Source organism: Bos javanicus, chromosome 1, assembly GCF_032452875.1.
Source record: "Bos javanicus breed banteng chromosome 1, ARS-OSU_banteng_1.0, whole genome shotgun sequence".
Lineage (NCBI taxonomy): Eukaryota > Metazoa > Chordata > Mammalia > Artiodactyla > Bovidae > Bos > Bos javanicus.
In genome coordinates, this window is record NC_083868.1 from 72,265,665 (window position 1) to 72,842,380 (window position 576,716).

The 576,716-nt window shown below is 42.9% G+C and overlaps 5 protein-coding genes, 3 long non-coding RNA genes and 2 pseudogenes across 18 annotated transcripts; 5 read left to right on the top strand and 5 right to left on the bottom strand.

The window, feature by feature from the left end:
* The first annotated feature begins 5,103 nt into the window (after positions 1–5,103).
* On the top strand, positions 5,104–9,548 carry LOC133244710 (uncharacterized). The gene is made up of 2 exons (XR_009735491.1): positions 5,104–5,592; positions 8,126–9,548. It is a non-coding gene; the product is annotated as an uncharacterized LOC133244710 (long non-coding RNA).
* LOC133244699 (uncharacterized) lies at positions 5,952–31,092 on the bottom strand. Of its 5 annotated transcripts, none has more exons than XR_009735490.1 (5): positions 30,683–31,092; positions 27,901–27,991; positions 11,672–13,288; positions 11,364–11,564; positions 5,952–10,253 (listed from the first exon to the last, which is right to left on the bottom strand). It is a non-coding gene; the product is annotated as an uncharacterized LOC133244699 (long non-coding RNA). The 5 variants fall into 5 exon arrangements; XR_009735487.1 differs by adding an exon at positions 27,585–27,715 and having other exon boundaries at positions 5,952–11,564; XR_009735488.1 differs by having other exon boundaries at positions 5,953–11,564; positions 11,672–11,766; positions 11,852–13,288.
* A 73-nt stretch (positions 31,093–31,165) lies between these two features.
* Positions 31,166–45,487, top strand: APOD (apolipoprotein D). The gene is made up of 5 exons (XM_061412222.1): positions 31,166–31,442; positions 34,764–34,913; positions 38,892–39,013; positions 42,054–42,142; positions 44,144–45,487. The coding sequence occupies exons 1-5, from the start codon at positions 31,401–31,403 to the stop codon at positions 44,377–44,379; spliced, it is 639 nt and encodes a 212-aa protein (XP_061268206.1). The 5' UTR covers positions 31,166–31,400; the 3' UTR covers positions 44,380–45,487.
* Positions 45,488–67,106: 21,619 nt separating this feature from the next.
* LOC133244722 (uncharacterized) lies at positions 67,107–69,068 on the bottom strand. The gene is made up of 2 exons (XR_009735497.1): positions 68,991–69,068; positions 67,107–67,304 (listed from the first exon to the last, which is right to left on the bottom strand). It is a non-coding gene; the product is annotated as an uncharacterized LOC133244722 (long non-coding RNA).
* Positions 69,069–69,072: 4 nt separating this feature from the next.
* PPP1R2 (protein phosphatase 1 regulatory inhibitor subunit 2) lies at positions 69,073–89,308 on the top strand. Its single transcript, XM_061412266.1, has 6 exons — positions 69,073–69,529; positions 77,951–78,058; positions 80,090–80,167; positions 80,712–80,812; positions 85,135–85,302; positions 86,878–89,308. The coding sequence occupies exons 1-6, from the start codon at positions 69,408–69,410 to the stop codon at positions 86,922–86,924; spliced, it is 624 nt and encodes a 207-aa protein (XP_061268250.1). The 5' UTR covers positions 69,073–69,407; the 3' UTR covers positions 86,925–89,308.
* An 8,658-nt stretch (positions 89,309–97,966) lies between these two features.
* On the bottom strand, positions 97,967–98,556 carry LOC133244729 (axin interactor, dorsalization-associated protein-like). Its single transcript, XM_061412280.1, has one exon. The coding sequence runs from the start codon at positions 98,528–98,530 to the stop codon at positions 97,982–97,984; it is 549 nt and encodes a 182-aa protein (XP_061268264.1). The 5' UTR covers positions 98,531–98,556; the 3' UTR covers positions 97,967–97,981.
* Positions 98,557–119,159: 20,603 nt separating this feature from the next.
* On the top strand, positions 119,160–294,472 carry ACAP2 (ArfGAP with coiled-coil, ankyrin repeat and PH domains 2). Of its 5 annotated transcripts, XM_061412294.1 has the most exons (26): positions 119,171–119,502; positions 182,202–182,259; positions 182,790–182,850; positions 183,491–183,584; positions 191,088–191,207; positions 191,980–192,033; positions 223,322–223,380; positions 227,924–228,107; positions 232,906–232,950; positions 237,468–237,563; positions 244,235–244,309; positions 250,720–250,832; positions 254,999–255,019; positions 258,086–258,137; positions 259,388–259,488; positions 260,086–260,191; positions 271,693–271,901; positions 272,233–272,302; positions 274,339–274,430; positions 275,790–275,974; positions 277,116–277,208; positions 279,028–279,215; positions 279,617–279,726; positions 281,504–281,614; positions 283,786–283,847; positions 289,768–294,472. In XM_061412294.1, exons 3-26 carry the CDS (start codon positions 182,834–182,836, stop codon positions 289,866–289,868), a joined length of 2,358 nt encoding a protein of 785 aa, XP_061268278.1. In that variant the 5' UTR covers positions 119,171–119,502; positions 182,202–182,259; positions 182,790–182,833; the 3' UTR covers positions 289,869–294,472. The 5 variants fall into 5 exon arrangements, with proteins under 5 accessions (XP_061268293.1, XP_061268278.1, XP_061268309.1 ...); XM_061412318.1 differs by lacking the exon at positions 182,790–182,850 and having other exon boundaries at positions 119,172–119,502; XM_061412302.1 differs by lacking the exons at positions 182,790–182,850; positions 183,491–183,584 and having other exon boundaries at positions 119,172–119,502.
* Positions 279,982–280,394, bottom strand: LOC133244765 (cytochrome b-c1 complex subunit 7-like; annotated as a pseudogene).
* A 2,161-nt stretch (positions 294,473–296,633) lies between the features above and the next one.
* Positions 296,634–472,894, top strand: XXYLT1 (xyloside xylosyltransferase 1). Of its 3 annotated transcripts, none has more exons than XM_061412340.1 (4): positions 296,634–299,318; positions 327,508–327,655; positions 398,516–398,648; positions 469,685–472,894. In XM_061412340.1, exons 1-4 carry the CDS (start codon positions 298,815–298,817, stop codon positions 470,079–470,081), a joined length of 1,182 nt encoding a protein of 393 aa, XP_061268324.1. In that variant the 5' UTR covers positions 296,634–298,814; the 3' UTR covers positions 470,082–472,894. The 3 variants fall into 3 exon arrangements, with proteins under 3 accessions (XP_061268324.1, XP_061268331.1, XP_061268341.1); XM_061412347.1 differs by lacking the exon at positions 296,634–299,318 and adding an exon at positions 307,639–307,821; XM_061412357.1 differs by lacking the exon at positions 296,634–299,318 and adding an exon at positions 309,342–309,438.
* Positions 387,178–388,113, bottom strand: LOC133244771 (small ribosomal subunit protein uS14-like; annotated as a pseudogene).
* Positions 472,895–576,716: the final 103,822 nt, after the last annotated feature.

Consider the following 576,716-nt stretch of genomic DNA (forward strand, 5'->3'; position numbering starts at 1 on the left):
TAGGTTGGGCGGTGAGGTGTGACTGTAGGAGGAAAAGGACCCATCTTCATAGTCCTTTCTCCAGTCCCAGCCGTTCCCTGGTGGGGAGGATGCTGTGCTTTGTGGGGAGTCCAAAGCCTTGGGATCTGAGGACTTGCCTGGACGCAGGGCTGGGAAAAACCAAATACAGGTAGAAGTACTTTCCACAAGAGACAAAAACGTTCTGAAGCAACAAAAGCCTATGCAGTCTAGAGAGAGCCTGAGATAGTGTATGTGCGAATTGTTAAGTGCTACACACACCCTTTTTAATGGGCTTGTTATTCTCTGCAGATTTGGACACCATGTAAGGGAGGCCCAGGTGTCCCATGAAGGCTGTCTTGGGCCAGGGCTCACAGGAAAGCCCCCAGCCTGGCTTGCGGGTGGTTCTCTCCTGCTGTGTTCTTCTCGCCCAAGGTTTTCTTGCAGAGCCCTGGTTTTCTGTGTAAAGGGGAAGGACGGTTTCTAAATGACAATTCTATAATCTTTAGTTTTCTGGTCACAACCATTCTCAGCTGGAAGTCACAAGGGCTTGCTCTGTGAGCAAGTCGGTGTTACCTAGTCCAAGCTTGCTCTGCTTGCCACACGACAGGCCAATAAATCAAGAGACGAAGCGTTGAGGCAAGGAATATGACTTTATTCAGAAAGTCAGCTGATGGCAGACTAATGTCTCAAAATAACCATCTTGTTGGGATACCAGGTTCTTTCATAGAACCAGAGAGAGAGCGGTGAGGAACTGAAGTCAAAAGGCAGAATAGAAACAGAGAAGCAGTAAGGTAAAAAGGGCTATTAGTCTTGCAAAACAACTCTGGGAGGGGATGTGTTAATCTCTTCTTTCTCCTTTCTTTTTTTTTTAAAATTTTATTTTATTTTTAAACTTTACATAATTGTATTAGTTTTGCCAAACATCAAAATGAATCCATCACAGGTATACATGTGCTCCCCCTCCTGAACCCTCCTCCCTCCTCCCTCCCCATACCATCCCTCTGGGTCCTCTCCTTTCTTGCAGCCATTCACAGGTGGGCAGGGTCAGATTATCTCTTTATGAGCTGAACAAAAGACACTTTAGTTTAACAGTCAGGCAGAGGGGCAGAGTCCTTTGAGGCAGACTATTGAGAGTCCCTTGGACTGCAAGGAGATCCAACCAGTCAATCCTAAAGGAAATCAGTCCTGAATATTGCTGAAACTCCAATACGTTGGCCTCCTGACGCGAGGAACTAACTCATTGGAAAAGACCCTGATGCTGGAGAAGATTGAAGGTGGGAGGAGAAGGGGATGACAGAGGATGAGATGGTTGGATGGCATCACCGACTCGATGGACCTGAGTTTGAACAAGTTCTGGGAGTTGGTGATAGAGAAGCCTGGTGTGCTGGAGTCCATGGAGTCGCAAAGAGTTGGACACGACTGAGTGACTGAACTGAACTGATTATGTATGATTATAATAACAACAGCAACAAAAAGCAAGCCAAAGAAACAGTTCCAACATGGAGTCAGAATTGATTCTTCTCTACAACATGGGAACCCTGAGGCTCAGGGAGGTTAAATACCTTGCTGGAACCAGACTAGAACCCTCGCCGACTCACTCTTAGGCAGCACTCCCACACTGCCCCAGCTGCCTCCTCTCACCAGAGGGCTATTCACCTCCTCAGAGAAGACCCAGAGCTGAAAAGAAAACTCTGCCTGGGCCAAAAAGCTCTAAACTTGGCAAGAGCCTCAAAACAACAAGAAAAGGAAAAGGAACAGAAGCAAGCATACCTCTGGGCCCTGTGAGCAGTCCCTCAGTCCCTAAGTGCTGAGTCATGTCCAACTCTGTGTGACCCCATGGACTGTAGCCCACTAGGCTCCTCAGTCCATGGGATTCTCCAGGCAAGAATACTGGAGTGGGTTGCCCTGCCCTTCTCCAGGGGATCTTCCTGACCCAGGGATTGAACCCATGTCTCTTAAGTCTCCTGCATTGGCAGGCAGGTTCTTTACCACTAGCACCACCTGGGAAGCCGGTCCCTGAGGCAGGGCCAAACCAATATCCATCTGCCCTCTGACTTGGGCCTATGGGATGGACAAAGAGGTCAGCTGCCTGCCACTCTAGCACCCCCAAACTTCTCTTCATCCAGACAGTATGGCAGAGCTCAACTGGGGTGATTATGCACCACCAGTGCTCCTGTGTCCCAAGTGAAATGTAGCCATCTGTGTCTTAGCTGGAGAACAAATAGGAGATGGTTCCACATAAAGCCCAAAGGAGCCTGGCAGGTCCACACACTTGGCACACAGTGGCTCCTCCTCCTCCCACTGCAAGGAATAGTGCAATCCACTGCCCATCTGTAAAGTGACCCAGAGGTCCTCCCTTGACAAACCATCCAAGCCAAGCATCCTCAGGGGCTATGAGTCATGCTGGTTTGTGGCACATTGAAGGCCTCCGTAATGGCAGAACCAGTGTTTAATGCAGATATGAATTTACTCACCCTGCTGAGCACTAGCTCTTTCTACAGCTAGAGTGTGAGCATCCTGCGGACAGGAACCATGACAATCCACTTAAGGCAGATGCTGGGTGCTTTAGGGAGTACTCTTCCAATCCAGGGCTTCCCAGGTGGTAAAGAACCCGCCTGCCAATGCAGGAGACACAAGAGACCAAGAGACATGGGTTCAATCTCTGGGTTGGGAAGATCCCCTGGAGAAGTGCATGGCAACCCACTCCAGTATTCTTGCCTGGAGAATCGCATGGACAGAGGAGCCTGGTGGGCTACAGTCCATGGGGCTGCAAAGAGTTGGACACAACTAAAGCAGCTTAGCACACAACACATAGCACATACACTCCCAATCCAACTATTTCTTCACCTCACCACTGAACTGAATTAAGCTACTTCTCTTGGGAGAAATTGTTATTCTGGGACACAGAGAGGATCCTTGGATGTAACAAGTCAACATTTTGAAACACTATAATCATCAAAAGGCATCTGTTTATTATTTTAAAATAACTCCTAAAGAAAAGACCCTTCACCAGCGGTTCTGAGTGTCTACCAAGAGCACACGTTGTCATATTTCTTCTTTGTTTCTTTATCAAGAACCTACATTTTTTTCCCCTAAGAGAGTGCCTTTCTCAATGTGCTTTACCACCCGTGAGAAACTGGATTGTGCAAGTAGGGAGGTCAGGGTGAGAACAGGCTGTTATTACACTCCTCTTAACCTTGAAAATCATCTTTTAACTATCAGGGAATGAGACAAAATATCCCTGAGATTTTTATGTGTTTTCCTTGCTGGTAGATTTCTTCTATTGCCAAAATGTCCCCAGGCCCCAACCTATGGCTACAAAGAAGTTCGTGTTAATATAAGTCATATTTTAATTTTCTGTCACCCACACCCACATGATTGAGGATCTCGGCCCACCCCGCCAGCATCTCCCACTGCCCCACTCATTTCTGGGCATCCCCCAAGTGGTAGCCTGCTCAAGGTCAGCTCCCTCATGCACTACACTCCAGCCACCACCATTCACACTTCCCAGGATTTCATGGCTTTCTGGTTTCATCACTGAACAAGACAGATCCCAGAAAGGACTCATGAGGCATAACTACTCTGCTAAATTGCATCAAAATAGGCTATGGTTTTTCTAGTGGTCATGTATGGATGTGAGAGTTGGACTATAAAGAAAGCTGAGCACTGAAGAATTGATGCATTTGAACTGTGGTGTTGGAGAAGACTCTTGAGAGTCCCTTGGACTGCAAGGAGATCCAACCAATCTATCCTAAAGGAAATCAGTCCTGAATATTCATTGGAAGGAATGATGCTGAAGCTGAAACTCTAATACTTCAATACTGATTGAATCTTCAATACTGATTGAATCTTCAATACTGGTTGAATCTCCTTGAGAGTCCCTTGGACTGCAAGGAGATTCAACCAGTCCATCCTAAAGGAGATCAGTCCTGGGTGTTCATTGGAAGGACTGATGCTGAAGCTGAAACTCCAATACTTTGGCCACCTGATGCGAAGAGCTGACTCATTGGAAAAGACCCTGATGCTGGGAAAGATTGAGGGCAAGAGGAGAATGGGATGACAGAGGATGAGATGGTTGGATGGCATCACCGACTCAATGGACATGGATTTGGGTGGACTCTGGGAGTTGGTGATGGACAGGGAGGCCTGGCGTGCTGCGGTTCACGGGGTCACAAAGAGTGGGACACGACTGAGTGACTGAACTGAACTGAAGGCATAACCCTCCCAAATGACCTCTTTCTCAGGACTATGCCTAGAAAAAAAGTTTCACAATTTAACTGCATAATCTTAACTGAGTAAGACTATATGTGGGGAACCCAGAAAATGAGTAAAATTTGGAGGAGATAGAATCTAAGGTACATTTTCTTCTTTTGCTTTTTATTACAATTGATTATTTTCTTCCAAGATCTGTTAATGTGAGAATTATTTGATGATGAAATGATTAATTCAAGTAAGTGATTCTATGCATAGTATCAGCGTGATAACCAGCCCTCAAGTCCTTGAAACTTTCTTCCCTGGAAACAGGGTTCTCTATCCTTGTCCCAGGCCACTTTCAATCTCTGTAAACCATTTAACCTAGACTTACAACCTGCTCGTTGCTGCTTTTCAAAACTCTCATTCCAGCCACAGTTATTATTTTTAAAAGATGTTTATAAAGTTGAAGTTAACGGCAATTATGCTTGTAGAGAAGACTTAGCTTTTGTGCAGTTCCCGGTGTGTGGGGGGTGGGTACTGGAGGGGGATACACCTCTCTCTCCCTGTTTCCACCTCTTGCCTGCTTGAAATAGGATTTGCATCTCTGTGGGTGGGTTGTGGTTAGTGCAAACCTAATCATTTCTCCCCTAGCCTCAGAAATCTTTATGTTTTGTCATGAACCTTTGCAAGAAGTTTCCTCACTGACAATTGTTTCTCTTCCCTAAACAGTGGGAAGTGTTGTCACCCCACCTGCCAGTGCCTGAGTCTCCCTGCTTTAGATGCAAGAGGCTCCCCAGTGTGTGTCTGTTCTTAGTTCTCAGACTGATCAGACTGCTATCCCAAGGGAACTGATAGAGCCTTGGGGTTGGTGTTACACGTGCTTAGAAGAAACACAGAGGGAAAGCTGCATGCCCTCCCCACCGCCTCGCCCCACTAGACATGGGCTCAGTCTCTCAGTTCTGCCACGTGGTGGCACCATACTCCCCAGAGAGCACTGATAAATCAGAGCCCAGGGGATGGGAAAAGGGGTGGGTTGGATGCTGGAGGACTTGGCAACTATCTAGGGTGAGGAAAGTGAAAGGAACAGGAAATGTTTAACTTGGAATAAAGAGGGTTAAAGGGGCATAGACCCCCAGCCTTCAAATACCTCCAGGGGAGCAGGAAGCATCCTCCATACCCCTTGTGATCCCAGAGGAGGAAGTGAGAGAGAAGCCGGGAGGGAGGAACGGATCCCTCTCACCCTCAGAGCCGCAGCTGTGGGGCTTTGGGCCCTATCCCCACCTTTCCTCCTCCAGGGGATCTTCCCAACCCACGGATCGAACCCATGTCTCCTATGTCCCCTGCATTGGCAGGTGGTTCTCTACCACTAACACCGCCTGGGAAGCCCCATTCCAAAAGGTAAGAATAACAAGTATTATTCCATCTTTGCCATATCTGCTAAGCGTTTCTTTCTTTTTTCCTTTCTCTGTTTCTATGTTTCTCTGAGCATGTCTCTGTTGATGAGGGGTTTGCCCCATGTTTGAATGTCACCCTCTACATCTCTTGTGTCCTTGTCTTTCCTTTCTGGTTGTCTGTCTGTCTGTCTCTTATTTTCTCTTGGCTTCCCTCTTCTCACCTACCAACACTCAACTTCCCCTACCTCATCTTTTTTTCAAGTAGCATTGTCTTACACACACACACACACACACATATTTAATTTGCTTCATCAAGGTAAAATTTACACATATAAAATTCACTCACTTTTTAAAACACTTTTTAATTTAATAGATGTATTCATTTTTGGCGGTGCTGGGTCTCCCTTGCTGGGTGATGAGCAGGAGCTTTCTCTAGTTGCGGTGTGAGGCTGCTCTTGATGCAGAGCATGGCCTCCAGGGTGTGAGGCTTCAGTAGTTGTGGCGCATGGGCTTGGTTGCCCCATGGCATGTGGACCACTTTGCTTTCTATCACTGTTTTCTTGCCTTTTCTAGAATGTTGTATAAATGATATGTAGTTTTTGTGCTTGGCTTCTTTCACTCAGCATAATGCCTTTGAGATTCACCTGTTCTCATACATATCTGTAGTCCATTCCTTTTTGTTACTGAGTAGTATTCCATTTTATGAATGTATCACAATTTGCAGTATTCACCATGTAGATATTCATCTACTCACCAGTTGATGGATATTAGGGTTGTTTCCAGTTTGGGTCAATAAGAATAAAGCTGCTATGAACATTCATGTAGCAGCCTTTTATATGGACATAAGTTTTTATTTCTCTTGGGTAAATACCTGTGTATAGAAACACACGTGACATGTATTATTTAACTTTATAAGAGGTTGTCAAACTGCTTTCCAAAGTGGTCGTACTATTTGCATTCCCCCCAGCAATGCCTGAGACATTCTGTTGCTCCACATCTTCACTAACACTTGGTATGGTGAGTCTTTTTAATTTTAATCACTCTAGTGGGTGTATGCTGATATTTCTCTCATTGCAGTTTTAATTTGTATTTTCCTAGAGAGTGAGATCGGAGAAGGCAATGGCACCCCACTCCAGTACTCTTGCCTAGAGAATCCCATGGATGGAGGAGCCTGGTGGGCTGCAGTCCATGGGGTCGCTAAGAGTCAGACACGACTGAGCGACTTCACTTTCACTTCTCACTTTCATGCATTGGAGAAGGAAATGGCAACCCACTCCAGTGTTCTTGCCTGGAGAATCCCAGGGATGGGGGAGCCTGATGGGCTGCCGTCTATGGGGTAGCACAGAGTCGGACATGACTGAAGCGACTTAGCAGCAGAGAGTGAGATGGTTGGATGGCATCACCAACTCAATGGACATGAGTTTGGGTAAACTCTGGGAGTTGGTGATGGACAGGGAGGCCTGGTGTGCTGCAGTCCATTGGGTCGCAAAGAGTCAGACACGACTAAGTGACTGAACTGAACTGAACTGAGTGACTAATGAGATTGAACATGCTTATTAGCCATTCATACAACTTTTTTGATCAAGTGTCTGTTCATTCTTTTTGTCTATTTCTTTAATTAAGATTAATAATAATAACTAAATTATTACTTATTACTAAATTGTAAGAGTTCTTTTTGTATTTAGCATATAAGACCTTCATCAGATGTATTTGCCAATGTTTACTTCCCAGCCTGTGGCTTGTCTTTTATTTTCTTAACAATGTCTTTTGAAGAGTAAATTTTAAAAAATGTATGAAGTCCAATTGATAATTTCTCCTTTATGGCACATAGATTTTGTGTCTTAAGAAAATTTACCTAACCCAAGTTCACAAAGAATTTGGCCTAGGTTTTCTGCTAGGAATTTAGCCAGAAAGTGATTAGAGCCTAAATCCTGACTCTGTCCAGAATTGCTATAAGTGCCCCATCCCAGCAGGAGCTCAGGTTTCCTTTAACCCACCGCCTCACAACACTTGTCATTTTCAAGTTTTCTAACATCTGCCAATCTAACAGGTAAAAAGTGATATGGCTCTGTTATTTTAATTTGTACCCTGTTATGACTGACTTAACTCAGAGTGGCTTTTATCTCTGTGACTTCCAGTTGGTATTTTTCTCTGGTGTATCCTCAATTGAAAGTATTTCCCAGGCCCTTTTTCATGCTTCCCACAAGTATCATTTGGTCCTTCTGCCTGGTTTATTGTCATCACTAATGGCAATCAGATGTAATCAGAGGCAAACAAATTCTTTCCCCCTGTCATTGGCTTATGTGGTGAGTGGTATCATTGTTTTTTTTTATCAGGAAGCTGCCATCCGCAGGGCTTTTGCTCCTACATGCTTGCTTTATTTTTAATTGCAATAATTAATTAAACAGCTAGACTTTTTAGTCATCATATTTGGGGCTCTGTACTCAAGCAGGGAAACCATTCCTTTCTCAAGATGTTTGCTGCTTACTAATAACATTGAAAAGTCATCATTATTCTGTCTTTCTCCTCTCTGGAAGGACTGATGCTGAAGCTGAAACTCCAATACTTTGGCCACTTGATGTGAAAAACTGACTCATTTGAAAAGACCTTGATGCTGGGAAAGATTGAAGGTGGGAGGAGAAGTGGACAACAGAGGATGAGATGGTTGAATGGCATCATCGACTCAATGGACATGAGTTTGAGTAAACTCTGGGAGTTAGTGATGGACAGGGAGGCCTGGCGTGCTGCAGTCCATGGGGGTCACAAAGAGTCGGACACAACTGAGCGACTGAACTGAACTAAACCTCTCTGGAAAAGACAGATGTGGCTGCATGAATTACTTGTTTTAGTGTCCAAGGCTGTGTCTTGAACATGTGTGCAATTCTGTGAGCTGGGTCAGGCTATGCTGTGGAAGAAGTTGGCTCAAAAGTAGAATTTGGAAAATGAATAGTACTCTGTCCAAATACTCTCTCAGTAACAAACCAAATAAAGAATGATATAAACCTCCTCTAAGGACTTTAAAGACAAAGGAAAAAACCCACAGAGGACTGATCTCCAACTAACTTAAAAAATATTTTCTTGGCTGCACTGCACAGCATGTGTTATCTTAGTTCCCTGAGCAGAGATCAAACCTGTGCCCCTTGCATTAGAAGCATAGAGTCTTAACCACTAGATTGCCAGTGAAGTCCCATCTAACTAATTTTTTTCTTCAACAAATTCCAACTGTAATATGCTGGAGCCTGGAAGCTCAGTGATAACAAGCCCAGCCCCCGCATTCCACAGTCTCTCCAAGAGACAAAGGCTGCCAGCCGTAACACGTGTAGAAAGTTGAAGCTCAGGATAAGTCATAAGCAAAGCTGGAGGGCATGTGCAGGAGGAGTAGACTTTCTGCTGGGAGTGGGGTGAAGGCACCAGGGGAGGCTTCAGGGGAGGAGGCCATCGAGCTGAATGTGGGGGAGAAGTATTTTGTCAGGGAAACAATGAAGAGTAAGGATTCTTGGTAGGTGGGTTTGGAGGACAGCAGAAGGCTAGAAGGCGGGGATGCAGGGTGGACCTGGGCATGGAGGGTGGAGGTGGGAGAAGAGGTCGAAAAGGGCAGTTATGACGCCATGATCCCCCAGGGCAGGATGAGACCTTGAACCCGTGCTTGAAGTCATACGCATGGATGATACCTGGAGTTTCTTGTGTAATATTTCCTTCCAAGTTTTGCCCTTTCAGTGGGGCCTACCCTGAGGACCCTATGAAAGACTTCAACCCACTCCCTAGCATCCCCAGCCCCTCTATCCTTTCTATAGTTCTCATCACTGAATAACATACTATATACAATTATTTATGAATTTAATATTTTTATTCCTTGACTAGAGTATAAGCTTTGAGAGCAGGGATTTTCTTTTGTTTACTAATGTATCTAAAACTGTGCCTCGTATATCATAAATGCTCAATAAATATTTGCTGAATGAATGGATGTGGAAGCTGGAGACATTCCCCCATCTGTCAGCCCCTTCCCAGAACTTGACATTTCTGATAGCTGGCAGGAGGTGTGATAGTTTTCTAATGTTGCATAACAAATTACTACAAACTCTGGGGTTTAAAACAACACATAAGGGACTTCCCTGGTGGTCCAGGGACTCTAAGCTTCCTCTGCAGGGGGCGCGGGTTCCATCCCTGGTCAGGGAACTAAGATCCCACATGCCACGTGGTGCAGCCAGAAGAATAAGTAACTGGCCAAAAAAAAAAAAAAAGAATAAGTAACTGAAACACATGTTTTATCTCAGCTTCTATGGGTCAGGAATCCCAGCAAAGCTTATCTGAGTCTACTACTTAGGGTCTCATAAAACTGTAATCAAGGTGTTAGCTGGTATAACTGAGTCACTTTGCTGTACAGCAGAAATTAACACATTATATATTAACTATTAACATTGTGTATTAACTTCAATTAAAGAAAAGGTGTCAGCTGGGGCTGAATCTCACTGGAGGCTCTGCTGAGGAAGGGTCCATTTCCAAAATTCTCTCGAGTTGTCCACAGAGCCTAGTTCCTGAGGCTACATGCTCCAGAGCTTCAGTTTCTTGTTGGCTGTTGGCTGGAGGCTATTCTTAGCTCCTAGGGCCCTTCTGCAGTTCCTTGGCATGTGGGATTCCCCAATGTGACCACTTGCTTCTCAAAAGCTAGCAAGGGAGACAGAAATTCCAACAAGACAGGCACTTCAGGGTTATGTAACCTAATAATGTGACTATACACATGTACACATGTAGTCACCTACATCCTGCCACCTTTGCCTTATGGTGGAATCAAGTGAGCCCCAAGTTCTTACCCACACTCAACAGGAGGGGATCACACAAGGGCGTGAACAGCAGAAGGTGGGATCAGAGGGACCACTGTGACAGAAAGTCCACCTCAAGAGGTGACAGCTGGAGGTGATGCCCCTCCTTTGAATGCAGGCAGTCCCTCAGTCTTATGCACACCTCAGCCTCTGCAACGTGTTAGAGTCATTTGCATATGTTAAATATGCATTACATATTTACATATGCTTCTCCCACAAGATTGGGGGACAGAAATCATTCTCTCTTCTCTTTAGAGTCAGTGTATAGCACAGAACCTGGTACATAGGAAGTCATTGTTTGAGATGAATGGGTAGAAGGATGGATGGATGATAGATGGATGATGGATGGATGGATGGATAGATAGTGAATGGATGTATGAGATATGAATGGAAAAAAAGGCAGAAAATAAAGGAAATTATGGTAACAAAACAAGGTGAAGGCAAAGCACCTGGACAGGAGTGTGGCCCTCACCTGACAGTGAGCCACACACTTGAAATAACAAGGTATAAGCACTGAAGAATTGATGCTTTTTAACTGTGGTGTTGGAGAAGACTCTTGAGAGTCCCTTGGACTGCAAGGAGATCCAACCAGTCCATCCTAAAGGAGACCAGTCCTGGGTGTTCACTGGAAGGACTGATGTTGAGGCTGAAACTCCAATACTTTGGCCACCTCATGCCAAGGGTTGACTCATTGGAAAAGACCCTGATGCTGGGAGGGGTTGGGGGCAGGAGGAGAAGGGGACGACAGAGGATGAGATGGCTGGATGGCATCACCAACTCGATGCACATGAGTTTGAGTGAACTCCAGGAGTTGGTGATGGACAGGGAGGCCTGGCATGCTGCAATTCATGGGGTCGCAAAGAGTTGGACACAACTGAGCGACTGAACTGAACTGAACTGAAGCAGCAGGTATGGATCTGTTCACAGTCCCCAGCCTCATTCCTGGAACTGTCACCTGGATGCTTGCCAGCAGGGCAGACAAGAGACCAGAGGCAAGCAGCCCAGATCTTTCCCAGATCTTCTGTTTTCTCTTCAGTAAATAGGAGTGAAGAAAATCACAAGGGATGTTCAAGTGTTCCACATGCAAAGACACGAGTGAAATCCCACAGGTCTCTGTGACTTTGGCAGGCCTGGAGGTAATTTCCTAAGAAATAAGCTGCAGGAAGAAAGCATTACTTGGTAATCCTCTCCAAGGCTCAAGGGAATACTTTTGATAACAAAAGATTTTCAAAGTGCTTCATGCAATAAACGTTGAGCTTTGACCTGAGACTCTTTGAGCTCCCGCTGCAGTGGTGGAGTGGTGGTGAATCCAGGCCTTGGTGTCCGAGTCCAACATGGAAGCCAGGTCACAGGAACACCTGTGCAAGAGTCGGGTCTTGGGCTGCGGTTCCTCTGTCAGAATTGCCCAGCTACCCCAGGACAGACTCTAATGATGATACTTACATGTTCTCCACGCAGTAATGCCTCATGGGAGGAAAGACGGTGACAATTTCTGGCTGACAGCTATAGGCTGGGTGACCTTGGGTTAGAACTTTACATGTGCCTATATTTTTTCCCCTTTTGCTTGAATATTTATGATTTCTTTTGTTCACTCGACCCATGACAGGTCATTTGCTCTGTCAGGTAAAGGCCATTAATAGCCAAGGTGAGTGAACTGTGACAAGGCCACACCAGAGGCCTATACTATTTATGTCTGTGCTAATCAGGGCCAGACAGGAAGGCTGAGGAACACCACTGTCTTTCGAGGTGACAACTGAGCCTTTGCATCAGTGTATGTTTGTAAAAATCTTTATAGCAGAAATCTGTGAAAGGTTTAGTGCTTAGTTTCCTGGACATTGATGAACCACAGAAACTCCAGATATTCTGACCCAAGAAGAAATGTCAGATTCCAGGATAAAAGGCACTAACATTTTTCCCCTTTTAAAATTTAAAATGAAATTTAGTGCCATCTAGTAAGGAGTGTATATTTTTAGGTATTTTGAGGACATATAGGCAAAGTGATTTCAGAAATAATAGGATACATGGAAAGATGTAGAAGCTGAATCAAGTGGTGCCCTCAAGGGCACTAACTCTTAAAAAGGCATTAGTCAAGGCTATGGTTTTTCCTGTGGTCATGTATGGATGTGACAGTCGGACTGTGAAGAAGGCTGAGCACCGAAGAATTGATGCTTTTGAACTGTGGTGTTGGAGAAGACTCTTGAGAGTCCCTTGGACTGCAAGGAGATCCAACCAGTCCATCCTGAAGGAGATCAGCCCTGGGATTTCTTTGGAAGGAATGATGCTAAAGCTGAAACTCCAGTACTTTGGCCACCTCATGCGAAGAGTTGACTCATTGGAAAAGACTCTGATGCTGGGAGGGATTGGGGGCAGGAGGAGAAGGGGACAACAGAGGATGAGATGGCTGGATGGCATCACTGACTCGATGGACGTGAGTCTGGGTGAACTCGGGGAGTTGGTTATGGACAGGGAGGCCTGGCGTGCTGCGATTCATAGGGTCGCAAAGAGTTGGACACGACTGAGCAACTGAACTGAACTGAACTGAGTCTGGATTTCTCTTCCTGTTTTCTTTATAACCTATCAACCTACCACCACCAAGCTAAAGGAGTTTACAGCAAATTTGGAAAAGGCAACGAATCACAATGGGATCTTATTTATCAAAATTGCCCTAAGAGCAAAACAGTAAGCAGAACTTGAATTTTCCCAACACAGTGTTCATCCTTGTTTTGAAAGTAATGTCCTCGTTTAAGAAGAAAGGGGCTTTCATCTGTTTTTCATCACATTGGTTCATTTCTTAGCTTTCTGTCTGAGTTCTTACTCTCTTCTGTAGAATTCCAAACACGAGGAGCATTGTTCCTCTGGATCCAAAACCAGTTCCTTGACCTGAAAATATCATGAGAAACATTAGAAGACCACTAGCTCCCTGCTGGGGTCTCTGTGTCCTGAGTCCACACTTCAGGCCCCAATCTTTAAAAGCTGACTTAGCACATATGGGTAGCTTTTGTATAAAAGCATCACTTAAGTACTGATTCTCCCACTGGGTGCATAGCACGTTGCTTAGCACACTGAGGGGACACCAAAAGATTAAATTCAGGGTGCTTACACTCTGGGGACAGTTGTGAATTATTCCAGGGTCACTGGGAACCCCTGACCAGGGAAATGATTCTCACTGGGGAGCATTTCCAACTCAGGTAATACGTGATGTTCATAGCCAGTCTGAATGGATTCATCCTGGATTCCTTGAAAGTGTCAAAGAAAATGCAGAGCCATCAGCTCACTCATTTCCCCAGAATGGGCTAGTCTATCAGGTTTTCTGTGAAGGAAGAAGTGCATCCTACCACACACACACACACAAACACACACGCACGTGCATGCACACACATGCACACACGCGTGCTCCAGTTGTTGGTCCCAAGCATGTGCTGCATATTCTCTCAGGGTCAGCTTGTGTCCCATCCTTTCCCCTGCTGTTGTTTAGTTGCTAAGTTGTGTCCCCTGATTCCTATCTTAATGGAGAGGTTTTTGATGGCACAGCCTGAACTCACTCTCAATAACTCATTCTTAGTAAACCATCTCTGTTGGAGTGAAAGGCTTGCTTTCCATGTATTTCCCCCTTTCAACATCAAATCAAAACGAAAGAAAAAGAAAAAAATAGGACTGTTCTCCCACTGTTCTTCCAGTTAATATTATATGACTGTCTCTTTCCTCCTGAACATGGGTCTCCCAAACCACTAGCTTTCCATCTTTATTTATATTTCTCCTTAAGAGATTTAACTGCAGTGGAGTATTTTTCAAATGGATGAACACTTAATGGGTTTGTATCTTTTTGACTTTCTAATATTTAAATATGCACTTGGATTACTAAGGCCTTCCTCATCTATCCTTACTGGAATAGGTCCTACCCTCCTGTCCTCCTGGCCAACTTTTCTCTGTTTACACAGCCCCACTCATTTTTAAAATCTAATTTTGTTTCTCTATGTGAATTTCTGGTCTGTCCTCCCCTGTTGGGCTGTAAGCTTCACGAGGGAAGGAACACATCTGTCTTCCCTGTGTATCCCCAGCACCTAGCAGAGTGTCTACCGTATAAGACATCCTTAATAAATATTTGTTGAATGGATAAATAAAGTAGAACATTCATAACTGATGTATCACTGAACTAATTAAATTTAAATAAAATAAATTTAAGGATTTCCCTGGTAGCTCAGTTGGTAAAGAATCTGCCTGCAGTGCTGGAGACCTGGGTTCAATCCCTGGGTCAGGAAGATCCCCTGGAGAAGGAAATGGCAACCCACTCCAGTATTCTTGCCTGGAGAATTCTATGGCCAGAGGAGCCAGGCGGGCTACAGTCTATGAGATCGCAAGAGTCGGACATAACTTAGTGACTAAACCACCACCAACAAACATAAATAAATTTCCTTAGTTAATTAAAGGGGAAATACTGCAGATGGTGACTGCAGCCATGAAATTAAAAGACGCTTGCTCCTTGGAAGGAAAGTTATGACCAACCTAGATAGCATATTCAAAAGCAGAGACATTACTTTGCCAAAAAAGGTTCGTTTAGTCAAGGCTATGGTTTTTCCTGTGGTTATGTATGGATGTGAGAGTTGGACTGTGAAGAAGGCTGAGCGCCGAAGAATTGATGCTTTTGAACTGTGGTGTTGGAGAAGACTCTTAAGAGTCCCTTGGACTGCAAGGAGATCCAACCAGTCCATTCTAAGGAGATCAGCCCTGGGATTTCTTTGGAAGGAATGATGCTAAAGCTGAAACTCCAGTACTTTGGCCACCTCATGCGAAGAGTTGACTCATTGGAAAAGACTCTGATGCTGGGAGGGATTGGGGGCAGGAGGAGAAGGGGACGACAGAGGATGAGATGGCTGGATGGCGTCACTGACTCGATGGACATGAGTCTGAGTGAACTCCGGGAGTTGGTGATGGACAGGGAGGCCTGGCGTGCTGCGATTCATGGGGTTGCAAAGAGTTGGACACAACTGAGCGACTGATCTGATCTGATCTGATGGGGTAAAGGAGAGTGGATAGCATGCAATGCCAGATATGTCAGAATCAGGTTTTTTGGAGACTGGAGTAGAGTGCACCAGAGGTAACAGAGCTGACGAGTCAGACAAAGGTGTCCGTTATCATGAGGGCAAATGCCCACCACTGTCCAGGAGTCAGGGAGGCCAAGGGAGGACTTAGGGGAAGGGAGGGCAGATATGGGCCTGGTCAGTGCTTCATGCCAATGAGATGGGCCAGCAGATAAACAACTAGACAAAATGACTGCTGCTTCACCCCCAGCCTGCAAATCTCACATAAGAATCCCTCTTGTGATCCACCCGATCCAAAAACATGTAGGAAGGGCAAGTGTGATGTAGTCTAGCCAAGTGAGCACATAAAAAGCCTCTATAACAGGCACTCATGATTGTTGAATGAATTAATGAAAGAGCTGGCATGCAGCAAGAGGCCTTTGGCACCTGGCCTCACCAGAATGATCACTCCATGAGGGATGGGATTTTTGTTGATTTCATTCATCACTGTATTCCCGACACCTTAGAATGATGCCTGGCCCGTGTGGGTGCTTAAGAAAATTTTGTGGAATGAATATTGAATGGTTCTGGTCCAAAGTCAAAGGGACTTGTGTGGAGTCATTAGAAGACACAACTGGATGAAAATTTTTCTTTGATACAGAGTGTGGGAAATGAATGAGGAGCCATTTTATACAGTTAGCATAAATAAGCATGAAGTGAAACGAAGGGGAAACCATATTCCTTCTCTTACAACGTCTATCAAGGGAGCAAAATATAAAATCACCGTAGTGACAATGGAGCGTGTCATTGTAGTGACGGTGGAGCATATAATTATATATCAATTATACAGGAACTTGTCTACTGAGAGCCAAGAATCCTGGCTAAGGGGGAAGAGAGGGGAAAGGAAGGGTGGGTTAGAAGCATTTGATTTGTGACCTTCCTCCAGGTCCACATGGGAAGGTACAAAGCAGAGTAAATCCTAGAAGGGGCCTTGACCTGCTGTGAAACCTGACAGGCCACGGATGCCACAGGGCCAGAGTCTTTCAGTTACAACCAGACGGTACCCTGAGGCAGACTCCTGGAACTTAGTCCTGGAAGAGTTCAAGGTTTAGCTCAAATCTTCCACTTCTCTGTTGGAAGGTGTCTGTTGGAAGTTCTTACATGAACTCTGATGCACTTGGAGTCTCTCTTTCACCTTTTTGTCTCCCTACCTCTCAATTTTTGTTTTGATCTCAATTTTATTTCAAAAGATATTTGCTTCTCTATAACGCTTCTATAATTCTATACAGTATATTAGAAATGCCAAATAGTAACCATGGTTCTCTCTGGCTGGTGGAATTGCTGGCTTTCATATACTTTTTTGTTTGTGCTTTCTTGTGTTCTCCACTTTTTTGAAACATGAATTACCTCTAAAATCACACACAAAAAAACAGTACAAAAGTACTTTTCAATATAATAAGTAAGGGTGGCTAGAGCAATGAAAAGGAGATATATTGTTTGTATGTTTTTAAAATAAATATTGCCAGCAGCATCTTATATCTCAGCATGAACAACCTGTAGATGCTACTTCTAAGCTACAATGTCATTGGTGACTGAGACACCTGTGATGTATGAACAATTTGGTTTTTGTACTTGGTGCATGGATGTATGCTAAGTTGCTTCAGTCATGTCCAACTATTTGTGACCCTATAGCCTGTATCCTGCCAGGCTCCTCTGTCCATGGGATTCTCCAGGCAAGAATACTGGAGTGGGTTGATCTCCAGGGGATCTTCCTGACACAGGGATTGAACCCATGTCTCTTATGTCTCCTACATTGGCAAGCGGGTTCTTTACCACCACCACCACCAGGGAAGATCATTTGGTACTGAATTTCTTCTAGATGTAGCACCTGGGGAAGTTTATTATCAGTTAAATGTTGTTGGTTTTCAACTTGGTTTAGACTTTCTTTGATCTTTATCAGTTCAGTTCAGTGTCTCAGTCACATCCGACTCTTTGCGACCCATGGACATGCCAGTCTTCCGTGTCCATCACCAACTCCCAGAGCTTGCTCAAATTCATGTCCATCCAGTCAGTAATGCCATTTAACCATCTCACCTTCTGTCATCCCCTTCTCCTCCTGCCTTCAGTCTTTCCCAGAATTAGGGTCTTTTTGAATGAGTCAGCCCTTCGAATCAGGTGGCCAAAATATTGGAGCTTCAGCTTCAGCATCAGTCCTTCCATTGAATATTCAGGATTGATTTCCTTTAGTACTGACTGGTTTGATCTTCTTGTAGTCCAAGGGACTCTCAAAAGTCTTCTGCATCATCACAGCTCAAAAGCATCAATTCTTTGGCACTCACCTTTCTTTATGGTTCAATTCTCACATCCATACATGACTACTGGAAAAATCAAAAAGCTTTGATTAGATGGACCTTTGTCACAAAAGTAATGTCTCTGCTTTATAATATTCTGTCTAGGTTGGTTATAGCTTTTCTTCCAAGGAGCAAGTGTCTTTTAATTTCATGGCTGCAGTCACCATCTGCAGTGATTTTGGAACCCCCCAGAATAAAATCTCTCACTGTTTCCATTGTTTCTCCATCTATTTGCCATGAAGTGATGGGACTGGATGCCATGATCTTCATTTTTGAGAGGCTCTTCAGTTCCTCTTTGCTTTCTGCCATAGGGGTAGTATCATCTGCATATCTGAAGTTATTGATATTTCTCCTGGCAATCTTGATTCCAGCTTGTGCTTCATCCAGCCCAGCGTTTCTCATGATGTACTCTGCATATAAGTTAAATAAGCAGGGTCACAATATACAGCTCTCAGCCACATACAGTCACATAGATATATAATTTATATATCAGTGAGAAACCCTCATTCTCAAATAATCAGTTCTTCAGTTTAGTGTAAGAATCTACCAGACCATTTGAGTCCTGCAAATAAACTAACCTGTGGAATTCTGGAATGTTCCCATTCTCGGTCAGTCACTTTGTACTGGAGAGACAGACCTTTATATTTACCAAGTGTCCACTAGATTGAGTGTGAAACAAATTCATAGGGGTAAGAGCGTGAAAACAGCACACAGAGGAAATTTTTCTGGTGTCAAAACAAACTCTGTGACGACAAAATGTACTTGGAGTTTGACTCTATCTCTTCTGTCTCACGGTGGGTTATTGCAGTTCATCAGAAAAATAGTTTGGAGTTTGCAAAACCACAAGTCTGTGCTGCTTGGCTTTCTCACAGCTCCTTGGTGACTGTAAGATAGGTTTATAACTACACTCTGGATTGCACAATTATTATTATCCCCATCAGGGAAACAGTGCAGAAAAATAGAACCTGTGTTTGCGTTGTCTATTTCATGTAAACAATTGCATTTTAAGAAAACAGCATATGCTATTTACCCATGACTAAGTCCTCTCCTGGTACTGAGGATCTGCAGCACATGGTTTCAAGATGGAGGCATCTTCCCCACCTGTATGCTCCACACCCCCTCCTTTCTCACTTCATAGCCTGTCCCTTTGGCTCTCTACTCCCATGATGGGTGCATACATAGAAAAGAAAAGGGGAGCCAGTGAGTCTTGGTGCTTCTGAGGAGGCCCATGGAAGGTGAAGTGCAGCCAGTGGACTTAAAGATGTGACCAGAGTTATGTAGGGATCTAAGGATTTTCATGGTTCCTAAGTTAATGTGGGAGAAGGAAATGGCAACCCCCTCCAGTACTCTTGCCTGGAAAATTCCATGGATGGAGGAGCCTGGTAGGCTACAGTCCATGGGGTCGCAGAGTCAGACACGACTGAGTGACTTCACTTTCTTTCTTTCTATAGTTCCTTTTGGAGAAGGAAATGGCAACCCACTCCAGTGTTCTTGCCTGGAGAATCCCATGGACAGAGGGACCTGGTAGGCTGCAGTCTATGGGGTTGCAAAGAGTCGGCCACAACTAAGCAACTAACACACACACACACACACACACACACACAAGCTAATGTGACCTTTCCCTCACTTTCCTTTCTTACTCCCCCAACTTATCTGGGGTCCTGTCTTCGTCCCACATCACAGTCATAGAATGTTAAAGTGGCAAGAAAGGATGAACTTGATCTGGGTAGAGGAAGTTCCTTGCCAAGGTCAGCTACAAACTGATGACAAAGCTTGGCCTAGAACCTTCCAGTCTCGATTCACAGACCTGTGCTTTTTCCAGAAGCCCTAATGGGAAAAGGATTCTTTAACTGAGCTGTTAAGGAGATTTTCACAGATTCTTTTATTTTTCTTTACTTGACTGTGTCAGCTCTTAGTTGCAGCATGCAGAATCTTTCATTGCATGGGCCCCAAAGCATTTGAACTCAGTAGTTGTGGGTGTGCAGGCTTACTTGCCCCAGGCATGAGGGATTTAGTTCCCCTAGCAGGGATTGAACCCATGTTCCTTGGGTTGGAGGGTGGATTCTTAACCACTGGACCACCAGGGAAGTCCGTCTCACAGATTCTTGACTGTAAATAATAATGGCCTGTCTAGATACCAAAAGTGAAATAAGATAAAATGGGATAAACCTTAGTTGGCTATAACATCGTTGAGAGGAGACTATGAATTCCCTCATCCCTGAGACTCTCAGGGATCTGAGTAGGGTCTAGTATCACCAAGAACAAGTTCAGTCACATGAATCCTTCTTCCTTCTGCTGTCCACCCAGTAACCATTCACAGCATGACTCATCTGTAACATGTTTAGCTATACTGCTGCTACTGCTAAGTCGCTTCAGTCGTGTCTGACTCTGTGCGACCCCATAGACAGCAGCCCACCAGGTTCCCCCGTCCCTGGGATTCTCCAGGCAAGAACACCGGAGTGGGTTGCCATTTCCTTCTCCAATGCATGAAAGTGAAAGGTGAAAGTGAAGTCGCTCAGTCGTGTCTGACTCTTAGCGACCCCATGGACTACAGCCCACCAGGCTCCTCCATCCACGGGATTTTCCAAGCAAGAGTACTGGAGTGGGGTGCCATTGCCTTCTGCGTGTTTAGCTATGGGTCTCTGTAAAATTCTAGATGCTCAGGAAAGGAAGAGGCCTTAAAGAGCATACAGAATAACCACGTGTTTGGGTGTATAGGAAATCACATACGTTAGAAGGAGCTGCAGGTCTAAAGGCAGCCTCCTATGCCTATGTCCACAGATCCCTGTGGGACTTGAAGATCTGGCAGTTTTCTGGTTAGTTAATCTGAACAGGTAGCTGTTAAGCCATGTATTTCAAGGCAGAATGTTCACTATGCCACTTGCATTATTCTATTTGGCAGTCTACATTGCAGGACTCTTATATAGTTGAGCTAGGAATCCCCCTGCCCACTTATCCAGTTTTCTAATCTGAAGTCCTGTGGGGATCCCTCGGCTCTGCAGGATGTCCTAATGTAGCCATTTATCCCCTGAGCCATTTCCTTGGCCTACGCTGTCCCTGGACCAGAGATGTGCTTCCTCCCAACCCTGCACAGATGCTGTGGGAGGCCTGGTACAGCGACCTGGGCTGGGCTGACCCCACCACCCCATCTGCTCACAGGAACAGTGCTTCCTTTGTACCATTGTTTGCTTTTTTGTTTTTTGGTGGTTTTTTTTTTTTTTAACTTTCTCCTTCTCCCCAGTTTCAAATCCAGTCCCTCAGGGCTTCAGTTGAAGCCCTCCCTGCCCAAGCATATCCCCACACCACGACTTGTAATTATTCCCTAAGCAGGTCATGGATATCTTTTCAGATAACCCTCCTGAAGTGGGAAGGTCCTGAGAAATCCAGTCAGATGGAGGCACCAGCTCCTGGAAAATTGCACAGCTCTGAGTCCTGGCTAGTGGGAGAGGAGGGGAAGGGGTAAATTGGGTTGATGCCTAAATCTTCAGGCTGTCTGTTGGGTGCTTTGGAGTGAGTTAGGGTGAATCTCAACGAAGTGAAATTCTCAAGCCGGGATAGTTATTATGATAACAAGAAGGTCATCTCAAGCCAAACTGTAGAGAAAAAAGGCAGAGTGTGTGTGTGTGCATCCCTTAGGCTTGTGAGGTCAGACCCTCCTTCAGGCCCAGCAGACTTTCTTCAGGGGAGCCCCTCTTTGGCCCTTTTAAGAAAATCACCGGCCTCCTGGTCATGATCGAAACCTCCCTATTTGGAGCTCTTTGGTTTACATATTTTTCTTTTAAAAGTTGAGTTTGTTCTCCTAAATTTTTGTTGATCTAACTATATCAAAGCAGACCAGTCCAAAGACACAGGAGTTGCCAGGAAAGCAGACATTGGATCGTTAAAGGCAAAATGTATTTAAGGCATGTTTACTTGAGAGTTCACGACACCAAAGATAAGAGGATTTCTGGCTGACAGGTTAGCAGGCTTTTTCCCTAAAGACTAGGGCCCCCAGTAGTCCCAAGTACCCAGAGTGGTTCCTGCAAGGCTGAGCTAGGCACCTGAGATGCTAAGGGTCCCAGCTTTGTCCTTCTCTTGGGTATGGCTGGGGGAGGGGGAAGGTATGAGACCATGTGCAACCCCCAGATGGGCAGAACAGAGTTGCCCAGGGCCCTTCACAGCAGGATGCAGAGTTCCTGAGTCTTTAGGAGTTTGTGTCATTAATGGCCATGTTCAGCTTCTTCTACAAGGGCAACTGATTCAGGTGAGAGAGGCTGAGAAACAAGTGACCAGAGCAATCTACTCAGAGGGGAAAGGAGCCAGAACAGTGAAGTCCCCAATGACAGGGATTTGACCTTCTTCATCTTGTCTTCCTGCTGCCTAGCAAAATGAGTAGTCTTTATGAAGTGCTCAGTAAACATTTATTAAATTAATAAATGGTTGACTTATGAGAACAGATCAAAGATTTGGGCCTGGGATTGGGAAGACAGAAGGAAGTCAGTCTGAGGGGATTAGTCAGAAACCTCAAGGGAATCTTGGTGAGTCTCAGAATCTTTGACTCAATAGAGAAGGTCCCTTTGATACAAGACCCACATCCAAATGCAGCTCCCACTAAGGCTGTGACGTATGTCATGAGCTGATGACATGTGAACCTTCTCAGGACAGATTAGATGGCGGCCTGAGGTAAGGCGTTGCCTTTGGGGAAGAAGAGAAAAGACGAAATGGAAATTTAGGAGGCTGGATGGAGGGAATTTGGAGACAAAGAATGTAGGGGTTGAAGACAAGTGACTCAAAGGTAAAAGTAATATAGAGGTAGTACCTGTATCACAGGGTTCCTGTTTGCAGTAGGTGCATGTTATTTGAGCACCATTAGTTAGGGCTTCCCAAGTGGTGCTAGTGGTAAAGACCTTTCCTGCCAATGGACGAAATGTAAGAGACGTGAGTTCAATTCCTGGGTCAGGAAGATCCCCTGGAGGCGGGCATGGCAACCCACTCAAGTATTCTTGCCTGGACAATGCCATGGACAGAGGGGCCTGGCAGGCTACAGTCCATGGGGTCACACAGAGTTGGACATGATTGAAGTGACTTAGCACAGATGTATGCACGCCCTTAGTTAGGTTCTTAATAAAAACAGCTTTCCTCCTCCTCCTCCACCTCCTCCTCCTCCACCTCCTCCTCCTCCACCTCCTCCTCGTCCTCATCCTTCTCCATAAAGGTAAGACTATCCCACCCGAAAACCTCAAGGTGCCCACCCCAGGGAGGCCCTACCAGTGGTCCGAATCTCATGACTGAAGGTCATGGACACACCCCTGCCTCTACTGGTCCCCACTGAACAGATAGAAATAAAAGTGTCTTCTCTCCAGGGCTGCACCAGAAAACCCTGAAAGCCATTCTCTCGCAGTCAGAATGTGTTCTTTGTTTTTCTGAGACAGAACCAACATCTCTGTAAGGCACAAAGAGGGAGCTTGACTCAGAAGCTGAGCAGACGCTGTGGGCTGAGAGATGGCTGGCCAGGGGCAGCTGGGGCTGAGCCCCCGATATTTCAGTCCTTGTCGTTGTGCAAACTACGACAGCGTACGAGAGACCTTTCTAAAACCCGAACTCGTGTATTTCCAAATGTCAGGTCCACATTCAGCCTCAGACCTCTCCAAACATACTCATCCTAAAGCTCTCCCAAAGTGTCTATGAGGCCTCGCAGGGAACTGAGAAGGACTGGACATGTGTCTGGCCACATTTCTGTTTCTTTCCCCACAAACATTTTCATGCCATCATTTACTCAACAAACATTAACCATGCTCCTACTTTGCGCCAGGCACCATTCTGGAAGCTGGACCTTCAGAGAAACGAAGCCACATCCCTTCCCACATACAGCCTTGTAGGGAAGATGGGCAAACCACAGACCATAATGCTGGGGGGCGGGTGTTAGAGAGGTGTTTTTAAAGCAGCCCTGGGAGCACAGAGAAGGCCACAGAGCACAGCCAGACTTTCAGATAAAACCTTCTGGAGGACCAGCAAGAGGTGACCAGGTAAAGAGGACAGGGAGGGATTCCAGGTAAGGGAGAAGCAAGCAGGATGGTCAAAGGCAAGGAAAAAATGACTCAGTGGTTCTCACCTCCCTGCACATTGAAATCATAAGCAGAGTTTTTTTTTTTTTTTTTTTTTAAGTAAATTTATTTACAATGTTGTGTTAGTTTCTAGTGTATAACAAGGTGATTCAGATATATTCTTTTTCATATTCTTTCCCATATGGTATATTAGAGGATATTGAATATAGTTCTCTGTGCTATATAGTAGGACCTTGTTGCTTGTCTATTTTATATGTAGTAGTACGTATCTGTTAATTCCAGATGGTTCAGCCCCTCTACTTGATGAAGATAGTATGTGAGAGCCTGGAGTTGGGCTCTCTCCCTCTGCCACCTAGGCCCCAGCCCATGTGTGATGCTTCATCACCTCCTGTTCATTGACCTCTTTCACCTGCATTGGGGAATTGCCCTTCACTCCTCCAAACTCATTTGGACTTCGTTAAAAGAAATAATTCTCTCCCAGAAGGCTTCCCTGGTGGCTCAGATGGTAAACAATCTGCCTGAAATTTTGGAGACCCAAGTTGAATCCATGGGTCAGGAAGATCCCATAGAGTAGGAAATGGCATGCCACTCCAGTATTCTTGCCTGGAGAATCCCATGGACAGAGAAGCTGTGGGCTATAGTCCTTGGGGTCACAAAGAGTCAGACACAACTGAGCAACTAACACTTTCACTTTTAGAAGGTATGTGAGTGGACACTCTGTCGAATCAAACAGGGATCCCAGAGATCCTCTGGCAGGTTCCTACCTGCTTTGTGTCATGGACCCACTGACAATTTGGCAAAAATGCCCATAAATGCATAAAACAAAAGAGGATCACAAAAGAATTCAGTGTTACTGAAATAGGATTCTGTCAACCTCCCATGGAGATCCTTGGATGCCATGTTATAAGCACCTGATAGTCAAACCCTGGACTGAAAGCTTGGTAGACTCTCCAAAGTCAGCCAGCTAAGAAATAAGAGAGCTGAGGCAAGAACCCTGTGTTTCTATTCCTGAACCTGTGCTCTGCTCATTAATCTATTTATTATCTTAGAAAATTGAACTCTTACTGTTTCTGCACTTAAAAACTGCTGACTTTTAGTCCCACTGAAAGGCATGGAGGTAGCCCCTCTGGGCCTGTATATATTCTTAAGAACTGACCTCACTTTGTATTGGATTATAAAACTGTACAAAGATTGTTTCCCAGGAAACATCTGGAAAGTCTTAAGGCCACAATAACCTGACTGAGGATTCACCTAGTACACTGGTAACTGGTAGCATATGTCCCAGCTCCTGGAATTTGTTGGATGACTGTGTTGAGGGATGGACTAGCTGGATGGGTTCAATTCCTCTGCTTTCAGGGGGCCTTTATCAAGGAGTCCAGAACACTAGTTATTGAGCCTGGTGCAGAAAACTCAGCCTCCTGCTTGCCTTAACAAGTCTCAGGAATTAGTAAGCAGTTGGTGAGAATGTTGGAAGGTATTAACCACCCCACCCCCCAACCAATCTCCCAGTGAAACTTGCACCCCTTTCTTTGCTGGGGCAATAGAATATAATGGGTAAAAGTATGGACTTGGAGTCCCACATTAGGTTTAGATTCTCACTTCATCACTTTATATATTTTTTGAAACTTTTTGTTTGTTTGTTTTGGAGTATAGCCAATTAACAATGTTGTGATGATTTCAGGTAAACAACTTAGGGACTCAGCCATATATATACATCACTTCATCACTTTAGAAAAGTCACATGACCACCTTTTCCCACCTCAGTTTTTTCATCTCTCTAATAGGACTAATTCTGCCTTGCGGAGTGTGTAGCGGTTAGAGCTAATATAAGGACAGCACCATATAAGACCTAGTGTTGCCGTGTTCAATTGTCAGGAGATATAATTACAATTAGTTCTAGGTTGAACCCGCACCTTCCCCATTCTGTCTCTTAATGAATGAAGCAGGTATTAAGGCATGTGTCATTAGCAGAATGACTGGGCTCAAAGAAGTGCATTTACCATGATCAGAGCAGACCTATTTAGCTTCTCCAACAGATCTCAGCAAGATAAGTGACTTGATCACAGTCACATGGAGAGAAAGCCCCACATCTTTTTTCCACCAGATCCAAACACCTCCCTACATCTGGTTGCCTCCCCTCTGCCTCCCCTTCTGTTTCTCTGAACCCAGATCCCTTGTTCCTCTCAAAAGTCAGCCTCTTTACTGTCTCTGGATCCCATACCACTTTGCTGCTCAGGATTGCTCTTGCAGTCTCCCTTTCTCTTACATAGTCAGTAGTCCTCTTTTGTGGAAGCGTCCTCATGGGCATGCTCTGAGAACCTCCCTCAAACTCCATGTCTCCCTTCAGCTAACTCATTTCTCTACTTTCCTTCAACTTCAAAAATGAGTTGCAATTTCCACGTCCCTTCCTTAACACACTCAAAGTGGGTTTCTATTCTTGTTATCCGGAGATTGCTGCTGTCAAGGTGAACTCCATCTGATAAATCCAGGGGCCACTTCTTCATTCTTATCTCTTTTGAACTGTCAGCACACTTGATTATTTTTTCCTTGAAACATTTTCTTCCCTTGGCTCTGTTCTTCCCTCAGCTCAGGACAGGATAGCCCACCATCTTCTTTCACTTCTGTCTCCTTTATTAGCTCCTTCTCCTCTACTCAGTCTCTCTAGGTTAGAGAGTAGCAGGGATCTGTCCTGAGCATCCTTTACTCCCATTTCTGTGTGCTCTCTAGCCCCATCAACTCTGAAGACCATCTATATGCTTATGATTCCAAAATTTCTGCCTCTAGCCATGACTTTTTCCTAAACATGACTTGAGTGTCCAAATGCCTTCTTCACATTCCCACATGGATATCTAACCAGCGACTCAGATATAATTTACCCATGAAGAACTCGAGTTTTCCTCCCACACTTGCTCCTTCCTCAGTTCCTAGTCTTAGTCATTAGCATGAGTGTTCACCCAGTTGTTCAACCTGTAAATCTAGGAGTCAGCCTTGATTCCTTTCTTTCTTCATCATCTTCATCCAGTGGATTGGCAAGTCTTGTCCAGTTTATGTCCAAAACATATTCCAGATTCATCCGCTTCTCTCCATTTTCATTAAAGTCACTGATGTCCAAGCCACCATTACCTCAATGACCACACTAGCTTTCCAGCTAATCCACCTGGAACCGCTCTACCATCCATTCTTGACAAGGTAGCCGGAATGATCTTGTCACCCTTCTGCAGAAAACCTTCCCGTGGTTTCCCATTGTACTTGAAATAAAGTCCAAATTCCTTAAAGCAAGATGTTACATGGCTTCTGCCTACCTCTTCAAAGTCATTTCAAATCACTTTCCACTCATCTCTCCACTCAAGCAATACTGGTCTTTTTGTCCCATGAAAACCCGAAATCTATTTCCACCTTAGGACTTTTGCACTGGGTGTTCATCCTGGAATATTCTTCCTCAGGATCCTTGAATGACTGTTTCCTTTTTATATTAGTGACTCACACTTCAGCTGAAATGTCAGTACTCAGAGACGCCCTTCCTGACCTCAAAACTGAGGTAGCCCATCCAGTCATTCCCTATGACATCAACCTATTCTCTCATATATGTTTTCCTCTCTGTGTGTCTGACTCTTTTCTGGATGGTAAGTCCCAGAAGAGCTAGGATCTTGTCACCATTACATCTGCAGGACTTAGAACAGTGCCTGAACACAGAAGTGCTTGATATTTGTTGAAAGTGTGAATGAGTGGATAACTGAGTTAGTAACAGAGTGAAGACCAGTACCAGGCCTCCTGCCTTCCAGTTCTGTGGTCCTCTCCCTGTGCCATGTCAAGCTGCAATTTTCACCAGTTTGATTGTTTTCTTGCTGTTCAGCAGATGCTTGGCATCCTTCAATTCACAACTGGTTCCAGCTCCTAGTGATAAAAGAAATAGCCACAAAGGAACAGGAAGGAAAGAGGGCATCTGAATAAATCAGGAGGCATGTGGTCATCCCCACAAATAATGAGAATTAAACATTCAGTCATCCAATAACATTTAGTAAGCACTTATTATGTGCCAGGCATTATGCAATTTACCAGGGACAAAAAGACAAACCTACCCTGAAGGATGTGCTAGTCTCCAGAAGGAGATGGTGGGCCTTGTGGTGATGTCTGCATGGTGTGATGGGCTTGAGAACAAAGTAACACGTGCTGTGGAAACACAAAGCCGAGAATTAGGACCATAACACCGAGTGGGCAAGAATTCAGGAGCACAGCCAGAGAGTGGAATTTTTGAACTGTCTTAAGGAGTGAATACCTGTAATCGACAACTCATAGTTTATGCTTTCACATGAAAAGAACAGTTGTTTTTCCCCTTCATTTTAACTGACAAAAGGAAAATCACATTAGGAAAACATTCAGGATGACTCTGGCAGTTGAAATAACCATTTATTAATAAATAGATAAATTTCCATCAGGGAAATTTTCTTTTTTAAAGACGGGATAGTTCTCTGTTTCTTGCTATGAAAAATCCACCGAAACAATTTCATCTTCCTTGAGGGTCTTATGGTGAAAACACTGAAGCAATTACCTATATGATGAAAGATTACCCAGCTGAAGAACTACTTCCCTATTAAACCACAGGCCATCTCCTTGAAAAAAAAAAAATGTGCTGTCAGGTAAAGACAAGGTTTTATAGCAAATGAGAGAATGAAGTAGATCTACGTGAATTGATATCAACAGACATTATTCCACGAAAATAAGAAAGTTTTGGAACACTGGTTATTCTTGATATTATTGTTATTATGTTGGGATTTGTCTATGACTTCCTAGAAGAATAAATGCAAATATAACAATCTCTGAGGTGTGGGATTATGAGACACTTAAACTTTCTGAGGCCTACATTTGGTACTATTTTAATTGTTTACAACAATGTGTGCTATTTTGGAAAAAGTAAAGATCTTTTAGAACACCGGTCTGATTGGTTTTATGATGCTTAAGAACTTGTGCTTGGCTCTATGTTCCAGAAACATATAAAAAGAGGATTTCCCTAAATTATATCACTTGCCAACATTTACAGAAGAAAATAAACTGAGACCCAGAAAGATGATTTGATTTTTCTCATACTGTGACTCCTAGTACCTTCAGCTCCACAGTTCTTGATTTCGTGCTGAGCATTAAAATATATAAGTATATCAATCTTAACTTACATATTTGTAACTTTAGCAACGTTGCTTTGTGGAAAACTGTGCGATTATTTAGTGTAATAGTTATAGACCAGCAGTACTTTGCCCAGAAAACAATTTAACTAGAAGTCTCTTGAATATTACTACTAGTGTCTTCTGCATATCTTAGAATACTCAGTGAGTTTTTTGAATAGATAGGCCGCTTCCATTCAGTTCTTAGTAGTTATTGAGCACTTAAGCTATCTGTGCTGTGCTGTGCTTAGTTGCCCAGTTCTTCACGATTCCCTGGATGATAGCCTATCTGGCTCCTCTGTCCATGGGATTCTTAAGGCAAGAATACTGGAGTGGGTTGCCATGCCCTCCTCTAGGGGATCTTCCCAACCCAGGAATCGAACCCAGGTCTCCTGCATTGCAGGCAGATTCTTCACCATCTGAGTTACCAGGGAGTGAGTAGTTTATCCCCTCTCCAAGAGATTTTCCTAAACCAGGAATCAAACTGGGGTCTCCTGCACTGCAGGCAGATTTTTACCAGCTGAGCTACCAGGAAGCCCTTAAGATATCTAGCCACTAGCAACGAGGCAAATTCTCTGCACTCGTGGAGCTTAGCTCCCACTGAGAAAAACACAATAAGCAGAAGAAAATAAAAATGAAGGATATAATTTCAGGTAAAGATATAGTAAGGATGTGATGAACCAAGTAAAATGATAGTGACAGGAGTGCTATTTTTGAAAGGTCAGGAAGGCCTTTAAAGGAAGTGACATTAGATCAGAGACCTGGAGGGAGGGAGACGGCCACTGAGTTCTGAGTGGAAAGCATTAAGGAGTACAGTCAGAGTCACTGCCCTGAACAGAAAGAATTCCTTCTTTTCCTTAAAAAGTAAATATCTCAAAGAAAGAGCTTTTAAAGTTTGGTATGTTACAGTTTCACTCTTGTGATATGGTGATAATGTTTATAAGGCCTAGTGCTGTAAATTTCTCTCTATTGCTTACAAATTTGAGAATGAATTTTGTTTAGGAATGTAAGTCTGTTATAAAAGTACTGTCTTATCTAAATGCCACCTTCTGCCAAATGTGATATATAGATAGATAGATGCAATGGAATATTACTCAGCCATAAAAAAGCATGAAATAATGCCATTTGTAGCAACATGGATGGACCTAGAGATCATCATAGAAAGTAAGAAAGTCAGAAAGAGAAACAAATACCGTATGATGTCACTTATATGTGGAATCTAAAGTACAACATCAATGAATTTATCTATGAAACAGAAAGGGATTCACAGACATGGAGAACAGACTTGTGTTTGCCAAGGAGGAGGAAAGGTGGAAGGAGAGAAGGATTGGGAGTGTGGGATTAGCAGATGCAAACGATTACATATAGGATGAATAAGCAGCAAGGTCCCACTGTACAGCGAGGGAAACTATATTCAACATCCTGTAATAAGCCATAATGGAAAAGAATATGAAAAGGAATATATATGTGTAACTGAGCCACCTTTCTGTACAGCAGAAAGTAATACAACATTGCGAATCAACTATACTTCAATAAAACAATAAAAGAAAACCCTCTGCATATTCACAAAGGCATAGAATCCAATTCCTAAGAAAGAATCTTTCCAAAGCTGATCATTCTAAAGAGAGAGAAGAAGCCCAACCAAAAGTGCCCCAGGGCTTACAACTGCACTTTCCCCCTCTCCCGCCCCCATTCCCTCTCTCACCCCGAGCAGAACAGACTGCCTAGAATTTGTAGCTGGGAGGGTCATCCAAGGCACAGAGAGAGGAACTGCAGAAGTCTTTGGCGTTCTCAGCTTTTAGCCCTACACACCTATCTCTGGTGGAGATAGAAATGACAATCTGTCCTTCACAGTGGGGAGACTGAAGCTCTGACAAGTGGGTGGCTTGCCCAGGATCACATAGAAAGCCAACTCTCTTTCCTAACCTTCACTCTGTGGCTAGTGTCACATTCCAGGCCAGGGACCACATGGGTGGAATTCAGGCTCTATTTTCGGGAAACGGGGTTTGTTGTTTTTTCATTTACACAAAAAATGAAAAATAAATAACAGATGTTTGAGCACATGTCGCAACTCTTCTTACTGGAACTTAAAAGTGCATTCTGACTGAGAAAATTAAATTAGAAAATCCACACAGCAAAAAGGATGTTTTGAATGAAATACACTTTGTCTTTCCCTCTCTCTCACACACACACATGAACAATATCTCCTTGTTTCTTCTTCAGAGAGCAGCTGTGAAAGAAATTGGGGGAGGGAGATGAACATAACATCCCATCTTTGTGTTTCATACAGAGCAAAGCTTTTAGACCAGCCTTCCTGAACTTAGGGGGCGGGGCATGCCTTAAAATTAAACATCAGTGACCTGAGGAAGCTTATAAAATAGCTTGGGAGAAGTCAGTCACCAAGACAGGGCATCTCAGAGTGGATGATTTTGCGTGTGGAAACTGCTTTCACCTCGATAAAAAAGGTATGTACTGTGGTTTAAATTCTCATTTCAGCTAAAAATAATAACTAACATGATTGAGGGCCTTTGGCCAGTTGCTTTGCAGACTTGGTTTCATTTTTCCATAAACGACCTTACAAGGGGGATATTTTTAGTGTCGTTTTTCGAATGAGGAAACTGAAGTTCAGATATCCTAAGCAACAGGCCTAAAGTAAGACCACCAACAAATGCCAGAGCTGGGGTGTCACCCTGAGAAGACTCACCTCAAAGTCTTCTGCTTGCGTCAGGCAACCCCCTTGATACCATTATTGGACAATGAGGAATTATTCCTGCATCAATACTGTACTAGATGAATTCTCAGGGGGTTACCCAGTGTGCATTTCAGTAAAACTGACCAAAAAGTGAGTTGGAATGTGCTGTGTGAATTGAAAATTCATTTAGTATTGATAGAATTAATTATTAAATAATTAAATAATATTAACAGAAAATGCAAAGCTTTTTATCTCCTGAAAAATTTTCTTCAGGCGATATGTTTTCTTATTAGATTCAATAGCAAAATGGTTTTTAAGACCCATATACTTGTGGAAATGTATTTTATTTTGTCAAGTGAAATCTAAAAGTCTCACCCCTAATATTCTGAAGCTCCTCGAGACCAGATGCCAGGTCCACACTATCGTGCAGGTGTGTAGACTCTTAGGAAACCTGGTCTAAGTTCTGGCTTCACAGCTTATCAGGAAGCAACCTCACTGAGTACATGGAGAATGTTAGTGCAGGACTCTTCCAGACTGGGTGTTGTAGAGACTCAGGTCCATGTAAAATTCTGAAACCAGGGCTTCTCCCTGGAGAAGCTCGAGGAGTGTAAGTAGTAATACACAGAGTCAATTCTGTCCCAGGGTGGATGCACCATAACCTTAGTAGAATTCTTTTCTAATTATTTAATATTCAGTTAATATAATATTTAAATTATATCTATTTTTTAAAAGTATTTGAAGTCTCTTCGTTAGGACCATCTTCCCATTAGGGTTAGAAGAAGATGCAAAAGTAAGTCATACATATCCGAGTTCATAGATACAGGTTAATAATGTGATTTACCCTCAGAAATTGCTCAACAAGCGTTGCATGAATTAGAATGCAAGGGGCACTGGGAAAAAATGATGGATATTATCAACTCTTTCTCTCACAAGAAGTTTAGTCATAGGACAAAAACTACTGCAATAAAGAGGCATCTTTGGAAGAGATGCAGGCAGGGATAATTATGCTCTGAAATCCTGCAGAGCTAAAGAACACATTTCAGCTCACTACAGAACATTTTGTAACAAGATATTTGTCAGGAGCTGACTTTTGGTCAAACTGTCATGTGGTAAAATGAGATTCATCAGGTATTAGAGGCAGGTGTTTACTGAAGCACTGAAGGTGGTCACAGAAGGCAGCAAAGTTCAGGGCTGTGGCAGAACGGAGAGCTGGAGACGGGGCCTGAGCCCCGGCCTTCTGCCCCTCTGGGCCTTAGCTTCCCCATCGGTACATCTGAGGGGAGAGGGTGGATAAATGACCTCTAAGTTTCTGCCCAGTTTGGGGGCCGTGGCGAATGTGCATAATGTGTGGCCATCCTTAAGCTTAGAACTCCTGGGCAGGGCACTGAGCCTGGAGCTGACTAGGGGCCGAGAGTAGAACTTCAGTGGTTTTAAGAAGGGCTTGGAAAGGAATGCAAATTTTTGTGGGTTTAGGCTGGATTTTGGCAAATCCATCACCCCCCAAAAGGTTAAAAACAGATGTTGTTTACCTGGTGGCAGGGGCTGATGGGAAACGGAGCCTCAGAGACCAAGGAAAGTAGCCCTCCCCGCCTCACGGGGCAGACGTGCTCAAGGCGGGGACTCGGGGACCGTCCCTCCTCCCCTCAACCTCACATCAACTTTTACTCATTATGTAACTGTTCTTTTGAAAAACACGCAACAAAACCTCCAGAAGAGCTATTGATTATTAAAGGTTATTTGGAGCTTTAGAGATTCTTAAGAAAGTGGTTATAATTATCCCAGTTATGACACATTCTTTTAAAAACTCAAATCTGAGAACATCTTGCTTGCCTCAATTCAGGCCTCTTCATCACAGGGAGAAAGGCAAAGAGCTGGAAATAGCTCTCGTGCAGCTACAGGCGAGGACTCACAAGGAAGAGAACAGACTGAGAGCAAGTCAGTGAAAGAAGCTGGGAGCAACCCAGGCTTCGACCCCACCAGCAGCGCTGCAGCCCCCACCCCTGCCCACTGTGCACCCCCCGCAAAGCAGCTTCCACACCCAAGGGCTCTGGGCTCACATCAGCTACTGGTCCTTCTCTGCTTAAATGTATAGCATGTACGAAAAGTAGCCTCAACAGAATATTAAGGAAGAAAGGAAGGGAAGGAGGAAGGAAGAAAGGAAGGAAGGAAGAGAAATTCAGGAAATACAATAATTTGCTTCTGCATTTCATAATAGCATTTATTGAGCATTTGTGTCAGATACTGCTCTAAATGCTGTCTATATTTTCTCATTTAATTCCCTCGGAATTTCACAAGGTTGGTATGATTATCATTCCCACTTAACAGCCAAGGAAATTAAAGCATCCATTGGACACAGTTATACTTAGTATGTGAAGAGCCAGAATTCAAAGCCAGTCAAGGTGATCCTGGGGTCCCCAAGGTTCCCAGGCCTACTCCTGGCCTGGTAAACAGCCAGCAAGTGGAGGATAGGGTGGGGAGGTGGAGTCAGGGGAGGCATTTCTTTGATGAACCTCATAGGGCGCTAAATGCAGGTTTTGTTTTCGATTAGTTTTTTCTCTCATGGTTCACTTGAGGGCTTCACTCTCTCCCAATCCCTGCCACCCCACCCCACCCCCCCACACACACATTTTTTCTGTTCATTCAACAAGTGCACACACACACATACGCGCGCGCACACACACACACACACACACACACACATGGCTTCTGTTCATTCAACAAGCATTTACTGTGCCTGGCACTGGGAGGTTCTGTGGGAGAGTCCAGGGAGAATTAAACATCATGCCCATCCTTGAAAAATATGTAATTAGCTGTGTGGGGTCAGCAGGGGAGCTGGCCAAATAAGCCCAACAAACTGTAATGCCAGGCAGATTGTGTTCTAATGGAGGCACAGAAGGTTCTAGTGAGGCTCACAGAGGAGGAAGACCTCACAGCCACACCGATGACTGAGGTGGCCCCGGAGGATGAGGGGCTCAGAGGGGCTGAGTAGGAGGCTGCCCACACAGAGACCGACGAGCCCAGACATGTTCCTCCAAGGACTCCGTGCCCTCAGAGACTTCGAACGCCTGCAGCTGCTTTGTTCTCCCCACTCCAGGTCCATCTCCAGCCACCCAGCCCAAGGATGGTGCCAGTGCTGCTGCTGCTCCCTGCCCTGGCTGGCCTCTTCGGAGCAGCTGAGGGACAAGCTTTCCATCTCGGGAAATGCCCCCATCCTCCCGTGCAGGAGAATTTCGACGTGAATAAGGTGTAGTAAAAGAATAAATCCCTGCTTGTTTTGCTGTCTCCTGTTTGAATAAGCATCCTACCAGGTTTGGGTTTTTTTTTTCCTGCTCTAATGACCACAGCAAGCCTTGGGTTAGGTACTTAGCCTCCAAAGAGTTCCCAAAAGCAGACTTTGAGACAAGAACTGGGGAGCAGAGAGGTTTTGGGAGATGATCCCAAGAAGCCTGAGTGGGCTTGTGTGGAAACAGAGGAGGCAGGCAAGCAGTAAAGGGTGAGCTCACGAGCAGGTTACTCTGTGAACAGGGTTCACTTCTGCTGGGGGTCCTCTGAGGAAATGCACAGAATGTGCCTCAGCTTGTCCCATGGATAGGTGCAAGCAGGCAGTGGGAGCTCCCATGACACTGGACAAGCCTCTCACAGGGAAGGAGACCCAGGGGCTTGAGTTGGAAGCTGGCAGTGTGTGTGGGAAGTGCTTGCCATGATGGAGGTGAGTCCAGAGGTGGGCTGAGAGGACAATGGGACACAGGGCATCAGCAGCAGATGTTGCAGAGGTGTTATCCTCACTCTACAGATGAAGAAGCTGAACGTCAGGGAGCTTGCCACCTGCTCAGGTCACACAGCCAGTAAATGCAGAGTAGGATTCAAAACTAGGCTTCCCAGGAGTGCGGGATCCCATGGGTGACTCAAATAGGACCCAGGATGGGATAGCACTTCCCCCAGGGGCCTTCTTGTCACCTGTGCTAAAAAGATATCAATAAAATCAACTCCCCCATATATGGTAAGGATTGTCTCATCATCTTATTCATGTCTTTTGAACACAAAACTTTTCAATATTAATGAAGCCCAAATTATCTTTTCATTTTTTGCTTGTGCTTCTGGTGGCATATCTTAAAAAAAAAAAAAAGTCGCCTAGTCTATGTTTATAAAGATTTACTCCTATACTTTCTTCTAAGGGATTTATAGTTTTAGTTCTTACATATAAGTCTTTGATTCATTTTAAGTTATATTTTGTACATTGGTGATACAGAAAGGAAACTTCTTTCTTTGGCATGAGGATATACAGCTGTTCCAGACTGTTTGTTGAGAAGATGAGTCTTTCCACACTGAATAGTCTTGATATAATTGTTGAAAATCAATTGACCATATGTGTAAGAATTTATTTTTGGGCTCACAATTCTATTCTATTGATTTATATGTCTGTCCTTATTCCAGCACTATATAGTCTTGATTACTGCAGCTTTGTAGTAAGTTTTGAAGTCAGAACATATAAGTCCTTCAACTTTGTTCTTGTGGCTATTCTGAGTCCTTTGTATTTCAACATAAATGTTAGGATCAGTTTGTCAATTTCTGTAAAGAAGCTAGTTGGAATTTTGATAGAGACTGTACTGTTAAGTCTATGGTCAATTTGAAGAGTATTGCCATCTTAGCAAGTTTAAGTCTTCCTATCCATGAACATAGGATGTCTTTCCATTTATTTAGGTCTTCTTTATTTCTGCAGTCTTTTGTATTTTTCAGAGTGTGTTTTATGCTTCTTTGGTTAAATTTTCATAAGAATTTTATTTTTTTTGATGCTATTATAAGTGGAAATTTTCTAAATTAATTTGTAGATTTGTCATTGTAAGTATAGGAATACTTTTTTTCCTAGATATTAGTTATTTTATCCTTTAACCTTGCCGAGTCCATTTGTTAGTTCTAATAGTTGTGTGTGGGGGCGTGTGTGTATTCCTTAGAATCTTCTATCTACAAAACCCTGTCATCTGAAAATGGAGATAGTTTTACTTCTTCCTTTTCATAATTATTTCTAAACATTGCATTCTCCTTATATAGATAGAGAAATGAAGACCCTTCACAAAAATAATATGAGATCATGAGGGAACATGACATGAAGAGCAATCTTCCACCTCTGAGTTTCTTCCTTTCTGGAAAATTAAGCTTCCTTGTTTTAAATTGTGGACCATTAAAGTCACCGTAACAGTAATGGAACTATTTTAAATGCACTGTATAAAATGGAGATATTTTTGGAGGATGCCTATGAAACCAATTGACCTTTAGCTTATTCTTTGATGCTTATTCTTTAAATGCATGTTAAGCTTATTCTTTAAATGCATGTTCAGTTCAGTGATTTTAATTGAAAGATGTCCTTTAACAAATGAGAGGAAAATTTATGTCATAAATGTGAACGTAATTTTAACAAAGAGCCAGGTGACTGAAGCAATACTGCCACCTATTTGCAGTATGCTCTCATTTCAAATTCTGATTGCATCTCTTTAATTTTGCTTTGTTTTGCTGAGTAATACATTTTTAAATTTCTAAAATCATTTCAATTAATATTTTGACTAGGTAAATATATTCACCAGGTTCAAAATTCTAAAGGTGCAAAAGAAGATACAATGAACTTTCGCTTCCACCCCTGTAACCCAGCCTCATTTCTCCCCAGTGACAACCAGTAAAAACAGCTTATGGTGTCTTTTGAGAGATAATGTGTATATATTAAAAAGCACATATATAATTGCAGTAGGAAGAATGTTGTCCATGTCCTATTCCCCAGAATCTGCAAGTAATGTTTCTCTATATAGAAAAAGGGATTTTGAAGTTGTGATTAAAGTTATGGAGCTTGATATGGCAAGGGTATCCTAGATTATCAGGTGGGTCTAATCTAATCATTACAAGCAGAGAACATTTCCCAGCTGTGGTCAGGGAGGTGTGATGATGGAAGAAGACTCAGAGAGATGCAGTGTGAGAAGGAGTTGACCTGTTTTTGCTGGCTCTGAAGATGGAGAAAGGGATTCACAAATCAAGAAATGCAAACGACATCTAGGACTTGGAAAGGACTTGGAAAGAAGACAGATTCTCCTCTAGAGCCTCTGGAAAGGAATGTAGCCCTGCCACACTTTGATTTTAACCCAGTGAGATCCTTGTCAGACTTCAGATGTACAAAACTATGAGACCATAAATTTGTGATGTTTCAAGCTTGTGGTAATTTGTTACATTAGCAATGGGAAACTGATATAACCTTTTCTCCCAGTTTTACATAAAAGGTAGCTTAATATATACACACTATTTTGCACCTGGCTCTTTTCCCATTAAGTGTATCTTGGAGATAATTGCCTGTTGTGTTTTAAAAGAGGGTGTATAGCATTCCATTGTATGGATGTGTCATCATTTAGTTAATCCTATTAATGCTCACTCAAGCCACTTCCTGTCTTTTAATAGTACAAAGAGAACTGCAATGAATGACCTTAGACATACATCATTTCTTATTTTCAGGAGGATACCTTTCCAGAAGTGAGATTGCTGGGCCAGAGTAAATGTAGTTTTAGTTTTGCTTGACATTACCAAGTTGCCCTCACGAAGGTTGTAGACTGAAGCAGTCTCTATGCCGGGGAATGTGTGGAAGCAGGGTGTGACTGTCTCCCTTCACTCTCACCCACACGGTTGCTCAGTTCCTCTAAAGCTGATTCTGCACTGAAGTTACGGTCTGAGAGCAAGCCCCCAGGGGAAGAATGATATAGGTCTTCTAAATCCTGATCTCATGCCAAAAGCCTCTGTGACCAACTCCTCGTGTGGGATCTTATGAGGAGAATTGAGTCGATTCTGGAGTCCCAGCTCCCCACAGTAAACATATCTGACTTTGCACACAATTCAAAGATGCCTTGTAAAATCATAAAATATTTGAGATGACATCTTACATCATCTAAACCAATCCCTTCCTTTTACAGAGTTTAGAATTTCACGTAGGTTTTGACTGAAGGGGACACCAAGAACATAGCTAAATAAGAGCACTTTAGGAATGGACGGTGGCATTCAACCAATGCCCACACATCCGATTCACTTATTCCCATTGGAATCAATATCTTGCTCAGTGGCTTCTGGGAACAATGCAGCCCATTTTGCCTGGCTTCCCCAAGAAAGGGCTCTGCTCTGAAAGACAGCAATGGGAAAGAGTTTTCAGGTCCCCAGAGAGCCGCAGGGTTTTCTCTGCCTGTCGTTGTCTCTGCAGTATCTTGGAAAATGGTATGAAATTGAGAAGATCCCAGTGAGCTTTGAGAAGGGAAGTTGCATCCAAGCCAACTACTCACTAAAGGAAAATGGAAACATCAAAGTGATAAACAAGGAGCTGAGGTGAGTGGTTGTGGTTTCAAAGGCATTGTACATCCTGGAGGCAGCCCTGCAGACTTGTCCTGGGATGACTGGTGCCCTTGCCTTATAGTGTGAGAGGATGGGGACATCGCTGGGTCTTGGTTGCCTGCTCACAGGTCCTGAAAGGACAGCTTTTGGCAGGCAGGATGGTAGGGACAAGTCACACATTCATTTCCATGGCTACTTGCTGAGCAACTTATTGTGTCCCAGAGCCTGTGAAAGACCCTGGGGACTTAATGGTAACACAAACTGCAAGATTTCTTGCTCTCACTCCAAAATAGACCGTCTGGAAGCAAAAGACAGCAGGGACTCTCTTGTCTGATCTCCAGTACCAAAAGAGAAGCCCTTTCTATACCACCTGCTGATTGAGAGCATCTAGCTTAGCTTGAATCCTTCCAGAAACTGGGAGCTCATCAATGTCCATGACAGTTTATTCCATCTTCAGACAGTTTTAACTGTTAGAAAACTCCTTTTCTTATTAAGCAAGAATGAAATGCATACATAGTCACATTCTAGGTTTTGTGAACAGGAGAGTCTACAGAGATATACTTTTCTATCATTGAGGGCTTCTTCACTGATCCCAAAATTCATATTTTAAAAGCAAATATAAACTTAAAAAGAAACCCAGTAAGAACTGCTACCCACCCACCATCAACAAACATGAGAGTAACAATAAACAATGATAACTAATATTAATTAAGCATTTCCTATGTGCAAGGCACTCTTCTGTATGCATATATATATATGTGTGAGTACAAGTGCATGTATTTATGTATATGTAAATGAGCATTGCTATTCATTTAATCCCCACAGCAACCTGAGGTAGGTACTATTATTAAATCCATTCTTATGGATGAAGAAACTGAGATACATAGAGGTAAAGTAATTTGCCCAAGAGTCACAGAGCTTGTAAGTGACAAAGCTGAGATTCAAGAGATTCAAAACCCAGGAGAAAGGACTACCCTGGTGGTCCAGTGGTTAAGACTCCACACTTCCAATGCAGGAGGTGAGGGTTTGATCCCTGGTCAGGGAACTAAGATGCCACAGTTCAGTTCAGTTCAGTTCAGTTGCTCAGTCGTGTCCGACTCTTTGAGACCCCCATGAATCACAGCATGCCAGGCCTCCCTGTCCATCACCAACTCCCGGAGTTCACTCAGACTCATGTCCGTTGAGTCAGTGATGCCATCCAGCCATCTCATCCTCTGTCGTCCCTCTTCTCCTCCTGCCCCCAATCCTTCCCAGCATCAGAGTCTTTTCCAATGAGTCAACTCTTTGCATGAGGTGGCCAAAGTATTGGAGTTTCAACTTCAACATCAGTCCTTCCAATGAACACCCAGGACTGATCTCCTTTAGGATAGACTGGTTGGACCTCCTTGCAGTCCAAGGGACTCTCAAGAGTCTTCTCCAACACCACAGGTCAAAAGCATCAGTTCTTCAGCGCTCAGCTTTCTTCACAGTCCAACTCTCACATCCATACATGACCACTGGAAAAACCATAGCCTTGACTAGACAGACCTTTGTTGGCAAAGTAATGTCTCTGCTTTTTAATATGCTATCTAGGTTGGTCATAACTTTTCTTCCAAGGAGTAAGCGTCTTTTAATTTCATGGCTGCAATCACCACCTGCAGTGATTTTGGAGCCCAAAAAAATGAAGTCTGAAACTGTTTCCACTGTTTCCCCATTTATTTCCCAAGAAGTGAAGGGACCAGATGCCATGATCTTAGTTTTCTGAATGTTGAGTTTTAAACCAACTTTTTCACTCTTCTCTTTCACTTTCATCAAGAGGCTTTTTAGTTCCTCTTCACTTTCTGCTATAAGGGAAGTGTCATCTACATATCTGAGGTTATTGATATTTCTTCTGGCAATCTGGATTCCAGCTTGAGCTTCATCCAGCCCAGCATTTCTCATGATGTACTCTGCATATAAGTTAAATAAGCAGTGTGACAATATACAGCCTTGACGTACTCCTTTTCCTATTTGGAACCAGTCTGTTGTTCCATGTCCAGTTCTAACTGTTGCTTCCTGACCTGCGTACAGGTTTCTGAAGAGGCAGGTCAGGTGGTCTGGTATTCCCATCTCTTTCAGAATCTTCCACAGTTTATTGTGATACACACAGTCAAAGGCTTTGGCATAGTCAATAAAGCAGAAATAGCCAAAAAATAAAAATTAAAAAATAAATTAAAAAGTTTTAAAGTAAATTAAAACCAGGGAGAAGTGAAATGGAGAAGAAACCAGAAGACAAATGAAAGAAGCTGGACATGAAGGGTTGCCATTCCTGTTTCCTAAGTTGTCTAAGAAGTGTGTTCAACTCCAAGAAAACAAGTACCAGTCAGACTGGTAGTCACACAGGCTCAGAAAGACTTCCCATGGCCATTATATTACCCATTAAGCTTCCTGTGAGCCGCAACACAGTGGCTGATTCTCTGACCCCGCATAAACCAAAACAATACTGGAAGAGTCTTGAATAAAGAAAAATCAGACTCGTTTCAGAGCTTCTGATATCACTGAGGCCCAAAGAGGGGGAAAACTTTGCAGATCTCCAGACTTCATGTTTTGCATGATTTTTAGTGATCTAGTCAGCCTTTATGTTTTCCTTTGGACCCTTGTCATTTTTAAAGAAATGAATATTCTTTTTGTGTGAAGTTGATTCATTTGTTTGTAAATTTTCCCTTTTTCCTCCGTCATGCTTTGGAGTCCAGGAGCAAGAAACAGCCTTGCAGGCCACTACATATACTCTGAAAAAAAGGGTTGAAGTGCCAGGGTCTCACATATCATCCAGTCCTTGGCCATTGCAATTGTTGATCCTTATTACCCCAAAACTGTCTTTCTCTGCTCAGTCCAGAGACAGTAATAAAGCAAAGGGGAGGGAATAGACCCAGGACCCAGCCTACCGTCAAGAATCTCCTACCCAGAAATTGCACTGTTGGCCACCATGATTGTTGGTGTCACAAATCTTGCCTTTCATTGATTTGTGGCTTTTAACTGGTTAAGGTTTTTTTGTTCTGTTTTTTACTCACTGCAGAGCTGATGGAACTGTGAATCAAATTGAAGGTGAAGCCACCCCGGAGAACATCACAGAGCCTGCCAAGCTGGCAGTTAAGTTTTTCTGGTGTAAGTATACACTTCTCTCAGGAGGCGTCAGGGACAGGAGCTCGACAAACTGAAGGCTAGAGCCCTGGGTCGGAGCAGTCCTGTCACATCTGAGTGTCACCTATACTGATTCAATGCATAATTACCTGTGGAACACCTCCTACCTGCCGTATGCTGGGCTAGGCCCTGGAGATGCAAAGATGAGCAAGACAGAGCTGGCCAATGTCCCTGTGAAGCTTACATGTCAGTGTGGATACTGACAAGCAGCCAGGTGATTTATTATAAAACTACAGGAAGTATGTCAATGGAGGAAGCACAGATTGAAGCCTGTTGGGCATGAGTATTAGGAGACTCAAGCCAGTCTTCTTTCCCAGAGGGAACTAATAACTGCAAAATTAGTAGTTATTAGAAAAACGACTAACATGTGAGAAAGTTTAAAAGCAAGAGCTGGTAAGAGTGAAGGTAAGTTGGAGTCCTGGCTCTGTTTGCCACTTTCTATCCAAATTTTGGGGGTTTCATTTGGTTCCCCTTCCAGTTGGACAGTGGGTTTTCCTTGGTGTTGGGAGGTGGAGTTATTGAATAATATCCTCTGAATTTAAAAGGAACTTTGAGACTGGAAAGGAAAGCAGGCAACTCCATAAAGAACGGTTATGTTTATTATGGGTAACTTATATCCAGACAGAATCATGTAGACGACCATCAGAGGCATTCCCAGCTGCACTGCGTTCTGCCAAAAGGGGGACAGGGATGCTTAATGGGGCCACAGCTAAAAATAGAATCTGACTACTAAAGGAAGCATGTCCACACTGACAGAAACTGAGGGATTTGCCTCCTCCCACCCTCACCCCAGGGGTCTCATGACCATTAACCACCTGTGTCAGCAAAAGACATTCTTTCAGTTTTCGTGTGAGATAAAGACTGTAGGGAACTTATTTGGCTTGGGTGCTTTCCTTGTGAGTAAGCTAAAGCTCAGTAGGGCGAAAAAGGGGAGGGCTAGGAGTGCAGGCCTAAGATGGAGCTGACACAATGGAGCCAGTGCCATTGAGCCACACACTTGGCTTGGCTGTGGAGGTCAAGTTCACAAAGGAAATTTCTGGATTCAAATGGAAAAGTAAACCCTCCATCTGTCTTCTTAAAGACCCTTTTAATACTGAACTTTCAACACTACTCAGATGTCAATCAGTGAATCTCTATAGGCCCTTTAGGAAGAATTTGTAACCTGTTACCACCTTATTTGGGCTTACCCAGCGGCTCAGTGGTGAAAAACTCACCTGCTAATGCAGGAGATGAAGGAGATGCGGGTTCGACCCTTGGCTTTGGAAGATCCTTTGGAGCAGGAAATGGCAACTCACTCCAGTATTCTTGCTTGAGAAATCACATGGACAGAGGAGCCTGATGGGCTACAGTCCATAGGGTCACAAAGAGTCAGACATGACCGAGTGACTAAACAACAGCCATCACCTGATTTACCATATTCTTAAGAATAGTGGGGTTTTCAAAGTTCACACAAGAAGTAAAACAAGCAAGCCAACATTAGCCTCTACCTCCTCCTATAGGTGGATTATAGAGGAAGCTGGATGGTACAAACCTGGAAAGCCTGGGGCCCCTGACTGTGCATTCCTAACTGCACTTACTGAGTAACGGCTCCATAGGCACTTGTGCTCAGTGCACCTGTCAGTCCAGGGGATCCGGCCCAACTTCCAGATATTACGGGCTTCCAGGTACCAACCTGCAGTCAGGGAATGGGGATCCAGAATGGTGGCTCTGAACTCTGGCTGCACATTGGAATTACTGGGAAGCTTTCCAAAGTACCAACAAGCTCCAGTTCGGCCTTTGGGAGTTGGGGTGGGGAGAGATGAGCCTGGTGTTTTTCAGAGGTCCCATATGATTCCCACATGAAGCCAGAATGAAGACCCACTGATGTAGAAGAACTAGAATCCCAGAGCCTGGCTTCCAGGACCCTGGAGATGAAGGTTTCTCTTGCCCTGGTCCCTCCTAATACTGCCTTCCTCTGGTTCTCAGTCATGCCGTCAGCTCCGTACTGGGTCCTGGCCACCGACTATGAGAACTACGCCCTCGTGTACTCCTGTACCACAATCATCTGGCTTTTTCACATGGATCATGTTTGGATCTTGGGAAGAAACCCTTATCTCCCTCCAGAAACAGTGACCTATCTCAAAGATATCCTGACCTCTAATAACATTGAAGTTGAGAAAATGACGATCACAGATCAGGTGAACTGTCCCGAGTCCATGTAACCAGGCTCTAAAGGGAGCTGCATTCACTCCATGTTCCTTCTCTTGCTTTGCTTTTCCCCTATACCAACCCGCATAAAGACAAACCAAACCACCAGAGCAACCTATTACAAACCTACCAGAAGGGAAACGTGGCAGCAGAAGCTAATGGAGAAGAACCCAAGGCAAGCTGGCCCAGACATTTAGCCATGCACCATTCTGTTACCTTGCGAGTCTGATAATAAACTTGCTGCTGACTTGCTGTGCTCACAGTAGATTCTAAACTGGACTAATTATTGTGGGGTTTTAATGAGAAGCCTAAGTTTGGAAATCCTTAAGCAGTGATGTTGAAAAAAAAAATGAAGCCCTGAACAGTTTAAAGGTAACAATCCTGTTTCTAGAAAGAGAAAGCTGATGGCAAAGGCACATTCCAAGTGACCCGAATCCAGGTGCCCCCATCCTGCAATAGGCAGTCCTTAGTGGGGGGAATCCTATGGAAGTTTTGAGTCTCTGACAGGCAGTTTCCTGGAAACATTTGCTCTCAGGAGGTCTTCAGAACCACGTGAAGAATGGGACCATCTTAAGTCTGTGCAATGAAGAGAGTCTGTGAGGGAGAAGCTATGGGAATTTTTAAGAAAATAATTTTTTTTGTCTTTTATTCAGCTGATATTTACTGGGACTCAAGAGCATTCCAGGCATTGAGAAATAGAATCCATTTTCTCCCACAGAAGCTCACAGACTAGCGAGGGAGACTGACAAGTAGAGATATGGATTTTAATCCAAGCTGAGGGGTGCAAAGGCAGAGACGTGTGGCGGGAGCTGGGGAAGCTCTGAGAAGATCTCAACCCCTGCCAGACACAGGCACTTACGAGGTGGTACAGTCACACACTGGGGCATTCCAGCTTCAAGGAGTCAGGAAGCACCTGGAGTTTGCTCCTGATTGGTTTTTTTTTTTTTTTTTTTTACATTTTAACTCTTAAAATCAAAACAGCCTCAAAATGATCACCCTGCGATTATTCTTATCTTGCAAAAAATTTGTAATCCATTAATGTTTGGGAAATGAATAGAAAATGAAGCCATTTGATTAGATTTTTGCGTTTTCAGCACAAATATAAAATACTCATTTCCTGGAGCGTTTGAGACTCTTCACTGCTTTATATTAAAGGTTATAAAAATTACAAGAAGCTTAATATGTATCATTTTCATTTTACTAAATAAATATGACCTCAAAAGGTAGCTTGCAATTCAAAATTCCTAAAGGCTGAAACTCACTAGACAAAGAGGTAGGAAGGAAGCTGTAGGTATTAAAGAAGAGCCTCTTCCCATATCTCAGCCTTCTGCTGCTTCCTGTGCCTTATGTCACTGCCCACCCCAGTGAAGGGCTCCTGGCTTGACTTCTTTTTTTTTTTTAATTTTATTTTATTTTTAAACTTTACATAATTGTATTAGTTTTGCCAAATATCAAAATGAATCCGCCACAGGTATACATGTGTTCCCCATCCTGAACCCTCCTCCCTCCTCCCTCCCAATACCATCCCTCTGGGTCGTCCCAGTGCACTAGCCCCAAGCATCCAGTATCGTGCATCAAACCTGGACTGGCATCTCGTTTCATACATGATATTTTACATGTTTCAATGCCATTCTCCCAAATCTTCCCACCCTCTCCCTCTCCCATAGAGTCCATAAGACTGTTCTATTGACTTCTGTAGTTCTTCCCAGAGTGTTAAGCTGATTGTCTAGTTCTTACCTCATAGTTCAAGAAAAGTCATGACTGTGTTAATAGCTCTTAATGGCTGTCTAATAGCATCTAAAACAACAAACGTGACTACATTTTGCACCTTTTACAGTGTCTTGCCCAAACATAGGCTCACAATTCTTGTGTGAATCAATTACTGAGTAAGTCAATAGATGGGTGGACTTGAGATGTTTGGGAAAGGATAAGGAAACTGAGAAGCAAGTATCAGGGGTCATTGAATCCGAGAAAATGGGAGGAATTCAGAGGGTAGCATGGGGGCATCATGGGGTAAAACAACAAAAATTTCAGAAGAGAAAGCAAAAGAAGTGGGAATTAAACAGCAAAATAGAGACAGTAGCAACCCCCCGTGTGCCCATAAATAAATGACCCCCACATACCCATCATCAGTGCCAATAGTCATCAACATTTCACCAATCTTGCTTCAGCTATCACCCATCCACCTCTGGTGTTTTTTCAAATAGTGTTTTGAAAAATACTAAATAGCACATCCTATTATTTTTCCTGTTAACTACTTAAGTATAAATCTCTAGCAAGTACAGGCACTTTTTAAACCAAAAAAAAGAAAAGAAAAGCAAGGTTATATCTTACATCCTGAAAGTACTCAGAGAATGTAATTTATGTAATATAAAGATTATTTTATATTTTCCATATGAAAGGAAAGATACATGTACAGAGGTGTTCATCATACTTTTACTTGTAGCAGCCCCCAAACTAAAAGGAGCTAAAGTTAAATGAAAACTAACAGCAGAGGAGCGAAGGGAAGATCCCCTGGAGGAGGGCAAGGCAACCCACTCCAGTATTCTTGCCTGGCGAATCCCATGGACAGAGAAGCCTGGTGGGCTCAGCCCACAGGGTTGCAAAGAGTCAGACACGACTGAAGCGACTTAGCATGCATGCAGAGGAGTGAGATCATAAATTATGGAACAGCCACTTGATGTAATGTGGTATACTCCGTAAATTTGTCGTTATGAAGATAGAGGTCACGTGAGAGCTGGTGCCTGCCTGCCACACTCACTACTGATGGGGGTAGGGAGGATGAAGGGGGAGTAGGGAGGAAGATTAGGGGTCCCTGTATGTGGCCTTGCTGCCTGCAGAGAGAGAGTCTGGAACATGTGCTGTGCTGACCCCACCACATCCAATAGGACCAAGGTGTGTCCACCTGAGTTAATGACTGCCAATCCACAAGCTAAACAGAAACTTCTGACGGCCTACCTGGATGGAAAAGATAAATTAGGCCAATCTAATCAGAATTTGGCTTTAAGAGATCTAGAGAAAGGATAATTGAAAACTCTGTAAGTAATAACTGAGAGGTCGTGTGGTTTGGGGTGGCCGTTTTTGTCGATCCACAACTGAAGTTATAAGAGTGCAGAAGAGAAATGCACAGATAAGCTCATACCCCACCTAAGGCTTCTGAGAGTGGCTTCAGTAGCCGATGGCTGTGTCCCAGCTCTAATTCCTGTGGGGCTTAGCTGTCTTAGGTTCCTGTCCCTGGATTTCTTTAAGATTAGGCTCACACATACACCTACCTACACACACACACACACACACACAACTTTTTTTTCTTTTGAGCTAATTTAACTTGACTGAGTAATGTTCTTTGCAACCTAAAATAGCCCTAAGACAAAAGTGTTCACTTTTTGAGTGAAAAAAGACAGCAGTATTGTACTTAAGTTGTACTTAGTTACATAAAATGATGGCATGCAATCAAGGACTGAAGGTGAACAAAGAAATGAAGGCAATTAATGTCTTAGAATAGTGGAATTACACAGTGATGTGCTTTCCTTTTTTATTTTTGCTGCTGGTATTTGTCGTGTAGGCCTTAAAACTTTAGACCCCAAACCTTTCTTCTAGTTCAGCCCGACCCTCTGGCAAGCTGAGTTCCAAATGCCAAAGAAATAGAAATTTAGAAAATGTCTGTTTTCACAGTTGTCTAATTGTTGTATTATTTTATTGAAAAGTTCCCCCCAACACAATCACTTTCATCTTAATAATTAGAAGAAACTATTAACATTTTGAATATTTGTTAAATATGGTTAACTTAGATGAAAATACGTTCATCAAATGTAGGTTTTCCAGCAGAATAAGACAATCTGAACTACGTTGTTGGGAGAGCTGAAAGGGAGTGTAATGGAAAGCATGTTGGGACCTCGGATGAGATTCAGGGCTCTAGTCCTGGCTTCAGAGGACTTAGCCAGCATCCCTCTTCCCTCCAGGCCTGTCTCTTCACCTGTGTGTCATTAAAAGAACTGAACTACACCATGCACCTTTAAGGACTCTTCCAGGTCACACATTTATAGTTCTGTACATTATAGTTTTGTTCAGTTCAGTTCAGTCGCTCAGTCGTGTCCGACTCTTTGCGACCCCATGAACCGCAGCACACCAGGCCTCCCTGTCCATCACCAACTCCCGGAGTTCACTCAGACTCATGTGCATTGAGTTGGTGATGCCATCCAGCCATCTCATCCTCTGTTGTCACCTTCTCCTCCTGCCCCCAATCCCTCCCAGCATCAAGGTCTTTTCCAGTGAGTCAACTCTTCGCATGAAGTGGCCAAAGTACTGTAGTTTCAGCTTTAGCATCATTCCTTCCAAAGAAATCCCAGGGCTGATCTCCTTTAGGATAGACTGGTTGGATCTCCTTGCAGTCCAAGGGACTCTCAAGAGTCTTCTCCAACACCACAGTCCAAAAGCATCAGTTCTTCCGCATTCAGCTTTCTTTATAGTCCAACTCTCACATCCATACATGACCACTGGAAAAACCATAGCCTTGACTAGATGGACCTTTGTTGACAAAGTAATGTCTCTGCTTTTTAATCTGCTGTCTAGGTTGGTCACAACTTTCCTTCCAAGGAGTAAGCGTCTTTTAATTTCATGGCTGCAATCACCATCTGCAGTGATTTTGGAGCCCCCAAAATAAAGTCAGCCACTGTTTCCACTGTTTCCCTGTCTATTTCCCATGAAGTGATGGCACCGGATGCCATGATCCTAGTTTTCTGAATGTTGAGCTTTAAGCCAACTTTTTCACTTTCATCAAGAGGCTCTTTAGTTCTTCTTCACTTTCTGCCATCAGGGAGTGTCATCTGCATATCTGAGGTTATTGATATTTCTCCCAGCAATCTTGATTCCAGCTTGTGCTTCCTCCAGCCCAGCATTTCTCATGATGCACTCTGCATAGAAGTTAAATAAGCAGGGTGACAATATACAGCCTTGATGTACTCCTTTTCCTATTTGGAACCAGTCTGTTGTTCCATGTCCAGTTCTAACTGTTAATAAAGTAACTTTTTCTAAGAGGGGAGGAATACCTGTAGCTTTATAGAGAAAAGACATCATAAATTTAAAAGACCAATTCTTTGAATCGTTTTGTCTCCTTATCCTTATCAATGTACACACACACATGCAAACGCACACTTTACTCTGTTTTTCAATCAGTACATGTACCTTTTTTCCTACTCTACAGTATTTGGATGAATATTTTACTTCCATAACATGTTATGTTCTGTAAATGCATTGGGAGTATTATATTTAATTCTCCTGAATTTTCCTAGGCTGCTAATTCCAATGTAAAAATGCCAACCTTAACTCTTCAGCCTCTTCAGAGACCCAGGGGGGCAATAGTTTATTGAATTATAAAGTGACTCTTCCATAACAAAATTTCGAAGAGGGCTTGGGACAAGCAGTCAGGAGCCAAAGTTGGATAAGTACAGTCAAGTATTCGGACTTTTGTCCCAATCCCTTCACTCAAGCATGCTGAAGCCCTAATGGTGCCTCTGGACTCCTGCAGAGGGGTAGGTGCTCACTTCTGTTTATTTCAGTGCCCCTTGATTTTTTTTTCCAGAGGGAGGGTATTGTTGCTTTACAACGTTGTGTTAGTTTCTGCTGCTCAGCAAAGTGAATCATCTATATGTATACACATATCCTCTCCCTCTTGGTCCTCCCCCCACCCCCCATCCCACCCATTTAGTCACCACAGAGCATGCACCTGAGCCCCCTGCACCATATAACAGGTTCCTTGCTTCACACACCCTCCTGGCCTAGCACCATCCTCCTGGTGGTCCCTCAGTTCCACCTTTCCTGTCTCTCCTCCCTTTGTTACTTCTCAGGCACCCAGTCTACTGGCTCTCAACTAATGCAGGCCGGTTTCCTGAGAGAATACATACTTCCCTTAGGAAGACATCCCAGAATGGGGAGAGTGTGGGCTAAAGAGGGAAAATTTTACAAAAAATTTCCCCAAGCAATTCAAAATTGCTTCATGCCTCAGTAGAGAACTCTTTCTTTGTTAGAACTATTTACCTCTCCCTTTGTCTCCCATCCCAATCCTTTTCATGCATATCCTTTCCCTTACTAACATCTGCTGCTGTCAAAATCCTTATTTAACCATCAGGTGTACATCAGTACTTTTGCAGAGCAGTTTGACAATATCTAGCAAAGTTGAGAATGACACAGACTTCGACCTAGTGATTCTATTCTCTGGTAAATATCCTAGAAATATTCCTGTATATGAGCACAAACGTTCATTGTGTCACTGCCTGAAGGACTGAGAAACCAGGGACAACCTAAATGTCCATCAGCAGAATTGATCTTAAAATTGTGGTACACACACACACACACACACACACATGCACACACACACACATAAAAGAAATATTATGCAACAGTTAAAGTGAACTATAGCTACATGTGTCAACATACATAATTTATAAAATATGTGTTTACATATATATATAATATAAAATATGCAAAGGGAGGCAGAGGATAAAAGCAAATGGCAATAGGCAGAAGGATATGGTATGATACTGTATATAAAGTGGCTTATTATTTCAGATTACAAACATATGCAATAAAAGCATAAGGAAATTCAGAGAGTATTAAACACCAAATTCAAGGTTATTTCCAGAGGGTGGAGAGAGGAGGGTTGCAATTGGATTGCAACACAGGTAGCTACCATTGCATTGGAATTGTATTATTTTCCTGTTGCTGCTGTAACAAATTACTGCAAACTTGATGGTTGAAAACAACAGAACTTTATTCTCTGAAAATTCTGAAAGCCAGAAGTTCAAAATGTGAAGGTGTGGGCAGTGCTATGCTCCCTTTGCAGGCTCTAGAGGCAACTCTGTTCCTCACCTCTTCCCTCATCTGGTGGCCGCCAGCATTTCCTTGGTTTGTGTCCACATCACTCCAACTTTCAAATCTCTTTCTGATCCATCTTCACAAGACCTCCTTGTGCAGACAAATGTGTGTATGTGAATATCCCTATGCCTCCCTCTTATGAGACTCTTGCCATAGCATTTACGGCCCATCTGGATAATCCATGATAATCCTCCCCCGCCCCCATCTCAAGATCCTTAATTTGAGCACACATGCAAAGATCTATTTTTCCAAATTTAACATTTACAAGTTTCAGGAATTAGGACCTGATATCTTTGGGAGGGGTACATTTTCAGCTACCACAGCAATGTTTTATTTCTTGAGCTCAATGGGGAGAGATAGCACATATAGGCCCATAGCTGTCTACCATGAGATACTGTTATCTGTGCGTGTATCTTACATCGGACACTGACCGTGACCATGAACCTCTCGAGGAAGGAGAGGTCTCCAGGAGATTGAAGAGTTGTAGTGGGAGTAACTCAGTGGGAAGCTTAGAAAACTAGGAGTCATGTTCTAAGAGTAGGGTGTACGCATTTGTCATTTCACAGGTCAATTCTGGCTCAGATAAGATTCAGGGCATGACACCTATAAACTGACTCCTCTTGTTTGTAGAATTTTTGTGAGTCTCTTTTAAGGTGTCATATTAAAATGTTTAGAGAGTGAAACATTTTACTTCTCCAAAAGACTTTCAAGTCTTTTCCTGAAGAAGACTTTCAAGTCTTTCCTGAAGAAAATTTAGTCTTCAGGGGCTGGAAGAGTAAAAAATAAACAAATCTCCCTCCAAAAAACCTTTCAAAAACTGAGTGGATTGGATGCTAACTTCTAGCAGTAGAATTTCAGGCATTGAGGACAGGTCAGGGAAGAAAAATTCTAGTCATAATACATAGGCAGTCACCAGCTGTACCTACCTTTAATCCAAGCCTTCTGTCTCCAGCCCTTCCCAGGTCAAAAGAGTTACCAGCCCTCTGTGAGTCTGCTCTGCCCCTAGGAGGTGACAAATGGGCTCAGAAGCTCCCCGACCAGAATGGGTACATGGAAAAGCAGTTGGTCACTCCTTTGTCAGCACAGTTTGGCTGTGACTAAGCGCATATTCATTCTTTGTCTGCAGCCTGGTCAGAGCAGGACTGGTGAGCTCAGGGCCTGCACAGAGTCAGAGGACTGCCTGCATCCACCCTCCCCAAATGAGGGATTGGTTGGTGATGACCAAGACCAACCCTACTGGAGGATGCTATGGAAATCTGACATCTCTGCATTCTGCCTAAAGGCACTGTGTCAACAAAGTGTTCTGTGCATAGGAAACAGACTACATGGGTCATTTTTGCACCTATGAGTTATTAATGTGAATAATCTCTCTGCTTTGCCAGGCTTAGAAGCTGAGGTTGTTGGCATGTCTTCTGACATTCATTTCTCAGCTCAGATGGCATCACAACAGCCATATACCTAAAGATGATTGCCTTAGTTACCATCCATTCCATATGTTTTTAAAAATTTCTTTCTTACCACTTTTCACAATCTGCAATTATCAAGTATTTATTATCTATTTGTCCCACTAAAATGTGGTTTTTCTGGACTTACCTGGCAATCCAGAGATTAAGACTCCACACTTCCAATAGAGGGGGTGTGGGTTCAATCCCTGGCTAGGGATATATGATCTCACATGCAGCGTGGTTCAGTCCCTGGGTCGGGAAGATCCCCTGAAGGAAGGCATGGCAACCCACTCCAGTATTCTTACCTGAAGAATCCCATGGACAGAGGAGCCTGGCGGGCTGTTACAGTCCACAGGGTCACAAAGAGACAGGACTGGAGTGACTTAGCATACATAGTCACATGGTGCAGCCAAAAAAAGAATGTAGGCTTTCTGAAGACGGGAACCTTGCTTTTTGGTACGTTATTGCATCTGCAGAGTTTAGGATGATGCCTGACACAGAATAGACACTCAAAGTAAATTTTTATTGAATGAATGTGGGAATGAGCAAATGAATAAATGCCCTAGGGCCCAAAAAGCATCAGTCATGGAAAATGAAAGTAGAATCCAAATAAATACAAATATCCTAATTAATGTGCTTTGACATATTCAGCTAAGATTGCCTCCAATTTGCTGTTTCTGCTACATTTCTACAATTTACTACTGGAATATCATCCCCCTCATATGCATATTCATTCTCCAAATAGAGAAACTGATTCCCAGCAAAGTGAAAGGACTTGAACAAAACTACATGGTTAGTTACAGTGATGACTTGAATTTGAGCACTCATTTCTACCACAGAAGAAATTTACAGGATAATTTTTTTTTTAACTTTTTCTGTTCCTTTTGCCACAAACTACAACAAAACACCTGCTGTGAGAAAAATATTTGGGACAAAGTCAGTGTTACATTTGAGAAGACAATAACTTCTCTATATGGGGCTGTAGTCAAGGAATAGCTACTATGGCGGGACTTTTGGCTAAGATTGGTGATCCTCTATGTTATTAGAGACGAGAGTAGGATGTCCTGCTTCCCAGGGCTACCAGACACATGAGATGTCAACAACAAGGAAGTTTTGGACTCAGACTCTGGTTATTTTTAGCATTAGGAATATGGTTTCATATGGCCAAGCGGCAACTCTACCAGGAAGCAGGGAACCTACTGACTTCATGAGGCCTTCCCAGCATCTAGAGCCATCTGGACAAAGACAGGACAGGAAGCATGAAGAACAGAAGCTTTTAACACCCCCTCTTCCCATGAGCGTCTGAGGCCTCCTCCTGATTTGAGGGACAAATGCCGATTTTATGTACTTAATGTGTTGATTGGAAAACCATAATTTCTTACTAAATGTGAATACTTTCTCTGTGTTCAGCTCTCCCTTTGCACATTATAGAAAGGTTTCCCTGATGGCTCAAGGGTAAAGAATCCACCTGCAATGCAGGAAACATGGGTTCAATCCCTGGGTCAGGAAGAGCCCCTAGAGAAGGAAATAGCAATGTTTCCACTCCAGTGTTCTCAGTGGTAAGTCCCACAGACAAAGGAGCTTGGCAGGCTACCTGGGGTCGCCAGAGATTGACATGGTTTAGTGACTAAACAACTGCAACAACGTTATAGAAAGTATACCTTGCTCATTCGTTCACTCCTGCTTACTTTTTACTCTGAAAATGTCATTCCTTCTGAAACTAGTTTTGAATTGTAATAGGAAAGTATGATTGCCATTGAAAGGAGAAGGAATTTTTCCCTTTCAAACAAATAAAAGCCCTGAGGTACCAGATCTTCTTGTAAGTATGTTCGCTGCCAACCTACAGCAAAAGAGTTACCCACAGTAAAGGGAGACTATGAACATTAGTGTTTTACAGAAGAATAGCCTAACTTAGAGACTCTTTCTTTGCTCTCAAACAAACCTTACTATTCATTGATATTGTTTATCAATAATGTCTAGTATTGTACCAACCACTTCCACCACCATCTTAAAAAAGACAACTCCCTTTAAAGTCACCAAGAACAGCCAGCAGGTGGCTACCTGAGAGAAAAATTTTCAATAGAGGATGATGGTTCCCTAAATGTTAAACACAAACTGGAAAAAAATAATTACAAAACAATTTAAAATTAAGAAAAAATTGTTATTTCAGCATAATAAATGTTAACTATTCAGGGAGTAAAGAAACTTTGTGAAAACAGAATCCAAAGAACATTCCAGAAAACATGATTTTAGGCCACCAAATTCAGTATGTGAAGAAACAATGTGATAGTTTTCTGCCTGAGGGACAAAGACTGGTAACTCCTGCAATGTGTTCAGTTCTCTGCTCAGGGGACTGGTTTGACTCATTATTAAAATTATGCCTAAGAACACCAACAGCTCACATATTAGCTTTGACAGGAAAGCAGCTCTTCTTGTTCTTAGTATTACTGACTCCAAAGACAAATCCGATGTGTCAATGCTAAATAATCTCCTTCACTCCTAGTCCTTGGTTGGCCTTTCCCACTAGATGATGAGGGCCTTAGCGCAGGGATGCAGCCATTCAGTTTTGTTTCCCTCACTTCTAGTACAGAGGAGTGGAGTTAACACATGGACAGGTGTGAAGCCTGCCTCAAAAGTCAAATTCCCTTAAATGATACAAGTGAACTTACAAAACAGAAAGAGACTCACAGACTTATGGTTGCTTCGGGGAAGGGAAAGTTAGGGAGTTTGGGGCTATCACGCACACACTGCTATATTTTAAATGGATAACCAACAAGGACCTACTGTACAGCACATAGAGCTCTGCTCAATGTTATGTGGCAGCCTGGATAGGAGGGGGATTTGCGGGAGAATGGATACATGTACATGTGTGGCTGAGTCCCTTCACTGTTCTCCTGAAAGTATCATAACATTGTTCATCAGCTGTACCCCAATACAAAATTAAAAGTTCAAATTGTGGGGAAAAAAATAAATTCCCTTTATTTTAAAATTTTATTTGTTCTATTCTTTATACCTATCTTTTTGGCATTTGAAGGACTTTTTAAACTATTTTGACCAAAAGCACCTCAGACTTTAGCTTATAATAGATTTGCACCGTTTATGAAGGATGATATTGTTAGTTCCCTTGGGGCTGTTATTTTTCTTTTATTTACTATGAGTCAAGATCTTCAAATTGCTAAATAATATTCTGGATTCTGAAATGTTAATTACAAGTACTGCTGCTGCTAAGTCACTTCAGTTGTGTCCGATTCTGTGCGACCCCATAGATGGCAGCCCACCAGGCTCCACTGTCCCTGGGATTCTCCAGGCAAGAACACTGGAGTGGGTTGCCATTTCCTTCTCCAATGTGTGAAAGTGAAAAGTGAAAGCAAAGTCGCTCAGTCATGTCAGACTCTTTGCGACCCCATGGACCACAGCCTACCAGGCTCCTCCATCCATGGGATTCTCCAGGCAAGAGTACTGGAGTGGGGTGCCATTGCCTTCTCCAATTACAAGTACTACAAATGATAAAAACTAACTTGTACCAAGTATTATGGATGACTGAGAGCAAGTTATTTCAAGTATTTACAATTAGAATCCACCCACAGACAATGGTTTTCAGAGAGTCCATATAACCTCCACATCTCATCCGCAGCTATGTGTCCAGCTGCCTGCAAGGGCTCCATCCCCACCTCACTGGGGCTTTGCTGCTCAGGCTCCATCAAGGGAAACTGCCAACATTACCTATTTGAAGCAGATTGTCTTAGAGTACACCTCTAATGTCTGTGGGAATTCAGCAATTCCATCAAGAATAAGCAAAACAAAAATGTCAAACATTAGGCCAAAAAAGCAAAGTATGCCTCCACAGGCGCCGAGAGTGCAGTACTCTGGGTACACTGCTTTTCAGAGAATTGACGTGGAGCCTCATGAAGTTGCTCACACTCTAGAGAGGAAGATAAACAAGAAAATCAACCATTACAATGTAGGATTAAGAAGCCTCATAGGATTAGGAGCTGTAATCGAGGTGAGAATTGGGCACTGGGAGCACCAAGCAGGGGCACCCAACCCCAGCCTGAGGGGTCAGGGGAGGTTTCTCTCAGGAGCGAATCCTGATGCGCCTTTGGAAACACAAGCTGAAGGCAGCCAGAAAGAGAAGGATGAAGAGGCGGCATCCCAGGCAGAAGAAAGACTGTCACTCGAGAGAACTCAAAGAACTCAGTAGATCTGGGGCCCAGGGTCTATGGAGGAGCAGTGGAATATGAAGCTAGGTAAGTGACCAAGGTCAGATCACACACAGCCTTGTAAACCATGACAAGGAGTTCCGATGTCAATTTGAAGGTGAAGGGGAATGATTGAAGGATTCAAATCTAGGAAGGAATAGAACTTGCATTAGAAAAATAAAACCAGAATACCAGCTTACTAAGCCACAGTGAAAACAGTCCCTAAAGAGTAGATCAGAAGCTGGAGTCCTCTGGGAAGCTAGTGCTCTGCCTTCAGTTGGCTGCAGGGGATGCCAGGGTGTGATGAAGAAGTTGGTGAAATTCAGACAGCAGGCTAAGACCACTCCACACATGATGTGGTCATATTGGATTAGGGTCCACCTTCACACATCTACCTACCACCTCCCAGACACCTTCCTCCTGGGAAGGACACTGTTCTGAGCTGACTGATGGCCCTGGCAGCAAAGGAAGATGGAGAGAGACAGGTGAGCATAAAAGTGGGAGCTTCTTTGGGGTGGCTGTTGCACTAATGTGTGTGATGTTGAGGGTCTGAACTAAGGCCGTGGGTATGAAACGGACAAGGCAGACTTAGGATATTCTTAGCAGGCAGAATCAGATGGACTTAGGGACCAACTGAATGTGGGAAGTGATGGGGAAGTGGGTGTCTAAGATAAATGGTTACCAGGAGGTGTAGAGGGAGAGTCAAGGTGTGAAGGCATGTTTGTATGGGAAGATAACTAGACTCATGACCTGCTTCCTGCTACCTTTTAGGATTACCTCTTGCCACTGCTGAGTATAGATCCTTTTCACCTGCTTGACTGAATCACTTGCAGTTTCCCAAAAGTGCCTACCCTTCAGATCTTAGTCCCTTTGTACACATAGCTCCAGATGACATGATACGCTCCCCTTCTCCTGCTCTTCCTGGATGACTGCAACTTACCAGCTCACCAGTTCTGTCCAGCCAGCCTTCTCTGGCCCTTCCCTTGCTTTCTTTCCTACCCAACTGTTATGAGTTGAATTGTATCCCCCCAGAAGATACATTGACAATTCTAACCCTCAGGACCTGAGCATGTGAGTTTATTTGAAAACAGGGTCTTTGCCTATTTAATCAAATTAAGATGAGGTTATTAAGGTATATCCTAATCCAATACAACTGCTGTCCTTCTAAGAAGAAGAAAATGCCACATGAAGACAGAAATACATGGGGAGAACACCACGTGACAAGGAGGCAGAGATTAGAATGATGAAGTGGCCTAAGGAAAGCTAGGATTATCGGCCACTGACAGAAACCAGAAAGAGCTAAGGATGGATTCTGCCCAGAGTCTCAGAGGGCACACAGCCCTGCTGGCACCTTGCCTTCAGACCTCTAGCCTCTAGAACTGTGAAGAATAAAGTTTTGCTTTTTTAAGCTGCTTGGTGGTACTTTGTTACAGCAGCTACAGAAAACTAATATACCAACTATTACTTTGTGCTCATATTTCCATATTTGTAAATGCTATATGTCTATGCAGGCATTTACTATCTAGTCTGGTTCTTTAAACTATGAGCTTATCTTTAAAGATAAGAATTCTTACACATCTTTGTACATAGTGCACACTGGAACAATGAAGGCTTAATAGTGAATATTTCTTTCTTTTCATTTATTTATTTTTGGCCATGACATGTGGCCTATAGGATCCTAGTTCCCCAACTGGAGCTAGAACCTGGGCCCCTGCCGTGAAAGCATCAAATCCCAACCACTGGACCACTAGGAAATTCTCAACTATTTCTTATATGAGAAAAAAAAAAATGAGTCAAAGTTCTGGATGCAATTTAGAGACTGGCAGGAGCTTAGGAGATGGCTGCAATTGAAAGGGGCAGACAGAGTACTTATCTAATATTTTAGCTGATATGAGCCCGAAGGAGTTTTTACCTTGGGGTACGGGTCAGGGTAGTGGGAGTGATGATAAAGGAAGCAGCCTTGAGAATCAAGGAGAAAGGCCCATCCTTCCTTCCAATCCCAGGGTTCCATGACACATGGGTGAGCTGCCAGCCATGACTTATAAGAGCTGCGTGGGAGAGAAAAACCAGAATTCTGCTAAGGTGATGAATGCAGGCAATATTCTGATAAAGTCATTTGGAGTCTCAGGCCAACACTCAGCGTGTATGCCATCACAACAGACCTGCTTGGTATACAGCCACTCTTCTGAGTCTCCAGACTGTTCCCCATCACTTGGCCATCCTTAGGTCCCCCAGTGAGCCCAGAAACTAAAGGAGGAACACTTGCCTACCTGTACAATGGTCATTTTTCTTTCTGCCTGTTTGGAGCTAGCCCACACCGTTTTGGTTATCCAATATTCTGAGCAGCTTGTTTGTGAGGCATGGAAGCTAGAGTGCCAGCAGCAAAGGCAATGGAGGAGAATGAGCACTGAGATGCCTGAAGGTGACAGTGGGGAATGAGGTCTCAGGTCCAGGGAGGCTGGGGGTAACAGGCTTGCAGGCCAAGTAAGTGGAACTGGCCTTGGGTGTCTAAGAGCTGGTCCATGGTGCCATGTGAACTCTCTAAAAGCTGCCTGAGCTAGGAGAGAAGCATGCTAGCCTACTTGGCTCCTGGAAGCAGCTGGCTCAGAAAGAAAGGGTTTGGCCAGGTCCCAGAGCCTGGGAAGATTGGAAATGGAGTTTGATGCCTGTGTGGGGGAAATGGGAGCAAAAGACATTTATGCTAAATTCCACTGAGAGTTATTTTAGTACTGACTTTATTACATTCTAATTCTTCAAGAAATATAATCTTATATTTAATAGGTGTGCTAACTTGATTAACCAGAAGACTTTATTCCTGCCCACTCTGTATAAATTTTCTTTATTTCTGTGTTCTGCTATGGAAGGAGAAGAAATATGAAACAAAAGCAGTTAATGTGTTTATGTGTTCTCTTTGACCCTGAAAGAGCTGGAAGGAATTTATCCTGCAGGCTTAATTCATTGTTTCCTATTTAGAGGGATTTAGCAAGATCAAAGTGAGTTTCAACTATAGTCACCCATGAGGTCTACAATCCTGCACTGTAGCCATTTTAGCACAGAATCAAATATGCTTCTGGACTTTCCTCTGAGATGTGGCAAATATAATTCATTGCCTTTGATAAGCTCAGCTGAGCATTGTAATTAGGAATGTTAGAGTGTTAGGGGTACAGTGGATCTTCATAAAATTAAGATAAAGTCAATGTTTGCTACTGCTGCTGTTGCTAAGTCACCTCAGTCGTGTCCAACTCTGTGTGACCCCATAGACAGCAGCCCACCAGGCTCCCCCATCCCTGGGATTCTCCATGCAAGAACACTGGAGTGGGTTGCCATTTCCTTCTCCAATGCATGAAAGTGAAAAGTGAAAGTGAAGTCACTCAGCCGTGTCTGACCCTCAGCAATCCCATGGACTGCAGCCTTCCAGGCTCCTCTGTCCATGGGATTTTCCAGGCAGGAGTACTGGAGTGAAAGTCAGTGTTTACTATGGGTCTATCTTGGGCTTCTCAGGTGGCGCTAGTGGTAAAGAACACACCTGCCAATGCAGGAGACTTAAGACATGCAGGTTCGATCCCTGGGTTGGGAAGATCCCCTGGAGGAGGACACAGCAACAAACTCGAGTATTCTTGCCTGGAGGATCCCATGGACAAAGGAGCCTAGCAGGCTACAGTCCACAGGGTTGCAAAGAGTCAGACAAGACTGAAGCAATTTGGCATGCATGCAAGGTTCTATCTTGGACACAGTTGGGTTTCCAAGTAGGTCAAACATTAATGACAAGCAAGTAATAAGAACATTCTAGTTAGTTACCTACAATACAGCAGTATAGGTGCCACAGTTTAAAAACAAAATTCTAGGGACAAAGCTAGTATTCACTTTGGCTTCATTTTTAGTTCAGTTCAGTTCATGACGCTAGCTAGAAAACCCCACATATGAGAAAAAGTGAAAAGAAAATTCCTCTGTGCCTTAGAATGTTCTTGATAGGAAATATTTTTTTAAAGAAGATTGTTGGCGATCTTCAGTGTTTCCTGCTTTATGTTTCACAGATGAGAACGTTTGCACTGAAACCACCCACCAATGGAGGCCCACTGCTGGCTTCCCAAGTGTGAGCTTTTCTTGCAGTCTTCCCATCCAGCTTTCCTGACTGCCAGTCCAGGCGGAGGAAACATCTAGACACCAGGCACAAAGCTCTTGTGAGGGCTTTGTGGCTCCTAGTGAGGGTCCCCTCTCCACCTGCTTTAGCCACAGGAGAATGAAGAGGGTCTGGACTCCCAGACCACAGGCCCACTTCATAAGAACACCTGATGATGCAGGGGAAGATCCTTTACGAACACAGCAATACTGCTCTCAAAGAGCACAGATCAAATTAAAACTGAATGCATGTATGTGAGAACAAAGAATTTTTTTAGAAAGGGTTCTAAACCTAAATTAAAGAATAGCTGCTGTTGTTCAGTGTATGAAACCAAACCATTGGTGGCACCTAGAAAAGGACCTGGTACATAACAAGCCCTTGATAAAGATTTTTGACAGACTGTTGTTGACAGACAACCCCTCCACACACTTTAATGCCATCTCTGCTTTATTCAGCAGACTCGCTTATCTCAACTGTTTCTAGCATTATAGCTGGTTAATAACTCACTCTGCCATGTGGAGCAAGATATATAATCAGATAGAGTTCCAAGAAACTGATATTTTTAAGGGAACCATTGATTGAGGAAGAATTTCAGAAGTATTTATTCTATTTATTCACAGATTTGACCAACATTCATAGGGTGCGGCTCATGGGCAGACACGGCATCTGTTACGTTATACTGTTGTGGAGCTGAGAGAGGAAATGCTCCTGAAGAGGCCACTGTGGGAGAGATAGACAGACACTTGGAGAATTACGATACCACAAGACAGAGGCGGGCAAATAGTTCCTCAGGATCCAGGTGGAGGCAAAGACTAATTGCCTGAGTGGAGTGGGAAGGAGGTGACCCTTGAACTGGGGTAATTACAGAGCAAGAATGGGGGACGGCATTTCACACAGACTAGTAGAGCGTGAAAAAGTGAAGGAACATGGGGTGCTTTTGTTACTGAGCCATGTTTGTTCTGCCGGTCCTGCAGCAAGCCAGACCACTAAGACGATGAGGTCTGTAGCAGTGAGGATTGATTTGTAAGGCAGCCAGGAGAGGAGCCAAATCTCAGATATGCCTACCAAATGCTTGGGGCTCCGGACGTTTATGGAATAAAACTGCATGATGTCTTGAGGTGTGGGAAGTATGGGAAAAGGTGATTGGAAAGGGGTGGTAACTGTCTTTCTGTGCAGGTGTAAATAAGCTATGGGCCTCTGCACATTCAAAAATGAGGGCATTGAGCACCATTTGAGGGTAGAGTGTTTGACCCTGTGATGTCAGAAGGTCACTGAGTGGACACTCACTTATGTCCAGCTCAGCTTAGACTAGATATAGCTGACTTCAAGTTTCTAGAAAACAACTCTAGCAAATACCTTATTGTTTAGGCTACGTGCTGCATGGAGGACACGCGAGTCTTAAAATAACCTTGAATTAGTGAAGGTAGGTGAAATAGATTTGACTCATGGCCACAGTTTCTTTCTAGCACCTTGAGAATGGTAGTGAGACTGGTCTGAAGAACATAAAGAGAAGGAAAATGGATGTGAAAAGACAGGGGGCCTAGGAAAACAGATAGGGCCAGATAGTGAAGGCCCAAGGAGTTTGGACTTTATCCTATGTCATAAACAGTCACTGAAGACTGAGCTCTTTGAGTAAAAGATAAAAGGGGGGAAAGGTCTAATTGCTCCATTTCTAACACTGCATCTGCCAAAGCAGAGTTGATTTTATACATTATATATCATTACAAAACATGATTAATTTTTTTTTTGGCATGACAGCAGTAGTAAGATGAATGGACAGTAAGGAAAAATGGAGATCAGGCCCGAGACCAGTCTAGAACTGTTAACAACAGTCAAATAAAAATAATTAAGATTATGGGGGGGGGGGGCGTGGAGGGAGGTTCCAAAGGGAGGGCTGTATGTATACTTATGGCTGATTTATGTTGGTCTTTGTCAGAAAACAAGAAAATTCTGTAAAGCAATTATCCTTCAATTAAAAAATTAATTAATTAAAAAATAAGATTACATAGTTGAGAAATTTCAAAGTAGAACAGATGCAAGTGAGCATAAATACAGTTTTTAAAATAAGAAGTCTTCCCACTGTAAACAAAGACTATAGGCTTCAAAATATATTTAGGGTTTTCCATGAAGTATTTATACCAACATCACACGTATTCTGAATCAAAGTCTATACTCTTTATTCCATTATGAGTTCACAGAATAATAAAATGCAATAGAATCTGGCAGTATTAGCACAACAAAATTACAATATATGTCATTGCTTGCTTACTACGCACAGTAATTTACAAACCAGATCCATTGACACTTATGGAAAATGTACAATAACAAAAAAGCTGAAAGATTTCTGGCAGGCACAAGAGACATTTGTAGCTTAGCCAAGAATATAATTCACATTTCCTACTTACAGTTTCAGGGTTCTTCATACTACTTATCCTGCCTTCTTTTTTCTTTCTACTTTTTTGTCTGATAGGTTTTGAAAAATATAAGTACTTTTCTAGACTTCCTCAATTTAACTAGTTTTTAAAGTGTCAGGAAAATATCTAGGAACTAATGAAACCTTGTGTAGTTGACAGGGGTACCTATGCTATGTGGATCTTCTCAGAAAAGTATCTTGGCGGTGTTTCGTGGTGTGTGAAAGACATCCTTTTCATAGGCATCTTTGAAGAGATGACAGACAGTGGAGAGTTGTAACTCAAAGCCATTTTTTAAGTAAAAAGATGGTTAGTCTCTATCCTTGGTTTTCTTTCTCTCTTGAATACTTTTGTATTTTTGTTTAAATAATCTTGCCCCTGCTACCCCAAATTTCTACCAGGTACTATAAAATCTGTGATTTCAGATGGTAAAGAATCTGCCTGTAATGCAAGTGACTGGGGTTCAATCCCTGGGTTGACAAGATCCCCTGGAGAAGGAAATGGCAACCCACTCCAGTATTCTTGCCCAGAAAATCCTTTGGACAGAGGAGCCTGGCAGATTACAGTCCACGGGTTGCAAAGCATCAGACATGACCAAACAACTGATACTTTCGCTTTCACTATAAAATCTGTGATTTTTCTTGTCCCATGGAGGGATTACAGGAAATGAAAAACAGTGCTATTCTTGACAAGTAAAGAGCTGCTGCTGACTCAGTGGTCATTAAGTCCCAGCCCTTGGGTATTTTTCCAGAGGTTAGGGGCAGGCACTACTGCTCCTCTGCTTAGTGAGCCCTGGTGATGACTTAGGCAGGCTGGTCACAGAAGCCACTTCTAGCTTGGAATACTGTTCCTGGTGGGAAACCAGGTGGTATTGGCCTCAGTGGCCTACTCCAGTGAGAAGAGAGCCAGATGGCTCAGCTATGCAAGGAGGTACATTCAACACGGCTCCTCTTCTCCTCTTTATGTGTAGCACTGAATCAGCAACCACGATGAGGTCTTCAAAAGAAGAGCAGAGGTAACTAACAGGTAATTCTTAAACATGTAGATATTGTTAAATATATATTTCGCTTCAATAGCTATCTCTAGAAACTGAAACCGGGATAGAAGATTCCATCCACAATCTATCTCTTGGCAGCCAAACCCACACAAGAAATTTAACACAAATACAGCCAAATTCGGTGCTTGGGCTGTCATTTGGAAACCTTCTTTGGGCCACACTAAAGAATGTTGTTGTTGTTGTTCAGATGCTAAGTCATGTCCAACTCTTTGTGACCCCATGGACTGCAGCACACCAGGCTTCCCTGTCTTTCACTATCTCCCAAAGTTTGCCAGATTTATGTCCATTGAGTCAGGGATGCTATCTAACCATCTTATCTTCTGCTGCCCTCTTCTCCTTTTGCCTTCAATCCTTCCCAGCATCAGAGTCTTTTCCAATGAGTTGGCTCTTTGCATAAGGTGGCCAAAATATTGGAGCTTCAGCTTTAGCATCAGTCTTTCCAATGAATCTTCAAAGTTTGTTTCCTTTAGGATTGACTGGTTTGATCTCCTTGCAGTCTGAGGGACTCTCAAGAGTCTTCTCCAGCACCACAATTTGAAGGCATCAGCTTTCGTGCTCAGTTTTCTTTATGGAAGAATCTGCCTGCAATGTGGGAGAACTGGGTTCAATCCCTGGAAGAAGGGAATGATTACCCATTCCAGTATTCTTACCTGGAGAATTCCATGGACAATGAGCCTGGTAGGCTACAGTTCGTGGGGTTGAAAAGAGTCAAACATGACTGAACAAGTAACACTATACTAAGGACACTATAGTAAGGAGTAAAGTGGTTCAATTATTCTAAAATAGAAAGAAAAACTGTACTGGCATTCATAATCTTGCAGTCAAGCTAATATTTCATTAATGTTTTTACACAAGAAAGTCATCTTCATCCGCATTCACTTTTAGTGGGGTTGGGAGTAGAAGAACTAATACAAGAGGCAACAGTTTGACTTTTGATCATGGAAATATTTTTTCAAGATTCTTCAGAGAACTCTATATCGTTCCCTGTTCCAGTGTTTTTTATTTTATTAACTGTAATAAAACACATTAGGTCACACTGTGCTAGCCCTTTTCATGAGCGTCTCAAAGCAAGGCAGTGCTTAATTTAGAGCCCAGTCATGTTAGGTCCAGGGAGGTGACTGCTGGGTCCAAGCAGGAACCAAGCAATCTGCCCCAATCTGCCCAATAATTTACAACATGAAGAGAAGTTTTGTGTATTCCTTTGAAAACAGGATTACCACCGCGGAGCGGGGCTCCTGCTGACAGAGAGGCAATGCAGGTGTTGGAAACTTGGATGGAAAGAACTCAGGAAGGGAGGTGACCATCCAGCTTCCCCCTGGATGAGAAGCCTCTCTCTGCCCCAGGGGCTGGGCAGGGCCATCGGGGTGTAAAGAGCACAAATCCACCGGGCAGTGGAAGACCTGTGCTTAGGAACAGAAGTGGCGCCAGGAGCGGAGGTGCCAAGGGGGGCTGTGGAGGCCTCTGCCAAGACAGACAGCTCTGACTAGCAAACTTGTTGCCTTACTGCCCTTCCTACTCACTCCCCTCTCCACTGTCTCCGTGTAGTAATTATTCCTTTACTGAGGCCCTGTTCCAGGCCAGAAACACAGCTACAGGCTGGGGCCAAGGCAATAAAAACAGAGTAGCTTCCCTGGTGGCTCAGTGGTAAAGAATCTGCCCACTAATGCAGGAGATGCAGGTCTGATCCCTGGGTTGGGAAGATCCCCTGGAGAAGAAAATGGCAGCATTCTTGCCTGGGAAATTCCATGGACAGAGGAGCCTGGTGGGGTACAGTCCAGGCATTGCAAAAGAGCTGGACACGACTTAGCAACTAAATAGCAAGTTTTCAGGAATCCTGCAGTTGTTTCTGAGGAGCTGAGTTCTAAAGTAATGAACTGAGTTGCTCTTCAGGGCACAGAGCCTGTGTTACGGGAGACTAGGTTTGGGGCCAGGAATAGGAGACCTGAGTGAGACCATTGCCATCGGGGTATGATACCGTATTTTCACCTTCTCTCCTCTCATCCCCCATGCCAGTGGCCAGATGTTGCTGAGAACCAGGGTGTCAGATCAATCTAAGGAAGAACTTTCTGACTCGGAGCTATCCAAAGATAAAATGAATTGTGTTGAGGGGTGGAGAGCTCCCAGCCACTGGATTTGTTGAAGAGTCTGGATAGCTAACTGGTGGATTAACAAGGTCCCTTCTAGACCTAGTAGTCTGTGAATCCACAGGGGGCTGGTCCACTTGAGGAGGCGGCAACTCTGGATGAACTAGTCTGCTGCTCGGACCTGTCATGAGAATAATAAGAAGGCCTGATCAAGGAAAGGGTGATGGGCTGCTATATTTAGGATGGATAACCAACAAGACCTATTGTATAGAACATGGAACTGTGCTCAGTGTTATGTGCCAGCCTGGATGGGAGGGGTTTTGGGGGAGAATGGATACATGTATATGTATGGTTGACTCCCCTCGCTGTTCACCTGAAACTACCACAATATTGTTAATTGACTATACCCCAATACAAAATAAAAGTTTAAAGTTTTTTTTAAAAAAGGCAAAGGGTGATGGGAAAAAGCCTGGTGATGAGGGAGCTGGTGATGAAATATAGGAGCAGAAGGGGAGGAGTATATACAGCTGCCATAACAAAGTACCACATACTGGGTTGGTTTTAAACAACAGAAATTTAATATATCACAGTCTGGAGACTAAAGGCCCTAAATCAAGGTGTCAGCAGGCTGGTTCCTTCTGTGAACTCTAAAAGAGAATTTTCTCCATGCTTCTGCCAGCTTTGGGAAGCCCCAGGTGGCCCTAGGCTTATAGATGCATCGCTCCAGTCCTCTGTCTTCACATGGCTTTCTGCCTATAAGGACACCAGACATACTGGATTAGGGGCCCACCCTACTTCAGTACAACCTCATGTTAACTAGTTACATCTGCAGTGACTGTATTTCCAAATAAGTTTAGATTCTGAAGTATTGGAGGTTAGGACTTCAATATAACTTATTTTCGAAGTGAAGTGTTAAGTCACTCAGTCGTGTCCAACTCTTTATGATCCCATGGACTGGTGGCGGTTTAGTTGCTAAGTAGTGTCCAACTCTTGCAATCCAGTGGACTGTAGCCTGTCAGGCTCCTCTGTCCATGGGATTCTTCAGGCAAGAATACTGGAGTGGGTTGCCATTTCCTTCTCCAGGGGATCTTCCCAACCCAGGAATCAAACCCAGGTCTCCTGCATTGCAGGCAGATGATTTACCAATTGAGCTATGAGGGAAGCCCATGGACTAGAGCCTAGCAGATGTCTTTGTCCATGGAATTCTCAGGGAAGAATACTGGAGTGGATAGCCTTTCCCTTCTTCAGGGAATCGTCCTGACCCTGGGATCAAACGTGGGTCTCCCGCATTGCAGGCAGATTCTTTACTGTCTGAGCCATCAGGGAAGCCCTAACATTTTTTGGGGTGACATAACTTAATCCATAACAGGAGGCAACTTGCTTAATCTGAGCCCTCTGCCTTTCCCACCTGTACAACTCTAGTGCTGGCACTGCACGGAGAGAGCCTGTGTAGCTGGAGTGGATACCACCCTCTCCGCTGGCCTGAGCTTGACTTTAGATACATCCGAGTCCTAAGAGTGTTCCCAGGGCTTTAAACTCCTGCCTTTCCCTAGAACCCAATTCTCACATCAGCCACAGCACCTACAACCAGGATATACACATATCCTGGCCCATTACAGCGTTGAGTTCTCTTTTCCTCTCTCATCCAAGTCATCCCTGGTATCTTTCACACCCAGGCAGAGATAAGGTGAGGAGACTGTGTGTGGGAGAGTTTTTTTTTTTTTTTGTATTTCTCTTTTGAGACTCATCTTACAAAGACCTAGACAGTCCCAGAATTTTTTGGCCTATTTCACAGTGTTGGATGGCTCCTTACACTGAGTTCCCAAGATTTGATGGGGGGAGACAGATTCTAAACCACCATTCTAGGAACTTCTGCCAGCGACCCCTTCCATGGGATTACCAACACAGAGGCAGAATGTGGTAAAATGGAGAAATATCAGACCAGAAGCATAGTCTAAATGAAGTTCTACAACCACACACTACAGATGGGTCTTGTGATAGTGGTGGTTAGGTCACTTCTCTGTAGCCTTCAGCTTTTCCAATGGTAAAAAATGTTAGACTATTTCAATGTTGATGTTCTATGATTTCATAGAAGTCAGTATTCTATGATCCCACAATAGGTCTCTAAGGACCGTTCCAACGCTGACATTTCATGACTTTATAATGGAGAGTTAAGCTTTTTATGGTTGTTAAATGGAAGGAAAGAAGAGACACGGCATTTCTCTGAAAGTCAGTTAATGTCTTCGGGGAATGATGTCACCTTTGAGCCTCAATTTTCCGATCTATAAAATACACAACGAACAATAAGAACCTCATGAAGTGGTGGGAGCGACGGTGCTTGCAGAGATTAACCATTCGGTACACAGTCAAACTGTAAACCTCTCCTAAGGGTCTATCAAACAGCTCTCAGAGCCCCAGCCGCGGTTGGCGCTAACTCACCGAGAGGGCTCGGGGAGGGGGCGGGGCGAGGAGGTTGGCATTGTTCTTGTCCCGCCCTCACCCCCGCCCCGCCCCCGCCCCGCCCTAGATATCGCGAGAGGGCGGGCCCGCTTGGCATTAGCGTCGGCGTCGTTCCGGCGCTAGGCCGGCTTCTCTCCGCGGGCCACGGTTAGAGTGCCGGTGGCCAAGGGCTCGCGGAGGGCCGCCAGCCACGCGGCGTCGGCTAGACGCCAGAGCGTCTGAGTCGTTGTGTCGTGACAACAACTCTGGTGGCTGTCTCCGCGACAGCAGGTGCGGCTGCTTCAGCCCCAGGGGGGCTCGGCGGCTGCCTGGCGAGTTTCTGCTCGCGCCCAGCCCTTTCCTTCCTGAACTCGGCGCCAAGCAGCGACGCTGAGCCGACCGCCGGAGCAGCAGGCAATGGCGGCCTCGACGGCCTCGCACCGGCCCATCAAGGGGATCCTGAAGAACAAGAGCTCTACGACTTCCTCTGTGGTGTCCTCGGCCGAACAGCCCGGCAAGAGTGTCGACGAAGAGCTGAGGTGAGAGCCGAGAGGGGCAGCCGCTCGTCCACCGGGTCAGCCTGGGAAGCCCCACCTTTCCCCCCGTGCCGTTGCAGACCCCCAGCCGGACCAACCCCAGATCCCGAGCCCGAGCGCGGCCGGCGGGCGGGGCGGTTGCGTAGTTGCGGCCCCTGCGCGGCTCAGGTCTCCCTCCGCCGGCCAGGCTTAGGGGTGGAGTGATTATAAAGAAGGCAAGAGCTATGACGTTTACTGTGTGTTTGTATGTGTGTGTTTAACATATATACATATATAATAATTTTAAAACATACATCAGGATCTTTAAGCTTTTGGAGATTGGGAATATTAAAGAATCAAATTGAAGTTGTAAAGCTTCACCTGTTAAGCAGTTATTACTTCACTTCGTATCCGAGTGTCTAAAATTCAATAATTAAAGTGTATTTTCCTGTATTGGAAATCCTTTAAGATGCAGTCGTAGACTAATAAGAGACTCCTCCGTAAAAGAGATTTCTCCATTTTTCTAATTGCCCTTCCTCCACGGTCATTCCTTTTTAGGTGAACATTATCGAAAGAAAAGCATCGTGCCACATTCACTCCCTTGGGTCCTGGTTTGTCATCTCTGCATTAAAAGAAACAGACATTTCCTCAGTCTGATCTATGTTTAATGGAAAGCTACTTATTGCTAATTATTTTTGAATCTGCAACAGGAATTTGAATGCTTTCTAGTCTTTGTTCCTCCTGAAAGACATATTTAAGCTCAGAACAGTTCAGAAAGTACCAAGTTAAAATGATGCCATGATGATTTAGTTGCTTTTGCATACTCGCAAATACGTATGTGAAAAGATGCTGACCTATAGTATTGTATGTGATAGTAAATAATTGGTAACAACCCAAGGTCCATTAAGAAGGACTAGTGAAATATTAATTATAGTACATTAGTATAATGGGAAAATAGACCAGCCTTTTAAAAGAATGAAATAGATGTTAATGGCTCAGAGAAAGATACCCAAGGTGCAGTCCTCAGTAGGAAAAAAAGGATGGAAAACTGATAATATATAGTGTAAAATAAAACACTAGGTTACAAGTCATAGAGGGGCTAGCATACAAGGACTCTTACATACTGGAAATAAGGCTTAAGAAAAGTTGTTGAAATCTGTGAAGTCATAAAGCTAAAATTAGGATGTTCCCGAAAACTTTGAATATTGGAACTAGGGCACACCTGTTTAAAAAGATCATTTTAGAGCTATAAAAGGAACTACAGTTTGGTGATGGTGTTGTCTTGAGGAAAACATGAAGTAAGATCATAGCTTAGAATTGTGGCCTTTGGGGATTGGAAAGGACCTAGCAACTCTGCTACTCCTGGGTGTTTGACTCTTACATGCAATTTTCCAACCTCTATTTGGGGTAAGCTGCTTCAGATTGGGGGTTGTAATGGGACTATAAAAAATGGAATCTTACCAGACATAGCTGTAACAGGAAGACTAAGATAGTCTAAAAACCAAACTATGGAAGGCTCTTAGATGACTTCAGGGTATTCGGCGGCAGCACTGTGGTTCTCAGTAGCATTTCAATTATTTAGTTATTCTCCAGCGTGAGCTTCTTTCTGTTTGGCTACCAAGTAGCTGCTTAGATTTTCTAATGTCTTTCCCTACTTCTGTTTATTCTCAACCTGTCTGCTGTAATTTCTGGTGGCCCCACTCTGGGTATTGGCATCTTTATATAAATTGATTAGGATTACCTTCCAAGTCCTGCCTGGAAAGCCACTTTACTAGACTGGTTTACTTACACAGGGCTGCTCCTTCTCTAGAAGCTGCCACCAGGGCAGATTCATTTAAGAGTGGCCTTTTTCAGGGCAGTTGGCCTTGACTTGTCTAAATTAGAAGGTTATAGTCCTATCTTCAAAGGGAGTTGCCAAGCCCTAATTGATTGAGGTTTATGATGTTTGGTTCTAAGTAGTAAAAGGCATGGGTTTTTTCATGGTAAGTGTTGTATGACTATAAAAGAAATAAAGTAATTCTTTTGGTAATACAGTGTACATTGTTATTTATGTCACAGTTCATACAACCAATATTAGTGACTTTATGAGAGCGTCTTTGAACGCAAACAATGAAAGTATAGTTGAACATATTTGAAACAAACTTTTTGTAATGTTTAACTTTAATGACACCCAGTATTTTTCCTTTTGTTTATAAAGGACTGAAATAAATAACTCTTTCAATTACAATGCACTTAAACTTCAGAAACTAAAAAAATACAGTGTAATGGTCTATCTTTAAATGTTGGAACCAGAGTTTAAGGCAAAATAATCTCATATTAATTAATGTGAAAATGACCAGGAATTTAAGTCAGTTCTCAGTGTTCTGAGTAATTATGTTCTGTAAAGTCACCACAAACGCTGGATTAGTTCATGCTGAACTGTTAGTCCTAGAAGAAATATAAAAATAGATTACTGTAAGCTGGTGGTCACAGCATTTTCATCACCTTTTAAAAATTTGTTTGTTTAAGACACCTAATTTAATATATATTGATTCATTAACATTGAACACATGGCCAACAGCGCTATAACTCATACCTGAATGAAGAAGTTCGTCTAACACACATTTTCTCCATAAAGCACTTCACAGCTTTCCTGGGCTTAGGAGCACTAGATAGCAGTTAAGCACTGTCCTTGGGAGCCATTTTGAACAGCCAGTTCACCAAAAAAGCAAAAAACATGGCAGTAAATAGGACTGTGAAAAGGACACATTTACAGTAAGAGAGCTGAAACAAGGTTTAATCTCAGCTAGGAACATGTGCATGTTCAGCTACTCAGATTTTTCCCAGTCTATGCATGTGTGAAAGAGAGAAAGCTCCTCCAGTATTGATTTTGAAGTTACAGGTAAATTTTAGCAAGTAGGCAAATTTCCAAATACAGAATCCATGAATAACCATACCTTTTATTGGTGCCTTTATCATGTGAAATACAGTGGTGGTTTCCCTTTTCTGCACAAACCACTCCCCCACCCCATCAATTGTAAGAGGGTATAACTTAATGTTTATGTAACACAAAGAGATGTTACTAAGGGGTTTTTAAGTCATAATTGAGATGTGCTATTCTGTGGTCTCTCAACTTTTTGATTATGCATCATTTATTAGGAAAACATGAAATATGTTTCAAATATGTTTGTTTACAATTAGATAATATGTCAAGGTTCAAAGTATACTTAAAGTGAGGTTTATATACTGCCATATTTCAAATAGTCTTCAGGACTCTGTTAATATAGTCCTTGTCAAACCATCTTTTTTTTAATGTCACAGTGCTGTTATTTTCTTATTCTTTATACTTTGCATTGGTACTGTTATCTTCAATGAGTAGTTATTTCAGGTACCCCTTTCTGAGGGTTAGTTCAATTAAAACTGGATAGAATCCACATAAAATTAGGCATAGATAATCTCAGTACACTGTAGCACACTGCTAGTGTTAAAATACCACTAGTTAGAACACCACTATCATCCCCATTATTGTGGGATTCCCGTTCTTTCTGAATACTTTGAATATTGTAAACAACCTGTGAATGTCAGACATAACAGTTACAGTGAGTAAGTACATGTACTTCATCAAAGCAAGACATCATTGATTTTAAGATGTACCATGATTTTATGTCACAGCAAGAAAAAAAAAATGCTGCCAATTATAAGATGTCATCCATTTTAAGATGTATTTTGTTTTCAGAAATATTAAAAAGAAAAATGTGCATTTGGGATTGTTGAAAATATAATGTTAAGTGTTACTAAATTTTGTCTTATTAGAAGTGTTTAGGGTTACTGATTAGTAATGGGGCCGGACGCCTGGGTTCAGATCCTGTTTACTACTTACTACATCTGTGACTTAAACAATGAGTTATTCATTATAGTCCTTCCTAGTTTAATTATTAAATGAGTTACTAAATGTTTAACACAGTACTTCAAATGTTAGTCTTATTCTATTAAAAGTATAGAAACCTAATTTTCTGTACTTACAGGATTGTGTACACAGCATGCTTTGGATTCACTGTGTTTAATTCATATTCTGTAGTAGTCTTAGGTAATGTGGCAAATTCTGCTTGGAAAGATTGTGTTTAATTTCCTTTAACATAATTTTATGTAATCATACTTCAGCTTTCTCATTTTCTGCCTATAAAGGGATATTGAATTTGGTCAAAGGCTCACTGACTAAAGTTTTCCAAAAGTGACTTTTATTTACTAATTGCTTATATTGTTAAGTCTTTAATTGTTCAGCCTTAAAGTATTGTACTTTGTCAACCTATAGAAGTTGAATCTTCATTTAAGAAAGAACCATTTTTTGAAATGTGGGCTTAAAGTTTAACACATTGAAGTAAAATCCTGCTTCCAAACTCGGATAAAAATTAAAAAGTCGCAAGCAACAAGAAGTATGTAGGTCTTTGAGATGGATGGCATCATATGAGTTATCAACGTGAAAGTGAGAAGTGGTGACTTTTTCTGGTGCAGACTGAGGCTGCAGGGAGGCCAGTCACCCAAGAGGGAGCAGCTGAAACCAGCAGTGCTGTCACCCTCACGGCTGGTTTTCAGTGTAAGTGATTGTGCCACTGTTTTTCCTAAGTGCCATTAATGGCCCAGTGAAGGTCATAGGAATGGTTGTGGTAGTATTGGGATTAAACTCAAATTCACTCCTTGGATTTTGTTGCTCAAGTGATGTTAATTCTACCAAAATTTAAGAGATGCTAATTCCGGTATTCTTTGTCTTCTTCGCAGTTTCTCCGACTTCACTACTTTCCTCCTAAGAATTTCTAATGTTCTTTGGAGCTTGTTGTTTTATGCCCTTATTTAAATTCATGGTTTTGCAAGATATTATTTCTCTGGATCTTGCCAGTGTAAGGATTTCTTTTTCTCATAGTGTTGTGTTGAGGAAGTAGACTGAAGCTTTGGATATATAAAACTTTAATTCTCTTTATAGTAGAAAGTAAATGGCAAGCAAAGTACAAAAAATAACCCAACAAGGTGGTTCTTTATAATATGGTTTATACCTTATACATACCTTTGAGTTATATATAATGTGTTTAAACCTTCTCATAAATTTGAGTGTGTTCTTTACATTTATGTAGCTATAAACAACTCAAATTAATGAGAATGTTTCCAGCAAATAGGCAAAGGATGCAAACAGTTCACACAAGGAAAGTAAAATAAGCATTTTTTTCCATTATTTATTAGGTAATAAGCAGAGAAACCAGACATAAAGCAGTGTTTAAATATCAATTTATACCTGCTCAGGTGGGCAAAATACCCAGATACCCAGTCCTGGCAAAGTTTTAGCAATTTTTTGGGGACATTACAAACAGTGCTCTCGTAAAAAAGAAAAAGGCTATGTGGCAACATAGAGTGATCTACAGAGCTCTTCAATTTAACCCAAATACGCTTGTCCCTAGTGAAGTGAAAGTGAAGTCGCTCAGTCGTGTCCGACTCTTTGTGACCCCGTGGACTGTAACCCACCAGGCTCTTCGTCCATGGGATTCTCCAGGCAAAATACTGGAGTGGATTGCCATTTCATTATCCTAAAAATATCACTGAATAGAATATGCACAAACATTTCTGCTTTAAGTAGGAAGACATTGGATTCAATCTAAACATTTAACATGAGGAGAATAGTTTATTATTGAATATTATGCATGTAATACTAAAAAGGTAAAGACTAGAAAATACAAGCAGCTTATGATAAAATACATATACTGATGTAGGAGCTGTTTTTATGTATACTATATGTACTGTTTTGTCTATACTTTTTTATATACTGTGATAGCTTGGGTATTTTTTCTTATATGGAGTGGAAAGAATATACAGAAGTCAAAAATTGTTAGTGGGTTAAGGTGCTAAGGTTGTGCTTATTAAATTTTATCCTTAATTTTAGGAAAATACGTCTTATATCCTACAGTTCTTTTCTTCTATTGTTTATCTTGCAGAACAGATTTACAGCATTTGAGGGGTACCCTTGTAACTGCAAGGGCCATATTCATTCTTCTAATGATGAGAAATTTATTGTTTTTAATTAAATATTGCTAGCATTATTTATTTTTAGTGTGAGATTAGTGTGACACTTAAAGTCATTTTGTATATGTTTATTTTTAAAATATTTTATTGTAATGTAATATAGATACATCTGTCTCTGTTTCATCGACTACACTAAAGCCTTTGACTGTGTGGATCATGACAAACTGGAAAATTCTCAGAGAGATGGGAATACCAGACCATCTCACCTGTCTCCTGAGAAACCTGTATGCAGGTCAAGAAGCAACAGTTAGAACCCTGTATGGAACAACTGATTGGTTCAAGATTGAGAAAGGAGTACAACAGGGCTGTCTGCTGTCACTCTATTTAACCTATACACTGAGCACATGATGAGAAATGCTGGGCTGGATGAGTTACAGGTTGAAATCAAGATAGGTGAGAGACACATCAACAAACTCAGATACATGGATGATACCACACTAATGGCAGAAAGTGAAGAGGAACTAAAGAGCCTCTTGATGAGGGTGGAGGAGGAGAGTGAAAGAGCCAGCTTAGGACTAAATATTAAAACTAAGATCATGGCACCCAGCCCCATTACTGCATGGCAAATAGAAGGGGAAAAGGTGGAAGTAGTGACAGATTTCCTCTTCTTGGGCTCCAGAATCACTGTGGATGGTGACTGCAGCCATGGAATCAGAAGACGACTGCTTCTTGGCAGCAAAGTGAAGACAAACCTAGACAGTGTTGAAAAGCATACGGTTGTACAATAATATGAATGTACTTAATGCCACAGAACTATACACTGAAAAATGGTGAACTTTGTATTATGTATATTTTACCACAATAAAAATATGAAGGAAAAAAGTGCTTAGTCTTAAATGGGGACACTGTGGGCATTTTAGTGTAGAAAGCAAAAGAATGTAAAGTCAGGCTCACCTGCCATGAGTGGGCCCATGTAATTTTTAAGGTGACTTAGAATATGAAGAAAAGAATATGATACTAAAATTTTAAGTGTGTCATTCTTCAAGAGCATTTGAAGATCAGGTATTGGAAGATCTAGGAAAATTGAAAATATCTGCAGTAAAATGTCACCAATGTGGAACAAATACGGAAAGGATGATTTGAATCTGTGTAAAATCCACATTCTTTTTAAAGTAGTTTTAGTTTCAAGTATATAATCAAGTCATAAATTGTATATGTAACAATGTTGTTGACCTGCAGAGAGGTCGTTTTTGTCCTTTTTAATGAGTAGATAAAGGTTTGTAATTAAGGCATTATTGATCACCTTAGTAGTTGTGTAAGTTATTTTGTTGGATAGATAAATATTCATAAAACACTTAGCATTTCTAGTTTTCGTAAGTAGATTTATCTCAGGTGATCTGAATATACCATTTCTTAGCAAATTAAAAAAAATGAAAATAAAAAGATAAAATCTTAGAAAACTGAACTATAAGTTTATGTACAATCTAAATCTTCATTAATAGTATCTGAATTTAGTGAGATTTTCTCTGTAGTTTTATGTTCTGATTCTTTTGATTGTTATGGTATTGGTGGTGGTTTAGTTGCTAAGTTGTATCCAACTCTTGCAACCCCACAGACTATAGCCTGCCAGGTTCTTCTGTCCATGGGATTCTCCAGGCAAGAATATTGGAGTGGGTTGCCATTTCCTTCTCCATTGATTGTTATGGATACTGCTAAAAAAAAAAAAAAATAGGCCAAGAAAAATATTCCTGTTGTGTTTTTTTCATCAAACTGTTAAAAATATATGATGGATCCAAAATCCTTAACTGTTGAGATCAAACAATGTATAAATTCCAGTTTTTGCTGTTGTTCTATAGGCTAGATGAAGATGAAACATGTCATAATAGTTTTTTATAAATGCCCAGTGAAGAATCTGAGTATTCCTGTGTATCCACAGTTTCTGTATCCTGAGATTCAACCAACTATGGATCAAAAATATTCTAGAAAAAAAAAATTTCCAGAAAATTAAAAAAAACAAAACTTGAATTTACTATGTGCCAGCAGCTATTTATTTGCATAGTTTTTATATTATATTTATGACTATTTATATTTATTAGGTATTATAAGTAATCTAGTAATGATATAATGTATATGGGAGGGTGTACGAGATTATCTGCAGATACTCTACCATGTTATAGAGGAGATTTGAGCATCCTTGGGTTTTGGTATCCATGTGGGTCCTGGAATCAATACCCCAAGGAACAACTGTGATGTGTTTTTAATATATGGGCACTAAGTATTCTATGAAATATTTACTTACATTTTATTATAGTTACTTACAGCATTTACCCAAGTTAGTTTCTATTCCAAGAAAGTAGATGTGAAAATAGAAATTAGCAGTCAAATAGAAATTGAAATGTGATATTTGGGTGTTTTTTGTCTTTTACTACATTAAGGAAAATTTAAAAAATTTTATTTTAGTAAAAAGTCCCAGAAGTGGGATGAAATGAACATCCTGGCGACCTATCATCCAGCAGACAAAGACTACGGTTTAATGAAGATAGACGAGCCTAGCACTCCTTACCACAGGTAGTGTTTGTGCACATCATTCCTTTTCTCAGTTGGTTTTTTTTTTAATATTTGTTACTGGAACACTAATTAATAACCTACCTGCATATTTTTGTGTAATAGTATAAATAACATGGAACTTGATGAAATCCATTTTTTATGTTACAGTTATAGTATTAGATGTATATTTATTGCACCTTAGTCATCCCTAGCTGCTAATGATATGCTGAGATGAGTGACTTCTGCCTTCCTTAATCTATTTGTAAAAAGGAAGATGAGAGTTGGGCTTGTTTGCTTCTTCTTAAGTAGATAGCAGGGCCTTATTCGTTCTCTTTGCAGAAAAGGGATAATTTCACAGATGGTTAACTCTTTTTTAACCCATGCAAAAAAAAAGTGGACATTACTGCTATCTCATGTCCTTATTTTTTAACTTAAATGATATTGTAGTTCATATAATTGCATTGGAATTGTTAGTTTTGAGTCTTCCCAGAATTGTTTTTAATGAATATTAAAATGATAGTGTGTGGCTGTAGTAAGTATGAAGACTAATGCACCAGTAAACATAATGGGTTTCTAAATAAGTTAGAAATACTTAATTCAGATCATGCCTAGATTGTATAGAAAAAAGATTTTCAGGACTAAATATTTATGTTTGTCACTGAAGTAAGACAACAGAAATCCAGAAGTTACTATTAAAACAGAGTTAGAGGGACTTCCCTGATGGTCCAGTGGCTAAGACTGCACTCCTAGTGCAGGGGGCCCAGGTTTGATCCCTAGTCAGGGAACTAGATCTCACAACTAAGACCTGGCGCAGCAAAATAAATAACTAGATAGATAAATTAAAAAAAAAAAGTTAAATTATGTTTTAAGTCAATGGATGAAACTTTGGAAGATGAAATAAATTGATGATAGCAAAAACAGTAAAAACAAGAATAAACATGAAGATTGTGACAAAGGGAGGACATAATGAAATAGGAGTACAGATACTGAAAAGTAAATCTTGAAGGAAGAAATAGACATATCATTTATGAAAGTGATCCTCCTAATTTGCCCCTAATTACAGATGTATACTTTAAAACATATCTTGAGTTTCATTGTACCAGAATCCAAAGTCAATGCTTTCTTCCTTTTCAGTAAAGGTAGTAGAAATCCCTTATATGTGTTGCTTGGAGATACATATCGTAAAAAAATTAAGATCGAACATGATTAAAAAAAAAAAACAGGTCACACAGAGTCGGACACAACTGAAGCGACTTAGCAGCAGCAGCAGCAGCCATTATTTTAAAACTGTTTATATTTAAATAATACAGATAACCATTTTTTTTGCCATTAAGTGGAGAGCAAATTTTTCATTAGAAAGTAGATTGGGAAAGCTAAATAATTTTTAAACTTCCTAGGTCTTAGTATCTAATTTTGTTATTTTACTTAACCTGTATCTGCATAGATCCTTTGTGTCTTATCTTCAGTGAAAAGAAAAGTGTTAGTTGCTCGGTCATGTCCAACTCTTTACGATACGTGGACGACACGTGGACTGTAGCCCACCAGGCTCCTTTGTCCATGGAATTCTCCAGGCAAGAATACTGAAGTGGGTGGCCATTTCTTTCTCCAGGGGATATTCCTGACTCAGGGATCAAACTGGGTCTCCTTCATTGCAGGCAGATTCTTTACTGTCTGAGCCACCAGGGAAGCCAGGTTAATGTACAAATACATATTCTAAAACCACATGGGATTTCTTTTGAATTAATTGTTCCTCCTACTGTATAGAATAATTGAAATGTTGATTTCTTTTTTTCCCAGGTGATTTGTTTTCAATATTTATTTTCATGATTGCAGTAGTTTTTTTTTTTTTAATTATTTGGAGGCTTTTCTTGATTGGTGCTATACTTTTAAGTATTTGCATCGAATAGAAACAATTTAAAATTAAACTTCAAAGATGACAACAGAGCCATAAATATATTGATACTCTGGTCAGTAGCATTATGTTCTCTACCTTGTTTCCTGCTTAAAAAATTATAGTTCAAGTATTAAGTTATAGTGTGTTTGTCATCTTAGTATGGTAGCTGATGATGAAGATGCATTGAGTGATTCAGAAACCACTGAAGCCCTGACCCCAGATATCTTAGCTCGGAAGTAAGTATTGATAACTATAAAGCATATTCCACAACTGTAAAGCTGTGTTTAATTTTGCAGAGTTAAAGACATTTTACTTTACTTGTACAAGTGTAAATAAAAAGCATGTGCTAAATGAATTAAGTTTCATCTAGATTTTTCATAGCAACCTGTATAGTCTTATTTCTAGGTTAAAATCAAAGTATGTAGATGAGTACCAGAAGCTGGTATACAAATTCCCTATGTTGATTGCCTGCATAGAGATTTTTTTTTTTTTTAATATCCTGCTACCTGGGTATTAAAGATACAAGTGAGATAGGTAAAAATAAGTTGAATTCCTAAAAAAGTTCTGTTCCTTTGCTGTTCATAGATTTGTCTCCACTTTTCTTGTTTATTGTTTTCTATACCTATTACCATTCTCTGGCTTTTTTTTCCCCCTCATCAGGTTATGGCTAGCATACTAATATTCTTTAGATGCTTTTATGAGACTCAAAAGTTGAATAAGACACTCAACTAATATAAGACAGTCATAATGTTGATTTCTTTGTAAATTATTATTATATAGATTAACTGCTGCTGCTGCTGAAAGCTTGGAACCAAAGTATCGAGTTCGTGAACAAGAAAGCAGTGGAGATGAGGATAGTGACCTCTCACCTGAAGAACGAGGTAGTTTCTTTCTTTAACTCAGATTCTACTCATGTGGGTTTATTGTATGTCAGCTTTGTCCCCCCTCATTTCAAGAAAATATTGCCATCTCTGAAGTGACTACAAGTGTTCCTTTCTTTGTAGTAAGCATCTATACTAGGTAGATGCTCAGTAAATGTTTATTAAATTAATGTGTTTAGAGTCATTGAGTATTTGGATAATCTTAAAGTGGATCGCAGTAAGAACTAATTGCTTGTAGTTTTTTCTGTATTAAGACAGTGGTGGGAGAAGGAAATGGCAACCCACTCCAGTGGTCTTGCCTGGAGAATCCCAGGGACGGTGGAGCCTGATGGGCTGCCGTCTATGGGGTCGCTCAGAGTCAGACACGACTGAAACGACTTAGCAGCAGCAGCAAGGGAAGATCCTAGCTGAGTGAAATTAGAGAGCTTAGAGTTTGTTAACTAAACCAGCCTCTGTTTTCAAAAAATTAATTTTTGTTTGTTTGTTTCTAACAAATGATTCTCTTGAAATGCCAATTGTCATCTTCCAAGATAGCTCAGATGAATCTCTGTAATAAATCATCCCGTAAACAAACAAACAAACAAAAAGACAGTGGTGAAGTTTACCAGATGAATCAGACTTGAAGTAAAGATTTTTTATTAGGTCCCATTGAACAAAAAGAACAGTAATGTCATAGGAAAGGAGATAAAAATAGTCCTGTCAACATTGATGAAAAAGGCTCTTTTAGTCCCTATGGTGCATACACAGTTAAGCATTGCTACCTATTCATGTTCCTGCTTTTACAAGTATTAGTGCTTATCTGTGGAGGTAAGGAAAGAAGAAAGCTGTTTCACTTTGTTGCTTTTAGTAGTTTTGAAGCATGTGAATGTGTGACCTCAAGAATTAAAAATTGCATATATAATTTGTTGTCAATTATTCTTAAAAGGGAAACCAAGCCTATGTTAGGGTGAAAGGATGCATGAAAAAAGAAAAAAAAACTTAAAAAAAGAAAGATTATTACTTGAAGCCTTGAAATGTGGAAACTATCTGTACTGTAAAGAAATTTAGAAACTCTAGAATTAAGATTGCAAATATTTGCTAGTTAGCTGTCAGGATTTTTGTCATGCAGCTACAAAGGTAAAATTGGCTATTCCCTCCTATCGTATATAGAATGTAGTTTATTGAACTAAACAATCTGAGCCAAAAAAATAAAAACCAACAGCAACAGTCTGAGCCTAATTGCTATACAAGAGAGAAATCTTATATACAGCGTGATCTCAGGTTGTATTATATTGATGATACTATCTATCTTCTGCCCTTGGTGACTTCCTGTTTTCTGAAAATATACCCCATGAGGCCCTTGAAAAGAGTTTTCAGATAGAAATTGTTCCTTGAGCTTGCTAATTCCTTATTCTCTGAAAACATGATGTATTGAGAACCAAGTTTTTTTATTCCATCACCAGTTTTCATTAAGGAATTTCCCCCTCAAATTGTAGTTCCATGAGTTAACCAGCAGGGGGGACCATTTTACTAGTTACAGTTTTCACAAGTTTTTCATGTTCCCAGTAGTAGTATTACTGTTACAGGTGTTTTTAATGCTTTTAAACAAATTATGTGTCTGAACATCCTTGTTTATTGAAAACATTCTCAGAAGATTTTATCTTGTAACTAGTTGCATAACAATTAAAATATTGGCTATAGAATCAGATAAATCAAAGTTTATACTCCAGGTATGTCGCTTATCTAATTTGCTTAATTTCTCTGACCCTCAGAAATGATCCTCATTTCTAAATTGGAGGCTTTAAAATATTTAGATTCATTAAATGAAATAAAGAATTTAAAGCACTTAGCACTGGATCTGACATATTGTTGCTGCTGCTAAGTCTGCTGCTAAGTCGCTTCAGTCGTGTCTGACTCTGTGCGACCCCATAGACGGCTGCCCACCAGGCTCCCCCATCCGTGGGATTCTCCAAGCAAGAACACAGGAAATACTAGATTTTAATAACTTAAAATAATTGGTATATTCTGCATTATATTTTGGAAAACAATAAAGGAAAGTATAAAAAGGATAATTTACTTGCCAGGTTCAGTGGATATGGTTGATTATCATTATAGCCGAGCCTGAAACCTTAAAATTTTTGTTTTGTACTCTTTTGTACAAAAGAGTTACTCTGCCATACAAAGATTATAAGTAAAATTAATACTCAAAGAAGGTTGAGACCACTTGTGTTAGCAGCTTTCTATAGAATGAATACATAAATCATGTAATAAATTTTGAGTATTCCAAAATGAAAAATATCTCTAACAAGTGAAACCCAAGTTTAATATCTCTTAGAATTATGCATAGTTGACCCTTGAACAACATGGGTTTGTTCTGTGCAGGTCCAATTATACTAAACACCTATTACAGCAGTAGACAATCTGGTTGAATGCACAGATGCAAAACTGCAAATATGAAGGGACAACTGTAAGGTTAAATGTGGATTTCAACTGTGATGAGAGTAGGTGCTCCTGACCCCCATATTTTTCAAGGGTTACCTGTATATTACATCATAAAAAAACAATGAAAATACAAAGGGGGAAATCAGAAACCTTTGACCAAGGGGATTAAGTTATAACTCATTACTTAATAACCTTTTAAAATTATGTAGTAAATCTGCTATGTATGTGGCAGAATTTTACTGTATCTTCATATACTTTATTGTCTAAATTCTGGATCATTTTAAGAGCGAAAGAGTCACTGTTATAGTTCCACTAGACAATAGGCATAAACTGAGCTTCCTGGGATGTGGCCATTCTAACTATATAGTGAGAAAACAACATATGCAACAAAATATAATTCATCTTTATAAAATACACATTTTTAGAAAAAAGTCAAATTATAAAATGTTAGTGATTATTTAAGGAAATGGATATTTTAAGATTGTACTATTAAAAAAAAATTTTTTTTTCCAAGTTACATTAAAGAGAACGTGTATTACTTTGTACTGAGAAAAAGTCTTATCTTTTTAGTAAATATATCTGGTAATGGAGGCAGTTAGAACCAATTTTTGTTGTTTTTTTAGTATTGGCTTTTACATTGTCTGAAATTCATCGCTAAAAATTTAGTCATAAGGATTTGGTCTTTTATTGATTTTTTTTTTTAAATTTTACTTTCTTTTAAAATATGATACTCTCAGAGAGTAAAATCAGAAAAGTGACTTAGAAAAGAAGGAAAGATGCCTGGCAAGATGTTGGTAATTTGAAACAAATGTTTATGGGATGATAAGATGGATATTGATTTCAGAACTTTCCTCTCCCAACCCAAATAGAGGCTGAAAAGTATTTGATCAGTAGTGACATGAACTGTAAATACCTGTTTTTAAGACATAAATAAGTGTAGATGATAAAAACTTGGAGTGACTTGCCTGATGGTCCAGTGGTTAAGACTCCATGCTTCCACTGTAGGAGTTGAAGGTTTGAGAGAGGGAATTAGAGGACATTTAGAAAGTACTTTGAATAGCCTTATTTAAAGAGGTTTCTCTTACGCTTTTTTGGCACTAAAATACATTTATGAATACGCTAATAAACCTATGGTGAGTGAGTTTTAATGCTCTTTACAAAATGAACAGTGGCAATTTTATGTCAACCCCTTTTTTGTTTTTTAATTTACAGGTCTAAGAAATTATAAAATATTTCTTGATAAACAATAGATCTTTAAAGTCCTATCTATTGATAAAATATGGTTGGTTGTGTTGATTTACAGCTATTTTTATGCTTCTGTGATGACTTCATGGACAATAAGCACTTTTAAAAGGAAGTTTTTCTTAATTGTAAAAATAGAAAATTTGAGAATACTAAAATCACCCCATAATTCCTTGATCCAGAATTAATGACTGTTAATTGCCGAGTCTTATTTTGTATGTGTGTATATGCACATGTGCATTCATGCAGCCTTTGTACATAGTATACGTATATGGTATTATAGTTTTCCTTTATCCCATTCAACTCTGGAGAAGTTTCCTGTATCTTTAAGTTTCCTTCACAAATAAAACTACTAAAAGCTCTTAGTCTTCCATTAAGATGGACACACGAACCATCTAAGGTAAAGGTTGGTAAACTTTTTCTGTAAAGAGCCAGACAGTAAATATTTTAGATTTTGAGGGCCATATGGTCTCTAGTGCAGCTACTCAACTCTGCTACTGAATACAAAAGTATATTTAAGCATTACAAAACAAATGAGTGTGACTGTGTTCCAATAATATCAGTACTTTACTTACCAAATAGACACAGGCTGTAGTTTGCCAGTCTTTGAGCTAAAGACTTCCTGTGCCTACTTTTTTTTTTTTTTTTTAATCTTGTAGAAAAAAAGCGACAGTTTGAAATGAAAAGGAAGCTTCACTACAATGAAGGACTGAATATTAAGTTAGCTAGACAATTAATCTCAAAAGACCTAAATGATGAGGAGGAGGATGAAGAAATGTCAGAGACTGCAGCTGGAGAAAGCATGAATATGGAAGAATCAAGTCAAGGTTAGATGTTTTAGAAGTATCACTGAGATACTTGTGATCGTTTGTGCCTAAGTAATATATTTTATTTTGCTTGAAACTTCGAAGAAGCTCAGAAAATTTTGCTAGAATTTACTTTTTATGCCAAAGGGTAGAAAACTTCAACCCCTATGGGCCAGTTTGAAAATAATGTTTTTATGCTCAAGTTGTCTTAAGTACATAGGTTGTGCCGTATGTCTATGTTGTTTGGTCTACTGGCTTTAAGCAGTGATGTCTATCTTCATATTAAGATATACTTTATTTTTAATGTTTCAGATCATTTTTTATTTGTTGTAACAATGTCAGTTAAAACTTTTAAAAGAAACAGGTTTTTAACATGGAAGATCTGTTTTGACATCCCTTCAGGTATAAAGTATGTCATATCCTTCCAGTGTTGACTCTTGACTGTTGGGTTGACAAGTTATTGGCCAGTTTTTGTTCAAGTCTCAAACAACCTGCTCCTGCAGCCTACCAACTCTTGATCAATCATAGGAAATCTGTTTTTATTTTTAATAAACTTATTCTGGCATTCAACAAAGGTGAATCTTCTATACCATTAATGCAGATTTTATGCCCATCTGCCTATTCTGTACTGCAGACTGGTACTTTTGAGTGAAGATGTAACTTACTTTTATGTGTGTGCCTTAGATGGTTAAATCTTAAGAAAGTAAATAATTATTATATTATGGTTTTGGTGAGCATATGAAATGTAAGTGATTTTTATGGAAGAACCCGATGACTGTGTCTCATTATAACATCAAGATTACAGTATTTTTTTGTTACTCCATGTTATGCTTTTGCTTTTCAGTTTGTTTCCTTTCAATTAGCACTGCCTTTTGATTTTATTCACCATATTCTGTTCAGCTTGTATTTAACGTGAACAAACTCTTACCTTGAGTGATTATTGAATCTATATGTTTCTCTTTACTCTCTTTTTAAATTTATTATCTATTTTTAGGTGACCTGTATCTATATCTTGGTGATTTCTTTTGTTGTATTCAGCATAAACATTTCTTTGGTTATAACTTTTCATCAATTTCTACGCCCACTTTCAATATCCATTTGTAGCAGCTCTAACAGAGCACTGGGAATACCCCTCATTTGCTATTGGAAATTTGTGCTGGCACTGCTGTGTCAAAGGTTAAAGGGATTTCTTTTTTAAGCCACAGCTTTTGAAAAATAACTTTGGCCTTTGTCTGTGGTATATTTAAGGAAATATTTTGCCATTTTTATATTGTAAATGCAAATCTTCTATAACTTTGAATATTTGAGTTGTCATAAACTCTTAGCTTTCCATTTGTGACTTACTCACAGAAGTGTTCAGTGTGAAACCTGTTTGTTCTACCACTAAGCAGATACACCTATTCTACTCTTTATTACAGGATATACAGAGATTCGTTGATATTGTTCAGTCTGCATGAACTATGTCTTGTTTTTTAGATTTTTTTTCTATTTATTTATCATCTGTAGCAGTGGAAGGGAACTTTAGCTCAGGTGGTTCCAAGTTTGGCAGTACTCAACAAACAAATGATATTGCTATTTTTTCTTATATCATTGCAGGATCTGCTACAAGTGACCAACTGCAAAACAAATCACAGAGTTCATAGAAGAGATTTTTTTCAACACAGTAATTGTCAAATACAAACTCTGTTACGATAATATTACTGCTTCTTGTTCTCTACAATTCATGACTTAAGTACCAAAATACGTACCAGTTATTATATATTGCCAAGAATTAAATAACTTAAGAGACTAATTAGACTTAAAATGCCTAATTGATACATATATTCTTGTGCCTAGTACTTCACCACAAATACAGCATAATGTCATCCAAAACTACGTTACTTTTGTAAGAACACTGGTTAATTTGTATAAGATATATAGCTTTTTATGCTTTAGAAATTAATATCTTTTGGGGAGGGAGAGGGGATCTAATTTATTTTCTTCACTTCTAGATGTGATAGCTCTTATAAAAGGTTGGGTTTTTAAAAAATCAAGATCCAGTTAGAACAGCAGATCATATAGGCTGATAAATATATTCAGTCTGAAAAGTATTTTAACAACGTGTCTTCAACTTGTCTGTTTAATTGAAAAGGAGTATGTTATGAGTTACTGTTGCATTTTCTGGCATACTACCTTTAAAATTCCTGTTGAGTTTCTTTTATGTTTACAAGGAAAGGATTAAATTTTTTCTCATCAAAACTAGGTTTTTTCCATAAATAAATTGTCAGGTTAAATTTGCACTAACGTCTGCTCTGACTTTTTTGTACACTCCATGGGCAGACTTCAGATCAGTCTTTCAATAAATATAATTCTAATATAGTTTCAGCATTCCCTTTATATACCTGTGTTAAACTCCTGCCTTTGTCTCTTACTCCTTTCCACACATACGCACAGATTCTTTACCTTTATGATGGATCATAAAGATTGTCATGACATTGGAAACTTTTCCTTTTCTCACATACTCTGTCATTTGCTGCAACAATGAAAATCTTTCTTTGACTATTAATGCCTATTCATTCTTCTAATACATGGAGAAAATGAATAGCATCGGTACTAGACGGGAAATACAATTCAGCTGCAGAATTTTCTACATGTCTCTGACTTACAGCTTGCTAATTAAAGTGCTATTATTAGTTTATTGTTTGACTTACTTAGACCTTAGAAAACAACCGAGGTTTTTTTGCATGATGAGAGAATTGTGTGTAACCAGTGATATGATAGTTCCTGAATGTATAAACAGAATTCTGAACACTTTTTAATTTAAAAGCTTAAAATAGTTCCTGCTTTAAGGAAATATGATAATGTATACTATGACAAATGTTCTTTATTCTTCTAACACAATAAGATTTGGACTTTTTCCCCCTAAAATGAAGTGCAGTTCCTGTGTATCTTAGATTACATTTCTAGTCAATTATTTGTATTTTAATTTTTTGTTAGTACCTAAAGAATCCATTATATGAGCAGACTTTTTAAGTAATTTCTGTATGTTGTATATTTGAATTGGCTTTTATTGAGCAGCTTATCTTCCACTTGCAAGCTTATGGAAATATCAAATGTCAAAATAAGTAAAAAGTGGGAGAATTATTTACTGTTAGAAGAATGTTTTTATTAGTTTGGATGTCTTCTTTTTTAATGGAATCTAATCAGTACTTCTGAACTGCAGGTATAGTGCTCTAACTAAAACATAAGCTAGTAGTCCCACTGATCGATAAACTAGACAGTGTTTATCCCTACTTTCTGAATTTAGAATATTGAGGTATTCTCTGTTTAAACTTGTCTGGGGGTATTTAAGCTTATACATATATGTGTACATATGTTCATACACACAGATCTCTGTTTTTGGTTTTCTCATTTCAAGTTCTTAGGAAGTATTCATGTACTCTTTATTTGTAGAAATAGCTGCTATACAGTGAAGAACAGGTAGGAACTTTAACAACTGATCTTTGGTGTTTTCTACAAATTATTTGTTGAAACTTCAATCACAGGCAAACTTGCATTTCTGGTTTCCGGAAATAGTTATCTCAGAGGAATAAGACATGGCAAATAGCATGCTCAGTAGAATTTTAGGTAATCGAATGTGACTGAGTAAAATTGTTATCATTGTCATGAGTTTCTAATTGATGTGGTATTGAACTATACAAAAAATGAACCTTTATGACTCAAGTTATATTTTCCTTTGGAGAAAGTTATCTGTCAGTGTTCAGTTCTAGCCAAAGTAGATTTTACTTTCAGTTTTTTAATCAGTATCTCTTCTCTGCTTAACTCTTGATGTCATCTTTTCTGTGTATTCATTTTTCAGTCTGAAATTCAGCAGTGATGCTCTTTAAAAACTGAGACATAAAATGGTATAAATGGATTGTTAAAAATAACTTCAAATTGAAGATTAAAGCAAAGTGCCATTTTTCCCTAGACTTTCATTTTGTTTACATTTTTTCCTCTTAACATTAGTACACTGAACATATTGTAATAAAATACGGTCATATGACAATTACTTGTGTGTGGATTTTCTTTTCTTCCTACCCAGGTCTTGTGTTGTGGATACCAGAAGAGGGTCTTGGACTACACTGTGAAAGTGATTTGTTTAGTTGCCCAGCATTGTGCTTGGTGTCTTAAGATACAATCCTCCAAACAACCACGCAGAGCAGATATCTTACTAAGTGAGGAAAATATTCTTGGCCAAGTTCTTTGGTTTCAGTGTTTCATACATGCCAAATGACAGGATATAACTAAATTTCGTACTCTCTATTCATGCCTTTTTAGGTGTAGAAATTCCTTCATTTTTGAAGTTGTACCTTACAAGTAAACTTCATTTGGATTTTTGATACACGTCGTGTGCTTTAGGAGTAACATTTTTCAAGTGTTTAGTTTGAGTTTTTATATTTAATCTGAAGAAATTTGGAAATTTTATTTGAGGTTTACACACCATTTAGGAAAAATCTTAAAAGTACAGTTACACAGTGGCGGGAGATGTGCAAATGCATGTGATTAGGTTGTGTTCCACAAGTTTGTTTCTAAACAGGATGTTTCAAACACAAAGCATGATTTTTTTTCATAGACTCTGTTACAAAGTAAGTACCAAGCTAGCCTGTATAAACATATGCCTAAAACAGCATTTTTCAGTGTGTTCCATGAAAAGGATTCTGTGAGCCAAATATGCTTTGCACTTGCTGTACGCTTTATTCCCTTACCTCCCAGACTTATAATAATGCATCTCATCATATTAAAAGAGTCTGAGACATCCTGCTTAAGGAACCTGTTTAAAATTTGATTTAACTTAGTGTTTTTTAAAAACATTTCACAACCACCCCAAGTTCCCTTTTCCTTCAAGTAGCATCCCAGATAGGAGTAAAGAAATCAGCTAGAGCCTCTAATACATGAAAATTGAACTTATTCCTAAAAGAAGAGACCAGTGTATCATTGATAGAGGGAAGACATGGTAGCAATAACTGCATATTATGGATTGTATGTAATTTGCCAGGCATAAGACTTAATTTTTAGTAACTTATGCAAGAAACTATAGAATACATGTCCAGGACAGATGAGGGTGTGGTTGATGTGGTTGGTTATATGCTGTTGTGGTTTAGTATTGATATGACTGTTGCTGAAAGACTTGGTGCTTTAAGCAGATTTCCTGAATGCCTTGTCCTCCCCGTCAGCTCACATAACTGGTTGATAGGAACACATCTGCTACTCACTGGGAAAATAAAAGAGCAAATAGCAAGTGTGTCTGGTCTGTGGCTCACACCCCTAAGCCTTGGTTAGCTTCTGTAGTGTTTAGGGGGAGAGGTGTTAGGGGTTTTTGGCTCCTACACTTCAAATTTGGGGTTGACTCATCTAGTTTTTTATTTGAGGAATTATTTGGGGGAGGTAATGCTGAGAAAGGAGGTAAGTGAGGGTGGATTTGGCAAGTGTTTAGTCATGATTTTATCTCAACTGCCCAACCTGAAATTTTTAGTAAGTCTGCCAAGCGAGTGTGTTGCATTTCAGTTCTATTACCAATGGAAATTAATTGGAATTGGAAGAAAACTATACATTTTTTGTTCTTTGTTTGATTCCTTTGGATTGATGACTGTTGAATAGAAATAGAAGAGGATTGTACAGGCTGATCTTTGGCGTCTTAACATTATTTGACCTCACTTTTTAGGCAAGGGATTATAAGCAACTTTGCAGTATGCCTTGATCTAATAAATGATTCAACCTGAAAAAGTAAACCGATAATAGACCCTACAACCATAGGAATGAGAAAGTTTAGTTATATACTTGTTCAGTTACACACCCTGGTAAAAGATATTTTCATCTTCCTTTGTAAAAGAGATACCCATGTGAAAAATACTCAAGCACTTTATTGTGGGGCATCATGCCAAGCTAATTGGGAAGTATGGACATAAGATTTGCCCTGCCTTTAAATATATTGAAAGTTACACATATTTATGGAGCAGAGAGCACACTTTGGGGGAACAAGGAAAGAATAAGCTACACACTTAACCTAATTCTGAGGAAGCCTTTCTTGGAGAGTAGCTTGGGCTAATTATAATTAGTACCACACTTTGGGGGAACAAGGAAAGAATAAGCTACACACTTACCTAATTCTGAGGAAGCCTTTCTTGGAGAGTAGCTTGGGCTAATTATAATTAGCATCACCTTGTTATATGGCAGATTCTTATGCAACTTTCTTAAAAGTAAAATTTCTATAGTGACCTATAACAAAATTGTTACTAAGCAAGATAGACACCACAGAAATCAACAATGTTAAATGATCTGTTTTTTTTTTTTAGAACTCAATCTAAAATGTTGAAGTTGCAATCTAAAATTGCAGAAGTTGAAGCAGATTTATAGATTGTTGCAAATTAAGCTTCTGCTGCCATTTTATTTTTTCCTAAGTCTAGTTGTTGGGGGAAAGGATGTGGGTTGGGAGGGTCTGGGTCAAGACCACAATTAACAGGACCCCCACTGTAGTTTGGAACTATCAGGAAATGTGCTGTGGTCCAGTGCTGACTTTGAAAAGCAGTCCGTCCTTCCTCAAGTGGGAGCATCTTGAGTTGGTGTTTTTTTGTTGTTGTTTTTTGATAAATCACAATTTAAATTTTAAAACCAGCCATGGGAGTGGTGGGGTAGTGGGAAGCTGGCTAGACTGCAAAATGAATTGGACCCAGATTAGTATTCTTTTAAGGTTCAAACACTGTTCTGAAGACCTAGACTAGAGACATCTGAAGTTTTACAGTCTGAATGAGGACATACTAATAAATGTAATGTTAAGGGGAAAGCGTTATTTTTGAGAAGATTATTAAATATGTATGAAGTACAAACTGTCCAGCCCAAGCTGGACAATGTACGTAATTGTCATTGTATAATTATGTACATGTTGCTGGGTAATGTACATAAAAAGATAAATAGAAGATGGTTCTTAGTAAAAAAAAGGTATGCAATTACTGTGGCCAAGATCAAAAGGTAACAACAGAGGGTTCAGATGTCTATTGCTTACAAATGATGTCTCACATATATCAAATACACATCTAAAATTGAGCTCTTTATCTTTCCTCTATTAATTTCTCTGTCCCCTGCACATTCTCCCCCAAATAACTTAGCACCAGATTATTTCTCAACTTTGATTCCTTTCATTCTCTTATATAGGCGAAATCATCCATTAGTAAACCCTTTTGACTCTACCTCCATTATATGTAGACTTCGCTGGTGGTGCTAGTGGTAAAGAACCCTCTTGCCAATGCAGGAAACTTAAAGAGACTTGGGTTCGATCCCTGAGTGGGGAAGATACCTTGGAGTAAGGCATGGCAACCCACTCCAGTATTCTTGCCTAGAGAATCCCATGAACAGAGGAGCCTAGCAGGCCATAGTCCATAGGGTTGCAAAGAGTCCGATATGACTGAAGTGACCTAACATGCACATACTCTTGGTAGATCCATAGCATCCTTTATTCAGGGACTTATTAACTCCATTACTAAAACATTATTACTCTTGCTTCCCTGGTGGCTCAGTTGGTACAGAATCAGACTGCAAAGGACACCCAGGTTCGATCCCTGGGTTTGGAAGATCTGGAGGAGGAAATGGCAACCCATGCCAGTGTCTTGCCTAGGATAATCCCATGGACAGAGGACCATGGGGGGCTATAGCCCATGAGGTCGCAACAGTAGGACATGACTTAGCAACTGAACCACCACCACTATTCAGTTCAGTTCAGTCGCTTAGTCGTGTTCAATTCTTGGCAACCCCATGGACTGCAGCACACCAGGCCTCCCTGTCCATCACCAACTCCAGGATCATGTCCTGGAGTCATGTCAATACTCAAACTCATGTCCTTTGAGTCGATGATGCCATCCAACCATCTCATCCTCTGTTGTCCCCTTCTCCTTCTGCCTTCAATCTTTACCAGCATCAGGGTCTTTTCAGTTGAGTCAGTTCTTCATATTAGGTGGCCGAAGTATTGGAGTTTCAGCTTCAACATCAGTCCTTCCAATAAATTTTCAGGGTTGATTTCCTTTAGGATGGACCGGTTAGATCTCCTTGCTGTCCAAGGGACTCTCAAGAGTCTTCTCTAACACCACAGTTTAAAAGCATCAGTTCTTCAGCATTCAGCTTTCTTTATAGTCCAACTCTCACATCCATATGTGACCATTAGAAAAACCATAGCTTTGACTAGGCAGACCTTTGTTGGCAAAGTAATGTCTCTGCTTTTTAATATGCTGTCTAGGTTGGTCATAACTTTTCTTCCAAGGAGCAAGCATCTTTTAATTTCATGGCTGCAGTCACCATCTGCCGTGATTTTTGAGCCGTAAAAAATAAGGTCTGTCACTGTTTCCACTGTTTCCCCATCTATTTGCCATGAAGTAATGGGACCAGATGCCATGTTCTTAGTTTTCTGAATGTTGTTTTATGCCAACTTTTTCACTCTTCTCTTTTACTTTCATCAAGAGGCTTTTTAGTTTCCTCTTCACTTTTTGCCATAAGGGTGGTGTCATCTGCATATCTGAGGTTATTGGTATTTCTCCTGACAATCTTGATTCCAGCTTGTGCTTCATCCAGCTCAGCGTTTCCCATGATGTACTCTCATATAAGTTAAATAAGCAGGGTGACAATATACAGTCTTGACATACTCCTTTCCATATTAGGAAGCAGTCTGTTCTATGTCCAGTTCTAACTGTAGCTTCCTGACCTGCATACAGATTTCTCAAGAGGCAGGTCAAGTAGCCTGATACTCCTATCTCTTTAAGAATTTTCTACAGTTTGTTGTGATCCACACAGTCAAAGGCTTTGGCATAGTCAATAAAGCAGAAGTACATGTTTTTCTGGAACTCTCACTTTTTCGACCGCCACTATTACGTATCTTAAATCTCTCCCCTTCTCCACTTTGCCTGTACCTCTACCACAGCCTCCTAAGTAATTGGTTTTCCATTTCCATTGTGTCCCTTTCAGTCCATCTTCTGTAACAGCAAGTTTTGCTGCATTACTTAAAACCCTTCAGTGATTCCACTGCCATCCTTAAGAATGAGTCCAATTTCTTAGAATGGGTTAACAAGACTGCATGGAAAGACCCCCAAATACCTCTTCAAATCTTTTTGTTTCACTCTCCTACTTAATTATTATAGTTGTACTGGTTTGTTTTTTTTTTCCCCAGTTCCTCCAGTTCACTAAGTTTTTCCCCTTTTCTAGTGCTTAGGCACTAGAAGATTACTCTGCCTGAAATGCTCTTCAATAATTATCCTTATGGCTTTTCTTCTCATTATTTAGGTTCAGACATAACCTATCCAGAGGTGCCATTCCCTGACCATCTTATTAAAAAAGATGTCTTTCCTATGGTTTTCAGATTCTTGTTTTCTTATCTGGTTGGTTTGCTTTGTTGTTGCCTGACTCCCTTACTAAACAGAAAGCTCAAGGCAGGATCTCTTTTATGCTTACTACACAGTATTCTCAGAGATTGGTATAGGTCATCTCTATAGAAGCCTCAATGAATGTTGAATGAATAAAAGGAAGATAGTTGTTTATAATGTGATTTAACTTTTCCTTCCCATTACTCTTTAGCATCTTCATATACTTAATGTTTGAATATTAGAACTGGAAAAAATTTTAGAAATCAACTAGCCTAATGTCCTTGTTTTTTCAGAGAAGTCAACCAAAGCAAAGAGAAGACAAGATTACCCAGCTGGTTTTTGGCAGTTCAGAGTCTAGAATCTAGTTTCTCTGACTCTATATTTTCACAAGAAATCTCACCTTGGATTGAACAACTGTGGCCCTGTCTCGCCTTGGTGGTTGTATTTTTTCCATAGCAGAGGTAGTTAAGAATTAATTCCTTATTCAGGATTATCTGAAAATGGGTTTATCCACCCAAGTAAAATTTCTCACAACTGAGTTACCCAAACTCTGACTTTTTGTTGTTGTAATTAACATACAATATTGTATTAGTTTCAGGTGTACAGCATCGTGATTCTGTATTTTTATACATTATGATCACTACAGTAAGACCAGTTACCATCCACCACCGTACAAAGTTGTAATATTATCGACTCTCTGCCCTATATATACATTACATCACTGTGACTCATTTATTTTATGGCTGGAGCTTTGTACCTATAAGCATGTTGGAAGTAAATCTTGCTGAAGAATGATGGATTTTCCAATATTCACATACCAAGGACCCCAGACATAATCTTTACTCACTGACTCTGGTTTGTTCATATCAACATTGATTATTGTACTGTCTGAAATACTGCCTTGCCCTCAAGAGCACGTTGAATGGATTTTTCCCAAGCCTTCACATGCTGTTCTTTTTCAGAAGTAAGGCATCTGAGGGTAGTAACCAGTTTTTTTCTGGATGTGGCCTTTGGGACTGTTTTCTTTGATGCCAGGAGGCTTGTTTCATTTCCAGCTTCCTGTCTTTGTTTCTGGCTGTAATTAACAAAAAGCACACACCACAATAAATGGGTTATTACTGTAATGCAATACTCCTTGAACTGCCAGCCCTACCTATCTTAGGAAAGTCTTTAACACTTTTGAAAAGATATCAATTGTTGTGTTATGTGGTCCAACCAGAACGTGAATTTAAGAAGTTATAAATTTTGAGAACGAGGCTGAATACTTAGTTTTCTCTTCTGCACACATTCCAGAAAATTATATATGCTGATGAGATTCTCCTGAAGAGTTAAAATGGAAGAGCAAACTTTACCTTGTTCTTTTACCTGTTTTTCTCGATTAGTTATATAAATACAAGTAAAAATGTGATGACTTCTCAATTATTTTGAATGATGGAAAGATCACTTGCTGGATTTACACGTAGAAGATACCAAGAAAAGATAGAAGTTTGGAACATATCTTGAGTATTTCAGATATATGAATATTCAATTTCAATCGAATATTTGAATATCTTCACTATTTCAGATACTAAATATATTAGATGAATTAACACATTTAATCCCCCAAACAAGAGGACTAACAGTGCAAAGTCTTCATTCGATTTAGGGTAACCTAGATCATGGTGATCTTCATGAGAACTGACTTCATTGGCCTTGTGAAGGTGGAAGCCACATTGCAGGGGGCTGAGGAATGTGTATATAAGGTGTAGAAATTAATACTGCATGTGTAGGCAGCTTGTTTAAGAACTTTAATTGTGAAAGGGAAGAGGGATAAGACAATAGATGTGGAGCAAAGATTTGGATGTTTATAACTGTATTTTAGAAAATGAATAGTATAGACTTAGAAAATAAGGAGAGAAGGTTCATCTTTGTTTATAGGTAAAAAATGCACATGACTAGATAAAGTTTAAAAATTAATCACTAGCTATAAAATTTGAAAAGAGACCTATGAAAGTATCTAATAAATAATCATGCCTTACGGTTCTTGAAATAACTACCTCCCTGTCCGTACACATTATAATGTACACATAATGTTCATTCAGCATCTCATGGCATCATCTCAGGCTGTTCTTTTAATGTAATGCCTAAAGAGTGTAGGTTTATGAGATCTATATTAGTATTTTCCACTATTTTCATGTCATTTGCCTTCAAAAGATCATCTATTTTTAAGCCATTAATTAGTATATAAACAGATGGCACAACAACTAAGAGATGTTTTTTAGAGTCAGAGGTTTTGGTGTATATTCAATTAGAACCCCAAATGGTATGCTTCTTTGTTCACACATTAACAAAAGTTATTGCATCCAAAATTTAGTTACAATAATTAAAATATCTACTGACAGCAAGGGAAAAAAGCCTACTGAGAAAAACATTTAAAATTATTGCCTATCTTCTGTTAAATGAAATCTTGGAGAGTAAATGTGGCAGGTCTTAGAAAAAGAGGATGTTCTGATACCCCAAGACAAAATACTTGAGCACAGAGCTAGACAGCTCAGGGCTAATTTTGGAACTCAAGAGTCAAAGCAAAATTTTTCTAAAGGCTATCTGAGAAAAAGCAGATTTTAAGTTTACATTCTTTTGTTTAAAGTCAATACGTACAAAAGTAAGCTCATAAAATTTCCCTATCAAACAATGCCATAATTGTGGAGCAATGTCTTCCTATTGCCCATACTATGCAAAGTCATCTTTCATGCCCTCCCTGTCCTTACCCTAGCATCTTATGAATTACTAAGCTCTGTTAATTACCTTCAAAATACCACTTGAATCTGTCCTTTTCTAACTTCTGTGTAACTCTTCTCACTCTTATTCTTTCCCAACCAGTCTCATTCCTTCAGTTTTTCCTCTGTCATCCTTGCTAATCTATATCCGTCCTATTCCTGGATGTTAATTTCCTTTTAAGACAAATGTAATCATGCATTAAAATATTCCTGATTCGGAGGGCCCTTGGTCCCTACAGCCTACCAGATAAAATCAGTTCACCCTTAGGTCCTTTCTTCCTACCCTCTATATATTCCCTGGGTTTGCATGAAGCTGGACTGCTCTTTTTTCACTAACATTCTTTTTCTTTTTTCTATCAACCTCTGTCATTCTATTCTTTTTTTTTTTTTTTGAAATTTTAAAATAATTTTTATTTATTAATATTTTTAGTTTTGGCTGTGCTGGGTCTTCACTGCTGTGCAGGCTACTCTCTAGTTGTGGCGCGAGGGCTTCTCGCTGTGGTGGCTTCTCTTGTTTTGGAGCACAGGCTCTAAAGTATGCGGGCTTCAGCAGTTGTGGTTCCCAGGCTGTAGACAACAGGCTCAATAGTTGTGATGCATGGGCATGTGGGATCCTCCTGGGCCATGGACTGAACCCATCTCTCCTGTACTGGCAGGCAGATTCTTTACCACGAGAACTCTGGCAGGAAAGGAATCAGGAGATCCTGCTCCAGCACCACCCTCTTCTTCATCTTCTTCAAATTCCAAATTCTCTTCTTCACCAGGTGCTAAAATTCTTCTTAAAGGGACAGGCTGAACATCAAATGGGAATTCTTTATTATATGTAAGAATATTCTTTAGGATTGGTTCTAGCTTCTTCAGATCTTCCGGTTTAAATTCTTCCTGGGACTGTGTGGACTGTAAAGCTGCACTTCGTAATTCCAAGCATGTTGCAATTTTGCCTGTGGTTTTCTTTTGTTCTTCTGTGAATTCAGAATTATTGTGTTGAGCTTGGGCCTCTTTTTGTAGGTGTCTTGCTAATACCTGATTCTCGTCTGTCACCTCCACCAGCTGGCCCCAAGAGTCGAAGTCGGCGCCTCTCCTAAAACTGACGCCCCAGCGCTGCAGCAGACTTCGGGTCACCTCCGACATGGCCGGTCCCCACCCATCCCCTCCCGCCCCTACCCCCAGGAAAGGCTGGGCTCTAGGGCGCCATTCTCCCCGGGCCTGGCCCCGACATTAACAGGGCCAGGAGGAACCGCTACGGCCACCGCCGCCACCCGCCAAGGAGCAGCCCAAGCCCATTTGCCGCCACTGTCATTCTATTCTTTTCTGTCTTTTAGATCAAGATTCACTTTTTTCATTAAACTTTTTCATGTGTTTTTTTTTTTTCTTTGAATTCCTGTAATGTTATTTCTCCCTTAGCACATTCTGTGTTATAATTGTGTATGTATCTGTCTTCTAGTCCCTTGGACTAAATATGTCTTTCTTGTATTTTCTAACATATAGGAAGGTGCATGACAGATGTTTTAATTATTCTTGAACCTTGAAGTATATTGACTAATGAAACATTAGATTGTGATTCCAGTCTGTAATGATGGTACCCTGGGGTCAATTTAAAAGGAGATGTGAGTAGAGGGACCAAGTGGAAAATTTGCATAGGTTCCAGTGTTTTGGATCTGTTTCTCTGTTGGATGTAAGAAAACATTACAGCTGTACTGCTCTTCCTTCATCTCTTGATCTGGGCACCAAGCAAACTTGCTGGATTGCTAATGTATTTACATATGCAGATCCCAACAGATGGGACTTGGGCTACCACAGACCCACCAATTCATATTTGGTTTACTTTGAGCTGAGTTTATTCACCCTGTTATGAGGCCTTACAATATTCAAAAGATATATGGGTTAGTGATAACAAGGTCCTTCTCTCAGAAGACTGGAGTAGATTTGGCTTGAACAGCTGTCTGTGTCCAAATGCTGGTTAGCAGGAAACACAATGATATTTTATATTTCTCAGGGACATGTGGGTCCGTGGAGATAAAAATGTTAATTTTAGCAGATGTGTTGATTTTACTCAGGGAGAAGGTGTCAGAACACTGTACCAGCACCAAAAATAGCTTCTTGAATGTCTGAATTTAGAAAGATTAAAAATAAAAACATTTTTACATATTTTTCAAATGGTGGTAAAATATGCTATGCTTTACACAAGGACTTTTTCAGTGTGCTGATTTATTATTAGGAGTTTCTTGCATAACCTAATTGATAAACATTTCTGCCAAGTTTTCATAAATTCCCAGGGATTTCTCATCTGCCTCTTTCTTCTCAAATTATTTACTGATATGGAAAGGTTTGTTTAACAGCATTTTGTTATCCACATGCATCTTAATCCATTTTTGAAAAGAATTTGGTTTTGGCTGCTATTCAATTTCAGGAGAGCAAATTAAGCAAGGTGGGTGACTGAGTAGCTGGTTGGCAGCTGGGTTTTAGAATAGCTTTGTTCTTAATCCGGTTTGCTTCAACTGCATATTACTCCAATTTCATTCTTACATTCAAACAACAAAAATAAGGTTTTGCTAAACACTGTGAAATTAAGGGAGATATGAAATAATGTGACTTCTGGATATGGAATCCCATTAGACTGTTGAAAACATATGATACCTTTTTATTATTACACAAAGATGAAAGAAATATACATTGCAATACCACATATATTAGGTTTTACTAAGACTGAAGTCACTTTTCCTGGAAATTGACAAGTAGAATGAAACCATAATATGACATATGTCATTCCTAAGGTGCCTCTAATAATTAGCATGAGGTCCATTATAGAACTGAAAATATGGGTTACCAAAAATATTGACAAAATCTGTTCCTTGGGTTATTAGCTAACCTGACAAATGATTTCTACCTTTCATCCTTATATATTGTATAACATCTGTATTGATTTTTTTTGATCAGGTTCTTGAAGTATCTTATAAAGAATGTTATATACATACAGACTATTACAGATACCTTAGAAAATCAGAGAGCATCTTTCATAGAAGGTATGTATATCAAGTCATTTGGTGCAACGAAACCAAATCCTCAAGCAAAATGGGAATTTATGGCTCACAGAACTGTAAAGTTGCAGGGGTAGATAGGTCTGACTTTAGTTGTGCCTGCATTCTTGACAGGGCTGTCTCCACCTTTTGACTCTGCTTCTCTCTGTGCTGGCTTCATTCTCTCCACCTGATGGTAGAGTTGGCTGCTGCTTCCTGATCTACATCATCCTTAGAGACTTGAGATGCTAGAGAGAGAACACCCTGTGCACAAATTCCAAGGAGGATTCTGACTTGGCCCAGTCTGGATCCTGTGCTTCTTCTTGGAACAGTCACTGTCTATGTATATTGGAGAGAGGGGGCAAGAGTGGAGCTGGTCGACTGCAGATGTAGAACTCCGGGCAAACCTGGCTCTCATCTTAACTCCTCATCAGGGCTACATGGACCAAGAAGAGTCACTGGGGAAGAGGGAGGGCTGGTCTCCCAGAGGAAGGAACCATAGGCAGATAAAAATCTTCAGTGCACTTAGTCAAACCTAAGCATATTCAGAACATCGGAGGAGGCTAATTTCATTTATTGTTTGAATTCTTTATTTTTTAAGAATTACTTTTTTTTTTTTTTGCTGTGCTGGATCTTCATTGCTATGCACTGGTTTTCTCTAGTTGCATTGTGCAGGCTTCTTCTTGCAGTGGCTTCTCTTACTGTGGAGCACAGTCTCTAGGTTCTCGGACTTTGGTAGTTGCAGTGCATAGGCTCAGTAGTTTCGGTTCAGGGGCTCTAGAGCACAGGGCTCAATAGTTTTGGTGCTCGGGCTTAGTTGTTCTGGGGCATGTGGAATTTTCCTGGACCAGAGATCAAACCTGTGTCCCCTGCTTTGACAGGCAGATTCTTAACCACTGGACCACCAGGAAAGCCCCAAATTCTTTATATAGAAGAAATATAGATTTAGTTTTTCTGTTTAAAAATATTTTTCATTTATATGTAAATTTTTCTGTTTTAAAAAAACTTGCAGATTCTGAGTTAGTAAAGTCTACCTTAATGAGCTCAATTGGTTGTATAACGGTTCGGTTCAGTTCAGTTCAGTCGCTCAGCCATGTCTGACTCTTTGTGACCCCATGGACTACAGCATGCCAGGCTTCCCTGTCCATCATCAATTCCCAGAGATTGCTCAGACTCATATGCATCAAGTCAGTGATGCCATTCAACCATCTCATCCTCTGTCGTCCCCTTCTCCTCCTGCCTTCAATCTTTCCTAGCATCAGGATCTTTTCCATTGTGTCAGTTCTTCACATCAGGTGGCCAAAGTATTAGAGTTTCAGCTTCAGCATCAGTCCTTCCAGTGAATATTCAGGGTTGATTTCCTTTAAGATGGACTGGTTGGATCTCCTGCAGTCCAAGGGATTCTCAGGAGTCTTCTCCAACACCACAGTTCAAAAGCATAAATTCTTCGGCGCTTAGCTTCCTTTATAGTCCAACTCTCACATCCATATATGACCACTAGAAAAACCATAGCTTTGACTAGGCAGACCTTTGTTGGCAAAGTAATGTCTCTGCTTTTTAATATGCTGTCTAGGTTGGTCATAGCTTTTCTTCTAAGGAGCAAGCGTCTTTTAATTTCATGGCTGCAGTCAGCATCTACAGTGATTTTGGAGTCCAAAAAAATAGTCTCTCATTGTTTCCATTGTTTCCCCATCTATTTGCTGTGAAGTGATGGGACCGGATGCTGTGATCTTAGTTTTTTGAATGTTGAGTACAATTTGGTAACTGAGGGTAATAATTGTTAACATTTATTGAGCACTTTAGTGGAAAAGACCCTGATTCTGGAAAAGATTGAAGGCAAAAGGAGAGGACAGCAGAGGATGAGATAGTTAGATAGCATCACTGATTGAATGGACATGAATTTGAGCGAACTCTGGAAGATAGTGGAGGACAGAGGAGCCTTGTGTGCTAAAGTCCATGGGGGTCACAAAGAGTCAGGCACGACCTAGCAACTGAACAACAGAAACAACTATTACCACTACTATTTTACAAGTGAGGAAATTGAGGCACTGAGAAATGAAGCAAGCTGTCCCAGGCTACACACAGTAAGTTGTGCATCCAAGATTCCAACCCAGGCAGCCTCTAGAGCCCATGCTGTTCCTAACAGATGTGCCATATTGCTGCCCAAGTCCATGTTATACCTCCATTATCTACTATTTGTGTTGCTGTTTGCATAGCTTTGCTTTCATTATCTTCTTACCACATGCATAATAAAATCCCAGCTCTCTGCCATGTCCTGCAGAGCTATGCATGACCTGGCCCTTGCCTACCTCTCTAGTATCATCTATTACTATTCTACTTTGCTCACTTCTGGCTATTCCTTGGATATGAATCCCAAATTCATTCTAACCTCAGGAACTGAACAAATTCTGTTCCCTGTGGCTGGACTGCCCTTCCCGCAGCTCACTGTCTAGTTTTCTGGACTTCCCTGTCGGTCCAGTGGTTAAGAATCTGTACTTCCACTACAGGGAGCATGGGTTCACACTCCCTGATTGGGGAAGTGCCACATGCCTTGTGGTGCAGCCAAAAAAAGAAAAAGCTACATAGTACATGATTCAATTTATGATACTGTGGAAAAGGTAGAATTGTAGTTATAGAAAACAAACTGTCTAGCTTTCTTTTTCTTCAAGTCTCTGTCTGGTGTTACCTCCTCCCTGATCATTCTATAATCCCTGTCCTAGTTTATTTTTCTTCATGGCACTATCTACTTATTTGTTCTTATATTTCTCAATCCTCATTTCCACTACAATGCAAACCCCATGAGGGAAAGGATTTTGTCTCTTTTGTTCATGACATGTTGCTGGGATCTAGAGCAATGCCAGACACACAGTAGGTGCTTTGTAGTTACTGAATGAATAAATTTAGTTTATCCCAAGAGTCTATGGGGTAGTAAGGCAGAAAATATATCCTTTTTATAGTTGAGATGGTCTCAGAAAGATGAAATAAATACCTTAAGTGCATTGGCTAATGAGTGGATGGGACTAAGGCGAGACTGAAATCCCTCCCTCTTCATCTCAGGTCTGGACATTTTTCACTGTGCCCCCATGGTCTGCCTGATGTCATCTGTTTTTCTCTTCTCTGCCTCCAGATTGGCTATAAAGCATTTCTGAAATTACTGTCTGTGTAAGTCATCACAATAGCTAAACCACAGCAAGATGGACTATAGTTTGAGAATTCTTAAATTATTGACACTAACACTTGTTGTTTCTTGACATGACTTTTCTTCAGCTAAAACTTTGAAACATTTGTAAATCTGTGTCCTTTTCTCTCCCACTCCATATGTGGTTAGAATATTTAGCTAAACCCAATGTTTGCTTAACTTGAAAGAGTTATTTCATTTATTCAATATGGATTTGAGGTCCACGCATGTATTTACAAGCTCAGCCCTAGTGGCTGAGATGGTAAAGAATCTTTCTGCAATGCAGGAGATGCAGGTTCAATCCCTGGGTCACAAAGATCCTCTGGAGAAGGAAATGTCTACCCACTCCAGTATTCTTGCCTGGAAATCCCATGGATAGAGGAATCTGGCAAGCTACAGTCCATGGGGTAGCAAAGAGCCCAACAGGGCTGAAGTGACTTAATATGCAAACTTGTATTTACTGGTAGAAGTCATTTCATCTCTCTGGGCCTCAGTTTCCTCATTGAGTAAATGAGGATAATAATAGTACCTACCTCATAAGGCTGTTCTGATGATTAAATGAGATTATGTTAAGTGCCTGACACATAACAATGGCTCAATAAATAGCAGTTATGAGCTGTATCACTATGTTCTGTGCATTCCTTGATGTGAGAATATAATATCGAACAAGCGAGATTTGAGCCCTTCTCCCTTAGAACTTTCAGTCTTACAGGGAAGATAGTTAAACAAATAAACACAACATATGTCAAGTACTCTAAGAGGGTGGGGGGAGTGTCATCCTTGGAGTTATCCTTGATACCCTCCTCTCATAGCCCACATCTAATCCATCAGCAAATCACGGCACCTCTACCTGAACAAAACATCCAGAATTAGACCACATCTCACAACTCTACTGCTGACACCCAATCCTTGATCTCCTCTCACCTGGGTTACTCTATTAGCCTCCTACTTGGTCTCCCTGCCTCCATCCTTGTTACAGTTTATTCCCCACAGGGCACCCAGGGTCATTCTGGTAAAACCTAAATCAGATCATGGCATTTGTTGTAGGCAGAATGATACCCACCCCCCTCAAAGATGTCCATGTTCTAATTCCTGAAACCTATGAATATGCTACCTCATATCACCAAGGGACTTTGCAGATATGATGAAGGACCTTGAAATGCAGAGATTATTCTAGATCATTCAAGTGGTCCAAAACTAATCACATGACTGCTTAAAAGTGGATAACCTTTCCTGGCTGTGGTCAGGGAGACAAGTTAACAGAAGAATAGTCACAGAACTGTACATTACTGGCTTTAAAACTGTACATTACTTCCTCTATTAAAAATAGAGGAAGAGGAATGATACGGAGCCTGACTATACTCTTATTTGCAGAAATGTTTTCTATACATTGTGTTAGTCATTCAGTCGTGTTTGACTCTTTGAGACCCTGTGGACTGTAGCCTGCCAGGCTTCTCTGTCCATGGGATTCTCCAAGCAAGAATACTGGAGTAGGTTGCCATTCCCTTCTCCAGCGGATCTTCCCGATCCAGGAATCAAATCCAGGCCTCCTGCATCGTAGGCAGATTCTTTACATCTGAGGCACTAGGGAAGCCAATGTTTACTATGTGCCCAATTAAAAATGAGCTAGATGGTTCTAAATGAAATAGCACATGGAATTTTTTGCCTCTTCAAGAAGCTTCCCCGGTAGCTCAGCAGTAAAGAATCTGCCTGTAGTGTAGAAGACTTGGGTTTGATCCCTGAGTTGGAAAGATCTCCTGGAGGAGTGTATGGCAACCCACTCCAGTATTCTTGCCTGGAAAATCCCATGGACAGAGGAGCCTGGTAGGCTACAGTCCACGGGATCGCAAAGAGTCGGACACGATTGAGTGGCTTCACTTTCACTTTCATGGCCCTTAAAGATCGTGACTCCTGATATAGGAGGTCCTCCCTGTTTGGTTATGTGGCCAAATGTCTTGCTGTGACCTCTAGTGAGTCAAAAGGGACAACCCAAGGAAGCAGTTGGCAAAGCATAAGCCAGAGCAGAGCAGCTGTGGGAGGCTGATTTCAGATCCTAAAGTACCTTGTGTTTCCAAGTTTGGGAGTGGGAGGAAGGACGGGGAAGTGTGAATTGCTTATCTCCATAGTGCCACCCACCTCTGCTGCCGTCAAGAGTCAGTCTACAAGCTGCCGACAACTCTGTGGCAGTGCCCTTGCCCACCCAGGCCCCTTTCAGCTGCTAATTATGGAATCAGCTGAGGAGGACAGTGAGGGCTGGTATGTCCATCAGAAGACTGGGGGGACTCTGCATGCCTGATGATCATCTCTGTGGAACTTCTTTGCCAGAAGTTGCCTGGCAGGTCAGCTGTATCATGGGTGGAAGGGAGGGCTGACTCTGGCTAATTATATGTATGTAGCAATCATGCCAGTGGTGATACACACCCCTTTGGTCAGTGGCAGCATGCCACTGATGCTAGCCCACCCATTAGTTTTGCTCTAACATGTCTTCTAATTCTCTGACAGAGGTTAAGAAAGCTGGAGTCAGAACTGTGAGGAACAGGAGCCGTGGTGGCTGGTACAAGAGGTGTTAGACAATTTCTATTCTTTGAGTGTAGCTAGCTGCTGCTGCTGCTGCTAAGTCGCTTCAGTCATGTCCAACTCTGTGCGACCCCGTAGATGGCAGCCCACCAGGCTCCCCCATCCCTGGGGTTCTCCAGGCAAGAGCACTGGAGTGGGTTGCCATTTTCCTTCTCCAATGCATGAAAGTGAAAAGTTAAAGTGAAGTTGCTCAGTTGTGTCCAATTCTTAGCGACCCCATGGACTACATGTACCTTTTTGGTATACATCAAGATTCAGCAATGATGTACTATTTTTTTATTGTTTCATGTTGCTTCATTAATTACATTTTCCGACAAGAATGTAAGCTCCACATTCTTGCAAATGTGGAGTGTAGATATGTTGTGACCAATCCTGTAGAAACCACAGTTCGTTGAAGAGCATTACAGGAGGCTTTGAGGCCCCAGCTGAGGATAGGGTGGTTAACTCTTGTACTCCTGGGCACTGCTACTTCTCTAACAGTTTATTCCTTGTTCTTGATACTTTAGGGTTCCCTTGTGGCTCAGCTGGTAAAGAATCTGCCTGCAATGTGGGAGACCTTGTTTTGATCCCTGGGTTGGGAAGATCCACTGGAGAAGGGAAAGGCTACCCATTCCAATATTCTGGCCTGGAGAATTCCATGGACTGTATAGTCTGTGGGGTTGCAAAGAGTCGGACATGACTAAGCGACTTTCACTTTCACTTGGTATTTTACTAACTTGAAGCATCTTTTTTAATTAAGTAATTTAAATTAAAAAATTTTTTTCTTTGGCTGTGTGGTGAGGCATGTGGGGTTTTAGTTCCCCAACTAGGGCTCAAACCCATGCCACCTACATTGGGAGTTCAGAGTCTTAACCACTGGACTGCCATGGAAGTCCCACATCATCCTTCCCAGAGCCCACACATCTGGATGTGTAGTTTCAGATTTATAGCATTTGAATAAGCATTTGTTTTGGTGCAAAGGCTGTTAGTAATGTTAACATCACCTTTTAAACAAGAATACTTCCCTTGTAATTAGATCTGTACCTTCATATAGGACAGTGTCTTCAAAGGAACTGATAAATAGGTAAAATTCATCAGCTCTTCCCTCCTCTTCTACTTTTTTTAAGCAACATCAACAGCAACAAGCCTCCTTGTCCTTAGGAGAGATTAAGAAATGAGATATGTAGCTTCTTATCTTTTCTAGAAAGGGACATATTTGGCTCTATTCCTACTGTTGATAAAAGCTGAAAAAAATTTTTAATTTCAGTCATGGAAATAGCTTGGTTTTACCTATCAGTATAACTTTAGCACATGAAGGAAGAAGATAAATTTACTTGGTCACTTTCTACTTCCTTAGCACTTCTGCCAAGAGGCAGTTAAAGGCAAAAGACAGACATTCGGATGAAAAGCTGTAAGTGTTCTTCTGAAGGTCATGGGTGGCCATTGGTAGGTACAGAAAGAATCAGTGAAGCCCAAGACGTGAGTGCCCCTAGCATCAATGGCAGCAGGAAGGAGACCTGCTTTTCACTGCCATACCCCTTTGCACATATGCAAATGTTCAAAGTATTTAAGTCATAAATGATAGTAACAAAACCAAAGTCCTCTAGTATTTGTATTAAAGCTTTATTTTCCTATTTGGAGATACTAAACTTTCTTTAAAATAACAAAAGTAAAGAAAAGAGAGTAGGTGTTTTGAGGCCATTAAAAGAAGTACCAAAATGTCCTTGTTATAATACCACATCCTCATGTGTAAGCACTTGTAAAGGCATGAATTCAGCACTAAAGAGAGGGTTCAGGGTTATACATTAGTTGGCTAACAGGTAATAGGAACAGAAATTAAGCTTAAATTTCTCTTGGAACTCAGGGAAATGTTTATCTTTCCTGACTTACTGGTATGAGTTCTTTCCTCTGTTAATTGGAACAACATAACAGTGTGTTTTATTTTTAACCTTGTCAAAAAAAGAAAAGGAGCCTACGTTCTTAGTACAACTTTTTATTCTCTTCCCCATAGTTTTCATTTAAAAAATTTTTTCATTTTAAATCTTATTATTTTCTTAATTTAAGAGACATGCAGGATATAAGTGATTAAAATAGAGCAAATAGGTAAAATTTAAACCCTTTAGGATTCATTTTTCATGGAATAATAAATCTGAATACTTTTTTCCAATTATAAAAGTAATATATATGTTTACAAAGAAAAGCGATAAAACATAAAGGAATAAACCAAAACAAATAATCATTGCTAATATTGGATTTATTTCCTTCTCTGTTTTTTCCCCAAGAATGACTTAAAATTTTGAAGTATTCTACTGTATGGATATAATTTATTTAACCTAACTATTAGTAAAAATTTAGGACATTTCTCTTTTTTTCTCCAGAAATAACATTTCAACAAACATGCATATGAACCTATCTCCTATCCTTTTCTTAAGATAAATTTAAAAGATAAACATATTTAGTACTGTGATTGTTGTTGTTCAGCTGCTCGGTCTTGTCCAATTCTTTGCGACCCCATGGACTGCAGCACACCAGGCTTCCCTGTCCATCACCAACTCCCAGAGCTTGCTCAAATTCATGTCCATTGAGTAAGTGATGCCATCCAACCATCTCATCCTCTGTCATCCCCTTCTCCTCCTGCTTTCAGTATTTCCCAACATCAGGGTCTTTTACAATGAGTCAGCTCTTCACATCAGGTAGCCAAAATATTGGAGCTTCAGCTTCAGCATCAGCATCAGTCCTTACAATGGATTATTCAGGGATGATTTCCTTTAGGGTTGACTGATTTGATCTCCTTGCAGTCCAAGGGACTCTCAAGAGTCTTCTCCAACACCACAGTTCAAAGCCTCAATTCTTTGGTGTTCAACCTTCTTTATGGTCCAACTTTCAGGCCATACATGATTACTGGAAAAACCATAGCTTTATATGAACCTTTGTTGGCAAAGTAATGTCTCTGCTTTTTAATATGCTGTCTAGGTTTGTGAAAGCTTTTCTTCTAAGGAGCAACCGTCTCTTAATTTCACAGCAAGCACTGTGATAACTGTTGTGAAATGATCCTTCAGATACATTCTGTGCCTCTACAGTGTAGGAGAACCTCTATACACACAGTCTCACCAATGTTTACTTAATTTTTTCCTCCTTATACGTGTTTCCTGTTTTCCTTTTTGAAGGTAGTTTATCTTTCCATGAACCAGAGCTTTCAGAACTGTGTGGCATAGCCAGTTATACTTCTTTAAAGAACACGTACTTTCTTATGTGTTGTGTGGCAGAGGGAAGCCTGCAGGGCTTGGATTTTCCCGCCTCCTTGTGCAATAAGGAAAGCCCATCTCTCACAGGTGTACTGGTCACTTACTGAATATTAAATATTGAATGGCCCTGACTATCTGCCAGGCTCTGTGCCACACAATAGGGATACACTGGCGAGCAAAACAGAAGTCTTTGCTCTTGGGAGGTTTACACTTTAATGGGTTGTTTTCTAAGACAATCTTTCCTATCTTTACCATCTGAAAGGGGAGGAAAAAGGTATATCCTTCTAATTTGCATGCATTTGATTTCTGAATTCAGTAATTTTTTTTTGTCCATTTGTGTTACTTCCATTCTTAAAAATATGACCATTCTTGGTCTTTTCCTTCTTTTAATTTTTTATTTGTCAGGGTTAGTCACATTGATCCTTTGCCTCAGTGGCAGATATCAGTGCCCTCTTTCGTCCTTGCTGACTGGGCCCTGACTGTGTTCAGGGGCTGGATGACCAATAGCAGTGGAGCTGGACTTGGTGCCAGGGCTTTTAGGAGAAACAGGAAGCAGTGTGCTGAGCCTGGGCTCTGGCATGGAATCCCCATGAGGTCTGATAAGTACACAGATTACTCTCGCTGTGCCTCCATTTCTTCAATTATAAAGCAAAGGAGCTAGGCAGGACAGTATTTTTAGGTTCCTCTTCTGTCTATGACTTGAGGCCAAGTCTGGGGTGGATGTTTCTCACTGGCGCAACCTAGGTCACAGTCCCTCCTCTTCTATGTGAGGAGGGCTGAGAAAGAGAATGGCAGCCATCTTCTGGCTTTTTTTTTTTTTTTTAAAACTTTACATAATTGTATTAGTTTTGCCAAATATCAAAATGAATCTGCCACAGGCATACATGTGTTCCCCATCCTGAACCCTCCTCCCTCCTCCCTCCCCACACCATCCCTCTGGGTCGTCCCAGTGCACCAGCCCCAAGCATCCAGTATCGTGCATCGAACCTGGACTGGCAACTCATTTCTTACATGATATTCTACATGTTTCAATGTCGCTCTCCCAAATCTTCCCACCCTCTCCCTCTCCCACAGAGTCCATAAGACTGTTCTATACATCAGTGTCACTTTTGCTGTCTCATACACCAGGTTATTGTTACCATCTTTCTAAATTCCATATATATGCGTTAGTATACTGTATTTCTGTTTTTCCTTCTGGCTTACTTCACTCTGTATAATAGGCTCCAGTTTCATCCACCTCATTAGAATTGATTCAAATGTATTCTTTTTAATGGCTGAGTAATACTCCATTGTGTATATGTACCATAGCTTTCTTATCCATTCATCTGCTGATGGACATCTAGGTTGCTTCCATGTCCTGGCTACTATAAACAGTGCTGCGATGAACATTGGGGTACACGTGATCCTCTACATAGAAAACCCTAAAGATTCCACCAGAAAATTACTAGAAATAATCAATGACTATAGTAAAGTTGCAGGATATAAAATCAACACACAGAAATCCCTTGCATTCCTATACGCTAATAATGAGAAAACAGAGAAATTAAGGAAACAATTCCATTCACCATTGCAACGGAAAGAATAAAATACTTAGGAATATATCTACCTAAAGAAACTAAAGACCTATATATAGAAAACTATAAAACACTGGTGAAAGAAATCAAAGAGGACACTAATAGATGGAGAAATATACCATGTTCATGGATTGGAAGAATCAATATAGTGAAAATGAGTATACTACCCAAAGCAATTTATAGATTCAACGCAATCCCTATCAAGCTACCAACAGTATTCTTCACAGAGCTAGAACAAATAATTTCACAATTTGTATGGAAAAACAAAAAACCTCGAATAGTCAAAGCCATCTTGAGAAAGAAGAATGGAACTGGAGGAATCAACCTACCTGACTTCAGGCTCTACTACAAAGCCACAGTTATCAAGACAGTATGGTACTGGCACAAAGACAGAAATATAGATCAATGGAATAAAATAGAAAGCCCAGAGATAAATCCACGCACATATGGACACCTTATCTTTGACAAAGGAGGCAAGAATATACAATGGATTAAAGACAATCTTTAACAAGTGGTGCTGGGAAATCTGGTCAACCACTTGTAAAAGAATGAAACTAGACCACTTTCTAACACCATACACAAAAATAAACTCAAAATGGATTAAAGATCTAAACGTAAGACCAGAAACTATAAAACTCCTAGAGGAGAACATAGGCAAAACACTCTCTGACATACATCACAGCAGGATCCTCTATGACCCACCTCCCAGAATATTGGAAATAAAATCAAAAATAAACAAATGGGACCTAATTAACCTTAAAAGCTTCTGCACATCAAAGGAAACTATTAGCAAGGTGAAAAGACAGCCTTCAGAATGGGAGAAAATAATAGCAAATGAAGCAACTGACAAACAACTAATCTCAAAAATATACAAGCAACTCCTACAGCTCAACTCCAGAAAAATAAATGACCCAATCAAAAAATGGGCCAAAGAACTAAATAGACATTTCTCCAAAGAAGACATACAGATGGCTAACAAACACATGAAAAGATGCTCAACATCACTCATTATCAGAGAAATGCAAATCAAAACCACTATGAGGTACCATTTCACACCAGTCAGAATGGCTGCGATCCAAAAGTCTACAAATAATAAATGCTGGAGAGGGTGTGGAGAAAAGGGAACCCTCTTACACTGTTGGTGGGAATGCAAACTAGTACAGCCACTATGGAGAACAGTGTGGAGATTCCTTAAAAAACTGGAAATAGAATTGCCTTATGATCCAGCAATCCCACTGCTGGGCATATACACTGAGGAAACCAGAAGGGAAAGAGACACGTGTACCCCAATGTTCATCTTCTGGCTTTGATGGTGGCATGTTGGCTCTGCTAAGTGGAGGATTCCCCAGATACCCAGAGCCATTCAAAGACAGAGTGACTGTATTAGTTTGCTAGGGCTGCCATAACAAAATACCACAGGCTAGGTGCCCGAAACCACAGAAGTTGTTTTCTCACAGTTCTGGAGTCTGGAAGTCCAAAATCAAGGCGTTGGCAGGTATATCCTGAGGCCTCTCTCTTTGCCTTGCCCACAGGTGTCTTCTCCTTGTGTCCTTGCTTGGCCTTTTCTCTGTGTGTCTATGTCCCTGGTGCCTCTTGCTCTTCTTGTAAGGACATCAGTCACACTAAGTGAGGGCCCCACCCTTATGAGTGTATTTAACTTCCTAAACGCCCTATCTCCAATTCGGTCACATTCTGACGTACTGGAGACAGAGCTTCAACATATAAACTTCACAGGAACACAATTCAGCCTACAATGAGCAAGGAGTCCAGTTATCTTATTTAAAATAATTCTGGGAAGGGATATTGAAGGCTGGAACCAAGGTTGTAGCGTTGATTGGAAGGTGGGCAGAGATTCAAGAGCAAGAAAAAGTTAACAGGATCTGAGGCTGAATTAAATGTGGTGGTTAGGAAATAGACCATAGTCAAATCAAGAAGTTAGGAAGCAAATGCTTAGAATCTTTGGTGTTTTGGATCTATAGGGCTTGTAGCTGGGCAGAGAGTAAGTCTTCTTACTATGTAATAAAGACGGGAAGATGGGAAGAGGGTGGAAGGAAGAAGAACAGCAGAGGGTGCAGACTGTACTGAAGTACAGACCCAACAGGGACTGTGGTAGGTCCTGTGGTTACAAAATGAGCAATAGGTAACATTTATTGAGTTTCAATTATGAAGGTTGTGCATCAGAATCATCTGGGGGACTTAAACCCCAGCTCACCTCTGGAAAAACTGATTTAATAAGTAGGGCCCACATGTCTACATTAAAACAAACAAACAGAACAGGTCTAAAGGGAATTCTGTTATACAGCCTGGATGAATCAGACATTGTCGGGCACTGCTATGTGTATCTTATTTACAGAGGGAGCATCCAGGCTTTACAGGGCCTGATTGCAACTACTTCCCAAGGTCCATGGAAAGCCTGCCATCCCCATTCCAGGTGAAATCATCCCATTTTATCATGAGCTCTTTACTTTTGCCTTACTCAAATAGTTTCTCTTACAAGAAAACTGATCTTTTTGGATACAGAGGATGTATGCTTCTATTTCTTTCAGTGGAGAGAAAGGGTGAGGATAAGAGGAGACTGGGAAGGGTGAGGAGGGTCAGAGCACAAGGAAGAGATACACTTTCCTCTGAGACAGGTGGGTAAGAAGTAAGCAAGATGGGAATGCAGATGAGTATGTGGGGCAGTTCTGGAAAGGGTATTCCTATGTAATGATTCCTGTTTACCTTGAAGGCAAAATTATCTACAGATCATGGAGGGGTGGGCCACAGCTTGAGTGGCAGTTTGGGAAGAGTCATTGCATCAGTGTGCCAGAGATATGGCAGCAGATAAATGGTACAAAGACAGATGAAACTCTTTAGAATGTAGTGTTCAAGTCTTGAACTACTGAATACAGTGATATAATCTCAGACCTACTGATAAGGTATAAGAAACCTTATTTTCTTCCCCAGGAGAAATGACCATCAGAGTTGAGTAACCCCTCGTGTGTGCTCCTGGCCTACAACTTATCACATGTTCCCCACTCTGGTCTGACAGCTCTAGACAGGAGACACTTGTTTATTTCACCTGTAAACCTCAGTGCCTACCACAGGGTTTGGCCAGAGTACACTCAATGGATATTATTGAATGAAGAAGGAATGAGTGAATGTTGAAATCACCTTAGCTGAGGGTAGGAGTTGGGGTGGAACACTGTGAGTCAGAGGCCAAAGTCTTAGATGAGCGTTTATTAGCTGTATTTTATGAGACCCAGTCATCAACACATTCTTTTAGGGAAATTGCCTTGTCTAGCAGTCAGCTCTACCACATCCCCCATCCTGACCCCATTCCTGTACAAGTGATTCAGTTGAGTTATCCTGCCTTTCTATCAGCTTGCTAGGGACCTGTGTGACCTGTCATGAAAAGATGAACTGGGTTAATCGGATTTTCTCCTGGGATCTGGAAATTGGAAAACAGATTAAAATGATAAGCTCCAGGAGCATAGGTTGAAAGGATACATCAAGAATTGTCAAGAAATATTTAGCAGATGTTGTACAGTGATCCTGAAACATTTTTAGGACTTGTGAAATGTTTTCTAATATTTTGAATGTGTTGCCTGCGTTTGAGGATTGGAATGTTTTATATTGAAATCTCTTTGGTTTCTCTTGTAAAATGTGAAAATCTGAAAATGGCAAAAACTGACTGAAGCTACATAGAACACAGGGCACATGCTTTCCCCTTCACCGTGGCCTCCCCCACTCCATATGCTTACACCTGGTCAGCTTCATTCATTTACATGATCTGTTGGCCCCTATAGCCATCTGACAACCAACCTGTTGAAGGAACAAGTAGCAATAAGGGCTTATATACAAGCCAGGTTCACAGGCGAACAGAATCTCTAAGAGAACAAAGAGGAAACTGGTGGGCGTTGGGGAGTAGGCGAGAAAGAGAGAGGATACAGCTGCTAAGGAGAGGGGAACCAGTGCTCAGAGATGCCTGGGTTTCTGGGCTTCCCAGTTTCAATAGCTGCTCATGGTTACCTTCATCATAACTCCATTTTCTTGAAATAATTTGCAATGCAATTAGCCAGGCTAATGAAGGGAGTTACTAGGAAATTGGTGGGCAACAGCAGTGAAGAAAGTAAGAGTGGTTTAGTTAGATGATATTAGCCTCAAAGGAGAAGAAATTCTTTCATGAAGGTGGAATATAAATTATAAGTTCCTGTCAAGAGTTAGACTCTTGGTGATTATGTATTCTGGCCCAGAAGGATCAGAGAAGGAGGACTGAACAACCTCTGCTTGAGTCAAAAGTATAGTCAAAAGTATTCTCAGACGAAATCAGAAGCATTCTGGGAAGGGCTATGGGTATTCAGGATTCCAGGAGATTCCGAGGAGGGAACTGGGAAGTCCAGGGAGAAGAAAATTGAAAGAAATTTAAGTTTTGATCATTTATATCCTCTAACTGGGCCTGGAAACTGACTTTCACTGTGTTAAAAAGAGTGGTCTGTATTTTGGCAAATAGAAGGCTTCCTGAAAGAGGTGGCATATGAGCTGCACTTTAAAGAAGAGATGAAAAGGAAGTGCTTCACAGGCAGACAGAACCACAACTGCAAAGGCTGAGTTCTAAAGGGAGAGTGGGCAGTTTGCAGTTGGTGGGCATCATGGGGCCTGAGTCACCTGCAAATTATTTTTATATCCTGGGGCCTTGGTTTCCATTATTATAAGAGAAATAATATTGTATTTCTTCTGTTCTAGCATTCAGTTTTTATACCCTATCTCACTTTTAATATTCTTGATTTAGGACATATCTTACAATTGACACCCCAAAATGCTTGCTTTATAGGGCAAAGAAGAATTGTGACAGTGTTATCACTAACTCAGTTCAGTTCAGTCACTCGGTCGTGTCTGACTCTTTGTGATCCCATGGACTATATAGCACACCAGGCTTCCCTGTCCACCACCAACTCCTGCAGCTTCCTTAAACGCATGTCCATAGAGTCAGTGATGCCATCCGACCATCTCATCCTCTGTCGTCCCCTTCTTCTCCTGCCTTCAATCTTGCCCAGCATCAGTGTCTTTTCCAGTGAGTCAATTTTTCACATCAGGTGCCACAGTATTGGAGTTTCAGCTTCAGCATCAGTCCTTCCAATGAATATTCAGGACTGATTTCCATTAGAATAGACTGGTTTGATCTCCTTGCAGTCCAAGGGACTCTCAAGAGTTTTCTTCAACACCACAGTTCAAAGCCTCAATTCTTTGGCACTCAGCCTTCTTTACAGTCCAACTCTCACATCCATACATGACTACTGGAAAAACCATAACTTTGACTAGATGGACTTTTGTCGGCAAAGCAACGTCTTTGCTTTTTAATATGCTGTCTAGGTTGGTCATAGCTTTTCTTCCAAGGAGCAAGCATCTTTAGTTTCATGGCTGCAGTCACCATCTGCAGTGATTTTGGAGCCAAAAAAAAAAAAAAAAAGTCTCTGTTTCCATTGTTTCCCCATCTATTTGCCACGAAGTTATGGGACTGGACCGGATGCCATGTTCTTAGTTTTCTGAATGTTGAGTTTTAAGCCAACTTTTTCACTCTCCTCTTTCATTTTCATCAAGAGGCTCTTTAGTTCTTCTTTGCTTTTGGCCATAAGGGTGGTGTCAGCTGCATATCTGAGGTTATTGATATTTCTCCCAGTGATTCCAGCTTGTACATTTCGCATGATGTACTCTGCGTATAAGTTAAATAAGCAGGGTGACAATATGCAGCCTTGATGTACTCCTTTCCCAATTTGGAACCATCACTAACTGGGTATATGCAAATTTAGCTATCCACAGAAAGATGTTCATTTTATAATAAGCTTAGTTGAATTATTTGCATTGATTGTGCTATGCAGTTTAATTTGAATCTCAAAGTGTCATGTTAAGTGTCTTCCAAAAGGTTACACTGGTGTTGAAGCATAGACGTTATACATACAGATGAGTTGTCATGCATCAGGAATACAATTATTGTAGAAACGGCCAACTCTCTAAATTTGACATAATGGTTACAAATCTAGAAGAGATTGTCCTGACTGAAGTGCCTGAGGACACCAAACATTTAACTGTCAATAGTTTCTAGTTATTAAGAGAAGCTGTGTAGATTCTAGGCATGTGCAATGTAATTTAAAAAAAAGAAACCAAGCTTATAAACAAATAAGAAACATATATAACACTGATATATTCTTTGAAACATCTCAAAAGTATGCTGTTAATTTCTAAAGGTGATAAAGAGATCAAGATATAACTAAGTTATGAAAACCAGTATGCCATCATGCTATACTTAAACAGATGGTCAAAGGGTTATATAAGACTTTAGGCAGGGGAAGTGAGAAGATGTAAACTTAACCTCTGATTATGGTACTGAAGATGAAAGTGGTACAATTATGATAATAGGCAACATTTACTGAATGATTACAATGTGGCACTGTGTTAAATGCCTTTGGACAGCCTCAAGACAACGCTATCAGATCAGTGGTGTTATCTTCATTTTGCAGTGAGAAAGGTGTCTTCCAAAAGGTTACATTGGTGTTGAAGCATTGACATGTTGTACAAACAGATGAGTTGCCCTGCATCAGGAATACAATTATAGAAATGGCCAACTCTCTAAATTTGACATAATGGTTACAAATCTAGAAGAGATTGTCTTGACTAACTGAAGTGCCTGAGGACACCAAACATTTAATGAGGCAAATCCAGCTTACCTCCAGAACCATGATGCTGTTCTAACACCTTCCCTGTGCATTTTCACAGATATGATTTTTAGGTTGGGTTTAAAAGTATATACTTAAATACAGTGTAGCCATGGTACTTTTTACTTACATGCCATGAATCCATGGCACATTACTTTGCCTCCAAAGTTCCATCTAGTCAAAGCTATGGTTTTTCCAGTAGTCATGTATGGATGTAAGAGTTGGACCATAAAGAAAGCTGAATGCGGAAGAACTGATGCTTTTGGACTGTGGTGTTGGAGAAGGCTCTTGAGAGTCCCTTGGACTGCAAGGACATCAAACTAGTCAATCCTAAAGGAAATCAGTCCTGAATATTCTTTGGAAGGACAGATGCTGACGTTTCAGTATTTTGGCCACATGATGCAAAGAACTGACTCATTGGAAAAGACCCTGATGCTGGGCAAGATTGAAGGCAGGAGGAGAAGGGGACGACAGAGGATGAGATGGTTGGATAGCATCACTGACTGGATGGACATGAGTTTGAGCAGGCTTCCGGAGTTCGTGACGGGCAGGAAGGCCTGGCATGCTACTGTCCATGGGGTCGCAAAAAGTTGGAGACAACTGAGCGACTGAACTGCTGAATCCATGGAATCTAAGAATCAGAAGTATGGGACTGGGGGTTATTATAAGGATCAGATGATGAATATCTTACAGCGGCTCCTAGAAAAGTCGTGTATCAGGGGGTAGGTGTTGCAAATTGGAGTAAATGAGCCTGTATTCTTAGAACTCTCTCATCTTAAAACTGGCAAAGGCTACTGAGAGAAAGGCGTCAGTAAGGAGGAATGTCTTCTGTGGTTTTGAAAGCGGTTCCTCTACACAGAAAGCCCTGCCTTACATACCTGTCTAAATCCTTCTGATCTTTCCATGCCCACCCCGAATGCCAGCTCCTTCAGAAAGCAGTCTCTGGTTATATGAAAATATAAACATGGGAGATACTTTCAAATCGTTAAGTGATGAAGCCAGTAAGTGAAAGATGGACTGTATCATTAGACTGTATCATTAAAGTTATCCGCGCTCCTTTCCTGGCCTCAGTTTCTGTAAACTGAAAGGAAGAGGTGGCTAAGCCTATCTCTTCCTTTTATAATCTCGACTCAACCTTTTCAGATTTCTGCCAGAGCTACCGTCAAAATCAACTCTTCTTCCTTAGACCTGCAGGCGGCGGCTCCTCCGCGTTGGCAGCTCAGCAGGGCGGGGCTGGAGAAGCAGGAGAGGAGGAGGGGGGCTCTAGGGGAAGCGCGGCCCGCAGCCACGTGACTTCCTTCCCAAGGAGCCTCAGCTGCAGGCCTCCCAGCAACCAATGCGTCCCGCCTAACGACGCCCGTGCATCCTGGTTGGCCTTCGGGAATGCTTGTGGCAAGGCGGCTCCCACGGTCGCGCTGTTTATTGGCTCGCTCTACCGTCGCTCAGGCGCGTTGCCCGAGCGCCCGCAGGCGGTGCGGCCGAAAGCCCCTCCCATTGGCCGCTGGGTTTGTGGCTGGCTGGCTGAGGCTGTCAGTCCTGGGCCGTTTCCCCGAGGCAGGCGCTCTGCTGGGGGCGGGAGGAAGAGGGGCCGGACTGGGGCCTGACTAGCAGTCGCTGCCGCCACGGTCTTCGGGGCTGCTATGACCAGCGGACGACTCGCCCTCCGCAGCTCCGCGCAGCGCTAGTCGCGGCCGTGCGCCCGCCGTAGCCGTCTGCGTCCCCAGCTCAGCCGCTCCCGCGGCTCCCTGGGCTCTTCCAGTGTCCCCTGCGAGGCGAGGCGGAGGCAGGATGAAGATGACGGTGGATTTCGAGGAGTGTCTGAAAGACTCGCCCCGTTTCAGGTAACCGGCGCAGCCGCCCGTCTCCGGGCCGGCGTCACCCGGAGCTGGCTCCTCCGGCGGTGGGGGCGTGAAAGCCGGCCAGCGGAACGCGCGGGGGGCCCCGCAGTCCGCGCCCTCCGACGGGGCGTGCGGCCGTTGCTGTGGCTCTCACCCAGAGAGGGCTCGACAGCCCCGACCAGCCCTTCGTGAGGGGCGAGGCTGGGCCAGGAGGGGCACGTCGCCTCCTTTTGCCCCTTCCTCGGCCTCTGCTCAGGGCGGAGCGCCCAAGAAGCTGGGCGCACCCGTTTCAAGGAACTGGGGTGCAGCCGCGTCCCCGAAGACTCGTGCCCTTTGCGGGCGCGCGCTCTCCCCTTCCTCTGGCCGCTCGTCCTTTCCCCTTCCTTCCGCTCCTTCTTCGTTTCCACCCCCACACCAGCCCCTCTTTGAGGGAGCTTGCAGGGCACCCTCCTGCAGTTCACTTAGTTCCTCTTCGCGCTTTTCCGCTCCCCCTACCCCTAGGAAGAAGGACTGGGGGGCGAACTGGAACATCGATTTCTGCCGCTGGCTTGTCCCCGGCCAGGGGGGCTTCTAGGAAGGCGCTGGCGGTTGATTTGTACGGGAGTCGGGGGTGGGAGTGTTTGACCAGCCTTATTCTATCCACTGTGGTCCTGGACTCTTAGGCTTTGCTTTCCACCTAAGCTCTTTGAAGGGGGCACCGCTGTCGAGAGTACCGGGCTGAGGGGTGAGGACTAGGAGAAACAGTGCATTTCTGTTTTGAGAACGGAAGTAGGAGGGCCCTGAAGATTGCATTTCTGTTCCTCTTCCAGCAGCGTCGGCCCAGGAGGGCCCCGGTCACCGTCGGATGCTCCCAGTGGATCTGTCACATAAACTGACTTGGTGGCAGTCCGATTTACATGGGCTGGCCTCCCTCCCTGGAGAGCCGGCTACCCTGAGGGTGTCCAGAGCCCAAGCTCTTTCGGTTAGGGGCATCTTAGAAAACTCTTGAATTGTTTTGAAGAATGGGGTTTTGCTAGGTTGTGTTTTACACTGCATTTATAAGGCTGTCCTTGGGCCTTAAAAATAAGGCCTTCAAAACTTCCGTTAGAACAGTGACATGTCTTGAAAGCGTCTCCTGAGCATTGATGCCCGCTGATCTTTAGGGCAAGCCTGGGTTGTAAATTCCTGCATCCTCTGCCTTGGAACGAACTGTTCTCATCTTTATCAATGTTAATTTGATTTGTCCCCGCCCCCCACACTTTTTTTTTTTACCCCAGTGAAAAGCAAAGAAAAGTATTGTAAAACTTAATGATTAACTCCTACTTCTAAGACAGTGTCCTTTGGTTTTTGTTTATTTTTTGATGTTAATTTTATTTGGAACTTAGGGCTATTGCTTGTAAAAAGGTACACATGGTGGGGTGGAGAGAAGGATGTTATTGGTGTTAGTTTTTAAAACTTGATGTTTTGCGTGATTAGACAGACTCAGGAGGTACAAATGGATACTTTATGACAGCTTTGCAAGTTAGATTTCAGGACTGTGTGGCAAAGGAAGTAATTTTTAAAGTGTACCTTAAAAAGTTCTATTTTTTGGTGGAATTTTTATTAATGTGACCCAGCTGTTACTGAGTAATGATGTAGTCACAATATATATATATATATTTTTTGGTCTAAGGAATGTGACTTTGTGCTCAGTTTGTTTTGCATTTTAAGTTTCATTTAAAAAAAAAAGTTGAGAAAAGTTATTTGGGAATGCTTCTAGGTACTGCTTTTGGTCATAAACCATGTTCTGTCTTTGTTTTTGAAATAAAAGAGTAATTGAATGTAAAGTAAGAGGAAAAGATACTCATTAAGTTGTATGGAGTATTGTAGTAAGTGTTTGTTAAGCTTTAGTATAATATCTATTCTGTATTAATTAAGACATTAGGGATTTTCAAGAGTTGTTTCCAGTATTCCATTTACTCTTGACTGCAAATTGGGAAGAGAAACCAAGATTCACAGAACTCTAATATATTGTATATGTTTGTGAGACTAGATCAGATTTGCCAGGAAATAAAAGTCTCATCATATATATTCCTAGTTATAACTCCATTACTGTGTAGGTTTCTATAGCATTTGAAAATAATATTTCAGAGGTCTTTATTCTATGCTTATGTATAAGAGAAATTTTCAAGAGCATTTTGTACTTTGATATTTTGAAGTATTTGTATCAGAAAATTTGTGACGGTTGGGCTTTTTTGACAGCAGGGCAGCTGTACTATTTATTCCTTGTAGTGTTCTGATCTGTTGTGCTGTTTTAAAACTAATTCCTATTTTTATTATCTTTCACAAATGAATTTGTGGCATTTAAGTCTGGTATGTGGACATAACTGTCTTGAATGTTGTAGAATCAATGTAAATGGCAGCGCCTGCTGAAGAAAATTTTCACCAGTGGTCAAGCTTTAAACGTTAATTTCCCTGTTAAATTGATAAGGAAAACAGGAGGAAAACTGGTTGAAATAGGGAGAGAAGGATATTGAAGTTGCAACATTGTTTTTAGTAATTTGAATAAAGTCTGTGGTTACATTTTACATTCCTGTGAACATTTTGTTTTGTTTTTAGATTGGAAGGCACATTTCTTTGTGTAATTTTGGGTTCTCTTAGTTTTTTAAAAGCCACTCTAAAGGTCAGAATCTTTTTCATTTAAAATCTACAGGAAAGTGGATGCATTTAATTAAGTATACTTTTTAAAAGTATGTCAAAAAAATAAAGTGGAAATTAACCATTTTGACTGTTTGTTGAAGAACTTTGAACTTGTTTGGGTCTGTCCTAAATTGTATGTGTAAGTGTGCTTTAAAATTTTATAAAAATTTTATAAGAATTGTGCTTTTTCTTTATATAAACATATGGTTCACTCAGGAAGTGAATATTTTGTTTGAAATAAAGAGTCGAATTAATTAGTGGTTTTTGAATTGTGGAAAGAAAGAAAGATAGCGCTAAGCTGTGTCTGACTCTCGATATCCAGTGAACTGTGGCCTGCCAGGTTCCTATGTCCATGGGATTCTCCGGGCAGTCCACTGGAGTGGATCGCCATTCCCTTCTCCAGGGGAGCTTCCCGACCCAGGAATTGAACCCAGGTCTCCTGCATTGCAGGCAGATGCTTTACTGACTGAGCTACATGGGAAGCTTTGAATTGTGGAAGATTCGCTCTAATTTATTGCCCAAATATGAAAATGTTGCATCTTTATATGGAACATTTATTGTTTATCCTTAACAGTGTTTATTTTGCACCATTCTGAAGATTTTTTGTTGGATTCTGTTTCAGATATGATGCTTGATCAGTAACTTAGGACAAAAATCTTAAAAAGATGTTTTAGGGTGAAAGGTTTTAATGTGTGAAAGACATCACACATGTGTGTGTGCAGGTGCACATTCTGTTTTGCTATTAAGCAAGTGCCAGTCTTGACTGATGTGCTACTTATCCTTCCATATTTAGAACAAATACACTCTTAATAATTGGTAATTTACACATGGAAAATATAGTGGGCAAGAGATGAAGCAAAATGTGTTCTTATTTCAGAAATGGTAGAATGGTGTTTTAAAGTAGTTCTGTCATGAACCAAAATATAGGAATCCAGCTATTCCTTATTGCAGCTTCTAATTCTTCATTTAATGTAGTATCAGCTTAAGTTGAAATAAGGAAGAACAAGCTCTTATAAGCTGCCAGATCTCATACTCTAGTATGTTTTTACAACTACCATCTCATTTAATGTTAAAATATATTATGATGGGGAATTATAATTTTTGTTTTTAAAGTGTTTAAAAAGATGCCAAACTGGATATTTTGAGAAGTTAAATTGACTTTCTTAATGGTGGACTTTCAAGTGGTGGACTTGGAAGTGAATTCACTCTTTTACTGTGTCTTTCAAGCTACAGGCTCTGTTACATTAACTAAATTTGTGTTAACTGTGTGTATGATGTCTTTTATTATACAGATATTTAAAAACTGGCTTTCATGGATTGCCTAGAAAAGTGTTCCCATTCCCATTATTATAGGATATGTTCCATTTATAGCAATTTTTAGTTTCATGTAATGCAACTGGATTTAGTTCTGAGTGTGAGGGATAATCCTATTTTATTTTCTTCCTAATGGAGGTCCTTGTCCAGATACCTTTCACTGAATAATCCATCTTTAACCATTGCTTTAAAATTATACACATATGTGCATATACATACATGTATATGAACATGGGTCTTTTTCTGGATTCTACTCTTTTCTACCAAAGTAATTGTCTGTTCTTCTGCAAATACTGTTAATATATTAGCTGTAACATTTTAATACTTTGTTATGATATCTGGGTGGGTCAACTTTTCCTTTATTACTGTTTTTTTCAAAAAATATAATTCTTGAATATTTTGTCTTTATAATATTATAGCTGCCTTAATATCAGAAGATGGTATGTTTTTCTATGTATTTTGGCCTTATATATTTAAAACTTTTTATTGTGTAAAATTTCAATGATGATCCACCTACATGCTGTTTATTAGAGAATTACTTTAGATTGAAAGATACAAACATTAATAGGTTGAAAGTAAAGGATAGAAAAAGATAAATGATGCGAGCAATACCCACAAGAGAGCTGGAGTGGCTATATGTAAATAGACTTTATGATAAAAATTACTAAAGATAAAGGATATTTTATAATGATAAAGGGGTCAATCCATCAGGAAGACATATACTTACAAACATATACACTTAGCAGAGCCTCAAAATACAGGACAGAGAAGGAAATGGTGACCCATGCCAGTACTCTTGCCTGGAAAATTCCATGGACAGAGGAGCCTGGTGGGCTGCAGTCCATGGGGTCGCTAAGGGTTGGACACGACTGAGCGACTTCACTTTCACTTTTCGCTTTCATGCACTGGAGAAGGAAATGGCAACCGACTCCAGTGTTCTTGCCTGGAGAATCCCAGGGATGGGGGAGCCTGGTGGGCTGCCGTCTATGGTGTCACACAGAGTCAGACATGACTGAAGTGACTTAGCAGCAGCAGCAGCAGCAGGAGCAAAATACAGGAAGCAAAAAATGATGGAAGTTAAGGGAGAAGTAGAAAATCCAACGATAATAGTCAGAGACATAATACTTTCAATAATGGGTAGAACAGCTAGGCAGATGGTCAACAGGCAGATATGAGATGTGAACAATACTATAAATCAAAAACAGATTTAATAGATATCTATAGAATACTTCAGGCTTCATATTCTTCTCCAGTACACATGAAAACATTTTCTATAAATAAATTAAGCCACTAAACAGGCTTCAACAAATTTAAAAGGATTGAAATGCAAAATAAGTTCTTTGGCCACAATGGAATGAAATTGGAAGTAAGTAAAAGAAGGAAATCTGAGAAATTCAAAATTTGAAAAAACCGAGTAACATACTCTTCAATAACTAGTGGATCAAAGAAGAAATGACAGGGAAATAAAGTATTTTCAGACAAATGCAAACAAAAACACAACATACCAAACTCATGGGTGCAGCTAAAGCAGTCCTTAGAGGGAAATTTATACGTATAAACACCTATATTAAAAAGAAGAAAAATCTCAAATCAATGATCTAACCTTTCATTTTAAGAAACTAGAAAAAGAAGAGCAAACTAATCTCAAAGCAGGGAAAGGGAGGAAGTAAAGAAGACTAGAGCAGAAATAAATGAAAATTGAGACTAGAACAATGATAGAGGAAATCAATGAAATTAGAAGTTGTTTATTAGTGAAAGTGAAAGTGAAGTTGCTCAGTCATGTCGGACTCTTTGTGACCCCATGGACTGTAGCCTACCAGGCTCCTCCGTCCGTGGGATTCTCCAGGCAAGAGTACTGGAGTGGGTTGCCGTTTGCTTCTCCAGGAGATCTTCCCAACCCAGGGATCGAACCCGGGTGGTCTCCCACATTGCAGGCAGATGCTTTACCATCTGAGCCACCAGGGAAGACTCTGTAGCTAGACCAAGATATTGAAGAAGAAGACTCAGTCTTTTACTTTTCTCAGGTTTCTACTTTTCCAATTTCTTAATCTAGAAGTAAATAGATTTAGTACCGAAAGAGGGGACATCAATGCTGTCTTATAAAAATAAGAGAGATTATGAGAGTGCTATGAATAAGTTATTTAGATAGTGAGTGAAAGTCATTCAGTCGTGTCCGACTCTTTGCGACCCCATGGACTATACAGTCCATGGAATTCTCCAGGCCAGAATACTAGAGTGGGTAGCCTTTCCCTTCTCCAGGGGATCTTCCCAACCCAGGGATCAAACCCAGGTCTCTGGCATTGCAGGTGGATTCTTTACCAGCTGAGCCACAAAGGAAGTCTGTTATTCAAATAATAAATTACTTAAAGGAGATGAAATGGATATATATATATATTCCTCAGTTCAGTTTAGTCACTCAGTCGTGTCCGACTCTTTGCGACTCCATGGACTGCCGCACGCCAGGCCTCTCTGTCTATCATCAACTCCTGGAGTTCACTCAAACTCGTGTCCATTGAGTCGGTGATGCCATTCAACTGTCTCATCCTCTGTCGTCCCCTTCTCCCACCTTCAGTCTTTTCCAGCATCAGGGTATTTTCCAGTGAGTCAGTTCTTCACATCAGGGGGCCAAAGTATTGGCATTTCAGCTTCAGCATCAGTCCTTCCAATGAATCAGTCCTTCCAAATCATTCAGGACTGATTTCCTTTAGGATGAACTGGTTAGATCTCCTTACAGTCCAAGGGACTGTCAAGAGTCTTCTCTAACACCACAGTTCAAAAGCGTCAATTCTTCAGCGTTCAGCTTTCTTTTATAATCCAACTCTCACATCCGTACATGACTATTGGAAAAACCATAGCTTTGACTAGACGGACCTTTGTTGGCAAAGTAATGTCTCTGCTTTTTAATAAGCTGTATAGGTTGGTTATAACTTTTCTTCCAAGGAGCAAGTGTCTTTTAATTTCATCGCTGCAATCACCATCTGCAGTGATTTTGGAGCCCGAAAAAGTAAAGTCTGTCACTGTTTCCATTGTTTCCCTATCTATTTGCCATGAAGTGATGGAACCAGATGCCATGATCTTAGTTTTCTGAATGTTGAATTTTAAAGCCAACTTTTTCACTCTCCTCTTTCACTTTCATCAAGAGGCTCTTTACTTCTTCTTTGCTTTCTGCCATAAGGGTGATGTCATCTGCATATCTGAGGTTATTGATATTTCTCCCTGCAGTCTTGATTCCAGCTTGTGCCTCATCCAGCCCAGCTATTTTCATGATGTACTCTGCGTATAAATTAAATAAGCAGGGTGACAATATGTACTGCCTTGATGTACTCCTTCCCCGATTTGGAACCAGTCTATTGTTCCATGTCCAGTTCTAACTGTTTTTTCCTGACCTGCGTACAGATTTCTCAGGAAGTGGGTCAGGTGATCTGGTATTCCCACCTCTTGAAGAATTTTTCCACAGTTTGTGGTGATCCACATAGTCTAAGGCTTTGGCATAGTCAGTAAAGCAGAAATAGATATTTTCCTGGAACTTGCTTGCTTTTTCGATGATCCGACGGATGTTGGCAATTTGACCTCTGGTTCCTCTACCTTTTCTACAACTAGCTTGAACATCTGGAAGTTCACGGTTCACGTGTTGTTGAAGCCTGGCTTGGAAAATTTTGAGCATTACTTTGCTAGCGTGTGAGATGAGGGCAATTTTGCAGTATTTTGAGCCTTCTTTGGCATTGGAATGAAAACTGACCTTTTCCAGTCCTGTGGCTACTGCTGAGTTTTCCATATTTGCTGGCAATTGAGTGCAGCACTTTCACAGCATCAATTTTTAGAACTTGAAATAGCTCAACTGGAATTCCATCACCTCCACTAGCTTTGTTCATAGTGATGCTTCTTCCTAAGGCCCACTTGACTTCGCATTCCAGGATGTCTGGCTGTAGGTGAGTGATCACACCTTCGTGATTATCTGGGTTGTAGAAAGACACAAACTACTAAAATGATTCAAGAAGAAATTGAAAATCTACGTGGACATAAGACATTGAATTAGTAATCAAAAAGCTTCCTCAAAAGGAAAACCCAGACCAAGATGGCTTCACTGATGAATTCTGTCAAATATTTAAAGATGAATTAACAACAATCCTTCATAAACTCTTCCAAGAAGTAGAAGAGGAAGTCTTGCTTCCCAGCTGATTCTCTGGGTCCAGTATTACCCTGCTACCAGAGCTAAAGATATGTTAAGGAAACAAAGATATAAGAAAAGTACAGTTCAATATCTGTTATGAATACAGGTACAAAAGTCATCAGTAAAATATTAGCAAACCAAATGTAACAACATATAGAAAGGATTTTACAGCGTGACCAAGTGGGACTTATCGCAGGAGTGCAAAAATCAATGCAATAAACAATAGAACAAAGGATAAACACCATGTAATCATCTAATAGATGCAGGGAAAGTATTTGACTAAATAAAACCCATTTTTATGATGAAAATACTCAATAAACTAGGAATAGAAAGCTTCCTCAGCCTGGTAAAGGACAGCTGTAAAACATTGTGAGCTAACATCTTATTTAATGGTGAAAAAGTTTTTCTCTAAGATCAAAAAAAAGTTTCTTCTTCATACTTCTATTCAACAGTGTAGTGGAGCATGTAGCCAGAGCAGTGAGGCAAGAAAGAAGAATAAAGGAAAAAATATAAGGAAAAAAGTAGTAAATTCATCTCTACTTAAAAGTAGATTAGATCATATACACTTGTGTCTTGATATCCATGGGAATTGGTTCCAGGACCCCTGCAGATATAAAAATCTGTAGATGTTCAAGTTCCTTGCAAAAAATGGTATAGTATAGTCAACCGTCTGTATCTGTGGGTTCTGCATCCAAGGACATGGAGGGCTGACTGTATCTTGTATGTAGAAAATCTTAAGGAATGCACACAAATCAAACAGAACTAATAAGTTCAACAAGGCCACAGAATACAAGACCAATGTCAGGATATACCACAGTTTATATATTCTCCTATCAAAGGACATCTTGGTTGCTTTCATGTTTTGGCAGTTATGAATAAAGCTGATACTATATTTAAATAAAGGTTTCTGTGTCAACGTAAATTTTCCTCTCATTTGGCTAAGTACCAAGGAGACAATTGCTGGACTGTATGAAAAGTGTTGTAAGAATGTTTAGTATTTCAAGAAACTTCCAAACCTTCTTCCAGAGTGGCTGTGCGGGATACTTTATCAAGAACAGTGATTAAGAGTTCCTATTTCTCTACCTTCTCACCAGCATTTCGTGTTGTTGTATTCTGAAGTTTGGGCATTCTGATAGGTATATAGTGGCATCTCATTTTAATTTGCATTTCTCTGATTGTGTATGATGTATAGCTTCTTTTCATGTGCTTATTTGCCATCTGTGTTTCTTCTTTGTCAAGATGTCTTTTAAGGTCTTTGAACCATTTTTTAATTGAATTGTTTGTTTTCTTTTTTTGGCTGCTTGTGGGATCTTATTACCCCAATGAGGGAACCAACTCACATCCCCTGGACTGCCACGTCCTGATTTGTTAGTTTTCTTACTGGGATTTAAGAGTCCTTCATACATTTTGAAAAACAGTCCTTTATTAGATATGTAGTTTGGAAAATTTTTTCCCCAGTCTGCAGCTTGTCTTTATTTTCTTGATTACCTTTATTTTTGATATGGAAATTCCCTCTGTCATTCATGTATTGGATTTGCTTTTCTTGATTTTCATGTTGTTGTCTTTTCTATTTGCTTATTTTGGCAGAGTGCCATTTCCATTACTCTCCCTCAAAAAGGTGCATTTTTTGTTTGTTTGTTTGTTTTAGACTTTACCTGTATGGAAATGTATATAGGATTGTAGACTGAAACCATTTTCTTTCAGAATTTGAAGGCATTGCACCACTGTCTTCTGGTTTTCAGGGTTGCTGTGGGCAAGTGGTACTGTTTTTATTTCTTGATTTTTATTTTTTGTTGTTGTTTCTGAAGTTTTTTTTAGATTTTTTTCTTTACTCCTGATATTCTGAAATTTCATAATGATATGCCTTTAGGTGGGTATTTTTTATTTATTGTCTTGGACACTTCCTCTCAATCTGAAAACTCATGTATTTTAGTTCTGAGGAATCATATTATTTCTTTGATAATTTCTTTCCCTCTTTTTTTATCTTTTATTCTTGTATTCATATTTTGAATGAATTCTTTTTCTCCCATTTCCTATTTATCTTTTTGTTCTGGATGATGTATCCAAATTATTTCCTAATCTTAGTTTTCAAAAATTCTTTGTTATTCTGAATATATTTATGTATATGTATGTGTGTGTGTGTATATATAATGAAAGTGAAAGTGAAGTTGCTCAGTTGTGTCCCACTCTTTGCGACCCCATGGACTGTAGCCCACCAGGCTCCTCCTGGAATTTTCTAGGCAAGAGTACTGGAGTGGATTGCCATTTCCTTCTTATGTATATATATATATATATATATATGCATATATATATATACACACACATGTATATATATGTGTGTGTGTGTATAAATACATATATATGTGTATGTATATGTTTTAACGTCAACCTATTCTTCAAGGGGCTTTCCAGGTGGCCCAGTCGTAAAGAATCCTCTTGCCAATTCAGGAGACGTGGGTTCGATCCCTGACCCAGGGTTCGACCCAGAATCCTGGAGAAGGAAATGGCCACCCACTCTAGCATTCTTGCCTAGGAAATCCCATGGACACAGGACCCTGGCGGGCTACAGTTCATGGGTCACAAAGAGTTGGACAAACTTAGCTACTAAACAACAACAAATTTTTCAAGAGCTTTCCTTATACATCTGAAGAAATTAGTCATAGTGAACAGAAATAATTCAATTTCTCTGAATTATTTTCCTCTAAAGTTTTGATTTGTTTGTTGTTGTTTGTTTTGATCTTCTTTTAGAAATTTTGTGTTGATCTTTGGCTCTCTGTTTACATCAAAGAGGCACTTAAAAAGTTACTGGAAGTATGCTGTATTTTGTTATGGGTTGTCTGGCGAGTTTTACTACAGGGTAGTATTTTCATTGGGACCACTTCAAATGTCAGTATTTTTAGGACTTTTCTTATTTATCTTAAAGAGCCATCTTCTATTCTTGGTAGATAGAATGTAAGTGCTGAATTTCAGGAAACTAGCTAGGAATATTCTCAATGAGATGGGAATACTCATTATTCTTGGTAGATAGAATGTAAGTGCTGAATTTCAGGAAACTAGCTAGGAATATTCTCAATGAGATGGGAATACTAGACCACATTACCTGCCTCCTGAGAAACCTGTGTGAAGGTCAGGAGCAACAGTTAGAATTGAATATGGAACAACAGACTGGTTCAAAATTGGGAAAGGAGTGCGTCAAGGCTGTGTATTGTCACCCTCATTATTTAACTTACATGCAGAATAGATAGTGATAGTGAAGTCGCTCAGTTGTGTCCGACTCTTTGTGACCCCATGGACTGTAGCCCACCAGGTTCTTCCATCCATGGGATTTTCCAGGCAAGAATACTGGAGTGGGTTGCCATTTCCTTCTCCAGGAGATCTTCCTGACCCAGGGATTGAATCCGGGTCTCCCACATTGTAGGCAGATGCTTTACTGTCTGAGCCACCAGGGAATATATCATGTGAAATGCTGGGCTGGATGAATCACAAACTGGAATCAAAATTGCCCGGAGAAATATCAACAGCCTTAAATATGCAGATTATACCACTTTAGTGCCAGAAAGTAAAGAGGAACTAAAGAGTCTCTTGATGAAGGTGAAAGAGGAGAGTGAAAAAGGTGGCTTAAAACTCAGCATTCAAAAAATGAAGATTGTGGCATTTGGTCCTATTGCTTTATGGCAAATAGATGGGGAAAATGTGGAAACAGTGTCAGATTTCATTTTCTTGGCTTCTGAAATCAATGCGGATGGTGACTGCAGCCGTGAAATTAAGACAGTTGCTTCTTGGAAGAGTAGCTATGACAAACTTAGCATATAAAAAGCAGAGACATCACTTTGTTGACAAAGGTCCATATAGTCAAAGGTGTGTTTTTTCCAGTAGTCATGTATGGATGTGAGAGTTGGACCATAAAGAAAGCTGAATGCCGAAGAATTGATACTTTTGAACGATGGTGCTGGAGAAGACTCTTGAGAGTCTCTTGGATAGCAGGGAGGTCAAATCAGTCCATCCTAAAGGAAGGCAACCCTGAATATTCATTTGATGGGCTGGTGCTAAAGCTCCAATACTTGGGCCACCTGATGCAAGAGTTGGCTCACTGGAAAAGACCCTGTTGCTGGGAAAGATTGAGGGCAAGAGGAGAAGGGGGTGACAGAAGATGAGATGGTTGGATGGCATCGCTGACTCAGTGGACATGAGTTTAAGCATACTCAGGGAGATAGTAAAGGACAGGGAAACCTGGCGTGCTGCAGCTCATGGGGTCGCAAAGCGTTGGACTTGCCTTAGTGACTGAACAACAATAACCAAGCTACAGAAGGGGCTGGAGAGGGCCTGTGGTGTAGGGACTTCTCACTGGAGTTTCTCTCTCATGGGGAATTTTTAACTTAGTTTTAATTAGTACTTTAGATTTTAGTATATAAACCTTTACAGAAAACAAAGCTCCCATTTTTTGTCAGGATGGGAGAGGGGTAGTCATATCAAGTTGGAGGACTGGAGTGGGGATCTGAAGAGTCTGGTTGCTCCTTATGAATATAAGATTTCAACTAATTCTGTTTTCACCCTCCCTCCTCCTCCCAACTCCATCCCTGTATTTTGAGGCATATGCCATTTTCATGCCTCTAACCGTTTGGGGCTTCTATATGGTGAATCTTCTTTCTTGAAATTGGCTTCACCAGTATACTTTGATGTCTCAGGGTTTGGCTTTTTCTGGTCTGAGTTACTGTTCTTTTATTTGCCTTTCAGTTTCTAGAATTGTGCTGCTAACCATTACTGTTTCTATTTTTTGTCCTTTGTATTAACTCCCCACCTTCTGTCATTTTAATTAGATTTTTTTGAGAAAATGGAGATAAATGGGTGTATTTTATCTGTGATGTTTAACTGGAGGTTGTGTGCTGTTGGTATGCAAAGCACAGCTTCTACTGGAGAATACTCTTTTATGGTAGTGAATGTAGACCCAAGTAGGTGGGTTCTGGAGGCTGATTACCTGTTTCACTTCTCTTTCACTTACTGATGTTGAGACCTTGGGTAGGTTTCTTCTACCTAGGCTCAGGGAGAACAACAATGCATTACTGCAAATTCAAAATGCCTTTCATGGAAGTAGGTGAAGAGTACACAGTTAATAATGCTGAGTCCCCTTCCTCTATCTCTTGTTTTCTTGAAGAGAAGCTTGAATGGTTTACTTAAGGTTGCTGGCATGCTCATGTGGTAATAATAAAGGGTTGGAAGAATCTAGTATGTATGAAGGATTAGGCATGTTACTTGGAAACATGAAAATCATCTGTGCTGTGGATGATGAAACAATGGAAGTAGAAGGATAAACTTCGCTTTGTAGAAGGAGAGCAGTAAAGGTCCTTAAAAAGCACCGGAGGTAGATTTTATGTGTATCGTATTTAAGAAAGAAGGTTGAACAAAAGAATAATAGGAGGAGGAGAAAAACAGCTAAGGACACAGTGCCTTAAGGATTTAAATCCTGAATGATGACCAGACAGAGGAAAAGCAAAGTGATAGGTGGTGGAAGAAAAGTACTGTGAGGAAGTGCATGTACTTGAGAGCACATGACTCCTTTTCCATTGAATTATAGCTAGGCTTTGGAGGTTAGACAGGTGAGATGACGCAAGTTTAACATCTGTAAAGATTTGGGTAAATGAATACATGAGGAAATTCTTATAGAAAGGATTGACTTGACTATACTTTTGTAGTAATTTGTACCTGAAATACAGCAGGATTCTTTGTTGAAATACAGTCAGTTTTTCTGTTTGAAGTTTTTATATTTTCTGTGATGCCACAGACATACTCAAATTTAAATATAAATTTTTTTTTCACTGCCTAAAAAGTTACTCTTCAATGTTGAAGTTTAAAAAAATGGTAAAATATTGGGAGAATGGCATTGAAATATGTATAATATCATATATGAAACGAGTCGCCAGTCCAGGTCCTATACACGATACTGGATGCTTGGGGCTGGTGCACTGGGACGACCCAGAGGGATCCTATGGGGAGGGAGGAGGGAGGAGGGTTCAGGATGGGGAACACGTGTATACCTGTGGCGGATTCATTTCGATATTTGGCAAAACCAATACAATATTGTAAAGTTTAAAAATAAAAAAAGATGGTAAAATAGTTCAGCCAAAAGCAGGCACTAGGACACTCAACTTCACGGGATTTAATTTGTACGTATTTTAGCGTCACTTTCAGATGAGATGTGGGCAGGGTGTGCATACTTTTTAAGTTGACTCGTGTAAAATTAAAGTTGGTGGAACTAATAATTTTGATATTTTATTTCTAGTCAGAAATGTGTTCTGTTTTTGGCTGCACCTTGCTTCTTGTGGACTTCTGTGGTGTCTCAGATGCTAAAGGATTGGCCTGCAGTACAAGGAGACCTGAGTTCAGTCCCTGGGTTGGGAAGATCCCCTGGAGAAAGGAATGGCTACCCATTGCAGTATTCTTGCCTGGAGAGTTCTGTGGGCTGAGGAGCCTATTGGGTTATAGTTCATGGGGTTGCAAAGAGTAGGACACAACTGAGCCACTAATACTTAATTACTTGGGTTTTGTGAAATCTTAGTTCCTTGACCAGGGGTTGAACCTGTGCCCTTGACAGTGAAATTGTGGACCATCAGGGAATTCCCCATGTTCATTTTTAAATAAAACTTTCCGTGTTTTAAAAAATAGTTTTTAACTTGGTGATATATTGTTTTACTTTGATTTTCAGTTTTATGTTCAAAGGGAAGCTTTATAGTAAGTTAATCCATTCATATGAATTTTTGAATCAAAGTATTTAATTATAAGGAGACTAGATGTTATTGGTTATGGTCAGATAATAGTTTTATATGAATGAAATGAATTAAGATACTTCTTAGCACGTTTATCATTTACTGTGAGCACCTCCTATGGCATTTATCTACTGGGCAAAGAGCCATCTCTGTTTGTCTGAAAAAGCCTTTGTTTTTCTTTGATGTTTGAAAGCTATTTTCCCAAAGCATAGAATAATAGGTTGGCTTTTTTTTTTAAAGCACAATGTCATTTCATTGTCTTTTGTTTATATTTTTATCATTTATGTTGCAAGTTTTTTTGTCTTATTATTGCTCTTTGGAGCATAATGTGTCTGTTTTCCTCTGGCTGCTCTTAAGCGTTTTTTCTTTGACTGACTTTCAGTTTTAGCTTGATACATGTAGATGTGGTTTCTATTGTCATCGTGCTTGGGGCTTGTAGGGTTTCTTCAATATATGGGGTTTGTAGAGTATCTTTCATCCATTTGTAAAATTCCTGTTATCTCTCTAAATGTTGCCTTCTGCTACACTTCTCTTCTTCTAGGACTCAGCTCCACATACGTTAAATTTTTTTTTGCTGTGTCTTACATGTCTCTTGCTCTTTTTTGAAATATTACTCTTAATGGAGAAATAGGATATTTTAATTGACTTGTATTCCCTCATCTTCTGCTGTTTATAAACTGCTGTTAAACCTATCTGTGGAGTTTTTAATTCATCTTTTTACTTTTGGACATTTCATTTGATTTTGTTCTGTATAGAGTCTTGTTCTTTGATGAAAATTGCTAGCTTTTCATGTATTTCTTGCTAGTTTTTCTCTTGTTTCATGACTGTATTAATTATTGCCACTTTTAAGTCCCTATCTAATAAAATCAGTATCTGGCTCATCAGTGATTCTGTTTCTATTTGTTTTATATTTCCTTCTGGTTGTTATTTAGTTCTTTCTTTTGGTGGGCCCGGTTTTTAATTTAATGCTGTATACTGTGAAAAACTGAAGATGCTTTGGATGATATCTTTCTCCAGAGAGGGTTAATTCTTTGCTTTGTTAGGTAGACAGAGTGGTAGATGATCATCCTAGTCCAGTCTCTGAATAAACTTTGTTAGCTTCCTATTGCTGCTACAACAAATTATCCCAAATTCAGTGGCTTAGACAATACAAATTTATTATCTTACAGATCTGGAGGTCAGAGTTTCAATACAGGTCTGTCTTAGTTAAAATCAAGGTGTTGGCAGGACTGCAATTGTTTCTAGAAGATTCAGGGAAGATCGTTGCTTTTGCTTTTCTAGTTTCAAGAGTCTGGTCATATTTCACAGTTCATGGCCCTCTTCTGTCTTCAAAGCCAGCAATGACTCTGACAATCTGTCTTCCTTTTTCACTTATAAGGACTCTGGTAACATTGGACTTACCCAGATAATCCCAGGATAATTTTCTCATCTCAAGGTCACATGATTATTAATTAACCTTAATTCTGTTTGCTGCTTTAGTTCCCCTGTACAGCATAACCTTACATTTTCACAGGTTCTGGGGACAAGGATGTTGACCTCTTTGGGAGGCCGTTATTCTGTCTACCACATCCTACCCTCTGGCTCCTAAAAGTCTCACCTCTTGTCTCACATGGAAAATATATTCACGTCATTGCTATGCTAAGTCGCTTCAGTCGTGTCCGACTCTGTGTGACCCCACAGACGGCAGCCCACCAGGCTCCGCCATCTCTGGGATCCTCCAGGCAAGAACACTGGAGTGGGTTGCCATTTCCTTCTCCAATGCATGAAAGTGAAAAGTGAAAGGGAAGTCGCTCAGTCGTGTACTACTCCTAGCCACCCCATGGACTGCAGCCTACCAGGCTCCTCTGTTCATGGAATTTTCCAGGCAAGAGTGCTGGAGTGGGGTGCCATTGCACGTCATTGCAACTACCCCCAAAGTCTCATCTCAGTTGGGTTGCGATTTTGCCAAAAGTCTCATCTATGTTCATTAGTTTACTTATTACTGTTGTAAAATCCTAGTGCAAACTTTTGGTAACCGTGCTATATTTTTATTTAGTAGTATTTATATATTTTCAGTATTACTAGGAAGGTTTTATGATTTAAGGAAAATGGTTGTATTACATGCTTTATCAAGATGTTATGGCATAACACTTATTGCTTATTCCTGTATTCTGTGTGATGATTGCCCACTTTTCTAGATTATGGATATATGATAACAGTCTCTTGTTACTTACTCTTTTGAATAAAGTAGACAAATTATCTTGTACAATTTTCCACTTTCTGAAATCATCTGGTTGTTTTTTTTCTGGATCAATTCAGTTTAACATTTTTGGCAATAATACTTTTAAGTGGTGATGTATCATTTTCACTGGGAAACCCATGATATTTGGTTGTCTTTTGGTTGATAATACAGAGTTTGATCTCCAGCACCTTGAATTGGGAACCAGGGGGAGGAGAGGCTTGTAAATCAAAAGCCTTGAAATGGGAAGGTGCATGATCTTCACAGAACTAAAAGAGGGCAGTGTGGGCTGGAGCAAAGTGAGGAGAAACAGTGGTAGGAGGTAAGAGAGATAAATAGGGATCTGATCATGTTAGGCCTAAGAAGTCATCCGTAGTATGAAGTTAGGATTTTATGATTAGTGCAATAGGAAGCCATTAAAAATTAGTAGTAGTGAGAGATGATAAGACTTATATTTAAAATATATTTTGACTAATGTTTGGAAAATGGGTTGTAGAGGGGTGAGGGTGAATCTAGACAGACCAGTTAGAGGAAGCTGTTGCAGGTAATTAGTTATTAGGTTAGACCAGGCAAGAGAAGACTTGGGGAGCTAGTGGAGGTAATTTCTGCGGTAGAATCAAAAAAAAAAATTGCTGTTGAATTGCTTGTTAGGAAAGATAATAAAAATAACATTTTTACCTTTAGCAACTGGAAGGATAGACGTATTGTTTGCTGACGGGGGAAGGCAAAGGAAGAACAGGTTTTGGGTAAGAAACTCAAGAGTTCCATTTTTGTTCTTGTTAAGTTTGAGATACCTAGTAGACACCAGGTGGAGCTGTTAAGTAGAATCGGCACAGAAGTGTAGTCTTTTGTAATTTTATTTTGCAAACTGATTAAGATCTCATCCCATACTCCATTTTAGATTATAAACTCTTTGGTACAAGACCTCCAATGTCTGTTTTCTTTTATTCTCAGCATAATTCTTTTGCACACAATAGTTAGACTACAGACTTTTATTGCCCAAAATTTCATTCATTAAAATAGTTATATGTTCTCCATTTTTACATAAAATACTGTGTTTATTTTAGAAATCTTTCTATTGTTGTACTATTGATGAATTTCCAAAACCAAAAGTAATACATGCTAGAGCTTGTTTAACTTTTCTTTGACAACATAGTAATTAAATCAAACCGAAATCTTTAGATCCTCTTCGGTTCAGTTCAGTCACTCAGTCGTGTCTGACTCTTTGCAACCCCATGGATCGCAGCACGCCAGGCCTCCCTGTCCATTACCAACTCCCGGAGTTCACTCAAACTCACATCCATCGAGTCAGTGATGCCATCCAGCCATCTCATCCTCTGTCGTCCCCTTCTCCTCCTGCCCCCAATCCGTCCCAGCATCAGGGTCTTTTCCAGTGAGTCAGCTCTTCTCATGAGGTGGCCAAAGTATTGGAGTTTCAGCCTCAGCATCAGTCCTTCCAATGAACACCCAGGACTGATCTCCTTTAGGATGGACTGATTGGATCTCCTTGCAGTCCAAGGGACTCTCAAGAGTCTTCTCCAACACCACAGTTCAAAAGCATCAATTCTTTGGCGCTCAGCTTTCTTCACAGTCCAGCTCTCACATCCATACATGACCACTGGAAAAACCATAGCCTTGACTAGACGGACCTTTGTTGGCAAATAATGTCTCTGCTTTTCAATATGCTGTCTAGGTTGGTCACTCCTCTTAGGTAGATATAATTCTTGAGAGCCTAATCTGTTTGTAGGCCATCAAATACATATATGTGGGGTTTATAATAAAATAGTTAATTTCACAAACAAAACTATTCAGAAAATTAATGCTTATTGTGATTGTATAGAAAAATTTTAAAGTATCATGTTCTTTTTTTTTTTAATTAAAAGAAATTTGCCTCTTCCAGCTTGAGAGACTTTGGGCTCTCACTAGTGAAAGTGTGGGGTCCTAACCACTGGACCATCAGGGAATTCCCTGAAATATTATGTATGTCACCTTGATAAAACCATTGATTTTTCAGTTGACCATCTACTTAGAATATCTTATCAGTCTTTTGGAAACTTGTTCCTGGAAAACCTGATTCAGAATGAGATATTTGAAAGAAATAAACCTAAAACTTAGTAACTTAAAATGACTGTTTTATTTTGCTCATGGTTTGTGGGTCAGGAGTTTGAAAAGGTCTTGGCTGGAAGGGTCATCTCTGATCCATGCTATGACAACTGGGTGGCTGAGGCTGGACCATCCACTTCCAATGTGGCTTCTTCAGTCACATGTCTGATGCCCTTTTGTTTTGTGGTCCTTTTGACCTCTATTCACATGTCATCTCATCCTTGAGGCTGCTTAAGCTACCAGGCCAATTAAGGGTCAAGCCTGGAACAAGTTGAGCATCATTTCCCCTGTATTCTGTTAGGGCATCTTGGTGGGGAAATGGCCAGGTCATATAAATAATCTGCCATACATTATGTCTAAAAGTGCCCTCGGCAGTGATGATGAGGAAAATTATAAAGATGCAATAAGATTGTTGTTTAGTCACTAAGTCGAGTCCAGCTCTTGTGTGACCACATGGACTATAGCCCACCAGGTTCCTCAGTCCATGGGATTTCCCAGGCGAGAATACTGGAGTGGGTTGCCGTTTCCTTCTCCAGAAGATCGTCCCAACCCAGGGATCTAACCCCCATCTCCTGGTTGGTAGGCAGATTCTTTACCACTGAGCCACCAGGGAAACCAGTAAGATGGCAGATTTAAAGCTAAAGTGAGCTGTTTTTGTCTGTCAGATTGACAGTGTTGAGAGTTCCCCTTGCTAGGAAAGGTATAGGGAAACAGTCCTCATAGTGTTGGAAAGGGTGTGGTTTGGTAGAGCTTTTGTGAAGGACAAAGTAGTAAAATATCTCAGAATTAAAAAATACATATGCTTTTACTTAGCATTTTTTACATCTAGGAAGTTCTCTAAGGGATGATAGGAAAAATTTGCAAACTTATATGAACAAGGATGTCTTTTCAGATAAATTTATCACATCATTTATTTATAAGAGGAATTGTGCAAGTAGAATATTGGTTAGGTAGAATTTTTGTTGTTTTGTTGCTCACTCATGTCTGAATCTTTGCAGCCCCATGGATTGTAGTACTCCAGGCTTCCCTGTCCTTCAGCATCTCTCAGAGCTTCCTCAAACTCATATGCAGTGAGTCTGTGATGCCACCCAACCAGCTCATCCTCTGTCATCCCCTTCTCCTCCTGCCTTTAAACTTTCCCAGCATCTGGGTCTTTTCCAGCGAGTCAGTTCGCATCAGGTGGCCAAAGTATTGGAACTTCACCCTCAGTGTCAGTCCCTCCAGTGAAGATTCAGGATTGATTTCCTTTAGGATTGACTAGTTGAATCTCCTTCCAGTCCAAGGGACTCTCAAGTTTTTAAAATATAGTGATAGCTAACAATTAAAATTCTTACAGAGGTGGGAATACTAGACCACATTACCTACTGAGAAACCTGTATGCAGGTCAAGAAGTAACAGTTGGAACTGGACATGGAACGACAGATTGGTTCCAGATTGGGAAAGGAGTACATTAAGGCTGTGTATCAAGGCTGCAGAGTACATCGTGCGAAATGCCGGGCTGGATGAAGCTCAAGCTGGAATCAAGATTGCCAGGAGAAATATCAATAACCTCAGATATGCAGATGATACCACCCTTATGGCAGAAAGTGAAGAGAAACCAAAGAGCCTCTTGATGAGAGTGAAAGAGGAGAGTGAAAAAGTTGGCTTAAAACTCAACATTCAAGAAATGATGAGTATGGCATTGGATCCCATCACTTCATGGCAAATAGATGGGGAAACAATGGAAACAGTGACAGAGTTTTATTATCTTGGGCCCTAAAATTACTGCAGATGGTGACTGCAGCCATGAAATTAAAAGACGCTTGCTCCTTGGAAGAAAAGCTACAACAGACCTAGACAGTGTAGAGATGTCACTTTGTTGACAGAGGTCCTTACAGTCAAAGCTATGGTTTTTCCAGTAGTCATGTATGGATGTGAGAGTTGGACTGTAAAGAAGGCTGAATGCCAAAGAATTGATGCTTTCTAATTGTGGTGTTGAAGAAGACTCTTGAGAGTCCCTTGGACAGCAAGGAGATTAAACCAATCAATCATAAAGGAAAGCAACCCTGAATTTTCATTGGAAGGACTGATGCTGATGTTACAATGATTTGGCCACCTGATGCAAAGAGCCGACTCTCTGGAATAGACTGTGATGCTGGGAAAGATGGAAGGCAGGAGGAGAAGAGGGCAACAAAAGATGAGATGGTTGGATAGCATCACATCACTGACTGGACCTGAGTTTGAGCAAACTCTGGGAGATTGTGACAGATAAGAAGCCTGGCATGTTGCAGTCCATAGGGTCGCAAAGATTTGGACACGACTGAGCAACTGAACATAAAAAATCATAAGAACACTGAAAAAGTGCTGTATATTTATTCTGTATACTTCATATAACTTGTGTAGTCATGGAGGGCCTCACTCTTAGAAGGGCCCTGTGCTTGATTTAATGCTGTGCTGTCACTAGTTTGAAGTTCTTAATTTTTCTTTTTTTGAAGTTCTTAATTTTTAAACAAGAGGCCTTGTTTATATTTTTGATTGGTCCCTGCTAATTGTGTTGTCATTTCTACTTGTAAAATAGGCTTTTATATCTTTAAATGTTAAAAAAACCCAAAAGGTAATTTTATGACATAATTAACAATATATAAGATTTAAATTTTAGTGTTCATAAATAAAGTTTTATTGGAACACAATCATGTTTATTTGTTTACATATTATCGATGACTTTTTAGCTACAACAGCAGAATTGAGGAGTTGGAACAGGGACTGTATGTCTGGCTCTGTGTGGAAAATTTGCCAGTGCTTGCTCTGTCTAAGGTACTACTCTACTCTGCCTTTTATAAAGGAATGAGAAAAAAATAGATTTCAATTTATGGAGGTAATGTCCATGATATATTATGTGAAAAGGTAGTATACAGAACAATTTAAATGTTTGACATGACACTGTGTATATCAAAGGGGCTATATATTGAAAAGTTTGGAAAACTATTAACCTATAAAAAAGATAAAAATCTTTGGGAGTATGCTTTCTTGCCATTATTTTTGAAGTTTTTACAAAAATAAACGCTGTTACTAAGAAAAAAAAAAATACTTCAGGAAAAAGGAAGCAACACATTCTTTCCCTTTCCCCTCTGCCCGCCACAAATTTTTATTTTAAAAATGGTCAAGCTTAGTGAACTGTTGAAAGAATGTACGATGAATACCTACCTAACCTTCATCCAGATTCTCCAATTGTTAATATTTTGGCACGTTTGCTCCCTCTGCCTGTCTTATACATACACACACACACGTACATACATATTGCATGTACAATTTGATTTATTTTATTCATTTGTTTTAAATTTTCTCCTGCCATGCTGTATAGCTCATGGGATCTTAGTTCCCTGACCAGGAATCGAACCTGGGTTCTTGCAGTGAAAGCCCTAACCACTGGACCACCAGGGATTCCTCAGCATGTACATTAAAAAAAAATCATTTGAAAGTTCAGCATGCATCTTCTAAAAATAAGAACATTCTCCTTTATAACCACATTTATAACACTAAAAGTAATTATATGTTCAAATTTTCCCAGTTGTTCCAGTAAGGGCTTTTATAGTTTTTTTTCCCCCTTTGATTCGGCACTCAGTTAATGTTCATGTAGTGGATTGCTTTTTCATTACCTTTATCTGAGTATATATTCTTGATTCTCTTAAGTTCATTCTCTCTCACTGGGGTGACTTACAACTAAGAAAATACTAGTTTATTATGGAGTTAGGAGAGGTCGGAGTCATATCTCTCAGGGATATAGAAAGTCAAAACATGCAAGATTTTGTATATCACATTAAGGATTTTGGTGGATTGTTCTGGAAACATAGTGGGACGCTCTTATAGACATGTGACATGTTCAAATTTGGATAGTGCATAAAACGTTAACTTTTGAGGCAAAATATTAGTATCACATTTGGTACAAAATGATAGAGCTTTAAACAAAACTATAAGAAATACATTTTTGAGACAATCTGTGAAAGTCAAACATGAAATGCTTATTAGATATTATTAAGGAATTACTGTTATTATGCGTAATAGTGACAGGTTTTATTAAAAACTTTTTATCTAGTAAAAGTGTATTAAAAATATAACAGCTGGTATTTAAAGTATATCAGCATAAAAGTAGGACAGGATTACATGAAACAGGAATGGCAAAGTTTTGATAATTGTGATGGTATGTGGGAGTGCATCATATCCTTCTCACTATTTTTGTGTGTGTTTGGTTAATTTCATAAGAGGTTTAAAGAGACACAACCACCAATGCCTCATTTTTGACTTGAAAAATGAACTAGGAGGGTAAGTTGTATGTGAAAGTTGTATGGTATCTAAAACTTCTGTTTATATATACTTCCTTTATATAAAGTATGAAATACATGAAAGAAATATTTTTAAACATTTCATTAGAAAAATAATTCCTTCCTTGTCTGGTGCCTGAGAATGATTTGAGATCTGAAGAAAGAACAAAGCACACGTGATGGAATCCAGTGTGGAATATATCAAAACTGAAAGGTCCTTGTGCAGATTGCCTGTTCAGATTAGCGTACAATCATTTCAGCCTTCCTAAATAAAAAATTTTTTAAACCTTCAAAAAAAAAAAAGAAAAATAATTCTTAGCAAAAATAATTTTATGTTTCTGCGTCTCTTTTGAGAAAACAGTCCAGCATTTTAAAGTGTTAAGAAACAGTCTTGCTCTTACAGTATTTATTTAAAAGCCACGATCTTTTTAAGTATGATGGAAAGCTAGCTATGAAAATAGAAAACGTCTGTACAAATTACAAAACTGTTTAATTCAAACTACCACTCACAATTATAGAACACTATTGTGGAGATTTCTTGCTTATCAATCAGCTATTGTGTAAATTGTGTGTAATCTTTCCTATAATTACAGCACAAATGCATTACTAGTACTGCTTTACTATGATTCCAAGAGATGTTAAACAGTGGCATCTCTTTTGATTTGAATCCAGCCAGCTGTTTTCTGTCCACAGGTGCTGGTTGTAGTCATTGAAGTAAAAATATGACAATGTTTTGAAGGTAGATTCTGAGAAAGTTAACAGATGACTTAATGTCAAAGTCTTTGTCCTCTATATTAGCAATATGTTAGTTTTCTTTTTATTTTAATGTTTGATTATTTGAGAAGCCATCCATGTAGGCAAATAAGTAATTTAAACCAGAGGACCAAGGGGCACAGCAAAATCACCTGGGAAGCTTTATCCGAACCACCTTTGTTTGGATTCTCCTGCAGGTCAATTGAATAAGAACTTTGGGGGAGAATAGGACCCAGGCATCAGTCTTTTAGGTGATTCTGATGTGAGCCTTTATTCAAGGCCTATTCAAGGACTATTGTTCTAAGAATGTCAGATTTCTTCTTTAATATATGTAACTAGATAATAAAGCACAGTGATTTTCAGTCTTCTTGTTTTTTAACCTAATGGTTCCAGTCAGGGTATAGTTTCCCACTGGTTGTCTATAACTCCATTCCTTATTCTTAAGAGTTTACTTGTTCTTCGGAACAAGTTAAGCATTCAGGATTGCAGTGGATAGCCATTTAAGTATCTTTTAGCAGGCACGTGATGTGGTAACATTTATATGCCATTTATTGTTGTTGTTGTTCAGTCGCTAAGCTGTGTCCAACTCTTGCAACCCCATAAACTATAGCGCGCCAGGCTTCCCTATCCTTGACTATTTGCTGGAGTTTGTCCAAACTTGCAGCCATTGAGTCATTGATGCCATCCAACCACCTCATCCTCTGTTGCCCTCTTCTCCTGCCTTCGGTCTTTCCCAGCATCAGGATCTTTTCCAGTGAGTTGGCTGTTCGCATCAGGTGGCCAAGTATTGGAGTTTTAGCTTCAGCATCAGTCCTTCCAATGAATATCCACAGTTGATTTCGTTTAGGATTGACTGGTTTGATCTCCTTGCTGTCCAAGGGACTCTCAAGAGTCTTCTCCAAAACCACAGTTCGAAAGCATCGATTGTTCCGGCGCTCAACCTTCTTTATGGTCCAACTCTCACACCCATACATGACTACTGGAAAAACTATTGCTTTGACTGTAGAGACCTTTGTTGGCAAAGTGATGTCTCTGCTTTTTAATATGCTGTCTAGGTTTGTCAAAGCTATTTTCCAAGGAGCAAGAGTCTTTTTAATTTCGTGGCTGCAATTATTTTGTCACATCTCAGGCTGATTTTGCCACTCCCAGTGTAGACAGCCTCATTATAGTTTTTCCCGAGATATCCTGTTCCCTGCCCAACCCAATATTACCTATTATTATTGTATTAACAGTAGTCCTCCTGAGATACTAATTTCATTGTTTTTACTTTAATACACAAAAATGCTTAGTGTCTTTACACTGCCTTTGAGGTAAACTTTGCTGAGGCCTTCTAATTTACGGCCTGTTGTCTTCTGATTTTTTGTTTCATTGCCGCCTAAATATTGTTTTAGTGAGCCCTTCAGACTTTTATATAGTGCCCTTTTCTTTATAGTCTTTAAAAAGAAACTTTGTTTTCTTCTTATGCAGGTTTTAAAAACAACTTATATGAATTAGGAAAATAATACATTTTAATTCTAAGTGCTAACAACTTAGTGTGTATGCTTTCAGACGTTTTGTTGTATTTATGCTAACGCTTATTTTTTTCTTTCATGAATGAGATCAGATCATCTTCTGTCTGCTTCACATAGCTTTTTTTCACTTAATGTAATGTTCGTATTTCTTTGTCAGTACATAAATATCTGCCTTACTGTCTAAATGGCTGCATACTCTTTAAGTGGCTGTGTACTAATTATTGAATGGCAATTTGAATAACCAGTCTCCTGGTGAGTTTTTTATTTTTAGTTTGTTCATTTTTTCTGTGAGCTTCCTTCTCCACTCCTGGTGTATTTGCCTAAAAGTATATACACTTAAAATTTTAGAAGCTATTGCTATATTTTGCTCCAATAAAAGAAGAAAGATGAAGGAGGAGTAGTCCAGGCAAATGTTAGTGCTTTCTTCTCCCTCCCTCCCTGTTCTCCCCACTTCCACTGCCTCCACTCTGTGTGTGTGTGTATGTGTATGGTCTTAAAGATGTAACTTTTTTTTTTTAGCTATGCCAGTGTCTTGTGGGATCTTAATTCCCTGACCAGGGATTGAATCTGGGCTCTTGGCAGTGAATGTGTGGGGTCTTAACCACTGGACCACCAGGGAATTCCCAAGATGTAATTGTTTTTTAAGTAAATAGATTTATAAATCAGGAATGGATGTTTAATTTTGTCCAGTGCCTTTTTGTCATCTGAGACTGTTTTAGTCATCTTGGACTGCCATGTCAGATTATACCATAGATTGAGTGGCTTAGATACCAAACATTTCTCACAGTTCTGGAAGTTAGAAGTCTAAGATCAGAGTGTTAGCATTGCTGAGTTCTTGATGAGGACCTTCTTTCTGGTGTATAGAGAGAACTCTGGTCTCTTCATCTCCTTAAGGACACTAATCTCGTTATCACAGTTGTGACCTAATCTAATCTTTATTTCTTCCCTAAGACCCTACCTCCAAACACGAGCAGGTTAGAGGTTAAGGTTTCAGCATGTGAATTTTGGAGGGATATCAAGTCAATCTTTAGCAGAGATAATCATGTTACTTTTCTTCTTTGATTTAGTGACATAGTAAAATTAATGGATTTAAAGTATCATTACAGTCCTGTAAACTTCATTTAGTCATAATTTTAAAAAACAGCTGGATTTCATTACATTTTATTTATGAATTTGTATTAATATTTAGAAGTTATAATGAGTTATTGTTCTGTTTTAGGTTTTGGTAATACAGTAGTTCCCGCCCTTATCAGCGGGAAATACATTCCAAGAACCCCAGTGGATCCCTGAAACCAGCAGTAGCACTGAGTTGTATATATACCATTTTTCCCTATCCATACATATCTGTGATAAACTTGACTTATAAATTAGGCACAGTAAGTGACTAACAACAATTGATAACAAAGTATAATAAAAATTATGTGAATGTGGTCTCAAATTATCTTACTGTAATATATTCACCTTTCTTGTGATGGGAGATGATAAAAATGAATTTGGCATTGTGATGAAGTGTTAGGGTGCTGTTTTCTATTTTTTTTTTGCCGTGTCACATGGCTTGTGGAATCTTAGTTTCCCAACCAGGGATTGAACCCAGGCCCCAGCAGTGAAGGCATCAAGTTCTAACCACTGGGCTGCCAGGGAATTGCTGAGTTTTTTTTTTTTAATTAATGTCTGCCTTAGATTTCATAATACTGTTTTCTGCCTTTTTTTAGAAAGAATAAAGTAAATATGGTATTTTGAGTTCATTTACAGCCTTTTATCTAATATTCAGTATAAAGTCCTCAAGAGTATAAGTTTTTCTTTGAGCTTTTGTTGGATTTTGCCGTGAAGTGTTTTTATGATTATTTATCATACATTGTTAATGTGTAGTTTTGATTTTATTTTTAACTTAACACTGTTTAGGAGAAAAATTCAAAGTTCCTAGGATTGGGATTTTTTTGTTTCCTTCCTTCTATTTCAGTTTTCATTATGTAGTGGTTAATGAGTGTGATTAGTTGTATTTCTTCTCTATGAAACTTACGAAGTTTCTTTGTGGCTTAACCAATTTCTTAAAATGGTCCATGAATATTTAAATAGAAGGTATATACTCTGCAGAGTATAAATCTTGGTTGATAGTTACATGTCTTTTAGATCAATCGTGTTAATAACTTTACTTAGTTCTTCTGTATCAGAGATTACAAACTGGCTGATAACATGCTCTTATTTTGCCCACAGATATGTATTTTGCTTGTCTTGCATTTTGTTGGATTGCATTATGTTAAAAATTAACATTGTTTAAAAGTGTGAATGTTAAAAAATTTGGACCTTAACATGTACATATGTGGATTTCCAGTTTCCTCGGAAGGTCTTATTTCAGCTCCTCGAGCAGACTGGAGGGGGAAACTCCATGCTGTTTGCTGTCTCCTCCAGGCTTTGAGCAGGCTGTTTGTTCTCTTTGCCTGGAAAGCTTTTTCCACTCCCTTTCACTAGTTTCCTCCTGTTCGTCCTTTCTGTCTTAGTGTCTGTATTACTGCTGCCAGAAGCCTTTCTTTCACCTCTCAGGAATAGTGAAAGAAGATGTAGGGTAGCAAAGAAGCTTATGAAAAGATGTTCAACTTCTTTTATTATTGGGGAAATGCAAATTATTAATATCCTACTCAGTATATCACTACATACCTGGTATACTGGCTAAAATGAAACAGACGGATCATACCAAGTGTTGGTAGGTATGTGGAGCAACTAGAATTCTTATACACAGTAGTAGATATGTAAAATGGCAAAACTACTTTGAAAACCAGAATGACAGTTTCTTGAAAATTTAGCATAAGCTTGTCATATGATGCACACATTCCACTCTTAGGTATTTATCCACGAGAAAAGAAAGCATGTGGCCATAAAAAGATTTGTACCTGAATGTTTATAGCAGCTTTATTTGTAATAGTTGAAAACTGAAAACAACTCAAATGTCCATCAACAGTGAATGGATAAATAGGTATATCCTTAAAACAAAATGCTGCTCAGTAACAAAAAGGAATAAACTGTCGATACAGCATGGATGAATCTCAGAAAATGCATGCTGAGTAAAAGAACCCAGATCAAGGAGTTATATTAACACATTTATATAAAATTGTTGAAAATTTAATCTATAGCAACAGAAAGCAGCTGAGGAGGGAGAGAAGGGGCAGGAGACAGAAATTACAGAGGGGCATGAGGAAATTTTGGGGGTGATAGATATGTTTATTATCTTGAGTGTGGTGATGGCTTTATGAATATGTGTGTGTGTATCAAATTGTACACTTCAAATATATGTGCACTTAGTTATACCTCAATGATTCTGTTAAAAAAAAAAAAGCTCAGTCTAGAGAATGCTGTTACTATTACTCCCTAATCCGTCAATGAAAAGCTCAACATTCAGAAAACTAAGATCATGGCATCTGGTCCCATCATTTCATAGGAAATAGATGGGAAAACAGTGGAAACGGTGTCAGACTTTTTTTTTTGGGGCTCTAAAACCATGAAATTAAAAGACGCTTACTCCTTGGAAGGAAAGTTATGAGCAACCTAGATAACATATTCAAAAGCGGAGACATTACTTTGCCAACAAAGGTCTATCTAGTCAAGGCTGTGGTTTTTCCTGTGGTCATGTATGGATGTGAGAGTTGGACTGTGAAGAAAGCTAAGCGCTGAAGAATTGATGCTTTTGAACTGTGGTGTTGTAGAAGACTGTTGTGAGTCCCTTGGACTGCAAGGAGATTCAACCAGTCCATCCTAAAGGAGATCAGTCCTGGGTGTTCATTGGAAGGACTGATGCTGAGGCTGAAACTCCAGTACTTTGGCTACCTCATGAGAAGAGTTGACTCATTGGAAAAGACCCTGATGCTGGGAGGGATTGGGGGCAGGAGGAGAAGGGGACGACAGAGGATAGGATGGCTGGATGGCATCACTGACTCGATGGACTTGAGTTTGAGTGAACTCCGGGAGTTGGTGATGGACAGGGAGGCCTGGCGTGCTTCTTGGGGTCGCAAAGAGTTGAACGTGACTGAGCAACTGAACTGAACTGAAGCACTTTCTCTCGTCTTAGGCCAGTGTTTCTTGTTAGGCTGGTTGTTCATTGTATTTTTGTCCACTGGCATCTGGTGGTACAGTTCAGCCTCTGCAGAAGTTTTCTCATTCCAGGATGTAAAACAAGCCCAAGACAACTCCAAAGTAGTTCATATTTTTTACATGGGAAACATTCTCCTTGGCCTGCTATTGGTGACAGTAGCTACTTTGCAATTGTAGCTGCTGTTGCTGTGAGTAACTCCAATCAAATGCTTGTCTTCAGGTTTCTTAGGTCGAAGTCAGATAAAACCAGTCCAGCGTCCCTAAGCTGAACCAGAAGTCTTTTTGGTATCTTGTTACTATATGCTATTAATAAGACTTTTCTGAACTCTGTTAATTTAAAGATCTGTACTTTGCTTTAGATTAGTGAAATTGTGGGGACTCTGCTTTTCATTTTGTCCTTATTGCATGGTGCTGTGCTGTGCTCAGTCGCTTCATTTGTGTCCAACTCTTTGCAACCTCATGGGCCGTAGCCCGCCAGTCTCCTCTGTCCATGGGATTCTCTAGGCAAGAATACTGAAGTGGGTTGCCATGCCCTCCTCTAGGGTATATGTTCTTGACCCAGGGATCAAACCTGATCTCCTGTACTGGAGTGGGTAGCCATTCCCTTCCTCAGGGGATCTTCCCAACCCAGGGATCGAACCCAGGTCTCTGGCATTGCAGGCGGATTCTTTACCATCTGAGTCACCAGGAAAGCAATATAGGTATTGGACCTACATTCTTATCTGTGGTATGGAATTGTAGCCAATCCCTGGATTCACAGTAGGTGGAGTTTCCTATAATAATAATTGTTTAAAATTGATGTTTGTAAACTTTGGAGAAGGAAAGAAAACATGTTCTTGCTACTCTCCCTTAAAAAAGAAAAATCTCCTTGTTTAAAGTAGTCATCTAGTCATTTTCCCACTGATTTCCATCTTCTCTGAATTTCTGTAGAATTTATTTCTTTGTAATGCTTTTTCTTTTTATTTAGTGTTTTATTCTTTTGTATTTATTTTCTTTTTTTAGTAGAATTGATTTGGTTTCTGTATTTTTGAAATGGAACATTTAAAATGGGTTATCTTTGATAGTGCCTGACTCAGATTTTAGGATTCTCAAAGCTCCTTTGGGAAAAGTAGGATAAGTGATATTTGCAGTTTCATAGATAACAAATCAGTCAGATTTGAAGTGATTGGCCAATATGATGTAGCAAATTAATGACAGTAAGGACTAGAACACAGTTTATACCAACTCTATTCTGTTGTCTGGGTACTAGAAGTTTTAAGATTTTTCTACTGAGGAATGTGTTCCCCCACCCCTGCCTCCCATAATTGGTTTATGTTTTGAGCTCAGAACTGACAGATGGAATAATTACTCCTGAAGTAGTAGGTAATGTGGGAATGGGGATTACATTTATTAAAAGTCTCATTTATTAGACGTTTTATTCTCTACTATGTCATGCAGTGGGGTTATCAAAGTAATAGATTGATCAGTAATGACTGTAGTACCAATAAATTTACTCAAACCACAGGCTAACTGCTTAATTGTGTGTATATTTTTTCCTTCTCTTTATTTTTTGTTTTGAGTGTATGAGCTGCAGAGTCTAATTTGAATGGTGAAAAAAGGAATTTTTTGATAAACTGTGTTAAGAGGTAGTCTGCCCTCATGAAAATTCCTGTGACATAGACTTGACTGTGGAAATTAAGTGAAACATTTAAGACATACAAGAATGTTGTCAGAGTAAACAGGAAGAAAAACAACAGGAAGAGATGCTGTCTTTTTGCCCTGTCTGCCTAAGTTAGCCTTTATGTCTTAATCACAGGGAAGCCATTAGTGTACTAAGATTTACTGTGATCAGCATAATTAAGGTGTCATTTATTTTGATCTTGAGTCTCTGGTAGAATGATCAAATGAGTAAGAGGGAAAAGCAACAGGGTCAGCCTCTTCCTCCCAAATAAAGTCTAATACACAAATCATTTCAGATGGTTCACCACTAAAAAGATTTTCATGATTTTCCCCTCATAATTTATTCCAGACTTAGTGAGATTCCTCTGAAGGACGTGTTTCGTGGCAGGATGATAAGTTTCTTTTCTTTTTTTTTCCCCTGGGAAAACAAATATATGTTAGTTTGCGAGAGACATTTAGTATTTCAAAGTTAAGTAGTAAGTTGCATTTTTAGATTGAAAGCTGTGTCAGATAGATTCTGAGAACAGGGTTCTTTTCCTTTTGGTTCCATCCATGGTCCTCTTCTCCCAAGTGCATGGCTGTGTAATTCTTTCTGCTGTTTGTTTGGAAATGTCTCTGGTCTTTCTTTTTTTTAATTGATTGATTAATTTATTTTAATTGGAGGCTAATTACTTTACAGTATTGTAGTGGTTTTTGCCATACATTGACATGAATCAGCCATGGGTGTACAAGTGTCCCCCATCCTGAACTCTCCTCCCAACTCCCTCCGTGTTCCATCCCTCAGGGTTGTCCCAGTGCACCGGCTTTGAGTGCCCTGTTTCACTTGGACTGGTGATCTTTTTCACATATGGTAATATACATGTGAAAGTGGAGAGTGAAAAAGTTGGCTTAAAGCTCAACATTCAGAAAACGAAGATCATGGCATCCGGTCCCATCACTTCATGGGAAATAGATGGGGAAACAGTGGAAACAGTGTCAGACTTTATTTTTTTGGGCTCCAAAATCACTGCAGATGGTGACTGCAGCCATGAAATTAAAAGACGCTTACTCCTTGGAAGGAAAGTTATGTCCAACCTAGATAGCATATTCAAAGGCAGAGACATTACTTTGCCAACAAAGGTCCGTCTAGTCAAGGCTGTGGTTTTTCCTGTGGTCATGTATGGATGTGAGAGTTGGACTATGAAGAAGGCTGCGTGCCGAAGAATTGATGCTTTTAAACCGTGGTGTTGGAGAACAAACACTCTTGAGAGTCCCTTGAACTGCAGGGAGATCCACCCAGTCCATTCTGAAGGAGATCAGCCCTGGGATTTCTTTGGAAGGAATGATGCTGAATTCCAGTACTTTGGCCACCTCATGCGAAGAGTTGACTCATTGGAAAAGACTCTGATGCTGGGAGGGATTGGGGGCAGGAGGAGAAGGGGATGAGAGAGGATGAGATGGCTGGATGGCATCACTGACTTGATGGATGTGAGTCTGAGTGAACTCCGGGAGTTGGTGATGGACAGGCAGGCCTGGCCTGCTGCGATTCATGGGGTCGCAAAGAGTCGGATACGACTGAGCGACTGAACTGAATATACATGTTTCAATGCTATTTTCTCAAATCATCCCACCTTCGCCTTCTCCCACAGAGTCCAAAAGTCTGTTCTTTACATCTGTGTCTTTTTTGCTGTCTCAGATATAGGTCATTGTTACTATGTTTCTAAATTTCATATATATGCATTAATATACTGTATTGGTGTTTTTCTTTCTAACTTACTTCACTCTGTATCATAGGCTCCAGTTTCATCCATTTCATTAAAACGGATTCAAATGCGTTCTTTTTAATAGCTGAGTAATATTCCATTGTGTATATGTACCACAGCATTCTTATCCATTTGTCTGCCGATGGTCATCTAGGTTACTTCCATGTCCTCACTATTGTAAACAGTGCTGCGATGAACATTGGGGTACACGTGTCTCTTTTCAATTCTGGTTTCCTCGGTATGCATGCCCAGCAGTGGGATTGCTGGGTCTTATGGCAGTTCTATTTCCAGTTTTTTAAGGTCTGATCTTTCTTGAGAAATTTAGCTTGTTGCATGTAGTCAGAGATGAATCCATTTTCTTCTTTTTTCTTTTTGAATTTAAAATAAATTCATTCTGTTTTTAACACCCTCAGAATTCCCCATGAAAAGAAAGTAACATGCAAAACAGTGCACACTGCTCTTCTTTAAAGGAATGGATAGGTAATATCCTGTATAAAACAGTGTCTGGAATTATGTGTAAGTGTTATCTCTGAATCTCTTCTGTTTTCTGACTATATTCTTATAGTCCTTTTTCAGCTTGTAATGTTTAAGTCTGATAAAGTATAAGGCACATATAATGAAAATGAACAAAACAATTCAAAAAGGACCATAAACATGGTTGTACAAAAATTTTCTGTATAGCAATTAAGTAGATAGAAATAAAGACAAATTCAGGGAAATTAAGCTAGTGAAAAAATATATAAAATGAATAGAAATGAAGTAAAAATTATGTGGGGCTTTATAATTATACAGCAGCTAAAAACTTGATGACAAAAAGGGAAAATATGACTAAGGAATCATGTCTGTTGCTTGAAGACTCAACATTGTAAAAGTGTACATTTTTCCTAAATTAATTTATAAATTTAAATTTCTAAATGCAAGAGCAAATGTGTGAGACTCGCCAAGAAAACTTTGGAAAAAAGAGCAATGATGTCCTGCATCAGATTTTAAAATGTATTATTGGAATACCAAGATTAAAATAGTGTTGTACTGAGCTCAGGTTTGACAGATGAACAGAATTTTAAAAAATTCTGAGACAGACTCAAATGTATATGGGAGTTTAGAGTTTGATTAAGGTGGTATTTCAGATCAGTGGAAAATAGTTACCTCAGAAATAGAGGGAAAACTGGCTCACTACTTGGCGGAAAACAAGCTAGACTAGATACATTTACTTCTACAGAATAAATTTTAGGTGGAATGATGATTTGGATGTTAAAATTGAAGCTGTGAATGTAATAATGTGAAGTATAGGTGAGATTATATATTAACTTGTACTGCATTTTGGACTCTTTTGTTTACTATGAGGGCCACTCCATTTCTTCTAAGGGATTCCTGCCCACAGTAGTAGATATAATGGTCATCTGAGTTAAATTCACCCATTCCAGTCCATTTTAGTTCGCTCATTCCTAAAATGTTGACGTTCACTCTTGCCATATCCTGTTTGGCCACTTCCAGTTAGCCTTGATTCATGGACCTGACATTCCAGGTTCCTATGCAATATTGCTCTTTACAGCATTGGACCTTGCTTCCATCACCAGTCACACCCACAACTGAGTGTTGTTTTTACTTTGACTCCGTCTCTTCCTTCCTTCTGGAGTTATTTCTGCACTGATCTCCAGTAGCATGTTAGGCACCTACCAACCTGGGGAGTTCATCTTTCAGTGTCCTATCTTTTTGCCTTTTCATACTATTTATGGGGTTCTCAAGGCAAGAATACTGAAATGGTTTGCCATTCCCTTCTCCAGTGGACCACATTTTGTCATTATATTATGAGAAGAATATATATTATTATTTTATGAAAAGAATATAAAATAGTAAGATGAAATAATAGAAAAAGTATTAAGAGGAAAATGAGCAACAATCCCAGAATCCCAGAATTAAATTGGAAGAAATCTTAGCAAATTGCTGAATGTCCAAAATGTTTAATGAAAGTAGAGCAGCTGTGTTTAGAAAAGCACTTTACATAGTATTTTATCTGCAGTAAAACATTGCAGATTTCCAAGATTTGTAAACAGGATGCAGAAGAATACAAATTTAAGAGCATAATTGAAAGGTTCAGGGTTTTAAAGTCAATGTTCACACCATAAACCATTCTGGATAGTAAACTTGTGACACTGAAGCCCCTTCTACTCCTCAGTGGAATGAGCACCTCTCAAAATGATAATTCAACTATTGGTCTAGAAGTCAAAACTTAGAGGCCTTGAGCAGAGACTATGGTTCCTTTAGCTAATTTGGTTAGTTAACAAGTAACACCCATGTTTACTGGATGGATGGAAAGATGCAGCATTTAAAACAATTTATATAATCTAGGGTCCAGGACCACCTGTGATTATTATACCTGTATCTCAGTGTACATGTATGTATATGTTAACTTTCCAATTCCCCTTCCAATTACAATTCCAGACTTTAATTATTCTAATTTGCCATAACCTCTCCAGCCTCACAGAGGTGTTATTTTAAAAGTCTTTAGAGAAAATGAAATAAAAAAGAATACACAAACAATTCCATACACCTCAAAACCAATTTTTCAATGAAACAATGATAAAGTTCTTTCCACATACAAGGAAGAGTCTATATACCTTTAATGAATGATTACAGTACCTATAATTTCTTTTAAAGTTGAGAAAAATAGAAATTTTTTCACAATACTCTAGAATGTGGACTAATAGAGGATTTGGAAAGTGGCTTAAACTAAAGAGAATTTCCTCACAGACTACATATAGAGTGTGAGCATATACATGCATGGATATGTCAGTAAGCGGACAGATGTGTAATTAAAGACTGATTTAAAGTTTTTGGCTGAAGCAACCAAAATGATACTGTTGCAACCAACTGAAATGGAGAAGACTATGGGCAGAACAGGTCTGGTAGAAAATATCTGGAGTTCAGTTTGGGATTTGACCCTGAAATATTTATTAGATACATATAAGTGGTGGCATCAGACAGGTAGATAAATATAAAAGTCTGGATTTCAGAAGTCTGAACTAAGGGAACAAGTTTAGAAACCATAAGCATGTCGATAGCATTTACAGCCAGGCACTGGACATTATCCCAAAAAAAGTGAAGATAGAAAAGAGAATTAAGGACTGAGGTCTGGGACACTCTGATACATAAAGTCAGAAAGAACAAGGGGAACTAGAAAAAGAAACTGAGAAGAAGGCAACTAATGAGATAAGAGGAAAACCGAGACAGTGTGGTATAGAAGTTAAAAAAAAAGTTTATAAAAAAGGAAGGAGTGATCAACCATGTCAAAAGCTAGTAACAGATCAAATAAGATAAGAGCTGAGAATAAACACTAATTTTATGACAAGTCAAAGTGGCTGGAAAACAATTTTTTTATGTTGAAAAACACCTCTAGCCTGGTATTTTGATGACCTAAGAGTATGTGACTATGTAAGGGATTAATCTATTATTTTAAAATAGCAGTTTGGAAAATCTTCTAAGAAAATAAAGTACCTGAAACTAAAATGAGAAAAAAAATTTCCCAACTAGAAATTTTGAAAATGCATATTAAAAATAAACAAGTATCTAGTTTCCTTCTACTCTTCTCCATTCTCAGTCCCTTCCTTTAAGCTAAAGCTAGTTATTACATGAAAAAGAAACTTTCCTATTCTTTCTCAGAAGTCCAAAGAAAAGTTCTATTGCTACTCATAACATTAAACACAATCTAACAGCAACAAATACAAGGACTGTTAATCTAGCTCTCTAACTCTCCATGAGACAAGTTATAGATCAAGATCTGTATTTTCTTATCTTTCTATAAAGTTGGGATATCTTGCATTCCAACTCTATGGTTCTTTTTGTATAGCTACAGTTACTGTTACTCTTTGCTAATAAATTCTCAAAATTAAAAGCAACACATATACACAAGGTAAACTTAATTTCATTAACTGCTTAGGGATGGGTTATAATTCTGTCCCACAAATTTGCTAATCATGTCTTTCAGCACTAAACAAAACTCTGAAGTCTGGGTTATCTTTATTTAAACAGTCTAGCAACAGTAGTTTTAAGTGCAATCATATTAACTATTGCTAAAGAGCCAAGAGTCTTTATATTTCAAGTTTTATTTTCTATCAGCAAGATCTCATCCTCCTGTTTAAAAATCCTTGTACTAAAAAGGAGATAATGCAATTGACTATACAGTTGTGGTAATATATGCATTTAAGCTGAACACTAGGCTTCCCTGACGGCCTTTAGGGGTAAAGAATCCACCTGCCAATGCAGGAGATGTGAGTTCGGTCCCTGGTTTGGGAATATTCCCTAGAGAAGGAAATGGCAACCCACTCTAGTACTCTTGCTGGAAGAATCCCTCGGACAGGGGAGCCTGATGGGCTACAGTCCGTGGAGCCGCAGAGAGTCAGACACGTTTAGCGACTAAGCAACAACAACCAGCTGAGCATTTATTCATATTCTGTAGTTCATCGCTAGTTCTTATCCACTGATTTATAATAGCTACAGATACAATGGATGTTCATTAAACACTCAGTTGATGTATTACATCTCAGTTGTACTTTCCTGGTGATAGCTAATATTACCAACAGGAAACTAGTCATTCTAAGGGGGCTTCCCAGGTGGTGCTAGAGGTAAAAAACCCGCCTGCCAATGCAGGAGATGCAAGAGATGTGAGTTCAATTCCTGAGTTGGGAAGATCCTCTGGAGAAGGGCATGGCAACCCACTCCAGTATTCTTGCCTGGAAAATTCCATGGACAGAGGAGCCTGGCGGGCTGCATACAGTCCATGGAGTTGCAAAAAGTCAGCACAACTGAAGCAACTTAACATGCATACAACTGGTTGCTCAGAATATGAAATCTGAAATTCTGAGTAATAGTACTGAAAAGAGATCAACCCTTTTCATCTGCAAGAAGTCTTTGTAAAATCAATTTCAAGTATAATAACAATTGAAGTTATAACAACTGCCTTAGAAATTAGCAGTGATTTTTTTTTAAGCTTTGCACATTAAAATATAAGTAAGATTTTTTTATTCATTCAACAAATATTTCTATATCATTTACTGGATGCCAAGCTCTATACAGGGAACTTAGAATACAGTAATAAAATAAATCTCTGTTCTCATAGAATCTAAGTGGGATTACAACAAATAATAAAGTCTAAGTAGGACTGACTGTAAACAAATATGTATACATATTATGTCCGGTAGTATAAGCACTTTTTTAAAAAGCAGGATAAGAGGATACAGAGTAATGGAAGGAGATTCAATTTTAAATATATAAGAAAAATATTCATGGCTGAAATATACTAAGGAATGGAAAGAAATTGCTTCAACAATATAGTGAAGAAAATAGTTGAATAAATGTAATTTTTATTATATTGCATAGAGGGGAGTTCTACATAAATTTAGATCTTAAAGCTTTCAAGTTTTATTCTTTTTGTAACTAGTTTTAGTTGGAAGTATCTACTGATTTAAAATTGTATTGGTTCTGCCTTATTTTATTTGGTGTGCTACATCACAACCAAGATTTCTTATCTTAGGACACTAATCAATCAATCAGAAAATTATAGTCCACAAACAAAAATGCCTGATGTTTATTTAAATATAAATATTGCTTAAGAGAATAAAAAGACAAACCAGAGTCTAGGAGAAAATATTTTCAAAATATATATCTGATAAAACAACTGGTATTCAAAATATACAAAGAACTCTTAAAACTCAACAATGATCGAACAAACAGCCCAACTGAAAAATAGGCCTGAGTCCCTTTGCTGTCTACCTGAAGCTATCACAGCACTGTTATTAGCTATACTCCAGTATAAAATAAAAAGTTAAAAAAAATAGGCCTAAGATCTGGTGAGAGTGTTAGTCGCTCAGTCATGTCCAACTCTTTGTGACCCTATGAACTGTAGCTTGCTAGGCTCCTCTGTCCGTGGAATTCTCCAGGCAAGAATACTAGAGTGGGTTGCTGTTCCCTTCTCCAGGGGATTTTTCTGATCCAGGGATGGAAGCTGCGTCTCTTATGTCTCCTGCATTGGCAGGCAGGTTCTTTACCACTAGCGGCACCTGAGAAGCCCCAGGTGATCTGGACACCTCACTAAGTAAGATACACAGGTGGCGTATAAACATATGAAAAGATGCTCCAGGTGCTCCACATCATATGCGAAGAAGAAATACAAATTAAAGAAAACAATGAGGGGATAGGGGATTAAGAGATGTAAACTACTATGTATACCATAAAGAAGCTACAAAAATATACTGCACAACACAGCAAGCGTAGCCAATGTTTTATAATAACTTTAAATAGAGTATAACCTTCAAAAATCATCAATCATTATGTTGTACACTTGAAACATATATCATAAATCATTATGATATGATATGATTAGCTAATTTTAAAAAACAATGAGATATCACTACACACCTATTAGAATGGCCAAACTCCAGACAATACCAAATGCTGGTGAAAAGGTAGAGCAACAGGAGCTCTCATTCATTGCTTTTGAGAGTGCAAATGGCAGAGTCACTTTGGAAGACAGTTTGGGGGTTTCTTATAAAACTAAACATGCTCTTAAAATACATACTATACAATCCAGGAATTGTGCTCTTTAGTAATTATCCAAATGAGTGGAAAGTTTATGCCCACACAAAAACCTGCACACAGATGTATATAGCAGCTTTATTCACAATTGCCAAAAAACTTGGAAGCAACTGAGGTGTCCTTCAGTAGGTTAATTGATAAATAAACTGTAGTACATCTACACACAGTGGAATATTATCCAGTGCTTAAAACAGAAGAATGAGCTATAAAGCCATGAAAAGACATGGAAGAAACTTAAATGGATATTACTAAGTCAAAGAAGCCAGTCTGAAAAGTCTGTATACTGTATGATTTCAGCTACATGACATTCTGGTAAAGGCAAAACTATGAAGACATTAAAAAGATCTGTGGTTGACAGGGGTCAAGATGAAGGGAGAGATGAATCAGCAGAGCACAGAGGATACTTTGGGCAGTAAAACTATGTCACCACAACAGTAAGTGCAAGTCATTACTCACTTGTCAAAACCCAAAGGATGCACAACACTGAGGGCAAACCCTAGTAGAAACTACAGGGTTTGTGTGATAATGACGTGTCGGTGTAGGTTTCTCAGCTGTGACAAAGGTACCACGGTACCTGATGCAGATAGTGAGGGTGCTTAGTTCCTCATTCGTATTTGACTCTTTGTCGTAGCCCCCCCAGGCTCCTCTGTCCGAGGGATTCTTCAGGCAAGAATACCGGAATGATTTGCCATTTCCTCCTCCAGGGGACCTTCCCGACCCAGGGATTGAACGCACATCTCCTGTGTCTCCTGCTCTGCAGGCAGATTCTTTACCCACTGAGCCATCTGGGAAGTAGGGTGAAAGTATATGGGAACAGAGGGACATGGGAATTCTCTACCTTCTGTTCAAGTTTGCTGTAAACCTAAAACTGCTCTAAATATAAAGCTTACCAAAAAAAAATTTTGCTGATATCTGTTTGTATTTTATGACTTTAAAATATTTTTAAATGTATCACTATTCAATACAACAGATTTGATAAATTTTCTATGTATAAAAGATAAAAATAACTTTCTTTTAAAAACTAAGATATGCATATATCCAAAATAACCAGCAAATGAAGCAGTAAATCTTAAAAGTCTCAAGTCACAGAAAGTGAAGTTTTAGAGTGGAAAAAAAAAATTAAAAAGTGAAGAGAAATCACAGATTGGGAGGAGAGATTTTCACTGACAATAGTTTAGTACATCTGTTAAAAAAATTCCACAAATCAGAAAGAAAAGGACAAATTAACAGAGGACAGGGGTTAAATCTAAATAGGTCACTTGTAGAAGAGAAATCATGAGTGGATAGTTAACATGAAAAGATGCTCAACTTCACAGGCAATTAAGAAACAAACTTAAAGTCACAAGAAACCATTTCACACTCATCAGAATGACAAACATTTTAAAGTCTGATAATACCTACCACAGGAGAGAAAACACAGTCTCATACATAGCTAGTGGGAGTGTACACAGATACAACCCCTTCATAAAGCAGTCTGTCAACATCTGGTTAAATTAAAGATGCTTATGCCCTTCTGTCTGATAGTTCCACTCCCTAGCTCTCACATATGTGCAGAGACGAGCACACAAGCTTCATGGTAACACTGACTATGATGACAGTGGCACTGAGAGAAACAGAAAACAAGTATCTATCCACAGAAGAAGAGACAAATACAAGAAAGTACTTCCTTACAGTGGATTTTAAGACACCATGAAAACTGTGAAAATAAATAAAAGAACCAATTAGGTTGAATCTCACCAATTATAACAGAGGAAGTAAATACATGACCAACAAAACACTTTCAGACAGCCTGTTATTTGGCAAGCAGCTCTTTGAGCATAAACGTAGTCATGAAATACAAAAGGAAATTACCCCAACTTAAAAAGCCAATTTACTCTCAAAGAAATAAATATCAAAATCTCAAATATTTATCTCCAGCTTGTTAACTCTCTCAGAGCTTTAGACTGCGATTGAACATTTCTGTCTGAATGAACTATGAAAGGGAAAGTGTTAGTCGCTCAGTCATGTCAGACTCTTTGCACCGCCCTGCCAGGCTCCTATGTCCGTGGAATTCTCCAGGCAAGAATACTGGAGTGGGTAGCCATTCCCTTCTTCTTGGGATCTTCCAGACCCAGGGATCTTCAGACCCGGGTCTCCTGATTGCAGGCAGATTCTTTATCATCTGAGTCACGAAGGAAGCCCTGGTAAACCATTGCTGTGCTGTGCTTAGTCGTGTCCAACTCTCTGCAGCCCCATGGATTCTAGCTCACCAGGCTCCTCTGTCTGTGGGATTTCCCAGGCAAGAATACTGGAGTGGGTTGTGATTTTCTTCTCCAGGGGATCTTCCCAACTCAAGGATTAAACCCATGTCTTCTGCGTCTCCTGCACCGCAGGAGTCGTCTTTACCACTAAGCCACCGGGGCAGCCCGCCCTGCTTAACTGAAAAACTGGGCATTTATCTTCTCCACCAAATCTTCTGGTCTCTGTCTCAGTGATTTGTAACAAACAGTATTTGCACAGTTGATCAAGACATAGCTCTGGACATCATCTTGGCCTCCCTCTCCCCTCCTTCACATGCAAGCAAACATGGCCTGTCACTCTACCTCCTAAGTACTGTGGTGCTGTCCATTTCCATCTCTACTAACTGCCCAGAGCAAACCAGCATTTCCTCTTATCTGAACTACAGCAACCTTCTAAAGGACTCTCTTGCTCCAGTGAAGTCAATCATATCAACACACTGCAATCAAAATGTTCTTTAACAAGCAAAAACATGATCAACCTCCTACTTAACATTTTCAATGGCTCTCTCCAATCCTCAGGTTAAAATCCTTACTATGACTCTAAAGGCCCAGGATCTGGCCCTTATTTATGCTTCCATCCTCACCATTCTACTCGCTCACTTACTTTTGGGTCATTCCACATATTCTGGCTCTCTGCCAGAAGCCCTATTCAAATTCCTCTTCACCTTGGTAATTCCCAGTTTGTCCTTTATCTGTCAGCTTAAACATTCCCTATTTTAGGAAACCATACTTGCCCATGCAAGACAGAAATCTTTCTAATCTGTCCCCAGGATTTAATTTTATTGTCTCACCTAACACACTGTAATTTAAGTGTCCATTTGCTGCATAAGGCAGAGACTGAGTTTTTCACCATCAAAGCTCCAAAGCCTGGTTTAAAGGACTAACAGTTTGAACTTTATTTAAAAAGCAAGAAACTGCAAATTCTTGCCATTTGCAATTAACTTACTCTTGAGTGGTTGCTCAGTGATCCTGAAACCCACCTTGAAGATTATTGTTTTTAATAACTTCTCAACAATCAAAGAAACAAGCAAGATGTCCAGATAAGAACATTCATTCTATAAAAGTGTTTTGCAGGGAATATTCCCAAATAAACAAATAACGAAATAAACAAATACACATGGCTATTCAAAATATTGAGAAGTTATATAACATGGAGATACTTTGAATAGGCTATTAAGTGAAAAAAGCAAAGTTAATTTCTAAAAGTGGAATGCTGAAACAAATATTTTGAGTAAAAACATTTTAAATGCTTTTTTTCTTACACAGTGATACACAGCCTCTTACAAAGCCTGATGAATTTACACTTCCACCGACTGTGTATGTAAGTGAAAGTGAAGTCGCTCAGTCGGGTCCGACTCTTTGCGACCCGTGGACTGCAGCCCACCAAGCTCCTCCGTCCATGGGATTCTCCAGGCAAGAATACTGGAGTGGGTTCCCATTTCCTTCTCCAGGGGATCTTCCCGACCCAGGGATCGAACCCAGGTCTCCCACATTGCAGGCAGACGCTTAAACCTCTGCGCCACCAGGGAAGCCCTAACTGTGTATGAGTATACCGAAATCTTTGTCAATTGAAATAAATATGTTAAATAATGGCATCTTAATGTGGATTTATGCCCATTCACTAGCCATCTGCATTGTCTTTTTTTAATTACTTATTTAGCCTATTTTCCCTTTTTAATCATTTTTAATTGAAGTATAGTTAATTTACAATGTTGTATTAGTTTCAGATGTACAGTAAAATGATTCCATTATACATGCATACATATATATGTTTTCTTTTTCAGATTTTTTCATTATAAGATATTGAATATAGTTCCCTGTGCTATACAGCAGGCCCTTGTTGTTTATCTGTTTTATACATAGTAGTGTATATATGTTAATCCCAAACTCCTAATTTAACTCCCTGTCCCACTACTATCCCCTTGGGTAACCGTAAGTCTGTTTTCTGTATCTGTGTGTCTGTATCTGTTTTGTAAGTCAGTCCATTTGTTTCAAATTTTTAGATTCCACATATAAGTAATATCATATGGTATTTGTCTTTGTCTGACTTACTTCACTTAATATGATAATCTTCAGGTCCATCCATGTTGCAGCAATGGCATTATTTCATCCTTTTTTATGGCTGAGTAGGTATTAGCCTATTTTCTACTGAGTCAGGTTTGTAATTTAAAAAAAGGTAACAGCTTTATTCAGAGAAGGCAATGGCACCCCACTCCAGTACTCTTGCCTGGAAAATCCCATGGATGGAGGAGCCTGGTAGGCTGCAGTCCATGGGGTCGCAAAGAGTTGGACACGACTGAGCGACTTCACTTTCACTTTTCACTTTCATGCATTGGAGAAGGAAATGGCAACCCACTCCAGTGTTCTTGCCTGGAGAATCCCAGGGATGGGGAAGCCTGGTGGGCTGCTGTCTATGGCGTCGCACAGAGTCAGATGCAACTGAAGCGACTTAGCAGCAGCAGCAGCACATATGAGCAAAGTAATGCTCAAAATTTTCAAAGCCAGGCTTCAACAACATGTGAACCGTGAACTTGCAGATGTTCAAGCTGGTTTTAGAAAAGGTAGAGATCAAATTGCCAATATCCGTTGGATCATCAGAAAAGCAAGAGAGTTCCAGAAAAACATCTATTTCTGCTTTATTGACTATGCCAAAGCCTTTGACTGTGTGGATCACAATAAACTGTGGAAAATTCTGAAAGAGATGGGAATACCAGACCACCTGACCTGCCTCTTGAGAAGTCTATATACAGGTCAGGAAGCAACAGTTAGAATTGGACATGGAACAACAGACTGGTTCCAAATAGGAAAAGGAGTACGTCAAGGCTGTATATTGTTACCCTGCTTCTTTAACTTATATGCGGAGTACATCATGAGAAATGCTGGGCTGGAGGAAGCACAAGCTGGAATCAAGATTGCTGGGAGAAATATCAATAACCTCAGATATGCAGATGACACGACCCTTACGGCAGAAAGTAAAGAAGAACTAAAGAGCCTCTTGATGAAAGTAAAAGAGGAGAGTGAAAAAGTTGGCTTAAAGCTCAACATTCAGAAAACTAAGATCATGGCATCTGGTCCCATCACTTCATGGCAGATAGATGGGGAAACGGTGGAAACAGTGGCAGACTTTATTTTTTTGGGATCCAAAATCACTGCAGGTGGTGCCTGCAGCCATGAAATTAAAAGACACTTACTCCTTGGAAGGAAAGTTATGACCAACCTAGACAGCATGTTGAAAAGCAGAGACATCACTTTGCCAACAAAGGTCCGTCTAGTCAAGGCTATGGTTTTTCCAGTGGTCATGTATGGATGTGAGAGTTGGACTAAAAAGAAAACTGAGCACGGAAGAATTGATGCTTTTGAACTGTGGTGTTGGAGAAGACTCTTGAGAGTCCCTTGGACTGCAAGGAGATCCAACCAGTCCATCCTAAAGGAGATCAGTCCTGGGTGTTCATTGGAAGGACTGATGTTGAAGCTGAAACTCCAATACTTTGGCCACCTTATGCGAAGAGTAGACTCATTGGAAAAGACCCCGATGCTGGGAGGGATTGGAGGGAGGAGGAGAAGGGGACGACAGAGGATGAGATGGCTGGATGGCTCACCGACTTGGTGTACATGAGTTTGAGTGAACTCCAGGAGTTGGTGATGGACAGGGAGGCCTGGTGTGCTGTGATTCACGGGGTTGCAAAGAGTCAGACATGACTGAGCGACTGAAGTGAACTAAACTGAACTGAGACAGCATATTAAAAAAAAGCAGAGACATTACTTTGCCAACAAAGGTCCGTTTAGTCAAGGCTGTGGTTTTTCCAGTAGTCATGTATGGATGTGAGAGTTGGACTCTGAAGAAAGCTTAGTGCTGAAGAATTGATGCCTTTGAACTGTGAAGTTGGAGAAGACTCTTGAGAGTCCCTTGGACAGCAAGGAGATTCCACCAGTCCATCCTAAAGGAAATCAGTCCTGAATATTCATTGCAAGGACTGATGCTGAAGCTGAAACTCCAATACTTTGGTCACTTGATTCGAAGAACTGACTCATTTGAAAAGACCCTGATGCTGGGAAGGATTGAAGGCGGGAGGAGAAGGGGACGACAGAGGATGAGATGATTGGATGGCATTACCGACTCAGCGGACATGAGTTTGAGTAAACTGTGGGAATTGGTGATGGACAGGGAGGCCTGGCATGTTGCAGTCCATGGGGTCACAAAGAGTCTGATATGACTGATTGGCTGAACTGAACTGAACATAAATATAATGTATTCCATATCATGCATAAAGGTGCCATGCAAATTGTACAACACAGAGAAAATGTCATACAAAGTTATTCTAATTATGTATTAAAGTAATTTTTTTGGGGGGTAAAGAAATAGTCTGGAAAGTTACATTGTAGGTGTGATTTGTCTGTTAACCTATGATGTAAGAACTCTGAAAGGCCCAGTATGTATTGTAGTTACCTTACCTACCTTCTCTGTTCACAGGATATCTTGTGCCTTTTAGTTCCTGGAAAGGGTAATCGGGAACAGCCATGAAAAGGGGAATATGACAGGTCTCTGATTAATATTTTTGATAGTCTTATCTGGATTGGCTCTATATGTCCCTACTATCTTGCTTCTTTTTCTCATTGTGAGTTCGCTAATGCTAAGTCGCTTCAGTCATGCCCGACTCTGTGCAACCCTATAGACGGCAGCCCACCAGGCTCCCCCGTCCCTGGGATCCTCCAGGCAAGAACACTGGAGTGGGTTGCCTTTTCCTTCTCCAATGCGTGAAAGTGAAAAGTGAAAATGAAAGTGCAGCCTACCCGGCTCCTCCATCCATGGGGTTTTCTAGGCAAGAGTACTGGAGTGGCTTGCCATTGCCTTCTCTGGAGTTCGCTAATAGTCCCATCTTATTTGAACTCCTTGGTAATGCTGACAGTAATAATGGTCTCAATGTTCTTTGCTCATAGGAAGCTCCTCCCTCTCTACTATGAACCATGAAGTTTTCAGAGCTGCTTCTCCCTAAAATTGCCTGTGACACTCTACTAATATAATAGGCATTGCGGTTTCACTGCTTTGGTTGAACATTTGATTTTAATCCTGTAAACAGTGAAAGTAGCTACTTTATTGTCCTGTTATGACAACGCCTGCTACAGTGATAAGAATTCTTGGTACTGGACTGCTTTTGTAGAGAGTCAACTTAAAAAAACTTATTTCTTGTTGACCTCAGACCTGCCTGAGTTTGTTGTGAAATCAAGACAGAAATACTTTTTTCTTTATCTTTTATTTTTTGGGGCCCACCTGAGGGCAATATCATATAGTCTGTAGGTCTGTAGTTTTTTCGTTAGTCATGTTTTTTTCCCCTCATGAAAGTGACCTTCCCTTTCTTTAGATGCCTAGTGCTTTCACTCCAGCTTTACATCTTCTATGAAAACTGTAAGCGACTGTTATCTAGTCCTGTGCCTCTTATTATTGATCCCTGCATAATAGATGGGCCATCCCTTCTTCCACACTGCCTTGTTTTATGACACAGCAGAATGAAGTTAACTCTTACTATAGTTAGGAGTCGGAGAAGGTGATGGCACCCCACTCCAGTACTCTTGCCTGGCAAATCCCATGGGCGGAGGAGCCTGGTAGGCTGCAGTCCATGGGGTCGCTAAGAGTCGGACACGACTGAGCGACCACTTTCACTTTTCACTTTCATGCACTGGAGAAGGAAATGGCAACCCACTCCAGTGTTCTTGCCTGGAGAATCCCAGGGACAGGGGAGCCTGATGGGCTGCCCTCTACGGGGTCGCACAGAGTCGGACACGACTGAAGCGACTTAGCAGCAGCAGCAGCAGTTAGGAGTAGGATGTGCACCTGCTTGGATATTGCTAACTCCCTGGACAAGAAATTGGGGGATGAAATGGAAATAGGGCTGTCTATTGATTTTTTTTTTTAATGCGTGTGAGGAAAAAATAATTTCCAGATAAAACATTACTAGTATTTCCTTTGACAAGTTTCCTGTAATAGTGAATATTTGCCACTGCATGATAAAAATATAACTTTGTGTATGGTTCCTATCTGCTATGCAGAGCAAATTCTGGAAGTGATTATTGAAGTCGTACCCCTGTTAAGGAGAGAATCTGGAATCCTTGGGACAGAAGATCCTGTACTTCTTATTCTTTATATGGGTTGACCTGGATAATATTTCAAGAGTGTTATCCACCCCCCCCCCCACCCCCGCTCTGTTTTTTAATAATGAGCTTTGACTGATAGGGTTACTGAAACCTGAGTAGTGACTTGAGACTGTGGTGTTTGTTCACTTGGACCTAGTGCTTACATCTGGATCTGGAGCTTGGCTGTAACCTTTTCAGTTACGTTCTTCTCTGGGCTCAATGATTTTACTTTGGATACTGTGCATTAACTAGGGAGAACCTGAGAGGAGAGGAGGGATATATTCTTTTAACTATCTTTTAAAAAAGTGTTCTTTTTTTTTCTCTAAGAAATGGCAGAATAGTGTCTCAGTCTTTAAAAATGAAATATAATGGAGCTCACTCAGAAAGATCCATGTGTGAACAGAAGATAAAATTTTTTCCCCTGAGATGTGGAGCTGAATAAAACCCTTAAACAAACAAACAAACATTGTTTTCATCTGTATTCATTGTGTTTTTAAGTAGTATATAGAGGAGGTGTTTGAAAGGAATGAGTGCATTTTGGCAAGGGTTTTCATGGCTTGTATGTTTTTTCTTTTATTGTGTAACTCTATTGAAAGTGCTAGTGAGAGTCTGGAGGAAATCCTGCTTGGGAGAAGAAGATAATCAAATCCAGGTTCTGACTTTCTTTTGAAAGCTTATTCCAGAATAAAAAAATGTTAAAATGTTGACGTGTTATTCAAGATGATTCAGTCCTTTCTTCACTTTTAGTGGATGAGAGAGTTGAGGTCTGGAGAAAATCAGTGATCTTTCCAGAGACTCATGTTAGTTGGTAGAAAGACTAAAATTTTGGTTTCCATTTCTAGTTTGTTTCTCCATTATTCTTTTTTCCATCACAGGACTGGCTTTCTCGGGAATCTTGCCAGGTTTGCTTCGTTGACCGCTCTGAGTGGATAGGAGCAGTTAACATTTCTAGTATAACAGAATTTGGAGAATGTCCTTTTAATTTCATTGAGACTTTGTAAAAATGCAGACAGAGACTTTTCTTTAAAAGGTGGCTTATTATTTAATTTTATTGAAGCATAGTTAATTTAAAATGTTGTGTTTAATTTCTACTGTTCAACAAAATGACTCAGTTATGTTTGTTCTTTTTCCTATTCTTTTCCTTTATGGTTTATCACATACTATTATGTGATAGTGGCTTACAATTACTGTGTAATATATATTCAGGGCCTTATTATTATTATGTAATATATATATATATATATATATATATATATAGTGTAATATATATTCAATCCCCCTGATACTGATTGCAGTTGTTGGTTCTCCTCTCATTGTAGATTAGCAGGGAAAACCACAAGGCCGTTCAGGTATGACCTAAATCAAACCCCTTATGATTATACAGTGGAAGTGACAAATAGATTCAAGGGATTAGATTTGATAGAGTGCCTGAAGAACTGTGGATGGAACTTCATAACATTGTACAGGAAGCAGGGATCAAAACCATCCCAAAGAAAAAGAAATGCAAGAAAGCAAAATGGTTGTCTGAGGTGGCCTTACAAATAGCTGAGAAAATAAGAGATGCGAAAGGCAAAGGGGAAAGGGCATTACATGCCCAACTGCATGCAGTGTTCCAAAGAATAGCAAGGAGAGATAAGAAAGTCTTCTTAAGTGAACAGTACAAAGAAATAGAGGAAAATAATAGAATGAGAAAGACTATAGATCTCTTCAAGAAAAAATACTAAGGGAACATTTCACGCAAAGATGAAAACAGTAAAAGGGACAGAACTTGCAATGACCTATGCTTAAGAGATTAAGAAGACGAGTATATTAAAAGAGATTAAGAAGATGTGTCAAGAATGCACAGAACTGTACAAAAAAGATCTTAATGACTTGGATAACCAGAATGGAGTAGTCAGTCACTCACCTAGAAGTGTGAAGACAGGCATTTTGGAGTATGAAGTCAAGTGGGCCTTAGGAAGCATTACTATGAACACAGCTAGTGGAGGTGATGGAATTCCAGCTGAACTACTCCAGATCCTAAAAGATGATGCTGTTAAAGTGCTGCATTCAACATGCCAGCAAATTTGGAAAACTCAGCAGTGGCCACAGGACTGGAAAAGGTCAGTTTTCATTCCAGTACCAAAGAAGGACAATGCCAAAGAATGGTTCAAACTACTGTACAGTTGTGCTCATTTCACATGCTAGCAAGGTAATGCTCAAAATCCTTTGAGCTAGGTTTCAACAGTATGTGAACTGAGAACTTCCAGATGTACAATCTGAATTTAAAAAAGGCAGAGGAGCCAGAGATCAAATTACCAACATCCGCTGAATCATAGAAAAAACAAGAGAATTTCAGAAAAATATCTACTTCTGCTTCATTGACTATGCTGAAGCCTTTGACTGTGTGGATCATAGCAAACTGTGGAAAATCCTTCAAGAAACTGAACTATCACACCACCTTACGTGTCTCCTGAGAATCCTGTATGCAAGTCAAGAAGCAACAGTTAGAACTGGATATGGAACAATGGACTGGTTCAAAATTGGGAAAGGTGTACATCAAGGCTGAATATTGTCACCCGGCTTATTTAACATACGCAGAGTACATAATGCGAAGTGCCGGGCTGGATGAAGCACAAGCTGAAATCAGGATTGCCAGGAGAAATATTAATAACCTCAGATATGCAGATGACACCACCCTTATGGCAGAAAATGAAGAGCAATTAAGGAGCTTCTTGATGGAAGTGAAAGAGAAGAGTGAAAATGCTGGCTTAAAAGTTAGCATTCAAAAAGCTAAGATCATGGCATCTGGTCCCATCACTTGATGGCAGTTAGATGGGGAAACAATGGAAACAGTGACAGATTTTATTTTCTTGGGCTCCAAAATCACTGTGAACAGTGACTGCAGCCATGAACTTAGAAGATGCTTGTTCCTTGGGTTGAAAGTATGACAAGCTCAGACAGTGTATTAAAAGGCGGAGACATCACTTCACCAACAAAATCCGTATAGTCAAAGCTGTGATTTTTTTTCCAGTGATTATGTATGGATGTGATAGTCGGACCAAAAAGAAGAAGAGAGCTGAAGAACTGATGCTTTCAAATTGTGGTACTGGAGAAAACTCTTGAGAGTCCCTTGGACAGCAAGGAGATCAAATGAATCAATCCTAAAGGAAATCAACCGTGGATATTCATTGGAAGGACTGATGCTGAAGGTGAAGCTCAAATACTTTGGCCACCTAATGTGAAAAGCTGACTCATTGGGAAGGACCGTGATGCTGGGAAAGATTGAGCAGGAGGAGAAGGGGGTGATAAAGGATGAGATGATTGGATAGTGTCATCAACTCAATGGACATGAATTTCAGCAAACTCTGGTAGATAGTGAAGGACAGAGAAGCCTGGTGTGTTTCACAACATGGGGTCTCAGAGAGTCGGACAAAACTTAGCAACTGAACAACAAAAACAAAAAGAGTTAGGTTGAACCGACCTTAATAACCTTGGAAAACCTAGTGGATTTTCAAGTAAATTTTATTACACAGTCATGCGGCCTAGATTGAAGTTATGAAGAAGTCAGGAGAAGACTCCAGTGTTTATTTGATATGTAATTTTTGTAAGAGGTAAAAAGTATTGAAGTGTCTTTTCTTAAAGCAGTTTGAACTTACTGTTTTATCTGCTAATCATAGGTCTGTTGTAACTTTTGTTTTTGCTCCTTTTCATTTTTTAAATTATTATTTTTTTTAAGGTTTTGGTTTCGTTGGCTCTTCGTTGCTGCGTGTAGGCTTTCTCTTGTGGTGGAGGTGGGGCTGATCTCTGCTGTGATGCGCGGGCTTCTCATCGCGGTGATTTCCCTTGTTGCAGAGCACAGGCTAGAGGCACGCAGTCTCAGTAGGTACAGTGTGCAGGTTCAAGGGCTTGCACGTGTCAGTCTTTGTGGCCCATGGGCTTTAGTTGCTCTGAGGCATGTGGAATCTTCCCAGACCAGGGACTGAACTCATGTCCCCTACTTGGCAGGCAGATTCTTACCCACTGTACCACCAGGGAAATACTTTTACTCATTTTTAAACCACTTCAAATTCTTGTTGGGTATATGTAATAGCTTAATCTTATTACTACTTTCTTCCCTTTTGGCCCCATAAAATGAAAATGAAAAGAGACCGTGTATTTTCTTTAATAGAGTAGATAATTATAGCTAACATTTGTGCTAAGGTTTTTATATGTATTTTAAAATTTATTCTCATACATCTCTATGGAATATAATTGTTATTATCTGTGTTTTATAGATGAAATTTGTACACAAAGATCTTACTCAGTGTCATGTAGGTAGTAAGAAGTAAAATATGGATTCAAACCCAGACAGTTTTTAAAACTCCATTCCAGTGCCTCTTAACAAAAAAAGATATTACAGAGACCCAATTATAAAGGACTCAACTTATTGAACAAAACAATTCACAGTACAAAAGAATCTAATGAAGGATTTCTTTTAAAAAGTGTTCTCTGGTCAAAAACCCAGGGGGAGCCATCTCATTATATGGACAGTTTGGTAATCTAGTTTTACTCTGTTGAGCTATAGTGCTATCCTAGGGCCAGTGAGCTATCCCCTCATCCTGACATTGTCCTGTCTTTGCAAAGAATAGCCCAGTACTGCCCACGGTGAGTAAAGCTGTTGAGCTGAGAAGAATTTGATTGGGAATGGTAGGTCATGCTAGGCATATAGGCAACTCCTCCGAGTAAATGGTTATTCAGTTTATATGCAGCTTTTTAGGCATATATATATTTTATAAAACAAGGAACATAGATGTTTCAAATTCTATACATTATAGTTTTTATTTGATCTCTTTCATAATTCTTTAGGAGGTAGTTATGACAGAGCCTCAAATCCATGTTTAATGCTTTGAGGATATTTACGTGCTTAACAAGTGATGTTGAACCCCCCATAGTAGCATTTTAGGTTGCATCATCATGTGACCTAATCTTAGATTATAAATTCCCTATTAAGCATATTGCCAAAGCTGAAGTGGAAGTGTTTTTTTTTTTTTAAAGGATCTCAAATGGATGGATAATTTTTTTTTATTACTCTTCCTGTTTCTTTCAAATAATTTTCTATGCAATACTCTTGTCACACATACTAGTTATTTTTATGGATAAACTTGTAAAAACAGTGGTTTATAAAGTTTATTGTAAATCACTGTACTTCAATAAAAAACAAACAAAAACAAAAAAAGGTTATTTCTACATCAGAGATGTGCAATTATCTGGGTGGGAGAGTTCTATTTTTGTGCTTTTCATAGAGCTTTATTTAATTCACAGCCCAAAGTGATCACCATGTGACTAGAAATGTCTCAGTGTTAATACTTGCTGCTGTATTTTTTCCCATTCTAGTTTTATGTTTTTATTTTTAGTTAACTCTTTTGTGAGTTGATCATAAAAAACTGTGACACATGAATAGATAAAAGAATGATGTTATTATTAAAAATAAAGTGATTCAAAGAGCAGCATCCCACTGTATAGCATATGTATGTATGTTAATTGCTCAATCGTGCTTGACTCTTTGCAACCCTATGGACTGTAGCCTGCCAGCCTCCTTTTCTCCATGTAATTCTTCAGGCTGGAATACTGGAGTGGGTAGCCATTCCATTTTCCAAGGGGTCTTCCCGAGCAAGGACTGACCCTGGGTCTCCTGCATTGCAGGCAGATTCTTTGCCATCTGAGCTACCAGGGAAGCCCACTGTAGAGCATAGAAACTATATTCAATATCCTGTTATAAATTCAAAGTGTTAGTTACTCAGTTGTATCTGACTCTTTCTGACCCCCATCGACTGTAGCCCGCCAGGCTCCTCTGTCTGTGGGATTTCTTGGGCAAGAATACTGGAGTGGGTTGCCATTTCTTTCTCCAGGGAATCTTCCCAACCCAGTTATTGTACCCCATCTCCTTCATTGCAGGCAGATTCTTTACTGTCTGAGCCACCAGGGAAGCCTATAACCTGTTACAAATCATAATGGAAAAAGAACAGAATATATATAACTGAATTACTTTGCTGTACAGAGCTATTCAAAACCCTAAAGGATGATGACATCAAAGTGTTGTATTCAGTATGTCAGCAAATCTGGAAGACCCAGCAGTGGCCACAGGACTGGAAAAGGACAATCCTCATTCCAGTTCCCAAGAAGGGTAGTACTAAAGAATGTTCTAGCCATCAGATAATTGCACTCATCTCCCAAGCTAGTAAGGCCATGTTTAAAGTCTTGCATGCTGAGCTTCAGCATTATGTAAACTGAGAACTTCCAGATGTCCATGTTGGGTTTAGAAAAGGCAGAGGAACCAGAGATAAATTGCTAACGTTCACTGGATCATAGAGAAGGCAAGGGAAGTCCAGAAAAATATCTACCTCTGTTTCATCGACTATGCTAAAACCTTTGACTGTGTGGATCATTATTAAACTGTGGAAAGCTCTCAAGAGATGGAAATACCATATCATCTTACCTGTCTCCTGAGAAACCTGTATGTGGGTCAAGAAGCAAGAAAGGAGTACGACAGGGCTGTCTGCTGTCACCCTGTTTGTTTAACCTATACACTGAGCACATAATGAGAAATGCTGGGCTGGATGAGTTACAAGCTGGAATCAAGATGGGTGGAAGAAACATCAATAACCACAGATATGTGGATGGCACCACTCCAATGGCAGAAAGCAAAGAGGAACTAAAGAGCCTCTTGATGAGGGTAAAGGAGGAGAGTGAAAGAGCCAGCTTAAAACTAAATATTAAAAAAACTAAGATCATGGCACCCAGCCCCATTACTGCATGGCAAATAGAAGAGGAAAAGGTGGAAGCAGTGACAGATTTCCTCTTCTTGAGCTCTAAAATAACTGTGGATAGTGACTGCAGCCATGAAATCAGAAGACGATTGCTTCTTGTCAGGAAAGCTATGACAAACCTAGACAGTATGTTAAAAAGCAGACATTACTCTGCCAACGAAGGTCTGTATAGTCAGGATATCGTCTTCCCAGTGCTCATGTATGGTTGTGAGAGCTGGACTATAAAAAAGGCAAAGTGTCAAATAATTGATGCCTTTGAACTCTGGTTCTGGAGAAGACTCCTGAAAGTCCCTTAGACAAGGAGGTCAAACCTTGCTTGACAAGGTTGATAAGATTGATAAGGAGATCAAAGATCAAACCTTGCTTGATAAGATTGACAAGGAGATCAAAGTCAATCTTAAGAGATATCAGTGCTGAATACTTGTTGAAAGAGCTGAAGCTGAAGCTCCAGTATTTTAGTCATCTGATGCGAACATTGGAAAAGTCCCTTATGCTGGGAAAGGTTGAAGGCAGAAGGAGAAGGGGACGACAGGAAGAGATGGTTGGATGGCATCACCGACATGATGGATGTGAATTTGAGCAAGCTCCGGGAGTTGGTGATGGACAGGGAAGCCTGGTGTGCTGTAGTCCATGGAGTTACAAAGAGTGGGACACAACTGAGCGACTGAACTGAACTGATGTCATTCATATATTAAACAGCATTTTTATCCATGTTCTTGCATTTGATATTTATAGTGGGGAGTCAGTAAACTTCCCATAAGGGGTCAGGTAGTAGTAAATATTTTAAGCTTTTTAGACCATATGTTCTCTCTCCTACTGTTCAACTCTGCCAGTAGGATGTGAGAGCTTACATAGGCAATATGTCAGTGGATGAGCTTGACTACGATTCCATAAAACTTTATTTATGGACACTGGAATATGATTTTCATAAGTCATTAAATATTTTTCTTTTTTTTTTTTCAACCATTTAAAAATGCAAAAATTTTTAGCTTACTGTTTGTGTGACGGTAGGTTAAGAGCCACATTGTCTGATAGGCTGTCATTTGCTGACTGCCTGCGTCTGGCTGCAATGCGGGAGACCTGGGTTTGATTCCTGGGTCGGGAAGATCCCCTGGAGAAGGAAATGGCAACCCACTCCAGTATTCTTGCATGGAGAATCCCATGGACAGAGGAGCCTGGTGGGCTGCAATCTACGGAGTCACAAAGAGTTGGACATGACTGAGCGACTTCACTTTCACTTTCTTTTGGGCTTCCCTGGTGGCTCAGAGGTTAAAGCGTCTGCCTGCAATGCGGGAGACCTGGGTTCGATCCCTGGGTTGGGAAGATCCCCTGGAGAAGGAAATGGCAACCCACTCCAGTATTCTTGCCTGGAGAATCCCATGGACGGAGGAGCCTGGTGGGCTACAGTCCACGGGGTCACAAAGAGTCAGACATGACTGAGCAACTTCACTTTCTCGTAATCGTGTGATTATAATACAGTCAGACTCTACTGACTGCCTTCTGTTTTTTTGCCCTTTATTTTTACCATCTTTTAACATTATTTTACATGTTCTTGTTTTGCTACTTAATCGTGTGTTTTCTTTCATTGTTAATGTATGTATAACTTTTAAAATTTAATAAATTTTATTACATTTAAGCTATGGAGGATAGGTTCAGTAATGTGTTCCCTTTAATGCCTTACACATTTTACAAAAATTATATGCTCAATAAGGGCTTCCCTGATAGCTCAGTTGGTAAAGAATCCATCTACCTGCAATGCAGGAGACCCCGGTTCGATTCCTAGGTAGGGAAGATCCGCTGGAGAAGGGATACGCTTCCCACTCCAGTATCTTGAGCTTCCCTTGTGGCTTAGCTGGTAAAGAATCTGCCTGCAGTGTAGAAGACCTGGGTTCAATCCCTGGGTTGGGAAGATCCCCTGGAGAAGGGAAAGGCTACTCACTCCAGTATTCTGGCCTGGAGAATTCCATGGACTGTATAGTCCATGGGGTCCCAAAGAGTTGGACATGACTGAGCGGCTTTCACTTTCACTTTCATATGCTCAATAAGTATTTGAGAGAGTTGGAAAGGAATAATGTCTGTCTTTCACTATTTGAAGGATTGTTGTCTAGATTGTTTTACCTATTCATTTGTATAGTAAAGATGTGTTCCAGAATGATTCTCTTGCATTATGAGTAGAAGTAATAAGAAGGTAAAATTTACCTCAGAATTCAGGGAAGGGAAAGCAGAGAAGGAAGTTCTTATGGATTGAGTTTTTTTGTGATGACATATGTACTGGGGCCAGTGATATGGACAGTCCCTCCTTTAACCTTTACTTAACCTTTGTTTTAAATAGGTATTTCTTTACTCAGTTTACAGTGAAAAAACCAGATAAAATACCTTAGCCTTAAATATGAGTGGTAAGACAGAATTTGAACCCAGATCATGTTCTTTCCATATATTTTACTTTTTTATAGTAAGGATATACAGCAACTTATCAGGCTGCCTTAGACACTGACTATTTACTTATTGCTACAAGTTTTCACAAACACATCTTAAATAACCAAGGACAGAGATTTTTTCCTTAGAGAAGGTGAAATGTTGAAGAACCTTCATGATAACCTTTTATTCTTTGAATATATGATTACAAAGGGCTTTAATCTGAAATGATAGGCAAAACACATTTTCTCTCTTACTTTTGTACATAGCTTTTACCTCTTTAAAGAAGGGTGTTTAAAAGTGTTTCATAAATAAATTCATAGAATGCTACAATGAAATAAAATTGAGAAATGTACATGAAGTTTCTATCAAACTGTATATTTAGTAGAAACCACTGATAAAATCAGATCTTAAAGCTGATTATTTTAGGTAATTTTCTTAAAGTTGAAGATTGAATCAAGCTAAAATAAATGAAGGTTAAAAGTATAAATGGAGACAGAATACCCTGGTGGTCCAGTGGTTAGGCCCTCATGCTTCCACTGCTGGGGGCCTGGGTTCATACCTTGGTTAGGGAACTAAAAGTCCTGCAAGCCATATGGTGAGGCCAAAAAACAGTGTAAATGAAGAAAGTTTCTGACAGTAATTAATTGTGGAGTTTCTTTTTTGGCTCAGCAGACATTTCGAATGTCTGTACTGCTACCTGGAGCTTAGATTAGTGAGAGAAGTAGACAGAGGTAGAGATACCAAGAGGACATACCTCCTGGGAAGGGGATGTTGGAACTTACCCCCTTTATTAACTTTAAAATGCTATTTAAAATCATTGAAAATACTAAAACAGTCTTGAAGTGTAAGCATAAAAAGTGTAAATCCCTTTTTTTACTTTCTGCTCTCTGATCCCCATTCTTCAGAGTTATAGTTAGCAGACTGGTAAATATGCTCCCAGGTTTTTTTCTTATGCATATACCAGTAGGCCTCCCCCCAAAGAAATTGGACTCACACTATATATAATTTTGTAAATTGCTTTTCCTCCCTTGTGATACTCTGTAATGTACATGTTTCCATGTCAGTAGATACAGATCAATCTCATTTAAAAACCTTCTACCTTGGTGATGGGATGGGATCCCATCATTTATTTACATTATTTCTTAGTGCTGGGCATGTAGGTTTTCAACTTACAAAAAATAGATATCCTTGAACTAATACACTTTATTTTCTGAATTGTTTAAACGATGAGTAACATAGAGGCAGGTGAAGAGATGAAGCAGGGCAAAGGCTAATAGAGTTTTGCCAAGAGAATGCAGTGGTCATAACAAACACTCTCTTCCAACAACACAAGAGAAGACTCTACACATGGACATCACCAGATGGTCAGCACCAAAATCAGATTGATTATATTCTTTGCAGCCAAAGATGGAGAAGCTCTATACAGTCAGCAAAAACAAGACCGGGAGCTGACTGTGGCTCAGATCATGAACTCCATATTGCCAAATTCAGACTGAAATTGAAGAAAGTAGGGAGAACCACTAGACCATTCAGGTATTACCTAAATCAAATTCTGTATGATTATACAGTGGAAGTGAGAAATAGATTTAAGGGACTACATCTGATAGACAGAGTGCCTGATGAACTATGGACAGAGGTTTGTGACATTGTACAGGAGACAGGAATCAAGACCATCCCCAAGAAAAAGAAATGCAAAAAGGCAAAATGGCTGTCTGGGAAGGCCTTACAAATAGCTGTGAAAAGAAGAGAAGCGAAAAGCAAAGGAGAGAAGGAAAGATATAAGCATCTGAATGCAGAGTTCCAAAGAATATCAAGGAGAGATAAGAAAGCCTTCCTCAGCAATCAGTGCAAAGAAATAGAGGAAAACAACAGAATGGGAAAGACTAGAGATCTCTTCAAGAAAATTAGAGATTCCAAGGGAACATTTCATGCAATGATGGGCTCTATAAAGGACAGAAATGGTATGGATCTAACAGAAGCAGAAGATGTTAAGAAGAGGTGGCAAGAATACACAGAACTGTACAAAAAAGATCTTCACGACCAAGATAATCACGATGGTGTGATCACTGACCTAGAGCCAGACATCTGGAATGTGAAGTCAAGTGGGCCTTAGAAAGCATCACTATGAACAAAGCTAGTGGAGGTGATGGAATTCCAGTGGAGCTATTTCAAATCCTGAAAGGTGATGCTGTTAAAGTGCTGCACTCAATATGCCTGCAAATTGGAAAACTCAGCAGTGACCACAGGACTGGAAAAGGTCAGTTTTCTTTCCAATCCCAAAGAAAGGCAATGCCAAAGAATGCTCAAACTACCGCACAATTGCACTCATCTCACGTGCTCGTAAAGTAATGCTCAAAATTCTCCAGTCCAGGCTTCAGCAACACGTGAACCATGAACTTCCTGATGTTCAAGCTGGTTTTTGAAAAGGCAGAGGAACCAGAGATCAAATTGTTAACATCTGCTGGATCATGGAAAAAGGAAGAGATTTCCAGAAAAACATCTATTTCTGCTTTATTGACTATGCCAAAGCCTTTGACTGTGTGGATCCCAAAGAACTGTGGAGAATTCTTCAAGAGATGGGAATACCAGACCACCTGACCTTCCTCTTGAGATACCTATATGCAGGTCAGGAATCAACAGTTAGAAATGGACACGGAAAAACAGACTGGTTCCAAATCGGGAAAGGAGTATGTCAAGGCTGTATATTGTCACCCTGCTTATTTAATTTATATGCAAAGTACATCATGAGAAACGCTGGGCTGGAAGAAGCACAGGCTGGAATCAAGATTTCCGGGAGAAATATCAATAACCTCAGATATGCAGATGACACCACCCTTATGGCAGAAAGTGAAGAGGAACTAAAAAGCCTCTTGATGAAAGTGAAAGTGGAGAGTGAAAAAGTTGGCTTAAAGCTCAACATTCAGATAACGAAGATCATGGCATCTGGTCCCGTCATTTCATGGGAATTAGATGGGGAAACAGTGGAAACAGTGTCAGACTTTATTTTTTTGGGATCCAAAATCACTGCAGATGGTGACTGCAGCCATGAAATTAAAAGACACTTACTCCTTGGAAGGAAAATTATGACCAACCTAGACAGAATATTCAAAAGCAGAGACATCACTTTGCCAACAAAGGTCCGTCTAGTCAAGGCTATGGTTTTTCCAGTAGTCATGTATGGATGTGAGAGTTGGACTGTGAAGAAAGCTGAGGGCCGAAGAATTGATGCTTTTGAACTATGGTCTTGGAGAAGACTCTTGAGAGTCCCTTGGACTGCAGGGAGATCAAACAGTCCATTCTAAAGGAGATCAGTCCTGGGTGTTCTTTGGAAGGACTGATGCTAAAGCTGAAACTCCAGTACTTTGGCCACCTCATGCGAAGAGTAGACTCATTGGAAAAGACTCTGATGCTGGGAGGGATTAGGGGCAGGAGGAGAAGGGGACGACAGAGGATGAGATGGCTGGATGGCATCACCGACTCGATGGACATGAATTTGGGTGAACTCTGGGAGTTTGTGATGGACGGGGAGGCCTGGTGTGCTGCAATTCATGGGGTCGCAAAGAGTTGTACACGACTGAGCGACTAAACTGAACTGAAATGAAGAGATGAGGGTTAATGTGAAGGGGAAATGTTATCTAGGCTAAGGGAACAATGTGTCATTTGAAAAACTGCTGCAGAAAATGACGAACTTTTTAGTTTGAGAGAAGAATTTCTCTTTCTGTGCTGTGGAAGTATAGCGCCTTCTGTTTTCTTGAACTATGTGCTAAGGTATTTCATTTTATAGAATTGGCATTTCTTTCCTGAGTAATTTATAGTTACATAATTTTCTTATCTTGGCAGTTAAAAACTTTTTCAGTGAATGTTGCCAGATAGAGAATTAGAAGGACTTCCCAGGTGGCTCAGCGGTGAAGAATTCGCCTACTAGTGCAGGAGACGTTAAGAGACATGGGTTCCATCCCTGGGTCAGGAAGAGTCCCTGGAGAAGGGAATGGCAACTCACTCCAGTATTCTTGCTGGGGGAATCCTATGGACAGAAGAGCCTCGTGGGCTACAGTCCATGGGATTGCAAAGAATCAGACATGACTAGCAACTGAGCATGTATGCAGAAAGTAGAACCACAAGCTGATAATAATGGTCATTCAAGAGGCCACATAGAGGTTAAGTGGGTACTTTTGGGAGTAGAGCTTATATCTTAGCTATTTTTCTCTTCTTAACACTAACTGAGAATTCTTGCCCAGAGTTCAAAATGGGTTTTGGGTGGCTGCTCCTCCACTGTTATCCATTTGAAACAAATTTTGGTAAATGAAAAAACAGATATTGTGAAGTTGCTAGTTAATCGAGTAGTTGTCTGAAAATTAAACTGATAGCTTAAAGTAGATGAATAACATTTTTTAATTTGAATAACGTTTTTTTACTCTTCAGTATTGTTGTTGTTGTTCAGTCACTCATTTGTGTCTGACTCTTTGCGACCCCATGGACTGCAGCACGCCAGGCTTCCCTGTCCTTCCCCATCTCTTAGAGCTTGCTCAGCCTCATGTCCAGTTGAGTTGATGATGCCATCCAACCTCTCATCCTCTGTCACTTTCTTAAGTATGCAAAATCTTAAGTATAAAACCTTACTATCCTTAAAAAGTTTTAGTTGCTGCTTTTCTTCACCCCTTAATTTCCAATTTTGGAAATGTTGCCCTACAGCACGTATCAAGTACTATGTTAGTGTTAGAATTTTGTCATTCCTAGGGGAAAAGAATCTGCTGATTTCTTTAAAAATACATTGGAAACAAAATGGTGTATTAAATAAGGGTAATATATATCTTTCTGACTATTTCTAAAAGTAAAAGCCTTTATTTTTGGTTGCCAACGATGCTTTGCTGTTTGATTACATGTGCTTTGTTGAATAGAAATACGAGTTTTGTAAGGCTCAACTTTTAAAAGTTCTTGCTTGTTTTAAAAAACCTAATGCTAAATAGTTCTAACTAGTGTTATTAATTTGAAGAGTATGAATACTTTGAGTAACTTAGCTTGTGTTCTCTCATTACCTTAAACAATAATCTTTCATCTGTTGTAACACATGATTATGAAATATTCATACTTTGTTCTAAGGGAATTAGTACTTTACATGAAGTGTAGTTTTTAAGCATTCATACCTAGTTTTTCACTTGGAGTTACTTTTCAAGAGTAAAGTGTACATTTAAACACAAAATAACTTATTTTTGTTTAATTTTTTAGGGCTGCTTTGGAAGAAGTGGAAGGAGATGTGGCAGAATTGGAACTGAAACTTGATAAGGTAAATTTTACTTTAACTTTTTAAAACAGTAGTTCCTGTTTTGCATACTGATTTGTGCCTACAGTGCCAGATGGGTCACGTGATTTCTTTTATATCCATGAAGGTAAATGCTAATATTATCCCGATTTTACACATGCAGAAGTTGAGGCTAGAGATGTTAAGTAGTTGGTTGAAAATTTAATCGAAATGCCAGAGCAAGAATTTGAACCCTGTCTGACTAGGCATCTTTTATACTGTTGGAAGTTTGTTTCCTTCTCCATCAAATAGATTGCAGTATAACTTTGTGTTGCTTAATGGATAGCATATGTAACCGAACCATTCTTGGTTGTATATTTGGGTTTGGCCGTGTTCAAATATAAAAATTTTAATACTCATTCCATTTTTTAAAGCTTAATGCCAGAAATACTGAATATGTATTTATTTAATAATTGATATTAAATTGTCATATTCTATGCAGGGGTAAATGTACATTGATTCCTATCTTCTGTGTTAATTATTGATAATCTCTTTTTTTTTTGTCTCTATCTCAGAAATGTTACCTGTTGTATAACAGAAATATACGAATGAATAAGACATGGCTTCTGATTTTAAGTAACCGTTGTTGATTGTTAAAATTTCTGGAGACTAAATGTGTTTATTTGAAATACTTTTTCTGAAGATAATTTTCTGTTTATTTACTTATTATTGTAAATGGAATTGTTTTGGAAAGCAGTGCTTATCAAATGTTACTGTGCATAGGAATATGTGGGGTTTTTGTGAGAATACAGATCCAGATTCAGTAAGTCTTGGTATCTGAGATTCTGTTTGTGTAGCCAGATTTTAGGTGACACCAATGCTGTTGAATAGACTGCACTCTGAATAGCAGTGATGTAAGATACATTAATTAGACTGAAGATTTTCAAATGTTTTGAAATTATGCAATATGTATATATAATGTAAATAGTATAGAAAATATATAAAGCAGTAGCTATTAGTTATATATATAAGACAAAAATTTCAGAAAATGTTTAGTAATAAGTTATTTTTGTGCAGTACACTGTAATTTTCAAAGCACTTTGATATAGTGTGTTTTGGATTTTTACAATGGTCCTGTGAGGTAGGTGGGGCAAGCGGATTATTTCCATTTTCTAGATGACAGTGGCAAAGCCCCAAAAGTAAAGAGGAGGTGGTTCAAATCACTGAGCTAGAAAAGGCAGAGCCAGGGTTAGAATCCCATCTGTTTTATTTTTAGTTCAGCACTCTTCTTGGGCACCACTGTACTCCTGGTCTATGTTGAGGGGCACATGCTACCTGAAAGTTTTCTGAGGAACCCTAGCAAACTTCAGGCAAGTGTTTTTAAAAACAAATGTTAGAATTTTTGGTAAAGATATTATTTTCAGAAACGTTATTTTCTGTTTAAAACTTTGTGTATGGGATCATTGTTACTGTTGTCATCATTATTATTATTTTACCCTGATGTATTACATTTATTTTTGAGGACTTTATGAAACAAAGTTTTTAAACTCTTAAGGTAGATAGCAGAAGATGTAGCTTTGATTTTCTGGTAGATGTATGAGAGAATATGTAGAAGGATAAAGTTTCTTTCTTTCTTTTAAAAAGAATCACAGAGTAGTGCAATAAGGGTATCCATTTTCTCTGGGTAGATTTGCATCTAAATCAAACAAAACACTGTGTGTCAGGGGGGACCTCAGAATTTAAAATATCTAAACAGACTCCTCCTACAGTATTTTTGTTAATGATTTTGCTTTTATGAGCAGCTATTTTTTGGTTTCACCCCTTTATATCCTTTGGTTGGGGTTGAGAGACTGGTAGAATCTTAAACGAAAAAATCCAAATCTAAAGCAAGTTGTCAAAGTATTGCTATTTAGTACTAGGAACTCTAAACCCTTTCTAGAGTCTGTATTAGGGCTTCCAGGTGGCTCAGTGGTAAAGAATCTTCCTGCCAAGCAGGAGATGCCGGTTCAACCCCTGGGTTGGGAAGATCCCCTGGAGAAGGAAATGGCAACCTACTCCAGTATTCTTGCCTGGGAAATCCCATAAACAGAGGAAACTGGTGGGTTATAGTTCATGGAGTTGCAAAAGAATCAGACACAACTGAGCAACTAAGCAACATCAACAGAGTTGGGCCAGTAAGGATATCATGGAAACTTTGACACTTTTAAAAGGTATTTCTCTACTTTAAGATCTTGATCCCTTATATAATGTCCCTTACCCAAATTCTTAAGCTCTCATTGAACATTTTTACTCTAGAATTATGAGGAGGTACAATTAGAGAAGAGGCCTGTGAGGAGCAAGAACTGGTTGTTATTGAAGGTGGTGGCATTAGTGGAGGGGAAGGATTATCTAAGGCTAGTTTAGTGATTTCATAACTTTGTGCAGGGCAAGTTGTACCTGTAATATCATTGCAAATCATGGCAGCGACAGGTTTAACTAGTTTGCTGACTTAGCTTATATTTGTTTTGCTTGTAAATATATGCCATTGGTAGTTATATTCTTTCTAATGAGTAGTGCTCCATGAATGAATGGCATTATTTGACTAGGTCCAATTATTTATCCATTCTGCCTGGTATTCTGGCATTGGCAACATCACAGAGCATCATAGTTGCCATCTACGTATAATTTCCATATCTGTTTAATCTTCTCATTGAAATGGCTTGCTCCTTTTTAAGTAGATACCCTTTAAAATTACAGCTCAAGTACTATCAAACTTAGGTTTTTTTCCCCCAGATATTACATTATTTCTTGCATTTTTACATCTTACATTTTAAAATTATACCTCTATTTAAATTATTATAATATTATGGCAATATTTGGTTTATAACATAGTCTAGTAGGAAAGAGCACAAAGCCTGGAGCAACACTGCCCATATATGAGTCAGGCTCTACCACTCGCTAAGCCATACGGGCCTTGAGCAAGTTCCTAAACCTTCCTATGTCTGAGTTTCTTCGTCTCCAAAATGGGGAAAATAAGAGTATCTATCTCACAGGGTTATTATGTGAATAAGATGTGTTAATACATGTTAAGTGCTTTGGCACATGGTAAGTTCTAAATGAATGTTAATGTTGGTGATGTCTCTTCAACAGACTTAGGTCTGTCTTGAAGACAGAGTGTCTTTAACGGGAAAAATCCCCTCATTTTAGTGTTAGGTAAAAATCTTCTGTCTTTGTAGATTATATAATGTGATTTAGTTACAGCTATCTTCACTGTCATCTAATAAGGACTTTTGACAGCTGGCAAAGTATTTATGTATCTCCAAGTCAGTCCTTCTCCCGAGTAACTGCAGTATATATTTGATTCAGCTATATGACACATTCATTTTCTCTCCAGCTCCTGTGATAGTGACCTTATTTTAATTCTGGTACCTGTTTCACCGGCCAGATGCTATGACTTGTTGCTCAAAGTTGTAATCTCTGAAACTGGAATAATCTTTGATACCTTACTTTCTAATGGGAGTCTCTGGTCTTTTCAGTTCTCATCTTGGGCTCCTCCTGCTTCTGTTTTTCAGGTTTATCTAGATCTCTAGTCTTTTAAGCCTGTCTACTTACAGAGCTCTTTTTTATTCACGGTACTTTTAATTAAGATTAAATTCACCTAATATAAAATCTACCATTTTAAACTTTGCAACTCAGTGTTTTTTAGTATATTCACAGTGTGTACAACTATTGCCACTACTTAATTTCAGAACATTTCTCTTACCCTAATAAACTCTATACACATTAGCAGTCACTTCCAATTTCCCTCTCCCTGTATACTCTGGCAACCACTAATTAACATTCTGTCTCTATGGATTTGCCTATTCTTATACATTTCATATAAATGGAATCATGCAATATTTGACCTTTTGTGGCTGGCTCCTTTCACTTAACATAATGTTTTAAAAGTTCATCTGTCTATGTTGTAACATCTTTAGTATTTCCTTTTTCATGGCTGAATAATATGCTGTTGTATGGATATACCATATTTATCTTTTCATCCATTGATTGACATTCGGGTTGTTTCCACTTTTTGGCTATTACGTGTAATATTTCTGTGAACCCTTCTGCTGCTGCTGCTGCTAAGTTGCTTCAGTCATGTCTGACTCTGTGCGACCCCATAGACGGCAGCCCACCAGGCTCCGCCGTCCCTGGGATTCTCCAGGCAAGAACACTGGAGTGGGTTGCCATTTCCTTCTCCAGTGCATGAACATGAAAAGTGAAAGTGAAGTCGCTCAGTCGTGTCCAACTCTTAGCGATCCCATGGACTGCAGCCTACCAGGCTCCTCTGTCCATGGGATTTTCCAGGCAAGAGTACTGGAGTAGGGTGCCATTGCCTTCTCTGGTGAACCCTTCTAGTCTGCTCTTAGTTTTATATCATCATTTCTCTTCTGAAGACCTCCATTTTCTTTCCACAGCACCTATTCTGCAGAATTTTGACTGTATTTGTCTAATCTTCTATATTCTCTATCTCATATCTGGGCCACAGAGCCCTTCAGGAAAAGTTACACACTTGTTTGGTGAAACGGATTGGTGGGATTCTTGATGCAAAGCAGTTTTTTCAAGACGCAGTCAGGTTATCTTACTATCTTTCAGTTCATTTCAGTTCAGTCACTCAGTCATGTCCGACTCTTTGTGATCCCATGGACTGCAGCACGCCAGAGGCCTCTCTTGTCCATCACCAACTCCCTGAGTTTACCCAGACTCATGTCCATTGAGTGGGTGATGCCATCCAACCATCTCATCCTCTGTCATCCCCTTCTCCTCCTGCCCTCAATCTTTCCCAGCATCAAGGTCTTTTCAAATGAGTCAGCTCTTTGCATCAGGTGGCCAAAGTATTGGAGTTCCAGCTTCAACATCAGTCCTTCCAATGCATATTCAGGACTTATTTCCTTTAGGATGAACTGGTTGGATCTCCTTGCAGTCCAAGGGACTCTCAAAAGTCTTCTCCACAGTTCAAAAGCATCAATTCTTCAGTGCTCAGCTTTCTTTATAGTCCAACTCTCACACATCCATACATGACTACTGGAAAAACCATAGCCTTGACTAGATGGACTTTAGTTGACAAAGTAATGTCTCTGCTTTTTAATATGCTGTCTAGGTTGGTCATCTTCCAAGGAGTAAGCATCTTTTAATTTCATGGCTGCAGTCACCATCTGCAGTGATTTTGGAGCCCCCAAAATAAAGTCAGCCACTGTTTCCCCATCTATTTGCCATGAAGTGATGGGACTGGATGCCATGATGTTAGTTTTCTGAATATTGAGCTTTAAGCCAACTTTTTCAGTCTCCTCTTTCAAGGAGACTTTCATCAAGAGGCTCTTTAGTTCTTCTTCACTTTCTGCCATCAGGGTGCTGTCATCTGCATATCTGAGATTATTGATATTTCTCCCGGCAATCTTGATTCCAGCTTGTGCTTTATCCAGCCTAGCGTTTCTCATGATGTATTCTTCATATAAGTTAAATAAGCAGGGTGACAATATACAGCCTTGTCGTACTCCTTTTCCTATTTGGAACTAGTCTGTTGTTCCATATCCAGTTCTAACTGTTGCTTCCTGACCTGCATATAGGTTTCTCAAGAGGCAGCTCAGGTGGTCTGGCCTTCCCATCTCTTGAAGAATTTTCCACAGTTTGTGGTGATCCACACAGTCAAAGGCTTTGGCATAGTCAATAAAGCAGAGATAGATATTTTTCTGGAACTCTCTTGCTTTTTTGATGATCCAGCGGATGTTGGCAATTTGTTCTCTGGCCTTTTCTAAAACCAGCATGAACATCTGGAAGTTCATGGTTTACGTATTGCTGAAGCCTGGCTTGGAGAATTTTGAGCATTACTTTACTAGCGTGTGAGATGAGTGCATTTGTGTGGTAGCTTGAGCATTCATCTTTAGCAGCTCTTATATTCACTGTTCTCTCAAGATTTACCAGCTTATTCTTCATTTTTAGTAGAGGAACTTGTGTCTTCCTTTTGATGGGAACATGTTATTTCTTGCTTTTAATCTGGAAACTTAACAGAATCTGTCCTTAATCCATTCCACACACACACACATTTGAGTGATAAAAGCACCCCTTTTCTATGCACTTCCAGACTTAACTTCTTTGAGAAAGACTTTGCTTTAGTCACCTCTCTCTTTTCCCTCTCTACATCTTTAAATTGTCCTCTTTTCTAATATAAAGCCATCATCCTCTGTTTGCCAGAGAGATGCCCTAAGCCATGCTTCTAAGATGTAGGGTGTCTTTATTGTTTCCCATTTCTTTTCATATATTATGTGAACACCTTTGCTTTGCCCACAATGTTTTTCCTGATCTGGCCCTTGTGTACATTTTTGCACTGAACCAAGCTCCTTAGTGGAGAAGGCAATGGCACCCCACTCCAGTACTCTTGCCTGGAAACTCCCACGGACAGAGGAGCATGGTAGGCTGCAGTCCATGGGGTCGCTAAGAGTAGGACATGACTGATCGACTTCACTGTCACTTTTCACTTTCATGCACTGGAGAAGGAAATGGCAACCCACTCCAGTGTTCTTGCCTGGAGAATCACAGGGACGGGGAAGCCTGCTGGGCTGCCATCTATGGGGTCGCACAGAGTCGGACACGACTGAAGTGGCTTAGCAGCAAGCTCCTTAGTGCTTCTGGTTTACCCTGCCTTGTAAGCTTCAGGGTTAGCTCATGCTTTTCCTAAAGTAGTGTCTTATTACCTTTATCTGATTGACTAATTCCTGTTGGTCTTCAGGGCTTTTCTCAAGTGTTTCCTTTTGCAGGAATCCTTCTTTGAACTCCATAGTCCTGGTCAGATGTTCTTCCTTTATTCTCTTTTGCATAGTTTTGATGAGCATAGCAGTTGTGTTTGTGCTAAATAGAATTTACCTGCTTTTCTAATGGTTAGGATTTTGTTGTTGTTCAGTTGCTCAGTCGTGTCTGATTCTTTGTGACCCCATGGCCTGCAATACACCAGGGTTCGCTGTCCTTCACCGTCGCCCGCAGCTTGCTCAGACTCATGTTCATTGAGTTGATGATGCCATCCAGCCATCTCATCCTCTGTCTTCCCCTTCTCCTACCTTCAGTCTTTCTCAGCATCAGGGTCTTTTCTAATGAGTCAGCTCTTTACATCAGGTGGCCAAAGTATTGGAGTTTCAGCTTCAGCATGAGTCCTTCCAGTGAATATTCAGGGTTGGTTTCCTTTAGGATTGACTGGTTTGATCTCCTTGCAGTCCAAGGGAGTTTCAAGTCTTCTCCAACACCATAATTGAAAAGCATCAGCTCTGTGAAACTGAGCCTTCTTTATGGTCCAACTCTCACACCCATACATGACTACTGGAGAAGCCATAGCTTAGGACTATATGGACCTTTGTCAGCAAAGTAACGTCTCTGCCTTTTAATACGCTGTCTAGGTTTGTCATAGCTTTTATTCCAAGGAGCAGGTGCCTTTGAATTTCATGACTGCAGTCACCATCTGCAGCGATTTTGGAGCCCAAAAAAATAAAGTCTGTCACTGTTTCCATTGTTTCCCCATCTGTTTGCCAGGAAGTGATGGGACCGGATGCCATGATCTTCGTTTTTTGAATGTTGAGTTTTAAGCCAACTTTTTCACTCTCCTCTTTTACTTTCATCAAGAGGCTCTTTAATTCCTCTTTGCTTTCTGCCATAATGGTGGTGTCATCTGCGTATCTGAGGCTATTGATATTTCTCCTGGCATTCTTGATTCCAGCTTGTGCTTCATCCAGCCCAGTGTTTCTCATGATGTACTCTGCATAGAAGTTAAATAAGCAGGGTAACAATATACAGCCTTGATGTACTCCTTTCCCAATTTGGAACCAGTCCGTTGTTCCATGTCCAGTTTTCACTGTTGCTTCTTGACCTGCATACAGGTTTCTCACAAGGCAGGTAAGGTGGTCTGGTATTCCTGTCTCTTGAAGGATTTTCCAATTTGTTGTGATCCACACAGTCAAAGGCCTTAGCATATTCAATAAAACAGAAATAGATTTTTTTCCATATGAGAACAGAGATTTTTTTTTTATTTAACGTTGCTCCAGATTCCAGGGTAGCAGTTTTAAATTATACTCCCGAGATCCTTGTGTTGTCTTCTAAAGTTTTCCTGAGCTGTTTATCCTCTTCTTGGTGACCCCACTTCCCATGCTGTCATTACCCTTCCTTCTAGATCAGCTCCACTTTCATCTTTATTATGTTTAACTTTCACCCAAGATATTGTTTGCTTAAAGAAAATGTTTTGTGTGAAATAAAAAAGAAGGGCTAGAAAAAGAAAAGGAATGGACAGGAAAAAGAGAAAGATTAAAAAGGGAAAGATAAAAAGAGGGAATGGGGAAAGGGAGAAGCCCAGTTCTAAGATTTAGTATAGTGCCTAGAAAGGTAGGCATTGGAGAAATACAGTTGATTAATCAATTCTGCTCTGATAGTCTGATACTAAAAGGACCAGCATGACTCACCCACCGTACCCGTTTACTTCCCTTTCCTCCACCATATACAGTTGTGTTTTCAAAAAATCTTTTGTCAAACTGCTTGCTCTGCCTAAGTTTCCTTTTATTCTTTCCAAGAGATGCTTAATACATTTTTGTGGAGTTAAGTTACAGTGTTGAATTTAACTTGATAAAATTAAAAATTAACTTGACTGGTGGTTGGTGTTATAAGACACTCTCTGCATCCTGAAAGGTCATCTTTTGTTTTTTGATACAGCTCTCTTATGATTTACTTTATAAGCCAAAGGGAAAAAAAGAACACTTTTTGTTTAGTTTCGATTTATTGATGAACTGTAATCTTAACTAGGCAAACTCATGTGGTTATTGATAATACTTGTTCAATTAATTAAAAATTTTTTTCAGTTATATAATGTGTTTCTTTTTCAGCTTGTGAAACTGTGTATTGCAATGATTGATACTGGAAAAGCCTTTTGTGTTGCAAATAAACAGTTCATGAATGGGATTCGAGACCTGGCACAGTATTCTAGTAATGATGCTGTAGTTGAGGTTAGTATTATTAAACTTAGTTACAATGATCAATGCAACATGTTATTAAATAACTATATTTATGTACCTTATTAATAATAGTGGTGGTCCTTAAAATCAGAAGTGGAAAAGCTAACACCTATTGGTGCTATCTTATATAATCCTGTGTTCTAAGACAGTTAGAAGGTGATGGTTGATCTATGTTGTAACTGTCTATTTACTATACTTGCTGATAGATGAGCTGAAGCATCTAGAAGGGCACCTGAGCAGGTAGGGTAGGATCAAGTTTATTAGTGCAAGCAGAGAACATTAACTTAAGACTAGTATCTAACTGTACATTTGGGGGGCTGCATAGGAAAGTTCTGGTCAACTAGCTATGTTAGCTTAGACCCCCTGCTATATTATGTGGTATTATAATGTTTCTTTTATGAGGAATAATAGCTAGTGAAAAAAATGATGTAATTTGATAATTATGTGATTCATAGATACCTAAATGCACACAGTCTTGATACACTCACTTTTAACTTTTAGGTTTATATATGCCATTTCAATTAGTTAGTATAATAATATTGATAGACAGTTTAATTCTTTGACTGTTCTTGAGTTTCATGTTACTACCTGTAGACTTCTATGCAGACCATGTCTGAGAAGTAGTGAGATTGTCCTAGTGAGAAATAAATGTTACTGTTTACACTGTAACTTGATCTTTCTGTCACAAATGCTGAAATTATGTTTTTCTAGCATATATTAGTAGCTCTTAAATAACTTGGTTTTCTTTTGATTTCTTTCTCAGACAAGTTTGACCAAATTTTCCGACAGTCTTCAAGAAATGATAAATTTTCACACAGTAAGTGTTAGTAAGTAGGGGTTATTATGGCCATGCTAATGCTTTATTACTTTTCTTTGGTGGCAATATTTTATGGAATTACTTAAGTTGAAATTCACAGACTTTGATTTATTAACAACTTTTTAGTTGGGTGGATCTAAAATGCATGTGTGTGTGAGAGAGAAAAGATGGAACTATACATGTGTATTATTTCCCATCCTGTAATAGTGAACTTTAATTTCAATGAAGTGCACACTCATAAAAGTTAATTTTTTCTCTTTAAGTTGTGCCTTTGTAAATTGTTAAGCAGTTATTTCAAGAAGAAAGACAGATGTACAAGTCATCATTCTAAATTTGGCTATTTCTTTTAATTACAAATATATCCCCTGGGTCTAATAAGTTGCTAATATTAAAGACTGTTGTATTCTTTGAGCTATTTATGTGTGTGTTTAAGATATGAGGACAGATCTTTAAGAATGAGGGATATATATTACTTTTGGAATGTGATGAAATGCCTTTATACATTTTATAAAAGTTTACTGAAAATACGGTACTTTGTAAGCTATATATTTTTTATAATTTTTAAAAAATCTAATATGTATGATGTATAATTATTCAGTGTTTCAAAATTTAACTGTTTGTGAGAGGGGAATATCAATACTTATATTCTTTGTAAATTCTGCTACTTTCTGGTTTTTAGTTAATTTGATTTTCTTGTTTTTTTGGTGGGGGACAACATATTAAGGATGAATTGATCTGATAATATTTTAATTGTGGTTCAAATTTTATTTATACCAAAATTATCATGTAAAAGTATCTTCTTCAGTTTCTGCTGTCAGTTCTTTTGGTTACGTATCTAGATGTAGAATTGCTGGGTCGTAAGTAATTCTATGTTTATCTTTTTGGGAAAACATCAAACTGATTTCCACAGAGGCTACAACATTTTACATTCCCATTTACATCCCTACTAGCAATGTATGACTGTTCCAGTTTTTACATCTGGGTCAACACTTGTTATCTATCTATCTACCTATCTATCTACCTTCCTTCCTTCCTTCCGTTTTGTTATAGCCATTGTAGTAGGTGTGAATTGGTATCTTATTGCGGCTTTGATTTGCATTTCTTGCTTGACTAATGTGGTTAAGCATCTTTTCATGTGTTTATTGACCATTTGTGTATTTCCTTATGCCATTGTTACCATTGTTGTCCGCTTAAGTAATTTGCCCATTTTAAAATTTATTTAAATTGAATTTTTTATATATTCTGGATATTAAATCCTTATCAGATGTATGATATGTAAATAATTTTTCCTATTCTGTAAGTTGTTTTTTTACTTTCTTGATAAATGTCCTTTGATGCATTAAAGTTTTAATTGTTTTATTGAAGTATAGTGAGTTCACAATGTTATGTTAGTTTCAAGTGTATAACAAAGTGATTCAGTTATACATATATATATATATATTCTTTTTCAGATTTCTTTCTATTATAGGCTATTACAAGGTATTGAATATGGTTCCCTGTGCTATACAGCAGGTTCTTGTTATTTACCTATTTTATATGTGTTAGTCAGTCAGTTGTGTCCAGCTCTTTGCAACCCCATGAACTGTAGCCCACCAGGTTCCTCTGTCCATGGAATTCTCCAGGCAAGAATATTGGAGTGGGTTGCCATTTCCTGCTCCAGTTTTATATGTAATAAGGTATATATGGTAATCCCAAACTCCTAATTTATCTTCAGCTACACCCCCCCACCCCCCTGCCAACTGTCCCCTTTGGTAGCCCAAAGTTTGTTTTCTGTGTCTTTGAGTCTGTTTATGTTTTGTAAATAAGTTCATTTATATCAGTTTTTTTAAGATTCCACATATAAGTGATATCATATGATATTTGTCTTTCTCTCTCTTACTTCACTTGGTAATTTCTAGGTCTATCCATGTTGCTATATTTCATTCTTTTTAGTGGCTGAGTAGTATTCTAGTATTATGAGTAGGTGTGTGTGTGTGTGTGTGTGTGTATACCTACACACCACATCTTCTTTATTTATTTCTCTGTTGATGGACATTTAGGTTGTTTCCATGTCTTGGCTACTGTAAATACTACTGCTATGAACATTGGGGTGCTTGTATCTTTTGAAATTAGAGTTTTCTCTGGATATATGCTCAGGAAGGGGATTGCTGGGTCATACGGCAAATCTGTTTTTAGTTTTTTAAGGCACCTCCATACTTCTCTATAGTAGCTGCACCAGTTTACATTCCCACCAATAGTGTATGAGGGTTCCTGTCCCTCCACACTCTCCCCAGCATTTATTGTTTTTGGATTTTTTTGATGATAGCCATTTTGACTGATGTGAGGTGTTCCTGAGATACTATGATTTGATTTGCATTCCTCTAATAATTAGTGATGTTGAAAATATTTTCATGTGCCTGTTGGCCATCTTTGGAGAAATATCTGTTTAGGTCTTCTGCCCATTATTGATTGGGTTGTTTTCTTTTTTTGATTCTTAGCTTTGTGAGCTGTTTGTATATTTTGGAAATTAATCCCTTGTCATTTGTAATGTTTGCAAATATTTTCTTCCATTCTGTAGGTTGTCTTTTCATTTTGCATCTTTAAGTTGGTTTATTTCCAGATATTTCATTCTTTTTGATGCAATAGTAAATGGGGTTGTTTTCTTAATTTCTCTTTCTGATATTTGGTTGTTAGTGTATAGAAATACAGTGAGTTTCTGTACGTTAATTTTGTATCTTTCAACTTTGCTGAATTCATTCATGGGCTCTAGTAGTTTTCTGGTAGCATCTTTAAGATTTCCTGTGTAGAGCATAGAAATGCCATGTGCAAACCATGACAGTTTCACTTCTTTTTTTCCAGCTCAGATTCCTTTTATTTCCTTTTCTTTAATTTCTGTGTCTGGGACTTCCAAAACTATGCTGAATAAAAGTGGTGAGAATGGGCATCCTTTGTCTTCTTCATTATCTTACAGAAAATGCTTTCATGTTTTCATCATTGAGTGTGATGTTGGCTGTGGACTTGTCATATATCGCCTTTATTATGTTGAAGTATGTTCCCTCTATGCCTATTTTTGGATTAGTTTTTATTATAAATTGATGTTGAATTTTATCAAAAGCTTTTTCTGCATTGGTTGAGATGATCATATGGTTTTTATTCCTCAGTTTGTTAATGTGATGTTATCACATTCATTAATTTGCAGATATTGAAAAGTCCTTACATCTTGGAATAAATCCAACTTGATCATGGTGTATCATCCTTTTAATGTATTGTTGGATTGAGTTTGGATTCATATTTTGTTGAGGATTTTTACATTGTGTTCATCAGTGATATTGGCCTATACTTTTCTTTTTTGATACCTTTTTCTGGTTTTGGTATCAGGGTGTTGGTGGCCTCATAGAATGAGTCTGGGAGTGTTTCTTACCTTGCAGTTTCTTGGAATAGTTTCAGAAGGATAGGTATTAACTCTTCTCTAAATGTTTGGTGGAATTCACCTTAGAAACCATCTTGTCATTGGCTTTTATTTGCTGGGAATTTTAAAATTACTGATTCAGTTTATGTACTGGTAGTTGACCTGTTCGTATATTCTGTTTCCTCTCGGTTCAGTCTTGTGAGAGTGTACCTTTCTAAGAATTTGTCCATTTCTTCTAGTTGTCCTTTTTAATTGGTGTATAGTTGCTTGTAGTATTCTCCCGATGATCTTTTGTATTTCTGTGGTGGTGGTTATAACTTCCCCATTTTCATTTCTGATTTTCTTTATTTGGTCATCTCCCTTTTATTCTTGATGAGACTGTCTAAAGGTTGACATAGAAATATTTGCAACAGTGACAGGTTTACTTCTCTTCCAATTTGGATTGCTTTTATTTCCTTTTCTTCTCTAATTGCTATGGCAAGGACTTCCAAAACTGTGTTGAATATAAGTGGTGAGAATGGGCATCCTTACTGTTGATCTTAGAGGAAATGCTTTCAACTTTTCATTGTTGAATTAGTTATCTTTTCAAAGAACCAAGTTTTGGTTTCATTGATCTTTCTGTTGTTTTTGAAGTCTCTATTTCGTTTATTTCTGCTCTGATCTTTGTGATTTATATTCTTTTACTAACATTGAGTTTTGTTTGTTGTTCTTTCTCTAGTTGCTTCTTATGTAAGGTTAAGTTTTGAGACTTTTCTTGTTTCCTTAGGTAAACTTGTATTGCTATGAACTTCCCTCTTAGAACTGCCTCTGCTGTATCCCATAGGTTTTGGATAGTAATTTTACTCTTTTAGGCATTAGTCTTTAGACATTTAAAAATTTCCTCTTTGATTTCTTCACTTGCTTAGTAGCATATTTTGTAGCTTCCATCTGTCTGTATCTTTTCAAGTTTTTTCTTGTAGTTGATTTCTAGCTTTATAGCCTTGTAGTTTGAATAGATAGCAGCAATATTTGATTTAATTTCAGTTTTCTTAAATTCACTGTGGCTTGCTATATGTCCTAGCATGTGATGTATTCTGGAGACTGTTCCATGTACACTTGAAAAGAATGTGTGTCCCACAGCTTTTAGATGGAATGCTCTATAAATGTCAGTTAAGTCCATCTGGCCTAATGTATCATTTAAGTCCCATGTTTCCTTATTGATTTTCTGTCTGATTAATCTGTCCATTGATGTAAGTGGGATGCTAACGTCCACCACTTTATTGTATTAACATCAGTTTCTCCTTTTATGTCTTTTAACGTTTGGCTTATATATTGAGGGGCTCCTATGTTGGGTATCTGTGTATTTAAAACTGTGCTACCTTCTTTTTGAGTTGATCCTTTAATCATCATGTAGTGTCCTTCTCTGTCTATTGTTTTTATTTGACAGTATATTTTGTGTGACACAAGTATTACTATTCCAACTTTTCTTTTGATTTCTAGTTGCACTGAATACCTTTTTTCCATCCACTTACTGTCAGTCCATATGTGTCTCTAGATCTGAGGTGAGTCTCTTATAGGCAGCAGGTATACAGGCCTTATTTTGGTATTTATTCAGCCAGTCTCTGTCTTTTGGTAGGAGCATTTATTTCATTTACATTTAAGGTGATGATAACCAATATGTATGTTCCTATTGCTATTTTCTTAATTTTTTTGGATTTGTTTTTGTAGGTCTTTCTTCCTATTTTCCTTTTTTGTTCTCTTTATTGTGGTTTGATAACTCTCTTTAGTGTTCTATTTAGATTATTTTTTGTTCTTTGTGTGTATATCTATTATAGATTATTGTTTTGTGGTTACCATGAGATTTTTATATAGGAGTCTATATTTGTATGTGCTTGTTTTAAATTGCTGACCTTTTAATTTTCAAACACATTTCAGATAAACTTCATTTGTACTTGCCTCCCCTCATAATCACTGTTTTGGGTATTACATTTTGCATCAGATTGTTTTGTGTATCCCTTAACTGCTTATTGTGGATACAAATGATTTTTACTACTTTTGTCCTTTAACCTTACTATTAGCTTTGTTTTTGGATTGTTTCCTACCTTTTGTGTGTGTTTGCCTTTACCAATGAGCTTTTCTGTTTTGTAATTTTCTTGTTTCTAGTTGTGGCCTTTTCTTTTCTGCCTAGGGAAGTTCCCTTAGGATTTGTTGTAAAGCTGCTTTGGTGATGCTGAATTCTTTTAGCTTTTGCTAGTCTGTAAAGTTTTTGACTTCTTCATAAAACCTCAATGAAAGTCTTACTAGGTAGAGTATTCTTGGTTGTATGTTTTTTTCTTTCATCGCTTTAAATATATCATATCATTCTCTTCTGGTGGGTTAAGTTTTGCTGAAAAATTTGCTGATAGCCTTATGGGAGTTCCCTTGTATGTTATTTGTTACCTTTTCCTTGTTGCTTTTATTTTTTACAATATTGTATTGGTTTTGCCATACATCAACATGAATCTGCCACAGGTGTACATGTGTTCACCATCCTGAACCCCCCTCCCACCTCCCTTCCCTTACCATCCCTCTGGGTCATCCCAGTGCACCAGCCCCGAGCATCCTGTATCATGCATCGAACCTGGACTTGCAGTTCATTTCATATATGATATTATACATGTTTCATGCCATTCTCCCAAATCATCCCACCCTTGCTCTCTCCCACAGAGTCCATAAGACTGTTGTATACATCTGTGTCTCTTTTGCTGTCTCGCATACAGAGTTATCGTTACCATCTTTCTAAATTCCATAAATATGCGTTCAGTTCAGTTCAGATCAATCACTCAGTCGTGTCCAACTCTTTGCGACCCCATGAATTGCAGCATTCCAGGCCTCCCTGTCCATCACCAACTCCCGGAGTTCACTCAAACTCATGTCTATCAAGTCAGTGATGCCATCCAGCCATCTCATCCTCTGTCGTCCCCTTCTCCTCCTGCCCCTGATCACTCTCAGCATCAGAGTCTTTTCCAATGAGTCAACTATTCACATGAGGTGGCCAAAGTACTGGAGCTTCAGCTTTAGCATCATTCCTTCCAAAGAATACCCAGGACTGATCTCCTTCAGAATGGACTGGTTGGATCTCCTTGCAGTCCAAGGGACTCTCAAGAGTCTTCTCCAACACCACAGTTCAAAAGCATCAATTCTTCAGCACTCAGCTTTCTTCACAGTTCAACTCTCACATCCATACATGACTACTAGAAAAACCATAGCCTTGACTAGGACCTTTGTTGGCAAAGTAATGTCTCTGCTTTTTAATATGCTATCTAGGTTGGTCATAACTTTCCTTCCAAGGAGTAAGCATCTTTTAATTTCATGGCTGCAGTCACCATCTGCAGTGATTTTGGAGCCCCCAAAATAAAGTCTGCCACTGTTTCCACTGTTTCCCCATGTATTACCCATGAAGTGATGAGACCAGATGCTATGATCTTAGTTTTCTGAATGTTGAGTTTTAAGCCAACTTTTTCACTCTCCTCTTTTACTTTCATTAAGAGACTTTTTAGTTCCTCTTCACTTTTTGACATAAGGGTCGTGTCATCTGCATATCTGAGGTTATTGATATTTCTCCCAGCAATCTTGGTTCCAGCTTGTGCTTCTTCCAGCCCAGTGTTTCTCATGATGTACTCTGCATATAAGTTAAATAAGCAGTGTGACAATATACAGCCTTGATGTACTCCTTTTCCTATTTGGAACCAGTCTGTTGTTCCATGGCCAGTTCTAACTGTTGCTTCCTGACCTGCATTGTAGGTTTCTCGAGAGGCAGGTAAGGTGGTCTGGTATTCCCATCTCTTGAAGAATTTTCCACAGTTCTTTGGGATCCACACAGTCAAAGGCTTTGGCATAGTCAATAAAGCAGAAATAGATATTTTTCTGGAATTCTCTTGCTTTTTCGATGATCCAGCGGATGTTGGCAATTTGATCTCTGGTTCCTCTGCCTTTTCTAAAACCAGCTTGAACATCTGGAAGTTCATGGTTCACCTACTGTTGAAGCCTGGCTTGGAGAATTTTGAGCATTACTTTGCTAGCGTGTGAGATGAGTGTAATTGTGCAGTAGTTTGAGCATTCTTTGGCATTGCCTTTCTTTGGGATTGGAATGAAAACTGACCTTTTCCAGTCCTGTGGCCACTGCTGAGTTTTCCAAATTTGCTGGCATATTGAGTGCAGCACTTTCACAGCATCATCTTTCAGGATTTGAAAGACCTCAACTGGAATTCCATCACCTCCACTAGCTTTGTTGTAGTGATGCTTTCTAAGGCCCACTTGACTTTGCATTCCAGGATGTCTGGCTCTAGGTGAGTGATCACACCATCGTGATTATCTTGGTCATGAAGATCTTTTTGTATATTCATTAGTATACTGTAGTATTGGTGTTTTTCTTTCTGGCTTACTTCACTCTGTATAATAGGCTCCAGTTTCAAATACTCTCTCTTGTCTTTAATTTTTGTCATTTTGATTACAGTGTGTTTTAATGTATTCCTCTCTGGGCTAATCCTGTATGAGAGTCTCTGCACTTCCTGTGCTTGGGTGACTCTTTCCTTCCCCAGATTAAGAAAGTTTTGGCTAGTACCTCTTCTAATACGTTCTCAGAACCTTCTCTTCTCCTTTGGGACCCCTGTAATGCGAATATTATCACACTTGTCCAAGAAGTCTCTTAAACTGAGATTTTGTGTGCAGTCTTTAAGAGTGAAGTCTCTGTTTCTCCCAATCTTGTGGAGGTTTTGCAGTAAAGCTCCACTGGCTTCCAAGACCAAAGTCCTCATTTCTTTTCATTCTTTTTTTCTCTTCAGGGGCAGTGATTTCTAAGCAGGAATACTGGAGTGGGTTGCCTCATTTTGTCTAAATTGCTGTTTGTATTTTTGTTTGTTGTACGTTCATTGGGTTTCTTGTCATGGAAAAGTGACCCTCCAAAGGAGATGTCCAGTGTGTCCCAGCAGTCACAAGGGACTTGTCTCCTTGTGACTGTCCCCTTGTCCCCTCTTGTCACAAGGGACTAGGGACCAAGTAATTCTAGGGTAATGTCTGGCCTGTGTTTGTGAATTTGGCTTGCACGCTGCAGGACCGTAATTTTTTTGCTTCTAGTATCTGCCCCCTGGTGGTTAAGGCTGGTCTATAGGCTTATGGAGTCTGGCAGGAGGGGCCAGTGTTTACCCTCTGGTGGTGGGGCTGGGTATTTGTCCTCTGGTGGGCAGGGCCTTTCTAGGGGTGTGTCTGGAGGCTGCTGTGCTCAGGAAATCTTTAGGTAGCCTGTCAGCTGACCAGTGGGAATATGTTCCCACTCAGTTTTTCGTTTGGCCTGAGGTGTCCCAACACTGGAGACTACAGGCTTTTAGGTGGGGCTGGGTCTTTGTGCCAGAATATCATCCTCTGGGAGAGGCCCCATAGGTCAGTGTTTTCCAGTACATTCATCAGCAGTGTTTGTGTCCCCAGGATGGGCCACATCCACCTTGTCTCGCCAGAAGACACTCCAGAGATCAGCAGTGGATTCGACCCAGGCTACTATCCAGTTACTGCTTTTGCCCTAGGTCCTGATGCACCTGAAATTTTGTGTGCACTCTTTAAGAGTGAAGTCTCGATTTCTCCCAATCCTGTGGAGCTTTTGCAGTCAAACTCCACTGGCTTCCAAAACCAAATGTTCTGGGGTCTCTTCCTCCTAGTGCCAGACCTTGATCCAGGGGCTTGATGTGGGGCTCAGCATTCTCACTCTTGCAGGAGAATGTCTGTAATCTAATTATACTCTAGTTTATGGGTTGCTTACTTTGTGGGGGGGTATGAGATTTGATCATATCACAGGCACACCCCTACTACCAGTCTCATTGTGGTTCTGTCTTTATGTCTTTAGTTGGAGAGACTCTTCCCTGGTAGGTTTCAGTTTTTTTTCAACAATGGTTGGTCTACGGAGTGTTGTGAGTTTGGTGCACTTGTGAGAGGAGATCATATTACGGTTCTACTCTGCCATCTTGGCCCTTCTCTAGAAGTTTTAATTTTGATGAAATCCAATTTATCTTTTTTTTTTTTCTTCTGTTCCTCTTACTTTTGGGGTCATATCCAAGAATCCATTGCTAAATCCTAGATCATTCAAATTTATCCCTTTGTTTTTTCTCCAAGACTTTTATGATTTTAGCTCTAACATTTTACACCAACTTGTTTCTACTGCTGCTGCTGCTAAGTCGCTTCAGTCGTGTCCGACTCTTTGCGACCCCATAGACAGCAGCCCACCAGGCTCTCCTGTCCCTGGGATTCTCCAGGCAAGAACACTGGAGTGGGTTGCTGTTTCCTTCTCCAATGCATGAAAGTGAAAAGTGAAAGTGGTCGCTCAGTCGTGTCCGACTCTTAGCGACCCCATGGACTTCAGCCTACTAGGCTCCTCCATCCATGGGATTTTCCAGGCAAGAGTACTGGAGTGGGGTGCCATTGCCTTCTCCTAACTTGTTTCTAATGACCCCTTATTAGTTTTATTTTTGCCTTCTGTTGAATTTGGATGCTAATGATGGTATATTTGATTTATTTTAATTCAAGGAATCTTTTGGACTCAGACTGCTTAAACAGTGTAATATAATGAGAATCAAAAAATTTTTAAAAGTTACTGATTTTAAATTAACATAATAAGTTAAGTTTTTTTGGTAATAAAATATCCTTTGTAATAGTCCTATTCTTGATATTTTCTTTAAATTAGTAAGTCTTATATTATTGCTTTATATAAGACTGTCTTGCTCTTTTTATAGTTTTATACGTGAAAAGTTATGATTAAGATAAACTTTTGGCAAGGAAATAGTTTAAATGTATGTTGAAGTCTGTCCTGTCAAGAAATCTTAAGTTCAGAGTATTTTATTTTTTAATTTTATTTTATTATTTTTTTTTAAGTTCAGAGTATTTTATAAATTATCCTGTTAGAGTAAATTAAGTCTTTAAAAATGAGGTTTGTTTGAAGCCAGGGCTAAAAGTATAGTTTGCTTCAAGACAATAGAGATTATTAGTCTTTTTAGTGCTAGTGCTGTTAATGTGCAACTAGTTTCCTGAACTGATTCCAATAGTGTGTTTTTTTTTCCCCTGCTAAAAGCAATCGATGTTTCTTGATTTTTAACATTGTAAAAGGAACATAGAATTTAGGTAGAAACACCTTTGAGTTTAGGCTTCACTGTTATGAGCTGTATAATTTTGGTCAATTTTTAAAATCACTTCATTTTTCAGTTTACTGTTCTATAAAAGGGGAATAGTAGAATTTGCAATAAGAATACGTAAAAGGGTATTGTGATGAGTAACAGAAATTGTTCACCTGGTTCCTGGAGAGATACTTCTTCCTTTACTATATTGGTTGGTATCCATTTGGGAAAATAGAAACCACATATGGTATTTCTTTCTTTTCTTTTTTTTTTTTACATATGGTGTTACTTATAGAAAGATTTTTATACGGTGACTTAGTTACAAAGTATTGGGAGAGTTGGAAGAAAGAAAAAAGCCACCATGATGCCACCTAGAGATTATTCAACATGGGAAGGAGCTATCTATTGTCCTTAGGGCTGCAGGCCTCGGGGTAGACGTGATACCAGAGCCCCTGTGTGCTGCACTGTATTGTTCCCAAGCCAAGAAGTCAGAGCTTGCCTGCTTGTTGCTGACACTCCTGGATTGGTCCCTGATGCTGCTGAAAGTTGGAGTAGCTCAGTTGCTCACTGATGGCTGTTGCAGGACAGACAGAAAGCAGAGAGAAAAGTGGCTTCTCTTTATCTCCTGCCTCTTAATCTAACATCAGATCCCATTTGTAGAACCTGACCTCTTAGCTTGCAGGGAGTTTGGGAAATATACTTTACTGATTTCTAGCTCCTCTCATCACAGAGGAGACGATTATGGAAGGGTGATAGATATAGTGGTGAAAGCCAGTAAACAGTTGGAACACCAACCACAAAGACTATAATTTTGAAAACATTTTTAGTAGGTAAATCATTACACAGTCTTAACAATTTTTATCCTTGAAACCTTTTTCTGTGATTTTTCTTTTTCTCCTCACACTCTGTATCGCACACATTAACAAAATATACCCCAGGTCCTTTGTCACTTCCAAGTCTAAACTATAAACGGCTACCACCTTTTGTTTAGGATTATATAACTTGTATCTCTGCTTCTCTTCTTGCCCTTCTACAATGCATTCTGTATACAGCAGCCAGAATGAACTTTTAAAAATACAAATTAATTTGTGCTACTTGGCTGCTCTGGCTCCTGTTATACTCAGAATAAAATCCTAACCAAGCCCCATATGATGAGGCTCCTGCTGGTAACTTTCTGATCTCGTCTCTACTCTGCCCTTCCTCTGTTGTTCTTTGAACACGCCAATGTAATTCTCACCTTAGGACCTTTGTACTTGGTATCTGTTCTGTGCAGAACGTTCTCCCTTCACATCTGTGTGTGATTGTTTCTCTATGATATTTCTTCTCTTTCTGTAGGTCTCTCTCACTTTAATAGGTCACTTCCTCTATGAGAAGCCTTCCTTGACCACCATATGATTCTGTTCTATCAGTTTATCATCTTTTATGTGCCACATTAAAAGACACACATGCACATACCACATATATGTGTATGATCTTGTTCTTAAATATATATACTTACTTTATTGTCTGTTCTAAGTTTCATGACTGTAGGCACTTTGTTATATTTATCTCTTCTGCTGCTACTCGGAAGACCTTGGTAGGAAGGAGTTACTCATGGCAGGGTTGAGGAGACTGAGATTATGATAACCCTTGTTTTATTTTTAAGTCATTAAATGGATAAAGATGTGTTAAATTGGTGACAGTTCAGTGCTCAAATAGACAAATAAAAATATTTAATATTCTTTTCTTTTATTGTTTTATGTACTTGAAAACTTCAGGATCTCTGTTTTGACTATAATTCATGTTGCTTTAGAAAGATAATTTGCAAACTATTCATCTTTCTGTTGGCCTAGAGATCTAAAGGCTATAGAGGTGAACTTGTGTGTATTTACATATGTACTTATATTAATATATATGTCTCATACTGCACTCAGATGTCTAGTGTCTTTCTAATTTTATTCCCATATTCCTTTTTAAAGCATCTCAGAAATTTTCTGCTAATAGCTGTAGGTATGAAATTGTGAGACTTTACTTTTTTCTTTCTTTTTATAGTTGCTGTGCTCTCTGGCCTGTTTGTTTCTTGTTAACAAATACTTTTAATGTTTTCAGTAGAAGTGACCTCTGTATATTGAATCAGAATTTTTGTATTTGTGGCAGAAGTTTCCCGCCCCCCATCATAATGCTATATATTTCACTTCAACCAGATAAAGATAGGGATGACACATATCTTGTTTACTGTTGTCTCCTTAGTACTTGTGTAATTCTTATCCTGGGAAAGTCATTTAATTTTTCTAAGTTTTATATTCCATCACTGTGTAATGAAGGGACTTCACTAGATGACCTTTAATTATAAAAATTCAAAAATTATAAAGTGTTAATTATTATAAGATTTAAATGTGATCTCAGCTATTTGTTAAAAATGTGGGAAAAGCCTAGTTTAAAATGCTTTATTTTAGTAGTATTCTGTTCACTGAAATTTTAATTACATAGCATTACAGGAGAAAGGAGGCATTATAGAGTAAGACGAACTGCTTTCTAAAAGGTAATAAAACTGGCATCTGCTTTACATTCTACAGCCAAGCTCATAACACTTAGGTCTTGGTGTATCAGTTTGTATCAGGATAAAAGGCTGGATGTTATAGAGATTATGAATAACTTTGTGGGCTTAAATAAATGTTTCAAATAATGTAATTATTTGTGTTTTTAGCCAAGTAAAATTAAACATAGATTGGGCCTAGATTATCCAGTCATTTTAAAAATAAATAATTTGGATTCTTTTGTGATTTATTTTCTCTGTAAAAATGAATAGTATTGTTCCTTATTCTTTATAGAATGAGAATTTCCTAGAGTTGCTCTTTAACTCACGTAATTTTTATAAGATGCTAACTCATGACTTTTCCAAAGCAGGTCATATATATTGTACTACATGCTAGAGTTGATTTGACTACTGGTTGTTTTTCTGGAGCTCTGTTTATGTAACATTACTGATAACTCTTTTGAATTCTAATTTGCTGTTGGTATAAGGAGCTTAGACTATTGATTTGATTATTTGTCAAATGAAAGTTTAAAGTTGAATTGTTGCATAAAATGCCATGAAAACGTGTGACCCTTTTGTTTTGTTTGTGAGTTTGGCTTTCCATGCTGCACCTATCTACTCATTTGCTCAACAGATGGTTTTAGGTAGTGGGAATATAGTAGTTTGGTGCCTCTGTTCTCATCTCATGGCGGAAGTAGAAAAGGATGGCTGTGTTTGTGTGAGACACTGGAGAGAACTGGTGGGGGACATGAGGTGTCATGTCCTGAGTGTTGGTGAAAAATATTAATTTCTTTTTTATGAGCTTATGTTAATAGCTATTTAGTAAATAATTTATTTTTTATAGAATTATGTTAAAATAAAACTTAAAGTGTTAGGAGAGATATTACATATTGAATGTATATAGCACCTCCATATATTTAAAAAATATTTTAATGAGAAACTTCAGCTGGCTTCCCTGAATGTAACTTTAAAAAAAAAAAAAAGGTCTTATATGTGAAATAGTTTCAAGCAGTTCCCGATCAAGAGTTAAAAATTGATTATCTTTCCAAGTTCTTGGCCATTTTCATTGATGAGGACTTTGTCTGCATAGGTAGACATACCAATGAAAGGCAGATGAACATTTATTACCCTTTGCACCTGATTGACAGGAATTGTTTTATCACTTGTAAGTGGAATTTAAATCATTTCATCCCTTTAAATTATCCCTTAAAGGAACAATCATTCATTAAGTGGGATTGCTCTTTTTTTTCTTTCATTGACACATGTAGTGTCATGTATTTCTGGGGTTAAGTTGAATGGATTTTGAATGAAATAATGATAGAGCTTTCCTGCAGGTAAATGGAGAAGTTGCTTTACCTATGAAACCCATTTATACATCTTTGTGAATTCAGATTATAGCACTGAAAGTCCCTAATGACTCATTCTCAGCCTCTTGTTTACAACACTTTGAGTCCATAAAGATTGTTGGTACATGTTAGTTGTCAAAAATATCAAGGAATTGCTTGAAATAAGATCATCCATCAAAATATAGAACACCAGTTAAGTAAGCCACCTTTTAAAGTCAATAACTAGCACCAAGCAAATCTGTAAGTTGAAAGTTGTTCCTCCTAAATTTCTTGAATTCTACTTTTAAATCATAAACCCAGGCAAAATTCTCCCTTTGGACAGCTAGCATTCTGGGTTGGGGGTTGGGGAGAAGCTGTACTGCCCAGCATACGGGATCTTAGTTCCCTGACCAGGGATCAAACCCGTGCCCCCTGCATTGGAAGCAGGAAGTCTTAACCACTGGATCACCAGGGAAGTCCCCAGAGAGTTGATATTATTGTCTCATGTCTATACAAAAAGCTGAAGATGAATGAAATGTTTGGAATGTTTTGCTTAGATTCATGCATCGTCTTCATGAAATTTAATTTGGAATTTATATCTACCTGGAGCCTTTTACATATATGAGATCCTTTGTGAAATAATACACTAGTCGATCTTCACAACTTTCTAGATGGATTCTTTTTTTTTTTTTTTATTTTAATTAGAGGCTAATTACTTTACAATATTGGATTGGTTTTGCCATACATCAACATGAATCCACCAGGGGTGTACACGTGTTCCCAATCCTGAACCACCGCCCCACTTCCCTCCCCATTCCATCCTTCTGGGTCATCCCAGTGCACCAGCCCCAAGCTTCCTGTATCCTGCATCAAATCTGGACTGGCACTTCGTTTCTTATATGATATTATACATGTTTCAATGCCCTAAATGGATTCTTAATGTAAATTTACATCTTGCTGCCTTAGTGGCTGCATTATCAGTATGCAGAATTACAGTGCTTCCAAATTCATCCTCTTTGTTTTAAAGTTTTCTTTTGACATTTGAGTATTTCATCCCTAGGAATTTGTTTTGGTACTTAGAAAACCAATAAGTGTTCTTCCAAGATAATCTTAAACTCAGAAATTTTAACTGTTGTTAATTTGAACAAGAGTTATTAACATGTAGAATCATCACACAGCAATGAAAACTTTGATACCATTGTCTTCTGGTTAGTGATTATTACTTTGTTTACCTGACGTGCCATCAAATGCATCTGTTAATTCTGTTATTTGAATGTGGCACATTTTCTGTTTCCTTTGCTTCTTTGGAAATTGCAAAGTTGTGACATTTTCCTTGCAGGTTGGCGTATTATGCAATTTTGCAATTTTATGAGGCATTCTGGCTTTAGCTGTTAATTGAGTAACCTTTTAAGCAGCTTCTTTATCTGATATAGTTATAACTAATATCATAAAAGAACTTTGTTTCTTATTTTGTGTTTGCAGAAGTTTAAAGTACAAATCTTTCTGTATAAAATGGATATTTTGTGTTGAAGTCTTATACCATTTACTCCTGCCATTGCTTTATTTAATAACTTTTTCATATACAAATACACTGTGGTTGAAGAAGAGAGTTTTGTAATGTGTTTGCCGTATAATTCTCAAATTGTGGTGCCTGGACCAGCAGCATTAGCAACACCTAAGGACTTATTAGAATGGTAGCTTCTTAGAGTCCATTCAGCTCTACTAAATCAGAAACTCTGAAGCTGGAAGCCAGCAATATGTGTTTGAGCAAGCCTTGCAGGTGATTCTGATGTATTCCAAACTTTGTGAGTCACTTTTCTAGAGCACGGGTTGGCAAACTATGGCTTGCAGGCCAAGTCTAGCCTGTTGCCCCTCTGCCTTTTTCATATAAATTTTTGTAGGAACATAGCCATATTCATTTGTTTTTGTATTGTCTATGGTTATTTTCATACAATGGCAGAGATGAGTAGTTGTGACACAGACTACATGGCCCACAAGCCTAAAATGCTGTCTAGCTCTACAGAAAAAATGTGGTAACCTTTGCTCTCAAGACTGTTTTTGTCCACTTCAGAGGACTGTATCTATCATGACATCCACTGAAAAGAGGCCCGTTTCTGCTCTAGCAAAAGTAATTTGGTGATTTAACTACCTTGATGAATTCTTCTCAGTGGAGCGCTAGTGGATTACAATCCAGACTAGTTAAAATCCAGTCCCTGAGAGTGAGACCAGCTATCCGTAATCTTTAAAGCTCCACACCACACGTCATCCCAGTGTGCAGCCCAATTTGAGAAACAGTGTGTTGCTTCCCCCAAACAAGCATTTGGAAATCTCGGTAAAGGCAGATTTCTGATAATGTAAGTCTGGGCTGGTTCTGAAGATTCTTCATTTCTGACAAGTAGTCAAGTGATGTGGATAATGCTGGTTCATATCTGGGGAACTTTAAAAACATATTTCTGAGTCTCACCAGTTTTTATAATTATCTCACCATTAGAGTATTTAAAAGTTCCCCAGGTTATGATACTGTGCAACCATTTGAGAACCCCTGGTCAGAACAATTTGTCTCAATCTTGCCTGATAGCTTAGTTGGTAAAGAATCTGCCTGCAGTGCCGGAGACCCTGGTTCGATTCTTGGGTCGGGAAGTTCCCCTGGAGAAGAGATAGGCTACCCACTCCAGTATTCTGGCCAGGAGAATGCCATGGACTGTGTAGTCCATGGGGTCACAAAGAATCGGACAGGACTGAGTGACTTTCACTTTCACTTTGAGTAACACAGTCACCTAGTGAATTTGTTAAAAAATGCGGAAGAGTTGTATCCTTCTTTAACAACCTTGAATCTTTGTATTTTCTGTTAGCTTTGCAAATGAGTTTGATTCATACCCAGCCAGTGACAAACCATTGCATTAGAGAAATGAAGAAAGGGAGAAAGAAGAGATTAGATATTAATAAATGGATAAGTTAGGACAGGCAGAGAATGTAGAAAAACAGTAACACATAATAGATATTCAGTTGCATATTTGGGGCCTATTTCTGATAAAACAAAGAAGAGTCTTCTTGATTATTATAGGCCTGAAATAAGCAGACCTGATGAGACTTTAAAGATTCAGCGAATCCACAGTGTCAACAGCCATACCCCTGTGCCTATAGATTCTGAGAAGGACAGGAATGATTATGTCACGCAGGATCGTCAGAAGAGACTGCTGTGTTAGCTCAGTAATATTTAGATGGATCATGAAGATTTTGCAAAATTTTATTCTCGGCCAACGGGACCTAAATGGTAAGAATTGGAACTAGTTCAAAGCTATCTATGGATGTGTAGCCTATTCTTGTGTTGTGCTAAACTTCCTAGAATGCCTGCCATCTGTGTAGTGTATTTTAGCTTTCGTCCTTTCCTGAACATCGCAGAGATAGTGTTGCTTTATCTTAGTACAGACATGAATGGGGAATAACTTGAGTGTAAGCCATTGGTTTTAAGCAGTCATGGTATTTATGCACTTTAGTAAGATCTTTTTATAACTAGCAGATCAAATGACACTGTTGATTACTTGTCTTGCATATGTTGGTAGGAATAATGCTATTCATTTCCAAATATGAAACTGAATCTCAGCTTTTGTGTTGGTAGCCCCCTACCCCCACCCTGGCCAGAATCTGTCACTGTGACTTTATTATACCATCCCAGGTTTTGTGGTGTAGACCTGGAAGAGAAGCCCTGAGATGTACTTGATTCTGCTGCTACTGCCAAGTCAACTTCAGTCGTGTCCAACTCTGTGTGACCCCATAGACGGCAGCCCACCAGATTCTCCAGGCAAGAATACTGGAGTGGGTTGCCATTGCCTTCTCCAATGCAGGAAAGTGAAAGGTGAAAGTGAAGTCGCTCAGTCGTGCCTGACTCTTAGCAACCCCATGGACTGCAGCCCACCAGGCTCCTCTGTCCATGGGATTTTCCAGGCAAGAGTATTGGAGTGGGGTGCCATTGCCTTCTCCGAGGATGATTGTCTTCTCCGAGGATGATTCTGAGGATGAAACAAATTTTGTTTTTGGTTTAAAGTCCAGATAAAAGTTTTTGGTGGTTGCTGAGTACTGTGGTTAAGATCTGGATCAGAACCCCCAACTAGTCAGGATAGTAGAACTGTACACAAGGAAAACGGGGAAATGAGGTAAAGGGCGAAATTTTAGGGAAGAATCTTGTACACTTCCTCGTCACCTAATTCCCAGGGACATTGACAAGGCAAAGTCTTAAAGCTTTTTGCTGTTAGCACATGAAAAGAAATGCTGTGAAGTCTAACTTAGTGGGGTATAGATTAGTGCCCAATTGGGGCAGCTCTTTGTGACATTTTGTGGGGGGTGGACAGTTAGCTGTTAGATAGCTGAAAAGCTTAAAATTGGTAAGTAGAAAGCAAGAGTTTTACTTAATTGACCTTGCATTGCAACATATTTTTCATTCTAATGGAGATGTTAAATATGTTGGCAAGATTGTTGACATTTGCCTGAAATACTTCTCATTCTATCCAAATGTATATAAACTAGCTAAATGCTATATTTTGGAGAATTTAGATAGTTAATGTTTTGTTATTTTAAAGCAACAGTAATAATAGATTCTATTTCTTTCTGTGAAATATATATATATATATATATATTTTAAACTGGGGAGTAATTGACATAAACTGTGTATTAAAGTGTACAATTTGATAAATGTTGACATATGTATTACTGCCATAAAATTATCACCTCATTTAATTTAATGAACATAACAGTTACACCTCAAAAATCTTCTTGTGCCATTTTATAGTTCCTCTTTTTCAATTTGCCATGTCCTTATTCCTTGTCAGTCACTGCTGGCTGTCATTATTGATCAGTTTGCATTTTCCAGACTAATATGTAAATGGAATTTTTTTTGGTCTGATTTCTTTCTGTGTAATTAGTTTGAGACTCAATCATGGTCTGCGTGTCTATTCCTTTTTTTTTTTTTTAATTGCTTAATAATGTTGCATTGTGTAGAAGTATCACAGTTTCTTTATCCATTCACTTGTTGATGGATATGTTAGTTATCTATTGCTATATAACAGATTACCTCCCAAATATAGTGGCTTAAAACAACAAACATTATCTCATTGTTACTGGGCCTGGTACTTAGAGATTTAGCTGGGTGGCTTTATTTCAGAGTCTTTAATGAAATCTTTGCTAAAACTTTCCCAGTGACTCAGCAGTAAAGAATGAACCTGCAGTGCAGGAGCCACAGGAGACGTGGGTTTGATTGCTGGGTCAGGAAGATACCCTGGAGTAGTAAATGGCAACCTTTCTAGTATTCTTGCCTGGAAAATTCCATGGACAGAGAAGACTTTGGGCTTCAGTCCACGGGCTCGCAAAACAGTTGGACACAACTTAGCAAGTAAACAACTGTCATTTGAAGGCTTCACCACAGGGGCTAGAAGATCCAATTCTAAGATAAAAATAGTGAAAGTATTAGTTGCTCATTTGTGTCTGGTTCTTTATGATGCCATGAACTGTAGCCCATCAGGCTCCTCTGTCCATGGGGTTCCCCAGGCAAGAATACTGGAGTGGGTAGCCATTCTCTTTTCCAAGGGATCTTCCTGATCCAGGGATTGAACTCAGGTCTCATGTATTTGGGGCTTCCCAGGTGGTGCTAGTGGTAAAGAACCCGCCTGCCAATGCAGGAGACATAGGAGATGCAGGTTCAATCCCTGGGTTGGGAAGATCCCCCTGGAGGAGAGCATGGCAACCCACTCCAGTATTCTTGCCTGGAGAATCCCGTGGACAGAGGAGCCTGGTGGGCTACAGTTCATAGTGTTGCACAGAGTCAGACACGACTGAAGCAACTTAGCACACATGCCATATGAGCAGTGTGTGTGAGTTCTAGTTGTTCCACGTGATTGCCAATACTTGGTATGGGTAGTCTTTTTAATTGTCTTATGGCTTTAATTTGTGTTTCTTTAATAACCAGTGATCTGAAAAATCTTTTCATGTGTTTATTTGCCACCCATGTGTTCTCTTTGGTAAAATACCAGATCTTTAGCTCATTAAAAAAAATTGAGTTATCTTCTTATTGCTTAGTTATAAGAGTTCTTTCTGCATTCCATGTATGTCTATTGTCAGATAAATGTCTTGAAGATACATATTTTCTCTCAGATTTTGGCTTATCTTTTTTATTTTTGTAGCTATAGCTTTTGAAGAACAATAGTTTTTAATTTTGATGAAGTTAATTTATTGATTTTTTTTCTTTTATAATTTTCTTTGTTGTGTACTATTAAATGTTTTCCTAACCAAAGTTTACTAAGATTTACTCTGTGTTTAGTTTAGATTTGTGATCCATCATGAGGTAATTTTTATACATGTTGCATGGTAAGAGTTAAGGTTCATTTTTGATCATAAGGCTGTCCAGTTTTTGTTCTAGCATCATTTCCTCAAAAAATTATCTTTTCCTTATTGGCGTCTTTTGTTAAAAACAGAAGCTGACCCATTTGTATGGATCATTTCTGGACTCTTTTGTTTTATTGATCTTACTTTTGCCTATTTTTAATACTGCAAATGCCTTGATTACTGTAGGTTTCAATAATGAGTCTTAAAATCAGATAGGATAAGTATTCCAACTTGGTTCAATTTCTTTTCAAAATTAGTTTGGCTATTGTTCAGTTCAGTTCAGTCGCTCAGTCGTGTCTGACTCTTTGCGACCCCATGAATTGCAGCATGCCAGGCCTCCCTGTCCATCACCAACTCCTGGAGTTCACTCAAACTCCCGTCCATTGAGTCAGTGATGCCATCCAGCCATCTCATCCTCTGTCGTCCCCTTCTCCTCCTGCCCCAAATCCCTCCCAGCATCAGAGTCTTTTCCAATGAGTCAACTCTTCGCATGAGGTGGCTGAAGTACTGGAGTTTCAGCTTTAGCATCAGTCCTTCCAGTGAACACCCAGGACTGATCTCCTTTAGGATGGACTGATTGGATCTCCTTGCAGTCCAAGGGACTCTCAAGAGTCTTCTCCAATACCACAGTTCAGAAGCATCAATTCTTTGGTGCTCAGCTTTCTTCATAGTCCAACTCTCACATTCATACATGACTACTGGAAAAACCATAGCCTTGGCTATTGTAGGTCCTTTATATTTCGATATACACTTTTTAAATAAAGAAAAAAAATTGTTTTTGGCCACATCACATGACACACATGATCTTAGTTCCCCAACCAGGGATTGAACCCATCTCCTACAATGGAATCATGAAGCACAAGGAAAATCCCATTTCCATATATATTTTAGAGTCAAGTATTAAACTTCTGTAAAATGCCTTACTGGGATTTGGAGTGAGATTTCATCGAATCTAGAGATTAACTTGGTGAGAATTGTCATCTAACTAATAATGAATTTTCTAATCCATGAACACAGTGTATTACTCCATTTATTTAGGTTTTATTTCATTTCTCTTGACAGCGTTAAGTCATGCATACCTTTTGTCAAGTTTGTCCCTAAGCATTTCCTATTTTTTGGTGCTATTGTAGGTGATATTTTTGGAAAGTTCAATTTGCAGTTGGTCATTGCTGATGTACAGAAATAGCACTGTTTCTTGTACATTGACTTTATTTCTACAACTTTGTTAAAGTCACTTATTAGTTTTAGTAGTGTTTTCTGTAGTTTCTCTTTAGTTAAGTTTGTTCGTTAGTTTTGTTTTTTAGATTCCATGTATAAATGAAATCATATATTTTTCTTTCTCTGTCTGACTTATTTTACATAGCATAATACCCTCTAGGTCCATGCATTTTGTAGCAAATGGCAAATATTGGGAGTCCTAGACATGACAGTCAGACAGGAAAAATAAATGGAATCCATACTGGAAAGGAAGGTGTTAAACTGTCAATGTTTGCAGATGCCATATGATACTGTGTATAGAAAATCCTAAAGGTGCCACCAGAAACTACTGGAACTTGTCAATGAATTCAGTAAAGTTGCAGGATACAAAATTAATATGCAGAAATCTGTTGTGTTTCTGTGTACTAACATTGAACTAATCCCATTTACAATTGAATCAAAAAGAATAAAATATGTGGGAATAAATCTAAGGAAGTAAAAGACTTCTACTTGGAAAACTATCAATGATAATTTTGACAGTGATCAAAAAATCACTGATCAAATAAAAGTGACATAAACAGGCTCATGGATTGGAAGAATTAATATATTAAAAATAACCACACTACCAGAGGCAGTCTAGAGATACAGTATAATCCTTATCAAGATCCCAAAGACATTTTTCACAGAATTAGAAAAAAAAATTCTAAAATTTGTATCAAGTGCAAAAGACCCCAAATAACCAAAACAATCTGAAGAAGAAAGCTAGAGGTGTCACACACCTACATTTCAAACTATACTACAAAGCTACAGTAATCAAAACAGTATGTCAACGACACGAAAACAGGCACATAGATCAAGGGATCAGAGTTGAGAGTCCAGAAATGAACCCACATTTATACGGGCAATTACTCTGGCAGAGGAGGCAAGAATACACAATGGGGAGAAGACAGCCTTTTTAATGGATGGTGTTAGGAAAACTGGGCAGCTGTATACAAAAGAATCAACTGATTGTATTCTCACATAATATACAAAAATAAAGTAAAAAATGGATTGAATATTTAAATGTAAGACCTGAAACCATAAAACTTATAGAAGAAAATACAGGCAGTATGCTCTTTGACATCTGTCTTAGCAGTATTTCTTTTTGGCTGTCTCTGCAGACAAGGGAAATAAAAGCAAAAATAAACTAATAGGACTACATCAAACTAGTGTTAGTTGCTCAGTTGTGTTTGACTCTTTGGAATCCCATGGGCTTCCAGGGTCCTCTGTTCATGAAATTTTCCAGGCAAGAATATTGGATTGTGTTGCCATGCCCTTCTCAAGGGGATCTTCCCAACCCAGGGGTCAAACCCAGGTCCCCTGCACTGCAGGCAGATTCTTTACCATCTGAGCCACCAGGGAAGCCCAAATTGGACTAAAAAAGCTTTTATATAGTAAAAGAAACCATTGACAAAATGAGAAAGCACCGTGGTGAATGAGAGAAGATATTTGCAAATGTTATATGCAACAAGGGATTGATACCCCCAATATTCAAGGAACTCCTATACCTCAACATAAAAAAACCCCCAAAACCATACCCCAATTTAAAAAAAAAAAAAAAAAGGTCAGAAGACCTAAATAGACACTTTTCCAGAGAAGAGATGCAAATGACCACCGGGCACATGATAAGATGCTCACCACCGCTAAGGTATCAGGGAAATGCAAATCAAAACCACAGTGAGATATCACATCACACTTGTCAGAATGGCTTTTATCAGAAAGATAACTAAGTAACAAGCTTTTGTGAGGATGTAGAGATGAGTGAATCCTTGTGTGCTATTGATGGGAATATGAATTGGTATAGCCACTGTGGAAAACAGTAAGGAAATTTCTAAAAAAACTAACAGTGGAACTACAGTATGGTCCACCAGGTTCATTCTTGGGTATTTAATCAAAGAAAACAAAAATACTAATTAGAAAAAATATAAGCAACCCCTATGATCATTGCAGTTGTATTCACAGTAAGCAAGATATGGAAGCAATCTAAGTGCCTGTCAACAGGTGAATGGATAAAGAAGATGTGGTATATCTACTATGTGTATAGTGTATATACAGGAATATTACCCAGCCATAAATAAGAATGAAACCTTGTCATTTGTGACAATATGGGTGGACCTAGTGGGTATTAAAGTTATTTTCAAATTCAGTTGTAACAAAATCGATTCCTTGTGGTGTACAGTTTTATGAGTTTTAACAAATGCATACAGTCGGGTCTCCATACCTCTATCAAGATACAATTTCATTAATTCTGCTGCTGCTGCTGCTAAGTTGCTTCAGTCGTGTCTGACTATGTGACCCCATAGATGGCAGCCCACCAGGCTCCTCTGTCCCTGGGATTCTCCAGGCAAGAATACTGAAGTGGGTTGCCATTTCTTTCTTCAATGCATGCATGCATGCTAAGTCACTGCACTCATGTCTGAATCTGTGTGATGCTAAGGACAGCAGCCCACCAGGCTCCTCTGTCCACAGGATTCTCTAGGCAAGAATACTGGAGTGGGTTGCCATTTCCTTCTCCATTCATTAATTCTAGAAATACTCTTATTAACCATTGTTAGTCAACCTTCCCTCCCTTCCCCACCATTGGAAACTGTTATAGTTCTGCCTTTTCTGAAATATCATATAAATGGATTCATTTAGCTTGTAGCTTTTTGAATATGACTTATTTTACTTATCAAAATGCATTGAGATTCATCTATGTGATTGCAGTTATTAACAATTCTTTCTTTTTCTTGATGATATAGATATTGTATAGATATACCATAGTTTGTTTCTCCAAGGAAATTTGGGTTGTGCCCAATTTTTGGCAATTAAGAATGAAACTGCTATAAATATTTGCATACAGATTTTGTTATGGACCTAAGTTTAAGGTGGATGAAGAAGGGGATGACAGAGGATAAGATGGTTGGATGGCATCACTGACTCAATGGACATGAGTTTGAGTAAGCTCTGGGAGATGGTGATAGACAGGAAAGCCTGGCGTGCTGCAGTCCATGGGGTCGCAAAGAGTCAGACGCAACTGAGCGACTGACCTGAACTGAACTGAATAAATGATATCATATATGTCTTTCTCTGACTTAGTATACTAATTTCTAAGGGCATTCAAGTTGCAGCTAATGACATTATTTCATTCTTTTTATGTCTGAGAATTTTTATCCATCCATCTGTTGATGAACATTTAGGTTGCTTCCATGTCTTCACTATTGTAGATAGTGTTACTGTGAATATTGGGATGCATATCTTTTCAAATTAGAGTTTTTTTCTGGAAATATGCCCAGGAGTGGGATTGCTGGATCATATGGCAGCTCTATTTTTAGTTTTTTAAGGACTCTCCATGCTTTTCTCCATAGTGACTATACTAATTTATTTTTCTGCCAACAATGTCAGGAGGTTTCCCTTTTTTCCACACCTTCTCCAGCATTTATTATTTGTATACTTTTTAATGATGGCCATTCTGACTGATGTGAGGTGAGATCTCACTGTAGTTTTGATTTGCATTTCTCCAGGAATTATCAGTGCCGAGCCTCTTTTCAGGTACCTGTTGGCTATCTGTATGTTTTCTTTGAAAAGATGTCTGTTTAGGTCTTCTACCCATTTTTTGCTTGGGTTGTTTTTTGGTCATTACTGAGTTGTGTCAGATGTTTGTATATTTTGGAAATTAAGCCCTTGTAGGGCACATCGTTTGCAAATTTTTTTCTCCCAATCTGTAGGTTTTTTCATTTTGTTCATGATTTCTTTGCTGTTCAAAAGCTTATGAATTTGATTAGGTCTCATTTGTTTATTTTTACTTTTATTTCTAGTACCTTGGGAAACTGACCTAAGAAAACAGTTGAGTTTCATTAGTTTTTGTCTTTCAAAGAATTTACCCATCTCATCTATTGAATTCATCAGCATAAAGTTGTCCACAAATCCCCTGATTATCCTTTCTGAATACCCATAGGGTCTGTGGTGAAGTCTTTTCTCTGCTTATTGTAGGACATTGTGTCTTCTATTTTTCTGATCACTTTGGCTGTTGTTGTTTTTGCTTAGTCATTAAGTCATGTCCAACTCTTTGCGACGCCATGGACTGTTGCACTCCTGACTTCCCTGTCCTTCACTGTCTCCCAGTTCAGTTCTGTATAGTTCAGTCACTCGGTTGTGTCTGACTCTTTGCGACCCCGTGGACTGCAACATGACAGGCCTCCTTGTCCATCACCAACTCCCACAGTTTACTCAAACTCATATCCATTGAGTCGGTGATGCCATCCAACCATCTCATCTTCTGTCATCCACTTCTCCTCCCGCCTTCAGTATTTCCCAGCATTAGGGTCTTTTCAAATCAGTCAGTTCTTCACATCAGGTGGCCAAAGTATTGGAGTTTCAGCTTCAGCATCAGTCCTTCCAATGAATATTCAGGACTGATTTCCTTTAGGATAGACTGGTTGGATCTCCTTGCTGTGTGAGGGACTCTCAAGAGTCTTCTCCAATACCACAGTTCAAAAGCATCAATGCTTCAGTGCTCAGCTTTCTTTATAGTCCAACTCTCACATCCATACATGACTACTGGAAAAACCATAGCCTTTGTTGGCAAACTAATGTCTCAGCTTTTTAATATGTTGTCTAGGGTGGTCATAACTTTTCTTCCAAGGAGTAAGCGTCTTTTAATTTCATGGTTGCAGTCACCATCTGCAGTGATTTTGGAGCCCCCAGAAATAAGGTCTGTCACTGTTGCCACTGTTTCCCCTCTATTTGCCATGAAGTGATGGGACTGGATGCCATGATCTTAGTTTTCTGAATGTTGAGTTTTAAGCAAACTTTTTCACTCCTCTTTCACTTTCATCAAGAGGCTTTTTAGTTGTTCACGTTCTGCCATAAGGGTAGTGTCATCTGCATATCTGAGATTATTGATATTTCTCCTGGCAACCTTGATTCCAGCTTGTGTTTCATCCAGCCCAGTGTTTCTCATGATGTACTCTGCATGTAAGTTAAATTAGCAGGGTGACAATATACAGCCTTGACGTACTCCTTTTCCTATTTGGAACCAGTCTGTTGTTCCATGGCCAGTTCTGACTGTTGCTTCCTGGCCTGCATATAGATTTCTCAGGAGGCAGGTCAGGTGGCCTGGTCTTCCCATCTCTTTCAGAATTTTCCACAGTTCTTTGGAATCCACACAGTCTAAGGTTTTGGCATAGTGAATAAAGCAGAAATAGATGTTTTTCTGGAACTCTGTTGCTTTTTTGATGATCCAGCGGATGTTGGCAATTTGATCTCTGGTTCCTCTGCCTTCTCTAAATCCAGCTTGAACATCTGGAAGTTCATGGTTCACCTACTGTTGAAGCCTGGCTTGGAGAATTTTGAGCATTACTTTGCTAGCGTGTGAGATGAGTGCAATTGTGTGGTAGTTTGAACATTTTTGGCATGCCTTTCTTTGGGATCGGAATGAAAACTGACCTTTTTCAGTCTTGTGGCCACTGCTGAGGTTTCCAAATTTGCTGGCAGATTGAGTGTAGCAACTTTCACAGCTTCATCTTTTAGGATTTGAAATAGCTCAACTGGAATCCCATCTCCTCCACTAGCTTTGTTCGTAGTGATGTTTCCTAAGGCCCACTTGACTTCACATTCCAGGATGTCTGGCTCTAGGTGAGTGATCATACCATCGTGGTTATCTGGGTCATGAAGATTTTTTTGGTATCATTCTTCTGTGTATTCTTGCCACCTCTTCTTAGTATTTCCTGCTTCTGTTAGTTCCATACCATTTCTGTCCTTTATTGTGCCCATCGTTGCATGAAATGTTCTCTTGTTTTCTCTAATTTTCTTGAAGAGATCTCTAGTCTTTCCCATTCCACTGTTTTCCTCTATTTCTTTGCACTGATTACTGAGGAAGACTTTCTTATCTCTCTTTGCTGTTCTTTGGAACTCTGCATTCAAATGGGTATATCTTTCTTTTTCTCCTTTGCCTTTCACATCTTTTCTATTCTCAGTTATTTCTAACACCTCCTCGGACAACCATTTGGCCCTTTTGCATTTCTTTTTCTTGGGGATGATCTTGATCACTGCCTCCTGTACAATGTCAGGAACCTCCGTCGGTAGTTCATCAGGCACTCTATCAGATCTAATCCCTTGAATCTATTTGTCAATTCCACTATATAATCGTAAGGGATTTGATTTAGGTCATACCTGAATCGTCTAGTGGTTTCCCCTACTTTCTTCAATTTCAGTCTGAGTTTGGCAGTAAGGAGTTCATGGTCTGAGCCACAGTGAGCCCCTGGTCTTGTTTTTGTTGACTGTATAGAGCTTCTCCACCTTTGGCTGCAAAGAATATAATCAGTCTGATTGCAGTATTGACCATCTGGTGATGTCCATGTGTAGAGTCTTCTCTTGTGTTGTTGGAAGAGGGTGTTCGCATTCTCCTGACAACACTCTTTTAGTTAGCCTTTGACCTGCTTTGTTTTGTACTCCAAGGCCAAATTTGCCTGTTACTCCCGGTATCTCTTGACTTCCTACTTTTTGCAGTCCAGTCCCCTATAATGAAAAGGACATCTTTTTGGGGTGTTAGTTCTAGAAGGTCTTGTAGGCCTTCTTAGAACCGTTCAACTTCAGCTTCTTCAGCATTACTGGAAGGGGCACAGACTTAGATTACTGTAATATTGAATGGTTAGTCTTGGAAATGAACAGAGATTCTTCTGTCATTTTTGAGACTGCACCCAAGTATTGTATTTCAGGCTCTTGTTTACTATGAGGGCCACTCCATTTCTTCTAAGGGATTCTTGCCCACAGTAGTAGATATAATGGTCATCTATGTTAAATTCAACCATTCCAATCCAGTTTAGTAGGCTGATTCCTAAAATGCTGATGTTTACTCTTGCCATCTCCTGTTTGGCCACTTCCAGTTTGCCTTGATTCATGGACCTAAAATTCCAGGTTCCTATGCAGTATTGCTCTTTACAGCATCAGACTTAACTTCTACCACCAGTCACATCCATAGCTGGGTGTTGTTTTTGCTTTGGCTCCGTCTCTTCATTCTTTCTGGAGTTATTTCTCCACTGATCTCCAGTAGCATATTGGTCACCTACCGACCTGGGGAGTTCATCTTTCAGTGTCCTGTCTTTTTGCCTATTCATACTGTTCATCTGATTCTCAGGGCAAGAATGCTGAAGTGGTCTGCCATTCCACTGGGGTTTCCCTGATAGCTCAGTTGATATCAGTTATATGTGGAATCTAAAATACAGCACAAATGAAATTATCTTTCAGACAGAATGAGACTTAAAAAGAGAAGAGACTTATGGTTGCTAACAGGGAACGGAGGTGGGAGATGGAAGAATTGGGAATATGGAATTAGCAGATGCTATTATATATTGAATGAATAAACAACAAGGTACTAATATATAGCACAGGGGCTACATTGAATATTCTGTAATAAACCATACTGGAAAAAATATGAAGAATACATATATATATTCAGTGTATATATATATTTGTATGTATGTATTATATATATGTGTGTTTACAAGCAGAATGGTTCAGTGTGTGTGTGTGTGTGTATACTGAATATATAAATTTCTGCTTGTAAACTAATTTACCAAAAACTAATACAACATTGTAAATCAACTATACTTCAATAAAAGAAATTTTGAAAAGGAGATATCAGAAAACTAAACAGGTTTCCCTCGTGGTCTACTGGTTAGGATTTTCACTGCTGTCACTAGCGTTCAGTCCCTGGTCAGGGAACTGAGATTCCACAAGCTTCATGGCATGACCAAAAAAAGAAAAAATAGAATTGAAGAAACAGAATCTGTATTGAAAAAGCTCCCATATACTGTAAAGTTAAAGCTACATTTACATAAAACCTAGCAATATCAACCCTAGGTATTTGCCCATACAGATTTCTCAATAGGCAGGTCCCAGAGTTTGCTCAAATTGATGTTCATTGAGTCGGTGATGCTATCTAACCATCTCATCTTCTGCTGCCCTCTTCTCCTTTTCCTTTCAATCTTTCCCAGCATCAGGGTCTTTTCTAATGAGTCAGCTCTTCATATCAGGTGGTCAAAGTATTGGAATATCAGCTTCAGTATCAGCCCTTCCAATGAATATTCAGAGTTGATTTCCTTTAGATTAACTGGTTTGATCTCCTTGCAGTCCAGGGGACTCGTAAGAGTCTTCTCCAGCACCATGATTCGAAAGCATCAATTTTTTGATGTTCCGACTTCTTTATGGTCCAACTCTCAAATCCATATGTGACTACTGAAAAAACCATATCTTTGACTGTATGGACCTTTGTTGGCAAAGTGACGTCTCTACTTTTTAATATGCTGACTTAGGCTCGGAGTTTATCTATTTTAGATCTTAAAAAACTAGCTTTAGGTTTCATTAGGTTTTGGCTGTTGATTTCCCGTTTTCTATTTAGTTACCTTCCAATCTGATCTTTATTATGTCATTTCTTCTGCTTAACTTGGGTTTAATACTTTGGGATTAACATTATACAAAACCTTTTTTCCTTTAAAAGTGAATTCGACAGATTTTGAAACCCTGTACTCAACCCAGACTGTGCGTGTGTGTTTGGCATTTAGACAAGGACATAATACTTTGCTTCTAGCCAGATTCCATAAAGATTGAAGTATTTCGATGCTGTTTTTAGTTAGTTGAAGGACATAGGATTTTCTTTTTGTTTTGAATAGTGGTTTTTCTGCCTGTTTATCTGCTGTGTTTCAAATTCTGAATGAAGTATATCTATAAATTATGAAAGTACTTGACATTTCCATGCCAAGCCTTATGAAATTTACCACACGTAGAGTTAAATATATGTGGCATCCGTTAAGTGGTGTAAAATATTTTTGTAAGAAATAAAATTTTATCCTCGTCTTTAATCTTAGCAATCAATTAAGGGCTGTATAATATTTATTTAATTCAGAATGTAAGACATTGAAATCCACACGTCTTCCCAAATGAGAAATGTCTAAGGTATAAGGAAGTTCTAGTGTTTTCATTTCTTATGTTTTAGTATATTAGAATAAGAAATTCCTGTGGTGGATAGAGTAGAATTTGTATTAGTCTTTTAGGTTGTCTTCTAAAGCCTGAGTTAGAATCAAGGCAATAAATTGCTTAGCTGATTGAAAATTGTATTTAAGTATTAATACACATTTGATTTACTCTGTAAATAGTAATTTTATTTTTTAACAGATTAAATTGGCTTGAGAATCAGTTTCTTTTTTAAATATTTATTTCTTATGCAATGTTCAGTAAGAAGTGTAGGCATTATTAGAATTGGAATATTGTTGGAGGGATGTAATATTTATAGAACTACATGAAAATTTTTTTCTTTGTTTACTTTTCTAATTGTTTAATGTTCCTTTTCTTTTAGATCCTATTTGACCAAACCCAGAGATCAATTAAGGCACAACTTCAGAACTTTGTTAAAGAGTAAGTCAATTTCAGTGAAAAGAAAAGCAGCCAAGATTACTTCTGGGAGTTATCATTTGAGAGAACCTAGAATCATACTTTCAGACTTACTAAAAATATGGGAGTTTTTATTTGTTTTTTGCTTTGTGAATTTTATGTTGCATATTTTTCTGAATTACTCTGTAAGAAATCAGGTTTCATGCTTTTCCATGAATAACTTATGGAATTTGTATTCAGGATACATAGTTCAAATTGTTAATAGATAAAACAAATTTTTAATGTAAATAAATAATCTGATGACCTTTAAAAATAAAAGCAGATCCCAAAAGTGGTTGAAATACCATCAGTTATTCTAGTTATCTCCATATAGTATTTTCTTTGTAGAGAAGATAATAGGATTTATGAGAATGAGTTATGAAGGTGCATAATTAATGAAAACAAGCCTTTTGTGTCACAGTCATCACATTTTATGTGTGAAATAAAATGAAACTGGAAATAAAAAAAAAATCTGACCTTTCCAGGTATGGATGTTTGCCTTTTCTACATTAATAATTTCAGTTTTTCTCTTTTAATCCCTGACTGAGAATATGTTATAGTACATATAAGGTTGATTAGGATACAGTATTCAGTTCAGTTGCTCAGTCGTGTCCGACTCTTTGCAACCCCATGACTACAGCACGCCAGGCCTCCCTGTCTATCACCAACTGCCAGAGTCTACCCAAACCCATGTCCATTGAGTTGGTGATGCCATCCAACCATCTCATCCTCTGTCGTCCCCTTCTCCTCCTGCCTTCAATCTTTCCCAGCATCAGGGTCTTTTCCAATGAGTCAGCTCTTCGCATCAGGTGGCCAAAGTATTGGAGTTTCAGCTTCAACATCAGTCCTTCCAATGAATACCTAGGACTGATCTCCGTTAGGATGGACTGATTGGATCTCCTTGCAGTCCAAAGGACTCTAAAGAGTCTTCTCCAACACCACAGTTCAAAAGCATCAAGTCTTTGGTGCTCAGCTTTCTTTATAGTCCAACTCTCACATCCATACATGACCACTGGAAAAACCATAGCCTTGACTTGATGGACCTCTGTTGCCACAGTAATGTCTTTGCATTTTAATATGCTGTCTAGGTTGGTCATAACTAATTCAGGTATTACAAGCTATAAATAGTGGCAGAGCTCATAATGCACTTCTGTCTTAGTAGATTAGAATTTGTTGTACTGGAGGTGATCTCTTGCAGATTGTTTATAAATTATTTCATAAAATATTCAGAATGTCCTTGTATATATACATGAAAATTTATCACTTCCTATAAAGAGTTTAAAGTCTTTGCTAGGCATATTTTATTATTGTTTTTGTTATTTTAAAGTTATTTGTCTTCAAATTATTTTGCCTAATTCCCTGGTAGAAGAAGTAAAAGTAAAGGGATGTTATGTATTTACCTAAGGTCATTAATGAATGGAGGTTTCAAATTTTCAGACTGTTACCCTTTACTGGTACATAATTGTTTTAGAGGGCTTCCCAGGTGGCTCATGCGTGCTCAGTCATGTGTGACTCTTTGTGACCTTATGGACTGTAGCCCACCAGGCTTCTCTGTCCATGGAATTTTCCAGGCAAGAATGCTAGAGTGAGTTGCCTTTTGATTCTCCAGGGGATCTTCCTGACTCAGGGATCGAACCCTTATCTCTTGTGTTTCCTGCATTGGCAGGCAGGTTCTTTATCAGTTGAGCTACCAGGGAAGCCCTCTAAAAGAATTATGTACTAGTAAAGGGTTATAGAGAAGGCAATGGCAACCCACTCCAGTATTCTTGCCTAAAGAATCCTGTGGACAGAGGAGCTTGGTGGGCTGCTGTCCATGGGGTCGCACAGAGTCGGACACGACTGAAGCGACTTAGCAGCAAAGGGTTATAGTATCCATTTCAATAGTCTGAGCTTCCCTGGTGCCTCAGATTGTAAAGAATCTGCCTGCAATGTAGGAGACCTGGGTTTGATCCCTGGGTTGGGAAGGTCCCCTGGAGTAGGAAATAGTAACCCACTCCAGTATTATTACCTGGAAAATCCCATGAACATAGGAACCTGGTGGGCTACAGTCCAGGGGATCACAAAAAGTTGGGCACGACTGAGCAGAAGGTGAAGGGGAACTAAAAAGCCTCTTGATGAGAGTGAAAGAGAAGAGTGAAAAAGTTGGTTTAAAGCTCAACATTCAGAAAATGAAGATCATGGCATCCAGTCCCATCACTGCATGGGAAATAGATGGGGAAACAGTGGAAACAGTGGCAGACTTTATTTTTGGGGGCTCCAAAATCACTGCAGATGGTGACTGCAGCCATGAAATTAAAAGATGCTTGCTCCTTGGAAGAAAAGTTATGACTAACCTAGATAGCATATTGAAAAGCAGAGACATTACTTTGCCAACAAAGGTCCGCCTAGTCAAGGCTATCGTTTTTCCAGTGGTCATGTATGGATGTGAGAGTTGGACTGTGAAGAAAACTGAGCGCTGTAGAATTGATGCTTTTGAACTGTGGTGTTGGAGAAGACTCTTGAGAGTCCCTTGGACTGCAAGGAGATCCAACCAGTCCATTCAAAAGGAGATCAGCCCTGGGTGTTCTTTGGAAGGAATGATGCTAAAGCTGAAACTCCAGTACTTTGGCCACCTCATGCAAAGAGTTGACTCATTGGAAAAGACTCCGATGCTGGGAGCGATTGGGGGCGGGAGGAAAAGGGGACGACGGAGGATGAGATGGCTGAATGGTATCACTGACTCGATGGACGTGGGTTTGAGTGAACTCCGGGAGATGGTGATGGACAGGGATGCCTGGTGTGCTGTGATTCATGGGGTCACAAAGAGTCGGACACGACTGAGTGACTGAACTGAACTGAACTGAGCACACAGTACACACACTTCTTTTAGACAGTATTATATGTGTGTATTTGTTAAATTTATTCCTTCCTTTTGGCCTACTAATTTTCTTCAGTAAGAAATAAATGTTGTTTCTTTAAATGTGGTCTATACCTTTGTAGGAGAAGGCAATGGCAACCCACTCCAGTACTCTTGCCTGGAGAATCCCATGGACAGAGGAGCCTGGTAGGCTGCAGTCCATGGGGTCACTAAGAGTCAGGCACGACTGAGCGACTTCACTTTTCACTTTCATGCATTGGAGAAGGAAATGGCAACCCACTCCAGTGTTCTTGCCTGGAGAATCCCAGGGACAGAGGAGCCTGGTGGGCTACCGTCTATGGGGTCTCACAGAGTCGGACACGACTGAAGCGACTTAGCAGCAGCAGCAGCATACCTTTGTAACGTATACTATTCCCCAGTGGCTCAGGTGGTAAAGAATTTGCCTGCCAATGGAGGAGACTCTGGTTTGATCCCTGGGTTGGAAAGATCCCCTGGAGAAGGCAGCCCACTCCAGTATTCTTGCCTGGAGAATCCCATGGACAGAAGAACATAACAGGCTACAGTCCATGGGGCCTCAGAGGAGTTGGACAGGACTCAGTGACTAAAACAACAATAGGACCACCCATAACAGTAAATCAAGGACTTGTCTTAAGAAAATCCCTTAGATTTCTAGAGCTTATCCCCAAAACACAAAGAACTATAATTTCTGGGAGAGGACCCTTGGAACTTGCATTTTTAAACAAGTTCCCTGTGGTGTATGCTACTGTTTAAAAATCATTTGGTTAGATATTAGTGCATGTCCCAAAATTTGTCTTTAGAAAAAACAAATTAACTTTGCCTTTTATGTTTCTGTAATATTAATTTGATAATTCATTTTTTTTCTAATTTTATTTTATTTTTAAACTTTACATAATTGTATTAGTTTTGCCAAATATCAAAATGAATCCACCACAGGTATACATGTGTTCCCCATCCTGAACCCTCCTCCCTCCTCCCTCCCCATACCATCCCTCTGGGTCGTCCCAGTGCACTAGCCCCAAGCATCCAGTATCGTGCATCGAACCTGGACTGGCAACTCGTTTCTTACATGATATTTTACATGTTTCAATGCCATTCTCCCAAATCTTCCCACCCTCTCCCTCTCCCACAGAGTCCATAAGACTGTTCTATACATCAGTGTCTCTTTTGCTGTCTCGTACACCAGGTTATTGTTACCATCTTTCTAAATTCCATATATATGCGTTAGTATACTGTATTTATGTTTTTCCTTCTGGCTTACTTCACTCTGTATAATAGGTTCCAGTTTCATCCACCTTATTAGAACTGATTCATATGTATTCTTTTTAATGGCTGAGTAATACTCCATTGTGTATATGTACCAAAGCTTTCTTATCCATTCATCTGCTGATGGACATCTAGGTTGGAAGCAACCTAGATAATTCATTTTTTAATTTGAATTGTATAAATTTAAGTCAGGAAATGCTAGTTGACTATATTAGGGAATATTATGTGCTCATAGACTAATATATGTATTAGTTGGAAGAACTATTGAGTATCATTGCAAATAAATAAATAAATATGGCAACATAAGAATAAATTTTTCAATGTTATTTTGCTGAAGTGTTTGATCCAGAAAGTTTTATAAAAATTTCACTATTTTAATTTTTTTAGAGATCTCAGAAAATTCAAAGATGCCAAGAAGCAGTTTGAAAAAGTCAGTGAAGAAAAAGAAAATGCGTTAGTAAAAAATGCTCAAGTGCAAAGAAACAAACAGCATGAAGTTGAAGAAGCCACAAACATTCTCACAGCAACAAGAAAATGTTTTCGACACATAGCCCTCGATTATGTACTTCAGGTTTGTTTATTATATGTTTTCAAAAATTGCTTACTAAACATGTTGTTGGGCTTCCCTCATAGCTCAGTTGGTAAAGAATCTGCCAGCAATGCAGGAGACCTGGGTTTGATTCCTGGGTCAGGAAGATCTCCTGGAGAAGGAAATGGCAATCCACTCCAGTATTCTTGCCTGAAAAATCCCATGGACAGAGGAGCCTGGAAGGCTACAGTCCAGGGGGTTGCAGGAGTCTGACATGACTTAGCGACTAAACCACCACCACCAAACATGTCGTTATTTTTGAGTGATTGCATTGAAGGGAATAAATTATGCTATTTCTTTTAGTTTAAAATTAAGCCATGTTCTTTTGTGAAAAATTTTCATGTGTCTGGGTGTTTATCTGCATATGCCCTATACATGTGTGTATACCTTAAGTTCTGATTTCTTCCCCTGTTCAATTAACATTATCTCTTTTCCTTTTCTAAATATCATTAAAAGGATTATTAATTGCTATATTTTATTCTATGGATATACTGTGTCAATTTAATTAATATCCAGTTATTAGATGTATAATTGCCAGTTTTTGCTGGCAATACTTAAAATACAGTTTTCAGTAAATACTTAATGATAATATCTTTGTATATAAATCTCTTGCAACACTTCTGATTATTTCTTTAGAGTGGATTCTAGAGATACAAAGGGCTCACCATATTGCCAAATGAAAAATATTTCTAGAAATAATGTTCTCATATTTGCATTAGGTGCTGCTTTTGAAAAGTAGAGATCGATATTTCATAAGATGCCAGGTGATCTAAGACAGAGAAGTCCCTTTAGATTGTTGACTTAACAATGGTCACAGAGTATTTCGTTAAAAAATCCTGAAGTAACCATATTGCAAATTAGTGATTAAAAACTACCCAGTTAACTTTGCAAAAATAGTAGAAAGTGACCTTATGATTTTTTTCTATTAAATTCCTACTCAGTAAGTGGGAGGATAAATTTTAAAAAGTACAGTCTATTAATTAAAGACTTCTAGAACTTAGCAGCAGCAGCAGAATGGAGTAGTCTGTATTTCCTATTTCCTCTTATCTATCTCACACTTATACCACTTCCTGCTGTAATATGAGCACTGAGATTCTGTCTACCCCATTCTTCTGAAATGGCTTGTGTTAAGGTCTCATTCGTTAGAAATATTTTACTTTTTAACCGACTTGACTATTGTGTTCTATTGAAATAGTAGACTACACTCTCTTTCTTGAGACCTACTTTCATCTTGATCTTAAGCCACTTTCAGGCCGTCATCATAACTTCTGTTTCTTTTCAGTTTCCACCTTGGGTTTCTCTCCTTTGTGCACCTTTGCAATCTGACTTTTAGGGTTCCATCTTTGGTTTTCCTGTTTTCTGACTTTATGATTTTCCTTATAGTTTCATCATGTCCTTTGCTTGAATTATTTCCATATATAGATGATGAAATCTACTTTTCTCCTGAAGTACTTTGTCCCTTTTGCATCCAAAACTGAAATCTGTCTTCTCAAATGGCTTCTTATTTGTTACCAAACTGAGTGGTGTTACCCTCTTAATCATAGAAGCCAGACTTGGAGAATCATACTAGATATTCTCCTCATTCTTAGCTACTACAAGTAATAATCGAAATTGCCTTGAAAAGTTCTGTGTACCTCTTAAATCTGTTCTTTCTCAATCTGCTGCAGCCCGAATTCTTATTGTTTCTTTTCTGGAGTATTAAGATGTTCTCATAAAAATTGATCTTTCCTGCATTACTTTTAACCTGCTCTTTAGCAATCCATTCTGTGTTCTGTGGTCAGAACTACTCAAACTTCTCCCAGCAAATGAGTCATCTTGTCTCTGTTTCCTCTGTGCTGCCGTATTATTGTCATACACATTGCTGTTAGAGCACTTCTCTCATTTATTGTGATTATTTATTAATATGTCTTTCTTACACCTAGATTATATCCCTTCTGTCTAGTCCAGTGGTTAGAAAATAGATAGGTAATGTTTTTTGAAAGAGTGGATGACTTAATTTAAAATTTTATTTGGGGAGGGACAGTTAGCTAAAATATTGATTATTGTCAAATTTACACATTGTAAACTATCCATTTCCTTTGGTGTCCCTCTAGTAGTTTTAAGTTAGGACTTCACCTCTCTTGTAAGTTATTTGTTTGAATTTTTCTAATGAGAACTGTTGTATTATTTCATTATAAGGCCAAACTCTCTGTTTTAGAGAATACTAAGTAATAAATATTCAAATTTACAGTTTGTCATGCTTTAACTTCTCTTAATATTTTAATATACTTTTGTTTTTTCAAGTGTATGCTGTTTTTCATTGTCAAACAGAGGTATTTTTAACATTTTTCTAAGCTTTTACTTAGAGCATATGGAAGTTACTGTTTTAGTTCTCAAAACTGAATAGACCTTGAAACAGACATGCAGAATAAACTAGTGCTTAGGTAAGCAATGTTATTAGATTTTTGGGGGCCTGTTTTTGTTTTCTGCTCAGTGCTTTAAAATTATAACAGGTAAAATATTCACTGGGAAGGACATATTAAAAGGATACATATTCTGTAATCTTTGGAAAGTTTTAGCAAAGAATGAATGATTCTTTTTTGTAAACATTTAATTTCACTAAGTTGATATATAATAACGGACAAAAATAAAATGCTTGTTGTGAATTTCTAAAGTTGGGAGATATACCGTAGAAGGCAAATTTTGTAATTACTGATCTTTCAATAGTTTGGTCTAATTAAAATATTTATTTATGGTCCATTAATTTGTTTAACAAATATTTATTGAGTGCTTAATATATACAACTTGGAGAATACATCTGGGAATAAGGCAAGACCTTGATCTCATGGAGCTTATGTTTTAGCTGGGGAAATGACATAAGTAAATAAAATGTAAGGTAGTTAAGAGTACTAAAAGGAAAATAAATAGGGTTGATACACTAAAGAGTGCTTGAAGGCCTAATTTGAACCTTTGTGAGGAGATAGCATTTAAGTTTGGACCTTATGGATAAGAGCCTTATGCCTGTTTGGGCAGAAAATCATGACATGAGGACAAAACAAATAGTATGAAGGCCTTGAGGTGGGAATAGTCATGGGCTGTGGTTGGAGTACAGAAAAGGGGAATGTACTGTAGTAGAAAATTAGGTTGGAGCGGTAGCAGGAGCCTCTTTACAAAGGGCCTTGTAGGCTACAATAGGGAGATGTAGGTTGGGAAATGGCAACCCACTCCAGTGTTCTTGCCTGGAGAGTCCCAGGGACAGGGGAGCCTAGTGGGCTGCTGTCTACGGGGTCGCACAGAGTCGGACACGACTGAAGCGACTTAGCAGTAGCAACAGCAGCAGGTTGGGAGTTGGAAGACTTTAAGATAAACATACATGATCTTATTTATTGTTCAAAAAAGTACTCTGGTTGCTGTGTGCAGAATGAAGTGTAAAGAGTCAAGAGTGGAAACAAACTAGTTTAGACTATAGTAACAGTCAGGAGTACATCATGCAGATGTACATTATATGCAGAGTATATAATGTACATTATATGCAGAGTACATCATGAGAAACGCTGGGATGGAAGTAGCACAAGCTGGAATCAAGATTGCCGGGAGAAATATCAATAACCTCAGATATGCAGATGACACCACCCTTATGGCAGAAAGTGAAGAGGAACTAAAAAGCTTCTTGATGAAAGTGAAAGTGGAAAGTGAAAAAATTGGCTTAAAGCTCAACATTCAGAAAACTAAGATCATGGCATCCAGTCCCATCACTTCATGGGTAATACATGGGGAAACAGTGGAAACAGTGGCAGACTTTGTTTTTTTGGGCTCCAAAATCACTGCAGATGGTGCCTGCAGCCATGAAATTAAAAGACGCTTACTCCTTGGAAGGAAAGTTATGACCAACCTAGATAGCATATTGAAAAGCAGAGACATTACTTTGCCAATAAAGGTCCGTCTAGTCGAAAGGCTATGGTTTTTCCAGTGGTCATGTATGGATGTGAGAGTTGGACTGTGAAGAAAGCTGAATGCTGAAGAATTGATGCTTTTGAACTGTGGTGTTGGAGAAGACTCTTGAGAGTCCCTTGGACTGCAAGGAGATCCACCCAGTCCATTCTGAAGGAGATCAGCCCTGGGATTTCTTTGGAAGGAATGAAAGTGCTGAAACTCCATTACTTTGGCCACCTCATGCGAAGAGTTGACTCATTGGAAAAGACTCTGATGTTGGGAGGGATTGAGGGCAGGAGGAGAAGGGGACGACAGAGGATGAGATGGCTGGATGGCATCACTGACTCGATGGATGTGAGTCTGAGTGAACTCTGGGAGTTGGTGATGGACAGGGAGGCCTGGCGTGCTGTGATTCATGGGGTTGCAAAGAGTCGGACACGACTGAGCGACCGAACTGAACTAAACTGACTGAACAGTCAGGAAAAGATAATAGCAGTTGGTAGTAGTGATGAAAGTGGTGAGAATTTATATTAAGGATGTATGTTGAAAGAGCAATTAGGTGAGGAGAGTGGAGAAAAGATGAAATTCTAAGAAATTTTAAAGTTATCAAGGTGATAGTTTTATCAGTACAGTACAACATGGCCAGTTTTTCTTTGAGTTGAAAAATGATGAGAGTTTCATTGGTATGTTTGTCTAAAAAATGTTTTTGCAAAAAGCAGGTCTAAAGCTGAAAAAGTCAAACTTTGTTTTTATTTACATTTCTGGAAAAGTAGTAAACCATTAGAATAAGCAAATTTTACAACATTGCATTCTGGATTAGTTTTTTAAATAGTGTATAAGTGATTAACCAAGTTCGTTTTCCCTTCAGATTAATGTCCTTCAATCAAAAAGGAGATCAGAAATCCTGAAATCAGTAAGATATTTATTGAAATGATGTTCTATATATTTTAATATGAAGTTAAATGTATATATTTAAGTGTTTAAAATAGCATCATATGTATGTGTATATATGTTTGTTTGTTTATTGACTTATTTATTCCAAGTTTATAATTGATCTTCTTAATGATGTTTGTATACTCCTTACATGTCACTAAACCACTTTTTTCGTTTGTTTTTTTATGTTACAGTTATTTATATATGTCTCATCCATTAATATATTATAAGTTCCTTAAAGCAGACATTTATATATTTGAGATTGAGAGCATACATAAATAGCATCATTTTATAGAATTTTCCCCTTAGGGTTGTTGATGTATCAGCTTTTTGGAATGCAGGTAGAAAACAAACAAGTTGAAATTTGAAGGCGTGAGAACAGTGATTTTCTTATTTGCCTTTTTTTTTTTTTTGTCTTAAAGCTAACAAGGAGGTGGGCAGAGGGTGGTAGTGGTATGGACATTATAGTCTTTTGTATTTTGAGACCCTAGAAATAATTTCTTCTCTGATTTTGTTCACTGAAAATTTTTTTCCTTCTAAAGGTTTACTGAAATTGTTCTTGATCCTTGTCCCCAGCTAGCTTTTTCCTAAATTCTGTTAATATTTATGTTATTTCTTATCAGATGAGTACATTATACTTCCTGTTTACATCAACTTCCTTTTGGAGACTGAGAGCAGTGTGTATTATTTGTAGAAAATTAGAAAATAATATGTATGAAGAAAGAATAAAAGTGCTACAAATGCTACTACCAAGAGAGAACCACTGTTGTGGCTGATGTAATTTTTGTCTTTTTTATGTGTATGTGTGTGCCTATTTGTGTGTGTACATGAACATTTATATCTACCTTTTAAAATGCTGTTTAATTTTTTTAAAGCAAAACAAAATAGGAATCTGAACATACTCTTCTGTAATTTTTTTTTGTACTAATACACTCCAAAATCATCATGTGTTATTAAATATTTTTTTATTTAATGATGACTTTTCTGGCTAGATAGAATTCTTCCTTGTGAATATAGTAGAGGTCCGTCTAGTCAAGGCTATGATTTTTCCAGTGGTTCATGTATGGATGTGAGAGTTGGACTGTGAAGAAAGCTGAGTGCCGAAGAATTGATGCTTTTGAACTGTGGTGTTGGAGAAGACTCTTGAGAGTCCCTTGGACTGCAAGGAGATCCAACCAGTCCATTCTGAAGGAGATCTGTCCTGGGTGTTCTTTGGAAGGAATGATGCTAAAGCTGAAACTCCAGTACTTTGGCCACCTCATGCGAAGAGTTGACTCATTGGAAAAGACTGATGCTGGGAGGGATTGAGGGCAGGAGGAGAAGGGGACGACAGAGGATGAGATGGCTGGATGGCATCACCGACTCGATGGACGTGAGTTTGAGTAAACTCCGGGAGTTGGTGATGGACAGGGAGGCCTGGCATGCTGCAATTCACGGGGTCGCAAAGAGTCGGACACGACTGGGTGACTGAACTGAACTGAACTGAGCAAACATTTTTTTGAAGGGCCTGGTAGTAAACATACTAGATTTGGGGGTCCATAAGCCTCTTGATGAAAGTGAAAGTGGAGAGTGAAAAAGTTGGCTTAAAGCTCAACATTCAGAAAACGAAGGTCATGGCATCCTGTCCCACCACTTCATGGGAAATAGATGGGGAAACAGTGGAAACAGTGTCCGACTTTATTTTTCTGGGCTCCAAAATCACTACAGATGGTGACTGCAGCCATAAAAGACGCCTACTCCTTGGAAGGAAAGTTATGACCAACCTAGATAGCATATTCAAAAGCAGAGACATTACGTTGCCAAAAAGTTTCGTCTAGTCAAGGTTATGGTTTTTCCTGTGGTCATGTATGGATGTGAGAGTTGGACTGTGAAGAAGGCTGAGCGCCGAAGAATTGATGCTTTTGAACTGTGGTGTTGGAGAAGACTCTTGAGAGTCCCTTGGACTGCAGGGAGATCCACCTAGTCCATTCTGAAGGAGATCAGCCCTGGGATTTCTTTGGAAGGAATGATGCTAAAGCTGAAACTCTAGTACTTTGGCCACCTCATGCGAAGAATTGACTCATTGGAAAAGACTCTGATGCTGGGAGGGATTGGGGGCAGGAGGAGAAGGGGATGACAGAGGATGAGATGGCTGGATGGCATCACTGACTCGATGGACATGAGTCTGAGTGACTCCGGGAGTTGGTGATGGACAGGGAGGCCTGGCGTGCTGCGATTCATGGGGTTGCAAAGAGCCGGACACAACTGAGTGACTGATCTGATCTGATCTGATGATCTGTGTTGCGGTTGCTCAGCTGTGCTATTGTAATGAGAAAGAAGTCATAGACAGTATGTAAATGAATGGCATGACTGTTCCAGTATCAACATGGAAGTTAGAATTTTACATAATTTCTACGTCATTAATATATTGTGTCTTTTTTTTCATTTTCGTTAACCGTTTAAAAATGCAAAAACCATTGTTAGCCCGTTGGCCATCCAAAAACAGGTAGTGGGGTTGGATATATTTTGTGGGTTACAGTTTTGACCTTGTTCAGTTCAGTCGCTCAGTCGTGTTTTTTTGCGACCCCATGGACTGCAGCATGCCAGGCCTCCCTGTCCATCACCAACTCCCGGCGTTTACCCAAACTCATGTCCATTGAGTCAGTGATGCCATCCAGTCATCTCATCTCTGTCGTCCCCTTCTCCTCCAACCTTCAATCTTTCCCAGCATCAGGGTCTTTTATAGTCACTCAGTTCTTTGCATCAGGTGGTCAGCGTGTTGGAGTTTCAGCTTCAACATCAGTCCTCCCAGTGAACACTGATTTCAATGAAGGACTGATTTCCTTTAGGATGAACTGGGTGGATCTCCTTGCAGTCCAAGGGACTCTCAAAAGTCTTCTCCAACACCACAGTTCAAAAGCATCAATTCTTTGGTGCTCAGCTTTCTTCACAGTCCAACTCTCACATCCATACATGACTACTGGAAAAACCATAGCTTTGACATGACAGACCTTTGTTGGCAAAGTAATGTCTCTGCTTTTTAATATTCTGACCTTGAATATTATCATAGATTAACTTTACCCTTTAAAGGACTTTTGAGTAATTTCCCTGTTTTTGACATGAAATGTAGCATTATATAGTGATCATCCTAATGAATAATATGATTATTTCCTTCAGATAGATTAAGGTAAGATATTACTTAGAGAATTTAAGCATTTATTGAGACTTTTTAAAAAGTACCCTCAAGTTATAAGGGTTACACAAAATTTTCACTAATAGTGTGTGAGAGTGAACATTTCTGCATCTTTTAACAACACTGGGTGTTGATTTTTCCCACTCTACCCATAATTTGATAGATAGAAAATTTCATCTTATTGTTTAATTTTGGATTTCTTTGATATAAATGAGTATGATTGTCCCCCTTCCTCTCCCCCCCTTTTTTCTTGGTCATTTATGTTTTCTGTTTATATCCTTTGTCTCTTTTCCTGTTGGGATCTTCATGTTTTTTAGATTAATTTGTAACATCTCTTACCTACTAAGACTATTAACCCTTTGTCATATGCTTTTTCCTAGTTTATTGTTTATCTTTTAATACACTTATTATGCATTTTGATGTGCAGGCATATTGTACATTTTTATGTACTTGTAACTATCCTTCTTTATATATAATTATATATATATATATATATAAATTAAGCATAATTTTAAAAAATCATATTCACGAAGTTGTACAACTGACATCTAATTCCAGAATCGTCTTTTAGTGAGCTTTGTCCTTTTGTCATTGTTTTTTATTTTATTGGTTTTTCTCTTTCAAAATAATTTTTTTTCAAGGATTCTTGAGTATTAAGGACCTTATGACCTATTTTAGATTTCAGAGAACTAAGCAGATGTCTCTCTTTGCTAAAAATAACATGGCTATTCAGAGGATTCTTTCAGTCCTGTGATTGAGTTATTTAATTCCTTCTAATGTGAAAACTTAACTAATAAAAATGAGTTTTTTTTTTCTCTCATGAATAGTTAAAATATAGGAAAACAGAAAAAAATTTAACCCATTAATGACAGTTTTGGATTTTTGGAATGAATATAACAAAATCTCCATATTGGCAAAGCCTGTTGCCTCATTTTATTTTGGTATTTTTGAGAAAAAAATGAGCATTCCCCTATTTCATGTTTAATGATCTGCAGGTTGTAAAGTGTTTGTGATTGTTTTGAGAGCTTATATCACCTTCTAATCTTTTGATGTTTTATTTGTAATTTAAGATTTGCCAATGAGTTTTGTTGAAAGATACATAGACATTTTATAATGTACCTGAAAAGATGGTGATGCTATTGAAAACTTGATTTTTTGAATTATTGCAACCTTTTAAGAAAAATGTTTCAGCTTAATTTTAAATAGTTTGATATTTTGTGCTCTGGTGAAATAATTTTTTAACAATACATACGATCAGAATTTAAGTTTCAGAATGTTTATTTAAGAATTGATTCAAAAATGGTGATCATTTTTTCCTCCTTTAGATGTTATCCTTTATGTATGCCCATTTGGCTTTCTTCCATCAAGGATATGATCTGTTTAGTGAACTTGGGCCCTATATGAAGGATCTTGGTGCACAGGTAATGTGCTGTACTTCTTGTTTCTGTGTTATATGCCAATATCTGTATTTTTTTTTAAGTGTATATATTTGACATTTTCATTTCAGGTATACAGTAAAATAATTTAATATGTTAGTATGTATATACTGCACAATGATCATCACCATATAAATCTAGTTAACATCTACCTTACATAGTTATACATTTTTTTTTCTGATGAGAACTTTTAAGATCTACTCTCTTAGCAACTTTCACATATATAAAACACTATTATTAACTATAAATACCATGTTGTCTTTGACATCCCCAGGAGTTGTTTATTTTACAGCTGGAAGTTTTGTACCTTTTGACCCTCATCTCCCATTTTGCCCACCCCCAAAACCCACCGCTAGCAACCTCCAATCTGTTCTTTCTATGAGTTCTTTTTTTTTTTTAATTCCACTTATCAGTTCATTCCCATCACACAGTAGTTGTCTTTCTCTGTCTGACTTATTTAACTTAGTGTAACGCCCTCAGCATCCATCCATGTTGCAAAAGGCAGCCTTCCCCATTTTTTATGGGTTAATAATACTGCATTGTATATTAATATCACATTTTTGAATTCGTCTATTGATGGACACTTAGGTTACTTTCATATCTTGGCTAAGTAATGCTTCAGTGAATGTGGGTACGCAGATACCTTTTCGAGTTAGTGTCTTCATTTCCTTCAGATAAATGCCCATGAGTGGAATTGCTGGATCATATTGTAGTTCTATTTTTATTTTTTTGAGGAACCTCCTTACTGTTCTTAATGGTGGCTGCACCAATTTCATTTTCCTCATCAGTACACAAGGGTTCCCTTTTCTCCACATCCTTGACAATCTTGTCTTTGATGACAGCCATTCTAACAGATGTGAGGGGATATCTCATTGTGGTTTTAATTTAGAAGTCCTTCATGATTAGTGACGTTTGCTCCCTTGTTTGCCATCTGTGTGTTTTCCATGGGAAAATGTCTATTTAGGTCCTCTCCTCATTTTTTAATTGGATTTTTTTTTTTTTAGCTGTTGCATTGTCTTGAGTTCTTTATATATTTTATATATCAACCTCTTATGAAGTATATGATTTGTAAATATCTTCTGCCATTTGGTAGGTTGCATTTCCATTTTGATGATGCTTTGCTGTGCAGAAACTTTTTAGTTTGATGTAGTTTGAGTTGTTTGTTTTGTAGTCTTTGTTCTAGTACCTGTATTTTTAAAGAGATTAAGCAAATTGGGAAATTTGACATTTCATTTATTTAGTGTAGAAGTTTGGTGTTTTTATAGCAGATTTATGTGAGTCCAGTGTGTAACCAAAAATGAGATTAAAGTTAAAGAATATGTTGTAGATAGTTATATAAGGGTACTGAGAAGAAGAGTTTTAAAACAAAGTGTTTGTTTTACAGTATACATAGCTGGATTTATTTTTTTGTTTCTTACATTTGGATTATTGAGTTACTATCCTAATTGGTATTTTATTTTAGTTATAACTCTTTTTTATTTTCAAAGATATTTGCGTTTTGCTATTTTAAATAATAAAATTTTATTTTTAACGTATTTATTTATTTATTTGCCTGCCCTGGGTTTTAGTTGTGGCAGGCATATGGGATCTAGTTCCCTAACCAGGGATCGGATCTGGCCCCCTGCATTGGGAGCATGGAATCCCAGCCACTGGACCACCAGGGAAGTCCCTGAATAATAATAAAGTTTAGAATTTTAAGATTAAAGAACTCTAGGTAACTTTTTCATTTTATACACACATAGACATGCATGAATTATATATAAGAACATTATATAGAAATTTTGTTATGTCCAAATTATTTTTGATTATCTGATCAGAACTTCAGGCTTCCTTGATGGCTCAGTGGTAAAAAGTCCACCTGCCAATGCAGGAGACACAGGTTCGATCCCTGGGTTGGGAAGATCCACTGGAGAAGGAAATGGCAACCCACTCCTGTATTCTTGCCTGGGAAATCCCATAGACAGAAGAGCCTGATGGGCTCCAGTCCATGGGGTTGCAAAAGATTCGGACACGACTGAGCAACTAAACAATAGCAACAATCAGAATTTCATGTTAAATATGTTCCCAGACATTCTTTTTTTGTTGACTGGTGAGTTTCCTGGATTTCTGTCAATTTTCAGTTGGTTTTCTTTCCCAAAGTGGTTCAGATTACTTTTCAAGGAAAGGGATTAAGGATGAAAAATAGAGTTTAGAGAAATGGGGAAAAAGTAAGAGCAAAATGATAATTGCATTCGTTGACCAAAAATAAATATGGTGCATGCATGCGTGTGTGTGTGTGTGTGTGTGTGTGTGTGTTGGGCTGTTGTGGGGGAAAGGTGGTGTGTAAGGTATATGTCATGAATTATAGAATTGCTCTTCCTTGCCTCTATAGAGCTGAATCTACTGGAAGAAAATAACAAATTACCACACTATTAAATCTCTGTGCTAAGTGCCCGATCTGGGTATATAAATTGAGATTAGATTTTGTTTGCATGTGATAGAAAACCACAAACAGCAGGAGCTTTAAACAGGATAGAATTTTATTGCTTTTATGTAAAATCAAAGGTCTAATATGCTGCTGCTGCTGCTAAGTCACTTCAGTCGTGTCCGACTCTGTGCGACTCCATAGATGGCAGCCCTCCAGGCTCCCCGTCCCTGGGATTCTCCAGGCAAGAACACTGGAGTGGGTTGCCATTTCCTTCTCCAATGCATGAAAGTGAAAAGTGAAAGTGAAGTCGCTCAGCCGTGTCTGACCCTCAGCCTTCCAGGCTCCTCCCTCTGTGGTATTTTCCAGGCAAGAGTACTGGAGTGGGGTGCCATTGCCTTCTCCGAAAGGTCTAGTATTGTGGTCACTTAATCTGTAGGGACCCAGGCTTATTATATCTTTGGATTCTGCCTAATGGTTCAGAGTGGTTTATCAGGCTTTAGCCATCATATCCAAATTGTAGCCAATAGGGTGGAGGGGAAAAGAAAGATTTGTTCCCTCTCTTTCAGCATAGTTCCCAGGGATTGTATATGCCACTTCTGCATATGTTCCATTGTCCCATTAGCTTCAAGGAAAGCTGGGAAATAGTGTTAATGCATGTAACTATGTTAACCTACTAGAATTTGGGGATTTTGTTGATAAGAAAGGAAGAGAGAATGGATATGGGAGATGGATAGCGGTCTCCACCACATATGTTACTGCAACGTATAAGTAGTATATCCAACCCAGATCTGGGAAGAAGACAGGACCTTCCTAGGCCCTTGGTGTTGTGTATTAGTTGCTCAGTTGTGTCCGACTCTGCGACCTATGGACTGTAGCCCACCAGGCCCCAGGCTCCTCAACTACTACTTGAAAGTCCATGAAATTCTCCAGGCAGGAATACTGGAGGGGCTTGCCATTCCCTTCTTGAGGGGATCTTTCTGACACAGGGATCAAACCCGGCTCCCTTGCATTGTGAGCAGATTCTTTATCATCTGAGCCACCAGGGAAATCCTCTAGGTACTACTGACATCTTAGCAAACATTAGATTTTACCCTCATCTTACATTAAGTATAATATTAAAAAAATGCATTGGATTGTAGTTGACTAGTGTCAATAATTGTATATTTTGACATTTATTAATTTCAGTTTTGCAGTTTTTACCCTTCCAGGTCTCAAGTAATTTTGCATGTCCCTGAGAAGCATCTAAACTCTAGTGCCTATAGTGTTTGGCCTGGTTGGAGGTGCCAGTTTATGGTATCTGGAGTTAGGGTCATGGCAGTAGGGGTGGAGATAAATAGAGTTGAGGAATATGTACTCAATTCGAGAGTGGAGGGACATGAGAAGCTTAAATGTATTGAGTTTGGGAATAGGACATCTAACTGGGTATATCTAGAATTCAAGAGAGAGAAACATTAAAAAAGTCAATAATATATAATTGCTAATTGCAGTCACAGAAGTATATGAATTGAACCGAGGAGAGTTAATAGATATTTCAAAAACATCAACCTATTTAAAAAAAGATAAGTGACCAAGCACCATGCCTAATACTTTTAATTTTGAAAATTAAGGTCCACAAGTGTGGAATAAAAGAGAATTTGACTTGGGACAGATTCCTCAGAATGACCTACTTTTAAGAAATGGCTAGGTAAGAGGGCTCCATGAGAACATTGATGGGAGAGAGGTGGAAGACCAGGAGACCATGGTAGCAAAAGACAAGGAGAGAGTGTCTGAGAAAGATGTGGGTGGTTGTCAGTTCAAGGACTGGAAGGAAGGGTGAGTAAGCCTAGGACTGAGAATTGCCTCTTAGATTTAGCAACAAGAAGGTTATTTGTTACTTCTGTTGGAGTTGAGGGTCGAAGAGGTAAAAGCTAAATTACCATGGATAGATGAATATGATATGGGCAAATGGAGAATAGGGAGAATTTTTTAAGAAGTTGTATTGTGAAGGAAAGAGAGAGAGAAGTTGGTATCTAGAGAGGAGTGTGGGCTTTAGGAAGATTTTATTTAAGGTATTATTCTATTTATTACATTTGCACAAATCTAAAACAAGTGGGAATGGGAGAATTTGAAAAGCCGAAGTAGTATTGAAACTTGAGGTGGTAGACGTGGACAAAATTCAGAACATAAGTACAGGATTGGGGGCACCTGGTTGGTTATAGGCGTCTATTAACCTCATATGTGCAATACTCACAGAAACACGGGGCACATGCTGCTTTGCTCCAGTTCTCTTCCTGATCCAGTATCCATCCCCTAGAGGATAGGACTGCCAGCCTTTGCATCTCTCCAACTCATTCGTCCTCCAACACTTCACCGTGTTGAAAGATATCTTTTTCTTTATACGTTTGCTCCGACAGAGGGAGAGAAATTTTTTCTCTTTTCTGCTGCAATAGCAGTGGAGTGGGATACAGTTGAGAAATTTACTACCAATTTGACAATTTACTACCATCACTGGCACTGTAGTACTGGTGTGGAAGGTGCGTGCGTGCAAGTTTTAAAATATCAGTTTGAATCTTGGAAGTGCCTTTCTGCTGCATTTCAGCCTGAATGTATGAAAAACATTTATATGTCATTCAATTAAAGGCTTTAAAAGCAGGATACAATGATTATTTCACTCATTCACTATAAAAAACCGTTGAGGACAGTTTCCTGGTGCAGCATTACCTGTTACATCAGCGTGACATGTCACTGTGGTGTGTGTGCCTTTGGTCCAAAAGCGGAGTAGTATAGTTGCCGTCTAAAGAAAGTAGTTTGTAGTAGTGATAGTTCTGTTTCCATATATCTTCTTTTGGATCTTTATTATTATTCAGTGATATTAAGATTCTGTGGCCAGAATTAGTCTCCTGTAGGGGAAAAAAAACCATTTGTGGTAGAGAGTCAATAAACATCACATAGTCTTTTAAGAAGGCCTATTTCAGTTTTGTTTTTAAAAGATATCAATGAAAGCATCTTTCTCCATACTTTGTTGATATCAACATATATAGTCATTTATCACACATCAGTCAGTTCAAGGTGATGGGTGTTCAAAGATGAAATGACGTACATCACTGTTTAGAATAATAGACACACCTAATGGAATATTTTATTTATTTTCTTTTGAAATTTTTATTTTGTATTGGGGTGTAGCTGATTAACAATGTTTTAATAGTTTCAGGTGAACAGTGAAGGGACTTAGCCATATGTATAAACGTATTCATTCTTTCTCAAACCTCCCTCCCGTACAGACTGCCACGTAACATATAGCATTAACCATGTGCTATATATTAGGTCCTTGTTGGTTAACCATTTTAGATATATTTTAAATATATTTAAATATAGCAGTGTGTACATGTCCATCCAAAACCCCCTAACTATCCCTTCCCCTGAAAATAAGTTCATTTTCTAACTTTATGAGTCTCTTGAAATATTTTAAACCTAATTGTTTGTTACTCCAGCAAAGAGGAATTCAGGAAACTAGTACTTTTGTATTAATACTGGAAATCAGGTATTTCGCTTCTGATGGAAGGAACAAGAATGAAATGGGATTTTATGATTTCATAAGTTTTAAAATTTTTTTTAAAGAAAAATTGATGATTTTATACCTTAACCTAAGGAATGACTTCTTTCCTGTTTTATTCTACTCTACTCTATTCTATTTTCTTTCTCTTTTATCTGTTGAGTTATTTTTTCTGCCTTTTAGATTTTATTATAATACTAGGAAGCCAGCTTGAAAGCATCATGCATTTTGAATGATTGGAAGTGTCTGTTATGTTGAACTTGTGAGTGCCAGCACCCACTAAATTAGCTGCTAGATTTTGCTATTTGGGGGAAAAAAAAATCGGAAAAAAAAATCACCAGTGTATCTTCTTTCTGTCTTTGATAGTAACTGCTAGCATTGCTGAGCGTATCAGCTGGCCACTTAATCTAGAGTCATTCTCCTTAATTCAAGGAGTGAACTCGTTATCATTGTTGTACCCTAGGCAAGGCCACCTGTCCCAATTGCTTGATATGTGATTGTTCTCAGAAACATTTTCCCTAGAGGAGTTTTAGACATTCTCAAAGAGGATATGAAACCAGAAAAAAAAGAACTTTCATTTTATGGTTGTAGCCAAAATGCCTTTTTAGGTAAACCTAAGTTGACTGACTTATTTGGAATATGATTTTTGAAAAGTAACTGTATCTTTCTTTTTCAACTTTTAAGTCTCTCTTATTTACTCTTTATTTTCTTTTGCAGTTGGATCGACTGGTTGTAGATGCAGCAAAGGAGAAAAGAGAAATGGAGCAAAAACATTCCACCATTCAACAAAAGGTACTTGAGGGGAGAAGTTAGAGATGATTAATTCCCTTTTTACACAATTTTTTGGTTATTGGTTTCAGCAAGGTATCACATTGAAATAAATCCTTTGAATTGCCTTAATAATTAAATTTATAGATGAATTCCTCCTTTTTTTGTAAAGCATAAAATATTTTTCCAGTGTTGAGGTATGTATTTTATTATTCTTTTATATCAAAATATTTGAGAGCCATGCTCTTGAACAAGTTTATAAAAACGTCAGTCTCTTAGGGCCTTAACTGATTTAAAGGTGGCCCTTGCGTGCTAAGTCACTTCAGCTGTGTACAACTCTTTTCGACCCTATGGACTGCAGCTTGCCAGGCTCTTCTGTCCATGGAATTCTCCAGACTAGAATACTGGAGTGAGTTGCCATTTCCTTCTCCAGGGCATCTTCTTGACCCAGGGATTGAACCTGCGCCTCTTAGGTCTCTTGCATTGGCCAGTGGGTTCATTACCACTCGGGCCACCTGGGAAGACCCTTCAGTGTTCAGTTCAGTGGCTCAGTTGTGTCTGACTCTTTGCGACCCCATGAATCGCAGCAGGCCAGGCCTCCCTGTCCATCACCAACTCCCGGAGTTCACTCAGACTCACATCCATCGAGTCAGTGATGCCATCCAGCCATCTCATCCTCTGTCGTCCCCTTCTCCTCCTGCCCCCAATCTCTCCCAGCATCAGAGTCTTTTCCGATGAGTCAACTCTTCGCATGAGGTGACCAAAGTACTGGAGTTTCAGCTTTAGCATCATTCCTTCCACGTCCGCCCCTGACCTCGGACGTGGGGTAGCTCCTCCCGGCCTCTGCCCCTGACCTCGGACGTGGGGTAACTCCTCTTGGCCGCCGCCCCTTGGTCATGGGGTCCTCCCGGCTTCTGCTCCTGACCTTGGACGTGGGGTAGCTCATCTCGGCCGCCCTCTGTGCGCCGTCGCAGCCGCCCGCGCTCTGTGCCGGGAAGGCCCTTAGTTAGATTTTAAAATGCTGCTTATAGTTTCAGCTAGGAATCACCAGGGCTTCCCAGGTGGAGCAAGTGGTAAAGAACCCACCTGCCAATGCAGGAGACACAAGAGACGTGGGTTCGATCCCTGGGTCAGAAAGATCCCCTGAAGGAGGGCACGGCAACCCACTCTAGTATTCTTGCCTGGAGAATTCCAGGGGCAGGGCAGCCTGGCAGGCTACAGTCCATAGGGACGCAAAGAGTCATACATGACTAAAGCGACCTAGCCTGCATGCGCGCAAGATATCACCAACCCCTGTAAAATGTGTGTGTGTGTATGTGTGTATGGAAGGTAGCGGTGGTTGATGGAGCGTAGGTGGAGGTGAACAGAAGTTGAAGAACACCAAAGTACCTGTGTGTGTGTGTGTTACTAGGAATTTCCAGCTGCAGTCACTCTAAGGCAACACTTACCCTCTCAAGTAATGCTGAAATTTCACTTGCATTTCTTGTTAACTTACCTAAGCCTAGGTAAAGTAATATCTGAAAAATATGTATTTAAAAATGAATATTAAAAAAAGATTTAAATATGTAACCAGGTTTTATTTCTGTGTGCTAAAAGCTTTGAATATGATATACCTGGAACTCAGTATAATGGTATTTTATACAGTCGTCAGTGTAGTTTTTTTTTTGTATGTGTAGTCATCTGAAAATAAAAGAATAGAACCGGCGGTTGAATGTGTGTAAAAAATATGTGAAAAGATGTCTTCTGTACTTACCTGGCAGAGCAATACCACGATTATGAGGGTAGTTTTCCCAAGGGGAGGCTTTTTCATCCCTCTCCTGCAATTTCCCCAAGTGTGGGAAACATGACTGCATAAATTTTGGTAGTGGGGGACTGCCATCACAACCTCTCTAAAAAGACAAAAAAAAAAGATGTCATCTAGTATTGCTTTAAGAAATCTATCCTCTTGGTATCGAGCAGTCAAATCAACTTTTGTTATGGTTTATTTAGAATTTAAAATTCCAGTAAACTAGATCTAATATAGAAGATGTCAGTGAAAAAAAAAAATGAAAGTGAAATCAGTAATAAAAGTTAGATTTTTTTTGGTCATGTGTTGTTAATACTCAAAGAGAAGCATTTTTTAAAAAGGGGAAGATAATGTTTTTTGGTAAATGTTTAATGGTAAATGATAATGTTTTTTGGTAATGTTTAATGGTAAACATTTTACCAGATAATGTTTAATTTATTTCTTCTAGTTATAGTCAGGTAAGACTGCCTCCATGTTTTATTTTGTTTAAAGTTGAATCACTTTTGGTTGGATAACTTGTTTTAATGACATTACTATGGAAAGATTTTTAAGAATTGGGACCAATCATTTTTAATTGAAATGAGAGGTCATGATATTTAGAAGCATGTTTATTTGTTTAAACTGGATTATTTAATGAATATTCAGTTGAGTTCAGTTCAGTCGTGTCCACCAGGCTTATGCATCTTTTAATACCTTTCCCTAGTGTAAGTCAGTGTCATACTGAATGTCCAAGAGTAGTAGATTATTAAATCTGATTAATGAATTAGATTTTAAATAGTGGTCAGTTATTGTTTTCCTTAAAGAGAGTAATGCTGTTTTTGCTTATTATGAATACTTAATCTTTTTTTTTTGCCCTTAAATGCTGACCCAAGGCTGCATTACAGGTAAAAAAAGGATAAGACCTAATCAAACTAAAAAGCAAGGAAAAGTATGTCTAATGTAATTATTTAGACTTTTTGGAATTGAAATCAATCAGTTGAAGAAACAGTGGTGCAGTGCACATTCATGTACATGCCTTTTGGATATGTGCACGCATTTCTGACAGATTTAGACCTAGGAATAAAATTGCTGGATCATAGCGTGTGTGCATGTGTGTGTATATGTTCCATGTTAGTAGATAATGCTGTTATTTTTCAAAATGTTATACCATTCCTGGTAAGCAGAACTGTGTGAGAGTTCCCGTTGCTCCTTGCCACCTCATCATATTGCGAGAGTTTTCAATTTTTTGCCTATTTTGGTGGGTAGATATGGACATCTTGTGGTTTTAATTTATGCTTTAGTCACTAATGACCTTCTCTGATGTTTATTGGTCATTTGGATATCTTCCTTGTTAAATGTCTGTTAGTCTTTCTCCCATTTTTCCACCAGGTTGTCTAACTAACTGTTGATCATATCCTCAAATATTCTAGACATTAGTCCCACTTTGGGGTATACACATTTTAAATTTTCACATAGTTTTAAAAATATCTTTTCTGTTAGGTGTCTTTTGTGTCCTTCCCAACCCAAGATCACAACAATGTATCTCCTGTAAAATCTTGTGTTTGTGCATGCATGCTAGGTCGCTTCAGTTGTGTCTGACTCTTTGAGACTCTATGGACTGTAACCTGCCAGGCTTCTGTCCATGGGAATCTCCAGGCAAGAATACTGCAGTGGGTTTTCATGCTCTCTTCACAATCCAGGGTTTGAGTCTGCGTCTTTGGCAGGAGGATTCTTCTTCCCACTAGCACCACCTGGGAAGCTTTGCTTTTTATATCTAGGCCTTTAATCAGTCTGTGATTGTGTGTGTGTGTGTGTGTGTGTGTGTGTGTGTAGTTTGAGGTAGAGATCCACTTTCCTTTTATTTTCCCATTGGTGGCTAAATGATTTGCTGCTGCTGCTGCTGCTGCTGCTGCTAAGTCACTTCAGTCGTGTCCGACTCTGTGAGACCCCATAGACGGCAGCCCACAAGGCTCCCCTGTCCCTGGGATTCTCCAGGCAAGAACACTGGAGTGGGTTGCCATTTCCTTCTTCAATGCATGAAAGTAAAAAGTGAAAGTGAAGTCGCTGAGTCTTGTCCGACTCTTAGCGACCCCATGGACTGTGGCCCACCAGGCTCCTCCATCCATGGGATTTTCCAGGCAAGAGTGCTGGAGTGGGGTGCCATTGCCTTCTCCAGCTAAATGATCTAGATTCAGTTATTAAAAAGTTTGTTTTTCCCCAACTACTCAGTGTTGTATACTCTTTTATGTAGGACATTTCCATACATGTGAGGTCTGTTTCAGACTCTATTCTGTTTCATTGGTCTTTTTGTCTTAATTATACTAATACCATGCTATCTTAATTATTTTAGCTTTATAACGTATCTTGATAATCTGACAAAGCAAAGCCTCCTACCTTCCCTTCTTAAAAAGTAAATTGCTAACGTTCTGTATTTCCATATAAATACAGCAGCTTTTCAGGTTTCATAAAAATAGCTTTGCATTGGATCTGTGAATGAATTTGGGGAAGAATTAATATCTTTATTTTAAATGTCTTCCAGTTCATGAGCCTTGAATATTTCTCTGTTCATTCATTTTTTTAAATATCCTTCACAAAATTTCATCGTTTTCTTTATCTTTTGGTAGGTGTATTTCTAGATACTTGTATTGGAAATGTTATTGTAAATGTTATCCTTTAAAAATATATTTTCTCACTGTTTACTTTGGTTGTGTATTAGAATAAAATTTGATATTTGTGTGTTGATTTTTTAACCAGTAATAGTCTTTTTAAGCTCTCTTTACTACTACCACTAATATACCTTTGAATTCTTTTGGATGTGTACAGTCACATCGTCTGCAAATAATCCTTTCCTTTTGGTTTATCTTGCTGGCTAGGACTTTCAAAATAATCCTGAATCAAAGTGCTTGTAGTGGTCCTTCTTGTCTTGCTTGCAATTTCAAAAGGGAAAATCTCATTTGAGTCCCTTCATTGTCTTGACTTATATTCCTTGGGCTCCACACCAAAGCTTCAAGTTCTCCTGATAAGACAAGCTCCTGATGTTACAAAGAAATCTTTGGAATGTTGCCAAACTCGATTATTATCTATTGCTGATTTAATTTTGTCAGCATAATTAAATAAATTATAGCTCCAAATAAATTTTAAATGAAGGAATTAAAATTTCCCTGATTTTTTTCCCCCAAAGTAAAAGCAGAAAGAAATGTAGCAGTTCATTTACAGATTATTTCATTTGATTATTTTGGATGATCATGTCCTTCACGATTAAGTTTTGAGATATATCAACAGTGTTTGTGTGTAATTCTGAAATGTGCCTAGCTCCTTTTCCCATCATCATGGACTCTCAGATTTAGAGAGCTCTTAGGTGATTATCCGGAGAAGGCAATGGCACCCCACTCCAGTACTCTTGCCTGGAAAATCCCATGGACCAAGGAGCCTGGTGGGCTGCAGTCCATGGGCTCACTAAGAGTCGGACACGACTGAATGACTTCACTTTCACTTTTCACCTTCATGCACTGGAGAAGGAAATGGCAACCCACTCCAGTGTTCTTGCATGGAGAATCCCAGGGATGGGGGAGCCTGGTGGGCTTCGGTCTATGGTGTCGCAGAGTCAGACACAACTGAAGTGACTTAGCAGCAGCAGCAGTAGGTGATTATCACTCTGCTTCTCCTCCAGTGCAGAGCCCCTGCATTCCAACATTCTTGGCAGATGGTCATCCAGTCTCTACCAAAATCTTTCTCAAGATGGAAGTCTACTCCTCTCTAATAGTATAGCATTCTAATTTTGCTTATTGGTCCAGAAGTAATTTTGAAGTTTCAAGACTGATTTTTAGAGGTTTCAATTTGGAGATCACAGTGATTTTTCAGTTTTGTTGAAATTACTTTGGAAAGTCACCAGGAAATATTTTAAATATAGAATTTCTGATTTTAAAATTTAGTGGCTCCTTGGAGGAAAACTGAAAGTTTGAATTGCATTCAAGTGAAAACTAGAATGGTTAGATGATTGAAGATGACTATGAGTGATTTTATAATCCTTATAAAAAAGTGAGCTAGGAATGCGTACTTCACACTGTGGTACTTCTTCTTTGCAAAAATAAACTTTTTGTATTTCTTTTTTTGAACCCCCAAATAGTGGAGTTATTGTTTCTACCAAAAACAGTATAACAATATAAAACTACCATAATAGTAATATATTTAGAAAATAGTGGTAGATTTAACTAATCCCAAGTAGAAATACATATATTCCTTTAAAAAATTGTTAGCAGACACATCAATATTGGGATTAAATGAAAACATTTAAAACAACACGCATAGAATATCATGTTGTTCCCTTTGTCTATTTTTATACATATTATTTTGTTCTTTTAATCACAGTGTGTACAATTTATTTATCCAGGTTATATAATTTATAAAATTTTTATATTTGCTTTTCTCTTTTAATGTGTATTCTGTATAATTGTTTGTGTTATTGCATAATAGTCCACTGAATTACAATATGTTAATATGTTGAAGCATTCTTCTGTTACTGAACATTTAGGTCTCCACTTAGGAATGTTGTTGATCTAACTATCCTAATACAATGCTTTTCTACTGTTTGAGCTGTTTCTCTAGGATAGATTTGTCTAGGGAAATCAGTAAAAACCATACAAACTTTTTAATGTGTTATTTTGTTTAGGATTTCTCCAATGATGATTCTAAGCTAGAATATAACGTAGATGCTGCAAATGGCATTGTTATGGAAGGTTATCTGTTCAAACGTGCCAGCAATGCCTTCAAAACTTGGAACAGGTAATATATTTCAAACACTGGTCTTGCTCTTTCCATATCCTCAGTTTTCTGACTTTCTTTATGGTTTAGTGACTCTTTCCTTCATAATTCTCTAAATTCACAGTCCCTAGTAACTTTTCTGAACTATGTGTATTGGAGATAAGTTGCCCCTCTAGGAATAAGGCCTTAAGAAGCAAGTGAAAAATAACACTAGCAAATCTAAATTCTAAAATTTAAGCAAAGTTTAAATTGGGAAGCAAGGAGAATTTTTATAATGCTTGGTTTGTAATGACTAGGTTACTACAATGAATAAGTTTTTAAATGTGAGCTTCCTCCGATATTTGTTATGAAATAGATCTGATTGCAAGTTATATATTGAGTATAATGGGTGAATAAGACAAGTGGGCTGTTTTTCCTTTTTTGGGTTCCTCCTTTATATGTGTGTTTATGTACATATTTACTTAATTTTGGCTTGTGAATCTTTAAGTGAGGTGATCCTGATTTTTAGATCTGTTCAATAACTTTAACCAGGCTTTTTAGAATATGGGATGCGTTTTATATGTGAAGTGTATGTGGTAGCTGGTGCTCCTTTTTTGTTAACTTGATGCCTACTGAAAAATATTTTTTTCTAAACTGATTTTTAAAAATAAATGTTGATCAAGTAAATATCTTTAAAATGAATGTGTAAAATTATTATATTTCTCATGTATTAATAAAGTGAAATCATTTCAGACATGAAGGCAAAAGGAAAGAGTGATTGTCTCGGGATCATCTTTCTGAATAGCAGTGATTAGTCTTTTATTCAAGGATAACTCCTTAGTGGAAAAAAAAAGAATTATTTTGTAATACTTGAGAATAGTATCAGATTCTGGTTGATTGATTTAATTACTATTATATTATTGGTTGAATGTGTATATTTTATTTGCTACTTGAACAGGATATGAATTCACTTAATGATAGAGAAGATTGTTTTCTTTTTTAAAAAAGTGGACATTAGCAAAATAAATAGAATTTTCTTGGTAAGTTTAATTTGGTATACATTTTTATTAATTTAACTGAAAACCATTATGCTTGAATATTCAAAATATTGACACGGATTCTCAGTGCACTTATTTTGAGTTCTTGGTGATGAGGTTATATACAAAAAATATTTACTGATATTTTCAAATGTCATTTTAGTATCACTGTATCAATGTTATTTGTATCAATTTAGTGTCAATGTCATTGAGTATCTCTTTATCATTTGATATTGTCATATGTTTAAATGGGACATGGTGTGTTGTATTTGAAGTAATTTTTCTTTACCTGAGAATGAATATAAATGGGAAAGAATGGTGATTGTATTTGATATTAAGTTTCTTTGAGTGATGTAGGACTTTAAAAGTAATGCATGAATATAGGAGGATCTACTCAGATGGCCTAATTAAGAAAGAAGGTTTTAACGATTGTAAAGTAAAAATGTAAAATTGAAATTTTGTTTTCTAAACTGTAAAAATTAAGCCAGTAATCTTTTAAGCCTTTCCTGGCAAATTTCCCTGGCCACAGTAGGAAATTAATAGAAGAAATAGTGTGATTGTCAAATTTTTTTAATAAAGAGTTTTCAACCAGTACAATTTCATGAGGTGTAATGTTAGAATTGAATTTTAACCTTCAGATTTCAAAACAACCTTCTTAAAATTTAACACAGTGAAAATACAATAAATCCATAAAAACCATACCATTGTGTTAAGAAGAAATTAAATGAACTTCCATGGAGTAATCTTAATCAGAAATGCTCACAGACTTCAAAATGAAGCACATTTTCCCACAAATTTCGTGGAAAATTACATTCCCATTTAGGACAACAGAAGAAAATTAATTGATTCAGGCATGTATCTTTTTGTTCTTATATGTTTCATGAATTTTATTAATTGGCATAGACATTAAACCATAATTAAAATTAAGTAGAGAATAGCTATTAAATTCTCAATTGCAGATATGTTACCTACCATTTGCCAAGTAAGAATGATAGTAACTTTGAAAATGAGGCCACCTTTTAAAGGAGATGCCATTTCTATATGGTAGGATAGCAGTTATTGATTAAAATCATAGATTGTAGTTAACACCCTGATATTTAGTAAAGAAGATGGAAGTGCAGGGACATGTTTGCTCATTCAAGGTCACATACTTGGTTTGTGACAAAATTGAGGCTCGGAACCTGGCGTTTTAGGAAACTTGCTATGAAAATTCCAAACAATCTGTATTTTCATAAGATAAGATACAGCTTTGGTAAAAATAACAACAAAAATAGTTTAAAAACTATTTTTAAAAACTTCCCTAATGCATTTGCATTATTAGGAATAAATTATAGATAGCAAGTTATTCATTTTCATATACCTTTAAAGACTATTTTGATGAAAACACTAATTAAAAGCAGACTTGTAAGTAATATAGCATATAAACATAAAACTCTTTTCAAAGACAGAAGTCAAAAACCTTTTAACAAAAGTCTTAAGTATTTTATAGGTTATAGGTGAATAACTATAAAAGGGAGAAGAAAGAGAAGTCTCTTAAATGTTACTTAGAATTCCCTTCTGCTTTTCAATTTTAAAAATTTGGAATGTATCTAAATTTTTTTTTATATGAGGTTACCAAAAATCTAGTCTCAGGAAATATTTGCAGATATTTTCCTTTTACCTATATATGATCTCAGACTCTTTCCTACTTGTCTAGTTAGTTCTCTGTCCAGCTTAATTTAATATATTTTATTACCCTCTGAATAAAAGACTGTGTATTTGTGATATTTGTGCCTTAACTACAAAAATTCAGGAATTCAACTGTTCAAGCATACAGATTTTTTTCTGCCCACTTTTTTTTTTTTTAAAGATTGTTTGTGGATTAGTTTTAGGAAACATACTTTCTTGTAGTCACTCTGAGAGGTTTCAGTGTTGACAAATTTCCTATTGTCTATAGCTTTATGGAATAGAAGCACACATATTTCAGAGTCAGCTTTTAAAAAAGATCTTCCTGAGAGAAATGTGAATTTGACTAGGAATTTCCAGTTAGTTTTAAAACCTGATGCTGTATTTCATTAAATCTAAGTATATTTTGAAAGCGTCATTCTATAATCTGAAATTTAACCAAAGAGATGGTATTGTTATGTGGTATGAATGAAATGGTGTAAGATGTGAAACATTTTATGTCTTATGTGAATTGTTGAGCTTGTTTCTGGTTGGTTTCAGATTTCTAATTTGTAGTGTCTCTTAAGATTTTTTAATGTCTGTAATATATATTTTTTGAAGATGTGGTATCTATAAAATAGTCTTTCCAGGCCATCTTCTCAGTGTCGCAACTTCATTTCAAGCTCAAGTCAGAGCTAGATGGATTATTAATACCTATATTTCTCTTTTGCTTTTCATGATAAATTTAGAAAGTATGAAGGAACAATAAAAATAATTAAATATTAGCAGTATTTAGTACTGAACTGTTAAAACTAATAAGGAAGTGGAATAATTAATACTATGCTCAGTCTTTGTTAAACTGGAAAATGTAGCTAAAAGCATAAAGTGCATTCATTATACAGTATCTTAAAGCAAAGTATTCTGTTTCTAGTACAGATACAAGTAAGAAGTGTATACTTAGATTAAAGATAAACTCTACTTACATGTGGCCTTAGAGTGTCTGCTGTCATTTGATGAAAAGAGGGTGAGCCGGTGGGAGGAGTTTTTCATGTTGAAATGTTCTCATTTGTTTCAGGTTTATGTAGACATAGCTGTAGTGATTGTTTCCTTTAATTTTTTAAGATGAAGAAAGGTATTATTTGTATTTTAGAGCTAAAACCATAGAGGTAGATAACTCCCAATAATAGTAGAGTGTGCGACTATTCTCAAGAATCGTAGACTGTACAGAATTTTCTCTGCCATAATGCTTTGAAGAATATTTTGAATATTTGTAAAATATTAGCCTTTCAGATTCCTAAGAGTTGGAATTAGTCGTATAAATGCATATTTATATATATATAAAATATCAGCAAAATGCAACAGATATTTTTGATTCTTTTGTTAGGTTATGAGCTTAAGCTGGTTCCTTTAATTCTTGCTTTATTTTCATATCATGCTAGTCCTTTGCTTATTTTGCACATTTGCGTTTTCATTCTTTTACCACCTTTCCCTTATGTTTTAATCCTGCCCCATTTTTTCACATGACAGGAAAAAGCCCGATCATATCAGGTACCAAATGGCTTCCTTCCCCTCACCCCTGCCTTACTCCAACTTCCTCTTTGGCACGAGAAAGCTCGTAATTAACCTGCATTTCAGTTGGATTACTTGCAATGGATATAAAGTCTCTTTATGTTTTAAACTGAGAAGAAAATGTAAATATCTTATTTGAGGAACAGAATTATACCTTTTCATTGCTTATATCCTCAATTTGTTTTAATCTGGAAAGGAACATTTGATGTGTAAATAGTTGTCCAAAGAAGACATAACTTCAGTAATACAAGTACTACGAGTATGTATATATGTGTATATGTGTACACACACACACGTAGGTATGTATATTTTAGGGGAAATGAGCTAGTAAATGCTTTTTAAATTTTTGAAATGGTAATTAGGTATTAGTCTCTTTGGTAATCACCTTATTAATTATGTTTAAAGGAAACATTGCCAATTCCTAGCTTTTTTGTTTGTTTTACCACTTTGGTCTTTTTCCTTGTGAAAATTAAATTGAATTTTAAATAAAGGAACATATATATATTCAAGCTTTCAATTTTATTAAATGTTCACTATTTGGCACCTATATGAATCTGCACATGAACCCATCATTTGTATGATTTTAGTGATAAAGCTTCTACTTTTAAAGATAAAGAGTGATAAAGATTTAAAAGTTTTGCTTTTACCCATGTTCTTGATTTTAAGTAAGTCCTGGGACTAGTGTTCAAAAATTATAAAAGATACTTGATTTATTTTTTGATGTATTCCCTCCCCAGTTTTGTCATATAGAAGCTCTCATTGATATTTAAAAACTAATATTTGTTTATGAATGTATAATTTTGGTCTAAAATTTTTATTGAGTTGTCTCAATTTGAGATAGATATAAATTGGTGTCTTAGTTTTCTTAAAACCAAAAAAATTTTGCTTTTGAATACTTATATTTTGGCTTTTTGGTCAGTTTATGAATCTTGTAGAATATAGTATAGTTGTCAGCATAATGCTTTCCAACATATGTCTTTTTTATTATTTAATTACCTTTTAAAGTATCTTCAAATTGCAAGTGGCGTGAGCTTGAAATATTAAATATTTTTCCATATCCTGTAGATTGTGAATATTTTTCCCTTTATTGGAGGTCTTAATAATAACTAGAGTTATTCTATAGGAGCAAAGATTATATTTTATTTTGCTCACCTGATTAAAGTCTTGATCAATATAAATGAGTATAGTTAGCTTTTTTTTTTTTAATGGTAGAGGAGGGGAGATAGTACCATAAGACAATACTGAGTTTGGCAATTAAAATTTTTTTCTACCCGGGATAGTTGTGATTTTTTTCACTTAGGAAATATCAAATTAAGATGAATTCAAAGTGTCTTGAATTTATAATATAAACAAAAATTGGTGATGTGAGAAAGTTCCTCATAAGCAGATAAATGGCAGGGGAACTAAGTTTCAGAAATATAAATGATCTATAAAGTTAATAATCAAACAGAATCTAACATAAAAACCATAAGTTTTTATCTAGTATTTTGTTTTTATGTTTAGAGGCTATTATTCTAAGATTCAGCAGGTCAAAAGAAATTTACTTTCTGATGACCTCAGAAGCATGAAAAGTTTACCTGGATGTTTTTCCATTGTTCAGTGAAATTCTTCATAGTTTTTCATCAAATTATATAGTATTACTATATATAAAACTTAAGAATTTTTATTAATATAGTTTATTTCAAATGATTTTTTAATTAATACTTTAATCAATATCAGAGATTGTTTCCATTGCATGTCATCCCATGTGGCAGGGCTGCACCATTTTGTTTGTTTGGAGGTATTTCCTTTAACATTTCTAACCAACCATGTGTCCCAGAACAAAGAGACCCAGAAGTTCTTCCTTTTCTAGCCCATCTCTTGATGATTTGCGTTTAGAGGCAACCTACTTGGTTTTTACCTAGATGCTTGTTTAACAGATCTGTATTTTAATGGTAAAGGTGAATGCCTTTTTAAATAGCAAGAAAACCTAACAATCTGTCTAGCTTAAAAATAGAAAAGCATCTAATCATTTTCTCAGCCTTGGAGAATTAACTTAAATTTTTTGAAATAGAAGTTCTAAACATGTCTAAATACAATTTTTAGTGCTTTGTATTAGTATCAATGAAAAGGTAGAATCTCTATCTGCTAATAGATTAATAACTAATGTTTACAATAGAAATCATCTCACATGTAACTAATTTTAAAATAATGACTCAAATATTGTTTTACCTTTCATGCTTGATGAGAATTTTTGCTTCCTTTTATGAATGGCTTTGGCTGTGATTTTTTTTTTTTTTTGAGTCTTCAGGTCTTTTATTGTTTAAATAAATTAGAATTAGTAAATATGCCATACACAGGTTAGTTTTTTCTTCTAAAGAAGATTGCAAGTAAAATGCCAATTAATTTACAGTAATGAGCAGAACAATATAAATAATTGGGTGACTCATTTTTAGTAATAACTTTGACTTTTCTGCTAAGAAGTATTTTATATGAAAGTAAGGCCAAGTGAATTGGCGACAATCTCCTATTTGATATCATTTCTAAAAGGATGTTTGCTTTACAGATCAAATGCTTGTTGAATGGGGTGCAGAAAGGTTGAAAACAAAGCACCATTTGTTTCAGTCTTTTATTGTATACAAATAAATAGTCTTATTTATAATATAAATTTATTTCTACTTTATAACAAGCAAATTATTTTGGGGGAAAGCTTTAGTTATTTTTGGGGATGCTCACAAAGCTAAATTTTTAATTTTTAAAAAATTATTATTGGTAATGGCACAAAGTATAACAACTTTTGTTAGGGTATAAATTTCTGACATAAAAATGAATAAAAAATATGGTAGTTTTATTTTCTTATTCTGTGGTTTTAAAATTGCCTGAAAATTTTAGTTTCAGTAATTATCTCATTGACATCAGTTTATATAAAGCAAAATAAAACAATGCTCTTCTAAAAACTTAATTACTATAAACTGATTTTCTAGTACTTTCTCAAATATTTTGTTTCTGACAACAACTGAAATAAATTATGTTTGTGAAAATGTAATCTGTTTTATATTTATTTAGACGCTGGTTTTCAATACAGAATAATCAGTTGGTTTACCAGAAAAAGTTTAAGGTAGGTGTTTTATTAAGTAATTAAGTGAAAACCCATTGAATCCTCCACTTCAGTTTTTATTGGTATAGCAAGTTCATAAATATGTATGTGTGCAAAATTATCATTTGTTTTATGTTTGGATATGTATAAAAGGACTCAGGAGTGGAAAGTATCAGTATTGTTCCCTGAATTCTTAATTCCTATCTTTGAGATGGATTGTTCTGTATTTCAGGATTACTACTTTTATTTCTTCACATGGTTCTTTGTCCATTTGTGAGACAGGAATTCCCTAATACTGTTTTGGTGCTAAAGGAAAGGTTGTGTTTAAGAAATATCACTTTAGGGCCAAAAGTGATAATAGAGAAGGGTTAACAATTACATTAAAATATAAGCTTGAATTAATTTAAATAGAAACTTCTAAATTTGTTAATATTATTTTTATGTTTTTGTTTTCTTGAGCCTGATTTTGAGTGAGGTATTTTCATTTAATGGAAAGGTATGATGAGATTATATGTGATTTGATAATGTTAAAGATAATTAGAGAAAAGAACTATTAGTTAATGATTTGATTTTTACCTAATTAACCTTTATGAATAATATGTTCAGCTGTAAATTTCAAATACCCACCTACTTTGCTCTTGAGATGACACAATGTGAGATTTTACTTGCTAGGTTCTATGGTAGCAGGTTTATTCCATACAAATTCTTTAACTATTCAGTTTATGTTTTTTTCTACCCAGATAAGCTTGGTTTTGAGTTTTTATTTTTATTAAGTACTAAAAAATGATTTTTAAAATTCTCATTTTCTTAGATATTTTAAGAAGCATGTATAAGCTTTTTATTTTTCTTTCAGTTACTAAAACTAGACTCATGAAAGGCTTCTTTTTTGGAGGAGAGTGGCTTTTATTATATGTGAGGGGATCAGGAGAAAAATCGATTTGAAAGAAAATGGAAGAAAATTAACAGGAAGCTAACATTTATTGAGCACCTGCTAATTAACTATGAAGTGTTGGACTAAGTTTATATGAACTATTTCATTGAATTCTTATACAGCAATTTTATGAGGCAGATAAAATTAACAGGACATAATTACCTTTATACGGAATTAGTTATATCTATATTGATAACTCCTATTTCTGATCTAAAATAAGATAAATATAAACCTTTAAAATTAGACCATTTATTTCAAGTACTGTTTTTAGTATGTTTTCATAGGTAGTGACATTTAAAGCCTAGGTTGATAAATATGGGAGTTTGTTTCCTTGTTGTAGGATAACCCCACTGTGGTGGTGGAGGACCTCAGGCTCTGCACAGTGAAACACTGTGAGGACATAGAACGGCGATTCTGCTTTGAGGTGGTCTCTCCAACAAAGTGAGCGGTTCCAAAGAATTTGAGAGTTGTTTTTGTGTTTCTACAGCTTGTCTTAAAGAACTTTCCAGAATACAGAAAGATTTGTTACAGTTGTGACTGTAAGAGCTAAAGGGGAAAAAAGTGTTCTCAAATTAAATTTGAATTATGAATGATTACGCACATATTAATGGTTACAACAAGTCAGATATTTATGTAACTTTTACGCAGTAGCATAGTCCTTAAATTCTGATGATTACTATGGCTATATGGAAACATTTTAACTGTCATGGTAATGAGCTGAAGTCATATATCAGGTAAATTTCTTTGATAACTTATTATTTCATATGTCTACCCAATGAAAAATATTAATGTTATTTTATGTGGCAAATTTAAAGTTTGTTTTTTTAATACACAGAATAGGTGATTTGTTTTCAGTAGATAATTTATTTCATTGACTTCTTGATTTCTTTATGAACATACAACCTAAAGATAGTGAAATAAAACCTTTCAACACAGTATTTTTTATTAGAAAATTATTATATAGCAAAGTTAATAAAAAATAAACCTTATTTTTTGGGTTAATTTAGTGTCTGAGAAAACAATGTTATTTCCTTTTAGAAGTTGTATGCTTCAGGCGGATTCTGAAAAGCTGCGCCAGGCATGGATTAAGGCTGTTCAGACCAGTATTGCTACTGCTTACAGAGAGAAGGGTGATGAATCAGAGGTTAGTAAACAGTACTGCAATACAAAGTGATATTTTGCCAAAGTTTTTAATTTTAATTGCAACATTGCATGATTATAACATTCTTTTTTTATGGAGGATGATTTTTTTGTATTGAAATGGGTTTGATTTTTAAATTATACATTTAGTTTCTTGTTTATTTCTCTTGACTTTTCTTTTAATTCCAATATTTCAGTGTATGTTTAATCCAGTATTTGAATATGTGTCTCAGGTATTCTGATGCAAGTATTTTTCCTCAGATATTTTATTAATCTAATAAAACAGTGAATGTGAAAGGTAAACACTAAAACTGGGTGAAAAGCAAAAAAAAAGGAAAGCTCATATTTTTTAGTTGAAATCTCCCTGGAGAAGATAAGCTGAATATAGAGTCTGGCGTTGTAGTCTGGTGTTAGCTACCCAGTAAGTTTACAGACTCTTTTGAGCAAGGCCATGAGTGAGTCCTAAGAAATGAAAAATGTCTTTATTCTATCCTCACATTTTTAGTTTGGTTAAGTGTGGAATTTTTAGGTTGGTAGTGATTATTCTTAAGAATTTTAATGGCAGTGTTTTCTTGTTTCCAGAGTTGCTGTTGGAGTCTTTCTTGTCACCAATCTTTAATATTCCTCCTCTCCAATTTCTTTGTTTTCTTTTTCTGAAATTTTTGGACTGGTCTTATGATTTCTTTTTTGTGTGTATGTGTGTTTTTTTTTTTTTTTGGCTCTGCAATCTGGGAGATTTTACCAGTTAGTCTTCCAAACCTTCTATTGAATATTCCAGTTGTGCTAGTGCATATTTAATTTTGAAGAGTTTCTTTTTGTTTACTGAATGTTTATATACATAAACCTGTTCTTTTTTCATGCATGCAGTATTAGATTTGTGTTTCTTAATTGTGACTGCACAGTATAATAATACAGGAAGTTTTAAAAAATCCCAGTGCTTAGGTACCACCCCAGAACAGTTGATTGGAGTTGGGGCCCAGGCATCAATATTTTTAAAAGCTTTCTACTAATAAGTGATTTCTCTGTTCAAGCAGTGTTGAGAACCATTTTATTAGGGGCTTTCCTTGGCTATCTTGTTATCTGCGCCTGGTTGCATTTGCTGTAAGAACATAGGACTTTGTTGACGGTGAGCTTCACTAAAGTGTGGACCATTTGTTGAGGAACAATTCGAGTTAGGATCTTTGGAATCTTTTCAGCTAAGAGTCCCCAGAGAAGACTCACTGTTCTCCTGTGTAGAGGTAAAGGACTGGCTGGGAGTTAATTCCTGGGGAACCCAGCATTCAGTTATATATATGTTCATTTAATCCTGTGCTTACCTCCTTTTAGGTAAATGCCATCTAGTAACTTTCTGTTTTCTTTCTCAGTGAATGAACCTCTTGTCATTTGTATGTCTTTGTAGAGAACAGTTCACTAATGGCAGCATTGGGGAAGGGACCTCTGATCTAACTTTTTCTTAATAATTTCTCCTATTTTCATCCCCACTTCCAAGATTAACTGGTACAAATCCTTGAGCCTTTTGTCTTTTATGTGATGTAAATTGATGAACTCTTAGATTTTTCTTAAAATTTCCTTAGATTTTGCCTTGGTCTACTCTGTTACAATTCATCCAGCCACTTTGCAGCTCCCCGAATTTTGTTGCCCTTATTTTCTTTTCTGTTATCCATATTCTTATGGATAAATGTTTTTTGTTTTTTTAAATTAAAAAACCATGAGTTTCTTAAGTTCATTTCAGTTCAGTCACTTAGTCATGTCTGACTCTTTGCGACCCCATGAATAGCAGCACGCCAGGCCTCCCTGTTCATCACCAACTCCCGGAGTCCACCCAAACCCAAGTCCATTGAGTTGGTGATGCCATCCAACCATCTTATCCTCTGTCATCCCCTTCTCCTCCTGCCCTCAATCTTTCCCAGCAACAGGGTCTTTCCAAAAGAGTCAGCTCTTTGCATCAGGTGCCAAAGTATTGGAGTTTCAGCTTCAACATCAGTCCTTCCAATGAACACCTAGGACTGATCTCCTTTAGGATGGACTGGTTGGATCTCCTTGCAGTCCAAGGGACTCTCAAGAGTCTTCTCCAACACCACAGTTCAAAAGCATCAATTCTTCGGTGCTCAGCTTTCCTAATGGTCCAACTCTCACATCCATACATGACCACTGGAAAAACCATAGCCTTGACTAGACGGATCTTTGTTGGCAAAGTAATGTCTCTGCTTTTTAATATGCTGTCTGCTGCTGCTAAGTCGCTTCAGTTGTGTCCGACTCTGTGCAACCCCAGAGATGGCAGCCCACCATACTCCCCCATCCCTGGGATTCTCCAGGCAAGAACACTGGAGTGGGTTGCCATTTCCTTCTCCAATGCATGAAAGTGAAAGTGAAGTCGCTCAGTCGTGTCTGACTCCTAGCGACCCCATGGACTGCAGCCCACCAGGCTCCTCTGTCCATGGGATTTTCCAGGCAAGAGTACTGGAGTGGGTTGCCATTGCCTTCTCCAATATGCTGTCTGGGTTGGACATAACTTTCCTTCCAAGGAGTAAGCATCTTTTAATTTCATGGCTGCAGGCACCATCTGCAGTGATTTTGGAGCCCCCAGAAGTAAGGTCTGCCACTGTTTCCCCTGTTTCCTCATCTATTTGCCATGAAGTGATTGGACCAGATGCCATGATCTTACTTTTCTGAATGTTGAGCTTTAAGCCAACTTTTTCACTCTCCACTTTCACTTTCATCAAGAGGGTTTTTAGTTCCTCTTCACTTCCTGCCATAAGGGTGGTGTCATCTGCATATCTGAGGTTATTGATATTTCTCCCGGCAATCTTGATTCCAGCTTGTGCTTCTTCCAGCCCAGCGTTTCTCATGATGTACTCTGCATATAAGTTAAATAAGCAGGGTGACAAATATACAGCCTTGACGTACTTCTTTTCCTATTTGGAACCAGTCTGTTGTTCCATGTCCAGTTCTATCTGTTGCTTCCTGACCTGCATATAGGTTTCTCAAGAGGCAGGTCAGGTGGTCTGGTCTTCCCATCTCTTGAAGAATTTTCCACAGTTTATGGTGATCCACAGAGTCAAAGGCTTTGGCATAGTCAATAAAGCAGAAATAGATGTTTTTCTGGAACTCTCTTGATTTTTTGATGATACAGCAGATGTTGGCAATTTGATCTCTGGTGGTTCTTCTGCCTTTTCTAAAACCAGCTTGAACTTCTGGTTCACGTATTGCTGAAGCCTGGCTTGGAGAATTTTAAGCATTACTTTATAGTGTGTGAGATGAGTGCAATTGTGCAGTAGTTTTAACATTCTTTGGCATTGCCTTTCTTTGGGATTGGAATGAAAACTGACCTTTTCCAGTCTTGTGGCCACTGCTGAGTTTTCCAGATTTGCTGGCACATAGAGTGCAGCACTTCACAGCATCATCTTTCAGGATTTGAAATAGCTCCACTGGAATTCCATCACCTCTGCTAGCTTTGTTCGTAGTGATGCTTCCTAAGCATCACTTGACTTCACATTCCAGGATGTCTGGCTCTAGGTGAGTGATCACACCATCATGATTATCTGGGTCGTGAAGTTCTTTTTGTACAGTTCTTTTGTGTGTTCTTGCCACCTCTTCTTAATATCTTCTGCTTCCTTTAGGTCCCTACCGTTTCTGTCCTTTATTGAGCCCATCTTTGCATGAAATGTTCCTTTGGTATCTTTAATTTTCTTGCAGAGATCTCTAGTCTTTCCCATTCTGTTATTTTCCTCTATTTCTTTGCATTGACCACTGAGGAAGGCTGACAGAACATGGTCCACTGGAGAAGGGAATGGCAAACCACTTCAGTATTCTTGCCTTGAGAACCCCATGAACAGTATGAAAAGGCAAAAAGATAGGACACTGAAAGATGAACTCCCCAGGTCAGTAGGTGCCACTGGTGCCACTCCAATATGCTACTGGAGATCCATGGAGAAATAACTCCAGAAAGAATGAAGGGATGGAGCCAAAGCTAAAACAACACCCAGTTGTGGATAGGACTGGTGATAGAAGCAAGGTCAGATGCTGTAAAGAGCAATATTGCATAGGAACCTAGAATGTTAGGTCCATGAATCAAGGCAAATTAGAAGTGGTCAAACAGGAGATGGCATGAGTGAACATCGACATTCTAGGAATCAGCGAACTAAAATGGACTGGAATGGGTGAATTTAACTCAGATGACCATTATATCTACTACTGCGGGCAGGAATCCCTTAGAAGAAATGGAGTAGCCATCATAGTCAACAAAAGAGTCTGAAATGCAGTACTTGGATGCAGTCTCAAAAATGACAGAATGATCTCTGTTCGTTTCCAAGGCAAACCATTCAGTATCGCTGTAATCCAAGTCTGTGCCCCAACCAGTAATGCTGAAGAAGCTGAACAGTTCTCTGAAGGCCTACAAGACCTTCTAGAACTAACACCCCCAAAAGATGTCCTTTTCTTTATAGGGAACTGGAATGCGAAAGTAGGAATTCAAGGAACGAGTAACAGGCAAATTTGGCCTTGGAGTACAGAATGAAGCAGGGCAAAGCCTAATAGAGTTTTGCCAAGAGAATGCACTGGTCATAGCAAACACCATCTTCTAACAAAACAAGAGAAGACTCTACACATGGACATCACCAGATGGTCAACACCGAAATCAGATTGATTATATTCTTTGCAGCCAAAGATGGAGAAGCTCTATATAGTCAGCAAAAATAAGACTGGGAGCTGACTGTGGCTCAGACCATGAACTCCTTATTGCCAAATTCAGACTGAAATTGAAGAAAGTAGGGAAAACCACTAGACCATTCAGGTATGACCTAAATCAAATCCCTTATGACTATACAGATCTGATAGACAGAGTGTCTGATGAACTATGGACGGAGGTTCGTGACATTGTACAGGAGACAGGAATCAAGACCATCCCCAAGGAAAAGAAATTCAAAAAAGTGAAATGGCTGTCTGAGGAGGCCTTAGAAATAGCTGTGAAAAGAAGAGAAGTGAAAAGCAGAGGAGAAAAGGAAAGATATACCCACTTGAACGCAGAGTTCCAAAGAATAGCAAGGAGAGATAAGAAAGCCTTCCTCAGTGATCAATGCAAAGAAATAGAGGAAAACAATAAAATGGGAAAGTTTCTAAAGTAGATTACAGGTATCATGTCATTCACATAATTGTATTAGTTTTGCCAAACATCAAATGAATCCACCACAGGTATACGTGTGTTCCCCATCCTGGTCCCAGTGCACTAGCCCCAAGCATCCAGTATCGTGCATCGAACCTGACTGGCAACTGTTTCTTACATGATATTTTACATGTTGCAATGAGAGTCCATAAGACTGTTCTATACATTACCACAGTTTCTTATCCATTCATCTGCTGATGGACATCTAGGTTGCTTCCATGTCTTGGCTATTATAAACAGTGCTGCGATGAACAGTGTGTGTATGCCCAGCAGTGGGGTTGCTGGATCATAAGGCAGTTCTATTTCCAGTTTTTTAAGGAATCTCCACACTGTTCTCCATAGTGGCTGTACTAGTTTGCATTCCCACCAACAGTGTAAGAGGGTTCCCTTTTCTCCACACCCTCTCCAGCATTTATTATTTGTAGATTTTTGGATCGCAGCCATTCTGACTGGTGTGAAATGGTACCTCATAGTGGTTTTGATTTGCATTTCTCTGATAATGAGTGATGTTGAGCATCTTTTCATGTGTTTGTTAGCCATCTGTATGTCTTTTTTGGAGAAATGTCTATTTAGTTCTTTGCCCATTTTTTGATTGGGTCGTTTATTTTCTGGAGTTGAGCTGTAGGAGTTGCTTGTATATTTTTGAGATTAGTTGTTTGTCGGTTGCTTCATTTGCTATTATTTTCTCCCATTCTGAAGGCTGTCTTTCACCTTGCTAATAGTTTCCTTTGATGTGCAGAAGCTTTTAAGGTTAATTAGGTCCCATTTGTTTATTTTTGATTTTATTTCCCTTTAATCCTAGAAAGTGGTCTAGTTTCATTCTTTTACAAGTGGTTGACCAGATTTCCCAGCACCACTTGTTAAAGAGATTGTCTTTAATCCATTGTATATTCTTGCCTCCTTTGTCGAAGATAAGGTGTCCATATGTGCGTGGATTTATCTCTGGGCTTTCTATTTTATTCCATTGATCAATATTTCTGTCTTTGTGCCAGTACCATACTGTCTTGATAACTGTGGCTTTGTAGTAGGCTGAAGTCAGGCAGGTTGATTCCTCCAGTTCCATTCTTCTTTCTCAAGATCGCTTTGGCTATTCGAGGTTTTTTGTATTTCCATACAAATTGTGAAATTATTTGTTCTAGCTCTGTGAAGAATACTGTTGGTAGCTTGATAGGGATTGCGTTGAATCTATAAATTGCTTTGGGTAGTATACATTTTCACTATATTGATTCTTCCAATCCATGAACATGGTATATTTCTCCATCTATTAGTGTCCTCTTTGATTTCTTTCACAGTGTTTTATAGTTTTCTATATATAGGTCTTTAGTTTCTTTAGGTAGATATATTCCTAAGTATTTTATTCTTTCTGTTGCAATGGTGAATGGAATTGTTTCCTTAATTTCTCTTTCTGTTTTCTCATTATTAGTGTATAGGAATGCAAGGGATTTCTGTGTTGATTTTATATCCTGCAACTTTACTGTAGTCATTGATTATTTCTAGTAATTTTCTGGTGGACTCTTTAGGGTTTTCTATGTAGAGGATCATGTCATCTGCAAATAGTGAGAGTTTTACTTCTTCTTTTCCAATTTGGATTCCTTTTATTTCTTTTTCTGCTCTGATTGCTGTGGCCAAAACTTCCAAAACTATGTTGAATAGTAATGGTGAAAGTGGGCACCCTTGTCTTGTTCCTGACTTTAGAGGAAATGCTTTCAATTTTTCACCATTGAGGATAATGTTTGCAGTGGGTTTGTCATATATAGCTTTTATTATGTTGAGGTATGTTCCTTCTATTCCTGCTTTCTGAGAGTTTTTATCATAAATGGATGTTGAATTTTGTCAAAGGCTTTCTCTGCATCTATTGAGATAATCATATGGTTTTTATTTTTCAATTTGTTAATGTGGTGTATTACATTGATTGATTTGCGGATATTGAAGAATCCTTGCATCCCTGGGATAAAGCCCACTTGATCATGGTGTATGATCTTTTTAATGTGTTGTTGGATTCGATTGCTAAATTTTGTTAAGGATTTTTGCATCTATGTTCATCAGTGATATTGGCCTGTAGTTTTCTTTTTTTGTGGGATCTTTGTCAGGTTTTGGTATTAGGGTGATGGTGGCCTCATAGAATGAGTTTGGAAGTTTACCTTCCTCTGCAATTTCTGGAAGAGTTTGAGCAGGATAGGTGTTAGCTCTTCTCTAAAGTTTTGGTAGAATTCAGCTGTGAAGCCGTCTGGACCGGGGCTTTTGTTTGCTGGAAGATTTTGATTACAGTTTCAATTTCATGCTTGTGATGGGTCTGTTAAGATTTTCTATTTCTTCCTGGTCAGTTTTGAAAGTTGTACTTTTCAAGAATTTGTCCATTTCTTCACGTTGTCCATTTTATTGGCATATAATTGTTGATAGTAGTCTCTTATGATCCTTTGTATTTCTGTGTTGTCTGTTGTGATCTCTCCATTTCGTTTCTAATTTTGTTGATTTGATTTTTCTCCCTTTGTTTCTTGATGAGTCTGGCTAATGGTTTGTCAATTTTATTTATCCTTTCAGTTATCCTAAAAATGTCTTTTACAACCTGTTTTACAAAGTAGGATCTTTTTTGTGACTGGGCATAGCATCTAGTCCAATGTTCCTTGTCTTTCAGTCTAGAATAGTTCCTTTTTTTTTTTCCATGACAATGACTTGCTGAAAAGGTTAGACTTTCTGTTCCAGAATTCCTTGTCATAGACTACGACATAGGTGATGTGTATACTTCGTGTTACAATGAGAGAAATACAATATTGTTACCCAACCATTGCTAATGCTAAAATCTTCTTCGTGAAGATAAAGCAGACATGGTGGATTAGGGAGAGGCCAGTGTGATCCCTTCATTGTCATGGTGCATTTCTTTTCTTGTTCCCAGTCTATTAATACTTCATTGCTTTGTATAACAAATCTACTTTGTCTTACTTTAACCCTATAAAGTCTCGTCCCCATCAACCATTCATTTACTAGTTTTGTAGCTGAGCTTGTAATTGTATTGGGAATTGCGAAATGATGATTTTCTAATTCTTTTCCCATATCCATTTATTAACTTGCATTCTTATGTGAAATACAGGTTTTCTTTATCAGTGGAGCTATTTAGTTAGTTTAATAAGAGATGCTTAAATTTTTGCTTTTAATTACCACATTTGGTTGATTTATTAGCTACCTGAAGTGGGGACAGATAAATGTTATGGGGGATATCATTATAAACTCCCGGATTTTAAAAAACATAATGGGTCCCAATTAATTGTGGTAATTACTCTTTTTTCACATTCAAATTATCACACCTTTGTGCAATAAGGACTCATGTGATGCCTTGAAAAATTTCTCTAGTTTTTAGCGGAGTTGTGAGAAGGAACAAATTTAGATGTGTATCCAGATCATATTGATGAGGAAGCTGGTGGATTGCTGAAATGCCTGTGTTAGCAGAATTGTACACCAGGAATAGTAGGGATTACAGGAAAAATAGAGATAGGGCCAACCTAAAATCTACCTAAGTTTGTAACTTGAATAATTTTAGGAACTTTAAAATCTCAATAAAAATATTAGCACAGTTGAATTCCTAATAAATAAACACTATAGTATAGAGGACAGGTAGGGCTTACCTTTAAAAATTGGTGAAGATAGCTTAAAGGAAGGGTACAGAAGGGCTGAGGCTTTGGTGACATGTGCACAACGCATAAATATCAGAGAGAATGGTGTAGTAAACACTTTCAAGTCATAGCACGTGGCCAAAATGAGCCAAGGAGAGTGAAGGGTGGGTGTCATTTGTAGTCCTGTATTCCTTGAGGTGTCCAGCCAGGTTCTGTGTTACCGTACTTTGCTTTCAGCTTCTCTAATTTGGTGCAAAAGCATTAGAGGAATACTGAGAGTGAACCAGCGTGATTTGTGCATTGACATCCTTTTTCTGTGTAATTGCTTACAAGCTAATTCACATTATCAAATATGTTTTAGTAACATAGGTTTTATTTCTTTTTTTAAAATTTAAAGTAATCTGTAACTTACAGAGAGGTTCCAAGTAATGCAAATTATTTTTCCCCTGAACTATTTCAGAGTAAGCAGCTAACATATGGTACACCACCCATTATTAGTTTAGTGAGTTCTTCTCACAACTAGGACATTTCTCCTGTATAATCATAATCAAGAAATGAGCATTGGTACAGTACTACCATTTAATTCTCAAATGTCAAGTTTTAATAGTTGTCCCAGTAGTGTTCTTTACAGCAAAAAGATCTAGTCTAGAAGCACAGGTTTCTTTTAGTTGTCATGATTCTTCAGTTTCCTTCAGTTTTGGTAATAGTCCCTCAATTTTACTTTGACCTTCTTGACCTTGATTGTATCGAAGATTGCAACTTTTATAGAATATCCCCCATTGTTGAAATGTTTACTTACAAAGTTGTGCGTTGTTGGTAGGAGTATTATATAAATTATGCTGTGTTCTTCTCACTGCATCTTCTCAGGTGGCCTGAGATTTTGATTTGTCCCATTTTTGGTGATGTTAACTTTGATGACTTGATTAAGGTAGTGCATGCTAGACATCTCTACTGAAAATACTGTCTTTGTAATAGTATTTTGTATGTATTGGGTGTATGTACTTTGAGACTATGTAAATATTCTTTCCTATTCAAACTTTAATTTTTAAATTTAATTATATGAGGATACAACCCTGTTTTAATCAATGTATTATGATTCATTACTATCATTATTTGTTTTGTTGCTCAGATTGACTCGTTTCTCTAGTGCAGCCCTGGATTCTGTATCCTTTTGACATTTCCCCAACAATCTTGAAGTTCTTCCCTACCTTCTAGCATGATGAGATGTCCTGAGTTCATCTTTTTGTACTTTCTCTGCACCAGCCTTGAAATCAGCAATTTCTTCAAAGTACACTAGTTCTTTTGGGTAGAGAACAGTTTTTAGAAAGCAAAATAAAGGAATATACATGTGTATATATTATTTTACATCTTTACCGCTTTATAAATCTATTTATATTAAAACCATTAGGGCACCTATTGTCATCTCCAGTCCTAATGTAGTACAACAGGGTTTGTTCTAACTTTCTCCCTTTTCATATAAATAACTCCTTTCTCTGAAGTAAGAAATCTGACTTCCTTTATTGTTAGCAGCTTTGCTCATATGCTCAGTCCCCCTGCTGTGACCAGTATGCTTGCTCTGCTGCCATTTCCCACCTGCCAGACTAACACCTCACACCAGGTGGTGCTACCACTTGGTGGTTCCTCTCTGTCTTCAGGCTCTCGTTTCCTTTGTTGGACTGTCTCCCTACGCAGAAATCCTTCTTCCCCTGCTTGGGAACCAGCAACCTGCATGGGGTCACTCTCATCTGAGGGTATGCTCCTCACCCAGCTCAGTCCTCTCTGTAATTCCATATCCCCACACTTTCTTTGCCTAGCCACACTTAATGGCTATTTTTTTTTTTAACTTTACAATATTGTATTGGTTTTGCCATATATCAAAATGAATCCACCACACGTATACATGTGTTCCCCATCCTGAACCCTCCTCCCTCCTCCCTCCCCATACCATCCCTCTGGGTCGTCCCAGAGCACCAGCCCCAAGCATCCAGTATCGAGTTTTCAAGGAGGGCAAGATTATATTTGTGTGAATTCTGTTCTAAAATACTGGCTTATTAAAGTTGAAATGTTTTTAAACCAAAAGACTTTTTAGGCCATATATTTATTTGCATAGGATCCTCAAACTCTGTTTTTGTACTTGGTCATTATTGGTATAGTCTTTGCTGGGCACTTAAAAAGTTAGTTTTTTGCTTATCTGCCACCTTTTGCTTTTCTCCTGGTTTCTCATGAGCTTTTAGACATTGTGCGTTATATTGTTGGTTCACTCTGTAATTATAATTATGCAGTTGATCTGTTCTTTAGTAAAAGGCCATACCATTTTCAGTAATTCACTGCAGTAATTGAAACAACTTGCTTGCAGTTCATTGAATACCTTGGAAAAACTTGGTATAAAATAGTATTTATTTTCTTCTTGAGTCTTAATAGTCTCATGCATACTCTCTCTGTCTCTCATCCTGCATGCTAAATTCCTGTTCCTCTTTCTCTTTGCCTTTTATCTTGTACATACAATCATTGTGTCAAGTTATTTTTTATTAATGTGTTTTTCTGTATAAGACTAAAGGCCAATTGATGGCAGATCCTGTATGTTTTCATTCTTGAACCCCCAGTGTTTAGAACAGTGTCCTTCTTAGGCCCATAATAGGCCTTCAGATTGTTGATTGGCAGCTTTTGTTTGGAGCATGTAGTGTGCAATGTAGTATTACAATCCTTTTTTGTTTTTTTAAATCTTAATTCTTTTAGAAGCTGGATAAGAAATCGTCTCCATCCACAGGGAGCCTGGATTCTGGAAATGAGTCAAAAGATAAGCTATTAAAAGGAGAAAGTGCATTGCAGCGAGTCCAGTGTATACCTGGGAATGCCAGCTGTTGTGACTGTGGTCTGGCAGACCCACGGTGGGCCAGCATCAACCTGGGCATCACCCTGTGTATTGAGTGTTCTGGGATTCATCGGTGAGTAGGCCCGCCTGGGGTGAGAGGCTTCTTTTGGTTAAACACACGTACATGTTTCTTTCCCAGGGGTTAGAGGACTTTCCCTCCTGCCTAATTTTGCTGCCAGTTTGTGTCTTTGTACCTTTTATGAAGTGGATAAAATTCTGGTTTGTGAAGTGATTTCGAGGACTTTGATTCACCATTAACCAGAAGATCTATCCATATGTATATATGTGTTGAGGGCTATATTAGAGACTGTGTCACATTAAGATAGAAAAATCACTTGCATAATGTGCAAATAGAGATTTGAAAGTTTTATATATTGATGCAGTCTTTTCTTTTTCTGACTTAGGAGTCTTGGAGTTCATTTCTCAAAAGTACGATCTTTAACTTTGGATACCTGGGAGCCTGAACTTTTAAAGGTAAAATAAATATTTGCTTTAAAATATTTTATGTTTTCACATAAAAGTCAAGATTTTTTAAATTTATTTATTCTTTTGCCACTTGGCTATGCAGGATCTTAGTTCCCCAACGAGCAATCAAACCTGTGCCCTCTGCAGTGGAAGGGCAGAGTCCTAACCACTGGACCACCAGGGAATCCCCAAAAGTCAATATTTTAGAATCTGGATTTGCAAATGTATGAGTTTCTCAATGCCAACAGTGAATTAAATTGTATCGGAATATATCTGATGTTATTTTGGCAAATCTGGTGTTTTCTTACTGTTTTTTTTAAGTTGCTAAGCTTAAGTAGCACTCCTAATTGTATGTCAGTTCACTTTTTTAAGGAGACTAGCACCCTTGCATTTTTATGTTTTCTCAAAAATTAGATTCTGTGCCTTAATTTTAATATTTTGTAATTATATAATTTTTTATTAAGAATATGAGATATTGTCAGAGTGAGCTGCATAACAGGTTGGTATATCATGTTATTATGGCATTATTTTAGCATAGGCACATTTGAAAATTTACATATGTCAGGGGTAGTAGTCATCAAATTAAGACATCCTTTTTCCCTGTGTAAGGATTCATACCTATGAAAGTGCCATAAATAATTTTAGATCATCACTGGGTTTTTGATAAGTGAAAGTAAAAGTTGCCCCGTCATGTCCAGCTCTTTGCGACCCCATGGACTATACAGTCCATGGAATTCTCCAGGCCGGAATACTAGAGTGGGTAGCTTTACCCTTTTCCAGGGGATCTACCCGACCCAGGATTGAACCCACGTCTCTCGCATTGCAGGCAGATTCTTTATCAGCTGAGCCACCAGGGAAGCCTAAGAATACTGAAATGGGTAGCCTATCCCTTCTCTAGATATTCCCAACCCAGGAATCGAAATGGGGCCTCCTACACTGCAGGCGGATTCTTTACCATCTGAACTACCAGGAAGCCCAAGACTTTCAAAATTTATACTGATTAATAATGTAGCCATTTTAATTCCCACTGTTTAGTTTACCTATTGTTAAAAATGGTAGCTTAAAGGATGTAGTGTATTCTACATTTATTTGTCTGAAAATTGTGTTTCTTAATGCATTTGTGTTTTTATTTCAATCCATAGATAAACACATAATCCTTTCAATTATGTAAAGTAAAAAAGTTTTCTTTGTGGAATTACTGTGTAAACCTCTAAATGGAAGTGATAAGTTGGCTCATATGATAGAGCCCTATTTGTATAGATTGTATAAATTGATATGAAATCAAAGAAGGAGTAAGGGGGAGGTGGGAGCTAGAAATCTAACTTCTGCCTCAACTGTGGGTAGATATGAACTCATTGGATTCATTTTAGAAATTTTGGTTGAAACACAGCTGTCTGATACTTTTAAAAAAATACTAAAGCAATATTTAGAAATGTAAATAAAATCTAAGGAGAAAATGTGTGTGTGTTAGTCATTCATTTATGTCCAAATCTTTGCAACCCCATGGGCTGTAGCCTGCCAGGCTCCTCTCTCCATGGTATTCTCTAGGCAAGAGTCCTGGAGTGGGTTGCCATTTCCTTCTCCAGGAGATCTTCCCTACCCAGGAATTGAACCCGGGTCGCCTGCATTTCAGGCAGATTTTTAACTGTCTGAGCCACCAGGGAAGCCCAAGGAGAAAATAGTTTACTTCAGTTCTGAGTTGTTTAAAGCTTAACCTATCTGGACTTAGGCTTCTTTTTTTTGGTTAACTTAGCTAATGTTGTGGGTATATAGCCTTGTGCTAACCACAGTGGAGGGATAGAAGTCTGGCAGAAGATGTGTGAGGAGAAACCCTGTCTTAAAGAGTAGTAATCTAAGGGAGGTATTCTGGTGAAAAATGGAAAAATGCTGATAATGCTCTCAGTCCTCATTTCATTTTGTTTAACTTTCAGCATCATTGTGATATATGCATTTTCAGAACTTGCAAAGAATTAAGTATTTGCTTAAGGATTAATATAGTATATTTTAGGAAATTATAGCTTATTTTCTGTCTCTCTGCCAAACAGCTTATGTGTGAGTTGGGGAATGATGTTATAAATAGAGTTTATGAAGCTAATTTGGAAAAAATGGGAATAAAGAAACCGAATCCAGGACAAAGGTACTGTTTCAGTTGTGTTAAAATGTTACTGCGTCCCCCCATCTTGAATATAGCTATTATTTTATTTCCCTTTAATTGATATGTAATATTGAAACAGTGGTTCAGAGAGATCATTACTGCTTTGGTTAAAATGTGGCTGTTTCTTTCTTGGGTTTGTTAATTAGATTGTATTTGATAGTCAGATAATAAATTATAATCTCTAGATGAGAGAGAAGCTTAAAAATTAAGGCTCTGCAAAGGAATATAAAACCTCTTACTAGCAAGTAAAGTAGACAAAGTTCTACTAGTTGCAGGCCTTTAAAAAGAGATAATCTGTTCATTAATGTCTCCAAGGGTCAAGTTTCTATACCTACAATGAATAATTTTTGCATTTTTGACTTTGTTTAGCAAATAATTGTTAATTACGTATTTCCTACATCGCATTTTTATATTGAGGGATTACCGTTGAAAAGGGTGACTTCTGGTAAGGGAGAGTACTTACTTAATTGCTGTGTTTTAAGTTTTACTTCCAGTCCTGTTCATGGAGACTTATTGAATGAAGTGGCAAAGAGTGCCTTCAATGTGGATAATTAGTTTTGTTGTTCATGTTATTTTTAATCTTTATGTTTCTTTATATTAAATATTAAAACTTTGCCATAATCCTATATTTGACTATATCTTTATGATAATTTTAAAAAGGTATTGCTCTCTAAACCAATACCGTTTAAATCAGATTCTTATTTTTGTGCAAAACTATGGTTTGAGTTATCTCAGACCTTGAGATATCCTATTTTAGCCAAAGACTTAGGCATTTTAGAAAGATGTAAGTAGGAAAAGGTATAGAAGAAACTTGACAAGTTTTGTAGTTGTATCATAAATCAAAAATTCTAAGTGTGATACTTTTTTGGGTCCCCTTTAAGTTAAAAATGCTGTGTTGTGTTAAAGTAATTGTCTTATGAAAACTTACGGTCATGACTAGTGGTAATTCAGTGTGTGACATTATTTATTGGAGTAAAAATAGAATTGAAGTTAATTTCTATAAATTTAATCATGTTTTGGTAGTTTTCATTCTTTAAAAAGCAACAGGGAATATGTGTAGAAATGAATGAGCATAGAAATTAAGAGACTAAGAATGCTGTGTTAATACTGTGACTTTTCAGTTGGTTGATTATTTATATTCATTTAAACATGAAATCATAGTTCATTAAATATTTGGAAGGAAAACATGTTGCAGAATGTTGGAAATACATAAAACTTTTTAACTAGTATTATGTTTAGTGACTTTCTTTGAAAAATTCAGTATGTAATGACTTCTTTTCACTGTTGGCCATGCTAAGAGATTAAGCAGAACATCATGATGTTTTTATATATACCAACCAGACAGGAGAAAGAGGCGTATATCAGAGCAAAATATGTGGAGAGGAAATTTGTGGATAAATACTCTATGTCATCATCACCTCCTGAGCAGGAAAAAAAGATTGTCTCCAAAAGTTGTGAAGAAAAGAGGCTGAGCATTTCTAAACTTGGGCCAAGTGAACAAATTAGAGCATCTCCTCAGAGTTCAGGTATTACACTTTATTTGTTGTTTGTATAAGTCACTTGCTTAATTTCTGAATTAGTAGCTGTTGTAGATTTTTTAAATGCTGAAAGCACATCTTCTTCTATATATCCTAAGGAAAAATTGGATTTCTTTGTCTTTAAAATAGTTAAATATAAACAGTCTCCTGGTAATTCACATTCCTACATACAGTTGACCCTTGAAAAACTCAGGGGTTGGGGTACCAACTCTCCACTCAGTTGAAAATTCACATGTGATTTTTAGTTGGCCCTCCATGTATGTGCTGCCTCCGTATCTGCTCTGTAGTTCCTCTGTATCACTGGTTCCGCATCCATGAGTTCTACCAATCCCAGATCATGTGGTACTGTAGTATTTTGTACTGAAAAAAAAAATCTGTGTATAGGTGGACCATGTAATTTAAACCTGTGTTGTTTAAGGGCCAACTGTAATGTATCTATCCTAGGGAATAAAACTGCTTAAAATCCAAGGGGAGATGGGAATTACAGATTTATCATGCAAAAAGCCCTAAATATCTGATTAACCACCTAATATCCTTCCTGTTTCTTCCTCCTAAAATTTTCCCAATAACGTTTTTTCCTGCCCTCTTCCCTTCTTACGGCCTGCTTTGTGCTTTGCTAACTTGCATGTCCCCAGTGGTTGCTGTAAATAGCGACGAGGCCAGGCGGGAGTCTCTCTTCTGTCCTGATGAGCTAGATTCACTCTTCTCCTACTTTGATACTTCTTCAAAACTACGTAGTAGTAAGTACTACTCTTGTGGAGCATTCCAAGTCTGTGCCAGTGGTCATTGTGTGGTGTGGCCATTTCTCTAGATGTTACCCATTGTCTCAGAATTGCACATTGCTTACCGTCATACGATAAATTAATGCTTTACTATCCCTGACACATTCTGGGGTAATGAGAATGAGATATGTTACGACTCTGAAAATAAGTTTATTTCTAGGCTTCATGACTGATTCATATTTTGATAAGTGAAGTGTACCAAAGAATTAAAATTGTGAAAAGTTTATTCTGGTGGTGGCTGAGTTCATGTTGATGTTTCAGAGTTCATTTTAAAATCTCGTTGTTTGTGGGACTTTTTTCTTAATGGTTCAAAACTTTAATCTCTAGCTGGTTTTTCTTTAAAACAGTCAAAAGTAATGACAGTGGAATCCAGCAGAGCTCTGATGATGGAAGAGAATCTTTACCCTCCACAGTGTCAGCCAATAGTTTATATGAACCTGGTGAGTTTGGTGAAATTCAGTGTTAAATGATATTGTTTGCTGGAAAATGCATGTGAAATGTGAAATGCCAAGTCTGATTGAATAGTTTCTAAAGGAAGTGGTTAATCTTTTAGAAGGTACTAAGGGGAAGTTCGGAGAAGGCAATGGCACCCCACTGCAGTACTCTTGCCTGGAAAATCCCATGAATGGAGGACCCTGGTGGGCTGCAGTCCATGGAGTCGCTAAGAGTCTGACACGACTGAGCGACTTCCCTTTCACTTTTCACTTTCATGCATTGGAGAAGGCAATGGCACCCCACTCCAGTACTCTTGCTTGGAAAATCCCGTGGACGGAGGAGCCTGTTAGGCTGCAGTCCATAGGGTCGCTAAGAGTCGGACACAACTGAGCGACTTCACTTTCACTTTTCGCTTTCATGCACTGGAGAAGGAAATGGCAGCCCACTCCAGTGTTCTTGCCTGGAGAATCCCAGGGACGGGGGAGCCTGGTGGGCTGCCATCTATGGGGTCGCACAGAGTCGGACACGACTGAAGCAACTTAGCACTTAGCAAGGGGAAGTTAATACTGCTGAATGAGAAAGCAGCTATTTCTTTTCATATTTGGAAGTTCTGTCCTAGCTGTGTATTTTCCTAAGCCTCATGACATGTGCTGAAAGTAACTTGTCAATAACTAAAGGTAATTTTTAATGCATGTGAACTGTATGTCTTATTATCTGTTATCTTTTGGGGGACTGTCTTTTTACATATGTAATTATACATGTTTATTTTTGGCTGCACTGGGTCTTCATTGCTTTCTTTGCGCGGGCTTTCTTCTAGTTGCGGTGAGTAGGGCCTGCTGTCTAATTGAGGTGTGCAGGCTTCTCAGTGCAGTGGCTTCTCTTGTTGCAAAGCACAGGCTCTAGATCTAGCCTCTTGGACTTTAGTAGTTGCAATTTGTGGGCTCTAGAGCACAGGCTCAGTAGTTGGGGCACACGGGCATGTGTACTTCTCGGCATGTGGAATCTTCCCAGACCAGGAATCGTACCCCTGTCCCCTGCATTGGCAGGTGGATTCTTACCCTCCTTGTAAGAGGAAAGTCCCTGGCTGTCTTGTCTTGTCAGGAGAAAGAGATCAGCAAATCCACCCTCCATCCCACAATTAGGGATGCCCACCCGTGCCATCGCCCCCAATTAGGTTTTTCTTCTAACTTGTACTTTCCTCCTGTTTCTTTCCTTTATGATTTCAGCGGCTTTGATTTTGCAGAATACTCGATAGAAAGCATTCTTTATGTTATTTGAACTGCTTGTACTGCAAATTGTGCTGGTGTTGGACCATCCCAGGAATAAAGTGAGGTTTGGTCTAGTAGTGAAATTCTTTCGAGGTTGTTACTGCGTCTTCTGAGTCCCTAAGTCCAGGCTTATAGTCAGATACCTAATTGTAGTCTAATACAGAGTAATCTACCTACATGTCAGACACTGGCAAGATCACAGAGAGCTGATGTACTAGTCAATGTATTTAAAAGAGAAGAAGGCTGTGGGGAGTGATTAGTCTATAGGAAATAAGGTACCTTTGTGAAAATCTTACATCACAATTTCATACTGTGATACAAGTAAGAGTTTGATTTTTTAAAAAGCTGTGGTAAGTTACATATAACATAAACATTTACCATCTTAACCATTTTCAGGTGCACAGCTCAGTGGCATTAAGTCGTTCACACTTTGTGCTGCCATTGCCACCATCTATCCCCAGAATTCTTAACCTTACAAAGAATAAGAAGCAATGACTTCCCATTCTCTCCCTCCCTGCCAAGGGCTCATTTTTATTTATTTGTGTTTGTTTTTCAGAGGCAGAAAGGCAAGATTCTTCTGTGTTTCTTGACTCAAAACATCTTAATCCAGGACTCCAGCTTTATAGGGCTTCATATGAAAAAAATCTTCCTAAAATGGCTGAGGCTTTGGCTCACGGTGCAGATGTGAACTGGTCTAATTCCGAGGAAAACAAAGCAACACCACTTATTCAGGCTGTATTAGGGGTATGAATTTGTAAATTCAGGTTTTCAGTGGTAATAGAACATAAAAAATCATAATTCATTTTGAGCATAACTTTACATTATAGTTTGCTTTAAGAGGTGGGTTGGAAAATAGAAGCAGCAGCTAGTAGTTATTTCTGAATATCGCTTTGTGTAAGTTCAATTTTTTTCTTCATGGAAGGGAATTCTAGTAATGAAAGTAGTGGGTTTTGCTAGATTGCAGACTGCAAATAGAATCCCAGTTAGAAGTAGTTCTTGGGAAGAAAATAATATAATTTATCATTTCTGTGCTTTTGCTGGGGGGCATTTTCTCTTTTTGGCTATTAAAGTAAATACTCTGTTTTTAATAGAAATATATAGTCATTCACTTTTTGCCCATTGTTGTCTTCTTTTTTCCTTCTAAGGGCTCTTTGGTTACATGCGAGTTTCTCCTACAGAATGGTGCTAATGTGAACCAAAGAGATGTGCAGGGACGGGGACCATTGCACCATGCCACCGTCTTGGGGCACACGGGGTAAACTGTTGTGCTTATATATTTAAGTAGATTTTATTTGAAAAAATTAATTTGAAATAATCTTTTGCTCTTTGGTTAAGATCGTTACGCAGTTTGTAAGGTGATACTTTCTGTGACTTACATTGTCATGGTAGAACTTGAAATTTAAAAAAATTTCAGGAAAAAATATTGTTACTTTTCAATAAGTAACAATAATACTGTTGTTTGTCAATAAGAAAATTGACAGACTTAGTTTTTTTTTCAACAATAATTATAATATTTATTTAAAGTAATACATTTACAGCCAAAATAGTTCTACATTGTACATTTCAGGTTTAACCAACTTCATAAAAATACTTGAGAACAGCTGTATCCATAGATTTAGACTACTGAATTATTTCTTTGCCCATTCTTCTCTCTTTTCTTTCCCGAATAACCTCTTTCAGATACGGTTCAAGATAGAATTTATCCTCCTCATATTTTGTCCACTGCTCTTTAGGCAGGATCTGCTGCCTCATGCTGAGGTCCAGTGCTCTCTTAATGCGAAACACTCTGTCATTATAAAGGTTCTCATATATTGTGTCATCTCACATTAAGCCCAGTTTATTGAACCCAGCAGCGTTGTAATACCATTTTCGAATACCCTCCAGCCACCCGATTGATGCTTAAACAGCCGGCCGGCCCGCCATGTTGACCTGACACAGAAGCGTTGCCTCCTGACAGACTTACTTTGAACTTTACTAATTATTTATATAGATCTCTTAGAATTTAAAACTGTCACTGAAATTGTGGCAGTTTTACAAGACAACTTAATGTGTTGGTATCTTTTTATGTATATAAATACATACATACAGTATTTCTGTATTTATACATTATGTACATAGGACACACATTTGGGGGAAATTTTGTAACTTTGTAAATTTTAGCTTTCCTACAAGGTGGTTAATTCTTATTTTGTGCTATTGATGTTGTGATTTCTGGACCAGTATTTAGATGCACAGAACAATAAAGCCATACAATGGGCTTTCTACTAGAGGGTACAAATAAACTCAAAATTTGGCCTTATATATATATTTATAATAAAGGTCACTTTTTTTTAATAAAATACCTCAGGATCTGCAGTTTTTATTACTTGGACAGGCAAGAAGCTGTCCTTTTTTAATGTTTATTTATAACTAGTCTTCTGTTTTCATCCTAGCTTGTTTTCTTTCTCTCTGTTAGCAAGAAGATTCAGTTCAATAACTTTATCATAAAAACTCTTCTTTATAAAAGCTTAGATTTAACTCATCCTTTTTATCTTCTTTTTAATCATGATTATTCCCATTTTACTTCATGGACTCAGTTTATCATTTTTTCATTTTTGTCAGTTTCTTGAAGTTATGAGTGTTTGTGAGGAGTACAGCAGCGAGATTACTTCCCATTTGTTGCTATTGTATTAGCGTTAATATTTTATGATGTTAACATTGCCTTGGCTTCCTTCTTTTCCTCGATAATGACCTCGAGTGCTTTTTATTTAAGTTTATAGGTATCTGTGTATACCTTTTTATAATATTCTTTGAGGGTAGGGGCCATAATTTATACATCCCACTATACTATGTATTGATCCAGATTAAATGTGAAAATACCTGAGAGTTATAAAATGTTGATCATGGTAGATTTTTATTATCAGAGTCAATAGTTAATAAAATAAATCTTTGTAGAATGAATCAAGAATTTCCTAATGAAGATGTTATATCTTTAAATAGTGCTTTTTATTTTTTAAGGTGAATACTAATTTTTTTTTAATTGGCAATATCAGGCAGGTATGTTTATTTCTAAAAAGAGGTGCCAATCAACATGCCACTGATGAAGAAGGGAAGGACCCTTTGAGTATAGCTGTGGAAGCAGCCAATGCTGATATAGTGACCTTGTAAGTGTTTTCACATGATTATTTCCCATACATTTTATTACTTATACAGGGTTTTAACATAGAATTTCCTGTGTAGGTGTGAAATTTAAACTTGGTTATTTACTAGAAGCCATTTACTTTTCTAAGCACATTAAATGTATGAAGCCTGTTACATATATGAAATTACTTGGTTCCCACCTCAAGACTATGAGGAAGGTTTTATTATTACAGCCCCATTTTATAAGGAAGGCAAGCTACAGATAATTGTAGAAACTAGTAAATGGTGGAGCTGGAATTTGAAACCAAGAATTCTGTCTCTAAACCTGTGTGCTTAGCTACTTTTGTTTTACTTCCTGGCCAGTAGGAATAGAATATCAGTGACTTTTCTGAACTGGGTTCTTTAACTCTCAGTACAGTACTGGAGTGAGAGTTGGATTGGTTAGTAATGGGCAATTTTACTACTACCTCAAGAATTAGGGGATTATAAGCAGGGAGTGCAATTGCATCGATGTTAGTAACTTGCAGTTGCATTGCCTTTGTGCACTGATACTTAGGGGACCTTTTTGTGATTATTTTTTAAAAAGAATTTTTCACAAGAGTACTCTATTTTGAGGTAAAAAGATTTGTTTTGGAATGTTTGAATACAAATTAATATTACCTGTTAAAGAACCTTGAGGTCTTTGATTTTCATCTTGGATCAGAGTTGTTCATTACACTTGAAATCTAGGAATGTGGTTGTCACCTACCCTTTACCGTTATGTAGGAAGTCTCAAACATATGTTGTATGAATCACTTTTTCTTTCTATTCTGAATGAAGCCCATGATTGTTGGTTCTCTGTTAACTAAATAAAGACAGTTCCATTTACACTACTGAATTTCATTCAGTTACAAAGAGGAGCTCCCTTGACTATCTTGAACTCCAGAGTTCCCACTGAGAATTCTTGCCATATATATCACCCCTCCCTGACCCCTGCCAGACTAAAACAAAACAAAAAACCAAAAGAGAGAAATGTATTTTCTCTGTACCTAGCTTCACTTCCTCACTGGAGGGTTTATTGATACTATGGAGACTATTATAGGAAACTGTAGATCTGTTAAATCATTATAGACTTAATATTGGAGAAAGCTAAGTTATTAAAGAAAAGATAGGAGTGATATAGCAGAATTACATTAACGCTGGCTGTAGTTTCCCAGGCAGTTCTTATAGTGGTGGCCTTTCTTTCCCCAAAATATGTTCCCAAATTCTCTAAATTTTCTCATTTTGTTTTACTTGAGGCTGTCAGTTTCACTTAAAATTTATTGAAATAAGCAGCCTCTCTGAAAGGTTCAAATACCAAAAAGGGAGACTTACTATCTTGCTATTATGAATTCACACAATGGTTGAAAAAGGAAATGGCAGCAAATTGTGGTACTTTGGAGATAAAAAACAGCCTGTTTCAGATGCTGCAGTTGCCAGAGAGAGCATATTAGAAGAAGGTGATGGAAGTCTGGGAGGGCAATGAGTATTTGGTGGCCTGAAGGACAGGCAAAAGAGTAGGAGAGGGGCACCACAGATAAGATTTGTGTTTCAAGATGTTGCTTGAAATTAGTAAGAAAATGAGAGGAAATTCACTAATTTTCTTAATCCAGTGCTATAGGTCTTCCTGCTGCCAGGTAAATAACCCAAAAAGAATATATAATCAATATGGTAACTGTGCGAAAATCTTAGTAGCCTGTGGTCATTTATTATAATGTCTGTATGTCAGAATATATCCCAAGTATTTATAGATAACACATGCTATTTATACATTTGGAACTACCATATCTCAGGATGAACCAGATTGAACTTATGACAGGCTATTGCTTCCATTTTATAGAAGCAATAATTTCGAAGGTTGGCAGTTAAAGTCTAACAGGTTCACTAGAAGTCAGGAATTCTGTGTGCCTGGAGGAAGCAAGCTGCTGGTGGTGCTGCAAGGAACCTGCTTAAAACTGAAACTCACTTTTTAGAAATCTTTTATTGTCTTCTGTGATAAGAATTGTTTACTTTGTATCTCAGATTGTTGGGTCTAATAAACAAAAAGTCCTTTTGTTTCAGGCCAAATAACTGGTAAAAGAAAAAATTACATGAGTATGTGTCTTAGTTGTATATAATTCAGTAGTTTATGAATATTTATATTGTATAACTTACCTAAAACATTCTTTAATTTTAGGTTACGTTTAGCAAGAATGAATGAAGAGATGCGGGAATCAGAAGGACTTTATGGACAGCCAGGTCAATATTCTACTAATAACCATACTGAAATGCAATATAAGAAATGCATTCAGGAATTTATCAGTTTACAATTGGAAGAGTCATAGTTCTTTAGCAAACTAACAATACTATATAGAGTTTTTATAAATTACTTGTAAATTGTGAGTTGTTAGCTATGTACTGTACTTACTGAATTCTTGGGAGTGGCTCACTCTTGAGCCTTTAAAACTCCATAACTACTCGTATTACAGTACGCATTTACTTGCTGTATTTAACTCTGGCTACTGACTTCTTTATCTGCTGTACAGATGTCTTCCATATACATTCCAGTGAGGTGAATGGAATGATAATGTATCTTTATACACTTATAGCAGCACAACAGTCATTTTCTTTTTGGCTGTCAAGTGAATATCACAGAATTGTTTTCTTTTGGTTATTCAGGGAATTTCTATAAGTTGTGTTCAGGGAAAAAAAAGACAAATCACTATGTGTTGACATATAAAAGGTCAGTATGGAAAATACCTAGAAAACATTTATTGAATTACAAGTTCTGTATTTGACCTAAAAATGAGTTAAAGGTTTAAAAATAAAGTTTACCAGTAGGTTAAAAAGTCCATAATGGGAATAGAGTTAGTTTAAAAGGTAGTGGGAAAAGGTCCAATTTTATCTTGTAGCTTTGCCCTAAGTAATTGTACAATATTTGTTGGATAAATGGAAGTATTTCAAGCAGCATTTTGTGAACTTGATGGCAAAGTAGATGTATTCTTATTAAGAGAAATCTCAACTCAGGATCAGCTCAAGTCTCATTTTGCATAATTTTTATCTTTGAGTCGAGATGTAAGAAAATTAAGAAATGCTGCTGATCAGATTTCGTTCTTTGATGAAAACATCCTGATTAGACATTCTTCACAAAGAAGAGAGTAATAATTAGATCTCCAGTTTCATGAATTTGAGTATATGAATTACTAATTTATCTGTTTTAAATTCATATACATGCTGGTTAAAAAGTTTAGGAATCCGTGACTAAAATAATAGAGACTGTTCAGTTCTCAGTGAGTATGTGTAATTATTTTCAATCAGTACTCATATTTTAAAAGTGGCTTGTAATATCATCTATCTTTCCTGTTTAATTGTGTTTTGAAATTTCTGTACTTTATGCTAGCTTTAGCCAGCATTTTTACTTTTATTTTTACTTTACTTTTATTTTAACCCGATATAACTTAAGATATATGGGACCATTCCTTTCTCAGAGGACTGTATTTATTACTTTTTGGGGGGGTCTAATTTAAATAGGGAACAAGTAAGAACTTTGAGAATAGAGGCACTTCAGCTAGATACTTCTAATCTAGGGTGTCCCACTTTAATCCTATGGATCAAACAATATGACTGATTCATGATATACCAAGATGTAAGAGTGCTGATAAAGGGTGAAATCTCAGCATTAATTCTGAATTTCACCCATTTGTTTTAAACTTGAATGTTAGACTTTAAAAATGTTATAATTTTGTAACAGATATACTTAAGTGGTAGTATTACTAGGCCATTTTTGAGGCCTTTGTGTTTAAGCACTTTAAAATAAAAATTATTCAAAGAATATGACCCGATAGGCTAGGATAAGAGTGAATTTCAGGATTTTAGTTTAAACGGTTTTTTTTCCTTGACATTTTCAATGTAAATGTCTGGTCAGCTGCTCTTTCCTTAGGGTATTTACTGATGAAGCTGCACCCAGCTGATTAGTCAGAAGGTCAGGGGGTGACTTTTTTCTGGAGCTGGGACTTTGAAAGGACAGGTCCTCTTATGTTCTTGCAGCTTCTATTTCCATCTAAACTGTTGGTCTTCTGCCCCTATCTGGGAGCATTCAAATGGTTCTTTCAATGTCATTTTATGTATAAGTTTATGAGTATATACCTTCTGCTCTGGAGAAGGAAACGGCAACCCACTCCAACATTCTTGCCTGGAGAATTCCATGGACAGTGGAGCCTGGTGGGCTACGGTCCATGGGATCGCAAAGAGTTGGACACGACTGAGCACACAGCACAGTACCTTCTGCTCAACAGTGGAAAAATAAGAGTTTTCCAATTTATTTGAATGAAAATTTGAAGGGAAAAAAAGGCTTATTAAAAAAAAAAAGCAAGGTTTCCTGCTATAGTCAAATCTTAGTTTAGAAAAGATTAAAAAAAAAGAGCAGAAGTCTGGAAATGGTATACCAGCAGAATAAAATGAGATTCTCATTTGGTAATAACTAGATTTTAAATTCATTTAGGTGGTCTCGTATTTAAAGCAAAACAACTTTATACTTATACAGGTGACATGGTGAAATAGCTCAGCAGTTACTCTCTGAGCCTTTTCCTTTGTGAGTCTTTGGAGAGCAGATATTTTTGCTCAGGCTGCAGGTCTCTTTTCCTCTTTGCTTATCACTGTATATTTCCCTCTCATAGATTTTGGTTGGTTGTTTTAGCTAGATCCTTTGTTGTTGTTGCCTAGCAATAGATGGAAAACCTCAGAATTCTGGGTAGTTTTAAAATGCAGGTATCTTCAGTCTTTTCATTATGAAGATCTCTTCCATTTAAAAGACTCAGATATAATCTTTGGGAATCATGGACCTGTTTCTAGGAAACTCCACTTTTGAACTTTCTGTCTACAACCCTAACGACCTGAGACTTTCTATTTTTTGCATTGTGACCCAAGAGCACACATTTCCTGAGGGGAAGATGCATCCCTCCTTGTCAGTTCCTACAACTCTTAAGAGGACTAGGTGGATGCGTGCAGTATCACATCCTGCTCTCAATTGTTGGAAACTAGTTTGGTGGTTCCCACGGTCTCTGGCTCTATGACTCCTCTTGATTGTTGGCAGAGTTTCTCAACCAGTTGAAAATCACTGCTTTAGTGAACCACTACTAATTATGTGAGTATGTTGCTGGTGAAGACTGATCATTGATCCAGTCAGTTGCAAAAAGGAAGCCGTGATCAGTCCAGAGGGGCAGGGTCATTCGCTGATCACGTGGGAGCAGGGTCTCCCATGCTGCCAGATCTTTGAGGGGAGTACATTTTAAGAGCAAAATTAGCAAAATCTTGGATCATAGCTGCTCTTGCAGTGTTTCTTCTGAATACCAAAAATCAAACACTATTTTAAACCATCTGTGGAAATATAGCAGTCCACATTTTAAAAACTCAGAACTGTCCAAGCACATAGAAGAGTTAGCTTGCTGAAGAGAAATAGAATGTGATTAAGTAATTTAAAGAATTTAACTTAGTATTTCAAATATTGGGTGGTTAGTTGTTTATTGTTTATAATAAACTGTTAAATGTACTTATGAACTTTCCAGGGCAACATATTCTGGGTTATTGTTTATGTATTCTAGTGTAGACAAGTTATATTTGCCATGGGAAACATTCTGAATGATCAAAATTGTATTTAAAGAATCACATTGAAGTTCTATTTGTAGTTCAATTTGTGTTAACTATATTAAATATCTTAGTCACTATTGTTACGTCATGTTTGCTTTTTGACAACACATTTTGAGGCCTAAGAAAGGTATTATATTCATAGTCCCTTAATTAACATTTGGTTAGAAACAATATTAATGAAAAGTTTTGTGTATGTATGTGAAGGTTAGACTTACTTTTGTACTGTATTAACTCTTAAAATGTATTCAGTAAGTGAAACCAATGATTAGTGTAGCACCAACCCCTTCCTTCAAGGAAGCATTTAATTCAGTGAATAAAAAAATGTTATTATCTGTTTTGCATGGTACAATGGTTCTACTAAAATGTACTTGTGTAGTAGGTACTAGATAATTTAAAAACAAAAACTGGAAAACCACAAAAAGAAAAAAAAAATCTCACAGCTTGTTATACAAAATATGCATTGCTAATAGTAGAAGCCATATATTGCCATTGTACTGTTGTAATACTGAAGATTGACTGCTCATCTGGTGCTATCTGTAAGCTGTTTGGCATTAGCGTCTGCTAGGTCCTTCTTCCTATTTCTTCTTGAATGTATAATGTGTGCCTTTTAAGTTCCTTCTGGTGTTGAATGGTAAAATCAGTGTGGTATTTTTGTATTATAATCTGCACTTTACACTTTCTTGGAAAGTAAGATTCCAGACTCTCCGGTTTAAATAGTATTTTTAAAATATTTATAATGTTTACAGTAAATATTTTAAATATTTGAATTCAACATCTAAGAATAAGAAAAACTTTTAAATATTTTGTATGGTTTGTTAATTGATGTTTAATGTTTGTCTCTTAGTTTATTTTGTATATTTTAGAATGCCTAAAAATGGGAATAGATTGTAGTTTGTCTTCTAATGTGGAGGTAAACTTTTATGAAATGAAACATGGGTGTAATTGGATTGTCTTACCAGTTGTTCCAGCATATCACCCTTTATTATTTTAGTTACAATAATATACGAGTTAGATGTTACTCTTAGCCAATCTATTAGGCTTCTCTTCTTACTGCATTTTTTCTTTTAAAAGTGATTGATTCAGGTCATGAGAAAATTTCCAGGGCTAAATGAAGAACTATATAGAGATTTTAATAACTTGCTTTTTACATTGACTAAATATTAAAAGCATTAAAAATTTTTTTATTGAAAATCTTGAGTTATGCTGTTAGACCTTTTTACTAGATCTTTATCACTTTCCCCTGATTTTTTCTAATTCTCTAGCTTTTGGTATGACATCGATTGCCTCAAAAAATCTCACTTTTTAAAAGCTGACAAAACTTACTGCACTATTAACAACAGTTGTAGCAATGAGTGTATAATAAGATGGATGCAAGGTGTCTTTTGGGGAATAATTATAAAACCACGCTTTAACAATAAACCAGTATTTGACAGTCTAAATCTTGAAAACAGAATTATGACAAGCCTCTGTATAAAAGTAATATGTTTAATGAAGCATTCATGATGAATGATTTAACTTGAAGATAAGATTTCATTTTATGTAAATCTTTTGTCCAAAGAGTTAGCCTGTATGTGTGTATATATTTAGTTTTTCATCACAAGAAAAATAGTCTTCAATCTGCTATAATATCAGTATCTATAATCTTCTCTACAAGGGTATTGTAGGTATATACACATGTATTCCCTGGAGTAGGAAATGGCAACCCACTCCAGTATTCTTGCCTGGAGAATCCCATAGACAGAGGAGCCAGGTGGGCTACAGTCCATGGGGTCACAAAAAGTCGGGCATGACTGAGCATATACAACCAACCAACATATGTATTATTCTAATTTAACAGATGTCTTTGATATTTAGTCCCCTTTTGTCATAGCGTCCTTGCTCAAATGACCTACAGTAAATGAACTGTTGACTAAATGTGAAAGTATGATTTTAAAGTCATTTTCTAGGCTTTATTATTTTTAAGCTTAGTAAAGAGTAGGTTAAGTGCATTAGTTTTAGTTAAGCAAAAGTTTGAATAAAGACTTTTTCACATATTATTTAAGATTTAGTTAAAATATAACATTAAAATTTCCCACCTGGTTATCAGTTTTGTCCTGTTACTAACTTGCATCCATCAGAAACATTAATATTTGTTTTTGATCTTTTCTTGGCCTTGATCAAAGGAAATATTGATTTAAATATTTATTTAAAGAATGCCTTGTTATTATACCTCATTTAGGATGACTTTTATTTCTTGTGTGTTAATAAATGTATTTCCTTACTTGCTTTAAAACACTTGCATCTTTGCTCTTTTCTAACTCTGAACTTTCCTCTGTGGCTGCATCTGAGGTGCTTTTTTCAGGTATAGTTTTTTTTTCTTCCATTATATACTTATCCAGCACTTACATTTAGTTGGTCTTTTTTCTTCAAAAAATGCTCATCTGAACAAAGTTTTATTATCATGAATTGTAAAATAGTTACTAGTCATAAAATGTTGTTTATTAGTACTTTTTATATAAATTTTTTAAAGTGTTCTTATTTTACTTTCATGCAGGTGATGAAACTTACCAGGACATTTTTCGTGATTTCTCCCAAATGGCATCCAATAATCCAGAGAAACTAAATCGTTTCCAGCAAGATTCACAGAAATTTTGAATTTTTTTTAGAATGGGGAAAACAGTAAATCTAGTGACCCCCTAATGTATATATCTGAAAACTCACATATTTTTACTGCTTTAATTCTACTTACTTACTTTTAGTAGCTATTGAGTGGTTTGGAGAAGAGATACCCATTCATTGATATTTTTATAAATCAAAACATAGATCTCTAGCAGTTGGGAGAAGAACCTACTTTAAGACTTATTTTATTTTTGTTTTTTAAAAAAAGCCTGTTTAAAGGGCTGTTTTTTATAGATGAAAGTTGAATCTGGACTTAGGCCATCTCTAGGTTACAAGATGCTAAGAATTTATACAAAATAATCTTTTTTTCCCAATGAATGATGGCATTGATGTTTTTCTTCTGTGCACTGTGCCCAGGATTGTTCAGTCAAGCCTGTCAGCATCAAGTGGGAGCCTGATGTCCTGCCTGATTCCAGAACGTGTCTTTGCTTTAGCTTCCTGGATGTTGGTGGTTCAAAATAGTTTTTGTTTTTATTTTTTCTTGGTAGCTATTATATACACAATATGTAATTTAATTATCAGAACTAGAGGATACATGACCCCATTTCCTCATAAATGTAGTTTATCCCTCACGTCCAGTACTTTAGCATATATACAGTGGCTGTACAGATTGATATAACTCAGTCCTTTAGATTTATTCCATTTTATGAAGCAAAAAAAGAAACCGTTGACATTTTTTTTTTTTCAATTACCAAAAGGATCTCATAGAAGTTATAGTTCTTCAATGTTGGGTTGATTTCCTAAAACCTTGACAATTTTATTGATGTAATAAAACTGTGTTTCAAAGGTTACTTGAATGTTGCAAAATTATGCTTTCATCAGATTGTAACTATCAAAGGAAAAGTTGACATAAAATAATGTAGAACATTTTTATATTTGAAATGTGTCCTTTTCAAGGTACATTTTTGCTGTTGCTCCTGGTGAAAGGAAAATCTCTCTGTAAAAGGAGAAAAAAAACCTCGTTTTTTAAGTTTATACTAAAATATACAGCAATAAATTGCTTTTTAATTCTTCTAACATCTATCCTATGTACTTATTGTACATGGTATACATTCTTTTAAATTATAGCATCTATGTAGGCTTCCCTGGTAGCCCAGATGGTAAAGAATCTGCTTGCAATGTGGGAGACCTGGGTTTGATCCCTGGGTTGGGAAGATCCCCTGGAGGAGGGCACAGTAACCCACTCCAGTATTCTTGTGTGAAGAATCCCATGGATAGAGGAGCCTGAGGGGGCTATAGGCCAGGGGGTCTCAAAGAATCAGACACGAGTGACCGACTAAGCACAGTACATGTAGCTTTAGTATTTGGTTACATGAATCACAGACCCTTGAATTCCAAAATAATTATGGAATTGGATAGATACACTATACTATGGAAATATTAATTTTCTATGTATATGCTGCAAATTAGTTTGATTCTATCTTTGATTGACCTCTCTTGTCAGGAGTATAAAATAAGTAATTTGCCTTATGGTTAATTTTTAATATTGTCATAATTAAGTTTAATTTTCTTTTTCAAGTTATATGTAAGTAGTGAGAGATTTTTAAACTTGAGTTACCATATAAGTAGAGAAATTATATTTCATTGGGTATATAATACATTTTCTAACATTTTCCCACCAGTAAGTAGAGTTTTCTAAGTTGACCAAACATCAAATCAGAATCTAAACAGGAATTACACTGAAATAAATTCACATCACAGAAAAGGTTCTGTATTTGTTTGATCAAATTGCATGCATATAATGCTTATTTAGTAATAACTGCTGTGTATTAGATAAAGATAAAAATATATGTATGGATTATTTCTAAGGAAAGGCTAATTTCCAAAACCTTGTATTTTAATCGCAACAATAACAGGAACACCCTGTTTCACCTCTGAATCATAGATCACCCAGCTTTGCAAAAGTCTGATGTGTAGCATTTTTGTTAGTGTACTTTGAAATTAATTATCCAGAAAGCTCAAGGAGAAAGAAATATATTGAGATGAGAAAGAAAGAGACAAAGAGAGGAAGAAAGAAAGAAGAAACAAGAGCCTCACTTTTTGATCCTCGGAATCCTTTTGATCTTTATCTGAAGAAGCCTAGGTAGTTTTCATTTTGGATCCAGGCTTTGGTCTCCAGATCACCTCTGGGGTCTCTCTTTGTAAAAGCAGTTCTTAGATACTCTTTTAACTCCTGTGGCTTCAGTCATGAGTTGTTAATGTGGCAGTAATTAGTGTCTACTTAAATTTAATTGTTAGACATGTATTTGAAGTACACTAAAGATGATCATGGTTCTGAATATCTTCAGAAAATCTTCAAAGAAAGTGAAAATTAAATCTTTAACAGTGTAGGGAGCTTGTACATTGAAAAATACGTTTACATGGCTTGGTTTCTTGACTATGGCAAAACCCAATTTGGATTAAATTTGACAGAAATGATGCAGTAGTAACAGCAAAGTTTTAAAGTAAATTAATGGTTACAAGTAGTTACAGAGTAGGTTGGCTTTTAACCAAGGTGAATTTAACTGTATCAACTAATAGCTTTTCTATAGTATGTAACAAATCTGAGTTTTATTATGCTGTGAATTATTCAGTACAATATGGTCAATTACAGTGTAAACAATGTTAGTTATAATCTTGGGCTTCAAAAATCAATGTGATTGTCCTTTGTTTTCTTTCCCTAAGTGATCTGCTGGTATTTAGTTTCAGATCCCTTATTATTCCATTAATCATTATTAGCTCATTAGTTTAAAAGTTTGATTTAAAATAGTCTCAAAATAAGAGTATCAGTACTGTGAGGAATTTATACAGTGCAGTTTCATGTTAGAACTAGACTAAAGGTAATTGTGTAGTTATTTGTAATTTTTCATGGTAACAGTTAACATGTTTAAGATTTCTAATGTTTTAAAAAATTACCTTTGGTACAATTCTTAGAAATTCAGAGATTTCCAGGGATTCACTACATACAGTGTTTGCCTAATTTATACTGGTCTTCGTTATGTATTTTAATCAACTTTAGTGTTTACTTTGTAAAACATATATATTTGATTTGAAATATTACTTTGATTCTTCATGAGTGCATTTTGACAAAACATATACTTTTACAGTCTGGACAACTTAAATTTGTGTTAAGCAGTATTTTAAAAATATAATTTTACACATGTGAAGTGTGATCACAAGAAACAGTTGTATTTAAGACTAAATTTACTATCCGTTTTGAATAAGACATTCCCTTATCACTCTTATATTGTTTAATTAACTTTTCTGTTTGATAGCACTTTTGACTGTGGACATGGGCTGGAAAAATGCTGTATTTTTACAGAATGGTCTTTGTAAAATGATTTCAGACCTACATGATATAGTGGAAAGAGCACTGACTAGTAATTATTACTCTTTGAAATCTGAGCGCCTCACAAATAAAACAAGTTGGATGAAACAAGGTGAAACTATAACAGCAGTCTTTCCTGTACTGTTCCCACAGCTCCTCCCAGTGTACCTTGCAATCAGTGTATCTTGCAGGATTCTCACGGTAAGGCTTCTGAGATCACCAACATTGTCTCTTTGATCATGGGCTGCTGCTCTTGTTTCACAGAGCTGGTCTCTGGTTTGCTGGTTGGTGGCATAGCTGACACCAGAACCCCTGTCTGACTCGTAGTCAGAGGCACTCATGTCATGAAATGATTTGAAAGCATTATAAATCAGCAAAGTCTGATAATGACTGCCAGCTTTCCTTGTGTTTTGATTAAAAAAAAAAAAAAGACTCCAAATATTCTGGAAAACCTGGATATAAAATTATTTTGAACAAATAGATTAAGGTTTGAAGACATCAGATTGTAGGGAATTTTATATTTTTGCAATAACAAACATTGACAAAGGCAAAATGTTGTAAAGGTAATTTTAATCCACCATATGCTTACCAATTCCTTGATTCTTCTAAACAAAGACAGCTAAAAGGCATGGATTCAGTTTGGCCAAGCCTTGACATCTATAAATACAATATTGTGGGCATCCTTTTCTGTTTACATAAACATCTACTAAAATGAGATAGTGGGAGGAAAGCAAGATTTGATTAAATAAACTGTTCTCTACATTGCTCTTTTCACTGTCTTATGTACTAGGTTTTCTTATTTTTCCTCAGCACACTTCCCAACCTTTTGGATATTCATTTTAAATAGGGAAAGCTCCCTACATTATAAAGAATATTGGCACCATTTATTTTATACAAAGGCTAAAGGTTAACTTTTAGAAATGATGAGCTACTTTCCTATATGTGTTTACTTGTGCTTCATGATATTTCTGGATCATTCCAGTCATAAAGACTTATTACATGTAATATTTCCTGCTACCTGTGAAAAGATATATTTTAAAGAATGTATAACCAACAATCCATTTAATTTTTACTAGCATGTAGAGGATTTATTTGTATCTAATTCATGAATGTAGTTTTACTGTAGGATGTCACTGTAAATGGAACAAAGTACGTTATCTTTATAGTTATTCTAAGATGTACATTATGTAAGAATTGTAAATATTTGCCTGATTAAATTCTTTGTATGCCAAGAAATTATGTCAAGTCAATAAAAATCTCACTTCTGGCATAATTCTTTTATGTTCAGACTTCTACTTTATTGTGAACTACAATTGCAGAAATACCTGTTAACTGTCATGTTTTTCATATTTTCAGTCCTATATTCCTTTCCTACCCTGTCAAATTGGTCCAGATTGATCCTATTTGCTGATGGCTTCAACCATGAAATCCGTTTTGATTTTTTAAATGTTTTCTTCTGCCTGCCACAGAGCTGTATGGCTCCCAGTTCTTTAGCTAAAAGCCACAAAAGGCCTTTTTATGCTATAGCTCTAATGTTTTTGCCAATATGATTGAGATATCTGTTGAAGTTTCTAATCTAGGCAACACATTTATACTCAGTCCTTTTAGTAAACAAACAAAAACAAGTTTTTGCATGAATCAAGATCGAAGGAATAGAGGCTTAAAAGAACAGACCTGGAAGTGAATTGCCTGCTTTTGCTTTTCCTTTAAAAGTTAGGTGAAAGCAGACACTAAAACTATTCTATGTAATTTACTTTATTCCACTTCACTTCATTTTCATAATAGTTATTTGACCAGGAGAATGGAAGCCGATAGTAAATGTTTTAAATGAAAACAGCCTACTTTCCTTTATTACAAAACAGTGCTTTTTCATTGTAGGAAAGGTTAATGATAAGCAAAAAGAATTCCGTCCTAATTCCATCATTTGCCTGTGATGTTTAGTGTGGCACCTCCTAGCCACATGTGTCTACTGAAATTTAATTAGAATTAAGTGTTGAGTTCATGTGTTGAATTGCCACATGTCAGAGGCGCTAGCTTTGTGTCCAGTGACTACTGTTTTGAGCAGGGCAGATTATAGAATATATTCACCCTAGGAAGTTCTGTTGGATAGTACTGAGTGTGGGGGATGCTATTATTTCCATGGTGTATACCTTTCTAGACCTTTGGATGTGTATGTATTTATATACAGGGGGATCAAACTGTTTTGTCACCTGTTTCTTTCATTTAATAAATGAGGGACAAGTTTCTAAGTCTTTAATCTGCATCACTTTTGGGAGGATTTTTAAAAATCTTCTTATTGAAATTTTCAAACACTCAAAAGTAGAGATAATAACTTTAGTAGCTATTGGTTCATGACTTATACACTGTTTTATCTATACTTGTACCCATTTTTCCTCTTCCCTGTTTTTTTTAAGATGGGTGCCAGACACTTCAACAAATTGTTGAGTATGTCTCTCTAAATATGTATATTGCTTTTATGCAGAACCTTAAAAATTATACAAATGAACTTATTTACAAAACAGAAGCAGACTTGGAGAACTGAACTTATTTATAAAACAGAAACAGACTTAGAGAACGAACTTACTGTTACTAGACAGGAAGGATTGGGGAGGGGTAATACGGAGTTTGGGGTTGACATGTATACAACAAGGACCTACTGTCCAATACAGAGAACTCTTCTCAGTAGTATGTAACAACCTAAATGGGAAAAGACTTTTAAAAAGAATAGATACATGTATGTGTATAATTGAATCACTTTGCTGTGCCCCTGGACTTGACACAACATTGTTAATCAACTATACTTCAATATAAAAAAGTTAAAGGGGGGGGAAAGGACTGTTCTTAAAAAATTATATCACCTTTCTTAAACTATGAAACTATGTAGTCAGTATTCAAATTCCTCAATACCTTGGTGTTCTTAAAAAAAAGATTTTTCAAATCAGAATTTATGTAAGTTCCATTCATTGCAATTGGCTAATGTATCTGTTGAGGCTGTAAATCTATAGGTTCTTCCTCCATTTATCACTTAAAAAAATTTCCACTTACAGTTTGTTGACTACAGCACCAACAGCATCTTTGTTTTTTAATTTAAAAAAATTATCTATTTTTGGCTGCACTGGGTTTTCATTGCTGCGTGTAGGGTTTCCATAGTTGTGGGCGAGTGGGCTGCTCATTGTGGCGGCTTCTCTTGTGGCCGCCCAAGCTGTAGGCACTTGGATTCAGTAGTTGTGGCTGGTGGGCTCTAGAGTGCTGGCTCAGTAGTGGCGCACAGGTTTACCTGTCACGCGGCGTATGGGATCCTCCTGGACCAGGGATTGAAACCGTGTCCCCTGCACTGGCAGGCAGACTCTTAATCACTGGATCACCAGAGAATTCCCAACAGCATCTTTATTTTAGTTTCACTTTACTGATGAACATTTGATTTTAATATCTTGTCATCATAAACCTAGCTCTGCATTACCCTTGTGGCTAAATATTTGAGTACATTTTTCCTTATTCTGTTAGGAAAATGATGGTTTACAATGGGTGGGTGTATTTCTGATGCTCATTCAGTGAGTCAAGCACCATCAGTTACTGGAGATATTATGGTTAAAGAAAGACACCTTGCTTGCTCTCTTTAAGTCTTGCCTTCTTGCAGCAAAGAAAGATGGGACTGGGTAGTTCTTAGGTGGCCCTTATGGTATCCTTGAGGATGGTGCTTCATCTGGACACTTGCAAGGGCTGGTGTTTAGAGACCACTCTTTGAGGCAGGGACACCCAAGCCAAGGTCTGAAGCAGGAGAGGTTGACTGTCTGAAGATCCAGGGCACTGCTTTTCAAACTTTGGCTTGCAGAAGAATCACCATCAAGGCCCGGGCTCATTGAAGGTAATAGGGCCTGAGCCCTTGTGTTTTATCAAGCTCCCCAGTGCTGCTCATTTCAGTTCAGTTCAGTTCAGTTGCTCAGTCATGTCTGACTCTTTGCGACCCCATGAATCGTAGAATGCCAGGCCTCCCTGTCCATCACCAACTCCCGGAGTTCACTCAGACTCAGTCGTTGATGCCATCCAGCCATCTCATCCTCTGTCGTCCCCTTCTCCTCCTGCCCCCAATCCCTGCCAGCATCAGAGTCTTTTTCCAATGAGTCAACTTTGCAGGAGGTGGCCAGAGTACTGGAGTTTCAGCTTTAGCATCTTTCCTTCCAAAGAAATCCCAGGGCTGATCTCCTTCAGAATGGACTGGTTGGATCTCCTTGCAGTCCAAGGGACTCTCAAGAGTCTTCTCCAACACCACAGTTCAAAAGCATCAATTCTTCAGCTCTCAGCTTTCTTCACAGTCCAACTCTCACATCCATACATGACCACTGGAAAAACCATAGCATTGACTAGTCAGACCTTTGTTGACAAAGTAATGTCTCTGCTTTTGAATATGCTGTCTAGGTTGGTAATAACTTTTCTTCCAAGGAGTAAGCGTCTTTTAATTTCATGGCTGCAGTCACCATCTGCAGTGATTTTGGAGCCCCCAAAAATAAAGTCTGACACTGTTTACTCATCTGTTTCCCATGAAGTGATGGGACCAGATGCCATGATCTTTGTTTTCTGAATGTTGAGCTTTAAGCCAACTTTTTCACTCTCCACTTTCACTTTCATCAAGAGGCTTTTTAGTTCTTCACTTTCTGCCATAAGGGTGGTGCCAGTGCTGCTAGTACCAATAAAAATTTGAGAACCACTGTTCTGTGGATAGGAGAGAGAACTGAAAGTTCTCTTAGATTTTAGTATTGCTAGAGTGCCCTTCAGGAAAGTTGTGTCAGTATAGGCACCCTCATCTGCTGTGGAAGAGTGTGTCTCTGTCAAACCTGACACTGTGTGACCTGAGCAAGTGACCTCAGTTACGCCTCAGTTAAGAATTTGCAAAACTACCGGGTATACAGTAAGTCTCTTTTGAAGTGTTTAAGTCTGTTAAAAAAACAAAACCCACAAGCTTCCTGGGGAGCGCTGAACCACCCAAAGTTTGTGGCAGGTGGCCCCCTGGTGGCCACATCCTTTAGGTTGCCTCTGGTCGGCCTCAGAGATGCCAAGTGAGGTGAGCAAGGGATTCATACCTCGGGTGTCAATCCTACTTCACCGAGAATGGGAAAGGAGTTGCTAGTTTAAATTCTTCAGCCCTAGATAGTCTCCAAGGTGTGAAAGGAGTCAGGGAGAGGACGTAAAGCCTTTAAGAAATTAGGAGGGAAAAGATATAAACAGAGAAAATTTTTTGTGCGTCCAGTTTAGTCTTTTTGCTTCCGAAGGCTTAGCTTCGGTTTCTAGAGCCTGAGGCTGTGCACTTAACGAGGGCCATTTTCCACAGACCGTACAGCCTGCTGGCTCGTGTGTGCAAGTCCTCACCGCCTCCTTCAGACACGCTGGAGGGACTCCTGCGGGCTCACTGCCCGACCCCACTGTAATCCTTCTGAGCTTAAGACCCAGTGGCTGCCAGGCAGCCTGGCCCCGCCTCTCCGCGTATCAGCGCCCGCAGATTGGCAGCTCGGCTCCGCCCCCGCCATGGCTGCCGCCTGCTGCCGGGGCTGCTAACTTGCTGCCGGGATACTGGTCTCTGCCGCAACTCTCCGGCTGATCTGTCCGCGGGCGGGCGGCGCATGGGTCTCCTCCGAGGCGGGCCCCCGTGCGCTCGGGCCATGGCGCGTCTGGGCGCTGTGCGCTCCCACTACTGCGCGCTGCTGCTGGCCGCGGCGCTGGCCGTCTGTGCCTTCTACTACCTGGGCTCGGGCCGGGAGACCTTCTCCAGCGCCACCAAGAGGCTGAAGGAGGCCCGCGCCGGGGCCCCTGCTGCGCCCTCACCGCCGGTGCTGGAGCTGGCGCGGGGATCCTTGGCGCCGGCCCCGGGCGCTAAGGCCAAGAGCCTGGAGGGCGGCGGGGCCGGGCCGGTGGACTACCACCTGCTGATGATGTTCACCAAGGCCGAACACAATGCCGCGTTGCAGGCCAAGGCCCGCGTTGCCCTCCGCTCCCTGCTGCGCCTCGCTAAGTTCGAGGCGCACGAGGTGCTTAACCTGCATTTCGTAAGCGAGGAGGCCAGCCGCGAGGTGGCCAAGGCCCTGCTGCGGGAGCTGCTGCCGCCCGCCGCCGGCTTCAAATGCAAGGTGAGCGGGGCCCCAGCTAGAGGCTCCGGATAGGTGACTCGGTCAGTGTGGGGCCCGGCCTGGATCCAGGGGTCAGGAGGGAGGTGTCTTAGTTGCGATGCCCATTGCCAGTGCCAGCAGAAGCCTAACCCCTTAACCCGTACCCTGCCTGAATTGTGCGTTCATAGCACGCTGCAGGCATGGTCCGGGGGGGCGTGTCTCGGAGACTCTATTAGCTGACTTCCTTGATCCGAGCTTCCCTTTAACTGCGGCCCCCTGGAGAATCAGCAAGCCCGCTCTTTCCTGATGTGGTTGATTTCAGCAGTCAGTGCCTTTAAGTCTGCCCCTCTGTTTATTCTTTTCAGTGTTTGACTTTTGAGGATGGAGCAGGTCACTTGAAGGTGCAGCGTCTGCTGGACAAGGTCTTAGGCCGCTTGAGTTGTTCAAATTACAGGGACATTTCTCATAGCTCTAAGGATTTCAGTTGAAACTGGTCCAGCCCAAACCCAGCCCATGTGAACCATTTCATCTCCTCAGTGTGCCTCCTTCTTCCCTTCTCTTCAGGGTCATGAACCCATTTAGAAAAGCAGCGGGTTCCTCCCAGCAAGAAAGTGCTCCAAGAGGTAAAGATATAAGATCTGGAGAGGGCAGAGCAGAGCTAGTCGTCTTGTTCCGGGCTGGACCACCTGGCTCTTCTTGTGAGAGATTGTATTCTTCAGTCAGCCAGCTCAGTCGCTCAGTCATATCCGACTCTTTGCGACCCCGTGGACTGCAGCACACCGGGCCTCCCTGTCCATCACCAACTCCTGGAGCTTACTCAAACTCATGTCCATCTGGTCGGTGATGCCATCCAACCATCTCATCCCCTGTCATCCCCTTCTCCCACCTTCAGTCTTTCCCAGCATCAGGGTCTTTTCCAGTGTGTCGGTTCTTTGCATCAGGTGGCCAAAGTATTGGAGTATTTCAGCTTCAGTATCAGTCCTTCCAATGAATATTCAGGACTGATTTCCTTTAGGATTGACTGGTTGGATCTCCTTGCAGTCCAAGCTTAGTGTTAATGGCCTCAGTTAAATTACATGTCTCCTTTTGACCTAATAGCTGCCCAGAGGGGATCTAAGGTGTGATTTTGGGATAGAAATAATGTGCACTAAATCACTCCAGTCATGTCCGGCTCTATGCGACCCAATGGACTGTAGCCCACCAGGCTCCTCTGTCCAGCGGGATTCCCCAGGCAAGAATACTAGAGTGGGTTGCCATGTCCTCCTCCAAGTGATCTTCCCGACCCAGGGATTGAACTCGTGTCTCCTGTCTCCTGCGTTGGCAGGCGGGTTCTTAGTAGCTGATCTTAAAGGATGGAGACTGGTGGTAGGGGGAGGGGCGGTAAGATTAGTGTACCATGCGTTTGTGCTGGGTGAGTGACTAAGGGGAGCCAGTGCTGGCCTCCTGCAGGGTTCAGGGGCCTGTTGGTGTTTGTTTTTGGCCGCACCACACAGCCTGTGGGATCTGAGTTCCTCGACCTGTGTCCCTTGGAGTGGAAGTTACCCAGTGGACCTCCAGGCAACTCCCTTTTTTGTTGTTGTTGTCTACAGAATCAAGTCCTCATTTCTTGGCAGGGCTGTCTGTTGTGGGGCCGGGCTCCTCAGCCAACCTCCTTGTCCTTCCCCTACTAACTGTACTGAATGTGCCTTTACACAAGCTGTACTCTCTGCCCAGAGCGTCCTTCCTTTCTTCCTGGGCCCTTGACCACGGTTTACGTAGTTTTCACCTTCCCCCAGGAATGCCCCCAGAACCGGGGACAGTCTGTGCCCAGCCCTCCACAGCATTCTGTTCCAGCTTTCTGCCATAGCATCCAGTCTATGCCCTGCCCAGAAAAAATGAACCCTTCAGGAACACCCACCAGTCATAGTGAGGCACCTGGTCTGGATTCCATGGTACAGGAGGCCAAGAATCCAGGTCCAGGGTCCACAGTCTGAGCTGGGGTTCTTTCAGCCTGGGGCTCATGCCGATTTCCGTAATTGCAGTGTTGGGAGGTAGGGCCTGGCAGCCTGTTCCGGGTGTTCCTTAGGACTCCATTGTTTTGAGAAATCCTTTGCTAGTTCAAGGGAGAAAAGCAAGAGCCTTTGATCATAGGGCCAGTCTGGATAGAGCTGGGTAACTGCTGGTGACCCCGCCTCCCTTTGCCTCTCAGGGGCATCGGACTCGACTGGTGCTCCAGACACCACCTTGTAGACCAGCACTGTCATTGTTTCACTTTCTGAGTCAGAGGTCACACCCTGGGCCTCTCTGCCCCGTTACTAGGACTCTGCTGTCCCCTTCCTGAGCTCCAGCCACAGTGTCCTGTCATATATCCAACTTTTTCCAGCCTACATGCCTCTGCTTCTTTTATTCCACCACCAGGATACACTTTCTGTGTGCATCGCTAAGTCTCGCCCATCTTCAGATACCATTTCCTTGTTGGAGCCATCCAAGGAGCCTCCATTCGAGAGGCACGTCTTCCTCATGTACCTGGCTGGTGCGGTGGACTGCATGCCTTCTTATCTCCGGTGTCTATGCCTGGAACATAGTGGGCACTATAAATACAGGTCTAGGGCAGGTCCAGGCTTGGAGTTTGTGTTTCATGCTCCAACTCTTTCCCTCTGCTGGCCTGGTTCTGACGGTCAGAGCCATCACTCAAGACCTGAGGCAGCTGCAGATGACCTGAAGGAATTGATACCACCCCACCAAGGCATGAGGAATGAGGGTCTGGGGGCTTCCGACTTGATGGCTGTGTTCAGATAAGGGTTTATCATTTTCAGCTAAATGGCTTTTATTCCTTTTATTTTTTGTATGTGAATCTGTTTCCTGTGTGTGACCACAGTCATCTCTGTCTGGCCCTCAGGAGCCCATCATGTATGCTTAAGTCCCCTGAATGACTGAGCATCTGCTGTGTGTCGGACCCTAAAGTCACAACTGCAGGGAACACAGACGGGGCAGGTACAGCCCCTGACACCAGGTACCCGTGGTGCTTAGCATCACCCATGTACAGCCTGTCCCATTGCTGAACCTGCTGGATTGGGCACGAGATAGTCCCGAGGGAGGGGGACAGCACTGCGTTTAAACCGCAGGTGGCCAGTGACTATTTGGGTGACGTGGGTGACCCCTCTTTGCGTCTCAGGGCCTCCCAGGCCTCCTCTCAAATGAAGATTTAACCCCTACTGCCCTGGGAGAGGTGAGGATCAAGTGCCACCTCGTGTACTGCAGGCAGCCCTGTGCTGCTGTGGCCGTTGTTGTGTGTCCGGTCTCACAACACTCTTCTACTCTGCTGACTTCTGGGAACTCAGCCCTGGCGGGCCCTGCAGCCATTGCCTCCCTGCTTTTTGGGGTGCCAGCCCCCTGCAGAGGCCCAGGGGGACTTTCCTGGTGCTGTGGGGACACCCTCAGGCATACAGCATGATTGCTTCTTGTGCTGTGCTACGCCTCAGATAGTGACCACTCAGAAAGGCCATCTCTGAACCCCTTTTCTGAAGCGGCTGCCACCCTATTAGCCTTCATTATCTTTCCCATCACCTTGTTGCTTGCACACACTCATTTGTTCATTCATTCAACAGAGATTACTGAGCGCTTATCCTGCTGCAGGCTCTCTTCTAGGTGCTGGTGGCCAGCAGGAGCAGAGCCAGGCCCCTGCCCCGTGGAGCTTACATCCCAGGGCTGTAGGGGTGTGGAGGAGCTTGGCCCAAACAAATGAACAGAAGTCCTCACAGAGTGAGTCAGATCATGATCATGTAGAGAAAAGTCAAGGTGGATAAGGACACAGGGAGTGTCCATGTGTCGGGGTGGGGAGTTGTGGGCTGTTTTGTACAGGTGGGCAGGGAAGCCCTCACAGATACTGTTAACATCTGAGCAGGGGCTGAAGGGAGCGAGAGGAAGAGCTATTTGAACATCAAGAAACAAGTTTGAGAAAGTCACTACCCTGTTTCCTGGTTTGCATTCTGCCCCTCCCTCCTAGAGTGTCATGTCCACAAGGGCAGGGCATTACTACCCTCTTGGTCTGCTGGGGTGGACAGCCGCCCTGTAAATGCCACCCCTGTTTCTGGCCTGAGTTGGGAGTGACAGACAGACACAGGGACAGGTGCCTCCCATATCTGGAACACAGGCCAGACAGACTTCTGGAGGGACAGGCTGCTCTGGACAGCAGCTGGCCGCCCTTCAGGGAGGGGCAGACTGTTCAAGGCTAATCCCAGAGGAGAAGAGAACCAGGCAGGCCTGCTTCTCACTGCAGTTTCTCCTCTTTCCCTGAGGGAGGCGGTAGCATGTCAGGTGGGGAAAGGAAGGCTGGGGAGCTGCAGGAGGTGGGGAGTGCTGGTCTACTGGGGCACAGATGGCGTGAGACAATGGATGGTGTTCTCTCTTCCTCCATCACTGTTACATTTTTAGCACAGTTCCTGGCACATTCTAGGGTCTCAGAAATATTTTATAGTCAACTGATTGATAGCTGTATTAATTAAACCTGAGAAATCATAGAAGGGTTCTTGGTGTGCTGCCCCTGGTACATCAAACTTCAGCCATCTCAGAGCACGAGGCTGGGTTGGTCCATTTCCAGATGACAAGTTAGGAACAGGAAGGAGGCCTTGTGCTTTCTACACTTAAAAGTGACCACTAGATTCCAGGAGGAGTGGGCTGGGGACTTGGGGTAACGAGACAAAAGTTAAATCTCGTTGCACACCTTTTTTGAATTTGTAGTTTCTTTTATTGCAAAAGGAAAACTGTGAGTCGCTTTGAAAAGCCCCAGCTCATAGTTGAGGCTCTAAAGAAGCCTGAGGGTAAAAACCTCAATGCTGGCTTCTCAGTGAAGCTAATGACAAACAGGTGACATTGCAACGCAGATTCCCCCGCCTGTCATGGCAGCAGGTACCTTGACCAGAAGAAAACTTTTGACTAAGTTATGACCATCTGGGAAAGAAGTGATCAAAGAAGTGTATCCTCAAGTAAGATGCTCTTTGAAAAGACTAGATGACATTTTATACTCTAAAATTTAGAGAATTTACCAAATGCAATGGAACTCTTAAATTATAATACATTTATGATACAACTGTAGTAATGTACCAGTGTATGTTTCTCATGGGAAACTTCAGTCATGGATCTGTAGGGAAGAACTTTGTATAGTATTATTGTATCATGCACAAAGTCCATCCATAACTAAGAGCAGCGATCGTCATGTATACCTGATACCTGGGTGAGCTGGGCTTCCCTGGTGGCTCAGCAGTAAAGAACCTGCGTGAAATGCAGGAAACTCAGGTTTGATCCCTGGATCAGGGAGATCCCCTGGAGGAGAGCATGGCAACCCAGTATTCTTGCCGGGGAAATCCCACGGACACAGGAGCTTAGTGGGCTATGGTCCATGGGGTCACAGAGAGTAGGACACGAATAAAGCGGCTGAGCACAGCGTGCACTGGGTGATTTGCAAATACTGTGGGGGCTTCAGTGCATGAATGAAATGTTCCAGCTTAGGGTAACAGTCATTCTTTATGATCACTTGACTGTTTTCTGTTCCAATAGGTCATTTTTGAAAGACCGATGATTACATTTTCTTGCAATTCAAAAAGCTTGAGATATAATTCATGTCCCATGAAATTCACCCTTTAAAATACACAATTCAACAAAACTTGAAAAATTTGAGACCTCCCTTCCTATGACACTGTCACAGATCATTGACATGCAGTTCTATCATGATGTCATTAGAATCAGAAATACATCTAATTAGCAGCTTTGTAGATAGCTTAATATTAAAAAATACACAGTGGTTTTTAACACATTCACCAACTTGTTCAGTTATGATCACTAATTCCAGAGCATTTCATCACCCCAGAAAAGAAGCTGTACCATCAGCACTCATTCCCCTTTCACCCTTTCCTCTCAGCCCTGGCACCCACGAACCTGCTTTCTATAAATTTGCTTGTTCTGAACATTTCATATAAATAGACCTTTACTTCTGACTTCTTTCACTTAGCGTGATGCTTTTAAGGTTCATGTTGTGTATGTGGCAGTACTTCATGCCTTTTTAGTGTTGAATAATATTCTGTTGTATGGCTGTACCACATTTTTACTTATTTATTCATTAGTTGATGGACATTTGAGTTTCTGCTTTTTGGCTATTATGAATAAATTGCTGTGAATATTCATTTACAAATTTTTGTGTGGATATGTTTTCAGATCTCTTGGGTATATACCTGGGTGTGGAAGGGCTTGGTGACTGTGAGGAGCTGCCAGACTTTTCCAGTGTATTGTTATTTTACATTCCCGTCAGCTGTGTGTGAGGGTTCCAATTTCTCCACATGCTCACCAGCACTTGTTGTCTGTCTTGATTATTGCCATCTTACTGGGTGTGAGGTAGCATCTCATTGTGGTTCTGGTTTTCATTTCCCTAATGACTAAAGATGAGATGATCACACATTGATAAGGACAGCCAAATAAATATATTTGGGATTTTTCTTACATATTTAAGGGCTTCCCTGATAGGTCAGTTGGTAAAGAATCTGCCTGCAATGCGGGAGACCTGGGTTGGGAAGATCCCCTGGAGTAGGGAAAGGCTACTCACTACAGTATTCTGGCCTAGAGAATTCCATGGACTCTATAGTCCATGGACTCGCAAAGAGTCGGATACGACTGAGCAACTTTTGCTTTCGCTTTTGCTTACTTAGGCTGCTTCCCAGGTGGCTCAGATGGTAAAAGTGTCAGCCTGCAGTGTGGGAGACCCGGGTTCGATCCCTGGGTCAGGAAGATCCCCTGGAGAAGACAATGGCAACCCATTCCAGTACTCTTGCCTGGAAAACTCCATGGACGGAGGAGCCTGGTAGGCTATAGTCCATGGATTTGCAAAGAGTTGGACATGATGAGCAACTTCACTTCACTTACGTATTTACCAGGATACATTTTACAAGAAATACTAGGTATCTTGACTCTTCCTGCACATCCTGAAAGATGTTATAACATCTCTGGAAACACTTTTTACTGAAGGACAAGGTTTGGAAATTTCTGAGGTGTTTAGTAACTTTTGGGGCTTTCCTTTGGGATCAGCTGGTAAAGAATCCTCCCGCAATGTGGGAGACCTCGGTTCGATCACTGGGTTGGGAAGATCCCCTGGAGACGGGAAAGGCTACCCACTCCAGTATTCTGGCCTGGAGAATTCCATGGACTGTATAGTCCATGGGGTTGCAAAGAGTTGGACACGACTGCGCAGCTTTCACTTTAGTAATGCTATACCTAAAATCAATGAGGTGGTAGTAGTATAAATACTTGATTAGGAGAATTGTAACAATATTTGTTCAGCACTTTAGAGCTTAAGAAAGTGCTTGCACAAATGTTTCACCTGAGCATCACTGTGACTGGTGAAGGAGCCTCTAAGGCTGAGACATCGGTGCTTTGCTTGAGCTCCCACACTAAGAAGTGGGGCTGGACTGTGATATGTGCTTTGGGGAGTAGGAGGCAGGACAAGACAGGGAGCCATTGAGGGGCACAATCTGTATCATCCCCCTGCCCAGATTCCCCGAATAAACATTCAGTCTGAATAAAGACTGTGCTTGCTGCCATCATCGCTTTGCAGAGCCTTGCAGAATCACCAAGCATTGGAGCAAGCAGGAAACTCTGACCCTCTGGGTGCAGTGTCCTCCCAGTGAGCTGATAGATTAGCTGATAGATCCTGGGCAGCAGGGCAGTGACTTACTCAGTGTGCACAGGGCTGGGGTTAGAATCAGCCTGGGCCCTTCCATCTTCTATTTGAGTGTCAGTGTTTTCAGCGGCCTCTCTAAAGCCCAGGGCAGAGTGGACAGGATACAGGGTCGTTTTCACCATCCCAGTGGAGTTTCTTCCGGTGTTTCCAAGGATCCCTCAGGCTGGAAAGGGGAGTGGAGGCACCTCTCTGACCTTTGGCAGGCCAAACCTCTGCTGTTCCCTCGGGGCCAGCTTTACAGCTGTCCAGTGCCTGAGACCACCAGAGAGTTAGTTTTGGGTGAGCTGTAACATTGCTCCCAGGGAAACCACGTGGTGTGTCACCTGTTTGGGGGTACACGCTGGGGCTGGTTTGAGGGCTAGCATCAGCGCGCCGGCCTCCCAGGCCAGAAGGAGGAGGAGCTGCAGGAAGGCAGCCCACAGTGGACCACCTCCTTGCTGGTCACCGCATCCTCCCCGACAGCCAGTAGGGGGAGAGCTTGCCCTGCAGCTCCCGGGCAGAGTCACCTCTTCTGCCCATCGCGCCGCGTGCAGCGCCACGCACGGCCACTGGAGGGCACCGCCGCCCCGCGTTTGCTTGGCCCGAGCCCGGGCCCTTCTCTGCCTCTCCTTCCACTGAGGAAGCCTGGGGCGCAATCCTAGCTGTTTTTGTTCATTCTCCACGAGCGTCCCCCTTGCTCACTGCCTCCGCCACAACGCCGCTCCGTGTTTTAGAAAGGAAGAACGAAATGAAAGGCAATCTGTCTGGCGGTTATGGGTAGTCATTTCCTTCCCGCGCCGGGTGTAAGCCTGTTTTGATCAGGCACTTTGGAAAAAGCGGGTGAGAAGCAAGCTGGGAAGGTTTGATTCTGGACGGGGAAGGCTGCAGCGCTTCCCTGCAGCATAGAAGGAAGAGTGTGGATGGGCGGTGCGGTGTGCTTCTACGCCTCCCGAGCCCCCATGCTCCTCCTTGGTCCGTGCCCTATGAGCACTGTTCCGGGGCAGCCTCTCAGCCTCCAGGGTGCCTCCTTTGTCCAGTCTGGGGTGCCCATCACGCCTAGCATGGACCCTCTGGTGAAGGGAGGGGAACTGTGTCTCTTGGAGCAGCTTGAGGGTGGAGTCTCTCTCACCTTGGATAAGTTCACCAGAGCCCCAGGGTTTTACATTGTGTCCATGCCCCCAGGTATCCAGGCTCTTAGTGGGGACTTGGGCAAGGGGACCGCGTAGTAAAGAGGGTGCCTCTTGACCTGGGTGCTGGACCTGACGGGACCCTTGTTGCCTAATTGCGGGGAGCCTCCGTGTCCTCAGCCGTCAGATGGGCTTGGATCCCCTCTTCACACCCTTCCTGGTCCAGGGCTCTTGCCTTGGCCTTGGGACTGCTCCCACTGGCCTGTGGGTTGCTTGGGGTTGGTCGGGATGGTCAGGCCTGGCCGGGAGAGGCAGCCCTGTGCTCTCCTTCCTGTTTCAGGTGCCTGTTCTGAGCAGCTGAGCCAGGCCCTGTAGGCTGGCACAAAGCCTGCTGTTAACTTAATGTCTTTTAAATTCAAGTCATTTGATTTATTTATTGGGATAATTATTGTCGAGCCGCTCCAATTAAGTGGTCCCCGTGCTGGTGGGTCAGTGTGTCCTAGAGGCTCTGGAGCCCTGTGCTGGTCCAGGGTGCACTTTACTCTCCTCGGGCCTCCTCTTCCTCTCCTGGCTGGAGCTTCCCACCCTTCCCTCCACTAGCCAGGTTTGTCCTGTGCCCACCAGGGACAGGCCCCTGGGCAGGAGTGCATAGTTCGGGACTTGACACCTGGACTCAAATGCAGTCTGTGACACGTGGGGACAGTGTAACCCCTCTCAGCCTCCGACCTCCCCAGAGGGCCTTACCAGGGTGGTTATAAGGTGAAAATGGGCACCACTGGGCCCCGGCACACGACAGGTGGTTAGTTAGCGGTGGCTGCTACTTGTGGTACCTGAGTCGGCATTGCGGGGAGGAGCCTTTTCTCATCAGTTTGGAAGGCTGGCACCTATTGGTTCAATTGGAGAGCAGTGATGGGAGTTTGAAAATCAGAGTTCTGTACAGATTTATTTCAAGGTGTCTCAGTCTGTTTAGGCTATTGTGACAAAATACTGGTGGCTTATAAACAATTTCCTGTGACTAATCAATTTCTGACCACCACGTCCCCCTTCCGCACGTGCCCAGCACAGATCTGGCTCTGGGCAGAGGCTCAGCAAATGCTAGCTTGCTTTGGCCTGTGTTCTGGAGCAGGTGCTGCTGTTTCTTATCAGGATGGGGAAGCTGGTCTGTATTTTGCTGTGCCTTCTTTGTGAAGGTTCCTTTCTAGAAGCTCCAATTCTAGAAGTTCTAGAAGGTTCCAGCATTTTATTTAACTCTTCTTAATGGTGTTTTCTCGATCTGATTGCACACAGCAATTGTTCATAATCTTTTTGGGAATTCAGCAAAGTATAAACTGTAAGTGATTTTGAAAAGCCAGGAGACCCGAATCCCCCAGAGCTTACTCATTTCCTTTTCCCACCCATCTCTTTGAGTAGGGTCTTGGGCCTCACCCTCTGGGGTCCACACCCCGTCAGCTGCTGTGAGGGGGCCCTGTTGTACCAGATTAGCACGGCAGTCCAGGACACGGGCTCCGTGAGACCTGCCCAGACAGTCAGACTCCTTGAGTCCTGGTTACTGTGGGATTGTGAATGGGCTTCACCGGCTCTGGCAGGTGGACGGTGGGTTAGTCATCGTTTGAAAACTTGTACAGGATTCAGCAGAGTACATGCTTTGTTCTGCACAGCCCCGGCCACCCCTGTCTGGGGAACAGGAAGACATGGGGTAGGGGATACCAGGGTGTCTGGGGCTGGTTTTGTGAGGATGGAGGGGCTGTCTGTGGGTGTCAGGGAACTTGGGATGGCACTCATCGTAATGGGACCCTCCCAGTCTTGCAGAGAAGGGAAGCGAGGCAGCTGGGGCAGCAGAGTGGCTTGTGTTCTGTACCTGGCCGGAGAGTCATGATCAGAAGGTGGGGCAGTGGGAGCCACAGGGCCTGTGAGGCCCACCCGCTCGGTGCTGGTGGCTGCCGTGTAGCTGTGCTCACCGAGCTGCCTGGAGTCGCGGGAGCCCCTTTGAGCCTCTGGGACTTTGCTCAGGTGCTTCCTCTCCTGAACGCCCAGCCCGCCCTTTATCTGGTTAACTCCTTTCACCCTTCAAGATTAGGCTCAGCTGGGTGCCGATAACGTGGGGAGGCTGTTCCTGACCACCTCACCCTGCGTTGGCCCTCCTCTCCCTAGTGGCGCTGTGCTGAAGTTGGCTCCTGGGCAATTACTCCCGGGGGGCCGGGCTGTCTTCCTTCCTCCCGAGTCTGGGGACGTGGTGTAGCACAGGGCCTGGTGTGGGGTCCGACCCAGCAAGAGCCTGCCAGGTGGGCTCAGGTGGTCGGTCGAGTGCCCCTCTCCTAGATATCCCGTGCGCGTGCTCCCGCAAGGAGGACAGGGATGGGGACAGTGTGGGTCCCTGGCATCCAGAGAGGCCTCTTGATCTAGATGACATCTTCCTCATACCTTTTAATGCTGGTCCTCCAGACAGGAAGGTGTCCGGTCTGAAGCCAGCCGGGAAGACCCAGGTGTGTGTTGGAGACGTCTTCCTGGGTTTCAGAACTCTCCCCATGTGTTACTATGCAGGGCTGCTGATGCTGGTCTGGAGGAGGTGGGAGGGATCGGCCTCTCTCTCCCCTTATGCAGGCAAGGGCAGGGGGCGGCAGTGGCTGCTTGGTCTGCCCAGAGCCCCCAGTGGGTGAGCCTGGAGCCTCTCTGGTAAGCCGCCCAGCCCCTGCCCATCGGCTCACTCTCTGAGTCCTACCCAGGGAGCCTGATCCTGGGTCCTGGGGCTCTCCCTGATCCCAGCTTCCTCTGGCAAGGCTTCCAGTGTCCCTGAGCCTCAGTTTCTCATCTGTGAGATGGGCAGGTGCATACTAGCCCTGAGTGATATTCCATAGCTTCTTACTGGCATGTTGAAACTGGACACGGGAAGTTGTAAAACACGTGTCCTTTCCAGGCTTTCCCAAGTGGGAGGATGGGAGACTGGAGGAGACTTGACGCCGTTGTTCATCTCTTTCTGGGGTCGCCCCGCCAAGTCCTGCTCGCCGATTCTACTTTGCTCCTCTGGGAGATACTGGTTGATTTCCTGGCCACTGCCGCGAGCCAGGCTGCACCTGGAGCCAGGGCACGGGGTGTGGAAGCTCCCTCAGGGGTCTCCCAGCGCCAGTGTTGCTCTTGCACAGGTGGCATCAGTTGAGTGGCGGGCCGCCGCTGGACTCCATCTTCCTTCTCTTCCTCAGTCCTGGGAGGAGGGAGGGCTTCTCCCCGAGGAAGAGGTTTCCCAGGTGAGGATCCCGAGCCCAAAGCAGGTTCAGAGCTTGGGCTCTGAGGCATGGAGCCGGGGTGGGAGCTGACCTTTCTGGCTGGTGAGTTCTGGGCGCTAAGCCCTGTGCTGTCAGTTCTGGGGCTTCATTCCAGGCCCTCCAAACAGGGGGTGCTGTAGGAGAGCTGGTGTCCCCCCAGGAGGGTTCCCACGGTGCCCTCTGCTCGCGGGGGCCTCACACACGTGGCCTCTTCCTCTCGTCACCGGGTGCTGTGAGGAGAGCAGGTCCCCTCAACCTGCTCACAGTGGGTCTCTTATTCCTCCTCCAAGTTCCTGAGAACCAGCCAGGGGGCCTCTGTAGAGGATGTGGCCTGTGTGGTGTGTTGTTTGGAGCCTCACTTCCCTCTTGTGGCAGCAGGTCCAAGAGGTCAGGGCTGGAGGCAGCTGGAAAGGCCGTGAAGTCCTGTCCCCTTCTGTTAACTTGTGAGGAAATGGGCCCAGAGATGCCGAGTGACGGCTCAAGGCCACACAGCGGTCAGCGGATGGGGTCCGGGACCCGCTTTCCCTCCTGTGCTGACTCCCTGCCTGCTGTCCGTTCTGTTTGTTCTGAAGCCAGTTCCTGGGCCGCGCTGGTCTCTGTGTGTCCTTAGCTGAGACAGCCATCAGATCTCACCCACCTGTGACTGCCTGTGTTTTGTGTACGCTGAATGGCCTCGCTGCCCGATCCACTGAGCAGCTACTCCAGAGTCCAGCTGATGGGGCGGCTTCAGATGCAGGCCCCAGGGCCTTCGGAGAGGCTCCCACTGTCCTGTGGCCGGCCTACGCGGGGCCCCGAGGCAGGCTGAGCCTGTGTGAGAGTGTTTGGAGGGGGACTGAGCGTGTGTAAGTGTGTGTGTCTGTGTGTGTGTAGAGGGGCTGAGCCTGTGTGTGTGTAGAGGGGCTGAGCCTGTGTGTGTGGAGGTGGGAACTGAGCCTGTGTGAGTGTGTATCTGTCACTGAGCATGTGTGTATGTGGAGGGGGGCTGAGCCTGTGTGAGTGTGTATCTGTCACTGAGCGTGTGTAAGTGTGTGTGTGTGGAGGAGGGCTGAGCCTGTGTGAGTGTGTGTGGAGGGGGGCTGAGCCTGTGTGAGTGTGTGTGTGTTGAGGGGGTGGGGCTGGTAGGATCCCACGGCTGTCCCCTGCCTGAGTCTGTGAGTGTGTGGAGGGCGGCTGAGTGTGTATGTGTGTGTGTGGTGGGGTGAGGCTGAGCCTGTGTGAGTGTGTGTGTGGAGGGGGGCTGAGAGTGTGTGTGTGTGTGTTGGGGGTGGGGCTGACAGGATCCCACTGCTGTCCGCTGCCTGAGCCTGTGTGTGTGTGGTGGGGTGGGGCTGAGCCTGTGTGAGTGTGTGTGGAGGGGGGCTAAGTGTGTGTGTGTGTGTGTTGGTGGGGTGGGGCTGATAGGATCCCACTTCTGTCCCCTGCCTGAGTCTGTGAGTGTGTGGAGGGGGGCTGAGTGTGTGAATGTGTGTGTGGAGGGGGGCTGAGCCTGTGTGTGAGTGTGTGTGTGGAGGGGGGCTGTGTGTGTGCGTGATGGGGGGAGGCTGAGCCTGTGTGAGTGTTTGTGTTGGGGGTGGGGCTGATAGGATCTCACTACTGTTCCCTGAGTCTGTGTGTGTGTGAATGTGTGGAGGGCAGCTGAGTGTGAGTGTGTGTGTGGAGGGGGGCTGTGTGTGTGTGTGTGTGGTGGGGTGAGGCTGAGCCTGTGTGAGTGTGTGTGTGGGGGGCTGAGCCTGTGTGTGTGTGAGTGTGTGTGGACAGGGGGCTGAGGCTGTGTGAGTGTGTATCTGTCACTGAGCGTGTGTAAGTGTGTGTGTGTAGGAGGACTAAGCCTGTGTGAGTGTGTGTGTGTGTGTTGGGGGGTGGGGCTGATAGGATCTCACTGCTGTCTCCTGCCTGAGTCTGTGTGTGTGTGAGTGTGTGGAGGGGGGCTGAGTGTGTGTGTGTGTGTGTGGAGGGGGGCTGTGTGTGTGTGGTGGGGTGAGGCTGAGCCTGTGTGAGTGTGTGTGTTGGGGGGCTGAGTGTGTGTGGAGGGGGGCTGAGTGTGTGTGTGTGTGTGTTGGGGGTGGGGCTGATAGGATCTCACTGCTGTTCCCTGCCTGAGTCTGTGTGTGTGTGAGTGTTTGAAGGACAGCTGAGTGTGTGTGTGTGTTGGGGGGGGTGAGGCTGAGCCTGTGTGTGAGTGTGTGTGTGGTGGGGTGAGGCTGAGCCTGTGTGAGTGTGTGTGTGGGGGGCTAAGCCAGTGTGTGTGTGTGTGTGTGTGTGGATGGGGGGCTGAGCCTGTGTGAGTGTGTATCTGTCACTGAGCGTGTGTAAGTGTGTGTGTATGTAGAAGGGCTAAGCCTGTGTGAGTGTGTGTGTGTGTGTGTTGGGGGGTGGGGCTGATAGTATCTTACTGCTGTCCCCCGCCTGAGTCTGTGTGTGTGTGTGTGTGTGTGTGTGGTGGGCTGAGGCTGAGCCTGTGTGAGTGTGTATGTGTTGGGGGATGGGGCTGATGGGATCCCACTTCTGTCCACCACCGGAGTCAGTGTGTGAGTGTGTGTGTGCAGAGGGGCTGTGTGTGTGAGTGTGTGTGTGGAGGGCGGCTGAGCCTGTGTGTGTGTGAGTGTGTGTGTGTTGGGGGATGGGGCTGATGGGATCCCACTGCTGTCCCCTGCCTGAGTCTGCACCCCGTCAAGCCCAGTCCTGCTGTGTCACAGGGTCTCTGGGCACCAGGGAATGGGCTCCCCGCTGTGGAAGCTGACATCGTGACGCAGTAGGCACTCTGGTATCTCTCTCTGGTTTACCATCCACCTGGCCCACCTGGAGAGTCCACCCTCCGGAGCCCTGTTGCCTGAGCGGGTCTCGGTGGTACCTCTGTCCTCCCCTGCTGCCTGCGGACTGGTGAGGCTGCCGGGTGAGAGGCCCTGGCGGCGGGCTCTGCGTTGGTTCTCCCCACTCCGGGTGCAGCCTGGCACAGGGATGGGCAGGAGCTTCTCGGATGAGCGTGGTGTGGGCTTCAGACAGGCCTGGGAGGGCCCCAGGCCCACCTGATCCCTCTGGGAGGCAGTGGGGAGTGGTCTGCCTTCTCCGAGCACCTTCCTCACCCACACAGGGGCACGGCACCGCACCCCGCCTCAACATGTTGTCGTGGGCATGAAACGACATGACAATGTGTCTAGAGGACCCGTGTGTGATCAGTAGAGTGGACTAGGGGTCTGCGGTGGACCTGAGGCATGGGGGCCCCCTCCTCCATGAAGCCCATCCAGGTCTGCCTCCTGCCCCCCAGCGGCAGTACGCTCTCTGGGTCCGCCCCCTGGAAACCCCCTCATGGCCTGCCTCGCTGGACTGCATCTGCCCATCCTGTGTCCCAGGTCAGATCCTGGCGTAGGTGGCCATGCCCCGGCCTGGGCTGTGCGGGCTGGCTGCCTGGATGCTCAGGTTTGTCTTACAAAAGGGCAAAGTTTGGCACAGAGGTGGCCTGGGCTGCACACTTCTATTATGTTCTGTGTAGGTACTGAGTGAGAGGGTGACTGAGCCATGGGACCCGCCGAGCTGCCTTATCCCCCTGTGACACCCACCTCTCTCAGAGTGGGGGAGGGACAAGCTTTCTGCTCACAAGAGCAGCTCGTGGGAAGGAGACCTCGCTCTGAAGGCACCCTGGAGGGAGGTGGATCTGTGCCCTGTGGTTGGCAGGGCAAGCTGCTGGCGATTTTGGCTGCTGCTGATCTGTGTTAAGATGAGTTTAACTTGTGGCAAGTGTGGAGTGAGACTTTGGTCCTGGTCCCCAGGGATGGGCACTGCTGACACCTGAAACATGGCCGAAGTTTCAGATCCCTGATCGCCCACCTACTCGGGGTCCGGTTGTGCTGTAGGTCACTCAGCCAGGAGCAGGCAATGAATGGACGGGGTGTGGGTCCCCAGCTACTTGCTGCCAGCCTCGGGGGCACAGATCGCCTGCAGTCCACAGTGGACAGGGCTCCCTGTCCACAGACAAGCTCCTCAGCTTGTCTGAGAGTCTTACTTCCATGGGTTCCTGTCTAAAACCAGCCTGGTTAATGACCCCCTTTGGCAGCGGGGGCTGGGGTGTTACACAAAGTGTGGTGAGCAGTGTTGGCAGAGGAAGTGAGGTGTTAGGGGGTCAGTTGTGTTTAGTTGTCTGTACTTCTGACTCCTTGAGCAGCTTTTGCTTTGGCCAGAAATGTGAGCAACTGAAGTTGGTCATTGATATGGATCTCAGAGGGTCGCACAACTTTTGAGAGCAAATGTGGAATGAAAGCGTTCCTCTTTACTACGGGGAAAGCTCTGTCTCAAGTCCCTGGTCTAGGAGGTGAAATAGGATCTTGCTGTCTCACTGCCTGTTCTCAGGAGCTGTTGACATACAGCCCTGTTCTGTGATGTGCTCAGCATCTGGAAGGGATTTCCAGATGTCTCTGGGGGATCTGTTAGAGCCTGGAAACATGGGAGTTTTCTTGCAGCCCCGTGAGAGTATTCAGCTCTGAGGAATCAAGAGTCCTGGGCCTTCGGGGGAGTGAGGTTGCTCCCACTTTTTTGTCATCACAAACATTGCTGCTGTGACCATTTGGGTGACCATCTGCAGACAGAGACGAGCTTGAGCTCCTCCAGTCTTCACACCTGGAAGGGTCTTCCCTGGTCCGGGGGTCTGTGCACCTTCCTGGATGCTGCTCAGTGCTTCCCTGGCGCGGTGGTCCCCATGCCAGCTCCGAGTTCTGCCGAGGACCTGGTGTAGACTCCCCTTTCCTGGGTGGGTCTGGATGCCTTTGTTTTGGAAAGTGGAGACTGCGGGCAGCTTTGCGGGCAGACTCGCATGTTCTCGGTGCCACTGCAAGCCTTCTGGTCGAGTGGAGACCTGACCTGCTCTTCCCCAGCATTTCCTGAGTCTCTTAGAGGAGGTACCTCCAGCTGCAAGTGCAGCGCCTCTGTCTCGGGGGCCTGGCTTCAGGACTGGCTGCCACTGGCCATGTAACGGGGGCAGACAGCCACACCCCTCTTTGGACCTCATTGTCCCTCTCTGAGACGTGAGGGCTTGAATCAGTGACTTTACATATAGGCTCTTGGCTCTGTCCGTGTTGCTCACCCACTTTGGATTTTGTGACTTGCAGAGGGGTCCCCACTGTTGTGGGCACAGCTGTGGGCCTGAGCTGTGGCAACTGGCAGGTCAGGGTGGAGGCTGAGGGCTGCCTTGCAGGGCGGCAGAGGCCTGGCCCTCACCAGTACCTGGCTGTGCCCTCTGTGGAACAGTCTGTGTGCTCACACAGCTTGAGGGAAGGGCCAAATTCCAGTGCTTATTATGACCAACCTAGATAGCATATTCAAAAGCAGAGACATTACTTTGCCAACAAAGGTCCATCTAGTCAAGGCTATGGTTTTTCCAGTAGTCATGTATGGATGTGAGAGTTGGACTGTGAAGAAGGCTGAGTGCCGAAGAATTGATGCTTTTGAACTGTGGTGTTGGAGAAGACTCTTGTGAGTCCCTTGGACAGCAAGGAGATACAACCAGTCCATTCTGAAGGAGATCAGCCCTGGGATTTCTTTGGAAGGAATGATGGTAAAGCTGAAACTGCAGTACTTTGGCCACCTCATGCGAAGAGTTGACTCATTTGAAAAGACTCTGATGCTGGGAGGGATTGGGGGCAGGAGGAGAAGGGGACGACAGAGGATGAGATGGCTGGATGGCATCACCGACTCGATGGACGTGAGTCTGAGTGAACTCCGGGAGCTTGTGATGGACAGGGAGGCCTGGCGTGCTGCGATTCATGGGGTCGCAAAGAGTCGGACACGACTGAGTGACTGAACTGAACTGAAGGCCAGAGCAGATGAATGGTGACGGAGGGAAGCCAAGCTGCGCTGCTGGCCCTGGGGGACCTCACCTCCAGAGGCAGAGGGGCGCTGCTCTCTTTCTGAGGCCTGTGTGAGCCCAGGTGGCGTTGCTGCCGGGTGAAATCCCCACGGAGCAGTATTTACCGTGTGCCTGGGAGTGTCTGCTCTGTCCCAGGGCACTGATACACACGGGTGTGTCCGTGAAGAGAGGGAGAGTCAGAGCCCTGCCCTTGTGGAGCAGACCTGGGAGGAAGAGGACTGAATGAGCCAGTGATACTTGTCTGCTTTGCTGCCTGGGACACCGGGAAATAGGGGCTCGAAACTGGGTGGGGTTCGTTTCATCTCTTGGTTGTTCCTTGAGAAGCAGATGAGTACATTGTACCGCCTCCTCGGAGGTGAGTTAGGAGGTTTAGCAGGATGAGGGGGCTGCGAGGCTGTTGCAGTCTTTAGGTGGGAAGTGGGGGCTCTGTCACTGAGAAGGTGGCATTGGGCCAGAGACCTGGCAGAGTGAGGGAGCTGGGAGAGCGTCTGGGTGCCTGGTGGTTTGAGGAACAGCAGAGAGGGGCCAGGGGCTGCAGTGAAGTCGCTGGGGTCGGGGGACGTGGCAGGGATGGGGCAGTCCTCGCGGGAGGCCCGTGAGAGCTCTGGCTTTGTCGGAGTGATGGGAGGGGCCACTTCTGGGTTTTGAGCAGAGAAGGGTCACTCTGGCTGCTGTGTGGACCGCGTGAAGAGGAGACCTGTCAGCAGGAGGCCAGAGAGAGGATGCTGGCCTGAGTAGGTGGAAGCTGGGGGGCTGTCGGGTGCAGGGGCGGGATGCTGGGCCCATCCAGGAGAAGGGTTCTCTACGCTAGAGTTAATTCAGACGTGGGCCTGTGGCCTCGAGAGGGCTGTCAACAACATGTGCCTCTCCAACAGAGCTGGGGTTGTGGTGTTTTCATTTAACACTGAATTTTCCTAACAGTAGGATCCAGTTTTCTACAAAATAAGCAAAAGAAAAAGCATGAGAGAGAAATAAGGGACAAAAGAAGAGCGGGAAGGAGAGCAGTGACCCTGCAGCGTGCGCGTGTGCTCAGTCGCTCAGTGGCATCCGACTCCTTGTCTCCCCGTGGAGTGTAACTTGCCAGACACCTCTTTCGCACTCGTTGGGACTCTGCCCTTGGTGAGGGGACAAAATAAGAAAAGTGGAATGAGGGCAGGCCACGGGGGTGGTTGCCTTGCCATTCTGGAATCAGAAGAGCCTGGGCTCACAGCTGGGCCTTGGCCACCGTCCACCACGTCCCCTGGGACGTGTGACTTCGCCTCTCCAAGCAGCCACGGCCACCTCCTTCATCAGGGGCGTGGTGTTGGTGGCGGCCGGCTGCTGGACTCGTGCTTGTCCACGTTGCTTCCTGACCCTTGCTTGGTTTTGTCCCTTTGTGGCCCTACGGTGAGCAGATGCCGGTTCCTCGAGTGGCAGGGCACAGAGCAGTGCTGGGAGTGGGGCGTGGCGGGAGGACTGTCTTAGCTGGAGGTTAAGGCGGGGACTCAGGAGACCCAGTCCTGACGTCAGCGTGTGTGACCTTGGGGAGGCAGAGACTCAGCCCGTGGACGCCTCCTGGCCGCCAGTACTGCTCTCGGCATTTTAAACACATCACCTCACCCTCAGATGGAGGCAGTGGACGTGAGCAGAGTCCCCAGAGTCAGGCCATTGACTCTTTCCTTCACGGTTTTTGCCAATATCCTAGAACTGCCTGCAGCATCAGCTGCTTAATATGTATTTTAAATCGACTCACTTTTTTTCCTCTTAGCCTCTCCTTAGGTGATATCTGTGAAATCATAGTTCTAAAGTGTTTTAATTTTTGCAGTGTTTTACATATCAAAGTAAGTCTGTGAGTATTAAAGTGGTTAGTCTCTGTGCTCCTTCAGAAGTCCTGTTTGTCCCCTCCGGAACCGATGCCGCATCTTGGGGAGCATTGAGCCAGGGCCTTTCAGGAAGCTTAGGTGTGGCAGCACCAGGAGATGATGGACACTGTCCTGGTTGCATGGAGCTCAGCTGCGCGCTCCGGGGGCCACGGTGCTCTTGGGCGCCTACTGTGTCCCCACCCCAGAAAGCCAGGAGGGGAGGAGGATCACGTGATCTGAGGGGGATGTGGGAGACCTGGCTGAGGCCACCTTCCTGCCTGCTCGATGGAGACAGGAAGCTGGCTCAGTGCGTCCCTTGGGTGTCACTCACGAAAAACAGCAGTGTTCTTTGGGAGGTCACAGGTCATGGGAAATGGCCACACAAAAAAGAAGAAGTCAAGGGATCTGGTGGATAAGACCTGACAGCCCTACAGCTGGCCGACTCCTTGGTGTGTGGGCGAGCTGGGACACTTACCCTAAGATTTTCACAAAGCAGACCTTGCGACTGCAGGGTCACTGGGGCTTCCAAGGTGGCTCTGTGGTAAAGAGTCTGCCTGCCAATGCAAGGTTCGATCCCTGGGTCGGGAAGATCCCCTGGAGAAGGAAATGGCAACCCACTCCAGTGTTCTTTCCTGGGAACAGGTGTCTGGCAAGTTACACTCCGTGGGGTCACAAGGAGTCAGATACAGCAGAGCGACTGAGCACACACACGCGCTGCAGGGTCACTGCTCTCCTTCCCGCTCTTCTGTCCCTTCTCTCTCATGCTTTTTCTTTTGCTTATTTTATAGAAAACTGGATCCTACTGTTAGGAAAATTCATTGTTAAATGAAAACAACCCAAACCTCATAATTTATAAAAGAAGTGAACTAAGGAATGATTATACCTACTGCGTACAGATTATTTGAGCTCACTAAACAAAATCTTTAGTAAGTGCTGGAAAAGATAGGGAGTGACTGGCTGCCTGCAAGAGTGCTGCTCAGGGCTGAGAGATGGGCCCTGGGAGCGGGAGGCAGGGCGGCAGGTGGTGGGGCTGGCCATGGCGCTGTGGGCATGGGATGCACTGCACTGTAGAAATCATAGGTTTGTGCCCAGGGGCCCTCCAGCTGTGTCATGATATCTGCACGGGCATGTGGCCTGTGTGATGGCACTGCTAGCTGGTCACGGACATGTGCAGACCTCCTCCCTACCCCTTTTGCCTTCAGCATTGCCCTGGAGGGCATCTGGGCCCACTTCTCTGTCTCTCTCCCCTCCTCTCAGTGTGTGGTCTTCTCTTGGGTCCTTCCTCACCCTCCGTCCCCGTGACTTGCCGTGACCCCTGGTGGTCATCCTGGAAGTCCACTTGGAAGGCCCAGGTGTTTGAAGGTCTGAGAGCAGAGCACATACAAGACAGACAAGCTTTTTCTTGCGTATCCTTCTGTGTGTAACCTCTGTACCTTGCTCTGCTAACAAGGTCTTCATCTCATCATCTCCTTGCCCAGGACCCTCCCACCACTGGGGGTAAGGAGGTGAGGATGGGCAAGGGGGAATCCAAGTTGGTGCCATTATCTGGACACCCAGAGGGGCTGGCTCCAGTTCCCGAGCCCGGGGCCCATTCTCCTCCAGACACGACAGGCTGCTCTTCCTCGATTTCTTGTTGGGCTCCTGAAAAGTGTCAGTCGCTCAGTCATGTCCATCTCTTTGTGACTCCATGGACTGTAGCCTGCCAGGCACCTCTGTCCATGGAATTCTTCAGGCAAGATTACTGAACTGGGTAGCCATTCCCTTCTCCAGGGGATCTTTCCAAACCAGGGATCGAACCTGGGTCTCCTGCATTGCAGGCAGATTCTATACCATCCGAGCCACCAGGGAAGCCCTCCTGAGTCAAAAGACAATTGACGTCTCAAAGAGGGAGGAGGTTTATTGTAACCATTTATCCTTATGCCATTACAGGCAAGAAAATGGAACAAGGTGGGAAGCTGCGCGGGGTAGAGGGTGGGACTGGGGAGAATGACCAGCATGTGTGGAAGGTGGAATGAATTCCCCACACCCTCGCCCCTGAGCAGAAGCCCACAGATCCTTCAGCTCCTCCCCGCCGTTTGCCACCTTGTCCCTCTTACATTCTATTTTCTCCTCGTTCTGTCCTGCTCTGGTTGACTGAGGTTTTGGAGACCTGGAATGTGGCCCATCTCTGTTGAGGTGGTGATCTGTGCTCTGGAGAAAATAAGTCTGGTAATTGAATAGCCAGGAGTGCGGTGGGGTGGAGCAGGGGGAGTAGCTTCCGTTTTGGTTGGGAAACTCTCAGGAGGTGACACACGAACTGGCACCGGAAGAGCTGGAAGGACACAGCTGTGCTTGACTCTAAGGGAGAGCATTGTGAGCAGAGGGAACCAGTGGTGCGAAGGCCGTGAAGTGGAAATGTGCTGGCATGTTTGTGGGATTGAAAGGCTGCCAGTCTGTTAGCAGATTTTTCTTTCCATCCTAAAAATATTCATCGTGTTTTCACATTCATCATTGATGTTCTTGAGAAAACAGAATTTTTTTTTCCCCCCCAGGGAATCATTTGCCTGCAGCTCTTGTTGGAATTGATTACTAAGACCACCCAAACTAGGATCACACTGGTGGGAGCTGACCAGCCCATGGGGCCCACTCAGCCCTCATGCAGTTGGAGTGCTGCAGAGCCAGGCAGCTCCGATTATTGCTGTATCGTGACTTGGGCTGTTTATTACAGAAGGTATTTTTTGTATCAAATCAAGGTATTCTTGCCTGGGAAAGGCATTTGAGCACTCGTAGAACAGGGTGATTAGATCAGCTGTCCTTTACTGAGTTCCTATTGCATTCCTCACAAAAGCCTGGAGACCAGCAGCATGATTCTCTCCCATTTTCAGATGGGGTAGTTTTGGGGTTTTGACAGAGGTTGCCAGGTGATGAAGTGTGGACTTAGCATCTGATCCCAGAACTGCCCGCAGACCCAGCTGGGCACTCCAGCACACGTGAGATTCCACCCCAGACTGGTGCGCACGGAGCAGGGCGATAGCTGTCGTGGGCTCTCTCCTGTCAAGTCCAGAAGCTGGCACTGCAGCTCTCCTGCCCAGTGCTCTGGGAGGCCCCTGGGAGAAGCAGGCGCCTGTTGGCTGTTCCTGCAGTGCCTGGATCCCGCAATGAGAGCAGACTTCCCGGAGTGCTGTGCTGTCTGTCTGCCCTCCGGCAGCTCCTCCAGGGACAGCTGGGCCCAGGGAGGTGACATGGCCATCCTTGGTGGCCCTGTGCCTGCCGCCCTTCAGACAGGCCTTGGCGTTTCCTGGAAGCCTGGTGTCTCCCTGGGCGCAGGGCCCGCCCCACCACCTCCCTTCTTGGCTCCAAGAGCTCTGTGTGACCTGATTCGTAGTGGGCGTGCCGAGTGATACATGAGTTTTCTCTTCCAGGCTGAGCTACGGCTTGGCATGGCTCTGTCCCCAGTGGACATTTAGTGGAGCAGTGGTCTGGCTCTTCAGGCCTGTCTGTGCCATTGAGCCCGGGGCCAGACATCTGCCCCTGCCTGTCACCAGGCTGTGCCGTTCTGGGTGCTTTGGCCTCCCCATGTTGGAGAAGGTGTTGTATGTAATGGATATGAGGCAAACGTCCCTTCTCCCCCATCCCCAGGCTGTCCTTTGCAAGAGAGATGTCTTTCCAGTCTCTTATTTTACGTGGCACTCTCTCGGTTACATGCTTTATTTTGAACAACAAAGTACAGCTTGAGACCACCTTAGCCTGAAGCATTAATTACTGAATATGGGTGCTCCTAGAATTCTCTTGACAGACTTCATTAAAGGTAAAAGGAAGCCGAAAAATTTAACAGAGATTTAGCCACTGTTTCTGGGATTTTGATCTCATAATTATAAATGTGGAATATTGATATAAGGGATCCTTTTAAAGTGGCTGCAAATATCTGGTTATAGGCTGGTGAAAAAACCAACTGCCTTAATGGTATGGACATTGGTTCTCTAGGGCTGGGAGAGATGCCATTTCTGGTGACAACATCCCACACAGATTTATAAGGGGCTGTATCTGAAACATCTTGAATGGATGATTGGATGATGTGTTCTGGAAAACTGCTCTGAATGACTCAACTTGACTCTGGGGTTGGTAAAGACATTCGTGTTGAGGCGCACATGAAGGGTTTGGAAAAATTCAATTTGTAAGGTGTGTAGTAGATGGAAATAATCATGAATAAGATTTTTATAATTTAAAATATGTACATATAAATTGGGCTTCCCTGGTAGCTCAGACGGTAAAGCGTCTGCCTACAATGCAGGAGACCCGGGTTTGATCCCTGGGTCGGGAAGAAGAGAAAGGAGAAGGAAATGGCAACCCATTCCAGTATTCATGCCTGGAAAATCCCGTGGACCAAGGAGCATGGTGGGCTACAGTCCGTGGGGTTGTAAAGAGTCGGACGCAACTGAGTGACTTCACTTTCACATACATAAATTAATAAAAGTTGCACATAAGATTTGGCTTTTTAATCTACATCTCTAAAAAAATTGTAGTCAGTTGCTGTAAACTGTCATCTTGGATCTTCTCGTGGGTCAGCTGCCTTCAGTATGGGAGTCACCCTGTGGCCCTGGGTTTCTGGGTTATGTGGTATTTCTTCCTGCGGCCCCTGAAGTGGGGGATCTGAAAAGGAGGGGCAGAGGGAGGGGTAGCAGGAGGGGAGCGTGTTCTCTGCCCCCTCCCTCTTTTTTTCTCTCTTCCATCACTCTTGCTTTGATCACCGCTGCCAGGCACTAGCCCCTGGCTGGGCTGGGGGGCTTCAGAGAGTGCCAGACTCTGAGCCCACCCTCAGGAGACCACAGTTTACAAACCTGTTTGAGATCCTGGCAGGCCTGGCGCTTTGATTCACGCTTGCAGTGTCTGTGCTTTGCTTCTTGCTGCAGAAAGTGTATTCCATGGAACATAATAATTTATCCTTAAGTAGATTTATTATATGAAATATTCATTGGAGCTGGCTTCTCCGTACAGCGTTTGGAACAACGTACCCAGTACAGTTTGTCCTCATAAATCTATTAATGCTGATGGGATGTAATTGTCTCCTGTGAAGCTTTGGGGTGAGACGGGGGCCTGGGGAGGGGAGGGAGCCGGCTGCCGCTCGCTGTCTCTTCCCCATGGCTTCGCCGTGGTGGACTCTGTTCTGAGTGTGTGTGGGTACACATCCATTTTTTTCTCTTCCTTTTTAATGAATGCAGAGGCTTCCATTTCTGAGGGCCCTCTTGTCAGCTTCCAGCTTCTTGTCAAATTCCAGTTTCTAGCAGTTGTTAGAGGTGTAATGAGGCTCAGAGGGAAAAGCCGGCTCATGAGTGAAGGCTGATCTGTGAGCAGAGGGAGTTCAGGGGACCAAGGAGGGGCTGGGTATGTGCGTGCATGTGTGTGTGCATGTGTGTGTGCGTGTAGTATTCTATCACAGAGGAAGCTCAGGGGACCAAGGAGGGGCTGTGTCTGTGTGGGTGCACGTGTGCAGAATGCTAACACTTTGGATTGAGTGAAGCATGGCAACCCCTGAGCTAGGTGCTTTATCTGCTTGTCCCAGGTGGTCCTTATAGGAGGCGAGGTGTTGTCGTTCCTGTGTTATCCATGAAGAAACTGAGGCCCACTCGAGGCTCCGAGAGGTCTAGTAGCTTGGGTAGAATGCAGCTTATTAAGTTCAGCGAGCCTGTCCTCATGGCCTGGGGCTTTCCCAGGGCCCCGAGCGCCCCAGATCCTGGCCTCCAGGAGTGCCCCATCCAGCCAGTGCAGAAGCGGGACCTGCAGAGGAGACAGATGGGAAGTGGAGCCTCCCTCCTTGTGACACAGGGTGCTCAAGACAGCCTGACACATTGTGGGAAGCCGTGGGGAGGCCAGAAGTGGGTGTCTGAGCAAGAGTGGAAGACTGGCTGGAGTTTACCTGGCACATGGTGGCTGGGAGAGGTTGTTCCAGACGGTGCAAAGAGCAGGGGCAAACACGTAGGACACAGGACACCAGGGTGTGGTGGGCAGGGCGGAGACTGCCTGGTTCAGTTCCCCTCAGTGCCCAGGGAGGGGAGGGCTGAAGGGCAGCTGGAACCACTAGTGTGGGGCCTTGCTGGGGCATTTGGACTGTGACCCGGGGCTCTGAGGAGCCAGTGGAAGTTTTGAAGCCAAAGATGAAGAGAAATGAATTTGCATATTTGGAAAATTCATCTTTCATTACAACAGAGGCTGGTTTGGAGGGCGCAAGACAGGAGGTGGGGAAGCCTGTGAAGTTTGTGGTGCCCCTGCAGCCAGGATGTCAGGGGAGCAATGTGTGTGGGGTTGTCAAGGCCAAAGCCCTAGTTTGGTACCTGTGTTGAGAAACAGCAGAACTGGTCTGGATTCCACATCCCAGGTTGGAAAAGAAAGTGAAAGTGAAAGTCGTTCAGTTGTGTCCAAGTCTTTGTGACCCCATGCACTATACAGTCTGTGGAATTCTCCAGGCCAGAATACTGGAGTGGGTAGCCGTTCCCTTCTCCAGGGCATCCTCCTAACCCAGGGCTGGAACCCAGGTCTCCTGCATTGCAGGTGGATTCTTTACTGGCTGAGCTACCAGGGAAGCCCAGGTTGAGAGGTCACAGAAAGGGGAAAAAGTCAAAGGGGGAGAAAAAAAGTCAGAAAAAGGATAAAGGCAAACAGTGCATTAGGAGACAAATGACAAGAAGTTGTAAAAAGACTTTTATGAAGAGATAAAAAATTTAAAGGCTTACAGATAGGGAATGATGAGGGCTAACACAGTATAAAAGATTTTTTTGTTTAATAGTGTTTTAGAAATTTAAGTGGATCTGAGAATAAAAAGGAAACACTTAAATGAGTTAAGACAAAAACAGATTTCTGGCTAAAAGCAGAACCTAAAGTAGGGGGGAGCAGACGGGACAGCTGGCCACTGAGGGGCCGTGAGGTGCTTGTTCTAGCCATCTGAGCGCTGACAGCTCTGGGGCTGCAGGCTTGGGTGTGGCACCGAGGGCTGGCCCGGGAGGAACCTGGGCAGGTGGAGGGAAGGGGCAGAGGTAAGTGACAAAATGGAGCCTACCTGCTCTGGGACTTCTCGGGCACTGCCCACATCTGTCATTTCTCTTGCAGCAGGGCTGCTGACAGTGTCTGCAAGCCAGACAGGGGCCTCGTGTGGCTCCTCCTTTCATGGTTGGCACCCTGTTCAGACAGGTCCTTGACCCTAGAGTCGAGGTGGTGGCCACCTCGCAGGCTCATCCTGTCCTGTTAGCTGCCAAGGAAGATGGAAGTGGAAAGTCATCCGCAGATCTCGTGGGAGGAGGAGGAGGGGCATCTGGGCTCTGGCCTGGGTGCATTTATTGAGCTCCTCTGTGTGCAGTGGAATGTACTGGGTGTTGCGGGGCACACAGAGCAACAGGGAAGACTTGCAAGACGTATGTGAGCAGAGTGCATGGTAATCTGGTGTCTCATGTGAGGCTGGGGCTCTCTGTGGGATGGGCTGATCATCTGGAATAATGTCAAACAAGGGAAACTGATTCAGGAGGCTCTCATGTCTCCTTTAATTGCTGATCTTGCTGATGTTTTCCTCTATGGGTCACTGTTAAGGAAAAGAGGAGCTGTGTGGAGCTGAAAGAGTGTGAGACTTGGAGTCTGGAGGCCACGGTTCAGTTCTGGCTCTGCCAGTTGTTAGCTCTGTGATCTTGAATGAGTGTAACATCTCTGAGTACCTACTTTCTCAGTTGTAGTTGGATGTCTGCCTGCTGAAGGCCAGGTTGTAGTGGGGATCTATGTGTGTATGAGAGTGTTTCATAAACTGCAGAGCTCTGTGACAGAGCCGCTAGTGACATCTCTAGACTCTGCGTGTTTTGAGGAAGGTGGTGCCTGGTTTCTCCTGATACCTCTCTCAGCACCTCCAGAGTGTCTGGGACACTCAAGAAATGGTAGTTGAGTCAATGGATGAGTTGACTGCATCTCCAGGCATTTTTCAGATTTCATTTTCTAGTGGCCAGACCCTCTCCCTGTCACACTGTTGGGCAGGGAGGTGGAACGTCTGACTGCAATGCAGAACATGTATGGTGGCCTCCAGGCGATGCTGGAGCCAGTGCCAGGCCCCTAGACTTGCTGAGGGTCCTCACTTCGTGACCAGACCCTTTAACTTGGTTTCCAGTCTCTGGGCACAGGGCTTCCTCCAGTGTGGGGCAGTTTGAAGCGCAGAAGCAGAGGCAGATTGGGGGCAGCGCCCATTCCCTGGCGCCCACTCCTCTTCCACTGTGCCCCACGTGTCTGCCTACGCACCCTCGCACTTGGTGTCCCATCCCCATTGCTGGACTCTGCTGACTCCCCACTGCTCCCCGTTTCCTTAGCTCTTAGGGATTCCATGTCCCTCTCTTGTGGGCCCTGGAGAGGCCATATCTGTCCTGTCCACGGCCCGTGTGTGTGCTGGGGCCCCGCCTGGGGTGCTCACTCTTGCTGTTCCCTGTGCCCTCCCGCAGGTCGTCTTCCACGATGTTGGCGTGCTGACAGACAAGCTCTTCCCTGTCGTGGAGGCCATGCAGAAGCACTTCAGTGCTGGCTCTGGGACCTACTACAGCGACTCCATCTTCTTCCTCTCAGTGGCCATGCATCAGATCATGCCCAAAGGTAACCTGAGCAGTGGGGCAGCGGGCCCTGGGCTGTGACTTTGCATCTGTTTTCCCGGCTCCAGCACTGCTGGTGCCCTGTATCAGAGAGCAGACAGAGCTCTACTCCACACGATGGAGAGGGCAGGGGGCAGCCACGCCCTCCGTGTACAGCGCTCCCTGCACAGAGACTCCAGGGCAGGGCCCTGGGCTGCACAGCTCCCAGGGCCTACTCATGAGTCCCCCGTGTGAGTTGTGCAGCACCGACATTCTGGGTTGGGGCACCTGGGCTCCAGCCCTGACTGCTCCTCACACACACACACCTCTCTGAGACTCAGTTGGCTTATCTGTAAAATGGCAGGTTGGACTAAATGACCCTGTATGTCAATCTGTGATCCTGATCTTTCTGGTTTGAGCCTGTACTTATCTGACTTTAACTTATCAAACTGAGATGTTAGAAGTGCACATTATGACTTAGGAGGACTTTTTCTGAAACTCTGATGCACAATTAAAGTATTTTCTGGGCTTTGGTCCCTGTGGGGCAGAAGAGATGGATTGTCTGGTCTGTGATAGGTCGGCCTTGTGTGGAAGCGCCGGCAGGTTATCCTTGGACTAGAAGCCTTGTAGGGGGTTGGGGTCTCATTTCGTGGGGTATACCAGGCTTCTGGGTTCTTCTCCTCCAAATAGTCTATGATTGAATCTGGGGCCCTGGGTATTGGCCCCTGCCCACCCCTATTTCTAGCCACAGTGAGCCATGAGCTGAGCTTTGTCGGGGTGAGGAGGGGAGTTCTGGGATCTTGGGGTAGCAGCTCTCCAAACTGTGACCAGGCCAGGTGGGACCCAACAGCCCAGGGGACAGCCTGGTCACTTGGGAGGTCTCTGCTCCTGCCCAGCAGCCCCGAGTGGGAGAGGAGCTGAGCACCACTGCCCGAATTCCTGGTGAAGCAGGAACTCAGGAGACAGAGGCCGAGGCTGGGTTCCTGTTGGCAGGTTGTCCTAGTATAGGATAATCTAGCCCATCCATCTTGGCTGAGACTTTGTCTCCCTGGGGCAAGTTCCTGCACCTGCCTGTTCTCTTAGATGTCAGGCGAGGGCTCAGGGAACTTCATGAGTGCGGGTCCGAAGAGAGAGGGGACTCACTCACCTGAAGGGCGCGGGAGGAGAGCTGACATTTGTGATGCTGTGGGGAGACCAGGTGCAGCTCCAGCAGCGCCCCGAGTCCCCCACAGCCCTGGAGCTCACACACGTGTGAGCTGACCAAGGAGTTGAGTGACTGGCAGTCACTCCTCTCCCCTCGGGTGGGCAGGTGTGATTTCTCTGGGCAGACCCTGTGCAGGTGCTGTGGGCATCTCAGCCTGCAGGAAGCTGTGGCCCTGCCCTCCTGGATTCCAGGGAGCAGACAGATATAGGTGCTGGTCCCAGCTGTGCTGCTGACCCCGTGTGCCTTTGCTGAGACCTCAGTGTCCCCACCTGGAATTGCAGGAGCTGACCTAGTGAAGAGTCTAGGCTTCCAGGAATCGCCCTAGGAGATTTTGTAGTTCTAGGGAGCAGAGAGAAGAGGGGTTTTACCCTTCTTTTACCCTTCTTACCCCCTCTCTCTCCCACCCGTGCTTCACTCCTTGCAGTCCATTTTGGTCGCTGTGTAGAGCAGGCTTGAGAGCAGGATTCTATTTGGTCAAAGGGTTTTGTGGTTAAACTAGCAATTTGAGATTCTCGACCAGATGGGCCTTAAGGGCCTGCCCAGTTGTGCTGTCCAGGATGCACGATTGGCCTTGAATGAAGCTCCGTGACAGAAGGCGTGATGAAGAACATCAGGAGATCTGGGGGGAGGCAGGCCTCCTCCCTCCCTCCCTCCCTCATCAGCTGGTAGGTCTCTGCCCATCACGTGCTAAACTCTAGGCCAGGTCATGCTTTGGGGCACCCAGAGGGAGGGGCTCGTCAGGAACACGGTGTGAACTCTTAAGTGCAGATGACAAGAATTAGGGACCCAGGCTCCACTCTCTGCCTCGATGACTGTGGTTAGGGACCCAGGATGCTTCCTGTCTGCTTCACTGACTCTGCCCTGCCCAGTAGCCTGGCCCTGTCCCTGGGCCCACATCTGCAGAGAAGAGTCTGTGGCCTGGGCCTTGCTGTCTGGGCAGTAGATATCCCTCCACGTGCTCCCTGGCCCTGGGGGCCCAGTGTCAGGAGGTGGGGATGGTGCTGTGTGAGATGTGCTGACCCAAACACAGACACTTTTCTTGGGTTTTTAGGTGAATGATGCCAGAGGTTCATTTATCCATCCACCCAAAGTCTGCTTCCTAAGAAGCGCATTATTAGGAGTTACTAAAGTTTGATAATCATAAAATGAAGCAAGCCGTCCTGGAGTTCTCCCACGGAGCTTGGGTGTTTCCGCCCAGCAGTCTGGCGGCTGCATAACACTTGGCAGTGTTGCAAACTCCTACTGGGCAGAGCCTTTGGAATTCCTGTGATTTTCGGAAGGAGTTTTGTTTCCAAAGCAACATTAGTGCTGTCTTGAGTTTGTCCTGTCTCTTTATTGCTGCTTTTTTTGTTTTCATTGTTTTCAGTCATAGAAATTGCTATTGTCTTGTGCTTTGTTGATGATTTTGTTCTTGTGTAATTGCCACATTCTTGCTATTTTGGTTTATTTTGTTTCTTTCTCAGTGTTCTTTTTTCTCTGGGAAAGTGAGAATGGGATGTGGGTGGATCATAAACCTTTGGTCTCACCCAGGAGGGCTGGTTCAGAAAAGCCTGTGTTCCCCTGAGTTACATCTCAGGAAGTCCTGTCTGGAGTTTGTCCCCCAAATCCAGGTTATTTCTGTGTATTGAAGTAACGTCTCTCTTCCCCTCCCCCTTATAAAACACAGTTAGTTAGCATTAGTCATTCAGTCGTGTCCGACTCTTTGAAACCCTGTGGACTGTAGCCTGCCAGACTTCTCTGTCCCTGGGATTCTCCAGGCAAGAACACTGGAGTGGGTTGCCATTTCCTTCTCCAATGCATGAAAGGAAAAGTGAAAGTGAAGTCGCTCAGTCATGTCCAACTCTTCGTGACCCCATGGACTTCAGCCTACCAGGCTCCTCCGTCCATGGGGTTTTCCAGGCAAGAGTACTGGAGTGGGTTGCCAACATCACCGCTTTGTTAATTCTCTGAGTATTTCCTAATATCTTCCCAGCACATAGCTTTTAAAAAATTTAGGCAAAGTAGAAGTTGGACTACATATTTAAAGCATTATGAGTCTTTCTTATATATTAAAGTATGAAATTCAACCTTCATTTAAGCTGAAAAATTGAAAGAAATGGTACAAGTATCATGACTTATTCAGTTAATGTCACTCATCACCATTTTCTATGTAATCATAGTCTTTGAAAAATTTTTGAATGGTTCCATTGAGTAGCTAAACCTTAGTTCGCTTTGTCATTTCTGTATTCTCAGCTACCTAGACGTTTTCTGTTTTTTTCCTACGATCATAAATTACACTGTGATGACTGTCCTCATGTATAAGGATTATTTTCTTTAATTAGGATGATTTCCTTAGGCTAGCTCCCTGCAGGTGCAATTCATCGGCCAAAATTAGCCTTACAAAGCCTGCCTGTGTTGGCTGCCTCTGCCCCAGGGTCTCAACGAGCATGGGCAAGGTTCTGTACAGTTTCCCAAGCCCATTGATGCCTGGCCTCTTGGAAGGACCCAAGGCAGCCGCGTATGAACTTCAAGGCGGTTGCTGTCCCCACTTGACAGGAGAGGAAGCGAGGAGCTGGGGGAAAGCTCCTTCTCTGAGTTCTGGGATGAGCTGGGCCTCCCCTTGGGTTCCTGAGGCCTTGACCCTGGCTCATCCTGATGGCACAACCTACGTGCCAACCTCTCAAACCCTCACAGCCCCCTGAGGCTTCCAGAGCCTGGCCCCTCTTCTCTTCTGGGCCCCTTGCTGCAGCCCTGCAGTGGGGGGCCTGGCTGGGCTGGGTGGTGATGGTTAGCCCCGTGTGTGTTACCCTGACCATCCGCTCCTCTCAGATCACGTCCGCAGAGAGCATGAAGGCACCTTGCTGGTGGATCGTGCTGCCTCTGATTTTGGTCAGACCTTGTGTCTCCTTCCGTTGCTTGTTGGAGGGGCCACGTGCGACTAGCTGCTCCTGCTGCTCACACTTGCCTACCCATGTGTCCTATGCAGACACGCGGCCTCTCTCTGCTCCTCACTCACACCCACAGGGCTTTTATCTCCTGTCAGTAGTGTTGGGCTTGTCACCGTTGGAAGCATCTTATGCAATGGAAAAGAAAATATTTTTTTGCCCAACTGGAGGTGGAGGGTGCAAAGAGCAGCTTCCTTCTGTGTCACATGGCTCCAAGGAGCTCTTGGCTCTGGCTTAGAGACACCAGGCCATAAAAACAGCCCTTACCTAGACTGAGCCATGATGCCTGGTCCGTGGTGGGAAGGGAAAGGCAGGTGCCCACACGGTCAGCAGTGTGTAAGGCTGGCCACAGACCCCAGGAGACTTTCCTGGAAGGCTCTCTTGTCCTAGGGTCAACGCTTTGCCAATAGATATCCTTTGCCAAGGGTCTGGTGTTTGCATGACCTGGTGCTAGGCACTGTGGGTGTCCCAGAGATGTGTGCTGGACTCATGACGGTGGGGTGGGCGGCATAGTCCAGTGACGAGGCAGGACGTCATGAAGACTGCAAGGGAGATGCACACAGGGCTGAGCATTCAGAAGCGGAAGAGTCACAGGCATTTAGAAGGAAGGAGGAAGGCTTCATGGAGGAGGTGGAACTTGAGGTGGGCTTTGAAGGGTGGGTAATTTCATTGTGTAGAAACAGGTAATGAGCAGTTCAGGCAGTTGGAAAGAGTGTGGTGAGTGTTTGGGAGATAGCACACTGCCTCCATTGACAGACACATTAGGGCGCATGTTGGGAAGCCGTGAGAGAGAAGGTGGGTGGGGAGGTTGGCATATGCCAGGGGCTTGGATGCCAGGCTGGGGGGCTGGCTCCTCACACATGGGGCAGAGCCTCTGTGAGCATCTGGCAGGGAGGTCCTTGACCAGATCCATGCTTTAGGAGGTGTCTGAGACTGGGAGTGGATTACAGGGGGAGATGGTGGGGCCCAGCACATATCTTTACTGAGTGTCCATTGGCTGGACAGGCTGGGAGGGACCACGGGTAGACTCCCTGGCTTCATGTGGCAGCTACTCTGGATGTGCGTGTGTGTGCACACATGTCACATACGCAAGGGGAACTGCAGAGCCAGGTGAGACCTGAGAGGCATCCCAGCGTTTGCACAGCCCCGCTCTTTCCATGAGACCCAGGGAGGAGGTGGAACGTGAGGTGGGCTTTGAAGGGTGGAACTGCAGATACTGCTACAGTGGCTGCTGTGGGAACAGTTATGAACTCCCTCCAGCTTTTAACAACTCTGTGGGTTAAGAACGGAAGGAAGTAAAGAACTTATGAGAGTAGACAAAGCAGACTGATTTATGAGCTCATCAGCCCTGTGCAACCAGCGCAGGTATTCCTGCCCTGGGGCCTCTTGCCTGTAGTCCTTTGCACTTTAGCGTGAATTAGCCTCCAGTCCCATTGCTTTCCTCTGAGCACTGAATGGAGATAGATAGCCCATGAGAATGAGATGAATGTGTGAAATAATGACAAATGAGGTTGAGGGAAAGGTGGAAGGAAGGAGGAAAAGAGGATTTTGAAGCTTGGTGCACTTCTGGGGTCTTTTGGAGACAGGCTCAGGCTTGTCTTGAGAAACCTCAGAGGCCAGGCAGAAGGAGCTCAGGAGGAGGGAGGCCCACGGCCTGATTAGACCCTGGTGAGGCCTCAGTCCTGGGAAGTTCGAGGAGACCCTGCTCTTTTCCGCTAGTACTTTCCCTCCTAGACCCCATGAGTCTGGCCCCCTTGGGCCCTGGAACCGGGCCTGGATGATAGAGTTAGCATTAGCATGCTATGCATCTATCTGGCTTCTGAGGGCCTAGCCTAGGCAGCTGACTGTTTTTTACCATGGTGTCTGTTGGAGCAGGGGTATAGGAAATTCTGAGTGAGCCTTAGGCAAAATCAGCTCCATAGCAGATAGACCTTAGGCCCCGGTGGAGTCTGGCCAGCTGCTGGTTCTGGTCTGTGTGTTATGGGGTCATGTTAGCAGGGACCTGTGTTCCTGCTGGGACCTGTTGGTTTCCCTGCCTGCAGTTGAGGAATAAAGTTGTGCACAGCCTGTGTCTGCACGGAGGTGGGCTGGACCACCTCTCCTGTCTTGGCCTGTGCTCAAGGCATTGGCACCTCTGGGCTCAGGATTTCCGAGGTACCCCTGGGCTCAGGATTTCTGAGGTTGATGCTTGTGGGCTGTGCTGGCTGCACTGGCTTCTGGCCCGCTCTGTGTGCTGGAGGGGACTCAGGTGGGGTCATCCTTGGGGGTGTGGGGACTGTCCCTCGCAGTGGCTCTGCTTGGGGCACACTGTGGAGGGGGCATTTGAGATGAGGACATGGGTGTCCTCTGCCTGTCTGGGGACAAAATCTCCTTTAATCACAACCTTTCATCTTTATAGAGGATGTTCATGTCCACCTATACTGGGGGGAGGTGGTGCAGGAGGCACTGTGACCCCACTGTGACCCACAAGGGAATTGAGGCACAGAGAGGGGCAGAGACCTTCCCTGGGTCACAGAGCCTGACTGAGCAAGGACATGGCTGACTCTCAACCAGCGCTCATCAGGGACAGCCCCACACTTTCGCAGCTTGGGTGAGAGGCCGGCCCAGCTCTGCTGCTCAAGTGTCCAGGCTCACCCTTCAGGCTTGCCCTTGGGTACAGTCCAGGGAGGGTTCACATTTGCAGAAGCTTCAGTTTGCTCATGAGTCAGTCAACCAAAATTTGAGGGCTGGCTTTGCTCCAGCATTGTTTCTGGGGCTTTGAGTAAGGAGAGAAAGTTCAGTGTTGCCTCCTTTCCCCTGTCCAGGCTCAGCTTTCCCATCTGTGAAGTGGGGATGCTTTTCCCTTGGTTCCAGGGCTGTTGTGGGGAAAGGTCAGTGTGGGAAAGTACTGATTTCACAGTGAGTCACTGCTGATTATGATTCCTTCGTTTTGGCATTTCTTCAGGTCAGTTGCTCCTAAAGCAGTGGTTCCCAAGTTTTACTATCCAGGGACCCCACAGCTGTCTAGGTCACCAATGGCTATCTCTCCCATTTGTTCCCAGGAGAAAACCAGTGCCCAGCTTGGGGGAAAAGACTGTGCTGGATGGGTGTGCTGGCCAGAGAGGTGGGATCTGGCCAGTTGTCAGCTCCGGGCTGGAACAGGGCGTCGTGTTGTCCTTTGCTGTGACCTTATCATCCACAGGAGGTTGTGTACATCCCAGAGAGCAGGGGTTGTCAGAGCAGATGTATTATCTAGTTGAAGCCTCCTAACAGTTCTGTGGTGTAAGAAGGAATTGACATCCCAGTTTTATAGATGGACACTACGGTGTCCAGAGAAGTGCGGGGATTTGACCAAGTCACCTGCTGACTAAGAGGCAGGACTGGGGTGAGGATCTTGGCTGTCCCGCTCCCGCTGTCTCCTGGCCTCAGTTTCCTCACTCTTCAGCGAGCATATCGGGCTCCATCCTCTCCTCGGTCCTGACCAGCCAGGCACTCGCTCCCTCAGTGCACATACCCTGAGTTTATCAGCCATGCAGGTGGTATATGTGTGTATTTTTATATGTTTCACAGTTTTCAAATTGGTGGATACTCTTCCAGATCTGTGTGTGTGTGTCTGTCTATCTTCTTGGCTCCAGCTTCTCAGGATCCCCTTTGATTCTCAGCACTCTGGGCCTGTGCATCTTCTGCACGTCGGTCTCCCTATCTAGTCTAGGCTAGTCACTTTTTAAAAAACCAATAGACTTTATGTTTTAGAACAGTTTTACACCTATAGAAAAATGTGAGCATAGCACTGAGAGTTCCCATGTGCTCCAATTTTCTTATTATTAACATATTACATTAATGTGGTACATTTGTTACAATTAATAAACTGATATTGATACATTCTTACTATCTAAAGGCCACACTCTTCAGATGCCCTTAGTTTTAGTCTAAGGTCCTTTTTCTGTCTCAGGGCCTGCTGTGTGACTCTGGCCAAGTTGCTGAACCTGCCTAGGCCTTGGCTTCCTTGTCTGTAAAATGGAGACAGTAATAGTTCACAGCTCAGGGGGTTGTTACAAGAATTAAATGAATTAGTATACTTAATAGGCTTAGAACAGTGCCTGGAACATGGTGAGGTGTTAGCTTGTCTCCTCTCTGGATCACTCTGTAAAATGAGGATGAGAAAATTCAGAGGATTAAGGAGATAAAAGGCAATGGCACCCCACTCCAGTACTCTTGCCTTGAAAATCCCATGGACGGAGGAGCCTGGTGGGCTGCAGTCCATGGGGTCGCTAAGAGTCGGACATGACTGAGCGACTTCACTTTCACTTTTCACTTTCATGCATTGGAGAAGGAAATGGCAACCCACTCCAGTATTCTTGCCTGGAGAATCCCAGGGACGGGGGAGCCTGGTGGGCTGCCATCTATGGGGTCGCACAGAGTCGGACACGACTGAAGTGACTTAGCAGCAGCAGCAGCAGCCCTCAGCACTGTGCCTGGTTCGTGGTGCACGCCCAGTAACTGGCAGTATAAGACGTGCCTCCAAACAAAGCACTAAAGTGTGTGGGGCTGGAGGCACTCTCAGACTCTTAGGCACCCAGTTTTGCCTTTTGGAAGGAGCTTCTGATGTGGGAGAAGGGGATTTTCTGAATGAGCCTGGGCAAGTCATGTGACCGCTTATCTCCCAGGTGAGGACGTCCATCTCTGACCTGCCTTCCTCTCAGGGTTACTGTGAGCTGGAAATGGAGTAATGCAGCTTAAAATGCTTCTCCCCCCACCTGCAACACCTTTTCCACCAGCTCCCAGCATCAGAGCATCTGAAATCTGTGCAGTCCTAGCACATTATCAATACTGTCAGCCCCATACCGCTCCTGCTTCCTAGCGACATCTGCGTGTATAAAGATCGGGCAAATGCAAAATGCTGTCAGCTCCCTGAAAGTGCAGGACTTGGGCCCTCAGCGTCTTCTGCCCCAGAGTCACCTTTCTGAAACCTCGTGTGATGCTTGCTGTTGTAGAACAGAATGAAAAGGTGACTGGTGATGAGTGGAGGGTGGCCCAGCCCTGCCTGCTCCCGGTGCCCCCTTCTCCTGGCATCATGGGTGCCATCACCCTTGAGCACCCTTCTTTCAGCCATCTCTCCAGGGGGCCTTGCTGTCCTGAGGCTGAAGGTAGACAGTTGGACTCTAGTGAGGACATTTTGGGATCCACTTTGGGTCAGTGGTGCTAGATGGAAAAGGCTGGTGTGAATCATGGGTAATTTGTGCATCAATGAATCTCAACCCAGGTTCACAGGTCCACGTGAAAAAGAATGGAGTCCAGGTTGGAAAGCCTGCAGGTGGGGGATAAAACCAAAGTGGGAAGATCCAGACTGACAGCTCTCATTCATTCCTGCTTTGAAACACTGAGGTCAGTGTGCAGCCTTTTGCAGAAAGCTTTTAAAATTCCATCTTTTTCTTTTTTCCCCCTTAGGTGAAATTTGACAAATGTAGTAAAAGCTATATTCAGTTTGGATTTCTTTGTTCTGTGCTTTTTGTGTTTTCACTCACTACCGTGGGGGTCGTTAATGTTCCCCACTATTCTCTCCTAGCAGTTTTATAAAAGAGAGAAGGCTTTTAAGGCTGGTTTATGAAACTTTATAACTTTGTTCAGTTAGAACTCAAATCAGAAAACTAGTCAATAACCAATGTTTAATCATCCATCAGTGAAGCGGACCTGTATCTACCAGGAGGGGTCCCATAGGGGGATGTACGTGAATTCTGGAACCTGGGGGGCAGTGGAGAGCGGTGGGGATCCTGAGGGGGCCTCTTCTCTGTCCTGACCCCATCAGCCTCAATAGTGAGAGAGAGCAGAAACAAGGGGCCCACTAAACTCACTGATGCTGTTTTGATTGGTTTGCCAGCCCCTGGAATCCTTTATGGGAAAGGTGGCAGCTGTACCCACAGTTAGTCCCATGGTCTCTGCTTGCTTCAGGGGTGAAGTGGCCTCAGGGGTGGTTTAGCATGGACGTGAGGTCAGCACCCTGATGCTGGGAAAGATTGAGGGCAGGAGGAGAAGGGGACGACAGAGGATGAGATGGTTGGATGGCATCACCGACTCGATGGACATGGGTTTGGGTGAACTCCAGGAGTTGGTGATGGACAGGGAGGCCTGGTGTGCCGCAGTTCATGGGGTCTCAAAGAATCGGACACGACTGAGCGACTGAACTGAACTGAACTGAGGTTAGCAGACCTGGGGGTGAGTTCCTGTTCTGTCCCCACTATCTGGCTGTCAGGGCGGGGGGCTCTCTCCCTCCCTTGATTCCTCCCTTGAGGACAGCAATGGAGACTGACCCTAGGACCCTGCTTGCTAGTGGGCGTGGTCACTGTCAAAAGTCTCATGCGTGAATGTGGCTTCCCATCTCTCTGGAGTTTTCTTCTGGCTCCTGAGACTGCAGAAGTGGGCAGGAACAGGGCTGCCTCAGCAGGGTGCGGGCCGGGGGGCACCGTTTCCCCGTCTCTCCTGCACCCAGTCCGGCTTACTTGTATGAGAGGAGAGTGAGGTCCTGCTGAGGCTTTGGGCCTCAGCCACATTCTCCAACCTGGTTTGTGAGAGCATCCTGCATCGCAGCCCAGCAATGACAAGGTGGTACTTGAGTTTCCCACCTGCTGTGACTGCCAGGGTGTCTTAAATATCTCAGGAGCTACCTCAGGAGGAGGGGCCACTGGGCTTCTCCAAGTTCTCCGGGCAAAGTAACATCTAGGGCCGCCTAACCCCTAACAGAGCCTCTGGGTGAACAGCCTGACTTCTCAGTATTTCTGACTCTTTGTTTAGAAAATGGGGTAACTGATTACACAAATGTCAAAACGTTGCGTGGAGACTGAGCTGTGGCCTGAAGAGCCTTAGTTCCTGGGACTAATAACACAGGTCCCTGGTGCTTTTACTCCTGGAGGGTCCTGTGCATGTGAGCACATCAGAGCTCTGACAAGTGCTGTGTCTATTTTGTGGATCACCTCCGTACACCAGAGCTGACTCACTGCCTCGGTACTTTTTAATCTTAAGGCTGTTTAGAACTGCCTGGGGATGAAGTCCAGCAGCTTCTGATAAATTGCATAGAAACTGCATGTTCTTTGTGGGTGAGTCACCACAGGAGCTTGGACCTTCTGAACGAGCAGTTCTTGATGGGTTGCTGCAGCCTTGAGGAAGCACGGTGGGTCCTGACTCCAGCATTCAATGTGTCTGGAGGGGTGGGGGTTCTCCTGCGGAAGAAAGCAGAAGGAAAAACAGATCCGCAGGAACTTGCCTGAGTGAAGACATCTGAGTAAATACTGCACAAAGGTTACACACATGTGTCCAGTGATCACAGTGAAAACTGTTTGCTGGCAGCTCCTATGGAGCAAATTTGAGGCACTTCGTCTTCTTATTTGGAAGAGGGAGAACTGAGCAGATTTCTCATAAAATGTTAAAAATAATACTGTGACAGTGACCACATTCTATTAACTTAATGCTGGAGGCTGTTTGTAAGTTAATGAAAACAGTTGCTAAATTGAACAGTAATACCTTCCATTTTGGTCTCCCCATTAGGTTCTATCTTTTGACTTTTCAAGATCCTCATTTAAATTCTTGGCCACTAGTCAAAGGTATCAGCTAGTGTTTATTGCTATCAGGAGGTTTATTTTTGACGTCTCGTCATCTGTGACAGGTCGGCTGTCTGCTGCCATATGCAGGGCGCTGGTGGGGGTGCCTCTTCTTATTGAGGAGAGAGCTCAAGAGGGTGGGTGCTTACAGAGCCTGAAGTCAGAGGTCAGCAGCCTGGATCTGGACTGTGGGATTATTTGCACGGAGAATGGACCAGATACCAGGACTTCTGCCAGTGTTCAGAGGGGAAGCTTCCTTGAGAAGGATGAGGCTTGTGCCAGGCCTTGAGGCCTGTGGGGTCGAGGGTGGGAGGAGAAGGGCAGGTATTCTGGGTGAAGGATGTGCCACACAGCCTGGGTCTCAGCCTGGGCAGAGGCCAGCCTGCCCTGGGGATGCGGCCCCTTCAGGTGGCAGCAGATCCCAAGTCCCTCAGTTCGGCGTGCCCAGCAAGCACCTCTGGGGTTGACATTAAGTACATGAAGGAGCATCTTCTCCTTGTCCCTGTCCTTGTGCATCACCCCCTGGCAGGAGGAGACCTGATTTCTCTACACAAGCTGTGTAATTGCTGATGACCAGGTCCTACTGTGAAGCATCTCAGACTGAATCAGGCTTGCTCTTTTTTCCTTTTCTGTACTCCTTACTGTGTCTCCTGGACGTCCTGGAATGTTCCTGGCTGGGGCTAGGCCTTCAGAGAGAGAGAGGAGAAAAGAGAGCACTGCAGGGATTAAAGCTCCCACTACTCCTGTTGGTCACCCCCCGCTCACCCATCCGCCTTCAGCATAGTTTCTTGGTGCTCCCCAACAGCCATGCTCTCCTCCATCCAGAGTGGCTGCCTGAAATAATTTGTGGTCAGACGTGCACTCAGCTTTCCTACTTCCTGGCCTTGCTTGGCTCTTCCTTTGGCCTGGAACGCTGCCCCATGTACCCAGTCACCACTCTGTCCGGCAGAAGGGCCCCTAGAGGGCAGGCTCCCCAGGCATGCAGGTTGTCCACAGGGCAGCCTCTGCCTGGACCTTTGGAGGGTGAAAAGCTTTTGAGAGTCCTGTCAGGTGTAATGGGACCTGACGTGAACCTGAACTTTTTTGTAAAATCTGAAAGCCTTTGGTAGATGGAAGGGGGTGATTCCCATCAAGGATGGGTAAGAACTCTCAGTAGGGAAGGGACTCCAGTGAGTACAATCAGCCACATGGGTGCAGAGTTCTGATGGTAAAAGGCTGTTTTTCTCCCAAATTATGGAACGAGTCGCCAGTCCAGGTTCGATGCACGATACTGGATGCTTGGGGCTGGTGCACTGGGACGACCCAGAGGGATGGTATGGGGAGGGAGGAGGGAGGAGGGTTCAGGATGGGGAACACATGTATACCTGTGGCGGATTCATTTCGATGTTTGGCAAAACCAATACAATATTGTAAAGTTTAAAAATAAAAAAAAATAAAAAAAAATAAAAGGCTGTTTTTTTTTTTTTTAATTATTTGGCTGTGTTGGATCTTGTTGCAGCATGGGGGTTCTTTAGTTGTGGCCTGCCGACTGCCGAGCATGTGACCACCAGGGAAGTCCCAGACACAGTGCGGTCTTAGAGCTTCTCTGTCAGAGAGCTATCACAGGTAGCTCTAAAGGTGGCCTTCAGTTCAGTTGCTCAGTCGTGTCCGACTCTTTGCTACCCCATGAACCGCAGCATGCCAGGCCTCCCTGTCCATCACCAATTCCCGGAGTTCACTCAAATTCATGTCCATTGAGTCGGTGATGCCATCCAACCATCTCATCCTCTGTCGTCCCCTTCTCCTCATGGCCTCAATCTTTCCCAGCATCAGGGTCTTTTCAAATGAGTCAGCTCTTCGCATCAGGTGGCCAAAGTATTGGAGTTTCAGCTTCAACATCAGTCCTTCTAATGAACACCCAGAACTGATCTCCTTTAGGATGGACTAGTTGGATCTCCTTTTGTCCAAGGGACTCTCAAGAGTCTTCTCCAACACCACACACCTTGGCTTTTTTTCCCTCACACCAGCTTGTTGCCTTGGTTCAGGACTGATTTCTTAACCAAGTTTAGCTGGTTCCTGACGTAGTCTCACTCCCTTCATAGGCTCTGGGACATCACTTTCCCTGAGAGGTGAGGGAGATTGTGGGGTCTGGTGGGTGATGGGGAGAAGGCAATGGCACCCCACTCCAGTACTCTTGCCTGGAAAATCTCATGGACGGAGGAGCCTGGTGGGCTATAGTCCATGGGGTTGCTAAGAGTTGGATACGACCGAGCGACTTCACTTTGACTTTTCACTTTCATGCATTGGAGAAGGCAATGGCAACCCGCTCCAGTGTTCTTGCCTGGAAAATCCCATGGACAGAGGAGCCTGGTGGGCTGCCGTCTATGGGGTCGCACAGAGTCGGACACAACTGAAGTGACGCAGCAGCAGCGGGTAATGGTTTTCCCTCTGCATTGAACTGGGGTAGTCAGGTTCAATGTTGCTTTTATTTATTTTTTTTTAAAGCATCATCTATCACATAATAAACTATGTCCTTTATAGTCATTAATCACACACTGTGAAATTGGGTAACTAAGGGGCTTGGGCTTGGGCTAGGAGTGAACTTTTGACTGTGAGTTGGTTTGGTGGCTAATCTCTAATAAGCTCCCTCATTCAAGCCCTCTGACGGGATGTCCTGGCCCTGATGACCTCCCTGGAGCCCTGCCTAGATATGCTCTTCCTCTTCCCTCTCTTCTTCCTCTTTTATGAGAAAGCGAGACTCCTGCAAGTCAACACAGGGGGAGGGATTATTATGGGAGGGGCTGGAATGAGAGAGTTTGGAGCTTGGGGCAGCTCTGGGGACCCCTCTGTTCTAGTGATTCTTTCTCTTTCTGTCACTCTCATGATCTCTGTTTCTGTCTATACTTCTCCATTTTCTTCTCTCTATGTTGCATTTTTAAAACATTTTTTTCCGTTCCCACGGAACTGAAGCCTGTGCGGGACTTTGGTTTGGTATGACTTCCCCATAACAGGCATCATCATTGGGTATTTTCCATTTCAGATCCTGAAAGAGAATCTTCTGGCCAGCCCACAAGCCTTGAATTGTTGAATTTTTTTTGTCATCAATCCAGTCCGCTGGGACCAGAGCAGGTGGGACCATGTGGTCCCAAACCTGGCCACCTGGGTGTGGGAAGGGACAGGTATGTGATTTGCCAGTCTCGGATACAGAGGATCTGTCCTGGAGGGGAGGGCAGAGGGAAAAGATATGCATCAGACGTGGGTCATGCTCTCATAACTATTTTCTAGTGAAGGAATGAAACATTCCTGTTGTACAAATGGATGGACTTAGGGGTGTCGTAGGGAGTCATTGATTCCCACTTCCTGGTGTTCAGGCCCTTCACTTGAGCTGGACTTTCTGACTGCTAACATATACAATATGGCAAAGCTTCTGAGACGGTTATACATAGTCTTGGCTTCCATCTTGGATATCTTTTTTCTCTGTGAGCCCCTGCCCTGGAGGAAGCTGGCTGTTCTGTTATGTGCTCCCCTGTGGAGTAGCCTGCATGGCAAGGAATTGATGTCCCTGGCCAATAGCCTAGAGGATCTGAGGCCCACCAACAGCCACAGGAGTGAATGCTGGGATGGTTGCAGCCTGTGAGCCAGAGGCATTCAGCTAAGCTGTGGCTGAATTGTCTTAGAAGCTGTGAGATAGTGATTGATGTTTTCACTGGCAGCAAGATAACTGATCCAGGGCATATAAGCACAGTTCTGTGAGAGGGTAAAGGAGGGTACACCTTTAACCAAGGAATTTTGGGAAGGCTTTAAGAAGAATGTGACATTTGGTGCAGTCTGTCTTTTTTCCCTGGACTGGTGGCGTGGTCGCCTGTACAGAGGGCAAGGAGGATGATCTGGTAGTCCTGTTTTCCAAGGTGAATCAGATGAACACACTGTTTTTCTGTTGTTTGGCCTCTGAGAACGCTTGTATCTTCTGTCAATGAAGTACAGGGTTTGCTGTTTCCTTGAGCCTCCCACTCAGCCTGACGGGTGGCATCTCTGGTGAAGGTTGGGTTTCCTGGGCCCCAAGGGCTTCCATCGTGGGCTGCTTAGCACCCGACACTGGTTAGAGAGTGAGAGCTTCGAGTGCACAGCTTAGCTGGATGCCTCTGGCATCTGTTTCTCTTTCTTGCTGATGGTGTAGCCTTAGGCAAGGCAGTGAGTATCCTTTCTGGGTCTTTTTAAAAATTTCTGCACCTTTTATTATGAAAAATTCAAATATATACAATAGTAGAGTAACAAACTCTCAACCAGTTTCAAAAGTTATCAGCTCATGGCCAATCTTATTATATCTCTAGTCCCACCCACTGCCTTCTCACTCAACCCTGGGTTGTTTCAGAGTACACACTAGATATCATATTATTTTATACTTTGACAAATAGTACTTTTTGTTTACATAAACACAGTATCTCATTACATTTAACACAATTAACAATAATTCCTTATGTAATATTTAAGCAGTGTTCACATTCTTCACTTGTCTTAGAAATATGTTTTTATAGGATTGTGCAAGTCAGGATTCAGACAAGGGCTACATGTCTCTGAAGTCTTTCACTTTCTCTTTTTGTAAAGTAAACTTTTAAGTTTGTGATACTTGTAGATGAACAAGTAGTTGTAAGAAAGAACATAGAGATGCTTCACCCACTTTCTGCCAGTGGTACCATCTTGCAGGACTACGTACCCGACACCTAGGATGCTGACACTGATGTAGTCGAGACTCCATCATCAGCATTCCATTATGAGGCTCCTTCATGCTGCTCTTTTATAGCCACACCCACTCCCCACATCCCCACCTCACTCTTGACAACCATTAATCTGTTTTCCATTTCTATACCTTTGTCATTTCAAAGAATGTTATATAAATGGAATCATAAAGTGTGTAACCTTTTAAGAATGACTTTTTCCCACTCAACATAATTGTCTGGAGATTCTTTAAAGTTGTTGCACGTATCAGAATGCATTCCTTTCTACTGCCAAGTACTCCGTGGTATAGACATGCCCTAGTTTGTTTTACCATTCATACATTTATGGACATCTAGGTTGGGCTTCCCTGGTGACTCAGATGGTAAAGCGTCTGCCTGCAATGCGGGAGGCCTGGGTTCAATCCCTGGGTTGGGAAGATCTGCTGGAGAAGTAAATGGCAACCCACTCTAGTACTCTTGCCTGGAAAATCCCATGGAAGAGGAGCCTGGTGGGCTACAGTCCATGGGGTTACAAAGAGTCGGACACAACTGAGTCACTTCACAGTCACACAGGTTGTTTCCAGTCTTGGGTTATTTTGAGTAAAGCTGCTGACACTTTTGTCCAAATTTTTATATGTGAATATAAATTGTTATTTCTCTGGAATAAATGCCTGAAGGAATCGTTGTTGAGTCACTAAGTCGAGTCTGACTCTTTGTGACCCCATGGATTACAGCAAGCCAGGCATCCCTGTCCTTCACCTTCTCTTGGAGTTTGCTCAAATTTATGTTCATTGAGTCAGTGATGCTATCTAACCATCTCATCCTCTGCCATTCCCCTTCTCCTTTTGCCTTAAATATTTTCCAGCATCAGGGTCTTTTCCAATGAGTTGGCTCTTCACATCAGGTGGCCAAGGTATTGGAGCATCCTCTTCAGCATCAGTCCTTCCAATGAATATTTAGGGTTGATTTCCTTTAGGATTGACTGGTCTGATCTCCTTGCAGTCCAAGGGACTCTCAAGAGTCTGCTACAGCACTATAGTTCAAAAGCATCAATTCTTTGGTGCTCAGCCTTCTTTACAGTCCAGCTCTCACATCCATACATGACTACTGGAAAAGCCAGAGGTTTGACTATATTGTCAAATATAGTCTTTGCCATCTTTGCCATCACTTTGTTGGCAAAGTGATGTCTTTGCCTTTTAATAAGCTGTATACATTTGTCAGAGCTTTTCTTCCAAGGAGCAAGCGTCTTTTAATTTCATGGCAGCAGTCACCATCAGCAATGAATTTGGAACCCAAGAAAATAAAATCTGTCACTGCTTCCACTTTTTCCCCTCTATTTGTCATGAAGTAATGGGACAGATACCTTGATTTTAGTTTTTTGAATGTTGAATTTTAAGTCAGCTTTTTCACTCTCCTCTTTTACCCTCATCAAGAGGCTCTTTAGTTCCTCTTCACTTTCTACCATTAGAGTGTTATCATCTGCATATAGGAAGGAATAGTAGCTGGGTCTTATAGTAGTTCCATGCTTAGTTTCTCAAGAAATTGCTAAGCTTTTCCAGAGTGGCAGTACCATTTTACACGCCTACCAGACATATGTGAATATTTGCTGAGTCTCTCTTAATCTACAGATCTTTCCTTCTGCCTCTATTTTCTACTCTACCAATTGGGGATTAAAAACTTCTCCTCTGATTGAGCATAAGTCTTGGCATGCTTCAGTTGGTACATGTGAAACTGCTTTATAAACTCTCCATAACTGGGACTTTTGGTGGTTCTCTTTTGTGGGGTTTCTGAAATGGCATCACAGTATTTTAGGGAAGTAGGGTAGATGCTTCCTGACTATCTGCCCTTATGTTTCCCAGCCTGGCTGGATTCTGCAGGGCAGGTGGGTCATCAGGGTAGCTGCATGTCACACATGTTTAGTACAGCTTGGCTGTACTGAAGGAGATGGGGAAATGAGATACGCAGGTTGCCCGAGCAACCCTCGAGCCCGCAGTCCCCACCCACCACCACCCCTGCTAGGATGGGTCCTCTAGTCACCTCCCATCTTCCTCGACCTGGCCAGCAGTTCTGACCAGAACATAGAGATGCCAGCGTGTAACATGAGTGTGTGCACGTGCATGCTGTTCTTTTAGCCACAGATCCACGCCAGATTTGCTTAAGATGATGACAGTTTCTAGAATACCGTGTGCAGCAAATTCCAGGTCCTATTAGTAACAAAAATGTTGGGCTTTTTTCAAAGTGCTTTCTTTGTCTCCTCCCTTGTGTCTGCCATGACTGTCATTTCCTGTGTCGTAATCCTCCCCCATCACTTGCTGAGCTGTTGACCGATGTCCCTGACGTTAGTGGGAGCCTTTGTTCCAGGGGCTGACCTGACTAAATGTCCCCAGGTTCCTGTGTGACCTCAGACAAGAACCACAGCAGCTAGCTGCCTAGCCTCCAGCTCCTTCAGCATCAAGAGTGACAGTCCCAGCGCACCACGGCGGGGGGCTGTGAAGAATCAGAAATAGATTTACGGAAAAACACTGCATGAAAGAATCGTGTTGGAGAGACGCTAACAGCAGAGAGGATGGTTTTTTCAGGCTGTTTGCACCTTATTTTGAATGCCTAACGATTGTTAGATCTCTACTCTCTGTGTTCTAGAAGATGAACTTTCAGTGTTGTTAGATTCGCTTCTTCTGCGGGTTCTCTCTAGTGCCAGCACGCTGCCCTTTTGCATTGCTATCTGCCTCAGGCCTTGGGTTGGGGTTGTGTCTGTTGCTCTCTCAAAGGCTATGTGGACCCAGAAGGGTTTTCAGTGAGGTGCAGGGGTGGGTACAAGTCATTCAGTTAGCAAATAATGGTGTGAAGGTCTGGGAGTCGGGGGGCCCTGGCATGGGTGTTCACATCCAAGCAGCACAGAGGTGTGAGCAGGAATGCAGCCGCAGGTTTCCTTGGGGTTGCTCTGCACAGAACCTGCTTGTTCCCGGCTTATTGTCCCTGACACACCAGCCCTTTTGGGGAGCAGGAGCTCTAGGAGCCAGCTCTTGCCTTGTTGACACTGCCCTTCTTTGGGCCACTGTGACTATGCAGTGGCCTTTCTGGGTGATCACTGAGCAGCAAGCTTGGGGGCCCTGAGGGCCAGGGGGCATATGGTTTATCACAGTCCCTTTCACTTGTGTCTTACTTTCTGTACCACTTTATCAACACTCGCCGTGGACTCGGTGGCCTGTGTGAAGTGCTCAGATGTAGTCTTCATGGCTGTTGGCCCCACAGAGCTCCCAGGCTAGTTCGGAGGACACTCCATTCCCGATCATCCCTCCCAGTCGCCCTGCCCCTGCTGTATTCTCGCTGACATCTCCTTGGGTCAGATCCTTGTTGTAAAGTGCTATAGTAATGATAGATGTCATGATTTAGAGAAGTCTCACCTTGTGCCAGGCATGTGCTGAGTGCCTTACTATAATGTTTTATCGCCTGTTAGCCCCGAGAAAGGCATAATTCCCTACTTTACAGGTGAGAAATCTGGGCCCAGGAGGATCAGGTGAATTGCCCCAAGACACAGCTTTGATGGGAGAGCTGGACAGAATGTGAACTGCCTGACTCCAGGGCCTGCTCTTTACCAGTAAAGGGGGGTTGGATGATCTGTAAACCTGGCAGGACTTAGCTGAATGTTGCCGTGGACACCTTCTTTCTCACAAGTAACTCTCAAGGACAATGAACAGTGCACAGCTCAAAAGAACCAAGCACAAAAAAACCAGGGTACAGTGAGTGAGAACTGGCAGAGAGACAGCAGAAGTAGACCCTTTAGGAGTTCAGATGTTGGAATTATCATACTCAGATCACAAAAAAATGTATGTTAACTAAGTTTGAAGAAACAGAAGACAAGCCTGAGAATACCTGCAGGGAGCTATAAAAAAAATACACTGATATATTTGAAAAACAACCGAACAGAACTTTTAAAAATAAAGAATACAGTAATCAAAGCAAAAAGTTCTGGGTGGTCAATTAGAAATCTCTTAAAAATGTAGATTTTTAATGGTAACCGGTGCACAGATTCCTTCTTCCTTCTTTATCGCAATTCTACTCCCCACCTCAAGTGTGAGCTTTGTAAATAGATTGCTATGTTTCATTTTAAGCTTTTTTTTCTGTGCATTTATGAACATACACGTCAATATACAACAAAAGGTTTTTATATAAATGAGATTTACTTTTTTCCTCCATTTGATAACTGATATACCTTTAGATATGGATACATATAGATTTACCACATTGATGGAACTCATTTAAAATTTTTGTTGTCTTATTTTCAACCACCTCCACATGGTAGAATATTCAGAACACACAAAAGGGTATACAAAGATATGGATATATATCTATATCTTTGTGTGTGTGTGTGTGTATGTATGTGTGTGTGTATATATATATATATATATATATAAAAGCCTTTTTATTCTCATCTCTGCCATCAAGTTCTCAACTCCCTGGAAAGGTTCTGTACATTATTTATTTATTTATTTTTACTTAATATGTCTTGTTGATATTTTCAAATCAGTATATTTAGGGCTTTTTATAGTTTTTTTAAATAGCTTTTATAGCATTCTTTTTACAGCTACAGAGTATTTTTATTAAAAACATTTTTGTTGAAGTATAGTTGATATACAATGTGTTAATTTCTGCTATATGGCAAAGAGATTGTTTTATATATATATATATATATACACACACACACATACACACACACATTCTTTTTCATGTTTTTTCCATTATGGTTTAATCACAGGATATTGAGTATAATTCCCTGTGCTGTATAGTCAGACTTTGTTTATCCATTCTATATATAATAGTTTGCATCTGCTACCTCCACCCTACAGAGTATTTTATGTATGGAATTTAATTTACTTAACTAGTCCTTATTGATGTACCTTTAGATTATTTCCAAATTTTATTATGAAAAACAATTCTGCAGTTACTACCTTGTTCACCAGTAATTTTACACATATGCGGAATTTTGTTGGATGAATCCTTGAAAGTGAAATTGTTGAGTCAGAGGTGTATGCATTTAACATTTTTGTGGATGTTGCCAAATTGCCCTCCATTATGTTTATATTAGTTTCTAAATCCACAGCATTAATGAGATTGTCTGTTTACCCATTCTCAGCTCAGAATGTAAGCAAACTATTTGAAATTTGCCAATTTATAGGTGGAAAATTATATCTAATAGAACATTAGTTTTACTCAGTGAAATAGGATCTCCTTTAATATGGTAAGAACTACTGAATTTCCTTTTCTTTGAACTATTTATATTCTTTACCTGTTTTTCTGTTGAGTTGTTGATTTTTTCTTACTGATTTCAAACAGCTCTCTACCTATTAAGGAAATTAGGGTATTTTTGTCCCCGATATACATTGAAAATATTTTTTTAATAGTTCATTATCTTTAGACTAATTTTTTCCTCCCATGAAGTCTAAAAATAATTGTGTGGTCAGGCATGTCAGTCCTTTGTGACTTTTAGATTTTGTATCATACCTAGTAAATCTTCTTACTCCAAGATTATAAAAAAACATTATTTCATGATTTTTGATGAAGCAATTTGTATATTGTGGTGTGTTAATAGAGGATGAGATGGTTGGATGGCATCCTGGGTGTTCATTGGAAGGACTGATGTTGAAGCTGAAACTCCAATACTTGGGCCACCTGATGCAAAGAGCTGACTCATTGGAAAAGATCCTGTTGCTGGGAATGATCGAGGGCAGGAGGAGAGGGGGACAACAGAGGATGAGATGGTTGGATGGCATCACGGACTCAATGGACATGGGTTTGTGTGGACTCTGGGAGTTGGTGATGCACAGGGAGGCCTGATGTGCTGCGATTCATGGAGTCACAAAGAGTCGGACATGACTGAGCAACTGAACTGAACTGAACTGACTCAATGGACATGGGTTTGGGTAGACTCTAGGAGTTGGTGATGGACAGGGAGGCCTGGTGTGCTGCGATTCATGGGGTCACAATGAGTCGGACACAACTGAGTGACTGAACTGAACTGAACCGACTCAATGGACATGGGTTTGGGTGGACTCTGGGAGTTGGTAATGGACAGGGAGGCTTGGCGTGCTGCTGTTCATGGGGTTGCAAAGAGTCAGACACGGCTGAGTGACTGAACTGAACTGAATAGAGAAATGAACTATTATTATCGATAAGAATTGTTCTGGCCTACTTTTTTCTCTGAATTCATCTAAAGGAACTTTTCTTTTGAGGTGACTCAAGTGAGTGACTCTGAATACAGAAGTTTGGAAGTGAGTGAGCTGATAGTCTGAGGAGATCCTTTTAGCTTGGTCTTGTGGATTCCAAATCGATAGTGTTCTCTTCATCTTTGGGGGCTGCTGGCCGCCTGGACATGCCAGCCTATACATATAGGGGTATGCATATAGAAATTTAAGGGAGGATAGACAGGATGGTGGTAGTGGAACCACGTGCCTAAGGATTCCTCGTCCCAGAACAGGGCTCAGATGGGCACTATCAGCATTCACTTCTGAGATTCTTTTTCTTTTGATTGATAGCTTACATTTGAAGACTTTTTAATGTATTCCATCAGGTTACTGCCAATTTTTTTGGCCAGGGACCTAGTTGGTCTCCTTAAGGTCACATTTCAGTCTCTGTCATATTCCACTGTGTGTTGCTTGTAGGGTTAGTTCTAAACAGTTCTGTTTATTTCTTTTGTTTTCACATTGTTACGTTCTCTCTTTAGCCCTTTGTGCTGACAGTTGGAACAAAGTGAGATTCAACACTCCAGAAACTTGTTCCAAGTATGAAATTGGCCTCATCTAATTCCTTTGTACTCATGGCTCTTAGTGCCCAGTTACCTGTGAGGATAGAGGAGAGGAGCAGAGAGGTGCTACATCCCACACTCAGAATTAAACAGAATACCAAGGCTCTGGATCTCTCTGGGCCTCGGGTTATGATGCCTTTATCCCTTGGCCATTCAGGTTCTGTGAGCTTTAGATGGCCCCTAGGACATGTATTGGACCAGCCAGGATAGGTGTTCTACTTGAGATAGCCCATGGTGTGACAAGCCAGTGGAGTGAACTCAAGCCAGAGTCCTTGTGAAAGGGAAGCTTGAGACTCCAGTACAGTTTCTGAGTCCAGAAGGGCAGGAATGAGGTCATCAGTGAGGAATAGCACCAAGACAAGACTTGAGATGAAGTGATCAGAAAATGGGAAGAAGGATATAGGACAGTCAGTGCTCATTTTTGTTGGCACATGGTTTGAGAGAGAGTTAAGATGGCTTAAAGGCAGAGGGTTGAGGTGGATTTGTAGAGACAGGTAACTTTATGGAATGTCCCAGAAGCAGCTGGGTAAAGGTATGTGCTGGGCTTCCCAGGGTACCCAAAACACCTCTCTTTGCAGGCATGGAGCGTCCTTCCCAACAGTCCTCACCTCTTCCAGCCAGTGATTTGAAAGGCTGTAGGCTTGACACCTTCTTTGTAGAGAAACTTAGAAGTCAGATGACCTTTAATAAGATGCTGGAAGCAATGCTTGTGATCAGCCAGGTTAGCTCTTAACAAGAGGGTGGATCAGAGTCACCCAGGAGTGTTTACAAAATACTTAGCCTGGGTTCCAGCACTTAGAGACTTTGTTTTTTAATTGAGGTGAATTTTATATGCAGTGAAAGTAGAAATTTTTGACTCAGTAGGTCTGGGGTTGGATCCAGACAGGATTATTTCCAGAAAGTACTCTGGGTAAGTCTAATGTCCATCTCCAATTGAGAACATGTGTTCACTTCACCCCTAAATATTCCTGATGGGGAGACTGAGGCCCAGAGAGGTAGCTGGTGGTAAAGCACAAGAGCACATTAGACCCTGGGGCTCATACTAGACCAGGGACGGAAGCCCAGATTTCCTGCTTGTGGTCCAGGGTGCCTGAAACGAGTGACTGATGAAGTCAGAACAGGCAAGGTTGTTTGACACCCCCTCTTCCCAGCCCAGTCTAAACAGATGTTTCCAGGTTTACTGCATGCACAGTGTAGTCCCAGATCTGCCCTGTAGAGTCCAGGAAGGGGTTTCACATGAGTCAGTTGATTGTAGGTCAGTGAGCACTGGTCAACAAAGCTCTCACCTGGGGAGAGCCAAGTTGTAAGGATGAAAAGTAAGTTCTGTGTCCTGGTGCAGGTCTCTGGGTAAGCACTAGGAAAGCATTTTCCAGGCTTGATGCCAGAAGACTTATGGAATCCCATTACCACCATTTCCATTGCATCTGCCAGTGACCCGTGCTGTGTACTTTGATGAGTTATCTCACGTGATCCACCCTTGGGAATGGGTAGTCATGTATCCCATTCTTATGACTAAGAAAGCAGTTAAGCACAAGATAATAGCCAAAGTTACTGGGGTCCTACCCAGATTCCTCCCAAGCCTTCCAGAGCATTGGTTCTGAAGGAAATCTTGTAGAGCAGCTTTCCCTAAACTGCATTTTCCAGGGAAGACCCTCACAGGAAATGTGAAAAGCAGTGATGAAAAGTTATGTGGAAACACAGCATCCTGTCCCTCCTTGGAAACTAATAATGTGCTTCATCATACTGGAGACTTGGAGAACAACAACAGGCAAATATCCTTAACTTTGTTTAAATGGCAGTTCCCAAACTGATTCACCCGTGGTACACTTCTTACTTCCCTGGTGGCTCAGATGGTAAAGAATCTGCCTATGATGCAGGGGTTTGATCCTGGGTCAGGAAGATCCCCTGGAGGAGGGAATGGCAACCCACTCCAGTATTCTTGCCTGGAGAATCCTATGGACAGAGAAGCCTGGCAGGCTATAGTCCATGGGGTCACAAAGAGTTGGACACAACTGAGTGACTAACACGTATATTCTACTTGGCACTTGATTATAAATGGCTTTCAGGACATTATTCCTGAAAAAACTCCTAAAGGAATTTGGGAAACACTTTCTTGGTCAATAAGTCAAATTCTCTCCTTTTCAGTGAACACAGAAGGGCAAGGACTTATCTAATACCCAACATGAGTGTGTCACTGGGCTGAGGATGTCTGCAATGTAAGCTTTGCCAGGATGGCCATCTTCAGGGATGAGTCCTGATAGGAGACAGGTAGGTGATAACCCCTAGAGAGGCCCTGTAGCTCAGACCTTTATAAAGGTGGCAATAAGAGCTGTTGGAAATGATGAGTTCTATCTATAGGATACAGAGCCAGAGAGGTTGTATTTTGAGGGGCTTTGGATACAGTCCCACTTCCTCTCTCCCAAGGTGGTGATGGGACCCCTGAGCTGGTGGCTGAGGGGACAGACTGCGGTGGTTTGATCTGGATTCCTCCTCCAGTCCTACGATGGGGCCTTTTCCACGGACCCTGCTTATACCTCTCCCACACCGACGCCCAGGCTCAGGGGCAGCATCCACGCGTCCCAGCTTTTCTTTCACGTTACAGATTAATTTCAGCCTCTGGCAATGCCGTTGACCAAAATTTATTCCTAAGCAGCCAACCTCTATTAGTTGATATTTATAGAGATTTGTTTTTTCCAGTGTGCTTGGCAAAATGCCTACCAATATTTATTCATTAACTCGAGAATTGGTTTTTGTGTTCCCATCTGCGGCTTTTATCTGTATTTTCTGTAGTGATCAATGTTCTCAGTGGGGAGTGGTGTGGGTATTTTTGCTCTCTTGACAGGAGAATCACTTCCTGAATTGGCTATCAAGAATTGTGGGTGCCTTGACCTTGCAAACACCATGAAACTTTCCTCTCACCACTGGGGTATTCATATTAAAGGTTTTGTTACATAATGGTTAAGAGCTCTGAAACAACACTGCCTGAGTTGAACGCAGCTCTCCCACTTTGTGATGAAAACAGTAGTATTTGCAGGACTTCCTTGGTGGCCCAGAGGTTAAGATTCTGTACTTCCATTGCAGGCGGCCTGGGTTTGATCCCTGGTCGGGGAACTAAGATCCTGCACGCCCTGTGGCATGGCCAAAAAAAAAGAAAATAATAGTATCTGCTTGTGAAGATGATTGTGTTATTAGTATACATATCGTGCTTGGATGATACTGGGCACACAGAAAGTGTTAGATGGGTGCTCGCTGCTCCTGCTCTTCTTAGTGTGGCTTCATTTGGTTGGAGCATCCCTAGAGCCCAGCTTTCCTGACACCCAGGCCCTGGACTCTCTGTACTCGATAACCTTTATTTACAGTGGAGTCATCGTGGCCTAGAACTCCTTCTGGCACTTGGCCTTCCCAGGATGAAATGCCTGGGCAGCTTGTTCCTGATTGGCTCTTTTCTAAAACTCCAGGGGAGTGAGAGAAGTTCTTCCTTGAAGGTCTCTTCCCTGGGAGCCTATTTCCTACTGAGAGTTACTCATTGTTTGTATGACTCACCTGTACCAATTATGACCCCCTTAGTTTGCATTCTTCCCTTGGGAAGCATATATCTGGGATGTTTTCCCAGGAAACGGAACTTAGTTTTTATCATCCAAGTCAGACAGAATTGGGTGAGTCTGACATACACTGTGTATTTTCAAGCCCCACTTGAACGGTTATTGGATTACCTGCCATAGTGAATTAGTCTAACTTTGACTAGTCTGATCTTGTGGATAAGGCAGAGCCGAGGATGAAGCCTGTGATGAGCTGATGAGCGCAGGAGCCAGCTGCAGCCCAGCTTGGCTTCTCTCTCCAACTTGAAGGTGACGGTTGGGTGGGGCCAACGCAAGCTCTCTCTAGTTTCGAGCCTGCAGGTCCCTGGGACGAAGCCTCTGGCTTTGCTTTTCTATAAGCTCTCTGTCTGGGTTAGGGAACTGTGTGGGCTGGAAGAGCAGAGCATTTGTAGAGACGGAGACTGATCGCTTGTGTCACGTGCTGATGATTGGTTAGTATGACGAGGGCTGGGTTTAGCAGCGTGAAGGTTATTTGTGACCTTGACGAGCAGCCTCGCTGGGGCCGTGATCAGTGTGAGCCTGAGTGGAATGGATATTTAATCATTTCCCTTTTTATAGGACATTTAATTTGTTTAGATTGTTTCCATTTTTGCCATTTTAGATGATGATGCTTGTGAACATCTTCAGGTGTGTGTTTTTTCTTTTCACGTATTATTTCATAAGGATAATCATCATAGTAAGATTACTGAACCAAAGCATTAAAACAGTTTAATATTATGCCACTAATATCTGACCCTCAGTCTGTTTTTTCTTAAAACAATCTGTAATAGCATTCTGTTTTTGCTGTAAGTAAATATCTCAGATAGAAATAGATACTGGCTGCTATGGTTTTAAGCTAAAAGCTAATTGAGCCGTGAAAACTCATTGCCAGTTCAGTAGCAAGAGGTGCAGAAAATAATTGCCTCAATACGTAATTGATTTTTTTCGATCCAGAGTAGTTGTACTGTGGGATAATTGACCGATACTGACTTTTTTAAAAGACATAACAGTAGCAAAGCAAAGGATTCTCCTTTAGCTAGTCATCTGCCTGTTTTGAAACCTACTACTTCTTGTACAAAAATTTCCATGAAGTGATAATTAATCACTTAAAATGATAGCTGACTTAGTCTCATCTCATTCTAATATTCCTCATTGCTTTGGTATTTTGGGCTTCCCACGTGGCTCAGTGATAAAGAATCCGCCTGCCAGACGCAGGTTAGATCCCTGGGTCAGGAAGGTCCCCTGGAGCAGGAAATGGCAACCCACTCCAGTATTCTTGCCTGGAGAATTCCATGGACAGAGGAGACTGGTGAGCTACAGTCCATAGGGTCACAAAGAGTAGGACACCACTGAGCATGCACACACACACCTTGGTATTTTACATCCTGCAAAGCATTTTATAATACGATAATCTCTTTTCCCTGTTGGATATGACTCCTAAACTTTGTTTTACATACTCTGGGCCGCAACTCTTAATATAGCAGTAAAATTATGACAAAATTCCAAGCAAGGTATTTATTCAGATTTCAAAAGAGAAAGCAGGGGCTTTATCCATCCTTCATGTTTGCATCAAGGGTCTGACTTATCTGTGTGGTCTCTCCCTCTGTGTGTTTTTTTCCCCTGAGATGTAAGATGTATAGTTGAAATATTAAAGGAACAGTTCTCAGCCCTCTGGGAGCACAGCTGTTGTCCCAGGGGGATTATTTGTATATGTCAGGGCTTCTGGTCCTATGGTAATGCTGGAAGAGATGCAGAGGAAGCCGGGGCCCCTGTGTGCTGCGGGGGATGGGGCAAGGTCTGCCTCCACTTGAAGGGTTGCTCGGCCAGTGTTCAGTATCTAGAGCTGTGCTGTCTGAATCAGTAGCCACTGGCCACAGGTGGCTGTTGAAATTTAGATTAATTAAAAGTAAACGAAGCTAAAAATTCAATTCTGGTCACACTAGTCATATTTGAAATGTGCTCAGTAGCCAGTGTGATTAGTAGCTGCTGCATTGAACAGCGAAGACAGGGAACATTTCCATCCCTGTAGAAATTTCTATTAGACAGAAATTTCTAGAGCAGTGGCTCTAGAGGGTGTGACAGCCCCCCAGGTGTTATGAGAGGCCCACATTTAGGGTACTTGTTGGCCAAGCCCCTTGAGGGGATGGGGCTCAGCTTCCCAAAGAAGGGAAGTTGTAGGTGATCTGGGAGAGCAGGCTGTGGTCTCAGGCCAGGAGGAACAGCAGTGGCAGGCAAGGAAACTGAGAGAGAATCCCAGACACACATGGGGTCACCCCAGTGAGCTGGAGGAGGGACTGTGACTTGAAGGTCAGGGCAAGTTTCAGGCACACTGAAGCACCCTGGATGCCTGCTGGAGCCGGAAGCCTGCAGCAGTGGCTGGGGTTGCTGAACTCCTGCCCACTGGAGGGGGTCTGGCTGGTGTACGGGGATGTCAGGGCTCCTGTGCAGCTCTGCCCTACCTCTCAGAGCTGTTCCAGAGAGCCCTGTGAACCCAGATGGTGCGGTAGGCACGGGGTGGCAGGGGAAGGAGGGGGCTTTGAGAGCTGAGTACTTGGGACACAAAGGCTTGTCATCTTTTTCTTTTACAATACTCTAGGAGGGGTTTTCCTCCAGGCATCTGAATGCTTTTGAGGACAAAGGAAGAAATACAAAAAGATGGCCTTAAAAAACAAAAAAACTAAAAGAGGCTCTATGCAATAGAAGAAATGTGTCCCACTTTTCATTGGGACTCTTTGTAGGAACAATCCTGGCTACAGAGAGCCTCTGGAGAAGCAGTCCACAATGGGCACCCCTGGGGGGTTCAGCACCACCTTCTCAGAACTCTTCAAGTCATGCCTGTCTCATTAATAATAGTAATAATAATATTGGGGATGATAATAATGATAATATCCAGTTGACCCTCAAATAATGCAGAGGTTAGGGGCACCAATCCTCCTAGCAGTTGAAAATTTGCTCTGACTTTGTATTCAGCCCTCCATATCTGTGGTCCTGCATCCGTGATTCAACCAGCCTCAGATCGTGTAGTGCTGTCGTCGTTGTTCAGAAGCTCAGTCGTGCCTGACTCTTTGCAACCCCATGGACTGCAGCATGCCAGGCTTCCCTGTCCTTCACTGTCTCCTGGTGTTTGCTCAAACTCATGTCCATTCAGTCGGTGATCTCACCGACTCTCATCTCATCCTCTCTCACCTACCCCCTTCTCCTGCCCTCAGTCTTTCCAGCATCAGCGTCTTTTCCAATGAGTCAACTCTTCACATCAGGGGGCCAAAGTATTGGAGCTTCAGCATCAGTCCTTCCAATGAATATTCAGGGTTGATTTCCTTTAGGATCAACTGATTTGATCTCCTTGCAGTCCAAGGGACTCTCAAGAGTCTTCTCCAGCACCACAGTTGGAAGGCATCAATTCTTCAGCACTCAGCCTTCTTTATGGTCTGACTCTCACATCCATACATGACTACTAGAAAAACCATAGCTTTGACTCTATGGACCTTTACTGGCAAAGTGATGTCTCTGCCTTTTAATACGCTGTCAAGGTTTGTCATAGCTTTCCTTCCAAGGAACAAGTGTCTTAATTTCATGGCTGTAGTGGTATTTATTGAAAAACTACAGGTAAGTACAACTGCACAGTTCAAACCTGTGTTGTGCAAGGATCACCTGTAATGAATGTAGGCATGCTGCTGCTACTGCTAAGTCACTTCAGTCGTGTCTGACTCTGTGCGACCCCATAGATGGCAGCCCACCAGGCTCCCCCGTCCCTGGGATTCTCCAGGCAAGAATACTGGAGTGGGTTGCCATTTCCGTCTCCAGTGCATGAAAGTGAAGTTGCTCAGTCGTGTCCGACTCTTAGCGACCCCATGGACTGTAGCCCATCAGGCTCCTCCATCCATGGGATTTTCCAGGCAAGAGTACTGGAGTGGGGTGCCATTGCCTTCTCCGGAATGTAGGCATAACTAGTTTTATTGTACTTTGCTTTATTGCGCTTTGGAGGTACTGCACTTTTTTTTTTTTTTTTTTGCTGTTTTTTAATTTTTTTACAAATTGAAAGTCTGTGGCAACCCTACATTCTGCAGGTCTATTGGCATCATTTTTCCAACAGCATTTGCTTACTTCATGTCTCTGTCATGTTTTTTTAATTCTTGCAATATTTCCAACTGTTTCATCATTATTATATTTATTATAGTGATCTATGATCAGTGATTATTGATGTTACTGCTGTAGTTGTTTTAGGGCACCATAAATCTCACGCATATAAAATGGTGCACTTGATAAATGTCTGTGTTCTGACTGCTTCACCGACTGGCCATTCCCTCCTTTCTCTCCCTCTTCTCTGGCCGCTCTGTCCCTGAGAAAACAGGATATTGAATTTAGGCCAATTAATAACTACAGTGGCCTCTAAGTGTTCAAGTGAAAGGAAGAACCACACATTTCACTTTCGATCAAAGCTAGAAATGATTAAATTTAGTGAAGAAGGTCTGGTGAAAGCCAGGGTAGGGTGAACGCTAGGCCTCTGACACCAGTTAACTACACTGTGATTGCAAAGGACAAGCTCTTGAAGGAAATTAAAAGTGCCACTTCTGTGAGCACAAGAATGATAAGAAAGTGAAGCAGTCTTATTTCTGATATACAGAAAGTTTTAGTGATCTGGATAGATCATATCAGTCACACATTCCAAGCCAAAGCCTAATTCACAGCAAAGCTCGAACTTTCTTCAGTTCTGTAAAGTCTGAGAGAGGTGAGGAAGTTGTAAAAGGAAAGTTTGAAGCCACAACATTGTCAATCAACTTTACTTCAATAAAAAAAAGAAAAAGACATTTTGTAAGGCTGTAATTGCCATGGATAGTGATTCCTCTGATGGATCAGGGAAAAGTCAACTGAAAGCCTTCTGGAAAGGGTTTACATTCTAGGTGTCATTAAGGACATTTGTGATTCATGGGAAGAGGTCTAAATGTCACCATTAACAGGAGTTGGGAAGAGGTTGATTCCAGCCCTTGTGGATGATTTTGAGGGATTCAAGACTGCAGTGGAGGAAGTAACTGCAGATGTGGTAGAAACAGCAGGAGAACTAGAATTAGAAGGAGAACCTAAAGATGTGAGTGAATTGCTGCAATCCCATGATGAAACATGAATAGATAACAAGTTGCTTCTTCTAGAGGAGGAAATCGTTTCTTGAGATGGAATCTCCTCCTGGTGAAGAAGCTGTAAAGATTGCTAAAATAACAACAAGGGATGTGCAATATCACAATTTAGTAGATAGAGCAGCAGCAGGGTTTGAGAGGACTGACTCAGATTCCGAAAGAAGTCCTACTGTGGGTAAAATGCCATCAAATGGCATTGCATGGTCCAGAGAAATTAATGAAAGGAAGAGTCAGTCGATGCGGCACCCTTCATTGTTGTCTTATGTTAAGAAATTGCTAGAGCACCCCAACTTTCAGCTCCACCCCCCTGATCAGTCAGCAGCCATTTAGACTCTCCATCAACAAAATGGTTTATGACTCGCTGAAGCCTCAAATTTTTTTAGCAATAAAGTATTTTTAAACTAAAGTGTGTATTTTTTGAGGCATAATGCTGTTGCATACTTAACAGACTGTAATATAACTTTCAGATGTGCTGGAAAACCAAATACTGCTTGTGGCTCCCTTTGTTGTGATATTTGCTTTATTGCGGTGGCCTGGAACTGAACCCGCAATATCTCCAGGATATGTCTGTGTTTACATAATGCTTACTAATACCCAGGCACTGTTCTATGTGATTTATTTAAATTCACTTAAGAGGACATTCATGAGGCAGTAGCAAAATTTATCTCTGGAGGGCTTCTAGTTAGAAAGGCCCAGCCCCAAATTTTAATAACATCAATAACCATTGTAATAGTAGCTGCTATATTTTAAGATTAAAAAAAAATTTATCTTACATTGTCTTTTTTCCCCTCCCAAGCACTTTTGCTAAGATACAATTTACATACCATGAAATCTACCCATTGTACATCCACAATTCAATGACTTCGGTAAATTTTTAGAGTTATAAAGTTATCATAGCAATTCAATTTTAGGACCTTGCCATCAGCCCAAAAAGTTATCTTGTGCTTGTTTGTAGTTAATCCCTGCTCCCACCCTTAGCTGTAGGCAATCACTAACCTTCTTTCTTTCTCTATAAATTTACCTTTTCCGAAAATTTCATATGAATGCAATCTTACAATATGCAATCTTTTGCATCTGGGTTCTTTTTGAGGTTTATTCAAGTTATATGTTAGTAGTTCATTCCTTTTAATTGTTGAGTAGTATTCCATTGTGTTGATATACTACATATTGTTCATATATTCACAAGTTATAAGCATTTGGATTGTTTCTGTTTTGGTTTATTATAAATAATGCTGTTAGGAACATTCATGCATGCATTTTGTGTGAACAAGTTTTCATTTTTCTTGGGTAGATTCTTAGGCGCAATGGACTGAATGTTTATGCCTGTCCACATGTCACATATTGAAATTCTAGCCTCCAAATGAGGTAGAATTTGGAGGTTGGACCTCCAGAAGGTGATCAATTCTAGTAGTTTTCCTTTGGATTCCTTGGGATTTTTAACATGCAAGATAATGTCATCTGTGAAAAAATGCAGTTTTAATTCTTTTCCAATCTGGATGCCTTTAATTAATTAGGTGATGATGATTCATAATATTTTTGTCTTAGCTTGAAACTCCATTACAGTACAACATTGCATAGAAGTGGCAAAGGCAGGCATTGTTGTCCTGTTCCCAATTCTAGGAGGAAAGCATTCAGTCTCGCTATGTATTATTGTTGGCTATAGGTTTTTTAAAAAGACTGATAGATGCCCTTTATCAGGTTGAAGAAATTCCCTAGTCAACCTTGCATTCCTGGGATAAATTCTCACTTGGTTATCCTGCATAATCTTTTTTATATGTTGGTAGGTAGGGTTGACTAGTAATTTATTAAAAATTAAATTTTTCTGTGATGTTTTTGGTTTCATAGATTGAGTTGGAAGGTAGGATTTACTAATATTTTATTAAAAATTAATTTTTCTGTGGTTTTTTGGTCTCATAGAATGAGTTGGAAAGTGTCTCTTATTTTCTGAAAGATTTTGCAAAGGATTGGTATTATTTCTTCTTTAAAATTTAATAGGATTCACCTGTGAAATCATCTGGGTTTGTGCTTTTCTTTGTGGGAAGATTTTAAGTTATGAAATAAGTTTCTTATTACAGACTTACTCAGATCATCTATTTATTCTTGAGTCAGTTTTGGTAATTTATGTTATTTCTATAGATGTCCATTTTATCTAAGTTGTCTGATTTGTTGGCATAAAGTTGTTCTATAGGATTAGTAATGGTGTCCCTTTTTTCATTTATCATTTAATAGTATTTGTCTCCCCTCTCTCTATTTTTCCTCCTCTTTATCAGTCTAGTCAAGGATTTGTCAAATTTTTTTTTTTTTTTAGAAAGACCAACTTTTTGTTTCTTGTTTTTCCTCTAGAGTTTTTCTGTTTTCTCTTGAATTGATTTCCACTATACTCTTTTTGGGACTTCCCTGGTGGCTCAGATGGTAAAGCGTCTGCCTACAATGCGGGAGACCCGAGTTCAATCCTTGGGTCCTGAAGATCTCCTGGAGAAAGAAATGGCAACCCACTCCAGTATTCTTGCCTGGAAAATCCCATGGATGGAAGAGCCTGGTGGGCTACAGTCCACGGGGTCACAAAGAATCCGGACACGACTGAGCGACTTCACTTTCTTTCTGTACTCTTTTTGATTTACTTTCTTCTGATTGCTTTGGTTTTTAGTTTGTTTTTCTATTTGTTCTTAAGAGAAAGATTAGGTTATTTGTTTTGAGATTCTTTTCTGATGCAGGCATTAAAACCTGGATAACTATAGAGTGCTCCTGTGCCTGTGTAGCTTAGTGGGCACATCACATATGTTTTAGATCTTGGTTTGTTATGTAAAATGGGGAAAATGTAGTACTCACTTCTTAAGGTTCTCAGGAGGTTTGAATCACCTAATCAGTGTAAAGTGCTCAACATAGTAACCCAGTACATAGTAGTCCTCAATGGATATCAGCATCATTATTATTTACTATTATTGTGTGAAGAAAATAAGGCTCAGAGAGGAAGTGACTCAAGATCACACATCTGGTGAAAACCAGAGCAGAGCTTGAACTCTGGTCAGTCTGATGCTGTTCTGCCAGGCTGCCCTGCCTAGTTCTGAGAGGTCTCCATCAAGTTAAATCGAAAAGTGTTGGAGTTAGTGCTGGATGGAGTGAGGATTGGAAGAAACTTCTCTCTCCAATTCTAAGAGTCTATGATTCTGAGATAGTGCACAATGGACAGAAGTGGGAGCAAGCATGTTTGGCTGTTGAACCTCGAGATGAATAGCCCGTATAATTGAATGGGCCCGTATAATCACCCAGTGCTGGCTGGCAATCAAAGCCTCTGATTCCTGGGGTCTAAAATCAGAAAGACCATGTGTACCCAGGAGGCATCTTTGGGAAGTGCTTGGCAGGGTTTATTTCATCTGTGCCTTTGCAGGAGTCTGGATTTCTAGAGAGGTCCCTGGGGCCAGCATACCTTATGTCACTGTCTGCCCAGCTTAGGAAGTGAGAGGAAACTGCAGAAGAAAGTTTGCATATGAGATATAACCGTTGCTGGAATACATGTCCTTGTGGCCCTGCTGCCCGCAGTCTTCTCCAGCCAACACAAAAGATTGTTTCGGTCTTGCTTCCTGGATTTCCTTCCCCAAAGAGTAAAGGGCAAGTCCTACATTTGCAGCTAGCTGGCTAGAGACTGTTTCTATTAACTATAGCTTTGGGAAGTATGCTAATATAATTCTGTCCCTTAGACTTTTTTCCTGTTTAGAAGTGGTATCTCTGAAATCAAACCTTTCCTAGAGTCAAGAGTTTACTCTTCTAAATTTAGAACCAAGGAAGCTAGTCAAGGCGTTAGTTGAACTCATGTCCTTGGGATGTATTTAATATCACAGTGACTTTCTTTGGTGGGGCCTTTGTCAGAGAGAAAGAATTTGCCCTCCCTTTTTTTTAATTGGGGAATAAAAGGTTGACAATAAACAAGGACACATCTTTGAAGTGTTTAGTAAGAAAGGGAAGTTTTAAATATTTCCTGGCATTCATCTAATTTACAAGTGCACAACTTTGTTAATCATATCCAGACATGTCCTTAGCCCAAGTCTTCCCATAACTTAAGAGCGTGTTCACTGGAATGCAGCCTGCATCATTTACTTCTGGCTACAAATGAAAAGTTCCAGCCAACTGGAATTCTACCTCAGTTTGCGTGCAATGCAATTACAACCAGAGAAGCTTAGTGGAATAGCTTCCAGAGGTGGAAGCCCATTTCTTTCTCCTTCTATGCTCCAGCTCCTGAGTCAGTCAACATTAGGTCAAGATACTGGGGGAGACTGCCTTTCTGATTGACTGTCTTATGGTTCCTCTCAGTGCTACATAAATAATCTGGAATTTCCTGGAAAAGTTGAATGGCGTAGTGCCTGTGGAGAAGATACTGAAAGAGAGAACACAGTAGAGGAAGTTAGGGGAATGAGAAGCAAAACTTCAGCCAACAATGACTGTGAGAGAACTCAGGTAGAGGAAGGAGCTGTCACTAGACTTCATTCCCTCACTCATTTAGCTGAGACTTATTGAATTCCAACTGTGAGCCAAATCCTGCTGTAAGTGCTGGGGTACAGGGGTTAGAAAAACAGATGTGGCCTCTGATCTCATGGGGTGCACAGAGCAGACACGTATGAATCAGATAACTGAGCAGGTGGTTCATTAATGCCATTGTGATAGAGGCAGGGAGGGGAGCTGCAGGTGCTGTGTTAGTGGGGATTCAGGGTGTGTGTTTGGGGGTGTGTTAAGAATGACATTTAAGGTGAAACTGACAGATGGGTGAGACTTAGCTGGGCCGGGAAGCAGAGCAGAAGGGCTACAGTCTGAGAGCATAGCGGAAACAAAGGCTTTGTGGGTGGATGTGCCCTAAATGTGGAGGCCTGACCAGTGTGGAGCCCAGGGAACTGCAGACCAGGGCTCGAGGGGTGGGTGGGGCGAGGCCACGCAGGGTTGAGAGCTGGGGACTTTATCCTGGAGACAGTAGTGTTTGGAACCGTTGATGGAGTTTTCAGGAAGGGGTAAACGTGGTTTGCATTTCCATCTAGTGACTTAAGTGCTTTTCCCTGCATTCTTCTGTGGGGTGGACCAGAGAATGGCCTGAATTTGAGGATCCCCATGGAGCACATCAAAGCCCAGTGAGAAGTTCTCTTTGTGGCATGTGGTCGGGGAGCCAGCACTGGAAGGTTTTGAAGAGGACGGCGACGTAGTCTGGGGAGCAGTCCCGCGGTGGCTTTCAAGTTCTGGGGAAACAGTGTGTGCCAGAAGGCAGCTGAAGAAGCCAGTGCAGGCGTTCGGGAGGAAAGTGGCTTGGAATGTTAAGTAAGGGGGAAGGTTAGCAGGGAAGGCGTCAGAGCGACCGTGGAGCTGGCAAGCTCTGGTTTCAAGTCTTCAGAGGCTAAGGGACGAGAAGGCCTTCATGGGAAAGTGAAGAGATTACAGACCTGAGTGAAAGTGACCAAGGAGAGGAGGGAGGCAGGTGAGAGGGGCTTCTGGGCTTGTTGTGAATGGAGAGGTGGGTTGATAGGTGCAGGGAGAATGTGAGCTGCCAGTGAGGGGGATGAGTCAAGGCTCACTTTGAATATTCAAGAAGGACCTGAAGGAAGACCGTGAAGCTACTGTCCCCACCACGCCCCTCAGCATCTGGAGGGTGGGGGTACCTGTCCCTGTGGCCAGGTCAGCCCAGTCCTCGTAACTCCATGACCTCAGAGAGGAGGGCCACAGTCATTTGTGCCCCAGCTCTAAAGCCAGAAAGCTGCTTTATATAAATTAGCACAAATTGACCTCATTACCCATGGTCATTAAGGGATTTCAGAGACCAAAGTGAAAAAACAAAAACAGATCGAAAACTCCTCCGGAACACAGCTTTGCTCTGGCGGCAGGATTCAAAGGTTCTAGCGGCTGGCTTTCTGCTCAGGTGTGTCTGTCGTCCCCGCGCTGGCCCTGCAGACGGTCCTGGCCAGGCTGTTACTCCTCCCGGCTCCCTGCAGGTGTGCGCAGAGCTTTGAGTTCTGCTAATCACAAGATTATGATGGACTATTCCCCTCTCAAGCTGCTTTTATCCATTTCTTACTCTTCTAAGTTCTGAGACAGTGAACCTGGCTTGCTCTGTATTTCTTAAAACAGTCCTTTTTCCTTAATACTCCAGGGCTCCCCATCCTTTCATTGCTTTCCCCCTTTCTGTTCTTTCCTCCTCCCTTCTTTTGCTTTAATTGGAGTGAGGTTATTTGTGAAGCTGTTGCCTCTCTGTGGAAGGGTGGCCAGAAGGGACATCAAGCCCTCCTTGTACTTCTGATTTGTACAGCCTGTAAGGTGAGCCATACAAAATAGCCAGCATTTGAGAAAATGAAGCCTAAGAATTGTTTAAGGTGCAGGAATATATAAACTCTTCTTTTTAATGGAGTCCATTTTCTTGGTAAAGATAAGAGTAACGTGACATGAGGGAGGAGCTTTGGATTTTTTTTTTCCTTAATTGAAGTCTAGACACTTACTTCAGGAATGGTAATTTCCTCAGAATATTTTCTCAGCCCTCAGCATCTGTGATAATTTGAATATTGGAAGTTTTACAAGCTGTGTGAGAGAGTGAGGGGGTTGTGCTGATTGTCCAGGGAGACCTGAAGAGGGAGTGGCCTTGTATCTGGGTAAGTAGACCCGGATCAGAGAGACTCATCAGGTTTTCTTGAGGGCAGGGGTTCTTCTGACTCATTCTGAGGGTTTTCCTACACTTCCAGAATTAGGCCATTTCTTGGTCTGAAGGTATGGCGATGATCGCTGGGGGGAATTGGGATTTCAGTCATGTTTTCGGCTTAAAGGTAAAGGCAGGAACGATGGATGCTGTTCTGTTAGGCCCCTTGTTATGATCCAGTGGCATTTGACAGTTTGAAATCCAAAAGGAAATCGACTAAAGTGTGGAGGGCTTCATACACCATGTTAACAGCCAGTGCTGCATTCTACACTTAGCATTTTGGGGAAGGTGGTATCTGAAAAATTCTGTAGGTGTAGTCTGTCACTGTAGAAATGAAGCAATCACCAAGCTTATTGTTTGTCCCTTGACCCTGAATTAACTCACTGTTAACAGAAGAGCCCAGATGGGCTGCTCCGTAGGTGGCCTCGGCGCAGGGCTCATCTGTGTATCTTGCTCTGACTGTCCCTGCTGGACCTCATGGGGGGCCATCATGGAGATTAAATACATTTATGTATGCCAGGGAGTGTTGCACAGAGCAGATCATTAGTATTTATCCTTATTTTTCTCCTTCTCCCCCTCTCTAAATGATAAACTCAGTCTGTCCTCTTACAGAAGATTTTTATTCCAAGATGTAGGATGATGGCTTCTCTCTTAAAGTCAGATGTCTCACAGATGACCCAGGGCCATCAAGCAGATCGCAGAGCTCTTTGACTCTGGGAAGTGTTAGGCCTTCAACCATCATACAAGTTCCCTTCAACTACTGGTGTTTTGAGGGCTGGGATCTGAGTTGGTTCCAAATTACCCCTTTCCTGGGCACAAGGGTAACAATTGGGCTCTGGGCAAGTTTACTTCCTCCTTGTTCACAGCCATAGCAGAGCTGTGACTCCAGTCTGCAGGGACTTGAGTTCCCTGGGTTTCTAGAAATGACTTGCCTTTCTTCAGTAGCTATAGCAGATGAACGGAGAAGGCAATGGCACCCCACTCCAGTACTCTTGCCTGGAAAATCCCATGGATGGAGGAGCCTGGTAGGCTGCAGTCCATGGGGTTGCGAAGAGTCGGACACGGCTGAGCGACTTCACTTTCACTTTTCACTTTCATGCATTGGAGAAGGAAATGGCAACCCACTCCAGTGTTCTTGCCTGGAGAATCCCAGGGATGGTGGAGCCTGGTGGGCTGCCATCTATGGGGTCGCACAGAGTCGGACACGACTGAAGTGATGCAGCAGCAGCAGCAGCAGCAGATGAAAGCCATTTTTTCAGAGAGCCCTGTGTGTCTTAAGTTGCTTCAGTTGTGTCTGACTCTTTGTGATCCTATGAACTGTAGCCCTTCAGTCTCCTCTGTCCATGGGATTATCCAGGCAAAGATACTGGAGTGGGTTGTCATGCCCTCCTCCAGGGGATCTCCCCAACCCAGGGATCAAACCCATTTCTCTTGCGTCTCCTGCATTGGCAGGCAGGTTCTTTACCACTAGCGCCACCTGGGAAGCCCATCAGAGAGCCTCAGAGCAGGCCAATCCCAGTCTGAATCCCAGGAGTTCAGTGGGAAGCAGACAGTAGGTGGAACACAGTGATAAATTTAGAGTTCCCAAACCTGAACCTCAGCCTAGCTTTGCTATCCACTGGTTGTGTGAATATCATCATTTATTTGTCATGCCTGAGTCTCGGCTTCTTGATTTGTAAAATAAGATGATAATATGTACCTGACAGGGCTTTATAGAAAATAAAGGAGATGAAATGAATGAAAACATGATGTAATCTTTAATAACATGGTTAATTTTTTTCTGCTTGCTCTCTATTTGGGGGAGTTCCCTTACCCTCAGTACATAGTTTAGCACCAAGCACATTAGAAAATTCTCAGTAAATCTTTTTGGGTTTAGAAAGTTGTTTTGGCAGACCTAGCTTAATGCTTTAAATTCTGACCTTCTATAGGGAGGTCGTTGTTATTGTTGGGAGAAAAAAATAGATTTCACATAAAGGGATGAAAAATGTGTAAGGTCTTTTGTTCCTTTTTTTTTGTTTTAATTTCCTTCCTTCCACCAAGACTTTTCTTATTATCTTCACCTCTTAATGGTGAAAGCAGACCTTGGCTTATTTCTTGGTTTCCAAGAAGAGGAAGGAGACGGAAAAACAAGCAGGATGTTTTCTCCTCTGCAGAACTGTTTGCAAGTTTTGGCCGTGGGAGTAACACACCCTCCTCCTCTAGTGGGTCTGGCTCTGCCACTTGCATCCAGGGCTGGCTGATTTATTTGAAGTGTGATTTGAGACTTAGAACCTTGAGGATGAAGCTTCCAGTCCTTTCTAGAGTAAAAGCTACCTTTATTGCTTTGATAGATAAATAGGTTGCTTTATGTAGTTCTCATTGTCTGCTAATAGTGGCAGCAACAGCAGCAATAGCTGACATTAACTGAACGATGACCGAATACTAGCCCCTGTTCTCAGTGCTTTGAGCGCTAACCGCTAATCCATACAGCCACCGTGTGAGCTCAGAAAGTAGGTACTGAGTTTTCCATCTTAAATGTGAAAAAGTCCAGCACAGAAAGGTTAAGTGCTTTGCCTACGAGCACATACCTGGTTGAGTGGCTGGCACAATATTTGGGAAGACAATGACTAAGAATCAGGGGATTTGGATTAATTAATGTTCTCTTCACAGTGTCTGGCACAAGGCAGGACCTCAACATTTGGCCGCGTTTGAAGTGACTTAGCAGCAGCAGCAGCAGTCATACTGGTCTGGAATTGGCCCAGAGAAGTGGGGCGTCCCTTGAGATGGAAAGTGTGTTTGTAGTAGCCCATTTCACTGGAGATCTTGGGGCCAGGGCGATCAAGAAAAAGACTACAGCTCCTTTGGAACTAACATCAGCATTTAGCCTGAGAGCTTAACCATTGTTAGTTAATTAGGCAATTCCTTGGCCTCCCCCTTCTATTTCCATGTATAGCTCATTGGATAGGTGTACGGCAATAGAAGAGAACTTTGGTGATTCAAACTCTAGCTTTGCCAGATGCCTGTGGACACATAACCACCCCAGGCCCAGATTCCTCCTTTGTGAAGGGAAGATAATAATAACATACCTATCTCCAGGCTTGTTGTGACAACCAAATGAATGTATGTAACAGAAAGATCTTAAAACAATATCTGCCACATGGTAGCCATTCAAACAGTGATAATGTACAATTATCATTGATTTTTATCACCATGTTCTTACATAACCTCTTGCCTTATTCCTCATAGTGTCTGTGGTATTCACTACAGTAATACAAAGTTTAAAAAATAAAAGCAAATTGAGCCTCAGGGCCAGGAAGTAAATGTATAGAAAATAAAAGCTTAGGTCTCATAGTAAAAGATATAAAGACATGCATATTTGCAGAAGTGGCTCTTCCGTCTGGTGGCCAGTGGCTGAAGAGGGAAATTCAGTTCCTTGGTGGCAAAGAGGGAAATTGTCCTCATTCACATAGGTATTACCCTCATCAGAGAGGCACAGGCAAAGTTTTTCCAAGCATTGACTTATGAATGAAAACTTTTATTTCTCTTTTATTAGAGAAAATGAACTCTAACTTCTAAATACTTGGCCCATTAGATGGGCCCATTGGACACAAGGGAAATCTTCACCCCAAGTCTTTTGTGTAAACTTTAGCTCTTTAGAATCAATTGCACATTTTATACTTTGATTTGTGATCAACTCTCATTAGCCAAGCAGGGATGAATCACGTCCTACTTTTTTTACAGCTGAAGTCTTATATCACCTTGAAAACCTCTTATATACAAAATCCTGTGCTCGCAATAGGGATCTTGTGGTTTCTTCTAAGGGGTGCCTGCGTTGCTCTTGCTCCTGGTGAGCAGATGTGCAGTCGTAGGGTGGGGGGCAACGGACGCCTTTCCAGTCTGCTCTTGGTATGTGCGGGGTCATTGGACCGTGAGCTTGGTCACGTTTGCAGTGGCGCAGGCTGCTCCCCTTGGCCAGACGGTCCCATATCGTGCTCTGGGGCTGGGAGGGGCCTCAGGGACTGTCCCCAGAGGCTGACCCTTATCTGTTTGTTTGCTTGTTTCCAAGGGCTACAGAGCCAGGAAAAGGAATACAGACCCCATAGAAAGAAAAGAAACAGGAAATAGTTCAAAAGGGAGTGATGAAATGAGAAAAGCAACAGGAAATGGCTCAGGAATCAGGGGAGGCATCAGTCAAAGGAAAGAAGTCTTGAGGACCAGGCGGACCAGAGGAATAAATCCTCCCCAAACCTCTGGGACTCCTTCTATGCTGACCCTGACCAGCCAGGTCTCCAGGGTGGAAGTGGTGTCTGGTTACTGAGGGACTGTCTTTGCCACCCCCTGCCTGGCTTCAGTGCAGATCTGGGGGTCTGAGCCAGACCCTTCCAGACATGCTATGTGTCCCCCTTCCCTCCATGTACCTCTCCTGCTCCCCTTCTCCCTCTACAAGGTCAAGAGTGCTCTCCCAGGGACCCCCAGAGTCCCAGATTGCTCCTTGGTGCTGCTCAGAGATCCCTGCCCCTCGCCAGCAGCTCTGTCTCTCCACTCCTGTCCTGTTCTGTCCTGGCCTGGGCTGCCCTGTGTGAGGGAGAGGGAGAGTGAGGTGCCACATTGGGGCACAGCGTTCTCAGAGGCGCACCAGTCACCCAGCGTGAAGGGTGCAAACTCGGGGCTTCCTGGGGCAGAAGCCACACAGGAAATCGTTGGTAATTGCGGCTTGCTCTGCAATTTGTCCCACACCTTCGGTACTCTGAATGAAATTTGGGAAATCACCTTTTAGTGTTTCCGTCACAGGAAGGATGAAATTGGGTCCCCATTTATAAAGAAGCTGCTTTCCTCTGGCCATGTCAGACTAGTTTGTTTCTATTTCTTGGGGTCGATTATCCATTTGTGACCTAATAGTATCCACGCTGGGGATTGTGTCTCATCACCATTTATCCCCACCCCTCACCAGCTCCCATGAGGATGCACATGTGTGTGATTGCACACACATACACATATACACACACACACACAGATCTCTTTAACTAACTGATTCTTTGGCCAAGATTCAGGTTCAGTTGAAATAGGATGTGACTGCAAACCAGTCCTTGAACTTCGCTATCCTTTTTCTGGTCAGACTATTGAACACTGCAGTTTTTAGTGGACATAAGGGAGTAGCTGTGTTGGCTCAGAGAATTTCAGGGTTGGAAAAAACCAGAAGGTTTGATCCCTTGTCAGTTCTTGAATCTCCCACACGGCATCCCTAGAGCGTGAGGTTGTCCAGTGCAGCCTGCTTGGACTCCTAATGACAGGGAGCTGCCGGCACCAGGAGCAGCCTCTTTCATCTTCAGACATGTTTTGGTTTTAGAAAGTTCTTTCTTACATTGTCCCAAACCTGCTTTTATCTGTTGGTGCTTATACCAACTCTTGACCTCAGTGAAGAAGCCTAGTTCCTTTCTTTTAAAAATTCAAAGGAGGCTTTCAATCAGGGGAAACAGCCCCGGTTTCCTCGTGTGCTCCCCACAGGAAACATTTCTAGACTGCTCACAGTCCAGATGCCTGCTTCTGGGGTGCTACCGTTGGTCTCTGCCCCCCTCCAAATATGGGGCCCAGGTCAGAACACAGTTCTTCAGAGGTGGGCACTGGGAGAGGGGCAGATGCAAACCAGAGGAAGGAGCAAGGTGGTATTCTCATTCGCCTCTGTGGATGGAGCTGCAGGAGGTCTTAGCTGCGTCCTGCTGGGGGTGCAGTGCTCACAGACACAGCAGATCTCTGTATATCCCCTTTGTTGTGGTCGCTCCTGTACCAGAACAGAACCCCCAGATTTGAGAGCAGATAGTGAGATTTCCTGGAGAGAGCAGGGCAGGCTTCCTGAACTGGTCTTAGAATGACTTAAGAGAGTAGGGAAAGGAGACAGGTGTGGGGTTTTATGATGGTTGTGGGTGCAGTTGGAGTGAAGGCTCTGCACAGGCCAGGACTGGTGTGGTTTGAACATCCCACCAGCATCAAAGGAAGGCGCCTCTGGGCTTTCTTGTCCGCTTGTCTCGGTGTTGGGGTGGAAGGGGAAGATGAGGCTTGAATGCTGTCCACACTGACATATTGAAAAGTGGAGTCACACAACCATTCTTTGCTTCCTGACCTTGAGCCTGATGGGTCTGCTGCTCTACCTTCTAACAAGTCCTTGTGGAAATAGTTGACACAGGAAGTCTGCAGAGAGAATCCTGACCTCATGCCCTTGAGGTCATCTTGCAGTCAAGGATCTTCTTCAGACCCTGTTCCCTGGGCTGGGGATGGAAGGAGGGTGAGACACAGCACATACCCAACAGACACACGATGCCTAATTCATGCCATGAGCGTACTGGAGAATTACATCGACTGATACTGTATGGGAGCAAGTATTTCTGCACAGACACGAGGATGAGGGGTTTGGCAGGAGGACACCTGCTCCAGCCTGAGGAAGGCTCGAAGCCTGAGGAGGTGGCATGGTGTCCCTGCTGTGCTGGAGAGGGGATGTCAGCAGTGAGGGTTTTGAGAGCCCCTTCCCACTGGTCCTGAGTAGCTGGCCATGTCCTACATCCTACATCACATTTCAGCAGAAAATGTAGGCATGTGTCCTGTGAGGTAAGGAGTGTTGCTATAGGAATGGTGACTTGCCTCTCCTTGCTGAGCTATCCGCATTGTTGGTTCCAGCCGCAAACTTCTACCTTTTGCCTGTTGAGAGTCTCAGGGGCACAGGGGAGGCAGTGCACGCAGGCTCTGCTGGAGACACAAACTGACATTGCTCTCCTCCAGGTCTCCAGCCTCCTCAGTGTCAGCTCTTCTCTGAATGTGAGGGACTGGGGAAGCCAAGGGAGCTTCACAGACGTGAGAAATTAATCAAGTGATACCAGTGTGGCAGAGAGCTGGTGCATGCTGATGGTTCACAGGCAAGGAAACCGCAATTGGAAGAGACACATGTACCCCAGTGTTTATTGAAGCACTGTTTACAGCAGCTAGGACATGGAAGCACCTAGATGGCCATCAGCAGAAGAATGGAAAAGGAAGCTGTGGTACATATACACAATGGAATATTACTCAGGTATAAAAAGGAACACATTTGACTCAGTCCTAATGAGGTGGATGAAACTGGAGCTTATTATACAGAGTGAAATAAGTCAGAAAGAGAAACACCAATACAGTATATTACTGCATATATATGAAATTTAGAAAGATAGGAACTATGATCCTATAGGCAAGACAGCAAAAGAGACACAGGTAAAGAACAGACCTTTGGACTACGTGGGAACAAGCGTGAAAGTGAAAGTCACTCAGTCGTGTCCAACTCCTTGTGACCCCATGGACTGTACAGTCCGTGGAATTCTCCAGGCCAGAATACTGGAGTGTGAAGTCGTTCCTGTCTACAAGAGATCTTGCCAATCTGGGTTTCCCGCATTGCAGGTGGATTCTTTTCCAGCTGAGCCACCAAGGAAGCCCAGGTGGGATGATTTGAGAGAATAGTATTAGAAACGTGTATTACCAAATGTTAGACAGATGAGAGTGCAAGTTCGATGCATGATGCGGGGCACTCAAAGCTGGTGGTGCTCTGGAACAACCTGGAGGGTTAGGAGGGACAGGGCTAGGATGTTCAGGATGGGGGGACATGTGCACCTGTGGCTGATCATGTCGATGTATGGCAGAAACCACCACAATGCTGTCAAGTAATTATCCTTCAATTAAGATGAATAAATTAATTTCTAAAAGAAGTGTTAGTTGGCACTGGCCCTGGAAATCCCCATCTGAATACCCACAGATACAGCAAAGTCAACACGCAGCCCACAACTGTCTTCCTCTCCCCAAATTTGCCCTTCTTATCTTGGCAAATGATAGGTTGCCTGAGCCAGAAACAAAGGGTTCATCTTAGATTCCCTTCCTTCCTTGTTCCCCCTTAGATTGTCACAAAGCCTCACCAGTTCTTTATACTTCTGTCCCTCTCTCTCTTTTTCTAGGTATTAAATGAGTTTACTTGTTTGGCAATAGGCAAAATTATATGTACAGTTTTCTTTTTTTCTTCCAGTTTTATTGAGATATAATTGACACATAGCTCTACATTTAAGGTGCACAGCATTGTAATTTGACTTATATGCCTCATGAAATGCCTTACACGTGCCTCATGATGGCTTCTGCCCCCGGTTCCTGTCCACAGGTCTGGGGCTCAGTCAGTGCACACTGCATGGCCATCCCACTTGTAAAAAAATTTAAATACTTTCATTCTGGTTGGTAAATTGACTCCCTTCCCTGTAAGACCCCGTAACACCGGCCTGTGGGCCTCCAGGATCCTGCTTCAGTGCTCAGTTGGCTTCCTTTCCCATTAGTTGGCTTTGCCTTGTGCTCTGTCAACCCGAGACCCCTTTTGTTCCCAGTGAGGTCTTGCCACTTGTCCTCTAAGGGCATGGGTTCAGTGTTATCTGCTGGGTGTCTTTCTCTGACCTTCTTCTCCCTAGCAGAATTCACTGCCCACGTCTGTGGCCCTGAGGACCCAGCCCTGCTGGCTTTGAGGACTGGCTGTTTTATAGTCACCCCCATGAGACACAGAGCCCCTTAAGTGAATAGCTCTCTCCCAAGTGAATCTGGTTCTGGGAAGGTCTTGTATTTCAAAATAGTATTTGTTGAATGTGTCAAGTGTTGTGCTCAGTGCTAATGTTAATAAACCCTCATTGCGTCTACAATCACCCTGGAGGGGCTGACCCTAAATAAGTAAACAATTAAATGTATAATTGAAAATTGTACAAAAGTCCTAAGGGGATGGAGAATGGGATGTGTAGAGCAAGAGCGTTTAGGGAAATTCTTGGACTTGGTCTGCAGAGTTCTTCAGTCCAGGACCCTCCTCCTCAGCCCCTCATGGAGGGAAGTGAAAGGCTTATCCTCTTTTGAAGGTCTAGGGATTTGAGATGGAAATGGGGAAGGGAGAATGAGCTCTTTCTGGCTGCCAGTGGCAAGGCTGTTTCTTGGCTGCTCTGACCTGGTTTTTAAGAAGCTGATGGATAGGATGATCCACATGCATGCATGCTCAGTGTCTGACTCTTTGCAGCCCCACTGATTGTAGCCTGCCAGGTTCCTCTGTCCATGGGGTTCTCCAGGCAAGAGTATTAGAATGGGTTGCCATTTCCTCTTCCAGAGGATCTTCCCAACCGAGGGATTAAACCCACGTCTCCTGCATTGGCAGGTGGCTTCTTTACCACTGAGCCACCTGGGAATCCCTGGGATGATCTCCAGTCTGCATTAAAAAAAAAAAAAAAAAAAACCGCCAGAGCAGCATCCATGTGATCTGGGTCCTCTTTGTGCCATGGGTTTCCTGTGACTCTGCCCCCTGCAAAGTGAGAAAGCCAAAGGCTGTGTCGACAGCATCCCTGCTGACATGGGTTCTGTGGACGACAGAACCTGTGGACGACACCATGAGAGTAACACCTGGTCCCTTTCCTTCAGGGGAGGGCAGGTGTGGCCTCTGATAGATGATAGGAGTGGCTCTGTGGCTGGACCTGGTGCTCCCTGGTCGGCGAGTGAGTGCTCAGTGGGGAGGGGCAGTGCTGCACCCTTTAAACTGTGATTCCCTGGAGCCCACATGAGCCTGTGTTGTTTGACTGCCATGGTGAAGTGGTGGAGGAAGGTAATTGGGAGAAATGGGAAGCTCACTGGATATTTGAAATCCAGACAGAAAGTGAAAGAACATTGAAATGATGCTTTTAATCATAGAGAATATAGAATCCAGCTAATAAAATACAGTTTCATGCCAGGTCTTAGGCATATATTGAGGGCGCCTTGGGAGATGGTCTTCTGCCGGCTCTCATAAACCTCAGTGTTGTTTGGTGTCGGGAGCCCCTGAGGTCAGCTGCCTCCCTGGCGTGTGTGCTGTGATGGTGCTTGGAGGGAGAGAGCCCATGGGGCCCTGAGGGGTTCTGCAGGTGAGGAAGTGGATTCCACCACCGCGAGGCAGAGCATGCATGACTGCCACCCTGTGAGTGACACTGGCCTCTCAGGAAACCGCAGGGTCTGGTCTGTGCTGTCAGGACCGCAGCCTGAGGCTCTCAGGGTGTGTCCAGCTCCCTGGGGCCTCTGGTGGCCGCTCCCCCTTCCATCCAGCCAAGAGCCCGGTGGAGAGCAGGGCAGCGAGTGGCTTGGGCAGCTTTCCTTCTGGTCTTGAAGTTTCCCCATCTCTGGAGTCAGCCGGGATGGACTTAGGGAGGTTTGATCAGGTGAGAGGCAGTTAACTTCGGCCTAGCTGCAGAGAGTGCCCATGTCTTTGGGGTGCTTTCTTTGGAGCCCCAGGTCTTTGTGGCCACAGGTGGCTGTGTGTGCATTGTCCCCACTGGGCAGTTGAGAGCAGAGAAGTGTTTTTGTCAGGAGACTCGTGTGATTTCTTGGTACCCAGTGGGGAGTTTGGGGCTCACAGCCCCAGGTAAAGGGACCTCAACTTTGTTCCCTACCAAACTGGGTGAGTCCAGCCGGACAGTCCCAAAGAAGCTTACACTCATGTGTCTGCAGCAGCAGACCATTCTGAGCTGCGATGTTAAAGCAGAGACCTCTCTGGTCTCGCCTCTTGCCTCTGCCTTTTAACTGTCTCCCTCCCCAGTCTGGCTTGGGAGGGCTGTGCCTTCTGCAGGCCTGATCTTGTTAGTCTTGTGATCAGTAACTTCTCTGGTTTCCTGCCAGGACCTGGCACGGGAATCTTCCATTAAGTGTCCCCAGACTGCCTTTCCAGCCTCATCTTCCCCTGCGCCCCTCATATATCCTTTACTCCAGGCAAACTGTCTCACTCTCTGCTCTCCCAGCAAGCCTTCTAGGCTTTCATGTCCCTGCCTTTGCTCTTGCTGGTCTCTCCTTCTCTAATGCCTGTTCCCACACAGACAGACTCTGCTTCATATCTGCCTTTCAAAGTCTATTATGGACCGGACTATATCCCCTCAAATTCCTTAGCCTCCAATGTGATGGTATTTGGAGATGGGGCTATTGGGAGTCATTAGGGTTAAATGAGGTTATAAGGGTGGGGTCCTGGCCTCCTGATTGGATTGATGTCTTATCAAGAGGGAGTTACAGCAGAGCACTGTCTCTCTGAGTGAGCCCAGAGGAAAGGCCCTGTGAGTTCACAGAGAGAGGGTGGCATCTGCAATCTGGGATGAGAGCTCTCGTCAGAAACCGAATCTGCCACTACCTTGCTCATGGCCTCCAGCCTCCGGAACAGAGAAGTGAGTGTCCATGGTTTAGGTCCCCCTGGCATTTGTTAGGCAGCTGGAGCAGACGAAGGCAACCTGCCTCCCTTCCCCCTGCAAATACCATCTCTCTGCAAAGCAGCCTCCTCACTGCACCCACAGCACTGCCTCTCCCTCCCTGGACATGTGGCTCCGGCTTCCTGGGATCCTTATTGTTGTTAATTAATTTCCACCACTAGTCTGTCAGCAGTTTGAGGGTAGGGACCTTGTTTTGCTTATCCAAATCAGAGTGCCAGGTATTATATGTTTAGTCAGTTAATAATTGAATGAATTAATACGCACAGACACTCACCCCCTACTCCTTGCCAGTTGGCTGTTAGACTGCAGATAGTCCTTTTGTGGCTACTTTTCAGGTATTTCTGCTCTTAGTGATCATTTAACCTGATCCCTCCAGGGTATTAACATATGGAAGGTGGAGGGGACTCCTGGTGTCATTTTCCCACCCTCATTATGCCTCGGTTTGCCTGAATGTGCAGCTTTTCTCAGCTCAGTTGGTGAGAGGAAAGGAATTGCTGTGATAGCACAGAGGAGAGCCAGGCCAGGGTCAGACCCAGTCCACCATGACAAGGAGAGAGAGCGCGTGGCCCTAAGCCTTCCTGGCTTTGTCTTCTCCAGGAATAGGCAGCGAATCCTCTGGCTTGACCCCAGCCTCACAGAGGCTAGGTGATGAAGTGGGCGGCAGCAGTGGGATACACCTTTCAAGTTGAGCTGCTGGGAGCACAGCCCAGAGAGCCCAAGTGGCATGTCCCATTAGGTACCAGGACAGCCAGGTGGTGACAGAGCCACAGAGAGGAGCCAAGTCTACTGAGTGGTGCTTAGTCATTCAGTAATGTTCGACTCTTTGTGACCCCACCAGGCTCCTCTGCCCATGGGATTCTCTAGGCAAGAACACTGGAGTGGGTGGCCATTGCCTTCTGCAGGTTCAGTTCAATTCAGTTGCTCTGTCGTGTCTGACTCTTTGTGACCCCATGAACCGCAGCATGCCAGGCCTCCCTGTCCATCACCAATTCCCAGAGCCCACCCAAACTCATGTCCATTGAGTTGGTGATGCCATCTAACCGTCTCATCCTCTGTCGTCCCCTTCTCCTCCTGCCTTCAATCTTTCCCAGCATCGGGATCTTTTCAAATGAGTCAGCTCTTTGCATCAGGTGGCCAAAGTATTGGAGTTTCAGCTTCAACATCAGTCCTTCCTATGAACACCCAGGACTGATTTCCTTTAGAATGGACTGGTTGGATCTCCTTGCAGTCCAAAGGACTCTCAAGAGTCTTCTCCAACACCACAGTTCAAAAGCATCAATTCTTTGGTGCTCAGCTCTTTATAGTCCAACTCTCACATCCCTACATGACTGCTGGAAAAACCATAGCCTTGACTAGACAGACCTTTGTTGGCAAAGTAATGTCTCTGCTTTTTAATCTGCTGTCTAGGTTGGTCATAACTTTCCTTCCAAGGAGTAAGCATCTTCTAATTTCATGGCTGCAATCACCATCTGCAGTGATTTTGGAGCCCCCCAAAATAAAGTCTGCCAGTTTCCACTGTTTCCCCATCTATTTCCCATGAAGTGATGGGACTGGATGCCATGATCTTAGTTTTCTGAATGTTGAGCTTTAAGCCAACTTTTTCACTCTCCTCTCTCACTTTCATCAAGAGGCTTTCTAGTTTCTCTTCACTTTCTGCCATAAGGGTGGTGTCATCTGCATATCTGAGGTTATTGATATTTCTCCTGGCAATCTTGATTCCAGCTTGTGCTTCATCCAGCCCAGCGTTTCTCGTGATGGTGTCCATTGGCTTCTGCAGGGGACGTTGTCAAATCCAGCTGCTCCGATGCCCTGCCTGAAGCCCCTGGCAGGTTTTGTACTTGCTTTGCCCTTTGGCTCCGACTGCCACACTTCTCTCCCCTTTCTTTACTCACATGTGCCAAAGGTATTCCCTGAGTTTTCACTCTTGCTCCCTTTGCCTTCTCTTCCTCCAGATCATTGCATTTCCGTTTCCCCATCTTGAAGGTCTCAGCTCAGGTGCTGCTTGTTCCAATGGCCCTCTCTGCATCCCCTGTTTCAGGGCCCCCTTACAGTGTCACATTGCCCCGACACTGAGTTTCATTCCTACAGCCCCTCCTGCTGTCTGAAGTCGTCCTGTGCAGACTGACAGTGACACAGAAGCAGAGCCCTGGCCTCCCATTTCCCTGCTGTGTCTGCAGTGGGGAGAAGAGCCTGGCATACAGCGGGGGATAATAACTATTGGTTGACCCATCAAAAGAATGCTGATCTGTTTGTCGTGAACAGGGAGGTGTCTGGTGTCCTAGAACTGTGTGCAGGGGGCTCTGGCTGTGTGTGCTGCTGGAGGGGCAGTCCCTCGGTGGGGCTGGTGTGGCACTGCCCTGGGCCTGGAGGGAGTGCTCGGCTATGCTCATGCCAGGCAGTGCCTAGAGATCAGCTTCTTAGGGGAGCCTCTTCCCTCCTGAGTGGTTTGCTTCTAGCAATATTGAGTTTCCATTTTTATGACAGCATCTGAAGCCTCTCATTAGATGCAGAAGGAAAATTTGGTGTAGGTCCAGATTTTTCTTTCAAAAAAGAGAAAGCTCTGTCCTTGATTAGAACCTCACAGCTCTGCCTGAGCTCTAAGTGCTTTTGACAGTCAGGAAGACCATAAAGTTGTAGAGACCTTGTTTATATTCAAGGAGTTTCAGTTACCAAGCATCATGGCTGTACTTCAGATGTAAGTGGAGGTATAAGTATTTTAAAAAGAAGTAAAACTTGCCCTGTCTTCCACAGAAAAGGAGCATTCTTTTTTTCTTGGTATGTGTTCACTGCTTCTGTGACCACACAGTCACTTCTGGCTTTATAGTTGAAAAATCATTCGGAAATAGTTTTAAGATTGTTCAACTCTTCCTCACTGACAGTTACCAGACCCTTTATTTGAATGTTCATCACTGGGGACTTGAATAATGTCACAGGTAACTGTTAGATGAATTGTTCAGGGGAAACTTCATCTCCTAATGCTGGACTGGAATATTCATAAGGTACATTTGCCCTGACCCAGCATTCCAGGAGCCGGACCGTAATCCCTGACCTCTGAATAGGGGAGAAAAGGGGCAGACCATGGCCTCCCTGCTTAATAAGAGCAGTACAGGTTTAGAGAACAGGCCAGCCTCCAATCCCTGGACACCCTCATGCCAAGAAAAGGTTAAAATGTCATATATTTCCATAGGAATGCCGAACTTTTTCCTTGATGCAGGCATTCAGGAAATTAAACCACAAGAAAGGCCAAGTCGAATTTCTTAATCCACCCCAAACAATGAAATGTGAAGTGTGGGTTTATAGTTGGAAAGTGACTGGGTAAAAATAGCACCAACTGACTCAACACATCAGCCTCCTCAGGCTCCCAGAGCCTCTGATGCGTGTGGACTCTGCTCACAGACACCGTGTGGTTGGCGCTGGCCTTCCTTTGGGAAGCCGGGGCAGCCCAAGAACTCAGTGCCTCTTTCTTCATCTGCTGCCTGTGTTCCCTGCTCTCTCCATACTCAGTTCCAGAAGTTTCCAGTCCAGGCTCCCCAGTGTCCTTTGGTGGACATGACTCGGAGGGAGGCCCCCTGGCTGCCTTTGGTGTTGGGTTTATATGGTCTCTGTGTCTGGGGCTGTGGCATCTTATTGCCTTCAGCCATCACTGTCCACCAGAGGTTTATGTAGTTGCTCACCTGTCGGGGTGGGGAGAATTGCTCTGCCTTGGGCCATATCTCCCTTGCCTGAGCTTTCCTGCTTGTGCTCTCCCATCCTCGTGTATCTTATAGCTGATCTTTTGGGGATTCCTCTAGGCCTGGAGCTCTAAGAATGCAATTTGGCCTCTGAGAGGCTCATCCCAATAGACCTGAGGGTTTTTCTAAGCTGCTCATATTCCCAAAGCACCTGCCATTTGCCTCGAACTTCCAAGATGTCCTCGGCAAGAGGAGATGGGGAAAATATAGCATATATGCAATTAGATAAATAACAGGAATGGCTTCCCAGGTGGCTCAGCCATAAAGAATCCACCTGCCAGTGCAGGAGACGAGGGTTTGATCCCTTGGTCAAGAAAATCCCCTGGAGAAGGAAATGGCAACCTATTTCAGTATTCTTGCCTGGGAAATCCCATGGACAGAGCAGCCTGGTGGGCTACAATCCATAGGGTAGCAAAAGAGTCGAATATGACCTGGCAACTAACAAGTAATAGGAAAAAGAAACCAGATGAGAGTAACTCCTAGCTTATTGTCTGCTTTTTCTTTTTTAAAAACACATATTTGGAAACCCAGAAAACCATCTTATGGTGAAGTAGGAGAAAGGTAGAAGTTTCTAGAAGGACTTGTCTTAGGAAAAAGAGTATAAAAATGAGTAACTCTGGCTACTTTAAGAAGACTCTTAAAGAGCCTGGTATGTGTGCCGAGTTGCTTCAGTCATGTCCAGCTCTTTTGAGATCCTGTGAATTGTAGCCCACCACGTTCTTCTGTCCATGGGATTCTCCAGGCAAGAACACTAGAGTGAGTTGCCATGCCCACCTCCAGGAGATCTTCCTGACCCAGGGATCGGACTAGTGTCTCTTATCTGCATTGGCAGGCAGGTTCTTTATCACTAGCACCTGGGAAGCTTGAGGTCATGCAAAATGCCTTAAATCTGATTGACTTTGCCAGAAAATGGGTATTTTCTGTGAGGTAGTTAACTAGTTCCTTGAGAAATATTTTTATTTTAAAAGCAATACATGTCCATTTTGAAAAGATGGAGAAGTATTTAAAAAATACACATTTTCTTCTAGTGGCATATGTGTGTATGCACACACATATAAATGTAAAATATAAATATGTATTTGGCATACTTATGTATTATTATATGTTTTAATATATTTATTTTGTCATTACAAATATATATATGGGAGGATATTTAGAATATCATAAAGAAAATTTTAAATAATTTGTAATTCATTATGGGGTGAGGGAATGTGATTGCTTGTCCCCAAAGATGACCTCCTAAGGAGCCACCCCTCCCAGCCTTCACACCTGCAAGCAGTCCCCTCTCCTGGAATCTGGGCAGGCTCAGCGGCTTGTTTCTGGTGGACAGGACACAGTGGAAGTGATGCAGCCTGACTTCTGGGGCTCGGTCACCAGGAGCTCTGTGCAGTGTCAGCCTTGTTTCCTGGGACACTGTTTTCAGCAAACTCCCTTTTGGAGTCCAGCTGCCCTGCTGGGAGAAGCCAGAACCCCAGAGGGAGCCCACATGAAAGTGCTCTGGTTGACAGCCCGTGCTGAGCTCTTTGCTGACAGCCAGCATTGACTGCTAGCAATGTGTGATGTGGCCATCCAGCCTAGCCGAGTCTTCAGAAGACTCAGCCTCAGCTGCAGTTTCCTGGTGTCCACACAGGAGACTCCAGGTGAGCACTGCCCAGCTGAGCCTAGATGACCAACAGAACCATGGGGGAGGATCATACACTGTTTTCAACCACTAAGTTTTGGGGTGGTTGGTCATGTAGCTATAGATAACTAGCATAGCCGGTTTCAAAGCAAACAGGGTTAAAGGGAGCATGATATGGCCAAAGAACTCAGATTCTAGGGCCTGGAAGTCCTGATGTCCTGCTTTGTCACTCTCTAAGGTCAACTTTTGACCTTAGACAAGTTGTTTCCATTTGTTAAATGGAAGTTGGGAGATAAAAGTATTCCGATGTCTGTGTACTAAGGAAGTGTTAGTTTCTATATGGTTATATTGAATAGTCATGGAGAATGGTGATAAAGGAACATTGGAAACAGCAGTGGCAGCAGCAGAAAATACATAATTAAAATGCTTCTATAGTTACATTTTTTGCAGCTGTGAATAATGTCATTCGTTTCTGAACCTCTCCACACTTAACATAGTACTGGGTGCACAGAAGGGGCTTTATGACTTGCTAGGCATGGCTGAGGCCAACACAGTGAGGAGGGTCTTCCATGCCCAGGGTTATCTGTGCTATTCTGAGGACAAGCAGCCGGGCTATGAGTGAGGGGAAAAGGCCACTTGTGTACAGAATTCCAAGGAGGCAGGGCTGGGAGGGTTTGAAAGAGTAGCTGCTCCAATGTTCTTGTCTTTACCGTCTGGGAAAACTGAAGTCCAGAGGGCAAGTGGCTCGTCCGAGGCTGGACACAGTGGCAGAGTCAGGCCAGTGAGCCAGGGCTCTAACTCAGGACACTGTCTACTCACACTTACCCAGAGTTACTCAGTCCACATTTCATTAAATAAGGCAGAGCATACTGCATTTTAAAAAACAGGGGATCAAAATGAACATCACCAGTAATGTGACAAATTGTGCCTCCTGGTATGATGGAGTGAGAAGAAACCAGTATCACTTCTGTGCTATTCCTAACAAAGATGAATAACCTGAATCTAATCAGAAGGAAACATCAGTAAACCCAAATTTGGGGAGATTTTACTAAATAATTGGCCTGTGCTCCTCAAATTGTCATAGGTCCTGGAGGCCAAGGAAAGACTGAGAAACTACTTCATATTGAAGAAGTGTGACAACCAAATGCTATTCTGGGCCAGAAATTTTGTTTTTGGTTTTGGACAATTGACAAGTTTTGAATGGGACTGTAGATTAAAAGGTAGTGATGTATTAATTTCCTGGGTTTAATGGTTGTACTGTTATGATGAGATGTCCTTGCTTTATAGGAAGTACCTACTGAAATATTTAGAGGTTAAATCTTTTTTTTTTTTTTTGCTTTCATCTGCAATGATGTCAATTTGGCATTATATTTTATGTCTTTAATTTAAAATTAAAACAAGTAATTTTATTAAAAACCAAAAACTAAATTGATTAAATTCAATTAAAATGAAAGAAATGAATCAGTGCTTAAGTACAATTTGGCAGATATGTTCAGTTGTTGGATCTGTGATGGGAACAAGTTACGAAAAGGATTTCAAATGAAAATTGGAGACTGGACTCCCAGCTTGGGGACCAGTCTTTTGACTTCGCTACATTTTCGGGTAATTCTTAGATTCATAGTAGGAGGGGGTCCTCTTAATCTTGGTACCAAACAGGGGTGAAAGCATTGAAACATAGATTGTATCTTGTGTGGGAGAAAGCTACAAAATGAGGACCATAAACCCTGCTTGTAAGGATTAAATTAGGTAAAGATATGTGAAAATGACCTAGTCCAGTTCCTAGTTCCCAGGCATATGAGAACCTCACTATTTTATAGATGATGGTAGATAGTTTATCTTTTTTTAAATTGAAGTATGGTTGATTTACAATGTTATGTTTCTGATAAATAGCAAAATGATTCAGTTTTATATATTTATGTATATATGTATGCATATAAAATTTTCTTTTTCATATTATTTTCCATTATAATGGAATATTAAATACATACCTGTTAATCTCAAATATCCCTCTCTCCCTCCCTCCCTTCCCCTTTGGTAACCCAGGTTGGGAAATATGTTGTGGGCCGTAGAACTTCCACAACAGTGAAAACTTGTTTGGTATACTTTTTCTCCAGTTTGTGGGTTGTCTGGGACACACGCCACACCTCCCAGGTCTGCTGCACCCAGAGCCCCTGCCCTTGCGGCAGGCCACTGCTGACCTTCACCTCCGCAGGAGGCAAACACGCAAAGGCAGGTCTGTCTCGTTCTCTGTGGGGTCCCTGGGTCCTGGTGCACACTAAGTTTTGTTTGAGCCCTCCGAGCGTCTCTGGTGGGTATGGGGATTGATTCTAAACCTGATTTCACCCCTCCTACCATCTTTTTGGGGCTTATCCTTTGCCCTTGGACATGGAGTATCTTTTTTTGGTGGGATCCAGCATTCTCCTGTTGATGGTTGTTCAGTGGTTAGTTGTAATTTTGGAGTTCTCACAGGAGAAAATGAGTGCACGTCCTTCTACTCCGCCATCTTGTATGCCCTCTTGGAGGGTACAAACAAAGCCTTGTGCGTGCCAGGACCCAGGAGAAAGGAGCAGTGAGCCCACCAGAGACTGAACCAGACTTGCCCGTGAGTGGTGGGAGTCTCCGGCGGGGGCATGGGTTGACAGTGGCCTGCTGTGGGATCAGGGGCACTGAACACAACAGTCCTGGCAGAAGTCCTTTGAAGGAGGTTGCCATTACCGCCATTACCCCTGGTTATTGAGGGCTAACTACCTGTCAGGCTGTTAGTAACTGAAAACAGCCAACTTTTCTGGTGCTTACTGTACTGATCATAGTGCTTAGAGTTCTGGTCTAAGTGTTTTACATAGATTATATCATTTAATCCCCAAAGCCAACCCTTGAGGTTATTATGCTCATTTTATAGAGAAATGGTTGTCTGAGGAGGCCTCAACAAATAGCTGAGAAAAGAAGAGAAACTAAAGGCAAAAGAGAAAAGGAAAGATACACCCATCTGAATGCAGAGTTCCAAAGAATAGCAAGGAGAGATAAGAAAGCCTTCCTAAGTGATTGATGAAAAGAAATAGAGGAAAATAATAGAATGGGAAAGACTAGAGATCTCAAGAACAGTAGGGATACCAAGGGAATGTTTCATGCAAAGATGGGCATAATAAAGGACAGAAATGGATGGATCTAACAGAAGCAAAAGATATTAAGAAAAGGTGGCAAGAATACACAGAGGAACTATACAAAAAAGATCTTAAAGACCCAGATAACCACGATGGTCTGCTCACTCACCTAGAGCCAGACATCCTGGAGTGTGAAGTCAAGTGGGCCTTAGGAAGCATCACTACGAAGAAAGCTAGTGGAGGTGATGGAATTCCAGAAGAGCTATTTCAAATCCTAAAAAATGATGCTGTGAAAGTGCTACACTCATTATGCCAGCAAATTTGGAAAACTCAGCAGTGGCCACAGGACTGGAAAAGGTCAGTTTTCATTCCAATCCCAAAGAAAGCCAATGCCAAAGAATATTCAAACTACTACACGATTGCACTCATCTCACATGCTAGCAAAGTAATGCTCAAAATTCTCCAAGCTAGGCTTCAGTAGTATGTGAACTGAGAACTTCCAGATGTTTAAGCTGGTTTTAGAAAAGACAGAGGAGCCAGAGATCAAATTGCCAACATCTGTTGGATCATAAAAAAAGCAAGAGAATTCCAGAAAAATATCTGCTTCATTGACTATTCTAAAGCCTTTGACTGGGTGGGTCACAGCAAACTGTGGAAAATTCTTAGAGATGGGAATACCAGATGACCTTCCCTGCCTTCTGTGAAACGTGTGTGCAAGTCAAGAAGCAACTGTTAGAACCGGACATGAAACAATGGACTGTTTCTAAATTGGGAAAGGTTGTATATTTTCATCTTGCTTATTTAACTTATATGCAGAGTACATCATGCAAAATGCCAGACTGGATGAAGCACAAGCTGGAGTCAAGATTGCAGGGAGAAATATCAGTAACCTCAGATATGCAGATGACACCACCCTTATGGCAGAAAAAGAAGAGGAACTAAAGAGCCTCTTGATGAAAGTGAAAGAGGTGAGTGAAAAAGCTGGTTTAAAACTCAACATTCAGAAAACTACAATCACGGCATCCAGCCCCATAACTTCATGGCAAGTAGATTGGGAAACAATGGAAACAGTGACAGACTTTATTTTCTTGGACTCCAAAATCACTGCAGATGGTGACTGCAGCCATGAAATTAAAAGACACTTGCTTCTTGGAAGAAAAGCTATGGCAAACCTAGACAGTGTATTATAAAGCAGAGACATTACTTTGCCAACAAATGGCTGTCTAGTGAAAGGTATGGTTTTTCCAGTAGTTATGTATGGATGTAAGAGGTGGACCATAAGGAAAGCTGAGCAACGAAGAACTCAGGCTTTTTTTTTTTTTAAGTTTTTAAAACTTTTATTTTATATACAAAGAGCTAGTATTATTTCTGCCTAAGGTTGATGTGCTGGATGAGCCATCTAAGGAAGTTCGGTTAGTCCAACTTAAGGAAGCCGATGTCCTTCACATACTGGCGGAAACACTGGCGGCACTGTTGAGGCCGTATTTCCGGTTCAGACCGTGCTGGTTTGAGCAGACCCGGCAAGAACGAGAACCCTGGCCGAATTTTCTCGGATGGCTCCAGTAGAGCTGCTGGTGACCCATGTTGCTTTCTTGGCTGCTACGAGGTAAAAGGCAGAACTGATGCTTTTGAACTGTGGCGTTGGAGAAGACTCTTGAGAGTCCCTTAGACTGCAAGGAGATCCAACCAGTCCATTCTAGAGGAGATCAGTCCTGAATATTCATTGAAGGGACTGATGCTGAAGCTGAAGCTCCAATATTTTGGCCACCTGATTCGAAGAACTGACTCATTGGAAAAGACCCTGATGCTGGGAAAGATTGAAGGCGGGAGGAGATGGGGATGACAGACGATGAGATGGTTGAATGGCATCATCGATTTGATGGACATGAGTTTGAGCAAGCTCTGGGAGTTGGTGATGGACTGGGAAGCCTGGGGTGCTGCAGTCCATGGAGTCCCAAAGAGTCAGACACGACTGAGCAACTGAACTGAACTGAGTCAGGTGTGTCCTCAGGAGTGTGACTGCTGGATCTTATGACAACTCTGTCTCAGTTTTTTAAGGAACCTCTGTACTGTTCTCCACAGCAGCTGTACCAATTTACATTCCCACCAACAGTATAGGAATGTAAATTTTTGTTTTGCTTGTCCCTACATCCTCTCCAGCATTTGTTATTTGTAGACTTTTTGATGATGGCCATTCTGACTGGTTTGAGGTAGGACCTCATTGGGGTTTTGATTTGCATTTCTCTGATAATTAACAATGTTGAGCGTCTTTTCAAATGCTTTTTGGCCATCTATATGTCTTTTTTGGAGAAATGTCTGTTTAGGTATTCTGCCCATTTTTTGATTGGGTTGTGTGGTTTTTTGTTATTGAGTTGTATGAGCTGTTTGTGTATTTTGGAAATTAAACCCTTGTTGGTTGCATCATTTGCAAATATTTTCTCCCAGTCGGTATGTTGTCTATTCATCTTGTTTATGGTTTCTATTTTTTTTCTTATGTATCATAAAAACCAAAATCATGCAACATATTTTCAGGAGTCCTGGCTCAGGGGGAAGGAAACTTGGAGAGCCATTTGATCATTGGCAAGCCAGTTTACAAACCATTACAGATGTTCCTCCTGAAAAGAGTAAAACCTTTTAATCTTTTAGAAAGAAAAACAGGTTTTTTTTTCCCTCTTGTTTCAAAAGGTAAGAAGATGGGTAGATCTTCACCTGCCTCAGGGAGGTATTTCTAGATTCATAAAGTGGAGAAACTGATTTTTTTTCTCTTGCAGGTTGCCATGATGTAGATTTCTGGGCACAAGGGATGTTGTGTGGGGCCTCTCTTTCCTTGACTCCTGCATGGTCCCAGGGAGAAGTCAGGCGTGTGCCCGAGAAGTTGGCTCTTCTCTTCCTGATCCACTTACCCTCCTGGTGTAAGCATTTTGGTGGTGCCCATCACTCTCCTTCAGGTCCTCCTGCTGTATCAGCTAGAGGAGGAGGCTGAAGGAGACCCATGGCCTTGAGTTTGAGGGTGGTGGTGGGCTACATGACCCCATTTGAGAAGGATGAGTCTGCTGGGTGAAAGGGACTCAGACAGTTCAGGCCCAGAAAAGACTGATGAATCTATTGTTCACACCGGGAAGAACAGCTGCCAAAATACAGAAGCCTTCTCATTAGTGAAGTGAAAGAAGTGCCCGAGGTGCTGGAACCTTGAAAGCAAAACTGCCTGTACTTGCTTAGGTGTTGCTCAGAGACCCGTAGGTCAGCACTGTGCTCAGGCACACAGCCAGGTGGCGTGCAGAAAATGTGCCCCGAGAGTCAGAGTGGAACATGGAGCCACCGGAAACTGTATTCGGAGATGTCAACTGCTTGCTCACAGAACTCCCATGGGTGTTATAGAGACAGTTTTGGGGTGTGCTCTAGCTCACTGGGGTCTGGCCATGTCTGACTTGGCGCACCTCACGAGTGACCATTCCAGGTTTAGGGGAGATATACTGGGGCAAGGAGCCAGGCAGAGGGGAAGTGTGAGGCAGGTGATGGACAGGAGTCCTGCATGATGACTGATCTGTACTGGCAGATACAGATCTCAGTGGTAGGCCAGCTCGGAACAGCTGTCCAAAGAGGACTGCTTTCTACCGCTGCCATCCCCAAGGGTCTGTGAGAAAAAGCCTACTTGCAAAGAGCAGAGACCAGGCATGGTCACAGAGTTGGTGAACAAAGTCAGAATGTGGTCCTGCCCCCAGCAGGAAGGAGAGCTTACAGATTTGGAGACAAGAAACAAGGTCTGTAGCAGATACCAGAGCATGATAAGCTGTGGGGAGGCCAGCAGGGGCCAGGGACTTCCATATGATAGCAATGAAAGAAGGGGGGAGGGTTGGGCGGATAGTCTGCTATTCTGCTTTCCAAATCTAAAATTCAATTTCCCCTGCATATTGAACTTCATAAAGAAGTGCGTGAGCTATAATTTCATATTGGCAAGAGAAGTGAGAAGAAAATTGAGGCCGGATGTTTTATGTGTTGTCTTCTATATATGTCCCTAAAGTTTTTCAGCTGAGTTGGAAATAAATTCTGTCCTATCCTAAAGAATATGATTTATACCAAGTCACTGAAGGTGCTCAGGCTGGAGACTCATGTTGCACTGTTGCTGAAGCAAAAACCGTGTCTTTTCATAATGCTCTGTTTTGTCCACAAAATAGGAGCTGATAATTGTAAAAAATGTTATGGCTGAGCTGTAGCTAACACTCCATGCTTAATTTTGAGAGGGGTGAATAGGGCTAGAAGAAAGAATTTGCTGTATAGTTAATATAAAACTGACTGTGGTCATTAATTTCAACCTCTTGGCCCCAAAACCTTTCACCAGAGCTGCTAACAGGTCGTATAAATCACTCTTATGAGCTCTATTTCCTTTCCCTTCCCCTCTTCCCTCAGGGGAGGGGGCTGGCATTGATGTGGAAGCATCGCTTGGCCCCGGGGACTTCTGAGTCAGCAGACCTGAGCTTCCGCTCAGACCAGAGCAGAGTACTGCATCCTGGCTTCCAGGGACGGAAGGCCGGGGAACGTGGGGCTGAAGGGCAAGCATGGGGCTTCAGAACTTCCTTTCAACTTACTTTGTGGCATGAAACCTCTTTTTTCTGAAACTTCTCCATTGGCCCTTGCTCAGTGAAGGGGAACCCCAAGAGTCTTCAAGTTCCTTGAGGATGGGGTGGGGGTGGTTTGAGGGAGGTGGCTGTGGGAAGCGGGAAACCCCTTCTTGGCCCATGGGAAACCTCGTGTCTGCTAAGATGCTCTAGAGCTGTTTGGTATTTTCACACTTGATGTGGTGGCATGTCTTGTTTTTAAAGATAACAGAATTTGAAAAAGGGCTTCAGAGATGTCTGAAGGCTTTTCTCAGAAACCTGTGTGAGGCAAATCTATGCTTGCTTTCAACTCTGATGCTTCCTTGCTAGATCATCCTAGTCAAGTTGCCAAAGTTCTCTGAGCCTCAGCATCCTCACTTGAAGATGGGAGGTCCCGATACCCGCCAGGCAGAGCAGAGTGGAGGTTTGTGAGCTGAGGCAGTGGTTGTAAAGCCCCAGCGTGGGCCTGGCACAGGCCTCCCGAGGGAGGGAGGGAGTGTTTGGCTGACCAGGCTGGAGGAGCCCCAGCAATCTGGGCCCTTGGCCCCTTGGCATGTTCCACTGTGTTCCTTTGTGCCAGCTATGCCCATAGTGAGCCAGCTGTCCTGCAGCTGGGCCCTGCATGGCAAAGCGGATGGAGAAGGAGCTCTGCAGGGTGGGTAAAAACCCTGCTGGGAGGGGACCCAAGTTCCCTGTTGGATGTGAGAACCACCCCAGCCTGTTCCACCCTCGGGCCCCCTCAGGGACACAGCTGGGTCTGTGCAACATGACGGCAGGCCTTCCATCAAGCATGGCCTGACACCCTCTAGCGAAAGAAGCTCGGTTGGTGTGGCTGGTGTGGCACTTGCAGACTCTCTCCTCCCCTCCCTGGTCAGGAGCCTCTTACCCTTGGAGGAAGTGTCCACCCCTTTCAGCTGCCCTTTGACCCCTGCAGGTCAGAGGTGCTGCTGAGCAGCAGTTAACAAGCTCCAGAGGATGATAAAGCAGGTGGCAAATTGCTGCAATCTTGCCAAGCAGACAGTGGGAAAGGGCCCTCTTCCAGAGCAGCTGCTTCCAGGTCCCCAGCTCATGATGCCCTGCATAGCTCGGGCTTGTCATAATTTCCCTTCCTCCCCGGGCCCCTTCCCAGTTGGTGGAAAGCTTGGGCTGATGTTGTGAGGTGAAAGCCCTCTGATGGGTTATAAATCTTTATCTCTGGGAAAGCCCTGATGCACTTTCAGAGCTTTCAGAAAAGGAGAGAATGCACTTGCTTGGTTCATCTGTCCGGGAGAAGGCCTGTCTGCTGCCCAGGATGGGGGCCGGTGCTTACATAACTAAGCACATCTTATCTCTTCAGCATTTCCTGACCTCTGTTATTTTGTATGTGTTAAGATGTGTCTATTGTTTCTGGGGATAGGAGAAGGGACGGGGAGGAAAGGAGGGTTTTTTTTTTTTAATCCTTTGTTTGGGGCTGTCCTTAATTACTCACCCTGGGCTGTAATTCCATCCATGGTCAGATGACATGCCTTGTGGCCAGCTTAATTGGAGGCTGATGCTGATCTGTCCCAAGCCAGTTTCCAGTGGGGAACATTGACTTGGGAACCTCCCAGGGGCTTGTAAGGCCGTGGACATTGCCTTCTGCAGGCACTCGTGCCGAGGAATTGACCCTACTGTCCAGCCAGGCTGGCGCTCAGGGCCTCCGACACAGAAGCAGGGGTGGACCTCCTGAACCCCAAGAACAACAATCAGATCCTCCTCAGTGCTGGCCAGGGCCAGGGTGGTGCGGTAACGGGGGTTTGAAGGTCTTGAAAGCACATTTTGAGCCAGCACTTGGGATCTTGTCTTTCTTTTTCCAGCTTGTTAGAACCAAGTGGTACCACTCTGTTAACCTGTAACTGGATCATGAGAGGGTAAGGCGAGCAGACCTGTTTCCTTGTGAAGATGGCACCCCACTGTTTACTTTATCCTCTGGACTTGAGGCTCAAGAGGAAGTGTCTTAGACCAGAAAGCCACCCAGGTTCTGAGCATCTTCCCCCAGCTTGAGTTGACATATTCAGTGGATCCTGTCTTGTGATCACATGTTCATCATGTGATCTGTTCCTTGTAGGCAGCAGTTCTTCCGTTTCCTGGAGTGGCCCAGGCTAGCTCGCCGGGGATGTCATCCTCATGGACACTAGCGTTTAAAGCTCAAGCTGCTGAGCCATTGTTTACGGAGAGGCCTGGGCCACCAGCCTCAGGGAGCTGAACTCATCTGAGGAGGACGAGCAGCCACAAGTGTGTTCCTAGAACACGAGGTGCTCACACTGGCCCCTTCGTAACACACGAGCCAGGCCTCCTTATACCTGAGAACATGATCTAGGCACACACTGACACTTCAGTTTTTGTGATTTAAACAGATATTAAGTCTGAGGGGCTGGTTGGAATGCCCCTCACCTAATTGGATGTCGCAGCAAACACGTTCCCAGGCATGCACAGGTTTGATTGGAACAGAGGATGCTAGGCATGGAGCAGACAGTGTTGGACTGCTGGTTGCTGTGTCTCTCACACCAGGCACTGAGTTTAGTCTGCTCCTGGATGCTGAGTCAGGTTCCCGCCCCCCTTTGAATTTAACACAGCTCAAGGTGTGTTTTTAGAGGAATGTAAAGATTTATTTGCAAGGAAGGTAAAGAATCTGCCTGTAATGCAGGAGACCCAGGTTCAAACCCTGGGTGGGGAAGATCCCCTGGAGAAGGAAAGGGCAACCCACTCCAGTATTCTTGCCTGGGAAATCCCATGGACAGAGGAGCCTGGCAAGCTACAGTCCATGGGGTCTCAAGAGTCAGATGTGACTTAGCAACTAAAAAGATTTGTTTAAATCCCTGCCTGATGTTAATATGAGAATACAGAGAGCCATTTTCCCATTCCCACAAGTTGACTACAAACTGTGGGCGTCATAGAAATCTCTTTTCTTTCTTTGGCTACTACTTATTTATCTTCAGGTCTATATTTTCATGGGATAATATGCTAATCCTTCACGAACAAATTGTGTGGGTTGTCTGGCAAGTCTTGTATATAACCTTCTGGTCCATTACACAGTGACTTCTGCTCCCTAAGATTTCATGGCTTGTGCTGGGAGTCGGGGGAGGAGGGCTAGTTAACATGAGTGCATCACTTAGGGAGTCAGAAAACCTGAGTCCTGAGATCAGCTTTGCCACTTAGCTGGACTGTGTGATCCCTGACAGGTCCTCCTTCTTTGGTCCTCAGTTTCTCCATCTGTACAATGACCTCAGTTATTATTGGGTTTTCTTTTCAAATCTGTTATCCTCGATTATTCTGTCTCTACCTTTTTGCTGTCTTCTCATGGAATTCTGACATGGTGGACATTCAACCAGCCTTAGATGCTAGCCATTCTTTTGGGTTTTGTAGATGACTAGTCCTTCTTTCGGAGAAGGCAATGGCACCCCACGTACTCTTGCCTGGAAAATCCCATGGACGGAGGAGCCTGGTGGGCTGCAGTCCATGGGGTCGCTAAGAGTCAGACACGACTGAGCGACTTCACTTTCACTTTTCACTTTCATGCATTGGAGAAGGAAATGGCAACCCACTCCAGTGTTCTTGCCTGGAGAATCCCAGGGATGGGGGAGCCTGGTGGGCTGCTGTCTATGGGGTCGCACAGAGTTGGACACGACTGAAGCGACTTAGCAACAGCAGCAGCAGCAGCAGTCCTTCTTCGGGGCTTCCCTGATAACTCAGTGGTAAAAAATCCACCTGCCAATTCAGGAGACATGGGTTCTATCCCTGGGTCAGGAAGATCCCCTGGAAGAGGAAATGGCAATCCACTCCAGTATTCTTGCCTGGGAAATCCCATGCCAGAGGAGCCTGATGAGCTATAGTCCATGGGGTCATAAAGAGTCGGACATAACTTAGCGACTGAACAACAGTCTTCCTTTTGCTCAGGCATCCTCCCCCATGTTTTATAGATTTCATCTTCTCTTTGCTTTGGGGGCAATTGTCTCGTTCATTTATACCTTAAATTTCAGTGGTCCTGCTGCAGTCATTGCAGCTGTCCTCCAACCAGCATCTTCTCTGGGCCATCACTGGTTGCCACTTCCACGTGTCACCATAGTTTCATCCTCAGCACAACTTTCAACATTATGTGTAAAACCTTCTGGATGTAATTCCCATAGAGAGATGACTATATCAAATACCAGAGAAACAGGGCCCTTTAAAAAAAATCAAATCTCATCCTAATGAATTCCAGCATTCCTGGTAAGCATCTTCCTCTTTTCAGCAGCGACATTTACAACTTGGCATCTGACTTCACAATTGCATAAAAGGACAACTGCTTGGACAATGCCTACCCGATAGAGAGGGCTGTGCTCAGGGGGCGGTCGGTCTCCTTGAATAGAAGGGCGTGTCCTCCTGCCTCGATCTGCAAGGTGACAACCAGGTCAGCCTTTCACATTGGTGTGAAGGGGTCACTTCATGCTGGCACTGCTGTCTCTTTCCTTCCTAATCAGGTGGAAGCCTTTACCTCATGTGGTGAAGGCTCTCTTTAAAGAAGTGTTCCCAATTTTAAGCAAACCCTTCCTGAAAGGTGCTTTACCAAGGAGGAGTTTCAAAATATATCAAAGCATCTCACATTCACGTATCATGGCTGTATGTGATCTTTCCAAGTTCACTCCCAGTCATTCCTTGAAGGACTGGGAGTGTGCTCAGATTTATTGACAGGTGTATTAAAACAAGGCCAGGGCTCTGGCCAAGTGCAGGAACTGGGTCTCCTCAAGAGACATCTCATGTCCTTGAGCTCTGCCCTCTGCCCAGGGCCTGTCCAGACAGGCCAGGTAAGGAGGTGTTCCGGCTGCTTCAGGCAGATTAAGTGGGATTTATATGATCTTGAAAAACCAGAGAACACACACAGCACATGGTAGGCTTTCAAGGAAGAATGACTAACAGACTGAATGGCCCCCCTATCAGGAATTTCTTTACAGTGAGCTACCTTTCTGTAGAGGACCTCCATGTAGTTCCCATTTGGCCAGGCTGTCACTCTGGTTTTTGTCTGTCAAGGTCTTTGGCACCTCTGTGTGCTCCCAGCCTCTGTGTGGGTAGCGCTGGTGCCAAAATCTGCCTCCCTGAACTCCTCTTTCCTCAGAGAAGAATCAGGCTCTACTGGGGAGAGAGTGCTGGGCTTTCAAGTCAAGCCAGCCTAGGTTCAGATCCCAGCTCTGACACTTGTTGGTTGAAGGACTTGAGCTATTGTTTTTAACTTTTAAAAGCGAAGACATCACTTTGCTGACAACATTCCGTATAGTCAAAGCTATGGTTTTTCCAGTAGTCATGTATGGATGTGAGAGTTGGACCATAAGGAAGGCTGAGTGCTGAAGAATTGATGCTTTCAAATTGTGGTGCTAGAGAAGACGCTTGAAGAGTCCCTTGGACAGCAAGGAGATCAAACCATTCAGTCCTAAAGGAAATCGACTCTGAACATTCATTGGAAGAACTGGTGCTGAAGCTGAAGCTCTAATACTTGAGCCACCTGATGTGAAGAGTCTACTCATTGGGAAAGACCCTGATGGTGGACAAGATTGAGGGCTGGAGAAGAAGGGAGCTGCAGAGGATGAGATGGTTGGATAGCATGACATGGTTGGATAGCATTGGTTGGACTCAATGGACATGAATTTGAGCAAACTCTGGGAGATAGTGAAGGACAGAGGAGCCTGCCATGCTGCAGTCCACAGGGTCGCAAAGAGTCAGATTACCACTTAGCGACTGAACTATAACAAGAAGCCTCTGGTCCTTCATCTAAACATGGGAATAACTCCACTTACATTGGGTGGTTTTGAGAACTAAAACTATTGCCTGTGTAATAATACTGGACACTCAGAAACCACTCAGAGAAAGTGTTCTTCTTTTGTGGCCATTGCTCATATTATTGGAAGTCTCCTAGGGCCATGAATGAGAATTCCTCTGCTTTCACAGCCCTGAGGACGCCACGAAACTAGCACCAGATCCTTGAGGCCTCCCACCTCCCCCTCCCGTGATACTGTGCTTTCTCTGCTTGGGTGATGGTGCCCCCCTGCCCCTGTCTCATGAGGGCTCTGCTCTATCTTGTGAAAGAGCTGCCTGAGACCTTGGATGAGGGAACTCGGGGTGCAGGGGATGCACCAGTAGACAGGTTAGAAGTGGCTGGAGCGGGTGTGTGTGGCGGGGCCGCCCATCATGACGTCTTGATGGTTGCTACTCACGCCTGGACATTCTCTCCTGGGATACAGTGTCCTTCCTGAAGGTCACCATCAGCTTCCTCCCCTCTGTTGTCCAGGGCCACCTCTGAGAGCAGCAGGGGCCCCGAGACTCTGCCCTGTAGCCTCTCTTGTCCTGATTTAGAGCAGCTCTCAGGAGGCAGCCACGTCACCATAAGGGCTTCCAGCCCTCCAGGCTCCAGGCTCATCACCCTCCCCACAAGGGCTTCCTGCCCTCCAGGACCCTTCCCGACTTCTAGGTGGTGGCTATTGTGATTGCTGAGTTTAGTGCAGGATGCAACAGTTTTGCTCACATTTATGTGTGTGTGGGCAGTGCAAAGGAAAGCTGACCGTTGGGTCCACACTGGCCTGGGGCCCATTCTCCTCCACCCGCTTCCTTCAGGGGCCCGAGAAGCAGCCCATTGCCCTCTGGCCTGGGCAGCTGGATGCTCACCTACTGTTTTCAGAAAACTCACATGGGATGTCAACTAAGGTTTTGTTTCTGCGTCACAAAGGAAAATAGAACAGGGACTACTGAATCAGCTTTTCTTGAATCATAAGTTGTGATTTCTCCAGAAACTAGATAATGGCTGTTGAATTCCACAGCTGTTCCTGAGCATTTACTGAATGTCAAGCCCTGCACTGTGAGTGGATGGAGGCTGAGATGCCAAAGATGGAGTTCCTGTCTTTAGGGAGTCTCCATGGGCTGTGGGTCCTGACAGCCCCATGCTCTGCATCTGGGCTGGTGAAGGGCTGGTGGAGAGCCAAGGCGGGCACCTGGTGCTCTTTCTTCACCACTCCTTGTCTGCCAAAAGTCTTCCTTGACTGCCTCAAGCTCTAGCAAGTTCCCTCCTCTCCAGATCCTGGCTTCCTGTGGCGCCTACAGCCTGGGTGATGTTCCCTACCTGTTGTCTAGTCTTCTCGGCATCACAGCCTCACCAGCCACATCATATCATATATGCACTTCAGCAAATGAAACAACTGAAGTTTAGAGAAGTGAAATAATTCGCCCAGGATCACAGAGTTAATCGGCAAGCAGAACTGGAATCTGCTCTCACGTGGTCTGATTCCCAGGCCAGGGCTTCCCTTAGGACAGAGTACTTACTGTCCATCATCACTTGACCCTGAGAGGCCCCTCTTCCATGTCACATCAGCACTAGGTACCGTTTCTCTGTTTTTGTGTCCTTCCCTGAGGGCAGGGCCCAGTCAGCCTGGTGTGTGATCCCCTGCTGGCACTGCTGGCCCAGACTCTCCGATAGGCCCACTGGATGAAGGATGGAGAATGAGCTCAGCACCTCTCTCCTACCTTCTCGCTCCTCAGTCATCTGGGAGCAATGGGAGCAAACAGCTCTTATGAGCCAGGTGTCTGTCTAATTATAGCTGAGTTAGTCTTTCAGACAGTGGATTAAAAACATAACAGCATCTGAGGTCTTTTAGCTGATTCTGTCTGGGTCAGCATCCTAACCCCACACATATCTAGGTTTGCAGAAATAGTAATAAGAAGCTGAGGCAACAATGACTTATGGGTCATTTAATACCTGTACCGCAGAGAGAAGCACCAAGACAGTCATCTAAACTCGAGAATTTGGTTGCCTAGTTTTACAGTGGATGTCTGCAACCAGAAGGGAAGCAATGAGGCTGTTGTCTTCCTCTGTGAAGGCTTCTAGTGAGTCAGGGGTTGCTGGTAGATGAAGGGCCTTTGTTCTGGTGGTGTTCTGGTGGTGTCATTGCATTATTTGGTGATAGCAAGAATAATCCAGTACACTCTCTGCACCTTTCACTTCATTCTCTGTCAATGACTGAGCCTCCCGGGAGGTATGTCTCTGTCTCATTGTTGTATTGGTCTTTCCTCCAGAGATCCTGCGGATAATTCAGCTGGACCTAGACCTCAAGTACAAGACCAACATCCGGGAATTGTTTGAGGAGTTCGACAACTTCCTGCCAGGCGCCATCATTGGCATAGCACGGGAGATGCAGCCCGTGTACAGGTGCGTGGGAGCAGCTGGCCTGCAGCTCCAGGGACCCTCCCTGCCTCTTAACCGCCCCCACCCCCACCCTCCGCAGATGGGATCCATGGGTCTGCCGTCTTTCTGCACTGAACATCTTAGGGACACTTTTGTACTTATTGTTTACAGTAAATAGTTTGGGCAGCGGGGGTCTGTACCAAGACCATAGATGCTTACTTACCTCATTCATTTGGGACAGTTGGTGACATTTTTTCTTGTGGAAAGCCCAGCCATTTGGGTTCTGGTTCAGCTCAGAATGTTAAAATCTCAGGCTCTGTCTTACAGTGGAGGTGTCGAGATGCAGCTTTAACTTGCTTGTCTGGTGATGAACTAAGTTTTCTTGGCCTCTGAGTCACCAGAAAGCCCTCCTCTGTGTAGGGGGAGCAGGTTTGTCAGTGTTTTTCAGGGAGGGAGAGGCCGCACAGCTTTCGTGCACAGATTGGCATCGACCAGTCGAGTCAAGAGTGTGTTCTTATTCTATATATAGTGTTTTCCTTATCAGGTGCTCAGCATAGAGAAACTCCAGCACTGAGAACCCGGAGACACGTTCAAGAGTATTCATTGTGGCATCATTTCTAGTAGCCCAAACTGAAAACAGCTTAATGCTCATAGACAGCAGAATGGATAAATATAATACATTCATCCAGTTGAGTACTTGAAATAAAAATGAGCAGACAGGTACCTACGTGCACTGATAGGCAAGACTAAACTGTACTGTTTAGGGATGTATATGCAAGTGGTAAATGTCATAAGGAAAACCAAGGAATGATGGCCCCAAACGGCAGCGTGACAGTTACCTGCGGAGTGGGTGGGGGAATGGGAGGGGCGTGGACATGGGTGGGCATTGCTCCTGGTTGGCTGCAGTGCTTTGTGCTCCACTTGAGGGGCTGTGCATGTGTTTGTGTGTATTCCTTTGTGTGTAATATATGTCTTACTATTTAAAAACATTTAAAAAGAGAAGGAAAGGCAGAAGCACCTGCAGATTTTCATTATAAATCAGGCCCATGACCCTGGGTACAGAGACTTCCACATTGCTGACTGTTCCTCCTCTGGGCAGAGCCATGGCTCCCCCAGAGCCTGGAGCTGGGGTTTTGCTGCCCCCTGAGCTGGCCTACCCTTGGTTCTCAGTGCATACCCTCATGTTGACTCCCAGTGGGCATTCTCAGAGCCAGGCCCAGTCTTTGGAGAGCTGCAGGACAACTAGTGACTCAAGAACACACATTTCTCAGAGAGAGGAGAGTGACAGCCTTGGCTGGGTTGTAGTTATTTGCAAGACCCAGATCACATAACAGGAAATTCCTGCAAGGCCTCTGAGTGAGTGGATAACTCCTGGGCCAGGTGGGCTGTTTCCCTTACATAATCCTCTCTCAGGTTGCCCTGGAGTCACGCAGTAGAGCCCCTTACTCTGCTGTGGGTGGGGAAGAGGAGACTTCACTCTGTGACTTGCACTCACAGCAGCACAGCCCCACCCCTTCCTACCCCCTTCCTTCACATTCACACAAGGCGTATGTTAGGTCTGTGGTTGTTGGTTTAACCAGGGGAGGAGGTGGAAGGAACACTGAACCAAGAGTCGGATGTCCTATGTGCTAGTCCCAGCTTGGTCACCACGCTTGGCCTTGCCATCTGAGGGTGGGAGCAGGTGGGCTCTGAGACCACCGTCCTCTGGCCCTGGCATTTGTGATCCCAGCCCTGGCATTTGTGATCCCAGCCCTTCTGACCCTCGCCATTTCCGAGTCATCTTTGCTCATCCTGAGGTTGCTTGTCAGCTGGTGAATTCCTCACCTCTACACAGGGCCCGTGCCCCGAGGATCGTTAAACCAGGCTGACTATTAAGTACAATTAGAGATGTGAGGCCTTCAAGCCATGGTTTGGAATTTTTCTCATGCAATACAGATGAAAACCTGATCATGCTTAACTTAAATGGTATTGGCCAGAATTTATCTTTTCTGTACATCAGAGATTTTAGAAACAGTGAAACCGAAAATCAGTTTAATTAGGCTTTTCAAAGGAAATGTTTGAAAGATTTTAGATCCAAAATGAAATTGAGTTTTCTTCATCTTCAGAATCCTTCATTCTGCATCATGACATGAGACAGAGGAGACTTCTGTAGCCGGGCTGGTGATAAAGTCCAGAAGATGCCCTGTTTGTAGGGCTCAGTCTGTCAGAAGCAACAGAAATGAAAAGTCTTTTACTTCCTCTTCCCCTCTTCCATCCCCTTCCAGCCGAAATGTTTCTAAAGACCTCTGATAATTAAGTCTGCAGTGACTGCCCTGTGCTGATCTGTCCCCACTGGCTCTGAGTAATTTGATACTTGCCTTCTGTCTCATGCTGGGGCTGGGAGCATTTGGTGCTGGCCGGGGCAGGGAACTGTGGTTTTTTGCCATCTTCCATAAGAAAACTGGAGGCTCCAGTAGCCCCAAAGATCGAGTGTTAGTTGTCTGCCACTCTGCAGTCTGTGCCTGGGTGTGAGTGTTTATAGGGAGGGGGAATGAAGGCAGGGGAGTAAACAAGGCCTGAACCAGGGCTGGCAGAGCCAGGCCCCCCAGAACAGCTTCAGGCCCATCTCCGTAGACGGGGCTGGTGTAGCTGGTGGGGAATCCCCCATGGCCGTCTGCCTTCCTCTGTAGGCACCCGGTCCTCCCCCAGGAACTGGCCTGTAGACTGTGAGGTGGGCAAGGTTTTATCATAAACAGAATCTGTTAGCATCTGTGCAAAGAAAGGAAAATTTAGAAACCAAATGGCACAAAAGCAAACTTAGCTGATGAACAGAGCGCATTCTGATCTGGAAATTCACTAAGCAGAAATAAATCTAGACCTTCTCAGCTGTGTTATTTTTATAGTCACTTGTCCGAGAGTTACTATACTTCAAAAAAGGCACATATTAAGTCATTTTTATGGCTGTTTCCCTTTGATTGTGTGCCATGAATGTTAGAAGCTTGAGGGGCTGGAAGAGAAAGTATTTCCCACTGTACTTTTGACAAATAGCTTTTTAAAAAAACAATCCCCCCCGCCGCCCCAAACATAGCACCACGTCAGCTGTGTTTTCTAGAAAATGATGTCTCATGGGATGCTAGCATTTTGATTAAGGAGCCTTTTCCTCTTGGGCCCCTGTAAAATTTTGTTGAGTCAAATGTCTCATGACTTTCCTCATCTGAAAACTGGGGAGCAGTGGTCATCTTGGGTGGAACATTGTCCTTCCTTTCTTGATTCTTTCTCTTCTTCTTTGCTAGGAAACTCTAGTTAGTTGGGCAGTGTGGTTAGTTGGAATAAGTAGAGAAGGGTCTAGTGCTTTCTAGTCATAAACAGCTGTGTTTCAAATACGTGTTAATCCAGGATGCCACTGAGCATTTTCTTCCTTATGAGTGTATTGGAAAAGTAAAGAAAACTGTTAGACCCTGTTTGTGCATAACCTATAAAAATCATAAGGGTGTATCACTTGGCAGAGCAGCCATACATAGAAGAAATGACTCAGATTATACTCAGAAACCATGGATTATAGTCCTTCCTTTCACGAATTACCCATGTGACACTGTGCAAGTCAGTTGATTCTCTGAACTTATGTGTTTTCACCTCTAAGTGGGGATAGATATGTCTAATACACAGAATTGCTGAAACGCTCAAATGAAATAAAACGCATGGAAGTTTCTGGTGTAAAAGAGACTCTGGGTAAAGAACGCTTCCTCCTTCCCACCTTCATCATCGTAGCTCCCTTAGTGTTTTCCTCTCCAGCTGATTTGTTGTTCCATATACCTCCTACTCTACCCCACCCACAACAGATATGGTTGCCAGTTAAAATACAGGATGCCCGGTTAAATAAATTTCAGATAAACAACAAACAACTGCTTTATGTAAGTATAACCCAAATGTTGTAAGGGGATATACTTACACAAAACAAGTATTGTTTATATGAAATTGAAATGTAGCTGGGTATCCTGCAGGTTTCCTTTCCTTTCTTCCCTTCTTGTTTTCTACATTTGGTAGTTCTACCCCTACTCAGGTGTTAGAACCCCCCTTTTTAGCAACGGAGAGTGATCTGGCTTTTCTATAACATCCTTGAGTGAATGGGAACAAAGGGTATGGAAGCGGGAAACCAGTGGGAAGGTGGGAGGTTGAGGGGCAGCCTTCAGAGTCTTCAGGAGACACCAGGCCTGAGGTTCACCCAGCCCTCTGCAGGAGCCAGGGCCAGACTGTGGGTAGTTGGGTAGGCCCCTGGAGCTAGGAAGCCCGGCAGTGGCTTAGCTTCAGGCCACAGGGCTCCTGCTGAGCCTGGAGTGAGTGAGTGAGAGTGTGTGTGTTGAGGAGCTGGGGTAGCAGCCATTGGTCACGGTCACTCTGTCTTGAGGCTGGCCGCCTGAGGAGCTGTTGAATGGTAGCTTTATTATTGGGGGCCACGGGCTTCTGGTTCATTCTCTCTTGGCTCCATTGGCTGGCTGTATGCTGGTTTGAGCCCAAACCCACCATGAGGTGGAAGCAGCAGGCGAATCCTGTCAACTGCTGATAATGACACCAGGCAGGAATTTGCTTTTGTGGTTAATATTTTAATGGTGTCTACTCTTCTACGTTTTTAGGTCTTGTGGTTTTTATTGATAGCATTTGTGGCGGCCTAACCTCTTTCCAGATGCTTGAAATAAAAGTGTCTAACTTACTTTCAGGCCTCTTTATCCCATTCCTAACACTGGAGAAGGGCTGTCAGGGATGTTGGGAAGGAAGTGAGGACTAGCACAGAAGTAGGAGGGGAGGACGGGGACTGACACCACCTCTGCCACTCATGGCTGTGTGACCTTGGGCGAGTTTCCTGACCTCTCTGAGTTTTAGTTTCTTTAGCTGAGACCTGGAGATTATAGCAGTACTGTATAATACTATATATGGTGAAGTTGATTGAAGGCTAAATTAGTGTATCTGGCACAGACTAGCACTTCTTATTTGCGATAGCAACTTTATCCAATCCCACTCAGGCACATAGTTCTGTGACCTTAGGGAGGTCACTTAACCTGTGAGGTTCAGCTCCCTCATGGTATGTAAAGCTGGAGCAACTGATAATTTAGCATAATTAGTGTTGGTATTTTGGCTTCTCAGCATCTGTCATCGGAGAAGGCAATGGCACCCCACTCCAGTACTCTTGCCTAGAAAATCCCATGGATGGAGGAGCCTGGTGGGCTGCAGTCCATGGGGTTGCAAAGAGTCAGACACGACTGAGCGACTTCACTTTCACTTTTCACTTTCATGCATTGGAGAAGGAAATGGCAACCCACTCCAGTGTTCTTGCCTGGAGAATCCCAGGGCCGGGGGAGCCTGGTGGGCTGCCGTATATGGGGTCGCACAGAGTCGGACACGAATGAAGCGACTTAGCAGCAGCAGCAGCAGCATCTCTCATGGCTTCCTGGGTGGCCCAGTAGTAAAGAATCTGCCATTGCAAGGGACACAGGTTCCATCCCTGGGTTGGGAAGGTTCCCTGGAGAAGGAAATGGCAACCTACTCCATTATTTTTGCTGGGAAATCCCATGGACAGAGGAGCCTGGCAGGCTATAGTCCATGGGATTGCAAAGAGTAAAGACATGACTTAGCAACTAAACAACAACAAAAACAGCATCTGTACCCCCTTCCTATGTTTGAGAAATTTCCTGCTATATAAGCCTGCCTCCCTTTATGGAAGACAAAAAGGCTGGAGACTTTCTTTCCTGGACTCCATGCAGCTAGGGTTCTGTGTTCTTCTCCATCCCTTGAGAAAAGCACCATCAGGAATTTAGAATCTATGCAGGCGGGTTTTATACTTTAACAATATACCCTAAGCAAAGTGAAAGTGAAGTCGCTCAGTCCTGTCCAACTCTTTTCGACACCATGGACTGTAGCCTACCAGGCTCCTCCGTCCATGGGATTTTCCAGGCAAGAATACTGGAGTGGGGTGCCATTGCCTTCTCCAGGAGAAGCAATATAAGGTATTTGCAAAACAGAAACAGACAGTATTGCCAGGAGAAAACAGTGAGTCCACAATAATGGAGTGAAATGTTAACATGCCTCTGTCAGAAACCAGGAGCTCAAAGAGGCGGAAGGTTTGTGTGCCGAAGATCACAGCAGAGGAGGAAGGGCGGGGGCGTGAGGAGGACAGGCCGCTGGGGCAGGCGCCTGTCCCCTGTTTCACACCGGGAGCCTGCCTGGGGGCCTGGCGGGCATTTCAGTGCCCCACTGAGAGTGAACCTCTGGCCACTACCTGCTTCTGGACGCCAGCCCTTGGCTCCAATGGTTTCTTGTCCATGGACATGTTTGTCTCATTTTTCACCCCTACTATTTTCCTTCCTCTGCTGCATTCCTTGAATTTAAAAAAATATAAGAGTAATTTTTCATTAAAAATTCAAGCAGTATACAAAGATGATTATTTTTCCAGAAATTTTCTACAGATTTATCAGTGGTGTGTATGTAAGTGGACTCATACTTTATATACCCTTGTGCATCTTTCTTTATTCACTAAACAGCGTGTCTTGGCCATCCTTATCCCTAACTCAGTATTCCTGTATTAGACATTGCTAGTCTCCCAATATGTATTTTTTTATGTTTTATCTTGGAAAGCTTCTAACATAGACACAGGTAGACAGAATCATGTAGTACTCTAGGTGCTTTAGTATTATAATATTCATGGAGTTTTAGTAATTATCAGCCCTGAGCCAACCTTACTTCATCTTTATCCCTATCTATCTTCTCTTACCGCCCCTTCCCAGACACTCCCATTATTTTCAAGAAAACCCAGTCAGCAAACCATTTCATTGGTAAATATCATTTTAAATTTATCATTAAAAAAAAAATTCCATGTGCTCATTTCTGGGTATGGAGCTGAGAGGTTGTGTGAACTCATGGTGTCATTTTGTCTTCAAGTTCCTCGTCCTGAAATCAGTTTATATGAGGGAGGAAAACAGACAGACACAGCTCTGACGTCTAGCCAAGTGACATTTTCCGTCCCTCTCCAGATTGTCTTACGTCGGGATGTTAACGTGGCGGTCTTGTCTGGAAGGTTTTACAGCCCATATAAATCCAGGTCCATTGTTCACCAGGCATGAAACGCTGCATTATAAGGTAACTCTGCCACCACCATCATTTCAGGATGAGTAAGCTACGACTTGCGGATGAAAGAGAGTAGATTTTCATCTTTCTGCTGACACCTGAGGATGAATTTCTTGGCTCTTGTTCTTGTGTTTTTTTAAAAAAATTAACCAAGATTGAACCTGTCAGTTTCTATTAGAGTTAAATCTGAGTACAGAGAGAAAAGCCTGCCAGCTTTTAAAATAGTGGCTGATGAAGAAGCCTTGTATTCCTTCATCCCTTGGAGTTAGAAGACAAGGCTGACTGCTTTTGCGGAGCCCGTGTAACCCGGCAGCAGTGATGTAGCCCCTTCAGGAGTCACTAATAAAAGGAGAGAAGAATACCTGCTCTGTGGTAGAGATAAAAATATTACAAGATTATTATTTTTAATGGCAACATTGGGAAAATGTATTTTAAAAGGAAAAAGCTGCATACAGAAAACCCAAGTGGAACTGTGTTACTGTTAATGTAATTATTTCTTCTCTGATGGTTGTGCCCCCCGGGGAAGTTGTGAATATCCAATGTCATCTGAAGGTCATGGAGTCAGGGAGGCTCCTGAAGGCTGAGCACCCAGGCTGAGATGAGGTCCTGGTGGGGACCATGTGAGGGACTTCCCTTCTCTGAAAACACGGCTCATATCAGCTCTTGTGTCACCCTGGGCAGTATGAGTCTTCTGGCACTACTGAATCAGTCAGATCCATGGCAGGGTGCCTGACACACATGTCATGGGAAGAATGAATGAGGAAATGAAAGGGCAGATGGGCGGGGCCAACTTGCATGCTCACTTTGGGGGGTGCAGTCCAGGTACCCGGCACACAGTAGATTTTTACTGAATACAAGACATTGTTTAATAAGAGGGGACTTCCTCAACAATGTGTTAACCAGTTCTTAAGTAAGAGTCCATAGGCCCATCGCTGGTGTTTTTATAGAAATCGCTTTTATTTTCTTTTTAGAGACAATCCGTGGCATTGTTATTCTCAGTTTTTATTGGGTTCATCATGTGTGAACCACAAGATTACGAGCTTTGAGGAATTATGAGGTAGATCACATGGTTCCTGCTTTCAAGGAGATTATAATGTGAGGGAGATGGGCGGTTGGAATTCAGTAAAGACTCAAACACCCAAAATGCAAACTCCAAGTTGCTGCTGCTGTTTAGAGGTTTCCCTTGGATGAACCACAAAGAAGCTTTACTGTAGGGACTGGGAACTTTACTCTGTGCCCATGTCATCCTCAGTTTCATAGTCTGCTGTCAGAATTCTAAGGCGTGTATGTGTGTATATATGTGATGTTTCTGTCTTTCTTCTGAAAGGTCTCTTGGGAGGGCACTGGGGTTTGCTGTGCAGGTATAGCCTCCAGAAAGCATGCTTAGATGGACCTGGCCCTGTTCACAGATGGAAAACTCCCCGGCAGGCTATGGCCGTGGGCCTGGCTGAGCAGGAGAGAGAAACTCGACCCTGTGCTCCAGAAGCTGGCAGCCCCATTGGCAGGACCACTACCCTGGATGGCTCCTCTGGGGGCCCTGGTTGGCAAGAAGCCCAGCAAAGGATGACAGGCTATCCTTTTTTGCATTACTACTTGTTTCTTTTGCCAGATAAACATCTTCTTGAGAAATCCTCCTTTGTAATCTAGGCAGCAAAAAAAGACTTATCTGTAAGCATCTTCCTGGGGAAAAAAAGGCAAAATAGCATAGCTGATTCATGGTGACACATGTACCAGAGGGACTTTCTGTGACAAACAGTGTGTGAAAAGGGCTGAGTTAGGCGTGACTGGCTCCCCGTGGGGGGATTTCAGTATGGCCCGCGGCCACCGTGGGCACACATCTCAGCCACATGACTGCGTTTCTGCAAGTGGTTGAAATGGATAGTTAGTCCTGAGGCCCTCTGCCTCGAGGTTGACTGCAGAACTGATACTGCAGAAATACCAGGCGTTTCACCTGGACCGGAGTTTGGAATGAACCCCTTAGCTCCTACCCTTGCATTGGGTGACTACGGGCCGTTAACTGTTAATCGTAGAGCATTCCTATGATCTTTTGTTTGGAGGGGGCAGAATTGACCCCCCATATCCAGGAGCTGCCCATAGGAGCACTTTGATCCAGGGACCTAGCCATCCCCAGCATTCCTGTCTTCAAGATTTTTCTATCACTGTTTGTAAAAGGAGATGCAAGGAACCAGAATTGCTTCCCATATAATAATCTACCTGTCCATGCCTCTATAGTGAACACTCATTATGAGGCTTGCTGTCCAGATGGGCTTCAGAAATATGAGGTCAGGGAGCTGCTTGTGGGGCTTCATTACTATCAGAAAGCGTGGAGTGAGTGCCAGTCCATTAGGCTGCTTCTCTGGTTCCCCTTGATCCCCCTTGGCCCTATAAGGAAACACTGCCTCCCTTAATAAATGAAGCCCAGGGTCCGCAGAGAGCATAAGCAAGGGAAACCCTTTCCCTAACTGCTAGGACCATCTTATCTCATTGGATCCAAGAATCATGAACTTGGAACTGTAAAGAAAGGAATATAATTCTAGTGCTCTAACTTGGCTCAGCAGTGAATGAGATTTTCACATTTTAATAATGTGACTATCGTTCGTTGGTATTCAGCTCTCAACCTGGAAGATCGTGTCTAAGCATGGTAGAAGTGTAAGGGGGAATCATATATTTTTTTAGAAGGAATGACCGGAGCTGGAGCAGAGGGGAAGCATCTGCATTTCTTCTGCCTCTTCCTTCCTGCCAAGATGTCAGCAGTTTGGGAAGAGCACCGTGTGATCTTGGTCCTTCGGGCCATCTCTCTACTCACACCTCACATCCTCTCAGCTGCTTTCAGAGATTAAAGGCATCATACAGATCAGTGGTCCCCAACCTTTTTGGCACCAGGGACCAGTTTTGTGAAAGACAATTTTCCCATGGACTGGGGGTGGAGGGAGTGGTTTGGGGATGATTCAAATGCATTACATTTATTCTGCATTTCACTTCTATTATTATTATATCAGCCCCACCTCAGCTCATCAGGCATTAGATCCCAGAGGCTGGGGACTCCTGATCCAGATGATCAAGCAATGTATTTTGTATGAAAGGTGTATAGAGAACCTTTGAGGCCTTGTTGGTGCAGAGGAGACTGAAACAGGCAGCCACAACCTGGGAGAGAGATGTGGGTAAATGGAATACCTGGATCAGCTGCGGGTCTAGGTGCCCAGCAGCCACCTACATGGACAGAGCAGAGGAGCCTCAGTCTCCAGTCCACGTGCCATGTCACATTTGGGATCAGATACTGAGTGGTTTTTATTTTAAAACGAGAGAACGTCCGGTTGGGCTCTCAAAAGCAAAGAGGATCATCTAGTTAATGTAACATCTTGTAACAGGCACAAGAATCATTTGTGATTCAGGAACTCAGGATCTAGCCTGTAGCAGTGTAATTTCAGGTAAATGCCTTCAGGAAGTAATACAAGCTTTTGAAGGTTTAAAAATGGATTGTGGCACAAAAGGATGGAGAACAGTTGATGGAACACCCATCTATGCTCTGGTTCTTAACTGATGCTTTTGATGATCTTGTTTGTTTTGCATGAATATGAGCCCAGTGTTGCCAGGTGTTTGGATTTTTTCCCCCAAGAAAAGCCATAAATCTGTGTTGTTAATGTAAGAGTTCCTGATTTTAAAATAGTGGTAATCAACTCTGCTGGCCAAAAAACTCCAAATGGTATACCGGATTCAGCTCAAGAACTCCCAGTTTGAGACTTTGGGTCTGAAAGTTCACTGAGGCAGAAAACTGACTGAATGCCTCTTTTTGTCAGCCTGGACCTTCCCAAGGTTTTGGTTATTGGCTGATCCTTGGATGCAGACAGTTTTTGGGTGCTCAGACTTTTTCTCAAATGTTTTCTGTCTTTACCTGAAATAGTTGATTTTTGCTGGTAATTCAAAATTCCATCAAATGATTTTCTAACTAACCTCACACTTACATAATCATAAAATGCCAGGGCCAAGCATAATTCTTGTCCAGAAATGTAATTTGGGAAGAAAATAAAAAGATTCCCAGACTTCCATTTATCAGAGTGGCAACAAATTTAATGTGTATGAGAAAAATCTTTAAACTCCTCTCTGTGTCTGAAGGTGCTTTTAAGAAATTAAAGGTCTAGATGGGGAGGAAAGGAGGAGAGAAGCCCAAGGCAAGAGGGAAGGGGGAGACGCATGGAGTCATGTGGCAGCTCTACATTCACTGCTTCCATCCACCATCCTGCCTGTTCAGCGCTACCTCATGAACAAGCCAGGGACGTCCTGGCCCGTGGGCACCCCAGTCCCAGGCTTTGCTGTCTGCATAGGCATAGGAGTGAGGATGTTGGGATGCTGTCAACACACGCAGAGTGCCTCCCTGATGGCCCATCTGAAGTCAAATAGTCCTATTTTTCCTGGACAATAGATTGGTTTCCCCTTCTGTACAACCATTTAGATGTCCTCCTTTTTCAGTTGACTAACAGAAACAGATGGTGATTGCAGCCATGAAATTAAAAGACACTTACTACTTGGAAGGAAAGTTATGACCAACCTAAACAGCATATTAAAAAGCAGAGACATTACTTTGTCAACCAAGTTCCGTCTAGTCAAGGCTATGGTTTTTCCAATGGTCATGTATGGATGTGAGAGTTGGACTGTGAAGAAAGCTGAGCACTGAAGAATTGATGCTTTTGAACTGTGGTGTTGGAGAATACGCTTGAGAGTCCCTTGGATTGCAAGGAGATCCAACCAGTCCATCCTAAAGGAGATCAGTCCTGGGTGTTCATTGGAAGGACTGATGTTGAAGCTGAAACTCCAGTACTTTGGCCACCTGATGCAAAGTGCTGACTCATTTGAAAAGACCCTGATGCTGGGAAAGATTGAAGGCAGGAGGAGAAGGGGATGACAGAGGATGAGATGGCTGGATGGCATCACCGACTCGATGGACATGGGTTTGGGTGGACTCTGGGAGTTGGTGATGGACAGGGAGGCCTGGCATGCTGTGGTTCATGGGGTGGCAAAGAGTCGGAGACGACTGAGCAACTGAGCTGAACTGAACAGGAACCTTAGAGCCAAGCTTGGGTACACCTAAATCTTGCAGCTGTCTGTAGAATGCCTGCTGGTATCTTTGCTAGCTTAAATAAGTTCTTCCACAACAAGATGGGGGGTGGTCAGATTTAAAGGGAAGAAGGAGAGGAAGCTGGATGGAGCCTGGATTAGTCTCCACTTTCTAGATCTGGCCGCCTGTTGTAATTAAAGATAAACATCGTGAGAAATAGTCCTGGAGGAAGTGCAGTGTGGGTGGGGTGACCATTTAACTTTACCATTAAATTATTGTTTAAACTGGAACACTTAGAGAGCGAAGAGAGGATGCTGTTAATAATCATGCCAGGACCACAAGGGTGAACCAGACCTGTCCTGGGCCACCCAAGGGTGTGTAATCACCCTCAGCTCAAGGCAACAGGGCAGGGAAGGATGGAAGGACAAAGGCTGGTTCAGGGATGAGGCAGGGGAAGGAAGTTGTGAGAGACTGAGGTATTCAGGGTCAGAAATACTGCTGAGCTTGGCATTGCTCGGGGATTCATCATCTGTTAGGACCAGGAAGGGGATGTTGGGCAGTTCTTGGGTCCAGAATTTGGCTTTTGACTGGACTTCCAAGGTGCAGGGTGAAGGCAGCTCTTCCCTCTGAATGCATCTTACCAGGCCTGCCCCCCCACCCCCGCTCCCCCGCTGCTCCTGGCTTTCTGTGTCAGTGTGGGAGCTGTGGTTGGCTTTCGGTTGAATGGGGGGATTGGGCGTCTCTGTTGGATGGGATCAAACCATGTAGTTGCTGACTTGAGAACTGACCACTGGATGTGGAGGTGGTGGTGGTGGTTTAGTCGCTTGGTCGTGTCTGACCTTTGCAATCACAGGAACTGAGGCCCACCAGGCTCCTCTGTCCACTAGGGATTTGGCCATAATTCCATGTGGAAGGAATCAAAAGAGAAATATGAGGGTGAGGTGACTGCCTCTGAAAAGTGTAGACGCTTTGTTTTCACCGTTGATTTTTGGCTAGTCTTGAAAATTCCGAAGAACTGCTTTTCGTGCATGCCTGTTGCACATCAGAATTTCACCAGGGCTGCTGCCTTTCAGCCTGTGACTGGAAAAGGCTGCCCCTGTGCTTCTGTGCACTCCAGAGGGCCTCAAGGTGGGGATTACGGGGCTTGTCTCCTGAGAGGAGGGCGGAGGGCTCAGGAAATGCCACCTTCTGTCTCCTGGGTGGGCTGGTATTCTGTCTGGATCAGAATCAGCAGCAGCTGAGAGGGTCCTGGTCTGGGAGAAACAGGCCGGGCTGTAGGTGAAGGCAAACTCTGGGAGCTGGGGATGGATGGAAACTCAGACTCTGTGGGTTTCACAGGCCTGGCCCTGGAGTCACCCAGGATTACCTTAGGCAATTAAAACAAGCTGGGCATTTCTGTCTTGGTGTATTTTTAGGAGGTGGCTCTTGACCTGTTATCCCTGGATATCTGAGCTTACACACGCTAACCTGGTGATACCAGTTTAGCTCTGAAGGACTCCACAGGTATTGGTTGAGGGCCTGCCCCATACCAGGCTCAGTGGGCAAGCCACAGGCCCCACCCTCAAGAGAGTACAGTGTGGATGGCTGGCCCCCACTGCCTCTGAGGGGCTGAGCACCCTGGAAAATGTTCTGTGGTTGCATTCTCATAATTCAGAGGTTGCTTCCTTCCTTGCTTCCTTCCTGCTGCTCTGAAGGCCCTGGTCCCCTCTGCCTTGCTTCACACCACTTTCTGCCTATTAGAAGCTCCTTAGCCAGACTGTCCACTTGACTTTCAGTTTCATTTCACCCTGGACACAGTCTTTGACTCACCGACAGCTGCGTGTTCTGCAGCCAAGGACAGCCTATCCCATCCCGGTCCTCCACAGTCCCTAAGTAACCGATGACTTCACTCTCGCAAACTCTCTTGAACTCCTACTGTATGCTAGGTGCTGTGCTAATTCTAAAGTCCAAACTCCTTAGCCGGCCACCCAGGGACCTTCTCTTCTCCCCCTGCCCCCTCCACCTGTTTCTTGTACCTTTTGCACAAGACCCTGACCCCCACTGTCTCCCAGAGAGGTGCTCACCTCACATGTGACCTTTGGGGATGCTGTTCCCTCAGCCTAGCATGCTCTCCCTCCATCCCGCTCTTCTGTTTGCCCTGCTTATCCTTTGAGGCCCCCATTTCCAGAGAGCCCCTGAGGGCCTCCGTGGTCCCAGCTGTAACTCCCACTCCTCAGCACTAGCTGCCCTGAGTTATGAGCAACAGCTCATAACTCAGCGGCCAGATGCTTCCTGTGTGTGTGTCCCCCGACAAGGCTGTGAACTCTGAGGACAGGGCACTTGGCTGATAAAACATTAACAAAAACATTACCATCCTCTCTCCCAGTCTCACAAGTACAGTTGGGAAGCCTTGAACTGAAACCAGGCCTCGAGCCGTTATCCAACTCTGGTTCTCTGAGAACAACCTGGAGTTTTAAGACTTGGTTATTATTTTCAAATAATGGCGTGAATGATCAAGAAGAAGTCAAGGGGACTGAATTTTAGCCATAGGGATAAAACCAAATCACTTGATTTTCTGGGAATATACATACTCTCATTGCATTGTGAACATAGATTAGAATGTTGGGAAATTATCTGACCTCAAAGTTAGACAGAGCTGGGTAGACTGCTACCACTCACCACTTATATAACTTTGCATAATATATTAAAACCTTTTAAAGCCTCGGTTTCCTCATCTGTGAAATGGGGATATGCCCAACTTATTCCTTATAAAGTGATTTCTGCTCCCTGCACCATGGCATATTTGAACTATGTGATTCAGCTGTGGCAATGCAGATAAAAGCATCACTGGCCTAGTGCTGTGGGTGCTCAGTGAACAGTTTAGAATGAAGTGATGTCATATGCACATCACACAACTCCAGGTGCAGAGGCACTCCGTGAACAACTTGCTTTCCCCTCTTCCCCCACCCCGTCCTACACAATCCACACCTTTCCTTGGTGCTAGTCAGTAGTCAGCAGTGCCCCCAGAGCTCAGAGGGGCTGCTGAGGGTGGGAGGTAGGGCCGCCTTTTGAAGCCAGAAGGACTTTGTCCGGGCTTGGAAGGGCAGCAGGCCGTGCAGGAAGAGACTGCACCCTGCCTGGCACGAAGCTGCCACTGGCCCTTTTCTCTTCACAGCCTTTGAGGTTCCAGGCCAGTTGCATGCCCTTGGCCAGAATGAAAAACATGACTTTACTTTTCTTGTCCTTGGGCCAGAAGACCAGTGTGGAAAGCCCAATGGCAAAGGGGCAGAAACTGGCCAGGTTGGAGCTGACTGTGAGTAGCCATCTGTGTTTTGAAAATTCCAGACTGAAAATAGCTCCCAGCATACAATGTCAGGGGCTTTTGAGGTACCAGTATTAAAGCATTTCGAGCTTCTCCTTGTTGTGTGCTTAGCCCTGCAGGCCAGTTGGCCCTGGTTCCCCTGAAGGAGGCAAGATGGCAGATGCAAGCGTGGTCTCTGTGGTTCGTGGGCGTAACCATGAAGCAAAGCCTGAGCTTATGGGACTTGACCAACTTGAAGTCTATCCACCTCCTTCTACATACTTGTTCCCTGGGGTCATGTCTCAGTTTGAGAACCTGTCTTCTACATCCAGACTCACGTGATGGTCTGACCATCTGACACCACTTTTGTTCCAGAGGCAGAGAATAAGCTCTTTACTGCCTTGGGTCTCCGCTTGGTCCTTTTGAATCTCAGCCCTTAGACAAATGTGCCATCACCTTACCAGAAACTCAGGTTGTGCTGTGAGCTTCCCGCTGCAGCTTCTTGGCGCCTGCCAAGGTGGTTGGAATGGCACTGCAATCCTTTAGTCTTGAGCAGGGTTCAGCTCTTTCCAGATTGGCTTCGTATCTGCTCCTTATACTAATTCAGCAAAGTAGGAAGGCAGATAGTTTATGCCAATTTTGCAAAGAGACTGATTTGGGGATGGACTATGTAAAGAAATCTGCCTGTAATGTGGGAGACTGGGGTTCGATTCCTGGGTTGGGAAGATCCCCTGAAGAAGGGAATGACAGCCCACTCCAGTATTCTTGCTGGGAAAATCGCATAGACAGGAATCTGGCAGGCTTCAGTCCAGGGGGTTGCAAAGAGGTGGACATGATTGAGGGACTAACACACACTAGATTTGCCTAGGGTCACTCAGTCACTTGGTCAGGAGTAGAACTCAGGTCCCTCTGCTCTGTGCTTGAGGTCCAGGTTGATGGTTCTTGGCTCCTGCCCTCTATTTAGTGAATTGTGAGGCAGAGGATCTGGAGAGGTTTTGCAGCCTCATGCTCAGCACCTCCAGCCTTTTTGGGATTTACAGCATATACAATTGCCCTGCCCCTCCAACTACATGTAGCCCCAGGTTCCACAACTATGATTCAGCCAACAACCGGTCAAAAAAACCCCCAGAAATTCCCAAAAGCAAAACTTGAATTTGCCGCATACTGGCAACTATTTGCATTTTATTTACAACTATTTACATAGTATTTACATCGTGTTTGGTATCGTTAGTAATCTAGAGATGATTTAAAGTATATGGGAGGATGTCTGTCGGTTATATGCAAATACTACTTCAGTTTCTATGAAGAACTTGAGCATCCACAGATTTTGTATTTCTAGGAGGCCCTGGCACCAACTCCTCACAGATACCCAGGAAAGACTGTACTGACTTGCATGTTAAAGACAATCACTGTCTTTCCGTTAGAACGTTTTAGAGTTCCTTAGTGTTTGAACCCCGTGCAAACTGCCCTCCCACCTCTATCCACAGTTGTATCTGGCAAAGCCTGGATTTCTGCTCCGACCTGTACAGATCCCTCCAGCAAAAATGGTTTTATCGTTTTTCCTCGCAGCACAGTGAGATCCCTGGTGATGGGTGCTGTGATGAGTGTGTAATTATAGAGTCTTGTGGATGGCTGTTCTCAGTCTGTTTCTTGGGATTTTTCATTTTGGGGGAATCTCAGTGGTGTAGGTTTTAGTGTGAATTGTGTCCAGTCAGGCCACTCATAGCATTTCTACTAGAGAGGGAGTGTTTTTAATAATTAGAAGGCCTGAGTTTCATTTTCATGATACTCTGCAGCTTGACTTGGATTAAATTTCTCTTACTGTTTGGGAAGCTTTAGAGCATTTTCCTTTCTTCTTTCTTTCCTCTCCCGACCCCATCCATCCGTTCCTTATCCACAACCCATCTAAAATGATAGGAAAGATTAACTGGGTGTCTTTGATGAGTTTCAGTATCTACCCATTAACTTACAGAAATCCCATCCTGCTCTTTACTGCAAGAGCATCTTGTTTCTGCTATAGTGCCTTCCCCATGAGCCCTGGGCCCTGGGGTCTGTGTGCTGAACCAGCCCAGGTGTGGAGGTGCTCAGCATGTCATTGGTTCTTGGAAATTGAAACCACCTGTGCTTTCCCTCCCTCCTTCCTATCTTCTTGCTGCTCTTGCACTCTCTATCGTGCCTAACACTCCTGCCTCATCCCACTGAGTGATTGTTGGATGAAGGGATGGAGAAAGCCTTGGGTGGCTCGAGTCAAGTCACTTCCCCTCTATTTGTCCTGGGTTCCTCCTTTATAAACCGAGAAGGATGAATTGAAGTGACTTTCCTGATTCGAACAGACAATTATAGACTCTGTTAAAATAATCAGAGAATCTCAGGCATAAAAGAAACATTTGGGGGCATTTTTTAAATTCCCTGTGGAGCATGCCTGACTTCTTAGGTCTCAGCTTGATTACCTCCCACGATAGGGAACTTGCCACTTCCAAAGCAGCCCATTATTTTATTGTTGGCTAAATTCATAGGAATGTTTTGCTGTATATTAAATTAAAAAAAAATCTGCTTCCCTGTAGTTTAAACATCTCTTGTCCTCACTTCTGTACTCTGGGGCCACTTGAAGATGTGTTTGTATATATGTGTTGTGTGTGTGTGTGTGTGTACGTATGTATTCGTCCCCACAGAAGTCCTTCAGATATTCAGAGAAGCTCTCATTTCCTCTGAATCATCTTTTGTGTTGCCCATACACAGCAAGTTCAAGGTTTGCGTTTTGGAACTTTATGGCTATTTACATAGTATTTACATTGTGTTTGGTACCGTAAGTAATCTAGAGATGATTTAAAGTATAAGGGAGGATGTGTGTCGGTTACATGCAAATGCTACTCGAGGGCCTCTGCTCCCTGGAGCTTCCTGACAGCTGGATCCCATGGCCATGGGGCATTAGTCACAGCTGTGGGGGATTTCTGTTGAGCAGCTTTGAGACCATACTGCCTCTGTCATCACCTAAACATTAGCTTAAATTTTATACTGGGATAAAAATAAACTGAGCCCCTAGACGTCTCTGGTATACATCCGGCCTCTAGAGGTTTTGAAAAGCTTAAGCTTCACACACACACATACACCGGGTTCTGGTGCAGAGCTGTTGTCCTGACTCTCAGGGCTGGGTGTCTGGCCTTCTAGGAGGTCCTGGGGGCAGGGGATCCCAGCATTTGCAGAGCAGAAGGGCCCAGCCTCTTGGGTTGGGGAAGCCGGGGTACTTCCTTCCTCTCAAAACTGGCCTGAGGGGATGCTAACAAGGCAGCATAGTGGAGAAGTTAAGGGCACAAGCTGGACTGGGTTTGAATCCTGGCTCTGCCACTTGCTGTCTCTGTGACCTTGAACTGGCCGCTTGACCTCACTGTGCCTGGGAGCATCATCAGCAAAACAGTGCCTGCCTTGTGGGTAGGGGCAGGGCTGTGAGCACTGAACAAGTTCATGTTTGCCCAGGGCCTGGTACAGTGCCTGGTATAAGTGCTCTGTGAGTATTTGTAAATAAGTGAAGCAGTCATATCAAATATGCAGTGCAGCACGTGGTGATCGTTCACCAGGAAAAGGCATCCAAGAGGCTTGAAACACCAGATCATCTCCTAGTGGTGGTTCTTCTAGCAGACGGGTTAAAATATGGATCAGTATCATTTGAGAGGCTGAAAAATCTGGTTTTCTCTGGACCAACACATTCTTTCAGAGCCGGGTAGATGCCATCTCTTATGGGACAATTTCTCCAGATGGTCTCTGGTCACGTGTTCGCCTGCAGTCCTTATAAAACTGTCGGGTGCCTATTGGACGCACCAACATTTCTTCTTCTTCCTACTTTGTGAGAAAGGTTCCGCCCTTGCTCTCCCTCCACAGAGCTGGCAAAGCTGTCCACCTGCAGACGTAGCTGCTGTGACTCTGGGTCATTCAGGAAACGTTCATGTTCCACTCCTCATCACTGCCTGGCAGCCACCTTTGCATTTGGCAGGAGGTACATTTCAAGCTTCAGCTGCCTCTCTCTCCCCATTTCAGGCTCCTTAGTCTGCCTTATTCCTTGTCTTCATCGTCCTTGTTCCACCAGACTCCAGAGACCATGCTGGTGTGAACACCTGCCCATCACCTCCACCCCAAAAAAGGTCTTTCCGGAAAGATGCTGTATGACTCTATTTTTCTAGAACTCAATTAACTGGAAGATTTGGTAGCTGCTTTTGCTTTTGTTAAATGAGAAAATCCAGTTTGTCAGAATATACAGTTTTGATAGAGGATTATGTGTGGAATCAAGCATACTGAATTGTCTTCCTTTACTTTCTTCAGTGGCAAAGTGAGAGTCATGTTGTGTGTCTCACAGAGTTTTTAGAAAATCTGCAGAAACCTTAAAGTGCTGTATCTCTGAAAGATTATTTTATTATTAGACTTGAAGCCTCCAGCTTCACCGGGATCTCCTGAGTGGTGGTGTCAGTTGCAAACCTCCAGGTCAGGGAAGAACGGAAGTGTGGCGTCACTTTCTGGCTCTTCAGCACTGATTTGGTACATCCGGAAGGCTATACATTATCTCTCCAGTGAACACTAATGTCATTCATACCTCCCAAACTTCACTTTCCTCTGTTGCAGTTTGAATTAATGGTGAACAAAAACATACTATGTAATAGCAATAATTCCTGTGCCAGGCACCGTGCAAAATGCTTAGGTGTTTAATTTTCCCAGCTCCCTGAGGTCAGTACTGTTTCTGTCTCTATTTTACAGGTGAGGGAATAGAGGCCAGGAAAGGCAAAGGTCATGCCCAGGGTGTTACAGCCTGTAAATGGGGTTGGCACTGCCCCAGTCACTGCCCTTGTTCCCTGCGTGTGTGGGCTGGCACTGATGGGCCCTGGGTGGGGGCATGGTGGTGGTGGCCTTTTGACTGTCCATCCTGTATAGAAGGAACGCTCTCCTGAAAATGACTCATTATGTTAGCCACCTGCAAGGGGATCAGTGTTTCTGGGAGGATGACAAGGAAGCGTCATGTCTGGTGCTGTTGGGTCTGTTTAGACAGGAGTTGAGACAGGCACTGGCTGTGTGCCCCCAAGAATCAGCTGCCTGGCATCCAGGTTTTACAGCTGCCCCCTTGCTAAACCATGGGGGAGGTCGCCCCCTTCCCTGGGGCTCCAGGGTTGAGCCCTGGGCTTGGTCTGACTCCCTGACCCTGGAGTGTGTGGTCACCTTTTGGCTGTGGTTCGATTAATTGCTGTTGTTCAGTCGTTCAGTTCATGTCCGACTCTTTGTGATCCCGTTAAATGTAGCCCACCAGGCTCTTATGTCCATGGGATTGTCCAGGCAAAAATGCTGGAGTGGGTTGCCATTCCCTTCTCCAGGGGCTCTTGCAGGCATTGAGGAGAAGGCAATGGCAACCCACTCCAGTACTCTTGCCTGGCGAATCCCATGGACAGAGGAGCCTGGTAGGCTGCAGTCCATGGGGTCACTAGGAGTCAGACATAACTGAGCGACTTCACTTTCACTTTTCACTTTCATGCATTGGAGAAGGAAATGGCAACCCACTCCAGTATTCTTGCCTGGAGGATCCCAGGAATGGAGGACCCTGGTGGGCTGCCGTCTATGGGGTCGCACAGAGTCGGACATGACTGAAGTGATTTAGCGGCGGCCACAGGCATTGAACCCGTGTCTCTTGCATTGGCAGGTGGATTATTTACCACTGAGCCACCTGGGAAGCCCTCTTCGATTAATACCTCTTCCTTAAAGTTGAAAGAAGAATGAAGTGGATCGCTGGTGTCTGGGGCTCTGTCAAGGCAGCACCAGGAAAGGGGTCAGATGTTGGCCAGCTGCCCTTGGGGGTGGTGAGGTTGAGGACTTGGAAGGTGGGGCAGAGGTTCTGAGGCTGACTGTAGAAAGGCCATTTTCGGCAGCAGGAACAGCCAGAGTGAGGGGAGAAGTTGGAAGGGGCAGGGCTGGGTTTAGGGCTGAGGCAGAGGGGCTGGAGCCCAGGGGCTGCATAAGAGGGAAGGGAAGTTGAAGGCAGCCAGTTTTTAAAACCTCTAGTGTTTGCATCTGTGCTCACCCGTGTGCTGCGGGCTGGCCCGTGGGCCATGTGATGAGCGTATGCAGCCCTCCAAGCACATCCCTGACCCCTCTGACACTGGTCCTACCGGCTCAGGGTGCAGACATGGCCCCACAACTGCACCAGGCAGGCCTTTGGCCTGTAGCCTCCAGTTCAAAAGCCAGGCTCCCACCTTGGGCCCCTTGTCTGAGTTCCAGCTGCCTCAGCCCTGTTGGGTCCTTACTTCTTCAGGACTGAGGTCCTGGCTGGTTCCCCATCTTCCTGTTGGCCCTCCCGGGTGCTGCCCACTTGCCCGGACTTTATCACCACATATACTCACTGAGCTCCTTAGGGAGGACCAGGAGAGACAGTATCCCCATCTTACAGAATCTACCCAAGGTCACAAAACTAGAAAATGGAAGCACCTGGCTTTGAGCATAATCTGGCCTTCTTTTTACTACATGGTAGCATTGCATCCTGTGCGGTGAAATTAGTCCGCTATGTCGGCCGCCTGAGAACACTTACTGTAGAATTTTGTCACCTACCTGCTGCTCTGCCCGCTCAGGCCTGCCCAGCTCAGGCTCTGAGAACAGTCTTCTCAGAAGCAGGTTCTCACCTCTCACTTTGAACCATCACTACCTTGTTGACTTAGAACCATGGGGAGGAAAGAGAGTGGGTAAGAGTGTCGTACGAGTAGAGTGGGGCTTTCAGGAGACGCGTTTTCCTGCTGCAGCAGATTCTAAGCCATTCTTCATGATTGCTGACGAGTGCATTTTGCTGCAGTGGCAGAAATAGCCATGTGAGAGCAAGCCAAATGTTTTATGTCTAATTTGCTCCAGGATGGCTAGCTGCAAAGTGAAAGCCTGCCTTTGCTTGCAAGGTGCTGATGGGAATGTGGACCTAGGACTGAAAAACCCACCTGCATAGTGGGAGGTCAAGCCAGAGCTCGTGTCTTGCTGGCAATGGGCTGCAGGGCCCTTTCATGGGCCATGACCATGTGTGTTTAAAAAGGAGTGGAAAGGGGGTGGGAGAGACCTTCTCCAACTGGTTTGGGTTCTGATTCTGGGGTGATTGAGCCACATGGGGGTCAGAGCTTTGGCAGGTAGGATGTTTGTGCCAGGACAGAGGCTGCTGCTCCCAGCAGTGGAGGAGGAACAGGTCAACATGAGAGAGGACATTTCTGTGACTCATTTCTGAGAGCAGGCAGCAGGGGAGGGGGCCGGATGGCAATCTTGGAAAGAGGCGCCTGAGTGTTCCTGCCTGCAGACCTTGACTGGCATTGCATTTGCAGGTCCTGAGCTGCACAGACCCCTGGGGATCCTGCCCCCATGAGGCCCTGCCCGCCTTCCTTCCTTGTGACTTGCAGGACAAAGCCACATACAGTATGGTGTGAAGGCCCCTTTTGATCTCGCTTCGACTGCTCTTTTAGACCCGTTTCCCTCCTCTCCCTGTGCCCTTCCCTGAAGCTGCATGCACAGGGAACTGTGTGTGGGTCTGGGTGCAGCTGTTTAGAGTTTCAAAGGTGCTGGCCTGAGTCCAGCCCCTCCAGATCGCCTGTTGTCTCTGTTCTCCTTCTCCTCCAAGGCTTTACACATGCCTGTCCTCAGTGTGGCATGCCCCTCCCTGGCTCCAGCTGTTGAAATACTACTTGTTTTGTAAGCTGAGCTCAGGCATAACTACTTCCATGAAGCATGCCCTGATCACTGCATTATCCCTGATTGAGGTCTTCCTTTCCCTTTGCTCCTGAGGCTCTTTGCTTATGGCTTTGATGTGACCACAGCGCAACTGTAAAGTTTTTGAAAGCAAGCAAGTTCTACCCTCACTCATCTCTGTAACTTTCACGCCTAGCCCAGCCCCTCCTGGCAGTTTCTAGAAGACAACAGGCTTCACGGTCTCGTCTATTGAGTGGAACCCTTGTCACTCAAAGTCAGCTCCAGAGTCATCTCTAAAGGTGCTGCTGAGTGAGGGCTTCCCATTGAGGGGCTGCTGGAGCTGTACCCAGTGTTCCTCAGACAGGGACCTGCAGATCTAGCAGGAGGTCCTGGGAAAAGTGCATTACACAGAGTATTTGCTAAGCCTGGCAAAAAGGCAGGAGAGATATACATGTGGTCAAAAGCACAAGAGAAGGTGCTCGACATCAATAGTCATCAGGGAAATGGAAATCAGAACCACAGTGAGATACCACTACACACCTACTCGATGGCTCTAATAAAAAAGGCAGGCAATGACAAGTGTTGGCAAGGATGTGGAGAAACTGGAACCCTCACACATTGCTGATGGGAACATAAAATGGTGCAATCATTTTGGAAAACAGCCTGGATGTTCCTCAAAAACTTAAATATAGTTACCATATAACTCAGCCATTCTACTCCTGTATATGTGCCCCAGAAACTGAAAATATATGTCCACTCAAAAACTTGTCCATGAGAGCTCATAGCAGCATTGTTCATGAGAGGCACGAGGTGGAAGCAACCCTAATGTCCATCAACAGATGATGTATAAATAAAATGTAGTACCTCCCTATTGGGGAATATTATTTGGCCGCAAAAAGGAATGAGATGTTGACACATGCTGCAACATGGATGAAATGAAAACATTATGCTTAGTGAAAGAAACCAGTCACAAAAGAGCACATATTATATGCTTCCATTTGTATGATGGGTCCAGAATAGGCCAAAGTGATTGCTTAGGGCTGGGGTGGTTGGGTTTGGGAGGTTTGTGGGAGTGATAGCTAAAGGGTCCTGGTCTCTCTTTGAGGTGATGAGGAAAATGGTCTAAAATTGATTGTGGTGATAGCTGCACAACTCTGTAAATATACTAAGGAACACTGAATTTTGTACTTTAAATGGATGGATTCTATGGTATGTGAATTATATGTTGATAAAACTGTTGTCAAAAAAATAAGGCTGGGAGTAGATATACTGCTACAATTTAAGTGTAGATGTCAATGTATGTGCTACAGTCTGTTTTTCAAGGAAGGAGACATCTTTTAATGCTCTCCCTGTCCGCCTGTAGCCTACCACTTTTCCTCACAGCAACTGACAAATCCGTCTAGCGTCATTTTTTAAAGATGAAAATTTTAATTTCATTTTTATGATTGAGTTGCCCTTTTACTTTCCAGGAGAATTAAAATGACTCAGCTTACCTTTGGATTTCTTTGTTGGCCACTAGGGCAACACAACTCGACTAATCTCTTAGTGCTGATGGTTCCTTTCGCTCATTCATTCATTCAGGCATTCAGTCACTCATTATTTCACTGCAGACATTTATCGTGTGCCAGGGTTCTAGAATCTGAAGAGACAGAAATAAAAGTTTTCCCCATCAAGGAGCTTGTAGTACAATAGGGGAGACATTCACGTAAGCAACCGATGGATCAGTATTGTGATGGTGGGCTCTGTAAGTACATGGAGAGGCTGCTGAACTCAACCAGGGGTGATCAAGGAAGGTATTAGGAAAAGATGACTTATTGGAAGACAAGTAGGGATTGGCCAAGAAGAAAGGACATCTTAGATAAAGGGAACTGCATGGGCAGCAGCCAGGGGGTTTCGAGGAACTATGAGAGTTCAGTCTGGGGTGCGCCGGTGCACAGTCTGACATGACCCTTAGAAACCACGCAGAGGTCTTTGTTCTTTGTCCTGGAGGGGATGGGGCCTCCTTTCATTTGCATTTTCAGAAGATCAAGTTGGCTGCATGCTGGAGGTTAGATTGGAGAGGAGTGAAAACACAGATGACTGGGGTGAGGGTGAGATTTAGGGAGGGGGAATTGGGTAGGAGGCTGAGGGCACCACAGGACATTCTGGTGGGTGTTTGTGAGCTGGGAGGCACTGGGGGACATGCAGGCTTTGGCTGGTCGCTTGCTTCCTGGATCTGAGCTAACGGTGCTGACATAAGCAAACCTGGACCATGTGTGTCCCTGAGTCAGCCAGCAGCCTGACCGTGTGCCGCCACAGGTCAGGTCCCGTGGGCCCTGGCTCCCAGCATACCCAGGCGCTTCTCTGGACTCTGGGTGATGATCTGTACATTAAGGAGGTGGATTTACTGATTCCTTCCAGATCTGACATTGTTCTGTGTGATGGGAGATTATGCATTTGCATAATCATCTCTTTTGATGATTTATATAATCATTTCAGAGACAGTTCTCTGAAATGACAGTTCAGATTCATTTCTGATCATCTGTCCACTCTGAGAGACTTCCAAAAGCTTAGATTTCAGGTTTTTTCTCCCTGCCTTTCTAAGGCCTCCCTTTCATGCACTGATCTGTGACATTTAGATTTACCAGGGAGCTGTATTGGAGGCTTTTTCCAAGGTCTCTTTCAGAAGGTGATGTACATCACAGGCGGTTCAAGTTCCTTCCACCCTTGCCTCTCAGGCCCTCTTCCTTTCATTTCTTAGCCTAGTCCTGAAAGTCACAAGGAGAACATTCTGTAAAATGGACCAGGTGTTGGTGGCTCTTTGCAGAATGGTACCAATGAAGATGAAAGGGCTCTTTCTGTTTCCCAGTGAGAGAGTCTTGGCCCTCATGCTTTACAGCATCATAATTACGTCACAACCAGGCAAGAAAATCAAATCACCTCCCACCAGATTTCCAGTGTTTTTCCACTAGGCGAACAGGGCAGGACGAGGACTTCTGAGAGGCTGAGCCCTCCCCAGTCCACCCAGCTGATGGACATGTGGCCTTGCTGTTGACTGTTTTCTCCAGGGAGGAGAGGGTGGGATCAGATTGAGGGAAGGAGGAGGAATCCTTCAGGGCTGTCTGTTTTTCTCTATCACCTCTTTCTCAAGAATGGACATTCCGTCCCTGCAAACTTCCTTCTTTGGAGGTCACTTGTCCTGTGGGGTCTTTGCCAAGGGTGAACAGAGCTGAGGCATGTCAGAGTTGGAAAGTCAACTCTAAATCCATGAGCTCCTTCTAGAGAACAGGACTTGTGTCTTCATCACTTTTGTGTCTCTAGCACTCGACACAGTGCTGAGCACACAGAATCTGTGAGGACAGTCTCTCAGTGGATGAGGGAGCTGCAGAATGACCCATCTGGTTTATCCTGACCTTCCTTTGCCACGGGGGATGTGATCTGTTAGTGCCCATTGGACTATGTGTTCCCAACTACAGATGGTGCCTCTGCACCTGTGGGCCAGCCCAGCACCAGGAGGGTGGGTAGATGAACAAATACCTACTCCCTCCACCCCAGCTGCTATGGTGGTGATGAGGCTTCTTCAGATGAGCTCTGGAGGCCTTTGCAGGGAGGGGCCTTACCCTGCCTTAGGCTGACAGGGGGAGTGGGTTTCTACCTACATGAGTTAGGAGTGGAATGCAACTCATTAAAAAAAGAAAAGGAAAAACTGCATCAGCTTGCTCAAGGAAGATCTTGAGTCTCTTCTCTGCGACGAAGAGAAATTTAAAAATAACCTTATAGAGTGGGTATGTGATGTGGCCGTTTGTCACTTTTGACGTTTTTCATTTGCTGACTGCAGAGCGGTAATTCCTAGATGTGGTTTTGTGGTCCTCCCTGCTATCTTTCTCTGTGATCTCAAGGGTTGTCATGGGCTTGCCAAAAAGTTGCTTGAATCAAAAATTTAATTCACATATTTTTATTGATTTATGTATACCTCAGGCCCCATCTACTTGCAAAGATTTTTAAGGTGGCATCTAATAAAGGAGATATTGGTAAAGTTAAAATAGAGAAAGAAAAGGTTTTTTTTTTTTTTTTTGTAGGAAGAGAAAGCAAGAAGATATTTAATTGCTTTGACTGAGGATTCAGTCAGCACTTAGCTTCTTGGAGACCAAGGGAAAAAAATAGATTTGGCGAACCATGTAATGTATTTTGCAGCAGCAGCCTGTGGAGTCCGATGCCCTCGGCCAGCTCGGATTTCAGCTACAGTTGTCGTGAGCATCTCGTGAGAGCTCAAACTCAGCTGGAGGCATCTGTGGCACATGGGAACCTGGGGTGAAGACGCCAGCCTCCTGCCTGGCTGGAGACCAGCTCTGGGAGACCCCTGGCTAGTCCCCACACCAGTGCCTCCAGCTGCAGTCTAGATTCTGTACCCTTATGTGGGTTTCACGATGTCCCTTGTCTGCCTGGCCCCTCTCAGGGCCCACTGCTGTGGTTCCTGGGCAGACACTGTTCCTCTGGGTCTCTCCCTTTCAGGGAGCTCAGTGGGCATGGGCATATTAAAGGCCATCTTTAGCTGAGCTCAGGAGGCCCAACTATTGATTATATTTAGCCCTCAAGGAACAGCAGCCCCCATCTTCCCATTTCCAGACTCCTCTCTGCTGTTTTCACCGTAACTTTTCAGAAGAGACCATTTTGTGACAGGTCAGAACTCATGCTCAGGGCTCTCCGTTGTCTGTCTTGCCCAGAACTGCCCTCTGCCCACTTTCCCTGTCAGCGGGTGCTGTTGTCTCATCGAGCTCTGCCGTTGTGATGGATGTGTGTGAACAAAGCCACTGAGTCCTGGGGCTGTCCTCGCGTGGGGCTCAGCCCCTGCTTCCAGACTGGCGCCATCAGGACCTTGCCTGTCTGACCCCACTCCTGGCCACAGACTGCCAGTGGACATTTCAGCTTCTTTCAGATAGGGTTGAAAAGCAATGAGGTTTCTTTGTTGAGATAATTTGTATTCGGAAGCCTGGGGGTCACCCAGTACTACTAGGGGGGTCCACTGAGCTTGGATTCCCACTGGGGCTCACTCCCCATCCAGGAGGTTTGAATCAGGTAGCCAGCTTGGAGGACAGTGGTCACAGCTCCACTCTGCTCACCCCAGGCTCTGCTGTGCCCCACCTCCTTGAAGGTCCCTCCCGCACCCTGCTGGTCAGGACACTTTATATTGGCTAGTATCTGGAGGCTTCCTGGAGCTTCCTGAGGAGTCTTCCCTGGGCTTTGTCCTACCTGCTGAGCCCCCCAGAGGAAGAAGATGGAATGAAAGGGATCCAGGCCCAGGCTTTCCTCACCTTTCCCTCATCCTTTACATTCTGGAACTGTTCTAGTCAAAGGGAGGAGTGGCGGCTACAGGCATCCTTTTTCAGGCCCCAGATTTAATGTCACTGCAGCTTTCTGTCAAAATCAGGCTCTTCATCTTGTTCTTGGGCAAGAGTTTCTCTGTGTATCTCTGGTAACACTGCCTTCCTTGCTCTGTGGTTACTTCTATATGCATCTTTTCTCTCATTCTAGGCCATGAGCTTCTTGAGGGTGGAGACCAAGCCTTTCATTTTTTTCTTTTTCCTCGTGAGTAATTGCTCAATAAATATATAATAAAGTGAATGGATCCTGAATTGGCTGGAAAGAATACCTTTTATTCTTTCAAGGAATATCTTTATTCTTACTACATCTGTTTTCTCCCACATACTTCAGATAACTCATGGCTGCCTTGCTCACCCTGCATCATTGTTAGGAAATACAGATGTGTCTTGCATCCCTGGAAAAAATGGTTTCAGTGCTGGCTCTGACTCCAGCCTTTCTGGAGCCAAGCCCGTTCCGTGTTCTGATTGGCTCTAGTGGGAGCCTGGCTGACCACGTCCCCAAGCAGCAGGGGCAGCCCCACAGTGCTGAGGAAACGTCTGTATCCATTTCTCCATGGGGCTTTTGTCTGGAGGCAAGAGGACTCATTATCAAAGTGTCTTGGGTTCCTGGAAGTAGATAGTAAGACGTGCTCATTTGTCCATCAGTCAGCAAATATTTACCGAGTATTGTCTGCTTGCCAGGCCTTGTGCCTGGGTTGGGGCTGCATTCATGAACAAAACAGATGTGGTCCCTACCCCATAGAGTTTGAATTCTAGCAAGGTCTACATAGAAACATTAGGCAAATTATTAACAGGAAAAAAGAAAAAAGTGTTCTGTGCCAAGCCAGAATTTCTCAGAGCTCTCTCATGCTGTTACTGCAAACCGTGTCCATCCAGGTCAGTCCTAGGGCTTACATTCATACCCATCGTTTTCCCAGAAGCGTTTCAGTCCCCGGCTCTCTTGTCAGTTCCTGGAGAAAGCCTTGGCACGTGCTCTAGAGCGGCTGCCAAGCACCTGGAACATCCCCACGTAGCGCGGGGGACTGTACTCAGGCTCTGGCTCTCGGTGTGCCCGCTCTGGTCTTCAGTCTTTCCATCTGTAAAACGAGGGTTGTGGTGTCTGGGGCCCCACTGCTCAGGGTGAGCTCCACAGAAAACCAATCCTAGAGCATGTTCTGGAGAAAAGGATTTCATGAGGAGATAAGTTTGGGAAATTGAACCTTTTATGTAAATATATATATATTTTATTCCCCTCTTCTCGATTCACAGAGTACAGTAAAGGCTCTGAGAAGTTCTGGAGTACACACTCTGGCCTGGCTTTCTTGAGTGTAACTTTCTGAAACTTTAAAAATCATATCCCGTTTGTCACATGGCCCCTTCTTTGCCGAGGCTTTGAGACTCCGCAAGGCCTGCTGGTCCGGAGACCCAGGGAGGCCCTGTTGCTCTAGTTCTCTGTAACCAGGGCGCTGGTGATGCTCTGGGTCAGAGGACAGAAGTTTGGTGTAGGGCAGCAGTTCCAGAGCTTGTAACATGAGGCACCCCTTCCTCTACCATTATCATGCCCGTGTCCAAGGAGACGGCTGACCAAATTTCCTGCAACGGATTCTGGAGACGTTTTAAGACACTCGCTGTTGGTGGCACTGCCTTGGAATCCACAATCATTTCTTAATTGGCCTCGGAACCATCAGCTCGCAAAACCTATCTGTCATGGGAGACTTGAGCAGTATTCAGCATTTCATTAATAATTCAGTGGACGAGCTTCCTCAGATGAAGGCCTTCCAACCCTTGGGACTCGCTTGTCTTCTGCCTCCAGAGATGTTCTGGGGAGAGTTCTCTGTTATGTTACAGATGTTAATGACTCAGGCAGTAGTACCTCCACGCTCTCCCAGAATCCCCAAAGCCTCATCAGTCAGAAGAGGGAAGATTGATACAGGTTAATCCCACTCTAGTTCTGTCAGCCAGCTCAGAGGGGTGGGTGGGCTTGCTGACAGAGAGGCCCTAGGGAGTGGATGCCAATGGCAGGCTTCAGGCAAGCCTCTTGTGCTTCGATGGGGGGCGGGCATTATTTATTGCAATAGACTCCTTCTTCTATCTGTAGCATCCCCAAGCATTTAGAAAAAAAATATGTAGAATCTTTTTTTTTTTTTTGGCAAGTTAAAGATACCTAAAAATATTGGTTGAATTCATTCTAGCTGATTAGATCTGATTCTCATTCCCATTTAGGAAAATTATAGAATGTCACAGCTGAATGGGAACACTGAAATCTTCTCATCCACCTCCTTCATTTTTCAGTGTAGGGAAATGAGACCAGAGGAAAGGGACTGTCAAGGTTACCCAGCTGGTTCGTGCAGAGCCTGGCTGGTACCCGGGCCTCCTGGCTCACAGCCCCATATCCTTTCCAGCATGTCACACACCCCGCCCTGAGCACAGTGAGCACAGTGCTCTTCTTGGAGTGCTGCAAGCAGTCGCAGGCACAGCAGTGTTGGGACACCAGATGCTCTTTTCCTTCTCAGGTGCTGTGATGCCAAGGGTCGCGCGGCTCTCCTGGCTGTCACGCTGGTGGGGCAGGTTTATGTGCCAGGACCCTCCTCCCTCCTTCTCTCAGCTCCCCTGCTAATTTGCGGTGATTAGTGCTGGCTGTCACCTCTTCAAGGCCCCTCTCCCCTTGGAGAGACTTGCCTTCAGGACAGTCGAGCCTGGCTGCTCAGGGGAAGTAGGGAGCAGCCCTCAGGAGCCAGCCCTTCGCATCCTCTTGTGGGCTCTGCTCGGCCTGGCTGCCGGTGCTCGGCCTGGCTGCGGGTGCTCAGCCAGGTGCTACTTCCTGGCTAGACACTGAGCTGGTTTTTCCACCTTCCCCTGGAGCCTGGGGAGAAGGGGCTGGAGCAGGGAGATCAGAGAGCCTCCCTTCCCAATCTGCACAGTGTAGGGGTGGAGTGGAGGATGATAAACAAGGGCCCAGGAGTCTTGAGTTTCTCAGGGACCTCAGGGCTAGAAGTGCCTTTGGAGATGACTGGGTCTTGCCCTCACTATTCATAGATGAGGAGCCTGGGGCCTGCAGAGGGGGCAGCCTTGTTTAAGTTCTCATAGTCAGTTGATGGCAGAACTGGGGTGTAGCTTAGGTTTCTACCCCATTTTTCATGGAGTCTCAGCTGCAGGCCTTCAGCCTTTCTAGTTTGAGGTGTCATTTTTCGGTGTATGATCAACATGTGTCAGCCCCAAATCCCAGCGATTAGAAAGTCCAGAGCAGGTTTAGGGACCAGAGAAGATGGAAGAGTGTGTTGGGCTGGGCAGCCAAGGGGTCTTCAAGGGCTATTCAGTAGAGGAGCAAATGGCCAGAGCATCTGTGCTCTGCAGGGTCTTGGGGAGGGTGTGCGGGCTCGTAGAAAGCAAAGGACCAGAACTGAGATGAACAGGGGGTTCTGAGGGCCTCTCTGTACCTGCTCTGATGCAGGGACCCAGACTTCCTTCACTTCCTCTCCGCACTAGAGGGAGCCCCTTCTTTCCTGTGCTTAGTTGCTCATCCATTAATAATACAGTTAATATTTATTGGTACACATCCTGGACCCAGGCACTGTGCTGAGCACTTTATATGGAATTGTTAGGGGAAGTGCACTGATTGAAACCGCCCACCCTGGCCAGGCACCATAGTAACCATTTGCATGAGTTGTTTTATGACAGGAGGTTCTGGTAAGGAACACAACTAATAAGCCTCCACCAACCGGAAGAGTTCGGGAAAGGTCAAAAGGGGACACCACATGTCCGATCACCTCCCAGAATCCTCTCTTGGCTGAACAAGGCGTGCACCACCAGGAAGGACTCTGAATCAGAATGATTGGCTAAGGACAACCCGGAAACTAATCCCATCACCATGAAACCTGAGACTGCAAGGCAGAGCTGTTCTCCTGGGTTCCCTTACCCTCCTGCTCTCCGCCCGGACGCCCTTTCCCAATAAAATCTCTTGCTTTGTCAGCACATGTGTCTCCTCGGACAATTCATTTCCAAGTGTTAGACAAGAGCTCAGTTTCAGGCCCTGGAAGGGGTCACCCTTCCTGCAACAGAATGTTATTGAATCCTCACAGCAGTTCTGTTCAATCCCCTATTTTCCAGATGAGAATGCTGAGGCGCATTGTCAACATGCTCATTCAAGGTCAGCCTTAGAGCCAGGAAGTAGTGGAGCCATGTTTCCATGCACAGTCTGAGGCTCTTTGCCAAGCTGTCCTTCTCTGTGGTCCATGAGGGTACATCTGGGCAGCAGAGGGGTGACAGAGGTATTCAGATGGAGGACACCCCAAGAGGAGGGAGCAGCAGCAGCAGCAAAGTGGGAGGGGTGAGGCCCTTCCCTGGACATCTAGGCTCTTCCCTTCTTGGAACAGATCACCCCCTTCCTGGGGCCTTGATGGAGGCCTTAGAAGATGGGGTAGAAACCTAAGCTTCTCACTTTCAGAGAGCAGGGAGAGACCTTGTGAGTTTTAACTGGAATCTGATCCTGGAGAAATCAGCAAGGGCCCTAGGCATCCCACAGGAATCCTGCAGACCCAGTGGGAGCTCCCCATCCCGGGGGGAGCCCAGGGGCAGGGCTGCACCCCACTGGTCCCGCCTGGGCCCCTCGGCTGGCCTTCTTTCCTTCAGCCAGAAACCCTCAGCCTTGTTGTTTCAACTGCATGGAGCAGGTTACCAGCTATTGTTCTTGGAAGCCTTTCTGTGATCTTAGGACCTTTGAGAAAAGAACAAACAGCTCAAAAAACCCAGGGTAGTTAAAAAATGTTTGTGATTTTTGTGCTGCACGGAACAAAAGAGGCATTCAAGAGACTCAGCATTGTTCCAGGGGAGCAGGGATGAAACGGCCCCTTCTCCCTTGGGAGCATCCAGCTGATGGCTGTGGAATGTCCTCAGACCATCTCCCGGTGGCAGGCTCCTCCTCTGTGCAGGGCCAGGGCTAGGGGCCCGTTTACTCTTGTCATCAGCTTTCATGCTCACTCAGTTTCCATCTAGTCCATTCGTTTCATCTCGTTGAGGAAAGCGGCTCAAAGTTATCACCCAGTCACCGTAGTTTCACATTAGTCACTAACTCCCCAGTCTCTTACTGGATACCTTCAACTGCCAGTCACACGGCAATCTAGTGTACGTAGTAATTTCCCCTTATTGGATCTGTATTTCTGTTTTGTTATGTGGAAACAATTTTTATTTTTATTGAAGGCAGAATTGAGATTCTAAGCAGGTAAGTGACCTGCCTGCCCGATATTACTCAGCTGATAACTAGCAGATTCCTGATGGACACAGTGCTCTTAAAACCCTAAGATTCCTCCTTCAAGAAACGAAATTTTGAAACCTACTGCCTCCACCTCTTGGGAAATTCTAAAATGCTGTGGACCCACTGTTGTTTTTATCCTTGATAGCTCTTTCTAAGATTGAGGCTCTAAAATACCAGGTCTCCCTAATTCTGAATTGGTTCATTTCTCCCATGGCAGCCTTGTGCCCACAGCCAGCCGATGAGCCTGGCATGCCCAGCGCACTTGCCCCCAGCCCTTCAGCAAGCAGCTGTAAGGGAGCCAAGGTGTGCATTGCCTTCTCCAGGACACACATCTTAATTGCCTCTCTCGATTCCTCCGGCCTTGCCCACGCCCGATTTAGTCTGTGCAGCCTTCCCTGTGTAAGTCAAGACCAGACAATTTCAGAGGGATGAGCTTGGGGCTGAGCCGGGAAGCTGGGTTGCAGTGATTTGTGTTGGAACACCAGTGGTGGGCTTCTTTCATGTTCTTCAGAGGAGGGCTCTTGGGGAATTGGAAGGGCTTTTGGAACTGCCTTCCTCCCCAACCTGCTCTGTATCTCCTTTAAGTTTTTTCTGCCAGAGATGGTGCAGAGTCATTCTTTTAGAGGGCTTGAGCACGTGGGTTTTTTGCTGGTATCCTGTCCGTCAGAATCCTCGGGCTTGACTGGAAGAGTAACAGCTTGAGCTGCCATCAGGAAATTCCTGAGATGTATGCTCAGCACCAGTCTGAAGAGCGGGGGATGTTTAGTCAAGATAAGAAAGAACCCAGGGGGGCATGATCCCTGTCTTCATGTAAGAGGAAATGTGCTTGTTCCTTATGGCTCCGGAAGGTGGGGCAGGGCTTAGACCAGAGAGTAGAAGCTTGGACAGGCTGACGATCACCATGATGTAAAGAGGAACTCATTAAAAAGCAGAGTTTTCAGAAAAAAATATATGTTGTCCAGGGCAGGGTGAATTTTCTCTCTCTGGAAATGGGGTGTTCCTCTGATGAGGAGGGGGGAATGACCCCCCAGGTGGGGAATGAGATAACCATTGCCCTTTACACCTACTGGCCTCTGATGGCGCCTTCCATGGTGGCCTTTGGGGACAGATGCCTGCAAGGACCGAGCAAATCTAGGACACAGCTCTGGGAGGCTACCCAAAGGATGAAGAGGACCAGAGAAAGAGCAGGCCACTGGCCTCTCTGCCTACATGGGGCCTGTGCTTCTGGTCTTAGCCTTCATCTCTCTGGGTCGGAAGGATGGTAGTGGTGGTGATATTAACAAGGGCTTTGAAAAGACAGTCCTTTTCTATAGAAAAGAAAAGCTTAGTTTGTGTGCAGCTGAGCTCTTGTGACTTGTGGCTGTTCTAATGGGTTCTCTGGAGAGGGGAAAATATTATAACATTTCATTTCCAGATTCACACCTTGCAGGCGGGGGCAGAAGTTTGCTGGAAACAGCAGTGTGGCAGAGTGGCAGGTCTGCCCTTCCAGCCGCTTGTGAGTTGGAAGCGTGGATGGAGGAGAGCAAGCACTCTTCGAACTGTGACCTTTTCATTCTTCATCATTCTTCAGTGCGGGAATGTGTATGTGTGTGTGTGTGTGTGTGTGTCACACACTCATAGGGAGGACATAGGGAGAGATTCACTGGTTGTTTAATTTTTTGTTCCATTTCCCTGTGCGAACTCCACACTAAATAACTCATTTTAATAACTTGGAATTTTTCCACATTTTTATTTATGCTTATAAAAATTATACAGTTAAACCCACGCACATGAACACATAGAGTTGTGTACAAGATTTTTAAAAGAAATTGTTTTACAAAAATGGGACCATATTCATCACATTCACTGTCCACTGCTTTTCTCATTCATCAGTACTTAATAGAAAAATCCCTCCAAGTCAGCCAATATACCTCTTATTTCATCCTTTTTATTCCCTAGAAGGGATGGACTTTATTTTATTCAACCATTCTTTTATTGATCAGTATGCACTTTGTCTCCAGCTTTTTATTTACAAATAACTATAAACATCCATAAGCTGCTTCCATAAACATCCTTGTATATGTGAACTACTGCTTTTATTTCCCATGGGGACATTCCCAAGAGTAAAAGTGCTGAGCTGAAGGGTGTGGTATTTTTATTTTTGATAGATGCTTCCAGAAGATGTTCCCCAAAATAGTTCTCATTCCCATTAGCGGGTGGGGAGAGTACCTGTCCCCCCTTCCCTACAGCATGAGTTGTTGCTTCCTTGTCAGTGTTAGCCCTCTGATGGGTAGACAGTAATAGCTCACTGTTGTCTTGATTTTCATTTCTTTGGCTCCCGTTGAATCTGAGCATCCTTTCCTATGATTATCTGCCCTTTGCATTGTTCTGCCATGAGTGGCCTCCTGAATCCTGGTGGGCAGGGACCAACAAGCCTGGGTCAGCTGGCAAGCATGGGTCTGTTTCCATAACAGCCTTCACCTGGTCCCGGGTGACAGTTGGCTCTTGGTGCCCTTCCTCCCCTCCCCGCTCTCCTCCCCAGCTCTCTCTCCCTGGCACAGGTTTTAGAGTCCACAGAAATGAGAAATTAAATCACGTTCTCCCAAAGGCCTCAGGGTAGGGTGAGGGGAAGCAGAAAACAGATCTGTCAGCAGTGAGAGCTGGCAGCCTGGTTAGTTGTTCCTTACCCCTGTGTGGCCCTGGGCTAGTTCCTCAACTTCTTGCTGATGTGAAATCTGCATCTGTGAAATAGGGAACAGACACACCTGGCACCTGGCAGTGCATCTGGAAGTAGTTCACACGCTGACTGATGCTTACAAAGCTTCAAGTCTGGCTACTCACAGTGTGGTCGGACCAGAAATGCAGAATCTTGGACCCTGGACCTACTGAATCAGAACCTGCATTTAAGTGAGGACCCCTGTCCCCAAGTGAAAGATGCACATTCAAGCTTGAGAAGCACTAGCTTAAAGCACCCTGATTAGAATTATGAGGGGGAAAAAATAGTAGCACTTGCCTAAAAATGTTGCTGCAATCTCAAGCTTTTTAGATACATCAATCGGTCCAGTATAGTTTGGGGCTTCCATGGTAGCTCAGCTGGTACAGAAACCACCTGCAATGCAGGAGACCCTGGTTTCAATTCCTGGGTCAGGAAGATCCTCTGGAGAAGGGATAGGCTACCCACTCCAGTATTCTTGGGCTTCCGTGGTGGCTCAGATGGTAAAGAATCCACCTGCAATGTGGGAGACCTGGGTTCAGTCCCTGGGTTCCGAAGATCCCCAGGAGGAGGGCAAGGCAACCCACTCCAGTATTCTTGCCTAGAGAATCCCTTGGATAGAGGAGCCTGGCAGGCCACAGTCCATGGGGTCACAAAGGCAGACATGACTGAGTGACTAAGCACAGCACAGCCTAGTATGGATTAAGCTCCTAATTAGCACACATTACTTCTCTTGACCTTGAGGTCTCTTAGTGATGTCACCTAACAGAATGCAACATCTCTCTCCCTTGGTGGCAGGGATGCCTCAGTGTAAGGAAACTCAGCACACTCAGACCCAGTCCAGTTGGTTCTCCCTGTTGCTGAGCCTTCCAGGCACCCAGACCCAGCACTAATCAACAGCCCGCTCCAGCATCCCAGCTCTGGGCCTGGCAGACACCAGATGCTTCAGCTGCCTTGACTCTCAGCCCCCTGTAGTGTTCTGTGTTCCCGGCTCCTCACCACTGGCCCTGTCATCAGCTCTCGCCTTTTCCTCTTTGAGTCTGGCTGCAGGCTCCACTTCTCCAGTGTTCAGACCTTGTTTGTCACCCTCCAGGTAACTGAGCTCCAGTCCTGGCACTGACACACTTGCCTGTACCTTGCCCTGTCTCCCTCCCCACGGACATGCTCCCCCACTGCTCCTGTCCTCCCTGTCAGTTCCCAGGTGAGAACACCCAGGGCCTTCTCCTCGAGGTCCCCAGGGCACCGACTAGTCTGTCACTTGAGCCTTGTGATCCTCCTTTAAATAGCGACACTTTTAGGAGTGTTTCTACTATGTTTCCGTGGCATTTGAGTTTGCTTGGTTTATCCAGACGGTTTATCCACCAGGGGTCAGCGCTGGAAACAGAATCCACTCAAGATACTGTAAGCAGAAGGGGTTTAGTATTGGGAATTTGGTGCTTACAGCTTTGGTGGAGGGGCTGGAGGGCAGGCTCTAGACTGAGCCTTTTGAAAGACTTCTAGATCCCTACAGCTGCCAGCCTCACAGCTGTTTCTGGACTCTCCAGGAAGCTGAAGGATCTCAGCCCTAAGTTGTAGATGAGGCATTAGAGTTTGGACAAGAAGCTTTTTTGATACCCGGAAGCTCCAGCGTGATGGCTGGGCTTGGGGTGACCACCGTGACAGCAGGAGCTGTGTTCCCTCCCCCGACATTGCATAGGCTTGCTGGCGAACCCTGACTTATGTGCAGACCACCAGCTGCTGGGGAGTCTGGGAAACATAGTCCCCACAGGCCTGATCTCCTGACAGGAGAGTGAGGAGGGGTTTTGGGGGGAGCCAAGCACACACCTACCTTAGGTAGGATTTGACAGGTGGGCATGGACATGAGTAGGGCATTCTGCACACACACTCCAGAATTCAGTGTCCACCCAGCCCCAGGGGGTGACATCACAGAGGCCAGACCCCGGGTTCCTCCCAGACTGGGCTGCAGCGGTATCGCCCCCTCTGTAGGGAACATTCTTCCCTCCCAAGGGACGGGTTTCCACCGGGCCTGCAAGGAGAGTTCCTTCATGTCTCTCTGCTTTTCTAAGCTCATAAGCCATTGCTGCTTTCCTGAGAGTTCCAAAAGCTTTATATTTTTTATCAAGTTTTACCTGATTCTGGAGTGACAAGCTGGATGGAGATTCAGGAAGTGTGACTGAACTAAGTCGTGCTGGCTTCAGCATAAGATGGTTTTGTTTTGGGTCACTAGGATTCCGTGTCCAATCCTGGTCCTCGTTATTAAACTGTAAAGGGAGGTTCTCCCAGCGCTGTAGTTGGCAAGGACCTTTTCCTCTCATAACATGCTTGTAGAACATGAACGCTTGGGGGCTTTGCGGGGAGTGTGTTTTAGATGTCAGTGCACGTGTGCTCAAGCCGTGTCTGGCTCCCTGTGACCCCCATGGACCGTAGCCCGCCAGGCTTCTCTGTCCCTGGGATTTTCCAAGCAAGAATATAGGAGTGGGTTGCCATTCCCTTCTACACCTTAGGTGTCAGGGAAATGACAATGACTTGGGTCTCAAAGAGGCCCTGGGGGAGAACTCTGAGTTGGGGGTGTGAAGGCTGGAAGCAGCTTGTGCCTGAAAAACGTGTGCCTGGAGGCAGGGGCAATTTGAAATAGGGGTGAAGTGGAAATGCAGGATATCATGTGTTCTGGACAGAGGCCTCTTGGCCTTCTCGCAAATCCTGACCCAGAACCTTATGCAGAGGAGGTGCTCAAAATGGTTTATTGATTACATGGAAGAAAATAAAAAGAGATTTAAAGGTGTGGGTAGGAGTTGGGAGGCTGGTGATTCTCGGCTTCTCCCATCTCTTCAGGCAGGAATCATCCTGCAGGCGCTCTGTTTTGGGGAAAACGAGTTGGGGCAGCTGTCTTTAGGGCTCCAGGTAGAGGAGAGAGGGTGGCTACTCCGATGGTTTTCCTGGGGAGCATTTGAAGTGGGGCACAGTTTCTGCAGGATGTTAAGTTACCAGCTTAATGGAGCAGACTCCACAGGGAGTTCTCCAGGGATCCTCACCTTGATTCTGTAACTGAGTCTTGGATACGTTCTGAAATTTGGTCTCCAGGGGCTCTGGCATCTGAGCCCTTTGTGACGACCCAGTCACTGCAGCCAGGCTGGATGCTCACACTCCCTTGTTGCTGTGCCAAGCACTCACCTTCTCATCTCTGCTTGTACTGCCCTGTCTCTGGGGAGGTTTCTCCTCACTTGCCTCCACCTTGAGAAACCCCTTCTGTCTTTCTCAGCCAGCTCAGTCACACCTGCTTCATGGCCTCTTGTGGCCATCAGCCGCAGGAGTCTGCTCTTGCCCTGTCTGAACCCCCAGAGCACTTTTTTTCTCTCCTCCTGGCCCTTGCCCCTTTCTGCCCATTCATTAGTCCTGTAGGTTTTAAGAATAGTTACCACCACTTTTTCTCACTTCAGCTGATGTGGTTTGCCAGTTTACCAATTGATAATAGCACCCACATCATTTGCACAACATTTATTCAGTGATAGTAATGCCAAGTAAACTGTGGAAGAAGTGAGTTCCAATGGCATTTAAAGCCCATCTTAGTGTATACTTGCCTATACAGCGGGCATGCTCTATTTGAAGCAAGCTTTCATCACTGGGGTGAGCAGATGATGTCTTATATTTACATAGTTTTTCCTGCAGAGGCATGGGATAAGGACACCGTACCTTCTATTTTAGATAGTTGTGTTTGTTTCTTTGAAAATTCTATTCTGTTATAACAAGTAAGATCGCCCCAAGGTTCTCTAAGGCAGTGTGTATTTAAAGTCCATCAGTCATCCATACCAGCTTGAAGGCAGCAGAATTCCGTGGGACAATAAATGATTCAAGAATCACTACCAGTAGTGGAGGGTGGGTGGCTAGAGATGGCACAATGAGGTTCAAACATGTTCACAATTAATATGTTCCTTACCGACTGCTCACAGTGACAGGGGCACCCTGTCATAAGAAACACCGGCACCATCCTGCACCCACCCTCCAGAAGCACCCTGGCAGAGAGAGCTCACGGCCTCGCCAGCCCGGCCTGGCCTCTCCTCTCCTGCTCTCTGTCCCTGCCCCTCCTCCTCTTAGTCTCTCCTCTCTTCCCTCCCTTCCACCCTCAGCCTCCCCTCCCGCCACATGCATTTTTCTCTCTCTTTTGGTGTTATGAGTTGAATTGTGTCCCCCCCCACACACACAAATTCATACATTGCAGTCCTAACCGTCAGTGCCTTAGAATGTGACCTTATTTAAAAATAGGGTCATTACAGATGTAGTTAATTAAGGTGGGATCAGGAGGGTGTGCCCTAATACAATATGACTGATGTCCTTATCAAAAGGGGAAATCGGGACACAAACATACTCACGGGAGAGAGCACAGTGCGGAGACGGAGGCAGAGATGAGGGTTTGCTTCCACGAGCGAAGCACACCAGAGATGGCCAACAGACAGCCAGAAGCCAGGGGACAGGCAGCGAGCAGAGGGGCCCTCAGAGCCCCCAGGAGGAGCACCCCTGCTGGCACCCTGGTCTCAGAGCTCCAGCCTCTAGAACTGAGGAGCAAGAAATTTCTGGTGTTGATGCTGGTCAGTTTGTGGTACTTTGGTACAACAGCTTTAGAGAACCAGCACACATGCACACACGCACACTCGGGAGACCCTGGCCTGGCGATTATCACCTTCTCACAGCCTGTTCCTTGGCAGGGTGGAGAGCTGAACAGGAACTTCTTAGCTGTAATGAAAGTGACTGCGGGGGTGTTGGGCCTCGTTTGTGAAAGCACCATGCACACACCTTCCTTTTCAAAACTGTACTCCTGTTCAAGAGTGCATGCGTGCTAAATTGCTTCAATCGTGTCCAACTCTTTTTCCACCCTGTAGACCTAGTGGAGGTCTGTAAAAACAAAGGGAAAGGATCTGGTTAGGGTACAGAGAACACACATTTCATGGATAGATGGACTGTCATGATTTAAAATCCCCAGTGTGCCATTTGCTAATTTATTTCACTTCCCTGAGACTTTGCTACTGTATTGATAGATTGGAAACAATAATAATACGTTTGGGGTTGTTGTGGAAAATAAAGAAATTGCAGATAAAACTCTGGGTGTAATGCTTGATTTATAAGATGATAGCTGCCTTAATTATTATTATTGATAAAATGACTCTAACAGTAATGAAATGACTCTAACAGTAGCATGGGATTTGCTTTGCTGAAATACCCTGTGTCTGTATGAGAAAGTGATTGTTATGTGTGTTATTCTTTATGGTTCATAGAGTTTTCCAGCTTTTTTACTTAGAATAAACAAGAAACTGTTTGTTTTCTTTTTTTAAAGAGGAAAAATGCTACTAAGTCTTGAATGAATAAAACAAGAGTTAAATTTAGCCATTTGATAACAGTTGAAGGTTTCTGAGAAAGGTTCCACTTATACCTAGTTCTTAGCATTTTTTCATGTCTTGCTCAGATGGCATGTTTTTGTAAATCTAGTGGCTTTCATTTCTAATTAATGTTTATGCCTGGTAGGTTTTAATATGTAGTTATATTTAGTAAAGAAAAACAAGGGTGGATGGAAGAGCAGTATGCTGTGGTTGGCCTGGCCCAGATCTGGCGACCGAACTGGAATCCCCTGCAAGCCTGTGAGTTGAGGGGCTAGGCTCCCCCACGGGTGGGACTGGGGTGAGGACGGCTGCTGAAGAGGTGGGGGAGGGATATTTTATCTTACTTCAGCTGGGACATAGTTTGATTTTGTGAGAGGTGAATGGCGTTAGAGCTGTGTCACCAGATAGGGTTGTTTTTGTTTGTGGTGTGGCTGTGGAAGGCAGGCGGCGTAGAAGAAGAGGTCTGCTGTGCAGAACGTCATGGCTAACGGTGACTTGTCCATGTAAAATGCGAGGTGGCCGTCTCTACTGCACTTGCCTCCTAGGACCAGGAGAGTTAAAGCACCATCTGAGCTTGATCATCAGACTGGTTCCAAGTGGGAGACACCAGGGAGGGGTTAATGGTGGGCAAGGGGTACAGATTGCTGTTGTTAATTTTACCCCCTGGCACTTTGTAGGCCCCTTATTTCTTTTTGAAAGGGGTTTGGAGGCAGCTTTTAGTCTTGTTTGAAGGGAAGCTGTAAACTGAAGGTGAAAGGTTGTTCTGGGCAAAACAAAACAGATGGTCTCTTTCCACAAGGGAAAGGGAAGGGATGTATGTTTGGGATTTATTTTTATTTTTTAATTCTGTTAGCAACAGAAAAAGACTCTGAGGAGCCCCTGATTTTATTACCGCTGGGAGCAGTAAAGGGGCGCAGTTTATCTGTCAATCTGTGGGCACCCTGGCCAGATATCCAGGGCTCCAAGTGTCTTGTCCCCTCCCCTCCCCTCCCTCTAAGGGGTGGGCTGGGAGTTCAGCTGAGACCTAGGAGGGGGTAAGTGCTCATGGTTGGTTCTGTCTCCTGTCAGGGGGGTGGGCTGTCCAGCCTCTCGGTTGACAAGGGGTAGTGGATTGTATCCTGAGGAAGAAGAGGCATGGGAAAGACAGTGGTGAACCAAAGCTGAAAAGAGGATATGATTCCATTGACTCAGTTGGGTGCCACCCTCAGAGCTTCTTTGCTCGATTCCCTAAGGGGCCTGGGAGCAGTTTCACGCCTCACCAGCAGGGGTCTCGCCGGTGTCACACCCAGGGCTGCATGAAGGTTTGGGGGGCTTTCTCACAGTTCCTCCCTACAGCAGCTTAGAATCACTGAGCTCTGGAATGTTCCAGCTGATGAGACTTAAGCACCATTTTGAGGCTCTGAGAGAGGAAGTGGCTGATCCCCTGAGAGAGGGTGTGTTTGGGTCCCAACTGAGGCAGAACCTTCTTGGGGGTGGGGTGAGAATAAAGCAAGACATTAGATTAAAGCAACCATGGACATTAGTCAACAAGGGAATGATGATATATATCTGACTTCCACAAAAAGATTTTATCATTTTTCTCAGTATGATAATATGAAATAACTTTACTGATGTTTGATTGTCACTTTATTCATGATAACCAATTGGGCACTTTGACATAAAGAGCCCACATTTAAAGAGTCTTTTCTATAGGAATCAACACCCATGAGATTCAGATCAATAGTCAAATGCTACAGAGCAGTGAACTGCTGCTTGAAATTAATCAGAAATTCTTGCACTTACTAAAATGCAATATCTCCAGGAAAAGGTAAGACTTTATGCTTACTAGAAATTAATGATATTAGGGTAAAAGGTTAGAAAGCAGGAGTGTTGTCATTGAATAACGCAAATCTGTGTGCCCGATGCACAGTAAGGCCAAACAGTACTAAAACCTTGGAGTTTGGAGCAGAGAAAGGGCCATGCAAGGAGATGGGAGGCTCACGCCCTCAGAACTCCAGAGGTACTGAAAGCTTTCATCAAAGCCCTTTTAAAAGCAAAAGGTGAGGGAGGGGCGTGGTTAGTCATGTAAACTTGGTGTCAGATCCTTTGTTCTTGAGGTCAGGTCATGGTCAGGTAACGATGTTCCTGTACATCTCTATAAAACTAATGTTATTCTCTGTCCTGACAAGAAAGGGCAAGGTCTCAAGGCACAGCGTTCACCATCCAAGGTCCCAGTCCTGGCTAAGAGCAGGCAGAGCTCAGTTGGCAGCTCCCTCAGGGCCGGATCCCCAAACCCTGCTCAGCTGTCGTCTCTGAGGGAGCCAGGCACCCAACCCAGCTTGCCCTCAGACTCCTCTGGCCACCCGAATGGGGGGAGACCAGGTCCCACAGACTGCGACTCGGGCAGATGACCACTGCTGTTAGCTCACAGAGAAAAGAATTGGGGAGAGGTTCACCACTGCCTCAAGGCCTGGGCCGAAATGTCACCAAGAAAGGAAAAGTTAGGCCCCGTGGGAATACCTTGGTTTCCATGCAACCTTATGTGCAGACACGGGCAGATCCCTGCAGGGGTAGGCATCTACAGTGGCCAGATGAGAGACCTGTAGTTAATGCACAGGACCCTCCCACCCCAGTGGGTGATGAAACAGGTCTTCAGGCCGGTACTCTGAGGCCTGTGTGTAGGCAGGAGTATGCAGGTGGCCAGAGCTTCCTGGATGGATTGTTATTTCCAAAGGTGTGGCTCACACCACAAAGCTGCACAGCGAGCAAATCCTCCAAAGGTGACCCTTGCTGCCCAGACGAGCAGGGCCTTTTGAGGAATTTAAGCACTTCAGTTTCCTTTGAAAGTTTCTTTTTTAAAAAATGTAAATAAACCACTCTTAGACCATTAACGTTTGAAAGCTGTGTGTTGTTAAAGGATGTTTGTTATTATGTCATCATTTTCTACCCTCCCCAAGACATTTCTAACACACACATGCCTTTTTTTTTAATAGAAATTTAAATAGAGTCTTAATAGAAGCCAAATAATTTTGCATGTGAACTTCATATAGCATTTTGCCAGTGGGCCTAGATCAAATGAAATAATATGTATCTAGATATGTTTGTGCTTCTCACACCTTGGTAAATATCCTGGGACACTTGTTCTGGGGAAATACTTGGGGTTATTCCAAATTATTGATAAATATACTGCATCTTCCTGAAGAGTTGGTTTTACTCAAAGATTTGGTAGGGGAAACATTTAATATATTAAAACATATATGGATACATTACAGAGTAGAATGTTAAAGTTTTATAAATCTTTTAGAGAAGACAGTTTTGCACACTTACACAGTTTTATGCAGCTGTGTCCCAAGTCTCCTGTTGTTGGCCTCAGTTCTTTCCCCGGAGAGAGAAGTTTCAGAAGCCCTGGTTTTTTGGTGTGGTGTTATCATTTTATTATTCTTATTATTCTATCATTATGAACTGGAGGCATGAGATGAAAGTGTTTGGTTACACTTATGATGCCAAGGAAAGTAATATGAACTTGTCCGTGGTTCCTCAAAGTCAGTGCGGTCACATCATAATTACAACCTCAAAATGCAGTGCCTAGGTTTCTCCCAGAGGGATTCTGATTTGGTTGGGGTCCCTATATCTGCATTTTTGACCTATACCCAAAGTGATTGTGGTCTGTAACTAGATTTGGGAACCAAAGAACTGAACAGTTTATTCTGACTGTAGGCCCTGGGAGAGGTGCTGCAAACTAATATCCCACTGATTGGGCAGGAGAAGGTTTTTTTTTTTTTCCCCATGTAAAATTTTTAAAAAAATATGTATTAGTTGCCACAATTTCAAATCAGGATAATTTATAGCTTTTCTTTAAAATTCAGAAGGCAGGACAATACTTGCCTGCCTTCTCTCCAAGTCTCATGGCCAGAGCTAAGCAAGCGGTGGTGGCTGTTTTGATGACCTGTACTCTCTAGCCCTCCCCAGCATCCCTTGCACACACTGTCCCAGCTTCACTTGCTCACAACACTGTCTGGCCCTCTGGGCACTGGAGGCTTTGCTCCTGCTCAGTGAACACATGGTCCTGCATAATGTTCTTTAATCATAATGAACAGCTGAGTCAGACATCCTGGTTCAGCAAACAGGAGTCTATTGCTGCCTCCTTCCTGGCCTCAGTGGAATAGCTCACCTTTATCCCCACCTGGGAAGTGAGTCATGCTAGAGGGAAAGACTTCCACTGTGAAGTTACAGGGGCTCAGAAACCTCAGCTCGGCCTGTTGCTTCTCCTTGGCTTCCAGTTACTTCTCTGAGCTTCGTTTCTGTTTCTAGAGCCCCATTTTTCTCTCACAGACCTGCTGTCTCACAAAACACAAGCACACACACGGGGATCCCTCCTGACCATTATCCTGGGACTGTGGTCCTAGAGTGCCCGTGCTGACCGTCAGTCTCATGGCCACGAACATCCCTTTTCCCTTCACTGCTGGCCCCTTTCTAAACTCTAGGTCATTCTGTGTTTCATGTATAAAAAGGAGCCCAAACGCCATGAGGATATAGTTTGTATAGGAAATTGTGTTCAGAATTCCAAACAACAGGCTTGAAGCCATGAACCTTTAGGGCGTGGTATTTCTGTTCCCTTGTTGGGAGGCCGTGTCTGAACACAGGGTTTGGCAGGAACAAGAGGTACCATCGGCCTGCACTGGCTCTGCTCAGCCATCAGAGCATGACCCCCACTCCTGTTTTCTGCTGAGATGTCACAGGGGCTCTCTTTTATTCCGTGAGGTCAGAGGATGCCACTGGAGTAGCTGCTTGACAGGACTGCATCATTTCTCTCAGTTTTTGTTCTAGTGGCCCAAGCGCTGAATCACAGTTCTCTTGCCTAGCAACTGGCTCCTCAATGGAGTCTAGAGGTCTCACAGAGAATTGCCTCTTCCATCTTTTATCTGAGTAGGTTAAAGTGCAGAGATGGTGAATATCAGAAATCTTTGAAAGGCAAAGAACATTTTCCTTTTAAAATCTAATCCCTCTCTTGCCTTACGTAGATGGATTCTCTCTGAGGCCTGAGTGTGTATGACTTACTGTTCCAGAAATGATGAATATAGGCTGCTGGATGGATCTAAGTTTCTATTACTCCTTTTTTTTTTTTCTTGCAACCAACCCCTCAATGGCCAACACTGAGAAGTGAGGCCCAGCCTCATGGCCCCAAATCCCAGCCTCTTTTCCCGATCAAATGGCCATTTCCATGTAAGATCCCCGGCCTTGCCTGCCATCTGCTGCCTGGAGCACAGACGGTCACTAGCTTTAGCCCCCACTCTCCCCATCAGGTGCTGGAGTAACTAAATCAGAAAACATTCAGTCTAGCTTCTGATGTTGGAAGTTAGTTGGAAATGTTGAAAGACTGTAGAATCAGAATCAGACCTGCCAGGCCTATTTTCTGACACATTTCCATTGTCAGATATTTCATCTTAATTAGGGCCAGGTGCTCTCATGTTCATTCAGAACATAATGTTAAGCAGAGATACATGTATAACCACCATATTTTGCCCAAATCTCACTGAAATGTGTAGTGTACAAAAGGACTGTCCCTAGGAATAATTAACATTTGCAAGTATTTACTCAAGGAGATGGCACCCCACTCCAGTACTCTTGCCTGGAAAATCCCATGGATGGAGGACTCTGGTAGGCTACAGTCCATGGGGTAGCAAAGAGTCGGACACGACTGAACGCTTTCACTTTCGCTCAAAGCAGGTGAAAGTTGTATACATTTCTAGATGAATTAATAAGAGGGAAGCGGGGAGAAGTTTTGAGGAAGGGGGAGTATTTACCAGTTTCACAGTGGCGATGCCTGAGAGTGTAGGTGCCAACCTGCCAGGGTTTTTCCCAGTGGGATTTGAGTGGCCTGGGTGAGGGCAGCAGTGGAACTGCAGTGTGTACTCTGTGCTGTAAATTCATTAAGTAGATTCCATTCAGTCGGGGGCAAGGAGGGGGCACTTCCCTGGCACATGGCCCAGCAGGCTCTGAAGTTAATGAGATATTTATTGGTTGCAGCCTCATGATCATATGCTGTGAGCTGCTTTGTGGAGTCCCACAAGGCTGGGGGTGGCTGGAGTTGCTCCCAAAGCCCTTCACAGGCTCTGGGCCTGGGCTGGGCTGGGTGGCCACAGTGTGGTGTCTAGCTGTTTCAGAAAAGGCAGGTTTTAGCCTTACTATTTGGTGGTGAGAGTATCTTTGTGTAGCAAAGTTCAGTTTAATAAAAACAGACTTGAGTCCCTACTTCCCGCCAGGCACTGGGCTAGGCAGCAGGGGTTCAGATATAAAGAGACGCAGGCTCACACTTTCATAGGAGAGAGGGCACACGGGGTGATTACAGACACCGCAACCACGGACAGTGTGCTGGAGGGGGGAAGGAGAGAACTACACAGAGGACGGGCCTCCAAGCTGAGGACGCTGGAGGTCATGGCAGGTGGCGCTGCAGGGACTCCAGCTGCTTGGGCTGAGTGAACAGGAGGGGCGGGGCTGGGGGCAGCGCAGGATGTGGTTACACAGGGGCAGGGGCTGGCTGGATCGTGGGGGTCTTGTGTGTTGTGCTGGGAGCTGCAGTTAATTCCAAAGGCAGTGAGGAACATGATGTCACCCTGGGGTCAGCGTAGAAGGCTCTGTAGACATCTACCATCTGGGAGAAGGGTCAAACCCTGACCCCCATCCTAGCTGAATCACGCCATCCTGTTATTTTGGCAGTCAAAATACTGAGTTGCAACTCACTTCAATGTGTGGGTATAGGCCACGCCTTCTGAGTAAGACCCCAAGCTAGCTGCAGACCAGAGATTCAGAGATGAATAGGAAACCAGCCCTGTCCACCTGTCCATCAGAAGTCCACAAAGTGGGTGGAGGGGAGGACAGACATGGCTAAACCACTCATCAGCAGTGATATAGCTTGTTGTAGATGAAACCGTGGCAAAGATTCATTTCACATGCAAGCTCTCAGAAGATTTTATGCAGGACTTGGAAATTCCAGATTCCCCCAAGCTTGTCTTCAGGAGAATTATTTATAGTTTATTTAATTGGAACAGGTTTCTTTCTTTTCCTCTGGGAGGTTTACTGTTTTGATCTCTTGGGAAGGGAGAAGGAAAGGAGAGAACAGTCTTCCTGCAGCAGAAAGCGGTTGTTGTTTGAGAGCTGACCTTTGTCCCGCATGTCCTCAGCTCCCTCAGAACATTCCTCGTTAATTACACACTCTGCCCGCTGCCACAGCTTTTCCTTTGGCATCCACAGCTTTGGAAAATAGACAGACTGTGCTTGCAGAGCCTGAAGCAGTGAGAAAGGGAGAGCCACGGCCCTGCGGGACTGAGCGCCTGGAGGCGGCTTGAGACCCATAGCCTGCGGGTAGAGAGGCCTGGAGTGGGCTCCTCGAGCTGCTGGCCTTGGGGACGGACACAGGCAGAGAGGTGTCAGGCTGTCCTGTGCTATGCCAGCCACAAGGGCTCCAGCTCTCAGATCCCAAAGGGAAGGAATGGCTCAGCCTTGGCACCTGGGCTCAGCAGCAGGCCAGTGCGGTGAGAGGATGCTTCCCAGTGCCTTGTCAGTCTGGGCCCACTGGCTGCTTCCCCTCCACTCACGTATGTGTCTACTAGACATGTATAATGTAAAATCTGCCATTTTGACTGTTGTTAAGTGTCATTGGCATTCATTCCACTCACAGTCTTGTGCAACCAACACCACTCTCTATTTCTAAAATGTTGTCATGACCCCAAACAGAAGCTCTGTACTTACCCTCCACCCCTAGTACGCTCTAGTCTACTTCCTGGGTCTGCGAAGTTGCCTATTCTAGGTGGTCCATAAGTGTGGACTCAAAATATTTGTCTTCTCTACACTGCTCTTGGTTGCCTCCAGGCCCTGGAGCATCCTGTCCCTCACTGGAATCTCTAGACCAGTCCTTCTTCTTCATCCCTGACGCTGTACTCTTCATAGGCCTTTCTTTCTCTCTTTTTTAAGAATGGAAGTATAGTTGATTTGCAAGATTATACTAGTTTTAGGTATACAGCATACTCATTTAGTATTTTTGCTGATTATACTCCATTATAGATTACTAGAAGATAGTGGCTATAATTCACTGTGCCATGCAGTAGATCCTTGTTGTTGTCTCTTCTTCTGTGGGCCTTTCTTGCGTGCGTGCTCAGTTGCTTCAGTCGTGTCCGGCTCTGCAATCCCATGGATTGTAGCCCACCAGGCTCCACTATCCATGGGATTCTCCAGGGAAGAATACTGGAGTGGGTTGCCATGCCCTCCTCTAGGGGATCTTCCCGACCCAGGGATCGAACCCTCGTCTCCTGCATTGCAGACAGATTCTTTACTGCTAAGCGACTGGGAAAATTACTCCAATCTTTCTCTGTCTAGAATGTTTGGTTTGAAGTGGCCTTTCAGCCCAAGCTTTCTACTCTGCATGAGGTTATGTGTATAAGGGTTTTTTTTGCACTGTCACTCCACTGCTGAACCAGGAGACCCTGGAGGGAATGGCAGAGTGGCACAGAGTCGATGCTCAGGGCTGTGCTTGTGGAGGTGGGGCCATCCCAGAGAACTCCTGTCCATTGAGGATGGATCGTCAGAGGGCTCTGGGGCCTGGCTGCCTGAGTTTGAACCCAGGTTTCACCACTTACTAAGCAAATGGCTTTGGCTAAATTCCTTAACTTCTGTAAGTCTCAGGTTCCTGACCTGTATAATGAGGAGAGTAGTAGTGCCTTTACAAGCATGTGAAGAGTAAGTGAACCCAGGTGTGTGAAGCACTTAGAACATGCTTACATCTGCCGATGTGTGCTGCTTTATAAGTGTTTGCCATTTTAATTGCCGTTGTTGTAACCTCCATCACAAAGCTAGGAGGATGAAATAATTCATGAAAGCTGTTTTGAAAGTGACTGGCATGTAGTAAGCATTTAGTCAGCTACCAGTATCTGTGTGTGTGTGTGTGTGTTTGCGTATATGAGCATATGTATGTATGTATTTTTACATCAAAACCAATTCAGCTCCAAGACTAGTCCCAGGGGCCGAGGCTAACTTGAAGTTGCACTCTTCTGCTAAAGGGGACTGGACCACCCTGGGGGCAGATGAAAACAAAACCTGCTGGCCTTTCCTGTTCTTTTGAAGACAAGAACAGAGAAATAGGAAACCTCAAGAGATGGACGCCAAGGCCAGGTCCTCGTAGGTGTGTGGCGAGGTAAAAATCCGTACAGCCTGCACTTTGGGAGGTGTCATCTGAGTTCACAGCAGTCCTAGCATTTTCACCTTTAAAAAAAAAAGTTTGGGGAAAAACTATGTGAACTTGCATTCCTTCTAACCTCGGGCAAAAGATTCTCACACTGTCTATCCATTTGGAAGACAGAGTGGGCCTTAGTGTTTATGTGGGTAACTCGAGTTTCAATCAAGATTCTCATTTTTTAAAACCCACAGAAGAAAAGTTATCCTCTATGGAAACCAAGCTTTACAAAACTTGTCTCTTTGCTCTGATTTTAATTGCCAGTTAAAAGAAACCTTAACCCTGCTCATGAAATTGCCGTGTGAAATGTTATCAGGGCATGGATAAGCGCTGGGGCTGGAGAAGGAATGGCCTCCTGGAAAACTGGTACCTCTTTCTGAAGAAAGGAGGACTCAAAACTAGCTGGGAAGTTGAACCTCAGCTTCTGAAGGCAGAGGAAATACGCCTGTGTATGTGTGTGCATGTACATGTGTGTGTATGCATGTTAGGGATGCACTCTGGGGACAGAGCATGGTTTCTGGGACTCACATGTCATCTCTGCTGCTCAGTTCAGTTCAGTCGCTCAGTCATGTCCAACTCTTTGTGACCCCATGGACTGCAGCACGCCAGGCCTCCCTGTCCATCACCACCTCCTGCAGTTTACTCAAACTCATGTCCATTGAGTCGGTGATGCCATCCAACCATCTCATCCTCTGTCGTCCCCTTCTCCTCCCATCTTCAATATTTCCCAGCATCAGGGTCTTTTCAAATGAGTCAGCTCTTTGCATCAGGTGGCCAAAGTATTGGAGTTTCAGCTTCAACATCAGTCCTTCAAATGAACACCCAGGACTGATCTTCTTTAGGATGAACTGGTTGGATCTCCTTGCAGTCCAAGGGACTCTCAAGAGTCTTCTCCAACACCACAGTTCAGAAGCATCAATTCTTCAGTGCTGAGCTTTCTTTATAGTCCAATTATCACATCCATACATGACTACTACAGAAACCATAGCCTTGACTAGATGGGCCTTTGTTGACAAAGTAATGTTTCTGCTTTTTAATATGCTGTCTAGGTTGGTCATAACTTTCCTTCCAAGGAGTAAGCATCTTTTAATTTCATGGCTGCAGTCACCATCTGCAGTGATTCTGGAGCCCAAAAAATAAGGTCTGATACTGTTTCCACTGTTTCCCCATCTATTTGCCATGACGTGACAGGACTGGATGCCGTGATGTTAGTTTTCTGAATGTTGAGTTTTAAGCCAACTTTTTCACTCTCCTCTTTCAGCTTCATCAAGAGGCTCTTTAGTTCTTCTTCACTTTCTGCCATAAGGGTGCTGTCATCTGCATATCTGAGGTTATTGATATTTCTCCCGGCAATCTTGATTTCAGCTTGTGCTTCATCCAGCCCAGCGTTTCTCATGATGTACTCTGCATAGAAGTTAAATAAGCAGGGTGACAATATACAGCCTTGATGTATTCCTTTTCCTATTTGGAACCAGTCTGTTGTTCCATGTCCAGTTCTAACTGTTGCTTCCTGACCTGCAAACAGATTTCTCAAGAGGCAGGTCAGGTGTCTGATATTTCCATCTCTTGAAGAATTTTCCAGTTTACTGTGATACACACAGTCAAAGGCTTTGGTATAGTCAATAAAGCAGATGTTTTTCTGGAACTCTCTTGCTTTTTTGATGATCCAGCAGACGTTGGCAATTTGATCTCTGGTTCCTCTGCGTTTCTAAAGCCAGTTTAAACATCTGGTAGTTCACGGTTCATGGACTGTTGAAGCCTGGCTTGGAGAATTTTGAGCATTACTTTACTAGCGTGTGAGATGAGTGCAATTGTGAGGTAGTTTGAGTGTTCTTTGACATTGCCTTTCTTTGGGATTAGAATGAAACTGACCTTTTCCAGTCCTGTGGCCACTGCTGAGTTTTCCAAATTTGCGGGCATATTGAGTGCAGCCCTTTCACAGCATCATCTTTCAGGATTTGAAATAGCTCTTCTGGAATTCCATCACCTCCACTAGCTTTGTTCGTAGTGATGCTTCCTAAGGCCCACTTGACTTCACATTCCAGGATGTCCATCTCTAGGTGAGTGTGAGTGATCACACCATCATAGTTATCTGGGTCATGAAGATCTTTTTTGTATTGTTCTTCTGTGTATTCTTGCCACCTCATCTTAGTATCTTCTGCTTCTGTTAGGTCCCTACCATTTCTGTCCTTTATTGTGCTCATCTTTGCATAAAATATTCCCTTGGTATCTCTAATTTTCTTGAAGAGGTCTCTAATCTTTCCCATTCTGTTGTTTTCCTCTATTTCTTTGCATTGATCACTGAGGAAGGCTTTCTTATCTCTCCTTGCTGTTCTCTCCTGCTCGGAGCCCCTGATCTCTGTGTTTGTACCACCATCACTTTCAGTGCTCCCTATCTGGCCTCGTGTGTCCCTCCGCACTGGATGTGGGCTGGTGCCACGCTAGAGGGATCCCCCAGTCTCAGCCAGTACCCTCCACAAGTACGATGAAATAGCATAATTTTTTTTTCAGTTGAAGTATAGTTGATTTATAATATCATGTTAGTTTCAAGTTATATATGTATGTGTGTGTGCTCAGTCACTCAGTTGTGTCCGACTCTTTGCAACCCCATGGACTGTAGCCCACCAGGCTTCTCTGTCCATGGAATTCTTCAGGCAAGAATACTAGAGTGGGTTGCCATTTCCTTCTCCAGGGAATCTTTCCAACCTAGGGATCAAACGTGCATCTCCTGTATTGCAGGTGCTTTACACTACCTGCATCATCAGAGTCATCAGGGAAGCCCCATATAGATATCAGTTCAGTTCAGTTCAGTTGCTCAGTCGTGTCCGACTCTTTGCGACCCCATGAACCACAGCACGCCAGGCCTCCCTGTCCATCACCAACTCCTGGAGTTCACCCAGACTGACGTCTATTGAGTCAGTGATGCCATCCAGCCATCTCATCCTCTGTCATCCCCTTCTCCTCCTGCCTCCAATCCCTCCCAGCATCAGTCTTTTCCAATGAGTCAACTCTTCGCATGAGGTGGCCAAAGTACTGGAGTTTCAACTTTAGCATCATTGGTTCCAAAGAAATCCCAGGGCTGATCTCCTTCAGAATGGACTGGTTGGATCTCCTTGCAGTCCAAGGGACTCTCAAGAGTCTTCTCCATATAGATATAGATATAGATAAATAGATGTATATAGATATATACATATATGTATATATATTTAGATTCAGTTATATATATATTTTCAGATTATTTTTCATTATGGATTTTTAAAAGATATTGAATCTAGCTCCCTATACTGTATAGTCCTGGAGGAGGAAATGGCAACCCACCCCAGTATTCTTGCCTGGAGAATCCCATGTACAGGGGAGCCTGGCAGGCTACAGTCATGGGGTTGCAAAGAGTTGGACGCGACTTAGCAACTACACAGATACTCTATAGTAAATCCCTGGTATGTGTATGAATAGTATGTGCCTGTCTAGTGTATGAATAGTAACTCATATCTGTGAACCCCATGCCCCTGATTTATTCCTGTTCCCTCCCCTTTCCCCACTGGTAACCATAACTTTCTTTTCTATGTCTGTGAGTCTGTTTCTGTTTTGAAAATAGATTTGTTGGTATTACTTTTTAGATTTTAGATACCTATAATATCATACAACATTTGCCTTTCTCAGTCTGACTGACTTCACTTAATATGGTATTTTCTGGGTCCATCCATGTTGCTGCAGATCACAGCATTTCATTCTTTATACAACTGAGTAGTATACCATTGTGCATACACACACATCCTCTTAAGCCAACCATCTGTTGATGGGCACTTGGGTTGTTTTCATATCTTGGTTATTGTACATCATGCTGCTATAACTTTAGGGTACGTGTATCCAAATTAGAGTTTCCATCTTTTCCAGATACATGCCCAGGAGTGGGGTGCTGGGTCATATGATAGTTCTATTTTTAGTTTTTTAAGGAACCTCCCTACTATTTTCCATAGTGACTGCACCAGTTTACATTCCCAACAGTGTAGCAGGGATCCCTTTTCTCCACACTCCCTCCAGCATTTATTACTTGTAGACTTTTTGTTGATGGCCATTCTGAGGTGATGCTGTATTGCGGCTTTGATTTGTATTTCTCTAATAATTAGCAGTGTTGATTTTGTATGTCTTCTTTGGAGAAATGTCTGTTTAGATCTTCTGCCCATTTTTGGTTGTTGAGTTTTTTTATATTGAGTTGTATGAGCTGAAGCAGTATTAATTTTCTTACTAAGATCAAAGGGGTTTGCTCTTGTATGTGTGTGGGGAGCAGGGGAGGCCAGGATGCAGACTGGTTGTCAGTAAATGCTTGCTGAAGATGGATTGGCCATCAGTTCAATTTCTCCCCTTGCCTCTGCCTTAAACCTTAGAATAGCACTGCTATATATCACATACTGAGCTTAGATCCCTGAGCCCCTAGCTTTTCCTGGGAAACAAGCAAGACCTCTGAAGTTGCTTGAGTACCTATAGGTGAGGAAAAGCACCAGGGGAAGAGGGGATTCTGATGATGCTCCTTTCCCCAGTTAGGCTGGTTAATAAGCTTCTAAAAGCACCTACCTGTCTTCTGTTGAGCTGCTGACCTGCAGTGAGAATCAGACTAAGTGTGCAGTCCCCGCCAGTCGTCACTGCTCCCACCAAGAGGCAGTGGGGCTTGGGGCCTTCCCCAGGGCTCTCCAGCCAGGCTGCTCGCTCTGTATGGCTCCTCCATGTGTTGGCAGGTGTCCTTGTGTGCGTGCACACACACATACACAGCCCTCCACACCCCCCATCCCCGAGCAACAAAGTCACTTGAGGAATCACCCATCAACATGATCTGAACAGCCGACTTCCCCAGCACTACACGCACAGGCACGCAGAGCTGGATGTGGAAACCCTTGGTCTGAGAGACAGGCCTTCGGGGCCTCCCACCCTCTCCCCCATCATACAGGGCACAGGTTTTGTGGAAGACCCAGGACCAACAGCAGAAGGAAAGGAGGGAGCACTCTCATCGTCCGTCACCTGCCATGCACCAGATATTAGTTCATTTAATTCTCTGGCAATACTTCTCGCGAGGCATCACATTCCTGCTATTACAGGGAGGAAACCAAAGCGAGAGGAGGAGGAGCCGCGTTTGTGCGTGTCTGTGTCATCAGGGGGCTGTCGGCTCTGCACTACCTCGTGTCATCCTCACAGCAGTCTCTGGAGGTGTGATGCTTGGGTCTAGTGGAGCTGGTGCCAGGACACAGTGGGACTGACTCCCAAGTCTCTTTCCTCTTCTTTTCTCACTCCCAAAGTGTGTCCCTGTGGACCACAGCAGCAGCATCACCTGGGAGCTCATCAGAAATACAGGATCCTGCCGCTCTCACCTGCTGAATCCCAGCTGCACTTAACTGGGTCTCCACACACAATTTTGTATACGCCGTAAAGTTTGCGCAGCCCTGGCATTCACTGCACAGCTCTGAGGAAGACAGGTCTGAGCAGGGAAGAGGAAGAAGAGTGGACTTAGCTGAGAAAAGCTTCCTAGAGGTAGACTTGAGCTGAGTCACATGGGAGTACCATGGAGGAGAGGCGGTCCTGTTTGCTCAGAATGGCATCAGCAAATACCTGCCCCGCCTGTGCAGGAGGGTCCCTGACTACAGACTCACAGTTCCTGCCCCTGTGAACAAGAGGATGGCACGCTTGAAGAGGGGAGGATTGGCACCTGCACAGGCCGCCTGGCCCCACACACTGGAGATTGCTACCCTGCTAGGAAAGGCGGGCACCTCAGAGCTGGCTCTGCAAGATGTGTGCACCTGGACAGCCTCTCAGGAGGACAGCAGAGGCTGGAAGGGCTTTGTTTGGTAAAAGCTTCCTGAGATTCCCTCAAGGAGTCAGTTCTGAACAAGGGAGGTGTGGGGTCATCCTGTGTTAGCAGCTCCCCACGCATGCATGTCCGGGCAGAATGCATGGCAGGAGGCCTGGTTGGGCCCCTGTGGGCCTGAGTGCATTTGAGGAGGCGTCTAGGTCTTGGGCAAGGGGCCAGGCGGCCCTGAGGAGGGGAGAGAGGAGGCCGGCAGGGGCTGGAGTGTGGAGGATGCAGGCCTACCTGCAGCGTGGGTGCAGGTGTGAGCAGGGTGCTGGCGCTGGGCTCCAGGGGGCCTGGCTGACTCTGCTGCACGGGTTCATTCTTTCTCTCCTTTGCCTCCTTCCCAAGGTGTGGCCACATCCAGGTTTCTTGCTGCTTTTTCTCAGGCTAAGGACTGTTTGGGAACTTGTGGCCTCCCCACAAGACAGCCTAGCAGGTTCCACAGAGGATGGACAGCAGAGCAGCTCAGCGCCTCCCCCCCGACCCTTGATGGAGCCAGAATTTTCAGGGTGAGGGCCCCCATGGGGTATGGGGGTGAAAATAAGCACCTAATGATTTTGGCTGTGGTTCCCCAGTCAGCATTTGGGCAGCCTGAATGGCCATGGGGAGAAAGGCGTGGGGAGGGCAGCCAGGAGCCCTGGGAGAGGCATGGCTCCGGGAGCGGTGTCCAGCAGATGGCTGTTGTTTTCAGAGGATTCTTATTACTCTCCACAGGTGGTGGCTTGGGCTAGCCTCTAATTTTAAGGCCTGGGCTTCTCATCGCAGTGGCTTCTCTTGTTGCGGAGCATGGGCTCCAGAGAATTCGGGCTATGTGGGCTCAGTAGTTGTGGTTCCCAGGCTCTAGAGCACAGGCGCAGTAGTTGTGGCACATGGGCTTAGTGGTCCCGAGGCACATGGGATCTTCCCAGACCAGAGATCAAGCCTGTGTCTCCTGTATTGGCAGGTGGCTTCTTATCCACTGAGCCACCAGGGAAGCCCTAAAATTCCACTCTTAACGTTTATTCAGATCCCAGTTGGCTATTCTGGTTCGGCCCAGGCCCCAGCTGTCTGACCCAGAGAGCTGAGAAGCCCCAGGCCCTGTATGTTCCTCTCCTGAGTTCTTCTCCGAGGTGTTCCTCCAGCTCTGGGAGCCCCAAGCATGCCTGTGGGCATATGAGTGGAAAGCTGGGTGTGGAGAGAGGGATGTGAGTGGTTCCCATTGTTTTCAGCCTTTAGAGCCAGCACCCTGGGCTCAGCAGAGATCCTGGTGATGCTTCTAGAAGGTGTGGAGAAGAGACGAGCAGAACAGATCCAAGGAGGCAGCTAAAGGGCACACTTCCCAGTTTGGAGGGAGAACATCTCCCCAGGGAATCAGCCCCCCGCGGCAGGGAGCAGGGGGGCTCATGAGTGCTGGGTGAAGGTGAGGGTCGTCTGGAAGGAGCAGAGGGAAGGCAGGTATGCTCCAAGTTGTCCACAGAGAAGTCAGCGCATAAATGGACCACATTGGCCAGCATCTCATGGCTGTCCCTTCCCCATCCTCCCAGCCTGGGCCTGTGTTGGGAGAAATGCACAAAGGCAGGAGGCATGAGCGAGGTGCCAGCACCGAGGCAGTTGTGGGTGGCACAGGGCCACATGGATCTGAGCTGGGAGGGTCGCCTTGTTCAGGTGGGAGAGCGAGGCTCGGACGTGGCAGTGACCTGGTCGGTGTCCCTGTGCTCATTGGTGATCATGGTTAAACAGTTATTGCTGTTGATGCCATGCCCAAGGCAGAAATCTGGGCCTGGAGCTCCTGCCTTCTTCAATCCCTCTGTCCATCTGTCAGTCCTGTCCTGTGCTTGCTACTATCCCAAGTCCTCCGCTTCCCTCCATCCCTGACCCCACCAGGTTCCCCAGGCCATCTCCACCTGTCTGCTTCCAGCCTTGCCTCCTCCCAGCCATCCCTCACCCCACCAGGGACCGTCCTAGTCTGCAGGCTGCGTTGCTTTAACCCTTTGTTACCCTCAGCATCAAGGTAAGTCTCCCTAACCTCCCTGACAAGGCCCTTCATGGGCTGGCCCCTGCCTGCCCATCTCACCTCCAGCAGGCTGGACCACACTCAGTTCCCCAGGCTAGGCACACTCTCACTGCCCACCTCTGCTCTTCACCTGCCATACTCTTCATGTCTGAGCTCACAGGCCAGTTTCTCCAAGGTTCAAGCCTTCCTTGAATCCCTCCAGACTGGCTGAGGAGCCTCTTTTTGGGGGACTTAATGTTCCGCATTGTTATGCTGGCCTGTCTCTTATCACCCAGAGTTGTGACTGCCTGTTGGCTGGTCTCATCCTCCCCAGACACTAAGCTCCACGCGGGTAGAGTGATACATGTCTTTCTTGGTTATGGTTGTCTCCCAGGGCCCAGAATGGTGGCTTTCAGTAAGTATTTCTTCAATTAGTGAATGTGCCAGGCGGTCCCTGGCACTTTGATTGAAGCCCCTTATTCTCTCAGGTTTACGATGACCACACTCAAGGGTTAAGTGACTGGTGGAGCCCCCGTCTCTGTGAAGTGGCAGCCCTGAGTTACAGACCAGGCCTGACTCTACAGCCCCTGCTCCGAACCCCTGTGCTTGTGGGGTGGAACTGCAGTTCTGTGATCTCTGCCAGACCCCCCGGCATGTTTAGAGACCAGGAGGGGCCCCAGTTGCAGTGACCAGGGCATGGGGAGTGGCTGAAATCTCAGGCCACCTTTGAGGAGTTGTTTATTTTCTGAGCCAGACAGTTCTGATAACCCCCCGGTAATGCTGCTCTTTGATTCAGCCTGGTTGAACTACGATCTGAGCCGGCCTATCAGGAGGACAGATTATTCTGTGGAATTTCTTCTTCCTTTTCTTCTTTAAAAGAGAGAAAACAGAGAAGACAGCGCCGTGGAATGCCAAGCTGCAAGGCTTCGGGGCACAGAGTGCAGCCAGCTGCGGGGGAACACTGGCAGGCCAGGGACAGTCTGGATGCTTGGGTGGGCTGGAGGCCAGGCGTGTGTGGCTCAGGTGTGCCCTGTACAGATGACCCTGAATGCTGCCACCCGGCACACGGGTCCCAGGCAGCGTCTGGGGGAGGAGAGGCTTTAAAGTGGAGAGCAGTCTTTCAGAATCTGGGGCACTACGGGGCTGCAGGAGGCCTGTGCAGCAGGTTGAAGGGAGAGCCACCTCCAGGCCAGCCCTGGGGTAGTGGGGAGGAGGAGGCTGGCCCAGCCCGCGCTTCAGGGCCTCTTTCCTGGCACAGCGCTGGTGAGGGTGGGGCTGTGCAGCACTGAGAGCAGGAAGTCACCCCTGGGCCCCACTGAGGGAATCATCAGAATGAGCCCAGTATAGAGTAGTCTCCCTTCATTGTCCTGGACTCTGCCAGGTCGTCCCCGTATACCGGTGGTGGCTCGTGAACACCCACAGCAGCCCCCAGGCAGGGCAGGGTGTGAGGGGCACATGCCTGCTCCCTTTCTCTCTGACCTCACTGTCAGGCTGGGGATGAGGATGAAACTGTCTGACATTTGTCCCAAGTCACTGTCCCCTGCAGAGAAGCCACAGAGGGGTGGAGCCAGGGCAAACCTGGATATTCTCTCTCCAAACACACATCCCTTCCCTGTACCATCCTGTGGGGACCCTGCTGAGCCTCCTCTTGTCCTCTGCTTGAACTTTCAGATGACGATAATGTCCTTTCCTACTTGACCTCATACACAAGGATTTAGAATGCCTGAATAATTTAATCCCATGGGGACGGCCCTTTGCTTTAGAGGTTTCGTCCGCATGAAGACACTGTGGCCACGCAGATGAACCGTGGACTCTGGAGGGTTTCAGTGCTCTGATAGAATTCGGGCGTGGCTCCCTCCATGGCTTCCTTTCTTACCCTGAACTATGACTGGCAGGACGCCCGTCTCAGGCATCAGCAGAGGGTCTTCCCAAGGTGGACCGCCCCCAGCGTGGTGACTGGTCGTCCGTCCTTAGTGGGCCCTGCAGGACAGCGGTCTCGGCGCGATTCCCCTTTGTGTCCTCAGTGTATGGATTGCTGCAGTTTGCCTTCAAAGGCTGCTGGGGTCCTGGGGCTGTGTACAGGGGCAGGGCATTTGCAGAGAGCATTCTTGGGTGGTTAAACCCACTCAGTGATGGCAAGGGAAGAACAGGCAGCAAAGGCTGACCTAAGAATTTTAGGGAAAGAACGGATGTACTATGACCCTAAAGGAGAGTGTGATTTTCCTTAGTCAGAATCTGAAAAGCATGAGACAAAGCCGAGGCTGCCATCTTGTTGGTATGGAAAGGCTCTGTGGTGCCGGGGCATGTGGCCTCTTAGGTCCCAGACGGGTGATCTTGTGCAAGCTGCTTCCTCTCTCTGTGTTCCCGGGTCATCTCTAGGGTTTTTTTAGTGGCAGCATTTTGGTTCCAGGGCCAGAGTCATGAATTGGCCTGGGAGTCCTGCCTCCAAGCGCACCTGGGGCGGGGAGCGCGTGGGCTCACTTCGGTCTTTCTGCACTTACGTGGCCTGCTCCATGGTTCGAACTGGCCTGATGAAACTCAAACCCCACCCCTTTTCATGTGTTTATTAGCCATCTCTAAGTCTTACTTGGAGAAATATCTGTTTAGGTCTGTTGCCCACTTTTTGATTGGGTTGTTTGTTTTTCTGGTATTGAGTTGTATGACCTGCTTGTATATTTTGGAAATTTTTTGTTTTTTAATACTTTTATTTATTTATTTTTGGCTGTACTGGGTCTTCATTGCTGTGTGGGCTTTCCTCTAGCTGTGGAGAGCAGGGGGCTGCTTTTTAGTTGCAATGTGCGGGCCTCTGATTGCAGTGGCTTCTCTTGTTGCAGGGCACTGGCTCTTGACTCAGGGGCTTCAGGAGTTGCAGCACTGGATTCTAGAGCAAGGACTCAGTAGTTGCGGTGCATGGGCTTAGTTGCTTGGCAGCATGTGGGATCCTCCAGGACTAGGGGCCGAACCCACATCTCCTGCATTGGCAGGCAGATCCTTACCACTTAGCCACCAGGGAAGCCCTGGAACCTGCATTCTTAACCCCATCATGAACTGGAACATTTTTAAAGTCAGTGGACAACTGATACATACCTGCCTCTCTCTCCACCCTAGACTGACTTCTGACCTCTGGGGAAGGAAGCTGGCAGATCTGGGCCCTCCCTCCTGGCATCTTCAGCACTCTGCTTCCAGGAAGCATCTCCCCAGTGGTCCCTCCAAGACCCTGACAGAGTGAGAAAGCTCAGCAAATATTAGCATAAAATTTGCAAGTGGCCATGCCACCTTTTCGGAGAAGGCAATGGCACCCCACTCCAGTACTCTTGCCTGGAAAATCCCATGGACGGAGGAGCCTGGTAGGCTGCAGTCTATGGGGTCACACAGAGTCGGACACGACTGAAGTGACTTAGCAGCATGCCACCTATTTCATGGCCATTTACAGGATAAAATAATATCACTGCTGTTCATGCGGTTTTTATTTCTTTTAAAATTATTTAAAATACCCTGTTTTTTTTAAATTTTATTTTATTTTTAAACTTTACATAATTGTATTAGTTTTGCCAAATATCAAAATGAATCTGCCACAGGTATACCTCTGTTCCCCATCCTGAACCCTCCTCCCTCCTCCCTCCCATACCATCCCTCTGGGTCGTCCCAGTGCACTAGCCCCAAGCATCCAGTATCGTGCATCGAACCTGGACTGGCATCTCATTTCATACATGATATTTTACATGTTTCAATGCCATTCTCCCAAATCTTCCCACCCTCTCCCTCTCCCATAGAGTCCATAAGACTGTTCTACCCTGTTTTTTTTTTTGAGTACATCCTCAGCATCAGCATCACCTGAGAGCTTGTCAGAAATGCAGCTTCTGAATGAGGATCTGCATTTTAACCAGATCCCAGGTGAGCCCCCAGCACAGTGACATCTGAGAAGTATTGTTGGCCATGACAGGTACCTGAGGGGTGGGGCCTGTGTCTGGCCCATTGCTGTCTCCCTGCCCCCCCCCCAATCCCAGTGCCTTGCTGTGTGCCTGACAGGTGGGATATCCCCATGTTTGTGTCAATATGCCGATCACTTGTTCTACCCTTGACCAAGACCCATGCCACAATGTGCAGGAAGGCAAGCAGGAGCAGGCGCAGGCAGTGGTCAGCCCAGATGAAGTGGAGGGTTCACAGGTTGCTTCTGGGCTTAAGAAATAACACATTTTCCTGGAGCTCGGTGGCCTTTACACCCCTGTCAGCCATGCCAGGGTGTGAAGGGTACTGGGCTAGATTGAGCTTAATTCAGACACAAGGTTAAATTCCACCCATGTCCCTCCCCGTCAGCCTTACCACACACACCTCCATAGGTTCTGCTCGGTGTCCCGGAAAACACCCAGGATGTGTTTTCCTGGCATCCTGGGCATTTCTCTCTCATGTCCCCTAGTGCCGCGGGGCTCTTGGGAGCAGTGAGCCACTTCTGAAGGTGACTCTCTCTGGCTTAGTCTTCACCCTGATGAAAGCCCCTTCCTCATTGGACTTCTGGGAAAGGGCAGAATTGTGGAGCTGAGCTGAGGCCCCCTGAATGAGTCATGACCAGCCCAGCATGTTGGCTGCAGGCCAGCAGTCACCTGGTTGGTTCCAGGGCTCACACCAGATTTGAGTTGCTCCCTAGCAGTGATGTACAAGCCCCACTACTTGGAGGTCAGGGGCTCTTCCGGGGTCAGCATTGGGAAGGGCAGTGTTCACAGCATGGTGGGCACCACTGAGTCATTTTACCATCTGGGGGTCTTCATGGCTTACCTTTGTCATACCCACATCTCATCACAGGTGTGGATTCCTGAGCTCATGAGACCAACTTTTCTCCCTTGCTTCTCTGTCCTCACACTGAGACGGACCTGGCTCCCCACAGAGAAGACCCCCGTGGCCCCAGCTCAGAGGGCTCAGGGTGCTCTCTCCCTGAACTGCCTTTCTGAATTGTTCCACCAACTTCATCAACATCCTCCTCTTTTAAATTTCAGCCATCTGATTTTACAGTCTCTTATTCCCTTGTTCGTTCATTCTATAATCCATTCATCCACTCATTCATTTGAAACTTAACACTGTCATGTTCCAGGTGAGGTGCTGGGGGGAGGCAGTTTAGACTGGGTGGGGAACTAGGGGAGCCAGAAGAGATTGACAACCTAGAAAACAGTGAGAGTTGGTCCCAGAGACTCCCAAGGTGCCAATGGGCAGCTTCCATCGGGGTGAGGGCAGGACAGGTGGTCAGAGGGGAAGTATCTCCGCTCCCTGGCCCTGGTGGAGAGTGCCTTCTTTTCTTAAATTTTTTCAAAAAAATTTTGGCTGCACTGTTCAGCATATAGGGTCTTTGTTCCCCAACCAGGGATCAAACTTGCACCCCCTGCATTAGGAGCGTAGAGTCTTAACCACTAGACTGCCAGGGAAGTCCCAATGATGTGTTAATTTGTGCTGTACAGCAAAATGATGCAGTTATAATAGGACCTTGTTGTTTGTCCATTTCTACATATAATAGCTTGCATCTGCTAATCCCAAACTCCCAATCCATCTCTCCCCCTCTGCTCTTCCCCCTTGGCAACCACAGATCTCTATGTCTGTGAGTTTGTTTCTGTTTTCATAGACACGTTCATTTGTGTCATGTTTTAGATTGTACATGTCAGTGATCTCATGGTATTTGTCTTTCTGACTTAGTATGATAATTTCTAGGTCCATTCATGTTGCAGCAAATGGTATTATTTCGTTCTTTCTTGTGGCTGAGTAGTATTCCATTGTATATGTGTACCACATCTTTATCATTCATCTGTTGATGAATGTTTAGGTCGTTCCATGTCTTGGCTATTGTGAATAGTGCTACTATGAACATAGGGGTGCATGTATCTTTTTGAATTATGGTTTTGTCTGGATATGTGCCCAGGAATGGGATTGCTGGAGCATATAACAACTCTATTTTTAGTATGAACCTCCTTACTGTTTTCCATAGTGGCTGCACCAATTCACATTCCCACCAAAAGTGTAGAAGGTTTCCCTTTTCCCCACACCCTCTCTAGCATTTATTATATAGACTTTTTAGTGATGGCCATTCTGCGTGGTGTGAGATGTTACCTCATTGTTGTTTTGAATTTCATTTTTCTAATAATTAGCAGTATTGAACATCTTTTCATGTACCCATTGACTACCTATGTGAAGAAAACTGAGCACCGAAGAATTGATGCTTTTGAACTGTGGTGTTGGAGAAGACTCTTGAGAGTCCCTTGGACTGCAAGGAGATCCAACCAGTCCATCCTAAAGGAGATCAGTCCTGGGTGTTCATTGGAAGGACTGATGTTGAAGTTGAAACTCCAATACTTTGGCCACCTCATGCAAAGAGTTGACTCATTGGAAAAGACCCTGATGCTGGGAGGGATTGGGGGCAGGAGAAGGGGATGACAGAGGATGAGATGGCTGGATGGCATCACTGACTCGATGGACATGTGTTTGAGTGAACTCCGGGAGTTGGTGATGGACAGGGAGGCCTGGCATGCTGTGATTCATGGGGTTGCAAAGAGTCGGACACGACTGAGGGATTGAACTGAACTGTTAAATATCTGATTACTGATTGGATCTTCTCAGTTCAGTGTGCTCTCTGGTGTTCCTGCCTGTCTCATGTAGTACTTGGAGACGTGGCAAAGTGGACTTCAGGACCTCTCTCGCTGACTGATCAGTGCTGATAAGGGGCCCCCGTCAGTCCTACCACTGACAACCTGTATGACTTTGTGGACATTTCTTATACTCTCTGACCAGCACGGTTAGAGACCTACCTGTTTCAGGCCTTGCTAGCAGGGAATCCTAACAAGGTCACCTGGTAGTAAGAAGCACCCTGGGGAGACAGGCAGTTTAAAGCTTCATGGGGCCCACAGCTCCCAGTGGTTCATGTCCTCTCCAGTTCGACCCCACAAGGTGGTTCCCCTGGAGAATGAAGAGTGAGTGCCCATCCCACAGAACCTCAGCTCAAGGCTGAGTGGCAGTGCCACTGCTCTGAGGTCAGTCCTGCATGCCCCAGAACTGTCCCCTGTCACCTTGCAGGACTGGGGGTGGGTGAAACACGGGGCTGCTCTTGAGCATGGGTCTTTCCTCTCAGAGGACTGGAAAATAGGGCCCCTTCCAAGTCAAACAAGAGCTGACTGACCTGGGACACAAGCACAGGCATGAGGAAGGCATGATAGAGTTTCCTGACCCAGCCTTGGCTGATTAGGTGGCGAGCGTCTCCAAGTGGAGGCCGGCCTCTTGTGTTCCTTAGAGACTTTGCCCTCAGCTCGAGGGACGCTTGGCGGTGGGTCGGGGGTGGGGTGGAGATGGGATGTGGTGGGTGAGCCATGGTGAGACATACTGTGAGTGGGGCCATCCTTGTGAATCCCCAAACTACAGTGGAGCCTTCTTGGCCTGCGAACCTATGGCCTGAGCTCAGCCTGTCAGCACAAGCTTCTCGAACCTTCTGAGGGGGATGTTGTGCAGACTATCTGGGCCTCGTGAGTGTCCCCATCTTTGCTTCTCCCCTCTTGGGAGTTAAAGTAGAAAACTGAGCCTTAGGAGGTGAGAAGGGCCAGGAGACAGTAATCATGAAGAAACAGGGAGGCAGAGGATCTGTGATTTGGGGTGGTGGGAGGAGGAGGAGGAGAAAGGGGTGATTCATGGCAACTGGGTTCTTTTCTGGAGAAGGTGAGCTTCAGGTTCTTAGGCCAGGGTCTCTCTTGACAGATTTGTTGGAGTGACCTCAGCAATGATTATCAGGGGAAAGACCTGAGGGAGGAGATGGCTCAAAGTTACTTCAAATACTCCTTCGCATTAAGATGAGTTTTCCTCACTACAGTTAGTCCACTAGCTTTTAATAGTCCTTTTTAGGGTTATTAATTAGGATGTATTTGATGTAAAAATTTAGAAAATGCATCTCCCATAAACTAGAAGAACGTGCTTGAAGGTTCCTCATTTGTGCTTTCCCAACAAGCCTCTTTGGCTTCTGGAAGGACTTGCTATTTTCAATGGACCATCTGCCCCAGGGCCCATTTTACGGTTAGGATTATTTCTAAAGGGGAAGAAACCTTATCCCCTCCCTTGTGGGTCTCCAGGTGACCATGTGGGGGGCAGGGGGACAAGCTTCCACACAGGCCCACAGGCAACAATTAGGCAGTGTAACACAGCTCGGTGTGGGCATGGTGGTTATCCTGAGAAACTTCTGGAAGCTTTCAGAACCCATCCCTTCATTCATACCGAGGTTTCCTGCAGCCTCAGCAGGTGCCACTGGCAGTGCCTGTGAATATACGTGGTCGGCCCAGGACCTGTGAGGAAGGCAAGGGTCTGGGGGGCTCTCCAGTTCCCCCCACCCCCAGGCAGTGAAGCACCAGCAGCAGCTGCATCACCTGATGGCCTGGTCGCAGCACCTGTGGCCTTGGGGTGTGCTAGCCAAATTGAGAAATAAGATTGCAGTCCATGTGCTGCTCCTTGGAATATCAGCCCATGGTAGAATCCGAGGCACAGATGAAAAGGGACTTTGGAGATGAGAGGATCCAAGCTGGGGCCCTGCGCCAACAATAAGGGCCTCTGTTCCCCGTTGTTAATGTGAAGGCGGTGACACCTCTGTACTCCTGGGAGAGGAGCGAGGTAGAGAATTGTCAGAGGGCTCTGCAGCCCCGGCATACTGCAGCAGGTGAGGAACTGGGGACCCCACCCTGTCAGGCCGGTTCCCGTGGTGGGATCAGACCCTTTCTGTGCATGTTCATCCCTTCACGTCCCTGGATCACTCTCCACCCCCAGGCTGGGGCAGTTCCTCCATAAGAACCAGTTGCCGTAGAGGCCAGAGAACTCCATCATCACCCTAAGCAGCTGCTCTGCTTTTCAGGGTTCATCTTGGGGTAGTACGAATGCTTTAAACAAGGGCAATAATTTTCTACTTAGAGGGCCACTGGTTCATTTTCAGGCTGTGTTTCTGCTTCCCACTCCCTGGGTGGCTTGTATTTTCAATTTCCTGTCCCTCCCTTGCTTCATACATATCACAATGCTCTGATGTCCCAGACCTGGTTCTTTCTGGCTCTTTGTTAGGAAGTGCCTCTTTGTCTTGATTAAGCAGCGGTGCTAGGTGGCATGTTCCCAAAGAGCCACTGGAGTTATGGTCTCTGCCTGGAAGAACGTTCTGTCCATCTTTCCACCTCTGGCCCCACCCTCCTGAGCCAGCAGCTTCAGTGCCAGGTTACTCTGGTATAGAGAAGAAGAATTGAGGGAGCTTCCCTGCTGAGGTTGGTAAGGGTGCCCCGGGGCTACTGCTGGTCCCTCTGCTTCCCAGCTTGCTCGAGAGTCGAAACCCTTCTGAAACTTTTTTAAACATCCAAGAACCCTTTCGTGGGTCCCTGCTCCTCACTCTCTCCCAAAATAGACCTGGCAGCAGTGAATCCAGAGAAGCAGCAGGTTTTTTCTCGGCAGCAACAACTTCGCATCCTGACTTTGTTTCCCTGCCCCTGGTGCCAGGTGATATTGAAGGCCACGGAGCCTGAGCTGCCCTGACCGTCCCCTCAGTCCTGGTACAGCAGAGCCAGGGCCATGCTGGGTGCTGAGGAAGCAGAGGGCCACAGAGGTGACCCTCATGCTCACACCACCAGCCCGAGCCACGTTCCCCTGCCCTGTCCTGTGGGAGTGGAGGACAGAACTGTGGGGGAAGGACAGGGGACCAGTGAGCTTGATGGGGTATGAGGCATCCAGGGGCTGCATGAGCACTGGCCCCGCCTCTCCACTGCCACCTTCTCCCTACCTCCAGGTGTCTCTTCTCTGGGGGGTAAATCTTACATCTTGGCAAGATAACAACCCTCCCCTTAAAAAACACAGAGGGAGAGAAAAGCCCTATACCCAAAGTGACATGTAACTTATATTTGGAACCCAAATGTTTCAATGGATGACCAAACATCCTGGTTTGCCTGAGACTAGGACTCAGGGTTTCTCAGGACATGGACAGCTGGTCACCCTGCTTTTGAAAATGAAAAGGTAATGACTATTCATTGAATTTACAATGCTTTGATTTTCCTTACAATTTCTTCTTTGACCAATGGATTGTTTAAAGGTGTGCTGCTTAATTTCCAAATATTTAGAAATTTTCTCTAGTTTTTTTAATTTCAAGTGCAATTCCATTTTGGTTAGGGAACATTCTCTATATGACTTTTAACCTTTTTCAACGTATTGAGACTTGTTTTGTCATCCATCATATGGTTTATTTTGGTGAATGCTCCATTTGCAGGAGAAAACAATATGTGTTCTGCTGTTGCTGGGTAGAGAGTTCCACAAATGTCAACTAGGTCAAGTTGCTTGATTGCTTTGTTCAGATCTTCCACATCCTTTGTCTTCTTGCTCTACAAGTTACTGAGCATGGGGTAATAACATTTCCAGCTAGAACAGCAAAACAAACCCAAACCCTCTCCTGATTGGAGGGTTCCTGAAATTAACCATTTGGAGGAAATATGGTAAAATGAACTCACAGTTGTCAAACTGCATTCTAACCTCGCTATGATACTATTACTGCAGGCTTTAGTGGCTAGAAAGATCTAGCATCTCTGTTTGCTTTGGAAGCTTATTTTTGCCAAGGTTGTTATCACCAAGCAGGCGCCAGAGCTCTGTTCTACTCACAGTTCAACTACAGTGAAATTCAGACAATGAACTTGTGTACTCCCCTTGTAAGAATGTCCAAACGGAATGCTTTGCCCTGGCCAGGAGCAAAGTCTCGGCCCCTTTTGATATGTGAGACCTCAAGGAAGCTTTCTCTATTCCCAGACTTGGAGAATTGTGTTGAACTGGAAAATGGATCAGGGAGGCCCACCCCAGGCCAGGCCTCTGACTTTCTTTCCACTGCACTATCCACCTCACCGCCCAGTTCCTCCCTCTGACTGGTCGGGGGAGCTGCTAAAAGGGAGGCCAGAGGGTGGCCTTGCCCTGATGCATTCCACCCTACAGGCTCTAGGGAAGAGGCAAAGCTGGTAAAGCAAAGCAAGGTCCACTCCTGCTCTTGCCCATGACACAGGACCATCCGTCTCTCCTCCTTCCTCCAGGTTGCAGGTCTGGCTGCTCTGCCTGCATCTCTGTGGGTGTGGAGCCTGGGGCTCTCTGGTCCTTTCTGTCCCCACGCCATGCTGGAACTTGATATTAAAGAGGCCGGAGAAAAGAGTGGGTAGTGCTCTCACCCCATCACCCACAGAGAGGTTTCTGGGTCTGACTTCCCTTCTCCAGATGGAAGCATTTGGCCCCTTGGTTCTAATATCCCATGAGCTGTATACCTAGACTGGATTTCTAAATCTGCCTAGAGAGAGACTGAGATTGAGTCATGCTGCTCTCTAAAATTGCCGTAATTCCACCTGGCTGTCCTGGGCTTCCCAGGTGGCTGAGGGGTAAAGAATCCACCAGCAATGTAGGAGATGTGGGTTTGATCCCTGAGTTGTGAAGATCCCCTGGAGGAGGAAATGGCTACCTACTCCAGTATTCTTGCCTGGGAAAAATCCCATGGACGGAGGAGCCTGGTGGGCTACAGTCCATGGGGTCACAGTCGGACACAAATGAGCGACTAAACCACCACCACCCGGCTGTCTGACAGCTGCTTTCACTCTGGCTCATGCGTGTGCCCTTAATAAAGAGGTTTGTTCTAAAGCAAAAAATGATTTTGATTCAGCCTATGTTTAACCTTAATAAAGAGGTTTGTTCTAAAGCAAAAAATGATTTTGATTCAGCCTATGTTTAACTCTGTCTATACCTGATCACCATTCAGAATTGCTCCCCCAGTTCTCTCTCTCCTCTCATTTTCACAATCACAAACAAAAACAGGGGTGGAAGTTTCCACCTGGATTGCTGCTGTCCTCAAAAGTGGACACTGGCAGAGGAGGCCTGGGTTGAGTCCCTGCTTGTGCTGCTTGCTGGCTGTATGGCTTTGGGCAGGTCCCTGACCTCTGTGCAGTATGAGGTTGACGTATTGTCTCTGAGAGCACCTGTCTCTAGGGTGCAGTGCCTGGTGCTCCTTAAGTCTGTACAGACGTAATGGATGGAGACAAGTCATCACAGGGTTCTGGGAAGAACAGTGAGGCTGAGACTCAGGAGACGACTTGGCCCGGCTCTACCTCCTACTGGGGACGTGAGGCAGGTTCTGAACCTCAGACTGTCTCAGGTCTGGTGGCTGTAAAACCGCGGTGGCAGTGGACCCTCCCTCTGGGGTGTTTGTGAAGACCCAGGGAAATGAGCTCGCAGGCTGTTTCTCACATGCACATCAGGCTAAATCTGTTCTCTTCCCCCTCCTAGGCACACATTCTGGCAGTTCCGCCATGATAACCCCAAGACGCGGGTCGGGAGCCCTCCCCCCGAGGGGCTCCCAGGCTTCAACAGCGGGGTGATGCTGCTCAACTTGGAGGCCATGCGCCAGTCCCCGCTGTACGACCGCCTGCTGGAGCCGGCGCAGGTGCAGCAGCTGGCCGACAAGTACCACTTCCGGGGTCACCTCGGGGACCAGGACTTCTTCACCATGATCGGCATGGAACACCCTGAGCTCTTCCACGTGCTGGACTGTACCTGGAACCGGCAGCTTTGCACCTGGTGGAGGGATCATGGCTACAGCGACGTCTTCGACGCCTACTTCCGGTGCGAGGGCCACGTCAAGATCTACCACGGGAACTGCAACACCCCGATCCCAGAGGCCTAGGCCCCGCCCCGGCCGCCGTGCCCTCGGGCTCAGAATCTGGGCGCCTCTCGTGCAGGCCTGGGACAGCATTTGGACTCCTAGAGAGACGCTGCAGGACGTCCTTGTGATCAGGTGCTGCGGCTCCCCCACCCAGGGGTGCTGTCTGAGGCTGCCCGGGGGTGCCTGGCCTGCACCCCACTGGTGCTCTGGACCTTTTGCCTCCAGGAGCCAGACGTTGTGAAGAACACACACACAGACCTCTTCGAGTGAGCTAGGAAGCAAACGTTTGAAAAGAAGGAAGAAAACAAAACGGTGCCCCTGCCTTCAGCCCCCAAAGGCTGGAAATCCTTTTAAGAACTGGGCTTTCATAGACCAAACATAAATTTACTTTAAATTGACAGGCGAGACAGAACAAACAGTACTGGGGTAGCTCCTAGTGAGCTTTAAATGCGTGAGCCAGGGTTTTAACAACCATCCCAGAGTTTAAGCATCCAAAGGAATGCTAGCCCTCACACACGCTCTTGGGAGGCCGTGTGGTTATTCTCACAGTGCTCATGGCGCCCGGTGCAGGTGTAAAGGTCACCACCAACTGTGGCCACATAAGAAACCTGGTCTCATTATTTGAGCCTTCACAGCATTCATCTCCCAACTGCATCACAGAACCTCATTATTCCTTAATCATCCAAGCCAGCTCCAGGTGATCAGATTCTGCTCAGAGATCAAATCTGCTGTCAAGGAACAGTGATTGGCCAGCCCCAAGGACAGGATTGTCTAGATTGGGAAGACTCATTCCGAAGGGAGCTAGCCCAGCGGTACCTGAATGTAACCTTGTGACTTGGCAGGGATGTCACTCTTAGACTTATAAGCATTCTAACCTTTCATTCAGAAGAATCATCCTCATGACTTTATTGCACCAGGTGAGACCCCATACCTTAGAAGAAAATTAGGCTGTCATTTCTTGATTTCTGCTTTCTGAGTTCTCCTGTAAGTGAGCTGTAAACGTGAAGCCCATAGTGGTCCGTTCTGTATAATCCAGCTGAGGTATTTGGGGAAGAAATGTTGGCTTTCATCTTATATCAGTTTCATTTACTTTTTTTTTTTTTCTACCATGAGTGAGAATAGTTAATAAATAATCTTTGAGAACACAGTGATTTATGCTGTTTGCTCTCTAATCAGTTTCCTGAAGGACCTGAATCAAAAGTGTGATCAGTGTCATTCAGAGTCTCCCTCCCCACATGACTATCTAAGCGGGCTTACAAGTGGGTCTCTAGGGTCTAAGGGGGAGAATGTCTGAAGAAGGTTGTATTGGACTCAAAACAGAGAATCATTTCATTCTAGGTATTGGCAGGCCTGTCTGCTTCTGGGAGCAAAACTGCCCCCATCAGTTCTCATCTGCTTACCCCTAAGTATCTGGCTATGTCGTCCCCTGATAAAATGGCACACATGTCTCTTCTAACTCTCAGCTCTGACAGAACAGGACTGTTCTGTTAGGTACCTGACTTCCTAGTTAGAGCCACCGAATATTGAATGCCTGCTGTGTGCCAAGCATTGTATTATGTGTGTGATCACACACACTAAGATTCATGAACGTAATTCAGATTCTAAAATTTATTGTAAGAAAATAACAAGAGATGTGGACAGAGTCATTGTTTATCACAACCTTTTTTATAATAGAAAAAAATTGGCAGTAACAAAATGCTGAATAGCAGAGTGGATAAGTAATGTGTGTTATAGCTGTATAATGGAATACTTTAGGCATTACAAATTTTTTTTGAAAAATAATGCCTTGAAAAATGCTTATAATATGCTATTAAGAATGCAAAATATAAAATTATATGTATTAATGATCATAATTTTATTTTTTAAATTACATATATGGTATGTAAATATATTGAGACAGAGCCTGTTCTGTGTTTCATTAGTTCGATGCCTAAAAGAATCATGTTTCAAACACATTAAAAAACAATTATTTTAATGGGGAAAAGCGAATGAAACACTAGAGGATTTTAGACTCATAATAGCAAAGTATTTTTCCTGAAGTAGTTTCAGTAGTTAAAATGTTTCTATAGCTTGAGTGGACTTTATCATTGCAAGGAAAAAGCAATAAACTGATCAAAATGGGCACAAGCCAAACAAAATCTTGTTTACCTTTGCGATTACCTAAGCAGGAGCTTCCCCCTTCTCTGTCTTGAATAACCTGGACCTTACAACTCCATGGTGAACAGCAAAATAACAACAGGAAACCCAGCCAGAACAACAAAGCCGTCATGTGCTCCTGAGTTTTTCCATGAGCAACTCTTTGACAAATCCTGGAAGGCTTGTACCTGACTGGGATCCTGTTATAAGCAAGGCAACCCACCCCAGTATTCTTTCCTGGGAAATCCCATGGACAGAGGAACCTGGTGGGCCACAGTCCCAAGGGATCACAAAGGAGTTGGACATGACTTAGCGACTAAATAACAACAAATGATCAATGCAGCACAAAAATCACTGTGGTGTTTAATTTGCCTTGTGAGTGGAGCATAGGCCTGTAGGTATGATTGGAAATGAAGTCCAAAAAGAGAACCTTTCTGAGTAGTAGGATTAAGATGCTCTTTAATCTTCTGTATTTACTTGTATCTTTTCCATAGTGAAACACACAGTAAAGGCTGTAAAATTCTAGCCACACACCTTCCCTCCAATTACAGGCAAGCATCATCCTGACCACCTTACAGTTCACTGTTGGCTCTGGTTACTGTCATCCATAAGAAAATAATCTTGGGTAAACAGGCTCTGGGTTTTCTACTTTCCCTATGGATGCCCTAGTTTTCCAAATAAAAAACCTAATAATAGCATCTCCAGACTCTGCTTTCACTTCTGATACTGTCATCTTTTGTGTGTACATAAATGACAATGGCCTTTGGGAGACTTGCAGGCTTATTAAAGAGATTTATTTTTGTATGTGTCAGAACCTAACTATAGCACCCCCCTTTCCATAACATCTCATCAAGGCACAGTGTGCATGCTGGTGCAGGGGGGCTCCCGGCTTAGGGGGCAAGTGCAGCTAGGTTTCGACTCATCATCAGACCTGATCTCCGGATGGAGACCCAAGGTTGGGCTGAACATGGAGTCTGGCAGGGCAAGCAGAGATTTCCAAGCAAGTAGTACCATAGAGAGAACCCCTCGCCTGAATCAGGCCTGGCTGTGAGCCTGTGTTCTTCCCCCAACTCCCTGGGCCATCTTGGACAAGCAGGATCACCTCTTTCTTCATTTATAGACATAGATAACAAGAACTCTCTCTAAATAGTGTTGTTGGAAGCAAAGAGATGTGTAAGGCTGAGAAATAAAACATAAATGCAGGGGAAATCTTAAGAGTTGCTACTTAAAACATTTTTATTTTTATTTTTTTTAACACATTTTTAAAATAATAAATGAGCCATTTGGGGTACATTAAGTGTCATCCCTAAACCCAGTGCATGATCAGATGCTTGCTTGTAGGCCATCCAATATTTTTTTTTAGCATACCACTCTGCAGAGGCCTAGATGTGTCCAGGAGATTGGGGGTCCCTGGGTAAACCCCTTCCACCTTGGCTCAGTTTTTTCATCTGTGAAAACAAGGGGGTAAAGGGACGAGCCTCAATCTCTGAGCAGCACCCTGCCCTGGCTCTGTTGGGAGTAACATGTTTGTCTGCATTCGTTGGTGTGCTCACGGCAGGAAGTTAAAATCAAATGCAGAAACCCCAGACCTCCACTCAGTCACCAACCTTGGGTTTATGACCATCCAAACTGAAACTCACTCAAAAAGTACTGTTAGCATGCGCCCACCCCAGAATGAACTGTGGAAAATTCTGAAAGAGATGGGAATACCAGACCACCTGACCTGCCTCTTGAGAAACCTGTATGCAGGTCAGGAAGCAACAGTTAGAACTGGACATGGAACAACAGACTGGTTCCAAATAGGAAAAGGAATACGTCAAGGCTGTATATTGTCACCTTGCTTATTTAACTTCTATGCAGAGTACATCATGAGAAACGCTGGGCTGGATGAAGCACAAGCTGAAATCAAGATTGCTGGGAGAAATATCAATAACCTCAGATATGCAAATGGCACCACCCTTATAGCAGAAACTGAAGAATTAAAGAGCCTCTTGTTGAAAGTGAAAGAGAAGAGTGAAAAGTTTGGCTTAAAGCTCAACATTCAGAAAACTAAGATCATGGCATCCAGTCCCATCACTTCATGGCAAATAGATGGGGAAACAGTGGAAACAGTAGCAGACTTTATTTTGGGGCTCCAAAATCACTGCAAATGGTGATTGCAGCCATGAAATTAAAAGACGCTTACTCCTTGGAAGGAAAGTTAAGACCAACCTAGACAGCATATTAAAAAGCAGAGACATTACTTTGTCAACTAAGGTCTGTCTAGTCAAGGCTATGGTTTTTCCAGTAGTCATGTATGGATGTGAGAGTTGGACTGTGAAGAAAGCTGAGCACCGAAGAATTGATGCTTTTGAACTGTGGTGTTGGAGAAGACTCTTGAGAGTCCCTTGGACTGAAAGGAGATCAGTCCTGGGTGTTCATTGGAAGGACTGATGTTGAAGCTGAAACTCCAGTACTTTGGCCACCTGATGCAAAGAGCTGACTCATTTGAAAAGACCCTGATGCTGGGAAAGATTGAGGGCAGGAGGAGAATGGGACGACAGAGGATGAGATGGTTGGATGGCATCACCCACTCAATGGACATGAGTTTGGATAAACTCTGAGAGCTGTTGATGGACAGGGAGGCCTGGTGCGCTGCAGTTCGTGGGGTCACAAAGAGTTGGACGTGACTGAGTGACTGAACTGAAAAAAAAAAACAAAATTGGGATAGGCAAAAGAATACAGACAAACTGGGGGGGCTGGATTGGTATTTAAAATCCAGAGAGATCCAATTGCCTTCCCTGAGCCCCCGCCCCTCTGCTTATAGCCTACTGATTTAGTTATGGCAGCTAAAATCTCATCTGAGCTTTCAGCTTATGTGACTAGTTCCCAAAGGGCCTCCAAATCAGAGCTGCTCTAGAGGTGGACCCACACCCCCATGGGTCTCACCATGGATGGGTGGCCTGAGCCTTGAGCCCCCGACCTGGGAGCCCAATGGAGGTGTCTCAGGACACATTGAGTGGACCGGTTACCCCCTGAAGTGCCTGCAAAGATCAGAAACCCTTCTGCCGTGAAGGCTTCTTTAACTGGGGCTGGCTCGGCTCCCAGGGTGTCTCCAGGTGTACCCCCATTCTGAGGGAGACCTGTCTGCTCCATGCAGACCCTGCAGCTACGTTGAGCACCCCACATACTCAGTGACTTAGAGGCCAGCTGCCATCTCCAGTGCCCCCTTCCCTGATGGGATTTTTTCCAGTCCTCCCCTGAGCCTCACTTCCTGTACACAGGCCTGAGCAGTATCATGAAACATGGAGCCTGGGGCGTTTCTGGCCCCAGTGTGGAGACCCTCTGGGTGCCAAAAGCAAGTCAAAAAGAAACAGATAATTTGAACAGATGGATTGCCAGAAGTGAAATTGAATCTGTGATTTAAAAAAAAACCCTGCAAACAAAAGTCCAGGACCAGATGGCTTCACTGGGGAATTCTACCAAACATACGAAGGACTTACACCGATCCTTCTCAAACTCTTCCAAATGATTAAAAGAGGAGGGAACACTCCCAAAGTTATTCTATGAAGCCACCATCACCCTGATACAAAACCAGGTAAGAGACACTATAAATAAACAAAATCACAGGTCAATATCTTTGATGAATATGGATGAAAAATTCTCTACAAAATATGAGTAAACCAAGCCAGCAATACATAAAAGGGATCAAACCATGATCTAGCTGGATTCGTACCAGGGTTGCAAGAATGGTTCAACGTATGCAAAATCAATGTGACAGACCACATCAACAAAAGGAAAGACAAGAATCATACCAAGCTGCCCTGGGAAGAACCCAGTGTCCCACCCCGCCCGCCATTACAGCATCCTGCCGTCTCTCAGGAAAGCCTCCTCTCACATCCCAGGCAGCCAGGAAACTCCAGCCCTCTAACCCTCATTCAGCCTGGGCCTGGCACTTCCCACAGCACAGAGTATGCCTTTCTTCAAAACACAAAGCTGAGCTAAGAGCTCCTGCTAGGTGTGTGTAGAATTTCTGTGATGGAAGGTATGCTGTCAGAGATGTGGGTAATCCTCTTTTGTTGGCAACGATCTGAGCCCTAAAGTGGCAGAGATGTCTATAATCTTCCAAGTCTAAGTGAAAACACGCTTTGAAATATGTAAGTCTTTGTTCACAGTCTCGGACAGAAAACTTCACAGGTTTTGGGTCCATCTCGTCCCACCTTTCAGAAAAACTAACCTTATATTTAATCCAGAAAGCTGTGACAACTCCCCTCCCTTCCAGCATCCCTCTGGGGGCCCCTATGACCTCTCCTCTCCAGCCTGCCTTCCCAGGCCCAGGCTTCTTCCCTAGGTACTCCCAGGACCTCCTGTAACCCCATGTGCTTTGAAACTTCCCATCTGTGGCTCCCACCGTCTCACCCTGTGTCCAAACGCCTGTGTGCTGCAATCTAACACTGCTCCCCACCTCTCTCTACAGGGCTTCTGCTGCTCCCCCCTCCACCACCACCCTGCAGGAAGCAGGCACTGAGGTGGAGACTTATGTGCCAGAGGCTCTCTGGGGAGGGTTCTGTGGGAGACAGCAAGACCAGGACCAGACAGGGAAAAGCTGGGCTTTCAGGCAGTTATGGGAAAGCCTCAGCCAGTTCCGCACAGAGCTCTGGAGCTGGAACCAGCTCGCAGAGCTGGCCCTGGTTGGAGCCTGGTGGTAGGGCCTTCAGCCCTTTTCCCATCAAGTCACTACACAGGCTGCCCCAGGGGGAGTCGGAGCAGCACGCCAGTGTCCACTCTGGAAGCCCTAACCCTGCAGCCCATTTGCCCACTGCCCTCTTTCTGCATCTTCTTCCTTGGCTTTCCTCTGAACTACCTTTTGCTTTTTCTCTCCAAGTCCTTCAGTTGGGGGCATTACCTGCTTCAGCTCTGCATTCTTCAGGGCTTCCTGGCCCCTGTCTCTGAGCAGAAGCCCAGGCTTCCTGATGACACTGCTCTGCTGTTACAGCCCAGCTTGCTCTGCAGTGCCAAGCCAATCCTATGGCAAAATCAGGGAAGCTCATCTGCTGGGAGCAAGGCCATGTCTATAGTCCCTTCCCTCCAGACTCGAATCCCTGTGGGAGCCCAGTGGCCCACCTGCCTCTGTGCTTTCCAAGACATAAGTGTGGCTCAAGGTTGTAGGGACACCACTTGGCCGGAAGAGCAAGACCTTGGCCATCTTGACAGGTGGGGTGCTCTGCAAAGTTTAGGAACCTCCTCAAACCAAGGGGGCATCTGCTGTTGCCAGGGATGATGTCAGAGTTGTGAGCCTCTGCTGGGGCTGCCTCCTGCTCACTGGAGGGGGACGGATGGAGGAACAGTTCTGTACAAAGAGCATGGGCTTTGGAGGAGGGGCATCCAAGCCAATTGCCCAGCGTGACACTGTTCATCTTTCTGTGTCATGGATATTTACCAAGCGCCCGCTGTGTGTTAGATGCTGGGGTCACAGTGGTGAAGAGCATGAGACAGTCCCCACTTCAGCGGAAATCCTCACACTGAGGCAGCCTTACTGCCATGGGTGCTCTGAGAGGGAGCTGTGGGTGCACACAGAGGGGTAACCTAGGATCCAGACTAGGGGTTAGGGATGCAGCCTGGAGGACGCGATAAGAATCCCAACCCCTGGTGAGAGAGACCACAGCTGTGTAGCCCTGGGGGAACATACTTGACCTCTCTGAGCCTCCCAATTACACCCATCTGCTGGCCGCTGTGAGGACTAAGTGAAATAACGAAAGTATCATAGTCTCAGGTCCCAATTCATGGACCAGAATTCCAGTGGTGGTCCATGGCGGCTATTACTACTATAAATAAAGGGAGCTACCACTTTCTAGGGCTGAGGAAATTCCCTGAGCTCTGTGGGTAAGTATGAGCTAAGGACTTTGTTCTCACTGGGGTTTGGGCTACTAGGATTCTCAGTCTTGCCCCGCACAGCCACCAACTTGCCATGTGACGCAGAGCAACTTACATCCCACCTCTAACCTTACTTGCATCCTTCGTAACAGAAAGGAGTTGGACCAGAGTCTGTAACTCAAGGCCTAGCTGGAACTCAAGTTGGGGAGGAGGGATCAAGATAGTGGAGTAGGAGGATGTGGAGCTCACTTCTCCCCATAAACACATTTTAAAAAAATGTACATGTGGAACGATTCTCGGAGAAAACACACTGGAGCCTGGCAGAAGAACTCTCATACAAACAAAGCTGCAAGAAAGATCTCCACGTAACCAGGTAGGGAAGAAAAAAAAAAGATATCAGAATGGGGCCAAATCCCCTGGGAGGGATCTATAAAAGAGAGAGGCTCCGCATGGGCAGGTTCTGGCCCTGGGGAGCCCCCTTGCCTGTTGGGAGGTCCAGTGGGACAGATAGAGGGGCTGGGGTGTATGCTGGCTTGCTCACAGTCAGTGTGAAGATGGACTGGTGCCGACAGCCTCAGCCCATCCAGAACGCCTGCCAGACTGGGCTGCTAGTAAATGCAGCTGCTAGGCGCTGAATCTCAGGCAAATGGGCCCTGGAGGACTCAGTTTAGCTACATGGAGGCAGCCTGGAGGGCCTGGGGTGTGGTCTAGTCTGAACCTTGGAGCCTGTCAGCACGCTCATGGCAGGGGCAGGCTTTCTTGGCCTGCACATGGTGGGTGCGGGTCTGGCTACATCCAGCTTTGTCAGAGCACATACCAGGTGGGGCCACAGAGACTGCCTCAGGTGGACAGCCCCTGGGGGGTGTTTGCAGTGGTTCAGCGTCTCCCACCCCACACCTCAGCTTGAAGTCACACCTGGGGCACACATGTCCCGGGAGAAACCTGCCAAGGGGGCAGCAGCATCTACCACCTCAATTCCTGCAGCCACAGCACCTCAACCCCCAGCACCAACCTGTCCACACCACAGCCTAGCACTAGGTTCAGACAAACACAATGGAGAAATGGACATGACCTTGGTCTGCTTCTGGGCAGAACCATGGATGCTGCACAGGTGGTATATGGGTTCTGTGACCACACAAGGCTCACCTGCTTCAGTGACTGTCTCTATTCAGACAGAGCATGCATTCAATGGCAACAGAGCCTCATGGCTTCTACTCCAATAACTTGGGAGCAGACCCCCACCCCTGACAGGGCTACAATAGCCACAAGGGAAAGAGGAGGCCCTGCCCAACATCCATTGCAGGCTCTGGTGACCACAATGCCAATCACACCTGCCGCTAAGGGTGGTGATGGCCAGCACACTCTGAGGAGAGACCCAGATGGCATCCATACCCAACAGCCCTTGCACCAATAATACTGGACTCACCATCTACACGGGGATGGTCCCACATGAAAACAGCTCTTCAAGACCACAGTAGGTAACCAATGCTCCTAAATTCAAAGAGACAGAGGAAGTTAAGTACAATGAAAAAGTAGAGGAACTACTCCCAATTAAAATGGCAAAAATTAAGGAGAAGACTCTAAACGCAGCAAGAGAAAAGAGAGTCAGTTTTTCTCTTGGGAGAAAACTGGAACCTCAAAAAAAAAAAAAAAAAAAGAAAATCAGCTGACTTCTCTATACAAACTTGCAGGCCAGAGGGAGTGGCATGTTATATTCAAAGTCTTGAGAGGGAAACAGGTAACCTGGGATACTCTACCCAGCAAGATTATCATTTAGAATAGTCAGAGAGAGAAAGAATTTCTCAGACAAGCAAAAACTAAAAGAATATGACAATACTACATCTACCCTACAAGAAATATTGAAAGATCTTTTCTAGTTAGAAAAGAAATAAGAATCTATAGGAAAGGGAAAATCACAATAGGAAAGGCAAATTAATATAAAGGATTGTTGTTATTTAGTCGCTCGTTTGTGTCTCTTTTATGACCCCTGTGGACTGTAGCCTGCCAGGCTCCTCTGTGCATGGGATTTTCCAGGCAAAAACACAAGAGTGGGTTACCATTTCCCTCTCCATGGGATTTTCCTGACCCAGGGGTCAAATCTGTGTCTCTGCTTCTCCTGTATTGCAGGTGGACTCTTTACCACTGAGCCACTGGCTGCTGCTGCTGCTAAGTCACTTCAGTGGTGTCCGACTCTGTGAGTCACTGGGGAAGTCCCATAAAGGACTGAAGATCACTTAAATAAGCCAGTACATATGTTAAAATGTAATCAAAACTGTACAAGCTATGATAACCACAACAGTAGCAAAAGGATAAACATGAAGAAGTAGAACATCAAAAACACAGAATGTGGGGAGAGGAGTAAAAAAATGTAGATCTCTTAGAATGTGTTTCAGCCTATATGATTGCCAGTCTAAAGTGAGTAGATTCAGTTATGGATTAATATACTTTAAAACCTAATGAATGGGACCTAATTAAACTTAAAAGCTTTTGCATAGAAAAAGGAAACCATAAACAAGACAAAAAGACAACCTAAGGAATGAGAAAAAAATGTTTGTAAATATTACAGGCAACAAGGGGTTAATATCCAAAATATATGGGGACTTCCCTGCCAGTCCAGTAGTTAAACCTTTGTGCTTCTGATGCAGGGGGCTCAAGTTCAATCCTTGGAGAGCTAATATACCACACTCTGTGTGATATGAGCAGTACACACACACATATATATACACACACATACACACAGAGCTCATACAACTCAGTATCAAAAACAAACAATCTAGTCAAAGAATGGGTAGAAGACTTAGATAGTTCTTAAAGGAAGACATGCAAATGACCAGCTGGCAATGAAGAGATAATTAATTTCTCTAATTATTAGAGAAATGCAAATAAAAACCACAATGAAGCAAGCAACACCTCACACCAGTCAGAATGGCCATCGTCAAAAAGCCTACAAATGATAAATGCTAGTGAGGGAGTGTTAAGTTGTGGGGAATGTTAAGTTGGTGCAGCCACTATGAAAAACAGTATGGAAGTTCCTTAAAAAACTGAAACTAGAACTACCATATGATCCAGCAATCCCACTCCTAGGAAAGATGAAGCTCTAATTTGAAAAGATACACGCACCCCAATGTTCATAGCAATACTATTTACAGTAGCCAAAGCAAGGAATCTACCTAAATGTCCATCAATAGATGAATAGATAAAGAAGATGTGGTATGGAATATTACTCAGCCATTAAAAAGAACAAAATATTGCCATTTGCAGCAACATGGACAGACTTAGAGATTATCATACTAAGTGAAGTAAGTCAGGCAGAGAAAGGCAAATATTATATTATTTATATTTGGAATCTGAAAAATAATACCAATGAATATACATACAAAACAGAAGAAGACTCACAGACATAGAAAACAAACTTACGGGACTTTCCTGATGGTACAGTGGGCAAGAATCATCCTGCCAATGCAGGGGACACAGGTTTGATCCCATCCCTGGTCTGGGAAGATTCCACATGCCATAGGGCAACAAAATTCGTGTGCCACAACTACTGAGCCTGTCCACCTAGAGCACGTGCTCCACGACAGGAGAAGTCACTGCAGTGAGAAGCCTGTATACCACAACGAGGAGCACCCACTGCTCGCTGCGACTAGAGAAAGCCCGTGTGCAGCAACAAAGACCCAGAGCAGCCAAAACTGAATGAGAAGAAAACAAACTTATGGTTACCAACATGGAAAGGGAGGGGGATAAGTTAGCAGTGTGAGATACAAAATTAACAGATACAAAATAGTAAGCATAAAATAGATATGCAACAAAGATTTCGTGTACAGTACAGGGAACTATATTGAATCTTACAAAGACCTATAACAGAAAATAGCTAAAGACCTAAACACAATATTTTAAATCAACTATACTTTAATAAATACATAAAAATAAAATCCAACCTGGCATCTTCGTATTCTAGGGAGTCACCAAGTCAGGGGGAAGACCCCAGGCAGAGAGTCTGGGTGAGGCAAATGGGGTAGAGCTGACTACCCTTGACCTACCTATTTAGTGGGGGAGTCTGAAGCCTGCAGTTGCAGTCACTTGGTACCAAAAGAGAAGGAACTGGAAAATGTATGAAGTGCAGAGAACAGCTGCCTGCCTCAAGTCTGTGGGACTGCCTTCACGGGAAGAGCCTGATTTGATCCACATCCAGTCTTTCTAGTCAACAATGTCTGAAGATGAGCAAACAAATGGCCCAGTCCTGTGTTTCCCAAAATGAACCCAAAGTCAGCATGGCTCTGTCTTTAGGCCCCCTCCCTGCTCCTTGCTCTCTTTCTTCCTTCCCACTCTCTGCTCCTCCATAACGGCTCAGCTCAGGGCTGGAGGAAGCCTTCTCTGAACCCCATCTGAAATTAGATATCCCTCCTCTGTCATCACCAGACTTGTGCATCCCTCTGTAACAACGCTTACTCCTTGGAAGAAAAGTTATGACCAACCTAGATAGCATTTTCAAAAGCAGAGACATTACTTTGCCAACAAAGGTCCGTCTAGTCAAGGCTATGGTTTTTCCAGTGGTCATGTATGGATGTGAGAGTTGGACTGTGAAGAAAGCTGAGCGCCGAAGAATTGATGCTTTTGAACTGTGGTGTTGGAGAAGACTCTTGAGAGTCCCTTGGACTGCAAGGAGATCCAACCAGTCCATTCTGAAGGAGATCAGCCCTTGGATTTCTTTGGAAGGAATGATGCTAAAGCTGAAACTCCAGTACTTTGGCCACCTCATGCGAAGAGTTGACTCATTGGAAAAGACTCTGATGCTAGGAGGGATTGGGGGCAGGAGGAGAAAGGGACAGCAGAGGATGAGATGGCTGGATGGCATCACTGACTCGATGGACATGAATCTGAGTGAACTCCGGGAGTTGGTGATGGACAGGGAGGCCTGGCGTGCTGTGATTCATGGGGTCGCAAAGAGTCGGACACAACTGAGTGACTGAACTGAAATGAACTGAACTGAACTGTAACAATGTGGAGAATTTCATGTGTCAAGGATTTCTTGTGTGAGAAAGCAGTCATGCCAAACAGTGGGCGCCATCTCCTGCACCGTGACCCTCTGACTTAGAGTATCCTATAACCCCTGTCTCAACCTGCAGAGGGAAGCAGGAGTCCAGGAGCCCCTTGGCAGGCAGCTGTGAGGCATGGACTTTTGGGGGAAAGGACAAAGAAGTGCTAGGACCTGTTTTAAGATAAGAGCCATGAGTGAGAGATCCAGAGCACAGGGGGCATACCGTGATGTGTGAGGAGTTTTCCAGAAAGTGTAAGAGATGGAGACACTGATGGCAGGGGGTTATGAATGGGATCACCTGCTCCCCTTTTCATGAACATAAGTAGAGACTGACCTTGCTCTTGCATTTAATTTTGGCTGCTGGACCACATAATGGGAAATGCCACAAAAGGGCGGGTCATGTGGCACCCATGGGTCTGTTGCCCAGACACCACTGTAATCTTGCTGCCCTGTCAGTCTTCCAACTATGCCAGTAATCTGTGCACACCTGGAAGGCAGGAACCCTGGCACCCTTGTGCTCCCAGCACCTGACACAGTGTTGGCACATGGCGGCTGCTCATTCAGTCTTTGTCATTTGACTGCATGAATAAGTCAACACCGTGCTCACGACTTGAGCAGCAAAGAAAAATGACACCAGTGGATTTGGGGAGTGAGAGGGAAGAGTGGAGAGAGGCCCAGAGTTGCCCACACCACAGAATCCCAGTTAGGGCCAAAGGAAGGGATGGGAGGGCACTGGGCAACTGGGAAGACACAGACTCAGAGCTGAACTGGGGGAGATGGGTGGAGGCCTGGGGATAAACAACACTCAAGGCAGGGAAGCTCCCTCTGTGTCCCCATTTAATGAATACCCTGCGCTTACATTAGTCCTTTCATCAAGCTAAATGAGTTCCTGGGGCTCAACAGTCCCTGTGGCCACTGTTTTGCCCACAAAATTCCCAGTATCTAACTGGAGGATGCCATCAAATGTTCTATTAGCCCTACTCACTAGGAGCAAGGAGGAAGAGCCTAAGGTGCAGGTAGAGTGGGAAAGAGATGCTTAGAGAGGTAGTGAGCTCCACGTCACCAGAGGTATGCTAGCAGAGGCTTGCAGCCTCTTTTGAGAGGATACGAGATGAATGTTGAGCAACAGATGGGAGCTCACATAGCCTGACCTTTGTGTCCCTGATAACCCTGGGATTTTTGATCTCTAAGTTCCTTCTCTGCCCTTTACAACTAACCGCATTGACACCTGAGCATTTTCAGGTTCTAGTTCTGGATGCTCTGCCTACTTCTAGGAAGGAGGCTCCTTTCAAAAGACTGTAGGATCACGATCGTATGAAAATCCATTTCATACTCTCATCACTCTCCCTTCCCCACTTTCCATGTGGTAATTGCAACTTCCTGTACAAAGTACTATAGAAGGTCACACTGGGCATCCCAGAGGCAAACACAAACCCAGGAGGCGGGGGATGGTTTGGGGAAGAGACATCAGGCTGGGCTTGGCCTGAAAGGTTGTGAAAAGGGGCTTGATGCAAACTCATGCTGCTGCAGGGATTTGATTGTGGTTCCACTCCCAGATCAAGACACACATGTGGGCAGAAACCCTAAGAAGGGAGGGGGATTAGTAAAAGCCACATTAGAAAGCAAAAGGCAATATCCTTTAAGAAAAAACTAGTCAACATTTTTAAAAAGATTAATGATCTCCACAAAATGGAGAAAGAACCATCCTGACCCAACCAAGATAATAGATACTATGTCAGACGGTGTTTCCTCTGATTTCTCTTTAAAAAATGCCATCGACAAATACTACAGGTGCTCTGGACCTGAATCCAGGAGGTCTTTGGTCACAGACTGACACCAGGTTGATGGAAGTCCTCTGGGTTCAGCTTGCAGGGGTAGTGCAGGAGCCCCGCAAGCCTCAGGTCTGGGTGTGTAACTACTATAGACACACCACCCAGCTGCTTCTCGCTGGACAAATGGCAGCCGGGCTTTCTCTCTGAAACAAGGGTATTAAACTCAGTTACCCTCTTCTCTTCCCAGCCTTCCTTTCAGTTCTACTCCCTCTCGGGATAAATGGAGCTACTGGGGAAGTTTGCAAATGCGAACCTTTCTGTACACATTCAGAGGACTTCATGGTTCATAAACACGTGCTTAGAGAGGGTCTTCACTTTCACAACTTCATTTAGCCTTACAGCAGTGTGTTTTTATCTCCATGGTACCTACGAGGAAAATGGAATCTCAGAGAGGTCAAGTTCTTTGCTTAAGCTCACCTCGCTTGAAAGTCATAGAACTGGTACAATAGCAAAGGACTCCTGGCTCCCAACTATTCTCTCATTCACCAAGTCTTTATTTGGTTCCTACTGTGTATCACATACTGTTTGAGGCACTAGAGATATAGTAGTGATCAAGACAGACACAGTCCCTGCCCTCATGGAGCTTCTCTTCTAAAGGGAGGAGATCGATGATAAAGAAAGAAACCAATAGACAAACAAGATCATCTTTCATGGTGGCAAGAGGAATAAAGGGGATTTGATAGTTACTGTAGTGGGAAGGTCTTCCCTGTAGCTCAAACAGTAGAGAATCTGCCTGCAATGCAGAAGACCCAGGTTTAACCCCTGTGTTGGGAAGATCCTCTGGAGAAGGGAATGGCAGTCCACTCCAGTATTCTTGCCTGGAGGATCCGATGGACAGAGGAGCCTGGTGGGCTACAGTCTGTGGGTTGCACAGAGTTGGACATGACTGAGCGACTAACACTACCGCTACTACTACTGTAGCGGGAGGTGCTGCTTTAGAGAGAATGGGCAGGGAAATAGGTGCCATCTGAACCAGGAACGGAGCATGGAGGAGGCAGCCCTGTGAAATCTGGGGGAGGAGGATGCCAGGCAAAGGGAACAGCAAGAACAAAGGCACCGGGGAAGGACCATCAGAAGGCCAGAGTAGCTGAGGGCACAGGAGAGGGCTGGGCAGGGAGAGGAGCAGAATGAGAGGCCATTATCAGGGGGGCCTCATCAGCTACTGGCAGGAGTGAAGCTTTTATACAAAGTGGGATGGGAAGAATTTGAATTAGGGAAGTGACATGATCTGGTCATTGTATAGAAAGTAGACTATAGGTGGTCAAGTGTGTCAGGAGGAAGACCAATTAGGAGGTGATAAAATAGCTTAGGCAAATGGTGATAAAAATATGGAGGCTTGAGTTGGTGACCAGTTAAGGTGGAATAAGAAATCAAAGAACAAGATATATTTTGAAGAGGAAGCATCCAGGCCTTGCCAAGGAAAAGGGCTGCAGACAGGCTGGGATGAATAAAAGAGGGGGATTACAGCTTGTTTTTGGCTCGAGCAATTTGCTAGATGCCTTTATTAAGATGGGGCTTCCCAATGGCACTAGTGGTAAAGAATCTGCCTGCCATGCAGGAGACCCAGGTTTGATTTCTGGGTTGGAAGATCCCCTGGAGAAGAGAATGGCAATCTACTCTAGTATTGATCCCTGGAGAATTCCCTGGACAGAGGAGCCTGGCAGGCTACAGTCCATGGGATCGCAAAGAGTTGGACATGACTGAGCGACTTTTACTTTTTTAAGATAGAGAACACTTAGAGAGAAGCAGTCCTTTTATTTTTTTTAGAGGAGCAGAAAAAGTCGTGTCTTGGTGATGACAAATGTGAGGTTTTCTTTAAAAAAAAAAACACAACCAAACACAAGTTTCAAACATACTGTTAGAGTTGAGGGGAGAGATCAGTTATGAGCCATCCATCTGAGAGTCAGATTTGTGGTTTCAGGATGGCTAAGTCAGGGCATATTGTATCCTTTCCCCTCCTCCAAAAACCAAAAACCTAGAATAGAACTCCTAGTCTGATGAAGCGAGGAGTTGTCTGTAGCTCCAGACCACAATATATGAAGGTTGGAAGTAGACAGAGGGACGAGGAATAATTTACCAGCTAGTAGAAAAGCCCAAGTCTTACTGTCTGAAGGCAGAGGGTACCAGCATGAAGGGATTTGGTCCACCTGGCAGAACCCCTGTGAGGAACAAAAGTGGGAGGCACTAGTTAGGAAAGATGGGAGTGGAATCAGGGAAATGGTGCTGAAAGCAGGGAGGGGATATTGAAAATCTGTATAAAGAGAACTAGTCCTGGCCCAGATCCCCACCAATGAGTACCCCTTCTGCAATCTGGCAGGAGACTGGAACTTGGTTTTCTGAATAATGAACCAGGGAGAGCTGAGAGGAGAGTGGGGGGCAGTGATGAAACCCTAAGGACCACAGACTAAGAATCTGTGGGTTCTTAGGACCTAAGGAGCACAAGAGTCTGCAACCTGACAGATGAGCCTTCCAGAACCTCTTCCCCAAAGCTAGGGGTCTGACTTGGGCTGGCAGGAGAAGGAGAAGCTTTGCATTCTCCAGAGAAACTCAAATGCCCAAGAATACCTGCAGCTATTGACTTTGGGGGCCCTGAGTAGAAATACCATGGACTACCTGATCACCCCACAAAGCCGCTGGCCAGTCTCTAATCCCACCCGTGCCTGAGTTTCTCATAACATTTGGACACAAAGGCACAGTCAAGTTCCAGCAAATATTTGAGAGAAACTTCCAACATAAAACACAGAGACCGAAACAATCAGGAAAAGACACCCAGAAGAAGCAGATAATACCCAGAGATAAAGAAAATGTCAAAATTAATGATAATATCTTCAGAAAAGATGAGATGGTACTGAATTCATGAGACACAAATAGAAGCTATTTTAAAAAGGAACAGCCAGAGATCATAACGTATTCTTGGAAATTAGAAATGATACTAAAATAAAAAATTTAATAATAGGGTTGGATGATACATTTGAGAAAAATCACCAGAAACTGGGAGGGGGTGAGAAACAAAGGTGGAAAGCAGTAAAGTCTTTTTAAATTAGATTGTGTTTGCAGATGACACACTACATATAGAAAACCCTCCAGACTCAATATAAAAGCTATTAAAAGTAATAAATGAATTCAGTAAGGTAGCAGGATCCAAGATTAACATACAGAAATCTGTTGCATTTCCTTACACTATTCATAAGATATCAGAAAGAGAAAGTAAGAAAACAATCTCATTTAAAATTGCATCAAGGGCTTCCCTGGTGACTCAGTGGTAAAGCATCTGTCTTTCAATGCAGGAGAAACAGGTTCAATCCTTGATCCAGGCAGATTCTACATGCCTCAGAACAGCTAAGCCCATGTGCTGCAACTATGGAGCCTGTGCTATAGAGCCCAAGAGCCCCAACTACTGAAGCTCGAGTACCCTAGAGTCCATGCTCCACAGCGAGAGAAGCCACAGCGGTGAGAAGCCTGCACACTGCAAGTAGAGGGTAGCCCCCACTCACCACAACTAGAGGAAAGCCTGAGGCAGCAATGAAGACCCAGCATAGCCAAAAATAAACAAATAAAATTATAAAATAAATAAAATTGGATCAAAAGTTAGAATATGTAGGAATGAACCTCATCAAGTCAGTGGAGGACCTATATGCTAAGAACTATAAGATATTGATGAATTAAATTGAAGATGATTTGATATGATAAATGGAAAGATGTCCCACGCTTTTTGATTAGAAGAATTAATATTATTAAAATGGCCAAGCTACCCAGAGCAATCTACACATTTAATGTGATCCCAATCAAATTACCCATGACATTTTTCACAGAACTAGAACAAACAATCCTAAGATTTATATAGAACTAAGAATTGGAATATTTCCTGCCATGTCAATAAATAAGAATGTCATTGTCATCAGTGATTCCAGCCCTTTGGGGCACTGGAGAAGGAGAATACCAGTGATCAGCAGCTATTAAGCTGAAGCACTGAGGAACTCAGGATGTGAAAACACAGGATACTGGCCCCAGATACCTGAAATGCATATGAAAGGAATGATTTCAGTGAGCCCAGACTCTTGCATCTTCCTATACACAGAGAGGCAATAAGTTCCTTAACTTGAGATATCTTGTTGCTCAGTCGTGTCTGACTATGACCAGGCTTCCAGCACACCAGGCTTCCCTGTCCTTCACCATCTCCCAGAACTTGCTCAAACTCACGTCCATTGGCTCAGTGATGCCATCTGACCATCTCGTCCTCTGCGTCCCCTTCTCTTTAATTCACAAAAATACTTTTGATGTTCAGACTGTCTGCCCTTTGTTGCAAACTTCAGTATAACCTGATTCCTTCCACACCCTGCCCTGCCTCCTCAGAGCAGTTCTCTCAGGGTTACCTGAGATGCTGTCTCCCAAGCTTGAAGTCCCCCAAATTTCCACTGAATAAAACATAAATCTCAACTCATAGGTTGCAAATATTTTTTAAGTCAACAGAAAAAATACTGACTTTTTGGTCAATAAAAGGCCCAGAATTGCCAAAGTAATCCTGAGAAAAAAGGACCAAACTAGAGGCACAAGACTCCCAGCCTTCAAACAATATTACAAAGCTCCAGTTATCAAAGCAATGTGATATTGGCAAAACAGACATATGGATTAATGGAATAGAACAGCAAGCCCAGAAATAAACCCACACAACTATGGCCAATCAATCTTTGATGAAGGAGGCAATCTACAGTGGAAAAAAGACAGTTTCTTCAACCAGTAGTGTTGGGATAGTGGGGCAGCCACATGTAAATCAATGAAGTTAGAACACACCCTCATAGGTTGCTTCCTTGGTGGCCAGATAGTAAAGCATCTGCCTGTAATGTAGGAGACACAAGTTTGATCCTTGGGTTGGGAAGATACCCTGGAGAAGGAAATGGCAACCCACTTCAGTATTCTTGCCTGGAGAATTCCATGGACAGAAGAGCCTGGCGGGCTAGAGTCCATGGGGTCACAAAGAGTCAGACATGACTGAGCAACTAGCACTTTTCATACTATACACAAAAATGAACTCAAAAGGGCTTAAAGACTTAAATATGAGACATAACACTGGGCTTCCCTGGTGGTCCAGTGGTTAAAAATCTGCCTTGCAATGCAGGGGACAGAGGTGTGATCTCTGAGGACCTAGAGATCTGGGAAGATCCTGAATGCCACGAGCAACTAAACCCATGTGCCACAACTACTGAGCTTGTGCTCTAGAGCCTACGAGCTACAACTACTGAGCCCACGCACAGAACTGCTGAAGCCTGTGTTCCTCATCAAGAGAACCACTGCGACGAGAAGCCTGCACACTGCAACTGGAGAAAGCCCTCAGCAGCAAAGAAGACCCAGTGTAACCAAAAATTAATAAATAAATGAATATTTAAAGACATGATACCATAAAACTCAGAAGTAAACATAGGCAAAATATTCTCTGACATAAATTGTACCAATGTTTTCTTAGGTCAGTCTCCCAAGGCAATAGAAACAAGGGCAAAAATAAACAAATGGTACTCAATCAAACCTACAAGCTTCTGAACAGCGAAGGAAACCAAAAACAAAGTGAAAGACAACCTACAGACTGGGAGAAAATACTTGCAAATGTTAAGACCAACAAGGGCTTAATTTCAAAAATATACAAACAGCTCTTATAACAACAACAACAATCCAACTGAAAAATGGGCAGAAGACTTAAATAGACATTTCTTTAAAGAATACATACAGGTGGTCAACAGGTACAAGATGCTAATTATTTTATATGATAATAATTGCTATAATCAACATTGCACATTATTAGAGAAATGCAAATCAAAATAACAATGAGATAAAACCTCACACCAGTCAGATTGGCCATCATTTAAAAATCTAACAAAACCAAATGCTAGAGAAGGCAATGGCAACCCACTCCAGTCCTCTTGCCTGGAAAATCCCGTGGACAGAGGGGCCTGGTGGATTGCAGTCCATGGGGTCGCTAGGAGTAGGACACGACTGAGCGACTTCACTTTATTTTTCACTGTCATGCATTGGAGAAGGAAATGGCAACCCACTCCAGTGTTCCTGCCTGGAGAATCCCAGGGACGGGGGAGCCTGATGGCTGCTGTCTATGGGGTCGCACAGAGTCGGACACGACTGAAGCGACTTAGCAGCAGCAGCAGCAGAGAGGGTGTGGAGAAAAGGGAACCCTCCTGCACTGCTGGTGGCGATGTAAATGGTATCGCCACTATGGAAAGCAGTATAAAGTTTCCTCAGAAAACTAAAAATAGAGCTACCATATGATACAGCAATCCTACTTCTGGGCTTATATCCAGATAAAACAATAATTCAAACAGGTATGTGTATCCCTGAGACAGGAGGCAGATGGGACCCCTAGGGGAAAGCAATTGGAGATTTATTCTCTATTGACCGAAATGCCAAGACAAGAATAGCAGGGCAATTAAGGGAGGAGGCTGGATCCTGCCCAGACCACATATTCTCCTTCTAAAGTCAGGAGACCTCTCCAACCACACATGCACAGGAAAAGCTTCCTGAGGGCCAAAGGGAGTCATGTCAAGGGATGTTCTACTCAGACGCCTTTTTGGTAGGATCCATCTTGGCTAAGAGATGTGTGCGCACACATGGAAGGATCCTGAGATACAACAGATATGGACTGTGAACCAAATCAAAGTGATTGGTCAAAGGAAAACTGGCAGAAACGCCCCTAAATAAGTGATTTAAACTGCCATGTGGGTGCAGCAACTCGGGGACTCTCCCTGTGAGTCTGCCCATGTGTCTAGCCACACATACTGTACTTTTTTCCTCCTAAGAAATACTTTACTTGCTTCACTGCTTTTTGTCCTCGTGGAGATTCTTTTCTACAAAGCTGAAGGGCCAGGGCCCTTGTCACTGACCACTGGTCTAGTGCTTTCACCACCTTGACCCGGCCCAGTCTCTGGTTGGGAACCAAGCCCCCGCTCCAAGTCATCACAGGCCAAGGCCATCGGAGATCACCCGTATGTTCATAGCAGCACTAGTCACAATAGCCAAGACATGGAGACAACCTGGATGTCCATCAACAGATAAATGGATAAAGATGTAGTAATATATATATATATATTACACACAAAACGGAATAACATGCAGCAATGAGAAATGAAATAATGTCATTTGCAGTAACATAGACAGACCCAGAGATTATCATACTAAGTGAAGTCCGAGAAATACAAATGTAATATATCACTTATATGTGAAATCTAAAATGTGACACAAATGAACTTATTTGCAAAACAGAAACAGACTCACCAACATCGCAAATGAACCTGTGGCTGCCAAGGGGCGGGGGTGGGGGGTGTGTGGAGAGGGATAGAATTGGGAGTTTAGGGTTAGTAGATGTAAACTATTATATGTAGAGTGGATAAACAAGGTCCTACTGTATTACACAAAGAGCTCTATTTAATATCCTGTGATAAACCATAATGGAAAAAAATTTTCAAAAAATGGGGCTTCCCTGGTGGTACAGTAGATATGAATCTGCCGGCCAATGCAAGGGCTGTTGCTGCAATGTCCCTTTAGTCGTGTCCAGCTCTTCACAACTCCATGGACTGTAGCCCGCCAGGCTCCTTCTGTCTATGGGATTCTCCAGGCAAGAATACTGGAGTAGGTTGCCATTTCCTCCTCCAGGGAATCTTCCCAACCCCGGGATTGATCCTGCATCTCCTGCGCCTCCCAAATTGCAGGCAGAGTCTTTACTGCTGAGCCACCGGGACATGGATTCAATCCCTGGTCCAGGACGAGTCCACATGACTCAGAGCAACTAAGCCCGTGTGCCACAACTACTGAAGCCTGTTCCCCTAGAGCCTGTGCTTCGCAGAAGAGAAGCCTCTGCGATGAGAATCCTGAACACCGCAATGAAGAATAACCCTTGCTTACTGTAACTAGTAGTAGTTCTTCCAGTGGTCATGTATGGACGTGAGGGTTGGACTGTGAAGAAAGCTGAGCACCGAAGAATTGATGCTTTTGAACTGTGGTGTTGGAGAAGACTCTTGAGAGTCCCTTGGACTGCAATGATACCTAACCAGTCCATCCTAAAGGAGATCAGTCCTGGGCGTTCACTGGAAGGACTTATGTTGAAGCAGAAACTCCAATACTTTGGCCACCTGATGAGCTGACTCATTTGAAAAGACCCTGATGCTGGGAAAGATTGAGGGAAGCAGGAGAAGGGGACGACAGAGGATAAGTGGTTGGATGGCATCACTGACTCAATGGACATGAGTTTGGGTAAACTCCAGGAGTTGGTGATGGACAGGGAGGCCTGGTGTGCTGCAGTCCATGGGGTCGCAAAGAGTTGGATATGACTGAGAGACTGAACTGAACTGAACGGTAACTAGAGAAGCCCTGCACACAGCAACGAAGACCCAGAGCAGCCAAAAATAAACAAATACATGAATAATTTAAAAATAAAAAGTATACATATATATATAACTGAATCACTTTACAGCAGAAACTAATAAATACAACACTGTAAATCAACTATATGTCAATAAAACAATAAATTAGAATGTCATTTCAGAAGGTCTAACAGGAGTTCTAGAAAGAGATATCAAAGAAAGTAGTAGGGAGGATAGTACCAAAGGGATAAAATAAGACAAGTAAGAAAACAGAAGGAATAATGTAAATTCCCAGAAATGGAGGACGTAATGAATGCCCAGTCCAAAGAATGCTGGAAGGCCTGTGAACTCAGGCTCAGCTAAACTCACATGAACTCAGACTCAGCTAAATTAGACTGGTCATCTTCCTCCAGTACAGATTTAAAACTTCTGGCTGTCATATCATTAGAAATCCCCTTTCAATGCCTGTCCCCAGTAAAGACCTATGTCCCAAATCTACTTTGTGCTGGAGCTGGCTCATATCAGCTTGCAAGAGCTGATAATTTGTCAAAAATTTTGCCATCTGGTTGTGTGATATTGTGATTTATAATAATAGTCCCCGCTTCTAGCATAGAGCTTCTAAAACCCGTAAATGGCAGAGAGATAATGGTGTCTTTTGTTACTTTAATGAGGTGACTTTAAGGATAGCCCTAGGTCATCTAAGGATAGGACCTGGTTGCCAGAGGAAACAACCCTGTGATTGGAGGTTGGACTTTTCAATGCCACCTCTCCTGCCCCTTGGCCCCTGGGGAGGGAGAGGGGCTAGAGGTTGGACCAGTCTCCAGTGGCCAATGATTTAATCAATCATACCTATACATGAAGCCTGCACAAGTCCCCAGGGGATAGGGTTTGGAGAGTTTCCTGATGGAACACATGGAGAATCAGGTAGAATGACACATCTGGAGAGGACATGGGATTCCTTCTCCCATACCTCACCTTAGACATCTTGTTCATCTGTTGGTCCTGAGTTATATCTTTTTATAATAAACTTGTAATCTAATAAGTAAAATGTTTGAGTTCTGTGAGCTGCTCTAGCAAACTAACTGAACTCAGGAAGTAGGGTTGTGGGAACCTCTGATCTACAACCATTTGGTCACAATCACAGTTGACAATCTGGACTTGTGACTGATGTCTCAAGCTGGGTTCAGGGCATTTTTGTAGTACTGAGCCCTTAAACCTGGGGGATCTGATGCTATCTCTGGGTAGATAGTGTCAGAATCAAGTTAAACTGTAGAATGCCCAGGTGGTGTCCTGAGAATTTCTGCCCATCTGCCTCCTACCCCTATATGCACATATACCCCCACATTGGAATTAGTGATGAGTTATCTTTTAGATTGCTTAGTACAACCATCACCATATAAGCTTTCAATTAGGTAAATTACCTTAAGAGTAAAAATAACCAATACTTAAAACATCCCAATTCCTAATAATTTTACACGGTTTTGCAATTATCTATGCTATTGAGGTTATCTTTATCTATGTGGTGGATAAACCATCTAAAAGCAGGCTACTGGGCATCTTTCTTGACTCTACATTGATGACATCACGATAACATGAATTCAACCACAGTGAGAATATTTACACCACAGAAATGGGCAAACACCACAAACCAGGGTTTTTCCCCCCAGATTGCCAGTGGTTAAACCTACCAGTACATCACTGTTACTAGCATTCTTTGCCTAGTTCTCTTAGATATATAGTTGGATAAATGGGCAGCTTGCTGGTTGGTTGGTTATTTGGCTGGCTGGCTAATTGGCTGTGCTGTTGGAAGGCCCCTCCCTTTCTGACAATCCCTGGAGCCCAAAGACCACCTGCCTAGTGCATGAACAGCAGAGGCTCTTAGGAGGGCCTGACTCTAGCTGCCAAATGTCTGTTCTTAGTTAAAAGTATTATCAATCAGCTCAGTCTTGCCTGAGCATGCAGAAGGAAACGCTTGCTGGAAGAAGCTGGGTATCTCTGCCCATATGGCTAGGGGAAGGAGAGCTTTCCAGGCAGAGGGAAGAGAGGACCTTTTATTCTCTTCATGCCTGTAAGTGGCCTTGGTGCCAAGCTGTCCCCTGTCCGTTTCTCTGCCCCTCCCCCCAGCGCCCCCAGTGTGGAGAATGACGGCACCACTGGTCACTGACACACGTCTTATTTTCATGGAGCCTTTGCTGGCAACGAGGCTGAGGGAAGAGCTAGGTACCTGGCTCAGATCACACAGAAAATTCTGATGAGAAGCTCAGGCAGACACAGGTGCAGCAAAATACGAAGGGACCAGGATCATCAGGAGCTCTCTAATAACACGGCTGTGAATGGCAGTGGGCTGTCACGTGACCCGAGTCAGCCGGAGGAGCCAAGCCCCACCACACCATTTGCCCACCAGTACCCGCCCCACCCCGTCTTGCTCCAGAATGTCAGGAAATATCTCCTACCGTTTTTCCAGGCTCCCGGAAATGGTGGAAGGCTGGCTTCTCATCACCGCTCTGTTTCTCTACCCTGAGTATGCTGATTCCTTCCTCTGGGCTGCAGTTTTCCATCTGTAAAGTAATGGAATGAGCTTAGCTCAGCATCTCTCAGAACATATTAATGGCTATTTAGAAAAAAAAAAAAAAAAAAGGTTTTGTGGACAGAGTCAAAAGGTTTTTTGGACAAATGTTTGGAAAAGCCTAGACTCACACTGGATTCCTTTCTCAGAGATTCACAGTGTTCTTGTGTACATATTAAAGTCTCTGAGAAATCCCGCAGGAGAGAATTATGTCTATTTTTATTGTAGGGCAACTCAAATTTATTTCACTGCAGAATTTTTTTTTAAAGAATTGATGTTTTGGAGTAATTATCCAAGGATGGGTAAGAACATTTTGCAGGTTGGGCCCATTTGGTATGACCTGCCTGATTTCAGGGGTGTTGTTCAGTTGCTCAGTCGTGTCCTACTCTTTACGACCCCATGGACTGCAGCACACTAGGCTTCCCTGTACTTCACTATCTCCTGGAGTTTGCTCAAACTCATGTCCATTGAGTCGATTTCAAGGGTAATTGTGGCCATTTCGTGTTCATTTCCAAGTCATTGGCCACAAGTGAAACAGGATGGAATAAACATTGTGGGCCTCCTCTGTTCCAGGTGCTTTTTACATCTCTCATATTATGTAAACCTAATGAAAAACTGAAAGAAGCACATACTGCACCAATTTAACAGATGAGGAATACGGGGCTTACCAATATTAAATTACTGGCTCAAAGCTTCACAGTTAGCAAGTGGCAGAGCTGAGATGTGGCCAGAGCGTCTGATTCTGAGTCCCCTGCCCTTCCCTCCCCACCGCACATCTCCCAGGAGGGTGGAGAGGCCTGGACTCAGCTTGCATTTTCTGGGCATGAGCTACAGCTGTTGCCATTGCCTTCTGGGTTTGGGCAAGCCCTCCCCACCCCAGGGCTCCCCGACTCAGTCCCTCAGGGCAGCTGTCCCCACAGACCTGTTTGGGCTCTGGGCTCATCCCTGGGGCCCGGCTGCCACCCTCATCCCAGGCTCTTCCCGGGTCCCCGCCTGGTGTCCTGCACCTCCCCTGCCTTGCAGCCTCTCCCTTGGTCCCCTCAGGGCCCCCTCTCCTGTGTCATTCCTGGCGCTCGTCATTTTTGGCTTTGTGTTAGAGCTATGCATGTGCTTCCTTTCCCTCAGCACTGTCTGAGAGGCTCAGTAGCCCTGCCTGCTGCTCTGGGGAGTGACTGTGGGAAGCCTGGTGTCAACCCGGTACTTCCTCAAGTGTGTTGATGAGTTTCTGGGACCCTGCTCCTGGTCTCTCTACAACCCACCCCGACCCCAGCAAGCCTCTTGAATGGGGCACCCCTGGGATACAGGAGGAAGAGTAGATGGAAGCCTGGTAGACAGTGATACAGGCCTCATACAGACCAACCCTGATCCTCCAGTGTCACCTCTCTGAGCCCCACCTGTGATACGGAGATCCAGGGCGGGCCTGACCACTGAACAGAAATGCGCTTGGACTTCTCGGCTCCGCACAGAGTGAGTGAGTGAGTGAGTGAGACACTGTGGTGAGGACAAAGCAGATGGTGCTGCTGCAGACGACCCGGTGGCTGAGGCCTCCGGGGCTGCTGCAGAAAGGGCTCTCTGGGGAGTGAACTCCGAGATGAAGATCAGCATCTGGGGCAGAGCTGTTAGGATCCACACCTGTGGGAGGGAGGGCACGGAGGCAGGATTGCATGAAAAAAGTTGAGGCTTCAGCTGACTCCAGGGGCTTGGAGTCTGGGAGGAGGACTGCAGTAAATCCAGCACTGAAGGAAGGGCCAGACATTTTATATCCCTACGTTGATCACTCATTCGCCCACTGTGGGACACCCCAGAGTGCAATGAGACCTTGCTCCCAGTGGGTTTCTTCAGCTCCAATCTCACAGGGCCAAGAATGGAGGCTGTTGTCTAGCAATTCTCCCAGCAGTGGGGATGATGAAGCCTTCTTTCCAAGGGAGTCTGAGCAGCCTATCATGGTGCCCACCCTAAAGTGGTTCTCAAACTCAAATCACCTGGAGGCTGTGTTAAACCATCGCTGAACCCCAAGTGCTGGAGTTTGACTCAGCGGGTCCTGAGAATTTGCTCCCAGGTGGAGATGCTGCTGCCCTGGGGACCACATTCTGAGCACGCTGTTCGAGTCTCATCTTTTCATACTCTGCAGACTGTGTATTATTTGGGGACTGTGTGAATATCCTGCTCTGACCTCTCACCCAATGGTTTTAGCATCCACTGACTTGCAGGTGTCAATCATTCTATCAATGGTTGCAGATGGTGCTTCACTAATTCTTTGATTCCTTCTGGATTTGTTAGCTGTCATTCTGCTGTAAAGAGGAGCTTTCTCTCTCTCTGCTTTATTCTTTAGACCAGTGGCTATTTATTTGAATTACCTGCGAGCTTTTAAAAATGATTAGCACCTGCCCTCCAAATTCTGATCGAATTCTCTGGTTGGGGCTTGAGCATCACTATATTTTTAAAGCTCCCAGGTGATTCTGCTGTTCAGTCTGGTTTACACAGACCTAAAAGCCTGGCCTGGGTGCTGAAGAGCCATGGGAAAGTTTGATGCAGGGGAGCAAAGACCCCCATTGGAGTGTTAGAAGGGGCCCTCTGATGAGAGCTGGGGGGCGGTGAGTGGAGTGGGAACTGAGATTTTGCTGTTGCAAAACCCTGCTGAAACACCATGAAGGTGAAATCAAAGGAATAAAATTCTGTGCAAAAGTATTTAGGTGCTGCAGTCCTGGGAAGTGTCTTTGAGGAATTTGTGGGCTGAAGTTAATAAAAAAGGAATAGACAATCTCTTTCATATATGTGACCAGGCCTGCATTTCAAGCATCTTCACATTCCTGAAAACTCACTTAGAAACATTTGGGAAGACAGAGAAGGACTGAGGGTCAGGGTGGGGTATGTGCTCCCCGCCCCCATGTTTGCTCTCCAGCCCCTGAGAGCTGAGCAGCCAGCCATCTGCCCCTCACCTGAAAGTGGCTTTAAGACACAAGAGGCTTTAATCCTTTTGACTTAAGGTTCTCATTAGTTTTAAGATTATTCATTGTGGTTGGCTTTACTTGGCTATTTATTTAAGTTACACGATTGCATGTACATATATCAACCATGGTGTGGGGTGGGAGCCCAGGACTTGGGGCAGAGGGCGTTACACTGCTCAGTCCCCCGGCAGACTGTGGCCAGATAGGGTGGTGGCCTCCGGAGCTGAGTCCATTGCCCTGGGAAGACTCCAGGGCTGCTCAGGAAGGCCCATCTGGGGTCTTGGCAACTTTTCTTTGCAGAAGGGGCCCTTCTTGGGCATCTGAAAGCGTCTAGCTGGCAGGTTTCTTAAAGAGCTGCAACTACAGTCACTGGAACGCTGACTCTGGGTTGATTCATGGATCCTTCCTCTTAGCTCTGCCAGTGCCTAAGGGAAAGGCCTGGCCCAGAGCACTATGAAGGCTCCTTCTTCATGCACACTTAGCCTTCCAGACTGCCCTCCAGGACCCAGAGCATATACTAAAAGCTCCTAATAGAGTCCTCCAACCTAGCATCTCTTAGACACAGCCAACTTCATTCCATCAGGAGGCCACTCCGACTTCTCTCTCATATCAAGGGACCCAAGGGTCACCCAGGCACAGGGGCATGCTCATGGAGCACCCAGTAGTCGGAGCACCAAGACCTGGGTCAGTGATTACATGTGACACACATGACAGGGCACAGCAAGGGTGTCACAGGTGTCGGAGGGCCCTGGGGAAGGAGGATGAATGAGAGCTCCTCAGAGAGAGTGGCACTTGAGCCTGCTGCAGTCTGGTTCTGCCCCTGCCCTTGCTGTGGGGTCTGGGGCAAGTCCCCTCCCCTCTGCGGGCCGCTGTCCTCACCTTCTGCTTGCCCCGCCAGGCTGTAGCACTCCACAGCCCTAGAATTGTTCGTGGGGCGCAGGCTCCCATTCAAAGTGGCCCAGCCTGTCACCACTCTCCCCTCCTGTGGCCTACATTTTGGGTATGGCAGCAGGGAGCATTGTGGGTTTGCAGGCTGGTGAGCAGATGAAGCTGACCACTCTCTCCAGGTTTATCCCCTGCCAGCTGCAGGTAGTGGAGGCGGGGACACTGGGACTCTAGCTTTGGTGCTGAGTGACCTCGGGTGAGTCATTTTCCTTTTCTGGGATTCAGGCTCCTCATCTGTTGAAAGGGGCAATGCCTGCCTCTGTGCTCAAAGAACTGATGGGCAGATCAAAGGTGATGACCTTTGAACCCAGTGAAGAGCCTTTGGTTGAATGTGGGGATTAAAACAGCTATTTCCATCATGAGGTAGAATGCTTGGGTCCCTCCTTCCTAGCAGGAGCTTTGCAAATCTGGGGCAGTGGTTTTTCCTTATAGCCAGGTGGCCCGATTTCATTTTATTTCTTTTTCAGCTCTTCACACCCGTCAAAATATGAAACTGCCTGCCACCCAGCTCCAGAGGAGGACAGTGAGGTTCAACGAAGTAATACTTACAAATCATCTGGCTATGCTGCCAGCTCCTTGGCCCTCCCTAGGCCCCTCCTGCCCACCTCTCCACCCCCAGAGGGGGACCTGGGTAGGGTCCTGGCCGAGCCTCCCAGCTTCAGAAGTCCGTCCTCCTCCTGGGACTTTTCTCTTAAGGTTCGAGCTCTGGGTCCCTGGCAGTCTGTCCCAGGTCCTCTGACATCCCAGAGCAGGCTCTTTCATACACTGCCCAGCCCTGGCCACCTGGCCCTCTGCCGGCCAAAGATTCGCCTGACAGGACTGAGCTCTTTTCTCCCCTTAGAGTTTTTCTCCCTTTCTTGGAGAATGTCAAACACAGAAATGGAATTTAGAAGAAATCAATATCCTCAGATGGAGGAGAACTTGCTGCATGTACAGCAAATCAATTTGGCACAAATTTACAGAGCACCTGCTGTGGGTGGGGCCCTCAGCTCTGGAGGGAATCAGGGTTCAATCAGCACGCCCTGGGCCATGGAGATGATCATGGGCAGGAGGGGAGAGGGACACAGGCATCACTAATTCATATTTAAGCTGAAGACTGTTGCCAAACCATAAAACCATTTACCCCTCTGAGCTGCCGGTTCCTTGCCTGTGGTATGCTGGCAATAATACCTATGGTGGTTGTACAAAAAACAGGAAATGAATTTTTTTTAGATGCATGTGAATGGATCTTGCAAGTAGAAACCCACTATCTGGCTGTGTTTCTGGGAAGAGGGTGGATTTGCACTTTGAAAAATGATGTAATATTACATCTTACTGTTAGTACCAGAGAGATCCAAAATAACAAATGACTTAAGCAAAATACAAGGTTTTTTCTTTTTAAAGAACTATACAGAGGTAGGTGGCCTCTATACAGAGGTAGTGCTAGTATAGCAGCTCCATGGGGTCAAGAACCCACAGCATCCTTTGGCCTTGTTGCTTTTCTATATGTTGGTTCCGTCCCAAGATATGGTCCAAAATGACTGCTCCAGTTCCAGCCATTAAATCCACATTCCAGGCACCAAGAAGGAAGAAAAGGAGAGAAGTATATTTCTTCCCTTGAAAAAAGAGTCCTGAAGTGACACCTACCTGTTGACTAGATCTTAGTCACATGCTGGGAAAGGTAGGCTTCCTTCTGAATGGCCATATTCTTAGCTAACTGTCCCATGGAGCAGGGAGAACACATTTTGGGGCCTACAAGCCTCAGCTGCTTTAGGCAGACCGCCCTCTGACTGCCTGCAGACTTTGTCTTCAGCTCTCTTTTCTTTTTGCTTTAAGGAGACTTCTTTCTGCCCCTCCCATTTCGTGTCCAGATGAATGAACCCACAAGAACTTGGCTGGCTGGCTCTGAATTCCGACTTCCCTGGGAAAGCACAGAACGTTACCTACACTGTTTAGCTGCTCCAGAAAGAGTTCTGCCAGAAGCAGAGGGGTGTATCAGGGAGTTGTCTGAACAACCTCAGTGGCGTGACTCCATTGATATGAGGATCTGCCCTCGGACAGGAGGCATCCTCTCTCTGAGGCAGGAAGGCCGTCTGAGGAGCCGACGGAGACACAGCCCTCCTCTCCCCAGTGCTGGGGAAGGAGATTCTCTCTCTTGAACCCACATCCACTTTTCCCATGGGACACAGGTGCCCCCACACCTCCCCCTGCCCCCCACTCCCCACAGTCACTGGGCCCATGAAAGAGGAGAAAGCTGGGAGAGGAGCTGGGCAAGTTGTAAAAAGAAGTTGTCTGTAGAATTCCCCCTCTTCCTGCCTTGGGGCGTCCAGGCTTCAGGAACATGGGGTGTCCTGTGAGGCTCTTGGTGTTCATGTCCCTGGCCCACTGCTGCCTGACTTCTGACAAAGACCCCCTCACCCATCTCACGGCCTCACCGGCCCCATGCCTGCCTTTGCCTGTCCTCCTACAGCCTCATGAAAAAGCCTGTCCTGCCTTCCCTTGTACTGATCCTTGGCCTGGAATGCTGACCCCACCCTGGCCTTTCGGCCCTCCGCCAAGTCCTGCTGCACCCTCTCGCCTCAGTTCCCTGCTTCTACCCCACTTGACTGTGACCACCCCTCATCCCATCCCCACCTTGAAATCCCCTTTGCGCCCAACACACATTACTAATGGGACCACTTTTGGTCTCAGGTATAAGTATCCGGCAGCTGTCCTGAGTTTTGCACTTGACTGAGGCCACTGAGGTAGAGGCGACCTCGCTGTGTTTTTCCCCAATGAGGAACAGAGTAGTTGCTCAGCAGTGTGTGCTGAAGGAACACTGATGGACTCAGGTTAGCCCACCTCCACACTGCCCACCAAATGAGAAGTGTTTGCCTGTGGGAACAGGGTGGTGGGTCCCTAGAACTAGGTGGACTTCCAGGGCATATTCAGTGGGCCGGCTGGGCACTCAGCACTGTTTAGGGCATTGTTTGCATGGGACATGCACTCTGAGTTCCATACAGCCTGGCTTCAAATAAGCTCACAGGAACAAGTTGTCTTCGCTGAACTTGGTGACTGTCTGCATTTGCCCATAAGCAGGCCCAGGAGCCCAGTCTAAAGACTGGTCAAGATGGGAAGACCATAAGCATTCCTGAAGCAGGAAGGAGCAGACATGAAACAGAAAGTCCCCCAGCTCCTTGTCCTTTGAAATTATCAAGACCTGAAACCATCTCCCCAGCCCACCCCTCCAGCACAAACGAAACCCTAGCAATTCCACTGTTGCCAGGATTACAGCTGTCTACTTCACTGTGTCCTAAACAGATTTCTCTGAACCTTGAAGGTCAACACTGCAGCACTTCCTGGATAAAAAATAAAAAAGTCGTTAGCTCCCATTAGCCAAGGCCCACCTCTGGGCATATGGTAAGGACTGCATCACTCTCCCCTTCCCTTTTAACCTGCATCAATTTTTATGCAATTAACCCCATCTAACTTGACATTTACTTGGTCAGGCGTGTCTACTGAACAACCCCCTGACTCACTGGATCCTTGTTTCTGTTGATCCTTACTCAGACCTATGTATTCAGCTCTCCTGTTGCTGAAAGGCACCAGTTAAACAGCTTCACGAAGAAAGTTGTGCCCAAAACAATTTTTATACCCTCCCATCCCTGTGCTGGAAGAGGTAATTCATGATTGAAAATGACTGATCTGAGGAATTTTCTCTAAAGCTAAAATCTTAGATTTTGCTTAGCTGTTTGATTTAGCATCTCAACATTTTTATTAATGATATTTTTGATGCCTGAGAACATGTTTGGTGTTTTAGTTTTTTACTGTATCTATTTTACATACAGAAAGGAATACATATAAAGTACACAGCTTGATGTATCTCTGCAAACAAGGCAGACTTTTTTAACCCCTCTGTTCAGTTCAGTGTGGTCACTCAGTCATGTCTGACTCTTTGTGACACCATGGACTGCTGCACGCCAGGCTTCCCTGTCCATCATCAACTACCAGAGCTTGCTCAGACTCATGTCCATTGAGTCAGTGATGCCATCCAACCATCTCATCCTCTGTCGTCCCCTTCTCCTGCCTTCAATCTTTCCCAGCATCAGGGTCTTTTCCAATAAGTCAGTTCTTTGCATCAGGTGGCCAAAGTATTGGAGCTTCAGCATTAGTCTTTCCAATAAATATTCAGGGTTGATTTCCTTTAGGACTGACTGGTTTGATCTCCTTCCCCTGTCCAAGGGACTCTCAAGAGTCTTCTCCAACCCTGCATTTCAAAAGCATCAATTTTTCAGTAATCAGGTTTCCTTATGGTCCAACTCTCACATCCATATATGACTACTGGAAAAACCATAGCTTTGACTATAGAGACCTTTGTTGGTAATGTCATATCTCTGCTTTTTAATATGCTGTCTAGGTTGGTCATAGCTTTTCTTCCAATTTCATGGCTTTTAATTTCATGGCTGCAGTCACCACCTGCAGTGATTTTGGAGCCCCCCAAAATAAAGTCTCTCATTTTTTTCATTGTTTCTCCATCTATTTGCCATGAAGTGATGGGACTGGATGCCATGATCTTAGTTTTTGAATGTTGTTTCAAGCCAGCTATTTTAGTCTTCTCTTTCATTTTCATCAAGAGGCTCTTTAGTTCCTTTTAGTTTTCTGCCTTAAGGGTGGTGTCATCTGCATATCTGAGGTTATTGATATTTCTGCCTGCAATCTTGATTTCAACTTGTGCTTCATCCAGTTTGGCATTTCGTATGATGTAGTCTGCATATAAGCTAAATAAGCAAGGTGACAATACACAGCCTTGAGGTACTCCTCTCCCAATTGGGAACCATCTGTTGTTCCATGTTCAGTTCTAACTGTTCCTTCTTGACCTGCATACAGATTTCTCAGGAGGCAGGTAAGGTGGTCTGGTAGTACAATCTCTTGAAGAATTTCCCACAGTTTGTTGTGATCCACCCAATCAAAGGCTTTAGTGTAATCAATAAAGCTGAAGTTGATGTTTTTCTGGAATTCTCTAGATTTTTCTATGATCCAACAGATGTTGGCAATTTGATCTCTGGTTTCTCTGCCTTTTCTAAACCCAGCTTGAACATCTGGAAGTTCTCAGTTCACATACTGTTGAAGCCCAGCTTGGAGAATTGTGAGCATTACTTTGTTAGTGTGTGAGATGAGTGCAATTGTGCAGTAGTTTGAATATTCTTTGGCATTGCCTTTCTTTGGGACTGGAGTGAAAACTGATCTTTTTCAGTCCTGTGGCCACTGCTGAGTTTTCCAAATTTGCTGGCATATTGAGTGCAGCACTTTCACAGCATCATCTTTTAGGACTTGAAATAGCTCAGCTGGAATTCCATCACCTTCACTAGCTTTGTTTGTAGTGATGCTTCCTAAGGCCCACTTGACTTTGCACTGCAGGATGTCTGGCTCTAGGTGACTGATCACACCATTGTGGTTATCTGGGTCATGATCTTTTTTGTATAGTTCTCTGTATTCTTGCCACCTCTTCTTTGTATTTTCTGCTTCTGTTAGGTATATACCATTTCTGTCCATTATTGAGCCCATCTTTGCATGAAATATCATCTTTTACATCCTGATTTATTCAAATAAGATCTCATCAGGAGGTGAAGCCCCAACCGGGGGCTCAGAACAGATCCTGTGTTAGAATCACTAGGCCTCACAACAAGCTGGAAGGTAGGTATAACTTTGTCTCTTGTGCAGAAAATACAGGCTCTGAGAGTCTGGCCTCCAGGCTGGTCAGAGGGTGGGGGCTCAGATCAGCTCCTGGCACTGTCTGCCCTCTTCCTACTGCCTTGCCCATCTTCCTGCCTCTGCATGACCTGCTCTCTGACCTTCTTGGAACTGATGTACCCAAAGTGTGGTCCCCAAACAGTAGATGAGTGGACAGATGGATGGATGGGCAGGGATGGAGGTGGCAAAGACAGCAAGTCTATATTTTCCTTCCCCAGCAGGTGTCCTTGGAGGACCTTATGTTGTCCAGCCAGGGACCCTGTAAACTTTTCTTGACATCAGGCGGCAGACACTGTCCACTTCCCTGCTGAGAACTCCCTCAGTCCATGGGGGGACCAGAGCCCATGTATATCAATTCTCAGGTAACAAACAGCTCTCATAGCACTCACCAGGCCTCTGCTGCATCTCCACCATCTGCATCAGGCTGGTCCATCACTGGACATTAAATAACGGCTTGGGAATACGCTGACCAGTGAGAAGGATGCAGTCACAGAGCTGGAGTGGAGTCCTGGAGGCCCTGCCAGATCAAGAATCATCCTTTAGCAGACAGGTGGGGGGCTGGGGGCATTGGATGAGATGCTGGGCATCCTGGGGTGGGGGCTCTCTGAGGCTCAGGCAGCAACTGTAGAGAAGTATTTCAATGCTTTAATAGCTTGTCTGGACACACCAGTGCATCCTGAGTGACCATCAGCCCTGCTTGGAGACCTCAGGAAGAAAAGCTCTATTCTTTGCTCCCAGAGAATTTGTGACAGAGCTAATGAGACAGGGAAAGGGTCACAGCTGGAGAGAATCAGTGCATTGGTTCCACCTGGTCCATCCACGTGCCTGTCTGCCCTCGTATATCACAGGCTTGCTACCTTCCAGGCACTGGAAAATGAACACAAGATGGTCCCTGCCCACAGAAGTGCATCATTTACAGGAAGAGTGAAGCAGCTTAACCAATAACCACAGTGTAATCTCATTTGGGCTGATATTCTTGAGTTCTAGGTCACTTTAGAATATCTTCATGGGAATTACCAAGCTTAGAGCCTTACAGAAACACTTTTGCTAACTCCCTGTGTTCCAGATGAGGAGCCTGGGATCCACAGAAGAGAAGTTATACTCTGCAGGGTAGAGGACAGGTGGAGCCACACCTCCCTGCCCCCCCACAACACTGTCCCCTCAGTGCTCCCCAGGGACCACATTTTGGCTCCAGTCCTGGAACGAGTAACTTCAAGAAGGTGGAGAAGCTGCTGAGATGCTCACAGCTTGACAAAGGGACAGATCACAAAACTAAAAAGGCAGCAACAGCAAGAAGGCAAAAGCAAGACCGTTGGGGCCACCTGTGTAGGGGCACTTGCCCCACCCTCCCCAGTGGGCCTGAGATAGTCCCTAAGCTCGCATATTTTGCTTTTGAAAAACTGAAGTACAGTTGATTTACAGTATTGTGTGAACAGTGTACAGCAAAGTGATTCAGCTACAAATATATTTTTTTTATAAGATATTGAATGTAGTGCCCTGTGTTATACAGTAAATTCTTGTTGTTTGGGCTTCCTGGTGGCTCAGACAGTAAAGAACCCAACTGCCAAGCAGGAGATATGTGTTTGATCCCTGGGTTGAGAAGATCCCCTGGAGAAGGAAACGGCAAACTACTTCAGTATTCTTACCTGGAAAATCCCAAGGACAGAGGGGCTTGGAAGGCTATATAGTCCATGGGGTCACAAAAGAATCAGACATGATTTAGTGACTGAACAACAACAAGCTTGTATCTGTTAATGCCATACTCCTAATTTATTACTGCCTCCCTTTCCCCTTCGGTAATCATAAGTTTGTTTTCTGTTTAAGAGTCTGTGGTGTTTTTTTTTTTTGATATATATATTCATTTGTATTATTTTTTTAGATTACACATATAAGTAAACTCATAATAATTGTCTTTGTCTTACTTCACTGTTTGCTCCATTTATTTGCTTAAGAATATTAGCTGAGTATAGTGTTTTTAGGAAGCTTTACATTTAAATTATAAAAAACATATTTTAAGTGGTATTTAGTCTTGGAGGGTTTTTTTGTTTTTGTTTTTTTAAGTTTACCCTTGGAGTGGTCTTTAGTCATTCACCACAGTCACCTCTGCGGAACCCCATTTCCTGGTAGAGTCTGCCAGGGGATTCTCCAGAAACTCTGCAGTGCTCTCTGATGAGAATCACATAGGGAACATAACAGTCAGATCTAAACACCCAGTTTTGGTACAGACCCCTCACTGATTCACCAAAGTGCACAGAATCGCCTTCGCTTACTCTGACCCGGGCACTGTTGTGAAGGAAAATGCATTTTGGATGCAAATACTCTGTGATGACTCCATGCTCCTGCGACATAAGCTGCTCAAGGCTCCTGAAACCAGAGATTCAGGAACCAGTGCCCAGGGTCACCAAAGAGGTGGGGGTCCCTTCCCATCCTGAGAGATGCTCCACTTGCCAAGGGAACCTGGGGTGCTGGCAACCCCAAGCCTGCCTCTTTCTGCCACACTTGTGACACAGGGAAATTCCAGGCTTCTCCAGAGACCATCTCAACGGCTTGGAATCCTGCCCTTTGACCTGTCTGGGCTGGCGCAGGCCTGGGAGGAAAAGAAAATAAATATAAATCTGTCTGATCACAGACAGAACATTTATCTTTCAACAGGAAGCTTCCTCAGGAAGAACAGTGGAGGGGTTTGGAACGAGAGCGCTGTGTGAGTCTGGCCTGTCCTTGTCTCTGCTTGTCAGGCTTAGTGCCTGGCACGCCCCACAGAGCCTCACTGGGAGTGGCATCGTGGCTGTGCTGAGCGCTGGCACTGCGTGGGTACCCCAGAGCCCTACCCTTCCCACCCATGTCCCTCCATGGTCCGCCTCCCTCATAACCAGTGAGGGCAGCTGATGGGACGAGCATGGCTCCCTAAGCAGAGGGGGAAACAGGTCTTCACCACTGAAGCCAGCGAGCCAGCCTCCCTCCGGGAATCAGGTCTTCCTTGGGGCTGTAGGGTGAGTGCTCGGGTAAGGGCAGGGTTGGGGAGCCAAACTCACGTGTTCCCGGTAGGGTGTCAGCTGACCTTTCAGGATCCTGAAAGAGAGAGGGTGCTTGCATCCTCTGGGTTTGGCCTTGGGAATCACTTGTCTGGGACCCGTGTCACTTCCCTTTTACATCTCTACATCTCTGTCCTTGTCTGGCTCTGGCCAGAAAACTTCTGTGGGCTTTAGATACTAAAGGATTGTAGCGGTCCCAGAAATCCTTTCCTGAAGCTCAGGGAAACCCAGTGACCTGTGATCAAAAGCCCATTTGCTAATAATCAGCTGGTGAAAAGTCATGGTCTCTCTCAAGCTCCACTCAGTAGATAATGTCTGCTTGGAAGTCCTAAGGGCACCTTAAAATGACCACATAGAAACTTCTGCCCCTCTTCTTGTTCCACTCCACCCTCTCCTTCTTTCTGCTGGACATCTGAGAACTCAAAGCCATTCCTCATCCCTCAATCCTCTCAACATCTTAAATCCAGGTGATTATCTGATGTACTCAAGATGTCCTCTGTAGTAAAACCCATTCATTCACTCACTGATTCATTCTAGACACTTCTAAAGTGCTGGGCTCTCTGCTGGAGCTAGAGTCGCAGAGGTAAGGAGGAGTCAGGTGAGGCCTGCAGGGACAACGACCGCCTACACCAGGGCCAGGAAGAGCATGTGTGCTAGGCTGGAGGCAGCCCTCAGGGGGCTTCATGCTCACTGCACGTACATTCAGCGAAAATCTGGATCGTTTCCAACAGGAAACACAGGCCACAGAACATTGGTCAGCGTAAAGAACAGATACAGAAGGTGGGAAAAAGTAATAAGATGGGCTCTGTCAGCATCACTTATTTTGAGAAAATGTTGTTCTTTCACTCAGGAATCTTGATGGAGAACTTAAGTGGGTCCAGCAGGAAGAACAGAGAATAGCAGCCCCGTGGAGCTCCCATATGGGAGCAGACCAGCCCCTGAGATGGCACACATCTCAGCATGACTAATCCTCAGCACAACCCCGTGTGGTGAGTATTCTGCACATCCCCATTTACAGATGAAGAAACAGGTCAGGGGAATTTTGTGGGTGACTCAACAGTAACAAGGGTTAGAGCTGGGATTTAAACACAGATCTGTCTGCCCACAGTGTTTCTGTTAATTATGGCATAGAAAGGATTCCCATTTCCACCAGCTTCTTTTGAATCAAGGCAGACCAGGCATTCACACATGGGCTAAGCTAGCCTTTCAGTGAAGTGGCATACATTTATCACCTGCAAATAAGATTTGCTGTTATGTGTTCGCTGGTATTCTGGGAACTGACTGTTGACAGTTACCAGCCAGGTTTTATCTCAGGTTATGTATTGAAATTCAGTTCGTATTTACCTTGCCCACAGAATGGCTCTGGAAATGGAACGGACTGGAAGTCAGGTGATGGAAGTTGTAATCCTGGACTTGTAGGGGATTAGCAGTATAACCTTGGAGAAGTCGCTTTCTCTAGTTTCAATTTCCCTATATGAAAACAAAAAGAACACAATTCTACTTTTAGGATTGGAGAGACGTACAGGTGCATCAAGAAGCCTAAGGATGTTCAGTGCAATGCTGCATGTTGTGAAAACCTGAAGACCGCCACGGGGCAGCTGGCCTCCAAGTTGGCCCTTATTGACCCCACCTCCTGCTCTCGCCCCAGCTGCAGTCCTCTCTCACTGAATCAGTGTTGTTGTGTATGACCAATAGCCAACAGCACATGGCAGTGTGATGGCATGCCAGCCATTCCTGAACTTAGGCTATACAAAGGCAGCAGCTTCTATTCCGGGTTCTCTCCCTCTTTTTCATCACTAAGGAAGCTGCCTTGTTGTGAACAGCCTTATAGAAAGCCCCATGTAGAGAAGAGCTGAGTCTTCCTGCCATTTAAGTGATGGCTTACACCTTATATGCCAATCTTTTGCCCCTGGCCAAGTCTTCAGGTGACTGAAGCCCTGGCCCACAGCTCAACTGCAACCTCATGAGAGACTCTGATCCAGAACCAGCAGGATAAGTTGTTCCCAGATTCCTGGCCTCAAACTGAGGAGATGATAAACATATGTTATTTTAAAGTGCTAAACTGGGGGACTTCCCTGGTGGTCCAGTGGTTAAGAATTCGCCTTGCAATGCAGGGGACATGGGTTCAATCCCTGATTAAGGAACAAAGATCCCATGTGCCATGGGACAACTAAGCCTGTGAGCCAAAACTACTGAGCCTGGGTGCCTCAACCAGAGAGCATGCATGGTGCAAACTACAGACCCCATGCTCTCTGGAGTCTGTGCACCAGCACTGGAGAGAACCTCTGTGTCGCAACTAAGACCCGACACAGCAAAAGAAATGTGCTAAACTGGGGAGTAATTTGTTACACAGCAATAGATAACTAATACACCCCAGACTACAGAGTTTTATGCAGCAGTTAAAAAATGGAGTAGATCTCTGTGTGCTGATATGGAAAGATTTCTGATATGTTGTTTTGAGAAAATAATAACCTCAGAAAAATACACAGAGCTATATCCCTTTTACATAAAACACCATCACCACCTGCTATATTTTTCTGCATTTACACATGCACGTTTGCTGTGCTAATCATTCAGTAGTGTTCAGCCCTGGAACTCCATGGACTGTAGCCCGCCAGGCTCCTCTGTCCATGGGATTTCCCAGGCAAGAATACTGGAGGGGTAGCCATTCTCTTCTCCAGGGGATCTTCTCAACCCGGGGATCGAACCCAGGTCTCCTGCATTGCAGGCAGATTCTTTACTGTTTGAGCCAACAGGGAAGCCCTCATATGCATGCACATATGTAATACGTAAGACAGAATAATATATGAACAAATTAACATCAGTAAGAGGATCAGAGAAAGATGCAAAAGAAAACTTGCTTTTTAAAAATTCAATATCCTGCTATTTCATGTTAGACTTTCACCCTGATAATGTGTTCATATATTACTCGTATACAAAAAATTCTTTTTTAAACAGAGTGGTTGCACTCTATGATGAATGAGGTCTCTTTCAACTCTGGTGTTTTATAGTTCTATTAAAATAATCACTGAATGCAAATTAAAGGAATGAGATACTATTTATTACCTGTTCACTGGCAAGCATTACGAAGATTGATAAATTAAGTATTGGCAAAGATGTTGGAAAAACTGGTCCTCTCATGCACTGCTTCTGGGAAAATAAACTGAGAATCAGTTTGAAAGGCTGGTTAGGATAAGAATAAGATATCAACTAAAACAAAATCATTAAGACTCCACACCCTTTGAGGTCGAGCACTTTTAGATACTCATTAATTTATATAGAAACATGCTGGGAACTGGGATGTCCCCGGTGGCTCAGTAGTAAAGAATCCACCTGCAAGGCAGGAGACACAGGACATAAGCATTTGATCCCTGGACCAGGTAGATCCTAGGAGGAGGGCGCAGCAACCCACTGCAGTATTTTTGCCTGGAGAATCCCATAGACAGAAGAGCCTGGCAGCCTACAGCCCATGGGGTCACAAAGAACTGGACACAGCTGAAGTGACTTAGCACACATGCAGGCTGGAAATGAAGCATGCAGATGATGCCACTCTAATGGCAGAAAGCGAAGAGGAACTAAGAGCCTCTTGATGAGGGTCAAAGAGGAGAGTGAAAAAGCTTGCTCAAAACTCAACATTCAAATAACTAAGATTATGGCATCCGGGTCCATCACTTCATGGCAAATAGATGGAGAAACAATGGAAACAGTGACAGATTTTTATTTTCTTAGGCTCCAAAATCACTGTGGATGGAGACTGCAGTCATGAAATTAAAAGATGCTTGCTCCTTAGAAGGAAAGCCATGACAAAACTAGACAGCATATTAAAAAGCAAAGACACCACTTTGCTGACAAATGTCTGTATAGTCAAAGCCATGGTTTTTCCAGTAGCCATGTACAGATGTGAGAGTTGGACCATAAAGAAGGCTGAGCAACGAAGAATGAATGCTTTTGAATTGTGGTGCTACAAAAGATGCTTGAGAGTCCCTTAGATTGCAAGGAGATCAAACCAGTAAACTCTACAAGAAATCAACCCTGAACATTCATTGGAAGACCTGATGCTGAAGCTGAAGCTCCAATACTCTGGCCACCTGATGCAAAGAGCTGACTCATTGGAAAGGACACTGATGCTGGGAAAGATTGAGGGCAGGAGGAGAAGAGGGCAATAGAGGATGAGATGGTTAAATAGCATCACTGACTCAATGGAATATAGTTTGAGCAAACTCTGGGAGACAGTGAAGGACAGAGTAGCCTGGCATGCTGCAGTCCATGGGGTTGCAAACAGTCAGACACAACTTAGCGACTGAACAACAAACACAGATGGTAGTATACTCACTGATATAAATGCTATACTGTAAGAAGCATTCTGTGACATACCTAAGGATGCAGATGGCAGCAGGCCTTGCAAGAGCAAACACTAAGATACAAATCAAATGTCCATAAACAAATGTCAGTGTATTTTATACTATGAAACTATTAAAATGAATGAGCTACACTTACATGTCATAACATGGATAAATCTCTTAGACATATAAAGTGAAAAAAACATACCACAGAATGTTACACATAATATCATTTAAAACTATAAGCACATAATACCATCTTTTTGTTGTACTTTTATGAAAAATCATAGAAAGAAGTCTATAATGGTGCCAACCAAAGTCATAAGGGTGTCTGTGTCTTTGGAGAAGGGGAAGAGACTATAGCTGAGGAGTAATTAAGAGAGACTTAACCTTTGCTGCAATGCTCTGATGTGATTAAATAGTTATGAAGCACTTGTAAGTGCTATGTAAGAAATGTATTTAAATATTCATGTGTCATTAAAATTGAGTTATAAATATTTACTTACTCATACTAAGAAGAGCTTTGGCTGGATGAATGGGAATTTTGATACTTTAAAAACTATTTATTTGTTTATGGCTGTGCTGGGTCTTTGCTGATTTCCTACGGTTATGGGGAGCTGGGGCTACTCTCTAGTTATGATGCATGGGTTTCTATTGTGGGGGCTTCTCGTTGTGGAGCGTGGGCTGTAGGCTACGTGGGCTTCAGTAGTTGTGGCACATGGGCTCAGAAGTTACGGCTCCCAGGCTCTAGAGCACAGGCTGAGTAGCTGTGGTGTACAGGCTTAGCTACTCCATGACATGTGGGATCTTCCCGGATCAGGGATCAAACCTGCGTCTCCTGCATTGGCAGGTGGACCTTTACCACTGAGCCACCAGGGGAGTCAGAATTCTGATGCTTTAAGAGCAGTACATCTCAACACAGGCTGGATGCACATCAGAATTACCTGGAGTTAAAGAAAAATGATGCCAGTCCTGGCTGCCCCCAACAACTCTTGGTGTAACTGGTGAGTAGCTCTAGGCTTGGTGCTTCTCAAAGGCTTCCTAAGTGGTTCTAGTGGATAGTCAAGGCTGAGAACCCCTGATTTAGAGCAGCAAGCTCTGAAGAATTGTTATAGACAATAAGACATTGAGGAAAAATTATGATGTGGTCTCCCTGGTTGGATGCTAGAATAAAAGAGGACATTAATAAAGTCCACATGAAATCTATAATTTAGTCAATGGTGTGTACAAACATTAACATCTCAGTTTTGATAAATGTACCCCAGTTATGTAAGACATGAACAAAAGGGAAATTCTCTGTACTGTCTCTACAACTCTTCTGTGAATCTAAAATCCTTGCAAAATAATACAGCACTACATATCTTGGATAATTATTTTGGTGATATTTTAATTCTTGCTCAATTAAAAAAAAAAAACAACCTTTCAGAGGTCAAGATCAAATGGTGGAGTAGGATGTGGAGCTTGCCTTCCTCCACAAACACATCAAAAATACATCTACACTGGGACAGTTCTCACAGAAAACCACTGAAAGCTGATGTAAGATCTCTGATAAAACCAAAACCTCAAGAAAGCTCCCCACATACCAGGTAGAATGAAAACAACAGAATCGAGAAGGAACCTATGAGTTTTAAGCTGTGAAAGAGGATAGGGCCTCTTGCCCTGGGAATCCCCTTCACTGGCTGGGAGGTCTGCCAAGGCAGACAGGGTGCTGGAAGGGCCTGGAGTTTGTTTGAGGAGTGTATGGATGCGGGCTTGCTAGCAATCAGGGCAGAGAGACTGGCACTGATGGCTACCATGTCACCACCCCTGCCAGCCCAGAACGCATGCCTCCTGGTACATGCCGGGTACTGAAACTCAGGCTTCAGAGTACGGACGCTGGGAGAAGACCCAGTTCAGCTGTACAGAGACAGCCTGAAGGGCCTAGAGTGTGGTCCAGGCCACCAGTGTTACCACATGCAGGATGCTGCAAGTCTACTATAGAAGCTCTGTTATCAGTGCACGAAAGATGGGACATGGGTCTGCCATAAGACACTCACTGTCACCGTGCTCACAGCGGGGCTGCAGCTCCAGCCACAGCAGGCTTTGTTAGGGTTCACATGTGGGAGCTGAGTCTGGGGATATGTCCAGGAGCACTGGACTTTGTTGACCCACACTAGGGTGGTGGGTGGCGTGACAGAGTCTCATGTCCCCAGCAGAGGAATATGCAAACAACTCCTTTCCCAATGGGCGGGCTCTAGTCTACATGTGCAGGCTTCTACTCCAACAACTGGGGACCAAACCCTGCCCCTGACAGGGCTGTGACAGTTACAGAGCAAATAGGATTTGTCCAACAACCAGTGCAGGCTCTAATCACAACACAAAATACACCCCTACCAAGGGGACAGAGGCCGGACAAAGCTGGCATCCATATCAGAGACAGTCCTCGCATCAAACATTCTGAACCCACACAGTCTGCACAAGGACACTCCTACATACAAATGGCCTTCAATACCCAGCAGATAATTTTTTCCTCCTAAATACTTAAGTAATACTTCAAAGTAATACTTCAGTAAAAGTCAGGGAAACTTAAGTAAAATAAAAATGCAGAGGAACTAGTACTGAATAAAAGAGCAAGAGAAATCTGAAAGAACAATGAAAGAGACCTCCCCACTCTACCAGACCACAGCTTCAAAAAGCAGGCGATGAAAATGCTAAAGGAATTTAAAAAGATTATTAATAGAAATGCAGATCCTGTAACAAGCTACTAGAAACTATGAATAGGAATCAATCAAAATTAGACAAAATGGTTGCTAAGATAGAAATCAATCTAGGAGCAATGATTAGCAGACTAATACAGAAGAACAAATAAATGATCTGGAAGATAGAATAATGGAAATAACCCCATCAGTACAGCAGTCAGAAAGACAAATGAAAAAAAATGAAAGCAATATGAGATTTATGGGATAATGTAAAGCATGACACACTATGTATTATGGGGGTTCCAGAAGGAAAAACAGAGAAGGCAACAGCACCCCACTCCAGTACTCTTGCCTGGAAAATCCCATGGGCGGAGGAGCCTGGTGGGCTGCAGTCCATGGGGTTGCGAAGAGTCGGACACGACTGAGAGACTTTCCCTTTCATGCATTGGAGAAGGAAATGGCAACCCACTCCAGTGTTCTTGCCTGGAGAATCCCAGGGTCGGGGGAGCCTGGTGGGCTGCTGTCTATGGGGTCGCACACAGTCGGACATGACTGAAGTGACTTAGTAGTAGTAGAAGAAGGAAAAAAGAAAAGGGGATCAAAAATGTATTTGAAGAAACTATGGCTAAAACTTTCCAAACCTAAAGAAGGTAAAAGATATTTGGGTACAGGAAACACAGAGGGTCCCAAATAAGATGAACCCAAACAGACCCACACCCAAACATATAATTAAATTGGAAAAATTAAAGAAAAAGAGAGGACTCTAAAGGCAGCAAGAGAAAAATCAAAGAGTCATTTACAAGTCATTTACAAGTCAGCTAATTTCTGTACAGAAACTTTGCCAAGCAGAAGAGAGTGGCATGGTATATTTAAAGTCCTGAAAGGGAAGACTCTGCAACCTGGGTTACTCTACCTGGAAAGATCATCATTTATAGCAGGAGAAATGAATGAGAACAAAGCAGTGCACCAGTGCTCAGCCTACTGTAAAAGGAATATTGAAAGACCTTTTCTAGATAGAAAAGAGCAATAATCTATAGGAAAGGGACACATGTAATAGGAAAGGCAAATATATGAAAGGATCAAAGACAACTTAAGCCAGTACATAGATTAAAAAACCATTCAATTTTTTGGAAAATGATTATAATAATACAATAATAGCAAAAGGACAAACATAAAGATGTAAAATAGGATATAAAAATCTCAAAATGTGGGGAGGAGAGTAAAACAATGTAGATCTCTTAGAATGTGTTTGAACTTGTACGACTATCAGTTTATAGCAAGTAGATATAAGCTATGGGTTAACACTCTTGAAAATCAGGCTAACCACGAAATCAAAAAAATATAATAGATTCACAAAAACTGAAAAGAAAGGAACTTAAGCATACGACAAAAGAAAACTATAAAACCACAAAAAGAAAATCAAAAAGAAAGAAAGAACTACAAAATCAACTGGAAAACAAGGTTTAGAATGGCAATAAATACATACCTGTCAATATTTACTTTAAATATCAATGGACTAAATGTCCCAATCAAAAGACACAGAGTGGCAGAATGGATTAAAAAAATAACCAAGAACCTATAATATGGTGCCTACAAGATACCCACTTTAGGTTGAAAGACTGCAAGTGAAGGGATGGAAACTGACATCAAAGTGGGGGTGGGCAATACTCACATCAGACAAAAGTCTTTGAAAAAAGTACATAAAAAAATACAAAGGACACTATATAATGATAAAGAAATCATTACAAGAAGAGGACATTACATTTGTTAACATATATGCATTCAATATAGGAATACCTAAACATAGAAAAACTTCTAACAGACGTAAAGGGAAAAGTTGACAGGAATACAACAATAGAAGGAGACTTCAACACCCCCTGACATCAAAGGACAGATCTTTCAGACAGAAAATCAATAAGTTTGAGATCCTAAATGACAACAATAGAACAGCTGGACACAATTGATATCTATAGGACAATACATTAAAAAAAAACACAGAATATATATTCTTTTCAAGCATGTATGGAACATTCTTTAGGGTAGACCACATACTCAAGACTCAAAAACAAGCCTCAACAAATTTAAGGGAACAGAATTGTTTCAAGCCTCTTTTCTGACCACACTGGTATGAAACTATAAATAACTACAGAAAGAAAAATGGGAGGAAAAACACATGGAGACTAAGCAACATGCTTCTAAAAAAAGAAAATGGATCAATGAAGAAATCAAAGAGTAAATTTAAAAATATCTAGAGACAAATGAAAACAGAAAGATGATCCAAAATGTATCGAATGCAACACAAGCAGTTCTAAGAGGGTAGTTTATAGTGATACAAGCTTACCTCAGGAAACAAGAAAAATCTCAATCTAATCTTACACCTGAAGGAACTAGATAAAGAAGAACAAGCAAAACCCAAAGTTAGTAGAAGGAAAGAAATCATAAAGATCAGAACCCCAGTACTCCTACTGGGAGGGGCCTTGGAGGGGCCATACTCCTCTCTTCAGGATCGCAGACTTCTGGCAATGAAAAGATGTTAAACAAAGTTCATATTCTCCAGAGAATTTGTCCCTCAAGGTTCACAGGATACATTTCTCAGGAGTAAGAACTGTCCATGAAGCTTGCAGGCTATTCCAAAATGTTACCGTAGAAGAGGATAAGTCCTTTCCACGGGAAGAGAAAACCCCAGAGCCTTCCAGCTTGGGGAATCTGAGTGCTCTTGGTCTGATGTGCCCTTTGCAGTGGTTGGGGAACAAAGGCCAGAGAGATGGGGGAAGAAGGGCCACACGTGCTGGGAGTGAGGGGAGAGCAGTGATGGCCTTCAGATCCAGTTTCCTGATCTGCAAATCCAGGACTCTTCTGTTGCTTCACCTTTGTCCCCATACTTGGTGAGCAGATGTCTGTGTAAAGGCAACTTGTCTCTGAGTTAAGGAGAGCCCAGAACTTAAATTACGGTTCCTTGTACCTCCCTCTGTTTCTGCTGAAGCAAATTTCTCATTACTTATAAAAGAGGGGCTCTGTGAGATGGTGTCAATATGCCAACTGCTAACACTTCACAGATGGAGAAGGAAATGGCAACCCACTCCAATGTTCTTGCCTGGAGAATCCCAGGGACGGTGGAGCCTGGTGGGCTGCCGTCTATGGGGTCGCACAGAGTCGGACACGACTGAAGCGACTTAGCAGCAGCAGCACTTTAATTTATAACTTCTGGACCTACTTGCACCCGAGTCCTGGGTTTGTCTCTGCTGGTGCTCTTGGCTGATAAGGGTTTTGCTCTAGTTCTTCTGGAGAGCTGAGGTCTGTCTCAGCTGATGCGGGTTTTCAGCTGAGATGCCTGGGCCATGTTGCCATGATATTTCCCCAGAAGATGTGTTATGCCTTCCCCTGGCTTGACAGAACACTGAAGGGCCTTAGGACCAGTCTGCCCAACCTGGAACATCTTATTTAGGCTTGGTCTGGGTAAAAATGACCTTGGGGAGAAGCAATTGCTTCTAAAACCATTGTCAGTAAAGTGCCTCTGATTTATCTTGCTTGAGAAGAGAAAGAAATGATCCTGACCTGTGGCTTTGATTGGGATGCTGTGGGGAGATGGGAACGTGGTCCTCAGGCTGGCTGTGCAGTAGAATCAGCTGGTGCCCCTCCATCCCCATTGGGATCTGACTGATTTGAGAGCCCTGACATGGTTATTTGTAAAAGTGCCACAGATGGCTTTAATAAGCAGCTAGGATTGGGGATTCCTGAGCAGGAGGGAAAGCAAGAAAGAACATTGAGGTCAGGGGATGGGATTGGTTATGTTTGCCAAGTCAAGAAGTTTTCTAGGGAAGAGTGTGACTTGTCCATGGTTTTGTATATGGTTGGCAAATTAAAGACAAGTTTCAGCTGAGTGAAGATCCAGGGACCACATAGTCTGTGCTTGTGTGGAAGGAAACAGGGATGGAAGCCACTCACCCAGCTGTCAAGGGGAGCAGGACAGGAGAAGGGCCAATTCCCAACCCACGGCTCCTGTGACAGAAGATGGGTGAGGCAGGACCCAGCTCCCACCGCAGGTTCCTCCCACCACATCCTCCTATATACGGCTGTAAACCAAGTGTGGAGTGACTGTATCCTTTGGACAGCCTCTCCTTTGAAAAGCAGGATAGTATAGTAGTTGATCACATAAAGCCTGGAAGCAAACTTCCTGGGTTAACTGAAGCACCAATGCTTCCCAGCTGTGTGACCCAGGGCACATTATATAACTTCTCTGTGCTTCAATTTCCTCATCTGTAAAGTGAGGACAGCGAGAGCACACACTCCACAGGACTGGAGGGTTAAATGAGTCAGTGCGTACATACGAAGTGCTTAGCACAGGGCCTGGCCCCTCAAACAGATTAACTGAACGTTAGCTTTCGCTGTTGGAGAAGGCAATGGCACCCCACTCCAGTACTTTTGCCTGGAAAATCCCGTGGGAGGAGGAGCCTGGTGGGCTGCAGTCCATGGGGTTGCGAAGAGTTGGACACAACTGAGCAACTTCACTTTTCACTTTCATGCATTGGAGAAGGAAATGGCAACCCACTCCAGTGTTCCTGCCTGGAGAATCCCAGGGATGGGGGAGCCTGGTGGGCTGCCGTCTCTGGGGTCGCACAGAGTCGGACACGACTGATGCGACTTAGCAGCAGCAGCGACAGCAGCTTTCACTGTGAGGCCTGCAGGATCAGCACTCCTGGTTGGAAAGGAGGGAAGTCTCTCTGAAAAACAATCTGTTCTGTGGTGCATAAGCAGTCTTTAATGCAAGAGCAGTACACCTACCACCTCTATGGCCTCTTTCCTTTATCCCCAATCCCCTGATCTCAGATGTACCTGTGTAACTGAGCAGGACCCTATGAGGCCTTTCCAGGACAGAGCCCCTCACCCCATGTCCTCCACCTGCCTCTTGTTTGTAGGAAAACTTTAGCCTCCTAGGCCTTCTCTGAGCTTCAGAGAACAAATTTAACCAGAGAAATGAGACAATGAAGAAACAAAGGAAAACAGTCAAGACAAAATAATAATAGTTTAGCCTTTAAACAAAGTCAAAGACGTTTAGTTTCTCCTCTAGGGCTATAGATAATATCCTGAGCTTCAGATAATATACTGAGATAGTATCCTTTGAGCTGTTTGGCAGATACTGAAACTCCACCAGGTGGAAGAAGTTAACTGCATGCTGCCCACGAGCACACAGACTCTAGACTCATTGGAAGCAGAAGGTTGATGACGTTGCTCCCAATTACATCACCACCAACCAATCAGAAAGATATCCATGAGCTGATCTTACACCCCTCAATCACCCCTCCCTCACTCAGTCTTTAAAAATCTTTCCCTGAAAGACATTGGGAAGTCTGGGCCTTTTGAGCACTGGCTACTCAGATTTCCTGCTTGATACCCTGTAATAAACACTTCTCTTTCCTTTACCAACACCTGTTGTCAATAGATTGGGTTTTTGCATGCAGGCAAGTGGACCCAAGTTTGGTTTGGTAACACCTGGCCTTAGCTCCATCTACAACCTGCAGCCACTCTACCAGTGCTCAGCTGCCACCTAGACCTGGGTCCCGTCTGAGCCAGGTTCTTATCTGAGCCTGGTCCTGCTGTGCCCACAGACTTACCTGTCACCACCCTGAGCTTGTGTCTGGGAAGCACGCTCTTCTTAATAATCAAGGGCAGGTATGTGGTGGTGAACTGACTTTAGCAGGAAGGAATCACGGATTCCTATGCCTGAAGCGGGCAGGGCATGGATGAGCTGGGACGGTGGGGTATTCACCCAATTAAGGGAAATGCAGTGAGCAATTTGTTGCCATGGGGGAGGGCTGACCTCTGAAAAGCAGCAGTGAAAACCAAAAAAAAAGCAGAAGCAGGTGAGTGGGGACTCTCCTACTCCTTGCCTTGTCTCTCTCCCTGGGGAGGGCAGAAACTGCAGTTAACAAGAGGGGAGGAAGAGCAGAAGCAGTAAAGAGGAGACAGGGAGAAGCCCACCCTTCCTGTTATGGGCTGACCTCTGTTCCCTCCCCAAACTCACATGTTGAAGTCCCAATGCCTGATACCTGAGAATAGGACTGTATCTAGAAATAGGACCTTTACAGATGTGATTAAGAGAAAGTGAGGTTGTGAGCGTGAATCCTAGTTCAGTGTGACTGCTGTCCTTATGAGAAGAGGCTCTCTGGCACACAGGGCCACCAGGGTGTGGGTGCACAGAGGAAAGGCCATGTGGGGACACAGAGGGGAGGGGCCATCTGCCAGCCGGGGAGGGGGTCTTAGGAGAAACCAAACCTGCAGATGCCTGGACCTGTGAATTCCAGCCTCTAGAACCATAAGAAAGTAAATTTCTGTTGTTTAAGCTGTGCAGTCTGGGGTGTTTTGTCATAGCAGCCCTGGCAAACTAATATGCTTCTCCAGCTGGGCGCTTTTTAAGGCTGCTGCTGCTGAATATCCTGCAGTGCCTTTTGCACCCTCACTAAGCATTATTTACAATGATCTCTGGTCCTCAGGGAAGCCCTGAACGGGAAAGCCTGGTGCTGGAGAGGGGTTGCTGGGTTCTGGGGTGTAAGACCAGCCGTCTCCCACACAGGCAGCATGCTGTGCCCTGTGTGGCTCAGCCTGCCCTCCTACCTCACAGCTGCTCTGCTAAGCTGATGCCTCAGGTTAGGCAGCGTGTAGTTCACAGTCAAGGGTGGGCAGAGAGAGTACTCTGTCAGCCTGCCCAGGCAAGGCCTGCTTTCCACACCATGAGTAAGAGGTCAGAGCAACTTCTGAAATTCTGTGCTACTGACAGGCTTCACCACATATTGAGTTCAAGTCAGTTCAGCAGTGTGCATCCCAGCCTAAATACTTGTGTACCTGTATCAGGGCTCTTTTAGTCGCAAGGGACAGAAAACCAAACTAATATAAACAAATAGGAAGGGGATTTATCAATTCACATAACTAGAAAGTTCTAAACAGTGCACATGGCTTAAGGAGTCAAGTGACAATACCAGTCATCTGGCTCCATTCTCTTTCCTCATAGCCTGCTTTTCTCGTTGTTGGCCTCGTTCTCAGACACTTTCCCTACATTACAGTAAAGTGGTTCCCTAGCAGAACTTTTATCTGAAGGAACCCAGTGAGATTTGGCCAAGACTCTGATGGGCTCTTCTTGGGTCACGTGCCCATTTCTGGACTAATAGCTATTATCCAAAAGGGGGATATTGTGATTGGGAGGACCTGCATCCTGTGCACAGCCTTTTAGAGAGGGAAGAAGTTATTCACATGGAATGGGCTCCCACTTTTAAGGAAGGGTTCTGTTAGCAGAAGAAAAAAGAAAGAGAAATGACTCAGGGCTAATGAAAGTTACAGTTGGCACAGTCCACTCCACAGATAAACAGAACAGAGTTGTCGCTACTCCCAGACCCCACCTTACAGTTTCCCACCACCTTGACTCCCGCCTTCCTCCAGCCTGTGCTGAAACAAAAATCAACTTAAAATATGATGTCTATTCACCCCATACCATCAGAATGGCCATCATCAAAAAGTCTACAAACAATAAATGCTGGAGAGGTTGTGGAGAAAAGGGAACCTTCTTGCACTGTTGGTAGGAATGTAAATTGATACAGCCAGTATGGACAACAGTATGGAGATTCCTTAAAAAGCTAGAAATAAAACAACCATATAGCCCAGCAATCCCACTACTGGGCACACACCCTGAGAAAACCACAACTGGAAAAGACACATGTACGCCAGTGTTCATCACAGCACTATGTCCAATACCTAGGACACAGAAGCGATCCATGTCCATTGACAGATATATGGATAAAGAAGGTGTGGTACATATATACAATGGACTGTTGCTCAGCCATAAAAAGGAACACATTTGAGTCAGTTTGAGTGAAATGTAGGAACCTAGAGCCTCTTATACAGAGTGAAGTAAAGAGAAAAACAAATATCATACATTAACACATGTATATGGAATCTAAAAAAATGATGCTGATGAATGAATAGAGATACAGATACAGAAAACAGACTTTGGACACAGTGGGGGAAGGTGAGGGTGGGATGAACTGAGAGAGTAGCACTGAGACATATACGTTGCTGCTGCTGCTGCTGCTGCTGCTGCTGCTGCTGCTGCTGCTAAGTCGCTTCAGTCGTGTCTGATTCTGTGCGACCCCATAGACGGCAACCCACCGGGCTCCCCCGTCCTTGGGATTTTCCAGGCAAGAATACTGGAGTGGGTTGCCATTTCCTTCTTCAATGCATAAAAGTGAAAAGTGAAAGTGAAGTCGCTCAGTTGTGTCTGACTCTTAGAGACCCCATGGACTGCAGCCCACCAGGCTCCTCCGTCCATGGGATTTTCCAGGCAAGAGTAATGGAGTGGGGTGCCATTGCCTTCTCCGGACATATATGTTACCATGTACGAAATAGGGGCTTCCCAGGGAGTGTAGTGGGAAAGAAACCACCTGCCAGTACAGGAGACACAAGAGACTCAGGTTCGATCCCTGGATCAGGAGGATCCCTTCGAGTAGTAAATGGCAACCCACTCCAATATTCTGGCCTGAAAATTCCCACAGTAGGTGGGCTACTATCCATGGGGTTGTTAAAGAGTCAGACACGACTGAGCACACAGTGTGCATGCATGTGTGCACACACACACAGGTAAAATAGGTAGCTGATGGGAAGTTGCTACATAACACAGGGAGCTCAGCACAATACTTTGTGATAACCTAGAGGGGTGGGGTGGAGTGGGTATGGGGGGTATGTTCAACAGGGGACATATGCATACTTATGGCTAATTCATGTTGTTGTACTGCAGAAGTCAACAAAATATTGTAAAGCAATTACCCTATGATTAAAAATAAACTTAAAAAATATGATGGCTATGATCAAACCTTACTGCCACCTGAGCTCAGTAAATTCTAGGAAGTAGGACTACTATAGACTTTCTTTGATCTCAGTGAAATACAAATAAAAATGGATAAAGCTAGAAGTAAAAATCCCTATTATTTAAAAATTTAAATATAAACAGAACCAAATTTTGTTCTTATTTCTGGTCTAGTATGTAAGAAGTTTGAAAGTCGCTGCTCAATCCTAATAACAAGAAAAAAGTTAAACAGTCTGAAAAATGAACTCTTCTTTAGATACATCAGAGAAAGGGGCTTGCAGGGCAAACCACAGCCCCAAATTGAAGAGACAGAGAATCACAGGCTACTGGAGCAGAACCCTCTGGTGGAATGTGTACCAAGTTAGAAAAACCTGAACTGTCATCAATGATTGCTGAAGGTTTAATGTGGACAACTCTGTAAGTTAGAAAGATACAAGAGAATGAGAAGACAAGCCATAGACTGGGAGGAAATAGCTGCAAAAACCATATCTCGTCAAGGATTGCTATCCAAAGTATGCAAAGAACTCTCATAACTCAACAATAAGGAAATAAACAACTCGATGAAAAAAGGTTAAAAGACCCAAACAGACACTTCACCAAAAAAGATTTACAGACGGTGAATAAGCACATGAAAAGATGCTGCACATCGTATGCCATTAGGGAAAAGCAGATTGAAACAACAAGATACCACTACGTACCAATGAGAATGGCCAAACTCCAGACCCTGCTAACACCACACAGCTGGCAAGGATGCTGGTGGGAATGTAAAATGGTACAGCCACTTTGGAAGACAGTTTGGGGGTTTCTCGAAAAATTAACACACTCTTACAGTATCACACTCCTTGGTATTTACCCATATAAGCTGAAAGCTTATGTGCCCTGTTAAGGACTGAACACTGTTGTCCACTCAAAATTCATGTATTGAAGCCCTAATCTTCATGTGACAATATTTTGAGGTGGGACCTTTAGGAAGTAATTAGTTTTAGATGTGGTCATGATGGTGGGGTTCTTATAATGGGATTAGTGCCTTTATAAGAGGAAGCACCCTTACTGATAGTGAGGGTTCAGCAAGAATGCAGCTGTCTACAAGCCAGGAAGATGGTTCTTACCAGAACCTGACTATACTAGCACTCAGATCACTGATTTCCAGCCTCTGGAACTGTGAGAAATAAACATCTGTTGTTTAGGCCACCCAGTTTACGGTATTTTGTTACAGCAGTCCTAGCTGATTAAGACATCCACATAAAATCTGCAAACAAATGTTTAAAGCAGGTTAATTCATAATTGCTAAAACTTGGAAGCAACCAGGATATCTGTCAGTAGGTGAATGGATAAACAAACTGTGGTGCATCCATACAATATAATATTATTCAGTGCTAAAAAAAATGGGGTACCACTAAAAGACATGGATAAATATTAAATGCAACCCACTAAGTGAAAGAAGTCAACCTAGGAAGCCTATAACCAAATTAATCTAACCATATGACATTCTGGAAAGAGCAGAACTATGGAGTTAGTAAAGAGATTAGTGGTTGATTAGGTTGGCTAATAGTTCATCTTTTTTACCCAAAGAAGCAGTTCTCAGATTTATTAATTTTTATCATTTTTCTACTCTAAAGATTCACTAATCTCTAATTTATTTATTTATTAACTTATTCCTTGATAAGAGACTAACAGATTCAGATATATTCTCAGATACAGAGCAAACTAAGAGGGTTGTATGATGTTACTTTGCTCTACTCTTTTTAAATCATTTTGAAAATCTGGATGGAACAGATTATTTTATAAGGGATATAAATTCCACAAACTTATCACCAGATAGACAGAATATATAAGCAGAGCAATAAAAAACAGAGAGAAAATATTGTCACACAGCTACCAAAAATATCAGGAGATGCAGACGGCTTCACAGAAGAATTCCAGGAGAATCTAAAAGGATAGATAATAGTAATGCCAGTTGTTATTCCAGAGCACAGAAGTCTTCTTATAACACATAACACTGATACAACTCCCCCACAAAAACACACAAAAAAAGAAAACTGCAAGCCAATTTCACTTTTGATTATCAATTCAAAGAAATCCCAAATGAAATATTAGGCAAAAGGATACAGTAGCAAACTAAAGGCACTTCAAATAAGTGATAACATATGGATTATTTAATAAATAGAATTGATATAATTGTTAGCTGTCTGGAAAAAATTAAACTAGATCTGTACCTCATATTTCACATCAAAATAAATTCCAAACAGATGAAATGTTTAAATATAAAAGTGTTGCAGGAGATCAGGAAAGGTTAATTTTTTCATTTTTTCAGGGTAGGGAAGTTCTTTCTCAGTATAACTGCAAAACCAGAATCCATAAGAAACATAAATTTACATAATTTTTTTTAAAAGCTCAGTATGAAAACAAATACAGTAATGTCTGGATATATTGGGAAAATTGCAAGTTATATCATAAATAACAGCCCCTTAATAGTTAAGAATCCCCACAAAGCTATAAGAAAAAGACTTTCAGCCCAATAGAAAAGTAGGCAAAGGATATGAATAGACAGTTCATAGAAGAGAAAATACAAATAGTTTTTAAACAAATGAAAAGATATTTAACTTCATTTATAAAAATGAAGTGCAAATCAAACTATAATGAGCTACAATCTTTGCCTGTCAGACTGGAAAGATAAGAAAACTGGATAATGTGGTGAGGCAGAAAGGGTGAGAAGGAACAGGCTCTGCCACACTCTTCCTAGTAGGGATGTAAATGGGTATAACTTTTCTGAACAACATTAAGTGCCTCTTACAGAAAATCACGGAGAAGGCAATGGTAACCCACTCCAGTACTCTTGTCTGGAAAATCCCATGGATGGAGGAGCCTGGTGGGCTGCAGTCCATGGGGTTGCTAGGAGTGGGACACGACTGAGCGACTTCACTTTCACTTTTCACTTTCATGCATTGGAGAAGGAAATGGCAGCCCACTCCAGTGTTCTTGCCTGGAGAATCTCAGGGACGGGGGCGCCTGGTGGGCTGCCGTCTATGGGGTTGCACAGAGTCGGACACGACTGAAGTGACTTAGCAGCAGCAGCAGCACAGAAAATCACACAACGCTTGATCCAGCAAATGTACCTTAATGAACTTATCTTACAGATACACCTGCACATGTATACAGGTTACAAGATAACCCATGTTTAAGAGCATTGATGACAACATTTTGCCAATGTAAATGATTGTAAATGACCTTAACTCTTGATTGTGAAACATCCACATGAGGAAACTTATCAGCTGGTAAAAAGGCACAAAGTAAGTATATACGGAAACTTCACACTCTTTTCAATCTTTCTGTAAATCTGTAACTCTTCTAAATGAAAAACATTACAAAGAAAACCCTACAACCTGTGGACCAGCCAAGCCAGGGGTTGTGCTATAAAGGAAGTAAAAGAACTATTACCTACTTCAAGGAACTTGAAATGTATGTGAATAAAACCTAACATAATTCAAAAGACTGGTGAATAGGTAGTGCAGTTCTTTATAAGAAAGATAGACAGACACGAAGCAGCTTTATATATCTGATATAGAATAATTTCCAGTAAAGGAAGTGGAGAAAGCTACATTCATAACAATGTGTATAGTATGCTATATTGCTACCTTATTTGTTAAAAACATGAAAAATATGCATTTGCTTATAAATGAATAGAACATCTCTAAAATGGTACCTAAAGGCTGTTAGGGTTGACTGCCTCTGGGGACGGAAAGTAGTTCATAGGATACAATGACTATTTTGCCTTACTCCAAATTTTTCTATGTTTTATATTTTATAACCTGTCATGAATTAATTACCTGGATTTTTTAAAATTAAATAACGCATTTCATAGAGGAAAGAGCTTAGTTTCAACTGGGTTATCCAGGGAATGCTTCCTGAAGGAAGAGGCATCCCCTGGGTCTTAAAGGGTGCTGATGATGGGCCAGAATGTCCTGGGCAAGGGGACTGCACAAGCAAAGACAGGGAGGTGGGAAGCAGGAGGAGGAACTCGAGAGAGTCACACAATAGTTTTACTGAAATGTAGTCTTTAGTACGGAGAAGGCAATGGCACCCCACTCCAGTACTCTTACCTGGAAAATCCCATGGACGGAGTGGCCTGGTGGGCTGCAGTCCATGGGGTTGCTAGGAGTCGGACACTACTGAGTGACTTCACTTTATTTTTTCACTTTCATGCATTGGAGAAGGAAATGGCAACCCATTCCAGTGTTCTTGCCTGGAGAATCCCAGGGACAGGGGAGCCTGGTGGGCTGCCGTCTATGGGGTCGCACAGAGTCGGACACGACTGAAGCGACTTAGCAGCAGCAGCAGCAGCAGCAGCAGCAGTCTTTAGAAACGGAGAAGGCGATGGTACCCCACTCCAGTACTCTTGCCTAGAAAATCCCATGGACAGAGGAGCCTGGTAGGCTGTAGTCCATGGGGTTGCAAAGAGTTGGACACAACTGAAGTGACTTAGCAGCAGTCTTTAGTAAAGTGACAGTTAAGGAGATATTTCATTAAGGGTATGTTATATATAGTAAAAATAAAGAACAGTGAGTAAAAATCAGGTCAAATGCTATACCATTTACCAGCTCTGTGACCTCAGGAGTTATTTACCTTATGTAAACTGGACATAATGATAGTACCTCCTAGGGTTTTATGACCCTAGGTATGACAGGTAGGTAGGTAGAGGGCTCAGACCAGGCTTGGCAGCAGGAAGTGCACAGTAAGTCTCAGCTCCCCCATGATTCGAGGGCTCCTAATGCCAGATTTATTCTGTGAGCAATAAGAAAGAAGCCAGTGCAGGTTTTGGCCAGTGGAGTGACATTAACAGAGTTGAAATTTCGGAAAGGTCACCTGGTCACTTGTGCAGGGTGAGTTGCAAGGGAATCAAAGAGGCCAGTGAAGAGACTGCTGATGTTGTCCAGGTGAGAGGGGAGGAAGTGCTGAGCCAGGGAGGTGCAACGATTAGGGAAGGATGGGCTTGGGAATAGCAGAATACGAAGAGAGAAGGGGGTGTGTTGAAGAAGATTTAGGGTTTCCAATTTAAGTAACTCAGAGGTTGGTGGCACCTCTAAAGAAACAGAGGTCCTGAAGAAATGAGCAGGACTGATAGGAAAAATGACTTTTTGGATGTGTTTCAGCATGTGAAGGAATCCAGGTAGAAATAATCAGTATGAAGTTGGAGAGGCAGGAAAACGCCGAGATAAGAGATAAGACTGGGAGTAATAATGCATAGGATGTTTAGTTGCAAGAGAGAAAGAAGTCCAGCTTGAATTAGTTTAGGCCAAAAGTCTATCTATGTGTGGATCTGGGAAATCTAAGGAATGCAAGCTTGGCTGGATCCAGGAGCTCAAACAGTGTCCTCAGGCCTTGGGCACTTAGCTCTCTGCCCTCATATGCTCAACTTTATTTTCTTACAACTTCTCTGCATGAGGCACCAAGATAACCACCGGAAACCCTGTCAACTTCAACAGATAGGTCTTTTCTCTTCTTTAATTATGATTTTGCCGAAAAGTTCCAGAGAAGGCTATATTTGGCTTGAATTAGATCACTTCTACTAGAGAAAAGGCAAAAAAAAAAAAAAAAAATCAGCAAACAGTGGTGTCAGGGGAACTCTTAAAGAGGAGTAATCATTGATATCAAATGCTGAGAGAAAAACTTGTAAACAATGAATAAACTTTATTTAATATATGTATATTGAACAGAGAAAATATTTCTCCAAAGGAAAAAATTATGAAACATATACACATTAATCAATGTGAATATATTAGCTGGCTAGCTATTGATGTGTAAGATATTAGCCCCAAGATTTAGGGGTTTAAACAACAATATTTATGGAGGTCAGTCAAGATGGTGGAGTATAAAGACCCTGAGCTCACCTCTTCTCATAAGCTAACAAAAATCACAATTATCTACAGAACAACCACTGATGTAAAAGACCAGAACCTACCAGGTAAAGTCTTCTACAACTAAAGACATAAAGAAGGAACCACAGTGAGACAGGATGGGTGGACTTACGATATAATCAAGCCCGATACACACAACATACTGGAAAATATATTGCACAGGTTCTCCCACAGAAGTGAGAGGTCTGAACCTTATATCGGGCTCCCCAGCCTCCAGATGACCCCCCAAGGCTTTTGGCTTTGAAGGCCAACAGGGCTTAATTTCAGGAGCACCCCAGGACTGAGGGAAATAGAGACTTCATTCTTAAAGGGTACACGCACAGATCGCACATGTTCTGGGATCAGGACAAAAGCTATAATCTGATAGGTGCCTGGGCCAGACCTACCTGCCTGGCTGGTCTTGGAGAGTCTCCTGGAGAGGCGGGTGTGTGTGTGTGTGTGTGTGTGTGTGTGTGGCTGTGGCTCACCCTAGGGACACAGACATTGGCAGCAGCCATATGTGGGGGCTCCTTCTACAGTGTGTTCACTGCTAGTGGCTGCCGTCTTTGGATCTAGTTCATTAATGCCAAGACTTGGCCCTTCCCAACAGCCTATAGGTACTAGTGGGGGACACAACGGCCAAACAACTAACTAGGTGGGGATACAGCCCCACCTATCAGCAGACAGGATGTCTAAAATCTTCCTGAGTCCACAGCTACCTGTAGATGTATCTCTAGACACAACCAGAGGGCCAAGACCCAGCTCCATGCAGAAGTGGACAACCACTGACCTTGTCCTCCAGGAAGCCTGTACTAGCATCTAGGCCAGCCTCACCCACCGGGAGGCAGACACCAGAGGCAAAAAACCCCACAATCTCATAACCTGTGGACTGATCTCATACACAGCAGGATAACCCTACCCTGGAACCAGCTGGTAAACTCTCTAGAATGTTAGCATAGAGGAAACATCATAAAAGCTGTATATGACAAACCCACTGCTAACATCATACTCAATGGTGAAATGCTAAAAACGTTTTCTTTAGGATCATGAAAAACACAAGGATGCCCACTCTCAACACTTTTATTCAACATTGTTTTGGAAATACTAGCCATAGCAATTTGATAAGAAAAAAATAAAAGGAATCCAAATTGAAAAGTAAGAAGTAAAACTGTCACTGCTTACAGGTGACATGACCCTATACATAGAAAATCCTAAAGACACTACCAGAAAACTACTAGCACTCATCAATGAATTCAATAAAGTTGCAGGATACAAAATTAATATACAGAAATCTTTTGCATTTCTTTATACTAACAACATGGTAGCAGAAAGAGAAATTAAGGAAACAATTCCACTTACCATTGCATCAAAAAGAATAAAATATCTAGGAGTAAACCTACTTAAGGAGCCAAAAGACCTCTACCCAGTCAACTATAAGACACGGATGAGAGAAATTAAAGCAAACACAAATAGATGGAATGGTACACTATGTTCTTGGATTGAAAGAATTAATATTGTTAAAATGACCATACAATCCAAGAGGTATAGAGAACAAACTCATGGTTACCAGCTGGGAGAAGGAAGTTGGGAGGGATAATATATCTGTAGGGAAATAAGAGGTACAAACTAGTATTTATAAAATAAGCTACTAGGGTATATTGCAGGGCTTCCCTTGTAGCTCAGTCAGTAAAGAATCTGCCTGAAATGCAGGAGACCCAAGTTCAATTCCTGCCTGCAATGCAGGAGACCTGGGTTCAAGTCCTGGATCAGGAAGATCCCTTGGAGAAGGAAATGGCAACCCAGTCCAGTATTCTTGCTTGTAGAATCCCATGGACAGAGGAGCCTGGAAGGGTCCCAGTCCATGGGGTTGCAAGAGTTAGACATGACTTAGTGACTAAACCATCACAGGGTTTATTGCACAACACAGAGAATATAGCCAATATTTTATAACCATAAAAAAGTATAACCTTTAAAAATTGTGAATCACTATACTGTACATCTGTAACTTACATAATATTGTACAGCAACTATACCTCAGTAAAAATATCAACTATGTTAAGAAACCCCAGTGTTTATTATCAGTTTCTGTGGACCAGTAGTCTGGGTACAGCTTAGCCAAGCCCTTTGTCTCAGAGCCACTTACGAGGCTGCAATCAAGACGCTGGCTGAAGTTGTGGCTCATATGAAGGCTCGGCTTGGGAAGGATCCACTTATGAGCTTGTTCACATGGCAGCTGGCATACTCAGTTCCTCACCGGGTGTTGCGTGGAGGCTACCCTTAGTTTTTTCCATGTGGGCCTTACAACGTGTCATTTGACTTTCATGAAACAAAGCAAATGAGAGAGAAAGGATAGAAGTCACAATCTTTCACAATCTTAACTTGACACTGACATCATACCACTTTTTCTGCTCATCAGAAGGAAGTCATTAGGTACAGACTATACCAGCAGGCCCTAACATTTTTAGCACCAGAGACTGATTTCACGGAAAACAGTTTTTCCACAGGCTGGTGGTAGGGGGAATGATTTGGGGATGATTCAAGTGTATTATTCACGTGTATTACCCTTACTGTGCTGATCTGACAGGAGGTCCATAGCTTGGAGGTTGGAGACCCCTGGTCTACACTATAGAAGAGGGTATTTCATAAGGGCATGAATACCAGGCAACAGGGATCATTGGGAGTCTTGTCAGAAGCTGCTGACAAGACTTATTCAATAGGAAATACACAATACATTTGAAAAGGTAGAAACCTTGGAGGCCACATTTTCTAGTAACAAAACAATATGGATAGAAAATAAATTATTTGTAAAGTGAAACTATAAAAATAAGAAACAATATATTAAACCCAAGGGATACAACCAAAACTATACTGGAGAAAATTCTATAGCATTAATTGGTAATGATATTTAACAAAAAATAATAAAAAAATAAATAGATTCCACCTTCAAGTTTGGAAGCTAATCTTCTTGTACTCTGCAACAAACAGACTTAAGGAAAGCCACAAGAACAAATTCAGAAATCAACAAACTGGAAAATAATAAAAATCAATAAACAATTCAAGTGCTCTTTTGAAAAAAATAAAACCAATAAAATTGGCAAATCTAATAGAGGTAACCAAGAAAATAAGGGAAGACGTATTGAACATTAGATTTGAGAAAGGGAATGTAACCACATGAACAAAGGACATTGTTTTCAAACGAAAGAGAACACTGTGCACTCTATTTGCTGATAGATTTGAAAATCTTTCAAAAATAAACAATGAGTGATTACAGAAAAAGAATCAGAAGAGTCCATAGATTTCAAAGAACAGCTCCATGGTTGAATTCTGTCAAAACTTTAAAGCCCAATTCACATGCCATTTATCTCAGACTTTAGAAAAACATGCCGTTTAAATCTACAAAAATAGCAACACCCTGATACCCAAATCTTAATCATTATCTCTTCTTCTTAGACAAAGAAGTCTTCTCAGAACTTTGGTTTCCTATCCTACTTGTTCTCTGAAGACAGTGACTTTCCCCCAGCCTGTGTGTGAGGGGAGAAGGATGCTGCAGACTTAACAGCTACAGAATCCGTTATTTCTTAGGAATCTCCTTTGTCTGTCCTGGGGCTCAGGCAGGAGAATCTGGAAGGTGCAGATGAGAGCTGAGGATTTCTGAGGATGTCTGGAGCGCCTTATCTAATAGAACTGTGATTGACTGTAGCTTAGCTGGGCCCTGTGGGACCCTCCAACTCTGCTACAGGGTTAGGAATTACAGATAGATTCTCCACTCTGGTAAGAAAAGGCTTTCTAATGTTTTTAACCCCCTCCCCACAATGCTTTAAAAAATAAATTTGAGATCGCCCAAGAAAAGGTATCTTTCAAATAGGTTGGAGGCATAAGTAGAGAAAACAGACTGAAGAAAATAGGAAGCAAATAAGCTAAAATAATAAGTATTAATATTAGTATTAATATTTTCTTCATATTTATTGAGATTTAACTGACATATAACACTGTGTAAATATAAGGTGCACATCATGTTGCTTTGATACACACACACTGCAAAATGGTTACTACCACAGCTTTAGCTAACAACGCAATCATGTCACATAGTTACTATTGCTTTCTTATGGTGAGGACATTTAAAATCTACTCTCTTAATAGCTCTCAAGTATATAATACAATACTGTTAACCATAATCACTATGCTGTCCATTAGATAACAAAACTTATAACTGCAAATTTGTACTCTTTGACCAACATCTTCCATTTCCCCCACCTCTCAGCCCCTGGTAAGTATTCTTAGTCTCTGAGTTTGGTTTTCTTTAGATTCCACATATATGTGATATGATACATATATTATCTATCTGGCTTATTTCACTTAGCATAATTCCCTCAAGTTTCACCCACATTGTCACAAATGGTAGGATTTCTTTCTTTCTCATGGCTGACTAATATTCCACTGTCTGTGTGTATACCATATCTCTCTTAGCCATTCAGCTGCTGCTGGACACAGGCTGTTTCCATGTCTTGGCTCTTTGGATAATCCTGCAATGAACATGGGAGTGCAGATATGTCTTTGAGAGACTGTTTTCATTTTCTTTGGATATATATGCAGAAGTGGGATTGGTGGATCAAATGGCAGTTCTATTTTTAATCTTTTGAGGAACCTCCATATTGGTTTCCATACAGGCCATACCAATTTACATTCCCACTGCTGCTGCTAAGTCGCTTCAGTCATGTCTGACTCTGTGCGACCCCATAGATGGCAGCCCACCAGGCTCCCCTGTCCCTAGGATTCTCCAGGCAAGAACACTGGAGTGGGTTGCCATTCCCACTAAGAGTGCACAAAAGTTCTCTTTTCTCCACATCCTTGCCAACACTTGTTACCTCTTGCCTTTTTGATGATAGTAATTTTAACAGGAGTGAGATGATATCTCATGGTTTTGATTTACATTTTTCTGATGATTAGTAACATTGAGCACCTTTTCATGTATCTAGTGGCCATTTGTATGTCTTCTTCAGAAAAAATGTATATTCCGCTCCCCTGTCCATTTTTAACTGGATTGTTTCCTATTAAGTTATATGAACTCTTTATATATTTTAGATATCAGATATATGATTTATAAACATTTTCTCCCACTCTATAGGTTGCCTTTTCATTTATTTGATTTTTTCTTTTGTTGTGCAGAAGTTTTTTAGCTTGATGCAGTCTTATTTATTTTTGTTCTTTTTGCTTATGCTTTTGGTGTCATACTCAAAAAATCGCTGCTGAGACCAATGTCAAGGAAATGTCCCCCTGTGTTTCCTTCTAGGGATTTTCATGGGTCAGCTCCTGAACTCCCCTCTTACCATGGACACACTAAATCTACAGCTACACATAAAACAACTCCTAAATCCAGAAGCTATCTGAGCAACGCCTATACATTTTGACACACTAGGTCATACCCTCATCAAAGCAGGTAGGAAAGGCTGACACACTCTCACCATAAACCCCACCCTGGCACAGAAAGAGGAAGGTTTACTTTGGACCAAGAAGACCGATACTTCTTCCTTGAGCACCAAGGGAAGGAAATGATGAGCAATGAGAGAGTCAGAAGGAGGCTAACAGCTTTTGTCTAGTAGTCTTGATTTCCTCAGTGTAGAAATAAGGATGTCTAATGAGTGGTGGAAAGGTATGGTGGGACAGGATTTGAGACCAAGGGGAAAGGTTCAGGGAACTCCCAAGAGGTGACTCATTGGTGGTGAGGAAATGGATGTGCTTCTGCAACAGCTTAGCATGAATTTGTAAAAAACCTGTTTTTTAAAATCCTGTGACCTTCCCTGGGAAATCTCTGTCTCCTCACTGTGGGGAAAGGATAGTCCTGTCAGCCTTCACTGGGGAAAGGCAAACTCCCCAGCACTGAAACTACTGAAGCAGAGCTTGTATAAGCCTATCCCTGGATTGGATGGGCTAAATAACCTTTCCATTCTCTGCCAACCTTGCGATTTTATGATTCTATAATTTTAGGTATTGCAAGTAACTTAACAAAATCAAATTACTTCCAGCTTATGCAAATTATAGCGACCTGCCTTTCAGCTTCCCCAAGGGAATGGATTGAAAGTGCCGTGCACTTAGATTATGTGATTCTTGCACTCTCATTCCAGGTCAGTTCTCCTAAGTATCAGATAATTATGATGGAGCAGATGCACCATTGTGCTGACTGATAAGTTAGCGCACTATTCATCTCTCTTGAGCAGGCATAATGAAATGGCTTGAAATGGAGTATCACTTTGACACACAGTCTTTTTGTTTGCTGATGACTTTTAGAATTTTCTATTCCTAAACTCAGCATTTCCCCTGCTGACTCTGGGTTATCAAAGTTTTGTTCTCTGTAGAGAATTTGAGTTAGTGCTTATATCTTAGAAGCAGCTTTGCAAAGGAGGTAGTAGGTGAGAGAGGAATGTCCTGTGTGATTCTAGCTCTAAAGGAACCACAAATCTCAGACTGATGACAGGACCCCCATCGGAGTGCTGGGTACCCCATACGTCCTGGAATAATAAAACAAAGACCGTTCCAACACTACGACGCTTGTTCACACTGGGACACAGCTATATACTCCCAGCCCAGAGCAAAGGAAAGAGGAACTTTTTGAGCAAGGCTGATTATGTAAGCTCACAAAAGCACTGAACACTTTGCAATTCTATTCTAGTTGTATTCAGTCCCCCTAGTCACTTCCTTCACCATAGCATCCATTCAGTGAAAATGTAGCAGATGCATTTTCAGGAGATATGGGAGGTATCAGCTTGTCAAAATGACCTCTAACCTCAATCTGGAGATCTTTGTCCCAGGAAGTCTCCTACATTTGTGGTCTGTTCATAACATCTTGCGATGTGCCAAGTACACTGGAATATTTCCATATGGAATGGGGATTTACACTACTCTCTGACGTAAGAAATACTGCCTGAATCCCTCTCAGGCCCAGCATCAGTAGATTAGAGGAATATGAACATTACATAAGTCCTACATGTCAGGGGAGAGTTAGAGGGAAAATGTTCTAAGAACAAAGGGGGTGGAGATTATCCCCCTGTTTATAGAATAAACTGACTTTGATAAATAGCTTCATAGGGCTTGATGATAAATAACAAAAGGGCAGAAATATTAATCAAAACTCCAATCACCACTGCTTATGTGGGAAGTCAGAAAGAGCTCTTCACTCCTGGTTAGTGTCACCCCACCAAAGTACTGACAAGCATGCCAGTATTGGGAGTAAAATGAGAATCTGTTTGTTGACACTATTTATGGCTGTTTACAAAGGTTATTAAAGGTTTGGATTAAAAATCCATAACTTAGATGATTTTTGAAGCCAAACAAAGGGAGAAGCATATAGAAAAATGGGAAAAAGACTCTACCAAAAATCCTAGCCTGAACAGAAATACTGCAACAGCTACTGAAATTTAGCCCTTGAAGTCTCAGACTATGTATATGATTCTTTACCAGCTCAAAATATTATGATTTTTTAAAAAATATTTATTTGGCTGCACCAGGTCTTAGATGCAGCATGTGTCTACTTTCCTTACCAGAAATCAAACCCAGGCCCCCTGCATTGGGAGAGTGGAGTCTAAGCCACTGGACCGCCAGGGAAGTCCCCATGGCTCTTATATGGAGTGGTTACTTGCATTTACCAAACAGATCCTGGAGTAGTTGGATGGTAAACAGAGTTGATGTAAATTACTATAAAGCCCAGGAAGGAAACAGATTGTAGGAAAATAATTGGATAAACACAAATTCTTCTGCCTTAGGCATGAGGATAAAATACAACAAAAATTATGTTAAATGAACATCCAAGTGTGCAAGCAAGAAAGGAAAATCACCAGGTACCAGAAATACATAAAGGAGTAGAAGCTTTACTGCAAAGTGAATGAGGTGCTGCTGCTGACTCCTGGGTGGAAGTGGGGTGGCTGTGGCAGTGGCTGGTGTGGAGGTGGGCGTGGTCACATTATCGTCAGTTTCAAGAACCTGGGGGCTTGGGCTTTCATGCCCACATAGGGAAGGAAATGAAACCTTGGGCCACATAAGGCAAGGAATTATTGGATGAATAGAATGAAACCCCTGCTTATGGCTGGCATGCCAGGAGGGCCACACCATCAGGGAAAGTATAGATCAGAAAGCAGCCTGTCTACTGGCTCAGCAAGATATTAAGAGAACATGTCTGCCTCTGCTTGGAGTCTGTGTGAAAAGTTCTCCCCCGAGAAATCACAAGCCAGGGCTTGAGTCTCACATAGATTTAAGCTTGAGTTTATAGCATCCAGAAATCTAGAAACTCCCAAGCCAAAAGCCTTAATAAAATGTCGCTCCCAGGCTGCTGATACTTTAGATTTACCTGGAGGAGTAAATATATCAACACTCTGGAGGGACTGTTCAATAATCTGGGATGAAAGGAGTTTCATGGAATGCACAATCCACACCAAAGATAGGAAAATGTCCACCACGCACCTGAGTCTGACAACATGATGGACAGAAGGACCAGAGTTCCAGGAAACGGGGATAATAGATAGATAAAGAATGCCAGCGTGTCTAAAATTAACACAGAGCTTGCACGTGTACAAAGTGACATGTGGACAGGGTTATTAGTGGCAGTATTATATGTAAAACAAAAAAAAAGTTGGAGACAACCTGTGTCTGTATTTAGAGGATAGGTTAAATAAACCATGGTGTATTTCCCCAAAGATGGCTATGCAGCTACAAAAAATAATGAAGCTCTTTATGTATTTATGTAAAAAGATTTCAGCTAACATTTCATACTGTTAGCTGAAGAAAGCCAGTAAAAGTCTATATAACTAGCTACCTTTTATTTAAGAAAGAGAGTGAAAATAAGAATTTATATCTTTACCTTTGTGTATTTGTGTTGATGTGGAAAGAATATGCAAAAATATTAGTAATTATTGTTGACCATAGGGATTGGAGAATGGATGTGTAGATGGGACACGGGTGGGAGTGAAGCTTTTCTATGTGTGTATTTTTATCATTTTGATTTTTCAGCCAATAAATGTGCTATTTATTAATATTTCTAGAAATAGAGAGGATTTGGATAATATAGTGAATATTTGACCAAATGGGATATTAGGTGAGACATGAACCCAACATTTTAGGGACTATATTCAAAACATTCTCTGACATAAATTGTAGTAATGTTTTCTTAGATCACTCTCCCAAGGCAAGAGAAATAAAAGAAAAATAAACAAATGGGACCTAATTAGACTTATAAGCTTTTGCACAGCAAAAGAAACCATAAGCTAAATGAAAAGACAGTCTGTGGACTGGGAGAAAAATTTGCAAATGATGCAACTGACAAGGGCTTAATTTCCAAAACGTATAAACAGTTCGTACAACTCAATAATAGAAAAACAAACAACCCAATCAAAATGGGGGAAAGATTTAAACAGACATTTTGCAAAATAAGATATACAGATAGCCAGTCAGCACATGAGAAGATGCTCAACATAGCTAGTTATTAGAGAAATTCAAATCAAAACTACATTGAGGCATCCTCTCACATCAGTCCTAATAGCCATCATCAAAAAGTCTACAAATAATAAATGCTGGAGAGGGTGTAGAGAAAAGGGAGAGTAAATTGGTGCAGCCACCCTGGAGAATAATACAGAGGTTCTTTAAAACACTAAAAATAGAACTACCATCAGTTCAGTTCAGTCACTCAGTTGTGTCCGACTCTTTGTGACCCCATGAATTGCAGCACGTCAGGCCTCCCTGTCCATCACCAACTCCCGGAGTCCACCCAAACCCATGTCCATTGAGTCGGTGATGCCATCCAACCATCTCATCCTCTGTCATCCCCTTCTCCTCCTGCACTCAATCTTTCCCAGCATCAGGGTCTTTTCCAATGAGTCAGCTCATCGCATCAGGTAGCCAAAGTATTGGAATTTCAGCTTCAACATCAGTCCTTCCAATGAACACCCAGGACTGATCTCCTTTAGGATGGACTGGTTGGATCTCCTTGCAGTCCAAGGGACTCTCAAGAGTCTTCTCCAACACGACAGTTCAAAAGCATCAATTCTTCTGCGCTCAGCTTCCTTTATAGTCCAACTGTCACATCCATACATGACCACTAATAGCCTTGACTAGATGGACCTTTGTTGGCAAAGTAATGTCTCTGCTTTTCAATATGCTGTCTATGTTGGTCATAACTTTCCTTCCAAGGAGTAAGCATCCTTTAATTTCATGGCTGCAATCACCATTTGCAGTGATTTTAGAGCCCAAAAAGATAAAGTCAGCCACTTTTCCCACTGTTTCCCCATCTATTTGCCATGAAGTGACAGGACTGGATGCCATGATCTTCGTTTTCTGAATGTTGAGCTTTAAGCCAACTTTTACACTCTCCACTTTCACTTTCATCAAGAGGCTTTTGAGTTCCTCTTCACTTTCTGCCATAAGGGTGGTGTCATCTGCATATCTGAGGTTATTGATATTTCTCCCGGTAATCTTGATTCCAGCTTGTGCTTCCTCCAGTCCAGCGTTTCTCATGATGTACTCTGCATAGAAGTTAAATAATCAGGGTGACAATATACAGCCTTGACGTACTCCTTTTCCTGATTTGGAACCAGTCTGTTGTTCCATGTCCAGTTCTAACTGTTGCTTCCTGACCTGCATACAGATTTCTCAGGAGGCAGGTCAGGTGGTCTGGTATTCCCATCTCTTTCAGAATTTTCCACAATTTATTGTGATCCACACAGTCAAAGTCTTTGGCATAGTCAATAAAGCAGAAATAGATGTTTTTCTGGAACTCTCTTGCTTGTTTGATGATCCAGTGGATGTTGACAATTTGATCTCTGGTTCCTCTGCCTTTTCTAAATCCAGCTTGGACATCTGGAAGTTCATGGTTCACGTATTGCTGAAGCCTGGCTTGGAGAATTTTGAGCATTACTTTACTAGCGTGTGAGATGAGTGCAATTGTGCAGTAGTTTGAGCATTCTTTGGCATTGCCTTTCTTTGGGATTGGAATGAAAACGACCTTTTCCAGTCCTGTGGCCACTGCTGAGTTTTCCAAATTTGCTGGCATATTGAGTGCAGCACTTTCACAGCTTCATCTTTCAGGATTTGAAATAGCTCAACTGGCATTCCATCACCTCCACTAGCTTTGTTTGTAGTGATGCTTCTTCCTAAGGCCCACTTGACTTCACATTTCAGGATGTCTGGCTCTAGGTGAGTGATCACATCATCATGATTATCTGGGTTGTGAAGATCTTTTTTGTACAGTTCTTCTGTGTATTCTTGCCATCTCGTCTTAATATCTTCTGCTTCTGTTAGGTCCATACCATTTCTTTCCTTTATTGAGTCCATCTTTGCATGTAATGTTCCCTTGGTATCTCTAATTTTCTTGAAGAGATCCCTAGTCTTTCCCATTCTGTTGTTTTCCTCTATTTCTTTGCATTGATCGCTGAGGAAGGCTTTCTTATCTCTCCTTGCTATTCTTTGGAACTCTGCATTCAGATGCTTATATCTTTCCTTTTCTCCTTTGCTTTTCACTTCCCTTCTTTTCACAGCTATTTGTAAGGCCTCCTCAGACAACCATTTTGCTTTTTTGCATTTCTTTTTCATGGGGATGGTCTTGATTCCTGTCTCCTGTACAATGTCACGAACCTCCATCCATAGTTCATCAGGCACTCTATCTATCAGATCTAGTCCCTTAAATCTATTTCTCACTTCCAGTGTATAATCATAAAGGATTTGATTTAGGTCATACCTGAACAGTCTAGTGTTTTCTCCACTTTCTTCAATTTCAGTCTGAATTTGGCAATAAGGAGTTCATGATCTGAGCCACAGTCAGCTCCTGGTCTTGTTTTTGCTGACTGTGTAGAGCTTCTCCATCTTTGGCTGCAAAGAATATAATCAATCTGATTTTGGTGTTGACCATCTGGTGATGTCCATGTGTAGAGTCTTCTCTTGTGTTGTTGGAAGAGGGTGTTTGCTATGACCAGTGCATTCTCTTGGCAGAACTCTATTAGCCTTTGCCCTGCTTCATTCTGTACTCCAAGGCCAAATTTGCCTGTTACTCCAGGTGTTTCTTGACTTCCTACTTTTGCATACCAGTCCCCTATAATGAAACTACCATATGATCCAGCAGTCTCACTTCTGGGCCTGTATCCAGAGAAAACTCTAATTTGAAAAGATACATGCACCTGTAAGTTCACAGCAGCACTATTCACACCAGGCAAGCCAAGACATGGAATCAACCTAAATACCCAACAATGGAAGAATGGATACAGAAGATGAATCCTTTAGAATTTAATAGAATGATTCTCAGCCATAAAAAAGAAATAATGCCATCTGCTCAATATCACTAATTATTAGAGAAATGCATATTAAAACTAGAGTGAGGTATCACTTCACACTAGTCAGAATGGCCATCGTTAAAAAGTCTACAAATAATAAAAGTCAGACAGAGAAAGACAAATGTATGATATTGCTTATATATGGAATCTAAAATAAATGGTACAAATGAACTTATTCACAGAAAAGAGAGCCATAGATTGAAAATAAACTTATGGTCACTGGGGGAAAAGCAGGGAGGAATAAATTGGGGGGTTAGGGTTGACATATACATATACTACATATAAAATAGAAAACTAATAAGGACCTATTGTATAGCAAAGAGAACTCTACTCGATTCTCTGTAATGGCCTATATGTGAAATAATCTAAAAAAGAGTGGATATATGTATGTGATTCATTTTGTGAACACCTGAAACTAACACAGTGTTGTTAATAAAATTATACTCTATAAAATTATTCCAAATTAATTAATACAGAAAAGCTAGTGGAAGTGACAGAATTCCGACTGAGCTATTTAAAATCCTGAAAGATGAGGCTATGAAAGTGCTGCATTCACCATGTCAGCAAATTTGGAAAACTTAGCAGTGGCCATGCTGAAAAAAGGTCAGTTTTCATTCCAATCCCAAAGAATGGCAACGCTAAAGAAAGTTCAAACTATTGCACAAGTGTGCTCATTTCACATGCTAGCAAGGTAATGCTCAAAATCTTTCCAGCTAGGCTTCAACAACATGTGAAATGAAAACTTCCAGATGTACAAGCTGGGTTTAGAAAAGGCAGAGAAACCAGAGATCAAATTGCCAACATTCATTGGCTCGTAGAAAAAGCAAGGGAATTCCAGAAAAACTTCTGCTTCATTGACTACACTAAAGCCTTTGACTTTGTGGATCACAACAAACTGTGGAAAATTCTTGAACAGATGGGAACACTAGACCACCTTACCTGACTCCTGAGAAACCTGTATACAGGTCAGAAGCAACAGTTAGAACCAGACATGGAACAATGGCTGGTTCAAAACTGGGAAAGGAGTAGGACAAGGCTGTATATTGTCACCCTGCTTGTTTAACTTACATGCAGAGTTGTTGTTGTTCAGTTGCTCAGTTGTGTCTGACTCTTTTCGACCCCATGAAGTGTAGCACGCCAGGCTTCCCTGTTGTAGAGTACTTCATGATAAATGCCAGGCTGGATGAATCACAAGCTGAAATCAAGATTGCTGGGAGAAGTATCAACAACCTTAGATATGCAGGTGATACCACTCTAATGGCAGAAACTGAAGAGGAACCTAAGAGCCTCTTGATGAGGGTGAAAGAGGAGCATGAAAAAGCTGCCTTGAAAGTCAACATTCAAAAAACTAAGATCATGGCATCCACTCCCACCACTTCATGACAAATAGAGAGGAAAAAGTGGAAGCAGTGACAGATTATTTTTCCCCCCGAGCTCCAAAATCACTGCAGACACTGACTGCAGCCATGAAATTAAAAGACACTTGGAAAGAAAGCTATAACAAACTTAGACAACAGAGACATTACTTTGCCGACAAAGGTCCATACAGTCAAGGCTATGGTTTTTTCCAGTAGTCATGTATGGATATGAGTTGTTGTTCAGTGACTCAGTTGTGTCCAACTCATTGTGACCCTGTGAACCGCAGCACACCAGGCAAGCTGGACCATAAAGAAGGCTGACCACTGAAGAATTGATGCTTTCAAACCGTGGTGCTGGAGAAGACTCTTGAGAGTCCCCTGGATAGCAAGGAGATCAAACCAGTCAATCCTAAAGGAAATCAACTCTGAATATTCATTGGAAGGACTGATGATAAAGCTGAAACTCCCAATCCTTTGGCCACATGATGTGAAGAGCTGACTCAACGGAAAAAAAAAAAAAAAAACCTTGATGCTAGGAAAGATTGAAGGCAAAAAGAGAAGGGGGCAACAGAGAATGAGATGATTAGATAGTATCATAGACTCAATGGACATGAATTTGAGGAAACTCTGGGAGATAGTGAAGGACAGAGTTGGAAAGAGTTGGATATGACCTAACAATTAAACTACAACAATAACAATCAATAAAATAGCCATCATGATCTTTGCAAAAAATAGTAAATAGTAAAACCTCTGGCAAGACTACTAAAGAAAATATAGGAGAAAGCTCAAATAATTAACACCAGGAATGAAAAAATGGTCATTATTGTGGATGCTACTGATGCAGAGATAATAAGAGAGTTTTACAAATAAATTTATACCAATGTGTTAGACCATTTAAAGAAAAGACAAATTCGCCTCCAAATTGTTTCTGTTATTTGAGAGATAACAGGCTGCTCATGCTGTTTGACACGGATCAGTCTAATTTACAGAGAGGAGGAGGCTGAATGGATGGATACAGAATAAATTCAGGTGACAGGAAGAGGCAGGGAATGGCAGAGGTCCATTGCGCAGGCCTGAGCAGAGCACCGTGGAGGGAGGTGATTGGCACTGCGGGCATAGGTGGGGCTTTGGAGACTGGAAAAGAGCACAGAAGGGACAATGCCAGTCTCTGGCAGCCACTTCCAGGGCCACGACACTGCTTCAGGGCCCTCCCATCGCTCACTCAGTGAGGGCACCTCTCCCTTCTCTGCCCTGTCGTTCTGCTCTGCCACCACTTGCTCCGCATCTCACATGGATTTTCTCCAGTCGAGGTTTTTGACTCCCTTTCCTGCCAAGTTGAGTTTGTCCAGAAGATGCCTCTGGTTCTCTCCAGGCCCAGAGTTCTCTGAGTCTGAGTTGTCCTATCTTCTAATAGGTTGCAAGAGGTGTGATATGAATGTTTGCTGGTCTGGCAGTTCCTCTGCAAGTTTAAGGTTCCAGGGGAAGATCTGGAATGGTGGTCCTCACACTGCGTTCTCTGGAACCCCAGAGTTCCAATAGTGATTCTCAGGGATCTCTGAGGTGTGAAGGGAAGACCAGCTGTGGGGCTTAGGCCTCCTGCAAGAGTGTTGTTCTGTGAAACTTTGCTGGAGTTGTCTTATATTCTTGTGAAAGTTCATTTGCAACCCCCTCCCCAACTCTAAGTGATTCTGAAGATCCCTCATCATCTAAGCTGCATCAAGAAAACAGGCCTCACTCAGGTCATTGACTGTTGATGTCTGGGGGGTCTCTGCTGAGGCTCAGGCCTAAGGGGACCTCTGCTATGGGTTAGCATACATGTCTCATTTATCCACCATAGATTTTGGAGCTCAGGAGTGGCCTGGCTTTGGTTTGTGTTTGCTATGAGGCCTTCAGAGCACTTCATCTATTCTTACCTTACTTATCAACCAACCCTAAATCATTCAAAGGCCTCAGAAGAATGTAAGCCAGCTTGTGATGGGCTCTCTGTAGAGGGTGCTGAGTTTGCTGGGCACTTGCACAGTGGGTGTTTACTATGTGCTCAATCCTGTGTGGGGTTTATGCTGAGAAAGACAGGGGAGTCAGAGGTCAGACAGGGAAGGCATTTGTTCAACCTGAGGGAAGAAAAGACCAGCTCTTGAGTCCACTTGGGGAGAAAAGGTAGCTAAATAAATAGAGGATTATCAGTGGCATTTGTAGGATGGAGGGCTAAATTACAGAAAGAAAAGGAGGTGTTTAGCCAGGGTCCTAGAGAAGTTATCAGATGGAGGAAGGGTTGGAGTCGTGTGGCTGCTAGAGGTGGCATGAGCCACGAGGGGAACTAAACGGGGGCACATCTGTGCATGTCTGTGCAGCTGCTCCTGACAGTCTGACATGCCTGAGGACTGACCCCCCTTGCTCATGAGGTTGTAGTGCCCACTGGGGCAGGTGCTCAGAGTCTGGCCCATTCTTCTTGGGGGCACTGAGGAGAGAGTGGGGGCTGGAGGAGTGAACAGGGGGAACTGTCTATCCCCAAGGTCCCTTTTAGACCTTCCGGCTTCAGGTTCGGAGCTGAATTTCTGGGTGCAGTAAAGGTTCAGATAGCGAAGTCCAACATGGTCTGGGCTGGTCAAAGGGGGCTTCTTTAGGCCCCTGAAGTCAACCTGGAAAACACCAAGTATGGCAGCTGTGCTCCAGACAGCCTGTCCTGAGCACTGGGCAGCATGGTGGAGAAATTACAGGACACAAAACCGCCCTGTGATCACAGTGCCGGGTACGAGATACCATCAGGAGACAAGGCTGGACACTGAGAACTGGTGTAACCCCTGACTGGAGCCATCACACAGGCCTGGTTAGGCTGGCTGCCACCTTCTGAGCAGGGCTGAGTGAAAACCACATTTATCAAATGCCCCATTCATTTCCTGCCAGAGATCCTATCTGAAGCCAGAGTTCTCGCCTCCCGGAGAAGTAACTGTGTCTCACACAGCCTTCTCTGCCCTGAAAGGTGCTGAGGGAACCTTGAGGGAGGAACAGTTTCCCTTTGGCAAAGCACACTCTGTGCTGCCCACATATGTTCCTAAGTATATTTCTTTGCTTGTTGCAACATCTGGTGTGAGATGTCGGGCCAACTTAACACTGCATCATTTCCTATCACATACTTGGGGTGATCTGTGAGAAAACATTTAAAAGCTGTGAAAATGATCTGAGTCACTGTAGATGCTGCAGCCCGCAGTGATAGGAAGCAGCCGGATTCCCACACTGCAAATGTAAAGCTGGCTGAGATGCTCTAGGTTGTCACGGCCGAGTGCTTCAGCCAAGAGAGATGGAAATGTCCGAGGAGGACAGACACAGGTGGCGATAGTAATGTGGCTTCTGCAGGGCGGCCTTGCAGGTAACCACCCATGTCTGGGTTTCCAAGGTGGGACCAGTGCTAGAGATCCTGCCTGCCGATGCAGAAGACCCAAGACATGCAGGTTTGATCCCTGGGTCTGGAAGATCCCCTGGAGGAGGGCATGGCAACCCACTCCAGTATTCTTGCCTAAAGAATCCCATGGACAGAGAATCCTGGAGGGCTACACTCCATAGGGTCACAAAGAGTCGGACATGATTGAAGTGACTTACCATGCACGCACCCGTGTGTATCAGTTGACAAAGGTAGTTAATGGCATTTAGCACTACTTTCACCTGTCTATCCTATGAGGATAGGAAGATCAATAAAACTCACGGTTATAATAGGGTCATTGGCATTGTCCCTGGCCTGGACCTGTGGGAATTCTTCTCTGTGAAGAATTTCTGGCTGAAATTCTGAGTGTTCTGAGAACCAAGACTCAGGAGTCGGCAGAGGTTTGATCTGTAATCCCCCCTGACCCCTGAGTTTTGGTGAGACGTGTTGTTGTTGGTGCAGCCATGTGCTTACTAGGGTTCCCAGGTGGCTCAGATGGTAAAAGAATCTGCCTGCAATGCAGGAGACCTGGGCTTGATCCCTCAGTCAGGAAGATCCCCTGGAGAAGGGAATGGCAACCCACTCCAGTATTCTTGCCTGGGAAATCCCATGGACAGAGGAGCCCATGGGGTCGCAGAGAGTCAGACACGACTGAGCAACTATACTACCTATCACTGAGGGTGGGTTAAGCTACAGCCAGGAGACATAGAGGCTGCCCTTCCTGCTGCTTCAAGGCTATGTGAACAGGACAGGGGCCTGGCTGGTGAAGCCAGGGCTGCAGCCCTGGGGACTGCCTTGGGTATTGACATGGCATGGGCTTGCAGGGAGGATGGGCGTCTCTGAAATGACACCATTCGTTCATGGGAAAATTGTGGTCCTTCTCCAAACTAGTCACCCTGAGGCCAGCTGTACTTCTCTGGCTGCTGATTCAGCTCAGCTCCCTTTCAGCCTGAGCTCTTCTCTCCATCCTCAGAACCCCTCCGATGTCCCCTGACCCTTGTCTGTCCTCCCCCAGTCTCTACCTGGATTAAAGGCAAGTGTCTGGGTCTGCCGGGCTGCTGGGGCACAGGGACCGCGTGCCTGCCTCCCCACCGTGCTGCCTGTGGTAAACACAGGAGTCGAGATTGTGTCTGGTATCCTCTGCACACAGCTGGGGCTCTGTGAACACTGCTAAGTAGCAGGACTCAGTCCCCAATAAGTGCTCAGGGTGGCTGACCCCCTGCCACCTAGATTTCCCAGGGTCCGTTATCTTGGGGCAGGCAGGCTCTGAGAGCTCTTTGGAAAGGTGTTTGTATGTCCCCTAGGTTCCCTTGCACGTAGAGAAGGCTGTGTCGCTCAGCCTGTGCACTGGGTGCTTTACCTTCCTCAACCGTGCTGCAGGGAGCTGGGCTCTGCGGCTGCCTGGGTCACTGTGGTGTGGCCCTGTGCCAAGCTCTTGCTTCTCTCCTCGCTGACAGGGGAGGCTCAGAGTGCAGAGCCCAGATGGCCAGGCCCCAGCTCTCCCTGCCCCCACATTTCCCTCCCTCTGAAGGGAAATGAAGCTCAGTGGGATCAGCCAGCCAGGGTCTTGGGAGGAGGGCTGGGGCTGTGCTGTCACAGCGAGTGCAGAGAACCAGAGCTGGGAGCAGCCACCCAGCTGTGCCCCAGGGTGAAGCAGGCGGGCGGCACCCACTCAGAGGGGCTGCTGCTGGGAACTGGCGGCTGGCACAACAGCTCTAGGCAGCCCAGCCCTGACCTAGGAAGGGGAGGGGAGGGGGGAGTCTTGGGAGGAAAGGTGTCAGATGCCCCATGCGGAGTCCTTGAGCTAAAACCAGTCGTTGGAGGGAGAAATCTCAATCCTCTGTCACGTAGGAATAGGTCTGTGTTGGTCCTGCCGCTGGCTCTGTCGTTGGCTGAGGGCGTCATGCTTCCCTTTCTCTTGCCATGTCTCTCCTAAGCGTCCAGGACTCTCTCCTTCCCAGGTCAGGCTTGCATTGCGGTCTTTTCACGAAAGTCTTCACCCTTCCGCCCCATCCCGCTCTCTTCACTTTATCCCTCATGTCCATTCTCTCATGACTCTCCTGCACATCTAAACTCCTGTTGGCGCCTGCTGTTTAGAGGCTCTGAACCATCACATGCATGGTGGGTGTTCCCCTGTGTCTGGTTCTTTTCTGTGGCATTCATCAGCGACAGCCACCCAGGCCCTGGATCAGGAAGGCACTGCTTCTGGGACAGCTGTGTCCCCTTCCACGTGGTAAGAAACCTTACGGTGCTGGGCCTTCAGGGGTCCTCTGGTGCCACATCCAGAAGGGCCAGGGCCCCTGAGGGCATCCCTGACAGGTGGTCATCTGGACTCTGCTTGAATGTCTTCATGGCGACGTCACTGTGAGTCCATTGGACGGCAATGTAAATTGCTAGAAAATTCTTCCTGTGCTGATCAGTCCACAAGCCACCTGACTCCCTCCTCCAGTGCCATGACTGACATAGACTATTTGCTCATTCCTTCTTTTTTAGAAGGAGCAATACCTGAGGCCTGCAGTTGGAGGCTCACTTCAGACAGGGCTGAGGGGAGCAGACAGGGGAGTGATGGAGGCCCAGCCCAGAGCCTTTCCATTGTGTAGGGGTGTGAGCAGAGTGAACCCCGATATGGGGGGTGTGACAGAAGGTAATGACAAAGGATGAGAAATACCTCCATTGAGGTTTCTGCTGCAGCAAGTTGAGTGCCCCAGCTTTCTCCTTGGATATCCCTCCTTTCGGACACCACTCCTTGAAACACACTCCTTTTGCTAAAAGCAGATAAGGATCTCTGGTCTGCTGCCTTACCAGCCTGGTTTAAGTCCTAGCTCTAAATCCTAGAGACTGCATGATCTTGAGACCTCACTCAAACTCTCTGCGTCTCAGTCTCCTCTCATATAAAATAGGGTAATAATATTTACTTCCATTCAGAAAACTAAGATCATAGCATCTGGTCCCATCACTTCATGGCAAATAGATGGGGAAACAGTGGAAACAATGGCTGACTTTATTTTTCTGGGCTCCAAAAATCACTGCAGATGGTGACTGCAGCCATGAAATTAAAAGATGCTTACTCCTTGGAAGGAAAGTTATGACCAACCTAGACAGCATATTAAAAACCAGAGACATTACTTTGCCAACAAAGGTCAGTCTAGTCAAGGCTATGGTTTTTGCAGTAGTCATGTATGGATGTGAGAGTTGGACTATAAAGAAATCTGAGCACCGAAGAATTGATGATTTTGAACTGTGGTATTGGAGAAGACTCTTGAGAACCCCTTGGACTACAAGGAGATCCAACCAGTCCATCCTAAAGGAGATCAGTCCTGGGTGTTCATTGGAAGGACTGATGTTGAAGCTGAAATTCCAATACTTGGGCCACCTGATGCAAAGAACTGACTCATTTGAAAAGACGCTGATGCTGGGAAAGAATGAGGGCAGGAGGAGAAGGGGACGACAGAGGATGAGATGGTTGGATGGCATCACCGACTCAATGGACATGGGTTTGGGTAGACTCCAGGAGTTGGTGATGGACAGAGAGGCCTGGCGTGCTGTGGTTCATGGGGTTGCAAAGAGTTGGACATGACTGAGCGACTGAACTGAACTGAACTTACCCCCCAGATCTCTTTGAGGATTAAATAATGTTTGTGAAGTGTGTTTGGTGGAAGACAATTGTTAGCTAACACACCTACACAGCAGCCCAGCTCACAGTTATGAGTTGCTGATCCTGCATGTGAGGTAGGGGCTGGATGTGTGTAGGGAACTGAAATGGTGATGTCTGAAGAGAGACGTCCATGTCCTAATGCTGAAAACCTGTGAATGTGACCTTATGTGGAAAAATGAGTCTTTACAGACGTAATTAAATTAAGGTTCTTGGAATGAGATCATCCTAGATTATCTGGGGAGACTGTAAATCAATAGCAAGTGTCCTTACACAGGACAGAAGATGTCCTCACACAGACCACAATGAGCTGACAGAAGGAGCTGCAAGGGGCTTGGGGCTGATGAACTGTGGAGCTGAAGTGAGGATCTGCCATCTCCACAACGCAAACCTTCCTGCCAGAGCAGATAGTGCAAAGGCTTGCTTGCTTTTTGTATTCATATCTTTGTAACTGGAAAACCTGCATTTTAGACGTAAAGAGAGTTGTAAAATGAATGAAACATTATGCAACATCTTGTATGTGTAAAAAAAAAAAAAAAACACCAATAGCTACATGGATGTTGACAGAAGTCTGAGTTTGGAGAAAGAACCCATTCATGTCCAAAGCATCAAGCCTACTCTCCTGCCAGCCTTCTTGCTAAGCTTCAAGTTTGTGCCAGGCATTGTATTAAGTACTGAGGGCACAGTTGCAAACAAGCAAGACAGTCTTTCTTCTGCCTGGGCATGCAGCCTAGGAGGGGAGACGGGCATTAACTAAAATGCAGACACATCATTTTGAATGACGATAGTGGTAAGTGTTATGAATCACCTTGGCACCCTCATCAAAATTCAGTGACTCTACATGTGTACTCTACTCTGTCCATTGATCTGAGTCTCTCTCCTTTCACTAAAACTACACTTGGTTTTAGTGAAAGAGTCATTTGCTGTAGGAAGACGAAGGCAGTACATCCTCCAACTTTACCCATTCCCAAAAGTGCTTTGGCTCCTCCAGTTCCTCTGTTTTCCTATCTAATTTTTAGCATCTGCTTAAAAATTTTATTTATTTATTTATTGGCTGTGCTGGGTCTATGTTGCTGTGTGCAGGTTTTTTCTATTTTTGGCAAGAGAGGGCTACTCTCTAGCTGTGCTGCGCTTAGGCTTTTCAATGCAGAGGCTTCTCTTTTTGCAGGGCACGGGCTCTGGGCATGCAGGCTTCAGTCGTCATGGTGTGTGGCCTCAGCACTTGTGGTGCATGGGATTAGTTGCTCTACAGCACGTGGAATCTTCCCAGACTAGGGATCGAACCTGTGGCAAATGAATTCTTAACCACTGGGTCACTAGGGAAGTCGTAGCATCTGTTTTTTAGATTCAATTAGCCATATATGTCAAGTGTTATGAAGGAAAGGTCTGTAGAGTGAAAGATTTTTTCATAAGTGAAGTTTTAGCAGTCGAAGCTTTAGACCTGAATATTAGGCCACAGGTAAATGATGGATGAGGGCAAAATTAGCTTCTTTGTGACTTTTTTAGGTTTTTCACAAGGACTCTAAGATTCTATGATCCTTTCACAAATGCTTTGAGGGAGCTGATAGTTGGATGTGGGTCAGAACTATTTAGAGCTGCCCAAACCATTCTTTGTATACTTTTGCTTCTTTTACTCGTCTTTAATAACAAAGGGGTAAGTGAAGCTGAAGATATGATGATGACCTTGAAAACAGAATGTCAGGGAGAGCTGGGGAGATAGAGGCCCTCTGGTGACCATGGCCTTAGACCGGACCACAGGATGTTTGCAGTCCCTGAGCCCCTCCTATGTGGTGTGACCACACAGAGCTGGAGTGTTCTGTCCAGGGTCTTAGGGGCCAGTCCTGTCTGACTGATTCAAACATGAGAGAAGGTGATGGGCCCCACATCTGGCAAGGCAGGGGACCGGCCTCTTGCCCAGGGAACCCTAACAGTCCTCGCCATGCTGGGAGCTGGCAGAGGCCTCCTTGCTCTGCATTGGCTTTGGCAGCACCATGGTTCAGACTGTGCACAGCTCCCCATTGGGAGGTGGGCAGGCAAGTGGAGCCCAGAGGCTGCACACCGCCCTCTCGGGCCTTGGCCCTTGGGAGACATGCAGCAAGAAACAAGGGGGTTGGAAGCTCAGAATGTCCTTGGGGCCTCCCAAGGAGAGGCAAACGTGAAAGCCGAGGCCAGCGTGAAGCTACCAACCTGCCCCATTGACTGACCCAGCAGTCTAGTCCTCTGACCCCAGGGGAGGCAGGGAGGTCCTCAGACCTGCAGGATAAGATTCCTGCCCTCCAGAGTCTCACGCATTGCTGAGAGAATGAGAGGACCTCCCCAGATGAGGGCATCTAAAACTGCCACAACACACACAGGGGGCAGTGAGGGGCAAGGGCCGTGGACTCGGGGCTGGGACCAGCCTCTGATCCCGTCTCAGCCACTGCCTGCGTCCATAATCTTGGACAGTCACAAAGTGTCTCTAAGCCTATTTGCCTTCAGTGCAAAATGGGATAGTCCCTCTGCCAGTCTTTCAGGCCATTTGAAAGTCAAAATAAATAGTCGACAGAGAAATGGGTGGATGGGCGATCCTAATTGTGGTCGTGAATATGGTGTTTACTGTATGCCTGCATCAGTCTAAGCCCTTCAGATGCATGAAATCATTGAATCCCCACACCACTATCATGATGGAGGTACGGTTACTATGCCCACGGTGCAGATGAAGGAAACAGGTTCTGAAAGCCAATGGAACTTGTTGAAGGTTAAGTGGTGGGGCTGGGATTTAACACATGTCTGTCTAACTCCAGAACCCTGGCTCTGAAGCACAGCACTCTTGTGTTTCTGATGAGAATACTCCAGGAACTGCAGTTTTTCTCCCCCTGCCTCATTTGGCAACTGAAGCTGTGTGGTGAGGGCTGGGCTGGATTAGATGCTCTGCTCCATGGAGAGCCAGCAGCAGGTAAGGCTGCAGGAGAGGATGCTACCCCTACCCCACTTTGCGGGCATTGCATCTGGCAGTGTACCCAGGAGGGGCAGGCAAAGCCCCTCGGGGCAGGAAGACAACACAGACCCATGACGTGCCTCAGTGCAGTGTCTGATGACTGGCTGTGGCTCCTCTGGTGGCGTGGGTGGTGGTGGTTGCCTCCCAAAGCTTACCTGAGCCTCACACACACAGGACCAGTGCTACTGGATGGTAGAGGCTTGGAGGAGCCATGGTCTGGGAACCCACAAGGGCGAAGGGGGCTGGAAGAGGACGCAGCACACGAGTGACTGGCAACAAGATGCAGTGACCTGGGGGCAGAAGCGGCCCTAGAGGTCTTTGAGTCTGACCCCCTTGAGCCTGAGGTTGGGGTGATCTGAGAGGGCCTAGAATGACCTATTTCCCTAAGTTATCCCCTCAACAACCTGTCTTACAGGCCTGAGAGTCCACGCTCAGAGCTTTCTGCCTTGGAGTTAAACATCACCTTGTCTAGCAACTTTTCTGAAACGGGAGCTTACCTGAGGCCATGGATTCACCAAGACCTGAGTATGAGGGAATCCAGAGCCAGTAAGGCGCAGGCAGAGGGCATCAGGCTGGAAGAAAACGAGGAAAGAGATGTTGCAGTTGGGAAATTAGGAAGAGGGGATTTTGCCAACTCGCTGGACCTCAGAGAGGCAGCCCCCACGGAGAGCTGGACTTGCTCTGGGCCTCAGAGCTCTACTGTGATCAGTGAGGAGAGCTGTGCTGTTGTAACAAATGTTCAATTCAGTCGCTCAGTCATGTCCAACTCTTTGCAACCCCATGAACTGCAGCACGCCAGGCCTCCCTGTCCATCACCAACTCCCGGAGTACACCCAAACTCCTGTCCATTGAGTTGGTGATGCCATCCAACCATCTCATCCTCTGTTGTCCCCTTCTCCTTCTGCCTTCAATTTTTCCCAGCATCAGTGTCTTTTCAAATGAGTCAGTTCTTTGCATCAGGCGGCCCAAGTATTGGAGTTTCAGCTTCAACATCAGTCCTTCCAATGAACACCCAGGACTGATTGCCTTTAGCATGGACTGGTTGGATGTCCTTGCAGTCCAAGGGTTGCTCAAGAGTCTTCTCCAACACCACAGTTCAAAAGCATCAATTCTTTTGCTCTCAGCTTTCTTTATAGTCCAACTCTCACATCCATACATGACCACTGGGAAAAACCATAGCCTTGACTAGGCAGACCTTTTTCTGTCCAAGGAGTAAGTGTCTTTTTTTTTCTTTCTTTTTTTAAAAAATTTTATTTTATTTTTAAACTTTACATAATTATATTAGTTTTGCCAAATATCAAAATGAATCCACCACAGATATACATGTGTTCCCCATCCTGAACCCTCCTCCCTCCTCCCTCCCCATACCATCCCTCTGGGTCGTCCCAGTGCACTAGCCCCAAGCATCGAACCTGGACTGGCATCTCGTTTCATACATGATATTTTACATGTTTCAATGCCATTCTCCCAAATCTTCCCACCCTCTCCCTCTCCCACAGAGTCTGTAAGACTGTTCTATACATCAGTGTCTCTTTTGCTGTCTCGTACACAGGGTTATTGTTACCATCTTTCTAAATTCCATATATATGCGTTAGTATACTGTATTGGTGTTTTTCCTTCTGGCTTACTTCACTCTGTATAATAGGCTCCAGTTTCATCCACCTCATTAGAACTGATTCAAATGTATTCTTTTTAATGGCTGAGTAATACTCCATTGTGTATATGTACCACTGCTTTCTTTATCCATTCATCTGCTGATGGACATCTAGGTTGCTTCCATGTCCTGGCTATTATAAACAGTGCTGCAATGAACATTGGGGTACACGTGTCTCTTTCAATTCTGGTTTCCTCAGTGTGTATGCCCAGCAGTGGGATTGCTGGATCATAAGGCAGTTCTATTTCCAGTTTTTTAAGGAATCTCCACACTGTTCTCCATAGTGGCTGTACTAGTTTGCATTCCCACCAACAGTGTAAGAGGGTTCCCTTTTCTCCACACCCTCTCCAACATTTATTATTTGTAGACTTTTGGATCGCAGCCATTCTGACTGGTGTGAAATGGTACCTCATAGTGGTTTTGATTTGCATTTCTCTGATAATGAGTGATGTTGAGCATCTTTTCATGTGTTTGTTAGCCATCTGTATGTCTTCTTTGGAGAAATGTCTATTTAGTTCTTTGGCCCATTTTTTGATTGGGTCATTTATTTTTCTGGAGTTGAGCTGTAGGAGTTGCTTGTATATTTTTGAGATTAGTTGTTTGTCGGTTGCTTCATTTGCTATTATTTTCTCCCATTCTGAAGGCTGTCTTTTCACCTTGCTAATAGTTTCCTTTGATGTGCAGAAGCTTTTAAGGTTAATTAGGTCCCATTTGTTTATTTTTGCTTTTATTTCCAATATTCTGGGAGGTGGGTCATAGAGGATCCTGCTGTGATGTATGTCAGAGAGTGTTTTGCCTATGTTCTCCTCTAGGAGTTTTATAGTTTCTGGTCTTACGTTTAGATCCTTAATCCATTTGAGTTTATTTTTGTGTATGGTGTTAGAAAGTGTTCTAGTTTCATTCTTTTACAAGTGGTTGACCAGATTTCCCAGCACCACTTGTTAAAGAGATTGTCTTTAATACATTGTATATTCTTGCCTCCTTTGTCAAAGATAAGGTGTCCATATGTGCGTGGATTTATCTCTGGGCTTTCTATTTTGTTCCATTGATCTATATTTCTGTCTTTGTGCCAGTACCATCCTGTCTTGATAACTGTGGCTTTGTAGTAGAGCCTGAAGTCAGGCAGGTTGATTCCTCCAGTTCCATTCTTCTTTCTCAAGATCGCTTTGGCTATTCAAGGTTTTTTGTATTTCTATACAAATTGTGAAATTATTTGTTCTAGCTCTGTGAAGAATACCGTTGGTAGCTTGATAGGGATTGCATTGAATCTATAAATTGCTTTGGGTAGTATACTCATTTTCACTATATTGATTCTTCCGATCCATGAACATGGTATATTTCTCCATCTATTAGTGTCCTCTTTGATTTCTTTCACCAGTGTTTTATAGTTTTCTATATATAGGTCTTTAGTTTCTCTAGGTAGATATATTCCTAAGTATTTTATTCTTTCCGTTGCAATGGTGAATGGAATTGTTTCCTTAATTTCTCTTTCTGTTTTCTCATTACTAGTGTATAGGAATGCAAGGGATTTCTGTGTGTTGATTTTATATCCTGCAACTTTACTATAGTCATTGATTAGTTCTAGTAATTTTCTGGTGGAGTCTTTAGGGTTTTCTATGTAGAGGATCATGTCATCTGCAAATAGTGAGAGTTTTACTTCTTCTTTTCCAATTTGGATTCCTTTAATTTCTTTTTCTGCTCTGATTTCTGTGGCCAAAACTTCCAAAACTATGTTGAATAGTAATGGTGAAAGTGGGCACCCTTGTCTTGTTCCTGACTTTAGAGGAAATGCTTTCAATTTTTCACCATTGAGGATAATGTTTGCTGTGGGTTTGTCATATATAGCTTTTATTATGTTGAGGTATGTTCCTTCTATTCCTGCTTTCTGGAGAGTTTTTTTTTATCATAAATGGATATTGAATTTTGTCAAAGGCTTTCTCTGCATCTATTGAGATAATCATATGGTTTTTATTTTTCAATTTGTTAATGTGGTGTATTACATTGATTGATTTGCGGATGTTGAAGAATCCTTGCATCCCTGGGATAAAGCCCACTTGGTCATGGTGTATGATCTTTTTTATGTGTTGTTGGATTCTGATTGCTAGAATTTTGTTAAGGATTTTTGCATCTATGTTCATCAGTGATATTGGCCTGTAGTTTTCTTTTTTTGTGGGATCTTTGTCAGGTTTTGGTATTAGGGTGATGGTGGCCTCATAGAATGAGTTTGGAAGTTTACCTTCCTCTGCAATTTTCTGGAAGAGTTTGAGCAGGATAGGTGTTAGCTCTTCTCTAAATTTTTGGTAGAATTCAGCTGTGAAGCCGTCTGGACCCAGGCTTTTGTTTGCTGGAAGATTTTTGATTACAGTTTCAATTTCCGTGCTTGTGATGGGTCTGTTAAGATTTTCTATTTCTTCCTTGTTGAGTTTTGGAAAGTTGTACTTTTCTAAGAATGTGTCCATTTCTTCCACATTGTCCATATTGGCATATAATTGTTGATAGTAGTCTCTTATGATCCTTTGTATTTCTGTGTTGTCTGTTGTGATCTCTCCATTTTCATTTCTAATTTTATTGATTTGATTTTTCTCCCTTTGTTTCTTGATGAGTCTGGCTAATGGTTTGTCAATTTTATTTATCCTTTCAAAGAACCAGCTTTTGGTTTTGTTGATTTTTGCTATGGTCTCTTTTGTTTCTTTTGCATTTATTTCTGCTCTAATTTTTAAGATTTCTTTCCTTCTACTAACCCTGGGGTTCTTCATTTCTTCCTTTTCTAGTTGCTTTAGGTGTAGAGTTAGGTTATTTATTTGACTTTTTTCTTGTTTTTTGAGGTGTGCCTGTATTGCTATGAACTTTCTCCTTAGGACTGCTTTTACTGTGTCCCACAGGTTTTGGGTTGTTGTGTTTTCATTTTCATTCATTTCTATGCAAATTTTGATTTCTTCTGTGATTTGTTGGTTATTCAGCAGCGTGTTGTTCAGCCTCCATATGTTGGAATTTTTAATAGTTTTTCTCCTGTAATTGAGATCTAATCTTACTGCATTGTGGTCAGAAAAGATGCTTGGAATGATTTCTATTTTTTTGAATTTACCAAGGCTAGCTTTATGGCCCAGGATGTGATCTATCCTGGAGAAGGTTCCATGTGCGCTTGAGAAAAAGGTGAAATTCATTGTTTTGGGATGAAATGTCCTATAGATATCAATTAGGTCTAACTGGTCTATTGTATCATTTAAAGTTTGTGTTCCCTTGTTAATTTTCTGTTTAGTTGATCTATCCATAGGTGTGAGTGGGGTATTAAAGTCTCCCACTATTATTGTGTTATTGTTAATTTCTCCCTTCATACTTGTTAGCATTTGTTTTACATACTGCAGTGCTCCCATGTTGGGTGCATATATATTTATAATTGTTATATCTTCTTCTTGGATTGATCCTTTGATCATTATGTAGTGACCTTCTTTGTCTCTTTTCACAGCCTTTGTTTTAAAGTCTATTTTATCTGATATGAGTATTGCTACTCCTGCTTTCTTTTGGTCCCTATTTGCATGGAAAATCTTTTTCCAGCCCTTCACTTTCAGTCTGTATGTGTCCCCTGTTTTGAGGTGGGTCTCTTGTAGACAACATATGTAGGGGTCTTGTTTTTGAGTAAGTGTCTTTTAATTTCATGGCTGCAATTACCATCTGCAGTGATTTTGGAGCCCAAAAATTAACGTCAGCCACTGTTTCCAGTGTTTCCCCATATATTTGCCATGAAGTGATGGGATCGGATGCCATGATCTTCGTTTTCTGAATGTTGAGCTTTAAGCCAACTTTTTCACTCTCCTCTTTCACTTTCATCAAGAGGCTCTTTAGTTCTTCTTCATTTTCTGCCATAAGGGTGGTGTCATCTGCCTATCTAAGGTTATTGATATTTCTCCTGGCAATCTTGATTCCAGCTTGTGCATCATCCAGCAGGACTGGAAAAGGTCAGTTTTCATTCCAGTCCCAAAGAAAGGCAATGTCAAAGAATGCTCAAACTACCACACAATTGCACTCATTCCACATGCTAGTAAAGTAATGCTCAAAATTCTCCAAGCCAGGCTTCATCAATACATGAACCGTGAACTTCCAGATGTTCAAGCTGGTTTTAGAAAAGGCAGAGGAACCAGAGATCAAACTGCCAACATCCGCTGGATCATGGAAAAAGCAAGAGAGTTCCAGAAAAACATCTATTTCTGCTTTATTGACTATGCCAAAGCCTTTGACTCTGTGGATCACAACAAACTATGGAAAACTCTGAAAGAGATGGGAATACCTAACCACCTGACCTGCCTCTTGAGAAACCTGTATGCAGTTCAGGAAGCAACAGTTAGAACTGGACATGGAACAACAGACTGGTTCCAAAGAAAAGGAGTATGTCAAGGTTGTATATTGTCACCCTGCTTATTTAACTTATATGCAGAGTACATCATGAGAAACGCTGGGCTGGATGTAACAAATGACCTCCCCCCTAGTTCAAGTTCTTCCTTATGATGCAAGTTTCTTACTATGGCACTGTCTAATGCAGGCTGGGGCTCTTTGCTTTTCCCATTCAGGGTCCCCATGTCCTCCCTCCTCACTGCCCAGGGGTCTCTGAGTGGGGAGGGAATGAGAGCACAGACGGCTCAGGGACACTGGTATGTACCCAGCTTGGCAGTGGCACTCACCTCTTCCTCCCACATTCCATCGCCCAGAATGCAGTCACCAGGACACAGCTGATTACAAGGGAAGACACTCTAGCTGTGGCCCAGGAGGTAGAGGCACACTGAGATCCCACTCCTTCCTTTTAGAAATGGATCAGAGCACAGTTTGGGCTATCAGGAAGACTCCACGGAGGAGGCAGCATTGGCTCTGGCTTGGAAAGATGTGAGTCTTCTCCCCAAGATGGGGTGGGTGCTGTGTGCAGAGGTACAGAGGGATCCACATACCTAGACTCTTCCCCACCCTCAGCTCTCCCCCACCAGATGCAGCTTCCAGGGCATATGGGGACAGGGCTCATCCCTGTCAGCTGACTCAGGTTGGAGCAGTGTAATGTGTGAGGAATAAGGAGGGTAGTTTACCCCAAATATGGGGCTTCCCAGGTGGCTCAGTAGGTGAAGAATTCACCTGCCAATTCAGTAGACACAGGTCTGATCCATGGGTTGGAGAGAACCCCTTGAGTAGAAAATGGCAACCCATTCCAGTATTCTTGCTTGGGAAATTCCATGGACAAATATACAGTCTATGGGGTCACAAAGAGTTGGACATGACTGAACACATCACAGCACCTACCCCAAATATCTCAGGCTACCTGACCTACACGAATGAGTGCACATCTCATCTCTTCTCACAAGGACAAAAGGTGGTCATTTTGTGAGTCAGGGAGGTGCTTTTATAGCCAGTAATTAATATTCACTGAGGAAATGTAATAAAAATCTTTCCTCTCTTCATTCACTTAAATGTCATTTTTCTGTAGTCATTATATAATTACTGGTATTTTCAGTAACGTTATTAAGAAGAAATGGGCCACCATTTCCCCACCACCATACAGATTCAAATGTGAGTAGTGCCTCATTAGACAAAGAGAGTGGAGGGATGGGGGTCATTATCTCAGAGAAGGCTCTGGCAAGGCGCAGGGCTTATTTGTCAGTTTGTTTGGAACAAACAGTACCAAAACCACTGGCTGGTGCTGATGGAATGGTGTGCAGTTGCCCTCAGCGTTGGGCTCTCTTCTCAGCTCCCGTGCTCACACCTCCAGACACAAGCAACTCAGAGAGGGTTTCCCGTGTGCTTGGCTGATAGCAGACCACCTGCAATCTGAAGCCCGGGGCAGGGCTCCCAGAAAGGAACAGGCTGGTTGTATATTTGAGAACATCTCATGCTGTGTCCTTTGCCCCAGCTCTCCCCCCTCCTAGATGACTTGGGTGGAGATCAGTAGTCTTTTTCCCAGAATACCACTTAAAATGTCAGGGACTATTTCAAAAGGGCAGATCTGGGACCACTTTGAACTGCATGTGCTCAACACTTGCACAGCTGTTCCTCAGGCTCTTAAATTATCCACAAGGAACACAGTGTGAATTTCTGTGGGGCTTGGGGGGTGCGTGGAGCACTTGCACAGGTGCTCAGGTTGTGCACTGCCCAACTCGGGGGGAGGGGCACTACTCATGCAGACTTCAGTGTGTACCAACTGCATGACCTGTAGGTGGGTGGCCCTGCTACAGAATCCTGGACACAATGGGAGGCACCCAGGAAACCCCTGGCTGGTGCTGCCACACTTTCTCTACTCCCACGAATCAAACGTGTTCCAGCATTCTTGCCAGTTATCAACATGAAGGCAATGGCATTTGGGTGGAGGGGCTTGGGAGCCATCAACTGGGCTTTGTGGCCTGGGCAAAGCCATGCCATGCACTGCTCCTCGGCCAAAAGTCACTCCTGGCCTACTATCATAAAAAGGTGAGCACATGGCACAGTCTTATCCTCCGGGAAGTGAGGACTCCTGGAGATTAGAGGAAAAACCCTCCTGATAGATACAAATCTGAGGCTCTCGGGGAAAGCGGAGTGTTCGAGTAAACCTAGAGGGTGAGTGGAAGAGAAAGCTGTAGCCTTTGATGCAAGAGACCAGGTGTAGAACATGCAGACTGAGCTGGTGCCAAACTCTCAGGCTGGACAAGCAAGCTAGTGCTGAGTTTATTCTTTTACTGGTATTTGTCTTACATCCATCCAGCCCTTTCTTCATGCCAGGCACTGTGTCGATGCATTGTATCATCTCATTCAGTACTTAGGGGGACCCTTTGAGGAAGATACTTCTGTGATTCCCATTTTATTAAAACATTTTTTGAACTTGTGGGTTTTTTTTTAACTGAACATGATCCCCATTTGAGAGATGGAGAAACTGACGCATAGAGAGGTTCAGCAGTTTGCCTAAGATCACACAGCATGGGTGTGTGTGTGTGTTGAATCTAGGATTTGAAGCCAATATCTCTGACCCACAATCTCATTCCCAAGCTTTATGCTCATCTAGGTTCAAAGTTAAGTGAACAAAAGGAAATGAATTTGGAGGAAGTTGATGTGAGATGAGTAGATGGATCCTGATCCAGCCTTCTGTTTTTCAGGTCCTTTACATCCTTTCTTCTCTACTTCTCTTCTTTCCAGCTCTTCTCATGCTTTTCCATACCAAACCCTCCCTTCCAACCAGGTGAATCCTTAACCCCTGACTCTGGACATGGGGGCTATTTCCAAGATCCCCACTTTTTTCTGTCCGGCCATGCCACGCCTTCCCTTTGAGATTTGGTACCAACTTCTGCCTTCCAAACACCTGCCCAGCTACACTACAGTAATTTTCTCTCCAGTACCGTTGAGCACCTCTTTCTCATCAGAGACCATTTTGAGCCCCAGGATGCAAAAATGAAGGAACCATGGGTCATACCCAAAAAATACTGTCTAGCTTGTGAGACAGACCAGTGAACAGAACAGACACAGAAGGGAGTAGGCATCCCTCAGAGAGCAACTCTCAAGCCAGTAAACCACCTGGGGCTCTGGCTCGTAGGTCCGCGTGGGGCCTGATGGTCTGCCTTTCCATCAAGCTCCCAGGTGATCCTACTGCTGGTGAGTACCACCACCAGCATAAGAAGACCTCCAAGGATTTTAGATACTATAAGAATGTATGCCTGGTGCTGGGGGGAAAGGACCAAAGATGGAATGAGAGTCTGGGAAGGGGCTGAGACCTGAGCCAAGTCCTGACCAAAACTGAGGGAATGTGAGCTGCTGCTGCTGCTAAGTCGCTTCAGTCGTGTCCGACTCTTTGCGACCCCATAGACGGCAGCCCACCAGGCTCCCCCATCCCTGGGATTCTCCAGGCAAGAACACTGGAGTGGGTGGCCATTTCCTTTTCTAATGCATGAAAGTGAAAAGTGAAAGTGAAGTTGCTCAGTCGTGTCCGACTCTTAGCGACCCCATGGACTGCAGCCTACCAGGCTCCTCCATCCATGGGATTTTCCAGGCAAGAGTACTGGAGTGGGGTGCCATTTCCTTCTCCAGAATGTGAGCTGAAATGAAATGAAATGCAGAAATGAAATAAAATGCAGTCAAGACCTCACCAAGGGGCCAGAATGGCCCTAACCTCTCCACAAATAGGTGTTCTGTCTACTCTGCTTTGACATACTTAACAAGTGGCTGACTTCTAGGAATTGTGGGGTTAGGCTAGGAGTTAGGCTAAGGTCCTTTCCAGCTCTGACATTTTTAGGAATCTGTGATTCTCACCCAAAGCAGCAGACTAGTTCCATTTTGTGGACCAGCCCTAGAGCTTGCTGGATAGAAGCGATCTTAGAAAGGACACAATTCAATCCCTTCACTTTGCAAATAAGAAAACAAGTCCCAAGATAGGGTGTGGGGTGGGGGAGGGAGGATCTTTCAAAATTATATAGTAGGTTAGGTTCTAGACCCCATAGCTCACAATGCCCAGGATTGGGCTCTTTCTTTTAGGGCACCCCCTAACCCTGTGTCCTTGGACAGCTCCGGGGTGGGGGCAGCTCCATTTCATCACGTTTCCAGTAAAATCTTCCCACTGGGAGTTGCCCCGCCTTCCTTGATCCTGAGCTGCCGTTCAGAATGAGACAAATAAGGAAATAACTGGGAGGAGTGACCTGAGCCCTTCTGGAAGGAGCTGGCGACAATCACAGTGAGGTAGTCCTAGCCCACTGGACAGCGTTCCCATGAGGGATATCACAGTGTCCTAGTAATAATCACAAGGACGGCGGCACAAACTCCACTTCTCTCTCTCTTGCAATCTCAAGTGATCCACGTGAGTGGTTCAGCTTCCCTCGTGCTTTTGAATGCAACAAAGAACACCTGAGCTTGAAGAGCCGCCAAGCACACGGGTTGAAGGCCTGTCTGTGTTTTGGTGCTGGGACCTGACGCAGATGTGTGTGTGCACGTGCCCCGCATGCCCAAGCACAAGAGCACTCACACACATGCACGTCCCATGTATGCGACTGCAAGTACCTGCACTCACCTCAGTGTTCGGGCACACTTGGGGAGCCAGTAGAAGGCGCTGTGCACAGCAGTGCACCGCAAATTTGGAACTCTGAAAAGCAAACTAGGCAACTTTCCAGCTGAAACCCTAACCCTTTGGAAAAATAAACCCTACCCCTCCCCCAGAATATTAACTGGGCTCTCCTCACCCACTGTTTTAATTAACACCCGCCACAGCTGGTGGATGGAGGGCTGAAGCCTGAGTTGCATGAATGCAGAATTCCAATATCAACAAGCTTGGATGGCCATTGTGATCAGGATGTTTTGGTTAAATAAACAGATGCAGCAAGAAATGCCAATAAGCACAAAGCCCATCAAGTGCTCATATACAGGGAGGCAACCTGTATATGAGGCAACTTTCCTACTTCTGCCTTTGGCCCCTGTCCAGGCCAGCCCTGCCCCTCCCCAGCTCATCCAGCCAGTAGGCTCGCCACCTGCTGACTACCTTCCCACCCATCAGGGCAAGGCGCCCCTCCCCGAGGCATCTCCTTCTGCCATCTTGCTGCTCTGGCATCCCCCTATGGATTCTCTTGGCAACACCAGTGAGGTTAATAAGCCCCAAACACTCCATCTCCAAAGCCAAAGGAAGGTGTAATCTTCTGCATCGCGGGATGGGGATGGGGGAGGGGATTGGGGGGTGGGGTGATGGGAGGCAGGAGAAGGTTGGCATATAACAAATAAGTTGTATTAAATAAGATCATGAAGAAAGCTGTCTGTGCTGGTTAGAAAACTAAGCAGTAGATGCTCCTTTCACTAGTTCTTGGGTTGGGGTGGGATGGAGAGGGAAAGACAATTATATAACATTCCTTGAGAATTTGACAGACAGATGAGGGTGACAGTTTCCTCTGCTGGCCCCCAGGCGCCAGTGAATCAGTCCTGCATCACTTGTAACCGTGAAGAGTGGTATTACCATAAATTCATGGGGACGGAGATCTCTCCCTTGAGAGGTGGGAGAGTCTGTGTTAGGGGAAAAATGATTCCTCTCTCCTTTCTTCACAGCACAAATTAGATCACGTCTGCCTAAAAATCCAGCTAATAGACAATCTTCCACCCAGGTTCTCTAGGGCTGTCTCTGAGGTCTCTGGTCTTTGGGCAGTAGAATCTTTGTAGGCTTCACTGATTTTTGATGGTAACTGATGAAATTCGGTCTTTCTCCTTTTACTGAGGCAGACACAAGACCCCAAGAGCCTCTTGGACTAGGAGACCAGGGCAAGGGTATTCAGACAAGAGATTTAAGTGAGCCTGGGCTGGTGTCTGGGGTCCCAGCTCCAGGCAGTCACATTCTCTCAGCTCTCACTGGGTAATCAGAACTGTGTATGAAAGGCTGGGGTGGGCTTTGAGGATCTGGGAATGCTGGGTGATCCTAGAAAGCTTTCTTTTAATTCTTCCAATTCTCGACTGAGTCATTGCATCCTTGGGAAGACTTCTCTGACCTCCTGGCCAGTTCTCATCATACCATAGGCTCCTCCCTCTTGGCACTTGTGACTGTTTCAGTTTATGTTAATTTGTGCAATTGTTTAGTATTTCTCTTCCAAGAAAACTGTGTGGTCCCTGAGGTCAGGTCAAGCGATGGTTCTTACTCATCATTGTGCCAAGCCCAGTGTCTGGCACCTGGCTAATGCAATACATGTTTCTTTTTGGCTGATGAATAAAATGACTGAATGAGTCAAACTCTGGACTTGATAACAAATTTTTTTGTACTTGATCTCTTAAATTAGGCCTGGGGCTGGGCTGGGGAGAGGAACTTTCCCTGTCATTAACTCTTGGGTAAGGATTGTTCCTGGGCAGATGGGCTCAGGATATGATGGCTATGATTATGGGAAAAGGACCATACTTTGAGAACCATTGTTCTAGTTAAATTCTTGCTTATGTGTACAAGAAAGCATGCCCATTGATGTCTCATTTATTATAGTAAAAATTAGGGAAAAATTGAAGACCATGAGTGGACTGGAGAAAAATATTGTGACATACTACACAATGGATTATTATACAACAGTTAAGTGAATGAAACAAATACGTTTATTTCAACACAGACGGCTCTAAAAGGATATAAGCTGCAGCATGTTATATATAGTATGCTATGCTGTGCTTAGTCGCTCAGTTGTGTTCAACTCTTTGTGACCCCATGGAATGTAGCCCACCAGGCTCCTCTTTCCATGGAGATTCTCCAGGCAAGAATATTGGAGTGGGTTGCCATTTCCTCCTCCAGGGGATATTCCCAACACTGGAATCAAACTCATGTCTCCTGTGTCTCCTGCTTTTTACCACTGAGCCACCTGGGAAGCCCATCCATCCTATGGTGGTATTTTATTTAAGCAACACCCTATTTATTGTTTACATTTCTAGGTTTTCAGTATTATTAAATAACTAGGTGATGAATATCTTAATATACCCAGCTTTGTCCAGGTTACTTCCTTCTATGCCTGGAGGTAGCAGTGTCTCTGAATTTTCGGGTCACAAGGCAAGTGACCCTGTCCGTCCCACTGGGCCTGGGATGGCGTGGCTTGGGATATGAGTGACAGGTCTGTGGGAATGGGCTTGGGTACCGGTTCAGTTCCTGGGGTCCCAGAAGTACTGAGCCTGTAGGGTCCCCTCTCTTCCTCCATTCGTTCACTGCAGATGGGTTTACTGTTTCTTTGACGTGCACGACCTGGTGGCCTGGAGGCAGAGATGTGAGGCAGTCAGAGATGATGAGGCCTGATCTGGACAGGAGATACAGGCACAGCCACAAACACCACAGTTTAAAGTACAACATGGGAGTGAGCCCAAGGAGGGGCTGCAGGAGTTCTGAGCAAGGAATGATTTTGGTTCTGTGCAGTGAAGGCGGCTGGGGCGTTTTCAGGAAGCAGGGTACATCACCACTGTTGTTGTTCAGCCACTCAGTCACTCCAACCCTTTTCGACCTCATGGGCCGCAGCACACAAGGCTTCCCTGTCCATCTCTATCTCCCAGAGCTTGCTCAGACTCATGTCCATTGAATCAGTGATGCCATCCAACCATCTCATCCTCTGTCATCCCCTTCTCCTCCTGCCTTCAATCTTTCCCAGCATCAGGGTCTTTCCCAATAAGACAGCTTTTTGCATCAGGTGGCCAAAGTATTAGAGCTTCAGCTTCAGCATCAGTCCTCCCAATGAATATTCAGGTTGATTTCCTTTAGGACTGACTGGTTTGATCTCCTTTAGTTCAAGGGACTCTCAAGAGTCTTCTCTAGCACCACAATTCAAAAGCATCACCTCTTTGGCACTCAGCCTTCTTTATGATCCAACTCTCACATCCATACATGACTACTGGAAAAACCATAGCTTTGACTAGATGGACCTTTGTCAGCAAAGTAACATCTCTGCTTTTTAATATGCTGTCTAGGTTTGTCATAACTTTTCTTTCAAGGAGCAAGCATCTTTTAATTTCTGGCTGCAGTGATTTTGGAGCCCAAGAAAATAAAGTCTGTCACCATTTCCATTGTTTCCCCATCTATTTGCCATAAAGTGATGGTACCAGATGCCATGATCTTAGTTTTTTGAATGCTGAGTTTTAAGCCAGCTTTTTTCAGTCTTTCACTTTCATCAAGAGGCTCTTTAGTTCCTCTTTGCTTTCTGCCATAAGGGTTGTATCATCTGCACATCTGAAGTTATTGGTATTTCTCCCGGCAATCTTGATTCCAGCCTGTGCTTCATCCAGCCCAGCATTTCACATGATGTACTCTGCATAGAAGTTAAACAAGCAGGGTGACAGTATATACAGCCTTGACGTACTCCTTTCCCAATTTGGAACCAGTCCATTGTTCCATGTTCCATTGTTCTAACTGTTGCTTCTTGACCTGCATACAGGTTTCACAAGAAGCAGGTAAGATTGTCTGGTATTCCTATCTGAGAATTTCCCACAGTCTGCTGTGATCCACACAGGCAAAGGTTTTAGCATAGTCAATGAAGCAGAAGTAGATATTTTTATGGAATTCTCTTGCTTTTTCTATGATCCAGCAGATGTAGGCAATTTGATCTCTGGTTCTTCTGCCTTTTCTAAATCCAGCTTGAAGATCTGGAAGTTCTCGGTTGACTTATTGTTGAAGCCTGGCTTGGGGAATTTTGAGCATTACTTTGCTAGCGTATGAAATGAGTGAAATTGTGCAGTAGTTTGAACATTCTTTGGAGATGGCAATGGCAACCCACTCCAGTACCCTTGCCTGGAAAATCCCATGGATGGAGGAGCCTGATAGGCTGCAGTCCATGGGGTCGCTAAGAGTCGGACACGACTGAGCGACTTCACTTTCACTTTTCACTTTCATGCATTGGAGAAGGAAATGGCAACCCACTCCAGTGTTCTTGCCTGGAGAATCCCAGGGACGGGGAGCCTGGTGGGCTGCTGTCCATGGGGTCACACAGAGTCGGACACGACTGAAGCAACTTAGCAGCAGTAGCAGTTGAACATTCTTTGGCATTGCCCTTTGATTAAAAAAAAATCATTTTTTTATCAGCTTCATTGAGGTATACTTTACATATCATAAAATTAAGCCATTTCAGGTATAGAATTCAATAATTTTTAGTAACTCTATCAAGTGGCATAACCATTACCATATATCAGTTTTATAACATTTTCAAAAAGATCCCTTTCACTATTAACAGTTCATCCTCATTCCCACCACCACCCCTAGGTAACCACGAATCCACTTTCTCACTCTGAATTTGCAGGATTACATTTTAGAGAATGGGAACTGGACCTTATATTAAGGTAACTGCAAGAAAAGAGTAAGGGCTTCCTCAGGTGGCTCAGTGGTAAAGAATCCACCTGCAATGCAGGAGATGTAGGTTCTCTTCCTCGGTCAGGAAGATCCCCTGGTGGTGGAAATGGCAACTCACTCCAGTATTCTTGCCTGGAGAATCCCCATGGACAGAGGAGCCTGGCAGGCTACAGCCCATGTGGTCACAAAAGGGTCAGACATGACTAAGTGACTGAACACGCATGCAAGGAAAGAGTAAATCCTGGAGACACAGGTGATTTAGCTCTTTATAGCAGAAAAGCAGTTCCCTAATCTCTTAACTTTGCAATCTGAGGTGAAATTCTAAACTTTAAAGCTTGAACAGTCATGATTTCTTCATGCCTAGAAGCTAGCATGCTCTTTACATTTGGTCAATAACGTTTTCCTTGGTCCCTTGCTTTTTTTTTTTTTAAGAGTTATGTTTTATTCGGCAGGAACTTTTAGGACTACAAGCCTGGGAGGCAGCCTCTCAAGTAACCTGAGAGAACTGCTCCAAGAAGGCAGAGGGGAGAGCTAGGATATATCGGAGTTTTCCAACAAAGGGCAGGTAGCAGGAACAAACAGATTACTGTTAATTAAAGAAAACTAGAAATTTCAAGTTAAGGAATTTAGTGCTTTTGTGTGTATGGCAAGATGAAAGCGTTTGGGTTCACTGAAATCACTTCCTTCCTGAGTTCCCGCAGGGCTCACCAGCTCACTGTTAGCAGTGGCTGCAATCATGGATGACTAGGACATCCTTTGTTTACTGATATGTGGGCAATATTCCATTTATCAGTTCAGTTCCTCCTCTTGGTCAGAAATTTAACCAATATTTGGGAGACATTTCATGTCCTTGGTCTTGAAAATGCACGTGTCTGTGGATGGCCCGGAGATCATGGACAAGCTGGCTGGGTATCCCTAGAGGCTACAGAATTCCACAGGACTCCACTCTCTTAAGGTCTGCCCTGGTCTTGCTGTGATGGGGCTCCCCATGATCTCTGCCCACCTTAGGCCCCAGTACTTTTCATTCTGAGAAGGAGAGAGGTGTGAGCAGATGATCTATGTTCAGTCTGTCTGCCTTTTTATAATCAGGTGTGCTTTGAGATGCTCTGTGCAACATTCTTTGACATAACTTTTCTTCCCCTAATTTCAAAACTAATGCAGTCTTGATGGAGAAAGGTAGCACAGTAAAACAGATGTGAGGCTCCTCTATGATCTCAGCCTTCCTAGGCGGTGCTAGCAGTAAAGAACCCACCTGCCAATGTTGGAGACATAAGAGATGAGGGTTGGGAAGATCCCCCGGAGGAGGGCATGGCAATCCACTCCAGTATACTTGCCTGGAGAATCCCATGGACAGAGGAGCCTGGTGGGCTACAGTCCATAGGGTCGCAGAGAGTCAGGCATGCCTGAAGCGACTTAACACATGCACATATACTATGATCTCACCTGAAGATAACCACTACTACATTTGAACTTCCTGTCCCCCCGCCCCCCAACTTGTCTGGCATTTTGTTGGCTTCCATTAAATCCCTATGGCAGTGGGAGAGGTGTTTTGAATGACTGGGTACCAGCCTGGCTTTTACTGGGTGGGAAGCCCTGGCCCTCAAACTCCCATCCTGGCTGACACATGGGCTGCTTTTGGAACTTTGAACCAGTTATTTAACCTTGATCTTAGTTTTTCCCTCAGACAATGAGCCAAATGCTTGACTCTGGGGAGAGAGTCTTTCTGCCTGGGGCATTATCTGCTGTGTAAAAGAAGACAGTCAACTGGAAGCTATTAATAGTTCTAAATTCTCTAAAGGGCAGCAGGTTGCAACACATCTGAGATAATTCAATTTTTACAAAAAGCTATTTCCATTAATCATTTATTAATGGCTCTCCCAACTGAGGCAATTAAGTAGACCTAGGATTAAAAAGAACCCATATTCATTTCATATCTGTAATTACCCTGAAGTTCATGGATCCTGGAAGAATGTGGAAAATGGACTCCAGGCTTTTCCCTTGTACTTTGCATTTCTCTCTGATTTTGGCTTCAGCCCCCAAAGGAGGCAGCCCCTGGGGTGTGTGTCTGCGCATGCGTGCATGTGTTTGTGTGTGTGTGTGTGTGTGTGTGTGTGTGTGTGTGTGTGTGACACCCAGTGGTCCAGGCTCCGCGGGGAAGGACACTGACTGTGAAATATGAGGAGGGCTTTGTAGGTGGAGGCAGGGGCTGGACCAGGGCTGCTTGAGAAACAGGGAACCCAGATAGTCGACACTGTCTTTTGGAATTTGAGGGTGAGAGGTAGAGAAATTGAGTAGCAGCTTCCTGGACTTGTCCCAGAAAAGGCAGGAGGGAGCATGCTGACCCTGAGCTGAAAAGCGGGAGACGACAGTGTAGACTGATATCACACGGAACCTCCTGTCTGCAGGCAGTGTTAGGTACTTAATCCTAGGCTAGTTAATCCTCCCCAAACTCAGTGGGTTAGATATCAATATCCACATTTTGGACATAAGGAAAACAGGGCTCGAGAGGCTACGTGACTTGTTCCAAGTCACACAACCGACGAACAGCAGAGCCAAGGCTGGAGTCCAGCTGTGCTGACCTCAGTGTCTTGGCACTTCCCCTCAGCCACACAGATGCTGTCATGCAGCCTAGGCTGGCACTCTCCAAGATGCTGCCACGGAAGCAGAAAAGTCAAACAATGTAGATTTTCCACTGCCACGGGAATAAAGCACTCTTCCCCATCCCCTTCTCCCCAAGGAAGAGACTGTAATTAAAGAATTCCCGGGCATCCAGTGGAGCTGAGAAAGGGGAATTCCTACCCAGTGTCCTTCCTTAGGGCAGGTCCTGAAGATGGGAACTGACTCCTGCTCTCCAGCAGCCTTTACCACCCAAACTCTTGGGTCCATGGAGGTTTTCTCCAGGTTGTGTGATCCTGGACACCTGTTAGCTTCCTCCAGTCTGGAGCAAAGGGTGGGGGGAGAAAGTTGTGAGCAAGTGCTGCGATTCATAGGGTCGCAAAGAGTCAGACACGACTGAGCGACTGAACTGAACTCAACTGAAGGGGTCACAGGGGCAGCTGGACCCAGAAACATAGGTAGGGCCACTACAGGGGAACTTAGATGGTCTCTTGGATGCCCAAGTCCTAGGGCAGTGGTATTCAAAGGGAGGGATGCAAACCCCCACACATAGGAGACACTGCCACAGAGTCTCGAGCACTGCAAGTTTGAAAAGACTTAATGTCCAGATGCTCAGCCTCCCATGGTACTCTTTCCTAAAGCTGATCTCCCTGGGAAGCACCTGGCTTCCTGCCAACCCTTCCCCTACCATAAGAAAGCCCCATGTGCCCCCACCTCCCAGGCTACAAACATAATGGAGGCGTCTTTCAAGGGTTAATCAAGCTGCCCCAAACACTCTGGGCACAAAGTCTTTCCAACTCCTACACACATTTCTGTTAAAGGGTGAAGCCTGGCATTAGAAATGGGAACTGGGGCTCAGACTGGGATATTCTGAATCCAGATTTGTAGAAGAGTGCAGTGGTGGAAGTAATAACAATTTTTGTTTAAGAATTTTAACTCTTCTATTCTATGGATGTAACTCTAATGTTTCCAGGATGGTCATGTATTTCAAGAGACACTGAAAAAAAATACAGATAAAATTTTTATGTGATGTCTTTCATATTTGTGTGCATTATTCAATAAAGAAGTTTGGTTACTTTTATCAAATCACATTATAAATTATTTATTCCAGGTGCAGCCAATATTCATCTTATTTCATCTTGTAAAATGTTCAGATTTTCTACCTCTCATTTCAAGTACGCCAACTGTGGGTCAATTATTTTTTAGTGGAGTTTATCTTTTCTTTTTAATTGAATACATAGAACAATTTGATCACAATGTGCAATGAAATGAATGGAATTATTTATTTAACTCATTCCTCAAACCAACACCAGAGTTCAAAGAAAAATGTTGCTTTTTATCAAACTCCTAACTTACTAAAAAACTAGTAATTTAGGCTTCACATGACAAAAATTATTTATAAAATTTACAAATTAAGTAATCAGTAATGACTAATTAAGCTATGATTTTGTTTTTATAACATAAAATAGATTAAGTTATTGGGTCAAATCATGTAAATCTTGGCTTGACTATTTTTAGAACATTATCTTATGAGATTTCTCCCCAAATTTATTTTCCAGTAGATTGTATGGTATTCCTTGAAGTGCCCATCACTTTTCAGATAGAAAGTAAGTCTGACTGGGTTGATAGATTTAACAGTAAGGATTGGTATGACAAGTTGTGTGGGAAATACTTTTCATAGGTTGATGAAATAAATTTGCAGTTTCTAGGTATTGTGAAGAGCATCCTCTCCCCTCTGGCTTCCCAGTCCTCACCTATGAGATGAATTGGGACCAAGGAGGCTAAAATCAGAGCTCTCCTCCTAGCTCTGATCTGCTGGGATTTTGTGATTCTCAGGTTTGTAACTGAGACACAAGCAAAGGTGAGTCTAGCCATGAAGGGAAGTCACAGCAGAGCAAGGATGAAAGTCTGCTTCTCAAGCCCTTGGAGATCTACCCTCATCTCTTGACTCTTATGTGTAGTCAGCAAGGTGATTGCAGATGCCGGGCTGACTGGAAAAACCCAAGAGCTACATTTTCTATGATTCAGAAAACAGGACTGAAGGTGTGTGATTGCTGCCCACAGGTCTCTCAAGTGAATCCCATGCAGCAATGCCCCCCACCCCCAACACTCCTAGAAACTCTGAACCCTGTGATGGGCACTGTTCCACTAATCCCTGGGGAAGGGGGCACTGACTCAGGGGCTGGCAGGGTCAGGACAGTGCCTGAGGATGAGAGAGCTGGAGACCATCACCCAAGGAAGCAGCAAGGGTAGGAGGCATGCCTTTTCCCACTGTGTGTCAAATAGGGAAGCACAAGCCTAGGGAAGCTAAATGACTCACCCCAAATTGTCCACCCAGAGCCTTAGTTTTGGCTGCTGGCTCAGGGCTCTTTCCTATTATCATATGGCCTGTGGGGTGCAAGCTGGAGTTAGCAAATTGGTGCCATTTAGCTGTGTTTTTGTTTGAATACTGTGCAGAGAAGAAATTTGCAAATATAGCTGGAAGAAGCTCCTATTCTTGGGAAACCCCATACAAATGACCACAGCTGGAGAGGATGGCCTTGGAGGCCTACTGCTCCCAGGGTCCTCAGCTGCCCTGTTTTTCCTAGAAGGACCTTGCAGGAAACCCTGTCAGACTGACACTGAGAGGTGGTGGCTGTAAAGCCTCTGAGTTTTGTGAGGTTTCTGTTCAGTCAGACCCCTGACATTATGAGAGGAGGCCTGAGCACTGTTTCTGACCTTGAGGGTCACTAGGTGTGTGATTCAGTGATGAGGCTCGGTTTCCTTCTCTGGGGATGGGAGTGAGGAGAGATAGTGGAGGACTACATGGTCTTTAAGGTCCCTGTGACCCAGTCCTACAGGAAGGGGAAAAGTTTCTGGATTAGAATTGTTTTGATCTCAGCAAGCTTTGAAGCCCAACATTCCCAAAAAGAGGGCTTCCCTGGTGGCTCAGTTGGTAAAGAATCTGTCTGCAATGCAGGAGACCCAATTTTGATCCCTGGGTTGAGAAGACACCCCTAGATGAGGGCATGGCAACCCACTCCAGTATTCTTGCCTGGAGAATCCCATGGACAGAGGAGCCTGGCGGGCTACAGCCCATAGGGTTGCAAAGAGTTGGAAACAACTGAAGCAACTTGGCATGCACGAAGAGAAAGAAGGAATACTTATACAACCATAGAGTTACATTACACATATTGTCTACATATTTTTTCCACAAATCCGGGAGGGAGAAAAACAGTATAGGGCAGAATTATGCTCAGGACCTTGGGGTGGAAGTTGGACTGTATTCTTGACTCTTTTGTTACTTGAATTCCTCTTAAATTTTGCTTCTTTAGCTGGGTCCTGGCTCAGCTATGGTTGACTGAACAACTAGGCACTCCATAAACAGAATCTCCATTAGACCTTTTTGTGCTCGGTTAGTTTTATTCTCCTGAGCTTCTTGGCTTCTGTCCACAGGGACAGGCAAGCTGTCTTCCGGTGTCTCCAGGGCTGTTGGGTGGTGGAGATGTTACACAGGGTTTGCTGTACCTGGTGAGGAATTCGACCAAACAAGGTCCTGACTCACCCTGATTCTAGACAACTCAGTTCTGAGGAGCTTTGCCTCAGCCATATTAGTCAGGGCTCTTTCAGTAGAACGTGACAGAAACTCAACTCACACTTGCTTTAATACAAAGTGGAATTTTGGACTCGGAAAACTGGGAAAGACAGGGGTAAAATGGAAATGAGGTGTCTGGATTGCAGGCTCAATGATGTCAGCTTTCTTTCAACAGTGCCCACTTTTCTCTCCTTGTAATTTGTCTTCTTTTTTTTTTTTTTTCTATTACAAATAGAAATATTTGGCATGGGAGTGGGGGAAGAGGAGAGGCGTGGCTGCAGACAACTCAGCTGAAACCACTCCTGTTAGTGGCCCTAGAAGAAAGAACTTCAGTGTACACAAGTCTCAGGAGAGGCTCTAATTGGCTGGCTTAGGCCACATGCTCACCTCTGGGACCAACACCATATCCAGGCCAGGTTAGGGCAGCAGGGTTGTAGCCACTGGCAGTCAAATTCCATGGAACAAGTTGTGTGTGTGTGTGAAGCAGTTTTGTAAATGAGGGGATATTGTTATCAGAGTGGGGTCAGAGGGATATTCTGAGAGATCAAAACAATAGGAACCCATTATCCAGGTTGAGCAATGGTAAAGAATCCCCGTGCCAATGCAGGAGACTGTAAAGGATGCAGGTTTGATCCCTGAGTCCTGGAGTTCCCCTGGAGGAGGAAATAGGCAACCCATTCCAGTATTGTTGCCTGGAAAATTCCATGGACAGAGGAACCTGACAGGCTACAGTCCATGAGGTCACAAAGAGCCGGGACATGACTGAGCACAGCACTCACGCACACACACACACACGGAGATATTCTAACAAGCACAGAGAGAACTTGACAGACAGAACCGTTGGGTATAAAATTAACTAGATAACTGAAAAAGGAGAACCTTCCCCCCCTTCCCCCAAGGAGGACAGAGGTGGCAACTTCAGGAATCAGCCACCATTCCCCTGGCTGAAGGAGCAAAGCAAGGAGGAGGAGCTCTGCAGAGCTGGAACTCATACTTGGGAGGAAGGAGGGCCGCGTGCCGGGGACCAGACCTCCCCAGTAGGGGCGCCAGCTGGCTGTTAACATTGTCTCTTGGCAGTCAGGGTGGGGTGAAACGGGTTCTGCAGGAGCTGGAAAAGCTGCAAACTGGAGTCAGCTGCTGTTCCAGTTTGGCCTTGGCTGGGGCCAG

What these genes read in the sequence shown, in the direction of transcription:
- PPP1R2 (XM_061412266.1), top strand. Translation starts at nt 69,408, where the DNA reads ATGGCGGCCTCGACGGCCTCGCACCGGCCCATCAAGGGGATCCTGAAG. An exon ending in CCTAGCACTCCTTACCACAG is followed by an intron (nt 78,059 to 80,089) that starts GTAGTGTTTGTG and finishes TTGTCATCTTAG; the next exon opens with TATGGTAGCTGATGATGAAG. An exon ending in TATGGAAGAATCAAGTCAAG is followed by an intron (nt 85,303 to 86,877) that starts GTTAGATGTTTT and finishes ATATCATTGCAG; the next exon opens with GATCTGCTACAAGTGACCAA.
- LOC133244729 (XM_061412280.1), bottom strand. Translation starts at nt 98,530, where the DNA reads ATGTCGGAGGTGACCCGAAGTCTGCTGCAGCGCTGGGGCGTCAGTTTT.
- APOD (XM_061412222.1), top strand. Translation starts at nt 31,401, where the DNA reads ATGATTTTGCGTGTGGAAACTGCTTTCACCTCGATAAAAAAG. An exon ending in CTTTCACCTCGATAAAAAAG is followed by an intron (nt 31,443 to 34,763) that starts GTATGTACTGTG and finishes TCCCCACTCCAG; the next exon opens with GTCCATCTCCAGCCACCCAG. An exon ending in GTGATAAACAAGGAGCTGAG is followed by an intron (nt 39,014 to 42,053) that starts GTGAGTGGTTGT and finishes TACTCACTGCAG; the next exon opens with AGCTGATGGAACTGTGAATC.
- XXYLT1 (XM_061412340.1), top strand. Translation starts at nt 298,815, where the DNA reads ATGGGTCTCCTCCGAGGCGGGCCCCCGTGCGCTCGGGCCATGGCGCGT. An exon ending in GCATCAGATCATGCCCAAAG is followed by an intron (nt 327,656 to 398,515) that starts GTAACCTGAGCA and finishes TCTTTCCTCCAG; the next exon opens with AGATCCTGCGGATAATTCAG. An exon ending in GAGATGCAGCCCGTGTACAG is followed by an intron (nt 398,649 to 469,684) that starts GTGCGTGGGAGC and finishes TCCCCCTCCTAG; the next exon opens with GCACACATTCTGGCAGTTCC.
- ACAP2 (XM_061412294.1), top strand. An exon ending in TGAAGGATCTTGGTGCACAG is followed by an intron (nt 237,564 to 244,234) that starts GTAATGTGCTGT and finishes TTTCTTTTGCAG; the next exon opens with TTGGATCGACTGGTTGTAGA. An exon ending in TTTACCAGAAAAAGTTTAAG is followed by an intron (nt 258,138 to 259,387) that starts GTAGGTGTTTTA and finishes TCCTTGTTGTAG; the next exon opens with GATAACCCCACTGTGGTGGT.